At 40.3% G+C, this 568,111-nt stretch overlaps 3 protein-coding genes, 1 long non-coding RNA gene and 1 pseudogene across 5 annotated transcripts; 4 read left to right on the forward strand and 1 right to left on the reverse strand.

The window, feature by feature from the left end:
- Positions 1-42,599: 42,599 nt before the first annotated feature.
- Positions 42,600-266,602, forward strand: MYO3A (myosin IIIA; the record flags this gene model as incomplete). The annotated part of the gene is made up of 33 exons (XM_080811651.1): positions 42,600-42,767; positions 45,572-45,706; positions 66,780-66,884; positions 67,454-67,553; positions 84,115-84,191; positions 87,420-87,565; positions 90,145-90,210; positions 93,012-93,167; positions 126,200-126,299; positions 127,971-128,087; positions 129,307-129,411; positions 129,518-129,601; positions 135,114-135,316; positions 148,875-148,973; positions 149,061-149,175; positions 166,014-166,140; positions 170,561-170,771; positions 174,010-174,157; positions 193,158-193,311; positions 194,730-194,818; positions 196,711-196,840; positions 203,851-203,930; positions 204,401-204,478; positions 208,085-208,290; positions 219,029-219,140; positions 221,648-221,810; positions 223,406-223,529; positions 227,482-228,373; positions 230,300-230,444; positions 250,773-250,879; positions 258,469-258,509; positions 259,881-260,024; positions 265,926-266,602. The coding sequence occupies 33 exons, from the start codon at positions 42,600-42,602 to the stop codon at positions 266,041-266,043; spliced, it is 4,845 nt and encodes a 1,614-aa protein (XP_080667777.1). The 3' UTR covers positions 266,044-266,602.
- LOC308348021 (protein ARV1-like) lies at positions 250,914-254,958 on the forward strand (annotated as a pseudogene). Its single transcript has 2 exons — positions 250,914-251,009; positions 254,100-254,958. The product of its transcript is annotated as a protein ARV1-like (transcript).
- A 4,152-nt stretch (positions 266,603-270,754) lies between the features above and the next one.
- On the forward strand, positions 270,755-343,182 carry GAD2 (glutamate decarboxylase 2; the record flags this gene model as incomplete). The annotated part of the gene is made up of 16 exons (XM_080812135.1): positions 270,755-270,830; positions 271,538-271,597; positions 271,794-271,943; positions 272,928-273,161; positions 277,892-277,982; positions 278,529-278,641; positions 282,599-282,714; positions 295,220-295,299; positions 317,558-317,612; positions 319,503-319,619; positions 320,511-320,575; positions 326,581-326,659; positions 330,404-330,553; positions 335,888-335,995; positions 336,342-336,431; positions 343,009-343,182. The coding sequence occupies 16 exons, from the start codon at positions 270,755-270,757 to the stop codon at positions 343,180-343,182; spliced, it is 1,758 nt and encodes a 585-aa protein (XP_080668261.1).
- A 57,617-nt stretch (positions 343,183-400,799) lies between these two features.
- On the reverse strand, positions 400,800-447,850 carry LOC308348185. The gene is made up of 4 exons (XR_013967316.1): positions 447,719-447,850; positions 408,340-408,863; positions 407,797-407,864; positions 400,800-406,669 (listed from the first exon to the last, which is right to left on the reverse strand). It is a non-coding gene; the product is annotated as an uncharacterized lncRNA (long non-coding RNA).
- Positions 447,591-556,472, forward strand: APBB1IP (amyloid beta precursor protein binding family B member 1 interacting protein). Its single transcript, XM_080812134.1, has 14 exons — positions 447,591-448,035; positions 490,425-490,496; positions 495,776-495,863; positions 498,861-499,153; positions 502,611-502,688; positions 508,990-509,149; positions 510,317-510,438; positions 526,517-526,603; positions 528,931-529,074; positions 533,282-533,392; positions 544,321-544,419; positions 544,998-545,103; positions 553,005-553,108; positions 555,462-556,472. Exons 2-14 carry the CDS (start codon positions 490,425-490,427, stop codon positions 555,969-555,971), a joined length of 1,974 nt encoding a protein of 657 aa, XP_080668260.1. The 5' UTR covers positions 447,591-448,035; the 3' UTR covers positions 555,972-556,472.
- The last annotated feature ends 11,639 nt before the right edge of the window (positions 556,473-568,111 follow it).

Here is a 568,111-nt window from a genome sequence, read left to right on the forward strand (position 1 = left end):
GTGGGGTTTTTTTTTTTTTGGTTTGTTTGGTGGCTAGGTTTTCCATCTGGAAAAGGACATGCAAATCCACCTTTTGAAAAGACTTGGGGAAGATGGAAAGCAAGAAGGTGGATAGGAAAGAGTTCATTCCGCTACTGATGTGGAAGCGATTGCCCTTGACATCGTCACGGTGCCTTCACGCCACCCAGAGGTACATGTGAGCTGGTGGGAAGACATTGCTTAGAGGCAGCTGCCCAAGGTCTGTTGTGATCCGGGCTCCTTTGGGGGCTGTTCTCTCTGCAGGGTGCTGACAACCACGGTAGCAAGCCCTGCATGGGAGCGAAGTTGAGCACCAGAGCTGAAGGCAGAGCCGCAGGAGGCTCTAAAGGAAGGCAAACTTGACAAAGCACTGGATGCAGAGCATCCGCTTTGCCGCTTTAAAATCGACAATCTGTGATTGGGTCTTCACATGGGAGGGCAAATAACAAATCGATGGCTGAAAACAATAACATTAATAGGAAAAAAAATCCTAAATTATTCAACTGAATTTCCTACATCTGAACTTGGCTATTTTTCTTCCAAGCACACATCCCTGGCTTTTAATTCTCCCTTTTACATTTATAATGCTTATTGCTAGGCACTTTAGAAAGAAATTCCTGGGGATGCCTGGGTGGCTCAGTCTGTTAAGCATCTGCTTTCAGCTCGGGTCACGATCCCAGGATCCTGGGATCGAGGCCTGCATCAGGTTCCCTGATCAGCGGAGAGCCTGTTTCTACTCTCCCTCTGCCTGCTGCTCTCCCTTCTTGTGCTCTCTCTCTCTTCATGTCAAATAAAATAAATTTTTAAAATCTTAAAAAAATAATAAAATAAAAGATAAAAAAGAAATTGCTGGGGCGCCTGAGCTGCTCAGTGGGTTAAGCCTCTGCCTTCGGCTAACGTCATGATATCGGGGTCCTGGAATTGAGCCCCGCATTGGGCTCTCTGCTCAAAAAGGAGCCTGCTTCCCCACCTCTCTCTGCCTGCCTCTCTGCCTACTTGTGATCTCTCTCTGTGTGTCAAATAAATAAATAAAAATCTTAAAAAAAAAAAAAAAGAAAGAAAGAAATTGCCGGGTAAGAGTATAAGAACAATGTATACAGATTCCTCAAAATATAAATTATGCAAATACGGTAGCCTTCCTCCTTGACATAGTTTTGCTTTCTGCAGTTTTAGTTACCTGCAGTGAACTGCAGTCCAGAAGCAGATAATTCTCTTTCTGACGCATGGTCAGCTGTGGTCAAGTGCTCTGCACAGTGCCTGTGTCATGCCCGTCGCTTCATCTCATCACATAGGCATTTTACCATCGCACATCATCCCAAGAAGGGGGATACAGTAAGCTATTTTGAGAGAGAGGGAGACTACATTCACATAACTTTTATTATAGTAATTGTAATAATTGTTCTATGTCATTGTTAGTTATTGATATTCATCTCTTGTGCTTAATTTATAAATTAAGTTTTTTTAAATATTTTACTTATTTATTTGATAGACAGAGATCACAAGTAGGCAGAGGGGCAGGCAGAGAGAAGGGGGGAAGCAGGCTCCCGCTGAGCAGAGAGCCCGATGCGGGGCTCGATCCCAGGACCCTGAGATCATGACCTGAGCCGAAGGCAGAGGCTTAACCCACTGAGCCACTCAGGTGCCACTGTAAATTACGTTTTATCACAGGTATGTATGTAGAAGAAAAAACACAGTATCTCTACGGTTTGGTACTCACTGCAGTTTCAAGCATCCGCCGGGTGTCTTGGAAGGACCCCCTGCAGATAAGGGGGCACTACTATACACTGAATTTTCACTACTCTATGTCAATTAGTGCTTCATTTAAATTTTATGTGTTCTATATCCTTGTCCATATCATCTCTCCCAGCTTAGGTGGGACCAGGATCACAACATTTCTAGCTACCGTGTCTTTCCATTACAGGCTGCTCTGCCATGACTTCTGAGCAGCCCCAAAGGAGAGTCACTGTTCTGATACTACCCATAAGATTTTTCCCAGTAGAGGAACTGGCCGTAATGGAAGAGGTGACCCCACTCTCCTTTCCTGGGAAGGCTGCACAGCCAGGCCCTGAGCTAGATATCCAGCCTGGTTAGGAGCTAAATGTCCAGGCTATGAACCAGATGTCAAAGGTCATGGTGACCCTTTGATAAGTGATAGGGATCAGTGGCAGTGCCTTGTAAAAGCAAACCCTCTTGGGTTCCCTATGGAATTAAGGTCTGGCAGTAGTCAAGGTTCTTGATATTCGAAACACTTGCCAAGGGGTTCCAAAAACAAGTTGCTCAATTTTTTTTTATGACAAATCTAGTGATAACATATGTACATGTGTTTGGACACCAGAGGTTGTAGAAGACAAAGAGTGCAAGGGAACAACTGTCTATTACCCATGACATTGAAAGGGAGCACAAGGGTTAAACAATACTTCCAGGTTGGAATCTCAACTTGGCTCTTTTGCAGATTGCGAAATCTCTCTGAACTCTATATAGTCTTCTGAGATGTAAAGGAAGTGATTTATGCAAAAATACCTGGGACAGTGCTTGGCACATGGTAATTATGGATTACCTCAATTACTAATTGAGGATAACAGGTATGGCCCAAAAAAAAAACAAAACAAAAAAAAACCCTTTCATGTTTAATTCACTTAGAAATGAGGCCCAAAACTTCCTGGTAAATGATAAAAGCAAGGTACCAACCAATGAACAAATAAGACTGTAATTGGAATTTTATCTCAAAACATAAAAATAAAAAAAGTTTAAAGGCCAATTTTAGATATAATCAGGCTTAAACTATAATTGATAGCAAATTTCTGTTCCAATCCCCTCTGTAAAAAGCCCCGCCCTGGGGGCAAGAAGCAGATATAAGCGGCACATTGCCTGGGGCTTAGCTCCAAGGCAAACCACCCAGGGCAGCAGAAGGTGGGTGGTCATCTTCTCCCAGCTCAGCCTCTTTCTTGCAGCTCTGCTGGCAAATGGAACAGGATATGAATATACATACCTCTGTTATGTTGCTCACACTGACCTTGATCCAAAGGCCACTGGGTCAGGTGACACCCAGAGGTCCCTAGAAGCTCTCTCAAATTCTTTCCCTCAGGGCCTCCATGTCATAAATCTGTCCCAAATTCCTCCTCAGAGCTTCCCTTAGGATAGAACTGAACAGACTACACACGGTTCTGCCTGCGGTGATTTCTTATTTCCTTTCATGTGGCTTTTCAATTTTAATGTAATTAGCATCATTGAGAAGGTGCCCCATTACCGGAGCAGCTGCACTGGGTGTACCCAGCTGAGCCTTGGTTCAATTTCCTAGTCCATGTGGTCAATCTCCATGTGTGTTCTTAAAGATCCAGAACATCTGGTGTCAGCCTCGATCACGTACGCCAACTTACTGGGACTGCCGCTAAAACCTAAATAATGATCTGCTACACGGGTGAGAATCCCTGTTTGGTTTTCATTCCTTTGCAGCCCAGTCTTGACCTGCGGGCGAGCCCACTGGCAGAAATGTGCTGCCAAAACTCAGAGAGAAACTCCGTAGTTCTAGTCAGTAGGCCAGGAGAAGGACCCTCTGAGTGCCAGACTGTGGCAGAAGTCCCCAGTGGATTTCCTTTTTCCTGACCCTTTTGCCCTCTAGCCCTGTCCTGAGGCCAACCCTGGCTTGGGGAACTGCTTTGCTGTGGCAGCAACTCTTGACATTTAAAACCCAGAGAGAAGAGAGAAAACCTCACGATGTCCTGAGGAAGAGGAGAAAGGGGTCCCTGGAGCCAGACAACGTGTGGGTTACCCCAGAGTTAACAGTGCTAGAGAAGGTGATCTCCTATTCATGTTATGAACTCCTAAGTTCTGGATTTATTACTGAACTGAGCATGTGCTGAACACACCCCCAGGAGTATAACATGAGTTTTAAGAACTGAACTATGATATAAACCACTAGGCAAATCCTAGATTAAATTCAAAGTGGTATGCATCAGCTAGATCCAACCAGCACAGCAAAGGTGAAAACCAAACTAATGTTGGAACTACCACCCAGAAAACAAGAGACAGAGATTATAGATGGACCCTAACTCCATTAATACCCATGAACATGTATACTTACATTATTGTCATGTCCAACAACAACATAATTACAAGGATTCAAACTACCGGAGAAGAAAATCTAGTGCCCATAAGGGAGGTGTTCTGACTGTAGTTAAGAAAGCTTGATAGCTAAATAGTACCTAAATAGGTACTTCTCAAATAGTTGAGATTCTTGAAAAGAAGTGATTTGTCAACCTTGTAAGCATTAAAAGCCATTCTACAATTTATAGTTAGCAAGAAAAGGAGCTGCAAACGTGAAACCAAATTTAGAATGACTCTACCAACAATTACACAAAATTCTTAGTAGTGGGGTCCAAAATGAGTATCTATCATACCTCGGAACTAAAAGGTGGTGAAACCACTAGAGGGAAAAAAGAGAAGACAATTTTTCCTTAAAGCTATGGAAGAGGCATGGATTCGTCTCTTTTCAAGGAGTATCTTTTGTTATGTACAATTTAATAAGCCTCAATAAATAAGAACTTCTCAGAAATTAGTATCTGTCAAATGACGTTATGATCTTTGCCTGAGAAAATATCTAAGTGCTCTCTATATTCATTAACTAGCTACAGCAATGAATAATTTAGACAGAATAATTAATCCAAGTTTGTCTTTTCAGATGAAAAACTTTCACCTAAAAATAATAATTCTCCTTTCATTTAAAAGTTCAAGTTAACTTTTGTTTAAAAGCCAAGTTTGGGGCGCCTGGGTGGCTCAGTCATTAAGTGTCTGCCTTCCACTCAGGTCACGGTCCCAGGGTCCTGGGATCGAGTCCCACATCAGGCTCCCTGCTCAGAGGGAAGCTGCCTTCTCTCCCACTCCCCCTGCTTATGTTCCCTCTCTCGCTGTGGCTCTCTCTGTCAAATAAATAAATAAAAACTTTTTTTTTTTAAAGGCCAAATTTGGGGGGCACCTGGGTGGCTCAGTGGGTTAAAGCCTCTGCCTTCGGCTCAGGTCATGATCTCGGGGTCCTGGGATCGAGTCCCGCATTGGGCTCTCTGCTCGGCGGGGAGCCTGCTTTCCCCTCTCTCTCTCTGCCTGCCTCTCTGCCTACTTGTGATCTCTCTCTGTCAAATAAATAAATAAAATCTTTTTAAAAATAAATAAATAAATAAATAAATAAAAATTAAAAAGCCAAATTTGGTATACCTGTATAGTACTTTTTTAAAAAGTATTTTATTTATTTATTTTAGAGAGAGCACCATCAGGGTGAGCAGCAAAGGGACAGGGGAAGCAGGCTCCCCACTGAGCAGGGACCCCGAAGCAGGGCTCCATCCCAGGCCCCTGAGATCATGACCTGAGCCCTAGGGAGCTGCTTAACCAACTGAGCCACCCAGCCGCCCTGTGGATAGTGCTTTTATAGGGAGTTTTGAAAACTGTGTTTTTATGTAATAGTCAAATTGAGAAGTATAGAGATTCCTGTTTCTTCAAAACAGTTGCAAAATAAATCGTTTTGTCTACTTGTATTTAAATGTAGACTATGAGGTGCCTGGGTGGCTCAGTTAGTTCAACGTCAGACTTGATTTCGGCTCAGACGATCTCTGGGTTGTGAGATGAGGCCCTGAGTCAGGCTCCGCACTGGGCGTGGAACCCGTTTAAGATTCTCTCTCTGCCTCTCCCCCTCCTCTCCCTCTCTACCTGGTGCTATTTCCCTAAGACATGTGCTAAGATGTTCAATGCTCCTTGATGTAAAGAGAAAACATGAGGGGCCAGACAGATGAGGGTAGGAACAGAAATCCCACATAGATCTGGGGACACAAGCTGACTTATATCCCCCTATCCTAGATAGGTATTAAGAAGGTAGTGGGATCCCAGAATAGCAATGGCTATTTGACAACTAATCAGAATTTCCCCAGACCCCAGGATCGGGAGAGACAACATGACAATAGAACCAAAGCGGTAGGCATAGTAATTACTAAGAAAAAGAAAGACCTAGAACCTTAAAGTCACAAATGGAAAATGACTCAGCAATGACTGCAAGGTGAAATGGGATCTTATTACAGTTTTATAGATGAGCTAAGTAAAGCAATACTGCTGTTAAGTACCCAAAGGCCAAATCAACAGTAAATAGGAAAACCAGGATTTATATCCAAGGAGGCTCCTTCAAAGTTGTGCAGTAGCATTGGCATGTAAGTGAAGAGTAAACCAATGGAGTAGACTAAGTAACCTAGGGGGAAAAAATCCATTTATTAAGAAACTTCATTTATGGGCTCCTGGGTAGCTCAATGGGTTAAGCCTCTGCCTTCGGCTCAGGTCATCGGCTCAGGTCATCGTCTCAGGGTCCTGGGATCGAGCCCCTCATTGGGCTCTCTGCTCCGCAGGGAACCTGCTTCCCCTTCCCCCTCTGCCTGCCTCTCTGCCTACTTGTGATCTCTCTCTCCGTCAAATAAATAAATAAAATCTTTAAAAAAAAAAAAAGAAACTTCATTTATGACGTTTCAAATCTGTAGGGGAAAAAAATGAACGATTTACAGAAGTTGCTCTGGGCAAATTTTCATCAATATGAAAAAAAAATTGGAGTCTTTCCAAATCATATATAATAATTAGTTCCAGATGTAAATTACAAAATTATAAAATGTAGAACATGTAGGTGAATATCCTTATGATTGATATGGAGAAGGACTTCTTCTTCTTCTTTTTTTTTTTTTTGTAAGATTTTATTTATTTATTTTACAGAGAGAGAAAAAGTGCAGGCAGGAGAAGTGGCAGGGAGAGGGAGAAGCAGGCTTCCTGCTGGGCGGGGAGCCCGATGTGGGACTCCAACCCAGGACCCCAGGATCATGACCTCAGCCAAAGGCAGCCACTTAACCGACTGAACCACCCAGGAGCCTTTGGAGAAGGACATCTTAAACAAAATACAAAAATAGTAACTCATTATTGGAAAAATTACAATTATCATTTCCTAAAGACTTTACAAAGAAAGTAGGAAAAAAACACACAATCTGGAAGAAGAAATTTCAACACACGTAACCGACATCAGGTTTATATCCAAAAATATAAAGAATTGTTATAAAACAATAAGATGACAAGGGAAACATGCAGCAAAATGGGAAAGGACGTGAACAGACTTCTGGCAGAATTGTGTCACAATGTGTATTATATTCAGAACGTATAAGGAATTGTGGAAAATCCAGAAAAAAAAAACAACCATATAGAAAAATGTACAATGAGACTCATATAACTATTAACTATCTGAAGGCAGGAGCCATTTCATTGACCTTTCTGTTCAACAGGGGAACATAGCACAGTGCTACACAGATGGGTGATTTATTTTTTTAATTTTTTTTTTTTAAGATTTTATTCATTTACTTGACAGAGAGAGAGATCACAAGTAGGCAGAGAGTCAGGCAGAGAGAGAGGGGAAGCAGGATCTCCGCTCAGCAGGGATGCTGAGGCAGATGCAGGGCTCGATCCCAGGACCCTGAGATCATGACCTGAGCCAAAGGCAGCGGCTTAATCCACTGAGCCACCCAGGCGCCCCTATTTTTTTTAATTTTTAAAAAGATTTTCATTTATTTATTTGAGAGAGAGAGAATGAGTGAGAGAACACAAGCAGGGAGAGGGACAAAAGGAGAAGAGAGAGAGAAGCAGACTCCCCACTGAGCAGACAGCCCAATATGGGACTCGATCCCAGGACCCCAAGATCATGACCTAGGCTGAAGGCAGACACTTAACCCACTGAGCTCCCCAGGTATCCCTGTTTTAATAAGGAGGAAATAAACATTTGGTCACTGAGAGCAATCATAGTTATTAATAAGATAACAAAACTTTTTATTTTTACTTATTTTTTAAAGATTTTTTAAAAGATTTTATTCATTTATTTGACAGACAGATACTTCTTTTCACAAGTAGGCAGAGAGGCAGGCAGAGAGAGAGGAAGGGAAGCAGGCTCCCCGCTGAGCAGAGAGCCCAATGCGGGGCTTGATCCCAGAACCCTGGGATCATGACTTGAACCGAAGGCAGAGGCTTTAACCCACTGAGCCACCCAGGCGCCCCGATAACAAAACTTTTTAAAGAAAGACACGAATACAAGTTAAAAAAGAAGAAAAAAGACATGAGAGATTGAGGGTGAAGGAGGGTGGGTTGTTAATGCCTGGTTCCTGATCAGATTCATTTTGCATCTCTCAGATGCTTATTCACTAGCAGCGATGATATCCAGCATCTTCAAATTGGGTAGCTGCTGGCACAAAAATAATTTTGAGGAAAGGGGTCCTGGAGTCAAAGTGTCAAGTGTAGTTGTTTCTTGTATTTACTCTCAGAAAGACTCAGACAATCAGATATGAACTGTGGGAAGTGTTTAAGAATCAGAAAGATAGTTTGGAATCACAGAGAAAGAAATAATGTATCACCTGGATAAACATATGTTGCCTATTGATGTTAATATATGTGAAGCGCTCATGTTGGACCGCTATGACCGCAGGGCCCTCTCCGTGGAAGCATCGATGACGCCAACAAGCAGTGGACATTCTCTAATCAGAGCAATAACAGATTTAGCTGAGCAGTGTTAGTTGAACTTTAATGCCTTGCTGTATTTTTCTGGGTAATTAACCCCACAGGAGAGGCAGGGAATTTCCTGACCATAAGCTTTTCCTAACGGACACCAAAGGAAACCTGGAGATCCCAGATCAATCAAAGTGAGGTGACGATGATTTGATGGTGGCCATATCGTTTGGCCACACACATTTCTTTTTGCGAGTCAGCCTCCCTCTTGCAGTTAGATTTGTTCTGTCTCTGTGTAGCTTGTGGTTTGGGCTGAGGATACCAGTTTCTGTAATCAAAACTGACTCCTTAGAGTAAAACACCCTCTGAAAATTAATCAGCCTAATTTTTGAGGAGGCTCTGGCTACTTTTAGAGAAGGGTGCAAGCCTGGGAGTTTCTAGACTTGGCTTATCCAGAAAAAATGAACGAATCAGACAGAGTGGGGCCACATTGAGTGACGTTCTGTCCTGACATCCTTCCAGACTAGATTTCTAATACACTTGTTGCCATTCTGTAATGGCTTCCTTCCTTGACTCTCTGCACCGTTCAGCTTGCTAGTCCCCCTTCTTGAACGGCCAACCATTGGGAGAGAAAAGATTTCTAGCTCCTGTATTGAATTGACATCAAATACTTCCCCCTCACCCTTCCTCTTGAGTACCCGGCAATGTCTTCACGTTCTCTTTATAGTTTTCTGCTACCAAATCCTTCTCCTGTCTAGGAGACCCAGCCTCAACCCACACACGTGCACACATTCATACTCTAACTATATACCCACTTACTCTACCAAATAGCATTGTAAGGCACCGGCCCACCTTCCCTTTATGTTTCCTCTCTCTATTTCAAATTCTTTCCACGTATTTGCTCTCTAGGTCTTTTACCCACATTCCTGAAGACTAACATTACCTTTCCACGGCTTGTAGTGCCTGTGTGTTCGTGAGCCTGCCCTGTCTACACTCTCCTGGATTCACTCCTTGCTTCTTCCTCTTCTTTCCTATCTTCACATCCAGCCACTTATTCAATTTGCCAAACAGAACTTCCATCCTGTGCTAAGCACTGAGGACACAAAAACAGATAAAGGATTGTCTCTGCCTTCGAGGAGACACATAAACAAAAATTTAATATAATGGGATCAGCACTGTTTTAATGTTACTGCAGGGGGGAAAAAAGAAGGTCTAGGCTTCAGAGCTGTCTGAGAAAACTTATGGCAAGCCATTTGCCCAGGGCATGACACATGTGCTTAACATATGCTATCTTTTTTCTTTTCCAAGATAGATTGGTACGGGATCTTCAGCTGTTCCTTTTCTGTTGGCTCCTTTTTCTTGCTCCCATCTCCGCTAGCCTAAAAAAAAGAAAGAGCCTTTCCTACACTGCTCTCTTTCTTTCCCTTATCATCAGACTTCTTAAGAGGGTCTCCCCTGGATAATTTTTCTTCCTTGCTATCCATTTATTCTAAAAATGTTTGTGATCTTGAGTGAAATAAGAATCATCCCAGATATGTATGTATGTTGACATATACGCACATAACAAAATTCATTTGATAGACAAAACCTTCGAGACTGTCTCTATTTGTGTGTACGTATGTACCATTTTAGAGATATTTGGTGAGGATGGGTATTCTGGTCTACCTGGTCTGGTATTCTGGGGCTTTTCTTGACCTGCTTTGTAGAAGTACTTTGATCACAATTTGTTCTTTTTGGATAACTTTCAAAGATGTCAGACTCTCCAAAATCACCATTAGCCAGAGTCTATCCTTAGGGGAATGATTAAACTTTATATCCTAATTTCCAAGACTGTTCTAGAAATTAGATCTCGCTCCATGAGTCAGAGAGTCGGGTAACATTTGCTGAGGAGGCATGTGGTCAGGTACTATAATGAGCCATGGAAATAATCTTCCATATCACATTCAGCAAAAGATATAGGCAGGGTCTCTCTTTCTATCTAAAGACTTTAAGTAAAGCTCCATCCTTGATATTTTATGGGACCTAATTCATAATCTTTTTTAGAAGAAATGCATATAATGTCACTGGTGATGTGCAGCCTTGGAGACAGAACATGATTCTGGAAGTTGGTTTAGTTTTAAACTTATACTTAGAGGTCATGGGAAATGTCCGAATTATGGGCACCTCTGGCACACTTCAGTGCAACTAGGAAATACTATGAAATGGGTAAAGTACTATTAGAAAATGATTTTTGTTAGGGACACCTGGTTGTATTATACCATTCTGAAGCTTATTCCCACATCCTCCCTTATATTTTTCCTGTTTATTCATGTTTCTAATTTTGTCTCATTTCTGAGTTCAACATATTACTGTTCCATTCTTCCAAATAATTTAAGTAATAGTCATCCATACTCTAAAGTTCTTAGGGTCAGTTGATTAGATAATGAGCAAGTGAATGGGGTCCCAATGTCTGCTCTTTTTATTTCTTACTGCCCAACTTATCATAAGACACTCATCTTGAAGGGATTTCTTTAAATTGCATAATTAGAGTGTCAAACATTACTAAAGGTTTATTTTTGAAATGAATGGTGTCCCTGGTAATTTTGGAACTATAATATAATAATTTCTGAAAGGGAGTTTAACCCTTCCATATACAGGGTTCCGTTCTAAATATTCAAGTTTGTGTTAAACACAGAAAGAATGTTTAATTATCTTTGTAATTTTTCAGAGTAAAATCAAGTAAATAAAATACAGTAAGGATTTTTCTCCAAGAAGCTTAAAAAAAAAAAAAAAGAGGCTTAGAAAATGATACAGATTCAAAGGCTTTGACGTTTCCTGTGAGGGAGAGTGATCTCTGTTTTTCAGGTTGAAAATTGAGCAGGATAGAAACAATCTTGCCCAGTGTTTCGAGATGTGTCAGTAGCAAATCTGCAAGAAGGCAAAGGTCTCCCTCGGCAAAAGAATAAAAACAGGTTACGATTATGTTCAGTTTTCCTCAATTTTCACTCCAACATTCTTCACCTCTGAAAACTCTGCCACTTCTGCAGAGCGTGGAATCCTTCACTTGAATTTAGTTTCACTTCAACCCCACCGCCAAACTTAGGAGTGCCAAATTCCACATTCCCTCAGGTCCTGCTCTCTACTCACCAATCCAATGTTTGTTTGTTTTTTTTGTTTTTAAGATTTGTTTATTTTATTTTGCAGAGAAAGCGCATGTGAGTGGGGTGGGGGGGAGGAACAGAGGGAGAGGGAAAGAATCCTCAGACAGACTCCCTGTTGAGTGAAGAGCCTGATGCAGGGCTCAATCCCAGGATCCTGAGATCACAACCGAAGCCAAAATCAGGAGTCAGAGGCTTCACTGACTGTGTCACACAGGTGCCCCACCAATCCAAAAAATTTTACTCAGTGATAACAATTTCTGCTCTTAACACCTTTCCCAACTGCCTCCAGCCTCCAGCAGTGTGGGACTATCCAGGATTTGGAGCCAAAGGATCTGAGTTTGAGTCTCGGAGCTCTGGAACAGTTCAGACCTCAGTTTTGTCATGTGTAACATGGGGATAATAATACTGACCTCACAGAAATGTTGTAAGGATAAAACATATGTGAAAACAATTTTACAAATGCTGTTAATTAATCGCTAATATCCATTTTGTTGAGAGCTTTGAATGATTCACACATTGCAAAGAATTTCAGATTCAGTTGTTAGGAAATGGAGAGGATGTTTTGGGATATCTATTAAGTTTCTTACCTTTCTATACAGAAGCAAACCTATGCTTAAAAGGCAATCAACCTCACCCCTCACCCATGAAAAGGCTGCTACCAAAAACAACATAACAAATGTTGAAGAAGATGTGAAGAAATTGGAAACTTTGTGCACTGTTGGTGGGAATGTAAAACGGTACAACTTCTGTAGACAATAGTATGGCAGTTCCTCAAAAAATTAAAAATAGAACTATAATTTGACTCAGTCAACCCCACTCTTAGGTGTATACCCAAAAGGACTGAAAGCAGAGACTTGAAGAGATGTGTGCACAAACATTCATGTTCATAGCAGCATTATTCTTAATAGGAAAAATATGAAACCAATCCCAGTGTCCATGGATGGAGGAATGGATAAACAAAATCTGGCATACATGCACAGTGGAATGTTAGTCTTAAAAAGCAAGGAAATTCTGACACATGTTATACAACATGAATGAGCCTTGAACACTTTGTGCTCAGTGAAATAAGACAGTTACAGAAGGACAAATACTATATGATTCCACTTACATGAGCTACCTAGATACTCAATTCTTAGAGACAGAAAGTAGAATGGAGAGGCACCTGGGTGGCTCAGTGGGTTAAAACCTCTGCCTTCGGCTCAGGTCATGATCCCAGGGTCCTGGGATTGAGCCCCACATCGGGCTCTCTGCTCAGCAGGGAACCTGCTTCCCTTCCTCTCTCTCTGCCTGCCTCTCTGCCTACTTGTGATCTCTGTCTGTCAAATAAATAAATAAAATCTTTAAAAAATAAAAAGAAAGAAAGTAGAATGGAGAGGTGAGCGCTGAGCATTATTGCTTCTCATGGTGCCAGGGCCAAGGGCAATGGAAAATGCTAGTTACTGTTAATGAGGACAAAATTTCAGGTTTACAAGATGAAAAGAGTTTTGTGGATGGTTGGTGGGGCTAGTTGCACCACAGTGTGAATGTACTTAATGTCACCGAAATGTACACTTAAAAATAATGAAAATAGTAAATGTTATGTGTATTTTGCCAGAATTTTTTAAAAAGGCAATCAACCAATTTGGCACATCAAAGTCCCCCACTTTTTACAAATCAAAACTACAATGAGATACCACCTTACATCAGTTAGAATGGCAAAAATTAACAAAACAGGAAACAACAAATATTGGTAAGTATGTGGAGAAAGGGGAACCCTCTTACTCTGTTGGTGGGAATGCAAGCCACTCTGGAAAACAGTATGGAGGTTCCTCAAAAGTTAAGAATATAACTACCCTATGACTCAACAATTGTACTACCAGGTATTTACCCCAACGATACAGACATAGTGAAAAGAAGGGGCATGTGCATCCCAATGTTCATAGCAACAATATTCACAATAGCCAAACTGTGGAAGGAGGTGAGATACCCTTCAACAGATGAATGGATAAACAAGATGTGGTCCATATACACAATGAATTATTACTCAGCCATCAGAAAGGATGAATGCTCACCATTTGCATCAACATGGGTGGAAGTGGAGGGGATTATATTAAGTGAAGTAAACCAAGCAGAGAAATACAATTTTCATATGGTTTCATTCCTCTGTGGAACATAAGGAAGAGCATGAAGGACCATAGGGGAAGAGAGGGAAATCTGAAGGGGGAGAAATCAGAGAGGAAGATGAACCATGAGAGACTATGGACCCCAGGAAACAGCCAGGGTCTCAGAAGGGAGAAGGGTTGGGGGAGGGGGTAACAGGGTGATGGGTATTGAGAAGGGCAGGTGTTGTGATGAGCACTGGGTGTTATACTTAACTAATGAATCATTGAACATTTCATCAAAAACGAATGATATACTATACAGTGGCTAACTGAACATAAAAAAAAACAAAAATCAAAGTCCCCCATTTCTTATCTGAACGATTGTCTGTAAACAGTGTCTAAAAAAAAAACAGAGAGTGTCTGGGTGGCTCAGTCAGTTAAGAGTCTGCCTTTAGCTCAGGTCCTGATCCCAGGGTCCTGGGATCGAGCCTGGTAAAGGGCTTTCTGCTCAGCAGAGAGCCTGCTTCTCCCTCTGTCCCTGCTCCTGTGCACACGCTGTCTCTCTCTCTCTCTCCCTCTCTCTCGTGCACGTTCTCTCTCTAACAAATAAATAAAATCTTCCAAAAAGTTTAAAATTTTTTAAAAATAAAAAAAGATACGCCATTAGAATTTATTATTTTAGGCAAATTTTAAAACAAGAAAGTCTGCTACATAGCCCATACTCTATAAAACTCACCTGCATATAAACTTCTTTCTCAGTACCTGAGGCCACCACTTATAAACAGGAGTGCCTTGGGTTAGTTACTCAACCTCTCTTAGCCTTCCTTTACTCTCCTGCAAACTGGAAATGCCCATTTCTTTCCAATCAGGGTCTTGGGAGGGTTACAGTAAATGACAGAAGCAAACCGCCTCATTGGCATATGGTACAGTCAGTTCTCAACATGTTTCCTTGTATAGATAAATTCGCTGAAATGAGAATTAATTATACCCTAGGGGTCCCGATCAACAAAGATACGGATGGAAGGAAGGGCGGTGATCTCATTCTTCTTCTGGAAGGTAATGGGGACTTTATAGCTTTGTAGCATCAGATGTACATTTAGGCATCGATTTCTTTTTGGCACCACAAGAAGCAACAGTTTTTAAGGCTCGCCCCTCCTGTTCAGCTGCTCATGCGTGTTCTGCACCAATGGGGAGAACCACGCACAGCAAGGGCTAGAATGATCTGCTGCTCTCTGCTCTGCCCAAAAGACGTCCCTGCATATAATTTTAAGCTTCAGAGCCTGCACCCTCAGAGGTGCAAAAACCACATATTTGTAGACTTCGGGAGAAAACATGTCATGGATCTGAAAACATTTGAAAATTTATTTCCAAAGGTGGATCTTGTTGTTTGTTTTCATTTTTTTTTTTTTTAAATGTTTGCTTTCCTGGTTTTCCTGCTTTTCAGAGCTATCTTGTATAGAATCTACTGCTCCCATTACACTAATTAGCAATGTAAATATTTTAACAAACCCTGGGATTACTTTACCTCAGCTTTAAGCAAATGTATAATTTAACACCAGCAGGACAACTTGCATCACCCCATCATTTGATGCTTCTCAGCCTTGAATTCATACCTTGATAAAGAATTTTGAAGTTTTGAAATCAGAGATAAGTCTGTCCTGTAGAAGCTGAGGCTATGCCTTCATTTCAGCTTCAAGAACTTTCCGAAGAGAATGTGCATTGGGATTTTTACCGGTGTTACTTAAATCAAAGAGAACAAAACATCCACGTCCTGAATCCTTGGCCTGTTAATTATTATAATCATAGCAAAGGCTAATTATATTGTTAATCAGAAAAAGTTTACCCTGAACCATGTTTGCCTAAAAGCTCTTGTTCATGGTCGTAAAGGAGACTTACTTAGTCCCTCTGTGCCCTTCCCATTGTGTTGAGAGAGGCTTGTTTTGGAGTGGGATGTGCAAAATTTATTTTTTTTCTGTTGACTTTTCCATCCTTCCTCCTTTTCTTCTCTTTCTGTTGTTGTGCAGTGCTTTTTGGAAAGTCTCTGCCAAAGAAGGACGTTTCAGCAATAATGAACTAACACGTGAACATGGACAAAATGCAATTGTCTCCTAAGAATGGTTGCTTCCGTTTGTTCTATGATTCACCTGTCATTGCCCATAGGATTCCTCACTAGAAAGAGTGGGTCTGGCTTAAACTCTGGGGCGGTTCTTCTGAGGCTCCTGCCCGCCTTTCGGTTTGGATCAGATCAGTCAAAGGAACTGCCAAAAGCCATTGAGTGGCAGTGCTCTGTCCTCCTCTGTGAGAACTTGGATGAGGTTCTCTCTTCAGTGACAGAACCAGACCCCTATGTGTGTTGCCTTTTTGTTTTGGTACATTCGATGATCTACCCAAAGGAAGATAGGGCTTGTTTACACTTTTCAGGCTCCTCATTCAATGAAGAAATATGAGTAACATAAAGCAGTAGGTTCTTGGAAGTCATGGCCACCTCTTTATTTAGATTTCTGCTGAAGACTTAGTACTGGGCAGGAAAGAAGTAGGAAACATTCAATTCGCAAAGGATACTTCTGGAGGGAAAAGTCTCTATCAGTCTTGACTTTGGCTGCCTCTGTTTGAAGAAACACATAGTTTCAGTATCCAGGTTTTCCTGAAGGAAATAATAACTAAAAGCAGTAGTTATCATCTAATGAGTCAACAAAGTACCAGAACTTACGTTTATCTTTTTAGTCCTTAACATCTCTGGACTTGAATATACATATCTCTGTGAAGGCATTAATAATAAATATTTTGTCATATAAAAGAGAAAAATAATGTTTGGAGAAATTAAAAGAATTGAATAAAATTCACGCAGCTAGTACTAGAGTGAATCTCAGTGATAATAAAGGTCACTTTCTCTCTGTGAGATTATAAAGACCATTCTCTGTGAAATTATTTGAGTTTCTTGATTTGAATAGCTAGCATAATGGAATAGAAAGAAAAGAACTTTGTAATAGGAGTCCTGAAATCCTTCTGTGAGAGGAAGATGATAATTATCATACTGATGACAACAGTAATAATTAAAGCTAATATATGTTAATTATGTATTATATACCACTTAAGGTACAGAGTTCCTATAGTGATAACTTCATTTACTCCTCAAAATTGCTCTATGATGTAAATAACATTCTTATTTTTCACCATTTTCTAGGTAAGTAAATTGAGACACAGAAACCTTAAATAATGTACAAATTGCAAATATATATTGTACATTGTACATAGCCAAGAGGTCAGCTGACAATAAATTAATTAAATGTGTATGATGAATCCTAATTTCCTTTTTTACTGCTAAGCTAGAATAAGAGTTGGGTTTCATGTGGGAAAAAATAAACCAAAGTAAGTGAAATAAACTCTACTGAAATGTAATGGTCTGGAAGGGTCTAGATAACTAAAACATGCTGGGTATTGTAGAATATATTGTAGAATACCATACCAAGAGTATCGGCGGTGGGGGGGGGGGACACCTGGGTGGCTCCGTTAGTTAAGTACCCAACTCTTGGTTTTGGCTCAGGTCGTGATCTCAGGGTCATGAGATCGAGCCCATGCTCAGCACAGATTCTGCTGAAGTTTCTCTCTCCCACTGCCCTTTCCCCTACTCTCTCTCTCTCTCTAAAACATAATAAATAAAACTTTAGGGGCGCCTGGGTGGCTCAGTGGGTTGAGGCCTCTGCCTTCGGCTCAGGTCATGATCCCGGCGTCCTGGGATCGAGCCCCGCATCGGGCTCTCTGCTCGGCAGGGAGCCTGCTTCCTCCCTTTTCTCTCTGCTTGCCTCTCTGCCTACTTGTGATCTGTCAAATAAATAAATAAAATCTTTTAAAAAAATAAATAAATAAATAAATAAATAAATAAAACTTTAAAAAAAAAAAGAATAGAGAGTATTTTTGAAGCACTCTTATACATTGGCAGTATTTTTATGACTCTAGGATATTTCCATTCTGTTTACTCTCTTATACCTATTCCCTGGCCATATTTAACCCCAAGAATTTTCTATACTTGGAACATCCTGAATGTTTCTTGGCCTGCTTTTGCCTGAATATGTTCAGGATCTCCCACAGGTTATCTCTAATATTACAATGTCAATAGGAGATACTAACACATGTGCATTTTGACCTGAAAATTCCTCACATCCCAGTATCTGATCATACAAAGAGACTGAATGCATTGTTAATTCCATAATTTTTAAAGTCGGGCAGAAGATTCCTAAAATCCTTGGTCACTGAGTAGAAAACAGGAACTCAATTCCAAGTTTTTAGGTCATTTCCTTCCAAAATTGATTTTACTTGGAACCTCCATACATCTCTACCACATTGTGGTGTGTGTATCTACCCAAGACTCTCCAGACAACCACTTTATGGGATTACTGGACTCACTATTAAGTTTCCTGAGTGGTCACAATCTGCTGACGCTGCTAAATTAGGAACATTCAGCCCAAATGTCTGTCAGCAGATGAGTAGATAAAGAAGATAACACACACACACACACACACACACACACACACACACAGAGGAATGTTATTCAACGATGAAGAGGAAGGAAATCCTGCCATTTGTGACAACTTGGATGAATTTTGAGGGCATCATGCTAAGTGTCAGAGAATGAAAAATACTCTATGATATCCCTCAAAAGCAGAATCTAAAAAAGCTAAATTACTAGAAATAGAGAGAATGGTGGTTGTCAGGGGCTACAAGGTGGGGAAACAGGGAGATGTTGGTCAAAGGGTAGAAACTCAGTTATAAGATGAATAGATTCTGGGGATATAATGTATAATATGGGGATGATAGCTAATAATTAAAACTGTATTATATACATGACAGTTACTAAGATTGTAAATCTTAAATATTCTCACCACAAAGATGAAATGGACAAGCTAGAAGTATTAGCCAATATTATGGTGTTAATCATTTTGCAATATATAAATGTATGAAATCAATACTTAGACTCCTTAAAACTTACACAATGTTATATGTCAATTATATCTCAATAGAGCTAGGGGGAAAAAAAAAAAAAAAGAATAGTTTGGAAACTGATGTCAATTGTTTTGCACAATCTCAGACTCACTGTGGGTTACCTCCCAGTAATTAGTTCCTTCTGCCTGTGCTCTTCCTTGATGTCAAGTGCTCATCACATTTTAAATCACTAAACACTTGGGATCCTTTTGGACAGCAAGTAAACTCACAGAGGCCTCACCTCCGCTTAAGAGTGAGTAAACAAGACACCCTGAAGATCTGGGTGCTTCAGTAGAGACAACTCTGCCCCACAGGAGGACCCTTTTCCAGGGGTATGAAAGAGCCTCCATGTTTCATGGGCTCTGGCCACCATGTTAGTTCTTGGATCCTCATTCCCACAGGGCCTGAATGCCATCTTCTCAGTTGGCCCTACCCCTCCCCACAGTACTTCTTACAGCCTCTACTTCCTATCCTTTTATCCCCTTTTCCTGCTCTATTTCTTTCGTATTTGTTACCATCTGAAGTGAAATACACTTGACTTATTTATTTAGTCTCTACTACTAGAACACAAGCTCCTTTCAAGCAGGGATTTTGACCATTTCTTGGATTGTCAGATCACCTACATTGAGAATGCACCTGGCATACAGGAAGCTTTTGATCCATATTTTTTAATGAATGAAATTAAAAATTATTTTTTTTAAACTCATTTTTTTGTTTTTAGATTTTATTTATTTATTGACAGAGAGAGAGAGAGAGATCACAAGCAGACAGAGAGGCAGGCAGAGAGAGAGGGAGAAGCAGGCTCCCTGCTGAGCAGAGAGCCTGATGTGGGGCTCGATCCCAGGACCCTGGAATCATGACCTAAGCCGAAGGCAGAGGCTTTAACCCACTGAGCCACCCAGGCGCCCCAAAATTATTCATTTTCTTAATTCTCTTTCTATATCTTGATCCTTTACAATTAGGATGGCCGAACCCAAAACATTGACCTAAGGTGATTTAAGGGTCTCTGTTTTCTGTAGGAACTGTGCTGGGGTCCACAAGTATAAGCTTAATAATAAAGATCATAATAATTTGTATCTGTTTGTATACCTCGGGTACCTTTCCAACCAAGTTCCCAGCAGCCCAAAACCCACCCCAAAATTAATCAGGCAGGGAGGGCAATGTTCTGGCAAGAATGTGGGCCAAAAGAAAGAAGGTCAGTGCTCTTCCCTTGGGGGTGCTACCTCCTTGATGTGTGATCTCAGGCAAATGAACTAACCCCCAATGTCTTACTCTATAAAACAGGCGGTTGAAGCATAGGATGTTGAAATTTCCCTTAAATTCCCTCTTACCACGACTGTCTATCTTCCAACCCAAAATCCTCCATAAGGAAAAAAGCACAATAAACAGTCTGCAACAATCCAGAGACAGCTTAAAAAACAAATGAAAACAAAAAATGAAACCAAGAAATCTCTCAACATGTTTCAAGTTTTTAAAAAGCTATGTTAGCTACAAATATTCTGAAGGAAAGTTGTCAAATTCCTTCCTCTACTCTCTGAAAAGATTTAAAACCCCCGCTTCACACCCTCAATTCTTGTTCTTTTTCCCCACCACGAGTTGGTCACCCAACTGACTGCACCATCCAGGCGCCCCTAAAATGAAACTATTTTTAAATTATGGTTTTATGTCTGGTTAAGAATCCAAAACAAACAGTTTTATTTTGATAATGATTACCTGATACATCATCTTGCCAACTGAGGAGCTTCAGAGGAAACATGGGATACTAAATGAATTTAGGTCAAGGTAAAAAAAATAATAATAATAACCACCAACCAAAATCATCATTAACCAAACAAGACATGTTCTTCCTTTCTATTCATTGTTTTACTGCCTGACACATAAGAAGCAAGAGGGAAAGAAAGCCTATGCAGTGCCTGCTATTTGAAACAGCCTGCACACTCTTTACAGCAGTGAACATTTCAACTAAATTACATAGCAGTATTACACAGCTCCTCCCTCCCACACAACCTAATACAAAGCAATGGCAGAAGTTCGAAACTCATAAAGAAAAATCAAGTCGGTGACCCCAATGAGATCTTAAAATGTGGAATATTTTATGGACATATAAAAGTCAAAGGTGGACTCTGTCTGAAGAGATGAAGTACAAATGATAGTTTTGATATACTTGCACTCGTAATAATGCATATGTAAATGTGCACAGGCTCTTAGAGCTGAGAAACTGATAGCAGGGGGGTAACCACTAGCCAAAGGGCCCGGAACAAAGACTAAGAAAACACCTGGACCAACTTTTTGAATGAGTTTTGAATCCAGACAAGTTAAATGATTTACATAAGGTTAGTGGTGAAAGAATGGGTTAGTCTCCACTAATTGAGTATCATTTATATGAGTAACCCGATATGAGTAGTCTTCTACTTAGTTCTGGAATGTCAGCTCATATACACAGCAAATGCCGCAAAAGTTCTACAGGCATATATAGCAAACATGGGTTTCAAATTCAATGCCTGGAACATAGAAACACTGAGTAAATATTTATGGAGTGATGAATCAGGAACAAAGGGATGAAATTCTTTAAAAAAGTGGTCTACTGTACCCATCATATTGATTCTGGCAAAGGGTTTTTCCACAGGAAAAGAACAATCAAGTATATCACGACTGAGATTTTAATGGTTCAGTAAGCAGGGAGGAGAGTGGGGCTCAGTTTGAATGGAGCCAGAGAAAGTTTCCCAAGGAAGACTCATCTGGCCAAAGTCTAGCCCTTCACTGGGAAGCTGTAAATGGGGATGAGACAACTTGAAGCATCATGCTTTCCTCCTCCATCCCTCTGTGAAGACCCAACTCTATTTTGAGCATTTACAGAGGCGGCAGCCTTTGGAATGTCTCATCTCGAAGTGATGACTTTAATAAGATTGTGGCCTTTGAGAAGTCATTACTGGGTGCCTGCTTCTGTTTCCTTGTCAGTAGATACAGACACTTATTCCTTACAGGAATTTCCACGAGAGAGGAATATTGTGCACAAAAAAGGAGAGAACGCACTTGAAGAAAGCTTGCACATTTGAAAGAGAGACCTGGTAGTAAGACCAGCAGACTATTTATTATATTTTCTTGACTGAGAAGATCACTACATAGATGTGCAAAATCAATGCAAGGAAACTTCTTACCAAGGGTTTGAGGAATACATCTAATAATTTAATTTATTATAAAGTTGAGAGCACAAGGCAGAGGCAAAAATCAGGAGAAAAGTAGAACAGGCTAGGACGGTGACGTCCTAGCCTGTTCCACACCAGTGCAAGGATACACTTGAGAACAAATTTAATTGGACCGAGGTTCTTGGACAGATCTGGCACAGTGGAGTTTCTGAGGTTCAGAAAGCAGGGCTGAGCACTGTTCCTTCCCTTGCCTGCTCCCCTGGATCTCTGCAGCTGTCGAGCTGGGCTCATTCACAAGGTGCTGTGAGCGTCCAAGGTGGGGTCTGCTTCTGGCCAGTCCACCGAACTGTCTGCTTTCTCTGAGCCTCTCTGCCTGACACTGGATGGGACAGGAGGTAAGAGGCCTGGGTTTACTCCTCAGTTCTGTTCGAACAGTAATGAAGATGACATTGTACTCTGAGCCTTAGCTCTTTGTGGCTCTTTTCCGATGTGTTAGAAATAATTCAGAATATGTGTGCAATTTAGTCCCATCAACCTCTGATGGGGAGGATGAGCATCTCCTGGATAAAAAGGAACAAAAATAACAATAGAAAAAAATATTGTGAGAAGGCAGAGAACTAACTCAGTAAAACGAGCTTAAAAGCAGAAAAAAGTGACACAGAAGACAAAAGAAAAGCAAACCCCATTCTTGGAATGATACACAGGTACGGATCTATTCGAAAAGAGACAGACTTTGGGCATTCTCAAAAGATGTCTCTTATGCCTAAGAAACCTTTACACTTCAAAGTCAATATGGAAAATTTAGAATTCATCGTTTCCATCCCAAATCCCATCTCCTGCTGTTTTCTGGGACCAAAGTTCTGTAACTAGTTCACACAACTAGAATCATTTACGTCTGTCTGGGGTATCTTGAGGCCAGACTTCATACTTCGCCTTGCTTCCATCCCACATCTACCTAATCCTGCCTGCACATTTTGCTGAAGGTCTCATGGGGAGACAGAAGAGCTGGCTCCAACCCTCAAGCTCCAGGAAAACGTAATCAAATGGCTCCCGGGGCTCATTCTTTGCCCAGAATCTTCTCCTAAACTTTTCAGTTCTACTCAGCAGAACAAAGTCCTCAGATGGCTGAATCCAACTTTCCCGAAAGACAGTTCTGCAACCATTTGTTATAAATCAGGCACGGTCCTTGGTGGGGGCAGGGAGGATAGTGTGTGTGTCCAGGTGTGCCTATCAAGTTATTCCTCCGACAAAAATAGATCTCTTGCAGGGGACAGGAGGAAGGGGCGGGGGGGAGTCTGCTGCTGAGCAGAATACAGTTCCTTTCTGTGTCATGATAGCCAAGGCAATATGTCAGTGATTCTTACCTCCTTTGCCTTTTTCCACATTCAGTTATCAAATCTGGCCATCAAAAATCCTTAGGAGCCCCCAAATATTCTTTAATAACTTCCATGGTCAAATACTTCTCTTTGGCTGGGCATGTGGGCCTTTGGGCCAAACTCACTCATTTTACAGCTTTATCTCCCATGCCTCTCCGGCCATATTGGAGTATTTTGTTTTCCTCCAGGTCTGTTTTTCTGTCTGTCTGATGTGACCTTCTTTCTCCTACTCAACATTATGGCTCAAACCAAACACCGCCTCCGAGAAGCCTTCCCTGACTGCCACCCTTTTCTCCTGGCCTGTATCCAACCTCTCAACCCAGACTCACATAGAATTAGCAACTTAATCCTTTGTGCTGCCACAGCCTCCTGCCCTCTCTCTCAAGAGAGCATTTGTCATCTCTATAGAGCATTCTTTATCTGTTAAAGTCCTGGCACTTTTCTTAACAATTTCATCACACTTTTTAAAATATAGTAAAGATATAAACCCTATTTGATCTGCTGCCTTTATTTCTCCCAGAGTACTATTTCTCTTTTTATTTCTGTTGTTTTTTTGTTTGTTTTGGTTGATGTTTTCAAGGGGCATACGGCATTATTTAGTTAAATTTGTTGATTGTTTTCCTATATGATGCTTTTAATCATGAAATATTTTTCCATCTGGAGATTTGACAGATACTGATTTTAATTTTTTCTAGACTTCCAGTTTGATTTTCTAAATCTAACTTTGTAATCCTTATTGTAGCTCTCTTGTGCATGGTTTGACACACTGATCTAATTACATATTTGCCTAAAACCTAGCCAATAGTCCTAAAGTCATTTACTGAATAAAATTTTTCTCCAATATTGCTCTTTATGGCTTCAGATCATATGTTAAGTTCTTGTATCTATTAGCAGACCATAAAGGAAAATAACTGGTAAATTTAACCCCAATCTATCTGGAACTATTTCAGTAGTTTCTTTTGAAAAACAAAAAGCACAGACTGAGAAAGCCAAAGTCCAGTGGACCTGTCATTTATCAGACTGGCACAGCCAGCGGCAAGAGGGACAGGAAACCATATTTCTTCCAAGCCACATTGCAGCTCTAAAGTATCACAACAGACATCTTCTTTGAGTAACTACTACCTGCTTACTCATTGGAAAATAGTATTTTCTAAAACCCTGGATGATCAGAGATTTTAATTTCTGAAATTGTATCAGTAAGAATGAAACATCCCCTTCTTGCTTGGAAGCTCTAACTCACTTTGATACAGAGAAATGACCTTGATTTTACAACCCAGGAGCAGAGCTTCATGTGAGATGTTTCTGAATATGACATACCCCATGTATCCAAGGAAGCAAACCCTGGGTTCGTTGTGCAGTCCAACCCTCATGTTGGCTCCTTCATTCCCAGCCCCACTGGGCTTTGAGCTTATCAAAACTGTCTTGTGGTGGACAGTCTCCATTGCTGCAATGAGTCCGTAAACTTGACGGTGAGACCACAGGTTTTGTCCTTGATGGTCTTAGGCTGGTTGGATTGTGCATACTCTTCTATTCTTGTGTTACGCCATATTCTTAATTATTATAGTTTACTAATATGTTTTTATTTCATTGTTATAAAAAAGGTTCTCAAACTTTTTGGTCTCGGGTCCTCTTTTATACTCTTAAAAATTATTTGAGGACACCAATGAGTTTTTGTTTATGTGTTATGTCTACTGATATTTACTACATTAGAAATTACACTGAGAAATCAAAAAATATATTTATTTAAAAATTAATTTAAAAACACTAGTAAATTCATTTCATGTTAGTATAGATAACATTTTTTAATAAAAAATAACTACCATTTCCAAAACAAGAGAAATTTATGCAGCCATCAAAAGAAATGGAATCTTGCCATTTGCAACGACATGGATGGAACTAGAAGGTATTATGCTTAGCGAAACAAGTCAATCGGAGAAAGACAACTATTATATGACCTCCCTGATATGAGGAAGTGAAGATGCAACGTGGGGGGGTTTGGGGGGTAGGAAAAGAATAAATGAAACTAGATGGGATCGGGAGGGAGACAAACCATAAGAGACTCTTAATCTCACAAAACAAACTGAGGGTTGGGGGGGAGGGCGGAGGGGAGGGTGATGGGGTTATGGACATTGGGGAGGGTATGTGCTATGGTGAGTGCTGTGAAGTGTGTAAACCTGGCAATTCACAGACCTGTACCCCTGGGGCTAATAATACATTATATGTTTACAAAAAAATAAAAAGTTATTTAAAAAAAAGAAATTTAATGGAAGAAATGGCATTCCTTTATATTCTTGCAAGTTTGTTTTGTGCTTGGCATGAGAGCAGATATATCTGCTTCTGCATTCAATCTCTTGTGATAACACATAGGATGTAGCCACTGGAAAACTCAACTGTATACTTGTGAAAGAATGGATACCAAAAAAGGAGTGAAAAAAAAATCTTAATACTATCATGAAAGCAATTTTTGATTTTGTGAAACCCTTGAATGACCTCAGACATCCCAAGACTACAGTCTGGGAACCACTGGCCTTAGCTTTTCTAGTTTATGTAGTTTCTCGGATGAATTCTAGAATATTTTTGTCTCTTAATTTAATGTATTTAAAACCTTATCTTTTAAGGATATCCTCTGTCTCCCTAGTTAATAAAATATTTTATAAATACTTTCTCGATAGTTCTGCATTTTTCTTTTTAAATCTACATTTCTCATTTTTTTATCATTCCTAGTCATTTCATATTCTTTGTTGCTATTGTGAATGGGATCCATTTTCCCATTGTATTTTAATTGGTTATTGTTGGCCTATTTTATTTTGTATGTGGGCAGTTGGTTTTTTTTTATTATGTTAAATAATATATTTGATAGGCTGGTTTTTAAAGAAGTAACTTAAAATTTTGAGTCTGTGTATGTGTTAGTATTGATATGATATTCTCAATATTCTGAGATAACCTCAGATATCAGATAAGATACACGATAGTCTGAGAAAAACTCATTGTTCAATTTCTAGATTTCAAAGATCTTTTCTAAGGAAGGATCTTGAATATGCTGAATGCCTTTTTGACATCTATTCAAATGATCAAGTTTTTTTCTTAAGGCAGACGCATTGATTAGGACTGGATGACCTCCGTTCTCTTCTAGAATTCTCACTTAGATAACATCATCAATGTCAGGCCCATTTACATTATTAACAGAATCAAAGGACATTTTGACTGTGGTTCGCACCTGTTAAAGGGGAGAAAGGCTTAACTATGCGCACAATGTCCCTTGAAGCTGTTCAGGGCAATGTGGTCAGCATGGATCCATTCGGTGAGCTCGGAACTGTCAGGACAGGGAGGACAGGACCAGCGCGGGACCAGCTAGAGGATTGGAAATTGACAGGAGTCCTCCTGAAGCAGAGCTTCCAGCTTTCATTCAGCCTCAACCCCAGGCTCCTTAAACCGCCAAAATGAATTGGTATCTGGCATAATTGGTATCTTAGTCACTTTCCCTTCTCAGGTCTAAAAACCGATGCTTATTTGCAGCCCGGAGCTTGCCGCTGGATTGAACCCCATAGACTGGGGAAGTTCTTGGGGGGGGGGGCGGACGGGGGGAGACACCGCGCATTAAAACGAGGTGAATTTGTTCCAAGAAACTGGGCCTGTCCGGGAAGTTCCAGGGATCCGGGGCGCCCCACGGTGGGCGCTGCACTCCCCTTCCCCCGCGTCCCAGGCGCCAGGCGAGGGAGGCGCAGGTCGAGTTCGGGAAGGCCCTCGCAGCCCCCGCCACCAGCCCACTGCCCTGCGAGGTTCCGAGGCGCAGGTGGCGCGGCCATCCCTCTCGGCGCGCGCGGGGTGCGGCGGGGGCGCGGCGGGGAGGAAGCACGTTCCCGCGGCCCGGCAGGGGAGTAAGCGGGCACCCACTTCCGGCCCAGGTAGGGGTCAGGGCCGCGCCAGCCTGGCGAAGAGCCCGGGGAGGGGGCGGGGCCTGCGCGGCGCAGGAGGCGGTGCCACATTTCGGCCCCGGGGCGGGGGCGGGTGGAGGGCGCGCCCCGGGCTCTGAGAGTGCGAGGTCAGGGTGCCCGCGCGCGTCCCCACGCCGGCGGGGAGACCTGGACCGGGAGCGTGAAGGCGGTGCGGAGAGAAGCAGAGGGGAGGACGCGCCTCGCCCGCGCGGCCCGGGGGAACCTGTGGCGCCACGCCGCGCCGGGTCGACCCCAGGGAGCTCTTGCCCGGGGATTGTTTCTCTAGGAGCAGGTCGGTGGGGCTGGGGTCCGTGCAACTCCAAACGTCTCTGGAAAGTTTTCTAAGGGGAGAGAAAGTGCAGACAAGAGCACTGTGATCCTTGTTGAGAAATAGGGGAATCCTCCCAGAAACGATGTCCTTTCAACTTGCTAACAGTCCCGTTGTGTTTTCCAGTAGTTTCTACTATTTGCACCTTGCTGACATTTTCCTAAGAGAAATTTAAAACAAATTTTAAGAGATCATTAGTACTAGGATGGTAATTAGACGTAAGCCTTGAAATAGCTTGTAAGAGCACTAAAATTTAAAAAAAAAAAAAAAAAAGGTGTTTGAAAATCCGAAGAGTACTCATGGATTTCATTGTGTCTACAGTTTTCTTGGTGATTGTAGTTGCTCTTAAAACCCTTTTTTTTTTTTTTAATTCGCATTGATCCAGTGACTTTAGATTTGTTTTATGCTGGTATGGGAGATGAAGTGTTTTGTGCTCCTTGTTAGTTGTGTAAAAATGCTAAAACGGAGGAAAAAATTGTAGTCCTGCCATACTGCTTACATGTTTGTAAGTTCATCTTCTAATTACTTTCCCCAGATCCTGGATGCTTATCCCTGTAACACCATGACTTCGCTGTTGTGTGTCACAGGCCCAGGACCGCAGCTGCAGCTTGGACACTTTATGTCTTGTATCTGAGCAATATTGTGTTTTACTTTCAGACTTTTCTAAAGGTAGGTGATAAAGTTGACCAGTTTTCTGGGTTTGCTGGAGCCTAAGTTCCAAGTTTTGACAAATAAATGAGAGTCCATGTTATTCATGCCATATCGGTTTTTATTACCTTATAAAAGAGAATTGTTTTCAAATGGGAGAACTTACAGATGTGTAAGATTTCAATGATAACTTGTTTTTATGAATATATTGATGTGATGTCTAGTGTGTGTGAAAAATTACTCTCATTTGTCTTAGTCCTTTTTTATTATTGTTGGTGGGAGGAAAAAGTCCAAAATGAAAGATTCAGCTTGATGGTCTTTAATACCAGCTTGGTATATCAATTTGTAGAGATTGTGGTCACATCACAAAAGGGGATAGCATTGTCTTGCCCTTCCTTTTTCAACGGTATCTTTAAGGCCTAAATTTTTTTGGCAAGTGTTTGAAAAATAACTTTTATCTGCCAAATCCAAAATATTTGAAGTTTTGTGAACAAGTATTTGGAAGTACAAATCTACTTTATAGTATATGAATGTAGATTATTTAAAGCTTTGATGTAACTAGTTTTTAGTTTTGTGAACAAGTTTTTAGTTTTGTGAACAAGTATTTGGAAGTACAAATCTACTTTATAGTATATGAATGTAGATTATATAAAGCTTTGATGTAACAGTGTTTTTATCATTTTAATGATTTCTGTAATGTCAGTGTTCTAAACTTTTCATTTCCACCTTTTTTTTTTTAAACAAAGATCCCTTCATTAATCTTTCCCCTGGAGCTATAATTTGAAAGACTGTATCTAAGAAGCAAACCCCCTTTCCTTGGTAATAGGAAACAAACTCAGTTATCCATTAGAGAGTAAATAGATTTCCAGTAGACTTTCAAAATAAGTCACAGAAGACCTTTTACCATTTTGGGGACACACAGGGAGTCAGGAGCCTCTAGCTGGGGAGCATTACTCTTCTGAACTAAAATAATCTATCATTGAACAGCAGCTTTCTACCATGGGCTTTGACCTGGTCTTTTTCTTGACTCTACCATTCGCCAGCATTTTGACCTTAAAAACTCTGTCTAATCCCAGGTTGTGGGTTACAGTAATGCCTTTCTGGAATGTTTCTCGTAAGTCTTAAATGACATAATGCGTATAAAGTTATAAGCATAGTAGGCAGCTGGCATATTGCAGTCAGTTAGAAAAATGCTAGCTGCTTAGTTTCCATTTTCCCAAGCTCTGAGGATGATTACACCATGTGGTTAGGTTTTTGTCCATTGTCCATTTCTTGCAAAGAAATGTAGAAGTCATAAGGCAATAGCTTAAAAGCTGAATTTGGTCTTGAGATATGTTGATTTGGGTGAGCTCATCACTTAAAAATAATTGAATACTTTAAAATCATTTACCAATATTTTAATTTTCTTTTAAAGATTTTGCTTATTTATTTGAGAGTGAGTGAGAGAGAGAGAGAGCAAGCACAAGCTGGGGGAGGGGCAGAGAGAGAGGGAGAAGCAGACTCTCCACTGAGCAGGGAGCTGGATGCAGTGGGGTGGGGGGCTCAACCCCTGGGATCATGGAATCATGACCTGAGCCAAAGGCAAATGCTTAACTGACTGAGCCACTCAGGCACCCTTCACTTACCAATATTTTTAAAATTAGTACGTTTTATATAAGTTTCCAGAGTTCTAGCTTTTCCTGAAAAACAGTTGCAAGGTGGAGCTTGCAGCTGCTAGCTGCTGAAGCCAGCAGATGGTTGGCCCATTTTGGATGGGGGGTCTACACCCTCCAGGTTTCACAAGGTCACTCTCTGCCTGTACTTCCTCCTACCTGCCTCACTCATGTATTTCACATCTCAAACATTTCAGGTTGTGATTTGGGACTTAGAGAATATGCCTTACTAACTTGAATGGGTAATTGTGTGGCCAAAACCATAATCCAACTTTCTTCCTTTAAAAAGGAGTACAGTAGTCCTGTATTACAATTTATGAAGCATTTCCTTATTTGATACATAAATCAATTCAGAAATAGTTCAGACACGCATTTTCATTGCATTTTATGGCTGTGGACATTGAAGCTTAGAAGTTTGTTTGAAAACTAAAGATAGTGTTCTGATGACTTAAAGTTGTTTTAGGTTTTTACTAATGCCACATTTTATTTTATTTTATTTTAGATTTTATTTATTTGTTTGTCAGAGAGACAGAGAGAGAGAGAGCACAAGTGGGGGAGCAGCAGGCAAAGGGAGAAGCAGACTCCCCGCTGAGCAAGGATCCTAACGTGGGACTTGATCCCTGAGCCCTGGGATCATGACCTGAGCCAAAGGCAGACACTTAACCAACTGACCCAGTCAGGCATCCTACTAATGCCACTTTTTAACCATGGGGAAATTTGCTAGGAAATGATAGCCTTTCTTTTGGTTTCAGCATTTATTTTAAGCGGGTACTTTTATCCCCATAATTACAAACTAAGGAAAGGAGTGGTAGAAAGAATACATGTATGGAAGTGAATCAGTAGTCTTTGTTTTCTCTCTCGACAGAGCATCTTTAAGCAGATTGAAGGGAACAGAACATTGATTATGGCTCATTCAAAACAGACCATATATATAACTAGACAAAGGTCCGTTTTAAGCTATACTTTATTACCTATGTTATTGGAAAGCTGAAAGAGGTATGTGTCTAGTTCATCTGATCTACAGTTAAGTTAGACCAGAGATTTCTGTGAGCGTGTTTTAAAATTCTGTAAGAGGAGATACCCAAAATTTGTGTGGTGATTCAGCCTGTTCTGCGAAGTTGTTTCACAGGGCAAACATACTTTTTAGTGGGCTGCTTTTAACCAGGGAGGCTTTATTACTTTCACAATCATGCTAAGAGGATAATCGGACAATAAGATAAAAGCAGGGGTAGTTCATTTGTGGGTGTGGTAACTGTATGTGATCCTCATGGTATATGTACGAGAGAAGGTCAGGCCAGCCATGCAGAGGGTTTGGGGAAGCAGCGGGGCCAAGACAACAGGACCTCCTGTGGCAGACCAGACTTTACAGTGTCCTGAGACCTGTCAGAAGGCAGAAGACACAGGGAGTGGTGAAGAAAAACTTGGGGTGAGTTTAGGGGTATCAGAAAGAGCCAGATGTTCAGGGTCTGGGGAAGGCAGTAGGAATATGGATTTTGAAGGCTTGTGAGCAAGAAAATAATGTGGTCTGGTTTTCTGTTTTGAGATCGTTCCGGCTGCCATGTGGAGAGGGACAACTTAGGTAGCTGACCTCCTGACCTTCCAGTATGTTCCTTCTGTTAGAGGCAGGAGTTCCTTTTGGATCTAACTTAAACTTTATGTGGGGAAGTTGAAAGAGCTTGGCAGAAGTGAGTGCGGTAAGGGAAGAATCCTTCAATAATGTAATATATCATAATATCAAGATATATATGATGAGTATTTTTCAAAAGTAAGAATCGGGGTATTACAGTATTGCTTGGCTTTGAGTAAAGCCACCTGCTACTTTCTTTATAGAATGGTATTTTGAGGTTCTCATGTTTAATGTAGGTATTTAACATGTATATCTATCTTAAAAGTCTGAAGTTATTATTATTTTTTTAAGATGTTATTTATTATTTACTTGACAGACAGAGACCAAAAGTAGGCAGAGAAGCAGGCAGAGAGAGAGGAGGAAGCAGGCTCCCTGCTGAGCAGAGAGCCCGATGCGGGGCTCCATCCCAGGACCCTGGGATCATGACCTGAGCCGAAGGCAGAGGCTTTAACCCACTGAACCACCCAGGTGCCCCTGAAGTTATTATTTCTAACTGCCTCTTTAACCATATAAGGAATTTAGGAACATTGAAATCCTATTTCTGCACTTTTCATTATTATTCATTTTATTCATTATTATTATCTTTCATTATTATGTATTATTGTGTCTTCCAGGCAGTGCTAGTTTAGATTTATAACATGCGTAACAGTTTCTTTGCTGTTTTTGGCAATTCAGACCTTTCTTGTGGATCATTATTGTTCTTGAAAGGTATCCTGTACACATACTCTTTCTCAGGGGTCGTTATTGTTAAACACAAATTTTTTTTGGTGAAAAATGTCTTTATCTTGCAAGATACTTTTGTGGGTATTTTTGTTTATTTTTAGATTAACAATTTTTTTCTTTCATTTGAATGTGTATATATACATTTTGAATATATCATACTTCCACTTTCTATTGAAATACCAGCTGTCAAGGGGCACCTGGGAGGCTCTGTCTGCTGAGTGTCTGACTCTTGATTTCTGCTCAGGTCATGATCTCAGGGTCTTGGGATCGAGCCCTGTGTGGGGCTCCCCTGTCAGTAGGGAGTCTGCTTGTCTCCCTTTCCCTTTGCCCCTCCCCCAGCTGTCTGTCTGTCTGTCTCTCAAATAAATAAATCTAAAAAAAAGGAAATATCAGCAGTCATTCTGATTGTTTTCCTCTACATGTAATATATCATTTCTAGTTGGTTGGTTTGAAGAGCTTTTCTTTGTCTTTGGTGTTCCATGGTTTTCCTGTGGTGTGTGTCTAACTGTGGATTTCTTTTTATCTACCCTACTTGAGCTTCCTAACTCTGCGTGTTCACACCTTTCACCTATTTGGGAAAACTCTCAGCCATTACCTGTGGCTTTTTCTCCATTCTCTCTAGTCTCACCTCAAATGGATTGGATGTGTTGGACTGAGTCCATCTGGAAAACAGTTAATGCCAGATACTTCAACAGGGAATTTCAGATGGTGTTCTGGTCTGAATGTTTGTGTCCTTCCAAAATTCCTGTGTTGAAATCCTGATCACCAGGGCGTTGGGAGATAGGGTCTTTGGAGGCCTTTTTTCGGTAAGCATAAGGTCTTCTAGGCTAATCCATGTTCCAGCATGTGTCAGAATGTCCTTGCCCTTTTAAGGCTGAGTAATATTCCATCGTAGATCCATACAACATTAATGCATGTTGTCCATTGATGGACCTGTGGCTTTCTCCTGCTTTTGAGCTACTGTGAGTAATACAGCTATGAACATGAATATGCATATATCTCTTTGAGAACCGTCTTTCTGTTCTTTTAAATATATAACCAAAAGTAGAATTGTTGTTAATTCTGTGTTTTTCTGAGTAACCACTATCCCATTTTCCACAGCAAACGTACTAGTTTACATTCCCACCAGCAATGTTCAAGAGTTCCACTTTCTCCCAACCTCAACAACACTTGTTTTCTGTGTTTTTTATAACAGCCATCCTAATGGGTATGAAGTTTCGATTTGCATTTTCCTAATGATTAGTAGCGATGAGCATCATTTCATTTGCTGATTGGCCATTTGTGTATCTTTTTGGACAAGTATCTATTCAAATCCTTTGCCCATATTTTAAATTGGGTTATTTTGTTGTTGTCCTTTAGGAGATCTTTTTACATTCTTGTTAACCCTTGATACAATATATGACTTGCAAATATTTTCTTCCGTGGGTTGTCTTTTTACTCTGTTGATAGCATCCTTTGATGCACAAGAGTTTTTAATTTTTATGAAATCCAGTTTATCTGTTTTTTTTTCTGTTGCCTGTGTTTGAGTGTCATATCCAAAAAATCATTGCCAAATCCACTGCTATGAAGCTTTTCCCCTATGTTTTCTTCTAAGTACTACAGTTTTACCTCTTAGGTTTAAGTCTTTGATACATTTAGGGTTAATTTTTTGGATCTTTCTTAATTTTTAAAGCTTTATTTACTTGAGAAAGATCGAGAGAGCAAGCATGCATTGGGGGAGGGGCAGAGGTGGAGAGAGAGAGAGATTCCCAGTCAGACTCTCTGCTGATCCCAGAACCTGATGTGGGGGGGCAGGGGCATTAATTTTTTGTATATGGTGTACCGGAAAAATTCAGCTTCATTCTTTTACATGTGGTTATCCAGTTCTCTTAACACCAGTTGTTGAAAAGATTGTTCTTTCTCTATTTAATGATCTTGGCAGTCTTGTTGAAAATCATTTGACCATATATATGAGGTTTTATTTCTGGGTTCTCTCATTTATTCTTTTGGTCTATGTATTTGTCTTTATGCCAGGATCACACTGTTTTGATTACTGTAACTTCGAAGTAAGTTTTGAAATCAGGAAGTGTAAGACCTCCAACTTTATCCTTCTTTTTAGTATTGTTTGGGTTATTTGAGATTCTTTCAGATTCCATATGATTTTTAAGATGGACTTTTTTTTTCTATTTCTTTTTGGGATCTTGATAGGGAATGCATCTGTAGATTGGGGTAGTGTTGACATCTTAACAATATCAAGTCTTCCAATATGTGAACACAGGTTGTCTCTACATTTCTTTGTGTCTTGTTTAATTTCTTTCAACAGTGCTTTATAGTTTATACTGTACAAGCCTCTTGCCTCCTTGCTTGACTTTATTCCTAAGTATTCTATTCTTTTTGGTGCTATTGTAGAGAGAATTGTTTTCTGGATTTCCTTCTCAGATTCATTGTTAGTGTATAGAAATGAAACTGACTTTATATCTCACAGCTTTTCTGAATTCATTGGTTAGTTCTAACAGTCTTTTTGTGGCTTCTTTAGGGTTTTCTGTATATAAGATCAAGTCATCTGTGAATAGAGAAATAGAGATAATTTTAAATGTCCCTTCCAATTTGGATTTTTTTTACTTTTGTTATGGGAAGGCTTTATTTTTTTTTAGTTTAATTTTATTTACATTCAATTAATTAACATATAGTGTGTTATTAGTTTCAGAGGTAGAGCTCAGTGATTCCTCTGACTTATATAATACCCAGTGCTCATTATATCACATGCCCTTCTTAATGCCCATCACCCAGTTACCCCGTCCCCCTACTTCTTTCCCCTCCAAGAACCCTCAGTTTGTTTCCTATAGTTAAGTGTCTCTTGGTTTGTCTCCCTCTCTGATTTTGTCTTGTTTCATTTTTCCCTCTCTTCCTCTATGCTTGTCTGTTTTGTTTCTTAAACTCCGCATATGAGTGCAATCATGTGATAATTGTCTTTTCTCTGACTGACTTATTTTGCATAGACTGATAACCCCTAGTTCCATCCACATCATTGCAAATGGCAAGGTTTCATTTTTTTAATGGCTCATATTACATTTTATATATATACCACATCTTCTTTATCTATGGATGTCTTTTCTTTTTCTTGACTACTTGCTCTGGCAAGGACTTCTGGTACTGTGTTGAACAGAAATGGCAAAAGTAGGCCTCCTTGCCTGTTCCTGTTCTTAGAGGAAAGGCTGTCAGTCTTTCACCAATGAGTGTGATGTTTGCTATGGGTTTTTCATACATGGCCTTTATTATGTCCAGGGAATTTTCCTCTATTCTTAGTTTGAGGGTTTTTTTTTAAATCTTAAATGAATATTAAATTTTATCAAACACATTTTTGCATCAATTTAAATGATCATTTTTACCCTTTATTTTGTTAATATCATGTATCACATTGATTGATTTTCATATATTGAACCATTCCTGCATTCCAAGAATAAATCCCACTTGGTCATCGTGTATGATCCTTTGAATACACTTTTGAGACCCTTTGAATACGCTGTTGAATTCAGAGTGGTGGTATTTTATTTGAAGATTTTTGTATCAGTGTTTATTGGGATATTGGTATTCTTGCAGTGTCCTTGTCTGGCTTTGGTATCAGGGTAAAGCTGGACTCAGAACGAGTTAGGCAGTGCTCACTCCTCTTAAATTTTTTGGAGGTTTAAGAATTCTTAGTCCTCACTTGTTAAGAGTTAAAGGTATTACATTTTGTTTAAGGTGTTAACTTATCTTCAATGTTTGGTAGACTTAACCAGTAAATCTACGTGGTCCTGAGCTGCTTTTGCTGCTGAGAATTTTGCTTACTGATTCAGTCTCCTCACTAGTTGTAGGCCTATTCAGATTTTTAATTTTTTCATGATTCAGCCTTGGTAGCTTGTGTGTTTTTAGGAATTTGTCCATTTCATCTAATTTATCCGTTGTGTGGGCATGTAATTATTCCTAGTTCAAACCTTTCTATTTTTATGAAATCAGTAGTAATGCCCCTCTTCCATTTCTGGTTTTGATTATTTGTTTCTTCTCCTTTTTTTTTTATTTCTAACTAAAGGTTTGTCGATTTTGTTTACCTTTTGAAGAACAAACTCTTGGCTTTGTTGATTTTTTTCTGTTGTTTCTGTCTTTTCTGTTTATTTATCACTGCTCTAGTATTTATTATTTCCTTTTCTTTTGGGTTTAATTTGTTCCTCTTTAATTCTAGTTTTAGGGTATAAAATTAGGACTTGAGATTTTTCTTTTTTTTAACATAAATTTATGTTTAACATAAATACTATGTTAAATTTAACATAAATTTGCCTCTTAACACTGCTTTTGCTGCATCCCTTAAGTTTTGCTATGTTGTAGTCTCATTTGCTTCAAGATATTTTCTAATTTTCCTTGTGATTTCTTAGAGGACTTATTAATTATATAATAGTGTGTTGTTTAATTTCCATGTATATATCAATTTTCCAGTTTTCCTTTGGCTGTTGATTTCTAGTTCCATCATGTTCCAACTGAAAAGGTATTTTGTATATTTTCAGCCTTTTAAATTTTATTAAGACTTGCTTTGTGGCCAAACATGTGGTTTATCTTGCAGAATGTTCCATCTACACTTGAGAAATATGTGTATTCTGCTATCGTTAGATGAACATTCTGTATGTGTCTTTTAGATCCAGTTGGGCCATAGTGTTGTTCAAGTGCTGTATTTCCTTACTGGCCTCTGTCTCTTTGTTTTATCTGTTATGGAAGGCAACGTATTGAAGTTTCCTGCTATTATAGTAGAGCTGTTTATTTCTCCTTCAATTACATCAATGTTTATTTTATATATTTTGGAGCTTTGATGTTTTGTGCATATATATTTATAATTGTTATATCTTCATGGTGAGTTAATCCTTTTATCATTATATAACGTGTAGCATCCTTCACTTCAACCCGAAGGACTCTCTTTAGCAATTCTTGTAGGACAAATCTAGTGGCAATGAACTCCCTCAGCTGTTATTTATTTGGGGAAGTGTTAATTTCTTTCTCGTATTTGAAGGACACTTTTGCTGCATATAAACTTCTCAGTTGACAAGTCTTTCTTTCAGCACATTAACTATGTTGTCCCACTACCTTCTGACTTACAAGATTTCTGCTGGAAAATCTTGTAAATGGTGAGTTACTTTTCTTTTGCTGCCTTCAAGATTCCTTCTTTGTCTTTGCTTTCGACAGCTTCATTATAATGTGTCTCAGTGAGGGTTTCTTGGGATTTATCTTTGCAGTTTTTTGGGCCTCGTTGGTTTGTAGATCCATCTACTTGGATTTGTATATCCATGTCTTTTACTTAAATTTATGATGTTTTCAGCCATCATTTATTCAAATATTCTCCTTGTCTCATTCTGTTTCTTTTTCTTCTTCTTCTTCTCTTACTCATAATGCTTATATTGGTCCTCTTGATGGGATCTCATAAGTCCCTTAGGCTCTGTTCATTTTTCTACATTTCTTTTTCTTTTTTTTCCTCAGACTTGATAATTTCAAATTACTTGGCTTTAAGTTTGCTGGTTTTCTTCTGCTTGTGCAAGTCTGTTATTAAACCCGTCCAGGGAATTTTTCAATTCAATTATTTTAATTTTCATATCTGGAATTTCTGTTTGGTTCTTTAAAAAAAAAAAAAACTTCTGTCTCTTTGTAGGTACTTTCAAGTGTTCTATCTCTAGTCTCTGAAAAAAGCTTGCATCAGATGACATTCTTTCTTTCTTAATCATTTTATTGAATTCATTGGTAAAATCACCTGAAATTTTTCTGGTTACTGTGTTCTATTTGTTTCTATCCAGTATTCAACAAGTACTTATTGAGTACTTCTTCTGTGCCAGTCATGGGTTTAGAGTCTTTGGGATATATCAGTGAACAACCTGGATAAAATTTTAGTGCTCATGGGCTTTAATTCTAATTAAAACATAATAAACAGGAAGTGCTGTAACAGGAAGGAGATAAAAAAATGTTATGAAAATATAGTGGGGAAAGAGGGACCAGGAGTTTGGAGATAGGATAGGGTGGAGGGGGGTAAGGTGGCATTTTAAACAGGATGGTTAGGATAAGACTCACTGAGGAGGTGATGGCTGATGCAAGAATTAAAGAAAGTGAGGAAGTAAGCAACATGGATATCTGGAGAAAGAGCATTCCAGGCAGAGGGAAAACATAGCCCAAAGGGAGATCAGCCCTGCTGTGTTTTAGAATGAGCATGAAGTCAGTTTGGTTATTTTAGTAAAGAAGAATGAAAGGAAGGTTTACAAAAGCAGTCAAAATAAGTGTTAAAATGACTGATAAGATCCTGAAGTAAGATACTCTTTTCATTGTAATATGGTCTTTTTTTAATCATGAAAAAGAAAACCCTCAGCAGCTCAATATATAATAAATCAATTCAAAAAGATGATTTTTCATTTTTTTAATGTAGCTTTTAAAATGGAAGTACCTTTTTGAATTATGGTAAATACATATTTCAAAATATATACATAATGTATACTATAATACATATGTACATACATGTGTACAAAATATATGCTTACTGTATATATGCCAAAAAGACATTTAGCATATATGATCATATAATTAAGAAGTTATTCATTTTTATGAGCTAGAGAATTATTTTTTATTCCGTGAGTGGTAAAGGACTAGAAAAAATATGAACCATCATTGCCGTGTAGGATACAACCTATTATAATCATTAAATAATTAGTTGTTTACTAACTGATATTTTATTCTTAATAACTTATCAGTACTGGAAAAAGTACAGCGTAAAATTCAGAAGACTTGTTTCTATTCTAAGGTTTTGAATTCTTTAATGTTTAATTTTGAGGATGTCATTTTAGACTTTATTTCATCTACTTCTTGGGAGTTTTTTTTCTTTTAAATGACATTTGACTAAGTGTGTTCTGTTTCCCAAACACCTGGGCTTTAGTTATTCTGTGATTATTGTTTTATAATTTTTTATAATATAACAATGCACTGCTTTAAGTGTTTACCTTACTGAGAATCGTTAAAGAGGAAATTATGTTTTGGACAAACGTCCGTTCATGTTTAATGTCCAGCTCCAATCCTGCTTATTTTCTGTATCTTTTTATGATCACTCCAGAATTAATTGCTTCTTCACCTGGGCTTCTATAGCACTTTAAGCTTGTTTCCATTATCTGTCACTTTTCATAATATTACTTACATATATCTATCCATGAGTTGACTATCTTTGTATCCCCAAGACTCTAACATACTCTGCATACATTAGGTGTTCAATCATTCTTATGTCTGTATATTTAAATACCAATAGTTAATTCCTAACAATTAATGTCGCAGAAATTAAAATCACGTTGAATAACGCTACCACTTGAAAAGCAGTATTCCATATAATGAATGTCTCTTGTGGGTAAAAATGCTTATTTCAGGCATTTAACAAGATTTAATTTGGTCTTTTGGTCTAACTTTTACATTATATGGGTGGCATAAATGCTTATTTGCATGACTCAAGTACATAGATGTAAGAAGTAGTTATCATGTCACTGATTGTGAAATCACTAAAGGGGATGATTATTACTGATTACCTCCTACTTATTCCATTGCATTTTGGATCAAAGGCACAAATTTCAGAAAGATTAAGTGTTCTAAGAACTATTCATGAGGGTGTTTTTATGTAGTGATGTAATTTTTAGAGCCATTCATAGCCATTTATGAGATGATGTGCCCTTAAGTATAATGAATCAGAACATGATCCTTATTTTGTTTAGAATTTCAAAATTCCTTTCTGCTCTCCGTAATCCTTATTTTTTTGCTAGGCGTTATTCTGGGAATGGCAGTTACAGTAGTAAAAATAAAGCCTATACTCTTTTGTAACTTTATGTAGGTTGGTCAAGAAAGGCCCTTCTAAGAAAGTGATGTTTTGGGGCGCCTGGGTGGCTCAGTGGGTTAAAGCCTCTGCCTTCGGCTCAGGTCATGATCCCAGGGTCCTGGGATCAAGCTCCACATCGGGCTCTCTGCTCTGCAGGGAGCCTGCTTCCCTTCTTCTCTCTGCCTGACTCTCTGCCTGCTTGTGACCTCTGTCTGTCAAATAAATAAATAAAACCTTTCAAAAAAAAAAAAAAAAAAAGAAAGAAAGAAAGAAAGTGATGTTTTAGCCAGGATCTGAAGGCTGAGAAGGAACTGAAGAAACAGACTAGTTGAGGCCAAAGAGCAAAAATCGATGATAGAATCAATGAGAATGAATTCATGTTTGATGCACATTGGTTTGTAGTCTTCAGGATGAGAAGTTTGTAGTTTTAAGGAGTTTATTGTTGCTTTTGTCTTTTCAGTTACTTACTAAGTAAGGGCATCAATTGGGAAATTTTGTGGAAGGGGATAGAGAATAAAGAAGAACAATTTGAGGACAGAAAAATGTGAGAACAGAGATCACTGTGAAATAATGAGAAAGGAATAGACAAACCAGGGAAACACAGTAGGACTTCTAGGTAGTGTCCAGGGTCTACTTGTAGGTTTGTTATTCTGAACTTGAAGTGAAACCAGTCAATATGGTTGTGTAGTTTTTGCCTAGCTACAGTCACAGGTGTGAGGACATGCAGGGTTTAATCAGACTTGGCTTTTTTTATACTGGGAGACTGATGGTGGAGAAAGAGGAACAAGAGAGTTAAGGGTATTTGCAAGGAAGTCATAATAATTCAAGCTGTAGAATTTATGCTGGGGAAGAAGCAAATGAAGAAGGAATGAAAAATGAACAGGGTTGATGGCTATGAAGAGGGGACTCAGTGGCTCAGTGGTGTAGCTGAGATACAAAATTGTGGTTAGACCAATGAATTTCATGGGCTGACATTATTATGTAGCAATGATACCTATTTATTAAAAGACATGTTTCTGCATGTATGCGTACACATACAAGCACAACTGCACACAACTTTTTAACACCAAAGATAGTGAGCGTTTGCACAGATAATTGAAAAAATGTAAGGGCCACCAGAAGTTGTGGGAGCTCTTTCTGTTACCTTTTTTTGTTTTTTTGTTTTGGTAATTCTATATAAATCATTGAATATAATATAGGAAGAACATAGAAGGTTAAAAACATTACTGAGAAGTCAAGAAACCTGGGATCTTATTTCAGGTCGCATATAACATCTGCTTTTAAAAGTCACCTGACCTCATTGGCTGTATTCTAATTATTTCAGCACTGGGCCAGGTGTAGGGCATATTGTAAGATCCGATAAACTTGTTTAGAGTGCTTCGTGAGTGCAGGGGTGGGCATGCAACCCACATGGGATGGAGAGTGGTCATATTCAGAGGTAATGACATCTAAGCCAAGATCTAAAAGATAAGGTGTTGGAATTTAGTAAAGAAACCACAGGCAGGGGCACCTGGGTGGCTCAGTGGGTTAAGCCTCTGCCTTGGGCTCAGGTCATGGTCTCAGGGTCCTGGGATCGAGCCCCGCATTGGGCTCTCTGCTCAGCGGGGAGCCTGCTTCCTCCTCTCTACCTGCCTCTCTGCCTACTTGTGATCTCTCTCTGTGTCAAATAAAAAAATCTTTAAAAAAATAAATAAACTTTATAAAAAAAAAAAAATAAACCACAGGCAGAAGTGGGAGGGAGTCATGTCTACTAAGATCCTTCAGCAAGAAAGAAATGAATTTAAATGATCCTGAGTGACTGGTGTGTAGTGTCTGGTAGAAGAAGAGTTGAGACATGAAGCTAGGATATTAAGTGAGGGCCATACTTTAAAGGACCTGGTAGGTTGTGTTAAATTTCATCCTAAAAGCAGTATGAGAATCTGGGTGGCTCAGTCAGTTAAGCATCTGCCTTCGGCTCAGGTCATGATCCCAGAGTCCTGGGATTGAGCTCCACATTGGCTTCCCTGCTTGGCGGGGAGACTGCCTCTCCCTCTCCCTCTGCCTGCTGCTCCCCCTGCTTGTGCTCTCTCTCTCTTTCTCTCTGTCAAATAAACAAAATAACAACAACAACAACAACAACAAAAACAACTCCTAAAAGCAATGTGAGGGGACCCATTGTTGGGTTTTACATAGAAGAGTGGTATAAGACACAATCACTTCAAAGTGTGGGATTTGCCTTGACAAAACTGAATTTTATCATCTCTAAGGTTAATTTTAATTTTTTTATTCATTGTATTAATATCTGAATATAAAGCAGTATATCAAAGTGATTTAAATATGTGCCTCTTATTTTAATATGAGAAGAATGAAGAGCAATTAATATGGGACTGTATTAAATGTAGAAATAAAGTCCTGTTTACAAAGGATTATTAAACTCATATTAATCTGCTTGCAAAAAGAATTGAAATTAAAATTTTCTGTAATTCTGAGTACATTTGGTTACTGCTGTATATTTTCTATCATGTCAGTGAAATGTTAGATAATTTCCCATGAGTTTATGTGTGCGATTTAATATCCCCAATCAAATGTAGCTGAAACTGTACTTTTTTTTCTCTCTAGGGATTTAGACTTGTGAGATGCTTCCATTAACTGGAAAAACAATCATCTTTGATAACTTTCCTGATCCTTCTGATACATGGGAAATCACCGAAACAATTGGCAAAGGAACTTACGGGAAAGTTTTTAAAGTATTGAATAAGAAAAATGGCCAAAAAGCAGCAGTGAAAATTCTGGACCCGATTCATGTATGTCACATTATTTTTCATTTTTTTCCTGCGATTTGTTTTTATTTGTACTAAAGAGTTAAAAAGTCTACTGTAACTTTATTTATTAGTCACAATGTCAATTGCCGTTAAAGAAAATGTAAAAAAAGAAAAAAAAGTCTGTTTGTTAGGTTTTTCTTGTTTATACACTTAACACACACAGTAGGGACCAATAAATACTTAATTGAACAAACATGTAATACAAATAAGTAAATGAATAAATACAGCTCTTAATAGCTCGGCAGTTGATTTAAAGTTATTTTAGAGTTCAAAAAGGTGGTAAGAACAGACTCAGGGGTCTAGAAGTCATTCTCAGATGTCATCTTGGCCAGATCTCTTTTTCTTCCTGTCTTTATTTAGGCTTCAGGCAGAACATCTCTTAAGCTAACCCAGAAATATTTTATATTAAATTATATTTCTTTCAGAGATAGGAAATTAATTTTCAGGTTTGCTGAAATGTTTCCAAAGCAGAAATGGTATTCCCTTAGAATCAGGGTAAGTTTCCTTGTGAAGAACTGAAATTTCATGTGTAGTCTTTTGGCCTCTGTAAGTGATGCCCCAGTAGGGGTACTCCTGCTTTTTTTGGAATAGCAATTGTGATAAGGGAATCTTCTAGGCTTTTTTGGGGGGTGGGGCCTTGAAGAGTGTAAAGAAGTTGATGAGTTCCCCTCCTGCCCTTTTTTTTTCTGGGAATGAGAACTGGCTGTTTTGGAACATTTTCAGCTCCTGGGAAATATGTAGCTCTCCTGCAGCACTTGGGTGAGCCAGAAGGAGGTCAGTGATCCTGTAATCCCCAAACTTCTATTGAGAGTGGTTTCTCCAGTTACCTGACCCTTGCACACATGATGGGGTGGGACATGACAGCGATGACGTGATGTGTTTGGGAAGGACATGGGACTCCTGGTCCTTGTCACAGCTCTTACACTAACAAACTGGAGGACTCTGCGAAAAGTCTCCAGGGTTGCACTTTGTTTTTTGATTGTTTATTCCTACTAAACCCATTATAACTACAGCGTTTCATATTATTTTGAGCAGAGGAGAGGGAGAGTAGGGGTTTATTTTCAAGCAATAAATTACATACACTGGGGGAAGAAAAAGAGAGAGACAGCTATGTCCAGGCTTAACTGATACTGAATGTTTTCATATTCCCCTATTGGAAAGTTCTCACCATTTTTTAAAAGATTTTGTTTATTTGTTTATTTGAAAGAGAGAGAGAGAGAGAGAGAGAGCGAGCATGAGTGGGGATTAAGGGTGGGGGGAGGAGCAAAGGGAGAAGGAAACACCCACTGAGCAGGGACCCTGACATGGAGTTCTGTCGCAGGACCCCAAGATCATGACCTGAGCCAAAAGCAGATGCTTAACCAATTGAGCCACCCAGGGAGTCCTTACCGTTTAAACTGAAGGATGAGAGACACAAATACAAATGAAGCTGTACCAGAGTGACTGTACCTTTCTCCTCTGGTCTTTGCAAGTATAGGTTGGGGTTCATGGTGGCAAGAGAAAGGGCTCCAGCCGGATCCCATGTCTGGTGCCATAACCAGTGTGTCTCTCGCATTCCTCCACTTCTTAACAGAGAAGGACAAATGGATTATGAGTACATGTGGACATTATTCTTTTATAACTTGCTCCTGTTTCGTATCCTATGAACCTTCAAAATCATGTTTTATTCTCTTGCTTTAATAAAATATATTGGTTTCATTACTCTGGTATGAAATTGGCTCTTTTGCTGCTTTTATTCTTGTCATAGTACAGGTATGTTTTTCTCAGAATTATCTATTTCCTCTTCCTTCATAATGTCACAAGCCAAATAAAAAAGATTTATAACCAAGAGATTATAATCTTCGTGAAATAAATTTAAATGCATCCCAGGCATTTTATAGAGTGGCTTTTTTTTTTTATTAAGAGAGTCTTACTATTACAACTTTTGATATGAGATATAATGAATGGGATTAGAAAGAAGGAGGCAGGGGACTTGCAAGCTAGTCCTGATCTTACACTAACCAGCTCTGTGACCAAACTCTCTGAGCTTTAGCTTCTTTTTCTCAAATTAGAGCTCTGGTCTAAAATTCTTCCCGGCTCTGTGATTACACGATTTTGTCATAAAACAACGTGGACACTAAATGTTGCTGTAAAAACAGTGTTCGAAGCCTTTCTCTTATTATTACTCTGAGTTGTTTCATGGGTTGTGGTTTTCTACAAACATGACTAAGTGTTTATCTTGCATCTTTCTTGGCAAGGGTAGCAACTTGTTCTGTTTTTGGCGAATGAGCCTTTAGCGAACTGAAGGCTAAATGGCATCTTATGTGTAACTTTATTTTACTTTTTTGGAAAGATAGGCGTTTATTGCTTGCATGACTACTTTTTGAAAACTTCTAAATATTGTCTATTTCAAAGGCACAAAATGAACCACTTAAAAGTTTTTGTTTCAAATCAGTGGCTTTGCCACAGAAACAAAGTTAACACTGCAAAGAAAGGAATATCCTTTGGAATCCTTCTTCATGTATGTTTCTTCCTAATTGCACACAAAAATAGTCTTTTATTTGTCCCTTTTTAACTCAGTGAAATTAACATAATTAGAGATGTATTTGATTAGCAGGAAAATCACAATCTCTCCCCTTACATAATGGCATGAGAAATTTTAATATGTACTATTGAGCACAATAAAAGCCATTATTATAAACTTGCTTTGACAAAATTAAATTCTCTATTTGGTGGTCTCTAATGTGTCTCTTTGATGTAATTCATGGTTTTCTCATGGTTTTCTTCCTTTGACTTTTTGAAACTAGGACATTGATGAAGAGATTGAAGCAGAGTATAACATCTTAAAGACGCTTTCCGACCACCCCAATGTGGTCAGATTCTACGGGATGTACTTTAAGAAGGATAAAATAAATGGAGATAAGTTGTGGTTGGTTCTTGAGGTGAGTGTTTCAACATTATTCTCTGTGTGGAAATTTACAGTGTAGCCTTGGGATGACTGAATGTTTATGTAACGTGGACACCAGGAAACCCTTCCTTTAATTTGTTCCTAACTGGTCACAGGCTTGGCAGAATGTTGTGTCCCGTTCCGGCCTTGTCCTTTTAGGACACATTAGGAAATTAAAGAAAAACCACAAAGACTATTAACGACTAAGAGGAAACATCTCCACAATAAAAGACTCAAGAAACAGGGGTTCTTTGCCTTGCAGAAGAACAAGCTGGAAAGGGACTTATTACAATATTGATTTATTCATCCGTATTTTGTTCAGCTAACACGTGACAGAGGCTCTGTGCCAGGTGCTAGGGTACGAGAGAAAATTAATGTAAGTGAGGCTTCATTAGACAAAAATGGAAAGCTGTGATTTTTTTTTTCTGTCCTCATTGAATACTAATGTCATAAACTATAGAACCAGGTATTTACATTTATGGGGGAAAAAACCATTATCAGAAATGGTGTTGAATACTAAGTAAGTTCCCAAAGAGAAGCTGTAGAGTCTCCTGGAGTGGGTTTGGAAAGTTCTCTCTGATGCGGGAATACATACAGGAAGGTGCCCTGTTAAGGTAACTGTCCTAAAAGAATGTAGTTTTTCTAATTTTCATTGAATATTATTAAAGTGAGGCAATCATTGATTCTGGTAAAATTCACAAGTGTTTTAAATGGTTGCTTTTATCAAACTCGGGACTAGTAAAACCTTCATTGGTTCACTGTAATAATATATACTTATTATGTTCATTATGATTTTATTAGCATTTGATTATTGTATTTCTTTCAGAAAGTTTTATTGGTTTTTTCTGCAGTGACACACATAAATTGTATGCTATCCATACTTTATATTTTTTCTATTATGCCTTTTAAATAATTCTTTAAATTATTTTAAATAGCTGATCACTGTAGAAAATACTTGAAACTATAAAAAGAACCACTCTCAACATTTAACATATTTCCTTCATCTTTTTTTTTTGTATGTTTAAAATGATTGGCGGTATTATTTATGAACTTATCCTATTTTTTCACTCAATATAATTTCAGATAGACTTACTCATTTTTACTCTTTACAAAATAAATACATTCACCTGGTTAACAAAAAGCAAGGAGAACCAAAAGGCTTGTAATTCAGAGTAGTAGGAATGCCGATTCGGTTTAGTGGTGCCGCCTTCTCCTGAGCAGGTCTGTGCTTGTGAAGCGTATCTGGAAATACATGGCTGAGGTTCTCTACTCCTTCATTTTATAATCTGTGTTCTGAGTTTTAGCATCATGCTTCTGGGACCCTATGTCATCCTGCTCCACAGTGGAGTTCTGCCACGTATCAGACCGAGCTCTCTGGTGTCTCTGCTGGTCACTTACATGGAGCCCACTGTTCCCTGAATCCTTTGGCCTCCCCTTTCCAAGCTCACTTCCCTGTTTCATACACCTTCTTCTCCATTATCCGTTGCCACCAAATCTCGAGTCCCTTCAGTTTCTCTAGGGAATAAAACCTCCAGTCTCTTGCCTGAATGTGTAAGTATGTGAGGAGTGCTGGGACAGGCTCCTGGATGTTGATATTTTGTATGTGAGATAAATGGGTGTCAAGTCTTTTGATTAGACACTTCCAAAGGATCCCTTGTTTTCTGCCCCTCCCTTCCTAACTCCTAGGTTGATGTGCACAGGTAACCACAAAATAGTTCTCACCTAGTGCTTTATTTTGTGGCTTCCCTCATTACCAAATCAGTCATCATCACTCAGTCTTTCCATATTGAAAAGTTTTGTTGAAATCTTTTATCTACTGTTCTCTCTTTTTCTGTTCTCTTTTTTCTTGTGGTTTATACTTTTTGATTCCCTTACTAGCATTTTAATGGAGATAAATGAGTGAGAGGAAATACATTTATATGTTTAATCAACCACTTTTAATTCTTTTAATTCCTTTCAGAATTTTCAAGTACCCTTTCAGAATCTACAACTGTGTATTACATTATTTTATGGAAATTTAAAAATTTTTATTTATGGAATTTAAAAATTTTTTTAAATAACCAGTTTTGTTATTCAAAAAATAGGCAGTGTATTATCATTTGAGAATTACTTTGTTTTTCTCCATTAAGTTTAAGGTCACTTTATAGTTGTAGTTAAGTCACATATTAAAATGAAACAAAACTTTTAGTCATCTAAACTTTACTTAAGTAATAGAATGTACATTATGAACTTAAAACATTTTCTCTAAAATAAATGGAGAATTTTCAAAGTTTATTTCATGTTTTTGTTCATATTTGAGATCTAACGTTGTGCTGATCCTTAATGTGGTCTTGAATAAAATTCTGTATCTTTATATCCTTCAAAACATTTTCAATAATGCACCTTCAATTTTTTTCCAATGTGGAATCACTGGTAGACTAGCATTTGAATGGAGAGTCAGGTAGGTCTAAATGGCAAGGGTACAAGGTATAGATCTTTGCCCAGAGTTTAAAAGAATTGAATGAGATCAGTCATTGTCTTTTATGCCTATCAAATCTGTATTCTAATTATATTGTCATTTCTCAGTATTGTCACTTGAAATTAGGTGAGAGTTGGAGACACCTGAGCATAGTGAAATGTTCTTTTGTGAGAGCAGAAAAGATTGATTAAAAGGGTTTGGAACATCCAGTACAAGTAAAGCAGCTTCCTGATATAATGAATCAGCAGAGACTTAACAGCTTCTTTGAACTTTGTCCTTGTGTTTTATTATCACATGGAGGAATTGGAAATATCCCTAAATGGCTTGAGGGAAAAAAAAAAAAACTGGTAGTTTATTAAAATGGTATTTTGGAAATCTGATCTATCTGAACTTGCAACATGGGGGGGAAAATAAAGGAAAGCAAGAAGTTGGCAAACTGTGTGTAAGATAATTGATTTACATATGTAAATTAGACTAATTACATACACACTGAAGTGGCTTGATGTACAATTATCTGATTTATAAACATGAATGGTACAGGTGCTGCAGTACCGTGCTTTCAGAAAATTGGCTTGTGGCATCAATACCTTATTCTACAAAATGACTGCTAATTATACCTCTTATTGTAACAAAGCCCAAATAAATTATTTTGCACGAGGATAACCAAAGAGTGGCCAGGGAGAGGCATGATATTCCCCCAGAGTCATGTTAACAGTGATGGGCTTCTGGCGTGAATCTGCTTCGAGAAGGTGGTGTCCTCTGGTGGGGGGTGAATGATGGGTGACACCCCTCATTGTCAGCCTGGCATGTGGGGAGGCCGTCCCAGCTTGGACAAACTGCTGCTCAGTGATATTTCACCATGAAAAATCATTTTATTTACACTTCGATCCAAATAAGAAAAATAAGACTTACTCCAATCTTACGGGCCTCTTTTCTCCATTATTTAGTTGTGATTCTTGAATTATTTCTTTCAGTTTGATACAATTTTTCTCTTTCCTATATTTTCCCTTTGTACTTTCCTTTCAATTTGTTTTAAGTTTTTGAGCATTAATAATACACAGACCCCTGTTTGGGAATTATTTCCTTCTCAGTTCTGTACGTTCACTTTCAGACGGGCTAATTTTTGCCCAGATTTAGGAACAGAGCGCTAGTTGCTAGCCCTCTGAAATTCTAGTTGCATATTTGTAATGGAACTGTCCGGTAACAGATGGGGTGGAAAGTTTTTTGCTGTGGGACCCGATAGAATGTCTATAGGGCTTTTTATTGTCACTTAGTATTTTCGGTTTTTCTAATGATGTAGGCATAAAGGGAGAACCTAATATATTTTTTTTTTACTTATATCCCATTTTAAAATACCATACATATATTCGTGTCTACTTATAATTACCATATTTCTTGACTGACCTGCTTAGTAAAATGTAGATACCTCTTTTGGCTTTGTGCTTCATGTGCTAGTCTTTTCTGAGTGTCAGTAGTGGAGACAGAGGGGGCCAGGGAGGGGGGAGGTGGGAAGTGGGAGGTGGGAGGTGGTCAGCTTTCTGCATATGTTTATCACTGACCCAGGAGACTAAAAATGAAGAGTCAAAATTGAGTTAAATCAGTCTGGTATTAAGCATTTGCTACTGATGGACACAAAGGGAACTGAGATTCAATGATAATTATCCCCTTCTTGGTTGGAAGAACAGCCACATTTTAAGGAGGTAAGGAATCCAGCCTTCTGTCCTAGGGGCTTTTTGCTTAGTGTGTCCTCTGCCATAATGGAGTCAAAATTCAGAGTTCGGACACCTTTCTGTGAAGAGACCCCTCCCTTTGTAATCGCATCTCAGCTATAATTGCTCCTTTTCTGGTGGTGCTACAGATTGCATTCTGTGAGTTATCTGAATCGGTCCTGATTTGTTCATTCTTAACAGTGACATCGCTTTCTCCCATTGCTTTCCAATTATAGTGGGTTTTCTCTTTAAAATTATATCCCTTTCAAGAGATCAAAGACTAGAAATTACGGGTAGTATCTGGAAGCACAAAAATTCAGTAACTAGTCGTAAAGGCACATTTCAGGTAAACACAGTTTTCATAGACAATAAATACTACTCTGATTCTCATGCATTATTTTTACACTTCCCTCTCATCAGTAAGATAAAACCTGTCATGAGGAAAGGAAGCATAGGCTGATGGAAAGAACGTGAGTCACCACGAACAAGTGGTTTTTATTTGCCCAGTTAACCCTTTAATGTTACCATGCTGGAGAGAACATGTACACAGACCCGGTGACAAAGCCACTGCGGGTTTGTGGGTGTGGGAGGGGTCGGGAAAGCAGGGCAGGAGTGGGAAGCTTGGCTGAGTTGCCCTAATGGCACAGCATTGTTCCTTCCTTCCTTTAGCTGTGCTCAATTGCAGTGGAGTAGCCAGCTGACAGGATGATTCCTTTCATGTTCTTAGGGCTGGAACAACCCTTCCCGCTCTCCTATAAAAGCCTCTTATTTGGTGTACTTGCAACAGAACAGACAGCAAATTACCTAGAGTCGTTCCATTTTATTTTTTTATTTAAAGCGCAAGATGGAAAAAGCAGTCTAAAAGTCTAAACTTCTTCATCCTCTTTTAACGCAGGAAATATATAAATAATAAATACCACACTCGTATGTCTTTCTTCCCTAATGGTACACCAGAGATTGCGAAAGCATCTGCTCTTTGAGTGGGATTGAAATCTGTAGTATTATTTCAGGGGGGAAAAGCACGAGGTCACCAGAGATATTTTGCCACTTGGCAAATCAGTATATTTTTACCAGACACTAAAATATTTCTGCTAAGTTCTTTTCTTTTGATTTTTTTTTAAATCATAGATTTCTTATTTCTAACATTGCCAGAGTTTTATGGCATTTTTCTAAGAATTTTGAAACCTTTTAGGATGAGGGAATTGTTTTATATCTTGATTTAGTGGTTACGTGATTGTATACAAATTACCAAACAACATCAAACTGCATGTTTAAATGAGTCAATTATATTATGTGTCAATGATACCTTGAAAAATACTGCTTCTAGCGTACACATTAGAAAAGTAATGTGAAAACTGATGTTAGACTCTACCCATTAGGAAACATCTATTGGTGATAGTGCCATTCTAATTCATATTGTATCAGTATTTTATTAGAATGCAGAATTTGGTACATTATTTTGTTGAAATTAATCAGACGTCCACACTTTGAAGAGGTACTTTCCGACCATGTGAAAATATGGTCATTTGGTATGTGTGTAGGTATGTGTGCGTTAGTGTACAGAACTTGAGTTTTCTCATACAGTCACTTGTTAATTCCATAGGTATACTGTTACTTTGGGCCAGGCCCAAGTTAGAATGATCTATACCTATTAGTGCCCCTTTCTCTTTTGGTAGGTTTGGGGCATCCAATAGAGAACCAGTAAAACGCTGTCATCATGGTGCTTATAGTCTAATGTTGGAGAAAGACAACGTAGGTTAAATAAACTGATTAAATGATTATACATTTTTGTTAGTGCTATGAAGAATATAAATGAGGTGTTAATAATTAAAGAGAAGACTTTTTATGAAGAGACAAGTCAAAGAAAGCCTATTTGAGTAGGTAACATTTTAATCTGCCGCCTGAGAAAGAAAGGATAGTTGGTTACTTTTATTTTTTATTCAGAGTTTTCCTCCAATACTCTGATGATAAGCATCACCTTCATCTCAAAGCAAAAACTCTGAGAATGAGCTTTTGGAAACTGCTTTTTATAACAAGTACTAAAGTGATTCTTATCAAAAGAAAGTTCATGGGGCACCTGGGTGGCTCAGTGGGTTAAAGCCTCTGCTTCGGCTCGGTCATGATCCCAGGGTCCTGGGATGGAGCCCCACATCAGGCTCTCTGCTCAGCAGGGAGTCTGCTTCCTCCTCTCTCTCTTTCTGTCTGCCTCTCTGCCTACTTGTGATCTCTGTCTGTCAATTAAATAAATAAAATATTAAAAAAAAAAGAAAAAAGAAAGTTCAGAGAACACTGTCAGAGGTTCTTAAATTTCAGTGTACATAAAAATAATCCTGGACTTCTGCTTCTGGCCTTGATAATAACTTCTGTCTCCATGTTTTTATACCACAAATAACTAGAGAACTGAATAAAATATATTTTTATATACGAAGCACTTTTCAAACATTGAAAAAAAGCTCGGGACTATGACATTGGTAAAGGAGATAAATAAGGGGAGTTCTACAATCACCTCAGCTTTATTCTTGGAGGCAGTTTCCAGACCACAGGCTCTAGGAGGGCATTCCCATGGAGGTCACTGCAATCTTGCAGAACTGAAAAGACTGCAAAGGCAGATGTGGCTGAGACTTGCAAAGAGACGATAAGTAGAAAGAAATCTTCAGAAATCTGCAAAGAGGTATTTGACCGAAAACCAAGCTGGTTATATATGGAGCAAGATTTCAGGTAGTTGGGTAAAGGATCAGGGAGAGAATTACTGAAAAGTTGTAATCTGAACAACTACCAGAGTTTGTGCAGGGTTGAGAGATTCTTGAGTTCTGACCAACCAAAATGCGGAAACTTTGTCAAACACCTGAGGCATTTAGTAAACCCCTTGAAAGCTTATGCATTAGAGGAAAGGCTAGATTAGCCCTAGAATAAGAGCTACCCTAGGCACACCCATAAAAAGTTCGAAAACAAGGCTTGAAAGGTTCACATTGGTCCATAAGTAAATTAATTGTATGCCAGAACGAAACTCAGCATTCATTAATGGAAGACAGCAGAATCCAGGAATCCAAATATAAAATTAATAAAATCTAGTATCCAGTAAAAAATTACTCAATATATAAAGAAGCAGGAAAATGTGATCCATTACCAGAAGAAAAACTAATCAATAGAAACAGACCCAGAAATAACAAAGTTGATGAATTAACAGGTAAAAATTTTAAAACGGATATTACAAATATGTTCAAGAATTTCAAGGAAAACCTGAACATAATGTTGAAAAAAGGGAAACTATAGAAAAGAACTGAATGTAACTGCTAGAACTGAAAAATGTATCAGTAGTGAAAAATATATAATATTGAGTTTAACAGCAGATTAGAAGTAAAGTGTGTGGAAGTGAAGATCAGTGAACTTGAAGACAGGAAAATAAAAGCTGTCCTGACTGACCAGATAGGAAAAAATGAAAGGGGGAGATAAAAAGGCCCTATGACCTACGGGACATTACCTAGTATTCTAACTACATGTAATTGCAGTCTGAAAACAGGAGTGAGGGCTGGGGGAGGTAAGGGCTGAAATCTTTCCGAATTTTGTGAACACTGAGAAACTGTAGATTTCAGAAGCCCAGAATCTCCACCATAGGAGAAACAAAACTACATGAAGTTATGCCATAATCAAGATGGCAAACACTCAAAATGAAGAAAAATATATAAAAGCACCAAGAGGGAAAAAGATTTCATTACATTGAGGAGTCAAAGGTAAGAGTCGCTACTGACAACCAGTACAGTGGGATGGTATCTTTAAAGCAATGGGGGAAAAAAGTGCTCTCCCATTTCTGTGTACAGTGAAAATGTTACTCATAAGTGAAGGCAAAATAAAGACAGGCATTTTCATCAAAGGCAAGAATTTACCACCAGAGATATATACTATAGCAAAAGTCAAAGAAAGACTTTCAGGCCGAAGGAAAATGATTTTAAATGGAAACTCAGAGGGGTGCCTGCATGGCTCACTTGGTTGGTGTCTGCCTTTGGCTCAGGTCATGATCCTGGGGTGCAGGGACGGAGCCCCGCATCAGGCTTCCTGTTCAGTGGGGAGGCTGCTTCTCCCTCTCCCTCTGCCCTTCTTCCACTCTACTCCCAGTTGTGCACACTCTCTCTCTCTCGAACAAGCAAATAAAATCTTTAAAAAAAGATGGAAACTCAGATCTACAAAAAGAAAAGAAAAATACCATTAGTGGTAAATATAAGGATAAATAAGAAACTTTTTATTTTGTATTAAAAATATTTTTAATAATATTATTTCAGTATTTTTAAAAGAGAAATCATGAGTTAAATCCACAAGTATAGCTACATATTTTGGGGGGTTTAGCATGTAAAACTAAAATGTATGGCAAAAATAACAAAGACTGCAGAGGAAAAATGGAAATATATAATTTTAAGGGTTTTACATTATGTGTGAACTACTGTAATATTTTAAGGAGACTGTAATAAGTTAAAGAGGCATATTGGAAACACTAAAGCAAGCACTAAAAAAAAAATAAAATAAAATGAATAACTATAGCTAATAGGCCAATAGAGGATAAAATGGAATACTACAAACATTCAAACCAGAGAAAGTAGGAAAATAGGAAAAGAAGGTTAAAAGAAAAACAGAAAAAATTAGGAAATGGTAGACTTAAGCCTAACCTTATTTGTAATTACATTAAATGGAAATAGTCTAAACTCTACATTTCAAAGGCAGAAATGGTCAAATTGGATGAAAAGCAAGACCAAATACAAACACTTTAAGTATGTAAAGAAACAGAGATAGGGAGGGATGATAGACAAGTTAAAAACAAAAGAAGCTCAAATGTACATAAGCTTTAATATGTACTCAATAACAAGGCTTTAAAATACATGAAACAGAAACTATTAGAATTGAAAAAAGAAACGGACATATTCCATTAGATGTATTTATTTATTTGAGAGAGAGAGAGAGAGAGAGTGAGCACACAGAGGGAGAGGGAAGGGAAGAGGCAGATTCCCTGCCAAGCAGGGAGCCCAATATAGTCACAACATTAAATGGAAAAATTCAACATTCTATCCTCAGTAATTTAAAGAATAAGTAGAAAATCAGTATAACAAAGAGCACTTGAGTTTTCTGGACTAGGAAACAAATCTCAACAAATTTAAAACTAGTGAAATCATGACAAGTATATTGCCTGACCATAAGAGAATTAAATTAAAAATGAAGATATCAGAAAAACTCCCAAATATTGGGAAATTAGACCATGTACTTCAAAAGTAACCCTTAGCTCAGAGAGGAAATTTTAAGGAAAATGAGAAAATAGTTTGAAATGGTAATGGAAACGTGACATATCAGTGTTCTGAGATTCGGTTAGGCGGTGGCTCGATGGACATTTGTACTTCCTTTCAATGCTTATTTTAGAAAAGAAGAAAGGTTCAATACCGATTTGTCATTTTTTGCCTTAAGATGCTAAAGAAATCAAAGCAAATGAAATCCAGTGGAAGGTGAAGAAAATAAATAATGAAGATAATAATAAGCATCAATAGAAAATGAACAAAAACAGAGAAAATGAAAGCAAAAGTTGGTTCTTTGGAAGTCATTAATGAACTGGACAAATTTCTCTAGATAGACCCAGAAAAAAATGATGACATACAAATTGCCAATTTTAGGGGTCAAATAGGGAAATCACTATTGTATCTATAGACATTAGCATGATAGTAATGAAATGTAATGAAGAACTTTATATTTTTTGGAGATTTTTTATTGATTCATATATTAGAGACAGAGGGTGTGCAAAGCGGGGTGTGGGGGGAGAGGAAAGGAGAGAGAGACTCTGAAACAGACTACACTGAGCATAGAGCCTGTTGTGGGGCTTCACCTCATGACCACAAGATCACGACCTGAGCTGAAACCAAGAGTCAGACGCTTAACTCACTGAGCCACCAAGCCGCCCCACAAACAACTTTACGGTAATAAATTTGGCAACTGATTATCTGATGTTGTCCTTGAAAGACACAAACTATAAAACTGATATGAGAAGTGGAAAACGTAAATAGCTTTATATTAATAAAAGAAACTTAATTCATAATCCTTCCCATAAAGAATAAAGAGAATACCAGACCCAGTTTCTTCACTGGTAAATTCTATCAAATATTTATACCAACTAAATTCCGGAGAGATACAGAAATTATTCTTCCTGTATATTTCTAGTCTGTCTTACTCATTTTTACAACTATCATTGTTATACGTTTCACATAAATGGTACAATAATTTTCATAACTACTGTATATAATTTTATGTATTTTGACAAAGTTGAGAGAAGAAAGGACAGCCAGTGTATAATCATAGAGTTTTTTGTATTAACTTTCTCACTTAACATTTTCAGTTCTCTTCATTTCTTCCTGTGAATTCCAGTTACCCTCTGTATCATCACGTCAGTCCAACTTTCTTCTGGCCCACCTCTTTAGGGCTCTTACTGTCAAACGTATTGCATTTCTATATACTGTAGACCAAATAATACAATTGTGTACATATTGTTTTATAGGATTGCTTTTTAAATCAGTTAAGAAAAAAGTAATAAGCATGTATACTGTCTTTTATGATAATATAATTATCTTTACTGGGGCGCCTGGGTGCCTCAGTGGGTAAGGCCTCTGCCTTCGGCTCAGGTCATGATCCCAGGGTCCTGGGATCGAGCCCCGCATTGGGCTCTCTACTCAGTGGGAAGCCTGCTTTCCTCCCCACCCCTGCCTGCCTCTCTGTCTACTTGTGATCTCTGTCTGTCAAATAAATAAATAAAATCTTTAAAAAATAAAAAATAAAAAATAAATAATTACCTTTACTAGTGCTCTTTATTTTCTAATGTGGTTTCAAATAACTCTCTGTGATGACTTGCTTTAATCCTAAAGAACTTTCTTTAGTATTTCTTATCAGTTGGATCTGTTAGCAACAAATTATCTCAATTTTGTTTACGTAGCAATGTATTAATTTCCTCTTTAATTTTGAAGATATTCTTGCTGGATATAAGACTCTTGGTGGACAGATTTTTTTTATTGAGCTCCTGGACTATATCTCCCTTCTCCCTTCTGGGCCCAGTAGTTCCTGATAAGAAGTCAGCAGTTAATCTTATTAGGGTTCTTTTTCCTATAACAATTAATTTTTTCCTGTTATTTTCAAGGTACTCTTTTTTTTTTTAATCTTAGGCTATTTTTATTTTATATGACTATGGATCTCTTTGTGTTTATCTGACTTGAGTTCATTGAGCTTCTTGGATGTATAGAATAATATTGTTTTTATCAAATTTGGGAAGATTCAGCTATTGTTTCTTGCACTATTTTTTCTGCTCCTTATTCTATCTTCTGGCACACCCATACATTTATATGGGCATACATACATTTCCTTGAAACTGTTCATTTATCTTCATTCTATCTTCTCTCATATTTCATAACCTCTATCAATCTAACTTCAAGTTTGCGGGTTCTTTCTTCTGCCACTTCAAATCTACTGGTGAGGTCCCCTGTTGAATTTATCGTATACATTACTCTAATATAATTTTCGTCTCCAGAATTTTCATTTGGTTCTTTTTTTATGAGTTCCATCTCTTTATTGATATTTTTTATTGATGAGACATTATCATCATACCATTCCTCACTTCTTAAAGCATGATTTCCTTTAATCCTCTGAACATATTTATAATTCCTACTTTGAAGTCTTTGTCTACTGAGTTCATCATCTGGGCTCTCTCATGGGCAGTTTCTGTGGCCTGCCCTTTTTTGTGTGTATGAGTGACACTTTTCTGTTTCTTTGCATGTCATAATTTTTTGATTGAAAACTGGATATTCTATGTCATATATTTAATGTATTATAGGACTTCTAGATATCGATAAGGGGAAGCTTATTTTTTTGTTTGCTTGTTTGTTTAGTAACTTGGCTTATCCCCCATGGTATGAAGCCTCTCATGTTCCTCCTCAAAGGGTACGCTTTGGGCATGTGCGGTCACCCTCAGATGGCCATGGATTTAACAGTGCTTTCCACCTCTCCTTCCCTGATCTTTCTAGAAGGCTTTCTGTCTCTATGGTGAACACTCAATTATTAGGCTCCACTAATTGGCAGCTGATTCCTCTATTGTTTTCAACAACGTCCTGGGGCAAAAATTGCTTCCCAGTCTGATCTAATTAATTTGGGTCTATGCCTGGGTGCTTTTTGAGGTGAGTCCTTTGAGATTTTTCTGACCCCAAGAGAGTTATTCTTAGCTGTTTCTTTCCTTGAATCTCTCTGTTAAGCTAGCTGGTCTGTGGTTACCTACCTACTTGTTCTCATGGAGTTACCTGCCTCCTTGTAATTACCAAAGCCTCCACTGTTTTCAAGAAAATCCTTAGGCTTGATCTTCCCCCCTCTCTCTCTCAGATGTCAGGTCCAGCCTTGGAGCTCTCTGTTTTTGTGGCCTGCCTCTCTCCCTGGGCAAAATATCTGAGCCACTGTTCTGGAACTGGCAGCATGTCTTGGAGAGTGGCGCATATCATCCTGTTTGAGAAGCAGCACCGTGGATTAGGGAGGTGGACTCTGTAGCTGGCTTGGTAGCACAGAGTTGGGGAAGGGGCGAGAAATGCTGGTGGTCTGCCCCTCCCAAAAAAGATACCATAGACCTTGAATGGGAGCTGGTGGGAGGGGCATCCTATCTTCTTGGTTATGTTCACGCTGAGTAGAGCTTTTGTCACTGTGCCCTGGTTGGGGGTGAGAACAGCAGGGTGGTTCGGTTGCCACAGACTCTTAGTATTCTTACCAAGATTGAGTTTTGTTCTCAAATGTTTCTTCATTTGCTGTATGTCCTTATAACAATTTCTGAAGACATTAAATGGTTGTTTATTTTTAAATTTTTACCAGTTCTTGTTGTTTCATGGGGGAATAGGTCCACAGAGTCCTTCACAATTCCATTCTGGGGGAAAAACCAATCCTATGACATCTTTAAGAAGGAATCAGTCTTGTTGACTCATCTATGAGGCCAGCATAATACTGACAAAAGAAAGTGAAGATATTACAAAAAAAGAAAACTATATTCTAACATTCCACATGAGTATATATGTAAACATCCTTTGTAAAATATTAACAAATTCAGTAACATATATGAAAATGTTAATAGATCATAGTTAAATGGGCTCTGTCCCTAGCACACAAGTTTACTAAAACATTAATAAAAAATTAAAATTTTCTGCATTACAATTCACTGCATTAGAAGAATCAAAGAAAAAAAAATCATGGAAAACACCTGCCAAAATTCAATACCCCTTTGTGATAAGACACTATCAGCACATGAGGAATAGATGGAAATTTCACCTAACAAAGTGCATCTACCCAAATTTTTAAGAAATAAGTAAAAAGCTTGAAGTCTTCACAAAAGCATATATATATATTTATTTTTTCCAATATCTTTGGTAAAATTTAAATTAAAACCACAATCACACCGTACTACACATCCACTAAAATGACTATAATTACAGACTAATAAAACAGAATATTGGTGAGATTGTGGAGTCCATTGAACTCTTCATTTTGCTCAGGCAACATGAAATGGCACAGCTACTTTGCATATGGTACAACGGTGTCTTCTAATGTTACACATGAACCCATATGATCCAAGTTTCACCTGTAAGCATTCACTAAGACTGGTTTCTACAAAAATATTCAAACACGAATGTTGATGAGCAAAGTGGAAATTAGAAATGAGTTTTAGAGAATACGAGTTTCTGCTTTTGTGGCCTCCCAAAGAATATGGTCTTAAGACTATATATGGCCTTAGAGCATTCCCAGAATGAATGAAAAAAAATTGACATCACGAAGACTTGCCTGAGAAAATATAATTCTTGTTAAAAAACTATAGTTATTAATATGGTGGATATTGTTGGAGGAAAAGCTAGATAGATGAATGCAATGAATAAAGAATCCAGAAACAGATCCATAATGAAAAAAAATTGAAAAATGGCAAAGGTCAGAAATGCCAATTATAGAAATTAGTAGCCTTCTTTCAGAAATTTGAGTAGAAATATATGCTTTCCAAACATCGTGTAGACAGAATACATTTAGAAAACTTATAAAGGCTGTCTTTGGAAGTTAGTTGTAATGGTCTGTTTATAGAATCTCATCCCTTTTGATTTAGATTGTTTTTTAAAATGTTCGACTGAAGTCTGATTAGAGAATTCATTTTTAGTGCTGCTCTGTTATTAGTGTAACTCTGGTTTAAGAAAATTACACTTCAGTTTTTTTTGATTAAAGAGCGCTAAGTGTTCCTGGTAGCATTGTGTTTCAAAACTTTACTTAAGGGTTTTCAGTCCCCCATTACAAGTCCCCATCTTAGTTTATGTTGGCGATTTAAGAATTGCATAAGCTAAATATGACAATTCATTCATCTGGATGCAATTCTTTTTAAAGGAAAACGTAAGGTCAACTTCATTTTTAATGATGTATTGCCTAATTCAGAAACATCATTTTATATATTTAATCCTTCATGATCATTTAAAAACAAGTACACTTCAATGTAAAATTTATTGTTTTTACTTTTCTTTATATGAAAGAAAGGTATTTTGTGCTAGTTGAGCAAAAGCATATTTCACCAAGAGCGTATTTGAAATATCAGTAATTCTAAGTGAGGTTTTGAGAATTCATGGTGCTGTTTCATTTCGAGCATCTTTAGGGATAGTTCGACCACACATTAATTTGTGGTTTATTGACATTTGGCACCTATAGTCTGTTTCATAATTTCCATGTTTGTTATTTTTGCCCTCTTCCCCCATTGGGCTTTCATTTCAACCTACTTTCTTAAACCTTCATTCAGAAGGCTCTTTTCTATCCTAGAGACTAAACCACAGCAGCCAGAGAAACAAATTTTGCTATTCTCTGTACAGAACATGGGTAGGAGGCATTGGGCAGGGTCCAAGAAGACGGAATCGTCCACATCGTCAATTACTCTTGGTCAAGGTCCACACGAAGCCTCACGCAGTAATTTCCCCTACCAGCAGACATGACCATAGTCAAGCAGAGAACCAGCATAGATTCAATGAGGGGGAGGATTTTCAATTTAAGAATATTTCATCATTTGTGGACGCCTGGGTGGCTCAGTTGGTTAAGCCGCTGCCTTCGGCTCAGGTCATGATCCCAGGGTCCTGGGATCGAGTCCCGCATTGGGTTCCTTGCTCGGCAGGGAGCCTGCTTCTCTCACTGCCTCTGCCTGCCTCTCCACCTGCTTGTGTGTACTCTCTCTCTCTCTCTGGCAAATAAATAAAATCTTAAAAAAAAAAAAAGAATATTTCATCATTTGTGATTTTCTCTGTCATTAACCTCTTAAAAAAACGACTATTTGGAGGCAGTTTTTTTTTTCTTCAGCATAAGTAATAAAAAAATAAAATGAATCAGGGAGTAAGTGGGCAAAATGTCTGTGCTCAAGCTATGCAAAATGGGAATTTTATGACTTCAAAGGGCAGGCATCTAGATTTACACACCTCTAACTTTTGGAGCTATAAATACTAGGAGATATAAAATCTGAGGTACCTATCCTTTGCAAAGTAGGTACACAAAAGAAAAAGGCATTTTCCCCTTTTTCTTTGTTTTCCACCTTAACACTATTCCCAGATAGAGAATGAGACGTCCTGATAAAAATATCCCACAGCAGAGTCTCTGTCTTTTGGGGAAGTTCTGTCTCTGATTTCATTGTTGCTTTCCATCCCTTTGCGATTTTATGTCGTTTTGTTGTTTCTCTTCTTCCTGGTTTCTAAACAGGAGTTATTTTTGGTCTTTGTACTTTAATCTCTCTTTCCCTGTGTGGGTAGTGTAGGATCTTGGGAAGGTGAGGCCCAGATGAATATTGAAAACAGACTAGATGCTCCCACGGAAGGGTGCTGATAGGAGGTCCATGCTAAGCAGTGGTAAGGGAACAGTTCTGTCCCTCATCAAGAAGACTTCAAGACTCTCAACTTGAGGTAGACCATCAATAGCTGTCATAGGGTCATGCATGTAATAGGCACCAAATATTTTTAGTTCAAGTGCACTTTCTAACGAGGCACTAATTATTTAATGAAACCCTGGAAAAGCAATGATGATATGCAAATGGTTAAATTGGGCTTGGATTTTTAATAAAACCTAAGTATCAGAAACTAGATATTTTAAAAGCCGCAAGTATTTGGATATTTATTTATTTATTTTTAAAGATTTTATTTATTTGACAGAGATCACAAGTAAGCAGAGAGAGAGAGAGAGACAGAGGGAAGCAGGCTCCCTGCTGAGCAGAGAGCCAGATGCAGGACTCGATCCCAGAACCCTGAGATCACGACCCGAGCCGAAGGCAGTGGCTTAACCCACTGAGCCACCCAGGTGCCCTGGAAATTTATTTTAAATAATACTTCTGAAAACAAGTTTCACATATATTATTAATAATCACAATATATAACAAACAGTACAGTAAAAGATATAAAAGGAAAAAATAAAGCTTCTGTTACCTCAAATTCACATTATCTGGAAGTAAAACACGAATATCTGGTTTTCATAATTTTATTCTCTTTAATTTACTCTAGTCCTTCCATATATTAAACTCAAATAATGTTTTGAAGTTTTCTTTTTCTTTTTGATCCGTAATTTAAGGATTTTAGTGGGCTTTTAAAATCCTCCCCACTTTAAAAGTTTTCCTTTTTTTTTTCTTTAACTTTTAGTCATTGATTGGTAATTGGTCATTTTTAAAAAATTTTGGTCATTCTATCTTCATATGGTTAAAAGTTTCAACCAATCAATGATCATTCTTTTTCAAATGTCATATGAAATAATTACATTATTGAAACAATTAATTTATTGTGTTATTCAAATTATTTATAGTCCTATCTTTGAGAAGCTGATTCTGAATTTCTTCTAGAAGAGTACAAGTGCAGGAAGAGCCCAGAAATTTTTGGAAAGATAATAAGAGATGACTTATTTGATAAACCAACTCTTAAACCAGCTTTAAAACAAGTTGATACTTCACAAGAACAGAGAAATCAGAGGAATTTCATAGATAATCTAGAGAAAGGCCCAGGCATTCACTGGAATCCAGCATATAGCAAGGGTGACATCTCATACAGTAGCAGACTGTCTATTGGAAACAAACTAAATATTATGCATTTAAAACCCTGGAAGTGAGGGCCACCTGGATGGCTCAGTCAGTTGAGAGTCCGACTCTTGATTTCAGCTCAAGTGCCGATTTCACGTAGGGCGTGGAACCTGCTTAAGATTCTTTTTCTCCCTCTCCCTCTGCCCCTCCCCTGCTCTCTCTCTCTGAAATATATAAGTCTTTAAAGAAATGAAATAAATTAAAAAATAACATACTGTAAGTGAATTAAAGATCAAAATAGGTTAAAAGACATAAAATCATAAAAAGAAAACACAAATATGTTGTAATGATCTCAGTTTAGGGAAAAGCCTTTCTTCTAAGCATGACCAAGTAAAACAGGGAACATTAAGAAAAAAGTTGATAAATTTGAATCCGCCTCTCCCCAAAGTACACTTCTGAATTGCAGAAGACATCATAACCAAAGTCGGTACACCAGAACAGCAGGAGAAAACTTGTCAGCATCTTCAAGGGCAGATTCTAGCCTGTCTTTAAATCTTTTCCTTTTTTCCCTTCCAACTTGATGTTATCAGTCCCTCTATGGTATTCCACAATACTTGCTCATTATTATTTTCCCATGTAAATAATATATTTTTCCCATGTAAATAATATAATTTTCCCATGTAATAATTCAAGACTTAACATATAATCTTGGTAACTGTTATTTAATCTCTTTAATGCAGAGTTTTTCAGTCTTGGGCTGTCAGTTTTAGCTCAAATGATTGTGGATTGTTCTTAACAATATGCATTTAAGGTATATTATACCAGTAGAGAGAATGCAGAATTGGGATAGCTACTTTGACAAATAGTTTGGATGATGCTTAGAAGGTTAAACATATGACTCATAGGACTTAACAGTCCCCTGTCCTAGGTACTTACCCAAGAGAAATGAAAAGTATATTCATGTAAGGACCTGTATGCAATGTTTACAATGGTTTTGGTCACAATGACCCCAAATTAGAAATACCTCAAATGTCTTTCAGTTAGTGAATAAACAAACAGTGGCTTATCTATTCAATGGAATATTCAGCATCAAAAAGGGAATGAACAGTGGTGCACTTGGATGGCTCAGTTGGTTGAATATCGTATTCTTGATTTTGGCTCTGGTCATGATCTCTTGGTCATGAGACTGAGCCCCACATCAGGCTGGGCACTCAGTGTGGAGTCTGCTTGAGAATCTCTCCCCCCCCCCACTGCTGCTCTCCCCGCTCATGCTCTCTCACACTCCTCTCTCTAAAACAAACAAACGAAAAAGGAATGAACATTAAAACATTAGAAAAGAAATATTCTTTTCTAGAATATTCAATATTCTAGAAAATTCTAAAAAAAAATTTTTTTTTTCTAGAAAAGAAATATTCAGTAGAGATGAATTTTAGATGCATTAGGTAAAGTCAAAGAAACCAGACTCAATGGGCTTCAACCTTATGACTCAGTTTCTATGACAGTCTTGCAAAGGCGATGCCATGGGGACAGAAAACAGATTAGTGGTTTCCAGAGGCTGGGTAGGGGTTTGACTACAAAGAAACACAAGGAAGATTTTTATGTCCTGAATTTGTTCTGTATCTTGATTGTGGTAGCAGTTAGATGATGAATGCACTTGTCAAAACTCAGAATTTCAGTTAAATTGGGTTAAATTTATGTAAATTATATCTCAATATACCTCATTTTAAAAAACAAAGTGAGAATTTATTACAAAAAAATCCTGTATTCTAACCTTGACTCAATGGGAAAAACAACTGTTTGAAATAAAAGTTGACTAGAGAAAATAAAATTTAAACTGCTTAGTGTGAATTACAAGGTTGCATTAGTTCTTCCTGTATTTCATTTTTTATTTTATTTCCTGCACATTCTTTAGAGTTCCTTTATCCCCCTCCCCCAACATTCCAGGTATTTCCTCTTGCATTAACATAATAGTCAGCCCCAGAAGATGCAGCCAAAAAGAAGCCACACTTTGGAGAAATTGGAAAGGACATTTAGTTTCTCCACAGTGATTTTTAGATATTTTAAAACCGGCCCTAAAATTTGGTACTTTTTCTTTTCTTTTCTTCTTTCTTTCTTCTGAGAGAGAGACAACAAGCAGGGGAGAGGCAGAAGGAGAGAGAGACAGAGAATCCTAAGGTTCCACACCTAACACAGAGCCTCATGCGGGGCTTGATCTCATGACCCCAAGATCATGACCTGTGTTGAAATCAAGAGTCAGACACTTAACCAACTGAGCCACCCCAGCACTCCTATAACTTGATTCTTTGAAAGTGCCATGCAATTGAAAGAATTTTGAATTTCTTTTCAATTTTGAGTAATTTTTTGAGCCAGTCATGCTAGGCCACAATGGGGGCAGTGTGACCCTGTTCTCTGCTGCCTAGACAGCAAGGGTCTTCTGTTTGTCCCATGAAACAGTGTTCCCCTTCCTGATGCAGAAGAAAGTGCAGGTTTGGGAATGCTGGGGCTATACCTCCTCTCTGAGCTGAAAGAAGTTTTCTTTGAATTAGAAAGACATGAGCTGCAAATTGGTTAAGTGTGAAGGCTCCATTCTAGAATCAGACTGTCCAAGTGCCTCTGTTAGCTCTGTCACTACTGTATGATCTTTTGCGAATTACTTTATCATTTTATGTCTCACTTTCCCAGTCTTTAATACGGAGATGATCATACCCTACTTAGGGAGCGATGAGGTATAGAGATAACTCATGTGAATGGATTAGAAATGTCCCTGGCACAAAGTATGCACTCAACACATCTGAACTATGATTACCTAATCCATAATGTATCAGAAGTGTCGGGCATCCAATAAAATCGAATTACCTTGTTATGAAAAAGATGGGGAGAAAATGTGTTCAGTATTTCAAACTAGGATGCCAGGGGTTTATGATGTCCTCTGACCTATTTTCTCTGCCTCTCTTTAGGTTAGAGAGTCAGGGGAATTATGGCTTTTAGCTCCCAGGCACTGGTGGGTAACAAAGGCAGGCAGGAGAGGAGGCTGAAAGGTCAGGGTAAGATCATGGACCAGAGCCCCAGAGGAGAATCAGGGCAGAAAGTAGAGGCTGAAAGGTTGGAGATTAAAAGATCAAGTACTCAACGGGGTCCAAGCTTCCCTGGGACCATTTACCTAATTATCACCCCTCTTGTATTCCACGGCTGATACTGGTGCTTCTCTGTTCTGCAAATCTGCAGGTCTTTTGAAAGTTTTCTGTGTACCTAGCTATGGAGAACCTTCGTATGACAAATCCTTTACCGTGGTCTTCCCTTTTGTTTTTTCACTTAGATTCCCCCACTTTTGTGGGGGTGAGGAGGGAGGAAACTAAAGACCCTGAGAAGCATGGTATTTAAAAGAGTTACCTGAAATGTTATTTGTAGTCCTCATTTTAATGCATTCTGAAATTTTGCCAGAAAGGGGGGCATGTTTTTAAATGAATGTATATACAAAATAGTATATAGCCATGTATTGAGGTCATGGAATCTTCTTGCACTATTAATGAAACAATCAAAAATCAAGACTACTTTTTTTTTAAGCCCTAGATCCTAAAATTGGGGACTAATTTGTGGAATCATAATTATTCTCCTTGAATTTAAAAATCAAGCCCAGGGCTTCTCTAAAAAGTTACTCACAACAAAACTGTTTTCTAATAACTAATTGCACGTTAGTACAATTTACACATTCATTTATGAAGCCATAAAGATGGTGAAAGTAATCATTTGAAACAAAACATTGAGACAGTTTCAAAAAAATGTTTTCAGAAAACCTTTTAGAGCAAGTACTTAAAATGTCATAACCATTTTAATATCTTGGAATATTCCTTTATAGCTGTGCAATGGAGGATCAGTAGCTGATCTTGTGAAGGGATTTCTGAAGAGGGGCCAAAGAATGAGTGAACCCATAATTGCCTATATTTTACATGAAGCACTATTGGTAAGGCAATTTAAATTGGTCATGCATTAATTATGAGACAGTCTTCGTTCAATAAAAAATGTGGATCTTAATTTTAGAAAAATATCACTACATTAGTATTGATTGATGCAAGAGTGTGGGCAAAAATCTGAAATGTTTGGCATTACTACTTCCTTGTTTTATTAGAAACCTACCCTCCTTACATGTTAGCAGAACCCTGAGTTCTGATGTCCTACCTATACTTCCGAGACGGATTGTGATAAAGGCAAATAATGTGTATTTTTTACTAATCGGTTTTTATTTGCCATTATTTAAAATAAATATACAGAATGTTTCATCTACTGAGATCAACACGTTTTTAATGAAGTATTTGATAAGAGTTAAGGAAGGGGGTGCTCTAGTTTATGAATTTTTATAAACTCCACAGCAGAAATGAGGTACTTTGATTTGACTCATTCATTGCGAAATATTTTAAGACTGGTTGAGTGTTAATTTTGACATGTATTTCCGATTGATTTTGCACAAATGCCACCCTCTGAAAAATGTTGTTTGATGCTTTCTGTAAAAGTCTTATATTTCCCACCCCTTAGGGACTTCAGCATTTGCATAACAACAAAACCATCCACCGCGATGTAAAAGGAAATAACATTCTGTTGACCACTGAAGGTGGAGTCAAACTCGTAGACTTTGGTAAGTGTGGCTTGAAATGCATGAGTTTTCTGTAAAATGAGTAGTTACGATAAAGATTTGATCATTTTCCATCAGCCTCGCTTCCTAGGCATTGAAAGTGGAGAAAAAACAGTATCCCATTGAGGTAAGAAAGTGCACAGATTTTTTTGTATATTTGGTCAGTGAGAGATTCCCAGAAGAAAGGGTGACTCTTCAAGCCAGCGAGCTTGTGCCCGTAACACCACAGTAGCAGTCGGCGTGGTTGATGGTCTAAAATCGACAGCCCCCCAAATGATTACACTAAGCCTGTGTGGTAGTCCCATGGCCCTTATTAGGTGCTTTACAAATGGGCATGGGTCCAAATGCAGCATTTTGAGGCAAGAGGGGAAACCTTCAAAAGTCTCTAGGAAAATTGTTTCCGTCCTAAGGAGGCACGGGGAGAGGTGGTCTCTTTCTTTCTCGGATCCCCGTCTGTCTTGCTGCCGTGTGTGGACGTGCTGCGGCCATCTTGCTCCGTCCATCTTGCTCCGTCCATCTTGCTCCATGCTGAGCTGCTCCATCCCGAGAGGACAGCTGTCCTGGGAGAGGCAGAGCTGAGAGACAGGAAGAACGAGGTCCTCCATGGTAGAATTGAGCCACCGAATCAACAGATTCTGGCACCTGCCTTAACTCTGGACCTTTTGTCGTGTGAGAAAATAAATTTCCGTATTTACTAAGCCAGAGGGGTTTCTGTGTCATAGCCGAAGGACAACTCATCAGTTATCCCCGGTTCATCTGGGTGGTTACTTAGCGGTGTGACCGTGTCCTTCCACACCTCCTCCCATTGGATTCCTGTGAGCCCGCTGCTCCTGGGCCGGTGGGCCGCATGATTCTAGAACATCTCCGTGTCGAGCGTCCTTCAGTCACCTTTCCCTTACTCTGACTGGGGAAGGTGTTCCTCTTGGTGCTTCTTTACTCTTGATATTCCTCCCATTTTGTGATTATCTCATAGGATTTTCATTATCTATTAGGTCCTTTTCCTTTGATAAAAATACTTAGAAATGTAGACAGACAGGGTCTTTCAGAAGTAGCGTTTCGTCTTATTCTATTTTGTAGACCTAATGCTTTGGGTGTAGTAGTTCAGGGAATGAATGAATATTACCTCAGTTTGCATTTTGGAAACTGAAGCTTAGGGAAGGTGGAAGTTAATTGAGTTTAATATTCAAGTGTGTAGCTCCCTGTTCATCTGGCTAACCCTGGAATGAATTTCAGAGCATCTAGAGAGGAGCCGATGAATCGCATGTCCTTCAAACAGCCATGCATGTACCTTCCTTTTTTTTTTTTTTCCCCTCAATTGAGCTTTCGAAAACTGCTGAGCAACAGTGAGCTTGACAGTGAATTTCTGATGAACAGCTGGGATGCAGCTAGTCTGCGTTGTTGGTTGAGCTCAGAGCTGTGTGTTTGAACAGTCTGGCTGGGTTAGGATACTAATAGCAACTTGTGCCCGAAGTGGAAAAGAACAACAAAACGCTTTACCTTGCTCCAGAGGAGGGTCATTCTCTTCAGTCATGCAAGAAAAACTGGTAAACCAAGTAGCTTTGAGAAACGCACCTTCTTGGGACACCCTCCAAAGTAGCCGAGATTAAAATCATATACCTAAATAATTAATAAAGTGACCTTCTTTGTGATACCTTTGTAAATAATTGTAAGTTGAGAAACTGACAAAGGGAGGGCTTTGGTTCTGGATGAACTGAGTTACAGACTTTATTTTCAGCAACAGTTAGAAAAGAGGGCCAGTCACCTACTCCGTGGGTTCACAGCGCCGGATACTAAAATGCTATTATTTGTATATAAGATAATGCTTATATTTCTTCTGTTCCCCGCAGTAAGAGGACTTGGATTCAGTTTGCCTAAAACCATTTGTCGGTTTCCAAAGGAATTAAAACCTGCGGGGAGGAGTTGCAAGCCTAGTCAAACTCCTCAAGGGCAGAAGGGGCCGGATGTGATAAGCCACAACCGGCAGAATTACGCTGAAAACCGATGTCCTCATGTAGCGTTGAAATCAAAGGTTCAGGGAAGGCTGCAGCTGGGAGTAAAGCGTTTTAGGATACCTTTTATTTGAATTTCTCACCTCACAAAATCAATAGTGAGCTCGTTATTGGCTCCTGAAGGGCTGTGCCCGGATGCCTGCCAGTCCTCAGAATGTCCCAGTGGAGCGCCACCAGCTCAGCCATCCCCAGAAATCTGCTTCATATCCGGAGTTTCTTCTTTTTGAAAAAGTCACCAGTCTGGTTTCGTGGCTTAAGTCAGAAATCTTAGGCTCATTCGAGTCTTCCTTCCTCTTTGCCTCCCACATGTACAACTAGTCCAAAGCTCCGTCTCTGTATCTCCTGTGTCCCCAGACTCCGCTTCTCTGGCTTCTCTCTGGTCCTGGCCATCATCTCCCACCTGACCTCCTCTGCTTTACTTCCCTAAACTCCCTACGTCCGGTCTTTCTCCCTTCCTTCCAGTCCATTCTCTGCACTGTAACCTGGGGGGACCCTTTCGGGAAGTGTAGCTGATCCTGGCCCGGTCTTGCTCAGTATTCTGGTCGTTGGCTTCCACCAGCCCATGCGTAGGCCTTTGCCTTATGATTGTCTGAGTAGCAAGACCCAGACTTGAGAAAAGTCTGTCTGAATTGTTTTGTCTTCTCTTTTAGCATACAGGGAAATTTCCAGGGATACTCCAAAGTGTTCCACCCAAGCAAGAACAGAAAGAAGAGGGGAACCCTTTCCAATTCTAGGGAGATTGTGGAAAGATGAAACAGAGAAAGACGCAGGAGAGTGAGATGAGATTTATAAAAGTGAAGCTGACAGCAAGGGCAGGAGGAGGCAGTCACCTACACACTCCCCACCATTGTCACCCACATTCCGGAGAGGACACTGCTGCAGACTGGAGCGAGCAGTGTCCTTGTCATTTACACCTGGACCTGTAAAGTGGTTCAGTAGAAGTACTCAAGTCGAGCTTCCCCAAACCCTTCCCTTAGTGTCCAGAAGCCCAAAAGTCACCGAGGATCTGGGAAGTTCCTAGAGGGGTTGCTCAGCATGGGCAGTGAGGCGCAGAGCAGATCGCCGGGGCTGGTCTGAACAGTAGGCACAGCCAGACCGCGGAGTGTTCTCAGCTGCCCCTGAAGCCCACGTGAGCCTGAGTCTGCCAGGGAGGCCCAGGGAGCCCCGCCTGCATGCAGAGAGTGGACCGCAAGCTCAGCTGATGCCAGCACCAACGAGGGAGGCCAGTAGGGTGCCTGGCAGCTGGGCAGACGCATGGGTATGTGGTCCCCACGGCTAGAGACCCTCCACACCCAAGGACCGTCCCTCATCCTGTACACATGGTCCCATCTTCAGGAGGGAGGAAGGAGTTGGGATGCCATCGGAGAGATGGACCAGACAGTTTTATCCAAGGGAGACTGGACTCTGTCTGAAAGGACTTTATAGGTTTATTAGATCTGACTAAGGTTTCCTGCCCTCCCTGCCAGCAGGTAGAGGCACAAAGAGAGGCCACAGCAGAGGCAAATGGAAGAAACTACAGTTGCTCTGGGTGTCTTAGTGCAGTGTTACTAAATGTTGTGACCGGTTACAGACGTGATGGGTTCCTTGCCTAGGAACCTTCCTTCACCCCTACACCCAGCTGACTTCTGTTTGCCTGGCGGAGTACCCCCAACACCCCACACTCTGTTTAGCCAACAGTTGTCACACTTGACTGTACTCATATGTTTAATGTGACCACCTTCCCTGCTAAGCTGTAGGCTTCATGGTGCCATGGTCTCTGGTCTAGCACTTGGTCCCCAGAGCAAAACATGGTCCCAACACCTTGAAAATGTTCAGTAAATACTTTCAAATGAGTGAATGAATGAGAGGCAAAATTTTCCACGGGACCTTAAAATGCTCATCTTTAAGTAGGAAAAAGAGTATTCTCTACCTCAGATGGTTGATTGCTGTGAAAAATAAATCGCATGGATCCAGGCAAACTACTTAGTATAATTATTGGCATTTTATTGTTGTAAAAACTTGAGCTATTACCATTATCATGAAATCGAGTTCTCCCTTAACCCCTAGCTCAGTGCTGCACGCTCAGTACATACTTGATAAAGAGTAACTAAATATTTTTTAAAACAGTTGCTAAATACTGAAAATATGAGTTCCCAAGATGGCTTCTTTCTGTTTCAAAAATAAAAAGTAGTCCTTTGCTAGAATAAATTTGGTATTATTTTAAGTATTATATTAAGCTGCTTAATTATACTAAAAGTACGGTTCAGTTGGCTAATGTTCCTTATGGATACAGCCTTTAAGAAAACCTTTTTTGTTGTTGCTCAATGGATATGTTTTTATAGAAATCCCCCAGACACCTCAGAAAGTAAAAAGACAAGGGAGCTTGTAAATGTTTATTATTGAAATACATTAGCAGTCACTGGTGTATAATCAATCAATAAATAATATGATCTCCCAGGAGGTAAACCCCTTTAGGCAAATAGACTGATGTCTGGAAAAGCAGTCCTTATCTGGACTGGAAAATGAAAGAGAGACTGAATTTGAAGGGCAGTTCCCAGTTCTCATTTCAATGATTTCTCTCTGGGGAACTTCATTTCTAATAGGATAGTTAACATTTCAATACAAAAGTACAGAATGTACTTCTTGTGATCTATTTAGACACTGTTCTTATGACAGAATATTTTATGACTTTAAATCTCTTATTACCCACATGCCCAATTTTAGACCAAATCCCCCATGAGTAATGTAGGTCAAAGTGAAGTTGTGATTTATTTATTAATAACCCACTTCTAGCATCCAGTGAGGCAGTCGTACCTGAACTTAAAAATTGTGAAGTTCCTTCCATTCTTCCAGACAATTCAGAATAAAAGAGTTGGGGGAGGGTGGTGGTGAGCAGGCAGAGGCGTGTGGGGTGAGCTCACCATGTGGTTTGGGCCTGAAGGGGATGAGAGAGGCATCCATGCCGGGCGGGGGTTGGTAGCCGTGCTTGGCATGGAGTGTTGAGCCCCCAAGTGGGGCAAGGAGAGCATCTGTCTGGAGAGATAGTGTTGACCCCACATCAGGCTGTCAGAGCCGAAGCTAGATACGAAGGCCATCTGTGTAGGGGGTCAAGATGGAGACAAGAGATTGTTACTTGAAGGGGAACTAATACCATCAGGAAATATAATAAGAACAAGGGGAGCCAGGTTTCTTAATGTTGTAGAAAAGAATTACAAATATGGAAAGGAAGAAAACTGAACCCCCAGGGGTGTTAGAGATTGGAATCACAGGTATCAGTGTGAACTCATGGCTTTCAAAATACAGAGACAAATAGAAAATAAATACAAAAATAAATATGATGGAATGTGCTTGTAGGATGGGCATGTATGGGTGTGTGTGTACATATTATTTAGCTCTTTCCACTAAGAGGACTAGCAAACATTGATGCCCTAAGAGCAAACCCATCAAGCACCTAACTCTTGTTTTTTTAAATATAATTCTCAACCAAGAGGAAGCCAGGATTCTTGGCTATTATGGGTTATACGGAATGAACCTGGAACTTAATATGCTGAATAAGAAGGAAATATTAAAAGAATGATGGAGATGTATCAAAAGGACACGAAGCCAAATTCAAGGAATTCTCACTGAACAAATCTGGGAAAATTTGAGCCGCAAAATAATAATGATAGTAATGATGGTAACCCATTGAATAAAACAGATATCTATTCATCCATAGCTGCATACTTATATCTATAGATAAATGAATGGAAAGAAACTTTTCCTTGCAGAAGAATGCCAACTAATAAATACAGAAGGAATAATGAAGTTTTTTAAATTATCATTTGGCAATCATCATAGTAATAATTAATTCATCCCAAAACTTCAGTGGATCCTAAACTAGTGCGTTAAGTTTTGACCAGAAATAGGCTATTTACATAGTCTTAAAATATTTCATAAAATACATAATTACAAAAGAAAAACAGAAACTCTACAGAAGGGGCACGTGGGTGGCTCAGACTGTTAAGCATTTGCCTGCAGCTCAGGTCGTGATCCCAGGGTCCTGGGATCCAGCCCCACGTCAGGCGCTCTGCCTGCTGCTCCCCCTGCTTGTGTGTGCTCTCTCTCTGTCAAAGAAATAAGTAAAATCTTAAAAAGAAAGGAAAGGAGGGAAGGAGGCGGGATGAAAGAAAGAGAGAGAGATAGAGAAAGAAAGAAACTTTGCAGGACAGAAGCCTGGCAGACAAAACTTAATCACTTGATCAGCATGAACACAGCCAGGAACGGGGCAAGTGACAGTCACCTCCCATCTGCTAGGATGCGATGGGATGACCTCAGTGTCACTTCCATGATATTGCCACCAGAAATACACTCGTGAGGGAATATCTGATAAATCCAAATTCAGGAACATTCTACAAATTGTCACGGTCATACAATTCAAGGAAAGATTAAAGAACTCCTCCAGATCGAAGGAAGCTAAAAACACATGACAACTAAATGTGACACGTGATCCCAGATTGGATCCTTTTGTTGTAAGGACAGACACATGTGGAACAATTGATGAATTTTGAATAGGGTCTGTAGATTTAATGGTAGAAATATATCAGTGCTTATCTCCTGACTTTGTTAGTTGTACAGTTGTTATGTAAGGAAATGTCCTTGTTTGCAGCAGTCACACACTAATGTCTTTGGGGGGTAAAGGGACATCCCATGGCCTACTTACTTTTCAGTGGCGAAGGAAAGAAGTTATTTGTACCTCCCTGGCCAACTTTTCTCTAAGGTTGAAATTATATCAAAAACTTTTTAGCCTGTTGAATAGAGTTGGAGATTTATTACTGAAGTAGGAAGATGCTTATATACATGTCTAAAGATATTTTATATATATGTATATGTGTGTATACATATGTGTGTATTGGTAGCTGGGTGTTATGAATCTTGAAAATGGGAGATTTAGTGCTTTATAGAAAGAAATAATGGAAAAATGAGGGAAAAGAACCATTTTTAAAAGTTGGCAGAGCTTTAGAATTTTTATACTTATACAAAAACCCAATATTTCACTCAGCTGGAATTTATTTTTGTACTTTGGGGAGGTGACCTTTATTTGAAAGAAATGACATTTGTAATTCCTTCGTTATCTACAGCAGAACCATGACTAAATGGGCTATTTGTTTTATGGCTGTGTGGTTCCAGCTGAACCTATAGGCTTACGTATTCTAAACTGAACATTTTCCAAAGCTGAATTAAGTTATTTAACATCATAGGTAATGTTATACGTCTCAGTCAAGGGTCTTGTAGTTGTAGGGGCAGGAAAACCAAACGAGCTCCCCAAAAGTAAGACACAAAGGACAAGATAGGAAGAACAGATAGGAAGACTCAGAGGATTGGAACCGACAGAAGAATGGAAGGCAAGAACCACAACCTCTTGCTGTCTCTTGCTTTCTCACTGGAGAAACCAAATCTCTCCTCTCTGGTCTCTCCGGGTGTCTCCAGACCAGCCTCTGGAGTTTTCATGTTGCCCATCAAGGCTACTTGAAAGAGTAGTCTCAGCCTTCTCAGCCTCTGTGGCCTCTGGGTCCAATGGCAATAGCTAACCTGGCCTGGATTTTTAACACCCCAAGCTAAAGGAGTTTGGAGTAGAAGGAGCTCAGTTGGACAAGCTGGGTCAGATACTCTCCTTTGATTCAGTTAATCATGACCAGGGAATGGGCTGGCATGGCACAAGCGAGCCTCCCTGAGCCATCCCTTTTTGCAAGTAGCTGTGAATAAAGAAAGATTTTTTTAAAAGAGGGTTATGGAAAAGGAAAGACAAAGATATTTTCTAAATATTCTAGGTAACTTGTTTTCTTATGGATGTGCACAGCCCTATATTCCAAGAGATGGTCAAATTTTTAGTTTTTAATTGTTAAAGTTAAATTACATGAAGTATACCAAAAAATTCTGTTACGGAGTCAAGAATGGCTTTCCGATGTTTTGAAAGAGTTTTTATTTGGTAACAGAGAAAACTTTATATCTAGGGACTTACCAACATAAGACAATCTACTTACCTCAATGCAGCTGTAGAAATTTTAAAAAGAGTACCAGGTATGCCTCTCTCGTAGTAATAGTAAAGTCTGATGACTTTAGGTGAATCAAAGAGGACTTTTCTTATATTTTTTTAAGAATCACCCATCCCTCCCTCCCTTCCTCCGTCCTTTCTCTCTCTCTCCTTTTCTTTCTTTCTTTCTCTCTTTCTTCTTTTGAGACAGAGAGGGGAGGGACAGAGGGAGCAGGAAAGGGAGCATCATAAGCTGGGCATGGAGCCTAACGCAAGGCTTGACCTCACAGCCCTGAAATCATGACCTGAGCAGAAATGAAGAGTTTGATGCTTAACCAACAGCCATACAGGCACCCCCAGTTTTTCTTACTATAAAGTAATTGTTTCAGACAAAAATTATATGATCTTAATCTGTAATTCTAAAATTTCAATTCCTGAAAAGCTTTAAGTAAAAAGACTTTTATGGTGGAACAGAAGACAGCACAATGGGAGAGGTAATTGGGAATAAAAGGGAATGAAAAAATAAGAAGGAACAAGTGATCATAGTGCACCATATGTAAGGAGTAGTCTATATACAGTTGACCCTTGAACAGCACAGGTTTGAACGTACAGGTTCACTTAGTTGTAATACAGTATAGTAATGTGAGTGTATTTCTCTTCTTTTTTTTAAATATTTTATTTATTTGTTTGAGAAAGAGCACAAGCAGGAGGAGCAGAGGGAGAGGGAGAGAGAGAATTTCCATCAGGCTCCACGCTCAGTGCGGAGCTGATGTGGGGCTTGATCCTAAGACCCTGTGATCATGACCTGAGCTAAAACCAAGAGTCAGTCACTTAACTGAGCGAGCCAGCCAGGCACCCCTGTGATTTTCTTAATAACATTTTCCTTTCTCCAGCTTACTCTGTCGTACAAAGACAATATATAACATGTATGACATACAAAATATGTGGCAATTGACTTTATGTTATTGGTAAGTTTTCAGGTCAACAGCAGGCTATTAGCAGTTAAGTTTTTGGTGAGTCCAAAGTTATATGCATATTTTCGACTATATGTGGGGGTTGGCAATCCTAGGCCCCACATTGTTCAAGGGTCAACTGTACTCAACTCTCTGTAACTGAGGTTCAATGCATTTATATACACGCACAAAGTCATATGGAATCAAATGACACATACATCTCAAAGTGCGTGGTTTATCTGTTCAAAGCCAAGGAGTTGGCAGTGAGCAGTGTAATCTTGATGTCTTTAGAGAAAGCACCACACAATCTTGATTATACAGTGTGAACTGAGTATTAAAAAAAGGGAAAGATCTAGTGCCAGGTAAACTGGAGAGAGGACAGATTCCCAAGGGAAATCACATTAGTATGGATAGGAGTAGTGGTTGCACAGAGTCACTTACCTTGTGTCTTCTTTAGACTTGCTAAAAGCTAAAGCTGGAGATAACCTTGAACGTCATTGGGTATATTAAGTATAAGAATGTCAGGAGGTTTTTGATATCCCTTATATGCAAAACATTATGTGAATGTGAATTTCCTAATGAGAAAGTATAAAGCTTTCACAAAACTCACTAAGCAGTTCATGACCCCCAAAATCATAAAGAGTCATTGATTTACCACAGTCTCCTGAACTAACCATGACAAAACAGAAGCCTGAGCCTACCATGAGATGGATCTGAATGGAACCTCATTGCTGACCTGACCTCTGTTAAGTCCCTACTCTGACTGGTAGAGCACAGTGACATTTGGGGTCTCCTGGAATTGGTGTCAATTCAGATCTCATCTCTAGAAATCCTGGAAAAGTCTGATTATTTCCTTTTCCCCAGTACACAGTCACCCTGGTAAAAGGCCATTGGTCCCTTTGGGGAAGGCTGGGAGGCAGTTTAACAGTATACATATTTGGCAGTATACTTGGGTCCCTTTCTCAAGGGGTGACCTCCCCTTCAAGAGGTTCTGGATCTGTAAACCAGCTCAAATTTTGGGACTGATGGAGGGGCCACAACTGTTTTGATGATTCAAGTGAGACTTTTGTTCATTTAACATAGAACTATTTTGCTTGTTCAGATTAAAGAAAGAATTTAGTAGGCTTCCCATCTATTTCACTTTTCATAACAGCAAGGTCAGCTAGGCAACAGCACCGGTCTCTGCAATTCAGAGACTTCTGATGACTGCTTTGGCCCTGCCATCCATTATGGTAACTACCCACCTTGTGCTTGGCCCCTGAGGACCACCAGCTGGCCCCTGCCACTCTATGATCCAGTTACTCCCGCTGCACTTAGCTTTCCTAATTTGGTGGCAGCAGCTCCTAATGTTAAGTTTTAGCCTACACAGAAGAATGGTAATAGAGCTCCCAAGGATGCTGGGCCTCCCCTCAAAAATGGGTTTCTCACAGTTATGTTAAAGGCATCCTCTGGAGGCTCTCTTGTTGGGTGAGTAGGTCTGAAAGGAAGAATCCACTCTAACATTCCAGTCTTCCTAAGTCTTTGAATCTCTTCCTCTAGAGTAAACCAGTATGGTTCTGGCATTTCAAGATCATTTACTAGGTCAACTTTTTTGTCCATGTCCGAGCCAACCAGCCAACACTTTCTGACTTTCTAAGCTGCAATATTAAATACAAAGACTCTGCTTGGTGGGTCTATCGGGAAGTTCAGCCTGATCCAAGTCATTCCTTCCTCCATCATCCCGCACCCTTAACAGGGAGATTCTAGGTTTGGCTTTCATTAATCTCAACTCTGTATCGACTGGAGAGAAGGGGCTCTTTCAGGGCAGACAAAGAAGGTTTCAGGTCATTATGCAGCACTGGAGCTGGGAATTTGAATCCCTGAGTTCATCCTTCTTTTTCTTCTCACTTTGTCCAGCGACATTAGTAGAAACCAGCCAGTTTCATTATATTCATTACTTTGACAAAATGCCCAACAATACCACCCTGAACCATGCCTCTTGTAAGTGTTTAATTAGAAGTATCCAGTGCTGGCATTTTGTGTACCTCTATTGCCACATCATACCCCAGACTCATCTTTAAGATTCTGTTCCTCTAAGAACTATTCTCAGTACCAAAATCTCTATCAGCCAGAGTTCTCCAGAGAAACAGAATCAACAAACTATGGTGGGTGAGGGTGGAGAGGAGTTTGACTTGTTTTAAGGAAATGGCTCATGTGACTATAGAAGCTTGGTGACTCCAAAATGTGATGTTAAGCTGGCAGGCTGAAGACCCAGGGAAAAGCTACAGTTTGAGTCCAAAGGTAGGCCACTGGCAGAAGTCCTTCTTACCCAGTGGAGGTCAATCTTTGTTCTGTTAAGGCCCTTCACTTACTGACCGAGGCTTATCCATGGTATGGAGGATAATCTGCTTAATTCATAGTTAATTTCATCTAGAACATACGTCACAGAAACATCCAGAATAATGGTTGACCAAATATTTGGGTACCATGCCCAGATTCATCTTCACACTATCTTAACTTCATCAACAAAATGAGGATATTTAGGTATAATAAATTTTAAGGCCTCTTCTTGTTGAAAAAAATCCATATTTTTAGAATTTCAATTCTCATTCCTGCAATATTTTATTTTTAGCGACAACAACAAAATCCCATGCTCTTCCCTTTGCCCTCTTTCGATGTCAGGGGTTTTGCTCTATGATTATAGCAAATCAAGTTTCCTGAAGTTGTCTGGTCTGTTGAAACCACATTGGAAACCACATATTTCATGTTTTTCCTGACTCCCTAAGGCTCTCAGAGATCTCTTGGCACGTTTTTCTCCCTAGAAGGAGCACTAAGGTAATAAGGAACAGCGTTGCTGTACAACAATCAAACAGCCAGGAAGCCTTGTTGGAAGAGCCTAAAACAGCATGAAAATTTCAATATAATCAAAGCAAAGGGCTTAAGAATCATTAACATACACCTCCTAATGTTCCTGAGGCTTTGACTTTCAATGGATCATTGTTCTCTCTTCCAGCCTGTTTTCTGTTCAGCCCTATTTCCCTCTGGCCTCCTGTTCCTTCCAATAGCCTCTCACTCTCCCAACTTTCTGCCTGGAATTTTCCAACCTTTTAGCATCTTATCCCTTGAGATGCTTACATAACTGTTTACTTTGGTGACTTAGTCCATTATTTCCTCTCTGGACAAGATGATTTTCCTAATCTTCTTTACTTCCTAGGCCTCCTGAACTCATAATTTGGATTCCCATTGCCTTTTAAAGTAATTTATGGCAATTGTTTTTAATAGAATTTTGCATTTTTCTACCTTCTTAGCTACTTTTCTTGTGAGAATTCATACCAAATAAAAATGCCATTTGTCCTCAGGAAACTTACTTTTCTCTTCAGCTGAAGTTTACTAAGCTGAAAATGAACACATGAGACTTTATGACCGATAAGTTGCCTTCTAGCTTCAAAGTTATTTGGTTGTGTTGATAAAATGATGTTGCGGTTTAAGAAGATTACAGAAACATTCAACACACACATGAAATTTGGCAAAGGCCTCCTGTCACTCTTTCCTAGTTGTGTGTCTTGTTTTTAATGTTAATACATCCAATATTATCAGACTCAAGTGTTACTTTTTCTTTTAAGATTTTATTTAATTTTTGAGAGAGATGTTTGAGAGAGAGAGAGAAAGCACATAAGCAGGGGGAGGGACAAAGGGAGAGAGAGAAGCAGAATCCCTGCTGAGCAGGGAGCCTGATACAGGGCTCAGTCCCAGGACCCCAAGATCATGACCTGAGCTGAAGGCACGCGCTTAACGAACTGAGCCACCCAGGTGCCCTGACCCACAGGTTTTTTTTATTCTACCTAGTGGCATTGTTCCTTTTTCACTTATTTGAGACTTTTTGTTTTTCTTCTTCACATTCTGGGCTACAGTTTTCTTGTTTATAGTTTTCCAGTGTCTTTTTCTTGTACGGGAATCAGGTGTAAAACATTCTTTGGGCAGGATCCCAAAAGCCACTTAATGATATGTGAGACCCCAAGAACACTAATTCATTAGCCCACATTCTGACCAGTGGTCTTTGAAGGGGGTGTCAATGCCAGCATGCTTACAAGACATCATGGGGGTGCAGAAAAAATACCCATACTAATTATGACACAGTCATAATACAGTTATTATTTAATCTCATCCTTTAAAATTATATTTATGTGCTTCAGAATGCATAAGTTAGTATAATAGTAAATATATGGAGAATATCTATAGCCATATTTATATTTGTATGTTTACTTATAAGTTTCTTCTTCTTTGGGGTGTGTGATTAAAGAGTTTGGAAGCCAGACGCTGTCCTAGAAAAATTTTAATCTCATAGTAACATATAAATGTAATATAGTCTCATATTAATATAAAACCTAATAACTCGTAGGCTTTGTAAACCCATTATTGACTATTACTCTTATTAATTTGCTCCTTTGTGTGTGAAATCATTTGGGTCTTATATTAGCTAGAGTTCCTTGCTTGTGAGCAACAGAACCTAACTCTGACCAACTGAGGCAAGGATACTGAAAACAACACCCACAGGCTTACAAAGTCAAGGGAGAAGAAGCTGGGCCATCTGGCCTCCTAGGAAGGGCCATGGCAGCCCTTGTCCTCAGGGGCAGCGTCACTTGGACCTTCGAGCCCTGCCATTGGATGACTCTGCTCTAATTACCTCCTCCCTGAGAGTCCACTCCACTCAAGATTCACATTTCCAAGAAAAAGAATCTGAATGGACTACCTTGGGTCACATATCACACCCTAAAAAACCTTTTTCTAGTATCTTTCCACATGTATTTATTTCCTGTGGAGTGTGGCAGGAAGGTCCTTGCCAAACATCCATGGTTATAAATTCAGACACCAGGACATGACTACTTGCTGAGAAATGTCAACCCTAGTGATGTAATCTTTTCTTCATATTCAAAAAGAGAATAAATATATCACATGATTACTCTAAAAGGTCATTTTCCTGCCTGGAGCAAAACTTTTGATTTTTTTTTTTTTTTATTACTTGGTTGTAGTTTTTTTTTTTTCTTTCCCTTTACGTGTCAGTTAAATGACATTTGAATTTTTAAACTTTCTTTAAGAAATCGAGACCAAAAAAAAAAAAGAAACTGAGACAAAAATGTGCAACAGGATCAAGTAAAATGTAAATTTAGATTGATAGGTGCCTTAGAATAAATCTCAGTGAATTTAGAATCAGCTTTAAATTGAATTGATTTTAACATCCATTTGCAGGGGCACCCGGGGGGCTCGGTTGGTTAAGCATCTGACTTCGGCTCTGGTCCTGTTCCCAGGGTCCCGGGATCAGACTCTGTCTGGCTCCATGCTCAGCAGGACGTCTGCTTGTCCCTTTCACTCTGCCCCTCGCACTGCTCATGCTCTCTCTTTCTCTCTCTCCCTCAAATAAATAAAATCTCAAAAAAAAATAAATAAATAAAATCCACGTGCTTTTCCCACTTATGTAAATAAATTACAATATTCTGATGGACTCACAAAATCTGAGCTTAATCACTTCTTTTAATTTATAGAAAAAGACAATATGAAATGTTTAGGTTTAAATTTAATTTTCCTAAAGGTTAAAATGCCTGGAGTAGAGGTGGAGGTAGGGGGTGTATTGTGGAGAAATGTGCTGTTAAGCAATGATGCTTTTCTTCAGGGAGACTGTTAGAAAATATTTTGAGACAATCTTCATGCACAGATTAGATCATCTCCTTGAATTTGAAAAATTATTTAGTGAGGATATTTTTTTCTTTTCTTTTCTTTTTTTTTTTTAGATTTTATTTCTTTATTTGACAGAGGGAGAGATCACAAGTAAGCAGAGAGGCAGGCAGAGAGAGGGGGAAGCAGGCTCCCCGCTGAGCAGAGAGCCTGATGCGGGACTCGATCCCAGGACGCTGGGATCATGACCTGAGCTGAAGGCAGAGGCTTTAACCCCCTGAGCCACCCAGGTGCCCCGAGGATATTTTTTTCTGTTAAAAGATTAACTTTTTCAAAGACAGAATTTGAAGGCCATAGATGAAGATTCTATTTGGGACAGGATTTATACTATACATCGGTGGAATAGGTAGGTAAGGTCATTGTGAGATGCAGTTAATATGGCACTGAAACATACTGCCTATCCCTACGCCCAAGTATATTCCACCAATATTTAAGCATATTTCCACCACCAAAATACCCTTTTGGCTGAATATGGCCTTTGAGTTTCATGATAAATGTCAAATGCCAACTTGGAAGAATCAAATGTATCCAAATTTAAATCTTAATTAATGCCTTTGTTTTACTTGGCTTGTAAGATAAATAGACAGAGCCTAAAATAAAGGTGATAACCTGGGAGGCACTTTTCAAAACAGGGAAATCAGGGGATGCCTGGGTTACTTAGTCCATTTAGTGTGCGACTCCTGGTTTCAGCTCAGGTCATCATCTCAGGGTTGTGAGATCAAGCCCTGCATTGGGTTCTAGGCTCAGCATGGAATCTGCTTGAGATTCTGTCTCTCTGCCTCTCCCCCTTCTCGCTCTCACTCTTTCTGTTTCTAAAATAAATAAAATCTTCAAAACAGGGAAATGAGGGAAGGGAAGCCCATGGTTTGGATGTAACCCATCAAGTTCAGAGCAGGTCAAGGGAAGAGCACCGGACGGCCAGAGGTAACCAGGCCAGGCCTGCTGTCTGCATGAGGAACAGGAATGTGAAATGCAAGGAGAGACTTTACTCCTAATCTTCTTAAAGGTCAATTATGATTATATCTAACCAGGTGTAATTAGTGGGATGACATGATTGAAATTTTTGGTTATACCTCTTCATTGTAGTCCTTCCTTCTATAATCTCTCTAAAGGAATAGAACTGATTGTATTTCCATTATTGAATTAAATAGATACCGTTAATTTAAAACTTCTAGACAGGTGTGATTTTTTCCAAAGTTGATCATGTGATGGAAAATAATTTTATTCACATTCACAAATAACCTGCTATGTGCATACCACCATAGAAAAAGTCTCAAACTCACCAGAATTTGGTAGTGGGCAGAGGGAGGAGGAGAGAGGGGAGGAGTCTTATCATTCAAATAACAATTACATGCCAAACTACGTAATATAGACAGATAGTTAGAAATATAGAATGTCGGGGCGCCTGGGTGGCTCAGTGGGTTGGAGGCTCTGCCTTCGGCTCGGGTCGTGGTCCCGGGGTCCTGGGATCGAGTCCCGCGTCGGGCTCTCTGCTCAGCGGGGAGCCTGCTTCCCTTCCTCTCTCTCTGTCTGCCTCTCTGCCTACTTGTGATCTCTGTCTGTCAAATAAATAAATAAAAAATCTTAAAAAAAAAAGAAATATAGAATGTCAAAAAATAAAGGTTAGTATGATCAGGACCAGCTGTCAGCATAGAGGAATAAAACTTGAAATGGGGCTTTACAGATAAAGATGTTGGATATGAGAAATAGAAAATTAGAGGACCATTCTGTATTTTGGTGATGAGGAAATCCTGACTTAGAATACTTTAATATGAAGTTCAAGTCCCATGGCAGCTTGAAAGGAACAGAATTTTAATGGTAGTTTGTAAGGAAATATACTGCCGTTGGAGTCTCTTTGCATGTGTAATTAATGCAAGAATTGACGTCTTGTGTCTTTCTTTCAGGTGTGTCTGCACAGCTCACCAGCACTCGGCACTGTCGGAACACATCCGTAGGAACGCCATTTTGGATGGCTCCTGAGGTCAGATAGTTTTGAGAGGGACAGATGTAATATTTGATCTTTCCTGACTTTCCTTTCCATGCATACTCTATCTCCATATGTGTTTTGGAAGGTACTAGAAGAAAACATCAGTTGTTTTTATGTAAGGTTTTTGCGTGTGTGAGAAGGAATGTGGGAGGTGCTCAGTAAATGGACTATGAATGAACGTGAATAAATGAAGGAGTGAATGAATGAATCAGATGAGGTAAAGAGAAACTGCTTGCAGCCTTAATTTTTTTAAATTAAATTTGCTTTTAATTGCTTAACATGCATCCATATTATTAATATTATAGTAGAAATATTAGGAAAAACCCTAGCCTTTAAGATCAGATTTGTGGTGACTAACCTGTATCACAGGTTCCTACATTGGGCCTGTCTTGCTTGGGGGCAACATTGAACTTAAATAGACTCTTTTCAAACCGTTTCCTTTGGGAAGTTGTGGGTGAACTGCCAAAATTGCTGAGGGAAAAAGTTTTCTAGAGTCCCATTCACAGCCACTCTTAATGCCTTTAATCTTTTTAATTATGTTTATCCATAAAGAACACTTATGTTTGAAAGCTCTCTCTTCAACCTCTGGGAAACGTTCTGCTATTTATTTACCATTTTCCAGGGAGTCAAGGGCGGGAAGTGGTTCAAATACTACATTAATATTGCAAAGCCTTAGAATGAAATGTGTTTGGGGATTAAACCCTTGTGTGCTGTTTCTATTTTAATATTAATTCAATTAGTACTTGTAAAAAAGTGAAATGTAAGTGGAATATAAAACATGGAGAAAGGATACATTATCTTTAAAATCTTAAAAATTCCAGTGGATTCAAAAGCTTTTTTTTAAGATTTTATTTATTTGACACAGAGAGAGAGAGAGAGAGCGAGCAGCAGCAGCAGCACAAACAGGAGAATGGCAGGCAGAGGGAGAGAGAGAAGCAGACTCCCCACTGAGCAGGGAGCCCTATACAGGACTTGATCCTGGGACCCTGAGATCATGACCTGAGCCAAAGAAGGCAGACACTTAACCAACTGAGCCAGCCAGGTGCCCTGGATTCAAAAATTTTTAAACAGGGTGTACTTCTTGGAATAGAAATAGGAAGTGTGGTCATATAAATTGGGTAAGAGAATGTCAAGCAAGAGTTTCTTCAGTTTGTTCTGATATACTAGTAGTGTTTTAAAAGCTTATGAAAAAAATTTAAAAATGGGAAATTAATAAAATATAGGGATAATATTAAACAGTGCAGATTATTTATGTATTTTAGTAATATAGAAAAACCATATAAATACTATACTATATAATAATTATGTTATTACTTGATTAATATTAAATAGTTAATAATCTAGCTTTGTATTTTCCATGTTATAGTAACAAAGCCATTGTTAGGTATTTACGTTTTCTTCTAGTTAAAAAAGCAATTTGATTAGTGGATCTTGGAACCACTGTCTAAGTAAGAGAAAATATTTTGATCTATCTAAAATTTAATTACCAGAGTATTAAATGAGTTAATAATTAAAATCAACACTCCTTAATATGCAATTACCAGACTGTCATTTTACTGATAAATCATTATTTATTATTAGTAAACCTCCAATAGCACAAACACAGTTTGAAAGTACTTTTCTGCTTAACAAACCAGTGGATGTTACCTAAAAGAGAAAGGTTCACTGTGATCTTTTTTTTTTTTTAAGATTTTATTTATTTATTTGACAGAGAGAGATCACAAGTAGGCAGAGAGGCAGGCAGAGAGAGAGGGGAAAGCAGGCTCCCCGTTGAGCAGAGAGCCCGATTCAGGGCTCGATCCTAGGACCCTGGGATCATGACCTGAGCAGAAAACAGGTTTTAACCCACTGAGCCACCCAGGTGCCCTCACTGTGATCTTTTCAAGCTGTTATGTAAATATGTGCATGTTCCAGATTTTGTGCATATTGTACTTATTTTTCTGCAATAAACATTTCCCAACTTATGAATGATTGGCAGTATTTCAATAAATTTCCACTTACCTAGAATTGTTGAAGTATATATATTTTGAATAACCAGCTCTCTAGCTCGTGAAGTCATGGGTTATACACCAGCTCTATGTCATTAATGACCAATCTCATAGAATTAGAAAGCAGCAAAGTAAATAAAATTTAATATATTCTCCATAACTAATGGCATAGAATTATTTCAGTGTTTTTAGGGCCTCAGAGGCAATATTGTTCATTTATCAGTTGAACAGTGGAATTCTCTACTGACATTTTTAAATTAAATTCTAGTTCAGAGGAAGCATTTGCTGGTTACATAAAGCCATCCTTCCCAGACTGGAGTCTGTGTGTGTTTCAGGATGAAAGGGACTAGGGAAAGAGTGACTGTGGTAGGTAACCCTATCATTTTTATAAGCCACGATACTTTGCCGAGAAAAAGGGGATAGTATTTACAATAACACTAAGAAAGCATAAACTAAGGATTTTTTTTATGCAAATTGGAGCATAAATTCGCCCAAGCCTTTGGCGAGCTATTCCTAGACCACATATATGAAGTCATAAAATAACAACAACAACAAAAAAAGTTGGTGGGGCAAAATACATTTTTACACTAAGGAAGACCAAGAGACCCAACAGAAGAGAAAATTCATCTGAATGTGTTTTTCATTTTAAACGGCTTTATAGAGAGATAATTCATCTACCATAGAATTAACTCATTTGATATGTACAGTTTAATGATTGTTAACTGTACGTTCACAGGGTTGTGCAACCATCATCACAGTCTAATTTTAGAGCATTTTCTTTCCCCCCAAAAGAAACCCCTTACTCATTAGCAGTCACTCCCCATCTCCTCCCAAGCTGTCCTACGCTACACAACCACTAATCTGCTTTTTGTGTATGGAATTGCCTCTTCTGGACGTGTCACGTAGATGGCATCATAACAGTATGTGGGCTTTGCGTCTGGCTTCTTTCTCTTGTGTTTACACACGTTGTAGCATACATCAATGGTCCGTTCCTTTGGATGGCTGAATAATATTGCATTGTACGTATGCGCAGTATTTTGTTTACCCACCACCAGTTGATGGACATTTGGCTTGTTTTCACTTTGGGGCTATTAGGACTAAAACTTGTAAATATTTGTCACATGAATTTTTAATATAAAACTTGAGAATTTCGTGCTTGCTTTTGCTACAGTGCTTGCTAAAATCACGAACTGTTTGTTTTTTGTTTGTTTGTTTTTTTTGCATTTTCTGCTAGGTAATTGCATGTGAACAGCAATTGGATACCACTTATGATGCCAGGTGTGACACCTGGTCCCTGGGGATCACGGCCATCGAGCTAGGGGATGGAGAGCCTCCACTAGCCGACCTGCATCCGATGAGAGCGCTCTTCAAAATTCCAAGGTCAGAGGGCTATCATGGGGGTTACGGTATCTGTAGCCCACCTTTCTCCCTTCATCCGGTGTTCATCAGGGAAATAGTCAATGTATTTTAGCAAAGTGGGGGCACAGTGGCCTGGGATATCTTCTGCCTCTTCTGAAATGCTGTATGTATTCAGCAGTTTCATTTCCCTGATCTAAGTAAGAGCTTTCTCCAGATACTTGGTGTGTCTCCCTTTTGCAGGGATTTGAGCTCTGAGAGCAGCAGTTCTTCCCACTCTTTATCTACTCCCAAATTTGTCAGTAAGGCCCTGGGGCCACTGTCAGTGCCACAGTGATTGGCTTTGCTTCGCTCTATCAATCCAGTGATTTTTTTTTTTTACTACTTGCTAAGACTTCTCTTTGGAGTTTAAAATGATATCATTAATAAAATGATACACAAAATTTACTGATACAATAGTAAAGACTTTAAATATGTTAATACTTGAACGTATTCATATAAAACAGTAAACTTTGAAAATCCCTTTGGAGTCATGAAAGCACTTTCCTCTCTGTGTAGACCTTTCCCTTCAGTGGATATATTGACAAACGTTCCCCTGTCTATCCTATTACTAATTAAGTATTATTTTATATATGTTTTGGTTAGTTCCTAGACATTTCAGAACACTGATGTGAAAGACTGCCTATTTTCCATTATATATGTGTTCCCTTTTGAGGACTGTCTTAAGGATTATGCCTGGTACCATAGTCCCAGTAGAATGTACACCCAGGGTCTGGGGTGACAGGGGTCCAGGGCAGTGGTAAGGTGATAAGTTATATACTTTTTTCAAACAAATTTTGTCATCTTAATGTCTATAGCACTTAGAACCATATATACAAAGCCCTGGGGAACAGTTCTCCAGTTCTAAAGAAATAATGCCAATATGTTACATTCATGTCAAAAGGGGTCTATTTGGAATATTTGGCATGTATTTAAATTAGTAGAAGACCAAAGAATTTGAATGCATTTTTCATTTTATCTTTGAACTTCCTTTCTGATACCTATGTTCTGAATTATCATGACTTTATCATCCTTTACATAACCTTTTCTAAGTAAATCTGAGGTCTAGTTATTTGTAAAATATGCTGCTTGGTTGGTAAGTGGGGAAAAAGATTACAAAAAAGAACAGAAAACCTATGCCAAGTCTAAGACATTTCATTAAATATGAGGAAAACAGAAAAGAAAAAATTTACATTTCCTAACTCGTAGTGTCGTCATTCAGTCTGTAAGATGAGGCACTACACTTCCTGAGCCCTGTTTATTTATGGTTTAAACTACCAGAGTTAGCTGGATGCAGTGATTCTAGGTGATGACCCTGGATGGACAAGGGGTGACACCACTGATGTTTCTTGTACCTGCGAGCAAGGTGCTTCTGGAAATTGCATCGTCTTACTTATTTCCTCCTACTTCTGCCACCATTATATCTCTAGCATGGAGGTCTTAGAACATGAGCTATAGAAATAATGAGGAAAAAAAAATAAGGGTTCTGAAAAGCTACCCCGTTCTGAATGTTCTAAAATCATCAAAACTTTGTTGTACTCCAAGCAAGCCAATAAATCTTAGGAAATTTTCAGGAGGGCAAGAAACAAAGCAAGATTCATGGGGAAGAGTGACTTCTTTTAATGTGCAAATCAGCAATCTTCAGATAGTCCTAAGACTTGTACAGTGAGCTCCGAGGAATGATCTAGGGTAGATGAGTGGCTGCACTTTTCTTTAATGAGTCTGTACTAACTGTACACTAATTTCATTATAAGCTATTTAAGGAGTAATGCAGAACTGAAGACAAAGTGTTTCCATCCCACTAATGAAAACAAAGAGCTGTTAGGATTAGTGGAAAGCAGTATCTCAGCGAATTCAGCCATCATGGTTGATCAGTGCTGCTTGATGACAGAGTTAGATCAGCCTCATTTCCAAGGGATGTGCCTTCGTACTCATGAACATGCCAAAGAAGAACAAGATTTGTTTGGCCTTAAAACAAAGGCCACTAATAACAAAATATTTTATGTGGCATTCAGAGCTTTCCAGCTAATCATATTTTCCAGTTCCTTACTTCCATAACCTTGTTTCCAGCAGCAACAGAACAACTCCTACTAAAGGCATTCTACTCTGCTCTTGTCTGCTACGGTGTCCCTTGTACTCTGAATGATCCACCTTTCAGGTCACCTCTGTGTACCCTGTCTATTCCTCAGAGACTTCTGCAGGACTCAAGTTAAAAAAAAATAATAAAAATTTTAAAATTCCCCAGTATTCGCTGTTTCTGTTTTGCCAAGTTTAGATGTTTCCCCCTAGGGCACTCAGGTAAAAGGGAAAAGATTCCTTAAAAGAAAAAAATTATCAGAAAAATTGGGTCATATATTAAGTGCTCTCTGAGAAACAAGGAAGCTGTCATTTTATACGAAGAATGCTTAATAACTAATCATCTGTCTTTGAATCAGAAAATGTGGTCATGCTTGATTATGCCTGGCAGAACCCCCGATCGCACTCATGCTCTAGTCTGTTCAGCTCTGACTCTGCACCGACTGACCAATGTGCACAATCCAACCTTGGTTCTTATTTTTTTCCAGGAATCCACCCCCCAAACTAAGGCAGCCTGAGATATGGTCAGCAGAATTCAATGACTTCATTAGCAAGTGAGTAACAATAGAGTCTTTTTTTAAAAAACCAAGAGATACCATCCTGCTAGAACTTGGAAATGTGCCTTTTACAACACTTCTGAATCTCCTCCTTGTTTCTTATCTATTGAACAGCCCCAGAGGGTGTCCACTATTGTCTACAAAACCAGCATTTGTACTGTCTTCTGAATGTTCGGTGAATCCATTATTGCTCAAATAATGATCTTAGGGTCATGTTCATGCGCTTAAAGATAGCGATGCCTCTGAGGTTGCTTCATGGTCCATGAACACATCCTTTCATCTACCTGCTTTTTGCAAGTCACACCCTCCCATCTCCCACCTACTCACCCACTGTTGGTTCAGTCCACTATTTTTAACCCTTTGTTTATCTGCATCACTCATTCCCTTCACAGTCGGAATTTTCATTGCAGTCGCTGAATCAGAGAATTGTTTGATAAAATGCTTATTATTTGAAATTCAGTGAACGTTTTTAATTTGACAAATATTTAGCACAAGGGCAGTGCCTCTGAGTAATCGACTGGAAGATATGAGTCAACAGTTTCTGAATATCTTCCCCACAAACCTGTTATCACAATTTTGTTATGTCCTCACCGTAAACAATAATAATATTGATAATAATAATAAATAAGGTAAGGGATGACTCCAGGTTGTAAATGGGAGACAGGGGACATTAAGATTACATGTGTCAGGGCATCCAGGTGGCTCAGTTGATTAAGTGTCTGTCTTTGGCTCAGGTCATGATCCCAGGACCCTGGGATCGAGCTCCAGGTTGGGCTCCCTGCTTAGCAGGGAGTCTGCTTCTCTCTCTGCTGCTCCCTGTTCTCATGCTCTCTGTCTCTCAAATAAATAAATAAAATTTCCCTCTCCCCCAAAAAAAGATTACGTGTGTCAGACACCACTCAGAAAATGTAGAAAGGGCAAAGAAAGTGGAGGACCCAGTCATACACATACTAGAGTCACTGGTGTTTCTACCAAGAGTATCTGCTTATTCCCTTATTCCTGTAAAGACAAAAGGCTTAGAGTTAAGGGGTATGAAAACTGGGGACTGATAATCAAATTTTGTTCCCCACTTTTCACATGAGCATCTGTTACTGAGTATGGACTGTGCAGTACAGAAGATTTGATGATGTGTAGTCAGACCTTACACATCTTCTGGGAGAATCACCAAGAACTTTGAAGGGCTTTTGACAATTCATAATTGTGCCCCACGTCTGCGGTCCTTCCACACAGATCCTCAGTGGAACTTGTGGCTTTGACACATTCCACATGGTTTCACCTTCGGGAAACATTTCCCGACTTCCTCCCGGCAGCTAGTTCGCATTCTGCCCCGTGTGCTCTCGCTGCGTTTTGTTCCTCTTCCATGAGTAACAGCTGTTCGGAAGCCTCTCTTCCCAGACAGGAACTTCAGGGCACCGGATATGCCTTACTTGTCCCTGTAAAGCCTCCGTCCTGCAGAGTGCCTGGTCCATAACAGCTCTTTGATACACTTTTACTTGGAGAAAAGAGTCGCATATGTGACTACACTCAATCCATTGACCAAGAGCTCCAGATGTCAGAAAAGGATGCATTCTGTTAAACTAAATGATCCCGAAGAACACTTGTTCATAATGCTCAGATATCATCCTGGTTCCTTAGTGTATTTTACCATCCTTGGGAAATATGTTACTGGTTAAGCCCAGGAAAGTAAATGGCCAAATCATCATCCCAGGAGGAGTGACACTACAGATGAGAAATTCCACTGCCCAAGTCAAGGCATGGGCTTCTTGCTCTTTCTTTTCTTTCTTTCTTTCTTTTTTTTTTTTTTTCTATGTCACCAAGTGCCAGCCCAATACTGATCAGTTGTCTCACAAGCATAGATCCTCTGAATCCCAGGGTGGGAAGGGTACTGGAAATTGACACAGTCCAAGCCATATCCAGAGCATAAATCCTTCCCGAGCATGTGCACTGAGTGGCCATCCCATCAGGATGTCCTCATCCCTAATAAAGGTGATCCTACTCAGTGCAGCCCATTGTGACTTTGAGAAGCCTCCCTGTTGAAAAGTTCTTCCTTATGCTGCCCTCAAATCTCTTTCTCTCATAATTCCACAAATCGATCCTGGGTTCTTTGTCTCTTGTGACCCCTGAAAACGAGTCGAATCTCTCTTCCAGATATTTGAAGACAGCTGGCATGGCTGATCCAATGTCCCACTTGTTCAACTGTCCCTCCTGTGATGCTGTTTCGAGTGTCCTCACTAACTTTATCGTTTCTCATGCTACAATCTAGCCCCCCAAAGATGTGCACCGGTGTGGAATTTAAACATCCGCAGCACATTAGTTTAGCAGTTTTATCACGTAGAAAAGAAATAGATCAACCGAGAAGCCTTTAAAAGCATTAGGGGAGGGAAACGGAAAAGTTTGTTTTAATTTTAGATAAGCTTTCAAACTGTAATGACTTCAATCCTTCATTCTTTAGCTGCTGGCTTGTAAAGGGGCCTGCAGGGAAGATTGCGTTTCTTCACCACTATGCCAGCATGCTTGCCCAAGGGGGCCGTGTTTAGTCGGCAGTTGGGAAGGCTACATGGCATTGCTCCCAGACGTGTCCTCGTTCACAAACATGCATTCCGCCATATTGCAGGTTAACATGCTTTGAGACATGCCTCTCAGGATGAACACTGTGAGAGCGTTGCTCTCTTGTGTTACACTAGTTGTTAGGAATATGAATAATAACGTCAAAACTGGAACTTATCTAGTAATTACATCTTCCTTTCCTTCTCTCTTGCTCTCTCTCTCTCTTTTTTTTTTTTTTTTGGCCAGTGCAGGTGCTTGACTAAAGATTATGAAAAGCGCCCAACAGTGTCAGAGCTTTTACAGCATAAATTCATTACTCAAATCGAGGGCAAAGACGTGGTGTTGCAAAAACAGCTCATGGAATTCATCAGCATTCATCAAGGCATGGGAGGCACAGAAAAGGCCAGGTAATCGAATAACATCTTCCTTCACAAAGTCCAAACATCACCTAATGACACTGCACAGTTTTATAATGCCATAGTGCTGAAGATGAGAAAAGAACTCATTTAAATTAGTGCACTGTGGGTTCTAAGATAAGGGGATACTTGCATGAAAAGTGAATTCACCCGTAGAGTTGCATCCCACTATTGGTAACGTTCCTTGCAGCATTTTCTAAACAACTTCATCAGAATAAAGGATGTAAACTTTAGTAGATAATTAGTGTTGGCATACATTTTCTTGTGTTTTCTGATCTTCTGTAAAGTTAAGGTATCTTATATTTGAGACTCAAAAAGAGACATAAACCTGAAAAGACTTTCTGGTAAGGATTATTTCTTGGTATCATTTTTTTCTGGCTGAACTCTATCCAGAAATATTTTAAATATCATTACTCCTACTTCCTATTTGGGTTTCTAATAATCTACTAGGTATAGTTTATGTAATATTGAATATGCCTTTTACTTATTATGGATGGTATGTATGTTTACTTCAGGGAACTGAGAAGATACAGAGAAGTATACAACAAAATGAATCAAGTATATCATTTTAATCTATAACCTTCTAGTATCTTATGAAAATTAGAATACTATTTATATGTGTTCTGGAGCCTGCTTTTCTTTTTTTTTCTTGGTAATCCCCATCACCTATTTCACCCATCCCCCATACTCTCTCCTGTCTGACAACCACCAGTTTGTTCTCTGTATTTATGAGTCTGTTTTGGGATTTTTGTTTGTTTTGTTTATTAGATTCCACATATAAGTGAAATGATACGATATTTGTCTTTCTCTGTTGGATTTGTTTTACTTAGCATATACCTTCTAGGTCCATCCATGTTTTTCAAATGGTGAGATCTCATTCCTTTTATAGTTGAGTAATATTCCATTATATAGTTATACTACATCTTCGTTACCCATTCACCTTTCCATAGACACTTGGGTTGCTTCTATATCTTGACTATTGTAAATGATGCCACAGTGAACACATGGGTGCATATATTTTTTCAAATTAGTTTTTCATTTTATTTGGGTAAATAGCTATTAGTGGAATTACTGGGTTGTATGGTATTGCTATTTTAAATTTTTTGAGGAATCTCCATACTGTTTTGCAGAGTAACTACACCAGTTTACATTCTCACCAACAGTGTGTGAACAGTCCGTTTTTTCCACATCCTCACCAACACATTATTTCTTGTCTTTTTGATACTAGCCATTCTGACAGGTATGAGGTGATATCTCATTGTGGTTTTGATTTGCATTTCCCTGATGATTAGGGATCTGATGATTAGGGATCATGTGTCTGTTGGTCATCTGTGTATCTTTGGAAAAATGTCTATTCATGCCTTCTTCCATTTTAAATCAGATTATTTGTTAGTGTTGGGTTGTAAAAGTTCTTTATATATTTTGGATATTAAATCCCTTATTGGATATATCATTTGCATATATCTTTTCCCATTCAGTAGTTTGCTTTTTCATTTTGTTAATGGTCTCCTTTGTTGTGCAAAAGGTTATTATTTTGATGTAGTCCTGATAATTTATTTCTGCTTTTGTTTTCCTTCCCTGAAGATACATATCCATAAATAATGTTGCTAAGGCCAGTGTCCAGGCCAATGTCCAAGAGAATACTGCCTGTGTTATCTTTTAGTTTTATGGTTTCAGGTCTCACATTTAGGTCTTTAATCCATCTTGACTTTATTTTTGTGTAAGAAAGTAGTCCAATTTCATTCTTTTACATGTAGCTGCCCAAGTTTCCCAACACCATCAAAGAAACTATCTTTATCCCATTGTATATTCTTGCCTCCTTTTTCATAGATTAATCGACCATATAAGAATAGGTTTATTTCTGGGCTCTCTATCCTCTTCCATTGATCTGTGTTGGATCCTGCTTTTTTTCACTGAATAGTGAATAGCCATGTCATTAACTCCATGTCATTCATATTATTCTACGACAGATTTTTTAAATACTGCCAGCATTACCTTGTATGACTTTTCAATTATTGATTTAAATAATCCCCTATTATTAGATATTTAGGTTGTTACTAATTGTTTCTATCTCTGGTAAGTAACATTGTAATGAACAGAGTTGCACATGAATCCTTTATTATTTCCTTAAGATAAGTTCCTAGACACAGTGCTAAGTCAAAGGATAGTCTTTTGTAGTTTCAATTTATTCTTGAGAATTCTATTAGTTTCATTTAAGGAGCATATCATTATTTAAGGGCTAAGTGAGGAGAAGTGAGTAGAAAATGGTGCATGGGGGCACCTGGGTAGCTCAGTGCGTTAAGCCTCTGCTTTGGGCTCAGGTCATGATCCCAGGGTCCTGGGATCGAGCCCTACATCGGGCTCTCTGCTCAGCAGGGAGCCTGCTTCCTCCTCTCTCTCTGCCTTCCTCTCTGCCTACTTGTGATCTCTGTCTGTCAAATAAATAAATAAAATCTTAAAAAAAAAAAAAAAAGAAAGAAAGAAAATGGTGCATGACTTAAAAGATTTGATTCTACTTGAGTTCTTGTCAGGGGTCACATGTTTTATTCCTATTTGTTTAATGCCTGTGTGCCAGACATTGTTAGGACTTTATATTATCTCATGTGATTTTGTAACATCCCTGATATAGGACACTCCATTTTCACAGCTGAGGAGAACCAGAGTTTACAGAGGCTAATTAACTTCTACAAGGCTACACAGGCAATGAATGACTTAGCAGGAATTCAAATCCTGATCCCTAAACCCAGGCTTTATTCACATGAGTAAACAGAGTAATGATAGTAGACATCTCTGGAGGTTAGGCCTTGCCTATATGAGTTTACAGCCTTGCTAGAGAAACAGAACTCATATACCTGTAGTGAGGAAACATTACGTTATGAGTGGAATGAATTACAGAGAAGAAGGAAGGAGGCATGTAGTTTGCAGTGAGGAGATGGCCCTGGGCTCATACATGTCCTTCCTTCCTTCTTTTTGTGACTATAGTTCCATAGTCAGCCACAATCCCATACTTCCCAGAGCAAGTGGACAAACAACAAGCAAACAAACAAAATGAACAGAAATTGAAGTGTACCGTCATTGTGTTGGGTGCTCAAGAACTATGGAAAATTTGAGATTTTACCTTATTTGCAAGCTAATAAGTTGACCTGCCAGTTACAAGCGTATTGGCAGAAGATATGAGACTCCAGGATCAGAGACAAAGGACCTTACCATTCTTGTTAAGCCAGGAACATAAGTTTTATATTCATGATGGTTATTCTTGTCCCACAAATCCTAGTGCTGATGTGGAATGACCCAGATAGATTGGTGTATACAGTGGGTTTGCCAGATAGTGTAGGGACCCTGAGCTTGGGAAACTCCAGTCTTTGAAAAGGCAAGGGCTAGTGAACCTGCCCAAACTTTGTCCTGGAGCAGACATTATCTTTACTATTTTGTTAAGCAAACAACTCCCATCTGTCATGGAGAGAGACATTATCTCTAATTTCCACCACTTGCTATACAAGCATTCTTGGAAATACAGTCTGGAAAAAAAAGCTAATGTAAGATATGCAGAAATGAGAGAGACCCATGGATAATTGTCTCCCAGCATTCAAACATAGTAAGAATGGTTGAATTGAACAATATTTAGATTCTAAGTCTGTTGCTCCAAGTTCCAGAGATAAAAACTAAGAAAAAAATTATTGAAAACAACTCTACATTGGGCACCACATTAGATTCAACACTTGTGTTTCTGAGTCACGAAATTGATTCTTGTTTATCTTGTTAAGAATTCAGAATATGTTTTCAATGTGAGAACTTCTATTTCTCTCAGAATTGTGGAAAATTTTCAGTCATTATTCCATAAAATATTGATCTTCTTTTATTCTTTTTATTTTCTAAGAGATAAATAATGCATTGTCCCAATATACCTTTTGTGTCTTACGCTTTCTCCTTCTTGTTTGTCTTTTCTTTATCAATCCTCTGCTGTATTTTGGATGACTTTTTCAAAATTGTTTCTCAATTCACTAATTCCTAGAATAGGACTAGTCTAGGGTTACCCTGTAAACTTCTTTTCAGGCTGATATTTCTGTCAACATCTGTATTTTTCATCTCTACAGTTTCTTACTTTTTGTAAATGTTCTTTATTCATTTCTGTCTTTATATCTGGCTGTTCATATCTGGCTAATTTATTTTTGTGTGTGTGAATGTAATTCTTTTCTTTTTCTCTATAGACTCTTTAACAGTCATTTTTTGATTTATATTCCAACCAGGGTGAATTGTCCTGATTATTGAGTTTATTTGCTTCCTTAATATTTGGTTTCCTTCTGGGGTTTAGAATTTTGATTTGCTCCCCTGCCTGGAATGGGGGCGGGGGGTGGGGAGGGTTTGCTCTGCTTTTTCTTTTCTTCTGCATTCTCTTCTCCTATTTTGAAAGTTTTGCCTTAGCCATCATATGGCTTCAGGAGCCTTTCTGCTCAATAGGACTTTGAGGATATTGCAGATCTGGTCATGGAACCAGTAGGAAGTAGACCCAGTGTGTGCTTGGTCTTGCCATCACAGGCACTTGGGTCCCAAAAAGGAAGACGATGCAGAATTTTTTTCAGTGTTCTCTTTCAGGTAAGAGACAACCCTCCCCACATTCAGCTCCCAGCCTAGGTCAGGGCCTTCACTGTGAGTGGGGTGTTTCATTTCCTTTACTGTCCTGGCCTTTTCTGCCTTTTTCTAGTCCTGGACTTTGTGTCAGCCTGTGGTTTCTGCCCTCCTTCCCAGGGTATATCTGACCTTTTAGGTCCACTGTCATGTTCATCTTGTTTTGGAGAAGGTCTTTGTCGTTTTAATTCAACTTAAAAAATATTTTGAAAAATACTTTATCTTTCACAAGTGTATATTTGGAGGGGGTGAGAGTAGAGTTTGAATCATGAATGTACAACACACTTTTGGCCACAGATCTTAGTCTGAGGTCATAGGAGGAGGAAGTATTTTCCTGCTCTCAGCACTTTTATACTAGTTCCAAAGTGTGAGACCTATTCAGGCAAAAGAAGAGACACTGCAGGGAGCCACGTGCAACACCTTGGGAAAAAGTAGTCTTCAAATCAGGCAGAATTATTTGATTTGGTACAGTTTTTTTTTTTACCAGCACTGGTAAAGTTGATCCAAAATCTGACTGTACTAAATCAACATAGCTAACTCAAAGCTGACATTTTTTTGTATGTGATATTGACATTTTGAAATTGGATTGATACATGTATTTGGCTGGATAATTTTTTTAAAAAGTCCTCATTTGGTTTTAAAGAAGACTGTCCTATGATAAATTGAATACAAACTGAATAATGGCCAGGGGGCAGTGTTAGATGGCACTGTGGGGTGGATACAAGAACTTTCTTTTTTAAGTCAAGGCCTGAATATAACAAGTCACTCGCATAACCTACTCAAGTAGTCTGAGGAATTGAGATGCATAGAAGCCGCAGTTGCTTCCATGACTAACTCTCAAACCATGGAAATGCATTTTCACGAGTTAAATTGACAGTGTTACAGTGCAGACTGAATCAGTAAGAACTTTTAATTGTAAAATATTTTAAAAGAAAAGTTTGGCTTGGGCGCCTGGGAGGCTCAGTCAGATAAGCGTCTGCCTTCGGCTCAGGTCATGATCCCAGGGCCTGGGATCGAGTCCCACATCGGGCTCTCTGCTCAGCGGCGAGCCTACTTCTCCTTCTGCCCCTCCTCCTACTCAAATTCTCCCTCTCTCAAATGAAAAATAAATAAAATCTTTAAAAAGGAAAAGTTTGGCTCTTGAATCCAGTATTGTATTCAGTTGCCTGATTTCATGGGAATAGATAAAAGTCTTTTGTAATTGAAATGTACTATTAAGCTTTCTTGCCTAAAAACAATCCAGCCCAATTTAAGAAGAAAAGCAATTGAGTGAAAAATGCCGGATGGCTCAGAGAATTGAGAGGAAGGCAGAGTGCCAGGCTTATGCCTGAAGCAAAGAAAGCCTCAAATAGCCTCCCCCAAGAGCTGCTTCTGAGAAGCCATCACTGACACCCACCCTCCCTGCTCCAAGTCCTGCAGCAACACTGGTTTCTGAAATGCCACAACCACCTCAAAATATTTGTAAACTGACCTTGAGCTTTGTCCCTCCCTCAGGACTCTTAAGTTCCATACAAGACCCTCTGGTTCCCATTCTTAGGTCACCAATCCATGTTGTAGGTGAAGAAAATGCAATGAGAAGCCCTTGCTTCTCCCTTACTTCTGGTATCTGTATGAGGCAGAAGCCTTTCTTGCAACCGTCTTGGAATTTCTTCCCACAAAGGAAAGCTATTTTGAGATCCTAAAGCAGTGAATTATGTGGAATAGGCAAACAGCTTCCTGAAATTCTTTCTTTTATGTATCTTGAACCTTTACCTAAAGTGTTATTTAAGGTATGATGTGCATTCCTTATAAATAAAGGCAAAACCTACCGCAGTACATAATTGAATGGTAAATCCCAAACCAGGATTTCATTTTGTGGGGCGCCTGGGTGGCTCAGTCGGTTGAGCTTCCAACTCTTGGTTTTGGCTCAGGTCATGATCTCGTGGGTTGAGATCTCATGGGTCCTGGGATCAAGCCCCACATCAGGCTCTATGCTCAGAGGGGAGTTTGCTTGAAAAATTCTCTCCCTCTGCTTCTCTTCCCACTTGCTAACTATCAATCAATCAATCAGTCTTTTAAAAATTTTCGTTTTGTGGTGGTTATATTATTAACATGTTACCTTTAACATTTTCTTTTGCTTTATATACAAAGCAAAATAACTTTAATTTGCTCGATACCCTCGATATGCTAGTGGTGATTAACTTTGATGTGTATAAATTGTGTTTTGTGTATAATTTTATAGAAGCAAAAAGGAATGTTTATAAGAATTAAGTAACTCAAACATAGTTATTTCTTAGGCCAAAAATAATGGCTGTATTTGTGGTGGTCTTAAAATCACCCCACTTGTCCCAGCATATATGGTTTTCAAACCAGGATATAAGGCGACTTTGAGACATATCTGAAAGGATTAACAAATGAAAGACAAACTAAGTTTTCCAACTCTTCAGGACTGAAAGCCTGGTTCAAGCTGTCAATTCTTTATTTAGGTATAAGACTTTATGTCATGAAAATTCAGTTGAATGGGATTCTGATTTTACAGAAAGAAAGAAAAAAACCCGGAAAAATCAGTAGGAAGTAATAATAGGGTTTTTTCAGTGTGCTACAATGTATGATTCTATTTTATTCTATTTTCTGGGCATGATAATTTTTCTCTAATGGCTGTAACTATGTCTTTGTGAGAATTATGTACCCTTTGGAACGTTTACTTATTTCCCTTAATATGTGGGGCTTTTAAAATGCTTATCCTGGCTGCTTTTATAATAACCATTCTTTCTGATTCGCATTTCCACATGAATATTTCAAAGACACTTCAAAATGAACATGTCCAAAATTGAATTTACACTGTCCCACCCCAAATTAGTTCTTTGGTCCCTTTCTTATTAATGGCACCACTGCTCAATTCCTTATGCCAACCAGAAATCTAGGGATTATTTTGAAGTATTCTTCTTTCCTACTTTCTGTGTTTAGTCCAGAGGACGGCTAAATTTCTTATGCCCCCATTCAACCCAACACCAATGGTGATAAAATCCTTGCTACCATGGAAATCACAAATTGAGATAATGCCGATGTTGTCCCAGTGTTTATTGAGGCCATTCTGTAAAGACCTGGACCACATGTGGGGGCTGATGGCTGAAGTATATATAGTCTGTGCACCTGGGGGCTTATGTTTTAATAAAAGGGATAAGGTAAGCCTGTAAAAAACCATTATACAAAGTAAGACGTTCCAAACCCATGAAAGGAATACAAACCGTGTCCTATGAGAGTTAGAAGAAGCAGAGAATGTTTATGGTAACAGGGACAGGAGGCTTATCCAGGAGGTGGCCTTCGAAACCCCACTGGAATAAACAGGACTTAGTCACGTGTGAAAATAGATTTACCACCTGCTGAACGTTATTTCTAGAAAGAACAGCCTGAGCAAAATCAAGAAAGCAAGGAGAAAGGCAATGTTCACGGAAAGGCAAGCATTTAATCAAAGTTGTAAGGGGAAAGCTCAAGAAATATGATTGGAGATACCCACAGAGAGCCGACCACAGAGACCGAGCATTGAGAGTCAGACGGGAGGCCTGACCAGTATTCTTGGCAGTCCACACTGGGGATGCCCCGAGGCCACCTGGGCCCTGCTGTGCTCCATCCTTTCATTGGTCCTGAAAGGTAAACTATGGATACGCCAAGACTGTTTATGGCAGTACTTTTGGATGCTTTTTTCGTCCCCAGCATTTCTTCCTAACTTAAAGCTATTGTATATTTTTTTTAAAGTGAAAGAAGTTGGCCTCCATCATATTGAAGGACCAAGACATTAGTGGCAAGTGTTTGGCTATTTGGAGACGACAAATCAATTGATAGATTTATTTCTGTGTATTCGTGAGTTGTTTTTAATTGTTTGGTGTGTGTGCCTGTGTACACGTGCTTATATTCTAAGTAAGTTTTATTTTGGAAAACTCCAGGTTTATCTTGGCCAAAATAAGGGGTAAAGGAATTGTCCATATAAAATCTAAGAGAGAAGTTCTTGTTAAGGCACAAACAAGTGACAGCATCTGGCCAAGATAGGGAATCGAGAAAAATGACAGGTGGAGATGGGGGAATGTATTAAGGGCCCATCTAGTGCCAGGAAATTTAGAAAACAAATGATAACTTTTCCTCCCCCGCCTGAAATATATCCTTATGCCTTTCTTTACTACTTCCTCTTCCAGAAAAGCTCCCACATAAGAGCTAAGTAACTTCTAAGCATGGTCCCTTAAGGAATTTTATAAGGAACAGGCTAGTGAATAAGCATTCCCTAGGGAAGACCATTATGCGTATCTCTGCTTTTAAGTCTCAATAAATAAAGGAATTCAAATAAACAGGAAGAAGAAGTTGTTAAAATGTCCTAACAAGGACATGAATAATGCCTAGGAATAAGTTACATTGATGTTTCAGAATAAAATTCTTTACAAACAGGAAAAACCACCAAGGACAAGGGAAAAATAACTGTCAACCAAGGTGGGGGGAAAAAAAGACTTTTTCAGGGTCATTTCTGTTCTGTCATGCAGAAGATCTGGGGCCAGAATCCATTTGTCCTAACACCTCGTTCAGTTTCTGTCTGTATCATACTGCCCTCCCCCTTTTTTTTCTCCCAGAGAATAGTCAGACTAAAAGAGACTACTATTACTGGAAGGGAACTTCTCTTCTGGTTCCTTTTTGGAGAGACCAGAATGGAAGCCTGTACAAATCCAGTCCTCCCAATTCAGAAGTAAGCTTGTGGCCAGCACAGGGCTGTAGTTCAAATCCCAGGATTTTCAGAACAGCACTCTTACTGGTTTCTGTATCTCTCACTGGAAGTAGAAATTGGCCTTCACAAAACTGGTGATACAAAGAGTTTTTGTTGCACTTTTGGGGACTGCATTGTATGATTTTACTCCTAATGGACATTTCGGCCTTTACCAATTTCTTTGCGATCCTGCACTTTACCGAGTAGCATGTTCAAGGGTCAAGAAATCTTTGCTCACGTTTCCCTAGACTTCTTTGTTTTAATTAAGAGGGTAGAGTATAGAAATAAATAAGTCTAAAATGGCGGTCTGATTGACAGCATCTTTGAAATATTTGGGATACAGTCACGTACTAACTTGATTTTAGTGACAACTGGACAAAAGTTGATCATCAATGTCGTGGTCTTTTCATTTCTCTTGGAAAGAGCCCCTCATCTCTGCAGTGAGTTTAAAGATTTGCATTTGTTATTAGTAAGCAAGTGAACAGTGAGGGCCAACAAAACTGCATTAACCTATAAAACACTTTGTCCCGTTTCTCTGGTAATTGCTACTTGAAGTTGAACCACACTCCAAGACTTCTTCTAGTGTGCTATTTTTCAGTCTTTAGTTTCATTGAGGTCTGAAAGGACAAGTTCTCAGTGGCTCCTAGCATGTCACTGGTGACAGTGTGTGAGCCTGTGACTACCAACATGTCCATCCCCTCGCTACCCTGTTCCCCATCTCTACCCTGGCCACAAGGGCACCGGCTATGCTTTTTCATTCATCTCTGGGCTCCTGCAGTATTCTCTCCTTGAAATCCCCCCTCTTCATTCTCTCCTTGAAAATACACTTCAAAACCGTATCTCCAAAAGTCAGTTCACCACTTTTGAGATGCCTTCCCCCAATCCCCAAGTGTATTTACATTTTCTGTCTTCTGTGGTCCTGCAGCCCCTTGTTTCTGCTTCAGAGTCAGACAGACTTAGATTCAAGTCCTCATCCTTCTGTGTCCTAGTCCTGCCATGTACTAGTTTTGTGACTCTGGGCACGTAACTGAACCTCTCCTTAGACCCGGTTAATTCTTACCTACCCCATGAAGCTGTGAGGATAAAAGTAATAACGCCTAAAAAGCATGGGCGTGGTACCTGGCACAGTGTAAGTTATCACCATCACTTACTGGTACTTATATACAATATATTTTGTGAATCTTAATCATCTTTGTATCTCCAGTGCTGGGTCCAGGACTTTGCAAGCAGTGAGTGCTCAATAAATATACTGTTGACTCTTGAACAGCATGAGGCTGTGCAGTCAGAAATCCAAATATAACTTTTGACTCCCCAAAACCTGAACTGCTAATAACCCACCATTGACCAGAAGGCTTACTAAGAACATAAACAGTCAATTAGCACATTTTGCATGCTATATATATTATATACTCTATTTTTGCCATAAAGTAATCTAGGAAGAAGAAAATCATAAGGGAAAGAAAATACATTTACAGTACTGTACTGTATTTTTTGGAAAAAAAAAAATCACAGACAAGTGGACCCATGCAGCTCAAACCCATGTTGTTCAAAGATCAACTGTATATAAACTTTTTTTTTTCAAAGATTTTATTTATTTATTTGACAGAGAGAGAATGCAAATAGAAAGTGACAAGCAGAGGGTTCAAAAGCTGAGCAAGGAGCTGGATTCAGGACTCAATCTCAGGACCCTGGGATCATGACCTAATCCCAAGGCAGGCACTTAACCGACTGAGCTACCCAGGTGTCCCAACTGTATATAATCTTGACTTGAAGAGTTTGGGTTGAGATCTGAAATCGAAAGCCCTCATCTGGCTTTATATATTTAACAGACACAATTAATAGTGCATTTAACTATTTATTACTCAACTCTAAAGATAATGGAGAACCAACATGAAAGATTTTTCTTGAGAGAAGTATTTTTTCATTTTTTCCTAGAGAAAACTTCTTTTTATAGTTTTCTTGCTGGGGTAGGGGCAGAAACAGAGGACTTGGGAAAAAATAATAAAATTTACACAAACGTCTCATTTGTTTCTAAAGTCATCTCTATGAAGTTGTGTGCTCATGGGTCATGGTCTTTCTTTTACGATAACACCATTGAGGCACAGTGAGCCCTTGCTGAGGTAGGACTGAAACTTCTAACTTTCATCTCTGTGTTTTTTCTAGAAATGCAGTTATCCATTCATCAGGAGAATCTAACCAATACCGTGAGGGTAAATCATGTGTTTTAGAGGTGTTTTGATAGTGGAAGTTATGGAGTGAATGGATTTGGGCATGCCAGTGTCTTATTATAACCAACACATGAGGTTCTACGATGTCGATTCTGCCTCTTGTAAGAGAGTATTGCATATTCTGTTTGAAGCCCCAATTTAAAGGACTCAACCTTTCATTATCACTCTGGTTTTACCAGTTTTGCCAACACAGTTATTCACATGCTCCCACTTAATCTTTGCCTGTCTCACTCCATTACTTTTCTCAGATGGAAGCCATTGGAAACTTTTGCTTTGAAACTTGTTTTGATTGTCTCTGCTTCTTAATTCTTTTGAAGGAATAATGAATATGGATATTAGTTTATTTGTAAAAGTGACCCTTACTTATTATTTAAAAACCCAACAAATACATGAAAATATAAAAGAAGTTTTAGGAAATCCCTTGAAACCACAGCACCAAGAGGAGGGGAAAAAAACCCAACATAAACATTTGATGAACACAATTCTAGATTTCTTTCTGTCTGTGTGTGTGTAGCAAGAAAGATAGTTTTTACAAATATCGAATTCTTCTATAAGTACTATTTTATTGAAATTTTTGTTGACATATTATAAATTTACATGCATTTGTAGGAAATAATACAGACAGACCCATGTATCATCTGCCCAATTTCCCTCAATGGTTACATTTCATAAAACTATATAAATACTCTTTGAAGTATTTTACTCAAACTTAACAGAAGAAAGAGAAACTTAGGGCAAAAAGGAAAAAATTGTTGAAAGTCAAATAAATGTTTTTCGCTTCACCTCAAGACTTTTTGGGTTTTGCTTAAGTTAAAAGGTTAGATTCATTTTGATTCAGTTCTAGACAACCTCTGCTACCTCCTTGCTCTGAAGAATGAAGTTAGCATAGTTATACTTCCTCCCATCCCCTTGATTTCCACATCCTGGACTTGTTACCCCATTCTTTTTTTTAATTAATTCTTCATGTTTGTAGTCCATCTGTGAGCCTAATTTCTAGGGCTGTTTAATCTTTTTTCTGAATTTAAGTTGATTCAATGCACACCTGAGGTCTTTTCGACTATACCCTTCCTTTTCTGAGAGCCTTATTTTAATTATTCTCTTGGGTCAGTAAATTGTGTCATCTCCTAATTATTTCCAGGAAGCCTCAAACCCGAAATTCTTGCTTTCTTGAGCTTGAAGCTCAGGTTAGTTAGGTAAAGTAGACTTAGCTCGGTGTTTTCTTCTCCTCAAAACACTGCAAACCCTGTTCCACTCTGTCTGGGGCAGGTGTATTGCTATTGAGAGAACCAAGGCAATAAGCCTCCTCCCTTTGTTCATGGCTGGTTCTTTCACAGGATGTCTTTTGGGGGGTCAGAAACTTCACGAAGCTGTGTCTTAACGACCATTCTTCCTGATCCATTTCATTTACAGTGGGCCACGTGCAGGAGCCAACTCCCACTGCCTCATGAGAGCCAACTGAATCTTTGTTCTTTTCTCTTTCATTTTGTGTACTTAACCCATGTGCCTTACCCTGTCTGTGAATTCAGTCATGTTTATTCCCCATCTTTTCTTCGGTCATGATTTTTCCTCCATCCCTTTTCTGATCACAGACAACTCAGTTTTTAATCTCTTTGTATTGTCCTATAATCTGTTTATTAAATCTTTGGACCGTCTCTTTCAAGAGAAAAAAAAATCTTCAGAGTTTGCTGTCTTAATGAGATCATATAAGAAACATCTTCGAAGGATGGAGAAATTTTGTCTGAACTTTTTCTGCAATTCTTTCCTGTGGTATATATATTCTTCAGTTACCTTGTGCTTATAATCAATCCTTAATTACTCCCCTTTCTCCCCTCCCCCATTTTCTTTTCTTTTTTTTCTTTTTTCTTTTTTTTTTTTTTTTTTTTTTTTTTTTTGGTTAGAAGTATATATGGTGATGAATGTCTTCCTAGTGGGATTGGAAATATCTGTGTGCTAACCAAAAAAATAAGGGGGAATGGAAGAAGGATGATTTGCAACATCTTCAGCTTGGATTAGGTTGATTCTCTTGAACACCCTCCTACCAAATCTGTATTTTCTTTGCCTTCTTCCCTCAGTTTTGAGCCTTTAAGAAGTCGCTGTACAAGGCCACTGGCTGGTACGAGCCCAGGGAACACCATTCATACCGTGGTCTCTCTAATAACAGTCTCTCTGTGTCATGTCATATCTCGATTATCGACTGCTGCTGCCTCCCTGCTCCCACTACCTGGCCTTCCCCTGGCTTCCAGCCACTCCTTTACTGACGAGTAGATGATAGGTCACTCTTCCCTGGTCTTCTCCCACCCCTTGCTTTCCTGAATGTGAACCGAGTCTTCTCAGGACTTTTTCCTACTTCCCACTATGAACTTCTCATGCCCCTGGAACCGACAGCTCCGAGAAAAGGCTCATTGAATCCCACTCTCAGGGCGGTGCACTTTCTTTCAGAAAAGTCTCTTTTCTGGAAATAACCCTGTGGTGTCACAGTTTAGCTACCCAAGAGAATAATTAAAGAACTCAGAAAAGGGGAGGCCTGAGGGGTCACATGTTGGTTCTCAGCTTCCTTTCTCATTTTAATACAGATTTCTCATTATTTGACCATTATGACTAGGCTTTGGGACTATGGCCATTTTTGTTTTTCCATTAAAGAAAGACACTTCTCAATTCTTCCTCCTTTTTGTTGTTTAATGAGTTGTCAAGGAAATGAATAATTACCTTACTCTATGATCTTTAACTTGAAGTAACTCTTGGCCAGATTCCTGATAAAACAGGACAGGGTGTGGATTAGAGATTGCCACAGTTTTGGGATGCTTCTTGTTGGGGAGTCTATGTTGCCCACCCCTGCGGTCTAGTACTTTCTATGACATCCTCAGTTAATAGAAGATAGCCGAAGTAAGGCTGTGACAGTTTTAAGCCCTTAAAAAAACTGGCATTGTCTGCTTCTTGTCTCTTGGAATAACCTCTGAGATCCCAGAACTGCCACGAAGGAAGTGTGACTAACCATGGTCACCGTGCCGGAGAGAGACACGTCAGCCACTCCGAGCAACCATCCTAGTTGAGCCCAGCCTCCCAGTGCCAACTATATGAGTGACGCTATCTTGGCTCCTTCAGACCAGCCTACCCACCAGGTGACTAGCACTGAATGACCTTAACTGATACAACTCAGTTAAGGAGTGGAAGAATTTCCTATCTGTGAATCCTGCATGAATCCCTGAGCCACAAATCATGAGATATTATAAAATCGTTGAGCGAAGCTGCAGAGTTTGGGGATAATTGTTACACAGCAATGAATAACTAGAACAGGAGGATCTGAATCTTACTGAAATCACCAGTATTCATAGTACTAATGTGGCTTAAAACCCTTAGATGGCTTATGTAACAAGTCCCACCTTGAATGTAAGGGAGATTCAGACATGTCTGGGCAACCAGTGAGGAGAGTCTGTTCGCCGTAGGTGGAGGACACCCAGGCCTTCTGGGAAAGGAACTGAAACTGTGCCAAATTCCACAAGCCAAGCATTTCTTGTAGGTGGTGGGTTGGCCCAGCAGGAGTCTTTCTGCCAAGGGTCATAGAATCTTCTGTGAGATGACTGACACTAAGGGAAAGAACACGGGTTTGACCCAATCATAAAGCCCTAGTGGTTAGAAGGAGTCACAACTCTGAATACAAGTATTGGCTGTTTACGAAAGCCATCCCAAGCCCAGCCCAGCCACATGGGTACATCTCTGGGACCTAACGAAGAGCAAGGTTATAAGTAGAAACTGAAAGAGGTGCTTCCCTCAACCTATAAATGGGGTACAAACAACAACGTGCCCTGTCTCAGTCAGCATGTAACACACAGGGAAAAGACACGTCATTTCCACAATGAACCAGAGGATTATCAGCAGAGGAGTAAAGGGTGCAGCACCCAGAGACGCTACTGTGCCTGATGAGTGATGCCGAACCCCCCCAGCCTCACTGGCAAGGACTCCACACACAGAAGAGTTGCAGTGGTGCCCAGGGACCAATAGGGAGGCAGCCACTGTCTGCCTGGCAAAGTGGGAAGGAGACTGATACTCAGCCAAACAAGAGCTGAGTAACAGCGATGTCTAGCTAGAGCGGGTGAGCAATTATGACACATCCTTATGGGACTAAGACAACAAAAGCCCTACATGTGATGCAATAAAGCAGCAAAATAGGATGGCTTGTGTGATGACCCCTGTTGTACCTCTAAGTGATATGGGGTGTCCCAGGCTGGACAAATCCAGAAGGTACAATTGATGTCATAGATTACGTGAACACTTTCACCCTGGAGCCCCGAGATCCAAGATTCATGGTGCCCTCTGGAGTTGTGCAGTGTGAACTGTGGATCACAAGCCTGGGAAAATTCCGAGCGCATTTGTTCTACAACCCAGAATATCTGTGATATTAGCTGTGTAGACAGGACGTTAAGATAGGCAGAGAACTTGGTAGAATAAAAAGCTCTCCCTGGTTTCTCTGGTTCATTCCTATTATCAGGGTCCTGATTTAGCCTGAAAAATGTTGTCCCTTTCAGTACTTTCACATAAAGTTGCTTTCACATAAAAATATTTTCAGCAAATACATACGAGGATGAAATCCTCTGATATTTCCTTTTAGTTCAGGTGAACTAATTTACGTTATTTTCTTGATATCTTCAGCTTCAGTTAATGGAAGATCGTTTTTCATTAGCATTTAGTATTAAAATATGCTAATTATAGTATATATGTAATTTATAGGGAAATTTAAATTTTGTCAGATATTAGGACCACTTTACAGATTCTGAAAGCTTGTGTCAGATTCCCAAATTCCTGTAGTGTTAATTTGGCAGTGATACTCTAGAAATCATTATTTTAATGATAGCATTACCCATTTTTAGATATATTAAACTGATTCAACCCCTTGTTTTAAAAATATTTATACTTTTTCTTAAAATTTTATAATTATTTTATTTAAAGAGTTTCCTGAAAATGATTGCATTTCATTTCACAGGGTAAAATGGTATAAATCCAACAAGTGCACGTGCTTAAATAAAGCAAAATAGGACACATTTTTCTAAAAAGAACAAAATTTCCTGAAAAATTCTGCATATACATCTTTTGGTCTTTCATTCAAAGGCATTAGCCTTTAAAATTTTTTTTATTCTAGAGGGGGAAAAAATAACCTTTTTGTTTTGGCTGTCTTTTGATTGTCAAGAGCCTTGACCTACATTTTAAAGATTGCAAGAAATACTGCAATATTATCTCTTTGGTTTTTTCTTTTAAATTAGCAATGGCCTAGGATTTGAATGCATCCGTTTTTGATATTGTTGCCATAAGAAGAGATGCATTTGCATAGAATTACATTAACTATTGGATTCTGCAGTGTCTCACAAGGAGGCAGGACACCCAGTGTGAATGATACTCATTTTTTTGCGGCCAAGCAAGATGCACAGGGTGTGTGGAGGGCAGACATACTATTTTCCCTGAGTGTCTTCACATCTTTGGTCCTCTAAATATATTTTCACCATCATGTCAAAGGCAGTAACAAGACGTCTGAGCATAACTTACTGGAAAATTTTGTGTTTTAAATGAGCTAGAACTTGTAGCCATCTTTTTGCCAGGTTAGAGGAGAGAAATATTTTTTAAGGATAGAAGTCAAGGTTTAGAGCACAATATTTCAGTCTTTCTGAGTAGAATTTAAATGACATGCCCCTCATTTCTCACTGCTAAACACGCAAAGCTTTATCTCTAGCTGTTCAGCTGCCCTAATCTTGTTTGCTTCCCCATTTAGTTTTGTAATCTCTGCAAAAAAAAAAAAAAAAAAGGCTGTATTTAACAGAATTTTTTTAGTTTTGAAAGATCATGATTCACTTTGAAGTTAGATTTTTATACATTTATATAAATACAGCTGGGTTTTGTTTTTGTTTTTTGTTTTTTTTTTAGGGAAAAATCTGAAGTCAGAATGCTCAGGGTTTTTTCAAAAAGAGGAAAGCAGGGGAAATAAATAATACTTAACTATGACAATTCCAGTCTTGGGGATAGAAACTGAAATGGAATACTATTATGTCATGGTTGATTCTATATGGCTATTACTGTACCACAGGTTCCTCAAAAAATTATCTGTATTGATGCTCTATCTATCTATCTATGTAAACATTACCTGGGCAGCCTGGCCTAAAATGTAGGTGTTGTTCACGGTCTATGGAGGATAGCATAATTCCCCCATATTTATTCAAATAGATGGAGGGTGGTCAGGAATTCTGTTTGGGGGATGTTACGTTTGACTTGCCAATGAAGCATAAAAGTAAAGCTACTAAGTAGGTAGCTGGATAGAGGGGTCTGGACTTCAGGGAGGAAGTTCATGTTTGAATTTTTTTTTTTTTTTCCATTTGCTTGTAGAACAAATGCCATGGCACTGGGTGAGGTCCCTGAATGTGAGTGTTTAGAAAGAGGAATGAAGGGGACCTAGATCAGAGCTCTGGGAGACACCAACATTTAGGAATCCCGCAGAGGGAGAGGAGATTGAGGGAGTGTGGTCTGTTGTAAGACACATGAACCAAGTATTTCAAGGAGAAATAGTGCTGAAAATTCAAAAATAGACTGACAGTTCGGACACTGGAAGTTCTTCAGTGACCCTGACGAGGGCCATCTCAGCAGAGTGGGTGAAGGGAAGCCCCGGCTGGGTGTGGTTAAGGAGAGAGGTGTCTGAGGAACAAGAGCTAGAGAACAGGGCCAACTCCTTCAGGAATCTCAGCTGTGAAAGGAGCAGAGATGGTGCAGCTGCTGGAAGGCATGGAGCATCCAAGGAGAGATGGTGAAAGCTGGGGGCTGGTAGAGCATGTTGAGATCCCAGCAGGAAGAGGTTGACAATGCATATGGGAGGGAAGAATGGGTGAGCTGGCCTTTGCTCAGAGGAGAGACACTTTAATCCATTCCAACCAGAGAGGAGGCCGAGAGAAAAGTCTAACTTGTTTAAATACAAGTATATAGAAAAAAGACTAAAAGGAAACACCAGAATGTTAATCGTGGTTATCTCTTGGTGATGGAGCTGTAGGTGATTTTGTTTCTTTCACGTTTTGACATTTTTTCCATTTTTTAAACAAAGAATGTAGTTTATTTTTATATTTGGGGAAAAAAATGAATGTAACGAAGATAATCACACACTTTCTAGTGACCCTTCATGCCATCCTTCTTCGACAGGGCAAACTACACAAAACTCCCTGGCCATGTTTGTTTGTAACCAGATTAATTTTCTATAATGGCAGTTGCCCTATGGATACTTACTGTGGCGTTGGTAACTCTGCCTATGGAAGGAACCAGTCTCTCCATCTTTGCCACAGAAGTCTCCTTATAGAAACTGGCTCTCCCCTACTCTCCTGTTTATAAGCTAAGAGTGAGGAGAAGAAAGAGGTAAGGAGCCCTTGGCAGATGGACGATAGCCATCAGATATTCTTGTACACTAAGATGTCGGTCTTATTTCAACATCTAAAAACAGGTCACTCTATCTAAAATAATAGCACAGAGAAGTCACATTTACAACAGAAAGGGATAAGATTTCTCACTGGGAACATTTTTCATCAGCTTCCAGATATCTGATTCTTTCTTAAGAGCACACAGGCTCCCTCTCCCCTGCCCAGAACCACCTAACAGAGAGTACCAGGTAGGATGTGTTACTTAAAGCTTGCTAATTGTCTTAATAAAACTAGTCCTTTCGATAGATGAGACTGTGCCTTTTTCCAACTCATAAAGGAGTTTCTTTTTTTAAAAAAAGATTTTAATTATTTGAGAAAGAACAAATGAGAGAGAGAGAGAAAGGACAAGCAAAGGAGGGGGGCAGAGGGAGAAGGAGAAGCAGACTCCCCGCTGAGCAGGGAGCCTGACATGGGGCTTGATCCCCGGACCCTGGGATCATGACCTGAGCTGAAGGCAGACGCTTAACCCACTGAGCCACCCAGGCCCCCCTCATTCTGGTTTTTGAATAGGTAATGCATGCATATTGAAGTAGATGCAAAAGAGCCATCAGGAAAAATAGTCTTCTTATTTATGCCCAAAGGCAACCAATATGTCCAGTGTTTTGTGTGTCTTTCTAGAAACCTATTTATATACAAGCAACTAACTACAGCACTAATGGAAAGTTTAACAAGGCTCTTAAACATCATTTTAACATGCTTTATCACTTAAAACATCAAGGATGCCTATAATGTTAGAAGCCACTGAAAAATAGTAATTTCAGAAAGAAATTACTTTCTGAAAATTTCTGAAATTAAAGTGTGAGCGATTGGAGAAAAGGTTCACTTTCTAAAACCTTGATCCCCCATACCTCTTTCATGGACACATTAATTATATTAAATGATATGCCTCACGTGTTCTGCAACTAGCTTGTGTGTTTTAATGTAATACTAAGCACTTCACGGTTTAGTTTAAAAAAATAGTTTTACTCTCAGTCATCAAGCATATATTAATCTTTAATACATTTTTAAACTATCTTTTGACCCACTGATCATTGGTAATATCTGCCATCCCTGTCTTCTAGACCCTTCTTTTTGTCCCAGATCTCTTGCCTAACAGAGGGTCCCCAAGCTACGGTTTACAGGCCAAACTGGCCTGCCTCCTAGTTTGTAAATGAAATTTTATTAGAACAGAGTCTTGTCTATTTGCTCATGTATTATCCCTATGGCTGCTTTCACACTGTAATAAGGTTGAGTAGTTGTGATGCAGGTCAGATGGCCTTCAAAGCTGAAAATATTTATTTATCTGGTTTTTTTTTTACAGAGAAAATTTGCCAATCCCTATTCTACAGTATGGGATCTCGGTCATGGTAATGAATGGGCAAATAGCATTAGAAAAAAGAAAAATCAAGGAGTGATTTTTAAACGTGTCAATAATGAAATTATAATGGTACAGAGTATCATATTACAACATGCAAATTATAGACAGTATATTTGGGTGTCCATTTATTTCATATGCTTCAGTCCCCAGGCAAAGTAGTAGAGAGGTTTAGAATAGTAGGGAGAAAATAGCAGGGAGATTTAGTGCAGAGATTTGGAATAAATTAAGGAAGACGTCGGTATAGATTTTCATCTGCTTTCACATATCATTTTTCCAACTTTGTCCTTCTAGCATCGCCACAGATTTTGTGAACAAATGTGTATCTGTCCAGTCCGGATGAAAGCACATCTTGATAAAATTATATATGAGAGAAGAAGAGCTCTGTGAATGAAAAAGACAATTAGAAATGTCTTGGGGGCTGGGTGACTCTGACATCTGTCACTGCAGCCGGGACCAGAGCTGGCCTGCTGATCTGGCTGGCCGGCCTGGCGTGTGCTCCCTTCCCCACCATCGTTTCACAACTACATACTTGGCCAAAGGGGCACAAGTGCACATAAATAAAACTGGCTTTCTGGGGCGTACCAGCGAGAGCCTACACTCCCATGGTACCTCCAGTTGTGACTTAGGTACTGGAATTTAAAGATGGATAAGGAAACTAAAACAAAGCCACTGATTTATGTTTGACGAAGGATTTCAATACTACCCCCGGCGGCTCCTGAATCACCTTAAAAGATAGGGCTTGATATTTACAAGAGTATATTTTACCAAAGTAAAAGCAAATAAAGCTGTTGCATGACAATAGTACAACTGCAGAGGCAGGATAAAAACTTAACATCAGGCAGCAATAGTTGTTTCTTTCTTCTGTGAGCAGAACTGAAATGCAAGTGAAGCCATAATAAGCACCCTCGGGGTATGTGTGACCTTTGACAACACAGAGAGAAAATATTTATAGTCTAAAACTATGTCTCTCCAGTATGACAGAGTAAATGAAAAATATAATCTGTTTAACTAGCTGTACTTTTCACAAAAGGACAAAAATCTTAGGGAAGGATTCTGACTTTGCTTTTTCCAAGTCTTTTAGAAGTAAAATATTTAATTAAGTGACAAGAATGGAAACCACTTCTATAAAATGAAGGCCAAAGGAAAATGTTAGAAGTGTGAAATTATCTTGAGGTATATGTATATATGTGTATCTGTGTGTGTTTACATATATGTGTGTGTGTGTGTATCACACACACACACACACACACACACACACACCCCTTTTCTCTGATCATTTCAACTGTTTATAACCAGAGGAAAAAACAATGAAATTTCTTTGGCTCCACGGTCAATGAACATTGAGTAAAACAAACTATTCACTCCTTTATCCAAGAAACATTTTGAGAACCTACCATTTGCAAGAATCTGGCCCAGGAGTAAGGGGTAAATCAGTCAACAGATTAAAAAACAAAAAACCTACTGCGGAGCTTACAAATCAGAGGGAAAACTTAGACAAAGAATAAAATGAAATCAGTAAATGAGGTAGTATGTTAGATGGCAGTGTGCGCTGGAGGAAGTATAGAGAGAGGGAGGAGGATTGCGAGTCCTGACGGGGGTTGGGGGAGTGGATCTGCAGGTGGAGTCAGAGTTTGGAGGCCTCCGAGGCAGGAGTGTGCCAGGCGTTGGAAGCCCTGCATGGAGGGGAGCAGGGGGACAGCATTAGGAGAAAAGGTCTGACATAGCGGGGTAGGGTTGGGTGGGTTTACATGGGACCTTTCTCTGGGTGACATGGGACCATTGGAGAGCACTGACCAGGGAGTGACCTATCTGACGTTCTACAAAGTCACTGTCACTATTTGTAATAATCCAAGTACTTAGAGTGGGGGCTTGAAGATCGAGAGAGTAGGAGTAGAGGTTTTACCTCCGAAATAGACATTTGAGGTCTGATTGAATACCTCTCTGTTGAGGGGTTAGAAGGAGAGCAGAATATTGTTCAGTTGTAAGAAATAACACCACCACCACCCCAGCCCTGTATCAAATCAGCAGCCCCGGACAACCTTTCTAAGCTGTTCTTACATGTTTTCTGTAGCTTTCATGACCTCCGATTTGTTTTTTCCCCGCCTTCCTTACTGTCCCCAACCTCAGTCAATGGGCCATCCTCTCCTCACTGGAGATGGGGAGAAACGGAGCCCCAGCAAAGTTTAAGGAGAAGAAAACAAAGTAATCTGGTGATGGCGTGGATATAGGAGGTGAGAGGGAGGCAGATCTCTGGCGTGTGCAGCCAATCAGATGGGGGGTCTGTCAGTGAGACAAGAAACCCCGGAGGAGTTCTAGGCTTCGTTACAGAAGTCCGTGCTTTGCTTTCTGGACATTTGGAACTTGAATGCATGGAAGAGGTCTATGTTTCTCAACAATCATGCCCTCTCCAACCTAGTTTCATCAGCCTCCAGCCTCTCCCACACTAGCGTTCTGCATTCTGGCTGCGACAGATCGTCACTGTCGTGGGGCACCTGCCTACATTGCCCTTTCCCACGTGCTGCTGCCGCCACAGACTTGACCACCCACCAGTGACCACTGCACCTACAAATACTCTTCCTCAGCTCACAGAATCCTGGTCCTACTCAAATACCGAGACTGAGTGCCAAACCTGCAGAGCCCCATTCCCCGTTCCCCAGAAGGAAATTATTGCCTCCTTGCCTTTTCTCTAATACTTGATTTTTACTTCAGTTTTGGCACTTACCATATGCCTTGTGTTGTTTTAAGTGTTTTTATAGCTCCCGCTTGACTGAAACTCATTGAATGTAGGGTCTGGATTCCTTTTCACCTACAGTAACCCTGCAACACTTAGGACAATGCCCTGCCCATAGCAGGGTCTCAATAAATACACGTTGGATTGAATCGCACAGTTAGATTTTTATTAAAATGACACTGATGTAAGAAGATTCTAAAGGAAATGTGCTTCTGAAATCAATAGCTATCGCTTTCTATAAGCATGTGTTTTTTTCAACTATCAAAAAAGTTTTGCCTAACAATGCTACTGTCAGGTATTTAGTATGTAGTTAAATCTAACAAATCATTGTGTACCTTTTTTAAAAATTTGATACCAGAAAAATGAAAGTTGACCAGAACAATAGCAGTGATGATTAATTAAATACCCACTAGTGTATAAAATTATAGAAACATTTAGATGTTCTTTTCAAAATCTAGGTATACATCCTCATTTTAAGAAATAGTTGATATTGGGACATCTTGATGGCTCAGTCATCTAAGTGTCTGACTTCAGCTCAGGTCATATCCCAGTGTCCTGGGATCAAGTCCCAAGTCTGGCTCCCTGCTGGGTGGAGAGCCTGCTTCTCCCTCTCCCTCTGACCCTCCCCTTCAACTTGTGCTCCCTCTCTTGCTCTCTCTCAAATAAATGAATATTTTTTTTAAAGAAATACCCAATATTATACTAGGAAAAATTCAAAGCTTTTATTTACACAAACTCCAAAGAATTCAGTTTGTTTCAGACAAACATGGATATCATATTAAGGTAGTGACACAGATTGAACTAGACATCTTCCTTTGACAAATAATCATTTATCCTCTCATTTTTTCAATCTACTTCTATTATTATCTACTATCTCCCCGCTACTGTTTAGGTGCTTACGATATATTAGTGACCAAAAGAGACACATAAGGTGTAAAATATTTTCACAGTTGCCAATTCTTTTAAAATTTTTGTTCATAGAATATAATTCAGTTTTTCTTAATCATTCATTACGACTTTAATAGCTTTCAAAGTATTTAAGTACAGAGAAAGCTTTTTTACACTAATTGCATGCACCTGAATTAACTGTGAATAACATGTTTTTTTGTTTGGTTTTTGTTTTTTTGTGTGTTTTTTGGTGAGTAAAGCAATAGACGTTTATTTAGTAAAGATACAGAAAAAGCTCTCAAAAGTGACAGGGGTCCCGACAGGGCTGCCAACAAGGGCCTTTAGGGTTGGTCTTTTATAGAAAGCTAACCAAGGAAACTTAACATTTCCATCCCTATTGATAACACCTTCAGTGGCTTACTTCATTTTCAGGGTCTGGTTATTCTTTGTTGGCCACAACTGATTACCAAAGACATCCACCCCACACGACCCACCCTGCACCTATAGGGCAGTGTGGGGTGGTCCTCCCACGTGAGCAAATATAGTTTTGTCCATTAATTGAGTGGTATTTGAGGCAATAACTAGTGCTACTGGATTTTAGCACATTCTTCTTCAAAAATGAATCTGTGCAAACATATCAGGCCTAGCTCAACTTATCTTAACTTTTTTGTTTATACATGTATTGTTAACTATCCCATCAGGATGTGTGTGCTGTGTGTGATCACAGACCTTCCTACCTTTATCCCAGCTCCAAACTGTCTGAAACATATTGGATGCTGCAGAAATGTAAATATTTGTTGAATGAATGAATGCAATAATAGATGTTGAAACACGTATAATTTAAGGCTCTGCTTGGGGTTTGGGGGGTATGTGTGTGTGTTTTGGGGGAAAAAGCCTAACAAACCAGAACAGGAATGGAGATGTCATATCAATCACCTGGTTCATTGTGTTTTGATACAAGTTTGGACACGTCGCAGGCTTGCTGACCTCACTTTTCATAATTCTTAAAATGAAAGGAAATTGGACTGTAATATATTTAACTGTTCTTTTCATTCTTATGCCCTTTGATCTTATGTACTGTTAACTGAGTCGCTTTTTCAATGTTAAGCTAATTTTAAAGCCGAACAAGGATATAATTGACTCAACTAGTCATGTGTCAACGCCGCATAAGGGAGTACAAAAGTGAGCCATTCACTATTGCTGTTTTATTATGACAGCTGGAACTGGTTTTTGTGTGTGTGTGTTTTTGTTTTTCTGTCTTGTTGCCTCCATACTGTGTAAGGCCCAACCAAGTGACAGCAGTGCTGACCATGCTTTCCAGAGCAGCCCATTGTGATAGCCTTGTCTAACAGAAACTGACAGTGCAGACATACAGATAGGGGAGAAGTACGGAGGGGCAAGTCCAGTGGCCACGGGGGTTCTTCTCCAGTTTAACTGACCTGGCAGAGAGCAGCACTCGGTTCTGATTGGCGAGAGGTGGGAGGGAGGTTTGCGGGAACCCAGATGTGCTAGACAGCTGTGTAGCTTCTCACCGTGAACCGAACTAAACTTCAACTCTGTTCTGTAAAGTCAGCCTAAAACACTGCTATGAGAATAGGGAGGGGGGGAAAAAAAAGAGTTTGCTTATTTCCCTGTCATCTGACAGAATGCCTAATTCCTGCTGAGCTACTACCTTCCGGGTATACATAGGATTTAATAATAAATACAGTGAAATCCTTCACAAGACCTGGACCCAAATTCTTCCCACTTCTTGCTCGGTTTGAGCTGAGTCCAGTGCCACGTTTTTACGATTCGTGTTTGTTGAAGGCAGGAGGGTATCTGTGGAATGAGAAGAGGATGGAGACAACTAAATATAAAGTTAGTACAAATATACATTTAAAGGGCACCTGGGTGGCTCAGATGGGTAAGTGTCTGCCTTCGGTTCAGGTCATGATCCCAGGGTCCTAGGATCGAGTCCCTCATCGGGATCTCTGCTCTGCAGGGAGCCTGCTTCTCCCTCTCCCTCTACTGCTCCCCCTGCTTGTGCTCTCTCTCTCTCAAATAAATAAATAAAATCTTTAAATATATATATATATAAATTTAAAATATAATTAAATCTAAATTAAGAGGAAATATTAAATGTAAATATAAATATAGATGAGGCTTGAACCCATGACCATAAAAATAATGGTTAAAATTTATTAACCATAGCAGGTGCTGAATGAATCACTTTTTATGTTATGTAACTTCACTCCACAACACCCTTATGAAATAGACTTGTTTTATTCCCATCTTATATCTGAGAAAGCGTAGTAAGTTACATGCCCAAGGTCACATGGCTAATAAGTGACAGAACAACAACTAAAATAATAGTAGCTGTTATGTATTAGACATTTTCATATGCCCGTTCCAAATAAGCATTTTCCATGAAATAATCTATTTTACTTATCCTCGCAAACTCTTTTGGTGTTTGCTCTGAACGTTCTGATTCTAGAGACTGTGCTCCTGGTGTTACTTTGGTATCATGAATACCACAATCCAAACCAAGGCAAGGGTTCATATAGCTTCAGAAATAACTTTTGATTTTCCATAAACTATCTCAGAATTCAGTTCCATGTGTAATAATTTATCAGTCAATCCATAATCTACCCTGACTTTATACCCATTATCGCTACTGGCCCAATCATGCCCTGAATTCGTCAGCCTCTCTACCCTTGAGTTGAAGAGAAATCTTAATAGAGGACTCATGTTTTAGAGTAGGGCCAAGCCATCTCCACAATTACCCTGATAAAATCTTTATAAGTGACAAAACAAAACCATGAGTTTTTCAGAGTCACAGAAAATGGTTCCTCATTTTCTCTTCGTAATGAAGCAGTCGTCCATCTCTTGGGTAATACACGTAATCAATACACAGAATTGTCAAGCCCATTAGGTTGACAAATTATAGAATTCCAGGTCTGGAAGAGTCAACAGAGATTATATGATTCAGCTATTTTAACACCATCAGTCTAGGTAAGATTATTAGCTTTCAGTATTTTCTGGTGATAACATGTCTTTTTAGGAAATGATAGTGATGGATTTATCTTCCCAAATCAAAATAGAAAAGCCTAAAATTTATGTGTTCAGTACAATTTCACTATCATAATATCTCATGAGATCTCATTTTCAGTGTTCTTTTTATTGAATTTCAAAAGTTCTTGAAATATTAAACATATTAATCCTTTGTCCATCATACACACTGCAAATTTTTTTATTTTCCTTATAACTTAGGTTTTTATTATACTCATTTATTAAAATTGTTATCTTGCCAAATCTATCCCATGTTTTTATTCTTTTTTCTAGCTTATCATACTTACAAATTCTATTCCTACCCCATTATTATTATACAACTCTTCTGTATCTTCTCCTAGAACTTTTATGAGTGTATTCTTAAATCAGTAAGCTTGTTAATACACTTGGGCTTTATTTTTACATAAGGCACATGATTCCCAAATTTTTAACTAGATGTTTCAGCACAATTTCTTGAATTTTTTTTCTCTACTAATTTGAAATGCCACATTTATAATATGTTCTTAGAATGTATGACCCTAAATTATAAGATATTTACTACTAGAATTCTAACTTTTCTTGGCTGTCCTAAGTGTGATGATGTTTAGTGATAATGTTCATTTTTAGAGTACAGTAAAATGATTTTTTTTTCCTTCACTAGAATATGCTACTCCACTCTGTTCTTCCCAGGCTCCCCCTCTTGATTAAAATATTTCTTTAACTTCCCATTACAGCTGGAGTCCAGGCTCACTGGGCACCAGGGTCCCTCTCACTGTTTCAGGGACAGGGCCCTTCCTGGGCATGTCCTATAGCCTGTCTTCAGGCCTCCACTTGTGCTCCTCCCTCTTTTCCCAGCAGATAACACCCTGACAACCTCTCCACACTTGGGTACATACATACCAAAGCTAAATTTCATATTTTCCATTAAAACTGTGAATCACAGGGGGCACCTGGGTGGCTCAGTCAGTAAAGCATCTGACTCTTGATTTCAGCTCAGGTCATGAGATCAAACCCCGCATCAGGCTCCGCACTGAACGTGGAACTTGCTGAAGATTCTCTCTCTCTCTCCCCTTCTGCCCCACCCCACCCCAACTCACATTCTCACTCTCTCTCTCAAAACAAAGCCAAAAAGAACCTGTGAATCACGGAATTTAATTCTGTGGGTATTGGTAAGAGGTCTGAAAGATGGTAGGTCAAGTAGGTTTTGGTGTCACTTGACTTATTAAAAGGTTTGCCGGAAATCACAGGATGTGAACTAAAAGGGAAGGACACAGGATTGGTTACACTGAGAGATATTATGCTTTGCACACTGGCTAGTTGGGTATTTCATACCTCTGTATCCTTGATACCAGGCGTAGAAAGATGAATAGCGCTTGGTCTCTGCCCACAAGTTTCTCCTAGTCTGGTTAAAAATGGTGAACATACCTAGTTAAAGGTGAAAGTTTCCCTGCTAGGGGCACATTCTCTCTCTTGAAAGTCCCGCAACAGCTTCAGAGAGGGTGAAACTTGAGCCTCACTTTGCATGATAAGTAGAACTTCGCCAGACATGGAAGGAAACTAATTCCGGGCAAAGAAAATGGAATGAGCGAAGCACTGAATCTCAGAATAATTGGCATATTGGAGAATGTTCTGTACAGAGATGATGGTTGATGGTGCTGGAAAGGCTCTTTGAGACAAGGCTGTGAAGAGACGTGAATTCCATGCCAAGAAGTCTTTAAGTCATGCTGTAGAAAATGGGGAGTCCTCGGAGGCTTTCAGTCATTACGATAACAACATCTTTTCTAAGTTTTTGGAAACTAATACCAGAAGCATCAAGGAGGATGGGTTCACAGGAGTGGATAGATTCACAGGAGTGTTAGCCAGCCAAATACTGATCTTCCAATCCTTCACCACCTGCTTCTTGTAATTCTCCAGGAATAGTCTTTAGCTGCCAAATGGACCTCTAAAAAACAGATGAAAAATTCAGGGTTCTTCGCTTTAATTAAATGGATAATTGGACTTCTTCTTCTGTTTTCTCAAAAATAATGAGAGTCTCTTTGGAAATAGGGGCATGAGTAAGATGATACCTATTGAATTCAGCAAATGCTGAGACCAACTATGTAGAACTTCTGTGCCAGAAACTCTGTGGGATATACTCTGTCTTACTTTATTCAACTAATGTTTATTGAGAACCTACTATGTTTTAAATAATCTGCTTGTTCCCCAGATACAGTGGGGGGGGGGACCAAAGACACATAATAGTCTCATGTATCTTGGAATTTCCAGTGTAGTGAGGTATTCAAATAGTAACTAAATTATCCATACCAATAAGGGCATATCTGTGAATTTTTATAAATGCCATAAAGATGGAGGAACCCCAGAATTGAAAATAGGAGTACAGCTATCCTTATTAGATGCAAGTCCTTTATCAGATACGTGATTTGCTAATATTTTCTCCTAGTCTCTGGCTTTCCTTTTGTTCTCTTAACAGTATCTTTTGTAGAGCAGAAGTTTTTAATTTTAATGAAGTCCAACTTATTGATTTTTTTCTTTTATGGATGGTGGTTTTCGTGCTGTATCTAAAAATTCATTCCAAACCCAAGGTTATCCAGATTTTCTTCTATGTTATCTTCTAGGAGTTTTATAGTTTTGCATTTTACATTTAGGTCTGTGATCCATTTGGGTTAATTTTTGTTAAAGGGGCCTGGTTAGTGTCTAGATTTTTACATTTTTGCATATGGATGTCCAGCTTTTCCAGCTCCATAGGTTGAAGAGATTTCCTCATCCCGAGGAACTTCACAATCTAGTAAAGGGAGTAAGACCCATATACAAATGATTGGTTGAAGTGATCGAACTAAAATATTTGTTCTGAAGGTGCTGAGAAGCTTTAAAGAGGTGGCATTTGAGGTTAGCTGTGAAAAATGAATAAAGTTTCATCACACAGGTGGAGCTGAGGAGGAACTAATATAAATGAAGGACAAATATGACTGTAATGTTGAGAAGAGTGTGGAAGGCAAAGGTGGCAGTGGGGTGGGAGGCCATAGTGGTAGTGGGGTGCAATATGGTGGAGGTGATGGTGGTGAGAAATGGTTTGTTCTAGATAGAATTTGGCAGTAGAGCTGATGGAATATGTATATGGATTGCATGAGGGATATGAGAAAAAGAGAAGATCCAAAGACCACTTGAACAACCAGAAGAGGGGAGTCACCGCCTACTGGGATGAGAATCATGGGGCAGCAGCAAGTTTGGGGCTTCGTATTCAGGAGCATGGTTTGGGATGTGTTAAGCCTGCCAATTAGACTTCCAGCTGAAGTGTTGAGTAAGCAGTTGGATGCTTAAGCCTGAAGATCGGGAGAGTTGTCAGTGTGTGGGTGGTAGTTAAAGCAGGAAGTGAATGTAGATAGAGAAGAAAAAAACTGCAAGGATTGAAGCTCCAGAGATCCCAAATGTAATTGAAAGATGAGGAGGAACCAGAAAATGATTCTCAGATGGAGATGCCAGTGAGGCAAGGAAGAGAATCAAGAGAGGTGTACAAGACACCAAAACAAGTGTATTTAAGAAGGCGTTGGTCAGTGCTGCCAGTCTGTTAAATAAAATGAGGTCTTAGACTTACCCATTGGACTTAGCAGTGTGAGGTCATTAATATTCTTAACAAAAGCTGTTTCCATGGGGTGAGAGAAGGCAGCCTGACCGAAACGAGTTTTCTTAATGGATGGAAAGAAATTAAGTATAGATAATTCTTATGAGGATTTTTGCTATAAAGCAAGGAAATAGAACAGTAAATGGGGTGGGGGAATGGAAGTCAAGGAAGGGTGTTGTGCTTGTTTCTTTTGAGACTTTTGAGACAAGTACTGTGATAGCTGAGAGGAAAAATTGAGGCACGTTAGGGTGAGAGAGGAGCCATAGGTGTCCTTGAGTAAGGGAAAGAAGGTGGAATCCAGTGAACTGGAGGAAGGACTGGCCGAGGATAGAGGTGGGGACAGTTTACCAACAGTGACTTAATTCTTTTTCTTTTTCTTTTTCTTTTTTAAGAGGGAGAGAGAGCATGAGCAGGGGAGAGGGGTCTAGAGAGAGGGAGAAGCAGACTCCCCACTGAGCAGGGAGCCTCATGAAGACCTCGATCCCTAACCCTGGGACCATGACCTGAGCCAAAGGCAAACATTTAACTAACTGAGCCATCCAGGCGTCCCAGTAGTGACTTAATTTTAAAAGAACCAGTGTTGACAGGAATGTGGAGAAAAAGGACACCTCGTGCACTGGTGGTAGGAATGCAACCTGGTGCAGTCACTGTGGAGGACAGTACAGAAGTTCCCCCCCAAAACTACAAATAGAACTGCCATATAATCCAGTAATCACACTACTGGGTATTTACCCAAAGAATACAAAAATACTAATTCAAAGGGATACGTGCACCCCTATGTTTACTGTAGCATTATTTACAATAGCCAAAGTCTGGAAGCAGCCCAAGTGTCCATCAGTCGATGAATGGATAAAGAAGATGTGGTATTATCCAGCCATTGAAAAGAATGAAGTCTTGCCATTGAGGACAACATGGACGGAGCTAGAGAGTTTATATAATACTAAGTGAAGTAAGCCAGTCAGAGAAAGACAAATAACACGTGATGTCACTCATACACAGAATTTAAGAAACAAGACAAACAAAGGAAAAAAAGAGACAAACCAAAAACAGACTCTTAACTTATAGACAACAAACTGGTGGTAGCCAGAGGCAGGTGGGTGGGGTGTGGCTGAAATAGGTGAAGGGGATGAAGAGCACACTTAGGGTGATGAACACTGAGTCATATATGGAATTACTGAATCACTATATCGTACTTCTGAAATGAATGCAACACCATATGTAAACTGCACTGGAATTTAAGTTTTTTTTAAAAATAGTGACTTAATTCACTAAGCAAAGTTTGCTGAGTAAGTGGTATGGTTCTTATTATTCCTCACAGTCCACTTACTCCTTTTGCTAATGGACAGATTGAAATGCTTAACAGTACAGCCGACCCTTGAGTAACACAGGTTTGAGCTGCATGGGTTCACTTGTATGCAGATTTTTTCGATAAATACAGTATAACACTATAAGTATATTTCCTCTTTATGATTTTCTTAATAGCATTTTCTTTTCCTAGCTTACTTTACTATAAGAATACTACATATATAAAAACCAGAAAATATGTGTTAATCAGTTGTTTATGTTACCGGTAAGGCTTCTGGTCAACAGAAGGCTATTAGTAGTCAAGTTTTGAGGACTCAAAAGTTATAGCTGGGTTTTTGACTGCGTGGGAGTTGGCACCTCTAACCCCATGTTGTTTCAAAAGTCTACTTATCTCCAAAAATAAACATTGAAGGTACAGTTTTGTTCAAAATACCAAGTAGATGATCATTTCATGTCCAGAAAAGTTGAAACAAACCCTGGTGTTTATCTCAGCAGCTTCTCCAGCCTTCACGTCAAATCAAGATCCTCTGGCTGTTATCAGAAGTTGCTGAAATGTTCTTCCTTGAAAATAAACTTCCCAGTGCCTGAAACCAATTTCCTTCATCCATTTAACCATTTGAAAATCCACAGTGGAGTTGATTTTGCATTCCTCTTAAATTCTGCTGAATAATAATTTCTAATGTTACCAGTGCTTAGCCACCAATGGCCTGACACGGTCTCAGACACCATTGGGAATCTAATGAATTCACATCTCTCTGACTCACCACTTTGTAATAGATTAAATCACAATGTGGAGGAAGCTTTAAAGCAAATTATATATAGGAGAGTTCTTGATAGAAATAATGAACTCTTTTCATCATCGGTGAAGGAAGTTTGACATGTTGTAATTTTCCTATAGAGAGGAGAAAACAGGCCAAATATATTAGGCTATTTTCTGGGAAATGGTTAGCATTGAATTTAGGAAAATCAGCTTTATAGAAGTTTTGTGGTCTCATATGTATCTAAAACTTCCCTCCACTGTGATCAGTAATAAGTTCTCAAGTCAGAAGGGGTTTCTTTCTTTGTACTGCTCTACAGACATGAACGCATTCACACCAAGAAAAGTAACTTCAATAGATCACTAATGTCCAGTCTGAAGGATGTAGACGATTTAGCAACCCTAGAAGTTTTGGATGAGGTAAGAGACTCAGTTTAATTAAACCTAAACATTCTAGATTTTGTTTAATTTATAGAAGTGATATGCGCAGGAGGCTGTTGGAATATCTATAAGCTTTGCTTGTCTCTTAGCTTCCTGATTATCTCTCCTATCTTCACTTTGAATATGTGTAACTCAGATTTCCAGATCTGTTCAGCCTGATGTCCATCTTCCTTCCTTCCTTCCTTTCTTTCTCTCTCTCTCTCTTTCTTTTTCTTTCTTTCTTTTATAGTCAAATTACAAAGGTGTGGATTCCCAGTAGCGTGAGTTGCTTTTAAGTTACAGACCCTTCCTACGCTGAATTCATTCTGGGAGTCTCAGAGGGATGATATACTGAGGTCAGAAAATGGTCTGCCTCCTACAATCTCAATGTAGCATTTTTTCTATTTTCTCTTCTGCTCTTTTCCCTCTATTTTCTCTTTTGCTGCACTCTCAGTGGCTGTACCGAGAGGCCTCTAGGAAACCCTGAGAGCCTCTCTTACGATGGCCATTGTCCCCTTCGTGGGATCCCAGAGTCCCTACTCTCCCAGGGCTAGCTCATTAGGGCACAGAATTCTGCTTGAAACTCCTTATCCCAGTGACCTCAGAACTATTTCAAGCATCTCTCGCGAAGGTACAAATGCCAGCCAGTAAATTACACTTTCAGTCTCCCTTCCCCTCATCTCCCTTTTTTCTGGATAATCAGATCATTAGAGAAATAAATAGCTCCTTTTCAGTAAAAGATTATGATCTCTATCCTGCCCGATCAACAGCGTTCTTTAAATACATCTAATAAATGCCTGAGATTTGCCTAGAAATTCAACAAATCAGGAGACATTTTCTGAACAGAGGTAGTCATTTGGTAAATTTAGGGTTGCTTAAACTACCCGAGTACTTCCTCAAAATAATCTTTCTTGAGAGCATCAAACATCTTGTAATCAAGTAGTGTTTGCAAGTCAAAGATTGCCAGCACCTTTATAAATCTTTTCATACCAAATTCTCCAATGATGGGAGTTTCTAGGCTTGTGGATTATAAAGAAGACTTTGCTCATCATACTGCTGACCTATATGTTAGACACGGGACTTGTTTGTTTCTATTGTCTGTGCTTTTGTTTTCGTCTCATTTTTGAGCTATGATCTGCTCTCCTCTTGTGTCATACTGTAAATGATGATTTCTGACACTATTAAAATTGATTTCATGTACTCACAATTTATCAACTATGAAAGTTACTTTTCTGAACTTTTTGCTGTGTCTCATAAAGCCAAATGTCTCAGCAAAGGGCTGGAACATTCTACAGAACCACGAAATAACCTTGATTTGCAATAAAGTCACGTTCTCTGTATTCTCCCCTTCCTTTTCTATTGGTCTTTCTCTTTATGTCTTCTTCTGCATTTACTTATTTTCTGGAAGGTTCTCTACACATAATACCCGTGTAACATCTCAGATGGCCTTTGGAAAACACGGAGAACAATGCCATCCCTCTATGGCCCTCAAAACAGAAAATGTCTGTCAGGTGGAAAGATACTTGCTGACCCAGTGTTAGACTCCGTGTGTCTATTCCTTTCTGATCCTCAGTCCAAATTCCAGATGTTTAATTTATTACTGTCTACATTTTAAGTTGTAAGTGACCTTAAATGATTTTTAAGAAAAAAACTATTTTTGTTTTATTTTAGAATACAGTCTCAGAACAACTTGAGAAGTGTTATTGCAGAGATCAGATTTATATGTATGTGGGAGATATACTTATTGCTCTGAACCCTTTTCAGAGTCTGGGTCTTTATTCCACACAGGTATGCGGCGTGGTTTGCATTCTTATACTTTGTACTAATAATTATACTATTAAGATTTTAAATTAATTTAGATGAGGCCGAAGATAATTTCATTCAGTGCCTTGAAAAAACAAGTAATTACTGTTAAAACAGAGAGATGGAAAAAATAGGAGGTGAATCAATCTGGATGTGGTTCCTGGTCTTCCTTCCTCCAAAACTCTATGGCAGAATGGTGACTACTTCCAGTCACTGGTAACTGGTCTATACGATGCATCATATTAATAAACAGATGCCTGCAAAAGTGCAGGGTATTGTCTCCCTCTGAGCCAAGTATGGGAGAGTCAAGAGTATAATTACATTGTCTCACAGGTAATATATACTTAGTGGCTATGAAACTTGTCATTATGAATTTAAAAATTCCTTTTGACATATTGGTTTTTAGTATCAGGTAGTGTGTGTTTTATGAATATGAGTATATAATTATCCATTATTCAAGCCCTAATGGTTTAAATATAGAACAGTTTTCTGGAATTAAGTTAAGCTATCTTTCATTTTTAATTGGACCTATTCTCTTTTAGCAATTTGTGTATTCTAGAAAATCAGTTAATATTATGAATAATAGCTTTTTTATATGTGAGAAATAAATAATTGTCTCATTCTCTACCACCTTAAAATTTACAAGAATAATGGTAAATTAATGAGCCTTGAACTTAAGTTCCAGAAGTCTGGGCTTTCATTAAATTCTGTTATCAGTTAACTTGGTGATTTGGACAAGTCAAATGACAGACTATATGTCAAGTGATGTGAAAAGAAAAAAGTGGTGATCATACGTCAGACAGGATTATATCCAGGGAATAGTCAACAAAATGATACCTGGTTGTCTTATTTATAGTATCTTTTTACTTAAAGAGATAATAGTATTTTGAAACATTAAGTTCTGCTTTGGAAGTGGTTATGCACTTTCAAGAGTCTCCTTTTAAATACTGCTACCAGAGTGATATATGCTATTATGTTACATCACATATTTGGGCTCTTTTATGTCAAGCTTTTGTTTTATATAATTGGACATATATGTGTGTATAGTATGTGTGTGGAGTGTGTGTCATGTTTTGGTGGTATGAAAATGTATTTTGACTTGTGTTTTGCTTTAAAAAATTGGCAGTTCTGCCTGTAAATAATCTAGGACTTAAACAAAAACAAAAAGAAAAGCCCCACAAAATGTGTTCTTTTTAACCTTTAGCATTCCAAACTATATATTGGAGCAAAGAGAACTGCCAATCCTCCTCACATTTTTGCAATGGCTGACTTAGGATACCAGTCAATGGTAACATACAATTCAGATCAGGTAAGGAGAGTCTAACTTCTTAGAAATTCCCCTCTTAACTTCTCATGTGTGAGCCACATTTTGTGAGGATAAAGTCTTTTCATGGTTTCCTTTTCTCACTGGGCAGTGCATTGTTATTTCTGGAGAAAGTGGTGCTGGAAAGACAGAAAGTGCTCATCTTTTGGTTCAACAGCTGACGATTCTTGGAAAGGTACAATGTTCTCTATCCTAACAGAATTATTTGTTCTATTTCAGAGCCTAATAGAGCTCATTAGATTAGTGTTCACTGATTCCCACATTAAATAATGTACAGAAATTATAAAACACGCTTGCTATCTTCTGTGAGTTTAAAATATAACAAACAGTAGAAAAAGTGTATGCTCTGGGGCGCCTGGGTGGCTCAGTGGGTTGGGGCCTCTGCCTTCGGCTCAGGTCATGATTCCAGGGTCCTGGGATCGAGCCCCGCATCGGGCTCTCTGCTCGGCAGGGAGCCTGCTTCCTCCTCTCTCTCTGCCTGCCTCTCTGCCTACTTGTTATCTCTGTCTCTGTCAAATAAATAAATAAAATCTTTATTAAAAAAAAAGTGTATGCTCTGTTTTGAGGGTATTCTAACTTTCGTCACTCTTAGTAGGGAAGGCTTTATAAATGTGATTTTCTCCCTTTTTAGCCCCAGTACATTTACTGAATACTCTCTTTACTTTTTTCCTTTTGTTACTTGCAGGTTCATACACAAAAATCAATTGTATTTGTATATGTTATATACATTATAAACATATATATGTAAAATACAAAATTTGCATTATATATATCTATATATCAGCAATAATCAACTCATTGCAAACTGAAATTTAGAAGTCTCATTTACAATAGCACCAAAATTTTTAACTATTTAAATCTAAGTCTTATAAAACATGTATGGAGGGGCGCCTGGGTGGCTCAGTGGGTTAAAGCCTCTGCCTTCGGCTCAGGTCATGATCCCAGGGTCCTGGGATCAAGCCCTGCATTGGGCTCTCTGCTCAGCGGGGAGCCTGCTTCCTCCTCTCTCTCTGCCTACTTCTCTGACTATTTGTGATCTCTGTCTGTCAAATAAATAAAATAAAATCTTTAAAAAAAATGTATGGAATTTGTATGCTGAAAAATAGAAAAAACTGATAAAAGAAATCAGAATACCCCAATAAATGGAGAGATATACCATGTTTATGGATTAAAACACCCATCTTATTATGCCAAATCTTCACAAATTGATCTGTAGATTCAGTGCTGTTACAATAAAAATCCCAGCAGGATTTTTTTTTTTTTTGTAAAAATTGACAAGCTGAGTTAAAAATTTACATGGAATAATAACCAATTACAGCTCCTTTGGTAAAAATAACCAATTACAGCTCCTTTGCCTTTCCATATAAATTGAATTGAATAATAATCAATTTTTCAAAATTGATTATTATTGAAAAAGAACAAGGTTGGAGGACTACTACTACCTGATTTTCAGACTTACTGTAAAGCTACAATGTTATATTCAACATTAAAAGCATAATCCACAAAGGAAAAAAATTATACTTCACCAAAATTAAGAACTTCTGCTCTCTGAATGACATTTATAAGCAGATGAAACCACAAGGTACATTCCCAAAAAACTATTTGCAAGTCATATATCTGATAAAATACTTGCATCCTTACAGCATATATTGTAAAAAAAAAAAAAACTCTTAAAAACTCAATAATAAGAGATCAAATAACAAAAAAATGAACAAAAGAGTGTATCAACTATTCTTTTTTTTTAAAGATTTTATTTATTTGACAGAGATTACAAGTAGGCAGAGAGGCAGGCAGAGAGAGAGAGGAAGGGAAGCAGGCTCCCTGCTGAGCAGAGAGCCCGATGCGGGACTCCATCCCAGGACCCTGAGATCATGACCTGAGTCGAAGGCAGAGGCTTTAACCCACTGAGCCACCCAGGTGCCCCTGTATCAACTATTCTTATTAATAAAATTTATTAAAAAATAAACAGAGGATTTGAATAGTACTTCACCAAAGATGGCAATATGTAGGCGGCAGATAAACAAATGAGAAGATGTTCTTGGGGTGCCTGGGTGGCTCAGTGGGTTAAGCCTCTGCCTTTGGCTTAGGTCATGACCTCAGGGTCCTAGGATCGAGCCCTGCATCGGGCTCTCTGCTCAGCTGGGAGTCTCCTTTCCCCTTTCTCTCTGCCTGCCTCTGCCTACTTGTGATCTCTCTCTCTCTCTGTCAAATGAATAAATAAAATCTTAAAAGAAAAGAAAAGATGTTCAACATCAGTTGTCATTAGGGAAATGCAGATTAAAACACAATGGGACATCACTATCCACCTATTAAAATGGTTAAATTTTTTGTTAAGTCTAACAGTGCCAACAGCTGAGAAGGACGTGGAGTAGTTGCAACTGTCACATGTGCTGGTGAAATGCAAAATAGTGCAGTCACTTTGGAAAACAGTTTGGAAGTTTTTCATAAAATAAAACTACACTTACTGTACAGCCCAGCAATCCTACTCCTCAGTATTTATCCAAATAAAATGAAAACTCATGTTTACACAAAAACCGCAAACAAGTATCTATAGTGTCTTTATTTGTAATCTCCAGGAGTGGGTAAACAAACCCGTACATGTGTACAGTGTAATATTGCTCAGAAACAAAAAGGAGCAAGGAATGATACAAGGAATGAATCTCATTAGATGAGACTTGGATGAAGCTCAAAGGCATTGCGCTAAGTCAAAGAAGTCGGATTCGGAAGACTACAGACAATATGATTCAATTTATATGTCATTTCTGCAAATTTAAAGTTGTAGAGACAGAAAACAGATCAGTCATTTTCACAGGCTGGGGATGAAGGGAGGTGTTGGCTACAGAAGGCAATGATACAGTTTTGGGGAGTGATGGAAGCGTCCTATGTGTGGACTGTAGTGAGGGTTATATGGTTGTATATGTTTATAAAAACTTTTAGGGGCACCTGGGTGGCTCAGTTGGTTAAGCGTCTGTCTTTACCTCAGATCATGGTCTCAGGGTCCTGAAATCGACCCCCACGTTGGGCTCCCTGCTCAGTGGGGAGTCTGATTCTTCCTCTCCCTGTGCTCCTGCTTGCTCTCTCTGTCTCTCTCTCTCAAATAAATAAAGCCTTAAAAAATTATCTGTAAAAAACTTTTAGAACAGTCCTCTATAAAGGATATAATTTATTGTATATAAAATATACCTTAATTTTTGAAAAGAAGAAGTTGATGATAGAGATTTGGTTTGATTTTCCAGATAGGGTCCTTGAAAAAAGTTAAGAATTAGATGTTCTTATTAGGATGATTAAAAAACACCCCAAACAGGGACGCCTGGGTGGCTCAGTTGGTTAAGCGACTGCCTTCGGCTCAGGTCATGATTCCAGCGTCCTGGGATCGAGTCCCACATCCGGCTCTCTGCTCGGTGGGGAGCCTGCTTCTCCCTCTGCCTCTGCCTGCCACTCTGTCTGCCTGTGCTCTCTCTCTCTCTCTCTAACCAATAAAAAATAAATAAATAAATAAATAAATAAAAAACACCCCAAACAAAAGAGCCCCTCAAAACCCATTGTATACAACTTATCCCTATATAATATTTTTATTATGATCTACATAGTTATATAGCATTATGTTAAAATTTTAGCTGTCACTGTGATTATAGGAATCGTATGTTACAAAGTACTGTGTGTGCTAGGACAGAACTAATCTCTCTATGAAAGGGTGAAGCCTCTTCATCTTGTCAGAACAAGTGCTTAATGGAGTCTAATTCATTTTCAGAATAATGAGTTGAAAGATGTCTGTGTTTTTATTAAAAGTCAATTAACTAGTTTTAATATTTTCAATCTCGTGTGTGGATATGGACTAGGAATAAAACTTTGCTCACTGGGTTAATTTGCCCTCCACTAACCAGACCTGTGACCCCCTCACAACTAGAAGAGCCAGTAGTGACCAGGAAGCTAGTGCTGAGGACTGTCATCTCCATCCCTTTCCCATGTCACTGCCCATCCACTCTCCCCCTCCTTAATACTAGAATAAACATCACAGTGAAAAAGAGATGTCATTTTGAGGGAGGGGGTGGTGAGGCACAGCATATAGAAGAGTTGAACCCCTGAATTAATTTACTCGAGGGCTGTCCATGAGGGCCTTTGCTATTCCTTCTTGGTTTGTGGCTTGATAGAGGGTCTTATCAAAGATGGATTAACTTGTTTGTGAATTTTGCTTTGTAGAAGTCAGCAGACTTATTTAATCACTTTCTCTTTTCCTAGATCTAAAAATGTGACTTAATATTAATTGGGGAGATATCTATATATTATATCTCCATTCCCCAGAATCCTACCCTTATTAGATCTTACTTTACTTTTTACTTTTCTCCTCAATAAAGATTTGCCAGATACAAAAATGGGATGTTTGGTGGAGTAAATTTACACTTGTAATATGCAGGCCTCAAAATCTTAGTGGGGCACTGCTCTTTAATACAGGCAGACAAAGACGCTTTTTCACCTTTCTCAGGAGTACAAGATCAGCCCCAAACATTTTAGCAGAGCCAGGTTTGTCCCAGTGCTCATTACTGTCTCCTCTCAATGTCTACTGCCTCTTTTAGAAGATACTAAAAGGCTTTATATGCCTTCAGACCCTCACTGTGAATGCCCCCTCTAGCGCGTCTATGTGCCAATATGGCCTGTGTTCCAGAAATACCAACTGCTCCTCTCCCTTCCTTATATAATTTGCATACCTTCAACATAGCTGATCTCAACAAGGTATTACCCTAAACATACTCTACTCGATCTAATTTCTACCAAGATGTGAATGACCCATACCTCCTTAACCATCTTAGAGTGGAAAATGCATTCTAAAAGAGGTTGATTTTTTTGAAATCATTTTTTTAAAGATTTTATTCATTTATTTGACAGAGACACAGAGAGAGAGGAAACACAAGCAGGGGGAGTTGGAGGGGTAGAAGCAGGCTTCTTGCTCAATAGGGATCCCGATGGGATGTGGGGCTTGACCCCAGGACCCTGGGATCATGACCTGAGCCAAGGCAGACGCTTAACAACTAAGCCACCCAGGCGCTCCTAGAGGTTGATTTTTAACCAAATAAATTTCTACTTGGTGGAACTCCCAGTAAAGTGGTATATAAGGAACGAATAATAATCATAACAAGCTTGTTGGAGGGAAGGAGTATATGAGACGGGGTAGGAGAAAACAGAAGGACAGCCAAGCAGGCCCGCTTCCGTCCGCACTTTTGAGCTGTTGTCCGTTTTCACAATAATTCCATTTCCCCTGCTTCTGAATTCAAAATAATCTTTACTCCCTGATTTTCAGCTGTAGGAGCTTCCCTGGAAGCAACAGAAGCGGTTCTGGCTTTGGGGAACATTGGGATGGGCCCCAGAGAGGTAGAGGAGGAATAACAAAATCAGAGGTGTACCGCACCGGGCGTAGACTGCTTACAAATTGTCTTTGTAAACCGGGCACTGAACGGAACTATATTTCAGCTGAAAAAGTGTAAAACATCTCTTTGCCCTTTGAAGAAAGCAAGTAGGAACTGACATAGAGGAAGGGAAAAGTGGGCCAGATATTGTAACATCTGGCAATATGCCAAGAATGTGCTCTCAAGACCTTTATGTCTACATGTAGTGCTTATCAACAAAGAGACATTTTATTATATACAAAATTAATTTTTTACATTAAAAAAATATCTTGACATTTTCTCTAGGCTAATAACAGAACCCTGCAAGAGAAGATTTTACAAGTGAACAATTTGGTGGAAGCCTTCGGCAATGCCTCCACTATAATAAATGACAATTCCAGCCGATTTGGGAAATACTTGGAAATGAAATTTTCCTCTTCCGGAGCTGTCGTGGGAGCACAGATTTCTGAATACCTTCTGGAGAAATCGCGAGTTATCCGCCAAGCTCTGTAAGTCGGTGTCAAATATTTTTTTTTCTGGGAAATAAGCAAAGAATGCTTTTGTTTTAATAGCAGAATATCTTACTTATTCAAAAAACTCAGCAAAATGTTATTGATTATCCTCTATATGAAAGGCACTTATTGTTAGAATCAAAGAGATCCCTTGGCATTGTCTTATTCTCATATATTACGTCTAGTAGAAGAGGGAATAAATCACCTGAATTTATGATACCAGATATAAAACCTATAAGCATCAGAGATGCTAATAGGATAAATTGTAGAGATTTCCGAAGTAGGAGAGAATATATTTCTTCATAAAATATAAAATATAAATATATTTTAATATATATTAATATGTTAATATATTATTAAATTTTTATATATTATATAATATATATAAATATATAAATAAATTTAAATATAAATATATAAATAAATATATATAAATATATAAATACATACATAAATTTATTATATATAAAAATATATAAGTATATATATTATTATATATAATAAATGTAAATATATATTAAATATATATTATATATAAATATAAATATAATATGTTATATATAATATATTATATAAAAATATATATAAAAATATATATAAATTATATATAATATATAAATATATAATATATAAAATTGTATATAATATATAAATATACATTATATATAAATATAAATATATTATAATATATAAATATATTATATTTATATAAATATAAAACATAAAATATATTATGAAATATATTATATATTAAATATATTTATATATGTTAAATATATTAAAATATATTAAATATATTAAATATATATTATTATATATTACATATTATATATAAATATATATTAATTAATTACAATATAATATATAATGGTTAATATATAAATATATATTAAATATATTAAAAATATATTATAAAATATAAAATATAAAAATAAAATGTATTTCACATAAAACTAATGTGAAATTTAATTAGAAATAAGAGTCTTTTTTTTTCTTTTTAGTGCTGGAATATATAGATAGATCTTTGTATTAATTCTATCCTTCCTACAGTTATATACAAAAGACAAAATAAAAGTCTCAGGTATGGGCTTAATTGTACTGTCCTGTTAATTTCCAGCCAATTTCAGCCACCCGTACAATGTTTTGGTGTTAGGTTGACTGAGTTCCTTTTGGTAGTTTGTAGCTGAATGACAAAATTTCTCTACTGTCCTAATGATTCCGAAATATCTTTGTTATTCTTATGTGGAAACTATAGTCAAAACATTGAATTTAGTTGCTACATTATTGTTACATTATTTCTAAAAAGTGTGGCAAGTTAGGGGCACCTGGGTGGCTCAGTCATTGAGCATCTAACTCTTGAATTCAGCTCAGGTTGTGATACCAGCATGCTAGGAACAAGCCCCGCATTGAGCTCCACATTCAGCGTGAAGTCTGTCCCTCTCCCTCCCCCTCTGCCACTCTCCCCTCATGAAGGCTCTTTCTCTCTCTCTCTCTCAAATAAATAAATAAATCTTAAAAAATCTTTTAAAAAGTGTGGCAAGGTAAAGTCTTTCATTTTTCTCATGTAGGTTTTACACCAAGCGCGTATCTACATTACTATAGAAATATGTCTTTTGTTAAAATCATGGGAACACAAGTCTTATTATATACTAGTACATTATTAAATTTAATACAAATACCTTCAAATTTGCTACTATTCAATTTATGAATAAATTGTGAATATAAGTTGCCTGGAGTCGACCTCCTGAACTCGGCTTTCACTGTGGAAAATTATGCTTTGATCCTCAATTCAAAATACACAGGGAATGATTACGAGATGAATATTTTGTATTGTGGTTTCACCACATACATGTTAGTTCACTTCGGGTAAGTTATTTAAACCCTAAAAACCCTTCTAGGATCTTGGTTCTGCAATTTCCTGTGTGTGTGTGTGATTTGAAATACTTAACCTCTCTTTACCTCAGTTTTTCATCACGGAAAGGAAAATAACAGTAGTACCTACCTCTCAGTTAAGATGCTGCCTGTGAAGTATGTAGCACGAGGGATGACACGTAGGGAGAACCCCGTAAGTCTAAGCCGTTGTTAGTAGTAATAGTGTGGATAGTTGTGTGAAGCTTAGAAATGATACCTAGCGCAGTACATGGGACACTGAATATGCTCGGTAAATGAGAGCCACTAGTAGCGCTGTGTGCCGGGTCCCCAGAACTTACTGGACATGCATGTCAGCACCTCAGCCACATGGAGGGACCCTGGGGGTCTTTCACAGATGTGGAGATGGAACCGGTTCTCAAAGTAATCTGTCCTGTTCTCATAACTGTGTAAGACTCTCCTTGAGGCCTCTGGGGGAGAACGACCTAATAGACTGGACTCCTGAGATTCGGGGGCACCACCGTGATACACAGTGTCGGGGGGCACCATTCACAGCGAGTCCTCTGGAGCTCTGTGCTGGGGATTCACGAATTCCTTGGGAACAGTAACCTCTGGAGCTCCCCACTGAAGCCCTGGGGTTGGTAACCATAGACATAATCTTGTTAGTACTGACTGCTATATGGTAGGATATACTTTAGGAAATGGTACCATTGGGATTATATTTTAGACATACTGTGAATTAATGAAGCTTTTTTCCAACTATCCCAAAGAACGATTCTAGTTTTATAGTGTTGTTTATGGGGTCCCCCAATCAACACTTTAAGTTCCAAATTCACAATCAACTTGAAATCCAACTCAGTTTATCATTGGAGCATGGCTGCCTTATAGTTTTTCCATTTTTGAAATTTTTTTTACCCCCATTTTCTTCTTTTACTTAACTTCAGTAGCACCTGTAAATTCTAGAGAAGCTTTTGTGGTCTTTGAAAATGAAGTACCAAGTAGATTATTGAAGAATTCCTGGGTCACAGAGCATAAGACAAAGAGTAGAGAGTAGATCTGAGGAGGCAGGAAAGAACCAGAATAGATGTTTATGTCTTAAAATGAACCTACTCTTTATTTTAAGGGAATAAGTTCTTTTTTTTAAAGATTTTTTAATTTGTATATTTGACAGAGAGAGAGACAGCGAGAGAGGGAACATAAGCAGGGAGGTGGGGGAGGGAGAAGCAGGCTTCCCGCCAAGCAGGGAGCCCGACGCCAGGGGCTCAATCCAGGACCCTGGGATCTGACCTAAGCCAAAGGCAGCCGCTTAACAACTGAGCCACCCAGGTGTCCCTTAAGAGAATAATTTCCTTTTTCTTTTTGCCTCTGCCCATGTTGTCCCATCCTAATCTCTGACCACATTTATTTTTATAGATAGTTCTATTTATTTATATATGTTTAAATATTTATAAATGATTCATAAGTAATTTACAAATATGTACTTATATATTTAAGTATTTATAAATATATATTTATGTTTGTTATATATGTTTATTTTTTTATTTCTAATGATGGCAGAATCCTGTCAGTTGTGGCTTCATGAAGAAATCTTAAAAGGGGCTCCTTAATTTCAAGAAGAAAAGGAGCACATTGAAGTCAATGCTCAGTAATTCTCACGAATAGAAATTATAGCTGTTTCCCTGCCCTTGTCTACCATTACTATAGTTTCCTGCAACAAAGCATGGACTGTGTTCCTCTCAGAGGCCCAGCCCTGCACCAGATGCTGCAGGAGGTGTCCACAAAGTGGCAGTTGTGGTCAGTTGTGGTCTCTATGGAGGAAGGAAAGTATTATTTATGGAAAACTTACTATGTGTTGGGCACTGTGCTAAGCACTTTATATGCATTATCTATTTTAATTCTAACAGTGATAGGATGGATATTATTGTCTATTTTATAAATGAGGAGACTGGGACTGAGAATTGTAGTAAGTCACATAATACCAACAAGCTAATAAATGGCTCAGTTGGGGTTTGAACCCATGTCTCTGTCTGACTCCAACATCCACCATTCTTCCGTCTGTCTGTCTGTCCATCCGCCCATCCATCCATCCATCCATCCTTTTGGCAAATATTAATTGAGTGCTACTATGTGCCAGGAACTGTAGTGGGCACAGGAGATACAAAGCTGAGTGAGATAGGTTTCCTCCAGTAGAGCAGCTCAGGCTTCTGGATCATGTGTGCTTTGAAACAAAGCTTGCTGACCACTTGTTGGTTTCTAGTCTCCCAGGAAAGTAGGCAATGAGTTCATCTGCTCAGTGTGAGCAGCCAAGGGGTAAGGGAGAGGGTTGAGGAGACTGTGTGTCTCGGAGGAAGGAGTCCTTGCTGGAGGAAGCTGGAATTAAAAAATGGAAAATTAAAAACACTGTTTCACGAATATCCTATGAAGCCTTATGAAGGCAAAGCTGCACTGTTGGCTTTCCCAGCCTTATTGCTGGCCACCTTGTTGAAGATTCAGAAGTTTCACGGTTGGGGTAAGCCACACCCCTGTGAGAACTTTGCCACAGTTTTGAGGGTGTTATAGGTCTTGGCTGCATAGGTGACCCCCAGGCTCCAAGCAGGTGAATACACATGAGACAGACCTGAGGACCCTTCTGCAAATGGCTGAGTGGAACTGAAGAAGTATTAGAAGATCCACAGTTAGGGGTGGAGAAATATTACTTGGTAACTTGCTGAGACCCTGTGTTTGTCCCCAGTCATTCTGTCCTGGGAACCACTGGTCCTATGAGCATGTATGCGATGCTGTGGTCTTCTGTCTTCTGAAATGCAGTTTTGATGTAGTTGGGGCAGCATATGAGATAGGAAATCATTGGCAGTATCTTCTTTTCCTGTATCTTTAATTCTCTGATTGTTTATCCAACCGAAGGTCGATGTATTTCCTATAGCACCTCCAGGGCCTGTCCAATTACAATTCTCAGTAAGTGTAAACTGATAATTAAAGAGAAAACCAGCACTTTTGCGTGTCTACATTTATGACTCACATCTCTAATTGTACACCGCAACCGTTTAAGCATTAAAGGTGTGACGCGTAGAGCAATCGATGTGATTTCGTTAGAACAAAACAAACTAAATTATGTGCTGTGCCAGTCTTCGAGAACTTTTGTTGTGGTGAGAAAAGACAAGAAGTAAACTTGTAGCTTAGTTCTGACCTTGCTCATGCACAATGCTGGTGTTCACTGAAGCGTTACTGGGGACTGCACAAGGGATGGCTGGGAACATCCATTCTAAAGGCCATGCGGTCCTTGCTTCAACGTCCAAGCCCATGGACCACCCTTTGCTCACCTGTCTTTGGTTCCCCGACTGGATTCTCCTGATTCCTCTCCTACTTCTCTGAATTTTTTTTTCCTCTGGCTTTGATTCATCCATCCATTCCCCAGATGTGTATTTACCAAAGCATGGTCTCCCGGGTGTTCCTCTTTTCTCTCTGTACTCTCTCACTTAGCAATTCTTCTGCTGTCATGGCCCCAACAACTAGTTCTATGTGACTGACACCCAAAGATGTACTTCTCACTCCCACCTAAGTTCACATTTTTCATTTCCATGTACCTAGATATCCTGCTGCCATATAGATCTCAACTGTATATGTATAGTCCTAAATGTCTGTCTTTTCCCGCTGGTCCCCTTTTGGGGGTAGGAAAACATCCTCCTCCATTTATAGAAAACCTCTGACCTTCCCTTCACTCCCCATGTCTAAATACTTGGGAGTCGATCTCTAGAATGACTTTCACAGCTCTTCTCTGCTTTCCCTTCCTCTGCTGCTATTTTGTCTCAAGCCCTTGTTTCCTCTGATTCAGACATTTGAAAGGTTTGGACTTCCTGGCCATTTGAACTCTCTTCCAAGGTGCAGTGATATTATACCATCCCAGACTTAGGGGAGAGTCTCAACACAGAAGGTATACTATTCAAAACAGTGTTACTTTTTTCTTTCAAAATGTTGGATTCTTTTTGAAATACTAACAAGGAAAGCAAGAATCCGCATTCATCACTTCATCAAGTCACACACCTTCATATTAAGTATTTTTATTTGTTAATGACTGAATAGAGTGTCTTACAGAGTTATTGACGAGGCACAAATATCAAATGTTTAACCATGTTATTTTAAACCTATGTGAATTGTGTGTTGGAGCCCAAAATGAGCTTTTGTAAAAATTATTCTTGTGATGGTTTTTGACAGAGCCTTGAAACAAACCTAGAGATAATAAGATAAAGCCACAGATATTCTACAACTCCAAATATCTTTCACTGCATCATTGGAAAAGTAAATGTATGTGGACATGTTCATCTTTGTTTCTAAGGAAAACATCTGTGTACTGAAAGAATAAATAGTTTATAAAGAAAGCAAAGGTAAAATTTCTATGTCAGCTGAAATTTATTGCATACAGGAGGAGAAGACCTAGGAAATTTTTTTAAGACCTTATTTTTTTTACAGCAGTTTTGGGTTCACAGCAAAACTGAGAGGAAGGTACAGTTATGCTCCTACCCCAGACACAAATAACCTCCCTCGTTATCAACAGGCCACACCAGAGTGCTGTATTTCAACCTACAATGACACGTTGTAATCACCCGAAGGCCATAGTTTACAGTAAGATTCACTCTTGGTGGTATATTTTCTTCCAGTTTGGACAAATGCATGGCAGGTATCTCCTCTTATAATATTATATATGAGTATTTTCCCTGCCTGAAAAGTCTTCTCTGCTCTGCCTGTTCATCCTTCCCTCCCCCACCTTCTGGCAACCACTCATCATCTTACTGTCTCCATAGTTTTGCCTTTTCCAGAATGTCTTAGAGCTGGAATTATACAATATGATTATATGGAAAAGCAGTCTTTGCAGATTGGCTTCTTTCCCTTAGTAATATGCCTTTAAGGTGCTCCTTATCTTTTCATAGCTTGATAGTCATTACTTTTTAGCCCTGAATTAATATTCCATTGTCTGGATATACCACAGTGTATCTATCCATTCACCTATTAAGAACTTCTTGGTTGTTTCAAGTTTTGGCAATTATGAATGAAACTGCTACAAACATCCTTGCACAGGGTTTTGCGTGAACATAAGTTTTCAACTCCTTTGGGTAAAAACCAAAGACCTCCACTGCTGGATCATATGGTAAGAATATGTTTAGTTTTCTAAGAAATTGCCAAACTACCAGAGCAGCTGTACCAGTTTGCATTCCCACCAGCAGTGAATGAGCATTCCTGTGGTTCCGCATCCCAGCCAGCATGTGGTTTGGTCTGCATTTTGGATTTTGGCCATTCTGACAGATGTATAGGGATACCTTCTTCTGTGATTAATCTCCCTGATGACACATGACAGAGAGCATCTTTTCACTTGCTCATTTGCCATCTGTTTGTCTTCTTTGGTGAGGTGTCTGGTAAGGCTTTTGGTCCATTTTTAAATCAGGTTGTTTGTATTCTCATTGTTGAGTTTTTTAAGTTCTTTGTATATTTTGGAAAGCAGTCCTTTATCAGATGTGTCCTTTGTAAATATTTTCTTCCAGTCTGGCTTATCTTCCCATTCTCTTGAAAACCCCTCTTACAGAGAAGTTTTTAACCTTAATGAAGTCCAGTGTATCACTTATTTCTTTCAGGGATCATGGTTTTGGTGTCACATCTAAAAAGTCATCACATAGCCACCATCAGCTAGTTTCTCTCTTACGTGATCTTCTTGGAGTTTTATAATTCTGTATTTTACATATTTAGGTCTATGACCCATTTTGAATTAATTTTTGTGAAAGTGTAAGGTCTTTGGATTCCTGGGTTGTTTTGTTTTGTTTTTGCTTGTTTGTTTGTTTTGCTGGTTGATACCCGGTTGTCTTTGCTTCATTGTATTACCTTTGCTCCTATATCAAGAGTCAATGGGCTGTATTTATTCTGGGCCCTCTCTGTGTTTCTGTGTTTCATTGATCTGTTTGTCTTTTTTTGTTTGTTTGTTTGTTTTTTGTTCAATACTACTCTGTCTCGATTACTACAGCCTTCTAAGAATTCTTGAAGTCAGGCAGTGTCAGTCCATTAAACTTTTTCTTCTTCAATATTGTGTTAGCTATTCTGGGTCTTTTGCTTCTCCATATAAACTTTAGGATCTAAGTGTCAATATCCACAAAATAACTTGCTCAGATTTTAAATGAGATTGACTTTTATAGGTTAACCTATGTCCTGCAGACTTGCTATAATTGCTTATTAGTTCAAGGAGGGGTTTTTTTGGTCAATTCTTTAGTTTTTTCTATATGGACAATAATGTCATCTGTGAAGAAATACAGTTTTACTTTCCCCCTCTCAAACTGTATACACAAGTTAGGACTTCCAATGCAATGTTGAAAAGTAGTTGAGAAGGGACATCCTTGCCTTGTTCTTGATCCTAGTGTGAAAGCTTTCAGTTTCTCACTATGAAGTGTGATGTCACCTGTAGTGTTTTTTATAGATATTCTTTACCAAGTTGAGGAAGTCTCCCTCTATTACTAGTTTACTGAGAGTTTTTGTCATAAATGGTTGTTGGGTTTTGTCAAATGCTTTTTCTGCATCTACTGGTATGATCATGTGATTTTTCTTCTTTAACCTACTGAGATGATGAATTACACAGATTAATTTTTTGAATGTTCAAACAGCCACGCATACCTGGGGTATATACCATTTGGTCATGGTATGTAATTCTGTTTATTCATTGTCAGATTCAATTTGCTTGAGTTTTGTTGAGGATTTTTTCATCTAGGTTCATGGAAGCTATTGGTCTATAGTTTTCTCATGATATCTTTATTTGGTTTTGGTATTAGGATAATGCTGGCCTCATTGAACAAGTTAAGTATTCACTTTGCATCTATCTTCTGAAAGAGACTGTAGAGAATTGTCATACATTCTACAGGAAATATTTGACATAATTAACAGTGAATCCATGTGGCATAATTCAAATATTTGGCATAATTCAACAGTGAACCCATTCAATAGCTTTCTATTTTGGAAGATTATTAATTATTGATTCAATTTCTTTAATAGATTTTTGAGCCTCTTCAGATTGTCTATTTCCTCTTGTGTGTGTTTTGGCAAATTGGACCTTTCAAAGAATTGGTCCATTTCATCTAGCTTTTGAAGAATGGAGTTGTTCATAGTATTCTTTTATTATCCTTTTAATTTCCATGGGCTGGTAAGTGATGTCCCTTCTTTTATTTCTGATATCAGTAATTTTTGTCCTCTTTTTTTTTTTTTTTCTTAGCCCGCCTGCCTAGAAGCTTATTGATTTTATTGATCTTAAAAAAAAAAAAGCTTTTGGGGCACCTGGGTGGCTCAGTGGTTTAGGCCTCTGCCTTCGGCTCAGGTCATGGTCCCAGCGTCCTGGGATCGAGCCCCGCATCGGGCTCTCTGCTCAGCAGGGAGCCTGCTTCCTCCTCTCTCTCTGCCTGCCTCTGCCTACCTGTGGTCTCTGTCTGTCAAATAGATGAATAAAACCTTAAAAAAAATACTTTAAAAAAAAAAAGCTTTTGGTTTTTCTCTACTGATTTCTAATTTCATTGATTTCTGCTCTATTTCTTATTATTTCTTATCTTCTGCTTTGGATTTCTTTGGATTTCTACTTTAGATTTAATTTGCTCATTTAACTAGCTTTCTAAAATGAAAAGTTAGATTATTGTTTTTAGATCTTTCTTCTTTTTAATAGAGTCATTGAAGGCTCTAAATTGCCCTCTAAACACTACTTTTACTGCATCCCACAAATTTTGGTAAGTCGTGGTTTCATTCTCACCTAGTTTCAAAATGTTTTAAAATTTCTTTTAATATCTATCTTTTGAACCATGTATTATTTAGAACTGCAGTGTTTGATCACCACATATTTTGGAATTTTCCAGTTATCTTTATCTATTATCTTTATCTTTATCTAGAAATCCAGTTATTGATTTCTAGTCTCATTCTATTGTGATCTAAGAGAAGAGATTATATGATGTCAATTATTTTTAATTTGTTAGGGTTTGTTTTATGGCCTAAGATGTCGTCTGTCTTGATGAATGTTCCATGTGAGCTTGAGAAGAATTTGAGTTCTGCTGCTTTTGGATGATGTAGTCTAGAGGATATCAGTTATGTCCAGTTGATTGATACTATTGTTGCATTCAGCTGTGCCCTTACTGCTTTTCTGCTTGCTGGATCTGTCCATTTCTGAGAGACGTGTGTTGAAGTTCCCAGCTACAATAGTGGATTCTTCTCTTTCTCCTTGCACTTTTATTAGTTTTTGCCTCACATAGTTTTATGCTCCATTGTTATGTCCATAAACATTAAGGATCATTATGTCTCTTGGGGAATTTAACCCTTTATCATTATGTAATATATTTCTTAATCCCTGATACATTCCTTGATTTAAAGCCTGCTCTGTATGAAATATAATAGTTGTTCCTGCTTTCTTTGGATAAGTATTAGCATGGTATATTTTTCTTTATCTATTTATTTTTTTAAAAGATTTTATTTTATTTATTTGAGAGAGAGGGTGAGACAGAGAGCACAGGTTGGGGGAGAGGTAGAGGGAGAAAGAAAAGCAGTGGTTCCCCACTGATCAGGGAGCCCAGTGCGGGGCTCGATCCCAGGACCCTGGGATCATGACCTGAGCCGAAGGCAGACCCTTAATGACTGAGCCACCCAGGTGCCCCTTTATCCATTTATTTTTAATCAATATGTGTCTTTATATTTAAAGTATGTTTCTTGTAGACAACATATGTGTAAGTCTTGTTTTTTGATCCCTCTGACAATTTCTGTCTTTTAATTGGTATTATTTAGACCATTGATGTTCAAAGTGATTACTAATATAATTGGATTCATAGCTATCATATTACTGTTTTCTAATTGTTGCCCTTGTTCTTTGTTCCTATTTTTGTCTCCCACTCTTTTTCTGCCTTCTGTGGTTTTTAATTGAGCATTTTCTATGATTCTATTTTCTTACCTTTCTTAGCATATGTTGATGATACTTCTTTTTTCACTTTTTTAGTGGTTGCCTTAGAGTTTTCAATATATACTTATCACTAATCCAAGTCTTCCTTCAAATAACACGACAGTCAGTACCTTATAATAACATCTTATAATAACAAAATTATTCTAGTTTTACTCTTCAGTCCCTCATTTCGTTGCTATGATTGATTTCATAATATATAAGCATACATAATATATACACATGTATATTTATTATATGTACACATAAGCATACATAATTGAATATATCGTTGCTATTACTCCTTTATTTGTATTATTCCAGAAGCTGGGGAATGCTGTTTATGCATAGACCACAGAGATTTCTCGTGCAAGTGAGAAAACTGAACCCCAGAAAGCCTGTTAACAAGGTGGTTAAAGATAAGGCTTTGGCCTTAAACAACCCTGGTTAGACAGCATGGTGCTGCTGCAAAAACAGACATATAGACCAGTGGTACAGAGTAGAGAGCCCAAATATGGACCCTCAACTCTATGGTCAAATAATCTTTGACAAAGCAGGAAAAAAAATACAGTGGAAAAAAAACAGTCTCTTCAATAAATGGTGCTGGGAAAATTGGACAGCTATGTATAGAAGAAGGAAACTTGACAGCTCTCTTATACCATACACAAAAATAAACTCTAAATGGATGAAAGAGCTCAATGTGAGACAGGAATCCCTAAAAATCCTAGAGGAGAGCATAAACAATAACCTCTTCGACATGGGCCACAGCAACTTCTTTCAAGACAGGCCTCCAAAAGCAAGGGAAACAAAATCGAAAATCAACTTTTGGGACTTCCTCAAGATAAAAAGCTTCTGCACAGCAAAGGCAACAGTCAACAAAACAAAAAGACAACCCATGGAATGGGAGAAGATATTCGCAAATGACAGTCCAGACAAAGCACTAATATCCAAGATCTATAAAGAACTTCTGAAACTCAACACCCAAAAAACAGATAAGTCAAAAAATGGGCAGAAAACATGAACAGACACTCCTCCGATGAAGACATGCAAATGGCTAGCAGACACATCAAAAAATGTTCATCATTAGCCATCAGGGAGATTCAAATCAAGACCACATTGAGATACCCTCTTACATCAGTTAGAATGGCAAAGATTAACAAGGCAGGAAACAACAAATGTTGGAGAGGATGTGGAGAAAGGGGAACCCTCTTACACTGTTGGTGGGAATGCAAGTTGGTGCAGCCACTTTGGAAAACAGTATGGAGAGTCCTCAAAAAGTTAAAAATAGAGCTACCCTGTGACCCAGCAATTGCCCTATTGGGTATTTATCCCAAAGATACAGATGTACTGAAAAGAAGGGCCATATGTACCCCAGTGTTCATAGCAGCAATGTCTACAATTAGCCAAACTGTGGAAAGAGCTAAGATGCCCTTCAACAAATGAATGGATAAAGATGTGGTCCATATATACATTGGAGTATTACTCAGCCATCAGAAAGGATGAATACCCAACTTTTGCATCAACATGTGTGAGACGGGAGGAGATTATGCTGAGTGAAATAAGTCAAGCAGAGGAAGTCAGTTATCATATGGTTTCACTTACTTGTGGAACATAAGGAATAATATGGAGGACATTAGGAGAAGGAAAGGAAAAGTTAACTGGGGGAAGTCAGAGGGGGAGACGAACCTTGAAAGACTGTGGACTCTGAGAAACAAACTGAGGGTTTTAGAGGGAAGAGCGGTGGTGGGGGCGGGGTGAGCCTGGTGGTGGGTATTAAGGACGGCATGTATTGCAAGGAACAGTGGGTGTTATATGTAAACAATGACTCTTGGAACACTACATCAAAAACTAATGATGTGTGCATAAACAATGAATTTTGGAACACTGAAAAAAAATAAAAATTTTAAAAACCTAATGATGTATTGTATGGTGATTAACATAACACAATAAAAAAATTTTTAAAAATAAGGAAAGAGGGGCGCCTGGGTGGCTCAGTGGGTTAAAGCCTCTGCCTTCGGCTCAGGTCATGGTCCCAGGGTCCTGGGATCGAGCCCCGCGTCGGGCTCTCCGCTCGGCGGGGAGCCTGCTTCCCTTCCTCTCTCTCTGCCTGCCTCTCTGTCTAATTGTGATCTCTGTCTGTCAAATAAATAAATAAAATCTTTAAAAAATAAAAATAAAAATAAAAATAAAAATAAGGAAAGAAAATAAAATTAACCAAAAAAAATTTTTAAAAGTTAACAGCCCTGGTTTGAATCCTATTTAGTCATCAACTCTGTGACCTGAGGGGAGAATGGTACCCCCTCTAAGCCTTAGTATCCATGTATATAAAATGAGGGACTCCTCTGAGTAAATAGGGTTTTACAGAAGGTAAATGGGATAATGTAGCTCTTCTGACCATTTGATATATCATCATAAAATTGTTTCTTTTACTCTCTGCTCCCACTGGCATATAAAATCCAAGGGTTTAGTAGTTGTTGACTATTTCACTCCTGCCACATTTCCAGTGTCTGGAACAATGCCTGGTAATCACTCACACATGTGCACTGAATGATTCCTATGAAGTGCTTAGCAGTGTCTGGAATTTAATGACAGTGGTTGTTGAAAATAGTGATGATGACAATAACAAGCCAAAATTCAGTACTCTGGGAAGCCCATGGTGGCGCTCATAGTTGTTCTGATAATTATATTTTCAAGTAATTTTAACAATTAGCAAATATTCTTACTAATCGCCTTACTGAAAATGTCTTATTTTTTCAGTGGAGAAAAAAATTTTCATATTTTTTACTACATCTACGCTGGATTAGCTGAAAAGAAGAAACTAGCCCATTACAAATTGCCTGAAAATAAGCCTCCCAGGTAACACAGCAGGTGGCACTTTTCTAAGTAATGCTTTCACTTTCCACTGAACTTTAGATTTTGACTCATCCTTTCATATTTTTTCAGATACCTACAAAATGACCACCTCAGAACAGTACAGGACATGATGAATAATAGTTTCTATAAATCCCAACATGAATTAATTGAGCAGTGTTTCAAAGTCATAGGTTTTACGATGGAGGTAAGTTTGAAAGACATCGAACCTCTTTAGGAAGTATCTTTTTGTCATCGCTCATGGTAAGAATGACCACTTATTGAGTGACTAATATATGCCAGACATTGTATCAAGTGTTTTATGTGAATCATCCTTTTAGTTACTGAAACAACCTCATGAAGTAACTAGAATATTTACTAGAATGTTACAATATTTACTTTATACATAAAGAAACAGTGGTCTTGACATATAATTGAATTTGGTTCTGTTCTTAATCTTTTGCTTACATTTGCCTCTCCCTATATAATTAACATTTTACATAAATGCATAAATGGGAGCAAATCACATGTTATTTTTTTAGTGCAGTCTTGTTTTCAGTGCGATTTTTTAAATACAACTTTATTAAGATGTAATTCACATACCATACAAGTCAGCCCTTTAAAGGGTACATTTTAGTGACTTTTAGTATAGTCACAGTTGTGCCTCCATCACTATAATCATTTTTAGGATATTTTCATGCTCTAAGTTTTTCACTCCCAAAAGAAACATGCTAGCACTTAGGAGCTCCTCCCCATTCCTGCCTCATCTCTGCTTCCTATCACCATAGAGTTTTTTCTTCTGGAAAGTTCCCAAAAACAGAGTGATACAATATATCATCCTTTGTGACTGGCTTCTCTCATTCAACTTACTAAAGTTTTCAAGTTATAACATGTGATAACACTTCATTGCTTTTCATTGTTGAATAATATTTCTCCTTATAGATTTACCTCATGTTATGTATCCATTCATCTGTTGATAGATATTTGGGTTGGTGCATTCTGGGGCTGTTAGGCATAATGTTGCTACGGACATTCATGTACAACTTTTTTGTGTGGACATAAGTTTTCATTTCTCCTTGGTATAAATCTAGGAGTAGAACTACTGGGTCATAGGGTAACAGTGTGTGTAACCTTTTGAGGAACTTCTAGGCTGTTTTCCAGAGCAGCTGCACTGTTTTATACCCTAACCAGGAGTGAATGACAGTTCAGATTTCTCCATATCCTCCCCAATACTTACTATCATCTGTCTTTTATTTTATTTTTTTATTTTTTTAATTAACATAGTGTATTATTTGTTCCAGGGGTACAGGTTTGTGAATCATCAGGCCTACATATTTCACAGCACTCACCATAGCACATACCCTCCCCAATGTCCATAACCCAACCACCTTATCCCTAACCCCCAACCCCCAGCAACCCTCAGTTTGTTTTGTGAGATTAGGAGTCTCTTATGGTTGGTCTCCCTCCCAATCCCATCTTGTTTCATTTTTTCCCTCCCTATCCCCCAACCACCCGCCGCCCTCCTCTCAGATTCCTCATATCAGAGAGATCATATGATAATTGTCTTTCTCTGATTGATTTATTTTGCTCAACATAATACCTTCTAGTTCCATCCTTGTTGCTGCAAATGGCAAGATTTCATTTCTTTTGATGGCTGCATAGTATTCCATTGTATATATATATCACGTCTTCTTTATCCATTCATCTGTTGATGAACATCTAGGTTCTTTTGGGACATTGTGAACATTGCTGCTATAAACATTAAGGTGCACGTGCCCCTTCGGATCACCACATTTGTATCTTTAGGGTAAATACCCAGTAGTGCAATTGCTGGGTCGTAGGGTAGCTCTATTTTCAACTTCTTGAGGAACCTCCATGCTGTTCTCCAGAGGGGCTGCACCAGCTTGCATTCCTACCCATAGCGTAGGAGGGTTCCCCTTTCTCTACATCCCATCTATCTTTTATATTTGAGCCATCCTAGTGGGTATGAAGTATATTTCACTGTGGTTTTGATATGCATGTCCCTAATAGCTTGTGACCCTGAACTTCTTTACGTGTACTTACTGGTCGTTTATATATCTCCTTTGAAGAAATATCTATTCACATACTTTACATTTAAAAAAAATGGGTTGTGTAATATTATCGAGTTGTAAGAATTATTTATATTGTAAATACAAGTCTCTTATCAGAGATAGGATTTGCAGAAATTTTCTCCCATTAGTTGTTTTTTTTACTTTCTTGATGGTGTCCTTTGAAGTATACACGTTTTTAATTTTTATGGGGTCTAGTTTACCTGTCTTTTCCTTCTATCGCTTTCGATTTTGGTATCATAGATTAGAAACTATTGTCTAATTTAAAGCCACAGAGATTTGTGCCTTAGTTTTCTTCTAAGAGCTGCATCGTTTTCGCTCTTACATACAGGTCGCTGTTCCTCTTTGAGTTAATTTTTGTTTCTGGTGTGAAGTAACTTCTTTTGCGCGTGGACACGCAGTCATACCACAGCCATTTGTTGCAGACTCTTCTGTTCCCATTGACTGGTTTTGGCATCCTTGTTGGAAATCAGTTGGACATAAATGTATAAATGTGGAGCTTTACTTCTGAATTCTCAATTCTAAGGTAGTGACCTCTCTGTCTGTGTTTATGTTAGTACCATGTTGTCTTGATTATCGTGTCTTTGTAATAAGTTTTGAAATTGGAGCGTGTAGGTTCTTTTGCAAGATTGTTTTGGGTCCCTCAAATTTCTGTGTGAAATTTGGGGATCAGCTCATCACTTTCTAGTGCAGGCTTGTAAAACTTTGCTTTTGTTCAGCTCTCTCTTCCTCATCTCGCCCCTTCCATCCATATCTGCTCTCTTTCCCTTTCCCCAGCCAGTGGATGTTAACAACTCAGCATACATAATCCAAAATTTCCTATTTGTCTCCCTGCTCATTAAACACTGTAGACACCACATGCATACATGTACACACACATGCCTCTGGAGGGATGGTCATTGTTTATTAATATGGCATTATATCACACAACTTTTCTATACCTGGTTTCTCTCACTCAGCAGTACCTTCCAGAAATCCCTTCAACTCATCTAGTATAGCCCTAAATCAGTCCTCTTAAAAGCAACATAGTGTCCCATGGTGTGTACTACCATAATTTATTTTGCCATTCACATATGACTGGGCATACAGCCCTTAATGTTTCCAGATCTTTGTCACTCTGAGCCAAACCAAAATAATGCCTTTATTTCCTGGTGCTATTTATTTCTATAGGATAGGTCCCTAGCAGTGGGATTGCTGGGTCAAAGGGTATGTGTACTTTAAATTTGAATATGAATTACAACATTGCCTTCCAACAACTATGAAATACTTTATATTTCCACCAACATTGTATGCGACTACCTTTACCATCACCATCTCTGCCTTGTGTTGTAGCTTTTTAAATATTTGTTAATCTGATGATGGGTGTGAGAACCAACTCGTTTCAAGTTTACATATCCTTGACTAATTGTGAATTTGAGTTAATTCCATTTGTTTGCTGGCTACTTGGGTTTCCTTCTGTATGAACTATATATTTATGTTGCCCTTTTTATTGAGCCATTTCTGCGTCAGTTTGTAAGTTCTCATTGAACATTTTAGACTTTTTTTTTATCATTTGTGTTATAAAAATGTTTTGGGTTACTTTTTTAAAGCTTTTATGTATTTCTTTATTTGAGAGAGAGGGTATGTGTACATGAGCTGGGGAGGGACAGAGAGAGAGAGAGAGAGAATCTCAAGCAAACTCCATGCTGAGCAGAGCGCAGTATGGGGCTCAATCTCACAACGTTGAGATCATGACCTGAGCTGAAATCAAGAGTCAGACCTCAACTGACTAAACCACCCTGGTACCCCTGTGACATACTTACTTTTAAGTCACATCTTTTACCATACAAAAATGGGGTTTTAATTTTTATGTATTCGGACAAATTTATCTTTTTGTTTGTGACATCAGATGTCTCAACTTGGTTTAAAAATTCTCCCCTTTGTCTCCCTTACTACATGTAGTCTCCCAGATTTTTTTTTAGAAAGCTTAAAAAATATATTCACTGTATTAAATATATTTAATCCATTTGAAGTTTACTCTTCACATAGTACCAAATGGGGCATCACTTTTATTTCCTTACAATGATGAGCCAGTCATGCCTCACTATATTAAAGACTACCTTTTGCCTACTGGCTTGACCTCTCTTATATTAAGGTCTTATATAACATGAAATCTCTTTCTGAGTCTCTCTTTTATCCATCAGTCTGTGTTTCTGTCTCTATATCAATATTCTGTTGACTTTATTACAGTGGTTTAATACTGTATTTTGAGTAAGGCATCCCTACCAAGAAGGCAAGTCCTGTTCTCACTTTCTTCTTTTCAATACTTGCATTAGCTATTGGGTGGTATCTGTTTCTCCGTAGAAACTTTAAGATCAACTTATCTGATTCTCAAACCCCCAGCTGGACTTCTAAGGAGAACTGTATTAAATTTATATATTAACTTTTGGGGCATTGTCATTTTGATAATGTTGTTTATATCTTCTCATCCCAGATCATGACACGTCTTTCCCTTTGTTTAAATGTTGTTTGAGTTTTTTAATAATTTACAGTTTTATTTATCTAGAACTTAAGCTCTATTTTTACGTTTTTTTTTTTTTCTAACCAGGTTATGGTTTTTAGTGTCATCCTAAATATTTTTTTTCTGCTGGCAGGCTTTTGTAAATATATAATCATGTCATCAGCAAAAGGAATAGTTTTATACTTTTTTCCTCTTATATCAGTCATTTTATTCTTTTGTGTACTTAAAGCATCTGAGATTTAGGGTCTCGATATTAATTACTAAGGATTATAACTTGCCTCCCTGTCTCTCTTCTGATTTTAAATAAAAATAGTTTCAGTGTTTTGCTCTTATTTCTGATAAAGAGCTTTTATCACATAATTTCCTTTTATTGTTGCTTTGCTTAGGGCTGCTCTTAGGAATCCTGTAGAATTTTATCAAATGTCTTTTTATCATCGATTGACATGATCATATTTTTCTGCAGCAATTTGTTGATATCACTTACTATGTTGATAAATTACTTAATATGTAAATATCCTTACATTTCTGGAATCAACTTAATGTAATCTTCCTTGATGAATTAATTGGTTGTGGGGAGAAGTGGCTAAAAGGTTGAGCATTCATAGGGAAACTGGCAGGCTGTTTCCAGGACCAACAAAGGAGAAATAAGTCTTTCTGGATCACAGTAGAGTTATCACATGACCTTCCCCAAAGACTTCTCCGTTTTTGCCAGACAACTGTGAATTACATGGACAGGAGGAAAATAATATGATAGACTCAATGGCAAGCCAAGGTGGAATCCAGCCTGAGGCAAATACTTTAATCCTGAGAGGTCTATGGGCTTACAACTCAAGCTGTCAAGTCCAGTAAAGTACAGTAAACTGTCAAGTACAGTAAACTGTAGCTCAGGTAGGGAAACTCGGTGGCTCCAAGGTACCTGGGCAGAAAGGAGATGACTGGGGACCTTCTCTCTGTCAATGCATTAGATAGCTTTTAGGCCATAAAATGGAACAGAGAGTCCATTTTTGGTTTGGTTTTGGTTTGGGAGGTTTTGGAGGAAGGTTTTGGAGGAAGCTTGTATTCTGCTCTTAGCTATAATGTTACTGAGAAGAACATTCTCCTGGGAGACAGCTGCCTGGTTCTTACAGTGGCCCATATGTGAATCTCCTTCCCCCGCTCTGCCCTCACAAGAGAAGACAACAGTGACAATAGAGTTGGCGGGGTGACTGAATGGATATATGGCGGTGGGAGTATTGGCTTGACCAATAGCAGGCTTCGTTGGAGAGCTGGGAGAGAAACAATGAGGACGGCGCAAGAGTTGACAGTGGAGGGATTCTTCAGTGTACAGAATTTCCCGTGGCTTCTCATGGAAGGAGTGGAGAGCCTTCTACCAGCTGTGTGCTCTGAGGTCTGGGTGTGGCATTGTGTCCACCTGACTGCCTTTTCAGGACAATACCTGAACTGTCATATCCAAGGTCACAGATAACCCTCATACATCTCCTCATATAACTGTTACTTTTATTATAGGTAAAATAAATGTGTTTGTCACGGGTTCGGCTCTGGGTGAGGACGTCCCTGACTCGGGAGGCGTGAGTTTCAGCCGTCCTCCAGCTCCCCTTCTTATGCTCGACTCCTGATGTCTCGAGCATCACAGGTGACCACAAGGGTCTTTTGCTCTCTGGCTCGAAAGGCCAAAACCTTGTCCTCCTGAGTGTTTCAGCACAGTATAATCCTAGATTGGCTGCATCATGAGTAAAATTGGGATGTTTGCTGCTCTGCCTGCTGACATGGTAGGAATTCGTTGAACCCTAACCCTACTCCAACCCCAGTCCCTCCCCACTGCCCCGAGCACCTTCCCCACTCTGCCTGGCAAAATTCCCATTCAAACCTGGCTCCTCCCCTTCTGCTCTGTCACTGTGCTCTCCCTAACCCTTCCCTCACCCACAGCTTGTACCTGTGGGGACAAGTCGATTTCAGCACTGGGGGGAAGGAGGGGTTTCCTGGCTCTCAAAGCAGAAGCCAGTTGATTGGTGGGTGTCACGAATAAAGAAAAAAGCAGCCATCCAGCCTCCCCTCCAGTCCTTGGTCATAAGATGAGTGTTGCTAGTGGTCGGTGCCCCTCTGGACTGTGGTGTGGCCCCGCTGGCCGACTGGTTGGGGGACACATCACAGGTTAACCGCATCTCAGGGCCTTCTCCAAGCTGGAGGCGTGTCGTGCACCAGGCAGACAGCTCCTGCTTCCGGCCAGGGCTGGACCCCTTCGTAGTTCTTTTCCCGGCTCGTTGCCATCAGAAGACCCGATCTTGGCAGTTCCCTCCCCCAGAGGCTGCTATCTTAGAACCAGAGAATCATTTTTAATTGGTTTGTTTACTTCTGAGTCCCCCTCATTAGAGGCAGGGTTTTACCTATATTTGGCTCAGCCCCTTCCTCTTGCCCAGTAGAACAATGTTCAGTAACATTAAACCAGCCTTGCATTTAACACCTACTGACAAGTCAAGTTTGTTTCTTTCAAACATCGTATTGCAAACTTAAACATGCTCAGCGTTCATCGGACATGAGAACATCAAAACACACCGCTTAGAATAAAGGAAAATATAAAATCTGTGGCTGAAGTGAAACGCATCCCCTGCTAAATAGTAACTTTTAGTCCAGTCCAGCGTGACTCTCCTAAGACGTGGTGTCTCTCATCTGAAAGCAGAGACTCCAAGAGTTAACGGGGCCAACTCACCAGGTTTGGAGACAGTGGACTTAACTGAGTAGGTGCTTACTTCCTTTTTATCCAAGTCCTGATTTTTTTTTTTTTTTTTTTAATCTCACTGGCTTTCTTGGTGTGTCCTGTGTCAGAGGCTGCAGCATAGTTACGGTGATTCTCCAAGATGCATATCTTTCTTTCCCTCCCTCTCTCCCCTCTGCCTTAGCTTTCTCTGGTGGGTGTTGATAACACCCATGGTGTCTGTGTCCCGAGGGGCTGTAATTCACTTGTGCACTGGCAAGTCATTATAATCCAAAGGAAAGGCAGGCAAAGCCGAAGCAGATAGCCTCTAAAAATCACACAAATTGGAAAACTCTAAAACTTTTTAAAACATATGATTTCCTCAGCCATTTTCCTGCCACAGTTTTTAAAAGAAATGATGACTAGTTTTATGATTCAGCTTATTTTAGAGACGGTAGCTACTGTGTCATGACAGGAAGTTTTTTTTTTTTTTTTAAATTTTTTATTTATTTTCAGCGTAACAGTATTCATTGTTTTTTCACCACACCCAGTGCTCCATGCAATCTGTGCCCTCCCTAATACCCACCACCTGGTTCCCCCACCCTCCCACCCCGCCCCTTCAAAACCCTCAGGTTGTTTTTCAGAGTCCATAGTCTCTCATGGTTCACCTCCCCTTCCAATTTCCCTCAACTCCCTTCTCCTCTCCATCTACCCTTGTCCTCTATATTATTTGTTATGCTCCACCAATAAGTGAAACCATATGATACTTGACTTTCTCTGTTTGACTTATTTCACTCAGCATAATCTCTTCCAGTCCTGTCCATGTTGCTACAAAAGTTGGGTATTTGTCCTTTCTGATGGAGGCATAATACTCCATAATGTATATGGACCACATCTTCCTTATCCATTCATCCGTTGAAGGGCATCTTGGTTCTTTCCACAGTTTGGCGACCGTGGCCATTGCTGCTATAAACATTGGGGTACAGATGGCCCTTCTTTTCACTACATCTGTATCTTTGGGGTAAATACCCAGCAGTGCAATTGCAGGGTCATAGGGAAGCTCTATTTTTAATTTCCTGAGGAATCTCCACACTGTTCTCCAAAGTGGCTGCACCAGTTTGCATTCCCACCAACAGTGTAAGAGGGTTCCCCTTTCTCCACATCCTCTCCAACACACGTTGTTTCCTGTCTTGCTAATTTTGGCCATTCTAACTGGTGTAAGGTGGTATCTCAATGTGGTTTTGATTTGAATCTCCCTGATGGCTAGTGATGATGAACATTTTTTCATGTGTCTGGTAGCCATTTGTATGTCTTCATTGGAGAAGTGTCTGTTCATATCTTCTGCCCATTTTTTAATATGATTATCTGTTTTGTGTGTGTTGAGTTTGAGGAGTTCTTTATAGATCCTGGATATCAACCTTTTATCTGTACTGTCATTTGCAAATATCTTCTCCCATTCCGTGGGTTGCCTCTTTGTTTTGATGACTGTTTCTTTTGCTATGCAGAAGCTTTTTATCTTGATGAAGTCCCAGAAGTTCATCTTTGCCTTTGTTTCCTTCGCCTTTGGAGACATATCTTGAAAGAAGTTGCTGTGGCTGATATCAAAGAGGTTACTGCCTATGTTCTCCTCGAGGATTCTGATGGATTCCTGTCTCACGTTGAGGTCTTTTATCCATTTCGAGTTTATCTTTGTGTACGGTGTAAGAGAATGGTCAAGTTTCATTCTTCTACATATAGCTGTCCAGTTTTCCCAGCACCATTTACTGAAGAGACTGTCTTTTTTCCACTGGATATTTTTTCCTGTTTTGTCAAAGATTATTTGACCATAGAGTTGAGGGTCCATATCTGGGCTCTCTACTCTGTTCCACTGGTCCATGTGTCTGTTTTTATGCCAGTACCATGCTGTCTTGGTGATCACAGCTTTGTAGTAAAGCTTGAAATCAGGTAACGTGATGCCACCAGTTTTATTTTTGTTTTTCAACATTTCCTTAGCAATTCGGGGTCTCTTCTGATTCCATACAAATTTTAGTATTATTTGCTCCAGCTCTTTGAAAAATACCGGTGGAATTTTGATTGGAATGGCATTAAAAGTATAGATTGCTCTGGGCAGTATAGACATTTTAACGATGTTTATTCTTCCGATCCAAGAGCATGGAATGGTCTTCCATCTTTTTGTGTCTTCTTCAATTTCTTTTAGGAGTGTTCTGTAGTTCCTCGAGTACAGATCTTTAACCTCTTTGGTTAGGTTTATTCCGAGGTATTTTATGGTTTTTGGTGCTATAGTAAATGGAATCGATTCTCTAATTTGCCTTTCTGTATTTTCATTGTTAGTGTATAAGAAAGCCACTGATTTCTGGACATTGACTTTGTATCCTGCTACATTACTGAATTGCTGTATGAGTTCTAGTAGTTTGGGGGTGGAGTCTTTCGGGTTTTCCATATAAAGAATCATGTCATCTGCGAAGAGAGAGAGTTTGACTTCTTCCTTGCCAATTTGGATACCTTTTATTTCTCTTTGTTGTCTGATTGCTGTTGCTAGGACTTCTAATACTATGTTGAACAAGAGTGGTGAGAGTGGGCATCCTTGTCGTGTTCCTGATCTCAATGGGAAGGCTGCAAGCTTTTTCCCATTGAGGATGATATTTGCTGTGGGTTTTTCATAGATAGATTTGATGAAGTTCAGGAATGTTCCCTCTATCCCTATACTTTGAAGCGTTTTAATCAGGAACGGATGCTGGATTTTGTCAAAAGCTTTTTCTGCATCAATGGAGAGGATCATGTGGTTCTTCTCTCTTCTCTTATTGATTTGTTCTATCACATTGATTGATTTGCGAATGTTGAACCATCCTTGTAACCCAGGGATGAATCCCACCTGGTCATGGTGGATAATCTTTTTAATGTGCTGTTGGATCCTGTTTGCCAGGATCTTGTTGAGAATCTTAGCATCCATATTCATCAGTGATATCGGTCTGAAATTCTCCTTTTTGGTAGGGTCTTTGCCTGGTTTGGGGATCAGGGTAATGCTGGCTTCATAAAAAGAGTCTGGAAGTTTTCCTTCTGCTTCAATTTTTTGAAACAGCTTCAGGAGAATAGGTATTATTTCTTCTTTGAAAGTTTGATAGAATTCCCCAGGGAATCCGTCAGGTCCTGGGCTCTTGTTTTTTGGGAGGTTTTTGATCACTGCTTCAATCTCGTTACTGGATATTGGTCTATTCAGTGTGTCAATTTCTTCCTGGTTCAATTTTGGGAGTTTATAGTTTTCCAGGAATGCATCCATTTCATCTAGGTTGCTTAGCTTATTGGCATATAACTGTTGATAATAGCTTCTGATGATTGTTTCTACTTCCTTGGTGTTAGTTGTGATCTCTCCCTTTTCATTCATAATTTTATTAATTTGGGCTTTCTCTCTTTTCTTTTGGATTAGTGTGGCCAATGGTTTATCGATCTTATTGATTCTTTCAAAAAACCAGCTTCTAGTTTCATTGATACGTTCTACTGTATCTCTGGTTTCTACCTCGTTGATCTCTGCTCTAATCTTGATTATTTCCCTTCTTACGTGTGGAGTTGGTTTGATTTGTTGTTGATTCTCCAGTTCTTTAAGGTGTAGAGACAGCTGGTATATTCTGGATTTTTCAATTTTTTTGAGGGAGGCTTGGATGGCTATGAATTTCCCCCTTAGGACCGCCTTTGCTGTATCCCATAGGTTTTGGAGTGAAGTGTCTTCGTTCTCATTGGTTTGCATAAATTGTTTAAGTTCTTCTTTGATCTCTTGGTTGATCCAAGCATTCTTAAGCAAGGTGGTCTTTAGCTTCCAGGTATTTGAGTTCCTTCTGAACTTTTCCTTGTGATTGAGCTCCAGTTTCAAAGCATTGTGATCTGAGAATATGCAGGGAATCATCTCAGTCTTTTGGTATCGGTTGAGCCCTGATTTGTGACCCAGTATGTGGTCTATTCTGGAGAAGGTTCCATGTGCACTTGAGAAGAATGAGTATTCTGTTGTTTTAGGGTGGAATGTTCTGTATATATCTATGAGGTCCATCTGGTCCAATGTCATGACAGGAAGTTTTATTTGTTTTTCTTTGCACAGAGTCGTATGTCTTCTTTTTTTTTTTTTTTTAGATTTTATTTATTTGTTTTTATTTGACAGAAAGAGATCACAACTAGGCAGGGGAGCAGGCAGAGAGAGAGGGGGAAGCTGGCTCCCCACTGAACAGAAAGCCTGATGCGGGGCTCGATCCCAGGACCCTGAGATCATAACCCGAGCTGGAGGCAGAGGCTTAACCCACTGAGCCACCCAGGTGCCCCCAGAGTCATATGTCTTAAGTCCAAAATGAAAATACCTTTTTCTGCTTTAATTTTGCTTACATTTCTTATGATCGTCTAAAATAACAATCAAATACATTTTCTTTGGACTATGAGTTATCACATTTGGTGGTGTCAGTGTTTTGGATTTTCGCCAATCTAAGAGGTATGCTGCGGTATCCCCTTGTGTTTTTAAATTCTTTTTTTAAGATTTTATTTATTTATTTGACAGACAGAGATCGCAAGCAGGCAGAGAGAGGAGGAAGCGGGCTCTATGCTGAGCACAGAACCCGATGCAGGGCTCGGTCCCAGGACCCTGGGATCATGACCTGAGCTGAAGGCAGAGGCTTTAACCCACTGAGCCATCCAGGCGCCCCTACCCTTGTGTTTTTAATTTGTGTTTTCCTGATGACACATGATATAGAACATCTTTCATATACTCGTTTTACATCTGTATATCTTCTTTGGTGAGGTGTCTGTTAAGGTCCTTAACTCCCTTTTTTAATTTATTTTTTATTTATTTATTTTAACTGTTGAGTTTTTTAAAAATCTTTGTATGTTTTGGATAACAGTCCTTTCCCAGATGTGCCTTTTGCAAATATTTTCTTCCAATCTGGAGCTTGTCTTCTCATTCTCTTGACACATCTTTTGTTTGAATTTGTGCATCTAACAATGTTTGTATAAGAATAGAAACAAGATTCAGTAACTTTGTTCACTTAACTCATAAATAGAACCTTAAGTTGTCCTAAACCGACATAATTAAGTTCTTTAAATCCCTGAAACCAGATAAAAATTTAGTGCATCTCAGTCTTTAAAATATTCTGAATGACGACACAGCGGTCTTACAAAGCCTGATAAGGACTTTCTAAACTTCCTGATCATTTAGCTAAATCTTCTTAAACACTTCAACTTATTAGCCCTGAAAATATGATAATTCAAAATTACTAATGTAGTAGATCAACTTATCTTTTACATTTGAAAATAATTTGCAATCAAATTATGTTATGGTTCTCAAATTAAAATTATAAGTGTACTATCAAATGAGTATTTACATTCAAGTCACAAAAGTAATTGTCAGATTGTCTTACTATGTCTTTGATATTTCCCTTAAGCGTTTTAAACAGTTAAGGATAAACACGTTGCTTATTCCAAGGTTATATATATATTATTCATTAATGTAACAAAAAGGCATTGATACTCTATTTCTTTGCTGGGGCGCCATAGCAGTGTACCACAGACTGGGTGACTTAAACAACAGAAATGTATTTCCTCACAGTTCTAGAGGTAAGAAGTTTGAGACAAGGTTGGTTTCTTGTGAGGGCTGGGAGGGGAAATCCATGCCTCTTCCCTACTTCCTGGTGATTCCCTGGCAAACCTTAGTGATCCTTGGACTGCAGATGCCTCGCCTTGATTTCTGTCTTCCTCTTCACATGGCAGAGGGTGCCTGGGTGGCTCAGTCAGTAGAATGTGTGATTCTTGATCTCAGAGTTATTAGGGTTATGAGTTTGAGCCCCACTTTGGGTGTAGAGATTACTTAAAAATAAAAATATTTAAAAAAAAAAAAAGTTCTTCACGTGACATTCTCCATGGGAAGAGTTCTCCTACTCTCACCGTGTGATCCAACAATCAGGGTCCTTGGTATTTACCCAAAGGAAGCTTTATTAGAAGCTTTATTCCTGATTGCCAAAACTTGAAGTAATTGCGATGTCAAGTTCAGTGGGTGAGTGGATAAATAAATTATGCTACATCCCAACAGTGGGATATTATTCAGCACTAAAAAGAAATGGGCTTTCAAGCCATGAAAAGATATGGAGGAACCTTAACTACACATTACTGGATGGCAGAAGCCAATCTGAAAAGGCTGTATACTGTAGGATTCCAACCATATGACATTCTGGAAAAGGCAAAACTATGGAGACAGTAAAAGACCAGTGGTGGTGAGAGAGTGTGAGAAAGAGAGATAAACAGGCAGAGCACAGAGAACTTTTGGGGTAATGAAATTTCTCTAATGGTAGAAATGTGTCATTATACCTTTGTAAAAATCCAGAGAATGTACAAAACCAAGAGTGAACTGTAACATAACCTATGGACTTTGAGTGATAATGATGTGTCAGTGTAGTTCATTGATCATGACATATGTATCGCTCTAATCCAGGATATTGATAATGGGGGAAGCTGTGTGTGTGTGGAGTCGGGAGGACAGGGGCTACATAGGAACTATGCACTTCCACTCAGTTTTGTTGTGAACCAAAAACTACTCTAAAAATAAAGTCTATTAATTTTTTAAAAACTATAATAAAATACAGAAAGTAGACGTGATCCATATAGAAATTCAATATAGGAAATGATCCATGCCCTTTGGTTCTAGGAACACGTAAAGTACTTGAGAGCAGAAATTGTTCTTATTTCTCGGTATATACCCAGTATCTCCCATAATGCTTAATAAATAGTCAACAGAAGACGGTTGAATGAATGAATGGATGGGTGGATGACTGACTAAGAGGGGTAGGACAGTAAACTTCTGGAAGAGGGAGAGTCCTTCTAACAGAATTCTTTTGTCCAGGGCAGATTAACTCAGCGTAGAGAGGAAAGTGAACTTGCCCACACACATAGTCTTGGATTGCTGTCTACCTGGCAGACCAGCCTAGGGTACAAGCACAGAGAGCAGAAATGTCCAGAGCACAATGGAACAGGCTCGAGCCTGATGCATCAGAACCATGAAGGTCTGACTCTCCAGTAAACCAGAACTGTTTTTGTCCTTGCAAATGTAGCAAAAGCAACAGCAGTCCAGCTCCCTCAAGGACAGACACTGCTGTACAGCAGGAGGTGGAGTGGGTAGAAGGGATTGTGAGTGTTTTCCAGACTCTGCAGAGCACTTGGAGAGCACACTTTTCCTGCAAGCCACTCTTCCTCCGTGGGAAGGCATAGCACATTCAATGGGCTAGGAGTCAGGATTCAAAGCTCAGCTCATTCAAAGCCCTTGGAAAGTTGTTAGATTGCCTCGGTAGTTTTATATGGGATAATGTTCTTTTGCTTATTATTGTTAACCATCAAACAAAAATTGTTTTGAATTCCTTAGGGTGACCAACATCAGGGATGATTAGTGTTTGTACCATGAATAACCCAAGTGCTTGGTCAAAGTCATACCTATATCTGAGGTCCTTTTGAGCTCCATCAAGCTAGCTGCCAAACCAAACTGAGCCAGGGCCCTGATTTTTTGCCTCCAACTTTAATCCAAATGGATACTGTAATTATAGGATATCAAGGAGAGCCCCAGCCTGGGAGGATTACTCAGCCCTTCTCATAAACAGCTGAGTAAGAATTGTATGTCCATCGACTCAGCATGTGATTCTCTATTATGGATCCCTAAACACTGTTCAAATATGACTTTGGAATGGACACATCTGAACTTTCTTTTTTAAAGATTTATTTATTTGACAGACAGAGAAATCACAAGTAGGCAGAGAGGCAGGCAGAGAGAGAGGAGGAAACAGGCCTCCCGCTGAGCAGAGAGCCCGATGCGGGGCTTGATCCCAGGACCCTGGGATCATGACCCGAGCCGAATGCAGAGGCTTTAACCCACTGAGCCACCCAGGCGCCCCATGAACTTTCTAGTCCCTAATTGACAAACACACAAAGTGTCGAAGGAACATAGTTTTCAACAACCTATTTATGAAGTATTCCTGGTGTAGATTATCCACAAGGTCTGTAGTTGCCTCACGAAAAGTAGAGCAGGATGGCAGAGGCTCTGTTTAACTCTCCACCTGCCGCTGAAGCCCACGCTGGTTGGTTCTTTACAAGTTACGAGTTTTACAAATGGAAATTCCTTACCAAGAGAATTTTCGTAGAAAATTGATTCACACCAGCCCATCAGTGCATATATTGCTCTACTTCCAAAATATGCCCCAGGCCGTCTACTGCTTTCCATCTCTGCCACTGTCCTAGTCCAAGCCACCACCTCTCCCCAGCCTCCTGCCCATTCTACTTTGCCATCTGCCTCCAATCCGTTCATTTCCACATCCTGGCAGAGTCATGTTTCAAATATCACCGCTGCCTACTTTGGAATCTCTAGTGGCTCTCCGTGGCCCTTTGAATGAAACCCACACCCTTTCTGGTGGCACAGAGGGCCTGGCTGGTCTTGCCCAAGCTCACCTCCCTGGCCCCTATCACACCCACATCCCTGCCCCTTACTCGCTGTCCTCCAGCCCCACTCTGGCCTTCTTTCTGCAAAGCAGGCCCTTGTCCTTGCTGTCTCCTCTGCCTGGAACGATCTGATTCTAGTTCTTTCCTGGCTGACTCCCTTGTCATCCAGGTCTCTGCTTCCCAAAGGACTGCCTTCTCTAACCTCCCCGCCTTCACAGCCCATTGAGTTACTGAAAATGTCACGTTCATCTCTTTGTTTGTTTTCTTAATGTCGGCCTTCTCATTGCCTGGACACCCCAAGGAAACCAATGTCTTCGTCTTTCCTCTGCTGGAACCCCTGTGACTAGAGCAGGGCCTGGCATAAAGTATAGGTTGCATCAGATAAGTGAGAACATAGATAGTCGAAGATATGTCTGTATATTCATTCAATAAATATATTTATTTTAATGTTTATATATTCATTTAATCTGTATTCATATATATGTTATATGTGAATGAATAAATATCCCTGAAGATTTTTTTCATATCCAGTTTTTATCGTGAATTGGGATGTTGGAGCGGATGGGATAATCATTTCTGATAAGTGTAGGAACTGAGTTAGAATCAAGGCAGCAACATAAGACAACAATAAAGGATTTTGTCTCTTTCCTATACTTAACCGCACCTTGAACATAGTTGGAGTGACAACTACAATGACCATAGTCTCCTTGGCAAAATGCCTCCAGTGCCTCCAAGAAGAGTTGTGGGTGTGAGTGTTTCTGATGTATTTTGATGTACCTTATTTAGAAGGGTTTTACCACTATAAACTCTAAGCTGTTGTCCAAAGTTTTCATGCCTAAACTTAAATCACACATATCCTTTGATTTGGGCGCTGGGCTCTTTGGATTTCTCTTTCCTCACTCTCACTTATCCACACATACAATGTCACTTTTAAGATTGCCTCAAGGGAAAGGAGCATCTGGACGTGATCACATTAAGTTCTGAAGTTCAGTTTCATGTAGATAGATTGATCTGTGGCCTAAGGAATTCAATCATTTCAACTTCCTCCTAGGGGAACTCCTTGTTTCTATTTTTTACTGGTATTTGCATTCATAAAATATTTTTTAGCACTCACTGGCAAAGAGGCACCATGCCCACCTCTCATACTAAAATGACTAAGGAGACTGAGCCTCCATGGGTCTCAGAGGCTGACATCATCCTCTGCGGAATGACCTTGTGCTGGAATCTTGGGATTCTTGCCTGCTCTGTCCCCAGCCATCGCCACCGCCTTGCTGTCCTCCAGGGGAGAGTGATGCTAACATTTGTATGGTGTGTTTCAGCAACTTGGAAGTATATACAGTATACTGGCTGCAATCTTGAATGTTGGCAACATTGAGTTTTCTTCCGTGGCAACTGAACACCAGATTGACAAGAGCCACATTTCCAATCATGCAGCTCTGGAGAACTGTGAGTGTTACTATCTTCTGCTCAAAACTGAACTCTTGAAAAACGCCTAACGGAATACTGTAAGTGGCTCATAAAGATAATCTCAGGCAGTTGTACTTATCTGGAATCCTAAAAAAGAATACTCTGATTCAATTTGCATAAAATGAAGTTTTTAAAGGCCAATATTTGAAACAGATCTTCATGCCTACAAATTAACTGATTACTGTAGAGAACTTTTCTCAAGACTAGGCTTTCCTATTCTAGGAGCTATTGACGTTTCAATGTAAAAACACAGAAAATATCACTAAAATTTAGTAAACTGATCTGAAAAGAGTAAAAGTTATTATTTTATAGATTTAGCATCTATATCATTTTATAAGTAATAAGACTTGTACATTTATTTTCATGCTGGGTGGTTTTTATACTCACCCACCTTGGGTAGACTGATTTTACGATCATTTTCTTTCTTTTTTTTTTTTCTTAAGATTTTATTTATTTATTTGACTGAGAGAGATCACAAGTAGGCAAAGAGGTAGGCAGAGAGAGGGGGGAAGCAGGCTCGCAGCTGAGCAGAGAGCCCGATGCAGGGCTCGATCCCAGGACCCTGAGATCATGACCTGAGCCAAAGGCAGAGGCTTAACCCACTGAGCCACCCAGGCACCCTGCGATCATTTTCTATATAAGAAAAGTGCATCATGGTATTAGCTTCAAATCAACATTTTTCTCTAACTAGCAAAGTTTGATGAATTACTCCAATAACTTAAGTTTTCCCATTGATCTTGTGGTGACATAGCTTTTTTATTTAGAATATACACTGTTTTTTTATTTTTAATATGGTCATAAGCCCCCATAGTTCCAGATTTTTTAGACATTTCATTCATAACTTAGGGAATTATGATATAAATTTTTATTTATATGTATTTTTTTCTGATTTATATTTAATGAGGAACAGAATGAGGTGTAATTTCAGGGGACAAGATGCCAGGCATCCTGGCCTGAACCTGTCCCCAGATCCCTATCATCTCCCTCCCACTGTGTCTCTGGGGCCAGCTTGGTAATACAGCAGGACTGAGTTTGGCATGTAATGATTGTCATGGACCTGGGAACCTGCTCTGATTTTTCATATATAAATAAAGTCAATTGGCATAGAAGGTTTTAGACTAATATTTATTGATTGATTTTCTGAGCCATAGAGCTCCTTCCAGCCCACAAAAAGCTGGGCCTTCTTTTAGCCAATGTGCTGCAGGTTGCTTAAATCCCAGGCTGACCTTTCATTCAGCAAATCTAGTAGTTTTTGGCACCCGTCAGCCAGTAGCACAGAGCTGATATGTAGCTCCCAGCAGTCCTCAGTTATCAGAAGTGGAAGGAAAAAACAGAAAACTCCAATGATGGATTCAAATCTCACCATTGATTATAATTAGGAAAGTTATCAGCAGTGAATAGAATGATTTACAGTAGAGCTATGTTGTAGATATGCATATACTCGGAAACTACCAAACTAAGAAATGACTTTGATAAGTGAGAACCTTTTTTCTGGATAGAAGGAGACAGTCAAATGGGTTACAGAGGTTAATATTAATGGGAATATAGTTAAAATTAATTAAGGTGCTTTCTGGAATAGCCATTTATGGAAAATAGAAATTTTTGCTGACTTACTTAAAATCGTTTGTAATTAAAGTTGCAAGGAATTATCTGCAAACCAAGGCCATGTTTCCTGATGGATTTATAGGTGCATTGTTTCAATCAGGCACCTGTTCTGTCTGTTCTATCCTATAAATATCTCTCAAAACTAACCACTTCTCTTTATTTCCATTATCATCATTCTCACTGAAGACAATATCACCTCTCACCTGAGCCAAGGGACCTCCCAATTGTCCCTTCTACATCACCTCTTGAACTTTTCCAGGCCATTCTCCACAATCATTCAGAAACCACTGAGTGCATGTAGCAGCGGGTTCTCTCAGTGTCCCTGTCCCCCTCCTTGTACTTCCTCTCCCTCTTCTCCTTCTATCTTCCCACTTAAATTTCTTGATTAGTCTCCCATTCCTTCTGGATAAAGATGATCAAAACTAGAAGTCTGTCTTATAAGGTATTATACTTAGTAATATATTCCCAGGTAGAATGCTTGGCATATAGTAGACACTCAATAAATACACATCAAGTGAATGAACAATGTAGGAATAGAAACAGACATATTAATCAATGGGAGACACTATTCAGAAATAGGTCTGAATTGCTGGAAATGGCATTACAAAATTACTAGGGAATCAATGCTGTAGGGACAGTGAACTGGCTAGCCATTTGGGAGAAGAGTCTGAATTCTTGTCATATACGATATACCAAACCTTTATCAATTTAAATGCAGAAAATCATAAAAGTACAAGACAAAGTACATTTATATAATTCTGAGATGAGAAAAGATTTGAAGGATTTTATGTGCAGAAAAGAAAAGCAGAAAGGATTTTTTAATGGATATTTGACTACATAAAAATTAAAAACTCTTTCATACTAACAAAAGAAAAATAAATGAAATTACAATACAAGTGAAAAATGAGAGAAAGTATTTCCAACACATATATAAGCAATATGTGTGAGCTATAAAGAACTCTTCTAAGCTGATTAGGAAAAGACAAATATATCAGTGACAAAAGGCAAAGGCAAATCACAAATCACTAATAAAAATATGAAGAGAAGGGGTGCCTGGGTGGCTCAGTGGGTTAAAGCCTCTGCCTTCAGCTCAGGTCATGATCTCAGGGTCCTGGGATCAAGCCCCACATCGGCTGCCTCTCTGCCTACTTGTGATCTCTGTCTGTCAAATAAATAAATAAAATCTTCAAAAAAAAATTATGAAGAGAAGAAAGTATTTAGCTTCACTAGGAGTCAGTTAAAAACAAATTGAAAAACAAAGGCATTTTTTCTTATCAAATCGGTCATTTTCAAAAATAATAATCTGTGGCGTCCATGAAATTGCATTGAAATTATTGATTTTTCACTTGGATGATAATAATGTAATTGGTTGAGAGTTTCTGAAGAGCAGCGAAATAGTATATATCAAAAGGCTTAAATATGTTTGTATACTCTGGATGAGTTGTTGAACTTAGGCACTTTATGCTAAGACAATAATATAAGAACACAGTTTCATGCTCCAAATATTTATCCCAGCATTCTTTATAATTATGAACAGATGGAAATGACCTAAACATCCAACAACTTAAAAATCATTTATATATTTTGACATAGAGCAGAATATTACATAGCAAATTAAATCGTTTATAAGTAATACTTAACAAAATGAGAAATGCGTAAGATATTTTATTAAGATGAAATGTATGTGCAGGATAATAGCAATAAACATGCTTAAAGGAAAAAAATGCAGAATGTTAACTTCAAAGGTAAGATGTCTGAAGAAAAAAATAGTTTTTTCAATTTTTTTAAGATTTTTAAATTTTATTTATTTGTCAGAGAGAGAGAGTACACAAGCGGGGGGACGGCAGGCAGAGAAAAAAGGCTCCCCACTGAGCAAGGAGCTCAATGCAGGACTTGATCCCAGGACCCTGGGCTCATAACCAACTGAGCCACCCAGGCATCCCTGGGGAAAAAAAAAAAAAATTATTTAAGTAAGGTTCAATGATCCTAGCCACATAGCCAAGAAATAGCTTGTCCCAAATGCTAAAATTAAGTTCAAAATGTTGAAAATAATTTGAAAGAACCACTGATTTTAAAAAATAGTCTGTCATGTAATAGTTTGGATTAAAGATGTTTACTATATTCAAAAATTTTTCTCCACTGAATTTAAATAGTATTTATTTAAAATTCCCTGTGATGTTTATCATTAAATATAAATAAATGTTCCAGGCATCACATTTTAACAAACTTCAGTAATTAAAATGTCTAACTGAGTAGTAGTATGATTAAATATATATATTTGTATGTCAAGATAAGGTTTATGCTTTTTTTGGTTAAATATTGCAGAAGTTACATAAAATACATTTGTTTGGGTTTATCCCTGAAGTCTAAGTCATCTTCCAATTAACTTCTTCATTTTAAAAATATGTATGTAATAATGGGTATCAAAATTATCCCAAACCTATTCTTTATTTAAATGAATAATTTAAATTTTACATTATTTAACATAATTCAGTGAAATTGTGTTTGGCATTCCATAAACAACCCCTGGCTGGTGCGAATGTTTTCCCTGCTGTCAGCCAGTTCGGTCTGGGTTGTGCTATATTATACGGCAGCCTACATTTGACCAGTCAAGTAGAGAAAAATGAAGAAGACCCAGGACAACTACTGAATAGGAACTTATTTTTACATTATGAAGTCTTCCCGTATTTATTTCATGTCGTCGGAAGAAGGTAAACTGAGGCATTTTCATTTTATGGGAAGTGACTCCATGGCCGTGACTTTTTCTAACAGCACCTCTGTTTCTTCCTTCCAGCTGCTTCTCTGCTTTGCATTCAGGCAGATGAGCTCCAAGAAGCTCTCACCTCCCACTGTGTGGTCACTAGAGGAGAAACCATCATACGACCCAATACCGTAGAAAAAGCCACTGACGTCCGAGATGCCATGGCGAAAACTTTATACGGGCGGCTCTTTAGTTGGATAGTCAATCATATCAACAGCTTACTGAAGCATGGCGCCTCACTAAGGTAAAATTCCTATGGAGACATTTTTTCCCCAAATGTCACGTGATGCAGATCTGTTTTCTAATTTACAGGTTTGTATAGGAGTCCCTCCGAGGATGTTCCTAATTGTTACTGTGTCATTATTAAAGTTCTCTTTCAATAGATCTGCTTTATTTCCTAGTAGCACTTTATTCGGCCAGATAGCTATAAAATTTTTAAAGTGCTGGAACGTAAAGTAGGAGTAACATGAGCAAACATAATAGAAAGTGAATTTTTCATGTGACATCTTATCCATGTATATGTTCTTTTTTTTTTTTAAGATTTTATTTATTTATTTGTCAGAGAGAGAGAGAGAGCGCGCAAGCTCAGGCAGACAGAGTGGCCTGCAGAGGTAGAGGGAGAAGCAGGCTCCCTGCTGAGCAAGGAGCCCGATGCAGGACTCGATCCCAGGACACTGGGACCATGACCTGAGCCGAAGGCAGCTGCCCAATCAATTGAGCCACCCAGGTGTCCCTGTATATGTTCTTTTAATAAGAGAGTGTGTTGTGAAGTATAAACCATTTGATATTTGCATGAAATGTCATTTTAGCAGGGTTTTTTTTCATGTTTTCTTTGTTCCAAGGGATCAAATTAAATCTTTAAGGCAAAGGAAAACTTTCTCTTTATATTTTAACCGTCACCATAACCCTGTAAGGGTAGGCCTTATGACCTGTAATGAAATTTGGTTCAGAAACCCTCTAAATAAATAGTAAATGGTAGAACCCACATATGAACAATAATGTTATTTGACCATAAGTCTATGCCCTCATCTTAGAAATAAAGAATCGCAGCCACCATTAACTGAATGCTGTCTGTGTACCTACCAGGAGTTGTGCGTAGATATAAGTTCCTACATTTACGCCTAAAACTTTGTTCTGCCATAAACTATACAATCTGTAGAAATCTGTATCCAAAAAAATAAAATAGCTGCCAACCCTAAGTTACCTTGCTCACATTTGCTTGCTAAGCATAAAAGACCATTTTATACACATTTCAGATGAGTAACTCACTCTCATTTTTCCGCTAAAATACATACCACACCATAATATTATCCAAAATGCCTCAGAGAGTGTCCATTATTCCTCCATGTTCTCAACTCTGGATCCCTCAGAATTGCTTCTTGCCTCCCTGTAGCCTATCTGACTGGGTCTGCAAATCAAATCCAATTTGCCCATTAGATTTAACAGTCAAGATAGTTTGTATGTTCATGTGTAGCCATCTATAGGATGCCACACTTTCAGATGAACATGGAAACATTCGAGAATTTTCAGTACCAGTATATTCCACAGCCTCATTGTGTTAGTTACCATCTGCACGTCTGGCCCCTCAGTGGTACCCGGAAGAGTACGACCCAAACAGGCGATCTGCTGAAAATTCAGCTAGAGCCTAGTCACTCCTTAGTCACTTTCCTTTCCATACAATAAAGGAAGCTATCCAAATCTTAGATTTTTAAAATTTTTTACAGAAAGTTTAAGAAACTAAAATAGGACCATTCAAATAGTTTAGTTCAATCTGGAAAGATTTACATTTAAGATTTCGAAGAGCCTGCATTCTGTGCCGGGCTCTGCCACTAACTTGTTGCGCGGCCCTGGGCAAGTCACTGCCTTTCTGTGCATCTGTCTTCTTCAGCCTGTTCAGTAAAGGCGTGGAATGACAAGTCCGTGGTCTTAATTGTTGGCAGGTAACTTGGAGCCTTTTAAGAATCTCTTGAAAACTATGTTCTTCACTCCAGAATAAAAAATGGACACCTACCCACCAGAATATGGTGCATGATTGTGACTCCAGACCCTTGATGGTCAGTAGCAGATCCCAGTTTAAGAATCCCTGAACAAGGTCAACTCCAAGGTCCTCCTGGTTCTAACACATTATTAGACAAGTTAAATATCTATCTCAGTGGGATCCTGTGGGACAGCAGTTTTTTTAAAGAATGATAATTTTGACTAAACCAGCAAAAATTTATACTCACTCTTCATAAATAGGAATTTTCCGAAGTACTTGGATAGCTTTCCGTTTGTCCATCCCGTCACAGGGTTCTGGAACTTTGCATTCTAAGTTCAGTCAGTTCTTCCAAATGCAGAGAATATACTTCACTTCTCAGCATGCAGCTGACAGCAGTCATTTCCAAATCACTTCCTCACACAGCACCAAGAGTTAACCTAGGTTACATAAATAGTGAATACAGAGAGATGTCTATACTCTTCTCGATTTTTTTTTCAAGTAGGCTCCACACTGGATTTGAACTCGTGACCCTGAGATCAAGACCCGAGCTAAAACCACGAGTCTGACGCTCAACCCGCAGAGCCACCCAGGCACTGCTATTCTCTCCTTTTTAAATTGACATGAAAGTAACTTTGCAATACATATATTTCTTGGGGGAGGGGTAAACTTTTGACCAGGTATCTAACTTTTAATGAACAGAGAGGAATTAATTATTATGGAGGAACAGGAAAAGCATGCATTTGGAATATTTAATTATAAAATAGTTATTTAGGGTGCCTGGGTGGCTCAGTTGGTTAAGCATCTGCCTTTGGCTGTAGTCAAGATCCTGGAGTCCTCGGATTGGCCCAGGTCTGGCTCCCCGCTCAAGCAGAGAGTCTGGCCCCTCACCCTGCTCATGCTCTGTCTCTCTCTCACTCTCTCTCAGATAAATAAAATCTTTTTAAAAAATAATAAAATAATATTTAACTGCATTTTAAAGTATTTGATTATAAAATAAATCCAAATATATTTATATCTTTCTCCAGGTTACTGTTTATTCTATATTAAATAATTATGAATGAATAACTCAAAAGTAAATATTGATTCTTTAAAAGAGGTAAATATTTTTAGCAACATGTTTTAATTGTCCTAAAGTGGAAGACTAAAGATACTCTTACACAGAATTTTTACTTTTCTGCTATAATTTTTACTGAACATAATTTTGCTGTGTTCGGAGTGCTGGCCAGGTTTTCCCTATGATTCAGGACTTAGGGCTATGATCTTACACCCATGAACCTCCAGGAGATAGTGAAGGAGCTGTGTCTGTAGTACAAGGCAAATCGTGTATCTTTTGTATATTAAAGTTAATGCTACCTACTTTATATTCATTGGAGAAATTTTCACTCTCCGTCTTGGTAGTATTTTTTTAACTAAATCACAAAAGTATCCTTGAAGATACCCTGCTATACATTCCCTCTTGAGAAAGTAAGTAAGAACTCAAAATCCTGCCTCTTTAATTTTCCAGTGAGAATGGTGATGAACTAAGCATCGGCATTCTGGATATATTTGGCTTCGAAAATTTCAAAAAAAATTCCTTTGAGCAGCTGTGCATTAATATTGCAAATGAACAAATTCAGTATTATTTCAATCAACACGTGTTCACCTGGGAACAGGTAAGTCAAGCCACTATAGAGAGGCATGCCTGTGTATGTGTTATATGCAGAATTCTACCAACGAAGCAGGACTTCACAGTTTTCAAACCTTAAACAGATAGGCAAAGGAAAGATTTTCTTTTCTCTGTGCCTGTAGTAAAAACAAAAACAAAACCAGAAAACAAGTATAATTTTGTTGTGTCTCAAAGTGTGCTACTGACTGTCCTCCATTGAAAATGAATGCACCCTGCCGGAAAACCTAGCAGGTCTGAGCCTGTGTAAACAAAGAAGTTTCCTTTGGAAATTTAAGGAAGCAGATGTGTCCAACTGTTCCTCTTTCTGTAGACTGCATAGCTGAAATTCTGTGTGAGATTTAAATATCCGTCTAAAATGCATTAAACTTCAGAATTCCCGTAACTAGGCAACAGAACACAAGATAATGGGTTTGATGCAAATGCCACGAAATGGCAATTTTGTCAGGGTACAACGTGTAATTTATGATTCAGCTTCAAAAATCAGAGACTTACTTGAATTGCATTTGGCAAAGCTGTAGTATTGAAATGATTTAAACTATTTTATCAGGCCTAAGAGAAGCCGTCGTATTTTATATCATTTCGTTTATCATTGGGCTCCCTTTAATAGTATGAAATTGTTTTGTGCTTACAGATTAGAACCAAAGTTTTTATTTAAATTTGAGATAAATTAGAGGGACATAAACCTCTTTCAATTCAAAATAGGTTTATTGAGAATTTACTTTAGAATTGCATTGTGAAAACACTAGCACTAAAAGAAAACATTTAGATCTTGACATTTCTTGGGCCCATAAAAAAAAGGAAGGGGGACAAAAATATAAGATTTTATCTGTGTTTGCACAGCTTTCATCTACCCCAGGAGCTGGTCCACCAAATATTCATTCCTTCTCTTCTTTCTCATTCTCTGTCTCTGGCTTTGTCTCTGTCTCTCTCTGCTCTCTGCTAGTGCCGTCCCTCAGTCTAGATAAATAATGAAATCTTTAAAAATCATTAAAAAAAAAAAAAAAAGCCCTTCTCCAACTTGCTTGTCTCTTAGCCATGGCCTCTCTCTTCCCTTCACAGCCAAACTTCTTGAAAGCATGTTTGGTATTCATTGCGCTGGATTGATTTCTGCCCCACCAGCATTCACTGAGTTTGTAGCATCTGGCTCTGACATCCCCTGCCCTACTGGAATGGGCCTTCCTAATCTCATCAGTCATTATTTGTATCAGAAACATTTTAGTCTCTACGTTATCAGCCTTTCTGTAATTTTCAATGTGGTTGGCAGGTTCGTGTTTCTGGAAGACCCCTCCTTTGGCATCCCAAATACCATCTTTCTGTTACTTTTCCTGTACCATCCCATAGATGAGTAGTTCTCAATCCTGGCTCCAAATTAGAATGACTTGGGTAACTTTGTAAAATCCCAGTGCCCAGACCCTCTCCCAGACCAGTTAAATCAGGTCTCTTGGGATGAGACCCAGGCATCAATATCTTCTAAATTTTCCCACTCTGTTCCAACATACAGCCAAGGTTAGGAATTACTGTCCTAAATGCTAACTGCCCTGAAGTGTTCTGTCCTTGACCCTCTTATACTCTTTCCATTATTTCAGTCATCCCATTCATGCTGGTAATGCTCAAGCCCCCATCTCCCACCCATCCCACTTTTTGAATTCCTGGCCTCCATTTAAGCTAGTTTCCAGAACTTTATCCAGAACTGAACTTGTCATCTTTCTTCTTCAGTGAGTGACATCTCTGTCCACCCACTTACTCATGCCAGAATGTCGTGTTACATTTCATTTCTCATTACTGAAATCCAGAAAATTAATGTGACTAGTTCATGTTCTTCCCTCCTCTATGCTCCAGTAAAAATATTTGGTTTATAATTCTGCCTTTCTCACTAGGCTGCAAACTCCTTGAGGTCAGGGATTATGTTTTAATTAATTTTGTATCTTCAGAGCCCAATGTGCAGCGAGTGCTCGATGAATATTCATTAGATTAGTGTCATCTTGCTTTAATGCCTCACAGTGTTCACAGAATCCTTTATAACCAGAGCCTGAAATAAGTAAATTTTGTCTGTTTGTTTGTTTGGACTTTTCGATAGGCTTCTATTAGAATTACCTCCCTCGTGGAACTGGGTACCTCCTCGTGTATTTCCTGTCTGATTAATTAACAGCCTGTCTTGGGAGATCTCTGTGATTCTTTTCTTTTGGGATTGAGGTTAGAACCTTGTTTCATTGGAACTAACCTTTAAACCAATGTACATATTTTCTTTTCTTTTTTTTAAGGTTTTATTTATTTATTTGACAGAGAGAGAGAGAGAGAGACTGCAAGAGAGAACACAAGCAAGGGAAGTGGGAGAGGGAGAAGCAGGCTTCCTGCTGAGTAGGGAGCCTGACGTGGGGCTCGATCCCACGACCCTGGGATCATGACCTGAGCCAAAGGCGGAAGCCTTATGACTGAGCCACCCAGGCACCCCCATAATTTTCAAAAATTATTTGCTTTTCCCTTTTTATAGGTTGTTATATTTTACAGTGCACTTTGATTGATTGTCTTGAATTTTATCCATGATTCTAATGCTCTTAATGCTTTTTGCCTTTGGGCTTGCTACAAATGAAACTATTCTGGAAGGCTCTTTTAAATATCCTTGAGAGACTTTCAAAACAAAAAACTCAAAATTGCCCCCAACAGATTAAAATTTCAAGTAGAATCCAAGCCATTCACAATCCTTTCAAGTGCCTTCCTGGGGTAACTACCCCAGAATCCCTGCTTCCTAATCTTATGGGCCAGGCATTGGCAGCTGAGTGATCCGGTTGTTGATGTGCGATCCGCTGGATATGGGATTAGTCAGGGAGTCTCTAGATTTTACATGTGCATGCGCATGTTTGTTTTGTTTTGTTTTGTTTTTCCCCACGCTGTCACTTCTCTGCGAATGCAGAAATTGTAACTGAGAAATGCTAACTACAGCTGCGTGTTGTAGCTATCACAGATCGGGAATGCACTTATTCTGGGGTGCCTGGGTGGTTCAGTGGGTTAAGCCTCTGCCTTCAGCTCAGGTCATGATCCTGAGATCGAGCCCCATATCGGGCTCTCGCTCAGCGGGGAGCCTGCTTCCCCCTCTCTCTAGCTGCCTCTCTGCCTACTTGTGGTATCTCTCTCTCTCTCTCTGTGTCAAATAAACAAAATCTTAAAAAACAAACAAAAAAGAATGCACTTATTCCGATTTCTGTAAGTGAGAAACAGCTATTAAGCCAAAACATTAATTAAAGTCATGGTCACACTTTCTTGGTCCAATATAATCATAGGTTTGACCCGAGAGCGCCTTAATTTAATAATGCCGTTATTGCTTATCGATAAGACATACCATTCTCGATTTTATGGACATTCAGATAATCTGGGCAGTCTGAGCAAGACAGAAGCCTCAGGCAATACCTTCACAGATGAAACAGCTTCTGGTTCTATTTAAACCAACAGACATTATCTCTACAGACAGTCCTACGACATTGGAACCTTTATTTATGTTCCAATGAGCATATATAGGGAAAAGGTTTCCTTGTTTAGCCCGAGTTAACTGATAGGTCATATACAGGACACTCCTGTGTATTATTTGTATTTGTAATGTATTAATTAATTAATTAATTAATAATATGGGACACTCCAGCAAAGTTGGTTATAAAGTTATTTTGAGTATCGTTTTCCCATTACTTCCTTTTTGTTGCTGTTAATGTTACCATTGAGAGAACCTGTGCCAGATGTGCAGGGCTGGCCAGGGCTTGAACTCACAACCCTGAGATCAAGATCTGAGCGGAAATCAAGAGTCCAGACTCCTGAGCCACCCAGGTGCCCCTCCCCCATTACGTTCCATTAAAATACAAACAAAAACCATAAACAGAAGGTTTTCTGTTGACTCTACCTTGGGTTTCTTCCTCCACGGAACACCAGAAGCCTGGGCTTTAGGCTAAGGCTGCAGCAGAGCCCCACCTAGCCCTTCCTCTGCCTTCCGGGTTAGGCATCTCTTGCTCCACTGTATCTGGGATGCCCGTCGTCCCCTACCCCACCCCTGGTGCCATCAGGTTGTCCCAGATAAAGTCCCCAAAGAGGGCCTTTCTAGAGCAAATGAATGGCCAATTACCATTTTATTTTAGGATGCAATTTTAAAAAATGATTCCTGCCGGGCGCCTGGGTGGCGCAGTGGGTTAAGCCTCTGCCTTTGGCTCAGGTCATGATCTCGGGGTCCTGTGATCGAGTCCCGAATCAGGCTCTCTGCTCCGTGGGGAGCCTGCTTCTCGTCTCCCTCTGCCTGCCTCTCTGCCTACTTGTGATCTCTCTCTGTCAAATAAATAAATAAAATCTTTTAAAAAAATAATAATAATAACCAATAGACTACAGTAATATCAATAATCAATAGACTAAATTTTTAGTGAATGAATTTATGGCACTGACTTAGTCCATAGTTTGCTGGGTGGATAGTTTTCAAGAACACATAGCTCCTGAAATTTTTCTGGAGTTTGATGCTGAAGGTGCCATCCTTTTCTAGCACTAGATGTACTGTTTTAAATATATTGATTTTAACAAAATTTAAAGGGACATTTTATATCTAAAAACAATGGTCTGAAAATTAAATAACAGTCGCAGCCCCTGCCCCTACAAATAGACATTAAGAGTATAGTTGTAACTTTTTAATGTTCAAGATTCAAACTCTTCTAAATGAGTTGCATCTGAAAAATGTATCATTATTCTGTCAATTTTTTTAATTCGACAAATAAGGTATTCATGGGTCAGCTTTCCCTATTATATTTGTATTGGCATTATTTTGGGATGTCTACTCCCACATTTTTCCAGAAGCTTTTAGTTAGCAGCTCAAAGGGCAGCAAACAAGTAGCTCCAAGTCTGATAAGGGAGGCCTCTCTACAGTAGCCTTCACACTGAATCTGCACACTGGCTGTTAGCCAAGATTCTGCTTCTGTTTGGTTGTTTTGTTTGTTTTCTGCCTTTCTTCAATGTGAGAGAGAGGACACTGGTAGTCAAAGTGTGATAGAAAGCTTGAAGTTCTCTTCAAGTTGGAGTCAAGCTGATGCTGTAGTTGGTGGGTTTTGTCTGTTCTTTCAATCAGGCACTACGGTGTAATGATTGTGGTGTAGCACATTCAAAAGAAATGAACCCTGTTCCCTAGAAGTTTGTTTCAAATCAAGGGGAATGAACAACCAACAATTAATGAGTCACCAATGGACATCTGTTTGAGTTGAAACAAATGCCATTGTTCTTTGGAGCCATTAGGTATCCTACAAAGTGTTGTTCTAGAATCTTGAAGACTCACTCTACTTGCTTCTACTCCTACTTATACCTAAGGGGAACATTCTTATCCATTACTGGAACACATCTTCCTGGCTATTAACGGAACTAAAGTTCATTTTTAAAGTGAGCTATTATTTGTTCTGTACAAGAATGTACATATATCATTTATATATCCGCCCGTAGGTTTAAAATTAAAAGTTAGAAGTCATTTTATAAGCAGGAAACCATTTACAGCACATAATGGAAACAAGAACCGCAATTACGGCTCTGGCTTCTCTTGGAGTAAGTAATGTGTATGACTTTCCTCTCCAGCTGTTCATAGCCTAAAGTTTGAAGCTTTTGAGATGTTGAATATGGGCTCCAACACATAACTTGTGGCAATTACAAAGAACAAAAATCCATCCATTATACAGTATCTACACTTTCAACTTTTTTTTACATTACAAAGTAAAAAGAGTCAGTCATCTGATTAAAAAAAATGTGGGGGTAATTCAAAATAGATCCCTTATAAATCTCTTTAAGTTGTTTTGCTTGCAAAATGTGAATTTCTATTTCATATCCAAATTTCTTCCCCGTGAAACAAACCATATGTGTGCAGTGGTGGTAGCATTAGTCTTATTTTCGCTCTCCAAGTGATAAAGGCCATTTTATAGGCATTTTCTTTAAGCATTAAAACAGCCATGCATTTAAGAAACCTTTGATACAGCAAGGGACACCTGGGTGGCTCAGTCAGTTAAACATACGACTTCAACTCAGGTCATGATCTCGGGATTGTGGGATAGAGTCCCCCGTCGGACTCTGTGCTCAGCGGGGAGTCTGCTTGTCCCTCTCCCTCTCTCACTCCCTCCCCATTACCCCACTTGTTCTCGCTCTCTCTCTCAAATAAATAAAATCTTCAGAAAAAACAAAGAAACCCTTGATACAAAACATCTTGGTCTTTAAATGCTTAGCCAAGGTTTGGGTTACTATGTGAGATCACATACAAATGTTCCTTAAACTTCTCACATACTAAGCGAGTTTGGAAGTTGATATCCAGGTGACTGGGTCCATGTGTGGAGCATCCCTACAGCAGCTCGCAGCTCTCCTGCTGGCTCTTGGCAGGCTGCCTTCTAGGCTCCCGTATCCCCCTCATCCCTTGCCCCACACCCATGCTGCACACACAGTTCTCTTTTATCAGTGAAGTTGGGCCAGCACCTCTAATGTGATGTGAGCATTTGCGGTACTTATTTTGATAATTTGGTATTGTTTTCAAGCTTTTTAAAAATATTTTCATTATGGGGCGCCTGGGTGGCTCAGTGGGTTAAAGCCTCTGCTTTGGGCTCAGGCCATGATCCCAGGGTCCTGGGATTGAGCCCCGCATCGGGCTCTCTGCTCAGCAGGGAGCCTGCTTCCTCCTCTCTCTCTGTCTGCCTCTCTGCCTACTTGTGATCTCTGTCTGTCAAATAAATAAATAAAATCTTTAAAAAAATATTTTCATTATATAAAATAATTTTTAAAGGAATACATGATTGGGAGCATAGATCTACTCAATGACTCTAGTTTTCTTCATGTCAGGTTCAAGCCTACTATTGACAAAACTGATTCTTATAAACCAATATCTGTCACCTGCCAGTAGAATATAAATTTGTAAGATCTTTTATGACTTTTGAAGAGTTTTCAGGAGTAGGGATCCTATACAAAAACTGGCTACATTAGAATGCTCACCTGCTCAGCAGGGAGCCTCCTCTCTCTCTCTCTCTGTCTGCCTCTGCCTACTTGTGATCTCTGTTTGTCAAATAAATAAATAATCTTTTTTTTTTAAATGCTCATTAAAAAAAAGAATGTTCACGTTAACACAGTTTCCTTTTTTGTTTTTCTGAAAAAGGAAGCTGCTCTAGGAAGCACCATTTAAAACTTTTTCCCCCAAATTTCATTAAATACATGTAAAATAAAACAAGTATGTTTTATTACAAATTATCCAAAATAGTTTCTCAATAATTTACTTGCCGAATTCTGAAACCAGTGACGTGTGTCTTCCCAAGTTAATGATGTGGCTTCCCATTAACATGAATGTAAAAAATCAACAGGATCGTTGAGATCTGCTTTGGATAGAAAGCACAGGAGGAAATAGATTTCAAATCATAATTATTATTTTACATCAAGAGTTTAGATTTTTACAGCATGCATATCACTACCTTGTTTTCTTCATTTTTAGTTTTTACAAATATTTAGTTACTTCAGTGAAATGCTCCTACTAAAAATACTGGGTGTGTATAGAAAGAGTGAGTGATAAAGTGAATGTGGTAAAATACTAGCAGTTGGAGAATTGGGGGAACTTTGGGCACACGGGAGTTCTTTGTACTATTCTTGCAACTTTTCTTTACATTTGAACTTACTTCAAAATGAAAGGCAGCACAGTTTCTCTTTTCACTATCATAAAAATACTCAACTCACCTTGAGTAGTGATAGCCCCCTAAATCCTAGATTTTCAACCTTTAAAATGTTTTTCCTAGAATAGAAATTATTAGAATGAGTAACTTCTTCTCAATGGTTTCTTTCCTCTGGGGGCAATGTTTCCATAAATGTGAACACTCATTGAGCAGTTGGTGAGTAAGAATTCTTTTCCTAAAAGGCAGACATCAAGGGATAAATGTGTTTATCTGGCTTCCTCCCCCCACCCCCACCCACCCCTTGCACATGTCCCATCAGCGGAAGGTTTATGCATTCATTCATTAAGTTTCACAACACATTCAGGCAGTTTGGATATTTTGAAATGTTTGAACCAAAAGAAAGTTAAGTAGATCATCTATATATGACAGATAAAAATGACTCCTTGTGACTTACTCAAAGTCACAGTCTGGTGAAATAGAGCCAGGACCAGAATCTGGAAGTTCTGCTACATATCTGGGGTTCTTCTCACAAACAAACAAATAAGCAAAGTTGAGAAGAACCAGGGACCTAAAAAAATAATATTTCATGCGGAAGAAAAGGGTGCTCCGTTGAGTTGAAAGAAAGAGGAAGAGAGAGAGGAAGGAAGGAAAAGAGAGAGGGGCAGTCTTTTCACATGAAAGGCCAAGGGGCTTCCACATAAGTCAGGAAAGAAGGAAGCTGGAGAGAGCATCAGCACTGGGGCACCGGTGTTGGTAGCAGAGACTGGGACCCTGGAGGAAGCAGAAACCATCTGAAAAGAAGGACATGGGACTAAGGAAACAATTGAAAAAGAAAATATAGCACCAGCAAAGAAATCCTAGGATGCGACTTCAGGGTTACAATGGGAAGGCAGAGAGACTATTCGCTGTGCCCTAAAGGACTGGGACTCTACCTTTTTGTCTTCATGACTACCTTAACCAGGCCCACCTTCTCTTAAACACATATAGTAGGTGTTCCATGGATGTCTGAGGAATGTCAGTATGTGCCATCTTCTGCAGTGGTCTATCCAGAATGCCACAAACCTAAATGGAATCCTGATATCATCCCTTGATATAAATCCTGTGTCAAGTGGACTGTCCTTTTAAAAATAAAAGAGATACTGAAATTTGACTTCCAAACAGCAAACACAAGAATAAATATTGACAATCATCTATACCAGCTGTTTAAAATATTTCTAGATTCTTAAATAGTTGAAACTATGGAGCAGTGTAGACTCACCTATGACCTCATTTCATAGGTATAAGTTCAGTGAAAGACTCCATGGCCCCCTGTTGCTACATATGCCCACCTTTCATAAAAGAAAAATATCATTTGAGCCAGATTCCTTGTTTGAAACCCTGGTGATTTCAGGAAAATCTTCTGGAAACTTCATACTTAGATCAAACTACTAGATGGTAGTAGAAAGTATTCTCCCACGGTTTAACGATGAGGCGGTGCTGATGCAGCCTGCCTATTTTCACAAATATGTGAAAATTAAACAATGTATTCCTGAGCAACCAATGGGTCAAATGGAAATGGAAAGAAAAAATCAAAGTACCGTGAGACAAATGGAAATGAAAACACCATATACCAAAACTTAGGGCATGCAGCAAAGGCAGTTCTAAGAGGGAGTTTGTAACAATAAACACATATATTAAGGGAAAAAAAAGATCTCAAATAAATAAATTGAACTTTATACCTCAGTGAACTAGAAGAAACAAGCTAAGCTCAAAGTTAGAAGGAAGGAAATAACAAAGATCAGAGCAGAAATAAATGAAGTAGAGACTGAAAAGACAATAGAAGAGAACAGTGAAACCAGGAGCTGTGGTTTGTTTGTTTTTTAAGATTTTATTTATTTGAGAGAGAGAGACACAGTGAGAGAGCATGAAAGGGGAGAAGCAGACTCCCCATGGAGCTGGGAGCCTGATGTGGGACTCGATCCCAGGACTCTGGGATCATGCCCTGAGCCGAAGGCAGTCACTTAACCAACTGAGCCACCCAGGCGCCCTGGAGCTGTGGTTTTTTTAAAAAACAAATAAAATTGACGAATCTTCAGGAAGACTAACCAAAAAAGAAAGAGAGAGGACTGAGGTAAATAAAATAAGAAATGAAAATGAAGACTTTACACCTGATATTACAGAAATACAAATGATTGTAAGAAACTACTATGAATAGTTATACACCAACAAACTGGAAAACCTAGAAAAAATGGACTAATTTTTAGAAACACAAAACCTAACAAGACTAAATCATGAAGAAATAGAAAATATTAACAAGTCAATTACTAGTAAAGAGATTGAATCAGTAATTAAAAATCTCCCAACAGAGAAAACTCTAGGGCCATATAATTTCATTGGAAAATTCTACCAATGAATTATTAAGAATTAATAATAACTAATAATTAACCAGTCTCAATTAAGATAATCATAAAATAATTCTTTTAATTAATTAATATAAGTGATAATGAATAATATTTGATGACTATAATTATGGTGATTAATGTTCATATTGATAACATATTAATTATACATAATTAATTTATTTTTCAATTAAGAATTAATTAATACCAGTTCTTCTCAAACTCTTTTGAAAATATAAAAGAGGGAACTTCAAACTTACTTTACGAGGCAGACATTACCCTGATACCAAAACCAGGCAAGGACACTACCAGAAAAGAAAATTGCAGACCAATATCCCTGATGAACAATAGATGCAAAAGCCTTCAACAAAATATAGCAAACCAAATTTGACAATACATTAAAACTATCACGTACCATAATCAAGTGGAATTTATTCCAGGGGTACAAGGATGGTTCAACAGACACAAATCATTAATATGGTACACCAAATTAACAGAATGAAGCAGAAAAAGCAGCTGACAAAATTTAAAATCCATTCATGATTTAAAAAAAAAGTCTCAACAAAGTGTATATAGAGGGAACATACCTCAACATAATAAAGGCCATATAGGACAAATCCGCAGCTACCATACCGAAAGGTGAAAAGCTGAGAGATTTTCCTGCATGATCAGGAATAAGACAATGATGCTGGCTGTCACCAGTTTTATTCCACATAGTATTAGAAATCCTAGCCAGAGCAATTAGGCAAACAAATGAAATAAAAGGCATTCAAATTGGAAAGAAGTAAAATGGTTTCTATTTGCAGATGACATGAAATTCCATGTAGAGAACTCTGAAGACTCCACCAAAAAATTATAAGAACTAATTCAACAAATTCAGTAAAGTTGCAGACTACAAAATCAATATAAAAAATCATTTATCTTTCTATACACTAACAACAATCTATTAGGAAAAAAATTAAGGTAACAGTCCTATTTATAATAACATCAAAAAGAATAAAATACTTAGAAATAAAATTTAACCAAGGAGGTGAAAGATCTGTATACTGAGAACTATAATACATTGAGGAAAGAAATCAAAGAAAGCATAAATAAATGGAAGAATTAATATTGTTAAAATGCCCAAAGCAATTTAGAGATACAGTGCAGTCCCTAACAAAATTCTGATGGCATTTTTCACAGAAACAGAACAAACAGTCCTCAAATTTGTATCGAGTCACAAAAGACCTCAAAAAGCCAAAGCAATCTTTTTTTTTTTAAGATTTTATTTATTTATTTGACAGACAGAGATCACAAGTAGGCAGAGCAGCAGGCAGAGAGAAAGGAGGAAGCAGGCTCCCCGCAGAGCAGAGAGCCCAATGTGGGGCTGGATCCCAGGACCCTGGGATCATGACCTGAGCTGAAGGCAGAGGCTTAACCCACTGAGCCAGCCAGGCACCCCAAAGCCCCAGCAATCTTAAGAAAGAACAAAGCTGGAGACACCACACATCCTGATTTCAAATTACATTACAAAGCCATAGTAATCAAAATAGTGTGGTATTGGCATAAAAACACACATAGATCAATGGAACAATGTAGAGAGCCCAGAAATGAACCCAAGTATATATGGTCAATTAATTTTTGAGAGAGGACCCAAGAATACACAATGGGGAAAGGATTGTCTCTTTAATAAATGGTGCTGGGAAAACTGGGAGGCCATAGGCAAAAGAATGAAATTGGACCCCTATCTTACACCATGCACAAAAATCAACTCAAAATGGATTAAAAAACTTGAACACAAGACCTGAAACTGTGAAATTCCAGAAGAAAATATAAGGGATAACTCACTGATATCATTCTTGGCAATGTTTTTTTGGATTTGACCAAAACAAGTGGGACTACATCAAACTAAAAAGCTTCTGCTCAGGAAAGGGAACATCAACCAAATGAAAAGACAACCTATGCAATGGGAGAAAATATTTGTCAATCATATATCTGATAAGGGGTTAATACCCAAAACATATAGAACTCATACAACTGAAGAGAAAAAAAAAATTCTGATTAAAAACGTGGGCAGGGGCACCTGGGTGGCTCAGTGGATTAAAGCCTCTGCCTTCGGCTCAGGTCATGATCCCAGGGTCCTGGGATCGAGCCCCACATCGGGCTCTCTGCTCAGCGGGGAGCCTGCTTCTCCCTCTCTCTCTGCCTGCCTCTCTGCCTACTTGTGATCGCTCTCTGTCAAATAAATAAATAAAATCTTTAAAAAAAAAAAAAATTAAAAACGTGGGCAAATATCTGAACAGACATTTTTCCAAAGACACACAAGTGGCTAACAAGTACACGAAAAGGTGCTTGACCTTGTTAATCATCAGGAGAATGCAAATCAAAACCACAATGAGGTACCACCTCACACCTGTTAGAATGGCTATCATTTAAAAAGATAACAAGTGTTGGTGAAGATGTAGACAAAAGGGAATGCTTGTGCCTTATTGGTGGGAATATAAATCACTGGAATGGAAAATGGAAAAACAGTATGAAGTCAGAATGAAAAATGGAAAACAGTATGAAGTCCTCTCAAAAAATTAAAAATAGAACTGCCATATTATTGAGCAATCCCACTTCTGGGTATATATCCAAAGAATCAAAACAAGATCTGTAAGAGATGTCTGCACTCCCATGTTCATTGAAGCATTGCTCACAATCGTGGAAACAACAACAGTGGTGTCTGTCAAAGGATGACTGGATAGAGAATCTTACACATGCACACACACACACACACACACCACATACCCCATGGAATGTGTTTAGCCATGAGAAAGAAAGAAATCCTATTAATTGTGACAACATAGATGGAAACTTGAGGGCATTATGCTAAGTGAAAATCAGAGACTAAAATGGTGGTCACCAGTGGCTGAGAGCTGCGGGAAATGGGGAGATGTTTGTCAAAGAGTAAAGTTTCAGTTTGAAGATGAGTAAGCCTTATGGGCCTAATAATGTGCAGTGTGGTGATTACAGCCAATGAAACTGAACCATGTTCTTGAAAATTCTTAAGAGAGTAGATCTTAAAAGTTCTCACCACAAAAAAGAACTAGTAGTTAGTGGAGTTAGCTGACTAGAGGAGTTAGCTGACTCTATGGTGGTGATCATTTTGTAATATGTAAGTATGTCAGGTCAGTACACAATACGCCTTAAACTAACACAAGGTTATATGTCCGCTATACCTCAGTGAAGCTGGGGGAGGAAAAAGAAGATAATTTTCTCCAGGAAAGCCACTCAGAATCCAGCTTCAGGAATGAATTCCCCCCCTTTTTTTTTTGAGGTTTTATTTTTAAGTAATCTCTGTACCCACTGTGGGGCTCAAATTTATAACCCCAAGATCAAGAGGCATATTCTCTGCGGACTAAGCCAGCCAGATGTCTTCAGAATGAATTCCTAAGGAAGATAGAGTTAGCCCATGACCAGGAGAACATGTAGAAACAAACGCGGAAGAGACAAAAGAACAAAAGTTAAAAAGTTAACCTGACATCAGGGTGTTCCCAGTGAAGCCCCTTAGCTTTTCCTCTGTTTTAACTCTGATCTCTTCCTTCATGAACTTCAGCGATATCACAACAATGGATGGTGGTGTGATGTTACCTCTGAGCCCAAGAAGAAGCTAAATTATGGTCATTATTATCCGTTCCAGAATAATAACGTTCTTCGTAGTAGCCTGTAGGCATTGTGTAATATGTGCCAAGCATGGACATATGTTGTTTCCCCTCCAAACCATCCTCTCAAGTAGTTTAAGATCCAGTCAAGGAAATGCAACTCCAACAATGTGCTATCATTTTCATCTCTCAAAAATACCAGAAAAAGTTCTTTAATGAAAATATTCAGTGCTGGTGAGGATGCAGCAAGTCCCTACACATAGGAGTATATGTGCAGGGCTGATTAGAAAGCACCTTGCTGCAAGCTTTAAAATGAATCAGTCTAGAAATGCTCATCATGAGCCTGTGAAACATTCATGAGTTGACCAGCTAATCTGTGCTAAAGATAAAATCCAAAATAGAGAGAAACTTGGTGCACAACGATGTACATCACAGCACTATTTAAAATGGATAGGGGGTGCCTGCCTGGCTCAGCTGGTGGAGATGGGACCCTTGATCTCAAGGTTGTGAGTTCAAGTCCCATGCTGGGTGTAGAGATTACTTTAAAAAGACAAAAACAGAGGCACCTGGGTGCTTCAGTGGGTTAAGCTCGGGTCATGATCTCAGGGTCCTGGGATGGAGCCCCACATTGGCTCTCTGCTCAGCAAGGAGCCTGCTTCCTCCTCTCTCTCTCTGCCTGCCTCTCTGCCTACTTGTTTTCTCTCTCTCTCTCTCTGCCAAATAAATAAATAAAACCTTTTTTTTAAAAAGCCATTAAATAAATAAATAAATAAAATAGTTAAAGAGATAATCTAAAATGTCCCCAAATAAGAGAATGGAATAGAAAACTGCAACATATAATCTCAGGTAGCCAGTCAAATAATGTTCATGAGAATGTATTAATTACATGTTTTCCATTCTATTTTACCAAAGGAAATAAAGTAAAATTAAAATTGAATACATAGTATGACTTTTGTTATCAGAAATATTATGCATAGAGAAACACTAAAAAGATTCCACTAAATGTTAAGCCAGTATTTAGAGGTGATGAATTTGTATGTGAATTTTGAGGTCTTCATGGTTTTTCCATATTTTTAATTTTACATGAGCATGTATTACATTTATAATCAGAAGCTGAGGATTACTCATGCACACATGATTTATTGTTTTCACCCCAGTCTTCCTTTCTCTGGAAAACAGCTTTTCAAAGTGACTTTAACAAAAGGAATCCAGAAAACTCATGTATTCCTTTGTTGGGGCTGCCATAAGATATCACAGACCTGGGAACTGAAACAATAAGTTTATTTCCTCACCGTTCTGGAAGCTAGAAGTCTAAGACGAAAGCAGGGACAGGTTTGGTTTCTCCTGAGGCCCAGCTCCTGGACTCGCAGATGGCTGGCTGCCTTCTCCTGTGACCTCCCATGACTTTCCCTCTGTGCAGTCACCTCCCTGGGGTCTCTTACCTTCTTAGAAGAAAACCCATCCTGTGGGATTCCAGCCTTGCCCTTGTGACCTCATTTGACCATAATCACCTCCTGAACGGCCCTGTCTCCAAATGCAGTCACATTGGATATGAAGGCTTCAACATATGAACTTGGCCGGGGCGGGAGCGGGGAGCAGTTCAATCCCTAACACAAAGTCATTTATTTAATACGCTCAGGTCTCCCTAGATACTGAGCTCAAAAACAGAGAGGTGAGTAAAAGTGCTTGTCCTCTTGGAGTTCCCATTCTAACCAGAGAATGAGAATAATAAACCAGTAAAAATGCTAGAAATACTGCGAAAGAATTTGAAACATGGCAGCGGAGAGACAGAGAGTGACCCGCTGATGAATGGTGGGGCGGGGGTGGGGAGGTGCTGAATTAGTCTGGACCATGGAGAAAGGTCTCCCGAGGAGGTGAGAGTCGGTCCTCTACTGAGTGACAGTCTGTGCCCAGGGGTGGAAACCAACGTTCCCATCCACCTTCCAAGCCACGCGGAAGCTTGCAGCCTCTCAGCCTACGGGAGCCACCCTTCCACACTGCTGTGCGAGGTGGAGGACTCACCTTCGACATCGAGAATCTCTTCCTGCGGGGACACCTTATAGCCCTGTGTCTACGTCAGAGCTGTGCGTGGGGGGCACCTTCCACGGGCTTCCTTGCCACCGTGTCCTTTTCCCAACTCGCCCTGAAAACTCTGTGAAAAACAAGCAAGCCCTCGACTCAGGCATGAAGCCTCCTTAACATCCAAGTGTTCTGGTTTCCCTCCCCTCCTTGATTTATACTTAAATAATTATTCATCTGCCCTTCTCAAAAGGGAACTCAGGCCATCCGAACAGAGCAGAGATAATATATGCTAAGCAGTCCTTTACTGAAGTTAATAACTCCACTTATCTTCTGCTCTAAATGTATTTTTAACATACAGGGCATAGCAAAGGACTTTCTTAAGAGTTGTAAGAGCTCATTGCTCCACTTATGCTTAAAAACAACTAAGTATTTTGAGGTCATAACCTCTACAAAAATACATAATCGGTTGTTCTATGCAAGCTCATTTTACTCAAAATGCTTTATAACTCCTCCGTAACAGCACGTTCTGTCCGTCGGTTTGCCTGGAGTCCCTAATACTTACAAGTCTCTTCAAGGGGAGCCCATTGTTTTCCAAGTTACTCATCTCTTTCCTGTCTGACCTGCCACAAAAGCGTTCCGTGGATTTTGACACAGGCAAATAGAAATGACAAATGCACTGATTGAGACCTTAACCTTGTGTGCTTTCTATACAAAACATACAAAACCTCTTCTGAACTTCGCGGTTGTCATTTAAGCTGTAATGTGCTGTCAGCCTGATACGTCTACTAGCGAAGTCATTCTGGGTCTGCATATGGCTCCCAAGGTTACCTTCAAATGCAAAGGCTGTGAAACTTCCAGACATTGTTTCCATTTTGAGGTACTGGATAAACCAATTTCTTTCAGGTGGTCTACCTTTCAGGCCAAGGGGCACTGCCAAATTTTTACGTATTAATTTTTTTGTCTTAAAAATGTACACTTCTTTTTCCTGGTGACGTCCTTGAAATGAGATTTCCATTTCATAAGTCTTCAAAATACTGGTTATAAGTTTAGGCTTATTAAGTGCCCCACCTGCCATTGGCTAAATTCCTCCACAGAGTTGCCAGAAATTGATTATCTTTCTCTGAATTCCATAGAGTACGTTGTAAGTATCATTTATCTATTGTATGTTACCTTGCATTTGAGTATTTATTTACTGACCTTATCACTCAAGTTATATTTTAAATCCACCTGAGACAGGGAGTTTGTGTTAAACATCTCTTTATCACCCATCACGATGCCTTATTATAAGACGTTCAGTGAAAATATTTAATGAATTAAAGACTATATTAAAATAATAATGAAGGGGCCCCTGGGTGGCTCATTCAGCTGGCGTCCAACTCTTGGTCTCAGTTTGGGTCTTGGTCTCTGGGTTGTGAGTTCAGGCCTGGCATGGAGCCTCCTTAAAAAAAAAAATTTTTAAGTTAAAATAATAATGAAAATACCCTGTCATTTTATAGTTCTGAATGGTGCAGAATGTTCTGCCCGAGGCAAGAGTTTTTTCCTACACTTCCCAGTGATAGCTGCTTTATCACCTGAGAACTGATGAGCGCCCTGGATGGGAGCAGGACTTCAAGTCTTCCCAGGGTCATGCATGTCCTCTAATAGCCTGTGGCACTGGGGTAGGGGCCCAGTGTGAGGGAAGAGTCATAGGAACGGAGCAACAGCACCATTCTTTTTTTGTTTTTTAAGATTTTATTTATTTATTTGCCAGACAGAGATCACAAGTAGGCAGAGAGGCAAGCGGGGGTTGGGGGGGGGGGAAGCAGGCTCCCCGCTGAGCAGAGAGCCCAATGAGGGGCTCGATCCCAGGACCCTGGGATCATGCCCTGAGCCGAAGGCAGAGGCTTTAACCCACCGAGCCACCCAGGCACCCCAAGAGCACCATTCTTCATGCCCCTTTGGTAAAATAGATCATCAATACCCATGTTTCCTGGGCACCATGATCTTAACACTAGTTGTTATTCATCCTTTTTATTTTATGCAACTTATGGTATACTCAATAACAACTGGTTATTAATGTACCAGATAGACTTACTTTGTTAGATGGAAATCGTTTCCTCCATGTGATAAATGAGATGGTGGAAGATTATAGAGTCAAAAAATTTTTCAAAAGAATTATATGGCCAGTTAAGAGGCAGAGCCCAGATATGAACCTATGTGTTCTTAGTTCTAAATCCACTGGTCATTCCTATGACCCACAGTTGTCCACCCTATTAACAATGTAAACGTCATCATGACTGAGAAGTTAGGTAAATGTTCTTGAGAGATCCATTTCTTTTCTTTCTTTCTTTTTTTTTTTTTTTTACTCCACTATTTTTAGACTTTATTTGTATTCAAGTTAGTTAACATGTAGTGTATTCTTACTTTCAGGGGTAGAATTTAGAGATTCATTGGTCGCATCTAACACCCAGTGCTCATTAAATCAAGTGCCCTCCTTAATACATATCCCCTGATTACCCCCACAGCCCCCGCCCCTCCTTAGTTTGTCTTATAGATAAGAGTCTCTTGTGGCTCACCTCCCTCTCTGTTTTTATCTTATTTTATTTTTTATTTATTTTTATTATTTTTATTTTTTCCTTCCCTTCTCCTATGTTCATCTGTTTTCTTTTTTGTTTGTTTAATTTTTTAAATTTAATTTAATTTTTTCAGTGTTCCAAAATTCATTGTTTATGCACCACACCCAGTGCTCCGTGCATCACGTGCCCTCCTTAATACCCACCATCAGGCTCATCCCCCCACCCCCCCCCCTAAAACCTTCAGTTTGTTCCTCAGATTTCAGTCTCTCGTGGTTCATCTCCCCCTCTGATTTCCCCCAACTTACTTTTCTTTTCCTTCTCTCAATGTCCTCCATGCTATTCCTTATGATGCACAAGTAAGTGAAACCATATGATTCTGAAACTAGATCAAAAGTTTAAATTGGGGATAATGTAACTCTAAGATATACCTAATTGATATTCTATAAATTCTGGAGCATAACTTTATTACTGCTCATTACCAACACATTCTCTTGTATTTTGAATACCTCAGATGACTATAATTCTGGTATAGAGACTAGAAAATTTTATTATTACCAAGTCACCGATGACTTTAATGAGCTAGCAGTTTTAGGGAAAGAAAAATAAAATGATAGCCTCAGTTTAAGGGCAATGTCATAGGAAGCAATTTATTAAAATACACGTAAAAGAGAGTTTGGGGTAATTACCATCAAGCTACCTATCAAAAATTCACGATGTCCCAATTCACACATTTTTTAGTGAATTTTTTCTATGTGTCATGTCCTGTTACAGAATGAATACCTAAATGAAGGTGTTAATGCCAGAGTGATTGAATATGAAGATAACCTGCCCCTCCTAGATATGTTTCTGCAGAAGCCAATGGGTCTACTATCCCTACTCGATGAAGAAAGTCGATTTCCCAAGGCCACAGACCAGACCCTTGTGGGTGAGTTTCAAACCCACTATGTCTGCCTCGTTTTGTGTTGCAGTCATCTAATGCTCTGAATGACTTTAAAAAAAATTTTTTTTTAATTATCTGGGAGAAAGTAGCTATCACAAAGCCTGCATATGTAACTTTAAAGATGAGGCTCTAGGTCTCATTTCTGGACCAGTGAATGTTTAAAATAGGATGGAATATTTAGTGATGAATTAAACAAGTTTGATATTGGACTTTTCCTTACAGTGGTAGAGCCTCAGTCGTAGGATCTAATGTTAGAAATAACCTTAGAAATTATCAAGCCCCCCTCCTCAAAAAAAGAAACTACCCAGCTCCAAATTAGAAATTGGAGGGCAGGGCACAAGGCCAGCTCTGGAATTTGAAAAGAGATAGCTAATGAGAAGAAAATCAGTTCATCACTTGACTAACAGAGGCAAATAGTCTCTAGTACCTTAATAATCTCTAAATTACAGTACATTAATAAATATTCACAATAATCCTGAGTCATCAAAGAAAGCATAAACGTATTCATTTTTTTCTGTTTAAGAAGGCAAAGTTATGTATACTATATTTAAATGATTATCATCTAAAATGGTTAAAATTTAAAATGTCTTACTCCTTAGATTAAAAAATAAAACTTTAGCTTGTTCAGGTAAAAAAAATCATTTTTAATATAGAAATACCATATTCCCTGATGGTAGGAGTTATTGATTATATATAATAAATATTTGCAGAAAATTTGGATTCACATTTTCTCTCATTTACTTTGAGTGATAGAGCCTGTTTCTTACCATTAAGTCTGTGAGGTTGCTTCCTGCTGACTCACTCATTGGCTTATTCTCTCCTCTAATTGGACAATACTAATGGAAAGCAAAACAACCCCAAAGTTCTGGGGATAATTGTCTCATAGCAATCACTTGATTTTGAGGTTAAAATGTCCCTTCTGGGACATGGAGCTCAGCAGGAAGCCTGCTTCACCCTCACCCAATCTCCCTACTCTCTTGCTCTGTCTCTCTCTGTCAAATAAAGAAATGCGATCTTTAAAAAAAAAAAAAAAATGTGGTCCCCATACCAGGAACATCAGCCTCACCTGAGAACTTGCTAGAAATGTGGCTTCTTGGATTCCCCCCATGCCCAGACCTACTAAGTCAGAAACTCTGTTTTAATAGGCCCTCCAGGGGCGGTTCTGTTGCTTGCCAAGGTTTAAGAGTTGTCGCTCTAAATCATAATAGAATGGTTACAGTCATGATCTTGAGTTTGGTCTCACCATCTTTGCTCCAAATCTGCATTTGTCAGCCATGTAAAATTGTCTTTTCACTGCACATTGTCCATTTTACAGTGAAAGAGATGGTTCCATCAGTCAGTATTTTCTGAGGATCTCCTTACATGGCTTGATATAGTGGAGTTCAATTTTTTTTTCTTTATAGAAAAATTTGAAGGGAACCTGAAATCGCAGTACTTCTGGAGGCCCAAAAGAATGGAACTTAGTTTTGGAATTCACCATTATGCAGGAAAGGTAAGAACTTTGAAGAATTATGACTGAGTTTCTCTTAGTCCTTTATCAAATAATAATGATAAACATGAAAGCTATGGCCCGAAATATTTAATTGGTTAAAATGAGATGGCCATCTGTTTCTGCCCCAAACTGGCCCTGACTGTTCTCCAGCTTCCTCCCATCTGTCCGATCCACTGCCAGCCACTCCCACTCCAGAACGTCCAGCTCTAACATCTGTCCTGAAAAGGTTACCCAAAAAATCCTTCTCCTACTTTGTCAAACACAATTGTTCTAGTTTTTCTAGAGGAATTTTTATTAAGAAACTAAAGGAAAACAAAGAAAACCAAGAGACTAGCCTCAAAGCCTCCATCTTTCTGATCCTAAGATCTGGCTTTGGGCGAGAGTGGCTGGCCATGGAGACCTGTTTTTGTTTCTTTGAATGATAGCGGGGAACCTTTTACATAAACTGCCTTTTTCAGTATTGAGGTGCTTCTCTCTCCACAGAAGACTTTGTCTCTCCTCCCGCCCAACAGGAGAAAGTGCCAGATTGGAGGTGTGGTCAGATAATGGAGCTAGCCTAGGTAGAACTGCCTGATGGACTGTTCAGCAGTTGGCTGTCTATGCACATTCCCACAGCAGAGCAGACCTCAGCGATAAACCTAAACCCAGAGGATGCTCTGTCTCCCTTCTGCAGAGGTCACTCCTTCACAGTGATGTGGTAAATACTGGAGGACTGAGAAGATACTAAAATTAAGAAAGAAAGGCCTAGAATGAAAAACACACGAACAACAAAAAACAACACAGAACCTGGAAGATTCAGGTCTACGAAGATTTCTCACTTCCACTGAAAAAAAAATCTGCCCTCAATATTATAGTTATGGCCTCTCCCATGGTGTTCAGCATGTGATTTTTCCAAGCAAGCCTTTTTAAAAACATCCATTAAGAATTTTCTAGGATCATTTTTAAGAGCTGTATTAGCCTGCTTGGACTGTCGTAAGAAAAATAATGCAGGATGGGTGGCTTAAAGCACAGAAATTTATTTTCTCACAGTTCTGGAGGCTAGAAGTCCAAGATGAAGGTGTCAGCGAGGTCACTGCCTGGTGAGACCTCTCTCCCTGGCTTGCTGATGGGTGTATCCTTCAGTGTCCTCCTGTGGCCTTTTCTCTGAGAAAAGGAGAAGGAGAAGGAGAAAGGGACCTCCAGTGTGTCTTTCTCTTCTTACAAGGATACCAGTCCTCTGGGATTAGGGTCCCACCCTTAGGACCACATTTAACTTTAATTACCTCCTTAAAGACCCTAGCCAAATACAGTCACATTTGGGATCGGGAATTCAACATATTAATTTTGGAGGGACACAATTCAACCAATAACAACCACCATATTAGATAATCCTACAGAAATCTTTGAGTGACGTTGATCTTTAGAAAGTCCTAAAATTATTTAGAAGTGCCAGAAATGTGAATGTTCATAATGTACTTAGACCATACTCCTTACTGAGACGAAAATCTGTAATAGCCGATTCACTGTGCATGACTCAATTATCATGGAAATGAGAATGCCTGGTTGCCCCAGGTGCCTCCTTTATGCCACCCTCTACCCTCCAAACAGAGAAAGGAAACAATACCAAATTTCCAGCATAATAAACGAGAAGAATCAAACCATGATTTCAACCCAAATAAAAATTAGCGAAACACAGATTTTTCTCTGACAAAATATACTGTAGACCTGGAAAAGTTTGCTCCTCCAACCGAGTTGTGAAGGACTGCCTTTATAAATCTTTGTATACCTGTCACTCAGCACGGAGGAAGTTCTCAGTAAATACCTATTGATGGTTCTGCCCCTGCCACTGTTGATGGTGATGATGACAATGAGGATGACATTGACTGTGACACTGAAATGTACTTTATCAACAGGTACTCTATAACGCAAGTGGGTTCTTAGCTAAGAATAGAGACACTCTCCCAACGGATATTGTGCTCCTTTTGAGGTCATCAGAAAACAGTGTAATTCGCCAACTCGTCAATCACCCTCTGACAAAAACAGGTAAGCTAAGGCAATTTCCTTGGGCCCAATCCTGTAGTTTCCAACTGTGATTTTCATGAGTATAATCCTCAATTTTTTTATGTTGGTTTGTTTTTAGTTCACGAAATATGCATTTTTTTAATACATTCTGCCCAAACTGTCTGAAGAACATGTAAAAGTGAATATAAACAAACTAGGTTTTCATTAAAGAAAAGTGTCTGTAGAACGAACCAGAAAATATGGTGGTATATTAGCTACTCACTAGAAAAACATGCTCACCTCTGAAGAGTTCAGAGTGACCTCTGTTTCAGGACTGGGCAACTTTTGGGGTGGTATTTAAGGCTCTGTAGGTTTAGTGAGCTCTGCCTTATTGGTTAAAAACTTACATGCCTTTGTTCCACCCAACCATATACATGTTTGCATTTGCTTTTAAGTAGAAAAAGACTGTGGTTTGGGTTATTTTTCTTTATTGGAGTTTGTTTTATTATTTTGCATTTCTTTTTATAGTTTTATTGAGATATAACTGCCATACAATAAATAAGACATGTTTAGACAGCAAAATGTGATAAGTTTTTGACAGGCATATATACTTGTAAAACCATCACCACAGTCAATAGTAAACATATTCATCACCCCCAGATGATGTTTCCTCATGACTCTGGAATCCCTCCCATCCCCACTCCCAACTCCTCTCCATTTGTTCTAGCACCACTGGTTGAAAGAATTGTTCTTTCACCCATTGAATTGCTTGGGCGCCCTGTTGAAAATCAATTCACTATATACATGTAGGTCTCCTTCTAGACTTTCCTGTCGTGTGTCCCTCATATTTGTCTATATTTAAGGCAGTACCACACTTCTTTATTTTTTCTTTTTTTTTTTTTTTAGTACCACACTTCTTGATTACTGTAGTTTTATTTTAAAAAATTGAAATCAGGTAGTATAAGCTACAAAACTCTTCTTTTTAAGAGTTGTCGCTGCAATTATAATTCCTTTGCTTTTCCATATAAATTTTAGTATAAGCTTGTCGATTTCTAACAAAAATCCTGGTGGACTTTGATTGGGATGCACTGAAGCTATAGATTAATTTTGGGAGAATTGATATCTTCACAATATTAAGTCTTCCAATCAGGGAGCACAATATAGCTCTCCATTTATTTGTCTTCCTTAATTTCTCTCAGTAATATTTTGTAGTTTTCAATGTGTGTGACTTGTATATCTTTGTCAAACTATCTGCTAATATACACATTTTATGCTATTATAAATGGTAGTTTTAATTCAAATTCTGTATGTTGCTAGTATATAGAAATCCAGTTGATTTCTGTGTATTAATTTTTCACCCTGCAGTGTTGTTAAGCTCGCTTATTTTTTTTTAAAGATTTTATTTATTTGACAGACAGAGATCACAAGTAGGCAGAGAGGCAGGCAGAGAGAGAGAGGAGGAAGCAGGTTCCCTGCTGAGCAGAAAGCCCGATGCGGGGCTCGATCCCAGGACCCTGGGATCATGACCTGAGCTGAAGGCAGAGGCTTTAACCCACTGAGCCACCCAGGCACCCCATTAAGCTCGTTTATTAGAGTAGCCTTTTTGTGTGTGTGTGTGTAAATTCCATAGGGTTTTTCTTTATAGATGATCATGTCATCTGTGAAAAAAGAGTTTCCCTTTTCTTCTCCATTCTGTTTACTTTTTATGTCTCCATCTTGCCTGGTTGCACTGGCTAGAATCACCAATGCAATATTGAATACAAGTGCTAAGAGAGAACATTCTTGTCTTATTCCTCATTTTGGGGGGAAAGCTTTCAGTTTTTCCCCAGTAAATATGATGTTTCCTGTAGGGTTTTCATAGACCTTCTTTCTCAGGAGGAGGAGTTCTTTCTATTTCTAGTTTCCTGAGTATTTACCAGGCATGCATATTTGAATTTTGTCAGATGCGTTTTCTGCATCTATTGAGATGATCATTCATTTATTTTTTTAATCTGTAAATATGATGAGTTACATTGATTGATTTTTGAATATTATGCCAACTTTTTATTCCCGGGAAAAATGTGACATGGTCACAATGCATTGGACTTTTATGTATTGCTAGATTAAATTCGCTGATGTTTTGTTAAGAATTTTTGTATCTGTGTTCATGAGAGATATTGGACTATAGTTTTCTTCTAATGTTGGGATCAGAGTAATATTGGCCTCATAGAATGAATTGAGAAGTATTGCTTCCAGGAAAAGTGGAGTGTTACTTCTTTCTGAATTCCTTTGTAGAATTCACCAGTGAAGCTATCTGGGCCAGAAGGCTTTTTTTGTGAGAAGGTTTTGAATTACAAATTCAATCAATTTCTTTAACAAATATTAGAATATTTAATTATCTAATTTTTTGAATGAGCTTTAGTAGGTTGTATCTTTTAAGAAATTTGTCTGTTTCATCTATGTAGTCACATTCATTGACATAATTTTGATTATAGTGTTCCCTTATCATCCTTTAATATCTATAGATCTTGGAGTTTTATCAGCTCTTTCTTTCATTACTGATCTGAATCTTTTGTGTCCTCTTTCACTTTATTCTTGATAGATTTTTCTAGAGATTTGTCAATTTTACTGATCTTCTCAAAGAACCAGCATATAGTTTATAGTTTCACTGATTTTTCTCCATTGGTTTTGCTTTCTATTTTGTTACTTTTTTCCCCTCCTTTCTTTCTTTTTTGGGGGAGGTTTCATTCTTTTTTCCTTTCTTCTGTTTACGTGGGATTTTACTTTGTCTCCTTTTTTTCTAATTTCTAAGGTGAGACCTTAGGTCATTGATTTAAGAAAAATTTTCTTTTCTAATGTAAGTACTTATAGGATTATTTATAAGTATTATATTTTAATTCTAAAAATATTGAGATTTTCCATATCTTTGGGTTGTGGCCTTCTAATATAATTCCATAGTGCTCAGAAAGCATATTTTGTATTATTTAATCCATTTAAATTTACTGAGACATGCTTTATGGCCTAGAATATGATGTATCTTATTTTATGTTTCATTTACACTTAAAAACAATGTGTATTCCACTGTGTTGGATGGAGAATTATATAAATGTCAATTGGGTCAACTTGGTTGATAGTATTGGTCAAATCTCCTATATCCTTACTGGGTTTTTCTCTCCTGGTTCTACCAGTTACTAAAATAAGAGTTTCAACATATCTGATTATAATCTAATATATCTATTTTTGTCTTTCATTTGTATCAGTTTCTACTTCATGTATTTTTAAGATCTATTATTGGAAACATAAACATTTAGAATTATTATAGCTTCTTGATGACCAGACCCCTTTATTATTACTATTTTTATCCTTGGTAATAGTTTTTGCTCTGAAATCTACTTTGCTTGATAATGTAGAGATTCCAACTTTCTTAGGATTAGTGGTTGAATGGTATGTGTTTTTATATACTTTCAACTTCATCTTATTTTTGTTTGTATTTAAAGAGGGCTTTTTTTGTAGATAGCATGTAGTTGGGCCTTTTTAAATTCTAAAAATCTCTGCCTTTTAATTGAGGTGATCAAACCATTTATATTTAATATGATTATTGATATGTTGGCTTTGACTGACTCTACCATTTGATGTGTCTTCTATTGGTTACATCTGTTATTTTCCCTAGCCTTCACCTGAGTTCCCCTCCTTGCAGTGTAAAATCTCTTTAAACAGAAAGCTGGGATACTTATAAGGCTCACCTCATTTGTTTCCCCTCATTCGGGGATCAGTGTCCTGTACTGTTTGATGCACAATATATAAACACTGTTATTGCTAGACAAATATGGTATGATTCTTCAGAATAAGGTACGTAGGGCAGTTAAAATCATACAGACAAAAGGCAGAATGGTGGTTGCCAGGGTTTGGGGGTGGGAGGAATGGGGAGCTAGTATTTAATGGGTATAAAGTTTCAGTTTTACAAGATGAAAAAAGTTAAGGGCGTGTATGGTGGTGATGGTTGCATAACGTTATGAATATATTTAATAATGTACACTTAGAAATGATTAAGATGCTAAATTTTATGTTATATAAGTTTTACAATTAAAAAATGAAAAGGAAGAAAAACTGTTGACTCATATATTTTGTATTTTTTTTAAATTATTTCAGCTAATCCAGTCTGTGTTGCTTTATCCTGCCCAGAAACAAATGTCTTCAGTTTTGACTTTAACAATTATCATCTCTTTCTATATCCACCAACTGCATCTTAATGCAGTTAATGTCATGTTTTTTACCTTTATAAAATATGCAACCAGTTTCTTAATACTATGTTCTGTCTCCTGACTCACCAGAACCATGTTTCATTAGCCAGGGAAAAGAGAATTTCATAATCAAAGATGTCTCAGTGACTCTGAATCTCAAAGCTATCAGAGCCATTTGGGTTTTATATTCACCTAGATATGCAAACATAATAATAATAATGACAATTAAAAATACATAAATTTGTTTAGAAGTTGCAATGTGTTAGGCACTGTGCTGACTACTTTATTTATTTATTTTTAACATTTTTTTAAGGTTTTGTTTATTCATTTAACAGAGAGGGAGAGTATAAGCAGGAAGAGCAGCAGGCAGAGTGGGAGGGAGAAGCAGGCTCTCTGCTGAGCCAGGAGCTGGATGTGGGACTTGATCTTAGGACCCTGGGATCATGACCTGAGCCGAAGGCAGCTGCTTAACGAACTGAGCCACCCAGGCATCCCCTGTGCTGACTACTTTTATTTACTCCTAATAGCAACACTCTGAGGAGGAACTACTTTTACAGATGAGACACTGAGTCTTCGAAATGTTCAGCAACTTTCCCAGTGTTGCCCCTGTGCAAAGTCTTAGAAGTGGGCTTGAAAGTTTGGATTTTTCAATCCTTTATTATGCTGTCTTCAAGATTCTAAGATAACCCTTTGCATGTATGACTTAAAATATGAAATACAGTTCAGCCATTATTAAAAGGAAATGTACTACAGTTCCTCATAGCTCATATCGCTACCTTGGTTTATTACATGTTTGTTCATCAGGTCAGCTATAAAGGCAAAGTGCATATATTTTCTGAAATTAAGATCTATGCTAATTTTAGTTCCTGTTGATATGCATTAATGAATTTTTAGAAGGCTTTCATTTATTTTGTTGTTAAATAATTTGATGACTAGTGTATAAATTTTGTTACATTGAAATTATTAATCCTTTAGTAAATTTCCTCTAGTCTTTTAGTTTTCAGAGAAACTTAAATTTTTAGTTCTTATCTGGCTAATATTAAGTAATGGTATCTATTAAGTACTGGGTCTATTCTAATTAATGTGCTACTAGACCTTTGTATAAGTCTGTAGTAATTTTAGTAATTTTTTCTAAAACTTTCCCTAAAAAATAACAAACAAACAACAAAAAATGAAAGTCCACAGCTGCCCCTCTGAAGACCATGTGTTACCATCTCTGTCCACTCTGCTGTCTATAGTTAAGTCTCACAGTTGAAGAGTGAACAGTCCAGTGTGCAGCCCAGTGTGAAAGCCAGCGTGCACACCCATCGTAGCACTTTTCCAGATAACGAGGGAGGAGGGACAACAGCACAGCAGAAGCACTGCCAGCTGAATCCCAGGCAGGGTCCACCTGCATCATCACTTCGGAGGCAGCCTTTCGCCACCACAAAGAATGTGAAGGATTTGTCAAAAACATGTCTCCTGGGGGAACCTGGGTGGCTCAGCTGGTTAAGTGCTGGTTAAGTGCTGACTCTTAATTTCAGCTCAGTTCATGATCATGACTCAGGTCATGATCTCAGGGTCTTGAAATTGATCCCTGCATCAGGCTCCACACTGGGCATGGAGCCTACTTAAGATTCTCTCTCCCTCTCCATCTGTCCCCACCCCACCCCTGGCATGCACACATACACTCTCTTCCTCTCTAAAAAACACACAAACAAAAAACACGTCACCTCTACTTCTCACCTAAAAGAATGAGAATGAAAAGAAATAATCTTTCTGAAGTAATACTGAATTCTGGAGATATATTTGAACATTACTGGTGGGATGATGAACTCTTAGATTGTGGGTTGGTTGTTTATTGTGCTTAGTGAGGTGTGGGACAAGAGAGAAGAAGAAGAATGAACATTTCCAGGCACGTACCATGCACCAGACATACTGTCACATGTCATCAAAATTCTGTGAGGCAGGCAACATTATCACCATTATATGGTTTCAAAATGCAAATCAGAGGCTAAGTAAATGATCCACAGGCAACACAATTTAAGTACTACAGCTAGTATTCAAATCTGTGTCTTCCTGGCTTCTGGGACCATAATTTTTCACTACACCAGAATATTCTCAAGGCCTTGGGTTGTGCATATTTAAGTAGCCCTAGTAACAGGCACATATTTCTTTTTTTTTTTTTTTAAGATTTTATTTATTTATTTAACAGGCAGAGATCACAAGTAGGCAGAGAGGCAGGCAGAGAGAGAGGTAGAAGCAGGCTCCCTGCTGAGCAGAGAGCCCAATGCGGGGCTCGATCCCAGGACCCTGGGATCATGACCTGAGCCGAAGGCAGAGGCTTTAACCCACCGAGCCACCCAGGCGCCCCTAACAGGCACATATTTCTGAATGTTAGACTGAACATATCCATTGCTTTCAACCGTTCTTGATTTTCTTATAATCATTTCATATGAATTAATAAACCATGCAATTTTTAAGGCCCATCGTAAAGCGTACCTTTGCGTTAAAGAAAATCTCAGAGCCATTTAACACATACATGCATACATACATGCGTGCACACACACAAAGCAAATTAGTTGATATCATCATATCTTGTAGCAATTAAAGGAAATCCAACACTTACCTGTATTTTTTCTAAACTCCAAGCTGTGTTTTTTTTCTGAATTTAAAATTTATTTAAAAATTTTTTTGTAATATTATTTTATCCTTAAATTTCTCATAAATACTTAACCAAGGATAACTATTATGATATCAACAATGTTTATTTTAATACTTAAGTAAATGAGGAAAATCTTTTAGTGATTAAGAATTCTAAAATGTATATTAATTTCATCCACATTCCTATAGGTAATCTGCCACATTCTAAAACTGGAAATATAATAAATTATCAAATGAGGACTTCAGAAAAATCAATCAACTTGACCAAGGTAAGAACATGCATTTTGTATGACAGTGAGCCTAAAAATCTAACCTTGACCACAACAGTGTTTGTGTGCTCCTAAAAGCAAATAGCATTTTACTTATTAGGTTTTGTCCCTTTGATCTTTCTTTTCTGCTTAAACAGATATGTTATGTTCATATTACTGCTAGCCACTAAAAGAATCATGCAGTTATGATACATTCCTAACCCTTCCTTTATAGCTCGTTTTAATGTTACACTAAGACCAACTAAAAATATATTAGTTAAGTTCTAAGACACTCACATTCCTTGCACGACCAATTAAAATTCCAGTGGGGTTGACAAAACGATTACCCTAAGCAAAAATATTAACCTTTTGTTATTTTATGTATTTGAATGCATAGACCATGATAACCCAAAGGAAATTTGGTAGATCATAGAATAGATCATAGAATACAGTGGATACTGAAGCATCACTGTCTTTCTTGGTCTTTGTAGGATCAAAGTGGAGAAGCCACACGTCATGCCATAGAGACAACCAACATGAAGACACAAACAGTGGCATCATATTTTAGAGTAAGTTATTAAATTATGGTGTGTTGTGCTTAGGAATGTTATTTATTTCAGACAGGGGGAGGGGCAAAGTGAGATGAAGAAAGAGAACCCTAAGGAGGTTCCACGCCCAGCACAGAGCCCAATGCGGGGCTTGATCTCATGACCCGTAAGATCATGACCTGACCCAAAATCAAGAGTCGGAGACTTAACTGACAGCCATTCAGTCACCCCAGGCATGTTATTTATTTATTTTCATTTCTTTAAGATTCTATTGATTTATTTGAGGGAAAGAAAGTGAGAGAGGAGACAGAAGGGGGAGGGTTAGGGGAGAGGGAAAAGCAGACACCCCACTGAGCAGGGAGCCAGACATGGGACTCCATCCTGGGACTCTGGGATCATGACCTGAGCCAAAGGCAGACACTCAACTGAATGAGCCATCCGGATGCCCCTCTTATTTATTTTAATTGAGAGTTACATATCAAAAGCTAGTAATAAGTATCACAGTGCTATTAGCAAAAGATAATTCTCATTGTATTCCATTTACTATTTGTTAGATACAGAACATAGTAGGGAGTACTGTCAAAAACCCATGGATTGGTTTGATTTGATATTTTGTCTATAAAATTATTGTATGCTAAGTTAATCAGAGTTTCTACTTTGGTTAAGATTCGTCCAAAGAACCAAACACATTTCCACTAAAACAAAACCTGACAGGTGTTTTAATTCAGTGCTATGATAAATACCTATCACGTCTTCTTCCCACTCCTAAATGATCTTGGGGTGGCAGATGGGACAAGGCTGAGCATCCAGGTCCATCCCGTATCTCCCTGCACATAGACGAGGTGAAAACCTCAAAAGAGGAACTGCTATAGGTGTGGGGCAAGGAGAAAGGATATCAGGGAACCATAGTAACATGCCAGGAAAGTCAGCCACTGTGTCCTTAGCATGAGGTCAAGGCAACCTTATCTTACTTTCTTCCTTGGACAATCGGGGAGAAAAGGAAGATAAGAAATACTTTATTTCCTCTGTTCTCTGAAGAACTCTAGATACCCCTGCCCTCATTATTGGTGTCCATTCTTCTTTATCTCTTCAGATAAAATCGTGTTGGGGCACTTGGGTGGCTTAGTCAGTTAAATGTCTGCCTCCATCAGGTCATGATCTTGGGGTCCTCTCCCTCCGCGCCTCTCTCCACCTCTCATGTTATCACTCACTCGCTCACTCTCAAATAAATAAATAAAATCTGGGGCACCTGGGTGGCTCAGTGGGTTAAAGCCTCTGCCTTCGGCTCGGGTCATGATCCCAGAGTCCTGGGATCGAGCCCCACATCAGGCTCTCTGCTCTGCGGAGAGCCTGTTTCCCCCCCTCTCTCTCTGTCTGCCTCTCTGCCTACTTGTGATCTCTGTCTGTCAAATAAATAAATTTTTAAAATCTTAAAAATAAATAAATAAATAAATAAAATCTTTAAAAACAATTAAAAAATTAATAACAAATCATATTAACCAGCCAATGAAAATGAAGAAAATACTAACTAAAAATTGGAAATTATTAGTAGTATAACTTAAGGCAGAAGGGGAGGAAATTAGGCTAAATTTACTATAAGTGTTCAGTGAGTAAATTCAGTTTTCTAACAGAATCATGAAATGCTTTTAAAAATAGCTGGGTCGTTTTATTAAATACTTTTTCAAGTCGTAAGCTCATAGCAGAGAGTGTGTGCTTAATCATCTTTGAGTAGCACGTAGTACCTTTATATGCTTACTATCTCACATTTCCTGCTGGTACCTGCCAGCAAGACCACCGCAGAGCTAAATTAGCAAGTGTACTTACAGACAGATTATCTCCCTTTTTTTAAGTGAGTTATCCAAGACCATCATCAGTCCACTGTTGGCGTCCAAGACTGTGCATGTGTTTAAAACATTAGTTTGTAAAATCATTTTCCTCTTTAAGCTGAAGTGAAAAGTGATAGAAGATAATTCCACATAGTATATAATGATTTTTTTTATTTTTTTTAAGATTTTTTTTTTTTTGACAGACATACATCACAAGTAGGCAGAGAGGCAGGTAGAAAGAGAGGAGGCGGAAGCAGGCTCCCCACCGGGCAGAGAGCCCGATGCGGGACTCGATCCCAGGACCCTGAGATCATGACCTGAGCCGAAGGCAGAGGCTTTAACCCACTACCCAGGCACCCCTATAATGTTTTTCTTAAAAGGGGCTCCCATGTGGCAAGCCCATCTGTGAGAGGATCACATCCGATTTCAGTGCTCAAAAAGAAGTCGAGCAAATCCAAGGCTTTGTCATTTGTGTAATTCCATATTTGGCTTCCTCTGGCTTTGTAACCATAGGCTTCTATGTTTCCAACACTAAAAGCAAATCCAACCAACACCAACTGTCTATGTTCACACATTCGTTTTCTTGCCAGTGAATAGCAGCGCTGGTCTTCAACGTCATTTTCTGAGATTCCCCTTTTAGGTGAACTGTGATTATTCTAATGTTATACTTAGTTGTCCTGTCATTGGTTACCACTTTAATAAGCCATTGGTGAACACACATTTTTCCTATCTATGTGTCTTTGAAAATTCTAAAATAAATAAGAAAATTATCAAGCTAGAGCAGATTAGAATACTTAAATGCCTTTTCTTCTTTTTGTAACTCTTACATCCTATATAGTAAACTGCTTTCACTTCTCATTTCTTATGTTAGCCCAGGAGATGATTCTGACAGGCCTTGAAGGGTTTACTGTCATACTTTCTACAAAAAAGGAATTAGACAAGGAAATTAATAGTATAAGCAAGAAATTAAGTCATATGCCTTAATATTATATATCAGCAAGCTTCCATGAAGGGATATAATTATTTACAAACAAATTATATGAAAAGTAATATTTTTTAAAGATTTTTTTTTATTTATTTGACAGAGATCACCAGTAGGCAGAGAGGCAGGCAGAGAGAGAGAGAGAGAGAGAGAGAGGGGAGCAGGCTCCCTGCTGAGCAAGGAGCCTGATGTGGGACTCAATCCCAGGACCCTGGGATCATGCTCTGAGCTGAAGGCAGAGGCTTAACCCACTAAGCCACCCAGGTGCCCCGATATATGAAAAGTAATATTATCTATTAATTAAAATTGCCTTAAGAATGTACAGGCAGCCTTTTGATAGCTAAGTTCTGAGTTAATGCCTCTACATTTTCTTAAGTAGATCTGTGTTTTTAAAAATATGCTATAAATAAAATTTTCATTAATATGGATTTTTCTCCATTGACTGTGAATTAATGTGAACATGTGTAACATTCTGTTTTCAGGGGTTTTTTTTCTTGTAATAAAAAGAAAGACTTGGGGCATCTGGGTGGCTCAGTTGGTTGGGCGGCTGCCTTCAGCTCAGGTCATGATCCAGAAGTCCTGGGATCGAGTCCCACATCAGGCTCCTTGCTCAGCGGGGAGCCTGCTTCTCCTTCTGCCTCTGCCTGCCACTCTGCCTGCGTGTGCTCTCTCTCTGTCTCTCTCTCTCTCTCTCTCTCTGACAAATAAAATATTTTTAAATAAATATATAAATAAATCAAAAGACTTGCAAGCCTCTAAGTTTATGTATGTTACATATGTATGTTACACTGGGAAATTTATTTTTCTTGCATATTACAGTATTCCCTGATGGATTTGTTATCCAAAATGGTGGTGGGCCAACCTCACTTTGTCCGTTGCATCAAACCCAATAATGAACGTCAGGCAAGAAAATATGACAAAGAGAAAGTTCTCCTGCAGCTGCGCTACACTGGAATTCTGGAAACAGCAAGAATTCGGAGGCTGGGCTACTCTCATCGGATACTTTTCTCCAACTTCATAAAGCGGTACGTGGATTTCTTTTCAAGGTTCCAAGTACAGTTTATAGAGAAATTCATCAGAAGAATTACAGGGAACAAAATAGGAAAGAGAATCACTCAGCTGTTCTAGGATGGAGGCATTTTGTTTTTGCAAATGATTTTGCACTGAAAGAGCAGGTAACGGGCTGGAAGTTTCTGTTGTCCGCTGGGAGATCCGATGGGGTTGCATAGGGTGCGTGTCATGAGCAGGACCATCGAAAGGCCTAAGCAGTTCTGTACTGAGCACTTAGAGGGTCTGGGTTCTCATCTCAGTGCTCATGCTGGGTGATCCTTGGGCTGTACCAGCGATTCCCAACAGGGAGGTTTTGCCCCTCGAAGAATGTTTGTTCATATCTGGAGACATTTTTGGTTATCACAGCTGATAGGATGGAGGTTGCTGTTGGTATTCAGCACATGGAGTCCAAGGATACTGTAAGCATCCTATAGCACGGAAAAGCCCCCCACAGCAAATAATTTTCCAGCCTAAAATGTTACCTGTGCTGAGATTGGGAAACCCTGGCCTGTACTGAACCTCATTTTTCCTCTTATTTAATAAATCTGTCATGACTGCCCAGTGGAATTGTGATAAGGATCAAATGAGACTTTATCTCAGTAACAGTATTTAGAAAACAACAGTAAGGGCGCCTGGGTGGCTCAGTTGGTTAAGCAACTGCCTTTTGGCTCAGGTCATGATCCTGGAGTCCCAGCATCGAGTCCTGTGTCAGGCTCCCTGCTCAGCGGAGAGTCTGCTTCTCCCTCTGACCTTCTCCCTTCTCATGCTGTCTCTCTCTCATTCTCTCTCTCTCTCTCTCTCTCAAATAAATAAATAAAACCTTTAAAAAAAAAAGAAAACAACAGTAAATAACAGTATTTAGAAAACAAAAAGACTCAATTAGGTATAAGCAGTCCTTTTTAATATTTGAAATTAATGTAAAATGAATTAAGCTATATAGTACATGTTTTTTATTTATTATTTTTAATTAACATATAATGTATTATTAGCCCCAGGGGTACAGGTCTGCGAATCGCCAGGTTTACACACTTCACCACACTCACCATAACTCATACCCTCCCCAGTGTCCATCACCCAACCACCCTCTCCCTAACCCCCCTCCCCCCGGCAACCCTCAGTTTGTTTTGTGAGATTAAGAGTCTCTTATGGTATAAGAAAGCAACTGATTTCTGTACATTGACTTTGTATCCTGCCACATTACTGAATTGCTGTATGAGTTCTAGAAGTTTGGGGGTGGAGTCTTTCGGGTTTTCCATATAAAGAATCATGTCATCTGCGAAGAGAGAGAGTTTGACTTCTTCCTTGCCAATTTGGATACCTTTTATTTCTCTTTGTTGTCTAATTGCTGTTGCTAGGACTTCTAATACTATGTTGAACAAGAGTGGTGAGAGTGGGCATCCTTGTCGTGTTCCTGATCTCAACGGGAAGGCTACAAGCTTTTTCCCATTGAGGATGATATTTGCTGTGGGTCTTTCTTAGATAGATTTGATGAAGTTCAGGAATGTTCCCTCTATCCCTATACTTTGAAGCGTTTTAATCAGGAACGGATGCTGAATTTTGTCAAATGCTTTTTCTGCATCAATTGAGAGGACCATGTGGTTCTTCTCTCTTCTCTTACTGATTTGTTCTATCACATTGATTGATTTGCGAATGTTGAACCATCCTTGTAACCCAGGGATGAATCCCACCTGGTCATGGTGGATAATCTTTTTAATGTGCTGTTGGATCCTGTTTGCTAGGATCTTGTTGAGAAAAATGTTCATCATCACTAGCCATCAGGGAGATTCAAATCAAAACCACATTGAGATACCACCTTACACCAGTTAGAATGGCCAAAATTAGCAAGACAGGAAACAACGTGTGTTGGAGAGGATGTGGAGAAAGGGGAACCCTCTTACACTGTTGGTGGGAATGCAAGCTGGTGCAGCCACTTTGGAGAACAGTGTGGAGATTCCTCAAGAAGTTAAAAATAGAGCTTCCCTATGACCCTGCAATTGCACTACTGGGTATTTACCCCAAAGATACAGATGTAGTGAAAAGAAGGGCCATCTGTACCCCAATGTTTATAGCAGCAATGGCCACGGTCGCCAAACTGTGGAAAGAACCAAGATGCCCTTCAACGGATGAATGGATAAGGAAGATGTGGTCCATATACACTATGGAGTATTATGCCTCCATCAGAAAGGACGAATACCCAACTTTTGTAGCAACATGGACAGGACTGGAAGAGATTATGCTGAGTGAAATAAGTCAAGCAGAGAGAGAGTCAAGTATCGTATGGTTTCACCTATTTGTGGAGCATAACAAATAATATAGAGAACAAGGGTAGATGGAGAGGAGAAGGGAGTTGAGGGAAATTGGAAGGGGGGGGTGAACCATGAGAGACTATGGACTCTGAAAAACAACCTGAGGGTTTTGAAGGGGTGGGGGGTGGGAGGTTGGGGGAACCAGGTGGTGGGTATTAGGGAGGGCACAGATTGCATGGAGCACTGGATGTGGTGCAAAAACAATGAATACTGTTACGCTGAAAATAAATAAAAAATTTTAAAAATTAAAAAAAAAAGAGAGAGAGAGAGAGTCTCTTATGGTTTGTCTCCCTCCCGATCCCATCTTGTTTCATTTATTCTTTTCCTACCCCCCAAACCCCCCACGTTGCATCTCCACTTCCTCATATCAGGGAGATCATATGATAGTTGTCTTTCTCCAATTGACTTATTTCGCTAAGCATAATACCCTCTAGTTCCATCCACGTCGTCGCAAATGACAAGATTTCATTTCTTTTGATGGCTGCATAGTATTCCATTGTACATATCTATACCACATCTTCTTTTTCCATTCATCTGTTGATGGACATCTAGGTTCTTTCCATCGTTTGGCTATTGTGGACATTGCTGCTATGAACATTTGGGTGCACATGCCCCTTCAGATCACTACGTTTGTATCTTTAGGATAAATACCCAGTAGTGCAATTGCTGGGTCATAGGGTAGCTCTATATTAAGGAATACATTTGTGATGATATAGAGGTTCAGTACTTTATATATTTAATATTTCAAATGCCTCTTTCTGATATTTATCAATTGTATGATTACTATTAGCTATTAAACTTGAAGTTTCAATTTTCCAAAGTATTACAATTTTCAGGTGAAATCTAGCATTTGAGAAATTCCCTGTAAGTAACATTTTCTGGCCTTTTTCAGAGTGTACAAATTAGGATTAAAAACTAAACAGTTTCTAATCACCCCCCCAAAACAAAACAAAACAACATCTTGGCTTATGTCAACCACTCTTTCACTTGTGATAACCAAGACCCTCACTTACTTATTTTATTTTATTTTTTATCTATTTTATTTTTAAAATGAAAATTCTAATTATTTTTGCAAATTATTATATCTTCAGCAATCTGTGGTAGTTCTCGCCTCCCCCCTGCCTTTGAAAACCTGGGAAAGGTGTCCCATGTTTTTCATTTTTTAGGAGGAGTTGATCTTTAACTTGCTCAAAAATTAATATAAATAATTTTTTAAAAAACAAAAAGAAAAGAAAGGTTTGAAAGCATTCAGGTATTCAGTAATTATTACCTAGCTTGTTTTTTAAGAAATAAGTTTTTAAACCTAGTAAATAAATAAATATTTCATTTTGATTTATAATTAAGGGAAAAAAAGAAAGGTATTCATTTTGAGCACCTTAAAGTGAAGGAAACCCTACCACTTCTTCATGATGGAGAGCCAAATTACACAAATATGGTAACTCTCATAATTGGCAAATCTTGAGTGATCGTTTAAGACAAACTTTAAAGGCTCAGACCGTAGGTTCAGAAGTACAGTGATCATCCAATCACTGACTTACTCCCCTTCTCACAGAGCAGACCCAATTTTATATCCAAAACTAAGAAATAAAAAATACTGGAATTTCTTACGGGCTATCAGTAAATACTCTATCCTGTACGTGAATGCAGAGAATCTAAAAGTACTTGATACAAAGAAATTTCAAAGGTCAAATTAAAATCAAAATATGACCTGTTTTCTTTTTTAAAAAAAAAGATTTTATTTATTTATTTATTTGTCAGAGAGAGTGAGAGTGCACAAGCAGGCAGAGTGACAGGCAAAGGCAGAGGGAGAAGCAGGCTCCCCGCCAAGCAAGGAGCCCGATGTGGGACTCGATCCCAGGACCCTGGGATCATGACCTGAGCCAAAGGCAGCGGCTTAACCGACTGAGCCACTCAGGTGTCCCATGTTTTTCATTTTTTAGGAGGAGTTGATCTTTAACTTGCTCAAAAATTAATATAAATAATATTACTATAATATTAATATAATTACCATGGAATTTCAGTGACCTTTTCTTTAGGTATTATGCTGGGGCACCTGGGTGGCTCAGGGGGTTAAGTGTCCAATTCTTGTTCTTGGCTCAGGTCTTGATCTCACAGTTGTGAGTTCAAGACCCACGCTGGCTCCATGCTGGGAGTATGCTAAGCATTGCAGAGGACACCATATTTTAAAACTGTCTTGAACCTCAAAAATTAACCATCTAGTTAAGATGACCAGAGTCGTAGACATGGAAAGTTAATAAGCAGCGCAAGGTAATAAATACCAAGACCCAAGAGAGTGATATACACAGTGCAAGAGATCAGAGAAGAAATAGATTATCTCCGGGGGGGGCCCATAAGAGAATCAGGGAAGAAGGTTTAAACTAGAATCTAATGGCAGGGGCCGTTTCTGGAAAAGACAGGAAAGGTCTTTCTCAGCATACTGTTTCGCATGTCAGAAGCTTAGTGGGTCTTGGATTTGTCTGAATTAGCACAGTGGGCATTAGTGAAGTGACAAAAGACAGAAGATTAGATGGGAATTGACAGAAAGATCAGATGGGAAAACTGACCAGGTTAAAATAATGTAGGGAGAGCCTTGAATGCCATATTAATTATAGTTTCAGTTATTCCTGGTTTTACACTATGGACAGTAGGGAAAACTAAACCTATTTTCTTGATGATATTGTAGTTGAAAGTTGCTTATTTAGAAGGTCAGAAGTGAGAATAAATTCATAAATGTATTTCAAAGTCCCATGCTATATAGAATACCAAATTACTACATGATAAATGAGGAAGGGGAAAAAACTAAGTATACAAAGAACACGAGAATAGCTATTCTGAATACAGGAAGTTCCAGAACTAAAAGGCTAAACCTTTTCTCCGTCACTAATCTGAAACCTGTCATCTAAATTGGCAGAAACTCTCAGGAGGCAGAACAATTTTCAGAGGCCCCGTGGAGGTGTAAATAGGACGAAATCATTCTCCTCTGTCCTGCCTTAGCCTTGGACTAACCCTCCGTGTGAGATGCAAAGTTCATCAGACGCTTTGTCTGTTCTGTTTGTAGATAAACTCTTCTGTTTTGTGAAAAAGAAATAATCGTAGGGGAAGATACACTACATGAACTTACCTTGCACAGGGTTTTTACTATAGTTGTTTCGAATGAACCCTTATACTCAGAGGCCCCCGAAGCAGGCTCCGTTGTTCCACGAGGCACCTACACGCCATGGTTCGGGTTCCAGAGCTCTAACACAGCCAGGACTCGTTGAAGGCAGTAGTGGAGGGAAGTAGGGAAGTACACATGCTTTGAAGTCAGAAAACCCAGGTTTGGGGGGGGGGGAGGGGAAGAAAGAAAGAAAATCTAAGTTCAAACCCCAATTCTGTCACTATCAAACTGTGTGACCTTGTTCAAAGTTACTTTGAGTAACTGCTGTAAGCTTCAAGCCTCAATCTTTCTCAGCTGCAAATAAAGATGATGGTAACAGTATCTACTCGTTAGGTGGTTATGAGCACTAAATGAAATAATATATATGGCATTTATTCATAGAACAAAATGTCATTAATACATTTTAGTTATAATTATTTTCATTATTATTCTTGCCTCAGCCCCAAGCTCCCCAAATTACTTTTTACCTACAGTGCTGTGGTCTTGAATCCCACAACAGAAACCATAAAGCTAGCCCATTAAAAGCAAAGCAGAAGACAGTATGTTGGCTTTAAAACAAGCCTTTAAAACGGAGGATCCAACCAAGTGAGGGTGTGGGGACTTTCCTCCATAGCAACTGGTCTATCTGGATGGTTATTGACCCAGCAAGTCCCAGAGGCAGGTCATTAGTCCTTTAGCAGACATTTAATTGAGCACCCATGATGTTCTAGCCCTTGAAAAAAAGATTAACCCCAATCTTCATCCAAAGATTAACAAAAGAGCCTTGACATTGAGAAACTCACAGACTAGGGGCACCTGGGTGGCTCAGTGGGTTAAAGCCTCTGCCTTTGGCTCAGGTCATGATCCCAGGGTCCTGGGATCGAGCCACGCATCGGGCTCTCTGCTTGGCGGGGAGCCTGCTTCCCTTCCTCTCTCTGCCTGCCTCTCTGCCTACTTGTGATCTCTGTCTGTCAAATAAATAAATAAAATCTAAAAAAAAAAAAAAAAAGAAAAGAAAGAAAGAAACTCACAGACTAGTTGTGGGAAGAAGGACCTAATTAGGTACTTTACCATATAATGTAATGTGAACTCCAGGGACAAGGATGCCCATCTGTTGTGTTCACTGCCAGATCCCCAGCACTTGGAAGGGTCCCTGGCACATAGCAGGTACTCAATAAATATTTATCAAGTGAATGAAAGAGTAGTGAATTTTTTTTTAAGATTTTACTTTTTTATTTGACAGAGAGAGAGAGGGAACACAACCAGGGTGGGTGGGAGAGGGAGAAGCAGGCTTCCCACAGAGCAGGGAGCCCAATGAGAGGCTCAATCCCAGGAACCCTGGGACCTAACCTGAGCCGAAGGCAGACACTTAAACGACTGAGCCACGCAGGCGCCCTTATGTGATATGTTTTTGAGTCATGTCACCTCAAGTGCAGGCGTAAACAGGTTTGGCAGCAAACACAGCTCACCCGGCAGGAGTGGAAGCACACAAGCCCACGAGTGAGTGCGGCCACCCCTGAGCTCCAAGTGTGCCGTGGACCCCAGCCGATGCGTCTTACCCAGGGAAAGAGAATGCCAGTTAACCCAGTTCGTCTGTTCATCAAAGATACATGAGGGAGGGGGAGACAAACCATGAGAGCTGTGGACTCTGAGAAACAAACTGAGGGTTTTGGAGGGGAGAAGGGTAGGGGGTTGGGGGAGCCTGGTGGTGGGTATTAAGGAGGGCACGTGTTGCATGGAGCGCTGGGTGTGGTGCATAAACAATGGATTTTGGGACACACACAAAAAATTAAATTAAAAAAAAGATACATTAGGGAGCGTTTCTAGAATATTGAAAGCATGAGTCTTCCATAAAGGAACAAGCTGTGAGGATAAAGAACATGCAGGCAGAGAGAATAACACGTACAAAGGCAGGAGGCATGAGCAAACATGGCCTTTTGGCATAATTTTAAATAGCTTTTATGACTGGACCTCGAGCTGTCCATGGAAACTAGCCAAAGGTGAGGCTGGAAAGGCAGTCAGGGATACGGAGGAGGAGGGTGATTTCATGCCCATCTTTATATATGTCAGCTCACTTTAAATGACTGCTTTTTGGCAGGTGTGACCTTTGTATCTCCTACATTTCTGCCGCTCTCCAAATTACCTACGTTGTGTGCCCAGCCTTTGAAAGCACCTGTTTTTGACATCACGGCTTAGAACTGGGGATATTATTGGAGACTTTCAATTCAGGAAAGGACATGATCAGATTTTCATCTTATTAAGACAGTTCAGACAGAGCTGGGGGAGGGTGGACATGACCAGTTGGAAGGCAATTACAAAAGGCCGGGGGAGAGGAGATGATGAGTAGGTTTGAGCAATGGCAGTAGGAAGAGACAGAAGGAAATGGATTTCGGAGCAGTTTTTAAGCTTGTTGGATGCCCTGAGTGGAGAATAAGGAAGAATGAAGGACGACACACAGATTTCTAGCTTTATTGCCTTCGGAAAGGAGGTGATATCATTCACAAGGGTAGAAACTAGCCGAGGAGAGGGAAGGTGATGACTTGCTGAGTTTGGAGTGTCCGTGAGATGAGCAGGGAGGTGTAGAGCAGGCCGGCAGAGGTGATGTGTTTTGAGTTCGTGTAAAGAAGGCAGAAGAGGAAGATTCAGGACTCATCCACTGGAGAATGGTCAGAACTCGGCCTGTCGACGAGACCCCTGTGCGGAGAGCTTAGAAAGAGACGGGACATTGGAGAACACTAGCATTTGAACGGCAAGTCTAAATGTGAGGCATGGCAGGAGACCAACAGGGGGAAGAAGCCGGGGACAACGTGGGATGCAATCATGGGGACACTGTAGCCAGAGAAAGGCGTCGACCATATCCAATGCTACGGAAAGAACACTTAGGATTAGGATGGAAGACATCCCTTTAGATTTCGTCTCTAAAACGTCTTATGTGTTGGAGTAAGAGTCTTCCGTACTGTGTGACTAAATCAGATTCCGGGAGCTGCAGTGCGATGGGAAGTGGAGAAATGGAGAGTTACTTTAAGCAATCTTTCAACTGATCTCTAAAGCTAGTAGGAGACAGAGAATTCTTTCAGGTGAGACAGATGGAGAGGGTTTGTCTTGTACCAAATGGAAGGAGCCAGGAGAGCGAAAAGGGATTGAAAATACACAGAAGAGGAGAGAAGGAGGTGGTGGCATCTAGAACATGGGCAGATGGAGGGTGGAGATCTCCTCTGAAGAAGAAGTGAAGAGTGGACAAACGTATCTATAGCTGGGGAAGAGATCAGTAGAGCTTGGGTCTGGAGGCCTGTGGTAAACTAGCAGTCACGTTTACCTGCTGAGAGCAGTGCAGAGAGGGCAGAACAGGGCAGGAGAGATTAAACACTTGGGAGGATTGAGTGAGGAATGTGGTCGTGGACACCAGTCAGGATTCTGGTGTTTCTCTGGGTCGGGCTGACTCAGGAAACTGCGGGCTTATAGGAGAGAACACTAGTAATGAATGGTGATTTTCCCTGGCAGGTTTCCAAAGCCTGACAGGAAGGCAGGGAACAATGACTAGGGGGTCCAGGTTTGCATGTTTGCAGAGCACATGCAACAAAAGACCAAGAGGGAGAGGAGGAGTCCAAGATGGCGGAGGAGTAGGAGACCTTAGTTTCGTCTGGTCCCAGGAATTCAGCTAGATAGCTTCCAAATCATTCTGAACACCTGTCAACTCAACGGGAGACATAAGAAAAGGATAGCTGCCACTCAACAAACAGAAGAGGGAGCTCACTAAGGGTTGCTCATGTGATGAGCCATGAGATCCTGGCTGGATCTGAAAAGAAGCAAATCCAGGAGATGGTTGGGAGGCTGAGAGGACAGAGTAGCTCCTCAGTCACAAGGTGTCCACAAGTAAGTTTAGTCCTCAAGTTGGCAGGCCTGAAGGATAAGGGCCCGCTAATGCCCCCCCCCCCACCAAGATTATTTACACAGGCAGCAAAAACTATGATCATCATGTCTTTCTAGACCATTCTAGGTCAGGATTCTCCAAAGAGCCTAACAGAAACTGGTTCATCCACATATTTAATAGGATGACACTTGGTGGAGCTAGAATATGTTTTCTTAGAGGTTTTATATACGGGCTCACGTTTAGATGAAGAAATTGGTACTTAAAGAGGTTCCCTGATGTGTCTCAATTTACACATGTAATTAGTCAATATCAGAACTCAACTCTCCCGACCATGCTACCCCAGTCTTCCACACACCATAACCTCTCTTTTGAAATTCAGAATCTACCAAAACTCAATGCTTTGTCTCCTCTGGACTGGCAGGTTAATCTTGCACCAAGAAATTAAATAAAAATAAGGGAGTGTTGAAAACTCCAGAAAAACGGCTTTTTTTGCACAAGATTGTTGACCAGGGTAAACCAGATTTTCTTCCTTTCATTCACCTGGTCAGTTTGAAAACCTTAGGGCCTATTTCACTTCTCTCCTACATTAAGCCCTTACTTGCTTCCTTTCCTCGATTATATGTGTTAAACCAATAGAGAAAATGTCCAAGGAGAGACATAGTGTAACTCAAGGAAAAACAGTGACTGAAGGCATATATACAGTGGTGGGAGGTTCGCAGATAATTAAACTCTTTTATCCAGTTTTAAGATCAGCTTCCAATGTTTTTGTGAAGGTAAAAAAAAAAAAAAAAAAAAAAAAGAATAAAATCTTTCCCTCTGCTTCTTGCCACAGCGATCCTTCTGCTTTTTGTACCCAGAGAAAGTTTGCTTTTTTATAAAAATACTCAACTAGATTGGTGGCTCAGTCATTTAAGTGCCTGCTTTCAGCCCAGGTCATGGTCTCAGGGTCCCGGGATCGAGTCCCACATCAAGCTCCCTACTCAGCGGGAAGTCTGCTTCTCCCTCTCCCTCTGCCTGCCACTCCCCCTGCTTGTGCTTGTGTGCGTGCTCTCTCTCTCTCTCTCTCTCTGTCAAATAAATGATAAAAAATCTTTTAAAAAATACTCAACTAATTTTTTTTTATTTTATTTAATTTTTTTAGTTATGGGGGTTTTGTGGGGGATTTCAGTGGTAAGTGTTGAAAAGTCATCGCTAAACTGAGAAAACGTCCTCAAATGTACACAAACAGACTGGTCTGAATTTTTGTCAGTCTACTTGCGAGTTCTGAGAATGCCAGCAGGATCCCCTGCATTAAGTCTGGGAGTCTCTTCCTTCCCTGCACAGAGTTGTCAAGTGTCCACCAGGCTACTGAGGTGTGGAAACTTTGTGAGATACTAACCAGCCCTTTCTTCCACTTGAAGGTACCATGTTCTCTGCTACAAATGGAACGAAGAGCCCCCAGTGAGCCCTGACTCCTGTGCCGCCATTTTGGAAAAAGCTGGTCTGGATAATTGGGCTCTTGGAAAAACAAAAGTAATGTTTTCGTGTAATTTTTAAGAAAAAAACAATTAACGATTGTGCTGGCTTTACTGAGCATTCTAACATTATACAGTGCTTGAAAATATTATGTCTTTTTTGTGTTACCGAATCTGTAGCTTAAAATGGGGAGTATAGATAGAATTTATAAATCTATAAAGGTTTTCTTCAGCAAAATGAAACACTTTGTTGTTATAAAGGTTTCTTTTAAGAAATTCAAGAAAAGTTTCTCTTGAAAATTTATCAAAAAACAAAAAAATTTATCAAAAAAATTCTTCATTTCAGATAGTACTAAAAACATACTGACACATTATTTCTTATTACCACCAAATATAGTCAGTAAATATTCAGAATATATATACAGAATATATTCTGCAGAGAATCATAATGATCTGAATTATAATTACCTAATTTTTTCTTCCCAATTCTCAAATCTGCTTCTGTTATAAACTTGAAATTTATCTGGAGCAAACTATTCACCATTGTTAGTAAACTTGCTATATGTATTTGGAGATCGGTGTGTTTATGTATTAAACTCGAGACCTGAGAGATCTTAATTTACTTAATCCCTTCGAGAATGAAGTAAAAAAAATCATAATAAATTTTGAATATGGAAGTACGACAGGTTGCGGCTTGGGGAAAGGATGGCTTTTCAGATAAGCTCCAGCACGACAAAATGGGGGGTAAGGAAATAAAGAGGGTACCAGGTCTCAGGGCTACACTAAACGTATCACTGGGGGCCAGTGAAGAAAAGAGCAGGTCTAAAGAGAGGAAGTACTCAGAGACTGAGCGCTCCAGAATAACCAGGGTCAGCCCTACCACAGACCGACAGAGACTGAAACATACTTCCACATGAGTTATATCTTGGGGTGGAAGATGGCAGAGAGAATTTTCACAATGTTCACTTCTTATGTGAACATTGTGAACATCCCGTAACAATTTAAGGTATTTAAAAAAATATTTCTCTTCGGCTGAATGCCCTACGTATTCAGTGATCCATATTTCCTTCAGTATTGACTAAGGAGAGATGCTGAGCACCAAAAAGATGTGTATTTTATTTACACCATTTTCTTTTTTTTTTTTTAACAGAGATCACAAGTAGGCAGAGAGAGAGAGAGAGAGAGGAGGAAGCAGGCTCCCTGCTGAGCAGAGATTCCGATGCGGGGTTCGATCCTAGGACGCTGGGATCATGACCTGAGCCAAAGGCAGAGGCTTTAACCCCCTGAGCTACCCAGGCACCCCTATTTACACCATTTTCTTTGAGATGATCACAATGATGAATTTCGTCAGGCTGAAATCTCATGAATTATGGTCTGAAACACATGCCTGACTTCCAGCGGAGTTCTAACTTGTAAAAAGGCCCTTTGCAGTTCCAGTTCTGCTTGGTATTTAAGTAGCATTTTAAAGCTATTTGTTTTTTTTCCACTTCACCTTTTCCAACTCATTAAGATGGATAAAAGTATTCAATACAGAAACATTTCTAATGCTGTGCAAAATAAATGAAGAAATAAAAGGATGACCTTTTTAAACAGATTGAATTTTAAATCAATTGTCAACAGTAGAATGGACTAAATATATTAACACGTAGAGTCCCATAGAAATTAAAACTAGATTCCATCAGAACCTATAATGCTAGACTGTTTGCCTGTGATGCCAGGCTTTCAAGTAATGGAACTAACTTTCCGTGTTTCCAGTTCTCATGACTCAGCTCTTACTTTTGAATTGAAGTAACTCTCTTAGTGTGTTCCATCGACTCTCTTTTAGGTGACTTTTATTAGTAAATATATTAAAAGAAAAAAAAAATCTTCGTATTTCCTGGAGGAGGAAGAAAACTCTTAAATGAGAACCATTCCAGGCCTCTGGCTCCTGTATTTCCCTGGTTAATTTTGGTTATACAGTGAATGAAAAGTCAGCCCTCCTTTCTCGATGGTGGCCACTGGTCTGGTGAGAATGTTGTTAATTGCGTCTGGGGCCATCGATCTGCTTTATTCCCCTTGTGAGCCCCTGAGGGGCAGCACCCCTCCCTTATTCACCTCTGAATCCCCAGCAGATGAGTACATAACAGCAGGTCTCAATAAAGGTTTGACGGATGAATCACTATACCTGTAAGTGTCCTCTATCGTGCAACTAGGTTTGTAAGATTTGTTTAACTTTGGGAAATACAGTTTTTAAGAAACGGAAAAATTAGCTTTGCTCCAAATATATGATGCTAAAACTTCAGTCAAAGAGCTGAACACCCTCCGCGCTTACTGGCCCGAATTAATTACAAAACCTGTTGCAAATAACGGTACGATTGCTAGACAGTATTCCTTCTCCAGCAGAGGTTTCCTTCAAGAATAGAAATCCGTAATGTTATAGCAAAATCCAGGCCAAAGAAGCGAAAGGTAGTGACGTCCAAAATTTAAAAAGAGTCAGAATACAGTCTGTTCTGCAAAGCGTAGCACATGACATGTTCACATTTGTGTGTCATCATTTTATTTGTATTTTATTTTAATTCTTCTAAGGTGTTCCTGAAATATTACCATGTGGAACAGTTAAATTTAATGCGAAAGGAAGCCATTGACAAGCTTATTTTGATTCAAGCCTGTGTCAGAGGATTCTTGGATTCAAGAAGATACCAAAAAATACAGGAGAAAAGGGAAGAGAGCGCTATAGTAATACAGTCAGGTAATCACTTAGGTGGCCTCCCCATGTAACAAAACATAATGTTACATTTGGGGATGGACATAAAATCTAATCATATATACAAACCTCCATTCTTACGTAGCTTTTGTGTTTCATTCCAGACTCTGTCACATTGATATTTTCTCTATACCAAATCTAAATCAGATTGTTCTAGTGATGGGCACTTTTAATATTTGAAGTCTTTGTTTTAGATAAAATAATTCAATTTTTCAATTTTCTGTCAGGCATCAGTGAAACACAGTTGACCTATTGTGCAAAATACAACAAGTGATTGAATTAATTACAAATTACAGGAATCATATTATTACAATCCCTTGGACAATAACATTTTTCCTACTCTATTCCAAAGGTTATACTTGCCCTAATTTTTGACCACTTGATTAAATCTCATTTTGTTAAAGGGCATCCGTTTCTTTCTGTTAACTCTAGGGAAATAATATTTATAATCACACTTCACATGTTTTTATTAAAATGTATCAATAGACTTTAGATTTCACTTTCCATTTTTCTAGGAGAAACTAAATTTAGAACCTGGCATGGTTTAATCCAGTAACTTTCAAAATATGTTAATTGGACTTCCGTAGTAAAAACCATATTTTACTCTGCAGCCTGATACACACACTCCTACTACAAGCGAGGCACTCTGATGTTTTCTATTCTGGTTTATTTCACTTCATTTTTAGACACAAGGTTTGGCCCACTAAATCGATTCTCTAATCCACCATGGATTTGCAGCCCGCCTTCTGGAGAACACGGACATGGTGGGCAGGATCGTTGACTAACATTTGAAAGATTGATGTTCTAGTCGCAGGTCTGTCCGTTCGTAATGGTTCATGTCTTTGGGGATTTTAAAGCCCTTAACTTCTCACTGAAACATCAAAATGCAAATCCCTATAATTTGGGATCAAATTCTTTATCCTCAATTCCAAAATTTGTAAAACACTGAAGAAAAGGTTTATCATACCTCATCTAGCAGTGAAACATGACCTAATATTTATAGCCCTTTATTCATCGCCGGTGGTAAAAATACAGTTTTTCCGGAGAAATATTCATGGTTTTGATTATGGAATGCTTCCCTGGCATGGGGAAAGTTATAGAATGTATATTATTTGCTCTAAATTACCTTTATAAAATAAAAAAATTTAAATCTGAATTCTGAAATATATCTGACTCCAAGGATAATTGCCCAAAAAGTCCAAAACATCGCACTTATTAGATAATAGGGACTTTCTCCCATAAATAGCTGAAGTAGTTATCAGCAGATTTTAAGCAAATGAATACATTTTGTTTTTTTCATCAGCTTGGCCAATCTCTTTCATTTCAGTTTCATCCCCAGACTCTCCTTAATACAAAAGGTGCCTTAGTTATTTTCTTACTATAGCTTGTCATCTAGAAGAATCTAGTTAATGAACAGTACTTTTTAATGAACAGTATTTTCAATGAACATGTTCTATTTGGAGTCTTTCATTTTCCTCTTTGACACTGATGGTCAAAAAAAAAAAAGTGTTTCTATTACTTAAGTAATGTGTCTTTGTCTTTATTCTAATTAGCACTACTCCCCACCTTATATGTTTCAGCTGCAAGAGGACATCTAGTCAGGAAACAAAGAAAAGAAAATGTTAACATGAAAAACACAGCAGCAACAACCATTCAAACCTATGATCAGGAATTTGACTACAAGAAAAACTTTGAAAATAAAAGGTATAATGATGTTCATTCTTATGCCATTTTGACATTATACATTTTTTCCAAATCTGTGAAGTCAAAATAAAGTTCACAGTCTCTCTTGCACCTAATCAGGTCTGAATACTGAACCATTAAATGTCAATGAACACCCAGTGGCCGCTCTTGTGTTCTTCATCCTATTGGGAAGTTCACTGGCATTTCTCACTGATGACCGCCCTTTCCTTCTGCAGCTTTTCTCTTCCTAGGCTTCTGCCAGACTTCTCTCTACATTTCTGCTCCTAATTCTAAGTATCCTTTGCTAACTCCTCCTCTTCTCCCCATATTTAAATCCTCCTTCACATCTAAATATCATCATCTCTGGGCTCTCTCATTCATTCCCATGGCCTTAATATCGAATATGCCATTCATTCCTAAGCCATAATCCAATCTTCAAAACATGGCCCTTGGCCCTTTCTTCTCTTGAGCCTCCATATCATATTTCTAAGTGCATATTAGTAGATCCACCTGAATTCATTCATACAGAAGGCTTTATGTTAAGCTGTGGGGACACACAGAAAATTAAGACAAAACCCTGGTCCTAAAAGTTGCTCACAGAATCTTGGAAAAGAAATATAACCAATAAATGCAAGATTCCAGAAACACGAGTTAACACTGCTGTAAAGATATGCAAAGGGTACAGTAGGGACGTGGAGGATCTCGGTAGGGATTAAGGGGAAGGGATGTAAATATGTAGATTTTGCCTCATTGATAAAACTTGAATTGATGGAAAGATGCCTAAGTTGTATCTCTCTATAAGAGATAGAGATCATTCCAGCCCCAATCCCAGGCCCCTTGTCTTTTTTTTTTTTTTTCCGAATTTACTGGGATTGAATTGGCATGTAACACTCGGTCAGTTTAAGGTGTATAACGTGATGATTTGATGCATGTATATATTGTAAAATAATTACCACGGTGAAGTTAGTTAACATTTCCCTCACCTTGTAATTACAACTGTGTGTGTGGTAAGAACACCTCCCTTAGCAACTTTCAAGTCCATTATACAGTGTCATCAAGAGCCACCACAAGATCCCAAGAACTGGTTCATCTTTTTAAAAAAATTATTTACATAGGGGCTCCTGGGTGGCTCAGTGGGTTAAAGCCTCTGCTTTCAGCTCAGGTCATGATCCCGGGGTCCTGGGATTGAGCCCCGCATCGGGCTCTCTGCTCAGCAGGGAGCCTGCTTCCTCCTCTCTCTCTGCCTGACTCTCTGCCTACTTGTGATCTCTGTCTGTCAAATAAATAAATAAAATTTAAAAAAAAAATTATTTACATATAAAATTATATTTAAAGTTTGCATCATGATGATTTGATATACATATACATTGTGGAGGGATTTCCCCATTTAATTCATTACTACATCCATCACCTTACATAGTTCTCATTGATGCTTTTTTGGTGAGAACATTTAAGTTGTACTCCCTTAGCAAAATTCAGTTCTACTGAACAGTGATTACTCCTACTCATTGACTAGCTGAAAGGCTCTATCCTTTTACCAATCTCTCCCTATTTCCCCCACCTAACCCTTTCACAGCCAAAACTCTGTTTCTTTTTTTTTTTTTCTTTTCTTTTTCAGATTCCACAAATAAGTGATACTGTGCAGTATTTTTCTTCCCCCGTCTGGTTTATTTCATCCATGTTATCAAGAAAGGCGGGATTTCCTTCTTTCTCGTGGCTGAATAATACTCCATTGTATACATATACCATAACTTCTTTATCCATTCCTCCATTAACGGACACTTGGGTTATTTCCAGCTCTTGGTTTTTGTGAGAAATACTGCAATGAACATGGAAGTACAGAGATCTCTTTGAGATCATTGTTTCCTTCAAATATAGTGCCAGAAGTCGGATTGCTCGTATTACTATTGAGTTTTTTTGAGGAACCTCTATATTGTTTCCTGTAATGGCACCAATTTTCATTCCCACCAACATACAACATTCTCATTGCATAAGCACTCTCTTTTCTTCACATCTTCACCAATACGTGTTTTCTCTTGTCTTTTGTGATAATAGCCATTCTCACAGGTGTGAGGTGACATCTCATCATGATTTTGATTTGTATTTTTCTGGGTGATTAGTAATGTTGAGCCCCTTTTCATGCACCTGTTGGCCATTTTTATATCTTCTTTGAATAATATCTGCTCAGATCCTCCACCAATTTTTAAATCAGGTTATTTTTTTGCTATTGAGTTGCATGAGTTCTTCTTATATTTTGGATATTAACCCTTCGTCAGATATATGAGTTGCAAATATTTTCTCCCATTCAGTAAGTCACCTTTTCATTTTATTGATGGTTTCCTCTGGTGCACAGAAGCTTTTTCTTTTTTTGTTTTGTTGTTGTTGTTGTTTTGTTTTTTGATTTGTTTTTTTGTGGGTTTTTTTGGTTTTTTTGTTTTTTCGGTTTTTTAGCTTTTTCATTTTATGTAGTCCCACTTGTTCTTTTTTGCTTTTGTTGCCTTTGCTTTTGGTATCAAATCCAAAAAAAAAAAACAAACAAAACCATTACCAAGACCAAAGTTAAGGAACTTACCGCCTACATTTTCTTCTAGTAGTTTTAGGTTTTCAGGTCTTATGTTCAAGTCTTTAATCCATTTTGAGTTAGTTTTTATAGTAATGTAAGACAGGAATCCAGTTTCATTATTTTGCGTGTGGCTGTCTAATTTCCCAACACCATTTATTGAATAGGCCATTCTACCTTCATTGTACATTCTTAGCTCCTTTGTCATGAATTAATTGACCATAAATGCGCGTGCTTATTTTGGGCTCTCTATTCTGTTCCATTGGTCTATGAGTCTGTTTTTAGGCCAGTACCACATTATTTTGATTACTATAGCTTTGTGATATAGTTTGCTTATCTTTTTCTCATTACTTGTATTCTGACTAGTATAGGCATTCTCTGGGGGTATTTTGAAGGTATTCAAAATACTAGCATAGTATTCAAAGTATTCATAGTATTCATAGTATTCAAAATACTAGCGTAGCCACTCATTGAAATGATGGGTTCTTGGTACCCCACCTAGTTCTCTGTTCCTGGCAGAGTAACAGAGACTTTACTGTGCCTCCCACATAAACCTAAAGATGCTGTCATAGGCCTAGGAAGTAGCCAATGGGATTAGGAAATTTGAGTTCCGGTAACTTTTTCCAAGTTCAGCTTTAAGATAGGTCCTTATGTACAAACAGATTGCAAAAGACTTCCACGGCTTTCCTGAGCTAAAATCGAAAAGTTTTTAGCAAAACTCCCCCAAGTAGCATGTCAGGTTATGACTTTTTCACTGTACCTTAGCACACTTTTCATGGCCATATTGCTCTTATGAGAAAAAAAAAAAAAAAACAATGTGACTTTAAAAAAAAAAAAAAGGCTGTAGAGAAGATGTTATCTTCAGGGTAAGGGAAAATCATTTTGGAAGGATATTGGTAAAGTAACAGCTGTGCAGTTTGGGTCAGCATATTACATGAGCATGAACTGTAGCGGGAACATTGCTTCCCTTTAATTTTGTAGGATACTTCCTGTGATCAGCAGACTTCGGGTTCATACGGCACATCAGCCTAGTGAACACACCTGGCTTGCTAGTTTCCAGTTTAGGCATATTTTCCAGAACTTCTCCTCCCTGTAGGTGCTTCCTTTTGAAAAAGTCATGTCTTAAAGTGATTAAATTCCTAAAATTTTGATGCCTCGGGTGAAAACATGCTAGGATATTTCTCACCCAAAGTTGAAACTGGTTTTATCATTAATCTGAGCGGCCATCAACTTCTGCTGTCAGAGAGAACGTTTGGGAAGGGCTTGATTAACGTGACTTGAGAAGTTTTTACTTTGAGCTTGTTTTGCCCTTTGGACCGTTGTCCCAACACCACGTAGTGTGTAGCTATTGCCGGAAGCGGTGAATAATTTCCAGTTCATATCCTGTACTCAGATGCGATCTGTTTCTCCCAGGGAATCTTCTGTGAAGAAACAGACAGAAAATGCAGTCTCTACTAATGAAATAGTCATTCCAACTCCAAACCATAAGGGAAGTACATCTGTGATGAAGACTTCTACTTTCAAAGCTGAAGAGGAAGGCGCTCCGGCCATTGAAAATAACAACAGAAAATATCAAACTCAGAACAAAATGAATAACATGTTTGGGGAAGAGGCTAAGCGAGAACCCCAGCTGGTGGGAGACCCTTGGGCAGAAGGACACCCCAAAAAGAAGTGCATGAGAGACCCGGAAGAGAACAGTAAGTTAAGGAGAGTGGAGAAGGAGGACTCTGTGGTCCAGAATTACTACCAGAGGTATGCAGAGGAAAGGAATTTCGAAGAATCCAAAGCAATATATCTAGAAAGGAAGGCCCTATCAGAAAGGCCAAGCTCCCCAGGACTTTGGTCAGTGGAAAATGAGACAAAGCAGCCTTCTTTTAAAAAAACATTGGAACCTAGTCTGAGCCAAGAGTCAGTCCACCAAAACGCAGATAGCAAGGAAAAGGAGAAGAAGACATCGGTGGTCGCCCAGAAAGCACCAGCATGCGGCCGTCTGAGACCGGGGATGGCCCAAGAGAGACAGTCCGAAGCAACAGTCCAAGTGCAGGAAGAAGATAGAGCAGCCGTGTTCATTCAGAGCAAATTCCGGGGCTACAAGAGAAGGCAGCAAGTAAGGAAGGACAGGACGTCTTCTCTTAAAAATCAAAAGATTGTTGCGACACCGACCGAAGTAGCAAGAAATACTCACGATCTGTATTCCTGTCCCACAAAACATGAGGGATCCTGTAATTTCAGGACAAAGAATGACAAAGACCCGAAAGCAGTTTTCGAGAAAGAAGCATGTGATTTGGCCATCTTTTCAAAACAGGTATGTAAATAGATTTACTAGTAGAAATCCGGGGAACCACAAAGTGACTGAAGTAAACCTCCAGCTCATGAGTAACTGATACATTATTTCATCTGTTTTTATGAAACTGCAAACCTCTTTTGTAATGCCTCAAGGGTTTTGCTATTCAAATAGCCATAATTTTTTATAACAATGTGTCATAAGAACTAATGTAAGATATGACAGAAATCTTGTATGGTAAAGAGACCAGCTAACTAAAATGTTGGCATTTGACAATGCAAATTTCCATACCTGAGATCTTTCGTTATAGCCAAAGAAAAAAAAGTTTTATAAATCCTCTGAAGTCTATGCTTTTTCTGCCCCAAATTTTGAGTAGACCTCACTAGGTTTCAAAATTAGGCATAGCCATACTCAGACATATGTGCAATGAAGATGAAACTCTACGTGTTACACCATGACAATGAGGCCATAGAGAAAACCCACAAAGAAAGATTCCCTGTTGGAGAATATCTGTACCATGAGTAGGCATGTTTCAGCTGTTTCTCGAAGGAGGCAGATGGCTTTAGGGCTTCTCATGGGTTGTGAATGGAACGTTGATAATCAGTGCTCTGGAGGGGAGACCACAGCGAGCAGCTCCTGGAAATGCCGATTCCAGATCTTTCTTTCTGTCTAGGTGTTCAACCTGCAGTAAATCACTTTGTGCGTGGGCACCTTTATTTTCTCTTATGTAAAGTGAAGGATTTTAACTAGATGACCTCTAAAGTGCATATTGTAAGTTAATATGCATTGCCAGAATAGTCAATAGCATATAAAATCATGGAAGAAATATCATTAGGGGCACCTGGGTGGCTCAGACAGTTACACGTCCAACTCTTGATCTCAGCTCAGGTCTTGATCTCAGCATTGTGAGATCGAGCCCTGCATCAGGGTCCATGCTGGGCATGGAACCTACTTTTAAAAAGGAAGGGAGGGAGGGAGGGGTGGATAGAGGGATGGAGGGACGGATCTCATCATGAGTTAGATCAAAGAGGGACTGCCTAATACTCATGGACCCTAAACTCTGCATTTTGTCTCTGACAGTGAGTCCATATAAAAACACCATAGCTGCTCCTGGACCCCTCTTTCATGTTAAGAGGTGTGGCCCAAACATCTCCAACATCTGGCTGTTCCTACAGCTCTGCCAGAGCCCTCCTGTTCTTTTTTTTTTTTTTTTTTTTTTTTAAGTACATGGGAATAGAGAGTTTAATACACATACGGTCTTTCTTTTCCTTGGTGCATACGTTTTCTCACCCTAAAGACCGGATTGGAGATTCAAATCCTGACCTACTATGTGTCAGAGATGTGGAGGAGATGTAGAATTTCCAAGCTGTCTCCCTGGAGCTGGCTAAAAATGCCCCAGGGGTAGCTTCAGTGCTCCACGGGGACGAAGCTAGAGGCAAAAAAGCAGGAGCCCCACATGCGGCCCTGCAGCACAGCTGTGTAACAGAGCCCGGAGGCAGACGAGACGAGACGGAGGCAGAGGGGCCAGGCGGAAGGAGAGGAGAGTGGCCTGAAGTCAGGCTGAGAACACTGGAAAGGAAAAGACGGGGTTAACACAATCCAAGGCAAAAGAGGTTTTCTACAGGCAAAATTGCTGCGGAGGGACAGGGTCAGGAGCCTGGTCTCAGGAACCCCGGGAGGAGTTGATCAGGATGGAACGCTTCGAGTAGCGTGACACGTTTGGCCGTTTTAAATGGAAAATGTGAGACGCGCAAGTAGCACGAAGGGGGAGGAGGCTTGGCCAGGCGAGGACTTTTCCAGACCTTGGGTTTTCAGACCAGGGTCAGGGTGGGTTCTGGAGAAGAGTCTGGGGGGCTGCCAGTCAAGCATTTACCAGCCCCCAGGGTACGTGTGGAGCCCTGTGAATTCTTTTCCTTGATTTAATCTGACACATGACCTTCTTTTTAGATATCAGAGTTATCTGAAGAATATTTCATTCTGCAGAAAAAACTGAATGAAATGATTTTGTCACAGCAACTGAAGCCTCTCTATCTGGGTATCTGTCCTCATAAGCCAATTAATAGACGAGTTTCTTCTCAACAGTGCCTCTCAGGTAAAAATCAGTAGAGTTAGAACCTCCTGATGGGAAAGGCAGTGCCAGATACTTTGTTTATTGTTTCTGACCTTTATTCTCTGGCAGGTTTGAGGTAACTAATGTTCTGTTTTGGGGAGAACCTTCATTTCATTCCATCTCTCATAAATAGATAAAAACCTTTCCAGAATGTTCCACATACCTCCTGTTTTCTCTGACTTCATTCTCTTCTCTTTTCTTTCTTTTTTTTTTTCTTTTTCCCTTTATATACACTTTCACAAGAACTTGGCATATGACACCAGAAGGGAATAGAAAGGGATGGAGTTTGGGGGAGTGAGGCAGGGTGCAGGTTTGATAAGAGGGAGCAAAAAATAAAATATATCCATTCCTTCTGTCAATGTCTGCAACCTTAAGTAGAGTATGGAAGGTTCAAATCTCCATTCAGTTGTACAAACCCAAATGCATTATTACATTTTCTTCTGGTCAACCTAAGTCACCCTCGGCTCCCATGTCACCAAACTGGTAGGGGATTCGGACTCAGTATTTATCAGGCCTTCCCCTCTCCAAGACCGTGCAAAGGCCCTGTGGCATTATGTACCCACCCAAGGATCAGGTAGAGCTTGAGGTCACTAGTTATTTACCCACAGAGTTACTGTTGCGACACCCATCTCCTCACTGGCCTCATGACCCCTTCAAGTCAGGAGCTCCTGCTCCTCCACCTGGAAACTTCAGGTTAGGTTGCTCCTGGAAACGGTTAGGTTGGGAGTCTCACCTGGTCCACACATGCTCCAAGTAGCCATCATCTCTGAAGCTTTATCACCACCCCTGCTGACCTCTGTCTGGGAGGATCTGTATTTCGTATCCATCACATTCTTGGAGGCTTCACACTCTCTCGGCACCTCCCTCCCCGACCTGGAAATGCTGCTCACCTCACGCAGCTTCTGTGAAAATCCCTTAGTCAGGAAAATACTAAGATGAGCCTGACTCTTTGTCTGATAGGGGAGGAAGGGAAAATATCTTAAATGTTTCGATCAGTTATGCTGTCACATTATTTTCAAGTAAAAGCTGTAGTAAAGCTTTAAAAAAAAAAAAAAAAAGTGGTTCTCTGGCACTTTCTCGCCACTGCTCTCAGGCACTGGCCCAGAACCCCTTGCTGTTAAGAAGCGACTTAACACGTTGGAGCCCAGATGCCCATTGGTTTGATAGGCTCCTATGACGCATGCACAGATGGTCTGCTGATAGAGGGGAAAGGTGGGGATTTTGGCTTCCCTCTTGGTTATATGTGCAGCAGGCCTGGCTCCCTGTGTAAGCAGCCAGCCCTGTGCTTAAGGGGGAAGGAGGGATGGGGCAGGGAGGTGGCTTCCTAGGGACGGGGAGATGGGGAGGGAGGAGAGCCTACTGATGTTTTGCTATGACTTACACTTTTAAACATCTCAGGGACTGTGTGTATGTGTGTTTAATAAAAATTGTGTATATTTAAGGTGCACCACTTGATGATTTGATACAAAATACACACAGCGAAATGATTACTACAGTCAAGCTACTTAACATACCTTGTCTTCACACAGTTATCATTGGGTGTGTGTATGACGTGAGTGCCCAAGACAGAGTCTCTTAGCCAATTTCCAGTATTTAGTACGGTATTAAAAACTATAATCCTCATGCTGTGTATTAGATCTCTAGACTTAGTGATCGTACATAACTGCAACCATGTGCCCCATAACCAACATCTCATATCCTCCCACCTCCCCGTGGCTGCTAACCACAGTTCTGTTCTCTGCTTCCGTGCATTTGATTTTTTTTTTTTAGATTCTACATACAAGATCATGCATTTTTCTTCTTTCTCTGTTTCATGTATTTCACTTAGCCTAATGTCTTCCTGATTTACTCATACTATCCCAAATGGCAAGACTCCCTTCTTTCTCATCGCTGAATAATGCTCCATTGTGTACGTGGGTGCGGGCACGCCGCGTCGTCTTTATTCACCTGTTGGTGGACACTTTGGTTGTTTTCATGTCTTGGCTATTGTGAGTAATGCTGCAGTGAACATGGGAGCACAGATATCTCTTCGAGGTACTGATTTCGTTTCCTTTGGTTATGTACCCAGAAGTGAGATTGCTGGATGGGAGGGTAGTTCTAGTTTTCTTTTTTTGAGGAACCTCCATATTGTTTTCCAGACTGGCCACACCAGTTTGCATCCCCACCGTGTGTAAGTGTCCCCTTTCTCCACATTCTCGCCACAGTTGTTTCTCTTGCCTTCTTGATAATATGCCTCCTAGCAGATGTTGAAATGATATCACATTGGGATTTTGATCTGTATTTTCTGGATGATGAGTGATATTGAACTCCTTTTCATTTACTATTGGCCATTGCTATATCTTCTTTGGAATAACGTCACTTCGGGTCATTTGCCAAATTTTAAACTGGGGTTGCTTGTTTTCTTGCTATTGAGTTGTGTGAGTTCCCTGTATATTTTGGATATTAACTGTTTATCTGATATTCACTCTTTACCTGATAGATGATTTGCAAATACCTTCTCCTATCCCATACACCACCTTTTTATTTTGCTGATGGTTTCCTTTGCCTAGCAGAAGCTATTTTGATAGTTTCCTAAGCTTTGAGTGTTGTATCCAAAAAACTATTGCCAAAGCCAATGTCAAGGAACTTGTTCCCTGTGTCTTATTCTAGGATTTTTATGGCTTCAGGTTTCATGTTTAAGTCTTTAATCTGTTTTGAGGTGCTTTTTTTTTGCAATGTAAGAGGAGTCCAGTTTTATTTTTTTGCCAGTGGATATCGAGTTTCCCCAGCACCATCTGTTGAAGGAACTATCCTTTCCCCTTGTGTCTTCTGGGTGTCCCCGTCAAAAATTAGTTGACCGTATATGCTTGGGTTCATTTCTGCATTCTCTATTCTGTTCCATTGATCTTGGTGTCTGTTTTCATGCCAACATCCTACTCTCTTGGTTACTCTAACTTCATAATATAGCTTGAAATCAGGAAGTATGATGCTTCCAACTCTGTTTTTCTCTCTCAGAATTCTCTGTTGAGGACTTTGGAGAGAACTAAAGCAGCAGAGTATTATCAGAAAGTTGAATTCATTCACTTTATTCTTCAATCTGACATTTTTTAAATGGACCTAAGAAAAATGCCAGGAATAAAATTTCAGTTATGTGGAAAGGATTGTTAATTTAGTGACATTTCTTTAACTTCAGGTTTAGAGGAGAAAGAGCCTTTTTGTTCTATAGAGAGAGGTTACATACTCCATGATGCTTTTTTAAGGCGAACTTGGCAAACATCTGAGTTGTCCTGTGTCCCAGAGAACAGCAGGGGAAGAGCCCACAAAAGACTGTGAAGTGGCCTAAAGACACAGAGGATCTGGGTGGACCCGACAACCCAGAACCAAGGAGAAAGGGAAGACGTTGGCAGAAGTAGTAGATGCTAGTGACCAGAGACTAGAGAGCAGTTACTCTCAGCAGATGCCAGTGAAAGTCTGAGATGTAGCTCCAGAGCGGAAGGACTAACTTCATTGATGCTGTGAGGCTGCAAAAGCACCCCCCCACCCCACTCCCAACCTGGATGTGGCCCCGGGGAGAAAAGAGGAGGGTCAGAAACCTCAAATGACTAAGTTTACTCAGAAGACACTAAGAAAATTGAAAGAGACTGAGTTTAACTCAGACTCATTAAAAATAATGGAACACTTGGGGCTCCTGGATGGCTCAGTCGGTTGAGTAGCCAACTTGTGATTTCGGCTCAGGTCATAATCTCAAGGTTCATGGGATCCAGCCCCCCGCATCAGCCCTGCGCTCAGCAGGGAGCCTGCTTGAGAGTCTCTCCCGCTGCCCCTCCCCCATTCATGCACATGCACTCCCTCAAATAAATAAATAAATCTTTTAAAAAAAATAATAATGTAACACTAGAAAATGGAAATGAGCACTAAAGGGTAAAAATTAAGTCTAGTTTTAGGAAAATCAGATTGCATTTTTTACATCTGAATTGTTGTACACCGAAAACTCAACCCTGCAATGGACAACTGCATTTTTGAAAGATCATTCCTGTTGAGTTGTAGGGATAACATTTGATGGCACAGAGGATACATGTGGAAGGCCAGCAAGAGATGATGGTGGTTTGGATGCAGTGGTGGCTGAGGTGGTGACTGTTAGAGGCCAAGTTTAGTCGATAGAAGACCTGCTAGCTAGGCCGGTGGATAAGTATGTGGCTACGGAAGCCACGAGATCATTCAGGAAGTCATTGATGGTGAGAAGAGAAGGGAGCCTAGGGTAAGAGTTCAGACCCATACAGATCAGGGAGAGAGGAACCAGCAAAGAGGGGCAACTGGGGAGGAGAGAAGAACATGGGGGATCCCAATACCCTAGAAGGTCCATGAAGAAGATTTTTGGGGTGTCGTGTAGAATGATGCTGACAGAGTCAATTAAGAAGAGAATTATAAACTATACGTTGAATTTCCTATGCATTGACAACTACTTACTAAATTCACAGAGTTTTTTTAATGTCAGAATAGATACAAATGGAAAAGGGGATGTAAATAATCATTGTGCTACATTTGGGGAAATTTCACCCACTATATCTGCTAGGCTTTATCATTGGAGAGAATCTATATTCATGTACTTTAAAGATCTATGCAACTTTTTAAAAAATTTCTTGAGTAGTTTGTGAAAATTTATGGCAAATATAGTAAAGAATTCCAACTGAGGGGTGTCTGGGTGCCTCAGTCAGTTAAGCATCTGCCTTCAGCTCAGGTCGTGATCCCAGAGTCCGGGGATAGGGTCCTGGGTTCCTTGCTCAGTGGGGAGCCTGTTTCTCCCTCTACCTATCATACCCTCTGCTTGCGCTCTCCCTTCCTCTCTCTCTCTCTCTGAAAATAAATAAAATCTTAAAAAAAAAAAAAAAAGGAAGAGAAAAGAATTCCAACTGCGATCACAAATTGGGCCAGATTTTGCTTTGTCAATTGTCAATATTTAATCCCTGCCCTGGTTCTGGATCCATCATTGTACCTTTACATGTGCTTTTCTTACCTCAGAAGAGGCAAACTCCAGTCTAAGTTTTAGACTCTGATTCTCTTTATAAAACAAACCAAGTTTCCTAATCACCTAACCACATTTAAGCCAAGAACGCCCATATCCCATTCCCTGTTTCTCCAGTTCTAGTGGTTTTTCCCCGGTATCTTCCGACACCTGCTGGCGTCACAAACTTCACACAGGTGCACACTTGTTGGAGGAAGTGGATTATGACTACAGTAGTCAGCATTTACTCATCCTCAAAGTCATTTTATGTAAATTAGCTTTGTCCTCCTCAAATAGATTTTCAACCCTCAGCCAGCAGGACCATGTTATATACCACTCTCTACTCATTTTCCTGTTACCCTATTTATTACACATTCATCACACAGTAGACACTCAGTAGCTGCTTATTAATTAGCCAGGAAGCTGCTTAATTTCCTCCAAGAATTAAAGTAGATCAAGTGTAGTGGCCAGTGGAGTGAAGATTTGAACCTATGGATTTTGTAAGAACAAAAAAGGCAACATTACATTATTTAAATGTTCACTGATTTTTATATATTATCTGATTTTCAACCCCTCCAGTCAGAGAAAAAAAAAACGTTCTTTAAAAAAAGAGAGAGAGAGAGATTTATTTATGGGACACCTCAGTGGCTCCGTCAGTTAACGTCTGCCTTCAGCTCAGGTCATGATCTCAGGGTCCTGGGATCGAGCCCCGCATCGGGCTCACAGGGAGCCTCCTTCTCCCTCTGCCTCTGCTGCTGTTCTCCCTGCTTGCACTCTCCCTCGCTCTCTCTCACAAATAAATAAATAAATAAAGTCTTTTAAAATATTTGTTTATTTATTTTAGAGAGAGCATGGCAGGGGGCGGGGGCAAAGGGAAAGGGAGAGAGAAACTCAAGCAGACACTGTGCCGAGCCCAGAGCCCCACTTGATCTCACAACCCTGAAATCACGACCTTAGTCAAAACCAAGAGTTGGATGTTTAACCAACTGTGCCATCCAGGCGCCCCCGGTAAAGACGTTCTTATAATATATAGAAGTCCTGTTTCCTTAGATCATCAGAATTAGTAAGCGCTGACTCGGGCAGCCACCCTCACCTGTGGAGGCGGATTTAGCTGACGCACTCTTAGCTCAGGTTCCTCAGTCCACCCCGGCAGTACGGACCTTCATGGCAAACTGTGCCTCCCCACGAAGAATTTCAGTTGGGAGACCAAAGTCAAGCTCATTTATAAGAAAGTCCATCGTTAAAATAAGCCCAAGAGTCACGTGTATTTTCTTTTATTTGACAGACGGAGATCACAAGTAGGCAGAGAGGCAGGCAGAGAGAGAGAGGGGGAAGCAGGCTCCTTGCTGAGCAGAGAGTCCGATGAGGAACTCGATCCCAGGACCCTGAGATCATGACCTGAGCCGAAGGCAGAGGCTTAACCCACTGAGCCACCCAGGTGCCCTCACCTGAAATTTTAATTGTCTCATGAGTCTCAGAAATCAATAGGCATCTCCAACTATCTGCCACTCCAGACTCTGTTGTAGGACTCAGTAAGCTTTAGCTGGATTCTATAAAGTGGTCTGGGAGAACGTCTTACCTATTCTAAAAAAAAAAAAAAAAAAAAAAAGCCCAAGAAAGCATGGATAGTGAGCAAAGATAATTAAATATTTCTTTTTTTTTTTTTGTAAGATTTTATTTGTTTATTTGAGAGAGGGGGAGAGCGCACGAGCAGAGAGGTAGGGGCAGAAAGCGAGGGATAAAGAGTCTCCCCACTGAGCAGGGAGCCTGTTGAGGGGCTGGATTCCAGGACCCTGGGATCCTGGGACCTGACCCGAAGGCAGATGCTTAACCAACTGAGCCACCCAGGTGCTCCAATAACTAAACTTTTCAAGTTAATTTTAATAAGCTATAACCTTTCCCTGTAAGGTTTCTCTCTCTGTGAGATGTATTTTTTAATGTGCACAAGTGTCAAGGTAAAATAATGTCCAAATGAAGACTGAGCAGCTAGTTAAGAAATTTAAAAATAAAGTAAGGTAAGTACATGAACTACTTATTTTGTATCTTTCTTTTGATAGCAGTTTTAATCAATTGAACCTGACAGGTGCTAACTGCACTTGCATTTCTGTTGAGAGAAATGTAGTGTAAGGTATGTATACCTAGAGCATAGCCGTTGGGTCAGACATCCTAATACGTTCTGTTGTGTTCCTAAGCATACAGTGACATTGCGTTATTTTTCCCTGCCTGGTGTTTGGGGGAGATGTTTTGCTTCCTAATTATGGTACACCTGGCGATTTGTTTTGACCATTGTGAAGAGAAGAAAAAAGATTAATTGCAGGACAAATTCTGGGAACACAAAAGCATATTCTCTTTCTTTCTGTTTACAAAGAAGCTGTGACTATCCAACAGGCTGTAATTTTTTTAATGGGTTGCAAGGTTAACAAATAAGGATGCTATTGTAATTCTCATGCTTCATTTACATAATACCAACAGGATATTCAACACTAGATTAAAGCAGTCCCTTGCCATGTACACATGCAGTGGATATAATACAGATGCTTTTAGGTTGCTTTGAGAGTAAATGTCAGGGGGAAAAAATCATAATTTTCCAATGATTTCTAAATTTTTATGGCATTTAGACTCATGCAATGACCTGTCATACGTTCAGTTATTATGATGCAGATTTGATCTGCTTGATTATTTAGGATTGCCTCTCACCTTGCCATTGTGATGCCAGCACCTAGAAATGCATTTTGCAGACTCTCCAAGAATATATGTCCACCTGTGTCTGTCCACATGCTCACATACATGGGAAAGCTAGCTAGCTCAAATAATGTTGGCTTAGGTATTTTATAGAATTATTTTTTCAGTAAGAGTGAAAAATAAAGAGACTTCAGAAGTTCTATTGCTTCCCACCCAGTACTTCTCTTCCTGAGTTTATTTGCTATCCCTCTTTCTTCATAAGAAGTAATACTAACTCTCCAAGTCTCTTAAGAAGAAAAGTCAGTATATAAAATTAAATTACTTTATTTACAATCTTACAATTCAGTGAGAATCATTTAATTACATACTAAATACTAATCATATGAAGGAGTTTATTTCACATAAGTTTACAGTCTAAATTATGGATTTCTGATGAATTAACTGAATTAGTTCAGACAAAACACTTGACCCAGAAGCCTCTGATGGAAACAGCTGCACTTTTGGCACTCAAAATATTTCCCCTCATTCTGCACTTTTTATCTGCTCTAAACTGTGGAGGTAGCTAATACACTTCCTATCATGTAGCTAATATACTTTCCCCCAACTTCCCATTAAAGTTTTGATTAAAATGCACATAAAAATAGCAATAATATCAGCAGCACTGGAAACTGAGTTTCTTCTTTACCTATTTTGATACCATACTACTTAGCTACGTGGGATCAATTCAAAGAGAAATTATATAGCAGAGTTAATACAATAGTATAATTAACACCATAAACTCATGTCTATCTATAATTTCACATCCTGTAGAGACAATACCTTTTTTTCAAATATCTGGTGTATTTTTTTAAAAATGTTCTTTTTTTTTTAGTTTTTATTTTAATTTCAATTAACATACAGTGTAATATTAGTTTCAGGGATATGATACAGTGATTCAGTACTTCCAGTACAACTAGTACAACACCTAGTACTCACCACAGATTGAATATTATTAATATTTCCCTTTGCCTTTTGCCTCTCTCTTGGTCTCTCTCCCTTCCCCAATCTCTTTTGTTTCTTCTAACTAGACACACTAGGCCGGTCCACAAACTCCCCCTAATTGTAATCAAACGAGATTACATTTTCTAACCATAATGCAATTGAGATAGAATTGAAAAACACATATCATCAAATTAAAAATCAGTAAGATAATATGAAGTAAATAAATTATAATTAGAGCTATAAAATATTTTTAATTAATAAAAATGGGAGTAGCCACTTATAAAAACTATGAATGGGTTGCATCCAGGTCTATACACATAGGAAAATTCAAATCATTAAATGTTTTCATTATTAACTGAGAAAAAATAGTGAAAAAAGAATGTAAGTTGAGAAGTTTTTAAAGGAGATTCAAGGTTATTCAACACCAGGAAAAACAGAAAAAATAAATAATTACGATATGACAAAAATATACCAAATATCTAAATGAAGCTAAGCTAATAGTTTTATTTGAAAATAACTTGATAAGTATTTGAAAATAAAACAACAAAATAAATTCCTAATTACTTAAAAAAGAATCCACAAAAAATTACAAGTAAGAACATTATAACAAATGCAGTTGATAATACCAAAATCCTACCATACCATAAATGCAGTCAATTTCACAAAAACAACTTGGGGATGAAATATAAATTTCTGAAAAGAAGTCAGTCAACATGATGATGTGTCTGTCAAAGAAAAGTTGACAAGAACTCAGTATTTTAGACAACTACATTTAAAGTTCATGAGACAAGTAATTCCCACGTTATGTAATCTGAGAAAAGAAGGGTAATATAGAAAATTACCTATTTTATGAAGTTCACGTACCCTGAAACCAAAGTCTGACAGGTAACAGTTTAGAAAGGAAGGAGGGAAGGGGGTAGGGAGGAATGGAAGGAAGCTATGAGTCAATCTCACGATTTAGAGGTAAAACTCCTAAGTGCAATACTAATTGAAAGCAATATTACATTAAGAGACTCTCTAAATAGCACATATTAATGGAACATGGTATCAAAAGGTCAAAAGAAAAAAGTCATCTTGATAAACACTGAAACAGTTTTCAATAAAATAACACCTGGTCCTGATGAAAAGCAAATTAAAAATAGGAGGAGATTCTTTATTGATAAGAATGAAGACCACAGTTCTTAAGCCAATTGTCAACATCATTATTTCCTGTAAAACACAGGAAGCAGTTCCATTAGAAAGTAGGATTAAGATAAGGATGCTAGTGACTATACTCTTCTACATTATTTGGGAACTTCTAACTGATGTAATGAAACAGGAAAAGGAAGTCTTTTTTTTTTAACTCTTTAAAAATTTTTATTTATTTATTTTTGAGAAAGAGAAAGAGAGAGCATGAGCACAGGCCTGGAGGAGGGGAGGGGCAGAGGGAGAAGCAGACTCCCCGCTGAGCAGGGAGCCCAATGAGGTACTTGATCCCAGGACCCTGGGATCATGACCTGAGCCAAAGGCAGACGCTTAAATGACTGAGCCACCCAGGCACCCCAGTGAACAGAAGTTACTATAAAAGCATAGCTATTGAAAAGGAGAAGTTGTAAGGGAATTAGTAGAAAACATGAATTTCAGTCTTGAAAACGCAAGGAGTGAACCAAAATGATGGGTACTAACAATATTCAGCGAGGATATATATGTGAATAGGTAAGTAGATATTCTTTCCTGTGAAAATGTATAATGGGAAAAGAGCACATTAGAAATAATAACCCAAAAAGGTGGAGGAGTTTGAAATAAAGCTGGCAAGAAGACCACAAAGAGGCAAAAAAGATGTGGATAATGGAATGACACACTGTTTCTGGATTGGAACATAAGATATTATAAACAAGGACTATTCTAAAATTCATTTCTAGATTGAAAAAGAAAACTGCATTCAATCTCTATGAGATTTTCTTTAGAACTTGAGATGTCCCTAAAGATCATTTGTAAATTTCAGGAAAAAAGAATAATTACAAAGGAGGACTTTATTTATTAGATAGTAAAATGAATAACATGAAGCTCTAATAATTAAAACCATAGGCCTCTGTTATAAAAATCAACCACAGACTAAAGAAGTAGGATAGCCCTAAAATTAACCCTAATATATATCAAAACCTGTCACAAAAAGACACACAGCAAAACAATAAGAGGTAAGTGGATAATTTGTAAAATTTTTCTGATGTGGAGAGAAGAAATGAGATCATCCTACTTCAGGCTGGATATGCAATTATTTCCCAGATACGTTAATGATTTCATTGTAAGAAATAAACCAAAAGCAACCAAATGAAATTAACTAAGTCTGCACAATCTCTGCTTAGGAAAGAATCCAACATAAGAAGTAATAAAAGGAATTTTTAAATTTTAAAGGAAGAGATAAGATAGCTTTGGACTGCATAAACATTTAAACCTTCGAGAGATTATCAAGTGTCATTAGAAGTTAAAGAACCAAACACAAGATAAGAAAGTTAGAACAAATGGAAAAGGTGAACATGTGTATTGCCCAAAGGGCTCTTATAAATAATCAGGAAAAACATTAACATCCCCAATGGAAAAATGGGCACAAGACGTTGATTAATGCAAGTGACAAATAAGAATATATATGATCACCCTAGAAATGCAAGTTAGAGCAAGTTGTTGTTTTTTACTTAGCAAAATGGCAAGGATGAAAAAATATTTAACAGTGATGAGAATGTTTAACTTTTCTCAAACACTAATTTAATTATTTAATTATTCTCATTTAATTATTCTCAAACACTAATGGTAAGACTGTAGAGCCAACGTTTCGAAAGTGATTTGGCAATATAGAAAAAAATGGAAATAGGTGTGCACCATTGACCCAATAAACCCACTTATGAGGACATAGCCTAAGGAAACAACTGCAAGAGGAAAAATTTATGTACTGGCAAAAAATAAAATGAGACAAGAAGAAAATGATTAATAAGTAATGACACGTCCATAGATGGAATATTAACAGCCCCGAAAATTCATTTTTCAAAGAATAACCTTGGCAAACGGCTACCTAACCTAACTACTGGATAAAATATTACAAAATTGGAATTTGAATGCTGTGAATAATCAGCTTAACCTTCCTCCCTGTGAGGCGGTTCATTAAGAAGAGCACCTGGACAAAAGGCTCTAGAAAAGCCAGGTGTACTGGCTGAGGGAGAACGAGGTGCGCACTCTCCAGAGAGTGGACCTTCTCCATCCCTCGCTGACTTGGGCCTTCAGATCCACCTCTGCATCAAATTAAGAATCGGAATAATGTTGCTATTGCAGCCTGGTACAGAGCCTCCACTGCCATGTGTGGGAAGACTAGAGCGTCACCTCCAGATACGTCCTCTTTGTTGCCAGGCTGGCTTGGGTCACTGAGAGCCTTCTTGACGTTTCCTCCAGCCATGCTCAAGACCAGACAGGCTCTACTCGGGAATAATGGCTTACTAAAACTATGAGCCTTTCTCACCCCACCTTGACAGGAACCACCTAATCTGCGTGTTACCAAGTAGGAGCAGAGGGCAAGAAGAGAGTAAACGTTGTGTGCTTAGAATCAGATAACGTTCTTCTATTCTGTGTTTTCCAAAGGCCAATCTGAGAAAATGAGTATGATCAGTCTATCTGAAACTGGGCTCTTTGGGAAAAATTAACATTGGTTCCCCCTCAGGCTATCTACACAGATATTTTTCAGATAGATTAAGATCTTCTGTTCTTCAAAAACAGCCAAGATGTAATGAGGGGGCCTTAAATACAGTTCTCTGGGCAAGTAGGCTTGTGTTTTTTTGTGTGACCGCATCCATAGTCCCGTGGACAGTCGCTCAGCATGACAGTTCGCCATCCCCCACGAAGAAGGCCCTCTCGAGAGATCATCAGTGTCACCGTGTGTATTCTCTCTTAGGGCGCCCTGCTTGGATGACTGTGCACGAGTGTGCAAGACAGCTGCGAGTAAGGACATAACCAACCCCACGACTAGAACAGAGCTAGGCTTTGAGGACTCTAGTCCAAGACTTCAGCCCAACGAGGGTGCCAGCCACCGAAAGCAGATATGTAGTGATCATGTCCAAGAGCCAAATAATAATCTGGAGGGCATGTCTCTTTGTTCCACACACCCCCTCCACAAATAGAGCAGCTTTATTCTCCTCTGTTTCTCCTGTGACCTAAATAGAATAGACATGAGGGGTAGGCTTGGAGGGCAGCACCTTACCTAAACCTAGGAACACGATTTAAAAACCAAATGCTCACTTCTCAAGGTTCTGGATATTAGTGCAATGTGCCTACATCAGGGAGTGGCAAAAAGCTGAAAAGCCCATGCCTTACAGAATAAGCACAGATGCACGTTGGCTCTGGGACATCAGTTTTTGGTTGGTAGAAAAGAACGAGCCAAAGGAGTCCCTTGGGCAGTCCTAAATGGGGATGGAGGCCAGTAGCTGCCCATCGAGAAGGTCAAAGGAAGCCTGTGAGTCAGACCCAGGGAATGGTAAGGCATCCCCAGCGCGGGAAGGACCCTCAGAATAGCAGAAGCACCTCCCTTTAGAACCCTTTCCCTCGGGTAGACTCAAGAGAGCACAGACAGACCAGACAGGAAAGCAAGTGGCCAAATCCAGGGTAACCACCAGAAATGAAAATGTCTCCAGAACGTGCACAGTGCCAGGGAGAGAGGACCAGTGTAGACTGAACTGTATCTTGTCTTTTCCACATTGGCTGGCGTGGCTGTGGAAACAGTACCTTCTGGAAGGCAGGCTGCAGTCCTGAGTGCATGAATTCCGCCTTTGACATGCAGCAATGAATATTCCTCCCTTCTAAGATTTCCTATAGGTCAAATGTATTGCTTAAAGCTCACAGACTGTCAGCAGTAAATGGGAAATTTACAAAGAACTAAAAAATGGATTTCTTAAACAATTACAATAACAGAAGTGCCTTTCTGTTTCATTAATATCTGATTTAGATGATCCTTATGCAAATTATATTCTCAATGTAAACTTAAGTAAAATAGTTAATTATTATTAAAATGAGAATAATATGGAGATAATAAGTTTCTAAAGCAAATATTGCCAATGACTTTTAAGCTTTCTTCCCAAAAAAAATATTGAACTGTTGGTCCTTTCATTAGTCAAGGAAATGTGCATTCCTGGTAAACTAAACCACCTAAATATTACCAGAACTACAGTATAAATAAATATTTTACCTTCTGGTTATTTAATGTAGCAATAACCTTTACAAGCTAATATTTATCATGCGCATCACACAAAACAGTCACAAACCTAATTTTGCTACTGCCAACATTGATACTCTGCTGATAATTTGGGATTACAAATGTTTATGTCACTTACGTAATTAAGGGGTTAGAATGACGTTAGCAGACAGTGTTTGTACCCCCCCAGAAGAACAAAAATTTAGAGGGCAAAATCAACTTGCCTTTCTGGAATATTTGTATGCTGATAAGCTCATGGGAAGTTTGGTCTTCAAAAATAAAAAATAGTCTGGGGAAATTTAATTTAAATGCAATCAGACCCTGTTGAACACACTCATCAATAATTTTCACTTACTGGCTGGCCACTTTGCATGGCAATATCTTAAGTGAGACACCCTTTTAAGAACATTCAGCCCTCTGCTTCTCATTATCCTGGTGAAGGAAAAAAGTCCGTGGATGAACATGAGAACGGATTCTGCAAGATACAAGAATTAAACAGAACTTCTTAAAATTCAATGCATTTTGACATTTTTTTAATCTCTATAATATACACACACCTACATGCCTATTTGTAATTTTTCATAAATGAAGTATTCTTTGATATTCCCTTTTTCCCGTTTCCTTCCCTCTGTTGTCCCTCCCTAACCCACATTGCCTGCCCCCTCAAGACAACCTTTATCCTAAAGCCTGTATTCTTTCATCGCTTCTGCAGATATACACACATGCGCTTATACCCACATACACATACAAAGATTTTTGTCATTGTTTTATATAAATAAGATCATCCTATAAATGCCTACACATCTTGCTTTTCTCCTTCAGTTCCTTAGCAGGATTCCCTGCCCATCAGCTGGCATAGCTCTAACTCATTCTTTTTACTGGCTAGATAATATTTCATGTGTATATCACAGTGACTTAAGTAAACTTTTCTCTCTTGCTAAACATTCACTGTTTCAATCCTCAGCCATTATGAAAGAGGTTGCAGAAAACATCTTCGAGAAAATGTCCCGGTATGCCAGGATTTTTTGTGGGATAAATTCCCAGGGTAGGGTTATTGAGTTGAAAGGTATGTTTAGTTTTGATAGACTGCTTTCCCAAAAGCCCTATCAATCAGCATTTTCTTCAACAATTTGTGAGAACATACTTTTTGTTTTTACATCCTACTCAGTACTGTTGTTAACCTTCTACTTAATCTTTGCTAAATGTCCCTAAAGTAAAATGATATTTTCTTGTTATTTTAACCTATATTGGTCTACTAGCCAGCGCTGGCACCTTTCTCTGTTTATTGACTTTTTAGATTTGCTCATCTTGAACTTCCTTTTTAAACCTTTTGCCCTTTTTTTCTGCTGGTCTGTATTTTTGTGGTCATTTGCTAACACTTTTATGTATTACAAATACAGTCCCTTGACTTCTCGTTCGTATGGTAAATATAGTTTTCCAAATCTATCTTGTGTCTTCTGACTTTGTTGCCGTATTACTCTTTATTTATTTTTAATAGCCAAATATGTCTACTTTTTTACGACTTCTGGATTTTGGTTAAGATATTCGTACCCCTAGATTGTTCCTGAAGTCCTCTGGTTTCTCTTTCAAGAGTTTTATTGGTTCTTCTCTTTATGCTTATCTTGGAAGCATCAGGAATTTATTTTCCTGTAAAGAGTGAGAATGGTGATGCAGTTCACAAAATTCACTTACCACTCTGTCTCTGAGCTAAAATGGATCCATCTAACCTCTTAGCATCTCCAAACACCTACCACATGGAGAACAACCATGAAAAGGCGGGAGGACATCAAAACCTAAGTCATGATCTCTACCACTCAAAAATGTATGGCTCCACTTAAAAAAAAAAAAAATCACAGATAAAAAGAGTAAGATTTCATATGTTTGTCTAGGGCTGCATGACAAAGTTCCACAGATGGTAGTTTAAACAACAGAAATTTATTTCCTCATAGTGCTGGAGACTAGGAACCCAAAATCTCTATGTTGGCAAGGTTGGTTTCTTCTGAGGTCGCTCTCCTCGGCTTGTAGATGGCAGTCTTCTCCCTGTGCCTTTCCGCGGTCTTCCTTCTGTGTGAGTCTGTGTCCTAATCTCCTCTTCTTATAAGAACACAGTCATACTGGATCAGGACCCATCCTTGTCACCTCACTTTAAAGACGTTTTCTCCAGTCATATTCTGAGGTACTGGGGGTTAGGTCTTTCACCTGTGAATTTTGAGTGGATACAACTCATTTCAAATGATCTGTACAGCCTGTGAGTACTGTTAGTGTCCCTGAGAGGAGGGGGTCACTGGACAGTCGGTAAGAGCTTCATAGAAAAGCATGCTTAAGGAGCGCCTGGGTGGCTCAGTGGGTTAAGGCCTCTGCCTTTGGCTCAGGTCATGATCTCAGGGTCCTGGGATCGAGCCCCGTATCCGGCTTTCTGCTCAGCGGGGATCCTGCTTCCCCCTCTCTTCTGCCTGCCTCTCTGCCTACTTGTGATCTCTTTGTGTCAAATAATAAATAAAATCTTTAGAAAAGAAAGAAAAGCATGCTTAAGATTTCAGTGAGGCCATGAGAAGCTTTTCTGTGAGAAAATGAGAATAAGCAAAGTGATGGCTATAGACATGGTGTGTCAGGGTTCAGTGAAGTAAGTAGACTGACCTGAGGTGATAGTTCATTTTGGGGGGAAGTGGGTTATAAAATTGGAACTGCCGAGATTCTAAGTAATCTAGATTTAGGAGAAGTTTAGGCTTAATCAAAGAAGAAGAAAAAAAAGCATCATAAACTTTTGAAAAGTAAAACTTCATAATTAAAATGATACTTAAGGGGGGGGGGGAAGCTGGTTTTCATTTGTGAGATGAAACATGGAGAACAGGTGAAGGCTGTGCCATAATTATTAAATGAACATTTTAGCCCAGAGTGGTAGCAATGGTAGACAGAAAGAAACAGTGGGTGACTATTAGACATCTCAAAGTATGTATCCCAAAATTGACAGAAGTTGATGATTATCTGTTTATAGGAAATGAGCAAAAGGGATAAGGCAAAGGTGATGTCCACATTTTGAGCTGGAGCGGGGTGGGGGTGGGGGACAGAAATGATGATGCTGTGCCATGGAGCTTGTGATATATAGAATCCTACATGGAGAAGAAAGTGACCACCAGTGCATTTGAGCCTGAGAGTTTGAGATGGAAGTACTCAACAGGGCATAGACGTTGGGACAGGAGCTCTGGCGGGGTGAGAACGTCAACCCTAAGCTGGGCATCCGTAAGCTATTCAGTATGGACTACACTGTGGGAAGTGCAAGGAACAAAGAGGGGAGTGACTCAGTCCAGGAGGCAAAGGGATTATGTGCTCATCCAGCAACATTTTATTAAGCACTGACTGTATGTCAAGCATGTCCTTAAGTGCCAGGAATACGAAGATAAATCAGATAAGGGATCGCCCCTCCAAAATCTCACCCTCAGTCATGAAGGTCAGGGGTGGTCGATAATGCTAAATGAGAAAGTCAGCCATTGAGGGACAGATAAAGGGCCTTTGTATTTGTCCATCAACTGGTCACCCTTGACTTTGTAGAAGGCAGTTTCAATAGTCTGGGTAATAGAAATGAGATTGAATGGGGGAACCTTTGATGAGACAGTGGAGACAAGAGCCAGGACTCTTTATTGCCAGACTGGTTCTGTTTTCCACTCTCCTGGCCTTTATTCAGATTCTTTGCCACCTTCCGCTTAATTAACTTCTGTTACAATAGTACAGCCCTGATATTTTAATTCAGACTTTAACATTAAAACCAAGTTAGGGCACCTGGGTGGCTCAGTTGGTTAAGTATCTGCTTTCAGCTCAGACCGTGATCTCAAGGTCCTGGGATCAAGTCTCACATCCGGCTCTCTGCTCAGTGGAGAGTCTGCTGCTCCCTCTCCCTCTGCTGCTGCCCCTGCTCCTGCTCTCTCTCTATATATATATCTATATGTATCTGTCTCTCAAATAAATAAATAAAACCTTTTAAAAATAAGTAAATAAAGTCAAGTTAAAATTTAGTCACAGGGCAGTTTCATGCTTCTAAAAACATAATATCTTCATACCATAGGTTTGTTTCTTGCCATTCAGATTCAAATGAATAACATAAGAGGATAAAACCAAAACATTTTACAATGATAAGACTTTGCAAGAGCCATAGAAGCTGTTTAATAAGCACTGAGAGATGATGAGCAGGAGAAAGAAAAAACTAAAAGACCGCTATTTGTGCTGGTGGCAAGAATCCAGCTTTTATCATCTTTCCTGGTGTTTGTGAAAATCTAGGACAGGATCTGAAAGGGCTCAGATACTTGGATTCTCTCCACTCCTTTTTCTGTCCCTGTAGAGAGGAACAGAGAGAGAGAACAGGAGACAAATCTCCAGAGATTAGTTGGAAAAGTGCTTTCACTCTTCCTATCACTGATCTCTATTAACAGGGTCTCCTTAACGAAGATCTCATTTTCTTTGTTCTTATTCAAAAAAGAATGTATGATTTCTGGGGTTGTCTCTGATTGTTCCATGCATTACACGTCTATAAAGTACTCCCAGCTAGCTGATCTATCTTTGCCATCCAGCAGTTTCTCATAGATTCTGAAATGAATGAGCTAGATTATGTGAGAATATGAATGCCATCATGATAAGCATGTTCACCTAGTGGACTGGGCATGAGACTAGAAATTTAGACAACTTCGAGTCTCTATCCTGGTTGAAACTGGTTTGCACTACCAGTCATGGTTATTTACACATAGTAGAGATATTCACTGATTTGATTCTATTTGATTTGAGTTGGTTAGTATGGTTTGGAGAAATTCAGTTTCTCTGTGTATTTCTACATGTAGATGAGGAATCATTCCTTCCCCTTTATTACACAAATTCATGCTCTATTATTGCCTTTAAAGTCCAGCCAACAAACATATGGTCAGATGTAAGTTGAATATAAGTCATTCTCCAATAAGCACCCCTATCCTATTCCCACCCTGATCTTGATTTTGATCTTGATGTATCCACTGAACAGACATTTCTGCACAAAAGCAGTCAGGGGATGCAGTGGTCATGAATCATGACAAACAGACAAATATTTGCTGAGATGCCCATTGGCTCTGTAAATGTAAAGCCACGTGTGATGAGCACTACCAGCCCAGTGCACAGAGCGTCAGAAACTAATGATGCTGCTGCAGCTTTAAGAACGTGGCTACATTGAAAAAAGAGCAGAAGACGACGACGACAAACTTTATTCTTTCTTGATGAAGGTTTTTAAAGTCAGGTCTGAATACCCTAATAGCTTGAGGTTCTACATTTAGAAGGGAATCAAGCCTGCAAATTAGCAGTGTTCTTATTCGGGCACAAATTAGGAGATGGTCCTTGAAGTAGAGATTGGATGGAGCATGGCTTGGATGGATTTCTGTGCATTGAGTTTGTATCCTGAGGCTTTATGGAATTATCAGGTCCAGCATGTTTTTAACAGAGTTTTTCGGGTTTTCTATGTGGGGTGTCCTGTCACCTACAAAGAGTGAAAGTCTTATTTCTTCTTTGCCAATTTAGATGCCTTTTATTTCTTTTTGTTGTCTGACGCTGAGGCTAGGACCTCCAAGACCCTGTTGAATAAAAGTGGTGAGAATGAACATCCCTGTCTTCTTCCTGACTTTGGAGGAAAACTCTCAATTTTTCCCCATCAAGGATATTAGCTGAGTTTTTCATAAATGGCCTTTATTATGTTTAGGTATGTGCCCTCAAAAACTACTTTGTTGAGGGGTTTTATCATGAATACGTGTGTACCTTGTCAGCTGTTCTTTCTGTATCTATTGAAATGATCATATGGTTCTTACCCTTTCTTTTATTAATGTGATGTATCATGTTGATTGATTCGTGACTAGTGAACCACCCTTGCAACCCCAGGATTAAATCCCTAGGTTGATAGTAGTGAGTGATTTTTTTTTTCAATGTATTGTTGGGTTCGGTTTGCTAGTATCTTGTAGAGTATTTCCACGTCTATGTTCATCAGAGATACTGGCCTGCGGTTTTGCTCTCAGGGTAATGCTGGCCTCATAGAATGAATTTGGAAGCTCTCCTTCCTTTTCTATGTTTTGGAATAGTTTGAGAAGAATAGGTATTAACTCTTCTTTAAATGTGTGGCATAATACCCCTTTTGAAGAATTTTCTGATAGCTTCAACTCCTCTCCCCATCATCCTCTGAATTTCTGTACGCCATTCCACATTACCAAACTATGCATTTCTTTTCTTCCCCTTCTTTCCTTTCCCTTATCTCTCAAAGCCCCAGATCACCAAACAATCAGAGGAATCTGTGGTGAGGAGTATGACAAGGGTTGGTTGGGGAAACAAAGGTCTTTCCTCTTTCTCCCAGCTTGAGCCCCAGTTGTATGTATATAATTTCTTATTTACCCCAAAAGAAGACGTTGCTTGATAACCGTCCTTGTAATTGAATGCTTGTTTATGATCACCTTTCTCGCAGGTATCTCTAAAGAAGAAGAGCCAAAAATATTGAGACCCCCAAGACGGCCCCGGAAACCCAAAACGTTAAATAGCCCTGAGGACTCCACATATTATTACCTGCTACATGTAAGTGGCTCACTCTTACTACCAGATGGGAGCCATGGCATCCACTAAGACCCCTCTTCGTCCTCGTCCAAGCCTGCCCCCACACTCCTGTAAATTCCCCCACCCCGTCCTCCAGCAGTCTTCTCTGAGCGTGCATTAGTTGAGCTGAGATGCAAATACCAACCCAGAAAGAGAAGTGGTCGTTAACAGGAGCTCTCCAGAGAGCCACCTCTGGTCAAAGGGCAAGCTTAAGGAAAAGAAGAAAGGGAAAGAGGAAGAAAGAGACATTTACTTAAGCCACCTTTTAAATTCCAGGCTTAGAAGGAGGGGTGTTCACACACACTGTGACATCTAATCCTATGAAGAGCCCTTCAGGTGGTGTCCTCCTCTCACTGGTCAGGCCTCAGACGCAGATAGACACCCCAAGCTGCCAGGGTCATTAGCTATGTGCAGTAAGAGGGTACCGCACAGCTCCTGCTTACTCCCTGTGTGCAACCTGCCAGCCTGCGCTTCCTCTCTTGCTCCTGCTCTCCGTGAAATGCCGCCATCATCCACTGGTGACCTGGACCAAGAACCTGGGAATCGTCCTGGATCTTGCCCTCTCTCTCATTCCTAACATCCAATCTGTCGCCTAAAGCAGGGCTTCTCCTGGCCAAGGCTCACTCCCATGCATGCCGTGTCTCGGACCCCAGGGGCAACACTCTAGACCACCTTCATTCCTCACCTAGAATATTTCAGGCTGCCAATCTTGGTGTCTCCAGCCCCTACCAGAATGTTTCTCTAGACCATCTTGTGAGAGTGTTCCTCCCTTGCTGATCCCTCTGAGAGCTCAGCAGTTCCTTCAGCATGAAGTCCAGATGCTGGAGAGACCCTCCTCGGGGCCTCAGGACTACTCATCAGCCCCTTCTCCAGGCCCCATGTCCACTCGCCACGGCTAACTGCTGGAAATCCCGACAGCCACGGCTTTCCTCTCACGTTCCTCAGACCTTTGCACCTGCTGATCCTTCCCTCTGCCATGCTTATTCCCTCTTCCACCCCCACTGCCACAAGGAGAGGGCAAGGATTCTCCCCCACACCCAGAGAATGCTTCCCATCTGTTGGAATTTTTCCTAGCTTTTCGGCAGAAAATGGAGCTCCCACTTGACTTCCAAGTCAAACAGTCTCCTAGTCCTCTCTTCTTTCTGGGGGTTTCTCTCCAGTGTCTTTGGAAGGCTCCCCTTCCACATTGGTGTTGCCTAGTCCTCAACCTTAGGCTCTCTTCTCCTCTCACTACCTTTGGACAATGACCTCTCATGACCTCAGTTACTACCGATTCCCAAATCTTCGCCTCTTGCCAGATCTCTCCCAAGCTCCACACTCAGATCTCAAACTGGCTAGTGTTTGTCTTACATACTATACATGGATATGCAGACACACACACACACACACACACACACACACAGCTTTACTGAGATATGCCATATACCATACAATTCGCCCACCTAAAATATACAATAAAATGGTTTTCATTATATTCAGAGCTGTACAGCCATCACCATAATCAGTTTTAGAATATTTTCATCACCCCCAAAAGAAACTCCATACCCATTAACAGTCATTCCCCATCCCCTCCCTCCAGCCCGAGGCAACCACTAATCTATAATCTATGTTCTGAACATTTCATATAAATAGAAATGTGTGACACATGGTCCCTGTGAATGAACAATCAGCTCTTTTTACAAAACAGCAATCAGAATAAAATCCCGACTCCTCCCCCTTTCTCAACTTTCATATCCAAAAACCTACCTCTCAAATATCTCCTGAATTTCTATTTCTTTCCACACCATGTGCCCAGCATTCCCAGTTGATGTTTCTGCATCTGTCCTCCCTCTCAGTTCTCTTGTTTTGCTCCCCTTCTCATTAATGAATCTTTCACACTGTACAGTTGGGTTTCTAAAATCAACATCTGGTGGCACCACCCTCTGATGGAAAACCTCGTAATGACTTCCTAGTGTCCTGTGATAGAAGGGCTGGTCAACGTCAGAGCCTTGCTTACTTTCCCGGCCTCCTGACATTCATTCACCCCTTTTTTCTCTCCTCTCCAGCCATTCCCTCTCGTTAACCTGTACCCGAGCTTCACGTTGTCAGTAGACAGTTGTCCCTGGACATGCTCTGTCCTCAGCCCAGAACCACTTCCTTTTTCTGTTCTCACCTTATGGGGACAAAATACCCCAGCCTCGATGTCTTTTTCTTCAGGAAGACTTCTGATACTCCCAAATCCCAAAGGGGCTCTTCCTTTGTCCTCCCGAAGCAGTCCTCACATCCCTGTCACCACGCTGTATCCCGCCAAAGAGGGACTGAGGTGGTTTCCATGAGGTCAAGGAGTTCATAGTCGACGTGCGATAAACATTGTGGTACAGATGAGCGCAGAGCAGTGTGAGCGAAATACAATCAGAAGTAAATCGAGGAAGCAGAAGTTCCAGAGAGCTCCATTTGACACTTACATTATAAAAATCTTGAAAACGGACTTTTTTTCTACACTGCCCACCCCAAAAGGAAGCTCGTAGCCTGACATGTGTTTGTGTGGTGAAATGGAAAGAAGAGCAGAGATCAAGATTAGAAATTACCAGATGTTCCCTCTTAAACCTGAATGGAAGTGGTAGATGGTGCTCAGTGACCTTTATTAACTGCAGCCAGAATGACCATTGACTGTGAGGGCTTCAACAACGGATGCCACTCTCGACATGAAAGCTGATAAGAGATTGAAATAAGGTGCAGTGTCTGTTACCGACGATGGCCTGCTCAGCGGGATCATGCAGCAGCAGATCCTGACCCTCACAGATGAGTCCTGGCCCTCCAGAAGTTGACTTTGCTTTCCTATTACTCTTTTTTTCATCAATGTAGAGGGTTTAATACCTCTTCAACCATTAAGGACTTGAATTCTTTTTATAACCCTAAGTCTTGAAATCTGTGGCTTCCATGAAAAATAAAGCACAGAAACCCAGGATATTAGTATAAGCAATAACATACGACATGGTCATCTTTATCTGGCCCTTACCCAAATTTGGGGCATGACGCAGAGTGGAATCTATAGCTGTAGATATGGGACCCACATGCTTTAACCAGGAAAACACTTTCTGGACTTTTAGGTTGGCTGTAGTTGCACGGAAGTGGGCACCAGTAGGTAGAGTTGTAACCACCGGGCAAGGGGAACATGGAGCGGGAGGCAGCCAATGCCACGGAAGCTTTGGCCTCCTGCTAGTACAAGTGCATTGAATGCAACCAGGGGGCCAAGAAGTTGTACCAAGACGGTGACTGTGGAGTGAAGGTAACCGTTGGCAAATCCTGCCATAAAACCTGTAGACAGACATATCGAGTATGATCCTGTTATCATCTTGATTAATGCTATTTTATGCAAAGCCCAGGCCTTAGAGGCATCTTCTTTTCAATACTAAAACAAACGTGCAGGAAAAATTCTGCACATTTTGTTTGCTTTGTGAAGCATTCCTAAGGTGGTGGCGGCTGCAAGATTCAAACCAGAACACTGAACCTGACGATTTCATCAGATATACCAAGAAATGGGATTTCTCCAACATGTTTGCAGTTGCTTCTCTGGAACAAACTGCCTTTTTTTGGTTGGCATTTTTACTTTCCTGTGGGTAGAACGAACAATGACAGTAGGGAAGGAAAAAAAAATAACCTCAACTTCATTTTGTTGTTGAAAGCATTATTATTATCTAGCTGTGGAAAATTCTTATGCTTCCAGCTGTTATTTGGGAACATGACGACACACTCCTGTGCCCCAGGCTCATTACAGTATTTGTCCTTAAATCAAATTTTCAGGCAATTAAAGTGACCCTGAAGATCAACTGAAAGCTCTCCTTTGGGCCATCTTGAGTGGCTTACTGATGGAGAGCACCACGGTCTACTTCTTCCAGAGGATGGAATGGGATATAGGACGGGATTGTGTGATCTATAAATCTCAAGACTTTAGAAGAGTTGTATTCTTTATTATATGTAGTATGACCAACTGCATCCAAAAAAGAGAAGACATAAAATACAAACCAAGCACCTCATTTCTGTTGAGGAAAATGAAGCAAAGATTTGGATATAGTTCCTGAAAAAGAAAGCAATGCTTATGGCATTGGAATCCCCCCCCAAACTGCCATGCCTAACCCCCTCCTCATATAAGAAACAACCAAACCACACAGAGACACCCACAGACACAAGGAATGTGGCTCTAGGGAATGAGGTATGCGATAAGTGAAGATTATGCATGATAGACAACTTCTGGTAAAGCATTTGAATTGAAGGAGGAACATGAATTCATGATTCACACTTAATAAAAGATCTGTGTTTCGAAAAACAAAAACACTTCCTGTAATTTTAAATGGTTTTCATGATACTCTTTCTAAATTATACTACACACTGTAAACCTTTTCTTCATGACCCAAGGCCACTGAGGGAAAAATGGCTGTATTTATTTAGATTTATGAGGTAGCATCCCATCTCTCTGTATTCTCCTGGCCCTGCTTCATTTTCTTCAGAGATAAAGAAATATGCGTGTTCTCTCCTCCTGTCTGCCACTCCGCTCCAGAATATGTGCTCTGTGAAGGCAGGGACTCACTAGATGTTACAGCCCCTCTGCTGAGCCATGGGGTTCAAGCCCCTGCCCCTCCCCACACAAAGAGATCTGTGCCCCCTTGCTTCACCTTTTCCTATAGTTCTTGTTTCTCCTTGGAGGTCCCTTCTTTCCATGGTCATTCTGACTACCCGAAACCAATACCAGCTCTCTTCTATGGTGTGAGGCTCTTAATCTCTTACATCTAGGAAACATTGCTGCTTTGTTAAAGATTTGTTTAGTTTAGAGAGAAAGGCATAAGTATGAGCAGGGGGAAGGGCAGAGGGAGTGGGGGAAAGAGAGAGAAGCAGACTCCGGGGAGCAGGGAGCCCCGCACGGGGCTCGGTCTCTGGACCCTGAGATCATGACCTGAGCCAAAATTAAGAGTTAATGCTTATCTGACTGAGTCATGCAGGCACCCCTGAAACATTGCTATTTTTGTGTCCAAAATCAGAGTGAGCTGAGCACACACACCCTGTCGTTTCTGGTACTCAGCTGTGCAGCCATGAGCAAAAGTGATGGGTCCACAGTTTCCTCCAAAACTGAGGAACTAAATACAATCACTTCAAAGGTCCTTCCAGTTTTATTATTTTCTCTAGTCCCTTCCCTAAACTAGTAGGTAGGGAAGAGGAGTAGGTAGTTTAGCTGTTGGGATATGGTGTTTTTCTTCTTCTACATTTTGGCTCCTCCTTCATCCTTGTGAAGCCATCTAAGTAAATAAAGTGTTCGTGTGTTTCCAAAAGGAATGTAAGATTGTGTCCACCATAATGTGACAGATATGAATTTTAAAATTCTGAGGAGGGTTTGTAGTGTAGCTGACTGAGGACAGATTGTTGAGAGTCCTCTAAGCAAAGGACTCCCTCTTCCAAAGGCCTCCTCAAGAAATAGCCTCCCCAGAACATCTTCTCCTTGTGCCATCTTTATCTCCTTCTTGCACTCCCTTCTTCACTCTAGCTCTACGAGAAACTGCCACTGGACATTTGCTTCTCTCTTTTCATTTCAAATTTCAAGTTAGTGATTTGTCGTTTCAGAACTATCGTTGAAAACATTGTTTGTTTTAAATAAATGTCACTAATATAAACTCCAGGTGATAAAATTAGTATTAAGGCCTCTCCCTTGAGGAACAATACGCTTCTGTCTTTATGATGAAGAGTGTGGTTTCATGTGTCCCTTTTGGCACCAGCCGCCAGGACACTGAAGAACAAACATAAGGCTCCATCGTAACCCTTTTGGCCTCTTTGTTCCTTATTTACAATTTCCACTTTATTACTTTGCTTGTGTAATTGCTTCCATGATAAACCGCCTTAAATAACTTTTAGAAAAAATATAGTATCGAGTGATAATTCACTAGAATATTCTAGCACAGCCAAGAGTGAAATATAAGCATAAGCCTGAATGGTATTCCCTCTACTCAGAATTCCTGTACCTGAGAACCAAATTACATACACCACTCCCAGAGCGAAATGCAGATCCCAAATAAAAAGGGGTCATCTCCAGGTTCAGAATTCAGGGCCAGAAGGTTATTTGATTCGTGGTGGTGTAAAGGGGATCTCCATCACTCAACCAAATGCCGTACTGTTGCATAACCAAAGTTAAGCATAACTTTGGGTTATAGAAAATGGTTACCAAGAACAAGGGACATCTTTTCAGATAATGGACCAAGGAGACAGGACCTTTGTCATATTAGGACAACAACAACCCCAAAAAACACCACCTGGGGTGCAGGGATCATTCACTTGGGGGCCATTGTACCTATGGCAGCAGCAGTATAATTATTTGTGAGCACTTCCTGGCCCAGGGCATCGGATCAAGACTGTAATGGGAAATGGAAAGGAGGACAGGGATGTAATTGGTCTCCTGCCCTTACATGGTTACTTCTTGAATGGTCCACTCCCAGACTCGATGCATTTAAGCATTCCCTTCTACCTCCTCCACCCACTAAAATACCAATCAAGAAGAGATGAAACTATGAACTGTTTGACTCATCTGATATTTTAGTGTATTACCAATGATAAATTATAAGAAAAATAAGTGATTTAGTGTGCCTAAAAATACTGGGGACAACCCTCAATATTTACAAACAATTGTTACTTGCCATTTTTATTGTCTTGCATTTTTATGGTGCAACGTGATATTTGCATATTGCAGTATCTTTAGCTTGTTCAAGGTGAGTGCTATTTGTCGTCTCAGCCTAAAAGTCAGACAGGCTCTTGCAACATATAAATAGGTGAGTCCAGACACCTTGCACTGGCACACATAATGAAACACAGTACTGGTGTTACAATTCAAAAGCTGATATTGCTTTGTATGTAAGGTAAAATGAAGTACCTTTCCTTAGAGTTCAGACTGAGGTCTTGATTAACATGTATCTAATTAAATCCGGACTTACATATTATGATTTGTGCCTTGATACACCAAGTTCTCAACTGGGAGAAGATTTTGCAAATGAACACGTATATCATCTGTGCTCTTACTTTTATGCCATAAATGGGCCTTTGTGGGTTAGTGAAGTCACACTTCCATTCTTTTGCGGACTGTTACACTTGCCTTTGCTGTCCACCCGTCTGTTTTGCCAGTGGACAACAATGATATAGAAGCAAGACTTCAAAGGGATCAACCTGCCTAACTCACAGCTGTCTGTGTGATAGACGGGTTTTCCAGGAATTCTGATACATGCTTTCTCATTGGTGGGTAGATGGACCTTAGGTAATCTTGGGTATACTGGCCACTATGTGGTAAACTCTGTTTTTGGCATGGAATGCAAAGATTAATTACAGTCCAGGCCTGGTAAAAAAATAATCACAAAGTCACAATTAGCAAATTTTGAGTGAATTGTATTTCATTCGATTTTTAAAACATTGTCTCCACTTGCTTCTTTCTAAATTGGCTTTATAGGAACAAATATATTTATATGTTAAGATTATAGGAAATATGTCAATTATTTTCTATTCATTACATTATTTTAGTCCTATTATTATATTGATTTTTAATTTTTTTCTGGTCCCTTTAGAAGTCAATCCAAGAAGAAAAACGAAGACCAAGGAAAGATAGGTAAATTATTATTTCTAGATTTCAGTGTCATCAAACCAAAATATAATTCCGTATGTTCAAATTACGATTGAAAATCACCTTTTAAAAAAATTGTCTGTTTTATGTGGATAGATTTGGAAAGTAGCAGCCTCTCAATACACTTACTTATATTATAAACATATGCCTTATATGTCATTTAGAAGATCATCTTACCTATTGGAAATATATTGAGCTAGCACAGTGCAAGGCATATATCAAGAACTCCAGTAGTTTATGAATGAATTGTATTGTCCCAATACAGAATTTGCTTTTCTTTGTCCGTTGACGTGGTTTTGATCGGACAATTTAAACATGCTTGTGTCCATGAACTTTCTTTTCCCAATCTCCTTTGCTTTTTGTTGTTCAGCACATGCTAAATCTCACTCCTTGTACTGTTTATGGATCCGTCAGGAAATAAGGTTTGTGTCGCCTGTGGCAGCTTAGACTCACACCAGTCCCCTTTTCCTGTAACGTTTCAGCCCACCGGTACTTTTTCATTTTGATGTTAAAACCTTATTGCAATTAACTGACTTCCAGAGAGTGCTAAGAACAATCGAGGCTTCTTCTATTAAGCACCAGTGGACACTGAGCACTTGACTTATGCATCAGTGGCATTCTGAAAGTTCGTTTGTAAATCGGTATCTGTCACTGGAAAAGCACCTTGCCCCAGAAACACTGTAACATGTGGTCGTCTTCCAGACCTCTACCTGTTTACGTCATATGAAGTCCCATCAGACTACAGGGACTGAGCACTGCAGGAACCAGAACTAGTATGGGTGAATCCAAGAATTAAGATGGTCACACACACCTGTGTGTATATCATGTGTAGGAATTAAAATTTAGCACAAAAATTAGCCCACTATAGGCCAACCATAAGGAGAGGACAGAAAGTAACCTACGAAGGAAGTAAGGTGAGATCATGAAACACTGTCATCAGTGTACTTAACAGATGGCTGAGAAAATTGGAAGATGCTGTGTGTTGGCACCTAAAGGTTAGCTTTTCTCAGACTGGACCAAGGGTCAGTTGTGAACCTGCCCTAGACCGGCCAAACAAGAACTTTGCAGTCACTGGCCGTCTAGCAGCTTCAAGTTTTGTGCCAAGGTGAATGAGATGAAGCCAGGAAAACCTGCTCTAGCAGCTAATGTTCTCGTAAAAGTGAGAGATGAGGGTTTCATTTTTTCTCTTTAACTTATGGTTTATACTGTTGTATACATTCCAAGACTCTGCTTGTTTCTGTTGGCATGGATATGTTACTTCTAAATTATACAAGATAAAAGAAGAAAACCAGTATCCTGTAGGATTGAGTAGAAAAGGAGACTGAAACTATGATGTGTTTATGTGTTTATTTACAGTCAGGGAAAATTGTTAGACCTGGAAGATTTCTATTATAAGGAATTTTTGCCCAGTCATTCGGCACCGAAGGAACATAACCCTGGTTTAAGAGAAGGAAGACAACAGGGAGAACACCAGCATCAAGGTTTTAATGCTAACGAAAGGTAATAAGCGACCTCCTAAAGAACGGCCTTCTCCACGGTTTACTCCCAGTTCCATTTCTAAAGCACTGCCATTGTGTTTGGACTAGAGCAAAATATTCTCACTGAATACTGCCTCTTAAGACTGATGGGTTGTTTAAAAGTAAACTCAAGGATTATGGTAGGTGTTCGGACAACCCAGTTTCATACCTATTTTCTGGGTGTCATGGTTAATAGCACCCTCTCTTAAAAGTAACTCACTTTAGGGGTACCTGGGTGGCTCTTGATTTCAGCTCAGGTCATGATCCCATGGGCTTTTGGGCTCTGTGCTCAGCTGGGAGTCTGCTTGAAGATTCTCTCCCTCTGCCCCTTCCCCAACTTGCATGTGCACGCACTCGCTCACTCTCTTTCAAATAAATAAATAAATCTTTAAAAAAAATTTTTTTAATTTAAGAAATACATCACTTTGGATGATAAATTAAATGGTCATACTGATTACAAGCAATAAAGCACATCCAAGATCTGTGTTTAAGTTCTAACCAGTGTAATCTTAAACTCTTATTGGCTTCCCAGTTATGCTGAGTAATTTCCCAGAATCCATGACATCAGACCAAAATAATATCTGGAAGAGAGATTCATATAGAAATATGTGGGGTTTGGGGAGGGTTTAGAAGATTTGATTTATTTATTTGAGAGAGAGAATGAGCGATGGGGAAGTGCAAAGGGGGAGAGACAGAGAGCAAAGCAGACTCCCCGCTGAGCAGAGAGCCCGACGCAGGGCTTGATCCCAGGACCCAGAGATCCTGACCTGAGCTGAAGGCAGACACTGAACTGACTGAGCCACCCAGGTGCCTCGAAATGCGTGTTTTGGACTTGGTTTCTCAGTTCGCCTCTTTGTTTGACACGAAGTATCTTAGACCATTTGTAGCTTACTTACTACTTTGGGAATTTTTTCCCCAAAAAAATTTTTTCGTGAAGTTTTGAAGTTAAGGGCACAAAGTAAAATGGAAATGTGGTATTCAAGAAAAGGGAGTAATGACAGCCTATGGGAAGCTGTTCTTCCAAAATCCTAAGTCAAGCTCCTGTGAGCCTCGGGCACTCACAACAGTCCCCACCTCTTTTATACAGTATGACCTGGTAGTTAAGACAAGAGGCTTTAGAGTCAGTGCGTCTTAGATTTGGATCCTGATTCTGCCACTTGGTAGTTGAGGGACCTTGCTCTTATTACCAGAGCTGTCGAGGCTTGTTTCCACATCTGGAAAAGGATTCACTCATAACTGTCTCACCACGTTGTCCTAGAGATTAAGCAAAATGGGAAGAACATGTGGCCTAGGGGAGAGGTTCCGTGGATGGTGGCTCTCTTCATCTTCATTTGCTTTTCCAGAACCTACTTGATTTCTGCCCCCTGTCTCCAAAAGGAGATGTGTGTCTTGCATCTTGAGGTCGAGAACTGTAATATACTGGTGCAGCTTAGAATTTAGTCTAGTCACAGGGTTCTGCACAAGTGCCCAGAAAGATTAAGTGACTAGCCCCAAGCTACACATTGTTAGTGAACTAAAATCCAAGGTTTTTCACTTCTTGCTCAAATTGTTTTCCACTGACGTACCTGCTTCCCTTTTTAACAACCCAATCTGCCTCCTCTCTAGTATATTCTTTCTCCCCTTCCCCCAATGACAGACACACATCTGCTGTAAAAGCATCATGTCCCTGAAATGCAGCCTGGGGTTCCAGTGGTGTCTGTGGACGTCTAGTTAGTACTCACTAGAATGAGAATGCTAGAAGCTTCCATTGGCTGAGCACTTCCTTTGGCCTGGACACTATGCTGTTCAGCTATTTAATCCTCACAGCAAACTTGTGAGGCAGTACCTCTTAGCGCTCCATATGATAGATGAGAACGCTAAGTCGACAACATTTCATGACTGCAAAGTCACCCAGATAGAAAGCGAAGGAGCCATAATTTGAACACAGGCCTTTTGGAGTTTCAAGTCAACAACTTGGATCGCTACTCTATTGCCCCCACATTCAAAGCCCTGTGCTGTGTGCTTAAGGAAGGCGTGGACACAGCAGGGCACACAAAGTCATCCCTATCACCAAGGAGCTTGACTCTAGAGAGAGAGTAAATGATCAAACAAAACTAAACAAGGTAAGTCCATGAGGGGATTTTCTGAGCTAAGGAAGACTAAAGAGACAAAACTACAAGTGCCCTAAGTAAACTTTGATGGGCTCTTGGATTTAAAATAGAAAACAATTGATGTAATGAGCACTGGGTGTTGTATGCACCTGATGAATCACTGAATTCTACCTCTAAAGTAAACAAACAAATAAAATAGAAAACAAAAAAGAGGAAAATAGCTCTAAAAGACATTTGGGGACAGAAAAATTTGGCATCAGACTTGTATTGGAAGATATTATTGCAGAAAAATATATATATAATTATATACATCAAATTATTATGACAAATATATATCTTATATATAAATAAGTATATTATTTTATATACTTATGAATATATTATTCTGATAATACTTTACATGTCATATATTTAATATGTGCACACACATACACACCAGGTACTAATGTCACCCAGGAAGGTGTGAGTGGGTCTGGGAATCAGGGACCACAGCAGTGATGAAGTTGAGTCTCCTGGATTTTAAATGAGTAAAAGCAGTAGCAGGTAGTGATTAGAGAATGTCATTAGAAGACAAGAGAACTGATGTCCCCTCCTGTCCTCCTAAGGTGGGTCTTAGTGAGGTCTGTGTTGAGCAATAATGAGAGAGGTGAGGTTTTGAAGGCATCGCCAGGTTTTAATTATAACAAGGAGCTACAGGGAGGATGGTAAAGGGGGGGGGATAAACTGGAACAAGAGTGCTTTGGTTAAGGGATAGGAAAATCATGAAGGAAGCACCAGCAGCAAAGAGACAGAGGAGCACAGTGGGGAAAGTATGAGATCTGAGTGGTGTGGCCATGGATTTGAACCCTCACTCCACTCCTCCCTGGCTCTATCAGGTAGAACTGGTCTGTTTCCTCATACGCAGATCAAGGCTAAGGAGAACCTCAGGTCTTGCCAAACTGTCCTTAGAATTCGAGATAATGTGTCTGGTGTACCTAGCAGAGGGTTAATACTCAATATTCTCATAACAGAAATGAGCTGAACATGCATGAGGATTCAAGTCAGTTAATCAGAGGAGAATGATCACCTGCCCCGTAGATGCCCATGATGATGCTACCCAAGACCTTCCCTGTCAAGGGAAGCTGAGCTCAAGATGCCCTAAAGACCTTCCCAAAGGTGTCTTTTTTAAAAATTCCCTATTCAGAATGGACCAGAATAAGGGCATGTTCATCTGCAAGCAGAAGTCTAGCCCTACCCTTTCATTATTATTTTCACTGCTTTGCGTATACCTTCAGTGACCCTTTTCTCCCTCAGTTATAGTCAACCGACAAACCCCAGCACTGGGTAAACCCAACTTTCTACCCAATCCATCCCTGCACCTACACAGCTGTCCATGGCTAGAGAGAAACACAACCAAATCTCACTCAAGTTACATGAGCACACACCAGGGGCAGGCCCTTAGAGTTATTTTGCAATATTTCCCTAAAATTCCACTGTGCCACTTTCCCAGTCCACTCTTTCAGACCTCTTCCTCTCTCCTCAAACCTTCAAAACCCCCTTGCTTTCACCTTCTTTCCTATATTACTGGGAAATAATAGAGAACAGACACATGCTCCCACCCCCAAATCTACCACTTGCCCGTAGACTTCCCTCAGTTTACTACAGAGGACGTCTGTCGTCCTATCTAAGGCCGGACATCCCTGTTGTGCCAGGTCCTTCCATCTATCAAGAACATTGTCCTGCAGCTGTCCTCTCCCTCTTGTGCATCTTGAGTGTTTGTCCTCTTTACTGTACCATTTATGATGGTCTGTGAGCTGATGCAGTTGGACCCATCATAAAAAAACACCCTGGATTCATTCCCCCTTCCAAGCCCCGTGTTCCTGCTCTTGATGATAACAAAAAAGAGTTCTATGAGAGCAATCCTTCCTCCTCAATGTTCTTGCTTCCCATTCCCTCATGGGCCACTGCACACAGGATTCCCTCCCCACCACACCACTGAAACTGCCCCTACCAAGGTCAAAAATGATCTCAATTCTGCCATATCCCATGATCTGTTCTCAATCCTTATCTTGTCCCATCAGAAGCATTTCTCATTTTTTCTTTTGAAATTTTCTTCATTTTCTGCATTGGCCTCTAGGACAGTCCTTCCCTTGATTTTCCTCCTACCTCACAGGCTGCTCCTTCTCATTCTCCTTTGCTGATATCTCCTCTCATTTCACGGACCTCTCCTCATGAGACTGTCCCAGTCCCTTGCTTTATCAACACATACTGTCATGACCTTAAATATCATCTCTGTACCTAAAATTCCTAAACTGACATCTCTAGTCGGATTAGGATTTATATATCCAACTGCCTATTCATCATCTTCTCTTGACTATCTAATGAATATCTCAAACTTTGCAAAACCAAAACCAAAATTTTTATCCTCCTCTTTCCCCCAAATATACTCCTCTTATCACCTTCCCCTTCTCATTAAATGGCAACTTTATCCTTCCAGTTTTAAGCCAAAAACCTTGGAGACCTTCTTAATCCTTTTCATTTACACCCCACATCCGATGTATCAGCAAACTCTTTCAAACCTGATCGGTTCTTTCCTCTTCTGTAAGCCTCATCCAAGCCACTATCAGTCTGGCTGGGACCATTGCAGTATCTTGCAACAGATCTCCTTACTTTACTTACTCTAGCAACCATGTCCTTTAATGAACCATTCCTCCACTCATATCCCTCCAATGTCTGTCTAGCTCTAAGTAAAATTCAAATCCGTGCCATGGTCCCAAAGCACTCAATTATCTGCCAGTTGTCCCTTCATTCCTCCTGCTCTCAATCCTTGCTCAAGCCACAACGGCCTCCTTGTCATTCCAAGAACACAATATACACGCTGTAGTCTTAGGGCCTTTATACTGGTTGACCCATTGCCCTGGAATGACTGTCCTTCCGTAAGAGATCTGCCTGCCCCACCCCTCCTCTTCCCTTCAGGTCTCTTCTCAAATGTCACATTATCAGAGAGGCCTTTCCTGGTCACCCTCAATGAAATTGCTTATATACCGCACCAGTCTTATCTCATTAGCCTGCCTTACTTGTCTGCATTGCCCCTCTCACCACGTGGCACATGAAGGTTGTCTGTGGTCCTCTCCCATACTAGATTAAAGTCCTTGAGCCTGGGGACTTTAGTTCCCCTTTAGCCTATGCTGACGGCTAACACTTAGTAGGCATAAGTAAATGAATACATCTGTGTAGCTGTGTAAGGGAGCACCTTCTTCCTCAGGCAAGTTGCAGAATCTGAAGGTAAAGCTGGGAGGCTTTCCCAGGGGTGGGTCCTGGTTGAAAGAGCTGACTGGGCGCCCAGCTAGCAATGGTGGATCAGATGTGGGAGGAGTGCTGCAGAGAAACGTTTGAGCGGTTTTAAAATGCGAAACGACGGTTGTCTATTTAGGCACTTTGAACTTTCCTGCTTGACCAAAGTGTGTTTAAAGAAAATTAAGGTACTAAAACAAATAGTTGTTTATTGTTTGTGAGTTCTTGCAGACCGAGGGAAGCTGAGCTCTCTCAACTATACGTTCTGACGCCTTCCCTAGCTGTTATCTGAAGACAGAGTCACCAGCTTCCCCCCGCCTGCTTGGGGAAAATGGAAAACCTTCCGAGAAAATTACGCGGTTGCATTTGGCCACGATCCTGATGTTTTGAGTGTGTGGCTCTTAAATGCCGGCCATTGGTGGGAGGTGTGAGGAGTGGAACCGCCTAGCTGGGTGGGCGGGGCGGCGCTGTCGCGGGGCGGCGCTGTCGCGGGGCGCCGCTGACTCTGGGTCTCGCTGTAGGTGCTGGGCGCGGGAGAACCGGGAGCAGGAGGAAAAGGACTCCGCAGCCAACCCCTACGACTACAGGAGGCTCCTGCGCAAGACCTCCCAGCGGCAGCGCCTCGTGCAGCAGGTGTAGTTCGGCTGTTCCGGGGGCCACCCCGTGGGAATGTGCGCAGACTGCGGGGCTTTGCAGGGGCCAAAGCGGGAGACCCTCGGACGCTAGCACCACAGGGAGCTGAAGCCAAGGCCCTGACCCTGGCCCGGGCTGCCCGCTGCCCTCGCCCCTTGAGTGCCTGGCCCAGCCTCTTCGAAGGCGGAGAAGTGAGAGCTCTTCGGCCGCCGTGTCTCCGCACTCCGGCACCCTCCACTCCCACCAGCCCGCCAGTCGGGGCATCCCAGTCCCCGGTCCCCCGTGTATCTCTTTGTTCACTCATTTGCAGCTCCTGTGCACCCGACTGCGCCCGAGCTCTCGCCGATCCCTCCCCGTCGTTGTGCTTGACGTCACAGATTTCTTTTCCCTTGGAAGCGGCTCTCCCAGGCCCGCGGGACACTCGAGGGGCGAGCAAAACAAAGCCCGGGTGGGAGGAGAGGCGAGGACGGGGGAAGCTTTGAAGATGGAACTTCATCTCACACTGGGCGCTTTCCCTTCCCGCGGTTACTGAGGTTATTAAATAAAGGAAGTGCCTTGGAAAGTCCGTGGCTTTCGGGGCTGGTCCACCGATATTCCCCTTTAGGACTGGACGACTCCTGTCCAGCTGCGCGGGTGCAGGTGCCCAGGCAGGGGGGCGACGGTGCCTGTCTCCAGCGAACAGCCCCCGTCTCCAACCCTCCCAAACAAACGTACCGTCTACGTTAAAACCCAGGTCTGGCCACCCAAACATGGCCTCGGGACGATCCCCCAAATCTCCCCACACTGCGCAGTGGTGCACACACCTTTAGCCCCATTGAGCCAACTGTCAAGTTTTCTAGGTTCTCCTAGCCTGCAGATTTAAGGCAATCTCCTCGGCTCCGAATTTTGGTGTATTTAAGGTGGGGGGGGGCGCAACGGGTGGGCAGAGGTTTGCCTTCCCCAGTTGACTGCATCTCATTTTTAAAACCTGGGTGAGCTCTTCTATGGCACTGACACCGTCCGTGTCTATGCTGTCTGAAGAGCGTCAGGAAGGCTGGTGAGGTGATTTCACGGATGACAGAATTGGGACAGGGGTTAAGGGTATGGAACTTGTTCCTCTCACTGGTGAATGTCGCACCTGCGGCCCAGAACCAGGAGACTTGGGAGAAATTTTTGGAGGATCGAGTGAGGGCGAATGAATGTTTGTTGCGCAGCTCGCCCACCAGATGTAAGGTACTCTCCAACCCAAAATGCCGAGGCCGAAAAGTACCCGGACAGATAACTCGTTCAGCCTCATCACTTTACAAATGAGACCAGCTCCAGGGGAAACCTCCCACTGTGGCAGGGCGGAGCTCAGAGTTCAAGCGCACTGTAGGCCCTGCTCCTTCTCTGGGTTCTGGTTGCCGCCTCCGCTCGGGGGTCAGCCCTTGGGGTGACAGCTGTTGTGAGGGGCTGCAGGCTGGGCCTAGCACAGGCACCAGTGAAACCAGTGCGAGGGTGCACTGCCCACTGTCAAGGAGGGGAGAGATTCTGGAACCCCACGTGAATCGAGTTCCCACGCCCCAACCCACGCATCCACCCACCACCGGGAGGCCCTCGGGGAGAAAACTGAGCTCCGCTGCGCTGCCAGGCCTCCTCAAGCTTCCGGGGTGGCCCACAGTGGACCAGAGACCTGCAGCCCAGCCCTTCCGTCGCTGGACCTGGGAGGCAATAGACGCCCTCCCTAAACTCTCCACCCCCTTTTTAAGTGGAACTGGAAAAGGGCATTGCAAACACACGGTGAAAGGTTTCAGTGGTTTTATTTCCCTTTTTTCTTTTGTATTTCTTTGTTTTCTCTCCTTTTTCTTTCTCTCTTTCCATCTCCCTTTTTCTGTCCTTTGACATTTGAGCCCTGGGAAGACTCAAGGGAAAACTTGTAGCAGACATTCTTCTTTGGGAGACCTGCAGTGCGATCTCTGGATAACCTACGGACAAAAAAAATAGGTCAACCCAGGAAACCTGCCCAGGAGAGCAGCACCCGGAGCTTGGGTCCCTCGCCCCCTACTGAGAAAGAGGCTTCGAAAGCTTTCCCCCAGAGTGCTGCCCCCCTCCCCTTCCCATTCTGTGGCTGCCTCCTTTGTGAACTAATGACTGTAATTATTACCTCGCTGAGCTCTTTTGTTATCTCCAGTGCCAAGCCCAGGAGTGGGGGGAGTGGGCTCCTTTTCGAAACCAAAGTCTTTATGAAGCAAATTGCCATCTAGGGAGGGACCACGTTAAGGGAAGACAAATCAGATCCCTGAGTGCAGTGAAGTAGGGTGTGTTAAATAAAAAATCTAAATACCACCATTACATTCAAAGTACTCCAGAGCTGTGGGATTTAATCGAGTTTAAACTGGGATTTTATGCCTCGTAAAAAAAAAAAAAAAAAAATTATGTTAAGTACAGGTGTTGTGGTTTCTACCTTCCCTGTGTTTTAATCCGTTTCTTCCTTCAGGGCTTTGTGAGTGTTTTAAAAGCTTGTTTTAAAGAATCTTTATGTCTTCGACCACTTATCCATTGCAGAGGAGTGGATACCACCAACCCCAGCGTGCTGGGTTGAAGCAAAACATAGCAGGATTTGGTGTGGATTTAAACAAAGAACTGATCTCTCCGACTCCCATCTGCACTGCTGGAGCAAGAGCCGCGCAGCTGCCCTGCCCGCGCGCAGACGGTCGAACCACGGAGTCTTTACACCCTGACGTTGTAACCTGGGTCCTCGGAAGCCGAGAGCGCCGGAGAAGGTGGCCACACTGAGGGCTGGGCCCATGCCCACCAAGCGCCCGCGGCCGGAGGCAGGCTTCCCGACACAGGCGGCTTTGCAACAAGTCTACGGCAGGACCTTGGCCAGCGCCCTTCCCGGCCAACACTGGGGGGCAGGGGTTTGGATCCTGGTGCCCCTCCCCTCCCGCTCACGTAAGAAGACAAAGCTTCGTGAAAAGACTTTACCAGGCCCCCGCGTGCCTGGGACATAGGACTTGGGCTTGAATGCGGCCCCCCGGGCCCCACGACGCCCTCCCTAAGCGAGGATGCTTGAGTCTCTGCTTTGGCAGCAGCTTTGGTAACTTGATTGAGGAGGGCAGAGAAATGAGGGCTTGTGAACAGAATGGAAATGAAAAACGTTCGCTCAAGGGAATGCACGCGGCGGAAGGCAGGACGCAGCCTTCCCAGGGTCTTCCTCAGCCCCTCTCTCTCAGAGCCCAGGAGCCGCAAGATGTGCGTGACGCTGATCTCCGCTACCAAGAGAAGCAGCGCGAACTCAACGCGCCCCACATTTCTCAGGGCATCTTCCCTTTGTTTAACAGCTTTTAACGTAAAGGATATTGTACGAGAGTCGCGATTCCTCAGAAATAGTGAATCTCGCCCCCCACCACCACCCCCCGCCCCCGCTATCGTTAAGATTCCCGGAGGGGTCAGGGTTGGGGAGGAGATCATTGATTTGAGGCCTGCAGACTCGAGGGCCCAGCAGGCGATGCCTTCTTTCCGCCTTGAATTTGGAAAGCTCAGATTGCTTAGCTGGAAACTGTACATGCGTCCCGCGCACACGTCGATTCCGGTCATACGGAAGCAGCAAGCCCTTCCACGCCTCCGCGGGCCGAGGTCACCAAATGACCCGATCAGCTGACCCTATCAGCTGTCAATCCTGCCTGCTGATTCTAGTAGTTCTCCCTCGCCCCCCTCCAAGAAGTTTCCATTCGTTTTAATTTTTTTTCCGCAGCCCCAGGTCCTCGGTGATAGGCTCCTGCATGGATTTTAATTGCCTCAATCAGCAGTCTTCCTCCCAGCCGTCACTCAGATCCTGGACGGTGGGTTCGGCGACCGCGCTCCCCGAAGCACGGGAATGACGCGCTCCCGAGCACCGCGCGGTTCCGTAGGAAGGCGTCAGGCTCTACAAAGGAGCTGAAATGAGCCTTTCAGTGCGTAGGCGCCCTTCCCCCACCGTCCCCTCCCCAAGCTCACGAACCGCTCGTGATTCCAGCCCAGCCGCCGGGACTCTCGAGGTCACAGCGACCTCAGCACCGTCTTGGAGGAAGGCGGCGCGGAAATCGCGCCTCCTTCCCGGCAGCAGGAGCCAGACCTCAAACAATACGCCAGTCGGTGCCTGTGTGTGACTCGGTTCGGCCACCCGCTCCGCCTCGCCAAGGTCTGTCCGGTCGACCCCTCGCTGAAGCCGCGCGCAGTCGGCAGCGTTAGCACTCTGGACAGCGCTCCCGGGCCCGCGGGGGCTGTCTGCAGGCTTGCGGCTCGCGCTCCCCAGGGGCTCCCCTGCACGCCTCCCACCCACACGCTCTGACTCCAGCTCGTGAGCACTGTCTGCCTCGCATCCTCCCGCTCCCATTTTTTTCTCTCCGCCGCCCCCTCATCCATCCGGATTGGACTCCTTCTCCTTCAAAAGCAGTTCGGGCGCTCTGCGCTTTCCCATATCCCTGCGGCGCGGACCCTTCGGTCTCCCTCCCTATCTAACCTCAGCCTTCCGAGAGTTGCCACGTCCCTAAGCCCTAACCCCAGCACACATACACGCACTAACGCGCAGACACGCACGTTTCCTGTCCCTGTGTGACACCCACCCTCTGCCGCACGGCCGCGCGGGTCCCCGCACGGTACCCTCCTCCCGCCACACTCACACACGCACGCGCGCGCAGAGCCGAGCGGAGCCGAGGGCAGGCAGCTCGCCGACAGTTCGCGCTCGGAGGCGACCCGCTCCAGTCGCACAGCGCTGATGGCATCTCCAGGCTCCGGCTTTTGGTCCTTCGGGTCTGAAGATGGCTCCGGGGATCCCGAGAACCCCGGCACAGGTAGGGGAACAAGGGTCTGCTCCAGGAGAGCTCTGCGGGTGGACTGGGGTTTGCCGTGCTAGGGAAGACGAAGGAGGTTTTTCCATCTGCAACAGGAAACTTCGGACACTTCGCCCTGCTCTCGCTGTAGGTCCCTGATGTCCCAAGAGACCAAAACCCCACATGCCCTTATCCCTTGAGAAAGACGCCCAAGAATCTCAGACTCCTTTCAGTGAAGTTTAGGAGAGCCCCCCAAACGCAGAGGCGTCTCCTCGAAACCGAATTCCGTGGGCCTGGGGCACTGCCACCATCTTGGTGTCTGGACCCTGTAGAGGGATAGAGTGGCTGTGGGCAAAGGGGAAAAATGGGAGAGAATTCTTGGTCTGGAAGGAGAGCCTGCGAGGAAAATGGACAGCTTCGATATCTAGGAAAACTCGCTGGAGCAAGGCAGGAAGGGGAGTTTGCCTGAACGTTCCTATTGGCACCTGGAAGGCAAGTGCAAAGGGCTGGAGTCTGGGCTTCTCTTGAAAACAAATCAGCGAACGTAAGGTCGGGCTGAGCCGGGCCGCCTGGCTGCCGCGCCCCTCCGGCACCTGTCCTCTGTGCGGAGCTCCGGGCGGCCCTTTTTCCGACCCCGGGTTTAGTGCGTTTGTTCCCATAGAACGAAATTTCACAAGTCTGCTGTTCTCTTTCTGCCTCGCTGTCCTCCTACCTGTCTTTCCTTGCAGCGAGAGCCTGGTGTCAGGTGGCCCAGAAGTTCACAGGCGGCATCGGAAACAAGCTGTGCGGTGAGTGCCCTGCTCATGAGGGAAGGGGGAGGGAATCGAACGGCCAGTCAGTCGCCTCTGGGTCCCGCGGGGCAATGTCACCTTCTCACCTCCTCATCCCCAACAGCGGAGCTGAGGTATCTTGGCCGGGGATAGGCAGGGGCGAGGGACCCGGGGCCGGCCCCGGCTGACCAGCGCTCTCGTTGTGCTTGCCTAGCCCTGCTCTACGGAGACGCCGAGAAGCCCTCGGAGAGTGGCGGGAGCCAGCCCCCGCGGGCCCCCTCCCGGAAGGCCGCCTGCGCTTGTAATCAGAAGCCTTGCAGCTGCCCCAAAGCGGATGTCAACTATGCGTTTCTACATGCAACAGGTAAAGGCGCTTCGTGGGGTCCCCGGGAACCACTGTCCCTCGCACAGCCCCACCCACCGCGACGAAAAGGGACCCAGTGCCAGGGCCCTGACCCGAGTCGTCGAGAATCAGGGCGGAGGCGGGCGGACCTTGGGTGAATCTTCAGCTGTAAGCGAGAAACACTGTGCCTGTCCCTTCATCTGAGCCCCAACCCCGGCCTATGCGCAGCGTTGGGCGCGGGCGTTCCAAGGGGACTCTAGGGCCTCGGCGCTCTAGTCCCAGGGCCGCCCTTGGGTTTGCGTTTGGCGGAGGTCCCCGCGCGCGCTGAACCTCGAGGTCGGCTTCTTGGTGGCCGCTGAAAGGAGTGGGACTTGGTTGCTGAGACGTTCTAGGTCTTTAGATCGCAAGAGTAATTCATAGATGCCATTTCACAGGGAAACTATTACATTCACGTGAGACTGGTGCGGGGTTTTACTCCCTTGTGTCTACACACCCAGTCACCTAAATGAGCACGCGCGAGCGCGTGCACACACACACACACATACACACACAGAGACTCAGGAAATAGCGAGCCATCTTAATGGGTCAGAGATCCTAACATTGCATGCTCCACTTTGCCTGATTTGCCCAAAGGCAATCCTCAAACATTTCTGATGTGACGTATTTCCATAATCGTTTAAGATGATTTACTGAGATATAACATTTGGAGGGATCCCTGTGAAACAGATGAATGGAGGCATAGTCTTTTAAAAAAGAAAGCAAACAACACGTTATGGATTGAAATGCAAGAATTAATTAGGGGTGGGGGAGAAACCGCAATTTCTCTTTTTCCTTCGTCTTTGAAAAATACCTCCCCTTTAAAGAAAATGCACTGCGTTTCCAGGTTTGTTTGTTTGTTTTAAAGCACAACATCTCTCAATCCAAAGAGAAATTGCCGAATCAAGATCTTGCCTGGATATTTTCACGGTAAAATTAAAATGTGGCATTTTTTATTCCATTCTTTAGACCTGCTGCCAGCATGTGATGGAGAAAGGCCCACTTTGGCGTTTCTGCAAGACGTTATGGACATTTTGCTTCAGTATGTGGTGAAAAGTTTCGATAGATCAACCAAAGTGATTGATTTCCATTACCCTAATGAGCTCCTTCAAGAGTATAACTGGGAATTGGCAGACCAACCACAAAATTTGGAGGAAATTTTGATGAATTGCCAAACGACTCTAAAATATGCAATTAAAACAGGTATTGTCCAGTCAAAAATAATAAAGCTCTTTTTTCCTTTTACAATTTTTATTTTATATAAAAATGTTTTCTGTTTTGGAGTTACTGGTATTTTCAAATTTACAGAGTTACTTTCATCAATTAAAAAAGTCATTATTAGAATGCTATAAAGCAAAGGCACCCTTTACTATTGATGTTTTTGAAGTTGATAATATCAGAAACATTATAAATGTATCAAATATAAATCATCAGATTTTACATTGCACGTATTTGGCCGTGGAGATTAACCACTGATGTAGAAGCAACCATTTGTCAGCAGAGGCCGGTAGAAGTGACCCAAAATGGAGACAGAAAGGGAATATAGAAATGAAAGCTCAAAAGTCATGATCCAAACAGAAGCCCAATACTAGTGTAGTGCTAGTCATTTCCACGGAGTAGGAATGGTCAGACATTGCACAAACCATTCTATGTAATTATCGCTACAGAGAGACAATAATTTGGCATTGTCTCAAATGGCCAGGACCTCAGATTCAAACCCCAGGTTTTCTCTTTTTTTAAAAAAGAAATGTCCACAAAAGAAAACACAATACAAACTAGCTTAACTATTCAGCCGTGTTATATACAAGGATGTGTGTGTGCTTCGTAGCCATTCTGAATATAAAATGAAGAAAATGGGTGGGGAGGGAAATCAAATATCCTTATCCTTATTTTAAAATGTATTTTGTATTTATGGCTTTTTTTCACAGTAGTCTTCATACGCTATTCATTTTGCAGCCCCAGGTGTAACATTTATTTGGGCACATTCTAAGCTTTCATTTTATCTACGCAAAAATCAGCTGTTTGTCTCCCCAGGTCATGATCACCCAGTCTTTTCCTGCCTTGTCTCTAACCATGCTGATGCATGATACCGCTATACTTCATTAAAGCAATAAAAATAAGTATGAATGAATACCACAAGGGATAGAGTACCTTGTGGCTCTAAATTGATTTGTAACCTTAAAAAAGATCCGCTGGCAAATAAAAATGTCACATGAATATGAATTACCAGAGGAATTTGATCTTTTTATGTTGCCATTTCTTTGGTTAATGAATTCTCGTATTGCTCTCATCAACAACAAGCATTTTACAAATGTTTGCTATGTGACTTTTAGCTACTTTTTTGGGTTTTGTTTTTCCATTTGTTATACCAACAGAGAGGGAAAGTATGCAAAGCAGCCGCCGAGGGAAATCGATCTGCTGCATTATTAGTATCCGCTTCTGTGGGACTATAGACTTAGAACTAGGTACATAGGGAAAGGAGTTGAACTTGGTGATTTTGATCACACTTGGTCTGTGGAGTATGAATTTTGAAGGCTTATTAGTTATCATTCTCAATTATGTTCACAGAGAATCCACACGATGAATATACTAGGCATTACAGATGTTCTTCCTCCCAGCTTTTGATGTACCTGTGGGTGCAAACCTGAACAGTGCCTTTAGTTCATTTTCGTTTGACCCATTCCCCTACCCTAATATTTCAATATGATAATAGTAGGTTGCTACCTATTATTTTGATTGCTACCAAACTGTAAAGAACCTATAAAAATGTTCTACATCTTCGTCCTTAAAAGCTGGTGATGTCTGATGTGTAATTTAAAGAGTTAAGATCATGAGAATTGCAAGACAGTGAAAGTCATGGTTCTGTCCATCAATTTAGTGTCAGGAGAAAATGAGGCAATTCAGTTCTTAGATTTTGCCATAATCCTCGTGAAACTGTTGGTCCAATGTAGTTCTAATGCATTTTATTTAAAGTTCAGAGGAAAATGGGATGAAGTTGGATTTCTAAGCATCAATATCAATATTATTTGTAACATATGTAGTCTTGGGGTCTTCCCTGTTCCACCCCCAAATAGCAGTTCAAAGAATTAACACCCCGGCCACCTCTTTTTGACTGACAAGTTTACGGGTTTTTATGCTATAACTAGTATTTGACCACTAGCCCTATTTAGGGTCTGTAAAGTTGTTACCATCTCTGTGACCATTAGGCATTTTAGTTCTCCTCAGGAGATGTTTTTATAAGATACGTTAGCACCTGCTTTCTACCAAGGAGTCCGTAATCTAATGTCCACTTGGGCTCCAGGCTCAGAGAGGAGTGAAGGGCAGTGGGGAAGATACTTACAAATGACAGTCTTCATGTATTGTTAAAATTACCTCTGTAAGAACTGTTGGAACAGAAAACTGAAAACTGCACAGAATGATAGAATTCTGGAATAATTAACATTTTCGGGGCCCATTGGACTTGGTAGTGGTAGTGGTAGGGGGATTGGGGCGCAGGGGTTAATGTCTCGTGTCTTTTAACGGAGCCATCAGACAAAGAAGTGGAAGCATGGATAAATGAGGCCATCCTTGGGTGCGTGCTGCGGGTACACAGAGAGCAGTTTGGACCGACTTTGTAGACCTCCCCAACGGATGGTGGACAAGAGGGTCAGGGCCGCCAGGGGCTGGTTGTTGGCCGAGGCTGCGCAGCCTTCGCGGCTCATTTGCTAATCTGTGGGGAGCGTTCCAGAGGCCTGAGCGGCTCTAATCTCACGTTTCCTCCTTGCTGTCTCCCCGGCTGCGCCGCTGCTGCGCATGGCCGCCAATCCCGGGCCGGTGGGGGCGGCGGCGGCGGTGGCAGCTGGATGCCCAGGACGGCTGGGACAGCTGGCAGCCTCCAAGGCAGGTCTCTCACACCCTTTCTCTCGGAGAGCCCTGCCTGGATTCGCCGGCAGCCTGCCGGGAGTCACGGGGAGGGAGCAAATAGAATATTTCTGCAGCATACTCCTGCAGAAATCAAGAGGACATGTTGTTCTAACCTGTCAAACTATCTCCCTGCATTTTTTTCACATCACCGTCAGTGAACGAAAAATTTGAAGCACAAGAGATTCAGGTGCCATGGGAGATCAAGGTCAAAAAAATAGAGAAGGGAGTCAAGCCATTGAAGCCTCAAACTTACTTCCCAGTTTTCCAATGACAGTTAGCAGGATGGATTGGCCTTTTGATATCCTGGGGTTGGACACACACGTTGGAATTTCTCTCTCTTTCTCTTTTTTTTTTTTTTTTTTTTGCTGAGGTTTTCATGCCAAAGTTTCCAGAGTGTTAAATAGTGTGTGATAATAGATGCCACATTCATCCAGAAAATGCATATGAATTGGAAGAGTAGATTAATGGATTGATTTGCTAATCTTTATTAATTTCCTCGCTTTAAAGATATGGCTTAGGGAAAGAGAAATGAAGGGGCATCGGGAGGGAGAAGCCGCTGTGATTTCAGCTGTGAGCTCTAATGAAATGGGGAGTCAATGAGGCAGAGACAGGGGAGGGCTGTTCCAGACCACAGCCCCTGGCGGCGGCAGCTTTCTCACTTTCCCTGGATACATAAACTGACAGGGTCAGCATCAGAGGGCCTGGTAAAGAGCGAAAAGGTAGAAGGGCACTGTGCACAGCCACAGGGAGGCAAAACAATGCCCGAGAAGGAGTGAGAGCCACACAAATCCCAGTCTCTTTGAAATGCGCCCTTTTCCAGCTCCTATCTTTTCCCGGTGTCTAATTGTCTAGCCACATGCGGGAGGCTGATAAGAGCACTCCAGTCCTGGAGATAAGCTCTGTATTGACTTTTGTCCCTGCTTTCCCCACTGCTTTCCTTTATCTTGTTTCACCCATGCTGGCCTGAGAGACCGTCACCCCTGGGCTTCACACAGGTGTCCCTAACTGGAGGCCGCCTTTTTATCAGATGCTATTTCCATAATTGATAATCTTCCAAAATTTTTGCTGCCGAGCAAATCACAGATTTAGAGATAGGCTTTTATGGGGCAAGACATGGAATGGCATTCTAATGAGGTATTTACAATCACATTTAAAATAATAGCCTCAGGAGTATTTGGATGTCAACTCCTTTAGAGAGTTTTAGAGAAATCTAGAAGTTAATTAGATAAGCCTTGCTAATGGACTTGTCGGCCCATTGAATATATCTTCATGTATCTTGTTGACAGGGCAGTGATGTTGACTGTATCCCGCTTTATTTTAAATCACAACTGTGAAGGAGTTCTGTTGTTTGTAATCAAATATTTGGACCAAAAAGAATCAACAAGAATTAGATTTGCCCATGCCCTCTATAGGCAATCATCACCTTTTGAATCCAGGACAAATCACTCAACAGAATGTCCTATTTTCCCATTTTTGCCTTGTCTTCTGTAATCATCAGTCATTTGTCACTGATATCATTACGAATGTTGGCATGCCTGGCGGATGTCATGATATGACTGATTCCCGGAACAACTTCAACAAAAAAGGATTTTTAGCAGCACGAGTGTAAACAAGAATAGCTTTGGATTACATGAGCATTTCAGTTTGCAAATGTATTGAAGGAATGCTAGGAAATAAACTAGCATACGCATTGCAAACCCTACTTGTTATTTTTTTTATAGGATAATGTTTAGGGGAAGTTTTTTTTAGAGGGTGTTTTAAAAAATACCGAAACCCAAAGTAGTCCCCCTTGTTAGATGAAATGCTCCTTTTGGGTGTGTCTGCGTGAATGCACGTACACACACACACACACACACACACGCACGCGCACGTGTGCAGGCCTGCTTGTGCACGCACATGATGGGTTTCTGAATATGGATTTCCTATTACTGAAGGATATTTCAAGGTTCTTTAGCTGGAGCAACCCAGTGTTTGAGAGGCATTTAGTTTCACTGGATGCAGTCCTGATTCTGGTTTTCCATTATATTCAGGGCATCCCAGATATTTCAATCAACTTTCCACTGGACTGGATATGGTTGGATTAGCAGCAGACTGGCTGACATCAACAGCAAACACGAACATGTAAGTCGTTAAATGTATTTTTTTTTAAATCCAGGATAATTATTAGTGAGAGTTCATGGTCTTTATTCTACTTCTCATGTGAAAATCTCTTTTTAATTAGGTAGCCCCTAACATAGTGATACAAACTTCAGAAGTATATGGGTGTTCACTTTAACTTAAGAGTCCTGATGTATCTTTTATGCAATCAAAGTTATATAACATTTTTCAAACACAAAAGGCACTTTCTTTGGCATTTTGGATTTATAATTATGTATAATGTGAACAAGAAACGGGACCAGATGATGTCTTTTAAACAGTATTACTCTGTAATGTTCTTTATTTATTCAATATGATAAATGACCCTTGGGCATTAAGCTCTTAAGTTTAGGAATATAGAAAAATGGGCAACCTTTAAGAAGACATAATTTTCTCTCTGTTCAATGTTATAATCAAAACCTTTGTGAATGTAGAGTTTGAAAAGGGATGTACAGTAGTTCTATAGATGTTGTAACAGTGAAGTATTTCTTCAAGCTACATACATAAAATGTGACCATTACTACATTTCAGGTTCACCTATGAAATTGCTCCAGTCTTTGTGCTCTTGGAATATGTCACGCTAAAGAAAATGAGAGAAATCATTGGCTGGCCAGGGGGCTCTGGCGACGGGATATTTTCTCCTGGTATATGATATTTCAAACTTTCTTTGTATTTTTTCTTCTGATATGCAGTGCCTCATTATGAACACAGGAGCGATTAAATACCTAGTCTGCATTTCTGCTTATGTTAAATAGGTTATGTTGATCAAAAGAATGAGTGTGATAATACATGACCATTGACCATGCTTCCAAGCCAACTCCCCATGCTTGAGCAATAGTTACTTGTGTTCAGAAAGAGGATAAACGGGTGGAAATTTACCCAGCCTTTCTACTGTGATCCTATCTAGAAGATGTATGGATCATGAGGAACAGAAGAATAAAGATTCCTCATAAGGGAGTTCACTCTCTGAAACTCTTCCCACAATTAGTGAAAAGGTAGCCTCATTTAATAAAGCCTTCTCTGTTTCAGGATGCATTATGAGGCACAGCTATGTAATAGAGCGTAGGTACTCTGTCCCTTTCAAGTAACAACCAGAGAAGCTGATTTACATTAATTTCAAGGGGGGCAGAGAGTGACATGGGAAACCATTTCTTAAAGCTGAAACAGAGGGTGCTGATTCCTTCCAGAGGCTTCTCTCGCCTTCTCTTCTTGCACTCTGCAAGAAACCTTTTTATCACCAGCCACTGGATTCTAAACTCCATTGTTCACATCTCTTGCAGCCAAGAGAATCAACCTGACACAAAAAAGCCTTGCCCTTGGTTCCGGATCTGTATGTGACCTTGGTTTTGACGCGGAGAAGAAATAGAAGTTAGAAAGGCGGTTGGGAGGGAGAGTCACTGACCCGTGGAAAATAAACCTGGTGCGCAGACCGTCACCTAATCAGCGGCAGGAGAGGGTCCTCAGAATGGGGCCGGCACCCCGTGCACGGAGACTGGGGAGGCCACAGCCACACCTGCCATTATGTCAGCAAGGGCCATGTCAGGATGTCCCTTCCGCAAACCCACAGAGACAAGTGGATGATGAGGGAGAGAGAAAATAAAGAACAGGTTGAAAGAAGAAATGATAGGCAGGCAAAAGTGGCCTCCAGGGTAGGGCTTCAATTAAGCAGCCTTACCTACAAGCTCAGATCTGCTATTATATTTTATGCTTTTAAAGATACAACACCATTTTTCAGGTGCTGAAGGAAAACATGTTAGTTAAATGGAAGGGAAAATTAGCCTTTTTTTTTTTTCCATTAAACACCAGCTGTGATGAATTTAAAGCTAGCCTTTATTTTGTAAGGGAACTCAGTCTTCCTTTGGAAAACCATTCCCCATGGAGGGAACTTTGTCATCATTGCCTGGAACTGAGGCTCTTAAGGTATTTTTCATGAGGAACTAGGTAGTGTTCAAAGATCAACATTGTTTCTATCTCTATTCTTCCTCTTACAAGGTTGGTTATATGACTGAGCATCCTGAGTTCTCTTTAGTGGTCCCCAGGAGAGACAAGAGAACAGCTGCTCCTGCTGACCCTGAAAGCTTGGCTAAGGGGGCTTGGGCCAGGCCTAATTTAGCTGTTCTTGGAACCCCCTTGCCCCAGAAAATATACACCCAGAGAAAGAACCCTCTTTGGCAGTTCTGCTAAGTATGGACGCCCCCATCAATGACAGAAGATGATCATGTGGAAAGACTTAACCTTGATCATGGGGCTCCTTCCTTGGATCCTAAAGATCCATATTCTCTCATGTCAAGATGGGAGCCACTGATGTCATGCTAAGTATAATGTAGACATTGCAAAGTGGGGAGGGGACAGAAGAAAAGGACATTGGCAACCGGTTTCTGCTCTGCTCTCTGCAAGGCATTACAGAGGAGAGATGGATTATAGCATCCTCGCTTGCAAATGGATGCCTTTCCAGGTAGCCTCCAGCCTTACTCCTAGGATATAGGGTCTTACAATTTAAGGAGTGGGGATAGGGGAAATCATACCTCGTATGTGCCTGAGATCTGAAAGTCCTATTGCCTGGGACTAAACACAGAGATCTAGGTCTGTGACTTGAATATATAGCTCAGCTCAGTTTACTTTACACCTCCGTCTATAACATCTAGAGGCTTCGTGGAAAGGTCTCTGGAACTTCTAGAAGAAATCTGTTTATGTGATGTCACCTATGCCTGGGAGCCGAAGACAGCTGGAGTATTCCTCACTCCTCAGCAAGTCATGAAGGACCAAAGGAGAAGAAAGGGATATGTTGGCTTAGTCACAAACCTTTCCCTGTCTAACGGGACTTTCCTGACGATTCAGAGCTCGTTTTTGCATCCTTCCTCTCAAGATGCATCTGTCCTCCTGTCTGGGTGGCACAAAGCAGTCTGCTCTAATGATCCAGAATCTTCTTCATGTATCTCAGGGCTCCTGGATCTTTAGACAGAGAATAGTTGGAGTGAGGAGGCAAAATGAGGAGTGGCAAGGTAGAGCTGGAACGTTCTTGAATAACTGTGCCATGTGATGTGTTTTCTTTGTGTTCATCTTTCCTTTTTTCTCCTGCCTCCTTTCTCCCCAGCCTCTCTCACAAGAACAACTGGGGCAGTGCTTCTCCCGCTGAGGCTCTCGTTACCCGCTAGGGGACATTTGGCCATGAATGGAGAAGTTCTCCATTGTCACAGCTGGGTGGGGGTGGGGAGGAGGCAGGTAGTACTAGCAGCCTCTAATGGATAACAGTCAGGGATGCTGTTATACACCCTGCAGTGCACAGAACAGCACCCCCCCACCCCGCCCAACAAGCCGTTCTCATGCCCAAATATCACGAAGTACCGAGACTGAAAAACCATCAGATGGAGTAGAATTTCCTTTAAGAGCTGGTCCCTTTCCCAGCAGCATCCTACAACCTCAGCCCTTGTAGACAAGGTGTCTGCTCAAAGCAGGCCTGACCTGGATTCTGCTTGCCCCATGTCTCTGGGGTTCAGAAGACGTAGAAATTGCCCTTATTCTGACTGAAGACAGAGCCAGGGGCAGGCTGCCTGCTTGCTTCAGGACCCAGGGTGCATGAGGCAAAAGTCATGGCCCTCTGTGAGCCATTCAGTTTGGTACAAAGAGCTCTCCGCTCCTCAGCCACCCAAAGGGAAGGGAACTCAAAACCCAGTGTGTCCCTTATGGGAAAGGAGGAGATAGTGGCCTCACTCTGCCTCATGATGTCCCAGTTTCCATGTCATCATCTCCATTTGCATGCACAACAACCTGTCTTCATCTTGTATTGCAAAAATTCTAGACTTTCCAACAATCTTGGGGGAAAGCTCACTTTTCTTTGTTGGAGACCTTACTTTAAGATACAAATGTTATGGTATGAAATCCTTGACAATCTTAGGACGACACAGGAAAGGCAATTCAACATAGACTTAAAATTCCCTTAGTTTTGTGTTTTCTTATCATTATGAAATAAGATTTTGTTCAGCTATTACAATTATATTTCTGTGATGTCTTTGAGTGGAAAGAATTTCTAGGGAAATGCACAGATGAGTATGATGAAATGGGCTTGGGTGTTTATTCTCATTCTATGAGAATTATGGAATTAACAGTCCACACCACCACCACCACATCAGAGCACGTACCATTAGCTACAACAGACTCGTCTTAGCACAATTCAGGCATTGCCTGAGTCAAAACGAAAAGAAATGTTTTCTCCATCAGGATAAAAGTAAGATTTCCACAGGCCTAATGAAGAATGACCACATTCACATGGTGCGAAGGAAGGCAATAATTTCTCAGTTCTAAAGAACCTCTTCAAAGGAGTCCCAGCAAAAGCAGAATCAGTTGGCAGTTCTGTTTAGTTGGGATATGAAGGGGTGGCATGTGTCCTGTGGTTTGGCCCGATGCTCCCTTCTCTTGACCCTCCTAGCCTGAGGATTCAGTCTGAGTTGAGGATTCAGTTCAAAGAATAACCAATAAATATGGCCTTTCCCTGTGTCCAAGGAGGAGTCTAGGTCAATGGAAATAAAGAATGGTGCTTGCATGTGAAATGATGTTGATAGGGACTAGAAAAGGTCACTGTGTGTTGCTGTTACTTCCTTTAGGTGGCGCTATATCTAACATGTATGCCATGCTGATTGCACGCTTTAAGATGTTCCCAGAAGTCAAGGAGAAAGGAATGGCTGCTGTTCCCAGGCTCATTGCCTTCACATCAGAGCACGTACGTTGTTTCTGTTCTTTCCAAGGTTGAGGTTATAGTCTGTAAAGCCCAAGTGGAAAGAGTCATATTTGGAAATGCTTTATCCCCAGTGAGTAGATACTTCTTGGGAGAGAATGAGGGGAGAGCACAGTTGAGTGGCACAATGGGGTGAACCCCTTTCTCTTTGAAATGTAGGAAAACCCTCAAAGAGAAAGCAGGATGTTTTACTCCTAGTTTCTACACATCATTTTTCTGTAATAATGTTGTGGGGGGTAGGGGAAGGAAGAGAGGAGAGGCCAAAGTGACTATGAACTCGTTTGGACGACTGATGCCATGACTACATAACTCAAACCTCCGGAGTGTCCCACTGATAACAATCTTTCTGTATGAAAATTCTGACCAAATATTCTACCCTAACAGTGCCTTGCACCATTTAATGCTTATCTTTGGCGGACTTAACCAGAGGATTCACCACTCTGGAGAAATGGCCTAGCGGTCCTATCTGTCATATCTGATCTTCGGGTCAGTTCTGTCTCAGCCCATTACAGCCTCCTGCGTCCTGCTAGGCTTCTGGCCAGGCGGGATGCTGAGAGCCGGGTCTTCCTCGCTGAGCGCCACAGCATAGTACTTCATATTCTTCCCATGGCTTTCAAAGAGTTAAAGCCATTCTCCCTACCTCCGAGGACACATTGAATAAAGTGGCCCACCCTGTTCCCAAGCTAGATGGCTTCCCTCTGCTAGGCCTCCAGCTTTCCTTCCTGTGCAGAGATAAAACCACACACAAGGGGCGCCTGGGTGGCTCAGTGGGTTAAGCCTCTGCCTTCGGCTCAGGTCATGATCTCAGGGTCCTGGGATCGAGCCCCATATCGGGCTGTCTGCTCGGCGGGGAGTCTGCTTCCTCCTCTCTCTCTGCCTGCCTCTCTGCCTACTTGTGATCTCTCTCTGTCAAATAAATAAATAAAATATTAAAAAAAAACACACACACAAGCTCAAAGCTACACTTTGTAGCTGTTTGAGCAACATCTTGGCTCCAAATTCTCCCACCACACAGCCCTGCAGTAAACCAGAGGCTGTTCTTGCTAGACGTTAGTAAGCATTACCTAAGATTTTTCCTTCACAACCTCTGCCTCAGAGTAGCCTCAGGTCTGGAAAAGAGTTGCCTCAGAGAAGATCAAAAAGACCTCTGATTGTGGGGGAAATAGGAGATGGGGAGGGTATAGGGGTCTATAGGGAAATGAGAGATTCCTGTAAAGAGACATCAGTGGGGAGAGGCGGGGAGTTATAGTGGGAGTCAAGGCACATCTCCATGGAACTTTAATTTTTCTGCTTTAAGTGCTGTGTGTGTGTGTGTGTGTGTGTGTGGAAGCAAATGGCAAGTACAAATGAGAAACCAGTGAATACAATTCAGAACCATAGCAGTAGCCATAGAATCAAAGAAACTAGTGATTTATGTTAACAAATTTTCTTCAGCATCCTGTTTTTAGTCATGTTTTTATCATTTTCTTGTTTTGTTCCTTTGTCCTTCCTCACCTTACAAAGGTCAAATTTAGCAGAGACGTTCACAGCCTGAAATTACCTGCCTTTGCTTTCCTATTTGCTACTTTCCTATTGCTTTCCTATTGCTACTTTAAAAATTACCGCAAACATATAGTTCTGGAAGTCAGAAATCTATAATGGGTCAGGCAATGCTCTGTTCCTTTGGAGACAGTAGGGGAGAACCCATGTCCTTGTTTTTTTACCTTCTAGAGGCTACCTGCCTGGCTTGGTTCATAGCCCCTTCTTCTAATTCAAAACCAGTAGCTGAACATCTTCAAATCTCTCTCTCCCGGACCTCTGCTTCTGTCACCACATCTTCTCTGGTTCTCTCTTCCCTACCCCTATCACAAAGATCCTTTGTGATGACATTGGGTCCACCCACATAACCTAGGACAATCTCCCAACCCAAGACCCTTAGCTTAATCACATCTTCAAAGTAACTTTTGCCACGTAAGGTAACATATTCTTAGGTTTCAAGGATTAGGATGTGAACATCTTTGCGGGAAGAGCATTATTCAACCTATTAAGCCAGTACCTCACCATGAGACAATTTTCATTTTTCAGCTTCTCGGGAGAGAAAACCATGATATATTTTTTCCAGTTACTATTTCCCTATACTATTGTACCTCTAAATAGTTAAATGTTACTCTATTCTCAGTCTCAAAAAGCTCAGATGATCTTATACTGAGCATCTTCTTTTGGCTTCCCTGCTGTTTGCACAACCTGAAATGAGTTTGGTCAACCAGAAAGCTGCCCTGTGCTCTCTAGTTTCGTGTGAATTTCTTGGCTCAAGCTTCATGGAAATTGACTTAAACTTCCTCACAAAGCCCAGGTCATGTGGTTTGAGAAAAATTCTATGCTATGCCTCCATTTCTTGCTACAGCAAACTAAGAGGCTAATTCTTGACTTCTAAGTGGAGGAAAGGTGATTCAGGTATACAACAGCCATTCCATTCTTCCTCCTCCTTCTTGTACCTTTATCCATGCACATAATTATGAAAGAACATTTGAATTATGAACCTTTCCTAAAATACCAATTGGTTCTAACTCTATACCTATTTTTTAAAGATTTTATTTATTTGACTGAGAGAGAGAGAGAGAGATCACAAGCAGGCAGAGAGGCAGGCAGATGGAGAGGGGGAAGCAGGCTCCCCACAGAGCAGAGAGCCCAATGTGGAGCTCAATCCCAGGACCCTGAGATCATGACCTGAGCTGAAGGCAGAGGTTTAACCCACTGAGCCACCCAGGTACACCTCTATACCTATTTTTTGACAGATGAACTCTTTTTCTAATTTATGATATCTAATTTGTGATATCTAATTTATGATACCTGATATCCTACAACTATTTGACTGTTTCCACCACATTTCCAATATACATTAGCTCATTTGATTCTCACGACATTCTTGTAGGACAGGCAGAGCAGAGATTATTATTAGCATTTTTGAATAAAGAGGCCGTAGTTAGAGCTGGGATTAAATAGGTTTCCTGACTCCCAGGCCAGTGAGGTCCCTGCCCCAACTACCTATGTAGAAATCAAATCAAAAGATTGAGCAACAACATCTTGTATGCCACAGTCCATCAGTTAACTTGGCATTTTATACCTTCCCAAGTAAAATTTCCACCAAGATCTTTTCTGGTAATGTGACTTTGTTGCTAAATTATTACTCTCCTCACTAAAAATAAAACAAACAAAAACACTTATCTCACGGGGCTGGACTGGAGGGGACATTTAGAGCTCATTTAAAGCACTGCTGTGTCTCATTGACCACTTGATCCAAACCATTCTGGACAGATGAACCCTTGAAGTAGCCTTGCCCATGAAGATTTGGGTTAAGAGGTAACATGATCTCTATATCTAGGTCCTTCTGGGTTCTAGACCTCAGGGCCATTCCATTCCTATTCCATTCATCACTTAGTGTAATTCCTTCCAGCTTCAGGCCTGCCATACATTCCCTTAGTCTTTCCAAGTTTAACAATTACCTTGACTCCACCAGCCCCAGAAATAGATCTCCACAAGCTGAAAAAGATTATCAATTCATGTAATGCCTTTTCTCCAGGCCAGACAATTTCCATCTTTGCGTGGAGGTTTCATTCCTGAGTCCCTTGACCTGCAGGGAGAAACAGTAGTGGGAAAGCTGCTTTGGGATCCAGTGGAGAGAGGGAAGACCAAAGGCTATGGCAGAAGCTGCTTCAAGTATTGTCTCTCTCAAAGCTCTTTGAGAGTTTCCAAGGCCCAAGACTTTTGAGAATCAAATGAGATTATTTTTTAAAACAACTCACCTCAGCTCCTGGGATGTAGGAAACACTACATAAATATTAGGTAAAAAATTTTAAAACCCCACAACCTTACTTATAGATGAGGAACCCAAATCCAAGAGGTGGGAGATGCTTTGCCCAGGGTTTTTTGTTTTTTTTTTTTAAGATTTTATTTATTTATTTGACAGACAGAGATCATAAGTAGGCAGAGAGGCAGGCAGAGAGAGAGGAGGAAGCAGGCTCCCCACTGAGCAGAGAGCCCGATGCGGGGCTCGATCCCAGGACCCTGGGATCATGACCTGAGCCAAAGGCAGAGGCTTTAACCCACTGAGCCACCCAGGCGCCCCTTTGCCCAGGGTTTTTAGCCAGTCAGTGGCAGAGTCAGACCTTGAGCCTCAGTTTCCTGACAATCCCAACACTGTTCTTTCAACTACTGGGTTGGGTGACCTCTACACCACTCTAGCTGGCTGCTCTAAATTCACTTGTAGCATCCTTGCTAAAACCTTATTTTCCACATGTTGGTTATTCTAGTTCTAATTTAATTTCCTGATCTATTGATCCAGGTCAAGTTACTGTCCTTTCTTCTAGTCTGAGCACTGAGTTTAAAACTCGACATGTGTATAGAGCCATAGGGATGGAAATGACATTGAGAAACATCACACACTGAGGAAGGGAAGGGTCATCTTTTGTTTACTAAATGGCCCTCACTGTCTCTGTTGCACCCCAAAAGCTACCCATCCCTTTTCTGGACACCAACTCAGACAAGAAGTTTCTCTTTGTTGATAAGGAGGTCGAGCTATTACATTTTTCTGTTTGTTCAAATCCAACTGTTTTCTAGAAATTCTGAATAGGACTAAATTAAACAAATAGTATTGCTATGAAGAACATTAGAAGAAGTAAATATCATCACTGAGTTGAAACAAGAGATAGCATTTAAGCTCTGAGTAAAGAGTTTTAAGACTATTTTCCTCCCCAATATGGAATCACAAAAAATCAGAATTGGAAAGAATTTTAAAGATTGTCTGATTCCATACTCGTTCTTTGCTGGAATCTCATCCTTGTCACCAAATCTTCAGTAATAGAGGATCTTGGCAAAAATTACTCTGATGAGTTTACTGTCCCTTCTTGAAACTAGGTTTAGAGGGAAGTTAAGACTCTGGCTGAATAATTCACATCTCTGCTTGAATCCTTTGAAAGCCCCAACAAGCTTCATTACAAATTCCTCTTATTTCTTTGTGTGCAACAAGCTCTCCCAGAAATAGTCTCAGTGAAACAGCGTATTTGCATCTAGGAAAAATGTTCTTCATAATCAGAATAGGTAGTGGGATCTTTTAGGCAAATCAACACAACTCACTCCACTCTTCACAGCCAGTCACCGACGTTCTGCTGAGACCCCTCATGGCCTCAGCCCACTTACACAAGGAGATGATTGTAATAATTGTTTAGAAAGATGGTTTTCATATCACAACACTACGTGAGAGGGCTCCATTCCAAAAACAGATGTTTTTTATGTTTAAAAAAAAAAAAACGAACTTACAGTGACCCAGGCAGCTTGGAAAGACAGCTCCCATGTAATGCTCTCCATTAGACAGAAGTTTAGTCTGACAGAACTTCAGTAAGTGAAATTGTGAGCTAAATGCAGGTTACCCTCAGCCTCTGCATTCCCACCTCCTGTTCATTTCAGGGCCCTCATCCCCCCTGTGTTATTTTCTCCTTCTATTCAATCCCATCAAGACCTACTCTCAGGAAAGAGCCTGAGAGTCCTGTAAGTGATGGGTAAAACCTAGGTGTGGCCTTTTGTGGGGGTGTTTCCATTGCAGTAGGAGACAAAGGCAGGAGGCAGGAAGGCACAGTGTGGCCATGGGGCAGTGGGTATGTTCTTTAGACATCCTCTGTTCGCTCAGTGGGCTCTGTGCCAGGCATTGCCTCAGGCAATGGGCAGACAACAGTGAACAGGAGAGACCCAGTGCCTGCTCTCAAGAGGCACATATTGTACAGTGAGGGAAGGAAATAATGGGGGTCTGGAGGGGACAGTCACTCTTCTCAGTGCCCCTGAGATGACACTGAGTCATCACTATATAACTGAATTCATGCCCAGTGCTGACGTCCACATTTGTCACCAGATGTCATCCTTGGATCTCTCCTCATGTCAAGTTGAGTTAATCTTGGTACACACCATTCTTTTAGGACTTACTTAGGGCACAAATTCACAATGGGTGACTTTACACTGTACAACTGTGAGTAATCAGTAGCAGCCTCCCAGAAACGCCTTGTGCCAGATCCATATCACGTCAGTATCACACAGAGTCTCTGAGAACATGGTTTGGGGATCCCCTATCCTCCAGATCATTATAATTAGAAATCAATGAAGTGGTCTCACAGAGTACCAGCTTCTTTGTAAATCAGATGCTTTAGAAAGCAGAACGCTCTTTTAAGGCCACTTGATGAATAAAAGTAAGGACAAGTACTACGAGTCTGTCTAAGGCAGAAAAAGCTATCATTTTCCTCGAATCCCAGGATGTATAGAGAACAAATCAATGAATGTGTGGGGGAAGTGTGGAGAAGAGGAAGACTGTTAGTCCCAATGTCGCTGAGTGGGGCGGGGTGTCCAAAGCATGTGGAGGGATCAAAGAAGCAGATTTCAGCTCATTCATTGGTGGGCTTTAGGACCTATTTGTTGGGGGTCCTGATGTGTAAGCCCCCACCCCATTCATCTCTGTTCTATAGCTCTACACACACCTCATTCACTCCATTCACAAAGGCGTTCAAGTCCAAAAATCAATAGGCCTTAGGGCTAGAAGATAGAGCTTTTGGCAGAATGTCAGAAGAATAAAGAGCTGAGATTTCCAACTTAGTATGCCCTTTTTCTTTCTTTTTTTGAACTTATGAGTTGCTTCTTCCCCAAAGCAGCTGCTCTGGCTAGAAGGGCCTATAGCTGCTTCCTACTTGGGAAGGACCCTATCTTGGGCCTTTTGGGGTGGGTGCCAAGAAGATCTCTGGACTTGCTTTTACAGTGGGCTTCAGATGAGAGGTGTTAGGGTCTATTTAGCCCACGATTGGCTCTAATTACTATAGCCACACCTCAATATTGGGATTTATGGCCAGAGATTGATGGCAATAAGGAGTGGACATTTTTCTGGACTTGTTCTCTAAGCATATGGTCAAATTCAATCAATATTTGCTAATAATAAATATTTGCTAAACCAACCACCAAAGTCCTTGCCCTCATGCAACCTATGTTCTAGTAGGGGACAGATAGTAAGCAAATATTTACTCTAACGTCACATGCTGACAAGAGAATAGGGCAGAAGAGGACTATTTGACAAGATGGTCATAAAAGGTCTCTGTGGAGAGGATATATAGTCACAGGGACCTACATCAAATGAGAGAGGGAACCACATAAATATCTGAGGGAAGGGGGCGCCTGGGTGGCTCAGTGGGTTGAGCCTCTGCCTTCAGCTCAGGTCATGATCCCAGGGTCCTGGGATGGAGCCCCGCATCGGGCTCTCTGCTCAGCAGGGAGCCTGCTTCCTCCTCTCTCTCTGCCTGCCTCTCTGCCTACTTGTGACCTCTGTCAAATAAATAAATAAAATCTTAAAAAAATATATATATATATATATACACACACATACATATCTCTGAGGAAAGGATTTTCCGAGAAATGGAAAATACAAATACAAAGACTGAGAGAAACAAATTTAGCGAGCTCACCGAAGACTGGGGAGTCCAGTTCCAGCAGGTAGAGAGAGCAAAAGGAGGGGAGGCGGGAGACGAGATAGAGGAGGTAGCCAGAGACTGAGGGCTGTTTTAATAACCTTTGTGTCTCCGGGCTTAGCAGAGGCTTTCCCTGAAGCCCTGTGGTCCACCAGGCAGTTGAATCTGTGTCTCAGTTAAGTATCTGGATGTGACCAACAATGGCTTGAAATAGTTACTGTGGCTTTCCAAACTGCTTATCTAAATTGCAATAGAGGGAGAGAAACCAGCATGTCAAGAGACTGAGTGGTTTGTCTCAGAGCTTTCCACCGCTCCCCTCATTCTCTCACCATCCCTAAAGACAGGACAGATTTATTGTCCCCATTACAGAAGCAAGCAGCAGATGCGCACCCCAGTCACAGGGCTGGATGGAATGACGGAGCTCATGCCCCGGCCTCAGCCTATGGGCTCTACTCTCACGCTTTCTTACTCTGGATAATCTCATCCTCCTCAAGCCCAGAAAGCCTGCTTACTTTTTAATTACAATTATTTTATAACTATAATACCCCATGGTCATTTGCACATCTTTCAAATGTCCGCTGAATCATGTAACCTGTATCTAGATTACTTATGATATTGTTTAAAAGATCAAGAAATTAATCTTCCATCAACCTCAAAGTTTTTCTTTAGTAAAAAATAAAAATCAGATGGGTTTGAACATCTGTTACCCAAATAAAAATACGAGTTAGTTCTAAATAAGCACTGGGTTCTATCAATCAAGTCTATTATTTTTCCAAAATCAGGGTGGAGGAGATGTGGGGGATATTCATTAACTCATTCCCCAGCCATTTTTTAAAGATTTTATTTATTTATTTGAAGAGAGAGAGAGAGAGAGCACAAGCAGGGGGGAAGTGGGAGAGGGAGAAGGAGACTCCCAGCTGTGCAGAGAGCCCAATGTGGGGCTCAATCCCAGGACCCTGGGATCATGACCTGAGCTGAAGGCAGACGCTTAACCGACTGAGCTACCCAGGCGCACCCCCGCACCCCCAGCCATTCTAGTGATGAATGACTGATCATTACCAGGGCCTTGATGATTTGGGGACACATCTGACTCCCTGTGGCTTTCAATGTTTGTTCATAGCTTTACCTTCTGAAGCCACCCTGAGCCATCAATCCCTTTTCCCTCATCTTGACACCACATGTCCCTGTTGCCCACTGCTCATGAGCAGGCATCCTCTGAGCTCTCTCCAGATGCTGGTTTCTGGGCTCTTTGGCTTCCAGGCTGCTGCTCTGCTGTGGTTCATCAACAAGTAGTTCCATTAAACGTAGTGCCAAGGATTAGGGACGCCTGGGTGGCTCAGTTGGTTAAGCGGCTGCCTTCGGCTCGGGTCATGATCCCCGCGTCCTGGGATCGAGTCCCACATCGGGCTCCTTGCTCCACGGGGAGCCTGCTTCTCCCTCTGCCACTCTGTCTGCCTGTGCTCGCTGTCTCTCTCTCTCTCTCTCTGACAAATAAATAAATAAAATCTTTAAAAAAAAAAAAAAAAAAAAAAAAAAAACGTAGTGCCAAGGATTAAAAATGATTTCCCTTGTGCTGTCTCACCAGGACGGAGACGTGCTATTGAAGCTGTTTTCACTGTTTCTTCCTCATTAGGTAGTTTGTTTGTTTTTTTTCCCCCCTCTCTGGCTCCTTGCTTGCCATGGTCCTTGCTATTTGTGGATAACATCTAGTGATTTCCCTGTTCCCTTTCCCAAAAATGTAAACAGGCTCAGTGTTCGGTCCCTGATGGTCTATTTTCATGCCTCTTATCACCTTCATTCCCCATCTCGAAGCTTTCTCTTCGGGCCTGTGTTTTTCTTTAAGTGTGTGACGTTTGCTACAGTGATCAATTATCCTAGGTAATTGCTCATTTGAGCATCCCTATTCTTTCTCATTAAAGACCAGACAAGACTACTGCCTCTCATTGACCAGGTGCACCAGATCTCTTAGTTGGCCTCAATTTGCCGTTTGGAGGTTTAGGACTGAAATAGAGACAGAAGTAAAAGCAAGGAATCACTGAAGTAGTAATTAGTTAAGGTTTATTGTGCACACACCAAAAAAAGGCAGTTTGCAAACTGGGAGCCCTGAAACCAAAACATGAGCTTGAGACTCAGAGAATTTTGTTATAAAGCAGCTTAGGGAGCTCAGAGGGAGGCACAGTTAATTCTTCACAGGGATTGGTAACAACATTAGAATTTTCTTCAATGAAAGTGAATTGGTTAGTGGTTACCTCCTATCAATTTGGGGGAAGAATTTAAGTTTCAGTTATGATGTTCAGAGGCATAAGCGTGATGTGACCCAGGTCGTTAGCCTCATTTGTCATGCAAAATAAGCTAAATTAAGCTTTGCTTGTATGACTAAACTGGCTTTTGTCTGGCTTAGGAAATGTTCAAGTCTGGTCTCTGTGCGCGTTTGATTTGAGCAGTGCTTTCAAGCTCATTCACTGAGAGGCCTTGTGCTTGCTCAGTGGACAGCTGGCTCCTCTGTTCTGTGCCCTCCCTGCAGTGACACACTGATGTCCCCCCCCCCAACCCCCGCCAGCTCATTCTTCTGGGGGCCTCCCAGGGATCTGCTAACCATGCAAGAGGGAGCACTTCTGTTTGTTGTTGTTGTTGTTGTTATCATTCACTGTTACAAACTCAGTTAAGCTTTCTCTCCTAGTTTCCAGGTATCGCAGGAAGGATCGTCTACTTTGTCTTTCTGAGTTTGTAAAATGAGCTAATGGCCCCTTCTCACCACGTCTCAGCTACACTGGGCCCTTTAAACTCCTCTAGGCGGTGCCTCGTGTCTTGGTTCACGTTATTGGCCACTGTTAGAAATGTGATTTCTTCTTGCTTATCAGACACATCCCCTAAAAATACACATGTTAACAGTGACTGTGCTGCGTATTTAAGAATTCAGATGAGTCAAAAGTGGGCATTCAGGGAGAGGACACTCTGGACCGATAACTTAAAATTCCAGTCAGCAACCCTTTGGAGATGTAAATTGAGGAAGCAGCCCTCCTTTTGGACAGCTTAATGATCTGTAGTTAATAGTAAGAGGCTGCTGGGCAGATGCCATACAGCTGGGTTTACGTTAGCCTCTCTCAGCGCTCCAAATTACCCCATGATTACAGCCATTGAGATTCAGCATCCTACCCGGGATTCTGTACCCAAAAGCACAAAGATCTGGCGGTGGCTTGTCAGTGTGGCCTTTCTCTGCACACCGTCCTGCCCAAGCCAGGGACTGGTGTCTTCTCCCTGGTCCCCCTTCAGGCCGAGCCATGGCCTGCACTGGCATTAACTCCCCAACAAGTCTGGGATGAAGAGAGTGCTGGACTGAACTTCTCTTACTTGAGTGCCCCCAGTTTCACTAAACTTGACAGAGACTGAGTGTCATCTCCCGGTAGGAAAATAAAAGCCTGGAAACCATACAGTACTTAGTTCCTGGAGGCAGTTGGCTTGTTTTTATGTCTTATATGTAAAAGTGGCTTGGAATACCATGTGTTGGGATGGCAGGTCCATTTAAAAGTCCCAGGGTCTTGTTATCTTCATCCAGAAACTCAGGTGAGTTCAACAACCCCCACCACAAAACCACCCATTCAAAAATGGGCAAAGGACTCATAGAGACATTTCCTTTTTTTTTTTTAAGATTTTATTTATTTATTTGACAGACAGAGATCACAAGTAGGCGGAGAGGCAGACAGAGAGAGAGAGGAGGAAGCAGGCTCCCTGGGGAGCAGAGAGCCCGATGCGGGGCTTGAGCCCGGGACCCTGAGATCGTGACCGGAGCCGAAGGCAGAGGCTTAACCCACTGAGCCACCCAGGAGCCCCTCATAGAGACATTTCTTTAAAGATGATGTACAAAGGGCCAATGAGCCTTAAGAAGATACTCAATGTCGCTAATCATTAGGGAAATACAAATCGAAACCCTAATGAGGTATTGCCCCACCCCCATCTGAATGACTAGTATCAAAAAAATAAAAACTCTTGACAAGGTTGTGGAGAAATTAGAATCATTGAGCCCTGCTGGTGGGGACACAAAAAGGTGCAGCTGCTGTGGGAACTAGGATGGCAATTCGTCAAAAATAGAATGACCATATGATCCAGCAGTTCCATTTCTGAGGATACACCCAAAAGAATGGAAAGCAGGTCTCGAAGAGATGTTTGTACACCCTCGCTCATAGCGCCATTATCCCTCATGGCCAAAAGGTGGAAGCCACCCCAGTACCCACTGACGGTCGCATGGAAATGTGGGTATACCGGGCACCTGGGTGGCTCAGTGGGTTAAGCTGCTGCCTTCGGCTCAGGTCATGATCCCAGGGTCCTGGGATCGAGTCCCGCATCGGGCTCTCTGCTCAGCAGGGAGCCTGCTTTCCTCTCTCTCTCTCTCTCTGCCTGCCTCTCTGTCTACTTGTGGTCTCTCTCTGTCAAATAAATAAATAAAATCTTTAAAAAAAAAAAAAGAAATGTGGGTATACCTACAATGAATAGGATTCAGCCTTAAAAAAGGAAGGGAATTCTCACACATTCTACAACAGGAATGAACCTCAGAGCCACTGCGCTGAGCGAAATAAGCCAGTCACAAGACAACAAATCCTACACGGTTCCACATACATGAGGCACTTAATGTAGTCAAATTCATAGAAACAGGAAGTAGAACGGGGGTTGCCGGGGGGGCTGAGGGAAAGAGGCATGAAGAGTTACCGTTCAATGGGTACAGAATTTCCCTGTGACAAGATGAAACGAATGCCAGAGGTGGCCGGTGGTGAGGGCTGCACAGCCATGTAAATGTCCTTAAGGCCATGGAACTGTACACTTAAAAATGGTTAAGGTGGCAAATCCTATGTTATGTAGATTTTACCACAGTTTTTAAAAAAGCTCGGCGGAGAGATGCCATCTTCTCTCAGCAATCCAGGCTGTTGAGGGAGATTAGAAATAAAAGGAGGAAAAAGACCAGCTGAGGTCTTTTTTGAATTTATGGGCAACTAATTACAAATATATATATATTTTTTTAACAGAGTCATTTTTCTCTCAAGAAGGGAGCTGCAGCTCTGGGGATCGGAACCGACAGCGTGATTCTGATTAAATGCGATGAGAGGTGAGTACGCATCTGTAGCCTCATTGGTTGGCAGTTTGCGACTCCACACGTGTACCTCTTAGTCCAAACGCAGGCGTGGACTGTGGGGTGGGGGGCAAACCCGCCTCCCTCCCGGCTTGCTGTTCGCTTTTCTTTTTCATGTGGGCTCTTGCTTGGAGTCCTGGGGTGTCGTTCTTCAGTGCCGTGGAGCCTTCCATGGCCCTTGACTGAATTGGAACCTGTGTTAAATCAGTCACAATATCCTTCACCAAGAAGGTGTGGGGGGGATTTCGTCATCTGGGCCCTTAAGCAACAACCAGCAGTTTGAGCATCGATTTCTGGAAGTGTCGTCATTCCAGGTGCCGTGGATGGTGTGAGATGGATGGACCGATTACAGGAGTGGGGACAGTTTAGTGAGCAGGAAGTAAATGATGCCCCCAGAAACTCGTCCACTTTGTGCTGGAACCAAAGAGCTCTCCGAGGGAAAATCCCTGCCTTAATGGGTGCTCAAACCTCATAGGTAATCTGGAAATAGGTGTAGGATTAAAAAGCATTTCTAGCATATCCATGTAAATCTTCACTAGAACTGATAAAGAATTAATTTAATCTCTAAAGAGCTGAGTAAGCAATTTCACCAAATTAAAAGGAAGCTACTCAATTAGCCATCTATTTTTTATTTGTATTTATTAGGCAGATTTTATGTTTGCCCACCATGTCTTCAGGCTCCACAAAAGCATAAGGCATCATCCCGTTTCCCTGACAGTCTGTGATCTAAGGGAGCTGGGGTGCCGCCTAAAGGACACAGTTACAGGGTTGAATCCTGTGGCACAGAACACCTCTTGTGTAGATTGGTAGAGCTTGGAAGGCTCCGCGCAGCAAGCAAGACTTGTGTTTTCAAAGGGTTTTCAAAGTGAGGGATGAACTGAATGGATGGAGGGGAAGTATGGGCGCCATCACAGAGGGCTGAACCCCACAAGCAAAGCCCCAGAAGTAGGACTGAGCTTGTGGGATTCCAGCGAGGAAAGCGGTGTGACCAGGGGTGTCGAGGAGGAAGAGCCATGGCAAGCCTGGTGGGCCATGTGGGATTTTGAAAACTCGACAAAACACACGGTTAATGACGCATCTCTCTCCGGGAGGGAAAAGTACAAGGGATTGTCACTTTCTCGTCCACGCCTTTACATCTTGCCTGATCTGATTTGGTTGTTCGCAATGAACACGTGCCACGTTCACAATCAGAAAGAAAGAGGGATGGTTTATTTTTCCTTGTTGCGGTAGGAGGACGCTAAACTTAGCACTTGAGTTTGATGGATCAGTAATCAAGGTCACCTGAAAGCATTTTTTTTTTTTTATCCGAGAAGGGCATGATGGAAACTATCCGTCGGGAAGCAAGGCAAAGAGAGACCTGGGTCAGCGAGGCTGGCTGTGAGGCTTTAGCATTAAGGCGGATGGGAGATCAGAAGAACTGGAACAGGGCAGGCACATTTTGAAGAAGGAAATGCTTGTGGGGGGGGGGGTTTAAAATATTTTATTTATTTAATTGACAAAGAGAGACACAGTGAGAGAGGGAAGAGAAGCAGTGGGAGTGGGAGAGGGAGAGGCAGGCTTCCCACTGAGCAGGGAGCCTTATGTGGGACTCAGATCCCAGAACCCTGGGATCCTGACCTGAGCCATCCCTGAGCCAAAGGCAGACACTTAACCCCTGAGCCACCCAGGCACCCTGGAACTGGTTATTTTTAAAGACTTTTAAAGACTTTTAAAGATTTTTTAAGACCAGTACTCTCAGATACTTAAGAACTGAGATTCGAGAAGAAAACTGGCACGGCCGCAAAAATTGTTAACAGGGAATAAAGGTTTAGATGACTTTAATATTGTTCTTAATCTGTAGCCAACTCTTATAAGGAGTCTAGAGTTTGGGGAAGGATGGTCTAGACAGGCCCTGTTAGCAGACCTACTCCATCTTCTAATATAATATAGTCTGGTTAGCAGGTGTTCTTGACCTTGAAGCCCAGTGGGTGAGGGATGACCTGGGAGAACAGAGGGTACTCCTCACACGCCACTCCTCGAGGCATCGATATTGCTGCTTCTAATCCTGTGAGAATCAGGTTGTAAGGATGCAAGTGGCCTTGGGATGCACCCACCAAACCAGCCAGCCAGGCATTCCTGGGAACCAAAGGCCGGCCTGAGGGCTACTCATGGTCTGAGGGCAGAAGTGTGCTCCAAAGAGAAAGTGCAGGCCTGAAAGAAGGAAAGGCAAGAAGGAAAAGCAAAACAGTTGCAGGAACAGGGAGCGCAAGTGAGGCTGCAAGGAACAGATGCCAAAAGATGTCTGCTGTTCACCAGCAGCAGAGAAAGGAGCAGAAAGCAGAGCATACTGGGAAACCAGTGGGGTCTAAAATAAGTGGCTAGCCATGTCACCTGAAATTTTTAGGTCAAAGAATTTTATGTCAACAGTTTCAGAAGCCAGTAAAAACACTAAGACACAATGTTAAAACAATGACTGTTTTTTGTTTTTGTTTTTGTTTTTCGGAAAATACCTCACTTTCCCCTGCAAATCCTCCCCACCCCCCGCCCTACCCTGCCATATACATCCGTTGGGAGGGGACACAGGGAAGGGACTACCAGGCACCTAGGGCTATGGGGGCTTTTCCTCCTTCTGGTCATAAGCCTTGTGGGATGGGGAAGGGAGGAGAGAACAATACCAGAGGAAGAAGAAAGAGCAAAATGAATAAGAAATAAAAGAGGGGAGAAATGAGGCCCAGGAGGGAAAAAAATTGCAATGGAAGTACAAAGTGAAGCAAGGAGGAAGGAAGTACAGTTGAAAACATGGGGATCAGGGACACTAACCTCCCCACCCCTTGCAGTCAAAAATCCACATATAACCTTTGACTCCTCTGAAACTAAACTACTAAGAGCCTACTATCGACCAGAAGCCTTACTGATCACATAACCAGTCAATTAACACATAGTTTGTATGTTATATATATTACATACTATATTCTTACAATAAAGTAAGCTAGAGAAAAGAAAATATTATTAACAAAGTCATAAAGAAAATATATTTACTGTATTGTGTTGTATTTATCAAAAAATAGCCATGTGTTGGGGGGGCGGGGCTCCATCAGTGGTGCCGGTGACTTTTGATCTCAAGGCTGTGAGTTCGAGCGCCACAGTGGGGTTACTCAAAAATTTAAAAATTTTTAAAAAATAGTATCTGTGTGTAAACGGACCTGCACAGTTCAGACCTGGGGGGCAAGAAGCACATGAGAGGTTTTAAAGAGGAATAGTGATCATTTTTTACCATCTAAACAGCAATACATGCCTTTAAAAAAATACAAAATAACAGGGAAAAATTGTCATTCCACCATCCAAAGATAATCAGTAGCACCAGACAGGGTCTAAATCTCAAAACTCTTTTTCTAAGCATAGAGGTTTGGGGTTTTTTTCTTTTCCTATTTTAATTTACATATCTGTGATCATGTATCTTTTTCTAACTAGACATGATAAGTATTTTCCCACATTATTGCAAACACACTCTATTACAAAACCTATGAGAAAGCATGATAGTGCTTTGCAGGGCAGTTTCCAGAGCTGGACTCTTTGAGCCCCCCTCTCCCTTACTGTCTCAGCTCCAGTGCTAGCTTGGGTAAATCCCTCTCTGTGCCTTGTATTTTCTTATCTGAAAAAAGGAAAAAGTAAGGGCCCTGTTTCATAGGGTTGTTACAAAGATTAAATGTGTTCACAAGTGTAAAATACTAAAAATGATATGAAGTAGTAGAAAGCAAATACAAAATATTACTCCCCTCCTGTTCATTTCCCTGTTTCTGGTGTTGCTATTATAAATAATCCTTCTGTCCTTCATTGAACATGTGTACCCATGCTTCTCCATTTAGGATTATTTCTTAGTATGATTGCTAACTTAAATTATATGAGTATTCTTAAGGAAAGTGATACATCAGGCCATATTGGCTTTCAAAATGTTTCACCAATTTATTCTCCCAGCAGTATTGTATGAAAGCATGTTGGGGGAAAAATTAAAGCTGTATTGGTAGCTACATGTAGTCTTTAATTCTGTGTTGACAATTCACATCATCTCTCTAGAATGGGTTTAAGACTGAGAGTCTGGCCCAGTAGATTAAGTGAAATTGAAGTGCTTCGGGTCAGGGTCCAAGGAGCAGGCTTTGGATAGTCTTCTGTAGCCACCATTCCAGTCAGAATCAGTTAAAACATGCTTGGCAGCCATTTTGCTTTTATTAATCACATCCTTGTGAAAGTTAGATGTGTGGGTAAGAAAATCCCTTGAGGCCAACAAAGGGCATACCTGCCTTCTCATTTCTCCTAATGTAATTTGCAAAGTTCATCCAGGTTTTATAAACATAAACCTGGACCTGCTCTCAAAGACATTCATTTCTTTTTTTTTAAATTAACATATAATATATTATTAGCCCCAGGGGTACAGGTCTGTGAATCGCCAGGTTTACACTTCACAGCACTCACCATAGCACATACCTTCCCCAATGTCCATAACCCAACCACCCTCTCCCGACCCTCCTCCTCCCGGCAACCCTCAGTTTGTTTTGTGAGATTAAGAGTCTCTTATGGTTTGTCTCCCTCCCAATCCCATCTTGTTTCATTTATTCTTTTCCTACCCCCAAACTCCCCACGTTGCCTCTCAACTTCCTCATATCAGGGAGATCATATGGTCGTTGCCTTTCTCTGATTGACTTATTTCGCTAAGCATAATACCCTCTAGTTCCATCCGTGTCGTCACAAATGGCAAGATTTCATTTCTTTTGATGGCTGTATAGTATTCCATTATATATATATACCACATCATCTTTATCCATTCATCTATTGATGGACATGTAGGTTCTTCCCATAGTTTGACTATTGTGGACATTGCTGCTATAAACATTCGAGTGCACATGCCCCTTCGGATCACCACATTTGTATCTTTAGGGTAAATACCCAATAGTGCGATTGCTAGGTCATAGGGTAGCTCTATTTTCAAGTTTTTGAGGAACCTCCATGCTGTTTTCCAGAGTGCTTGCACCAGCTTGCATTCCCACCAACAGTGTAGGAGGGTTCTCCTTTCTCCGCATCCTCGCCAGCATCTGTCATTCCCTGACTTGTTAATTTTAGCCATTCTGACTGGTGTGAGGTGGTATCTCACTGTGGTTTTGATTTGTATTTCCCTGATGCCGAGTGATATGGAGCACTTTTTTATGTGTCTGTTGGCCATTTGGATGTCTTCTTTGCAGAAATGTCTGTTCATGTCCTCTGCCCATTTCTCGATTGGATTATTTGTTCTTTGGGTGTTGAGTTTGGTAAGTTCTTTATAGATTTTGGATACTAGCCCTTTATCTGATATGTTGTTTGCAAATATCTTCTCCCATTCTGTCAGTTGAAAGACATTCATTTCTTAGTAACTCTTTCTGACTCTCCCTATTAGTCTGTCAGTGGCTGGGGTGATAGGTTTTATCTTGTTCTACAGACAGTTGACTTAGTAGGAAGCTCACAATGAAGGGAAATTTCCTAGTGAAGAATGATAGTCTTCTAGTCCAATGCCACCTATGGAAGAAAATACTGCAAGGTACTATCTCTTAATTAGTCATTACAGGGGTTCAGTTTGATAACCCATTCAAAGTAAAACATGATACTCAGTTAAAGAAAGAGAAATGTATAATAAATCTTCATGTGTTTGGAAAAGGTTCTTTTATTTTTTTTTAAGATTTTATTTATTTATTTATCAGAGAGAGAGAGAGAGAGTGAGCACTGGCAGACAGAGGCAGAGGGAGGCAGAGGGAGAAGCAGGCTCCCTGCCGAGCAAGGAGCCCGATGTGGGACTCGATCCCAGGACGCTGGGATCATGACCTGAGCCGAAGGCAGGTGCTCAGCCAACTGAGCCACCCAGGCATCCCGGAAAAGGTTCTTTTAAAGTTGAAAATCAAGAGGCATATTAAATTTATTATTAACTCTAATAAATAAAATAAAACAATGGAAAATCTCATTGCACCATGGCTTACATGTGAATGTGAAGTATCATAACTAAAGAGAATGTCCTATTTTTGTAAAAATTAATTATTAAATTCAGAAGAGGATAATGTGGTAAATGAATCTTCAATTTCATAAGTTCTAGCGTAAGAGTTCTTTTTCCTTAGAAGCAAAAACTTGAATGTTTGATTAATGAATTTTTATTCAGGTATCATTGGGTCTAGGGGTGCCTAGGTGGCTCAGTTGTTAAGTGTCTGGCTTCAGCTCAGGTCCTGATCCTGGGGTCCCAGGATCGAGCCCTACATCAGGCTACCTGCTCTGTAGAAAGCCTGCATCTCCCTCTCCCACTCCCCCTGCTTGTGTTCCCTCTCTTGCTGTCTTGCTTTGTCAAATAAATAAATAAAATCTTTAAGAAAATTTTTTTTTAAGTATCATTGGATCTTAAAAAAAAAAAAGTATCATTGGATCTAATAGTTGCAAATTTTGAATTAGTGGAATCCAAGCTAATGCTGCATTGATGGTGTCTAAGGATAGAAGTGTGAGGTAATATCTAGGGAAAATAAATATTTGTGAAAGACACTGAGTGATATTTCAGAATTGGATTGGGCCACTAAGCAAAAAGATGTTTCCTAAAGGTTCGGACAGGGGAGGAGAAAAAACTTCTAGGAATGATAATTTATAAGAATATGGAGTTCCCAGGATGCCTGGGTGGCTCAGTGGGTTAAGCCTCTGCCTTCGGCTCAGGTCATAATCTCAGGGTCCTGGGATTGAGCTCCGCATCAGGCTCTCTGCTCGGCGGGGAGCCCGCTTCCTCCTCTCTCTGCCTGCCTCTCTGCCTACTTGTGATCTCTGTCTGTCAAATAAATAAATAAAATCTTAAAAAAAAAAAGAATATGGAGTTCCCATATGATGCAAGTGGGAGCCCTCTGAGTGACACACTGTGAACACAGTGGTGAGCAAGGTGGACATAGTCACAGATGCTGCAAAACTTAGTCCAGTGTACAGAGGCAGACTTTGAAACAAGTGATAACACCTGAGAAAGGTATGTGCTGTGAGAGGTAGAGTACAGGCTGCTATTGATACATATCTAATTCTACATCCAGAGGGAGCATGATGGGAATTAGCCAGATGACAAGGACAGAATGTTCCAGGCAGAGGTCATGGCACATTCTAAGCCATGGATGTGAGGGATGTTGGCTTGCCCAAAGAACTGAAAAGTTCTTGGGGGAAGTGGTCAGAATGACCTTGTCGTGAAGGACATTATGAGCCATACTAAGCTGTTTGAACTGTAGATTTGAAGACGTGAGATGCCCCTGAAAAGTTCTGAGCAGCAAAGTGACATCATATTTTGGCATTAGAAAGATCATCTTAAATGCAGAGTGAAGTGTAGGTTGGAGGCTGAAGTTGGTGGCTGTGGTAGTAATATGAGTAGATGCTGAATGGTGGGCTGGCCTGATGTAGATGAGTGCTGGAATTTCTAGGAATTATTGATGGATAGGTGTGCAGGTTGAGAGAAGAGTCAAGGATGAATGCCAGGCTTGCTGTTCTCTGAGACAGGGAACCCTGGCCAAAGTGAAGAGTTCAGATTTGAAGATGTTGAGTTTGAAGAACTTATGAGGCATCCAAATGGGGGTGTCACATAGGCATGCGGAAATATGAGCCCGAGGCTCTGAAATTATGCCCTGGAAGCCATATAGAGTGGGCCTAGGACAGAACTCTAGGGAGCATCCACATTTCAGGGACAGACTGAGTCAGAGGAGCCCTCAGTGGGGACTGAGAAGGAGTAGCCAGAGTCCTTGGAGGAGGATCAGGAACCAAGGCATGAGGGCTTGAGAATCTTTCTAGAAGAAGTGGTTAATGGCATCAAATACTACCAACAGACGAAATGAGGATCAACAACTGCCCATCAGCTTTACTTATCAGAAGGTGGCTGGTGAGTTGGTAAAAGTAGCTTCAGTAGAGGGGTGAAGGCAGAAGGCAGTTTGCAGCTGGTGAAGGGTGGGCAGGAGCAGGGGGAGGGGTGTGCCGGGAGAGCAGATACAGACCCCGTCTCTGAAGGTAGAGCCCTGACGGGAACTGGGGAGGATAGAAGTTGGAGGGGTGTTGAATTCAGGATGGTTTTTGGTTTCGTTGTTTTAAGGAGGGTGCTTAAGGCATATTTAACTGTGAGACGGAGGACCTGCTAGACAGGGAATGTGACTTATATGAAAAGAAGGAATAAAATACATAGCAGAAGTTTAATTTTTCTTGGGAGTTCCTTATTGTTTTTGCTAAAATTGTGTAGAATCTTTCTCTGAAGAGCTCACAAGAATTGTGCAGTTGTCTTACATTATACAACTGAAAGGAAACAAGGGGGAGAAAGCAGGAGTGGTTCTGGAAGATTGGGGGAGAGGTTAGGGACCCGTGAGGGAGGGAGGGGCAAAGCCCTGGGCTTACACCAGACTGAAGCTGTGAATGGATTTCAATTCAGAAACCCTCAGAGTTGGAAAGGTTCTTAGACATTAACACATCAAACCTTTTTTCTTTTCCAATTTCTATTTTTTCCATTTTGTATATATGTAAGTATGTGTGTGTATGTGTATACATATATGTACACACACGTGTGTATGTGTGTGTGTGTGTGTGTATACACACCACATTTTTCTTATCCATTTGTCTATTAATGGCCACTTAGGCTGCTTCCATATCTTGGCAATTGTAAATAATGCTACAATAAACACAGGGATGCGTGTATCTTTTCAAATTAGTGTTTTCATTTTCTTTGGGTAAATACCTAGTTGTGGAATTATTGGATCATTTGGTATTTCTCTTTTTAATTTTTGGAGGAAACGCCACAGTGTTTTTCACAATGACCACCCCAGTTTGCATTCCCACCAACAGTGAGTGAGGGTTCCTTTTTCACCAGTCCTCGTCCACACTTGTTCTTGTCATTTTGATTTTAGCCGTTCTAACTGGTGTAAGGCGATATCTCATTGCGGTTTTGACTCGCATTTCCCTGATGATAGGTGATGTTGAGCAACTTTTCATGTGTGTGTTGGCCATTTGTATGTCTTCTTTGAAAAAACTTCTATTCAGAACCTCTGCCCATTTTTAATTGGATTATTTGATTTTGGGGGGTGTTGAATTGTATCTTTATATATTTGGGGTACCAACCCCTTATCGGATAAGTCATCTGCAAATTTCTTCTCCCATTCAGTAGGTTGTCTTTTTGTTTTGTTGATGGTTTCCTGTTCTGTGAAAAAGCTTTTTTAATTTGATATAGTCCCACTGGTTTATTTTGCTTTTGTTTCCTTTGCCTTAGGAGATGAATCTAGAAAAATGGTGCTATGACCAATGTCAGAGAAATTACTGCCTCTTCTAGGATTTTTATGGTTTTAGGTCTCACATTTAGTTCTTTAATCCATTTTGAGTTTTGATATACATCTTTGGAGTTCTTTTTCTCTCCAAGTACATAATTCAGTATTATCTCTTGAATGTAATGAATATTACAATATTATAAATACAAATTATATGTGTATTATAGATAACAGTTTTTCCTAAACCAATTAAGAATTCCTTATAGACATCATACCCTATACCCCTTAAGACTTCAATGTGCATTTCCTAAGAACAAGGCTATTCACTTACATCATCACAGTACAATGATCAAAATCAGATGACATTGACATAAGACTATTATTTTATCAATATACCTTATTCAAATTTCATCAATTGTCCCAATAATATTTTTTTTAAAGATTTTATTTATTTGACAGAGATCACAAGTAGGCAGAGAGGCAGACAGAGAGAGAGGGGGAAGCAGGCTCCCCGCCGAGCAGAGAGTCCGATGCGGGGCTTGATCCCAGGACCCTGAGATCATGACCTGAGCTGAAGGCAGAGGCTTAACCCACTGAGCCACCCAGGCGCCCCTCCCAATAATATTCTTTAAAGCTATTTTTATCCAGTCCAGGACCACACATTACACTCAGTTTTCATGTCTCTTTAGTTTCCTTTCATCTGGAACATTTCCTCATCCTTCCTTTATCTCTCATGACATTGATATTTTTGAAGCATGTATTTATTTTGTAGAAGATGTCTTAATTTGAGTTTGTCTCATATTTCCTCATGGTTAGATTCAGGCAATGCATTTTAGGTAGGAATTCCAGGGAGGTGATTCTTGTCTTTCTCAGTTATACCTCCCCAAGAGGATTGTCCTATTATTAGTAATGTCAACGTTGACCATTTGGTTAGGATCGTGTCCGCCAGATTTCTCCCCTATAAAATGACTGCTCTCTACTTTAAAGGTTATCTTATATTATAGGTGATGCTCTGAGACTATATAAATATTCTGTTCCTCCTAAACATTCATTCACCAGGAAGATTCTGGCCTGAATTATGATGATGACGGTTGCAAAATACGATGTTCTAATGCTATCATTTCTTCTCTCTTATTCGTTCCTGTCACTCTACTACTGTAAGGAAACCTCTCCCCACTCCATGTGTGTGCGATATATTTACCATCACTATGGACTCACAGGTGTTTTGAGAAATTAATTCTCTCCAGCACTCTCTGCCACTCTCTCCCCATTTTCCATCTCTTACTCCTCCCTGTGGGATTTCCTTTAAATTATCTAAATTGAACGCCTGAGTGGCTCAGTTGGTTAAGGTCATGATCCCAGAGTCCTGGGATCCAGTCCCTCATTGGGCTCTCTGCTGAGCAGGAAGCCTGCTTCTCCCTCTGCCTGCCTTTCCCCTTGATTGTGCTTGCACTCTCCGACAAATAAATAAAATCTTTTAAAAAATTATCTAAATTGCTGTAAAACCTTAGAGAAAACAAATCTGAGCAAAATACATGATACCTGGTTGGCAGAGGATTGGAAGAGTCACCGGCCTTCCTATATTCCACATAACACAAGATCTCTGGTAGGTATTTTGATTAATACTTGTATACCACAAAATGAACATTTATGTTTTTGTATAAATTTTAGTTTTTTGGGTTAATCTATCTCTTAGCTTTACAAATTACAGTCAGATAATATTTCCTTGTGCTTGTTAAATACCACACTTCATCATTCAATCGATTTAAACAATTGAAAGTATAAATAATCTGGGGTCATTATACTCTCTTATTAAATTAGCTCAATTGTGGCCAGAGTGTGAAAGCAGTTAGGGAAGCTAATTAACTCTTTCAGGTCCTTGGGGAGCTGTTGAATGCACTGTAATAGGATAGACTTCACAGAGACCCTGAATCAATTATTATTGAGCAGGACTGGGGTCAGCCCTTTGAGAGTCATATTTCCTATGGGTTTAGATGCAGAGAACTCTGTAGTGTTGAGGTGTATGTGTTTCATTATGTCCTATATCAGGAAGGATTATAAAATAAGCTGACACTTTGTGAGTGTTTATTATGTGCCAGGCGGACTCCTAAGCATTTTGCACAATTCATCTAATTAATTCACTTATTAGAGACACAGAAGAGTATATCCCCTCACATTTACCTGGTGCCAGCACAGTTTGTGAAGTTTCTAGGTACATAAGAGGCCCAAGCAGTGTGGTGAGTTCCCCTTTCCCTGTTCAATTTATAACCCTGGTAGAGAGGCACATGTCTGTGATCATCTCGCTGGGAAGTGAAGAATTGGGGCTTGGACTCAGAACTCCTTGTGTTTACCAGTCAGGCCTGGTCCTTTGTCTTCTTTCCCCTGAATTTTTAATTGTGGCCAAATACACATAAAATTTAACATCTTAATCATTTTTGAGTATACAGTTCAGTGATATGAAGGACATTCGTTCTGTGCAACCATCAGCACTACCCATCTCCAAAACTCTTTCCATCTTGTAAGATGGAAACTTTATATCCATTCAACAAAAGCTCCCCATTCCCCATTCTCCTTTCTCCTCCCCAAACCCCCCCAACCACATTCTACTTTGTGTTTCTATGAATTCAACCACTCTAGGCACCTGACTCTCTTGTCTTCTTGTGATTGATTGACTTGTTTCACTTTGCATAATGTCCTCAGGGTTCATCCATGTTGAAGCAACTGTCATCAGTTCCTTCCTTTCTAGGGCTGAATAATATTTCATTGTATGTATATACCACTGGGGTTGGTTCCTAGTTTTAGCTATTGTGAACAGTGCTGCTCTGGCTACAGGTCTGAAAGTATCTCTTTGAGCATTGCTTTTCATTCCTTTGGGTATATACTCAGAAATGGAATTGACAGGTCACCTGGCAATTTATTTTTATCTTTTATCTCCTTGGTTAAGTTTATTTCTGAGTATTTGATTCTTTTTCATGTTTCTATAAATGGGATTGACTTTTTTATGTTCGTTTCATATCCTGAAACTTTATTGAATTTGTTTATTAGTTCTGACTAATAGAACTAGTAGAGTCTTTAGGGCTTTCTATATATAAGATTATGTAATCTGCAACACAGGCAATTTGACTTCTTACTTTCCAATATGAATGTATTTTTTTTTCTCAGTCTTGCATAATTTCTCTGACTAGGACTTCCAGTACTATGTTGAATAGAAGTGGTAAGAGTGGGCACTCTTGCCTTCTTCCTAATCTTAAAAGAAAATCTTTCAGCTTTTAATCATTGAGTATAATGTTACTTATGGGATTGTCATATGTGGCCTTCATTATGTTGAGATACTTTCCCTCTAACCCCAATTTATTGACAATTTTTTATCATGAAAGGATGGTGAATTTGGTTAAATGTTTTTTTCTGTATCTATTGACATCATATGAGATAATCATATGATTTCTGTCCTTCATTCTGTTAATGTGGTGCATCAAATTGATGGATGTGCAGATGTCGAACCATCCTTGCATCCCAGGGATAAATCCCACTTGATTATTGTGTATTATCCTTTTAATATATTGCTGGATTTGGTTTGCTAGTATTTGGTGAGAAATTTTGCATCTGTGTTCTTCAGAGATATTGGCCTGTAATTTTCTTTTCTTATAGTGTCCTTACCTGGCTTTGGTATGAGGGTAATGCTGGTCTCATAAAATGAGTTTGGAAATGTTTCCTACTATTCAGTTTTCTAGGAGAGTTTGGGAAAGATTGGCATTAATCCTTTTATTATTTGTTTATTTATTTGGTTGTTAATTTCTGGTTATTTTATTTTATTTTTTATTAACATATAATGAATTATTTGCTTAAGGGGTACAGGTCTGTGAATCATCAGTCTTACATAATTAACAGCACATACCCAATGTCTATAACCCAGCCACCCTATCTCTCCTCTTCCATCCCCCAGCAACCCTCCATTTGTTTCCTGGGATTAAGAGTCTCTTAGGGTTTGTCTCCCTCCCCAGTCCCATCTTATTTCATTTTTTCCCTCCCAACCTTCTAGAGCCCCCCACCCTGCCTCTCAAATTCCTCATATTGGAGAGATCATATGATAAATGTCTTTCTCTGATTGACTTATTTCCCTTAGCATAGTTCCCTAGTTCCATCCACATCATTGCAAATGGCAAGATTTCAGTTTTTTGATGGCTGCATGGTATTCCAGTGTGTGTGTGTGTGTGTGTGTGTGTGTGTGTGTGTGTGTGTGTGTAAAAATTATTTTTTATTCCTTCTGTTAATTGATTTCTAGTTTCACACAACTGTGGTTGTAAAAGACAGTACAGGGTGATGTATATGCTGGGTGATCCTGTTGATTTCAGTCTTCTTAAATTTGTTAAAATGTTTTATTGTGGTCTAGCATATGATCTATTCTGGAGAACGTCTGTGTGCACTTGAGAAGAAAGTGTATCGGCTTCTATTGGATGGAATGTTCTGTCTGTGCCTCTTAGGTCCATTTGGTTATCTTTGAATTGGGTTGTTTTTTGTTGTTGTTGTTGAACTTAAGGAGCGCTTTATATATTTGGGATGTTAGTACTTTATCAGATTTTGCAACAATTTGTAAATACTGTCTTCCATTCTGTGGGATGCTTTTTACTCTACTGGTGGTGCCTTTTAATGCACAAGAATTTTTCATTTTTATGAAGTCTAGTTTGTCTATTTTTCCTTTTGTTGCTTGTTCCTTTGGCATTGTGTCCATGAAAATATCCATTGCCAAGTCCAATGTCATGAAGCTTTTGCTATATGCTTTCTTCTAATAGTTTTATAGTTTTAGCTCTTACATTCAGGTCTTGACCCATTTTGGGTTAATTTTTGTATTTGGTATTAGGTGAGGGATAGCCCATTCTTTTTATAAAAAACAAACATAATATTCTTTTCTTATTTTCTTACAATTACAATATTATTTTCTTATAATAAATTCTCTCCAGAAACAGCACATATTCACTGTAGAAAGACAGGAAAGTGGGAGGACTTAGACATAATCTTTCATAATTCTTTGGTGCATATTGTTCCAAATACATTATATATATTTAAATATAAAACCTACTGATTAGAAATTTGTTTTTTACTTAATAAAATATTATGGGCAACTTTCATGTCATTAGAAATTCTCCAGTACAATTTTTAATTACTATTTAATAACCTATTTAGAATTTACATTACTTAACAAGTCTGTTGTTAGACATGTAAGCTACTTTGAATTTTTATTAATTAAACAATTGCTAATTAAAGTATCAGTATGGCTAAATATTTGCACACATACCTATATTATTTTCCTAGGATAAATTCCTAAAAATAGAGTTTCTGAGCCCTGGACTATGTCTGCACTAAGAGTTAGGATACCTGCTGGCATGTCGCCCTTCAGAAAAGAATCAGCCAATTTACAATTCCCCCAAGCAGTATAAAGGTGTGACTGCTCACCGTGTTCTTACTAATCCTAGAAACTAAAACCTTAAGTGACCTGTGTCAATTTGATGAGTAGAAACATTTTTAATTATTTATATTTTCATTTTCATTTTTAATAATTAACAAAGTTGAACATTTTATGTCATTCATAGTTGAAAAAGAACACAAAGCCCTTTTTGTAATGTATGTTGTCAATGTTTTACAAAATGTATCATTTGCCTTTAATTTTATTTATGGTATTTATAAAAGTATTCCATTTTTTGATAGAGCTATTATCAATTATCCATTTTCTACCTCCAATGTCCTTTCTAGAAAGTCTTCCCCATTCTTAGTACATACTAATATTCATCTTTTTTCCTAGAATCTTTATATTATTATTTTAATAGTTGATTTAACTGAAATTTATTTTGGTCTGTGATGTTTGAGAGATATATAATTATTTTTTATTTTTTTATCCACTTAGTTTTTGCTTAACGTTGTTCCAACACCATGTGTGATCAAACAAAATGCTTTAATCACTTCCTAGTCTTCTATTTTTGTTCCACTGATTTGCTTACTTAAGCTCAATTGCCATACTTTTAATCACTATAGTGTTATAATATGTTCTACATTCTAGTAGAGAAAAATCTGAACCCTGTCCTCTTTTTAATTCTTTTTTAGTTGTACTTTAGAATTGTTGTCTCAGATTCCCATTCCCCTAAAACTCCCAGTGGGGAGCCAGTTGGAATTGTGTATTGTTTAGAGATCAACTGTATGTATTTGCAATGTTGAGTTTTCTCATCAAAGAACATGTGTCTCTCTATTTATTCAAATCTTTTTTTTGCATCCTTTGGTAAAGATCTGTGTTTTTCTTCTCAGACATTATTTCAGGTTACTCATTTATAGTTTCAGATACTACTTATTATTTTACCTCCCTTCCATTCTTTGTATTCTTGCAACAAATTGTACTTGGTTCCATGTTAATCTGTAATTTCCTCTCTATTATATTTTAAAACATAGTCAGGATTTATGTATCTATATTATAAGATATATTGATAAGCTTTTCTGGGCTACCTTTGACAGATCTTGCTTTTAGAATCAGCTAATTTCTAGAAATAAATCCAGCAGCTTTCCATTGTCTTCTGTGTAAGTGTTTAGAGGACATTATCCACCAGTAATAGATATGTTAAAATTCACTATTAAAACATCTGGGCCTGTCATTTGGGGGGATTGTTTTTGGTAACTTTTTTCCCCACTTACTTCTTGGTTATCAATTTTTTTTCAAATTTTCTATATATTCTTGAATCACTTCTTTTAATTTACATTTTAGTAGGGGAAAATTATCTATTTCTTCAAAAATGTTAAGGTTAGCACAAATCTCTATATAGAAAGTTTTATAATACTAAAATATCTTTTCAATAACCTCCTCTCTTATTTCAAATGTTACATTTTCTCTCTTTACTGAAACAATCAGATATTTATCTATTCACTGATCTTTTCAATATGCCAGCTTCTGAATTTATTAAATTGTCTACATAATAAAGTTTCTAATTCATTGAAAAATTCATTCATTCTCTCTGTCTACACTGTTTGTTTTCATTTTCCTAGCTTCTTGGGTTAAATATTTAGTTATTTTTATTCTCTGTTATTTAACTTTAAAAGCCCATCAGGCTATTCATTTTCCTCCGAGGATGATTTACGGTGCTTCTCATATTTTCACATGTGGTATTCCCATGTCATTAATTTTTTATGTTCCGTGATTGCGGTTCTGATTTCCTCCCTGACTCAGAAGTTATTTAGAATAAGCCAAGTATGCTTTCTTATAGGGGGAATTGAACTTTTTATCACAATCCCCTTCTTTTCTCTACCAGTATGTTTGGGAAAGAGGAATGGCAGTTTGGGGAAGTTGAGGCATTGATGAGCGATGGCCAGCACACACCTTCTTGCCCGTAGACACTTTCCTTTGTCACATACCCCCCTGTGAGCTTCAATGCTGGCCCCCACTGGCAGCAATCTGGGGGGCTTGTGTGAAAATGAAAGTAGCTCCTTACCACATCACAGCTGGCCTCATCACAGTTGCACAATACTTGGATTGTTGTATAGTGAGTGAGAGTGTGTGTGTGTGTTTGTGTGAATTAAATGCGTTTGGAGAAAGTAATTTTTTAAAAATTGCTGGAATTAGATACAAAAATCACCCAAAATGTCCTACTCCTCTATCCTGGCCGTAAGGCTGGGCGATCCCATTGTGTGTATTGGAAAACAAATCTTAAAAGAGAAAAATGGTTATCTGTTATCTGTTAAAGTTATCTGTGGCTATCTGTTAAAGTTAAAATTCTTTTTCCAAATCAAACTCCATATTAAAGGGACCGAAGACGCTTACTGTTTCTAATTAGGGTAAAAATTTTTGGCAGAGGGTTTGGTTTCATAATACAAGTACTTCCGGAATGATCTGTTTGGATTTGAGTTTGCTAGTCTGTCTTCTGGTCATGTCCTAGGATAGGTTACCCACACGGGCAGCAGCCACGTGCAGACACATGGAGTTGTCTCCCCAGGAGATCTCTCTCGTAAGTTTCCCAGTTGCTCCACAATTCCTGCAACAGTCCTCCCCGGTCAGTCCATGAAATTTTCAAGTCACCACAGTCTGGGCAATTTGAAAATTGACTTGGGTCCATGAGTTCCTTTTACTATCCCTGTATCACAATCTATGTTAAAAAAAAAAAAAAAAAAAAAAAAAGTTTTGCTTCGAGCTGACTACCTAAAAAAACAAAACCAAAAAAATTGGCCAATTTTGATTACTCCTCTAGCATTTAGATACTATGCTAGAAGGAACTGTATCATCAGGGGATGATGGAATAAAATATTTTGGTAGGAGGTGGTAAGTTTTTATTTTACTAAACAGTACTAGTAGCCAAAAGAATCAGGATCAAGGAAGTACTCACTTCGAGGGGCTTCCAAAAAACCCTACATACATTATTGCAGTTCTAGAACTCAACCTTTAAGATAGGCAGATATTTTGTGTGAACCCCATAAATGCTTTGGAAGACATCTGTTGTACGGTGCTAAGAGCCTGCATTCTGATACAAGACAGCTCTAGGTTTGCAGTCTGCCCCCTGCTCGCTGTGTGACACCTGGCAGGTCACACACCACTAGAACCATTGCTAGTAATGACAACAGTGAGACCACCTCATATGTATGGAGTGGTTGCTATATGAAGACGGAGTTTTATACTCAGTGCTTTATAGCGTTTTCTATTTATGATCTCATTTAATCCTCATGGAAACCTTGTGAGGGAGGTCCTATTGTCATCGTTTTATGAATGAGCCCAAGGAAGAACTAAGTTCTTAAAGGACACACAAGGAGCCTAGGTCTTGGGACAAGAACCTGGTGATTCTGTCTCCATGTTCTAAGTTTCAGCCACATCTACCTGCCTCCCTGAGCCGCAGTTTCCTTGTCTGTAAGGTCCGAACAATGGTAACCTTTGTAAAGTGTTGGCAGGAGGGTCAGAGATTATGGAGTAAGACATCTCCATTCTTCTTTGCACACATCTCTGCGAACAGAGACAACCTCTACTCACTTGATAGAATTACTACAGGTTCATCAGGGCCAATGAGCAGGGTCACCCATGGCCCCGGCACCTGCCTTGTGACTATTGGGATGCCTGCCCAGACATATGAACTCTCTAGTCAACATTTTTCTGTTGGTAAGCTTACTTTCTCCTTCATGCATCTGTGTTTTTAACTTCTTCCTACAAAATTTTCCTGCTGGCAGCTCTAGCTGCCATGGTGGGATTTTACCCAGGAAATTTTGTGATGTTATCTGACCTGATAGCATTTACACACATTTTTAAAGACTGTTGCAAAATCAGAAATCTCAGTATAAGAGAGCCACATCCAAGGCAGAAGTCTGGTTCAACAGTCCCCACTTCCATGGCAGCCCTTTCATAAACACTAACAACTACCAGAGAGCAGCATTACAAAGCACCAGTCACTACTTAACTGTGCACAGAAAGGCTAAGATGTGTAAACATTAAAGATATGCATTTTTTTGCTATTGGAGATACTTTGAGGCCAGACCTACAGAATGCAACAGCTGCCGTCCAGAGCCTTCCTGCACCAAGAGATGTTGGTCTGGAAATTCCAGGCCTGGCCAGACAGCTTCTAGTCCTCACAGGACCCTGCTGGATGTCACCCAGATGTTCTCTGGCCCCACAGCACCAGCAGGGAATGTATGATCTGTATCTGGAGCTCCTTCTACTCCCTGCCCTAGGCCGTGATGGCTCAAAACCACAGGTCATGCGAAGGGTCCTTGGCTAGTCTGTCACACAGTTGTTTAAATGCCTACCAGGCTAAAATTTCCATTTCCAAAGCAATCTTTTCCCAACATGTGGATCCAGGTCAGAACGCTCTGGGGGGCTTGTTACAAATGCAGATTCCTCTGCCTGACTGTGAGATCATTTGTTTCTCTTGTTAGCATGGAAGCCCTGAAGAGTAGAAACTGGTCTGTTCCCCCAATAGTGTGTGGTGCCTAGTACGCGCTCAATACATATTTGTAGAAAGAATTAATTCCTGGGCCCTATAATCAACCTCCTGAATCAAAATCCCTAGGAGTGGGGTCAAGGAATCTGCATTTTAAAGGCACACCCAAGTGATTTTTATGCACACTAAATTTTAAGAATCCTTGTTCTAAAGTAATTGAGCAAATTCTAAGATAAACAGAAAGATGGAAAGTTTTGGCCCCAGAGGCCCCCATACTAGCTGTCTGGCCAGTCATTAAGGTAAATTCACCAAATTAGTATCAACCCTGAGTTAAACTTCTGCCTTCTGCTCACCTAACCTCCAACAAATACCCGCCACCTTCAGGCTCTGGGATCCTAAGTGGATAGAACAAGTATCTTGGGCAGAGTGCCCAAGGGTATCTGGAACCTGCCCCGTCAAGAGCCACAACCATTGCTTTCTGCCTGAACTTGATTATTTTACCAGCCCGCCCCAAAACTCTGATAGGGAAATGGAACAGACTGTTCATTACTGTTTTCCCCAGCATGCTTGAATGACACTTCTGATCCAGGAAAGTCAGATATTATCCGCAAGGATTTATCTTATCTTAAAAGACTCCAATCTTTCTAAATAGGTTTCCTATCTGGTTGACCTTTCTAGGAAGCTTGGTGTCCTCTGTCTAGTTACAGTCAACCTTTTACCAGCATTTGATCTTGGGCAGTCACGTCCCTTCTCTTGGCCACTTCCTCGTTTGAAAAATGAGACAATTAGACTGGAAACAGGTCTTCAGCCCCTTCGGATTATAATGTACCCTGATCTGTGACTTCTTGGTGACACCTTACTGCCTATGCTTAACAAAACACCGAGGTGTGATTAGACCCGCGAATTGCCGCTCTCAAACTTGTCACCCAAAACTCTCCAAAAAAGAGTGTTTTACTCTCCTTGGGCACGTAGAAAACTAAAGAAAGTTGGGGATTTGCAAACTGTTTCTGAGAATCCTCTCTCAGCTTCTACATTTACCTGGAAAAATACAATAGCAATTTTAATGTGCTGAAAGCTTTATGTAAAAGACAGTTATAATACCCAAATTTCTTCTGAAATCTGCACATTTTATTTATATCGGCGCTGAAGCAAGGTGTTTGAGCATAGCCTGAACTAGAGACATGGAAAATCACTGCTTCGTGGGCTGCCCCCCAGGCCGAGCTGTGAAATGTAGGGAGAAGTGTAGGGAGCGAACTCCTTGTCCCCAGCCCGGCCCCCTGCTTTTCCCTTCCCTCTGTCCTTTCTTCAGAAGCCCCATCTCACCAAAGTTCCCTAGAGGTGGGCTGCTCCCACCCCAGATTGTACCCTTACCACCATAGATAGGTTCACTGTCCTTTGTTCCAACCCAGCCTGACTAATGACTGGTAACTTGTCCCTTCCTGTTGCCAGATAATTGCGTTTTAACTGCCTTCCATTGGAAGACAGCGTCACATAAATTAGTGGTTCTTAAGGCGTTCAGGCCTAATGTCTGCTTTACATGCCAACTCCTTTGCAGTGCCTCCCTTATAAGCCTGGAATGAAAGTTGCTGGAAATAAAACTTACTATATAATGCCCAAAGTATTTTTATAAAATGGGTGTTAGGAAAGTAAGTCATAATAAAATAACACATTTCAGTGTGTAAAACTTAGAAGGTATAATGAAGTAGCCCAATGCTTGCTCTATACCTAAAGTCACAGGGACAGCCAGGAATGGATTATTGACTTCAAGACAAATACCAGCCCCTCCCCCCACTGCTCCCTAAATGCCAATAGCCTTTCCCATCTGTTATTGTGACAACCTCCTGCCCATAATTTGTTTTTCCAAACTGCCTTTTAAAAACCTAGATCGATGACCCTGATGTGAAAAGTTAAGCCAGTTTAGCAACCTCAAGAGAGCTATTTTAAAATTTTTTCACTGTTGGGGCGCCTGGGTGGGTTGAAGCCTCTGCCTTCGGCTCAGGTTATGACCCCAGGGTCCTGGGATCGAGCCCCACACCCCCACATCGGGCTCTCTGCTCAGCGGGGAGCCTGCTTCCTCCTCTCTCTCTGCCTGCTTCTCTGCCTACTTGTGATCTCTGTCTGTCGAATAAATAAATAAAATCTTTTTTAAAAAATTGTTTTTTCACTGTTCCTGGCACCATGCAACGACTCTGTCCTTTCCCTATTTTTCCCCTCAAAGTCTTGGAAGATGGATGTCATCATACATAACAATCTCAACAATAAAACCTAACAATTATGGAGTGCTTCCCACATGCCGAGGACTTTTAAAATCATTTTGCATTTATCAACTCACTTAAACCGCATAACTCCATAAGTAATATTATGATCACTGTGTTCCAGGGACAGTAATGAGAGGCACAGGGAAATCAAGTCACCTGACTAAGATCACACATCTAGCTCCATCTAGTTTCTTGTAGAAACCAACTCCTTTGATTATTATAATAATGGGGTTTTATAATTAGCCTAGAATTATCTGTGTTTTTATTTTAGGAAAGAAACATTTCGGGGAGGAAAGAAAGGATGTTTCTTTTTCCAAAGTCCGTGTATCTAATTGTTTGAAATTTGAGCCCATGTTTTTCTGGCCGGCTTCAGGCTTTTAGTACTTAGAATGTAATTCGGTAGCTTTTTTAATGTTTTCATTCAATTGTTTCGAATGGATTTCTCTTCTTGGCATGTCATCTATATGTGAAATTGCAGCTACATTCATTCAAAGGTTGGGAATACAAACCTCTTTTCTGCACTGTCCTTTCATTGCCAAGTGTCTTATGCCAAAGCAGGCTTGTTTTTAACCGAGTTAGGGGGATGACCTAAAAAGCAGGTTCTGTGTAGCCTAGAGGGCCCCGTGGCTGTTCTAACAGCACCGTGTGCTCACGAGTCCCTCGATGTGTCAGAAATTACATCCTGCATCTTTCAGGGAGGAACTGCGTTTCTTCCTGGAAACAATCAACGAGTTGTTTTAACTGATCATTTAGGGTTGACCTTCTACCCTGATGCGGCTGCTTGTAAAGACCACAAAGTAAACTATTTGGAGCAAACCTCTGATGTATTTATTTTTCCTTTCAGGGGGAAAATGATCCCATCTGATCTCGAAAGACGGATCCTTGAAGCCAAACAAAAAGTAAGTGTTTGTAGGGAGCTTCATCCAGCCCATAACAAGCTAAGGGTACATATTTCTGATTCCATCCAGTGGAGAACACTCTTTGGTTTGGGTTTTTTTGTTTGTTTGCTTTTGGGGTTTTGGGTGGGGCTGTAGTGGGGGGCAGAGGGAAAGGGAGAGAGAATCCCAAACAAGTCCCACAGCCAGTGCAGAGCCCAGTGCGGGGCTGGATCTCACAACCCTGAGATCATGACCTGAGCCAAAAATCAAGAGTCAGACACTTTACCAACTTAGCCACCCAGGTGCTGCCACTTTCGTTTTGTTTTGAAAAGAGGACCCAATTCTCAACCTCCCCGATTTACTGAGAATATGGGATTTTTGTATCTAGTCATTATTTATTTCTCTGAGTTGCAGCCCCTGCTTTGGAAAGACCTAAGTTGCTGTTTAAATAATATACCCTGTGATAACATATACGGTGATGCTGTAGGAGTTTCTACAGCATTCGTCTTTTTATGCACTGAGAATTGGCGTTAAACAGATATCCATTTGAAAGATCATTTTCACAAGTGGAAAATACCACAATACCAATGCAGCATGAGTTACCACGGTGTGGTTATTTGAAAGGGGCCAATTTTTCCTGCCTAGGAATATGGTTATTATGATTGGCTCTCCAAGCATCTTTTCCTCTGGCAAGCAATTTAGAAGTCATAGAAGCAGCAAGTTCTGGAGACCTGTGAAGGATTCCCACAAAGCTCTAGAAAGTCATTTCTGTCCCTGGGTGGTTTGCAAACCAGAGAACTTGTTTGTAGAACTCCCTTAATGTAACTGTTAGTGGATAGGATCTACGGTTCTTCGTTCAATGGCAGGCCATGTGCGTTTGATTATTATCAACTTAGGAATAGTTATTTCTTTTCTCTGCCTTTTATTTTTTTTTTCCTACAAAGTGGCAGCAGGAGGTTCCCCAAGTTCCTGTATTCGAACTACTTCCAGTATTGAAAACCACAAGATTAAACCTTTGCTGCCACCTAAAGACGGACTCTGACATCCTGTCACATCACAGCTCTGTTCATTCTGTTTGAGGCACTCTTCTACTAGCTTCTAGCAACTTTCATTTAGCCAGGGCCAGACAGACTGAAGACTACTTAGATGATGGTCATGGCTTATTGTCTAGCCCACATGAACCCTTCCCTCTAAGGCATCCCAAATAAATGATCTCACGGTTTTCCAAAAAGGAATAATGGGGTCGGTCGGATTTCCTTCTTCTTATTCTTTTGCCTGCTCACTCTAGGGGACTGTTATGTAAAAGTAAGATTAGAAAGTGAGCAAAAAGGAAGACTAGAAAGTGAACAAAGTTGGGGGGAGGAATATCTACCTGGAATACATAAATGGCTGCAGGCCACCATAAAGCTCCCTCACCTCTGGGTCCAGTGTGGCCTCTCCTGAGAACCAGTGTCTATTCTCCTAAGGAAACTGGCAGGTCCAACAGAATGGCCTGGAGAACTCAGATCCTGGAGATCTAAAATATCCTCCCAGGCTCTAAAGGGTCAACAATCCTCGTCATGGTTCCAAAACTGGAGATGTATGTATGACAGAGGGAGAATATCTGCTGTTTTTTATCAGCTTAAAAAAAAATAATAATCAGGACTCCTTGGTGGCTTAGTTGTTTAAGAGTCTGCCTTTGGCTCAGGTCATGATCTCAGGGTCCTGGGATCGAGTCCCGCATCGGGCTCCCTGCTCAGCAGGGAGTCTGCTTCTCCCTCTGCCTCTGCCTGCTGCTCCCTTGCTTGTGCGCTCGTGCACACGCTCTCTCTCTCACAAACAAATAAACAAAATGTTTTTTAAAAAATTAGAAAAAAAAATCCTTGACACCCTGTTTGTTTGACATTGTTTGGGGCTATCTTGTTTGTGTAGGGATTTGTTCCTTTCCTTGTGAGCGCCACAGCTGGGACCACTGTGTACGGAGCATTTGACCCCCTCTTGGCGGTTGCTGATATTTGCAAAAAGTACAAGATCTGGATGCATGTGGATGTGAGTATCCCATAGGGGCGGCCACGAAAACGTCCTTGCACATTTATTCATTTGAGGCTCATGGAATGAAATCTGTTTTCTCTCTCTTTCTCTCTCTCTCTCTTTTTTTCCTTTGGGAGCCTATTTTCAGAATGGGGATATTTAAGCTTTTGAAGAGTGCAGAGACAAAGTAGCACACAACTCACACAATCCCCAACATTGACTGGAGGAAGTCAGAGGCTGACCTGCCTTAATGTCCCCAACATGATAATAGGCTTATTTGTATGACCAGTACCCAAGCTGAGCATTTAGCTCTTGATTCTTCAGTCCGTAACATCCTTGGAGGAATGCAACTACGCACGTCCATACACAACCACACACATATAGTTTGTACTTCCCTACAAGAATGATCCAAGAGGTAAAAAAGAGTTACATTTACATAGGAAGCCCCGGAGGGTGGGGGGCACTCAAACTCAAGTCAGATATTTGTATATTTGGAGAAGAAAACAGACATGAGAGCTTGCTTACTAGGAAGTATGGGCCACCAGATTTCCAGTTTCTTAGCTGAGCCAGCTAAGAAGATAAATGATATTTGAAATGTTTTTGACTCCAGACCTAGTCACACTGAAATGAAGATGTGCCCACCAAAACATTTTCAAATTTAAAAAAAAAATTGTTAAGATTTAGAAGGACAAATAGAAGCAATTTAAGCTTAGACCGGTATGACTCAAAGTGTGGTTCAAAGACCAGCTGTTATCTGCAGTCTGCTTGTTACTAATCCACTATTACTCAGCAAAGCTCAACCAGGAAGATTTCCATGATCCCCCCGTGTTCCCCTGCTAGTGTTACCAGTCTTCTTTCCCTCCCCTGATTCACAGTGTGAGTTGTTCTTCTATGATCTTTCTTTTGCAGGCAGCTTGGGGAGGGGGATTACTGATGTCCCGGAAGCACAAATGGAAACTGAGCGGCGTGGAGAGGTACACCCACTTTTCTTGTTAACAATGTAAAGGGTGAAAGCTAAATGTGAAAAGCAAGTTTCACACAATTTCCAAGCGCTCTTGGAACACACGTGAGCCCATTCTCTGCAGTGTCGGTGTGCCTTGACCTGTGTGGTCATAGACTGATGAATATCATGTGTAAATAACAGAAAGACATCCAATCCTCTATCCAGTGGCCCAGGCAGAATGTTTCTCAAACAGAGATTCCTACCTGGAGTCCGTGGTTGGCCAGAGGACTCAGGAATGACCTTCCTACAGTCTCTGAACCAACGACCAAAATTATTTAAAACCTGTTGGCAGGTCATAGTTTCCTAGGGAGAAGATCTATCCTAAAAGGATAACTTCCGCTGCTGCAAGTAAACCAACAAATGACTTTGCACTATATAATTTATCAGCATTGAAAGCATGGGTTTGGGGTTTAATACGGCCAGTGGAAAGCAAAACTTACTTGTGAGAGCATCATTTCATGGTTTCATTCCCATGACAATTTCCTTTTTTTTATGTAGCTTTGATAGATGCCGCAAAGCAGCTTTTTTCTCCCCCCAGAGACTAAGCAGTAGATTGTTGAGAAAAGCTACTAAACCTAAAAGAGGTGAAGGGGTGATATTGAATTAATGTAAAACATATTCAGGTCTCAAGAGAAAAGGGAAAAAAAATGATAGAATGCAAAATCAGCCTTGGGCTTTGCTGACCGTGCACAGAGGAAGCTCGGCGTTCCCCAGTTCTCCCATGACATCCTGGCAGGTCAGCAGCCGAGGTGAGCTCTGACCCTCCAGGCAACTAACTGAGAAAGCCTGAGCTTGTCCGAGAGGCTGCCAAGGGCCCAGCATGCCCTGCCGAGTAGCCAGATGCTGCCCAGAAAGAGTTTCCCATTGGATCTGCCGCTAGACATCTCGGCACAGTCTCTGCTCTGGGATGAGGCGAGGGGCCGATGGAGCATGGGAGCACCTGACGGCACAGACGCTGCGCGGCCAGGCCGGGATGGATGCGCAGGGCGGGCTCTGCGATGCCCGGGACCACTCAAATGCAGAGAACCCGACGGGGTGGGGTCACCGAAGCAAAGTCAGGGGTACAGTGCCTCGCTCGTGGAAGACTCAAGAGACCAGCTGAGGCCCAAGTCAGCAGGGCAGCTGTCCGTGAGCCAGCCGGCTGGGGTCAGGCGCTGGCAGGGAGCACCCCCATGCCCTGATGGCAGGTTCCCATTTAGCGATGGGAGGCTGAATGCGGACAGAGCCCCAGCCAGCCTGAGCCAGTCTTGGCCTCTGCCTCTGGTCCTCTGGGGCTACTCCCTTGCCCAGTTCCTTTTTGCCATGAAGATCTCTACGAAAGCAGACACTTAAGGAGAAGGCAGTGCACTACACAGGGAAAGATGATGGAAGGGGAAAAAAGAACAGGTTGGAAGGTGCCTGCTCAGACGGTCAGAGCAAAACCGAGTTCTCGTGCTTTTGAGAGCTGGCCTGTCCACAGTACTTTCTCTCCTTTGGTTTCTTTCTGACTGGAATGAAAAGTAAGCGTCTATTATTGTACCTTTAATGCCACCTAGGACTCTGAGTGCCGAAAGCCCTGGCGCGTCCTCCACCATGATGACTTAAAAGCTCACTAAATTACCCACCCTGAGCCTTTGAAAAATAAACACCCACACACTTTTGAACTAAAGACTATTATTTCGGAGCAAAGCTTCGAACATTCACCATGGAACACAGAGTCTGCTCCAACTGTCGCAGTTCTGAAATCGTATTGTAACTGGATCTACAAAGTCGAAGAGCCAAAGATGAAGTCCCCGAAAATGAGGGACTGCCACCTACGTGCCCAAGACCATCCGTCTTGCTGACTTATTGGCAAAAGGCACGCCGTCTTTGCTGAATACGGTTGTAGAGCCAGTGGAAACCCCTGGGCATAATGGGCATGGGGATTCGTTTAGGGACAAAAATTTGCCTCCTTTGGGGGTACCCAGTTTCCCAAGGATTCACTCTAAAGGGGAGGAAACTGGTGGTCAATTCTTGTCCCCAGATCAGGAGGTGCTCCCGTGCCCAGTCGTCCTCTTAACAGAATGGCACAAGTAACCAGAGCCTACCTGGCATTCCCTGCAAGTACCTACCAAATTCTTAGAAACGGCTTTCCTCCTTGCTAATCCTGTCCAATCTTCTAGAGACAGCATAGCCGAGAGGGTGTGTCAAGGGCCCTAACGCTCCCAAGTATGCTTCTGTGCACTGCCCGCTGTCTCCTTTAATCCCTCCCCACAGCAGGCTGCGGCTTGCCTGCAGTGTCCCCCTGTGGTCGCCCCCTCTGAGCCAGGGGTTTAGAAATTCAGTTCAGGAGAGATTGAACCTCTGCCCTATGCAAGGCACAGCAGCAGGCCCAGCGAGGGCCCAGAGACGACTGTGGTGTGAAGCCCGTTTTCAGAGGGCTCGGGATCTACTAGGGGAGAGTGACAACCAGTGATGGCTTCAGCTTCAAGGCAGAGGAAGTAAAGGCTCAGGGGCAGACTAGCGAGCTGATTGGCAAGCACAGAGAAAGGGATGATTCCTGCTAAACAGGGTCAATTCAAGGAAGCCTCTGCACGGGGGTGGGCACTGGTGCTGCCTCACATGGAAGTGGAAGATGGACGCTCGCGGCGAAGATCAAGGGCACGGAGGTCTGGAAGTGTCCTCGGAGGAAGTCCAGATAAGTTTGCAGGGAGCCTGAGGGACTCACGGCTGTGACTAGGAAGCTCGTGGGGGTGTCCACAAGTGTTGCGCAGGGAGTCTCAGTGGAGGACCTGCCCACAGGGCCAAGTCGGGATCCGTAAATCCCTGAGCTGCGGGTCTCTGCTGCAGGAGCCACTAGTTTGCATGGAGAGCATTCTATACCTCAGCTTGGGAGTGGGGAATGAAAGCCCTTGTCATAGCAGCCATGGGGGCACAGGGCGGGTAGGGGGCAGTGAGGGGACAAGTCATAGCATCTCACCTGCCCTTTGGAGACACAGCTCTGGATTCAGAGGAGATGGAGGCCAGGGATCCAGTAGAAGCCACTGAGCTCTTGAGAATGTCCAGGTGAGAGGTAGCGGTGGTGGGAGAAGCTGGGGGTACAAACCGGGCGGTAGCAGCCGGAACGGCAATGAATGGAGGGACCGAGCAGTGTGGCTTATCCAGGCAAGAGGACAAACCATCACAGGGACCTGCTCGTCTACAGGACCACGTATAATTCAAAGAACCGGTGCTTCTGTTGACCTCCCCTGCTTCTGAAACATTCTGTGTGTTTATATAGATAAGTCACTCTCTAGTTAGACGAAGAGCCTTGTATATTACAGAATGCTTTGACACTCTTTGTATATAATACTTCTTTTTGACTTATTTTCCAATACTTTAAGAAATTCCAGAGACTTTCCATCTTTTTTTTTTTTAGGTTTTATTTATTTATTTGATGCACAGAGAGAGATCACAAGTAGGCAGAGAGAGAGGGGGAAGCAGGCTCCCCGGTGAGCAGAGAGCCCGATCCCAGAACCCTGAGACCATGACCCAAGCCGAAGGCAGAGGCTTAACCCAATGAGCCACGCAGGTGCCCGAGACTTTCCATCTTGACAGACTTTACAGACTTCTATAATATGTTGAAAAGTATGGGGGATCTTTTTTTGTAGATATCTTTGACCCAGCTAGCATTAGCTTGCCGTACTCTCTGAAACATCTTCCTCCAAAATTCCAAGCACCAAGTACTACAGAATAAAGCACTTTATACAGAGTTAAAAAAAAAAAAAAAAGGCTAGAACTGAAAGGGGAGATGTCGGGAGAGCAGGAAGAAGAAAATGCTACTAACACGCTGAGGTTTGAGAGCTGGATGTGTGGGAGGAAGACAGTGTGAGGCGCTGAGGCACAGAACACACGAGGAAGAACAGATCTGGAAGGATGAGGAGGGGCAAGTTAATGAGTTTGTGTGGGGTCTGCTAAGTTTGAGGGGCAAATGAGGGCACAAGGACAGGTCTTAAGACAGCCCTCAGGGAGTCAGCTTTCTGTAAGTTAACAGTAAATCAAAGAAGCCACGTGACTGAACCTCACAGCAAAACACTTTGAAATGAACCTAGGGCTGTTTTTCATAAATTGCCAACATTTCTCGAACAAACTAAGGGCATGTCACTGAATCACTCTGTGCAGCTTTTTGCTGCATTTATGAGGCAGCCCCTCTGCGAGACAGGCAGGACAGGGAACTCAGTGAGGGTAGTTGTGGGGCTCGGCAGCATCTACTCTAGAAAGACAAGTTGGCCACTGCCAACTTTGTCGAAACAAACACCTCCAGTCAGAGAAATTTTCTTCCCCATCAGGTGTCACTACTGAAGAAGCTGAGTTTCGTCAGGATTAGGCATGACGCTGTGGAATATTCTAGAAGCGCTCAATGTCACAAAGTGTGTAAATGATAGAATTGGAATCAATAGTAGGAGCCAACCTTATTTAATGCTTACTGTGTATCAGAAGATGAGCTGGCCTATTCACTGATTCAGATGAGATCCCCAGGCCAGTAAGCATTCTCCAACTGGCCAGCTGACGCCCACCATTCATCAGACAGAAGAATGGGATCGTTCCCAGCTTCTCATTTCTTCCCAAGGTTCTTGCATCTTGAGTACAGGGAGCAGGCGAGCCCAAGTCTGTTGTTCAGCCAGAGGACAGGCAGCGACCCACAGCACTTTGGAGACAGCTGCCCTGGGCTGCTCTACTTTCCCTCTTCTTGTGCCTCTGTTTATACCAAGGTCACATTCATGATTCTCCTCCCCAAGGATCCCTTAGGCTCTCAGAAGACATGCACAGGGGTTCTTCTGGCCTGATAAATACACCAAGTGAGCAATGGGAACTCACTCACTGAGAGGACACTTGCTTTCCCTGGGAGCTGGAGGGGGAGCTGGTTGGAGCTGTCCAGGGGGAGTGAGGGAGAGAAGATGAATGAAGCTGAAGAAGTCTGAAGAGAAAGTAACACTTGATCACTGATCTTACTTAACAATAAGTAAGATTTATCCAAGCGAAGCAAAGAGAGAAGACATTCCAGGAAGAGAAAACAGCATTAAGAGACCCAGGAGCATAAAAATAGCTTTTTCTGAGAATAAAAAATAATCTGGTGTGATGAAAATGGTGTCATGAAAAATGAAAATGGGCATGGGATAGAGCGAGGACACAAGACTGAACACATGGCCTGTACTCACCCCTGATGGCATCATCATCACCCTCATCATCATTATTATTATCACTACTACTACTACTACTACTACTACTACAAGAATCTGACACAGAACTATGGTTTAGACTTTCAAATAGCGTAAATCCTTGACCATCTCTATTGATGGGAGGTCTGAAGTCCTCAGACATCAGACCTCAGAGAGAGATCCCATCTCTACTGATGGGAGAGCATCGTGATTCTCAAGTGTGCTGGGATAAAATAGTTTGGAAACTGCTATCGAAGCCATAGCATATTCCACCTGTGGTCTAGAAGGACGTATCTAGGTCAGAGAAGAGATGGAAATGGGATGAACTAGAAGCTATTATGAAAGGACAGATATGAAAAATGTAATTCATTTGAAGAGGAAGGAGAAGATGGGTGAGAAGAACAAAATTAAGCAGGGAAATGAGCCATCACTCTGAGCCCCAAGCCACTATGGTAGTGCCTCCAGGAACAACAGAAGCACGCAAGGATAATCCCTTCACCTGCATGGTGCCCTTCTCTGTGGCCGCCAAAAGCAGGACGCGGGAGTGGATGACCCCAGTCACTCAAAGGGACTCTCAGACCATATGGAGGCTGGCCAGATTCCTCCATGGGAGCTAAGGGAGGGAGCCCATGAAGACGCCCACACTTGCTTTCTCTGTAGACAAAAAAAGGTTGTAGATTTAAGAGTCCACATCTTGTTTGGTAAATTTAGCATGAGAAATAGTGGTAAGAACTTCAAAGCTCTATTGTCCTGGCACAGGACCTTTGTAGTCTGAGCCAGTCATAGGTGCCACCCTCTTAAATCCCTTTCTTTCCTTTAGGGCCAACTCTGTGACATGGAACCCCCACAAGATGATGGGCGTCCCTTTGCAGTGCTCAGCTCTCCTGGTTAGAGAAGAGGTAACGTCTTTCCTGATTCATGGCCCAGTCCATCAGTGGAGTTTGGTAGAGTAAGTGTGTGTAGTGACAGAATCCAAACACAGGATGATTCACAGGCTAGAACAGTGAGCCATATCCAAAAAGGGGGAATTGTTCATGAGGATAATTATGAAGTCCTGTTCTTATTTCCATGTCTAGGATGGTTCTATTTTGAGTCACCAAGACAAGCATGTTTCATACATGGCTAAATTGTACTGTGTGTGTTTGTGCATGTGTCAGGCTTACTTTATTTAGCATAATGTTTGCAAGGTTCATTTATGTCATAGCACATACCCAAATTTCATTCCTTTTGTGGCTGAACAATATTCCATTGTGTGAATATACCACAGTTTGTTTATCCATTCATCCTTCAGTGGACATTTGGTTTAATTCTGCTTTTTGGCTGTTATGAATAGAGCTACTCTGAGTGTTTGTGGACGATTATTTGTTTGACTCTCTGTTTTCAAATGATAGACCTGTTTTCAATGGAGAAATGGAGCTGCTGAATCATATGGTAATTCTGTGTTTACCTTACAGAGGGACTGCCAAAGTGGCTGAGCCATTTTACTTTCCCACCAGCATGCATGAGAGTTCCAACTTACTCTACATCCTTGCCAACACTTCTAAGAAAATAGGGCTAAATTTAGCTCTTAAATTTAGGTCTTTGAACCCTTTTGAGTTAATGTTTGTGTATGGTGTGAGGTAGGAGTTTGCATGAGGATACTCCATTCTCCCACTACCATTTATTGAAGAGACAACTCTTTCTCCATTGAATGGTCTTGGCACCCTTGTTGAAAATCAATCAGCCATATAGATATATGGATTTAGCTACATTGTACTTGTGAAAAGGGCATAGAACGTGTTAGGTTGTACTCAGCAAGGTCAACCATGAGTCAAGAGAAACTTAGCATTCATAAAATATTAATGAGTTAAAAAAAGAGGAGTGTCAGGATGAGGAAGGTTGTAGTCTCCCACCATCCTCTGGATAAACCATGCCTTGAGTGGTTGCTTAGGTCAAGGGCAGATTGCTTATGGGATCCCATCAAGCTAGGGTTCCAGCAGTGGAAAACAACTGGTGAGCATGTGAGAGGGATGACTGAAATAACTAAGGATGTTTAACTTTAAAAAGAAAAAGAAACTTGAAGGTCTGGAGGATGACAGCCTTCACAGTTTAAATGACTTACAAGGGGAAGAGATTCATTTGTTCCTTGCAGCTTTGGGGAAATGGGTCAGTAGTACTGGGTTTGATTTCGTGGCCCAATCAGAATATGCCATGACTTTAGATCTGACTTCCAGTCAATCAAAGGAAAGCTCTTCTAAAAATTAAGCTTCCCCAAAGGCAATGAATGCTTTCCATTGGAATAAATTCACTGCCAGGAGAAGTGATTGGAGACTGGACAGCCAATTATTAGTAAGAGGATAGGAAAGATTCCTTCTTTGAGAAGGAGTAAAATAAGCTCTAAGATCCCTTCCAAATCCAAGAGTTATGATGCTCTGACAGCATGTTCCTTATTGAGATATAGGAAATAATGCTGCTGTACGGGACTGTATTAAGTATTCTGTGATAAGAGAGTTCAGGGTTTAAAAAAACTTGGGATATTTTAGATTAAAGAGTGAAAAGGAAGTTTTGTTACCTCAGGGCATATTAGAGCCTTTAATGTGCTGATATATATTGAAACTATCCTTGAAGAAGGGATTTATGATGTTGAGTTTCCTAAATTTATTTGACCCTGGGACTTTCTTTTATATCAACTATTTGACAGCACAGCAATTATTAGTGTACTTAAAATCATTGACCACATAACGGTCTATAACTTTTTGATGGGTTGGAATCAGAGTATTGTCTCATCAGGGCCCTTTATATGAAAAACATGACTTTCATTTATCCTTTTGTACAGTGAGAATGGTGCTGGTCGGCCGTTGGGAGGTCCTGTGTTTTGAGTTGCTTTTCCTATCCCAGGTCTGTTCTGTCCACCACTCCAGACCCTGGGGTGATCTCCCTTACGACTGGTGGCACCTTTTTGTGAGCGAGATGGCATGCCAGGCTTCTGTGACCACAAAATGAAACAGAAGCACCTATTGCAACATTCAATCTTATTCATCTTCGAGTGAATTTTCTCTTTCAAATCCATTGTCATTCTATGGCTCTAGTACAATTATTTAATTTCCCTCACTCTCAATGAATTCCACTGTAAATGAAGCCCAAACTATAGGGTCAAGCCCAGCTTCATTGCCTACCATCGGGTCTTTCAGGACTCCGTTAAATTGCAGTTGCAATACATTATGTTTTCATTGGGTACTTTTTTTTTTTTTTTTTGAAGAATTCTCACTTCTAACTTCAACTAGGTGATCATGGTTTAGTCTTCTCTTGTCATGAGTCACAAGGGAAAAAAAAACAACAAATGCCAAAGCTTTTGTAAAATCACAGTTGTACTGCAGATAATGAAAGAGTTGAAGGCTTCCTGTGGTTCATGACAAATGGAAACGTGGTGGGGTTTCTGGTGAGGAGACTGACAATGCTGTTTTAGTCAGAGCGCGTGATTCATTCACTGTTCTTTGGAATAGTTCAGTCACTTTGCCACCCATTTTCCATACTAAGCTTCTGGTGCTGGGACAAATTAATGCTCATTGGCAGTGAAACATCCCACTCTAACCACCCCAAGCAACGGAGTATAAAAATGCAGTAGTAACCACTCTTGAAAGGGGACTAAGGCATTTGAAAGATTGGGTACTTAAGACATCTCAGGATAACAATGTCTTTATTGTTTTAGATTTCAGCACATAACAATAAACTATCTCAAAAGCTATGACTTCCAAAGAGGACTCAAGCCCTAATAGCCAAATGATAAAGTCCTTGAACTAAGTACGGATGAAACACTACATGAATCTGATTATTAGTATTTTACGGAACCAAAGGGATTTTAAAGTATTTTAATTACAACAAAACCAAAACAGCAGGATGTTCCCTCAAAGAATGAACACTATACTCTGATCATGATTGTTACTTTTTTTTTTAAGATTTTATTTATTTATTTGACAGACAGAGATTACAAGTAGGTGGAGAGGCAGGCAGAGAGACAGGAGGAAGCAGGCTCCCCATGGAGCAGAGAGCCCGATGTGGGGCTCGATCCCACGACCCTGGGGTCACGACCTGAGCCGAAGGCAGAAGCTTTAAACCACTGAGCCACCCGGGTGCCCCTGATTATGATTGTTGCTAAAGAAACAAGCATTGTCTCAAATGGAGAGTTAAAGCATCTATGCCCTTGTTATTAACCTGTAGTTACATTTGACCCTGAGCCATTTATCCCACAGAACTGTCCTATCGCAACTGCTCATCCTGTCCGGATATTGGTCCCATTTTATTTTATTTTTCACCTGTTTAGAGAGAGAGAGACAGTGCACATGCACGCATGCACGAGCACACAAACAGTGGTGGGAGGGACAGAAAGGAGAATCTGAAGCAGGCTCCCTGCAGATCCTGCCGTGGGGCTCAATTTCACGACCCTGAGATCATGACCTGAGCTGAAATCAAGAGTCACTCAATCAGCTGAGCCAAGGTACCAATTGGCCCCATTTCAAACACTTGATTCTTCCTGCTTGCTTCCTCCAGGAAATTCGGTGTCCCTTTAAACAATTTTTTTCCTTAATCATTTTCATCACAATGTAAATCTAACAGAGTACTCGATCAAGTCAGGAGGTTTTCCTAAGTCTTCTCTTCTCTTCCAGGGATTGATGCAGAGTTGCAACCAGATGCATGCCTCCTACCTCTTCCAGCAAGACAAACACTACGACCTGTCCTACGACACTGGGGACAAGGCCCTACAGTGCGGACGCCACGTCGATGTTTTCAAATTATGGCTAATGTGGAGGGCAAAGGTAAGCACATGCCGACCGTCCGAGTGTCGACTAAAGACAGAAACTGTACCTGGTGACCCTTATTATGAGGTTAAAAATGGATTTCCAAACTGAAAATTACCCGAGGTTAAGCTTCTTTAATCCCATATCTAGATATCTGCCTTCTGCACGGGCAAGGACAGAAGCCAAATTGCTTCCCATGCTCACTCATCTAGAAACACAAAGCCAGGTTGCTTTCTACAACAGAACATCTGGATTCTTTTTTTTTTTTTTAATTTTATTTATTCATTTGACAGAGAGATCACAAGGAGGCAGAGAGGCAGGCAGAGAGAGAGGAAGAAGCAGGCTCCCCGCTGAGCAGAGAGCCCGATGCAGGGCTCGATCCCATGACCTTGGGATCATGACCTGAGCTGAAGGCAGAGGCTTTAACCCACTGAGCCACCCAGGCGCCCCAAACATCTGGATTCTTAAGAGGCATTTTGTTGTTGTTGTTGTGATGTTGCTGTTGTCGTCTCTCAACTCTGGGCTTTTACCCAGTGATGGATCCCTTGGGAGGTCGATGCCCTCTTTTTGTTTGGAGGACAGAACCCACCACGAGAGCTTCCTTTTGATATTTCAAGGGATATCGTCTATCATCTCTTTAAAAACAAAACAAAACAAAAAAACAAAACCTGGAACTACCCAGTGACCTCCTTTGGTGAGGTTTCTCTGTCTACCCCAGAATTTAACCAGAAACAGAAACTCTGTAGTCAGCCTTCAAAGAGGATACCTGCATGCCGAAATGTAAGCAGACTGGAAAGGTCAAAGAGTTTTCTTTCTCATTTGGACCAGATTCCTAATTTCGGTGTCACAAATCAGTGACTTCCCACCTGGTTTCATTTACCTCCCACAGGAGGCAAGGGCCAGAGCCAGCTGGACATGCCAGAGACACAGAGTTAGAAAACACAACCACTCAAAGACTCCACAAGGGAGACTTGACAAAGGAAACGAGAAAGGGCAAGGTTAGAGGGAGGCTGGTACACCCCGACGCACTCTGTGTTTGAGGGAGGGGCCACGGATTGGGCTGGATGCTTTCTCAGTAGCCCATACAAACGGAAGGGCCCTCCCATCCCAGAGGACACACAGATAACTTGGTCGGCACGCGTGTGACCTGCCAGGTTGAGGCCACAGATTGTGTCTGTGTAAGGAACCACGTCTACAGCAGAAAGTTCCCTATGTCTTGGTTTGTAAGACGTTTCAAAGTCAACGGAAAACCTTGAGCAGGGAGAGAGGCAGATAGCTAACAGGAAACAGAGGGGGTCTGGGAGTGAAATCATTCAGTTAGCAACTATCTTACGGAAGATTCTTTAGAGCTATTCGGGGGAAAAGGCAATTTAACTAGAAAGATGGTCTCGCTGAATGCAGAAAAGATTCTCAGAGGGTTTCTGGGGATGGCTGGGCTTGCATATTCTTGAGACGAGCCTCCGTAAGTCTTTGCCCTACCTGAATTTCCTCTAAGTGGTGCTAAGTATCGAGCAGCTGCCTGGAGTTGTTGAAGTGGGCAAGACGGTAGGCTCTCTCGAAAGATGAGAGCCTGACAAGGACATTTACTGGGTCCCCACCACCCAAGATGAGACTTAGAATGTCTCCTTTGGCAAAAATAAGTAAATCGGGAACAGGAATTATTGGCGTCCTCTCCAACTGTTTGCAAATGAGTCGTTTTTTCATGTCCTTGATTGGTGGGAATCAAAAGGGATGATCATGAACATGAGCTAGGTAGTTGAGGAAAGCGTGATCTCTAAATATTGCTCAGGATCATCCTTCTTGCCCCCCTTGCCTGCGGCGTTTCTATTAAGAGGATGATCATTAGCTGTATTTACCCAAAAGTGTTCCTCTCACGCTTCATCAGTTCCCGCTGCTCCTTTCCCAGCTGAAGCCTCCTCACCAGCATGGGGCAGTCGTTGGCTATAAGAGAAATAACGTGGAGGCCATCAGGTGTGAAGGAAACAACAGGAACGACTGAAGCCTGAAATAAGGGCCGAGGAGCTCAGCTCTAACGCGCCGAAATAAAGGCATCAGAAGAGGGAATAAAAAAAGAGAAAAAAGAAACTATCCCAGCAGCTGCATAATTTATCCATAAACTAGGGATGCATATTCCTTTAACGCCTCATGCCAAACCTTAAGCATCTAGACACTTCTATTTCTTTTTTGACTTAAAGCCGCGTGTTTTGCAAAACAAAGTGGTAATAATGATAAAAGCCCTAATCTCCGTCCTACAATCCAGAGGAGGGGGGAGGGTCATCACGCTCTTGTGAGAGCTCTCCGGTGCTGCCGGCCAGGGAAGAAGTCAGCCTGCCTGCAAAAGAACTGAGAAAGTGTTGACCATGACATTCTGTCTCGCATCCCCTCGGGCATGAGAAAATGATCTTGCAAAAACAATACTGAGGAGGAGGCAGCATTAAGCAGTAAACCCTCTATGATCGAGATGCCTGGAGACTGCGGTATTCAAGTGAATCCCCATTTCCACATTTTGTCCTTGGCAGTACAAACCACAGGAAAACTAGTAACCTGACTATAAATAATCCTTAATTTGTTAATGACTGATGGAGCTGAATGTACTGACCACAGCCATCCCATTAAGTCCAAGAGAACTTGATGAAAGCGAATGTATGAAAGAAAAAAAAAAACAGCTTCTTGATGTGAATGCTGGCAGGCTTTCCAGACAGTAATACCATATGTAAGCCTGTCATGAGCAAAGGTCCTGTGTCTGCCCTCAGCTCTGTTCTTAATCAGGAGATCTTTCATTTTGTCTGTATTTTATCAGAGAATGCTAAGTAAGCCTTGATGATTATTTTCCGGATTTTACAGATGACTTCAGTGGTTAAAACTCAGTGTAGATAGAAAAAAAAAAAAAAAAAAAGAACGAACAAATGAAAGAAAGAAAGAAAGAGGAGAGAGAGAGAGAGAGAGAAAGGAGAGAGAGAGAGAGAAAGAGGAAGAAAGAAAGGAAGGAAGGAAAGGAGGGAGGGAGAGAAGAAGCAGGGGAAGGATGCACCTTGAGAAGTTAAAGGATGGGGAGCCCATTCCTAGTTTGAAAGCCAAGCGTGATTTATTAAGAGGTCGCCTCGGAGATGGGTCTAGAACAGGATAGGTAGAATACATAGGATTTCAACCAGCAGAGCTACGTTATTAACACAATTAACCTGATGTCAATACAGATGGTTCCTCAGAGCGTACTGTGTAAAAACACTGCCCCAGCGATTAAAAGGAGACTCCCATCCATTCATCCACTCATTCAACAAATATACATTGAGCACCTAGTGTATGCCAGCCCTGCTGGTAGGAGGGAGACAGCAACGAACCAGAGAAACACCTTGTGGAGTGTGCATTTCGGCCAGGTCAATCTAAACCAATCCTAAGTGTTTGAACAAAGAGGAAGGAAATAAAGTCATCCTTCTCCTGCGGCTCCTTCAGTGTAACCTGGATGCTGGAGTCCAGACTTCCACTTAGAGGTGCCCCTCAGAGCCCTCAAGCTTCCTTCATAGCAACCCAGATCATGGCGAGACCATGCCTGATGGAGTGTTCCAGGGGCTGTTGTCATTCTCCGAGTAACAACTGTGTGGCATATGACAAGTACTCAGCAAGTATTTGATGAATGAGTACATTTTGGAGAATCTCCTAAAAGCCTTCAAAACCCTGAAAATAAAACATGGGTCTTATTCCCATAAATATCCAACATGAAGAGAGGCCAGGCTCCTAAGAGCACACGGGAGTTTCCTGTGCACTTCACCGTGTACCTCTTTAGCTTACAACTAAGGGGATGGCCAGGTTACTCCTGATCCTCTCAAGTGAAGTCCCAGACTAGCAAAGACTACAGGAACCGCCCCCCCCACCCCCAGCCTGTGATAATCCCCCTGCCTTTGCAATGCAGAGCATTGGTTTTATGTTACCATGTCCCCGTGTGGGAGGGATATCACGCAGGCACTACCCTTCCCATGTGACCGGTAAGATTAGCCAAGGCCACGGGGCTGGACAGGGTCAGAGTCCTACTGGTTCCAGCCATATCTTGGATCAGGTACATGCAAATTTAAAGCCAACCCTGGACTGGCCCAAAGGGTCCAGTTTGGAGAGCAATGAACTTCCCTCCTTCCTACCTAGGGTCCATCCCCAGCGTACCCAAACAGCAAAGTCAGTCCGAACCAACCCAAATCCTTGGCACCACAAAGTCATAGAGTACACGGTGTAGGTTCTGGCCCAAGTGTTCAGGCATCGATCAGGGTCCTTCCTTGGGGTCATCAGGAACCAGTCAGACTCTTTGACCAATCAACGAGGGCAGCAATCTCCATAGAAATGATTCCTGAACCCATCAGATTTTTTAAGGCTTCAGATGTTAGAGCACTGGCTATGCTGCCTCTCCCTTTTAGCTGAGAGGACGTGACCATCAGTAGGAGTGTGGGCCCATCTTACGGCCATTACAGCTGCTCCCTCCAGTTTCCATGTTGGATTAATCACTGGTTGATTAATCTGAGTGCTCCTGGGATGAGCATTAGCTGTTTGTCTAAGCTTTCCAGTAGCGCTCCCCAAATGCTGAAGGAGTTAGGAGGAAAGCCGTTTTGAAAAGTCATTCCCTGGAGTGTCCCAAGGTCCGTCAAACAGCTCCAGTCCACGGCTCTAGTGTTGTTTTCCCAAGTCCAGGTCCTGGGCTCCTAGAGCCGGGAATGGAAAGACCGCCCTGATCATGCTCCCCTGTTACGAACATATGAGTCATTTATCCCCAGAGGAGAAATCTAATGAGCTTTTTGCAGAATGACAGGCTAACAAAGCATCTGTGTGCCCCTTAAGCGTCATACATTCATTTGTTCAACAAATATTCATCGAGTACCTAGCCTACTTGTCCTATAATGGGGGTACGTTGGTGAACAAAAGTGGGATCCGGAAATGGTACCTTTTCCTGATGGGCAGGGGCTAAGCAGGCCTGCGGAGGGCCCTCTGATGATGCTGCTTCTCCGCAGGCAGAGAACAGCCCAGCCTCCTGTCATTAATGACTTCCATAATTACCCCTCGGAATGGCAGAGGCAAATTTTCCCCTCGAGTAATCAAAATAATTGCCTAGAGAATGGGGGCTCGGGAAGAAAAGGAATCCGCTGTAGGGAGCTGCGATGACATGAAAGGAACAAAAACACCTGAGGCGAGAGCATCAAGGGAGAAATAATCACCAGAAAAGCCTCGGAAGCACAGTCTTGGGCGAGGAAAGGGTGGGGCAGAGCTGAGGCAGAAGTGGCAGCGAAAGCCTCAGTCTCCAGAGAGATCAGTCCCACGGGGAGCCCACCCACCTTCCTCAGGCTGCCTGATAAGCTTTCTTCTTCTCTCACTCAGGGCACCACTGGGTTTGAAGCGCATATTGATAAGTGCTTGGAGTTGGCAGAGTATTTATACAATATCATAAAAAACCGAGAAGGATACGAAATGGTGTTTGACGGAAAGGTACGTATTCCGATCTCCACGGTCCCAGAAAGTTTAGTCCGTTCCAGTACTTATCACTGATTTTTTTGTTGTTGTTGTTGTTATGTCGATCAAGTACTGTCCAGGTAAGTGGGGCCATGACAAAGGAGAAGTCGGGCTGAGGGGTTGCTGTTTTAAGCTGGAGTAAAAAGCTCAACCTCAGAAAACAGTAACTCTGTATAGTGTAGTAAAAGTCAGGCGCTGCAAAATGATTATGGGTTTAAAATAGGAATTCTATTGGGAAGCTGCAGAATAGGTTTGAAATGCCCTTGGGATTTTCTAAATTGCCACGATGGGCCTAGTGTGAATCTTACTTTCTTCCTTGTAGCCTCAGCACACAAATGTCTGCTTCTGGTACGTGCCACCAAGTTTGCGTGTCCTGGAAGACAATGAAGAGAGAATGAGCCGCCTCTCAAAGGTAAGTGATACAGGCTCTTCTGGTCCAGACCTCTGGGCCTTTCACATGCATGGCGTCTCTCTGCCATGCATATGTCTCTAGGAGAAACCCAACCTTGACGTTGGTGCACAGGCGCACTCCCCTTCCTGGGCTCCTACAAAACAAAGCCATTCGGAGCTGGTATATCTAGAATTTTGACTACTCTGTTCGCTTCTTTTCTTCTTCTTTTTTTTTTTTTTAAGATTTTATTTATTTATTTGACAGAGATCACAGGTAGGCAGAAATGCAGGCAGAGAGAGAGGGGGAAGCAGACTCCCCACTGAGCAAAGACCCTGATGCGGGGCTCAATCCCAGGACCCTGAAATCAGGACTGGAGCTGAAGGCAGAGGCTCAACCCACTGAGCCACCCAGGTGCCCCAGCTTCTTTTCTTCTGAGAGCAAGTTTATGCTATCTTAAAATAAGCCATCAGGTGACAGCTTTACTTCCATTCACGATGCAGTAAGAGCCCTTGGTGAAGTTGGCTGACCTGCCCAGCAAAACCATTAGAAGCACAGAAGAGATTTCAAGAGCCAGCAGTGGTTAGAAATTGGAGCCACTGCTGACCCCCTTGAGATGCTAAGGTCAAGGCCACCCTGTGGAGTCTTTAGAGTTATGGTGAACCCCAGAAGGGACCGGGGCAGGAACAATACTAACAGCCACCGTGTAGCGCGCACACCATGTCCCAGGCTCAACTCTGATCTAGCATGAGATCACTCAACTATCATTAAGTGTTAGAAATGACTAAAGAAGATGATTTAGGTAACGTAAGCAAACTTGATTTAACACTTCATGAAGCAGGCAGCCTCCATTCCCAGGGACCCACAGAACTGCAGAATGGGGTGGAATGCAAGAAGCTTTTATAGGATTAAGAACAAGGAACGGGAAGAGAAAGATAGAAAACGAATAAGGAGGGGCACCTGGGTGAACTCAGTTGGTTACGTGTCCAACTCTTGATTTGGGCTCAGGTCAGGATTTCAGGGTCCTGAGATGGAGCTTCATGTTGCGCTCTGCACTGGGTGTGGGACAGGCTTGAGATTCTCGCTTTCCCTCTCCCCCTTCCCTTCCCTCCCAATTTGTGTGCATGCATGCACACGCTCATATAACCTCTCTCTCGCTCTCTAAAGAAGAAAGAAAAAAATGAGTGAGGAACAACAAAATAAGTACAGAGCTAGGATTGGCTTGGTCTTGGGGATTGGCTGACTGGATAGTTCATGTTGCTTGTCAAGCAGAGCATTTACAAGGATGTGAAAGTTAAGTGTCTGTTTCCTGATTTAATATCTGGACAGGAGCCGCCCCATCGTGGGCCTAAACACTTACTTCAATCTAAGAAACCTAGTGTGGGAAGCACTGCTGTCTCCCCATTTTCCTGATGGGGAAACTGAAGCACAGGGAAGGAAAAAAAATCACTTTCCCCAAATCACTGAGTCCAGAGCCAGAGGGCTTTAGCATCAGAGTCTTCTGTGGCCAGTAAGGTGCCCTTGATCTTTTTTCCTCTCCTGCTCTCATCATTTATACACGGGTGAATTCGATTTACGATGTACCCAAAGAGAATCTTGAAGGGAGGTAAATGTGGGGCCCCATCCCAGTGTTGAGGAATAGGAAACTAGGGATGATTGGGTCTATTTGGATCTCAGAGGCTGGGCTAGTTGGTTCATTGGTTTTCCATTATCACAAAGAAGGGGATTTCCTCCAGTCACTGCAGGGAGCAGGGAAGGCTCTCTCCCCCACTGCGAAGGAGCCTGGGCTGCCTCACTGACCTTTCCGAACACTTCATTTCCTTCTATGTCAAACAGCAGGATTTTGTGTGGTTTAAAACCTCCAGAAAGGCTTATAAATGTGAACACCTGCCAGGAGACAATCCACAATCAAACCCTCCTCAGGAGGAAACTGATACTTGGTTAAGGTATTTCAGTCAAGCTTCCAAATTAGAGTAATGGTTTGCAATCCTGGCCACACACTAGAGTCAGCCTGAAGTATTATCGAAGACACTGATGACCAGGTCTTAACCCTGAGAATTTAATCCAGTTGGTTTTGGACGGGCTTGGGAATGGTTCTAAAAGTTCTCCAGGTGATCCCAAGGTGCAGCCCAGCCTCAGAGCCACTGACCTAGAGGAATGCATGGAAGAAAGCTTCTAGAACGGGGATCTATTAGTGCATGTGTCTGGGTAGAAGGGGTCCTGGTCATGTCTGAAGTGTCAGTGAAGTTGGCTCATTTGCTCATTCCCTGAAATCAAGCCCAAGAGGTGGGAGGGCGGCAGGGTGAGGGACCCATTGAAGAAGATGATAGGGAGGCAACAAGGGGCCTGTTGTCATTTGAGAGGAAAGAATTAATATTTTTTTCCTGAGGTTTTACGATGTGGCTTCTCCATAGTATGTATCATCTTACCCATAACTAATTGTGTTTAACAAGTTAGTTAAAAATTAGATGTTTCCATTCTTACTGGCTCTACCTCTTTTATGAACCCACTGACCAGAGTCCATGGAATAATCTGGCCAATTGCAACTGTTGAATCAATTCATCATTGCTGGGCTGAGGGATGGGGCAAGATGGGAAAACAGAACAGAAAGCAGGTTTCCCATCAATTTCTGTGCAAAAATCAACTCTGAGTTCCCCCCATTTTAATACAGCTCTCTTCAGATGCCTCTCAGGTTTTAGCAAATCACATAAACTGCGATGGGAATGGAGATAATTTCTTGGGGAGAGCCATGAGAATATTAGTCAATTATTTTTATACAGTTGGTAATTTAAATTTGAAAGTCTGGGGATTGCAAAGTGAGTTCTCTTAATTTTTTCCTCTTCTGGGATTCCATTTTCAAGATAGAGAATTCAGCAAGTCAGAGTTGGAATTCACAGTAGAATCACATAAAATATCAGGGTTAACTTTTGTTTATTTATATCAGTAATTTTTCAGAGTCACCGAAAAGCTTCTTCTTAAGTACAAAGCCCTTAAAGTATAATGTCCAGGGACCAGTAAATCTTCACAGGCGCACGCACACACACACACACACGCACACACACACACACACACATGCACACAATCCCAGAGGGAAAACAGTGGAGGTAAAATAAAACAGATCATCTGCTTTATCCAGGATGGTATCAATAGCCACACGTAGCATCAATAAGTTATTGATTTAAATTTATTCCAATTTTTTAATTGAATTCAAGTCAATTTTGAAAATACTCAAAATTCAATTTTGAATGTTTAAATTCAACCAGAAATTCACTTCTTCGGTTACACTGGCCGCATTTCAAGGGCTGAACTTGTGATCCGTGGCTATTGTGGCAGATCGTGGAGCTACAGTACATCTCCCTCGCCACATGAAGCTCTCTTGGCCAGCACTGATGCAGACCCAGAATGGGAGGAAAGGTGGAGCTTCCCATGCGGCTTGTGGCTAAGGAGAATTAAGTTAAATTCTGGACCCTCCAAGGGGAATTACTTGGGGAATTACTTGGGGAATTCTCCTCCAAGGAGAATTACTCTTTGTGCCCTTTTGTCTTAGTACACGGCTTAGCACACAGTAAGGCACTCAAAAACGTTTGCTGAGCTAAAGTAACATATACACAATCCAGAACAGGGAGCAGGAATGACATTTAGGAAACCTACTAGCGGATCATAGGCCTTTCCCCAGAGCGCACGCTGACATGCGGACAGATATCTAGAGAACGGGAGGTTATTATGAAACACGCAGAGTCAACAACTTCATGAGGGAGGCTGGGAATCGCGGTGTAGTATTCCTTGCTGCCTGGTCAGGACTGTGAATGTGTGGGTGGCCCATCGTCACTGAGGCACAGTGGACACAGAAGGCCCGGGGCGCCATGAGACCACATGCCTTAGACACAGGCAGGACCAGGAGGTGGAGTCCATGCAGGCATTCACCAGACAAGAATCCTGGTTCTTCATCGTCACCTTCACCTTGCGTTTTATTCCATGGTATTTGATCATGACCTGTGTATCTCATCCCAGCATCTATGAGTCCTGTAATGGTTGATGGGCTTCCAAAAGGTCAACAGGGGACTGAAAAGTACATTGCTAAGGAACTAGATTGGCCTCATATTTAAGGTGATACTCTTCCAAAGTCTACATTGTAAAATATAATGAGGAATTTAATTGGTGAAATTTTAAAGTGTTAGGATTCCTATTTGTGGTTATTCTGCTTTTTCATTTTTCCAGAAATTTCATTCATGGTTCCAAGATTTTGAAACAAAAAGGTTTTGTGATACACAGCGAAAAAATACATTTCTGTGACTCCATGACTTTAACCTGAGATCTTTTGGGAGAAAAAAAAAAAAAGTGGATTCAAATTATGGGATAGTTCTCTGGTTATTGTTTTCTAAGGGACTGAAAAATCTAAGGACACAAGGGAGAAAATGACACCCTAAAAGTCATAAGGCAGCCCCAAGAGCTTCTGCTGAGGTCTTTAGTGAAATCTTCAACATGTAGCCTCTCTTTTCTGACTATCTTTATTCAACAAATCCAAGAATGAGATCAAAAGACAACATCTAGAAATAAGAGAAAATGCTATAGACTCATCAGAAGAGTCAGACTCTTATTTTCCTTCTGTACCTGCAATTAGTGATTATGCAATGAAGTAGGTGTTCCATGTTCCTGCTAATTTTAGTTCATCTACATTTTCTGGAAGCAGCCAAAAGTCATATGTATTTAGACAGCTGTGATTTCTCCAAGTCAGCTAGCTTCAGCAACTGGAGGGATTCTATCTGACTTTATACGAAAACCTATTTGGAATGATGACTGTTACTATTTAAATTTTTGACCTTTGATTTGATTTGATTTATCTGAAAAGTTTCAGATGATTGTCTTTTATAATAAATACCATTTCTATGTGGTTTTGCTTGGATTGCCCATGAAAATGAAATCAGAGTTTAATTCAGTGAGTAAAGCATTATCATACCTTGTTTTTAATCAGTTCTAAAGAACAAGCATGATTTATTACACAAATAAAAATTAAGGAACAGTTATGTGATTCTTCCTGAAATTCCTACAGACACATGGATTTGGAATTTCTTTTCTATGTATGTATTTACATTTCAGTTAAGGAATAGGACAAGGAAATAGTCTATAAACAGATGCTATGGGTAAGGATCATGTGTTTACCACTTAAAAGAGAAAAGATGCTACTGGACTAGGGGAGTCAGGAAAGGCTTCATCGTGGTTGTAGGTCTGTGGGGGAGTCTTGGGATATGTGTAGGATGTGACATGGGAGAGAAAGGGGACTCGGGGCCAAGACAACATGTGTGACACAGTAGGACTGAGAACAAGTGTGAAGGGAGAAAAATATACGTGGCACATTCAAGGGATTTTGACTGTACGTCTTGTCAGAGTTGAAGATTGATTTTAGTGAGCACTGGAAGATGAGTTCCCAGAGTTGGGGGACAAAATACCTTTGCGCTGAGCTCAAGAGTTTGAACTTCATCTCCTACACAGTCATCAGAGAACTACTGACGCTGTAATCATTCCGGCATACATGGGGTAAAATCTCGCCTGTGATCCTCGTCTGTAATGTTAAGTCTTTGTGGGCTCTGCTTTTGGCCTCAGCTGATTTCCATCATGATTAAGGAATGTATTTCCAAAAAATCTTACAAACTGAGATAATGCAAAAGGAGAATGAAAAGAAACTGGAAGGCTTTAGGGTCTCAAGAAAGAGAAGTGCTTTAAGGCCTCAAAAGTCTGCTTATTTTCAGACATCACTGGAGATTGAGGCTTATCTCTTGGTAACCATTCTCTGAGCTATGTTCTATTTCCAGTGTTTTTACATCTACTGAGGAAAAAAACAAAAAGGCCTCCCCGAAAATGTTGTATTGCTAAACCATTTAGCCTTGGAACCAACACCCAATTCTTCCCATTCACCCAAATCCATAACTACAAGTTGTTAAATAAAAAAACTCAACTGAGTATGTTTTAAAGATCTAATTGGCGTTAGGCAGCATCCCATCTAGGAAGCTCCAAGGGGCTATAGAAAGGGAGAGGCTTTTAAAGGCAGGACAAGGAAGTCACAAACAGAAACAAACAGAAAAGATAATTATTTTGGGTGAGCTCATTTTTCTTTGGGGAAAAGGGTCTTATGAGGTGATTACCTCATGTTTCTTTGGAGGATGGGGAGGGGCCATGGGACTAAGTACCATATTGGTGCTGACCAGAGGATTCCTCACTGACCAGTTAAGAGTATATTCCTGGGGGAAGTTGAAAGTGCAGTTGGGTTAGGTATAAAGCCCAGGGTTGGTGATGTGGCCTAGCGTGACTCCATTGGGGTCTGCAGTTTTCTTTTTCACAAGGTCAAGGATGAGGGGGCAAGCACCTGAGAGCCTATCATTTATCATTCATCTTATGACCTTCAAGAATTTGGATATATTAAATTGTCCTAGTGCTCTGATACAGAAAAAAAACAAAAAACAAAACCTTGGGGACAGTTCCTTTAATGGAAACAAATATGAGCCTGGTTGTTTAGTTAAAAACTAAAAATGCTACTTGATATTGGGTTCTTTTGCTAGAGAAAGAGTCCCCAGGGATCACCATGTGGCTCTGGTCTCTCCCACAGGTGGCCCCAGTGATTAAAGCCAGAATGATGGAGTATGGGACCACCATGGTCAGCTACCAGCCCTTGGGAGACAAGGTCAATTTCTTCCGCATGGTCATCTCAAACCCCGCAGCAACTCACCAAGACATTGACTTCCTGATTGAAGAAATAGAACGCCTTGGACAAGATTTATAATAACATAGCTCACTAAGCTGTTTCAATTCTCTAGGTAGACAATTAAGTTGTCACAAACTGTGTGAATGTATTTGTAGTTTGTTCCAAAGTAAATCTATTTCTATATTGTGGTGTCAAAGTAGAGTACAGTTTAAAAATCCAAAAGACATTGCTCCTTTTAAAAATCCTTTCCTAAGTTTAGAATACCTCTCTAAAAATTAGTGACAAAAGGCTGTGTTCTAATCAATAATGAAAAGCTTAAAATTGTTATAACTACTTCCCTTACTTTTAATATAGTAGGCAAATCAAGCTTTATTTTCTCTTCAGAGTAGTAGGATTGAATAGTGCCAAATTGCCCCTGAATCCTAAAAGGTTCTTTGGGGTGCAGTCCAAAGGAAAAAGTACATATAAAATGTATGTTGACAATAAAAACTCTTGCCTTTTTCATAGTATTAGAAAAAAATTTCTAATTTACCTATAGCAACATTTCAAATGTATTTAAATACATATAATTTTACAAAAGGAAAATATATATATTAAAAAGAAATCCTATTTTGTAACATATAGATTTTTATTTTATATGGGTTATACAAACTGCAGGGGCAGATATAAAAACTAAGCCAGATTTTTTTTTTCTCTTTCTTTTAGTGGAGGCACAATAAAACACTGAGTAAAGTTATTTTGAAACATAGGCCCACAAAATTCTTAAAAGGTATAATGCCTTCTTTCTATTCGTGTGAGGGCTTACCATATCTCTAAAGTTAGTATTACAAAACAAACACAAAAGCATATTGTAGGTTCTTTAAAATGACTGACCAGATCGACAAAATGATTCTCTTCTCAGTTGAGTTTTCCTCCCAGTTGACCCTGAGCAGACCCACTCAGTAAGCATGAAAAGCCAAGCTTCATCTTAGACTAAAACTAGGGTAATTGTTTGGACTCTGCTTTCCAGTTCAGCTTTTTTGAACAGAAGGTGGATGCCCGTTCTTGAGGCATCTTCCCAAACCGTATTCTTTTATTAGGTCATTTGGATTAATTAGGGACAATAAAAATAAAATCTAATCAGCCTGAACAAAAAGAAATGATGCACACTCCAGAAGGTGGTGAGCCCAAAAATTAAACTCAGCCTTGAGAGAAGAGATCTCTGTGTGAGAACAATGAAGTCATCCTGGGCACCATATTGTCACTGTCCAGGAAGGAGTCATTTACCTTCTGGGTAATTGCTTATTCCCATTCCCTCCCCTCTCCTACCCACAAAAGTTCTCTCCTGCTGGGCTCCCAATCACTGGAATCCCAAATAATTAATTTCTATCCCATGGGTGGTTATTTTCCTCTCATGAATTGGTCTCCTCACCTGAAATTTTGAGACAGCATCCTAGGACCTTCTTTTATCTGCCACTTGTCAAGATCCAAAGTGACCAGAATATGCAGAGATAGTAAGATCCTTAGAATTCAGGATAATATTTTAAAGCATTCTTCTTCCCCTGCAAACCTGATGGAGAGACCCAAGCTAACAAGAGCTCCCATAGATATTTGTGGGACCACAGTTTGTCGGGTTCCAAGTACTAGTGAGATGACTACAGACTCATCTATGCGGACTGCAGGTAGCAACTTAGAACATTCATTCTTTCTATATGTACCTTAGAAAGACTACAGGTATACAAAAGAAAGAAAGAAATGGCCTATAATATAACCATAAGATCCAACCATCTGGAATCTGCATGAGCTTGCCCCTACATTCTTTCTCCCACATTATATCCAAAAACACTGACACTTGAAAGGAACATAGGTTTGGGTCCTTCCTGTCTAGGAAGAAAATGAGTTCCCTATGATGATTAGGAGAAAACTTTTATCTGTGCCCCAGAATTTCATGAAGGAATAGCCTCCCATTCTAGGCTATGTCTCATGGCCAAGCATCCCTTTCCTTTCTAGAAATGGGCCTTTGAGACTAAGCACATAGCTGCCCATCTATCTGGAGCCTCAGGCCAAAAGGTCCTACCTCAGAGGCAGAGACACTAACTGTCAAACCCACTGACCTGCTTGGAGAAGACAGTGAAGCCCAGGGCCCTGACATAGACAGACGCCTCTCAACTTTAGGATTCTCTACCTTGCAGTACAGATCCTCTATGAGAAGCTGCTGCTTTTTAACTTGACGGTGTGATGGAATTTAAAAGGAGAAGCATTTGCACCTGTGTATGAAATTCCAGCAAAATAATTTTTACAAATAGGTTGTTTTCCACTCTCTCTGCCCCTTCCAGATCCTTCCCCAAGTTGGCTGGGAGTCTTGCTCAATTCTATGCAGTGAAATCCCTGCCAACCACAACCCAGCAAAGGAGGTAAATAAAAGCCTAATAGATCCCAGTAGTCTAATAAAACATTCTTTAAAGTAGGTCTGTAATCTACTTGGAAGAGAGAGAGGGAGGGAGGTGGTTGTGAACATTAGCTCAAATTCCCGTGCCAAAGACCTTTATGTGGGACCATCCTTTCCAAATTTTAGAAAAGTCTAGGGTTAGCTTAATCAGATTTGGCATGGCCATTTTCATTTATTCAGCAATATTGTGTTTATTATTTTTAAATACTTGAAAAAAAGGTGTGGTATGTCTTTATCTGAGATGCAAACACAGTATTGACTTTGTGTACTGTCACAAGGCTGCGAAGAAAGCAAAGGAAATCAATCGTGTGTATAAATTGTGTTGCCTTCCTTATATTGATAGTACTGTCTTGTCACCTCAGATTGGGGTTGTGCACTTTAGCTCTGAACTGTACGGTGTTGCAAATCAACTGTGTTGCTGTAAAAGCTTGTACAATATATTATTGACATGTCTTTTTCTGTGTGGTAGCTGTATCGATATTATGAGAACAACACCCGCATCTGTTCTGTGCGCACTCTCTCCCTCTCTCTGCTAAACTGTATGCCCTCCACATCTGCTCTAATAGAGAACATGCCCTCGGCTAAGCTCCCTACTGAGAAATCTCCTTTGAGAACAGTGCGATTGCACAAAAATGCAAGGGGAACGCCGCTCATCTCCGAGAATAGAGGAGACCCATATGGAGTGTCACAAACCGCCCAAATTGCAGGTATCATCCCCACTGGGGTTTGGAGTAAGGAGCCACTCCTCAGGACATGGATGTTCTGGTGTAAATATAGTAGGGTGTAAATATAGCAGCAGAACAGGGAATCAAGGACCCTCATGATGGGTATCATCTTGCACGTGCTCTCCTGTTTTCAGATGCTACATACAAACACTGTGTATTTATTAGTTTTGTGCTCCAAAATACTGTTCCCAATTGGTGTTTCTGAAAGACATCGACATCTCCCCAACATTATGCCATTTACTAAAGACAGAAAAAAATAAAACATATAAATACGTGGCAACCTGTTCTTCTTACCAAATATAAACTTGTGTATGATCAAAGTATTTTATCTGTGTTGTCTCTCTAAACCCAAATAAATGTGTAAATGTGGTCACATCTCAGGCTCTGCTTGCTTATTCCTGACTTTGCCTTGTTGTGGAGCTCATTTTTAACAAGTTGCCTGAATACAAGTCCCTTGCCTTTCACAGAGCTCTGAGTGTCTTTGGGTCTTTGTTGGGAAAAAAGAGCTCTTACTTCTGCCATCACTCTCACTGTCACTTTTGAAGGATATTGTTTTACCCCCCATGCTTCAATCCTTGAAGCAGATCCAGTCCTTTTTTTAGAAAACATTTTATTACGGAAAATTCCATATACATGTAAAAGTAGAGAAAATAGTAAAACAAATTCTTATGAAGTTTTCACCTAGCTTCAACATTTATGATTCAGAGACTGAACATCTTTTCACCTATTCCCCCACCCCACGTCCTCCCTAACACCAAATTATTTTTATATGAATCTGTACAAGGTAAGGGCTCCTAAAAACAAAACAAAAAAAGTCCTCAATACGATGATCACAATTAAAACTATAATAACGTCACAACAGTAGCAAATATTCAGTTGATGTTCCCATTTCCCTGGGTCTCAAATCTATAGCAAAACCTATAGTCTATGGCCTGTGGCCCGGGAAAGCCAGAGAGCCCCACACAGCTTTCAGGAGAGCTGGGACATGGATGATTCAGGCCCACAATCCAGTGCTATATATACATGGGCTATGTGTACCTTCTTGTATATATACACACACACATATATATATGGCAAAGATACACACACACACAATGGAATACTACTCAGCCATAAAACACTATGAGATTTTGTCATTTGCAACAACATGGTTGGACCTAGAGAGTATTATGTTAAAAGAAATATGTCAGACAAATATTATATGAGAAAGACAAATACTATATAACTTTACTTATATGTGGAATCTAAAAGAAAAAAAAAACAAATGAATAAACACAAATATAAAGCAGAAATAGACCCACAAATACAGAGAACAAACTGAAGGTTTCCAGAGGAGAAGAGAGGGTAGGAGATGGGCAAAATGGGTGAAGGGGTGGAGGAGATACAGGCTTCCAGTTAGGAAATGAATAGGTCTTAGGAATAAAAGGTAGAGCATAGAGAATATAGTCAATAATATTGTCATAACGCTGTAGAGTGGCAGATGGGTTACACTTGTGGTGAGCATAACATCTTGGATAAATTTGTCCAATCACTATGTTGTACACCTGAAATTAATGTAACACTGTGTGTCTATTATACTTCAATTTTAAAAATAAATAAGCAGGGGGTGCCTGGCTGGCTCAGCCAGTAGAAGCTGTGACTCTTGATCTCAGGGTTGTGAGTTCAAGCCCCACATGGGGCATGGATCCTACTTAAAAAGTTAAAAAAATAATAATAATAAATAATAAATAAAAGGACTAAGTGGGGGGAAAAAAGATTACAGGTTTATAAATCTGGAAGGCCCTTAGGATGCATTAATGAATTCAGCTAACTTGTATTGAGGAGTTATCATATGCCAGATGCTTTCATATTTTTTTTTAAAGATTTATTTATTTGAGAAAGAGAGAATGAGCAAGGGGAGAGGGGGCCGAGGGAAAGGGAGAGAGAAACCCAAGCAGACTTCGCCCTGAGGGCAGAGCTGGACGCAGGGCCCAACTTTCCAACCCCGAGGTCATGACTTAAGATGAAACTACGAGCTGGATGTTCAAACACCTGCACCCCTGAGGGGCCCCCAGATGCTCTCATATGTTAATCCAGCACCTTCATTTGACAGTTGGGAAGACTGAGGCTTAGAGAAGTTTGGCCATTTTCCAAAGTCAGTGAATTCACAGCACAAGCAGCACTTTGCACTGAGATGAGACTCCTGGTGAAGCCTCAGGACCTGCCCAACCATGCTAGGCAGCCTGACTTCCTCTGGTCTACCGTAATTCCCTGCCTACATCTCCCACCTCCATTGTTACCACACTCGGCCACATTCAATGCCACCTGGCCTTTTCTGAGTCCTGCCTCAGGGCCTTTGCCCCTGCCATGCCTACTACTGAGAACTTGCTGTCCCCAGAATTTTTCAGAGCTGGCTCCTTCTCAGGCTGGGCTCCAACCACTTCCTTGGCAAGGCCTTCTCAGACCAACTGATGTGAATTTCTTTACTCTTTATCATGCCGTTTCATTTAATTTTTTCATAATAATATTCTCATCATTTATTTCTCACAAACTTCTAAAATGCCCCTGTGGGAGATAAAAATGCAAACCATTGCCTAGCCACAGCAATGTATGATTCAAGCCAAAATCTCAGACTCTATCATTGCCAAATGAGGAAGTTCACAGATCCTTGTACAAGAAGAGGAACAGTATGCCCCATCCTGACACCCTGATAATACACAATTCCTAAAGGCTGTTTAATAGTGCCCTGCCCTATGTTAGCTTTTTCTGGTCACCCGCACCTCAACTAGAGCTTAAAATTTTCTACTACGTGATTCTTCACATTTTAACTTGGGCTTCTTACACTCTGATTTTATGAACTAGATTTTTTTTTTTTTGCTTAATTTTTGAGCCAGCAAAAAGAACTGCTTCCAATTAAGTGAACACATCTAGCACTAAAATTAAACCCAAGGCAATGTCCAGTTAACTCAACTTTTATCATCTCAGGCAACCCTGTCTGAGGTAACATTTACATTTTCCAATAACAGGGCCAGCCAATACTGTCTTCTTTAATTTATTTGCCTATTAAACCACACATACACAAATATGTGTGTGTGTGTGTGTGTGTGTATTCTATCTAGATACACAGTTGCATACACTTGTATGTAATTACATAGATAAAATGTACTTGCGCACACACACATCCACTACAATTTGATGGACTCAGTGGTACAATAATAAAATTCAAATCTGTTCCAGTTATTGACATAAAATAGGAGAAAACGCTCACCAAATGATCAATAGTTCAAAGACCAAGTTTAAGGAGAACGGGAAGGGTTGATTTCCCAACAAGCAAGTGTGCTAGAAAAATACTCTGTGATCACCGGCTGATTAAGAGGCATGACTGTTTCTTTATGCCTGTGAATGGGGAGGCCCAGAAAGGAGGAAGGCCAGGAGAAGGGAGGCTGAGGAGGGTAGCAGGTTCCCAGGAGTAACCGCACCACCGATGTGCCCCCTTTAGCCACCGTTCACCCTTCTCCCAACCCCTAAGCTATTGTTATCTGAGGAAAACGTACAATAAAAATTGCTCTGAAAGGGTAACAGAACTACAAGTGGACAGTCTTCTGTTATAGAGACAGCAGATGATTACACGGGAAAGGAAAGATGGGATAAAACTGGCATGAGGGGCGCAGGGGTGGCTGAAAGAGCCCAAAGCCGGGGTAAGTGAGCGCGGCCACCTGAGGTCTGCGTGCGTCTCTGCTGAGGAACACTGGAGCCCCTTCTCCACACCCAGCTCGCCGGGTCCCTGCCTGGTAGCCCAGTCCAAGGGAGCTACTCTCACCTGCCAAATCTCTCATTAGAAGACAACACCTACTCAACACAAAACCTGACTCGGTTTTACCTTCCGGCAAAGCCTTCCTCGAGTACCCTCTAGAAAACACACCGCTTGCAGACGCTCGGTCTGTGGGATGCTGGCCAGCACCCATGCTGCTTTGGAAACATTCTCCAGCTTGTTTGTCGTCTGTGAATCTAGTCTGTCCGTCATACTTCCAGGACAGAGACAGGCCTCCTACTCCTAGGCTTCAAGACCTAGAAAGATGCTGAAAGATTGTTGCAGGAACCTAGACCGGCAAGAAACCAAGCGACACCTGGAGAAGTAAGAGCACTCGGTTTATTTTCCACTGGCGGACCCAGTCGAGCTCATGCTGGAAATTCTGGGTCCCGGGCAAAGCCCGTATCAGGCTCTCTGCTCCCTCTCCCTCTGCCTGTCGCTCCTCCTGCTTGTGCACACGCTCTCTTTCTCTCTCTAACAAATAAATAAAACCTTTTTTTTTTTTAAAGGAAGATATTAGAACCTAAAATCTTCCATGATGTTTCAGAAAACAAAAACTTTCAAATTAGTCTTTGATAGATGGAGGAGAAGCTGTAACTGGGAAGGATCAAAGCCACCTCTTGGCTTCAGTCTGTTGACTTCGTGTGAGAGTGAGTTATAGGGCTGCTTCATAATTGGGATGTTTCCGACGCTCCAGTGAGTAGAACGGCAATTCTTTCCCTACTTCACATTTCCCAAAGTTTCCTTGTCTGTGATTCAAACGGATGTACACATTCGACACCATTGGCCGCTGCGTGGAATTTGACAAATCCCGACAACATCCATCAAAGTGTCCATTTAGGAAAAGCACCTGTTTTAACATCTGTCTTTGTTTATGTGGAGGAAGCTCTGGTTGGCAAAGACTTTATAAGCCTGGGGATTTTCTTGACTCTTGCCTTCCTGGTTAATTCCTAGAAGTCTGCAGTGTGGGCTGGGGAAGAAGAAGGGTAGGAGGAGAGAAACCAAGCTCTGTGTTAACCTCGGCATCCCATATGTAAATGGGGGGACTGTAAGACCAAATAACTGAAGGGATTTGTTTACACTGTAAAAAACAATATTCTCCCAATGTATATGAGATTTTAAAACATATCCCTCACCTGATTTTTTTTCATGTCTAACAGTAAAAGGATTCTAATCACTGTGCTCACCCAACTGATGTTGGAATGACCTGCCTAGGATTTATGACAAAAACAACACACCGGATGTGTTGATTACGGAAGCTGAGGGTTCCCAGGGGACCCTCTTCTTGTCCTTGCCGTCTACAGTGACACCAAGTCTTATCAACTCCCTTCCCAACAACTTCATGGCTAAGTAACTACAAATCTTGTTGAGTATATGAGTGATTACGAATACTATAATTCATGGGAGGAGGCCCATTGGAATGGGGTTTGTGGTAGCCTGGAAACCCGGGCTTTTGCCAGGAGAGGCTGGATCCCTGTGCTCACGTTTTCTTTTCCCCAATGAGGCAGCTGCTGGAGTCAGACTGCCTGGCCTCAGATACCAGCTCTGTCTTGTATTGGCTCTGTGACCCTGAGCAAATCACTTTACCTCTCTGAATGTCAGTTCTGTCATCTGTAAAGCAAGGAGAAAAATAGTACTTATCTCATAGGTGATAGTAAGACTCAGGTGAGAAGAAAACCACATGCCTAGAACATAGAAAATGTTCAATATATGTTCATTTGATTTTTATTCTGTGCCCGTAAGGACCAGACTTCAGACGAAGCCCTTCATCCTTAACTCATCTAGAGAAGATTATCCTGAGTGCAGAGAGGAGGTGACGGCAGCATCTTCCTGCACAAAGGCCATTGAGTCACCCGTGAGGACAGCGGGCTGGTGACTGAAGAAGGCTTGGTCATCTTGGTCTCAGTGGTAATAGAGACTGGGAGGAGACCCACACAGGCCGGACAGGATAGCCAAGGAAAGAAGCCGAGAATGAGGAAGTAAGCTATGTTAGTTGGGATGAATTATCCCGTTCTTGTTTTGAACCCCTTTCCCCATAGCACATCCTTGTGTCAGACAAGCCACCATCAGAGTTAGCGCAAAATGGCACAGAACAGGGGCACCTGGATGACTCAGTCGTTACACGTCTGCCTTTGGCTCAGGTCATGGTCCCAGGGTCCTGGGATCAAGCTCCACGTCAGGCTCCCCACTCGGCGGGGAGTCTGCTTCTCCCTTTCCCACTCCCCCTGCTAGTGTTCCTTCCCTCTCTCACTGTATTTCTCTCTGCCAAATAAATAATATATTTTTTTTAAAAATGGCACAGAACATCAGCTTTGGCTTCACTGGAATTGCTAATATGGTCACTTCACTAAGGCTTACGAGGTGCCATTTATACAATGGGAATGAGCCAATGGGGCATACCAATGACTCCCCCAAGTCATTGAAGAGCCTCCAATACGTCAAAAAGCAAGTAGCAAAGAAACACTAAGAGTTCTGAGTTGAAGATCCTCCCTGCCCAGCATCTGTTGTCATGAGTCCTGGCCTGTAGTGTGTGCACAGATAAACCCAAGCAAAATATATATTCACGAGGCTACAAAGCCACTCTCTACCTGGAATTCTATTTTGTGTTTTTGGAAAAAATTTTTGTGATCTTGATTAGTCAGAACTAGGGTTTCTGGCTGTGGCAAAGTAATCAAAAGCTTATCAGAGCTGGCAAGAAAATGACTTCAAGAGGAATTTCAATTTATTTGAACACGCTAACCTTGTAGATTCCAAGAAAATTCAATTATACAAACCTGAGAAAAAGAGACATGCAAAGCATTTCTTTCAATTCAGATTTTAGTCAGTCAAGGAGAGCCTGCTACTAAATCTTTTGCCTTCCCTTGATTTCCTTTTACGTCTGTTTTAGGATTGTCAAGATCAAGACAGTAGAGAATAGGGATTTTTGTCAGTGTTCTTTTTATTTAGGTTGTTTTGGAAGGCTAACATTCCCTCTGTGCCACTGAGTCCTATTCTAGAGGGAGAAACATTCCTCGTTGTGGGTCCCCACGGCCGGCTGGGCCCACGCTGGTTTATATTCAGGTTCCCATAATGACTTAGCAGCCAAGACGTGAGGAAACGGTATTCTTTCTTTCTATATATGTGCTTATCAAGGTTGCTAAAACAAGGCAATCCCGCACTTCGCTTTTTCCAAAGGATGGATGGAATTTCAGGTAAAATATTGATTGAAGATGAAACATCTACACTGAGGTATGGGTAGAAAATTAAACTCTGACATTGAGTCATTATCCCTGCTCCTGTCATGATGAGCGATAACAGTTTATTATAAGAGATTATTCAATCTGGGAATAAATTTAATGGATGAAGAGTCCCAAGCCACTGACACCAATTAATCTAGAAATTACAGCAATATTTAATGCGGGAATCGAGGGTTGGAAGAATGGGCAAAACCGTGGCCAATGCTTTTGCCTTACTCATTCTGAATCTAAGACAGCTATTTTAGAATTCCAGAAACCCCTTTGATACTTCTTGGACTAAGGACAAAATCCCCTACACCCCAGAATATATTGTCCCTTGTCTCCATAAATGCTGAACGTCTTTTCCTCATCTGTAAAATCAGGTGAGTGAGGAGCGCCCGGGTGTCTCAGTTGGTTAAGCGACCGACGCTTGAATTCAGCTGAGGTCATGATCTCAGGGTCCTGAGATCAAGCCCCATGACAGGCTCCACGCTTATCAGGGAATCTGCTTCTCTCCCTCTGCACCCCCCTAAATAAATAAATACATACATACGTACATGAATAAATCTTTTTTTAAAAAATCACGTTAGTGATACTTATCGCAGAGGGTTGCCAAGATTCAATGAGAAAATATCTTCAGGCGCTTGGCAAGAGCGGCCAGAGACTGTTCCCTCCTATTCTCTCCCCTGTCCTGTCACTGCTCTTCTTCCTTACAGCATCAGAATTACCCCCGTTGGAACCGCTGCTGGGGAGTCAACCAGAGCAAAACGTTCCCTGTGAATGTGCCTGTTCGCCGCCCTGGGTAGCTCTTCATAGAAACTGAGGGGTTTTTGTCCTTTCGTTCGTTCGTTTCAACAAAACATCAACTGAGAGCATGCGCTTCTGCGGAAAGATCACGGGTCTGAGCACACTGGGAGTGGGTTTTGCTCCAGTAGGCTCATTTATAAGGGTTTTATTGGATTCTATTTAGATAGGGCCCCGCAAGGCGCAGACCGGATAACCACTTATTAGCTGGTGAGCCCCAGACACCTGAGACAGAGGACGGCAGGTTGACAGACACCACGGCAGCTGTGGGGCGGACTCACGTGCGCCGTGGAAGACCTCAGCGTGCAAGGAACAGAATCAGCGAGGCTGTGTCTCTCACATCCCACACCACAAGACCCGTGTTCAGGAAGAATCTCATTTTGCCTCACTCCTGTCATGCACGGGCCAAGAAAGCTGCTCTCCCTGTCTCTCCCCAGGACACTTAATAGGATCATACACGAGGACTCCTATCGGCTAAGAACAGCCCTAGGGAGGGACCATGTCCTTTCAAGTTCTGTCCAACACAGAACCCATAATTATCTCATCTTCTCTGTGCCCAGACAAGAAGAAAAACAGAAAGAAGAGAGGAAAGAAATAGAAAAGGGCCTAGTCAGTATTCCCTCTGATGTTAAATAACACACAGTTTGCTTCAGGAGTGGGGGAGACCCATCGTGGTGCACATGAGTATAAATATAAACTTCTCACGTTAAAAAGCATAATCTATACACTATCTAAACTCCCTGGGCCCACAGCCCTACTCCCCTTCTCTGGCCTTCCAGGAGTCATGGCCTAGCACCAAAAGAATAGATCAGCAGAAACGTGGAGTATTTCTGCCATGTTAGCTCCCGGGCTTCAACTTGCTTACAGTGTAGCAGGAGGGACCCAGAAGCAAATCCCCATACAGGACATGGTACTAGCCAGAGCTCTGTGAAGGATGTTTTCCATAAGGACAAGAGGGAGCAGCATCCGGGTCTCGCACAGAGCGTGAGGAAACCCTGGGTATCCCTCCCCAGGGGCCGCACTCTGAGAGAAGGGGCAGCCTAGGAACCAGCACATGGCTGTGGGCGGCCCTGCATTCTGGCCGTAGAGACGACTGAATGCACATTGTTGCATAACAGGCATTGAAAAGCAAACTTAAAATAGTCATTGTCCTGGAAGCATCTATGAGCTACAGGGGTGATGTGGAGGCTGGCAGACAGATTTGCTTTTGTTTGGGGTGAGGGTTTCCTAGGGGAGACCTCCCAGGGCTAAGGCAGGACCCAGGCAGAACTTTCCAGCACCTCCTCTGCAACCCTGATTCTGTACAGAGTGCCACTCAGAAGTCTTCTGTGAAAATTTTGCTCCCCTAAAAGCTGTGTTTCCCCAAGGATAGATAGTATTAAACAAATCCAGTTTTAGGACTAGCCATGGGTTCAGTAATCCTTCAGTGCCATAAAGCTTTAAGAAAGGTTTGGCCACGCCAGAAAGAAGGAAAAAACCTGATCAGTCACTGTGCTCTAAGAAAATGAAATCTAGTGAACCACACCCAGGTGTCACCAAGTTCTAGCAATATCAGTTCCACTACTTTGAACCCATCATTCCCTCTGTATTACTGCTGCCACTCATCTCCGTGCTGGCCCTAATTTCTAACTAGGAATGTTGTGATACCATTTACCTTCTATTAGATGATGTTCTTTTGCCAGCAAGTAATGAAAATCAACTGAACCAGCTTAGGAAAAAAAAAATTGGTAGGATACTAGAAAGCTCATAGAGTCTCAGCAACCCCAGTAATGCCCAGGACTTGGGAAAAGCAGTGATCAGCATACTCCAAAGACCCTAGTTGCAAGAGTTTGGGCTTGCTCCCTCTATTGTCCCACCATTAATTATTGATTACCTGACCCAGCTCTGAATTCCCAGTCTCTGTCTCTTGTTCTTATTCTTAAGGAAGAATCTGGTTGGGTGAGCTTTGTTTGGGTCAAGTGTCCATTCTGGTCAAAGTGGCCACAACCAAGATGATGGTATCATGTAGCAAAAATATGGGTCCTTGGCCCACCCCACAGATGAGAGACAGAATAAAAACATCAATAAATATATAAACCCTGAGGGAGAGAGTGTGGTGGTTGGATCCCAGATTGGAGGAGAAATGCCAGCCTTGAGCAGATACAGTTTGCCACACACAAGGAACTTTTAAGGGAACGACTTTTTTGTTGTACCTTGTTTTTCTCCCATATTCCTCTGGCAGGAACATGGGAGAGGCTCACCTGCTTCCATAGTAGAATAGAAAAACAACAGTACAACAGTGTTGTCCCAAGCCAGCCAGCCAGCACTGGCTTGGGGCAACAGGATCGCATCAGGCAGTACAGTGCCTACTGGAGTTATCAGTCAGACTGTGTGGTCCTTGGCCATTATCATCTCCACCCCATCTCCAACCTACAGGCAATGTAATTAGAAGCAAGGGAAAAGGGACACCTGGGTGCCTCAGTCCACTGAGCCTCTGACTCTTGATTTCAGCTCGGGTCATGATCTCAGTGTTGTGAGATCAAGCCCCACATGGGGCTCCACACTGGGCAGGAAGTCTGTTTGGGATTCTCTCTCTCCCTCTGCCCCTCCTCCCACTCATGGTCTCTTTCTCTCTCATTCATAAATAAATAAATAAATAAGTATCTTTTAAAAAAGAGAGAGAGAAGCTTGGGAGAAACTTTTGGAAAATAGTCTCTGAAGTGGAAGTACTAGGAGATTCTGTGAGGGGCAGTGGTAGCTCACGATGAGCACAAATGGGAAGATACTAAGCCTAGATTTTAACATGAGGTAAACCTCACAGTGAAGCAACTCTCCCCAGCTCACCCGAAGGGGCCAGGCTAGGACACCCCAGGTCATAGCACACTTGAGAAGCCAACATGGCTGCGTGAGACCATAAACTCCTGAGAAAACTATGAGATATTTGGAACCATGGATATTACAAAAGAAAGACACAAAAAAATAGGACAATCTATATTAGAAGGGGAATCAATAACTCAGACAGGCTGAAGCTTTAAGCTAAGCCTCAGAAATATCTTCAGAGAAATAAGGGAGGATATTGAAAACATGAAGTAAGAAGAAATAGTTACCAAGAAGAAACCAGGTGACACAGGGTACAAAACATATAATGGTAGTAATGCCTTTGACAGAATAAGCTAAAAGGCAGAGTGGATACAAACCAAGAACCAACAAGTGCCCCGGAAAAATGGGTCAAGGTACTGTCCCAAAAAGTGTAAGAAAGAGATAAAGAGATGAAAAGTTAAGGAAAGTGGAAAGTGGACATGAAAGTTCAGTGAAAATCACCTGAAAGTGAATGTCAACGTGCTCTACCATCACAGCATGCTGTGTTCAGAATAGCAACTCAACAGAACATACTTCCCATTACCATCTCTTTAGGGAACGTGGGAACCACACACACACAAAAAAAAACAAAACAAAAAAAAAAAAAAACACACACATTCATTTCTGTGTTTTACTGAGAGTTGCCTAATAAAAGAGTTCCAGATCGTGGCAAGAAATTCCAGAATATTCTTCATTCAGTTACTAGTTTCTAAAAGCACATTGTTTTACTTTGAAGCAAGGAAACAAAGCAGACTACAGACAGGTTTCCTCTTTAATGTGTCACCATGAAACCAAATGCATTTATTTATTTATATTGTCTTATTGTTTTTATTTTATGTAAATTCAAGTTAGCTAACATGTAGTGTATTATTAATTTTGGGGTAAAATTTAGTGATACATCAATTCATATAACACCCAGTGCTCATTACATCATGTGCCCTCATTAATGCCCAACACCCAGTTACCCCCATGCCCCCACTCACCATCCCTCCAACAACCTTCCGTTTGTTTCCTATAGTTAAGAGTCTTTCAGGGTTTACCTCCCTCTCTGTTTTTATCCTATTTTATTTTTCCTTCCCTTCCCCTATGTTCATCAGTTTTGTTTCTTAAATTCAGGATATGAGTGAAATCAAGAAATGGGCAGAAGACATAAACAGATATTTCTCCAAATGAGACATACAAATGGCTAATAGACACATTTAAAAAAATGCTCATCATCAAGGACCTGCAAATCAAAACCACAATGACATACCACCTCACACTAGTCAGAACGGCTAAAATTAACAACTCAGGAAAGAACAGATGTTAGCAAGGATGTGGAGAAGGGGAAACCCTCTTACACTGCTGGTTGGAATGCAAACTGGTGCAACCACACTAGAAAACAGTATGGAGTCTCCTCACAAAGTTAAAAATAGAGCTACCCTATGACCCAGCAATTGCACTACTAGGTATTTATCCAAAGGATACAAAAACAGTGATTCAAAGGAGCACCTACATCTCAATGTTTACAGCAGGAATGTCCACAATAGCTAAACTATGGAAAGAAGGAAAGAGCCCAGATGCCCATCAATGGATGAATGGATAAAGACACACAATGGATAAATTCCACACAATGGAATATTACTCAGCCACCAAAGAGAAAGAAATCTTGCCCATTTACAATGACGTAGATAGATCTTGAGTGTATCATGGTAAGCTAAATAAGTCCGTCAAATGCATTTTTTAAAAGATTTTATTTATTTATTTATTTGACAGAGAGAGACACAGTGAGAGAGGGAACACAAGCAAGGGGAGTGGGAGAGGGAGGAGCAAGCTTCCCACTGAGCAGGGAGCCTGACATGGGGCTCAATCCCAGGACCCTGGGATCACGACCTGAGCTGAAGGCAGACATTTAACCACTGAGACACTCAGGCACCCCTGTCAAATGCATTTTTAACATGCTCTCCACACAGTGATTATCTTAAAGACACAAGGATCCAATCTGAGGTTGGGATAAACATAATCTTAAAAGATAAAACAAAAAAAGAGACGTTGAACAATGGTTGAAATAAAAACCATTTTAAAAATAGTTTCTAGTTTGGTAGTGTCTAAATACTTTAATGAATGTAAATGTTCTTAAAAGAGAAAAAAGACTTCCCAGATATAAGTTTTTAGTTGTCTGTAAGTATAATCGTTCCCTGAGCTGTTTGATGTACAAGCTAAATAGATAAGAAATGCCTTAAGAATAGTTATCTTCAGAATTGTCCTCCTTTAAACAATGAAAATCTAGTGTTTTTCCCTTTTTTTAAAAATTTCCTTTCCAAGCATTTTTCCCAAACCAGCATTGTAGTTCCACCCTGCCCCCATTTTCACACTTAGATTTTTTCAAATTGGAAAAATCATGTACCATGAGTGGAAATTATAAGAGAATCAAAATGAGCTGATTTGCTGTAAAGGGTTTACAGCACCATCATACCAAAAGACGGGATGCTTTCTAACAAAACGTCTCTTTGTGAGAGATTTTATTCCATGTTGTGGTACTGGATGGGAATCCAAGCAATGGTGCCAGAGGACATCGTGGGATTCAACTCCACTAGCAGCAGTTTGGAAACTAAAGCACAGGGAGACAAATAATGTCACCGAGCCAATGGGTAGCAACATCTGAACTAGAACCCTATGCTCCAGCCTCAAAGGCCAATTCTTGCAGTTATCAGTGAGGTTTTGTATGGGAAATTATTTAATACTGACTAAAATAATATAGATTTGCAAGAAAACAAGAGTATGCCTTTGGGAAGCCTGTCGGGGAAAGAGAGAGGCCCGGAAGAACAGATGACCTGTATGTGTTCAGGCAAGAAATGGGGACAAGAGGCAGAGAAAGCAGCCTCGGGGAGAAGAAAGCCTTTGTCTCCTCCTCCAGGGAGAATTGATAGAAGACTCCACTCCGTACTGCTCACCCCCACCAAATCTCAGAGAGCCATGGGTGGGTCACCCCTGTTCCAGCCGTCCAGGGGATAGGGAAGGGCTAATTGGGAACCTGCAGTCACCACCCTTTCTCTTTTGCCAGCATCCACCCATCAGCCCTGCCCCTGTTTCCTACCTCCCGAGTCACTGTGATGACCACATCACATCCTGAAAGAAGTAAGCTCGGTTAACTTCAGGATAGGTTTTGCAAGTGGGTATCGCGTTATCTCAGGAAATTTCTGCTTCACTTCATGCTTCAAAGATTCACTTACGTTCGTACTGATGCCCGAAAGTCCTTCCATCTGAAATAAAGCCTTTCTCCTCCAATGATATGAGGGAAGGTTAAATCGTAAATGTTTAATTTAATTACCAAATTGGCTGGAATTCATTTCACTGAAATGTTATCCGACAATGGCTAATACTTTCCCTTTCCCTCACCAACTCACTCACACTTCTGTGAAATCTAATCCATTATCAAACACTTCTCAACACCTTCACCTGAAACACCGAGTAGTTCCCCACACGGACTACAACAGTCCGCTGTTACCTGCTCTACTTCCATTCCGTCTTTCCTTTCTTTTAGCAAACACCATGAGGTCTACAGATTTTCTTCTGAGCTCTGCTTTCTACCCTCTTCATAGATATTAATTTAAAGTACTTTCATTGTTATTTGTTTCTTAATTGCCTATAGTTTTAGTTTTTATTTTCTGTTTAACACGTGAAAAAGTATATGGAGCAGTATTCTTAATTTTCGAGTGATGAGTTATTTTTGACTATCCTTGTTATTCACTAGTTGTAATGAACCATAGTTGGAAATATAGCCTGCAGAATAGAATGACAGTGACATCTGGGGTGCCTGGGTGGCTCAGTCAGTTAAGCGTCCAACTCTTGGTTTCGGCTCAAGTCATGACCTCAGGGTCCTGAGACGGAGCCCTTCATCAGGCTCCTCACTCATCAGGGAGTCTGCTTGTGGATTTTCTCTCTCCCTCTGCCTTTGCCCCTCCCCCCGCCCCACTCTGCTCTCTCTCTCTCTCTAAAATACATTAATCTTAAAAAAAAAAATGACAGTGACATTTACTGATTTTCATAGATATGTAGAGTCATTTGCATGGATTTAAATATAGATCTCTATGTGTGGGCTTATGTATGTTTTCTCTCTCTCTCTCTCTATATATATATATACACAAAATCCCCAAACTTTATGTATGTATTTTCTATATGATACTTACACACATGTATATATAATCTAACCGCAAAATTTTCTTAAATCCCCTGTGTTCCCTGGAATATAACCCCATGATGACAAGGAGTTTTGCTTATTTTTACCTTGCTATAATACTCAGCATAAAGAACAGTTCCTGGAACATGGTAGGCATCTAATATTTAGTGAATAAATACTAAATATCCATATACTTTCTGCCTTGTATATCGTTTTTTTCACTATCAGTTCTTTTTAAAAAATTTTATTTTTAATTGAAGTATGGTTGACATAATATTAAATTAGTTTCTGTTATACAACATAGTGATTCAATAAGTACAAAATTATAAAATGCTCACCATGGTAAGTGTACCACAATATTATTGGGTTATACATACAATATATTATAATTACTATTGGCTATATTCCCTATGTTGTACTTTTCATCCCCAGGATTATTTATTTTATAACTAGAAGTTCATATCTCTTAATCCCCATCACCCATCTCACCCATGCCCTTACCCCTCCCCGCTTTGGCAACACCACTTTATTCTCTGTATTTGAGTCTTTCTCTCTGTTATTTGTTTGTTCATTTGCTTTGTTTTTTAGATTCCAATATAAGTGAAATCGCATGGTATTTGTCTTTATCTGGCTTATATCACTTAGCATAATACCCTCTAGGTCCATCCATGTGGTCACAAATGGCAAGATTTCATTCTTTGTTATAGATTGAATGATATTCCACTGCATTTATATATATACACCACATCTTCTTTACCCATTCATTTATCAATGACGCTGAGGTTGCTTCCATATCTTAGCTATTGTAAATAATGCTGCAATAAAATAGGGATGCACATATCCTTCTGAATTAGTATTTTCATTTTCTTTAGGTAAATACCCAGAAGTGGAATTGCTGAATCATATGGTAGTTCCATTTTTAGTTTTTTGAGGAACCTCCATATTTTCCACAATGCCTGCACCAATTTACATTCCCACCAGCAGTATACAGGGTTCCCTTTTCTCCATATCCTGTATGCCAATTTTTTTTTAAGATTTTATTTATTTACTTGACGGACAGAGATCACAAGTAGGCAGAGAGGCAGGAAGAGAGAGGGGGAAGCAGGCTCCCTGCTGAGCAGAGAGCCCGATGTGGGGCTCCATCCCAGGACCCTGGGATCATGACCTGAGCCGAAGGCAGAGGCTTTAACTCACTGAGCCACCCAGGTGCCCCCTGTATGCCAATTTTTGAGAGAGCTGTATTAAAAAGTTTCATTAGGTCAAAAACTCCTTGAATGAGCCAAATATTTGTTATAGAAAGGAACTGACAACACTGCTTATTTAAAAAGCTACACAAAGTTCCTGACGGATTCAACAGAGATTTATTGTACAACTCTGGTTTGCAGAGACAGAGAATTTAAAGATGGATAAGAACTCATGCCAGAACTATCCTCTAACATAATCCCAGGGGGCACGATTCATATCATTGTCTATGTGAATAGCGCCCTCTAGAGCTGTGCCATGCACTCCTACACAGCAATTTGCTCCAGCCTGACTAAGCCTGTCCTCAAAGGTGCTTAAAAGATACATCAGGGGTGCCTGGGTGGCTCAGTGGGTTAAACCTCTGCCTTCGGCTCAGGTCGTGATCTCAGGGTCCTGGGATCGAGCCCTGCATCAGGCTCTCTGCTCAGCAGGGAGCCTGCTTCCCCCTCTCTCTCTGCCTGCCTCTCTGCCTACTTGTGATCTCTCTCTCTCTCTCTGTCAAATAAATAAATAAATAAAAATATTTTAAAAAAAAAAAGATACATCAGGTAGCTCAGAGAGGCTTGTACTTTGAGGTCCAATAATTCCATATAACCTTTATATTCAAGGCATGTATTCCTTTGCCCTCTGCCCTGTCCACCACACACATACACACACACACAAGCGCACGCATTTCCCTCTCATGGGACCATGGGTGAATTAATGTGTTGGCAGGTTCACTTTGACAACAAAATTTCCTCTTTCCAGGGACTGTTTAGCTTTGGACTTTTGGCAATAGTCCCAAACACACACACACATCTATAATTTTAAAAAACCTGTGCATAAATCTTATTTAGGGATGTCTGACACAAGTCAGGGGAGGTCAATCTCTTACTACGTTCCTAGCCAGTGATACCTAAACTTTTATATATATGGGTAAACAAGACCTTTGGAAGAGGCTCCCAATCAGTAATTTACTAGCTGGAAAACTGATCCCATTCTTTACTCCTTGATCCTTTTCAGAAACTGGTGCCACAAAATGACAGCATTTCTCCAAGGAAAAGTTCAAAGCGATTTCTTAGGAATTACAAAAGAACCACAATTCTGCTTCGCAACTATTAGAACAAAGTGATATCATCAAGTTATATGGAACTTTCTAGAAGTATGTAGAAGGAGAAAAAAATTACCAAACATTTGCCAGACATTCTGTAAACATTTTGATGTCTTGACCACTTTATTCTTTCCTGGAATAGTTCTCTATTCCTAGTTGAGTCTAGAATCGGGATATGACAGTTGTGATAGTCTTCCTTTCTTGTCCAAGCTGCCAGATTCCCTGATATCTCCTTCAGTTGATGCTACTAATGTCCATCTCCACCCAACAGTATTTTCTTCCTTACTTGCCTCCACCTCTCCTATATGCTGTATTGTCTTACAAGTCTAAGGAACACAGCAATGAGATGCCACTACACACTTCTTAGAATGGCCAAAATCCAGAATACTAACATCAAATGCTGGTGAGGATATGCGGCATAAGGAACTCTCATTCATTGCTGGTGGAAAGCAAAATGATACAGCCACTTTGGAAGACAGATTGCTAATTTCTCACAAAACTAAACATAGTCTGACCATAGGATCCAGTAAGTGCACCCCTATGTACTTACCTAAATGAATTAAAACTTATATCCATACAAAAATCTGCCCAGAGATATTTATAGAAACTTTATTCATTATTGTCAAAATTTGGAAGCAACTGGGGCGCCTGGGTGGCTCAGTTAGTTAAGAGTCTGCCTTTGGCTCCGGTCGTGATCCCAGGATCCTGGGATTGAGTCCCTCACTGGGCTCTCTGCTCAGCAGGAAGTCTTCTTCTCCCTCTGGTTCCTCCCCTCCCCAAGCTTGTGCTTGCTCTCTCTCTCAAATAAATAAAATATATTTTTGAAAAACTTTAGCAATCTACACTTTCAATGCCATCCCTATTCAAATACCACTGGTATTTCTTAAAGAGCAGGAACAAACAATCCTAAAATTTGTGTGGAATCAGAAAAGACCCTGAATCACCAAAGGAATGTTGAAAAAGAAAAACAAAGCTGGGAGCATCATGTTGCCTGACTTCAGGCTATATTACAAAGCTGTGATCACCAAGACATCATGGTATTGACACAAAAACAAACACATAGGCCAATGGAACAGAATAGAAACTCCAGAAATGGACCCTCAACTCTATGGCCAACCCATCTTCAACAAATTAGGAAAAAATATCCAACGGAAAAAAAGACAGTCTCTTCAATAAATGGTGCTGGGAAAACTGGATAGCTATGTATAGAAGAATGAAACTCGACTGTTCTCTTATACCATACACAAAGATAAACTCAAAATGGAGGAAAGACCTCAACATGAGACAGGAATCCATCAAAACCTAGAGGAGAACATAGGCAGTAAGCTCTTCGACATGAGCCACAGCAACTTCTTTCAAGACAAATCTCCAAAAGCAATGGAAACAAAAGCAAAAATGAACTTTTGGGACTTCATCAAGATAAAAAGCTTCTGCACAGCAAAGGAAATAGTCAACAAAACTAAGAGGCAACCCACAGAATAAGAGAAGGTATTTGCAAATGACATTACAGATAAAGGGCTCTAGTATCCAAGTTCTGTAAAAACTTCTCAAACTCAACACCCAAAAAACAAATAATCCAGTTAAAAAATGGGCAGAAGACATGAACAGATACTTCTCCAAAGAAGACATAGAGCCACTTGGGAAAACAGTATGGAAGTTCCTCAAAAAGTTAAAAATAGAGCTAGCCTACAACCCAGCAATTGTACTACCAGGTATTTACCACAAAGATACAGACATAGTGAAAAGAAGGGGCATTTAACACCCAATGTTCATAGCACCAATGTCTACAATAGCCAAACTGTGGAAGGCGCTGAGATGCCCTTCAACAGATGGATGGATAAAGAAGATGTGGTATATATAAACAGTAGAATATTACTCACCCATCAGAAAGGATGAATACCCACAATTGGCATCAACATGGATAGAACTGGAGGGGATTATGCTAAGAGAAATAAGTCAGGCAGAGAAAGACAATTATCATGTGGTTTCATTCATATGTGGACCATAAGGAATAGCATGGAGGACCATAGGGGAAGGGAGGGAAAACTGAAGGAGAAGAAATCAGAGAGAGAGAGAGACAAACCATGAGAGACTATGGACTCTGGGAAACAAACTGAGGGGTTCACAAGTGGGTGTGGGGGGGGGGATGGGGTGGCTGGGTGGTGGGTATTGAGGAGGGCACATGTGGTGATGAACACTGGGTGTTATATGCAACTAACGAATCATTATATGAAACTAATGATGTACTATATGGTGGCTAACTGAACATAATAAAAATTAATCAATCAATTAATTATTTATTTTTTAAAAACCTTGGAAGCAACCAAGATGCTCTTCAGTGGATGAATGAATGAATAAACCATAGTACATCCACACAATGAAATACTATGCAGTGCTAAAAAGAAACAAGCCATCAAGCCAACAAAAGGCTTGGAGGAAACTTAAATGCATATTACCAAGTGAAAGAAACTAATGTGAGACAGCGACACACTGTATGACTCCAACTGTATGCCATTCCAAAAAAGACACAACTTACGGAGACGATAAAAAGACCAGGTGTTGCCAGGATTTGGGGGAGGGTGGGGAGCACAGAAGATGTTTAGGGCAGTGAAACTATTCCATATTATCCTATAATTGTGGATACATGTCATTATACATCTGTCCAAATACAGAATCTATAACATCAAGAGGGAACCCTAACATATGGCCTATGGACTTGGGGCGATTACGATGTGTCCATGTTGGTTCATCAATCACAAAAAATGTACCAGCCTGGCGGGGGGTGTTGATCATGGGGCCAATTAGGCATGAGTGGTGGCGGGGGCGGGGGGGGCAGTACCTAAGAAATTGCTATGCCTTCTGCTCAATTTTGCTGCGAATCTAAGCCTGCTCTAAAAAGGAAAGTGGATTTTTAAAAAGTCTCAGGAAAATCGCCCTCTAGAAAATTAACAACAATGTTTTGGGAACACAAACTGCTTCTTGAACTGAGAGGCCATTTCCTGTCACCGCACTTAGGCGTCTGCTCAATGTTGTTCCTGTTGTCTCCCACAGTGCTTGAGAAGCAGGGCTCACCCACCCCAAAGTTACACTGTCAGCTCACTGAAGCCAGTAACAGTGTCTTACTTATTGTAAGACACATAGCTCTGTATATGGCCCATGGGCCTCAACAACCGTGGACCTATTGACGGATGGGTGAATCCAGAATGAGGTCTCTAGTGAAAAAAAATGCTTGATTTTCGCATATCCCAATGCAAAGGGGGAGATCCAAAGGAGTCCTCTTTTTTTAAAATCATGCTGATGTGTTACTTTTTCTTGTATTGTAGAGTTAAAACGGAGAATTGGTAAAGGAAAAAATAGAGCCATGTACCTCCTCTTTCTCTTTCCCCCCTTAAACAAATCACCAAGTTGTGACACTCTTACTTTTCAAGTACTTCTGCAGCTGTCCTCCTTTTCATTGCATCCCTATCACTGAATGCAGGCCCCCAGGAACAGGAAGCTAGAGATAGCAATCATAGTAATTGTGCAATAGAATATCCACCTCCTACCTCCTGCTTTCCTGTGACCTAACCCATCTTTCGCACTGAGGTCAGCTTATTCTCCCTTGAGCCCAAATGTGTTCATTGGATTAGCAAGGATGAATTCACCTTTTAGGAACCACTGCTATAGACTCAACCTTCTCTCCGGCTCATTTTCCCTGCTGCCTCCAAAACACCTCCTCCTCCATCCAAACTTGAACTATTGTCAGCATTGTCTTGTGCTTTTCCACCTCCAAGCATTCATTTAAAATATTTCTCCCATCCAAAAATGAATGCTCTGGTCATTTAAATTCTACCTGTTCTATGAGGCTCATCTCTTTCCCAAAGCTTTTTCAGACCCTTACCACACTTACCCCAATGTTATATCCCTTCTTTGATCTCCCTGTATTTTTCCCTCTGAATGTCTGAATCATTCGTGAGCTCATCTAATTCTCACACCAGTGTGCATAAGCTCTTGAAAGTCTTTGCTTACAGCTTGCCACAGGGGAAATATAATAAATATTCTTTTCATTCCTTCTACGTCAACTTGTAACAAAAAGGTATTTAAATGGCATACAGGAAATCTGTAATAAAATGGAGAAGTAACATTTTAAAAAATCAAGATCTGTGAAAACATATACTTGCATACAATCATAAAAGATGAAAAATAAAATGCAAATATTTAACCCCTGAGGTTCTAATGGTTATCATAGTTGTACCTCAAATTGGGTGCTGAGTCTCCTGGTAACTAAAGTGAAATCAGAAACATGGGCAGTGTTACGGGTTGAACTATATCTTCCCAAGAGATGTTCAAATCCTAACCTTTGTTATCTATAATGACCTTAGTTGGAAACAGCATTTTTGCAGCTGAAGATGAGATCACATTGAGATGAGATCATTATGTTGGGCCTTATGGGCCCAATATGACTGGCGTCCGCATAAGAAGGAGAAATTTGGACACAGAGACAGACACGTGCAAAGGGAAGACAATGTGAACACACAGGGAGAGTGCCACCTACAGGGAATGCCAAAGATGGCCAACACATCACCAGAAGCTGAGAGAGAAGCATGAAACAGATTCTCCCTCAAAGCTCTCAGAAGGAACCAACTCTGCTAACACCTTGCTTTCGAAATTCTAGACGCCAGAGCCATGAAACTCTACGTGTCGTTACTTAAACCACCCAGGATGTGGTACTTTGCTATAGCAGCCCCTGGAAATGATCCAGTCAGTTTCATATCTTCTGTTACCCATACAGAGAAAGAAAGGAAAGAGAGAAAGCAATTATTTCTAGCATGAATCTCTCAGAAACTTTCCACCTGGGGTTTCACGCAGGGCACTGGAGATATGCAGAGATCTGTATCTTATCAACAGCAATAAGGTACTGAGTCTTGTGAGAAGGTCAAAAAGATGACTAATGAAAGCATTTTAATAGGGAACTAAGGAACATGTCCTTAAAAAGTGCCTCCCTGGGGGTGCCCGGGTGGCTCAGTGGGTTAAGCCTCTGCCTTCAGCTCGGGTCATAGTCTCAGGGTCCTGGGATCGAGCCTCGTATCAGGCTCTCTGCTTCCTCCCTGCTTCCCCCTCTTCCTCTGCCTGCCTCTCTGTCTACTTGTGATCTCTCTCTCTCTCTGTGTGTCAAATAAATGAATAAAATCTTAAAAAAAAAAAAAAAAGTGCCTCCCTGATTTTACCACTTGGTCCAGGGATGAAACCTGGATCATGCAGAAGAATGGATATGCCTATGTCCTTCAGACAATACCCCATAAACCTTTCCCCCAACTGGACTTGTATCACAATGCAGGCCTTCTGTCTCATTTTATTTATTTATTTGAGAGAGAGAAAGCATGAGCAGGAGGAAGAGCAGAAGGAGAAGCAGCAGACTCCCCACTTAGCACAGAGCCAGATGTGGGGCTCCATCCTCGGACCCCAGGATCATGACCTGAGCCAAAGGCAGATGCTCAAGTGACAGAGCAAGCCAGGTGCTCCCTGTCTTGTAAGAATTATGTTAAGAGTGGACTCCTAAGAATTAGGTTTGGGCACTACTGAATCACAGTCTCTAGTGATAGGAAGCCAGACAAGTACATTTTTTTAAAAAAGCTCCATGTGATTCTGATGCAAACCCTAGTTCAGATCCCAACTTGGAAATATGGCTATACTGACATCCTCTTGCAGTCATTAAGAATAATCACAATTCTCAGGAGCCTGGGTGGCTCAGTCCTTTAAATGTCTGCCTTTGGCTCAGGTCATGATCCCAGGATCCTGGGATGGACCCCCTCACCTCCCAGGGCTCCCTGCTCAGCGGGGAGTCAGCTTCTCCCTTTCCTCTGCCCCTCCCCTGTTCATGCACTCTCTCTCTCTCTTGCTCTCTCAAATAAATAAATAAAATGTTTAAGAAATAATCTGAACTGGCAAGTTTAGAAGTCCATTTGTCTTTCCTCCTCCCTATTTACGTGAGAGCTGTGACTTTGCCTTACTCATTTCTAAAACTTCTGTTAGGGCCTGCCAAATATATCTTGGTCAATAAATGTGTATCAAGTTTTATTAAACTGCATCAGGTAACTGAATACAAAAACTGTAAATCATATACTGTTTCTGATATAAAGTGGCATGACACTTGCTCACCCAGACCGAGTTCAGCTTTTTTTTTGCACTTCGTAGGGCACTCCGTTTAAACCGGACTTTCCAGCCCCTGGTTGACCCAGTAGGTACAACATGCAACCCTTGATCTTGGGGTCCTGAGTCTGAGACCCTTGTGAGGCAGAGTTTACTTAACCCGGGCCTTCCAGACAAGACCCTATTCTACCAGTTTCCACACAACATTCAGAGAGAATGATAATGAATGAATTTAGAATAGGCTTTGAAACTCAAAGATCAAAATTAACCCTCTCACTACTGGTTTCATGTAACTACTCTTCTGTGAATTCTGAGAAAGCCACCTACATAAATGGAAAATTATGCCATTATTGAGGGATCCAGGGAAAGGCCAGGGAGTTTCTATTTCTGTGGAATTATTTTACTCTGGCAGTGCTGACCTTCAACGTCTTCTGAGTAAAGCCACAGTTCAGGCTTGAAAGCTCTTAGAAATTGGTTTTTTCCTTTTGAATTTTTTTCTTTCCAAATTAAGACACAGCCATCACCTGAAACAAATAGGCACAGGAAGCATTGCCTTTCTTGAGTATATAAATCTGGTCTCTCAAAGAGAACTATTAAATCTTCTTGAGGATTTTTTTTTCCCCTTTAAGGATCTTTTAATGTAACATCATGTGGAAACAGTACTTACAATTATGTCTGTCTGGGAAAAAAAAAAAAAAACAAAAAGTACTTCTGATTGCCCAGCAGCAGTAAACACTATTTTATAATGGATTTATAGTGACCCTATCCAAGGGCTCCAAGCTGCAGCATCTATGACCCCATTCTAAGGGGAGCCTGCCCAGTGTGAGGGCTCCAGGAGAAACCCCTGGGAATGGGCTTGGGGAGTGGCTTGCTCCTCCCACCACCGTCCAGGTGCAAGAGGATTCCTAACACTGAACCTGAATGAGGAAAAACTTCCCCCAATTTCTCTAGCCTCAAGGCTTCACCATAAGCAGAACACTAAATAAAAAAGAAAAATCAATGCAGGGCGTCTGGGTAGCTCAGTCAGTTGAATGAAGGGCTCTTGATTTGGGTTCAGGTCATGATCTTAGGGTCTTGGGATGGAGCCCTGTGTTGGACTCCTCTCATCACGAAGTCTGCTTCTGTTCCCCACTTACCTTCCCCTCCTCCCCCATGCCCGCATGCTCTCTCTATCAGATAAATAAATAATATATTCAAGGACATTTAGAAAAAAAAAAAAAAGATTCTCCCTCCCTCTTCTTCTGTCCCTTCCCTGCTCACTCTCCAAATAAATAAATAAATACATAAAATATTTTTAAAAAGAAAACTTTCTGGGGTGCCTGGGTGGCTCAGTTGGTTAAGTGCCTGCCCTCAGCTCAGGTCACCATCCCAGGGTCCTGGAATCGAGCCCGGCATCGGGCTCCCTGATCAGGGGGTTCTCCCTCTACCTCTGCCTGCCATTCCCCCTGTTTGTGCTTGCTCTCTATCTCAGATAAATAAATAAAACCTTTTAAAAAATAATTTTAAAAAACTCTCTAAGCACATGACTTTTGAATTGTGACTGATCCCTTTGTGATGGTAATGGCTTTGGAATTTTTAGGCTTGAATTGCCTCAGCCTTGCTTCTACTCATCTGAACTCTCCTTTATTCAGGAAAATTGAAATTTATGAAAGTCTCTGCAAAATTCAAATGTACAAACGATTGGTCTGAGTAATGAGCTACACCACACCAGGACTCAAAATTGGCTTTAAAATGTTCCCCTTCTCGTTTCTTCTGAGTTTTTCACTGAAGTCCTTAAAGCCAATTTAACAAAACTAAACTTTTACAAAATTTTCATAAACACATCAATCCAATGTGTACTTTTATTTACACAAGAATAAGTTTCTTACTGTCATCTTCTCTAGTCATCAAGGACAACCACACTATGAAAAAGCTAATCTGTTAGTTCAACTTTCCGATTTCCATAACACCTTCCACTCTCTCACCAAAGTGTTAGGTAATTGTCCTTCTTAACACTTTTCACAAGCTCCCTTTTCATCTCTAATTATTAGGTCCAAATTCTCGAGCATGATATACAAACCCTTTATGTTCCTGGTCTTTCTTATCTCTCCGGCCTACAGTCTTGCCAAGATCTCCTTTCTGTGCCCCAAGCATCCTAGCCCTTCCCCTCCTGGCCATTCCGACTATGTTGGACTCCCCAGCACACTACACAGAGTGTGCCTCTGCAGAGAACATCTTTCCTTCATCTTCCCGACTGTCCTTCAAAGAGCAGTTCACCCACCATCTCCTCAAAACAGCTGCCCTCAAGTCCCCTCCACTTTTGTTCTCCTCTTTGCTAGCTCTGTTCCTTGCATAGGCATAAATGGTTGCAACCACCTAAGCATGTGACCAACTTACTTTTTATTCAGCTGTTTCCCTTCCCAGGCTGTGACTCTCCCCTACCCCAAAGCCTATAATTCTGCTCTGTTCACATGTGTGTGCCCACAGCTGGCATTGTGATGACATGTAGTAGGGGCTCAGTAAACATTTTGTGAATAATTGAAAAAAATAAGGATAACCAACCAATGTCCAAGAACCACAATTTACACAGAATAGAATCATTCAGAAACTCATAAGCAACATCTTGTTTGACGCTGTATATTATTGTGAGTAAAAATGACACTTAGAATAATAGGTCTCTGAAATGTTTATGCGTAGTCTAGAAAAAGCAAAGCCATCTTCAAGCCACATATGAAACAAATGAAAGCATTAGTCGCAAGTACATTTTATTGCCTTTAATAAAATATGTTGATGCTTATTCTGCCTTTATAGAAAAATAGTTAACTGAAATATCCTACTGGTCATGCCAATCATTCTAGATTAAAAGGGGCTTGGTGACACTCAAAATCTGTATTAAAATATAGTTCATCTCACTGGCAACGCTTACATAAACAAAATAAAATTTAGAACCTGTCAAAATCAGTGATGAAGCTAATTACAACACTCCTATTTTAGAATTAAACACCTGGAGAAGGAACTTGGGCCAAGGCATCGCTACAATAGAAATGTCCTATTGGAGGACACAGCCCTGTGTCTGTGACTGTCCCTTATCTGCGAAATGCTGGGAATACTTAATATCTTAGCAGTCTCCCTAAATTTCCTTTCCTCACATGGTTATAACCTCAGACCCGGCAGCCCCTGGTTTCCTTGCACAAAAATGCATTTGGCACAGTTCAGCAAGCATGCTCTCAAGTTTGCAATCTCCTTCTTTGAAAAGATTTTTTTTATCTTAAAAAATATTATTTTGTCCTAAATAGCTTCTATTGTTTTCTTAAGCAAGTTTGACATATTCAGAATTTTAATGGTTCCAAAGTAATATTCATGTGATTCTTTTTCTAATTGCTTTCTCACCTGATTAATGCATATTCCCCACTGTAGCCAACAGTTCCCAGCTGCCTTTATTGCTGTACTGTATTGAACTGAATTCTAAAAAGGCACACAGGAAAAAGGAGTAGAAGATGTGTAGCTCTAAGGTTGGATCACCTAACATAAGAATGAGAAGTCCAAGAAAAGCAAAAGAGAACCCAGGATTCCTGTTCCAAGCCTTTGCTTGCTTATTGGGAATTTTTCGTAGATTTTCTGATGCCCCTTCCTTAGAATTCTTTCCTGGCTTCTACGGGAAATCTCAACCGGGAATCTATACCTCCATAAATGTCTCAGTTTACGACAATGAACGTGTCCAAGCAATTCGCGGTAAGTAATGGTGACTCATTTCCCTGCTGACCCTCTCCTTGCCATCTCTTTACTCCCTGCCCAGCCCTGCCCCACTGTGGCCCCATCTTTGCCAAATCTGGCTTGTCAGACACCAGCCGTTTCTGTCTATAACATATATCGACTGAAGCAAGAACTAATACCTGATTTAACCAGAGATTGTAGGTCTGAGAGTGACACCAATGGACTTACTTTGGGAAAACAAGATTACTCTACATGAAGCAAACCTCAAGTACTACAGATGTCCATAAACATTCCAGTTATCATTAACAACTTGAGAGTCACCTCAACTAAAATTGTATTTCTCCCATGAAGAATATTCTATGACATCTTCAAAGAGATCCCACAAGAAAATTTCAAAGAGTCTCATCAGCTTTTTCCAGAATATGGTATTTAAGAAAAGCACTACCTTTCTGTCATAGAAAAGCACCACCTTTTTCTCATAGAAAGCTTCTCTACCTACAGGGCTTTTAAATTTTCAACTATAATTTAATTATTCCCTTGAGCCTTGTACATGGTTGCCAATACGGCATTACGATAATGCCACATTTAAAAGACAAGGCTGCATAAAACTGCATTGGCAGTGTTGGACTTGAACCACTCAGCATATCCAGTCACTTACTTTACCTTAGTGAACAGGGTAACACAAGCTGAAAAACTATAATGTACTTGGGATGTGCATAAAACCAACAGAAACTTGAGTGAGATGCATGAACCCAACACAAAACCGAAGCCTCAGTATCTGGAGTGTTCCTTCCCGATTCTTTTCACCCCGACCCTTTCCTCCAGCCCATGATCAGCTTCTAAAACTTCCACATACACACCCAGTGATCACTAGAATTGCCCACCCCTCCACCCTTCAGAGTGAGATGGAGTCACCTGAAATTTTCCGCCAGCGTCTTCCTGGCTCATGCCTGGCACTATGATGTTCAGACATTGGCACCAATATTATAATATCAGGGCACCTGTTCTAGAATCTGGACATCTATAGTTTTCACCTGTTCAAAGGGCAATGCCCGTCAGTAGCAGTGTCTTCCTCAAGGAATCCATGTTGTTTTTCCTCCAGTTTTTTTATGTGCCGCCAGGCAGCATCTACATTTGCATTCTTTCCCTCCAGTATTCACTGACAAAGAATGGACTCATCAACTGTTTCAGAGATCACCCTGGGGGAAAATGTTTTCTGGGTCCTTGTTTATTTTCTTCTGCTCATTTCACACTGAAGGACACACGGAACACAAAGACAGTTTTATTTTTGAGAGCGGGTAGTCTTCCTTCAATAGCCAGCAGTTTCTGTGAACTCTCTCATCATTGGTGAGCTTCTGGCTTGTGCCAGATTTCACCTCGATTTCTAAGGACATGAAGAAAATAATTACTTGGTATTCTTGCCATGTCTTCGTCTTCTATTCCTACTTCTCCATTGTGGTTCTTGGAGGACAAAGATTTCTTTTGCCATTTATCTATTCTTCATATATAATTAGACCTCTCAGTTTCCTTTCACAAGCAGAGAGGGGAACTGAGCACATTTAAATAAAGAGAAACTGTATTCTGAGCCACAGTGCCAGCATACTGATGAGCGCTGTTGCTGAGGCTGGCAAATCATAATTATTGGTACTTTTAAGAAGTAAAATGGTTTAAAATCCTTAAATGCGACATACGAGGTGTTATATTACTCCCCAGCACTCAAGTCTGCAATGGGCAACAATTGCTTCCGTGAGGTTCTCCTATAAGAACACTTAACAGTAGCCATTAGGAAAAATTCTCTCTCTCTCTCTCTCTCTCTCTCTCTCTCTCACACACACACACACACACACACACACACACACACACGGGGATGGGGGGAGGGGGAGAGAACGAATTAGGATCTGTATTCTTTCTCTTTCCATTTCCCTTTCCCCAGAATGATGATAAGAAATAGGAAAAATGGGGGCGCCTGGGTGACTCAGTGGGTTAAGCCTCTGCCTTCGGCTCAGGTCATGGTCTCAGGGTCCTGGGATCGAGCCCCGCATCCGGCTCTCTGCTCGGCAGGGAGCCTGCTTGCTCCCTCTCTCTGCCTGCCTCTCTGCTTACTTGTGATCTCTGTCTGTCAAATAAACAAATAAAATCTTAAAAAAAAAAAAAAGAAGAAAGAGAGAAAGAAACAGGAAAAATGGTCCGAAAGAACAGGGAGACAAGTCAGGAGTCTGGATAATTCAGATTGGGCTCCTGAGGGATGGAGAGGAGCCTCCATGTTTCTCCAAGTGGCACACAAGCTCCTGCAGGATGCAGAGGAATTATGGCAGAGGATCACCAGTCCCTTCTTGGTGGTTATTGCTTCTCCTTCTTGTTGCTCTTTATTAAGTAGAGGGCCCAAGATTCAAGGAACCGTCCTGCACTCATTGGGAATATGATGGTAAAAATGACTTCAAGTATTTTCTTGGAAATTTTAAACATGGGAATATTTTCTATCTTTACTTTATCTTTTATGGTTTTTTCCAAACGATTTCAGTTATAAGTCTATCATTTTGCCAAAATAATAAAACATCTGGAAAATCCAACCCTTACAGAGAAGTAAGACACAGAACCTGACAGCCCTTCCCTATAGATAACTTCTGTGAAGAGATTTGGCTATATCACACGGGAATTTTTCTACACATTTGCAAATGTAGAGATGTACCAGTACGTATGTTTATATAGGTACAGAATAAAATTGGTATATATAAACATATTTATAAGTATATGTGTTTCTGGATTTATATGTACTACTGAACATAGAACCAAACATGTACAGGGCAAATTTCAGAAATATACAGATGTGTTCAGGCTGTATTTCTGGGTAGATTTGTGTTTGTGTGAATGTGTGTATACAGGCATGTGTGTGCATATATGTACGCATATAGATGTATAAATGTACATATATATTCACATGTATTTACACTTTTATTCATTATCCCTGACACTGTAATTCCTCTCAGGATGGCAACTGCATTTATTTAAGAAATTTTTCTTACAAAAAAAAAAAAATTCTTTTGCAAGGTCATCTGGGATGCAAGGTGAGACACTGAAGACATAGGTATTTGCAAGAGACAGAGTAACACAAGAGATTAATTAATTTTAAAAATCACTTATTATCTTTAGTATGATTAACATTTATTAAATACCTACTATAGGTCAGGTGCTATTTTAAAATGACTGAACCAGTCCACCAGAGTATATGAGCAGAACGTGCTTCTGTCACAAGGAGAAGAGGATGGAGTGGCAGAAAGAACCCACAAGAAAGAAGCTGTCCAACTGAGCTCTAAGAGAGAAGCAAAGACAGTGAGGCAGCCCCAGTAGTGAGCGCCATCTTTCTCTGTTCACGTTTCTTTTCTACACCTTCTTCCCTAGAGCAAAAGCAAATTCTGCTCATTTTTTCAGCCACAGAAACTTAGTCAATCTTTTTCTTGACTTTCATCAGCATATTTTTTTTTTATGAGTGGAGGGGAATTTTGCTTTTGCTTTCATTTTTGTTTTGATTGTTAGCTCTCCTATGGTCATAAAGAAAGTTTTACTTCTCACAGAAGCAAGTGTATTAGCATTTTGTTTTTATTATTTTTTTATTATTTTACTATGATTTATTATTATTATCGTAGTTACTAGTATTTATCATTATCTTTTATTTATTAGCATGTTCGGTCTTTATGCCTACTCATAAAGGCCCTCCACACCCCCAAAATTATAAAAGTAGTTTTTCTCATTTCTTTTTAGCTTTTCTGTGCCTTTCTTTCTCATATTTAAGTCTTTGTTCCATCTTAATTTCTTCCGGATTATTTTGTATCTAAGAAGTAATGGAGGGATCTATTTATTAATGGCTAACCACTTGTTTTAACATTTACCTTTTCAATTATTATAAATACCACTTTTCTTTATATACTGAAATCATATAAATTCTTGCATCTATGTCTGAATTCTCTACTCATTTCCATTGATTATACCACCCATTTCAGTATAAGTACCCTAATATATTAATGAAAGTCACTTCATAATGACAACAGCGATTTTCTTTTGCTGATTTATTGAATGTTTATTATGTGCTGATACTGTTGGGTTTTTTTTTACATGTGGAACATAAAGCATAGAGAAGTTCAATAATTCACCCAAGTTCACATAGATATTAAGTGGAGGAGCCAGATTTAAACCTAGATTATCTAGCCCTAAAGACAATCTCTTACTCATTATTCTCAGCTGACTCAGGATACAACTTGATGTCATAAAGTTATTCCCCTTTTGTGACTCTTCTCTCTCCGAATATTCCTTGATGCTCATTTTTCCAGATGAACTTCAGAATTATTTTTGACAGCTGTTCCCCAGAATCTTGGGCTAGTTTTACATGGGGAATCCTAGTGAATATACATATTGGTTTAAGAAGAATCTGTAAGTCTAAGGAGTCTTCCTTTCCATGAGTAAGGTATGCCTCTCTATTTATTTGTCTTCTTTTATATACTTCTAAAGAGATATTTGCAAACATCTTTATGGTGACAGGACTTGGTCTGTCCATTTTATTTCCTAATTTTTGGTTATATAAGAAAACTATTAACTTTTATATATTAATGTCAAGTAGTAGTAAGGGTAATGGCATCCTAGTTTTATCCGTGATTTTAACATGAACTTCGTCTTATCTGTGATTTTAACATGAATGCTTCCAGTGTTTGCTGTACATATAGTCCTACATTGTGATTTAAAGATATATTCTTAAAATATTAAGGACTATTCATGTATCCTTATTTTCCTATGATTTCTTTAAAGTCAGAAATAAACATTAACTTATCAAATACCTCTTCTATGCCTATCGATATGATTGTATCTTTTTACCTTTTGGTCTATTAATAAGGTGAGCTGTCAATAAATGTCTTGATTAAGCTTTTCTTAAAGTCTTAAAGAATAAACTCTATGTAGTTTTGTCTACTTTTTTAGCTTATTATTGGATTTTATTTGCCTCGTTATTTAGGATTTTTGCATAGACATTCACATGTGAGACTAGCCTATAATTTTCTTTTTTGTGCTATTTTTGTCAAAATTTATATGCTGGTTTTTATAAAACACTTGTCTTTATACTCTAGTACAGTTATAAAGGCATCAGAATTATCTATTTCTTGAACATCTGAAAGAATGCAGTCAGATCCCAATACTTCTCAACGGTATAGCTTTTAGAAAGCCTGAATAGAGCAAAAAATAAATCTATAAATAAAGCTGGTACCATTTTGACAAATATAATAGTTGGCTCAGACTTCCATAGTTTGGGAACAAACTAGATTTAAGTAAATCGAAGAGGTTATTCATAGAGAGGACACAGAGTACAGCAAGACGCACAGTAAAGAGATCAGCAACGTCACCTTGGAGAGCCAGGGGTACGAGTTTCTGGACTCCAAAAATCCTCCCTAGCGAAGCACAACTGCTGATGATACCTGAAGCCTAACTGCTCTCCTTCCCATCAGTTTTAATCGGAAAGTGTGCTAGAGATCACCTCACCTGTGCTGAAAACACCCCACCCATCATGGAGTTATACAGGCAATGGAACAATCTCAAACACAAACACACCATTCTCCACCTCCCAGGGTCTTCCAGCTGGGTTCAAGTTCATTTCTGAACTTAATGCTGGGAATCAGAACAAAGGCCAGTATTTCCAGAAGCCATCTTCTGGTACCATGTCAGCAATCTTTAGAACAGTCTGGAGTGTGTGTGTATCCACCTAGCTCTTAAAGATAAAGAGAGTAGTTTCCAGATAGCCTACTGTATTGGAGAACTGTGTTCTTGCCAGATCACAATCTTCTTGAGCCTGGCTCCAGATCTCATACAACCCGAACCCTATATAGTACCTGATAACCAAAAAATGATTTTCTAATTTTCTTTAAGTTTCTGTCTGCCTTCTCAAATCTCACATAAAATCATCAATGATGCACTTTAACCCCAATAAAATGTTTTCAGATTACCTCTATCCCCACTGCGGCTCTATGCTCTGGTGTTAATAAAGCTTCCTTCTTCCTGAGTTTGAAGAGAACATAGACACTAGATAGTAAAAGTGTGGTAGGAAATGTACCTCATGACAAAGGATATAAAATAAATAGAGGAAAGGAGACAGAATAACAGAAAGCAAGTTCAACGAAAAGTTAATGCACTTGCGAGGTTTGGTTTGGAGATTGGTGGGCTGTAAGGCTGGGTGATAAATTAGAGCTAGATGTTGGAGACTGAGCCAATTTTATTTCAGGAGCGACGTAGACAAATTCATGTTTCAAAAAGCTCCACCTGGCATCCATGGGGAAATGTGCGTTAGAGATGGAAGAGTCGAGAGTGGGGAGAACTGGGGCGAGAGCTGATGAAGCCTCCAGAAAACAAAGTCAGGAGGCATAAAGGGTACACAGACTTAAGATGTCCTAGGAAGAAGGACTGGCAGGACTTAGTCACAAACTAGATATGGGGAATTGAAGAAGACCAAAAAAGCAAGGATAAATTCTAGTTTTATGAGACTTTCTCAAACAAGGAGCACAGGGTCAAAGCTCGGTTGTGAACAGCTTAACCTCTTAGGTAACTGTGGGAATCCATGTGGAAATATTTACCCAGGAGTTCTGCTGGGAAATCTGGGTTGCTTAGGTGCTAAACAAAAAAGAAAAGAAAAGAAAAGAAAAATCTCAAGGATAAGACAAGGTTATTTTAAGGACATTGAAACTTGAGCCACAAGAAAAGTTAAAGCTAAAAGGGAGTTATTCTTCCCATCATCCACCTCTCAACATTCTCAGTCTTTCCAGGCCACAGGCATCCACTCTCCACTCTGCAGCCAGAGAGATTTTCCTAAAACAAGTAGGATCAGGCCACTCCTGACTAACGCCCATGACCCTGAGGCCAAGACTCACAATCCTTAATTTGGCCTTAGACAACACTTATGGTCAAGCTCCAGCATAGTCCTCCGCCTCATCTCCCATAACTCTGGTCCTTGCCACTGATGGAGAAACAGAAGATTAAAGGAAAAATAAAGTGATAGAACAATGATCTCTCATCTTTTTGTATTAACATATAATGTATTATTTGTTTCAGGGGTACAGGTCTGTGATTCATCAGTCTTACACAATTCACAGCACTCAACCATAGCACATACCCCACCCAGTGTTCATCACCCAGCCAAGACAGAGGATCATCTTTTTTTTTCCCCCTGCCCATCAGCTGTACTCTCCATCTACCTCCTCTAGGAGGATCCAAATCTTGCTCTTCTCCTGTAACTTTCTTTATGTGGCTCTGGCTTTTACAGACTCGCCTGGAGTCTTGACATCATATGTCTCAGAAATATATTTTAATAACATGAAGCAAAATTCCTTTACTGTCCATGTCGTTATTCCAGATTCCTACGAGAGAGAATCTGGGTGGCTCATGATGAAGGTCAAGTGACAACTTTCTTCCAGTCAGCCGTGGACAAGGGTCAATATCACATAGAAAGTAAGAAGCCTTTCCAGGGTAATGGGGACAGTCAGGCTCACAGAGGAGGAGGCGTGGGCACCGAGGAAGTGATCCACTTCTCTATCCCAATTCTGCCCTCTTTGTGTGTGACTATTTTTCTGATTTCTCAATTTATACTTAAATTTAGTTCTAATATTATAAAGTATCAGTACCACTCACGCAGGTTTTCAGTCCCAACCAACTCAGTATGGTACGTGAATCTGATATGCATGCTCTTGTTTTCCTTTATCCAGATTACTTGTGAAAATATTTTAAAAAGAAACTTGGTTTCCTACTGTGGCATTACAGAAAGCTCAGACCTCTTGCCCCCACCCCCGAAAAGTGGTTTTAGAAGAAAAATGTTAAAAATCAAGAAGCTAAAAGCACAAGGTTATTGACTACATCTGCCTGTAGTAACAGATGGTAATACTAATTGTTCAGAAGCTGCATATTGTTTTAATTTTCTCAAGGGTAAAATATGAAAGTAGACATGGACAGATTTTTAATATTCTATTTCTACACTCACTGTATGAGCTTTGCAAATTATTTGACCTTTTAATAAAATGCACCTTCCTTTTTATGAAAGGACATGGCCTTTTTTTAAGGAGAAACAGTTTTAGAAGGTAGCAAAAAATATCACAACCTAGAAAAACTCATTTGAAATTAAGTTGTCTATTTGCAAGTGAATGAGGTGCTATTTCTGTCCATTTCAATATAATCAGCATTCCTGCTTCCAGTAATATTCAAATTTTCATTGCAAATTGCTGCGATGAGTTTCTGCATTTTCTCATAACTCAGGACTCAGAACTCATCCCTGGTTTGTGGGCTCTCTTAACATCTATACGAGAGTTTTAATAATAGTTGGAAGACAAGTACCTCCTTCCATCTATACCAGTTGGATAGGAAATATAGCTAAAAATTAAAAATAAAATATCATGTTAAAGAGTCATGAGGTGGGGGGCATGTAAATCATTGATCAAATTGAATGTAGATGGTACATAATAAAATGTTGCACAAAGAGGATGAAAGAGATCTCGAACTTGGGTCTTGCCAAACCTAAGCTCCATCTTTGAAAGGACATCTTCTAATCTCCAATAAGACGTCAAAATTCTTTTTTATCGTGGACTTAAAATATAACCCCGTACACAACCTAGAGAGTCAACTTCAAGAGGTGCCAGGATGAACTTTTCTGCCTACCCCACTCTGAACCTTTCAAGCAAAAAATGAGAATTTTAGAAAATTCATATCCACCACCATAAACTTTTTAAAACTTTTAGGATAATAGCGATGGTGATTTTCATGACTATGATTTTTATATTATGTAATTAAATGTGCCAATATTTGGAATATCTGCATAATTCAATAAATCATTATTTTCCACATGACCCATAACTAATGTTACAAAATCATACACAGCTAAAAGACCCATTCAAAATGTAAGACAAACCAGTGGAATTTAATGCAGCAGAGTACTAAAACTTCACAGATAGGGTTTCAGATTCCCCAGTGCAACTCACTTATCTGAAATGACTACCAAAATACTCTTTTGCTGACTGCATATCTATGGGAGGTCAAGTTTTCTCCATATATTTTAATCAAAACAACATATCACAACAGATTGAATGCAGCAGTAGATGTGTAAATCTACCTGCACATGTTTATCTTATATGGATACAACTTCTCTATTTCTCTCATTTGATAAAAGAATATTTAGCTGACTGAAAACTTATGTTCTTCAGAGAAAAATCCACTTGGAGTATTTTATATGGAATGATTCTATGATTTCTCTCAGCTTTTATAAGAGCTTATATTTAGAAAGAAACAGAGTCCATAAGCAAATATTTGTGAGATGACGGAGGAGTGGTAGAATTCTACAGATGAGTCTAAGATGTCCCAAAGACTGAGCAGATGTCTAATTGTAAAGGAAAGGAGTCCTTTCTCTTAAACAAAAGCAAAACAAAAACTAAAACAAAACCCATGTTTTTTGTTTTTGTTTAAGGGAAGGGGTATGCCCTGAACAGGGTTCTGTTATGTGCAAATGTCTCTTTCAAAAGAAAGGGGGCAGGGAGAGAGAACATCTGGGGGTCTATGTATAGGATAATAGAGAATGGGGAAAATGAGAGATTTTCAAGCAGCTGACAAATAAGTTTGAGTTAAGAGCTTTGTGAGAGGAAGTGCCATGTGTCCTCAGCAAAATGATTTTGGGGAAAGGGTCCTGTGATGAGGAGTTGCTCCTGTTTTTCTTGCCTCTCCTTTTCTGGTTCACACAATCCTTCTCCCAGATCCCCCACATGCCTTTTTTTTTTTTAAGATTATTTATTTATTTATTATTTGGAGAGAGAGAGAGAGTGCGTGCGCACAGGAGTGCCACGTGAAGGGGGGAGGGTCAGAGGGAGAAGGAGAGAGAGAATCTCAAACAGATCCCCGCTAAGCATGGAGCCCCAAGACCCTGAGGTCATGACCAGAGCTGAAATCAAGAGTTGGACATATAACCGACTAAGCCGCCCAGGTGCCCCTCGCACATGTCTTTAGATGGGAGCATGTGTGCTGGAAAGCAATAAACATCAATTCCCTCTCTTGGGAAGACCTTGGCTAATAACAAGTATAACAAGTATCCTATATATACCTGAAAAATTATCGTGTGTGATAAAGCAGGAGATGCTCTAAAAATGGACAAAAAGTGGTCAATCTCACATAATTAATGTTAAAAATTGTAGAAATGATAAACATTCTTTACCATTCTGTATTTTTTATGAGCTCTCCGTGAGGCAGACTGGTCCATTAGAAATATTTCTCAGAGGATTTGCAAGATGAGAAGGTCAGAAAAAAATCCTCCACAGTTTCTCTTTATTTTGCCTTTTGAAACACTTGTAAACATTTATATGAGGTTTTCAAGAGACCTAACTCCCTGATTCAATTTTTAGTCAAGGTCTTTGAAGATAGTCATCAGTTTCTGCTTCCTTTAAAACCAAAATTACACTAGTACAGCCTCTTCTGACATGTGGCTATTGGTCTGATTTAAAACTTGCTGGTTTAAACCTGTACATTCAGTTCTATGCAGCCTGAATTCTAAACACAACCCATTTCTCCTTAAGACAAGAATTCAATAGAATGTGAATTCTACATAGAATTTCACCCAATTTTAAATGTTCACCTTAAATTTGCTGCCTAAATTTCTTAAAATAATGGGGTTTTAGATTGTATAATGGAGTCACTGGGTCATTAACTCCTACTATACTTAACATGATTAGAGACAACTGTTTTCAAATCTCATTTTCGTGCTGCAAAGCTTCCAATGGGCTTATTATTTCAACTGGAATCAATACCCAGTTTCCAAGGAAGAACAGCACTTGATGAAAGACTAAGTATGCCTCTGACATCATGCGCCATATTTCCTACCTTGTTAGCAGCTTTCAAATAGAGGTTCAGGAGCCAAGCCTCGGATTTTGTTCCTGACCCCATAGGAGTGGACTACAGGCTCCTTGGCTGGGACAGAGTTCTCTGTCTGTGTTTTCTTACCACCCGACTGTTCATCTTGTTCCAGGCCCCTCCTCTGAGTAGTTTTTTGAAATCAACCTATTTCCCATCTGGCCCCTGTTCTTCCTGTAGCTTTGACTTGGCTCTCCTTGGATCCAGCTTCCTGTCCTGCCTCTGCTGACCCTCAGAATCAGCCTCCCTGCTAAAGTAATGAGCATTGGGAACATCAGCCTGGGGAAACCACATCCACATCCTTCATTCCCTTCACTTCACATCTGCTCACTTGCCCCCATTGATCTCACCCTACAGCAATCACATTTTAGTCTCTTGCCTTCTTTCCAACCCACTATTCTTTCATACTCTTCCATTAAAATAATGTCCTTGGTCGCTTTTCCCTCTTCTCACCCCTTGTTTACCATCTCAGTCTTCTGATCTTTTTTCCTCCTAATCTGTTTATTTCTATATCTCCTCTTTTTATGTTCTTCCATTTTTCTGTTAAGTTTTTTTTTCGACTTTTCTCTTCACTTCCTTTTCTGCCACAACTGAAGTATTTACTCCAATATTTGCCAAGCAACAAGCCTTGCCAAATGTGTGGTTTTGAATCAGACAGCTCCCATACTGGAGTTTTCTATCTGGGAAACCAGGTGAGAAAATACCAAATACTCACAATGGTTTCAAAATAAGTGAAGTTTATACAGCATATTATGGGATGGTCTTGCACCATTGTCCTAGGTTGCTCTTTGGGGCTCCATCAGAATCTCACCAACCCTTGGGCTGGCACATAGATCCTATCCTCAGAGTTCTAAATCCTCATCAATAACACCTACCAACCAGAGGTACTGTACCTCCTCAGGCCGACTGTTTTCCTTCTATACACCTACTATTTGTGTTAATGTTACCCTTGGAAAGTCTATTTGTCCAAATGTTGCAGAATTTTTAAATGGAAAGTCCAAGCTTAATCATAAAAAAGGAATAGCATTCTAAAATGAGAACATGTTAAGGTATATAATTCCATTCTGAAAATCCTTGAAAGAAAAAAATTCATTCTAAATTTTCTGTTGGAAAGTTATATTTGCATTGTGGCAGGGCTAGTCCAAAGGATATAGTGTATACATGGGTGTCCTTAAATATACAGAAATGATTCTGTATTTGTTGCATCACATTCTGAGTGTTTAAGATGTGGCTAGTCATGAGAAATGACCTAATGAAGGAGCTCAAGAATCCGTGAGTGGCCATGACCTTACTTCTGCTGAGGTAATTAGAGTACCAGCTCTTTAGAAGGAGTAATGCTTCATCCTGAAAAATTACCTGCCACTGAAAATTTCCTTAAACTATTCCATATTCCATTTCAATTTCTGTATCAGATCTAGTGTAGAATGAGCTGATAACACCTTAGGCAGGAGGGTAATAAAAAATTTTAACAAATATTTAATGTTTGGTAGGGAATGTGTACTGACAGTTCAGAATGGAAGCTCAACCAATCAGAACTGATACCATAACGGTGCCCACCTGCTAGTTAGTATCAGCTCCAGTTTTGGAAACCCATAAATAATGAATATAAGAGATTGACTATGTCAATGTTTTGAATTGCATGTATTTTTAATGTGCCTTTTGTTTGTATAAAAGAAAAAAGTGGTTTGGGTAAGTAGAAATTGGGAAAGCCTGACTTTTTATAAAATAAATTTAAAAATCAAAATTGTAAGGTTGTACAACTTAAAACTGTAAATTAAATTACCAGTCAAGAGTTTCCTACTTAGTGGAAGGTGCCTAGTGCAATGCCTGAATAGCATAGGTAAATAGATAGCTTAAATGGTGGTATTAGTAGTATTATCTTTTTATCACCAAAAATTTACAGAATTTATTGAAAATCTATGACCACTCTGAGGACCTGTTTAGGTAATTCAGAGACTTCATAATAATCTGGCAATGTGGAAAAAAAATCAATTGAGCACTCACAGAAAGTGATAAAAAGGAAGAACTTGGTGAATCCATAAAGTAGAAGATATCCACAGATAGGAGACAAAGAAAAGGAAGCAAACTTGGAAATGCTCAATTAAAGGGGAAGTAAAAAACAAGCCAAGAAAATTCAGCAGCCTAAAAATATATCTGGTGAAACTGCATAGCACTAGAGCAAGAAAACAGTCAATACTTTGGGAACAGGAAACGAAGAACTACAGTGACCCAGTGATTTAGAGCAGTGCTCAGCAAAACTTTCACTGTCTTCTATTGCTCAGGATAAAAGCAGCCGTTAAAAAAGCCATGCAGGTAAGACCTCCAAGAGCCTAGGTAGGCCCAAGAAGCATGTGGATTCTGAGGCCCCTCCTTCACCACAACCATACCCACGCCTTTGGATTCAGCTAGTTCCAGGAGCCTATGGTTTTCAGTTGGCATCAGACAACAAAAATAAAGGGATGCAACAGGTGACATCATTTAAAAATAACTATGGCACCTGGGTGGTGCAGTTCATTGACTGGTTCTTGGTTTTGGCTCAGGTCGTGATCCTAGAATCATGAGATTAAGCCCCACATAAGGCTCCATGCTCAGCACGGAATCTGCTTGAAATTCTATCTCCCTCTCTCTCTGCCCCTCCTGTCCATGCTCTTTCTAAAATAAATAAATAAAATCTTTAAAAAATAATTAAAAAAATAACTATGGCTACCAAGAAAGTTAATTTTACCCTATGGGAAGAGGAGGATAAGAGGGAAGAGAGAGAATGATTCGTCTCATTTCCACAACCCTTCATTACATTTACAGGAGGTAAATCACTTACAAGGGTTTTGGTCAATTTGGATACACAAACGCATACAAAATAGTCAAACATCTACTTGTTGGTAATACTGCTCTTAACCCAATTACATATATATACTTAAGTCATGTATTATTAAACTTCTTTTAACTTACCAATGGTGATTTTTTCCACTCTCTCATTACATTAAAACAATTGTATTCAAATTATTCACCTGTACCTTTGACATCATCTTCACCCTTATTCAAGTCACTTTTGGAGTCACTGAGTACAGTTTTCCCAAGCACATTGTTGTTACATTTTATAAGTAAGACTCTGGCTGTGAAATATTTATTCCAAGTCATGAACAACTATTCACAGAATATTGTCAGTTGACTTTTCAATTCATCTTAGAGTTGCATGTCCTTGATCTCTAAACATTAACCCTTGATGTATGAATCTTTAGAAAAATATATTAAATATTAAGTAAATATAAAATATTTATAACACCTGTTGGAGTTATAACTACTTCTAAGCCCAAAGAAGAATGTCATGCATTCTACACTCAGCATAACAAATGAGCATTCCCTTGCCTTTTGGAGCCCTCTGAGGGCTTATCTCACTGTTCTTCCTCCTTACCCCCTCCATTCCCTTTGGTATTTCACAATTTTAAAGTTTGTGTTTCTCATTACCTTGCTTTTAGTTCTGGTTTTAGTGCTATGATTGTATCTTTGTAAAAACCATACAATATATGGTTTCATTTTGCACATTTTTTTATTTCTTTAAAAATAAAATAATGCATATCCTACAACTTGTCTTTTGGGCATGATATTATATTTCTAAGATTCATCTATGGTGAATGTATACAACTATAGGTCATCTATTTTCATTATTACAACATTCTATTTGTTGACCAGTATATATTCATCTTTCCTCCTTGATGGATATATAGGTTATTTCCAGGTTTTGTCACTACAAACAATGCTTCTGTGAATATTCTTTTGATGTCTCCATGCTCATTTAGGAGATTTTTTTAGGGTGTTTTATTGGTTCAAATACAGTTGCTGAGAACAGAATCTATTCTACATATACTAAATATAAAGGATCTATTACAAAGTATAAAACAGATTGTAAGTTAAGCTTCCTATTACAACTCGCAGTTATAAAAAAGAATGAAGAGGGCGCCTGGGTGGCTCAGTGGGTTAAAGCCACTGCCTTCGGCTCAGGTCATGATCCCAGCGTCCTGGGATCGAGCCCCGCATCGGGCTCTCTGCTCAGCAGGGAGCCTGCTTCCTCCCTTCTCTCTCTGCCTGCCTCTCTGCCTACTTGTGATCTGTCTGTCAAATAAATAAATAAAATCTTTAAAAAAAAAAAAAGAATGAAGATTACTTCTATACACTAGTATGAAGTGATTATCAAAATATAACCCTAGCTGGAAAAAAACAAGATGGAGAAGAATATACATAGTATTTATCTAAGAAAAGGAGAAGAAAGGAAGAAAGTAAGTAAGAAAGAAACAAAGAAAGAAAGACTGTCACATGCACACCTTTACTTTTAAAGGATAACCTATAAAATACATCAAAGGATTATCTATAGAGGAGAGAAGAGCTGGAGTCAAACACTTGACTTTTCTGAATACAATATGATGTGTTTTAGACTTGACTTTGGAATCATGTAAGTATTTTATATAACTTTAAAACAAATCAGAATGAAAAAAGCAATCCCTAAATATCAAAAGCAAAATCCTCAAAGTCATCTGTTTATCAAACTGATGACAAACACGGAGAGACATTATTTCAAATAATTTTAAAATACAGTACTTTGTCCATACTTCAAATCATTCATGACACAACCTGAAGAAACTCTCACTGGCAGAAATGTGGTGATTTGTCCAACAATAAAAATAATGACACACAAATTATATTAAGGTATAGGTAATTTAAGGTATTAGGAAAAACTTCTTTACCCTAGCATAAGAAGAGATGGTTCAGCACCAAGGACAGGGGCACCCATGACTGTCCAGGCTTATTTTCCTTTCCTCCCTATCAATATTTTGGTCATACCATGACCACGTTTCTTAATTTAAAAGCTCCTCCTCACTGCTGAGTTTATCTCCATCATAGTTGTCACCTTATATTAAATTACTTGTTTATATATTTTCTCAACCACACTTAAGGGTACTCTTCTCAACCTTACTTAGCACAATTCCTGGGGCAGAGCAGACTCAGTAATTTATAGATGAATTAATGAAAAATGACCCAATAAATCAACAAATAGCTTTCAAAGAAGAGTAAAATCCAAGGACACACTTAGATAAAAACAAGTATGCAAAGAAGAAAAAGTTATATATTTGTTATTACTCCTTCAGACATGAGTTCTCAATCTTAGCTGGGCATCAGAAAAATCTGTAGAGATTACCAAAGATGCATAATCCAAGATACTACTCCAGGAATGTAGAATGAGATTCCTGAGAGGTGGCATTTGTCATGTGTATGAGAACAGGTGATTTCAAAAGGCATGAAATAATTCTTCTACACATACTTGTAAGTGCTGCGATCACCCTAGAGAGAGGATTATCATCTGGAAGGGGGAGAAAGCTCCAGGTGCTGTCATTAATATGAGCAGCAGGACCCAATTTTTCAGCTAGCTAACAGAAATCAGCAGAAATTGTGTCTTTATGCTGACATCTGCTGGCCTCCAACTTCTGATGTAATAGTGCAGGTACATTATTCTTAGGTTATCTTTCCCACCTGCAACCTACAAACAAACAGTACGAAGAACCATTTCACTTCCCAGGTGGTGCCAGTAGCATAGAACCAGTCCAATCTGCTTCAACTAGAGAAGAAAAGAAATGCCAATGACAGCACAGCAGACAGGAGAGAAAATCTGTTTCAGCTTTTGATTTTCTTCTCTCTCTTTTTTTTTTTTAAGATTTTATTTATTTATTTTAGAGTGAGAGAGAGAGCGCGAGAGTGGGGGAGGAGCAAAAGGGAGAGGGACAAGCAGACTCCACAATGAGCACAGAGCCCAACACGGAGTTCCATCTCAAGACCCTGAGATCATGACCTGAGACGAAATCAAGAGTTAGAGGCTCAAGAAACTGAGCCACCAAGTGCCCCTGATTTTCTTCCTTTTAATGAACTTCATTTTTCAGGTTATCTTTGTAGAACTAGTGCAAAAATTTTCTCAAAATATAAGTGTGAAACATGTTTTTTCTTTTCTTTTCTTTTCTTTTCCTTTTCTTTTTGTGAAACATGTTTTCTTAAAACTTGAAAGCTCCTATATTTGTAAGTAATTTGAACAACCAAGCACATTCATATCATCTCAGTTAAGGCCATTTAATATTTTGCTCTTTTTGTCTAGAAACAGGCTATTTGAATTTTAAATACCCATGTAGAGGGCTTTATGCCAGATTTTCCAAAGATCTGGAAACATTTACTAACTGAACTTTATTATTCATTTCAGGAAAATCTCCTCTGGATCATTCACTAAATCTACCATTAGGGCATTTGACCTAATCCCACTGTCAAGGAGCTTATGCTCTACTTAAATGATGCAGGATTGACCTCAAATGATGTGAATGAAGACTCTGGCTATCCATTCCATCCCTGGTCAGTGGGAGGCCTGCTTCTCCCTCTGCCTCTCTCTCTTCCTCTCTGTCTCTCATAAGTAAAAAAATAAAAATAAACCAACTCACATGACAAAACTACAAAGGAGCCTAATATTTTTATTGATTTATTAGCTATGATATTGTCCCAAACTTGTATTTAATATTTATGAATCATATTACTATATGGTAATGAGAGTTGTTTCACTGTAGGAAAATATTCAAATTCTAAAAATTATAATTAATTTAAAAGAGTAAGATTAGGGGCACCTGGGTGGCTCAGTTGGTTAAGCATCTGCCTTTGGCTCAGATCATGATCCTAGAGTCCTGGGATCTAGCCCAGGATCATTTAGCCTCCCTGTCCAGTGGGGAGTCTGCTTATTCTCGTGAGCTCTCTCTCACTTGTGTGCATACTCTTTCTCTTTCTCCAATAAATAAATGAAGTATTTTAAAAAATATTTAAAAATAAAATAAAAGGGTAAGATTAAATGATACATTGAGAGCTTCAGTGTGTTTGAAGCCACTCAGGGAAATATAAAAATTGTTTAAAAATAGTATATCTTCCCATCTGGCACTGGCTGCAGGCTGCACAGTCACCAAGTTCCATCACAGCGTGGCCCTCATGGTGCCTGAGCCCACAGTATTGGTCCCCTGTGGGGACCTAGGCAAGCCAGTGGAGGTGGATATGGATGGTAAGGACCACCACTTTGGGGAAACAGAATATGCTGCCAGTAATTCCACATTTGACCAGATCAACTCCTGACTGACCCACTCAGGGGAGAACGACCACCCCCACTCCTGCCCAGGAGCTTCTTGAGTTTAACATGTAGACATGCCCTGAATTCCAGCAGCAGCTCAGGGAGGTGTCTAGCACTGCTCAGTCCCTAGATTCTGGAAGCCCCCAACCAGCCTCAACCCTGCCTCCCTGGGCAAGGCTCTGGTCTGGGATCTCATAACTTCTGCCTGCCTGGGCCACCCTTCTGCTACTACCCTTAGCATGACCCCTTCCTGGGGTCAGGTGTGGTCCTGAGACCTTTGCCTGCCTGCCCCAATTTCAGGGCAATCCCCACTCTGCCCAGGCCTCAAGTATCCACATTAAATGGGTCTCTAAGACCAAAAAAAAAAAAAACAAAAAACAAAAACACCCACATGTCTCCTTCAGTTAATATAAAATGTATATATTTTCTTCCTTTAAAAGTAAAAATAACATTTCTACATTCCTGATCTTTTTAGAAGGTTTAACCTCCAAAATATAACAAAAACATTAGTTATGATACTTCCATAGTTCAAGAAAGAAAATGATCTCTTTAAATACAACTAGGATCAATATTTAGAGTAATACCATGGCTTCCTATTCCTGGTTTGTCAAACTAGAGGTGATAGAAGAAAGACACAGTGTTAAAGATACAGTGAAAATGAGAAAACCATTACAAATCATCTACAGATGAACATAAACCCTATAAATAAACAATCTTGGGTGTGAATTATCAGAGAGAGAAGTTATTTAAAGCATGATCCAGAATTGTCTGCACTGATTTATGTCTTGAAAATTTTAAATGTAAGGCACTACAAGAGTAATGCACGTGAGAAATAGTGTTCTCTTGTATTAAGAAAGGAGCCTTTACTTAGCAAAACTCAAAAACTTAGTCATTTAATACAAAATACTACTTTCATTCCATCAACAGTCCTTTAATCTTCAGACTGGTAACGTATTTTCCAACTAGCTGTTTTTCATACCTGGACCTGAGGCCATGTTCCTACCCAGGCCTGTATTTTTCATATTAACAAATTGTTTGATACTTTGCCCCTTTAACCTCTAAGCCAGAGGTAAGTTCTGCTACACATTTCTCAGACAGCGTCTCTCTCTGGGAAGGACAAAAGTGTGAATCCTTTCTTAAAGACTCTCTTGAAGTAGTATTGTTTAAGACAATACTACTTATACAACAAACAATAGACTGGGAAACAGGAAAAACATCTTCTTGGCTTCAGATATTTTTAGTTGCTTCCTGTAAAAAAAAGTAATTTAACATAGTAAAATGGCTACATTGTTGTCCAAAGTATTAAGATTTGTACCAGGAATCAATTTGTCTCTCAGTTCCAAATCTATCCTTTTATTAATTAAAAAAAAAACTATAACATTTTATTGAGATATGATTCACATGCCATACAATTCACCCTATTACCATATACAATTCAATGGTTTTGAGAATATTCATAGAGTTACATGATCATCACCACAATCAGTTTTAGAACATTTTCATCTCCCCAAAAAGAAACTCTTTTCTAGGTGTGCCTGGGTAGCTCAGTCAGTTGGGCATCTGGCTCTTGATTCAGCTCGGATCATGATCTCAGGGTACTGAGACTGAGCCCCACATTGGGCTCTGCCCTCAGGGCAGAATCTGCTTGAGATTCTTTCTCTCCCTCTCCTTTTGCCCCTCCCCATGCTCACTCTAAATAAATAAATAAATAAATAAATAAATAAAATCTTTAAAAAAAAAAAAAGAAACTCTTTACATTTAGCCATCACCTCCTATTCTCCATCCTCTACCCACCCAGACAGCTGCGAATCTACTTTCTGTCTTTATAGTTCTGTCTATTCTGGACATTTCAAATAAATGGAATTGTAAAATATATGATATTTAGTAACTGGCTTCTTTCATTTAGCATAATGTTTTCTACTGTCACCCATGTTGTAGCATGAATCAGGACTTCATTCCTTTCTACTGCCAAATAATATTCCATTGTAATGGATATATCAAATTTTATCAGTCTATCCTTTTATTAACTAATGGACATTTGTGTTGTTATCACTTTGGGGATATTATGAAGATTGTTGTTATCAACATTTGTGTACAGGGGTTTGTGTGGACCTGTGTTTTCATTTCTTTTGGCAGTGTACCTATGAGTGGATCTGCCGGGTCATATGGTAACAATGTTATCACTTGAGGAACTAACTCCCAGGCTGTTGCAAAGCAGCTGCAGGACTTTCTTCCATTCTGACCAGCAGTGCATGAGAGTTCCAGTTGCTCCACACCATTGTCAACACCTGTGATCTTTCTGACATTGATAGCCATCCTAGTATATGTGAAGTGGTAGCTCACTGTGGAATTACCCTTCTTTACAGTGCTTTGTGATAGCGAAGCTAGACCTTATAAACATTTTTTCTTTGTCTTTGCCCACAAGGCAAAGCTTTTCTGCAGAGGCCATGGAATGCACACTGCAAGAGGAAGGAGATTTTCTTCCTCATTTGAATGTGCTTTTCTTCTTACATCTATGGTGAGGCTCCCAGTGGCATGTGAAAGACCCACTGGTTCTCAACTTTCAGCAAATCTGGCTAGCACCCTAGCCAGGCAAATTCCTTCTTCACCAGCCCCAGTCCAACAGCTACAACCAGCTCTGATCTGAGGCACTTTGGGACTTTAGGAACCTCTTTTGCACCTAGTAGGCTACAGAGGTATCCTCTCAAAGAGGTCTGGATATCTATTCTAGGGTGGAAAGAGCCCTCTTGCAAGTTTATTCTTTCCTTGGATTTTCCCCCTTAACCCTAGAGGTAGCAGCTCTTCCCTTTGTTATTGCTCTATTGTCTGCAAATTTCTTTTACTCCTTTTAGTAATGACCTACATTTCCCTAGTTAATAATTGCTGTGTCTGAATGTGTGTCCCTTCAAGATTCATATACTGAAATCCTAATGCCCATTTTGACAGTATTAGTTAAGTGGGACCTTTGGGTGGTGATTAGATAATGAGGGTAAAAACCCTCATGAATGAGATTAATGCCTTTATAAGAGAGATCCCAGACAGCTGCCTTCCTCCCTTTTGCCATATAAGAATACAACAAAAGGACTTGGCAATGGGCCCTCATTTGACCATGCTGGCACCCTGATCTTGGACTTCTGATCTCAAAAACAGTGCAAAATTAGTTTCTGTTGTTTATAAGCTATAGAGTCTGTGGTATTTTGTTATCGCAGCCCAAGTGGATGAAAATGATAATTTTTACATTAAATTTTCCCTGTTTGAATTAACAGTATGTTTCCACCTCTTAACTGGACCCCCACTGATACAAAATTCTCCTTCTTTTAATGCAATTAGATATAATGAAGATTTTCTTTTTGAATTAGTTGTATCAATGCCACTCCAAAATAGAGTCAATTATTTTTAGAACCTTAAGTGTGTTAAATTATCATTGCAGTGCTATCTAAATCCACCTTTGCAAATTTAACATATTAGAATGTCAAAATCTCTAGTAAACAATTTCAAAAACTATAAAAAGAAATTCTAAAACTGCTGAATTGCTATCATTGCAATGAAAGAGTTGTAAAATGTAACTTTATGTGAAAATTTAAATGCTTTCAAATTTTAATTAACTGTCTTTTGAAATAAGTGCAAAAACTTGCCCAACTCAGCATAAAGTAAAGTTGGAATGGCATGCTTCATGGATTTGTAAGGGATATATATATCCCTTCAGTAACAACTTCCTACCATCTTTAACCATAGGTTATGATCTGTCTTCAACTTCCAGGTGAAATAAAAATACTAAATTATGATACAAAAGAAAATAGGAGTAAGGACAATTTTCTCTGTCCAAGTTAATTTTAATGGAAACCAAGAAGATGGCCCTACATAATCATCAGTATAGACAAGTTTATAGAAAGCCAGTTGGGCAGACCTGGTCAAGACCTGGACGGAACTTAATTAGTTCTTATCTAATTTATTTTTATCTTGCCACTTCCTTAAAGCTGTCCTATATCATGTCAGAAGTCCACGTTCATGCCCAGTAGCCAACATTTCTCTGGCACCTGCTGACTTTGTGGGCTTTTTTTTTTTTTTAAATTTCTTTCCAGTGTACCAGAATTCATTGTTTATGCACCACACCCAGTGCTCCATGTAATACGTGTCTACCATAATACCCATCACCAGGCTCCCCCAACCTCCCACACCCCTCCCCTCCAAACATGAAGTTCATTTAATACTTGCTGCTCAACAGATAACTAATGGTAAATCCTGATGTAAATTCCCATGCTACCGTGTTGTAGCCCTAAAACAGCACCAGTTATCAGAAAGAACTAACTTAAATTTTTAGGAGGCCATTAACCCATACCATACAAGTGAAAAATGAAGCATCAAAACTTTGCTTGAGGGGCGCCTGGGTGGCTCAGTGGGTTAAGGCCTCTGCCCTCAGCTTGGGTCGTGACCCCGGGGTCCTGGGATTGAGCCCCGCATCAGGCTCTCTGCTCAGCGGGGAGCCTGCTTCCCTTCCTCTCTCTCTGCCTGCCTCTCTGCCTACTTGAGATCTCTGTCTGTTAAATGAATAAATAAAATCTTAAAAAAAATTTTCTCTTGGAGTTCAATAGGTAGGGGCTACAGTGTTGGACTTATATAAATCTTTTTTTTTTTTTAAGTTTTATTTATTTGAGAGACAGAGTGCACATAAGCATAAGTGGGGGAGGGGCAAGGGGAGAAGAAGAAAGAGTTCCAAGCAGACACCACTCCAAGTGAGAAGCCCAATGGAGGGCTGGACCTCATGACCCTGAGATCATGACCTGAGCCCAAACCAAGAGTAGGAGGCTCCACGGACTATGCCATCCAGGCACCCCTGGACTTATTTAAATAGAGCAGTCTTTTTTTTTTTTTTTTTAGATTTTATTTATTTATTTGACAGAGAGAGAGATCACAAGTAGGCAGAGAGGCAGGCAGAGAAAGAGGGGGAAGCAGGCTCCCCGCTGAGCAGAGAGCCCAATGCGATGCGGGGCTCAATCCCCCAGGACCCTGAGATCATGACCTGAGCCAAAGACAACGGCTTAATCCACTGAGCCACCCAGGTGCCGCTTTAAATAGAGCAGCCTTATAGCTATCCTGCCCAGTAAATAGGAACAAGGTTAAATGACCCAGAATCCCAAAGTTGGGGAATCCCAATGTAGTATTGCCTTTGGTTCCATTACATCCCTGGGCATATAGCACTCTCTTTTAAGAAACAGTGATGCAAGAAAAAGGCACAAGTTTTGAGATAGTTAAACAGGATTGAAATAAGGCTTCTGCCAGAATAAGCCCTGTGAACTTGGCAAGTCATTTACTTCTCTAGACCACCATAAAGAGAGTAAAATTCCCCTTATTAACACAGTTATCATACATATTAACAAATATAAAAATTTTAGTCAATGTCTGGAACACGCTAATTATTCCACAAATGGTTATTAGGAGTGGAATGGGAATAAATGACATATTCGTGTTTTTAACACACAATGAAAGAATGGCACTGATAGTACTCTATTAAATGTAAATGGCTAAAAAAAAATGAAGGCAACTTCCCATTAATCTGTGGTATATCTATGCTTATTATTCAAATATCAATTACAACAGTATCTCATAACTTAATTCTCCCAACTATATGTGGAAATTCCATCCAACTCTCATAAAGTAAAGGGTAATTTAACTTCTCTATGTGAAACTGTGGATTACCCATTGTTATGGACTAATTGTCTGTGTTTCACCCGCCCCCAAATTCATATGTTGAAGTCCTAACCCCTAGAGAAGCTATATTTGGAGATGAGGCCTTTAAGGAAGTAATTAAGATTAAATGAGGTCATAAGGTCTGATCCAATAGGATTAATGTCCTTACAAATAAAGAGACCAGAGAATTCTCTCTCTCCATCCAGTGACCTACACCCACATCACTCCTCCTGTGTGCACGCAAAAAAAATAAAAATAAAAATAAAAAAGGCTACATGAGTACATAGCTAGAAGACCAGGAGAATAGCTCTCACCAGAAACCAAATCATCCAAGACCTTGATCTTGGACTTCCAGCCTCTAGAACTGTGAGAAAATAAATCTCTGCTTTTTAAGCCACCCTGATATTTTACAAAGTGTACTTTAAAGAATTATAAACCCCAGAAAAAAAATCTATTCCTTAAGTATCTTTAACTCTTATATATAGCAGTTGAACTCACTTAAATGCAAAATATGTGCAACTCAGCATCCCTGATATTTCAACAAGTAATTTATATATGATATATTATACTTTATACCCCTCATAGACATCTCCTAGTACTAAAAGCTAGGAATATGTAAATATATTCATTCAGAAACCACTTGATAAAAAACTAGCTTTTATAAGATTAATTATATGATCAGGAAACATTGCACTAACAATAGTAAGAAATATTTAAACATCAGGATTTAAATAACCAACATAAAGATGATGATCATATCTTTTGACTGAAAATTCCTTGAGGGTAGACTACATCAGACACATGCTATATTCCTATCTTTGATATTTTAAAAAAAAATTGTAGTTTGGGTGACTTTAATATTCATGGATTGGGTGCTCTTACACTGCTAGCTGATATCAAATGTGACCGTCTCTTAATGTGGCTGAAAATAAGCCATACACAGAGCCAAGTACATCATCTGTAGCAGACTTAAGAATCCCAGTCTCAGAGATAGAGACTTTTTCTCCTCACCAGCCCTTCCGTTCCATCTCAAGGCTTTATTTTATAACCACACCAAGGACACAAGCCTCCCTCTTAGGTCTACATTATTCAGCCCAGTGTCAGTGAATAATGTTGAGACATTGGTTATTATAGTTGAAACAAAGAATTTTTATCCTGGCTCTGGTACTGAGCATTTTAATATGTCATATAAAGCTTTGATTATCCCATGAAGTTTGCCTTTCTCTGCTCATTAGCTGACTTAATGGCTAGAAAAAAGGCGCTTTGTTGATCTCCCAAATATTAACACAAGAGTAAACAAGTCAGATTCAGCAGGAATGTTCCCAAACTACAGAAGATATCAGTAGTAAAGTCATCACCGTTCAGTCTGAACCTATACATGGCTAAATTGGATATTGCATTTTCCCCACAGGACTTCCTTATAACAAATTTGTTTTTTATAATTTTTTACATGAAGTAGTGCTGAGGTGCCTGGGTGGCTCAGTCAGTTAAGCGTCCAACTCTTGATTTTGGCTCAGGTCATGAGCTCATGGTGGTGAGATCAAGCCCCATGTCGGGGTGCAGCCTGGAGCTTAGGATTCTCTCTCTCCCTTTCCTTCTACCCCTCACTTGCACTCTCTCTCTCTCTTTCTCAAAAAAAAAAAAAAAAAAAAAAAAAAAAAAGGAAGAGGAAGAGGAAGTGCCATTTTATACAGCAATGTCAATAGAAAAAAAAACATAACAATTATAACCATCTTTATACACTGGCTGCTTAAGACCAATTTTCAGGGAGTACAAATGCAAAGGAAACAAACCAGAGTTAAAGGCAAGTGAAAAAAGGTGAGAATTCTTGAGGGTTCTAAAAATAAGGAGGTAACTGAAGTATGCTTGAAGAAAGCCCCAAATACTCTTAAAAGGAGAAAAAGAGAGAGAGAGAACAAGAGCATAAATAAATGTGATTTAAAAAATCAATACATCAGCATAATTAATACAAATGATAGTTTTAGCATTTACATTTTGAGCATCATCATTAAATCCAATTTTAATTCATTAAAAACCATAGTTTTTATGACATGTGAGAAGTACACTTTGTCTTAGGTGTTCTTATGAGCTCTGTTTAAACCAAAACATGTATGCATTCACTTAACCTAAAGTTAGATCTACAAAACTTCCATAGCAATCATTTAGTAGCATATGTTGTTGTCCAAATAAATGCAAGAAAGTCCTGAATTTATTATAATAGCTAGTTAAAAGTTGAGTTTATATTTAACCCAACTCTAACTCCAACCCTCAAGAAATAAGATTATAAGTAAGACTGAATTCTGTGTATATTTAAAAAGATAGACTGGGTCATCTTTTTATGGAACTCAATCAGCTCACAATGACTCAAATATATTTCAGAAACACAGTTCTTTTAAATGTTGATATCACAATATGTAAATATTAGATAGTGCTCTTCAGAACGTCGTCAATCAAGTTTCTCTATTCTCCAAGGAAGTTAAGAGGCAACCCATAAAAGAAATATGCTGCTGGCACGTTCCTGAGCCATCTGATTGATCCTTCTGTAGAAAAGATGACTTCTGGAGAAACAGAGATCATGGTGTCACCATGAACCTCAAAAGAAGATCACAGACTTAGAGTAGCCCACAGACTTCCTTTGGTCATCTGACCACCAATTTGCTGAGCATGTGAGGCTGGTTGCATGTCATCATGAGCCAACTGATTTGAAGTCATTTTAATTAAACTACATGAGTAGAACAGCTTTAGATTAATGGCAATGTTAGCAATGTCCTTTGGCAGGAAATCTAAAACACTTCTGAAAAAACTGTCCAGAAGAAACCAGCTGTATCTTCTTCTCATTGGAATTAAGTGGGCTTTTTTCCTTATAACTTCAATAAGCAATCCTATCTTGGAAACAGTGACTAAAAGAGCAGTAAGAATTGCTGATGGGATCCAGATGAAGCTAAATACAGTGCCACCAGAGCCATCTCCAAAAATACCACAATGGTACCAATAAGGGGAGAGAAACTCAAAGTTTATCAGAGCTCCAATCTGGACCTTGGTAATCCAGAGATTGAATGATGTATCTGGGTAACTTACACTGGATTTGCTTATCATCAGTCCCACATTGGTATCATTCTTGCTGATGTAAGAGATCAAGGAAAACCCTTCCCAGACACCAGTGGGACCCATGGACTACAAAGCCTGGTGGAAAACAAAAGATGGTGTCAGCTTGGGTGAACCATACAGCCTTCCCATCATGGGGTAGGCTGATTTTGCATGGGTCAGAGTTCATTTCAGAAATAGGACAAGAGATGTCTGGCTCAGATGGTAGAACATGGAACTCTTGCTCTCAGGGTCATGAGTTCAATCCCCCTATTGGGCATGGAGTCTACTTAAAAAAGTATTTTTTAAAATAAGACAATAGTTAATTAGGTAGTGTATCACTGCTGATGTCTATGCACTGTGGCCACCACCTTCTGTCATGAGACAAAACAAGCTGAGTAGCATGTGAAGATCAACACATGGAAGTCTTTATTTTGGTTGCAAAATTAATAAGTATTCTTGAGGCATAATTCAAGCACATGGTTGGCTCCACTTGGGCCTGGCTACAGACTCAGAAATACTTCTCTTAAACCTGCTCAACTGACACCTCACTGAACCCCCTTCTCGCTATTATCTCACTTTAAAGAGAGGTGTAGAAAGTTTCTGCAAAGCTTCTTTCTAAATTTAAGATACTATTCTACTGTTAGACACTAAAAGCTATGTAAGCATCTTCATATATTAACATACATACACACAGGTACTACATGTGTGTATATAACAGGAAGAATAGAAAAGCAGCTGAACCAATCATTTCTTTTTTTCCAGCTTTATTGAGGTATAGTTGACAAAAGAGTAATATATTTAAAGCGTACATCACAATGATTTGACATATGTATACATTGTAAAAGGATTCCCACCATGGAGATAATTAACACATCTGTCATGTCACAGATTTATTTATTTTTCTAGTGAGACCATTTGAGTTTTATTCTTCTGGTAAATTTCAATTATAGACCATAGTATTATCAACTAGAGTGACCATGTTGTATATTAGATCTTCAGCTCTGATTCTTTTAGCATAGTTCACACATAATGTTACATCAGTTTCAAGTGTACAACATAGTGACTTAAGTTTGTACATTATGCTATGCTCACCACGAGGGTAGCTACCATCTCACCCTATACAATGCTATTACAATACCATTGACTATATTCCCTATGCTGTACCTTTTACTTCTGTGACTTATCTATTCCATAACTGGGAGTCTATATCTTCTACTCCCCTTCACCCATTTTGCCCATTCCCCTAGCCGCCTCCCCCCTGGCAACCATCAATTTGTTCTCTGTATTTATAGGCCTGATTCTGCTTTTTGCTTGTTTATTCCTTTATTTTGGTTTCAGATTCCACATATAAATGAAGTCATATGGTTATTTGTCTTTCTCAGTCTGATTTATTTGACTTGGCATAATACCTTCTAGGTACACGTTGTCACAAATGGCGAGATGTCATCTTTTTTTATATTTGAGTAATATTACACACACACACACACACACACACACACACACATCTTCTTTATCCATTCATCTATTGGTGGATACTTGGGCTTCTTCTATATCTTGGCTATTATACATAAGGCTGCAATACACATAGTGGTGCTTGTATCTTTTCAAATTGTTATTTTTGTTTTCTTTGGGTAAATACCCATTAATGGAATTACTGGATCATATGGTGATTCTATTTCTAACTTTTTGAGGAACTGCCATGTGGTTTTCCACAGTGGCTGTACCAGCTTACATTTCCACCAACAGTACATGAGAGTTCTTTTTATTCCACATTCTCACCAATCATGTCTTTTTGATTTTAGCCCTTCCTTAGATGTAACTGATATCTCTCATTGTGGTTTTGATTTGCAATTTCCCAATAATAAGTGATTTGAGCATCTTTTCATCTGTCTGTTGACTATCTATGTGTTTTCTTTGGGAAAATGTGTATTCAGGTCCTCTGTCCAATTTTAATTTGATTATTTGGGCTTTTGGCATTCAGTTCTTTATATATTTTGGATAGTAACCCTTTATCAGAGATATCATTTGCAAATATCTTCTTCCCTTCAATAGGTTGCCTTTTTGTTTTGCCGATGGTTTCCTTCACTGCACAAAAACTTTTTATCTTGGTGTAGTTCCAAGATTTAATTTTTGTTTTTGTTCCCCTTGCCTGAGGGGAACTACATAGAAAAATGTTGCTACAACTGATGTCAAATATGTTACTGTATATATTTTCCTCTAGGAGTTTTATGGTTTCAAGTCTCACATTTAGGTCTTTAATCCATTTTGAATTTATTTTTCTATTCAATGTAAGAAAGTGGTCCAGTTTTATTCTTTTGCATGTAGCTGTTTGGTTTTCCTAGTACAATTTGTTGAAGAGATTGTCTTTTCCCAATTATATAGTCTTGCCTTGTTTGTCATATACTAATTGACCATATAAGTATTGGTTTATTTCTGGGCTCTCTATTCTGTTCCATTACCTATATGTCTATTTTTGTGCCAGTATCATCCTGTTTTGATTATTACAGCTTTGTAGTATATCTTGAAATCTGGGATTGTGATACCTCCAGCTTTGTTTTACTTTCTCAAAATTGCTTTGGCTATTCAGGGTCCCTTGTAGTTCTGTATAAGTTTTAATATTATTTGTTCTAGTTCCACAAAAAATGCTGTTGGTATTTTGACAGAGATTGCACTGAATCTGTTGATTGCTTTAACATTTTAACAATGTTAATTCTTCCAATCCATGAGCCAGAGAATATCTTTCCATTTGCTTGTGTCATCTTCAATTTCTTTCATCAGTTTTATAGTTTTCAGAGTACAGATCTTTTACCTCCTTGGTTAAGTCTATTCTTAGCTTTTTATTCTTTTTGGTGCAATCATAAATGGAATTGTTTTCTTAACTTCTCTTTCTGCTACTTCATAATAGTGTATAGAAATGGAACCAGTTTCTGGGTATTAATTTTGTATCTTGAAATTTTACTGAACTCATTTATTAGCTCTAATAGATTTTTGGTGGATTCTTTAGGGTGTTCTATGTATAGTATCATATCATCTGTAAATAGTGACAGTTTAACATCTTCCTTACCAAGATGATATGTATATCTTTTATTTCTTTTTCTTGTCTGATTGCTATGGCCAGGACTTCCAATACTATGTGGAATAAGTGGTGAGAATGGACTTCCTTGTCTTGTTCTTGAACTTAGAAAAAAGGCCCTCAGTTTTTCACCATTAAGTATGATCTTTGCTGTGGGCTTTTCATATATGATCTTTATATTATTGAGGCCTATTTCCTCTAAACTCACTTTGTTGAGAACTTTTATCATAAACAAATGTTGAATTTTTTCAAATGATTTTTTCTGCATCTATTGAGATGATCATATGGTTTTTACTTTTCATTTTGTTAATGCATTATATCACATTGATTGGTTTGCAAATATTGAACCACCCTTGCATCCCTGGAATAAATCTTAGTAATGTCAGCTTTGTTTGGAAGCTCTCCTTCTTCTTCTATATTTTGGAATAGTGGGAGAAGAGGTATTAACTCTTCTTTAAATGTTTGGCAGAATTCACCTATGAATTCATCTAGTCCTACACTTTTGGTTTTTTTGGTAGCTTTTTGATCACAAATTCAATTTCAAGACTATTATTGGTCTTTTTCCGATATTCTATCTCTTCCTACTTCCGTTTTGGAAGATTGTATATTTCTAGAAACTTATCCACTTTAGGTTGTCCAATTTGCGGGCATATACTTTTTTGTAGTATGATAATCTTTTGTGTTTTTGTGGTGTCAGTTGCTACTTCTTTCATTTCTGATTTTATTTATTTGGGCCCTTTCTCTCTGTGTCTTGATGACTTTAACTATATTTTTATCAATTTTATCTTTTCAAAGAACAAGCTCTTGGTTTCACCTATCTACTATCTCTCTCTCTCTCTCTTTAGTCTCTATGCCAGTTATCTCTACTCTAATCTTTGTTATTCCCTTCTTTGTACTCACCTTCAGCTTTGTTTGTTCTTCATTTTCTAGTTCCTTTAGGTGTAATGTTAGATTTTTAGCTAAGCTTTTTCTTGTTGCTTGAGGCAGGCCTGTATTATAATAAATTTCCCTCTTAAAACTGCTTTTGTTGTGTCCCAAAGATTTTTGACCTCTTGTGTTTTTATCATTTTCATTTGTCTCCATGGATCTTTTTTATTTCTTCTTTGATTTTTTGTTGACCCATTGGTTGTTTAGTAGCATGTTGTTTAGCCTCCATGTGCTTCTGTTTTTTCCAGTGGTTCCCCCCCTCTCCATGAGGTTAACTTCTAGTTTTATACCACTGTGGTCAGAAAAGATGCACAAAGTTATTTCAATCTTAAATTTGAGACTTGTTTGTGGCCTAACATGTGATATATCCTGGAGAATGTTCCTGGTGCACTTGAAAAGAAAGTGTATTCTCTTGTCTTTTTGTTGTTGTTGTTGTTGTGTTTTTTAAAGATTTTCTTTATTTACTTGAAAGAGAGAGAATGAGAGAGAGAGAGAGCATGAGAGGGGGTAGGTCAGAGGGAGAAACAGACTCCCCACTGAGCAGGGAGCCCAACACAGGACTGGATCCCAGGACCCTGAGATCATGACCTGAGCTGAAGGCAGTCACTAAACAAATGAGACATCCAGGCACCCCTTCTCTTGTTTTTTTTGTTTGTTTGTTTTAAATGGAATATTCTGTACATATCTGTTATGTCCATCAGGTATAAAGTGTCACTCAAAGATGCTGCTTCTTTATTGATTATCTGCCTAAATGATCTATCCATTTATGTAAGTGGGGTGTTAAAGTCCTCTACTTTATTGTCTTTCTCCTTTTATGTCTGTTAATATTTGCTTTACTTATTTAGGTGCTCCTAAGTTGGGTGCAGAGATATTTAAAATTATTATTTCCTCTTGTTAGATTGATTCCTTTATCTTATGTAATGCCTTTCTTGTCTTCTGTCACTGTCTTTGTTTTAAACTCTATTTTGTCTTTTTTTTTAAACTCTATTTTGTCTTATGTAAGTATTGCTACCTTGGATTTTTTTTTTTTCACTTCTAATTTTCTTGGAATATCTTTTTCTATCCCTTCACTTTCAATCTGTATGTGCCTTAGGTCTGAAGTGAGCCTCATATCTTATTCATCTTTTATTTGAAATTGTGTACCCCTATATCAGCCTCTTCTATTTTTCCCATGCTCTCACCTAGCTTCTGACAACTACCTTTCTATTCTCTGTTTACATGAGACAGACGTTTTAAAATTCCAAATATAAGGGATAACATGCAGTATTTGTCTTTCTATGTGTGGCTTACTTTCCTTAGCATCATGCACATCAAAGTCATCCATATTGTCATAGAATGCAAGATTTCCCTCCTTTTTTTGAGGTTAAATAATATTCTAGTGTGAGATATATCTATATCTATATAGATATAGATATAGATATAGATATAGATATAGATATATCTTACATTTTCTTTATCCACTCATCTGTCAATGGGGACTTATTTCCATACCTTGACTATTGTGAATAATGCTGCAATGAATATGGGAGTACAGATACCTCTTTGAGATAATAATTTTGGTTGCCTTAGATATATATCCAGAAGTGGAATTGGTGGATCATATGGTAATTCTATTTTTAATTATTTGAGGAACCTCCATACTGTTTTCCATAGTGTAGCACAGTATAGGTCTCCACAGATTCATCTTATTTGGTACTCTGTGGTTCCTGCATCTGATAGCTGTTTCTTTCCCCAGGTTATAGAATTTTTAGTCATTATTTCTTTGAATACACTTTCTGTCCTTTCTTTTTCTCCTGTCTGGGATTGGTGTTCTAGAAATCCCTTAAGCTAGTTTCACACTTTTTTCATTCTTTTATTGTTACTATTATTTTTAACACAGATTCTAAAGCTATACCATCCAAGATGACTAGCTCAAGGGGAGGGGAAACAACAATAACAAAAAAAAAAAAAAAAAAACACACACACAAAAGCAAAATCAGAAACAACAAAATTTTTGAACCACAAGCACCAACCTTCTTTATGCAAAAATTTGTTTGTGAGCTAACCAAACCATAAAGTTCAATGAACTATCCTAAATGTATCATAATTCAAACTAAATATACTTCTAAGTTCAGGCACGACTTCCAAAACAGCAGACATGCCCCACTGGACAACCTAACCACATCAGGCCATAGACTAAAATGAAAATAGCTGTCTATTCCTAAGAAGGACTTGCACGATCAGGTAACACCCAGGTCCTTTGCTAATAAATGGGAAAAGTGCCACAGAAACCCCAAGTCATCAATCAGCCTACATTCATATTTTCAGGCTTCCATCTTCAATCAACTTTTCTAATACATATCTCCCTAAAAATTCTCATAAAGATGATAATCAAGTCTTCTATCAGTCTTTATCTATAATCAAAATACACTCTTCCCTCACATGTTTTCCACCCTGAGTCACCCCCCTTTCTTCCTAGCAACTAATGAAGGGAAGGAATGATGAAAAGTAGTCCCTTGCTCACAGCTCTAAACAAGAGGGAAAAGTAGGAGCTCCCCTGTTGTCTTCCATCAGCTCGGTGAGCTCATCTCACAAAGGAAGGTGCTCTGGGAACATACTCTTCCTTTCTTCTTTTCTGCCACTAAGAAATGGATTCTGCCCAGAGAGAAAATAAAATATGATCTAATCTTGATAATGAATTCCTCCCATCAGCCATGAGGGAGTCCCTCCTTCATAAGAGAACTAGTCCTAATTTTCTTTGAGCTGGGTCATTACCTGAATTCAAGGAATCATCTAGGAAATCCAAACAATCTAAGACAAGACTTTCTGGCTTTCAAATGCATTGTTTTAGTTGTTAACATCCAATTTACATTTTTAATTACATACCTCCTTGCTAATGAATAAAATATCATTGTGTTTCTTGAGGATTTGATGTGGGAAACAGAGGCAGAAGAAAAATTATTAAATTTCCTTACCCACTGACAAGCCCTTAAAACAGGCAGAGCGACATTCCTCTAGGGACTCAACTACCCCCACCTTAAGGCTTTGCTAAGGGCAAAGGGCAATCCTAGCCTGACCAACCCCTACCACCCACCAGGATCCTGTAAGTCAACTTTACCAATTCCTCTGGAAACTTTATCTTTAAACCCTCCAAGATCGTGTTGCCAATCATTCCCAAGTATACAGCCCACTGATATACATCTAAAGGGTCTCACAAAAAGGTTTTATTACTGGTAATGAATAACCTTTTTCCCCAATAGCTAGCCCCTCAAGGTCCTGGAAACCTTGCTTCCAAAATTCCTTAGAGACATACACCATCCCTAATCCCCTCCCAACTTGCAAGCATATAATGGACCCCTCCTCACAACCCCCAACCCCCAGCAGCTCTTTCTGCCCACGGGTCCTATCCTGTCCCCATGCCTTAATAAACCACCATTTTCCAGCAAAGATGTCTCACGAATTCTTTCTTGTTGGTCCACTCCAAACTCTGTATCATTGAACCTTATCTATATTCCATGACTTTGCCAGATCACAGAAGATGAGGAATTAAAAATATATATATATATATATATATATATATATATATATTGAGAAGTAAAAAGATGATTTAGAACTAGAATTTTCCCCTAGAAGGTCCAGAAATTTACATATCTACATGCAATTCATAGCCTGTGTGTTAAGAGCATGTATGTGTTTGAAAAAGCCTCAAATAATCAAATCTGGGTGTGTTACTACCCTTTCTTGCATTGTTATAAAAACTAGATACTTCATAAATAGATTACCTGGAGTATTCAGATATTTTATTCCATTCATCACATATATTTGGAGATTCAATGCATTCATCTCTGTCCTGAAAAGCATGATAATCACATCATGAGTTACAAAAAATAGAGACGATATAAGGACACTAAAATGTTCATTTGGCCATCTTATTTTGGGGAAAATATATACCTTTCTCACTAAATTATGGAAAGATAAAGAAATCTGGAGCTAGAAATACAAGCTAAATTTAAATATATTCTGTTTGCAAATCTGCACTTAAGACGTTATTTAGATTACACTATTTTTACAGTACATTTTTGGCAAATAAAGCTTTTCAAATTGCTCACCATATATCATTTAAAAATTAATTTGAAATATTTTACATTACCATATCTACATTTAACCAAGTAAGACTAAACTAAAAAGTCATGATTATTACAATAACTTTAGAGAAGGCAGCTGACTGCCTTACAGTGGTATTTTGAAATCCCTAATAATAGATAAAACTATATATTTATATATATGTTTTATATAGAAATATATAAAAATAGATAATATTTCACCTGACACATCTGATCCATGTTTGTGGAACATTCAGACAATTGGGGAAAACCTAGCAGAGCAAAAAGTTCATTTTCCACACTATGACGGTCTCTTAAAAATTGCAAAATTCATCCCTTTCACAAAGGTCACAGTCTAGGGAGCTTTCCCCAACATTAATCACTTTCACATCAGCTTCAACCTGCTGCAGAGGGTATGACTTCTGGAGATGATTTCTGACATGGTTCTGTTGCCCCTGAAGGTGAGTTGTGAAATAATGCTGGCTATCCTCCTGCAAGCTATGGAAAGACATTTGCTTCATATGACATACTGAACTTTCATCAGATTCATTTGATCACACATTTTCTTCTACTGGTCTAGAATAGCTCATCGCTGGTGGAGCAATATTTGTTGCTGTTTTGTGAGTTTCACTGCAAATCGGCGATAATGATGTGCTAGCTCTTTAGCATCTCCAGAAATTTCTCTTGTCCCTTTGCAGACTCCAGCTGCAGGACCAGTGCATCCTCAGATGGGATTCCATTTTCTCCTGCAACAGTGAGAGCAACAGCGATGTCATACACAAATGCTCGCCAGTCTTCATTTCAGGCAGTGTGTTGTTGAGTTTAAAACAGCAATGTTACTAATATGACTTCTTATTTTGGAAACTTTAAGCTTAAAGAAGTCCTAAGTGTCCTGAACACTCTATCTATGCACCAACAGGAAGTTTTAGGCTCTTCCCTTTTTTGCACATACAAAAACCTTCTATGACTTAAGGCTTTAGAGCATCAAAATTTATCTAATACATGCTTCTGAAAACCAAAAGTACTAGACTTTGATACAAAAACCGTGTGGCTTTAAATTCCACATAGAACCACAGCTCAAAGCACAATGCCACTCAGCCTGTGGTTACTAAAAACTATCTACGGAATTCATCAGTAAACAGAAAATGCTAACTTTGCAACTCCTCATGGGCTTTAGAGGAGATGGATAATGGGATCCATTAAGTAAGTGCTTTTTTATGCACTTACTTATATACCTGTGATTGTCAGGGGTGTGTGTGTGTGTGTGTGTGTGTGTCTGTGTCTGTGTCTGTGTCTGTGTTTCACTTAGGCTTTTCTTCAGAGGATGACCAATCTGATGAGACACAGTTTCTGTTCATTTATTTCATAAATTAATGACTTGTTTATAGAATAAGAAAAGGAAAATGCAAGCCACCAGTGGATGCCAAAAGCAAACAACTTAGAAGGGAGTTTGGGGGCACCTGGGTAGCTCAGTGGGTTAAGCCTCTGCCTTCGGCTCAGGTCATGATCTCAGGGTCCTGGGATCGAGCCCCACATCAGGCTCTCTGCTCAGTGGGGAGCCTGCTTCCCCCCTCTCTCTCTGCCTGCCTCTCTGCCTACTTGTGATCTCTCTGTGTTAAATAAATAAAATATTTAATTAAAAAAAAAAGAAGGGAGTTTGGACGATCAATTAGGAATACTAATTTAATACAATAACCATAATATACTAGCATTCCCTCCCCTCCCTTTTTCTACTTTTAGTCACAAAATTTGTGTAACTACATGTCTGGAAATTTGACCGCTAACATTTCAGATAATTCTGGCCAAATGAATTCACACAATTGAGAAAAGAGACTGAAAGATTTTTATTCAATGCCTAGAGATGTAAAGTAATACTTCACTATAACTATTAACTATAACTATTAACTAAGTGGCCTAACTGCTAAACTAATGTTTGTAGTTTGGAATAGGCCTGTTAGGGGAGGGAGTAAAAGTAATATGAGATCTTGCTAGGTATTTTCCTGACAAAAGTCTCATCCCCAAAAAAATCACTGATTTTTTAAAAATTTCTTTAATTTTAATTTTTACTTTTATTATTATGCTCAATTAGACAGTACACTGTACATCATTAGTTTTTGATGTAGTGTTCAACAATTGATTATTGCATATAACACCCAGTGATTTTTTTTTAAGATTTTATTTATTTATTTGATAGAGAGAGATCACAAGTAGGCAGAGAGGCAGGCAGAGAGAGAGGGGAAGCAGGCTCCCCCTGAGCAGAGAGCCTGACTCAGGACTCGATCCCAGGACCCTGAGATCATGACCTGAGCCAAAGGCAGACCAGTGATATTTTTTTAATTAAAAAAAAAGCTACTTGAGGAGTTCTGTCCATAAGTTATCTACAAACAACTTTATTAAACACCTTAGCCAGCCCTGAGATAGTCAAAGAAATTAGGTAATAATACTTGGGATAACAAATCTCGCCCCTCTAAGCCTCCATTTTGACAGCATACTAGAAGCATGATATGTACTTAAATAGCATGAGACAATCAGAAATACCTGGGGACAACTCCATTAAAGATTTTCTTTTTACACTAAGGAAATAGTTAATTTATAGATGAAATGGTTATTTTATGCTGAAACTCAAAGACTGTACCATATTTATATTTATATTTGTATATTCATATATATACAAAATCTAACTGAAACCAGACAAAAACATTCATCCTAGAGAGTTACCCCCTTATCTTGGTTGCTGCTGTTTATCATATCAGAGCCAACAGGTTAGAACTATGACAAGAACACGTTATCCTTCAGAGAAGGCTCCTCGCACTGTCACCAGCTCTTCATGTCCAAATTTCCATTTCACATTTCAGACTTTACTAAATAATAATCATCTGATCCAGTGGGCCCACCAAGCTAGACTCCTACTAACTACTTCCACTTAGTATGAAGGCTGTCATTTACCAACCCTCTCACCCCAACTAAGTAGAAACATAGGGTTGGAGTGGAAACTGTCTTTCAAACATAATTATAATTAAAGACTATCTTAGCAGCAATAGTTTTCTGTGTGTGTGTGTGTGTGTGTAATGTTCTTGCCAAGAATACTTTCCCAAATATTTTAGCTTTATGTGACACCAAATATTCAATCAAATTATTACCTACAACCCAGTCTGCCTTCCTTAGTAAGGCTTCCAGGAACCTAAAGGTGACGAACTCCCTTGGATCTCTGCAATGACCACCTAGAGCAGGTGCAGTCCCTTCCTAACAAGTCAGCAACAACAACAAAACTGCCCAGAGACTGCTAACCAATTTATTTTTGTTCACTTTGGTGGTTTGATGTACTAAAGAATTTGATCTATTCCTCTAGGGTTCTGTGTTAAATGTGATGGAGGTTAGCCATGCTCTCTACTATAGACACAGGGAACCAAGGAGCACCAGGGTCCTTATGGACCACGCCCCTCCTGCCCCCACCCCACCAAGTTCAATTCTCATTTTACAGATGAGAAAACTAGTGACTAGCCCACTGGATTATGAGCAGAGCTAAATATCTTGATACCTTGGGTGTGCTCTCAACTTGATGATTTAAATTTAATTCCTGATTAATATTCCTAAATTCTTCCAATTACTTTTGCCACGGAGATGACTTCAGGGGTAACAGAGACACTTAAGTTGTGTTCAACCTGGGTGAGGGAGCAAGGCTCAGAAAATATCTAGACTTAACCCCTGACAAAGAGGTGTACTTTGTTTGGGCCAAGCTCATGGCACACAATATAAAGAAAATTAACTGGAGTCTGAGTTCTGTCATCTGGTCTCATAGCACAATTTATTTTGACCCAGTGGAATGAAACCACTATTTTTGTTTTAGGGTATGCCTGGCTTTTATTTACTTTGCAGGAACTTTCTTAATGAATAGAGACTTTCTAGGACTTGGGGAGTTAGAGTATATAAACATGTGAATGCCTGAGCAGAAGGGCTACATACAAAGGGATGTTGACAGCATGAAACCAGGGCAAGGGAAGGACAAAAAGAAGTGACAACAGCAGAGGAAATGAGGAGCAGCAAAGCTTTAAAGAGGCTCCTTGGCCCTTCATACCTCTATTGAACTTGTATGGCAAAGGAATAAAGAATAAAGGATTGAATAATATTTTTAAAGCAGCAAGATGTGTTACGACTATGTAAGAATTGAATTGTGTAACTTAAAGTGCTCTTCAGAGTATCTGAAAATGTCTTAAATGAAAAACTGTCCATAAGTCAACTGTCTGTGTAAATTAATCATTTGTATTTATTATTATTATTATGTTTTAATTCCAATAAATATACAGTGTTCTATTAGTTTCAGGTGTACAATACGGTGATTCAGCACGTCCATACAACACCTGGTGCTCATACCACAAGTGCCCTCCTTCATCCCCATCACCTGTTTAACCCATCCCCCTCCCACCTCCTCTCCGGTAACTCTCAGTTTGTTCTCTATAGTAACGTGTAAGTTCATCATTTAAGCCACCTTAGTTTGTGGATTTGGGGGGTTTGTTTGTTTGTTTGTTTGTCACTTCAGATCCTTAAATACTGTCCATCTTAGGCATGCCCTTGGTTGATGCAAGGCACTTTGCCTCAAGTAGCTCGATGTCCTACTTGTAGCTTTTTCTTTATCCTCGGGCTTACTGGAGGCATGACGTGAAATTCTCCTTTGCACAGAGAAAATATCTAAAACCCACCCACAGGCAGCTGACTTGTCAGAAGTCTCAAATGACTTAAAGCTCATGGTAAAGTGCAAATTCCCAAGCTGTGTCAAGCCCAGCTGAAGGCATCCAGACAGTTATACTATAAACACGGTCCAGAGTTGAATGTGCTGCATATAGGGTTTGCGAACAACCAGGTGGACTTCCCCTAGCCCCATCCACTGGCCTAACATCACACCAAGGCCTGTGTCTCCCAGCTGGGCAGCAGTGTGCGCCAGCTCACAGGTGCCGCCTTAAGCCCGAGCCCCTGGAGTACTACAGCAGCTATGAAGTCCTGGCAGGCTGGGCTCTAGGGGTCAGGCCTTGTCAGCAGGACTGGAGGGTGAAGGTGACAGGGCTCTACCTGATCACAGGCAGGCTCTACCCAGCCAGCAGGAGCCCACCTCAAATGAGAGTCCGGTTTGAATTTAGAAGCCATGGTGCGTAGACCTATAAATGATGCCCACCGCCCTCCCCTATTATATTTCTTTTTTCAATTCTGTTATGGCAAATTCGGTCACCAAGAAACCACCACACTGATTTATACTAAAAACTATTCTTTTAGATTCGAATTCAAATAACATTTATGCAACACTGCTTATATGAGCACCCTATGCCAAATATCCTTGTGTGCATTCTTCTCCTAGCTTCATGGTAACTATCTAAGGTAAGTATGAGGCATTTAATGAACTATTAATTCTCACAAAATAAGAGTCCTTGTCCTCCAGGAGTTTCCAGCTTAGTAGGCTACAAAAAATCGCCACTGATTAAATGTACTAATACATGTCATATATGTGATATAGATGGATATACCAATATATGCAAATTATATATCAGTACACATAAAAATGTTGTAGACTTAAACCACATTTTGGCATGTGCCAAGCTCCAGGATTGTGTAACTGCACATCATGGCAAAGTTCACTCTATCAGAAAGAATCTCCAAAATCCATACCCAAGCAGAACTCAACACCTAAACCTTTTCATGTTGAGAGGTTTCAAAGATAAAGTAGTTCTTGTAAATTATTGAAATCAATGTCAGGGCCCTTTCTCCTCCGGAGCAGGTTTTGCTGCAGATATAAGGTCACATAACGTTGTTCCATACCAGTATCTTCTCATGAATGAACTTATCTTTGGCTTTTTAACAACATTCTAAAGTAGTCATTCACTAATTAACAAACAACCACATCATTTTCAGCTTTCTTGCTACTACAAGCAATGGTGTAATAAATACTCAGGAATATATGGTTTTGTATACCATTATCTCCATAAGAGAGATTTCAAAATGGGAATTCCCATGCCAAGGAAAATGGATTTTTTTTATTTTAATAGATGTAGTCAGATTACTTTCAGAGGGATCCCTGGGTGGCTCAGTCAGTTAAGCGGCTGCCTTCAGCTCGGGTCATGATCCCAGGGTCCTAGGATCGAGTCCTACATTGGGCTCCTTGCTCAGCAGGGACCCTGCTTCTCTCTCTGCCTCTGCCTGCCACTCTGCCTACTTGTGCTCTCTCTCTGACAGATTACTTTCAGAAAAGACACAACAATTCCCTAGGACCAGAGCAAAGTAGGAGATCACCTGCTTTCCTCTACCTCTGACAGCACAAAATGGGATCCCTCCCCTTCATTTCTTTTTCTTTCTTTTCTGCGAGTTACATGATATAAAAATATAAATGCCTTAACTTCCAGTAATTTAACTTCTAGCAAGTTTGAGTATCTTTTCATATATTTATTGATGATTACATTTTATCTTCAATGACTCACCTCTGCTCTTTCCTTCCTTGTGTATTTATATGTCTTACTAATCCAAAGAAATTATTGTTATGAATATTAAGAGATTTGCCTATAATATCTACTGAAAATATATTTTCCAGTCTGCCTTTTTATTTAGTATAAAAATTTTTTGGAATAAACTTTAAAAAATATATATGTAAAAAGATATATTTGTCTTTCTTTTTTTTTTTTTAAGATTTTATTTATTTATTTGACAGACAGAGATCACAAGTAGGCAGAGAGGCAGGCAGAGAGAGAGAGAGGAGGAAGCAGACTCCCTGGTGAGCAGAGAGCCTGATGCGGGGCTCAATCCCAGGACCCTGGGATCATGACCTGAGCCGAAGGCAGAGGCTTTAACCCACTGAGCCACCCAGGCACCCCTATATTTGTCTTTCTGATGACTAGGTTTCATGTTCTGTCTGGAGGATTTCCCCTACTTCAAGACTCACTCTCCAAAACTGTTTCTAACTGTTTATTGCCTTTTAATACTAAATCTTTACAATGTCTGTATGTAGCATGAGAAAAGGGTCTAGCTTCATTTGTGTTATTGTTATTTCCAATATATATAATGTGTGTGTATTACATGTATTTCAATATCTATCAGGGAGAATGATGGAACCAAGATAGCAGAGTAGCCTAGCCTCTGTCCCTCAACAAGTATCAACAATTATACAGCCAGCCATGAACAAAAACAGCTCTGGGAGAGTTCGGGAGTCCACGTAAGAAATTTCAGTAACCCAGTGGAACAAAAAACTCAAGAACAACTGCACAAAAAGGGAAGAAAGACAGCTTCATTTTGCCTGCATCATCCCATTCTCCAAGCCACCACTGCTGAGCACCACAGGGAATTTCCCAATTAGAAAGAGTTTCCCCCTTGCAGGGAGAGAAAGAGCGGGGTGAGTGACCCGTTTCTCCAGCCCTTTGGGGCTCTGCACAAAGGTCCCACTTCAGTTTCACCCCACCCAGAAACCAGCAAAGCTGAGATGTTAGGAGTCATAGCTCAGAACAAGGAAGAAAACCAATAACCAGTTTCCCAGTGACCTTCTCTGGAGACAAACCCAGCAGCTTTCACCACTGAAGAAAGCAACAGCCAGCACAGCCACTACAAACCCCTTACAGATTTCCCTGGCTTTTACCCTACAGTCACCTTCCACGGGGCCCCACAGCCAAGTGTACATACCACCAGCTCCAGCCATTGCCACTGCCTATCCTGATCGTTAGCCCTGGACCTGGAGGTGCTGCAGAACCCCAAGAGCATTTGCAGCCTCTGTGAGCCTCCTCTCTCTCCCCTCGCAGTGCTCACACAGTTGTCAATGCTGTGGAACCCAACAGATGGAGCCAGCAAGCCACCATGGACCCCTGGTCCTGGTGCCACCACATGTCCCTGCACTTGGCAACCTGCACAACTAGACCTGAAGTCACAGCATGCTGCAGCATCCTCCACCCACCAGTGAAAGTCTCCCTTACTGAAGAGATTGTAATTACACTAAGTATCCTTTCTGAGCACAATGGTATGAAACAAGAAATCAGTAATAGGAGGAAAACTAGAAAAATCACAAATACGTGGAAAGTAAACAACGTGCTCCTGAACAACCAATGTGCAAAAGGAGAAATCAAAGGGAAACCAACATATATCTTGAGACAAGGAAAATAGAAACATAACATACCAAAACTTATGAGATACAGCAAAACCAGTTCTAAGAGGGATGTTTATAGCTGCAAAAGTCTACATTAAGAAAAAGTAGCTCAAGGATGCTCAAGTCAGTTAAGTGTCTGACTTTGACTCAGGTCCTGATCTCAGGGTCCTGGAATGGAGGAGTAGGGAATCTGCACTCAGCGTGGAGTCTGTTTGTCCCTCCCCCTCTTCCTCTGCCCCTCCCTCTGCTGCACTCTCTCTCTCTCAAATAAATAAACAAAATATTTTTTTAAAAAAGAAAAAATATCACAAATAAATAAGCTAACTCTACACCTCAAACAACAAGAAAACTAAGCCCAAAGTTAGCATAAAGAAGGAGTTAACAAAGATCACAACAGAAATAAACTTAATAAAGAATAGGAAAACTAAAAGACAAAACTACCAGACGGTTTTTTGAAAAGATAAGGAAAATTGACAAATTTTTAACTAGACTTACCAAAAAAGGAAAGAGAGAGAGAGAGAGAGAGAGGACTCAGCAATTAAAATTGTAAATGCAAAAGAAGACATTGCAACTGATACAACAGAAATACAAAGGATCGTAAGAGAATACAAGGAACAATTATATGCCAAAAAAAATTGGACAACCTAGAAGAAATGGGTAAATTCCTGGAGAGACAACCTACCAAGACTAAATCATGAAGAAACAGAAAGTTCAGACAGACTAATAACAAGTAAGGAGATTCAACCAGTAATTAAAAATCTCCCAGTTAAAAAAAAAAAAAAAAGCCCAGGACAAGAGGTCTTCATGGGTGAATTCTACCAAACATTTAAAGAAGAATTGAAGCCAATTATTCTCAAAAGCTACAAAAAATTGAAAATGAGGCAACACTCCCAAACTCATTTTACATGGCCCATGTTACCCACAGATAAGAACACTACAAAAAAAGAAATTTACAGGTCAATATTCCTGATGAATATAGGTGCAAAAATCCTCAACAAAATACTAGCAAATGATTTCAACATCACATTAAAAGGATCATACACCATGAGCAAGTGAGATTTAGTCCTGGGATACAATGATGGCTTAACAAATGCAAATTAATCACAGTTATATAGCACATTAATAGAATGAAAGACAAAAATCATATGATCATCTCAACGGATGGAGGAAAAAGCATTTAACAAAATTCGATATCCTGTCATGATAAAAATTCTCAACAAATTAGCCAGAAGAAACATATTTCAACATAAGAAGGGCCATTTATGTCAAACACTCAGCTAACATGAAACTCAGTGGTGAAAGGTTGAAATCCTTCCTTTTAATATCAGGAACAAGACAAAGGTGCCCACTCACACCACTCCTATTCAACATTAACACTAAAAATCCTGCTAGAGTAATTGGGCAAGAAAAAGAAGACAAGGCATCCAAATTAGAAAGGAAGAGGTAAAACTGTTTGTTTGCTGATGATATGATCTTATACACTGGAAGTCCTAACAACTGCGCCCCAAAATTGTTAGATATAATCGAAGAATTCAGCAAAAATTTTATAAAATCAACATACAAAAAATCAGTAGCATTTCTACACACTAAAAATGAAGTATCTGGAAAAGAAATAAAGATAACAGTCCCACTTACAATATTATCAAAAACAATAAAGTATTTAGGGAAAAAAATTTTTTTAAGATTTTATTCACTTATTTATTTGAGAGAGAGAGAGCACGAGCAGAGGTGGGTACGGAGCTGCGGCAGAGGGAGAGGGACAAGCAGACTCCCTGAGGAGCAAGGAGCCCCATGCAGGGCTCCATCCCAGGGCCCCAAGCCAAAGGCAGACCTTAACCAACTGAGCCACCCAGACACCCATTTAGGAAAAAACTTAACCAAGGAAGTTGAAGATCCAGACACCAAAAATTTTAAGACACTGCGGAAGGAAACTGAAAATGACACAAATAAATGGAAAGATACTACATGCTCATGGATTAGAAGAGGTAATACGGTAATATGTCCATAGCACCAAAGGCTAACTACATATTGAATCCAATTCCTATCAAAATTCCGATGGCACTTTTCTGGATATAGAAAAAACAATACAAAAATTCTCACAGAACCACAAAAGATTCTAAATAGCCAAAGCAATTTTGAAAAAACAAAGTGGCAGGCATCACACTTCCTGATTTTAAACCATATTACAAAAAAATAGTATGATACTGGCATAAAAACAGACACATAGATCAGAGGAACAGAATAGAGGGCCTAGAAATAAACCCATGCATATATATGGTCAACTAATATTTGACAAGGGAGCCAGGAATACTCAACAGGGAAAAGATAGTCTCTTAAATAAACAGTATTGGGGAAACTAGATATTTATGCAAAAGAATAAAATTGAACTTCTATCTTATGCCATTAAAAAAATTAACTTGAAATGCATTAAGGATTTAAGTCCTAGAAGAAACTCCTAGAAGAAAACCTAGGGAAAAAGTTCCTTGACATTGGTCTTGGCAATAAATTTTTGGACAAAGATACCAAAACACAAGCAACAAAAACAAAAATCAACAAGTGGGACTACATCCAATTAAAAAGCTTCTGTACAGCAAAACAATGATAATAATCAACAAATGAAATGGGAGAAAATATTTGCAAACCGTATCTGATTAATGTTCAAAATATCTAAGGAACTTGTCCCTCTCCCTCTGCTGCTCCCCCTGCTTGTGCTCTTTCTCTCAGTTAAATAAACAAATAATATTTTTTTAAGATTTTATTTATTTATTTGACAGAGAGATCACAAGTAGGCAGAGAGGCAGGCAGAGAGAGAAGGGGAAGCAGGCTCCCCACCGAGCAGAGAGCCCAATTTGGGGCTCGATCCCAGGACCCTGAGACCAAGACCTGAGCCAAAGGCAGAAGTTTAACCCACTGAGCCACCCAGGTGCCCCTCTTTTTAAAAAATAAAAATGGGCAGATTGCTTTTAAATGACTTTTTTTCGAAAGAAGACATCCAAATGTCCAGCAAGTACATGAAAAGATCAACATCACTAATCACTAGGGAAATGCAAATCAAAACTTCAGAGAGATGTCACTTCACACCTGTTAGAATGGCTGGTATCGAAAAGACAAGAGATAACAAATGCCGGTGAAGATGTGAAGAAAAGAGAATCCCTGCACTTCACTGGGGGGAATAGAAATTGGTGTAGGCACTGTGGAAAACAGTATGGAGGTTCCTCAAAAAAATCAAAAATATAACTACCATTTGATCTAGCAATTCTACTTCTGAGTATATATGTGAAGGAAAGGAAATCACTATCTCAAAGAGATATCTACACCTCTGTGTTTATTGCAGGATTATTCCCAATAGCTAGGTTAGGAAACAACTTAAGTGTCCGTTGATGGAGGAATGCGTAGAGAAAATACACACACACAATGGAGTATTAGTCACCAATGAGAAAGAAGGAAATCCTGCCACTTGCAACGTGGATAGACCTTGAAGGCAGTATGCTCAATAAAATAAATCAGAAAAGACAGATAAATAATGCATGATCTCACTTGTAGAACCTAAGAACATCAAACTCATAGAGATAGGGAATAGAATGGTGGTTACCAGGGACTGATGGGGTGGATGAAATAGTGTAAATATTCAGTTGCATGATGAGAAAGTTCTGGGGTTTTCATGTACAGAATGGGGTTTATAGTTGACAGCATTTTATTGACTACTTGAAAATTTCTGTGAGAGGAGAACTTTAACCTTCTCACCATAACCAGAAAGTGGTAATTCTGGTTACTACCCCAGTAACCATTTTTCAATGTATATGTGGTAAAATCATCACATTGCACACCTTCTAACTTACACAAGCTTATATGTCAGCTGGAAAAAATTAGCTATAATTAATATACTCAAGAAGTTAGATGACACAATGGAAAATCTCAGTAGAGAACTGGAAACTGTTTTTAAAAAGATTTAAATGGTGGCTCAGTCAGTTAAGCATCTGACTTTGGCTCAGGTCTATGATTTCAGGGTTCTGGAACTGAGCCCCAAGTCAGGCTCCCTGCTCGGCTCAAAGTATGCTTGAGATTTCCTCTCTCCCTCTCCCTCTGCACCTTCCCCTGCTCATGTTCCCTCTCTCTTTCTCTCTCTGATAAATAATGAAAATATTTTTTTAAAAAGTTAAATGGAAATTCTAGAACCAAAAAGATGAACGAAATCAGTTGCATTTAACAGCAGATTACGTAGCTCCAAGAGGTAAGCTAGAAAATAGGTCAGAAGATTAATACACAGAAAAAAATAGGATTCAAAACTAGAAAAACACATAAGAGCCATAATGTAACACAGCAAAAAACATTTTAATACGTAATTATATAAGGGCCTACTTAGCCAGAGGGAGCCATTTTGTTGTTTTTGCAGTCAACTTAGATTGACCCTGCCCCTCCCAGAGGAACTTACTTGCAAACCCCAGATACAAGGGCAGGTCAGGCCAGGTGGAGACATCCAATCAATGGAGCGTGCATACTGTCTCCCTAGCTACCAGGGAGAGTGGGCCCCGCCTTTTGGGTGCCAATTCTAACCAAGGTGCTCATTGGCTACCTGTGTGTAGCCAGGCCCAACCACATGGCCTTTGCTCTATAAAAGTTAGTCTGTGAGGCGGGGAAGGGTTGCCTCTTTGTAAGAGATGGCCCTGGCCGGTCAGTTTGATTCTCGATGCTTGGTGAGAAATAAAGCTTTGCTTGACCTTCACTTTTTATCAGTCTTCTTCCTTTGACCATGGACCCAACACTGGGGGCTCATCTGGGATCAAACGACAAGAACAGAGCCAGCATCAGAACTTCTGGGAAAAGCCTCCAGAGGTAAGATCTCAGGATCCTGTCTGTCTGGTTGCAGAGCTCCAGGCTATGGCCCACCGGGGAGAAGCTGGACGCGACCATGCTCCCCAGGGCTGGAGTGGATGCGGGGATGCCCCTTCCCTCCACTGGTAGATTGCCAGGGGGTTCGAGTCCCCCTAGGCGGTCAGGTGGTTCGAGTCCCCCTAGAAAGTCCCTACAGGTGGCAGGTTCTGGGTAAGGACCGCTGGGCCTGCAGTTGTCTTTGTCTTGTCTTTTTGTTGTCTATTGTGTTGTTTGCTGTGTTTCAAAGAATGGAGCAAGCAGAGAGTGAGGGGACTCTGACTTTTAATGGCTATAACTGGAGCCAACTGTGGTTAGTCTAACTCGAGACAGAGACTTTATGGAATATTCCCAAGCAGCTGCCAAAACTCCCTTTGTTTCGGGGAAATTCCTGTCTTCTCTGGCCCGACGGGGACTGCCTAGCCCCTCCTCCTTGCTGGCAGGAAATCATGGTGTCTGCTCTTCTATTGGAGCTGATGAGCTCTAGAACTGGGAACCCTTTCTCTGACTTCTGGCGGCACTTTGTTCTGTTCTTCACTGTCGGGAAACAAGAAGAGCACCCCCTGGACCTAACACCCCCCACTCCAGATCTTCCCACCCATGTCTCAGGTAAACATTAGAAGTGGAGTGGGCCCAGGTTGGAACGTGAAATCTGTTAACAAAGAGATGACTAAAACTGATGGTCAATTGTCTGTCTCAGGGTTTTAATGGGTAATTGTTAAAGTAGCTTTCGGAGTCTTTGGTAACCTGAAACTTTAAAGGTTTGCTTGGATGACAAATGGAATTAAATTTGTTGGACATCTAGGTCTTAACAAAATGGGATAAAATGCTAGAGCGTTGGTTGCTGGAACTGGGTTTGTGCTTTTGAAGTCTGTTGGTAAACATGTTTTGTGCTTAACTGATTCATAAATTTGCCTTCTAAGAATTCTCTTGTAAAATGACTTCTGCCTTAAAGGGAATTCATATGGGAAGACTTTCAGGATAAATACAGGTCTTTGATATGTTGAAATCCTGGAACTGAAATGGGTAAGAATTTACAGAAGTAAAAGCTGCGTTCGGACTAAACCAGAATTAGCAACACAGGACTAAATGAACTGAATTTGTAATGTTATGTCTCTTAATGTTTTGTCTCTTTTTGAACATTACTGGTTCTGTAATGTTTGCTCTTCCAGACTAGGGAAACTTTTTCTTAAGTTATCTGTAACTTACAGATATGTAAAAGTAAATGTTTGTTTACCTAAGCTAGACAACTTGGGGTAAACTTCAGGGAAGTTGACTGGTAGCTCATTTAGAAGATCTTGCTTTTGCCAGTCAGTCAGCCCCAGATATAGGGAGGAAACTTCAGAAAATTTAAGGATTTGAAGGGAAGAATCTGACTGACTTAGTGGGAATAGCAGAAAAGGTGTTTAACAACAGGGATGCACAGGAGGAAGGTTTTGGCATTACATGAGGCAGGTAGGGGATGGTAAATGGAGGGAAAAGCCGAAGCACAGAGAAAGCAGGTGGGAAGACTTAGATTCAGATCAGTGCGCTTACTGTAAGGAAAAAGGACATTGGGCCAGGGAGTGCCCCAAAAGGAAGATGGCCATGCTGGCCTCCAGAGACTGAAGGGGCCGTGGTTCGGAGCCCCTCCTCAAACCTTGGGTAAAAATTGAAGTGGAGGGGAAATCAATTGAAACCTATGGGAAAACTATCTGAAGAGGAAGTCTGGGTACAAGGGGCGAATGGCATAGAAAGACATAAATGGACAACTGTGCGGATGTTTGTGGCAGCAGTAGATGAATACCTTCTTTACAAGCCAGTCTCAGAACCAGAGGAGACAAGAGCAGGGAGCCTTCTCCAAAGCCTACAGGTTGAGTTTCCCGAAGTCTGGGCAGAAGGGAAGCCACCTGGCTTGGCCAAGGGACAGCCTCCAGTGGTGGTACAATTAAAAGCAACGGCCACGGCTGTTCGTGTCCGGCAGTACTCCCTTCCCTGGGAAGCAAAGGAAGGGATCAGAGAACACATTAACTGCCTCTGAGGAGACGGGATCCTAGTTCCTTGCAAGTCTCCATGGAACACACCTTTGCTGCCCGTCAAAAAGGCCGAGACTGGGGAGTACCGGCCCGTTCAGGACTTGCAGGAAGTTAATAAATGGGTTGAAGATATCCACCCAACAGGGCCTAACCCCTATACCCACCTCTCCCTCCTGGGCCCCAAAAGCACTGTTTATACGATCTTAGATCTCAAAGATGCATTTTTCTGCATATCTTTAGCAAGGGAGTCTCAGCCCCTCTTTTCTTTTGAGTGGTCTGACCCACAGGAAGGATTCCAAGGCCAGCTCACCTGGACAAGACTTCCCCAAGGATTCAAGAATTCACCCACTATCTTTGACAAGGCCCTACACGAGGATTTGTGTGAGTACAGAACCTCCAACCCAGGAGTCACTCTGTTACAGTATGTTGATGACTTGCTAATAGCCGCTGAGGACTATGAGTCATGTTTGCGGGACGAGAGCTCTCTTACAGACTCTGCAGGTAAAAGGGTATTGGGTGTCAGCAAAGAAAGCACAGCTCTGTCAGAGCCATGCCACTTATCTAGGCTTTGATCTCCACGAGGGAGTGCGTTCACTGTCTGAGTCCAGGAAATAGATGATCACCTGATACCCCTGCCCCACCATGTCCCGACAAGTGAGGGAGTTTCTTGGGACAGTGGGCTACTGTAGGCTGTGGATACCACGGTTTGCGGAGATTGCCCGACTTCTCTACGAACTGGCAAAAAGGGGGCTCACTATAATAGAGTGGACAGCGGAGGCAGAAGGAGCATTTCAGGAATTACAAACAGCCTTACTGACTGCCCCAGCATTGGCCATCCCAGATGTTACCAAGCCCTTCCACTTGTATGTGGATGAAAAAGCAGGGGTGGCCAAAGGAGTTTTGACTCAGACTCTGGGGCCTTGGCAAAGGCCAGTAGCCTATCTTAGCAAGAAACTAGATCCAGTAGCGGCTGGGTTCCCCCCTTGCCTCCGCATAATTGCTGCCACGGCCCTCCTGGTCAAGGATGCAAGTAAATTGACTTTGGGTCAAAATCTCATCTTGACCACCACCCACGCTATCGAGGGCCTTCTCCGGACTCCACCAGACTGATGGATGATGAACGCTCAAGTGATGGGGTATCAGGCCCTCCTCCTCAACGAACCAAGAGTGACCTTCCAGCCCCCCACGGTGCTAAATCCAGCCACGCTGCTGCCAGAGGAGCTGGCTGACCACCCACACGACTGCGGGGAGGTCCTACGGGAGTAGCTACATGGTCGATGGAAAGAGGTATGCGGGGGATGTGGTGGTTTCCCCTGAGCAGGAACTCTGGACGGCAGCCCTGCCACACAGAACCTTGGCGCAGAAAGCGGAGCTGATTGCATTCACTAAGGCACTGCAGATAGCCAAAGGTAAAACCGCCAACCTCTATACGGACAGCAGGTACGCCTTTGCTACTCTCCATATACATGGGGCTATTTATAAAGAAAGGGGCCTATTAACAGCAGAAGGAAAAGGAATTAAAAACAGAGAAGAAATATTGGCTCTCCTCCAGGCTATTTGGGACCCAAAAGAGGTGGCCATTATGCATTGCCTGGGACACCAAAAGGGGACTGATCTGATTTCAAAAGGAAATCAATTAGCAGATCAAGCCACAAGGCAAGCAGCCCAAGAAACAGTGCAAGACCTGGTTACACTCCCGGCTCCAGCCCTATCAGAAAAACTGGACTATTCAGAGGAAGATTTAAATTATTTACAAAAATGGGCTAAATTGGACTATGAAGGGGACTGGGCTAAGACTAAAACAGGAAAGTTAATTCCTCCTTGAAGACTAGGTAAGAAGTTAGTAGACCAGATACATCAGGGTACTCATCTGGGGACACGCAAACTCAAGGAGCTTATAGGCAAGCAGTTCCAGTTTCTAAATTAGGGCGTATGGTTCAGGATGTAGTTGATGGATGTGCTCAATGCCAGGCAGTTAATGCGGGAGGAACTAGAATGGGAAGAGGGAAAAGAGAAAGAGGTAAGGAACCAGGAATTTATTGGGAAATAGATTTTACAGAGATGAAACTCGGAAAATATGGGCACAAGTATATGTTAGTTTTTGTAGATACCTTTTCAGGCTGGTTAGAGGCTTTTTCCACCAAACATGAGATGGCAGGAGTGGTAGCCAAAAAGCTATTAGAAGAAATAATTCCTAGGCTTGGGCTGCCTCTCAAGATCAGGTCAGACAATGGCCTTGCATTTGTGAGTTCTATCTCACAGGCATTGGCCAAGGCTGTGGGCACTAATTGGAAACTACATTGTGCCTACTGGCCTCAGAGTTCCGGGCAAGTAGAGAGAATGAACTGGACTCTTAAAGAGACCTTGACAAAGCTAATTCTGGAGACTGGCGGTGGGTGGGTAGATCTCCTTTCTTTCACCCTCCTCAAGGCACGGTGTACACCCTGCTTAAACAAGGTGACCCCATTTGAAATAATGTTCGGGAGACAACCCCCCCCCCCCAGCTCTGCCCTCGGCTACAAGAGGTTGTTATAGCAGAAATGACTGATCAGTCTGTACTCCAGTCACTGCAGGCATTACAGTCTGTCTTAAAAAAAAGCCCACGCAGGGATCCGGACTGCCCACACCAGGACGGAGACGGAGGTGGAGCCACCTCCTTACCAACCCTGGGACTTGGTTTGGATACTCCGCCACCAAGTGGGAAACTTAGAGCCTCGCTGGAAGGGACCGTTTACTGTCATCCTGACCACCCCCACGGCAATAAAAGTAGAAGGCATCAGGGCCTGGATTCACACGGGTCACGTCAAAAGAGCCGAGGACGAGGATGCCCCCCAGAGATGGAAGCCGCAGCCGATGGACCCCACTGACCATGGACTAAAGCTAAGACTCAAAAGACTATGAGTTTATTGTTGCTCCTATTGTTACCTGTTTGTGTAAAGTATAGGTGGGAAATTAGACGAACGGAATTAGGAAAAATGGAAAAGGTTATACAAAGCGGTGAATGGCTAACTCATCAGCCGACCATGCACTAACGTTACTTTTTGGCCCCTGCATTATAAACGCCCTAATGTCATTTGTACAAAAGAAAATTAGAGCGATAAAAATGTTAGTCTTACATGCTCAATATAACCCCTTACAACAGGAGAACATAGAACTGGCTGAAAAGTCAAAGATTTGACTAATCTCCAAAGAAAAGGGGGGAATGTAAGGGCCTACTTAGCCAGAGGGAGTCATTTTGTGTTTATGCAGTTAATTTAGATTGACCCTGCCCTCCCAGAGGAACTTAAGCCCAGATACAAGGAAAGGTCAGGCCAGGTGGAGACATCCAATCAATGGAGCGTGCATACTGTCTCCCTAGCTACCAGGAAGAGTGGGCCCCGCCTTTTGGGTGCCAATTCTGACCAAGGTGCTCATTGGCCACCTGTGTGTAGCCAGGCTCAACCACATGGCCTTTGCTCTACAAAAGTTAGTCTGTGAGGCGGGGAAGGGTCGCCTCTTTGTGAGATGGCCCTGGCCGGTCAGTTTGATTCTCGATGCTTGGCGAGAAATAAAGCTTTGCTTGATCTTCGCTTTTTATCAGTCTCATTCCTTTGACCACAGACCCAACAATTAGAGTCCTAGAAAAAGGAAAAATAGAGGAGGACAAAGTAACTTTTGATGGGATAAGAATGGAGAATTTTCTAAATTTGTCAAAAGACATCAAACCACAGATTCATTTCTTCACTCGTTTCTCCACTGGGGAGGATGAGCTCGCCCTCCCGTCTCCTTTCCCATTTTCAGCCCTGAGGTTGGCTAGGTTCTGCTCCGTCCTCTCCAGCGGCCTTTGTTAATGATCAAGTTCAAAGGTCCTCAACCCTCATAGTTCCTCAATATGCACTAAGAATATCTGGGGAGATTTTTTAAAATGCAGATTCTCCATCTCCTCTTCTACCCATGAGATGATCTTTCAGCTGGTCTGGGGGTAGGGAGCTCAAGTAGCAGGTGGCATTAAAAATACCCCCAGGTGATTTGAATGTGCAGCCAAGGTGAAGAACTACCAGCAGCTCCTAAGCCTGATACCAGGTGAATTCAGATCTGTGGAAAATAATAGGAAGCTGTCTGCCCCAAATCGAGCCAAATTCTCCAGTGAAGACTTCCAATCACAAATCTGCTCTTTTAATCTCCATCAGTCAGATTCCTACTCCTATCTTTCTGCTGTCTCAGAATTCAAGACAGGAAGAGAGGAATATTGCTTATTAGTCCTGCAATCGATTGGCTCAAGATTTTATTCTTGATTCATTTACTATAAAGAGTTTAATTCAATCTGACATTTTAGCCCTCAGTGTGGGTCATGGCACACTTATTTCAATTAAAGTTATAATTAACGTGCATCAGAATTTTAAGATTATGTAAAAAAAACTATGAGGCCTTTATGACTATGTCACAGAAAAAGGCCAGAGGCGTCCTCATATTGATCCCTATAAATTTGTGTTTCTCTATTGAAGTGTGGGTGCTCTTCCTGAAAAAAACAAGTAGACAGTAACTTAGTGACTCTGACTGACTGTAAAACTGGGTGAAAGATTTAGGGGATGACCCTCCAGGCAGAAGCCAAAAACCCTGCTGTATCACCCCCAAACCAGAACCCACCACCCTCATCTGCATATTATCGTGAACTTATAATGAGGAAGGTGACCTCAGAATCCAGGCATTGAGCTAGACAGTGTGCAAAGACAAGCAAAGAAATGAGTTTTGGTCAAGGTGGCCCAGTGGCAGGGGTGTGGGGAGACTCAATTGGCCCAGGCATCACTAGAAGGATGGTAAAATCCACAGTCTCCTTTCTTACAAGTCAGTGAAACCTTTGCTGGTTTCAGACTCGAATGTGATCTTTAGGTGGCTTATTCTCAGAAAAGTCTCATGTGAGCTGTGACACAACGTGTGACTCCTACAGCTTTGACACGTTTCTGATATAGTTTAATCACATTTCTGACTGAAGAGCCTCTTTGTGGGCAAATGCAATTTTTATACTAAAAATACTACTTTATGTGTACTGCAGTGCATTATAAGTTGTTATTTATCTTCTTTGTCATGGTCTTGATTATTTCAGCTTGGTGGTATTTAATTATTTTTCTCTTCTTCCATGCTTCCTCAAATAGCATCTGCAGCAATTGGGATGGGCAATCCAGATATGAATTTCAAGCAGTACACTGCCTGAATTACAAATCACCTTAGCACACACACATACACACACACACACACATTTGTTGAGATGTGATATTGGAAGTTGTCCATCATGCTTCATAGTGTGTGTGCCAGAGCATCCAAGACCTTGAACACCTCCTGGCTTTGTGTGGATTTCCTGCTGCCCTTCATTTCTCCATTTTTCTAGCCCATGACAAGTCCCCATTTACAGCTGTGGGGACACTTTACAGAAATGCCACGGACAGTATCCTGGCATTGACTAGTTATGCTACATTGTTGTAATGATTGAACCAACTATTTTTCTTAAAAGAGAGAGAGAGCAAAAGCTACAATTTTTTTTGTAGATTTCTTAAAAATCTACAAAAATTTCTTAGTAGATTTCTTACAAATAAAACCTGGTCATAACCCCCACTCTGGTGAACTCTAGGGCCCATACACACTCGTTCTCTCTAGGACCAGCCACTGCCGAAGGCCCACTCCCTTGGGGGCTCCCTGTCAGCTGTCTCTAGACCATTATGAACATTGACTAAGAACAATTGTAGATTCTCAGGAGAGAGAAAGGGAAAGATTCAGGGAAGGAGGAAAAGCTTTAAAAAGAGAAAAAAAGGATAGAAAAAAGTGTTTTGTGAATAAACAGTTCTGCTTTCTGGAAAAGACTTAATTGTATGTTGGGGAAGTAGAGGATTGTTCAGCAGCGATTTGGGTACCTTTGAAGAGCTTCACATACAATATCTCTACTAATCATCATAGCAACCATAGGTTCAAAATGTAAATAACAATTTAACACTCGAATATAAGCTATACATTACTTCTATCTGGTGACTTTCCTTTCAGCTTCCAAAGTAAATTAAATCATTTCAATGGACTGTTTCAGTAACCAATAATTTAGAGAGTTTCTCTTAGATAAAAAGTAGCACATGTCAGGAGGCTATAATACATTTATTTCACCATTTATTCATGAGAAGAAAAAATTTGACAAGAAAGACTTCATTTAAAACCAAAAGACAACCGACAGAATGGGAGAAGATATTTGCAATGGCATATCAGATAAAGGGCTAGTATCCAAAATCGATAAAGAGCTTATCAAACTCAACACCCAAAGAACAAATAATCCCATCAAGAAATGGGCAGAGGACATGAACAGACATTTCTGCAAAGAAGACATCTAAATGGCCAACAGATTCATGAAAAAGTGCTCAACATCACTCAGCATCAGGGAAATACAAATGAAAACCACAGTGAGATACCACTTCACACCAGTCAGAATAGCTAAAATTAACCAGTCAGGAAATGACAGGTGTTGGCGAGGATGTGGAGAAAGGGAAACCTTCCTACACTGTTGGTGGGAATGCAAGCTGGTATGGCCACTCTGGAAAATAGTATGGAAGTTCCTCAAAAAGTGGAAAATAGAGCTACCCTACAACCCAGCAATCACACTACTGGGTATTTACCCTAAAGATACAAATGTGGTGATCCGAAGGGGCATGTGCACCCCAGTGTTTATAGCAACAATGTCCACAATAGCCAAACTATGGAAACTGTCTATATGTCCATCAACAGATGAATGGATAAAGAAGATGTGGTGTGTATATATATACAATGGAATATTATGCAGCCATCAAAAAACCCAAAATCTTGCTGTTTGCAACAACATGGATAGAACTAGAGGGTATTGTGCTGAGCAAAATCAGTCAATCAAAGAAAATCAATTATCATATGATTTCACTCATATGTAGAATTTAAGAAACAAAATAAAGGAGCATAGGAGAAAGGAGTAAAAAAATAAACAAGACAAAATCAAAGAGAGAGACAAACTATAAGAGACTCTAAATCACAGGAAACAAACTGAGAGTTGTGGAGGGGAAGAGATGGGGATGAGGTAAGTGGGGAATGGACATTAAGGAGGGCACATGATATAATGAGCACTGGATGTTATATAAGACTGATGAATCACTGAACTCTACCTCTGAAACTAAGAATATGCTATATGTTAATTAATTGCATTTAAATTTTTATAAAAAAGAATGACTATCTTAAGATGATTCCCCCCTTTTCTTTTCCTTAAAAACTATGAGCATTTATTTCATTTTTCAAAAAAGAGAGAACATTTATTTTGGAGATATAAATTAAGAATCTTTAGCATGTGTCTAAACATATAAATGTGAGATAAGAAAACTGAAGGGACCCCATGAAAGAAAACTGGGGGCTTTTCCTCCTTTTCCTGCTTCTACTCTTTCTAAGACCTGCATCTCTGCATACACGTGCCTTCATGTACGTCCTCCTTGAAAGGGACAAGGAGTTAATGATTTCTTTGGCGTCTTCCAGCATGATAGATAACATCCAAGGAACAACTGGGCGAGAATGACCAGGCAAGGCCATAATGTGTGTATTCCAGACCACTGGTGCTAGATAGCTTGGATGCCAAGACACCCCTGGCACCAGGGAGAAAGTGACTTATGGACATTGTCCTTGTTCTGGCCAGTTCCTGGATGCCTGAGAAGACACATGCACAAGACCATGATTGCCGATAAAAACCCCAGACCCCATGCAAAGAGGAGACTCCCCATCCCTTCCTTCCTGAGTCTCCCAGATGCTGTCTATATCTGTACTCTTTATAACTTCGGTAAACCCTGCTCTCACTTCCTGCTGGCTCATGCTTGAGTTCTTTTTTTTTTTTTATAAAGATTTTATTTATTTATTTGACAGACAGAGATCACAAGTAGACAGAGAAGCAGGCAGAGAGGGGAGGAAGCAGGCTCCCCGCCGAGCAGAGAGCCCGACGCGGGGCCCGATCCCAGGACCCTGGGATCACGACCTGAGCCGAAGGCAGAGGCTTTAACCCACTGAGCCACCCAGGCGCCCCACTCATGCTTGATTTCTATCCTGAGCAAAGCCAAGGACCCCCTCAGCTGGTCCTGCAGGAGCATCCTCTGGGTCCTTGGAACTGGCCTGCCTGCATCAAATGCAATGAATAACAGGCTAAGTAAGCAAAATTTAGAACTTGCCCATGCAAAGACTCCACTAACTTGCATAAATAGATGCTGCTTTTTCTTGCTTCAAGGTTAGTCCCAGTACAAGGGAGCATTTGAAAGAAACAAAACTCTGACTCCAAAAAGCCTTGGAAAGTAAATACAACTTTGCAGAAGATTTCTTGAACATATTGTGGACACCTACACAGCAGAACAGCACAATAGAAAGATTCTGGACCTCTAGCGGCCTTGTACAGCAGAGCCGCCAGACCAGTCTCAATGTGGACATGAAACAGAAATGGACATTCTTCGATATTGGTTCGCTGTCTTGGCACTTAAGCCTATAGTGTATTAATTCAGAGAATGTATTTACTATCCTGATCCTAACTAATACTATAACATGTCTGGAATTATTCTCTAATTGTTTTGAGCAACCTTCAAGGCAAAACAATCTCATAAATAAGGTATTCAATCCAACAAGTATTTATTGAACCAAGGACTACTCTAAGAACTGGAGATCTAGACACAGAACAGACAAAATGCCTGTCGTCAAGGAAATTACATGCTGTGTGACATGCAAATGAAGAAATGTAACACAATAACATGGTGTTTATATCTCTGGGATTTATGAAAAGAATGGCCACATCTGAAAAGCCAGAGGTTTTACAGACGAAATTGCATTTTGTATTGAGATTTCAGCCACAAATAGAAGGAGAGGACTTTGTACATGAAGGCACACAGTTCCGGAATCTGCCCAGTAGTTATGGGTTTGGAAGCATTAAGACCAGAACTCACTTTGTGAAAAGCTTTGCATGTCTTAGTTTGCCCACGACAGTCCGCATTTATCTCTGTTGCCCCAGATAATAGCTTCTCCTCTCACTCTCAAGTGTCTTAGTTGGACCATAAATTATCTGGTCACCCCATCCGCCAACGACTTAGGGTTCAGTCCTGTAAGTGATGAGTTGCAAATAAGAACTATTTTTGATGCAGCCACCACAAAATTACCCTGTCACAACATAAAAGGCCTGATTTTTAAAATTTTTAAATCATCCCAAGCCTTTATTCCACCCTTAATTCCCATATCAATTATGGCAGGCTTGTACTTTATACTTCGCTCATTATTGTATTCCTTGTATTTTTATGAACCTGTATTACCTTAACAATTAATAAATGACATAAGGATATAATTAGACTTAAATTAGTCTCCAGCTACTTCCAAAACTATCATTAGACGGTTTCAGATGGATTAGACAAATGTCTAATATATTGCCAATCAAGTAAGATTAGCACAATTACAAAAACTTTAAAAGTCAGATGTGTTCATTCTCTAGAGTTTAAAAGAAAAAATGCGTATAGTAGTTTCCCAGGGCTTTCATAGCAAATGACCACAATCTGGGTGGCTTAAAACAATAGAAATTTATTCTCTCACAGTTCTGAAAACATAGTTTTGAGATCAGGGTGTTGTAGGGCCATGCTCCCTCTAAAGGCACTAAGGAAGAATCCTTCCCTGCCTGTTCCTAATTTCTGGTGCTCACCAGTAATCCATGGCATTCCTTGGTTTATATCTGTATCACTCAAATCTCTGTTTCTGTCATTACATGGTCACCTCCCTTGTGTGTTCTCTGTGTCCCTGTGTGTCTCCAAATCTCCCTTTTCTCAGGGGACACCAGTCGCTGTATTTGAGGCTCAACTTCATCCCATATAACCTTGTTTGAACTTGACTACATCTGCAAAAATCTAAATAAGGTCACATTCTGAGGTTCCAATCCACATGAATTTGGGGGAAGGGACACTATTCAACTCAACACAGTCCCATTATCAAGCAAAGTATAATATTTATCAAAAATAACTGCCTACACTCACTGAAACATTAACAGAGAAACCAGAGAGTCTGCTGACCATGCAGCATCTAATTCTCAGCAAACAAAGCAAATGCTCTGCTAGACTGATGTAAGTGAATGAACCAGGAAGTATGTGTGACTCCATGTTTCCAAGCAGCACCAAACCCCAGTCCCATCATCACCCATTCCGTGACACCCACCCAGTCTCTTTTTTAATCCATGATCTCATCTCATTCTCAACTCCCCCTCTCCACCCTATCCCTAATTCTTGCTCCAGGATGCAGAGTCTGAAAAGTTCTAAAATTCAGGCATACAGTGAGGATACCTGTTTTATACATTACTTCATAATACAAAAGCTGAAACTTCCAACAATTTCTTTTTTAGCCCATGTTAAAATATCCCTAAATCAAAATGTCTGCATCAAGACAAACATACCATAATTTTGAAGGAAGAACAGCATGATCCAATTATACCATTAATGAGGCCACTTTGACTACCATGCGGGGGACCCACGAAGAAGAGGTAGAGTGCATGGTAGTGTGTCAAGATAATATTCACCAGAATCAACCCGTATCTTTCCACCTCCACCGGCATGTCCCTGTATCTAGAGACTCTCTCATCTTATCCACTTCTCAGCCCAGACAGCCAGACATGAGCAACAGGGTCTCTGTAGGGCTGGGTTATCTCAGAAAACCTGGAGGACACAGTGTCCCATCTGTGGCTTGGAAATTTCAGTCAAGCTCCAGCTGTCAGATAGAAATCTATGACTGTGTAGAGTCAACAAGAACCAGAAAATGTAAGAAAGGTAAAACCAGTCAAATTCTTTGCTCTTAAACCTCAAAAATGAAGGTCCCTGGGCATATGAGAGAGGAATCATGTTTTTCTGTATGTATTATGGACTGGTTCCCCCCAAATTCATAGGTTAAAACCCTAAACCCCTATTGTGACTATCTTTGGAGATAAAGCCTATAAGGAGGTAATTAAAGGTTAAATGTGGTCATAAGGGTGGGCCCTAATTCAATAGATCAGGTGTCTTTATATGAAGAGGAAGAGACACCAAAGATTACACCCCTCCTCCCTCCCCCTGCTCTTTCCCCCCACCTCACACCACACCTGTACAGAGAAGAGGCCATGTGAGGACACAGAAAAAAGATGGCCATCCACAAACCAATAAAAGAGGCCTCACCATAAACTGAATTTCTGGCACTGTGATCTTGGACCTCTTTCCTCCTGAACTGTGAGAAAACAAATTTCTGTTGTTTAAGCCACCCACCCTATATAGTATTGTATTATGGCAGCTTTGTCCACTAATACAGCATAACAGATCTTAAAATTTGGGGCTTACACAAGGGCTTATTCCCTTACAAAACAACGATCTAGAATTAGGCAGTCTAGGGCTAATGCAGCTGTTCCACAGAACCCTCGAACACCCAGGCCCCTCCCATTTTGCTGTTCTGCCATCCTTAGTGTGTGGCTTCTATACTCAAGGTCATCTCATGGCCCAGGAAAGCCACTCCAAGGTTTCCATTCCAAGTAGCAGGAAGGAAGATATGAAGAAAGACACCTTTGAAGGAGGTTTTCCAAAAGTCCAAAATAATACTTTCACTTATCTCTCATGAGCCAAAATTTATTCACATGACTGTAACAAGCTTTAGGGGAGATAGGATACTTTTTCAAAATTTTGTGTTATAGAAGAAGACAGTGGATATTGGAGCCTAGTGATGGTCTCTAACACAAAATATAAGAAAAAAATTTGAAATGACATATAATTGAGCAGAATTCACTTTCCCACTTGCATTTCTAACCTCCAATTAGACAGTCTGAGAGGAACAGATAAGGCACTTGGCATGGGTTGCTCAGCCTTTCAGTCTAGTCTGCAAAAATGAGAGTTCAGATTCCGGTGGACCTATGCCCTGATTCCAGACGGGCTGCCCTTCGAAGGAGCCAGTGTCCCCAACACCCCCACAGCTGGGAGAGGAAAGACAGCTGCATGGCAAGCCAAAGAAGATGGGTTGAGAAATGCCTCTCACAGTCCCTGAGCCCCTGTGTATTGTTGTGATTTGTAATAAGAAATACATATTTGGTCTTTGTCCTGATTCCTGACACAGCGCTCCTCAAAGTCTTGGAATTTATGAAGCAGTAAGAGCAGTGGGAGAATCTTTTGTTGTAATATTTGATCTCCTGTCCTCCTTCCTAAAATCACTTGAGAGCCATTAAGGTGAAATGGGTGTCTTGTTATTCGTACTAAGTCCCTTTCCATCCTAATGGGTTTATGCTAACAAGGTGACCTTGGAACACACCTAAAGATTAGGGTTGGTTACCAGAGAAAGCAATCATGAAAAAAACGGGTGGAACTTTCAGTCCCACCTCCTGATTTCTGGGGAGGGAAGAGGGGCTAGAGGTTGGAATCAATCATCAATGGCCAATGATTTAGTGGACCATGCCTATGTAATGAAGTCTCCATTAAAAAAAACAAACAGGGACGCCTGGGTGGCTCAGTTGGTTAAGCAGCTGCCTTCGGCTCAGGTCATGATCCCAGCGTCCTGGGATCGAGTCCCACATCGGGCTCCTTGCTCCGTGGGGAGCCTGCTTCTCCCTCTGCCTCTGCCTACCACTCTGTCTGCCTGTGCTCGCTCGCTCTCTAACAAATAAATAAATTTAAAAAAAAAATTAAAAAAAAAAAAAAAAGAGTTCAGAGAGCTTCCAGGTTGGTGAACACATTGAACGGCCTCCTCAGAGGGAACACAGAAACTCTGTGATCTTTCCCCATACCTTGTCATATACATCTCTTCTATCTGGCTGTTCCCAAGTTATATCCTTTCATAATAATAATAATAATAATAATAATAATTTCATAATAATAATAATCTAGGGAGTAAACTGGTTTTCTGAGTTCTGTGAGCCACTCGAACAAATTACTCAAACCCAAGGAGGGAACTGTGGGAGGTGACTCAGAATTCCAGGTGAGACTGGCATCCAAAGTTGCAGGGGAGGGGCAGCCTTGTAGAACGAACGCTTAACCTGCGGGATCAGAATTGAGTTGAACTCCTGGCCGTCCATCTAGTGTCCCAAAATTGCATGTTGGTGTGGGGAGCAGCCCCACACACGCTGAAAGTGGATGCAGAATCTTGATCCAGAAAGATGCGGAAATTAGCCAAGTGTTTCTCCTGTGCGCCCAGGATGGCAAAGTAGAACAGAGAGATTTCCACTGGAAACTGTCCTGGTGGAACGCTCTCTGTGACAGTTGCCATAGGCTGAAGGAGAAGAGAGTCAGGGAACCCACACTGTGTGACCCTGCCCTCGGGCGTTTGCTAGGACTAGCTTCACAAGATTCAAATGAAAGAGAATCATATCATCACAAAAGATACACTAAGAAAAAAGTCTGAGTAAGATTCCCTTTAAGAAGAATAAAAATAACTTAGAATCAATCAAGATAAGGATAGGAGCTGAAACTCAAGAGAACTGTGGACAGAAACAGTGATTTTACCAATTATCATCTCACTGATGGATGGTAAGCACGGCTCAGGAGACAAAGACAATATGGTTTTTGTCCCCAGTTGAGCACGAGTTACAATGAAAAAGCGGGGAAATATTTTTGATATGGCTCTAATGAAAAATTTAAATTCCCCAGCAATGAATTATTTTATACTTTTACCTGAGATCATAGAATATAAACCTGGATAAAGCAAAGCAAATTAGAAGTAGTTGAGATAGATTTTTGTGGGGTCTTAGCAACTCTGCTCAGTCATTTGATTACACCAGCACCCTCTGCCATGTATTTTACTGAGCCTGACATTCACTTGTTTGTGCAGAATTTTTCACTTTGACCAGATTCTTTTTTCAACTGAGGAAGATGAGAAGAAAGGGAGAAGGGGAGGGATCGAGGGAGGGAGGGAGGGTAAGGGAGACAGTGGAGAAGGGAAGGAGAGAGGTCTGGACCCAAGTAAACCAGAGAAAAGCTTCCCATTTAAAATGTATTTCTTTGGTGTGTTCATTGAAAGAATAAAAGAAACGTATTACTACTAACTTGGTGTCTGAAGCTTACTGCCGGAGCAGCAACGGACTGCAGAGTTTCTAGAAGTCCCAGAGCAGGCAATGAGATGCCTACCAAGAACTTCTTCTCTAAGCACACTGAGCTGACCGCTTTGTCCTTGGCAGAATTCACAGGGGAAGGCACCACTATAGTGTGAAGACCACATTAGCCTGAAATTATCAACATCTGTTCCTGTTTAGTTTTTAAAGCAATTTTGCACATGTTATGTAAATACCACTCCTGTGATTCAGGCAGGAAAACGTTATTATTGGCCTCGTTTTACGGTTGAGGGTAGGGTGAGAATATTAAAAAAAAAAAAAAAAAAACACCACACCATCTTCTGACCTCCTATGTTTCATCATCTGACCACAGGTACTGTCTGTTAAAGTTGAATATTTCACACTATTCATAGAAAAGGCACCTGTTTATGAAAATGAGCTAAGGAGAAACGGAGCATCCCTGAGTTACCTCTATCCCCTACCTCCCACCTGCCCCTTACGCCCTACTTCAGCTACTTCTCCATGTCCTCATGGAGCTTACTTAACACAGAGGTCCTCATAAAGCTAAGATCAAAAGGATAAAGATGTTATTCAAGCAGAGAACCAGAGACTTGGATTCCAGGCAACACAGAGCTTCTCAATTTTCAAGAACAGAGAGAAAGACAATATGGCTTGAACTTAAAAGAAGTTGGAGAAATGGGTTAGCACCAGATCTTATAAAGTCTTAACCATCACATCAAGGAGTTCAGACTTTACCCTAAGTACAAAGGCAAGTTTAAATTTTATGTAAATAAGGTATGACAATTCAGGGAGGCAACCCATATGGTGGCTAATAAGTCCAAGCTCTATCCCACACTGCTCCCCCAAATTAACTTGAAATGGAGTTTTGTTAGTCTGAGAAGTTTGTGTGTTTTGGCTTCTACTACCACGAGCCATATGGATCTAGCAAAAAGCAGGACAAAATAACTTAACTTGGATGAAAAAGACCTGTAGCAAATTTTGTGTTCTAAACTTTTAAAATATGTAACACTGGTGTTTCTTAAATCATATGCTTTTTTTTCCATGTTCAGTCCCAGTACAAAACTATCTTTGCTATAGAAACACACCTACAATTATTTCAACACTTTTCTTTTTTTTTTAAGTTTTTTGTTTTTTTTTTTTTTTTTGAGAGAGAAAGAGAGAGAGAGAGAGATTGCAAGTAGGCAGACAGGCAGGGAGAGGGGGTGGGAAGCAGGCTCCCCGCCAAGCAGAGAGCCCAATGCGGGGCTCAGCCCCAGGACCCTGAGATCATGACCTGAGCCAAAAGCAGAGGCTTAACCCACTGAGCCACCCAGGCATCCCTATTTCAACACTTTTCTAAAGTACACACAAGACCCTGTAATATCCAATAGCTTGTTGTCACCTCTGGGATTAGGCAGAGCTTCCAAAAAGTTTGCAGTGTTTGATTTCCTATTTCTTCCCATTCAATTTTGTGTTCCCTCCCTCTCTTTCCTGTTCATATTCTAGATCGAGCCTTCCAACTGTAAAATGTTTAGTTTCGACAAATCTAAAGCAGTGATCCTTTCTTATTTATCAATATTTGTGTAAACATTAATATTATAGACAATTTAGATTTCCTCTTGTTTTTGATGAATGAGATTTTAACTAAAAAATTTTTTTAAAGATTTTATTTAATTATTTGACAGACAGAGATCACAAGAAGGCAGAGAGGCAGGCAGAGAGAGAAGGAAGCAGGCTCCCTGCTGAGCAGAGAGCCTGATGCGGGGTTCAATCCCAGGACCCTGGGATCATGACCCGAGCCGAAGGCAGAGGCTTTAACCCACTGAGCCACCCAGGTGCCCCTAACTAAAATTTAATATATGTTTTTAATTACATTTTTGAAATCATGAATTAGGTAACAGTCCAAGGGGCAAAAGATTTTTTTTTGTAACTCTACTGAGGCACAATTGACATATATTAAACTGCACACATATAAGTATACTTTCCAGCCAGTTTTGACATATGTACACACCAATGGAAACCATCACTAAAATCAAGATTATGAACACATTCATCACTCCTAAAGGTTTCCTTGTGCCCCTCTATAATCCTCCCTTTCTTGCTCCTCCCTTCCTTTCTCAGTGCTTTTACTCACTATAGATTAGTGTGAATTTTCAAGAATTTATACAAAAGATGAGATCGAACAGCATACATTCTTTTTTTAATCTGGCTTTTGTCACTCAGCATAATTATGTTGAGATTCACCCACATTATTGGGTGTACCAATAGTTTATTCCTTTTTGTTGCAGAGTAGTATTCCATGGAATAATTACTACACAATGTGTTTATCCATTCACCTATAATGGACATTTGAGTGTTTCCAATTTGGGGCTATTACAAACAAAGCTGCTCTGAATATTCATGTAATAGGTCTTTGGGTGGACATATGATTTTATTTCTCTTAGATAGATACCTAGGGATGGAATGGCCAAATCCTATGGTGAGTGTACATCTAACCTTTTAATAAGCTGCTAATTTCTAAGCGGTTGTACCATTTCCACTCCCACCAGCAGCCTATGAAGAGTTCTAGTTCTTCCACGCACCTGCCAACATTTGGTATGCTACATCTTTTTAATTTCAGCCATTCTAGTGGGTGTGTAGTAGTGTCCCTTATAGGTTTAATTGGTTTTGATATCAACACTGATTTTAAGATTTTAGCAAAGGCATCAGTAATTTTTATGCTCCTCCAGTGGTTCCAATGTGCACCTAGGATTGAGAATCACACTGGATAAAACACACGGCCTCTTTTAATAGAGGAAAGATTTTAAGTATTGATTTTATACTGTGCATAGTCACACTCTTCATACTAACGGCCCTAAACCACTTCTCACCAGATTTGGTCTTTCATACAAAAGCTGACTGGTGATAGCTGCCATTTGCTATCACCATGTGAAAGGAAATGGGGGTGGGAAAAGAGGAGTTTCAGACCTTGCTAGAGGTAATACTGAGTGACCAGAAATTGCATATTAAAAATTTAGCATTCTCGAGGCGCCTGGGTGGCTCAGTTGGTTAAGCATCTGCCTTCTGCTCAGGTCATGGTTCCGGGGTCCTGGGATCGATCCCCATGCAGTCACCCTGCTCAGTGGAGAGTCTGCTTCTCCCTCTCCCTCTGAGCCTACCCCCTGCTTGGGCTATTACTCACTCTCTCTCTCAAATGAAAATCTTCTTTAAAAATTTAACATTCTCGGGCGCCTGGGTGGCTCAGTGGGTTAAGCCGCTGCCTTCGGCTCAGGTCATGATCTCAGAGTCCTGGGATCGAGTCCCGCATCGGGCTCTCTGCTCAGCAGAGAGCCTGCTTCTCTCTCTGCCTCTCTGTCTACTGTGATCTCTCTCTGTCAAATAAATAAAAATAAATAAAATATTAAAAATTTAACATTCTCAAAATAAACAAAGGACTCTTATAACCCAACAATAATACAACAAAGCAAAAAAAAAAAAAAAAAAAGTAAGAAGGAAAGAAAGAGAGGCAAAAGATCTGAATGAACACCTCACCAAAAAAAGAGACACAGATAATAAACAAGCATATTAAGAGATGCACAACATCATTTGTCATTGGGGAAATGCAAATCAAAATGACAATGAGATACTACCACATACCTATTAAAATGGCTACAATCCAAAAAACTGATAATGCTAATTGCTGGTGAAGATGCAGAGCAGCAGGAGCTCTCACTGATGTGTATGCAAAATGGTACAACCACTTTGGAGGGCAGTTTGGCAATTTCACACAAAGTATACATAGTCTTATTATATGATCCCGAAACTCTACTACTAGGAATTTAGTCAACTGATTTGAAAACTTATGTCCATACAAAATCCTGCCTATGAATGTTTAAAGCAGTTTTATTCATAATCACCAAAAATTGGGATCAATCAAAAAGTCCTTGGTGAATGGATAAACAAACTGCAGTGTATCTGCCTAATAGAATACTATTCAGCAACGAAAGGAATGAGCTATGAAACCACAAAAAGACTTAGATCAGTTTAAATGCTTGCTGCTAAGTAAGTGAATAAAGCCAATCTGAAAAGGCTACACACTGTATGATTTCATTTCTATGACATTCTGGAAAAAGTAAAACTGTGGAGATGGTAAACAAAAATGCTGTTAAAAGGTAGCTGTTCAGGGGTGTCTGGCTGGCTTAGTCCATAGAGCCTGTGACTCTTAATGTGGTTGTGGGTTTGAGGCCCACATTGGTGTAGAGATTACTTTAAAAATTTTTTGTTTTAAGAAGGTGATGGGGGGGGCGCCTGGGTGGCTCAGTGGATTGAGCTGCTGCCTTCGGCTCGGGTCATGATCTCAGGGTCCTGGGATCGAGCCCCGCATCGGGCTCTCTGCTCAGCGGGGAGTCTGCTTCCCCCTCTATCTCTGCCTGACTCTCTGCCTACTTGTGGTCTCTCTCTCTGTCAAATATATAAATAAATAAAATCTTTAAAAAAAAAAAAAAAGAAAGTGATGGGGTACCTGGGTGGGGGACAACATTATTAGTGTACTTAACACCACTGAACTGTACACTTTAAAATGGTTAAGATGATAATTTTACATCATGTATATCTTATCACAATAAAAATATTTTAAGGCAAAATAAAAAAGAGATAGAAAGACTTCCTGGTGGTCCTCTCGTTCTTAGTGTAGTTCCCCATGGGGCCCAGCGGTACTTCCTGTCTGAGTTCAATGAGCTATCAGAACTTCTCTACAAGAATTTCTTTTGGTTTAAGCCATAGGTAGCAAGGATCCCTGCTTTACAGACGCACACTCTGGGAAGACACAATGTATGCATATATATCTTAGTATTTCAAAGACGTTAATGCTTATTGAGTGACCTACCACTGGGTTCCCATGGGCATAGCCTCTGTGCAGTGTCAGTGCCAAGAAACCATCAGGCAAGTTTAATTTTCAATCATGTCCACATTTCTTAAAATTCCTTTTCCCCCTTCCTTCTCACTCTCTACCACTCTCAAACCCAGCAGTGTCCCCAAAACATCTTTCTCCCTGCTTTGCTTTGAGCTCCCTACCAAAAATCCTCTCCCAAGCTTTCTTGGGCTCTCTCTTCTTCCCTACCCTTGTCCTCCTGCTGCTTTTTCTTCCATCCAGCCTGTCTGGTACTCCTCCCACTGACTATTACTCAGGTGTGGAGCAGGAAAGGAATGTCTGAGAACAGTGGCCAGAGGACAAGTAGAGGGTCAGAGATCGGGCAGAGGGAACATTTTGTTAAAGGGCAAGAAAAAACACATTCACTATATACAAAACATATAATTAGTAATAACATACTAATTATACACTTTTATGATTAAAATAGAAACCACGGTTTATATTTTATCAGTTTATATTTTAAAAGGCCAAGCACAGAAGCTTTACTGTGACAGAAACATGAGCTATAGAGGTACCCAAGAGGTCTTGAGTATTGCTTGAACAAACCACTATTGCTTAAACAAACCAAAACTTAGAGGCTTAACGCAGCTATTTACCATTATCTCTCAGGAATCTGTAGGTTGATTCCGCTCCTCCATGTGCTCTGCTGTTGCTGCATTTAGATAAGAACTGGGGCTAGAATCTCCTGAAGGTTTGATGGGGCTGGGTGTGCAAGATGGCGTCTTCAGCTCATGTCTGAGGTGGCCTCTCTCCCTCATGTGCCTTCTCTCTCTGATGGGGTAGCCTGCTTCCTGGGTGTTCAGGGCTGAGAGAGGCAGGAAGAGAGGCTGCCAGCCAGTATGTGCTAAGTTCCCCATCCCTTCTGCTGTCTTCTATCGATCAAAGCAGTCATAGAGCCCATGCACATTGAAGGGGGAGGGAGAAAAATGGATTCCAACCCTTGATGGAGAAGGGAGATATGGTCATGGCCACCTTTGGAAATTACAGTCTATTGCAGATGGTGTAAAAGTTGTATGTTTAAATAAGAAGCAAATATTCCCTACAGTTGAGGATAATCCAAATAAAATGAACAGGAGAAACTTTATGAAATGTTAAACCAAAGGAAACCCTCCCCATCAAAAAGTGGCAGAAATCTTAATTCTGGTCAGTCCAGGTCCTTTGCCAGAGGTGAACACTCTTTAGCCAGGAGGAGGAAATGGGCAAAAACATGTGTTAGACTCGGTGGACATGCCAAAAGAGTAAGGTAGTAAGACATCATTGAAATCCCAAGTCAATTTAAACTTAAACTGAGTTCCTCTATGATGCCAGGGTCCACGTTGTCTATCCACTAACCATGTTCTGCAGACATATTCCAAGGAGACTGCTTCACTAGGGGAAATTTCTCCCACACCATCATCCCATGACACTCTGTTCTTCCTCACCTATGATTCATTCGGCCCTTGTCTTCCCCACATCCCAAACTCTCTCACTGCCACTCCTATATCATGAGGCGATTTCTGGAGTGTTCCTCTGTCCTGGCAGTTTAACTCGGCATTTTCATTGCAACTTTCTCAAGGAAAACTAGTTTATTCTCTCACACTCCATGTACCTTAAGTTTAGAAGGTGAGTTTGCCCTTGTCCATGCTCCGCATTACTACTGGAGGACTTTAAGTGGTTTCTCCTTTTATTCAAAACAAAAGAAAGCAAAAAGCAAGGTGACTTCTCTTGAGGCTCATACCATTTGGGCAGGCCACTCTGTCTACCTCTTCTGATCTGTCATCTCTACAAATCCCAGTCAGTCCTGATCTCTCATTTTGAAACCCTAACACCTGACTCCCAGTCTTCCTTTAAGATGACTTTGTATCTTGTCATCATTCTGTTTGTCTGGAAGAGCCATGAATTATACCTGTTTCTTGTGTTTGCATCCAGTTAGCATTCCGGTACTCTGAGAAGTGGCTCAGGCTCAACAGTAAATTGTGGGCTGCCCTAATCCTGGATGACTTAAACAGTTACCTGGGATGACATTTATAACCCCTTGGCCTCTCACTTCCTTGATCACCTCAGCCACCCAAACCTACGGTCACATTCTGGACATTGTGAGCTCCCATAATCTTAATTCCTCCAGAAGCAAAATTCAATCTACCTACCTTCTGAACACAACAACCTATCCTTACCCATAACAGCTAAACTTTCTCCAAACCTATGCAACCTAGTCCTGCAGGAGAGTCACATGACGAGCAGGTTACTTACACCATCACTGTCCATTTCAAATAGTTTCTCAGGCTGTTTCTGGAAATCTCATGAAATTTTTCTGGTCAACTCACTCTCCCATTCTCTGCAAGGACCTTGTCAAACTTTCTCCAGCTTCCCTAATTTAGGGCAGTCTTTGATAGTCCCTCCTATCTCACTCCCAGCAGAAGGCTCTACTTCTTTTCTTACTTTACAAAAGAAAATAGTCTTTAAACTAGAACTTCTGCATCTCACAGCTATCAAAAAGAAGAAAATCCTTGTCAACTCCAAACTCACTCTCCTTCCTTTCTGGTAAAATAGAGGATATCTTATTTCTCTTTTTTAAGGACCCAACAATACACAATGGGAAAAAGACAGTTTGTTCAGTAAATGGTCGTGGGAAAACCAGACAGCCACACGCAAAAGAAGGAAGCTGGACCATTTTCTTATACCATACACAAAAATAAATTCAAAACGGATTTAATGTGGAACCTGAAACCATAAGACTCCTAGAAGAAAACATGCAATAAACTCTTGGACATTGGCCATAGAAATATTTTTGGGGATCTGTTTCCCAGGCAAGGGAAACCAAAGCAAAAATAAACTATTGGAACTACATCAAACTAAAAGCTTTTGCACAATGAGGGAAGCCATCAACAAAACCAAAAGGCAACCTACTGAATGGAAAAAGATATTTGCATATGATACATACAGTAAAGGATTAATATCCAAAGTACCTAAGAACTCATGCAACTCAACACTAATAAAACAAATAATGCAATTTTAAAATGGGCAGAGGATCTGAACTGACATTTTCTGAAGAAAAATAGATGGCCAACAAATGCATGAGAAGATGCTCAATGCCACTAATCATAGGGGAAATACAAATCAACACGACAGTGACATATCACTTCACACTGGTCAGAATGGCTAGAATCGACAAGATGAGAAATAAAAAGTGTTGGCAAGGATGTGGAGAAAAAGGAACCCTTGCATGCTGTTGGTGAGGATGTAAATTTGTCCAGCCACTCTGGAAAACAGTATGGAGGTTCCTCAAGAAAGTAAAAAAAAAGAAAAAAAGAAAAAGAAATAACCTATGATCCAGTAATTCTACTTCTGGGTATTTACCAGATGAAAATATAAACACTAATTTGAAAAGATATGTGCATCGTTCTGTTTATTACAGCATTATTTGCAATAACCAAGACATGGAAGCAACCTTAGTGTCCATCAGTAGATAAAGAAGATGTAGTATATACATACAATAGAAGATAACTAAGCCATAAAAATGAATGAAATCCTGCTGTTTGTAATTATACAGAGGGACACAAAAAGTATTTTAGTAGGTAAAACAAGTCCAACAGAGAAAGACAAATTTCTTATGATTTCCCTGATATGTGGAATCTAAAAAAAAAAAAAAATGAACAAAGAAAATACAAAAACAAACTTATAAACACAGAGAACAAACTGGCAGTTGCCAGAGATGAGGAGGTAGAGGGATGGGTGAAATTGATAAAGGCAATTAAGAGGTACAAACTTTGTTATAAATTAAGTAAGTCCCAGGAATGAAAAGGACAGCATGGGAAATATAGTCAACAATACTATAATAATTTTGTATAGTAATGGGGGTAACTACACTTACCATGGTGAGCATTTTGTAATGTATATAATTGTCAAATCACCTGAAACTAACATAATATTCTACATAAACTATATTTCAGCTTCAAAGAAAAAAAGAACTTAAGAACTTTTCATCATCAGTGATCTCTACTCTCTTTAACATTTAACCTTGTTCTTCCTTCTCTTGGAATGTTTTTCCAAATCTTGGGAAGGCTGCCCCTTCCATTACTTTGCAAAGAGGTATTGGCTGCCCACTCTTCCTTTCCTATTAAGTTACTCCATTGCTGGACTTGACTTTCTGTATAGTACTGACTGCTCAGAACCTTCCAATGGCTTCCCATCTCACAGTCACGTCCCTACCATAGCCAGAAAGGACACACATGGTGGGGCCACAATTTCCTCTTTGATCTCATATACCACTTGTCTCCCTCTCACTCTGCTCCTTCAGCTCCGTCCATATTAGCTTACTTGCTGTTCTTCCAGCATCTCAAGTGCCTTCCTAACCCAGAGCCTTTGAATATTGTCATCCAAAAATCCACATGAATTAATCTCTCATGTCATTTAGGTCTGGCTCAAGTGACACGTATCAGAAAGATCTTCCTTGATAATCCTAATTAATGCAACGGCTCCATCCCCACTACTAACACCCTCACCTTTTAATTGCCTTCAATATACTTCTATTACTTAACATATTAAATATTAATTTGCTTTCTCCCAGCTTGAAAGTACCATCCACCAGAGCACGAACTGTTTTCTTCACAACTATTTTCATTGTTCTTGGATGAGTACGTAGGTGCCTAAAAGTTTTTTTTTTTTTAACTAAATAAATGACTGAACTATCTTAATTTACCTAATTAATTTACATGTCTAATGAATGTCTTTATAACTTCACCACCTTCCCCACATAAAAGCCCTTGAGGACACAGCTGTATAGGGGAAGAGGAGGTTAATTCAACCACATTTACAAATCCTAACTGTTTTTAACTTCTGTATTTTCAGATCTCCCCACCCTCAGGAGGCTTCACTTCCAGAGTCTAGGGTTAGTTCCGGTCAGTCCTTCGCTATTACAAATCCTTTGGCCAAGAATGGGTGTGGGTATTGCAAAACTTCTTGTCATCACTCTACCGTCCTAATACATTCCTAGAAGTGGGATTTCTGGATCAAATGGTAACTGCATATACAAGTTTAATAGCTATTGCTGAATTCGCCTCCATGGGGTTCATACGATTTTGGATTTCCACCAGCGATGAGTGTGAGCCCGTTTCTTTACAGCCACGCCCGCCAACTCAGTGTGGTTAAGCTTTGCGGGAGGGCGGGGGGGTGGAGGCGGTTGCCAATCGGACAGTTGAGAAATGGGCTGAGCCGAGAACGCCCTTCCCCACCAGACCCCCGACCTCCGACGCCCCCACCCGGGGTCCAGCAGAGACCTGCGCCCCGCCGAGCGCGTCCCTGCGGACTGGCGGGCTGACGCGCAGGCGCGGGGTCGCTCTGCGGCCACACTCCCGCGCCAAGTCCCCCAAGGGTGGGCTCCGCGCTGGGCGGGAAGCTCCGGCCTTGCTCAACTGGCCCAAAAGAGGAAGCGCGGAGGGGCTGAAGTAAACACTTGGGAAGGCCGTTGCAAAAGAGGTCAGGGTCTCGGGCTTCTGAGGAGCCGTCCTCTGGCCCCACACCCCTTAGCCACTAACACGGAGCGACGAAGAAAGATCAATTAGCGAGGGGATTCTCAGAGAAGGGGGCGCGCGTGGGGGAGGGGCGGGAGAGGAAGGCCCAACTTTTCCCAGAACTTAAACATTTTCCCCCCCCTCCAAGAGTGCGGTGTGAAGGAGGAGAAATAAGGGAAATGAGGCACAGACCGGATGAGTTGGGAAAAGCAGCCCCTGAGAGTTAGGAGTCTTCATCCACACGTCCTCCCGCGGCTGTGCCTCCAACCGGGCGTCCCCGTTGCACCTCGATGCAAAGCGGCGCGGAGAGCGCCACACGTCTGCGCGCTGCGTGGGAAGGGCAGGGCTGACACCACTTCCTCCCCGAGGCGGCGGACCTGAACCCGGGTGGAGCCCAGTGGAGCCCCCGCGCCTTCCCTGCCGCTGCCCGGCTGCCGGCCCCGAGCCCCGCCCGCGCCCGCGGTCGCGTCCGCGCAGAGTCCCAGCCGAGTTCCCGCGGAGCCGTCAAGGTAAGCGGCGCCGGCCGGTCCGGGCGCCCTGCGAACCTCAACCGGGTCCCCCGGGGCAGCCGCGGAACCATGTGTCCGGTGGGTCTGGTCCCAGCTCCCGGCTGTGGCCCCGGAGAACTCGCGCCCCCGGCTTGGCCCTCGAGGGGAGCGCGTACCCAGGGTCCCCTCTGCTGACTTCAGCCCTGGACCCAGCTACCCGGGGCGGGGGGGGGGGGGGGGCGGCGCGGGCTGCTCTTCCCCGCGTCCTCTTTCATCACTCTTGACTGGTTTCCTGCGCAGAAAATTGCTTCAGGGACAGACGGGGAACCTGTCTAACCCTCGCTCGTGCGGCAGCCCAGGAGCCCCCAACCTGACCCCTTGAAAGGATTTCCTGGGGGGCATTTTAGGGAACTGTAGGTTCAGTGCAAGTCGTGTGAGCATTTGAGAGAGTCGCAGTCGGACGTGTCTTAGGGTGTTGCCTGACTTTAAAACTTTTGGACAGTTGTTCTTTCTTTTTAAAAACATCTTTACCAGTGATTGGCCTTTTCACTTGAAAATAAGATAGAGGAACCATTTGGACATCAGGAGTCAGTCTCTTAATTTGGCTTGGAGTGAATGTCCAGAGTGCCATTTTACAGCATGAAGGAAACTGAGTAGGATGTCGTATCTGGGAGTCCCCCTGAAGACTTTGCCCCCTGCACCCCTGATTTTCCCTGTGGGGACGTATTTCTTACTTATACCGTTGTGGAACATCAAACATGTAGTTTCTCAGAGTGGTACCACTCAGAGTAAAGTGGTTCTAAAAGGACTTTTAATGTGTTACTAAGAGAGAAAAGGAGTAACCGAGGAAAGTAACGTGGGGGAAAGGTACATGAGTTTATTACTCCCCGGGATATTATTTCTGGCCACAAAATGCGGTTTAAATAAAGGCAAGGGTACTTAATTCCTGCTACTAATTCTCAGTTCTAGGCCTCTGAACAGGAATTTCAGAAAAGAGGGCTTTTGTCCACTGGCAATTTTCCCTCTGGCCTCATGGGAATAGTCTTACAGTTAAAGACTGGCTAGCAAAATCCACAGAAAATCTGCCAAGAAGTCTTCTATAATGTCTTCCGGGTGGTGTTTCATGCCTGTTTAATATGTTGTGAAACATCTCAGGAATATAATGTCATCTTCAGGCTATTAATACTTAATAATTTTCACACTGATACTAATAGTTGTGTCTCTGTTGGGTCTTTGGGAAATTTGGATTATAGCTCCATATATGCCTGTAGCTAGACAAGGGTGACTTTGATTTAATTGCTTTAACGTCCCTGGACCCGAGATAATTTATTCGTAAAGTGAGATTGTTGGACTAGAGGATGTCTGTCATTACAGCAGCAGTTGGGGGACTGTTATAGTTCTTTGAATTTGTCTTGTCTGCTATGCTGGCAAAGTTAGAATTGCTGATCACACAGAAAAGAACAGAGAAAATCATAATGATAACAGATTTTTTTAAAAAGATTCTATTTATTTATTTGACAGAGAGAGACCGCACAAGAAGGCAGAGAGGCAGGTAGAGGGAGAGGGGGAAGCAGGCTCCCTGCTGAACAGAGAGTCCGACACAGGGCTGGATGCCAGGACCCTGAGACCATGACCTGAGCCAAAGGCAGTGGCTTAACCCACTGAGCCACCCAGGCGCCCCATGATGACAGATTTTGTTAGAGTCTAAAATATCGACATTTTTGAGGTCTTTTGTTTCTAAGAAGTTCCTCTATAAAAATAGTCAATTTTGAGTATATATCTAAGATGGCAGATTTCCATTCTGTTGGAAAACTGAGATGAGGAATTGATGTGCCCAGGCTTGGGCAGGTGGATATTAAATTTCAAAATTCTCCAATTATTATTTCTCAAGAAATACAACTTTATAATATGGATTACTTCATGATTTAGTTACTTTAAATCTTAAACACAGTACTACTGGGTTATACAGTTTCCATTAATTGTTTCATATTTATTTATCCTAGGAATGTATACCAATCACCTACTTTTTTAACCTTTATTTACTTATAATAAAAAAGTTCTTATAATAAAAAATGAGGTATTTTCATATTATTATTAGAACGAGCTATTTATAAAACTTATTGCCATAAATGTCTGTGTTTGATATGCTACTCTGAATTTCTTCAATCCATACTACTTTCAAAAGCATTATTATTTTCAGTTACTTCTAAATCCTCTTCTTATTTTAATTATCTTTACATCCAAAACCTTTGAGTCCACAATCTTATAATAAATTAAGTTGGCATTTCATAGTTTACCACAACGAAATATTTTCCATTTTAAATACCTCATGAGTTAATTTATAGGCAATAGAAGGATCTTAGTAATTCTTGCCTCAAAATAGAACAATTCTTATTAACAAAAGTATTATTTTAGTATGTAAATATGTCTATATTTTATGTCAGTTCTGTCATCCTGTGTGGCAAGTAGCTTAAGGTTCAAGAAAATTATTATAAATTCTAGTACGTAATAAATGCCAGGATTTGAAGTATTAGATTGGTACACTGATTGTATAGTCATGTGTACCTGTATTACAGTTATAGTTGTCATGAGAAACATGATTTGTAGGGGAAACTGCTCTATATTTGGAAAAGTTAATAGTAAGATGTCTCTTGAGTAGAGACAACAGCAGGACTAAGGAAGGGCACTGAATGAGCTACACTCAGTTTAATGGGCTAGACTGTACATGTGGCATGACAAGGCGGGGCCTGTGGACAGCTTCTAGGGACTAGAGGATGGGACCTGCCACCGCCACATCCTCATTACCCAGCCAAATTCCTGGGACCATAGCTGGGACTCAAAAAGTGTTTGCTAAGTGTCTAGATAATATTAGTTCCCCGTCTGGGTTGTACCATCAAAATGTCACAGGTCCCTGATCTAGGCAGCCCCATTGATACCAGTCCTGAGGTCTGAGCAGGTAGAGGTGGAGTATCACTCCAAGGAACCATTCCTTCCCAGCACGCACTGTGAAGCTTGAATTCACGATGCAGTTTCCAAATGTTTCCTGAAGATTGACGATGCACTTGAATCATTAAGAATCATATCGTAAGAGCTATCTTCTTTCTTCTCTGTCAACTCGGTTTCCTCTTTATCACCAGATGGTGATCGTAAATAAAGTCTTTTTATTTAGCTTAGATTTTGGACCAGACATTGCTAATTAATTTAGGTGTGTCATTACATTAATCCTCACATCCTGAGCCTATGCCATTGTTATTATCATCGAGGAAATGAAAGCACAGAAAGGTTAAGAAGGTTACACAGAGAGTGAGAAGAGGTGTTGACCTTTGAACTGAACTAGTCTCATACCAAAACCCTAGGAGCTGTCACAGGGACAGAGCTCAAATGGTGAAAAAACATGGGACCTTTCTTCAGTGAACTTCTAGTCTAGTTGGGTGGGGGTACATTAATGAGCAGTTATAGTTCTATTCGTGACCAGAATTGTGTGCTGTGGAAGCAGATATCAGATCCCTGTACCACAGTGGGGTCAGGGAAGAAGGGAGGATGAAATGAAGGTAACCAAGGAACCTGCCTTGCTATAGTGGGAAGACAAGATATTATAATCAGTTGTGAAGTTATTATCTTTATATATGTCTTTTGAAAAAGTAATCTGCTTTGGCAGCCATCACATGTTTTCATTTTTATCTTTATTCTCATCCCTCTTGATAGCTTGCTAGGTTGATTTAATCAATAAAGGAATGAGTGTAATTTTTTTGTTGTTTCTGCTGGGGACCTTTCTGATTTGATCTCTTACCGCAGACTCATCAGTGAGATGGTTATGGGCTCGGGATGGGTATAAGTGCTAAATCAACAGCAATTATGTTGCCACAAACTGGCTAGAAGATTTATGCCCGGAGAGCTATATCATATCAAACTGGAGGGAAAATAAAGAGTGGTAGTAGAATAAATAAATGCTAGACTGGATTTATTTTTGTCCTTCCTTTCTTATTATGAAGTGTTTCATACATATAAAAGATGGTGTATAATGTATATGTAAATTATAACAATAAAATGAAGCCAATACCTGGATACCTGTCACCCAGCTGAGGAAGTAAAATATTACCAGTGTATCTTCTGACTTCTTCCTAATAGCATTCTCCTTTTTTCTCAACAGACACAATCAGTATTGAGAATGTGCTGATTTTTTTTTTAAAGCATTTAGAAAGCATGTATATGCATTTGCAAACATGTCAAACTGGGAATTAAGAGTATATTGGCACTTGGGAAACTGAGATTAGAATCTCCACCATCTGTAGGCACGATTATAAATAGAGTGCCCTGTTAAGTGAAGACAACTTATTTTAAATAACATAAAAGCCAAGTGGCTTATAAATGATTGGGAGTAAGTACCATGGAAATAGTTTATCTTAGGAATAAACCCTTAGGAATTAGGGTTTATCTTAGTCATTACTGAAATGACCAAGATTCACCAGTGGATAACTGTAACTTTTAAGGGTAATAAAGAATATATAATTTAGGAACTGCTCCTTTTTTCATATTACTTAGATTTCTACTTTAAATACAATTCAGTCATTTGAAAAATATTTGCCAAGCACTATTTCAGGTGCTTGAGACATGTTGGCGAACAGGAGAGGCAAAGATCTCTGCATTTATGGAGTTTATATTCTAATGGAAAGATACAGACAATAGTCAGTAAACAAAATTAATAAGTAAATAATATAGGTAGTAGTAAGTGAAAAGTGTCAAAAAAAAAAAAAAGAGTTGAGCAAAGTAAAGTTGTAGTATTTATTTATTTATTTATTTAAAGATTTTATTTATTTATTTGACAGACAGGGATCACAAGTAGGCAGAGAGGCACACTCCCTGCTGATCAGAGAGCCCGATCCCAGGACCCTGGGATCATGACCTGAGCCGAAGGCAGAGGCTTTAACCCACTGAGCCACCCAGGCGCCCCAAAGTTGTAGTATTTAATAAGGTGGTCAGGCTTGACCTCATTGGGTAGATATGATTTGAAAAAATTTTGACGGCGTTAACTAAGAGGCTGTGTGGGAGAACCGTGTTCCCAGCAGTGGGAACAGCCAGGGCCAAAGCTGTAAGGCAAAGGTCTGACTGGTATATTCAAGAAACAAGAAGGCCCATGTGACTAGAAGGTATATGAACAGGAAGAGAGTAGCAAGAGGTGTGGTTGGAGAGGAACACAAAGAGGTGGCAGATCATGTAGGGTCTTGTGGGCCATTATAAGAGTTATCACTTTTACTGTGAGTGAAATTGAGGGGTGATTGTAGGCTTCTCACGAAAGGAGTAGCATGATCTGACTTACATTTAAAAGGATCACTCTGACTGCTTGAGAATAAGCTGAACGAGTAAGGATGAAAGCCAGGAGCCCTTTAGGAAGCTTTGGGAATCACCATGTATTTTGAAGGTAGAGCCAACAGGATGTGGGGTTTGAGAGAAAGAGGAGTCAGTGATGACTCCAAAGTCTTGGCCTAAACATCTGGAAGATGAAACTACCATCATATCATTTGACAGGGGAGGTTGGAGAGGAGATGGCAGAAGCTCAGCTTCAGGTATGGATATGAAATATCAACTGGTAATAACTATGCACTTATTAGATAGAAGGCTAAGGTCATTTAGGTTAAGTAGTTATTTGGGAAGATACTATTATTTTGATTTTACAAAATTAGAAATGATAGTTTGAGGGTTAAAGAAATGGAACATAAAGCCAGATTTTTTAGATCCTGAAGCTTTAACCATTCTTTCAAAATTTGCTGGAGGGAAGAAAAAAAAAAAAAAAAACCTTGCTGAAAGGGCTGACCAATAATCTTTATTATACAGATAAGAACATAGTCAACTAATCAGTAATCTTCCACCTCTGTGAGACTCTAGACAAGGAAAATTATTTTTAATGAGTGGAAAAGCAAGAAATAGATACTAAAGATCACACATAAAGTGCTGCCCAGGGCCACCTGGGTGGCTCAGTGGGTTAAAGCCTCTGCCTTCAGCTCAGGTCATGATCCCAGAGTCCTGGAATCAAGCCCCACATCGGGCTCTCTGCTCAGCAGGGAGCCTGCTTCCCTTCCTCTCTCTCTGCCTGCCTCTCTGCCTTCTTGTGATCTCTGTCTGTCAAATAAATAAATAAAATCTTTAAAAAAAAAAAAGTGCTAACCAGTGACATGGGCTTTGGTAATACAAGGTTTCTCTGATTGTGTTTAATAGAAGATTCTGAGGGACAAAGGACAGAGGCCTTTTCCAAAAAGATTCTTATCTCAACCAAAGGCTAAGATATTTATATTTTCAAAATCTAAGACCAAATTCAGAAGAGAGGGGAGCTTTCCTCTTGGCATGGCTGGATTTCAGACAGATGCAAGTGTTTGAACAGGGCTAAAGGGTCACTAACAGCTGTTGAAGAATGTTAGATGACACCATTATAGTATTTGAAAAGCTGAAAGTACTTCCTACTTCATTAAGAAGTAGACTGAAATGGTGATAATTTATACTTCATTTGTTCTGGCTATAACAGGCATCAAAACAGCATGGTTATGGAATGTTAGTATTTAGTGGAATGCTGCTTTAGTGGTCGATTACCGTTTAATAGACTGTTTTTCACCAGGCACAACTCCAGTCTTCAATTAAGTTTACTAAGATTTCATCTCAAAAATAAAAGAAAGAATTCGTTAGGGGAGAGGGGAATACCACACATTTTTCACAGATTTACAGTATATTAATTATGTTACTAATTAAGTAAATTTATCTAAGGCTCTGTTTATAGTACAACATTAACAAACTCATTCATGCCTGCTAATAACATAAAATTCACAACTGACAGGTCAATGAACTGAGTAGCTTTAGTATATAGTATTAGTTTTTTTTTGTTTTTTTTTTTGAAGAGGATGGCTTCCTTCTGATTAAATTCCATAAATGATATGGCTTAGCAAACCAAGACTATTTCTTAACATGCTTACTAATTCAGTGACATTATATTTACTGTATTGCAAGCAACAAACATAAATGAAGGTGCTCGGGCCATGACTGTGGGTAAATGCAATCCAATGCTGTAAACACATGGCTCATAAGACCACTAGTGAATACAGAAGCTGAAATTCCAAGGTAGCTCACTCCACTGACTATCAGAGCAGAGAAGCATCCCTCAAAGTGAGGCTTACAGAGGGAGTATGGTTCTTAACATACCTATGAGTTGCATGAAACTGCTCAACATGCTACAATCAGAATTTTATTTTATTTTTTTAGTTTCAACACACATCTATTGAAGGCCAACCATGTGCCCAGAGTGAAGGATATAAAACAGAATAAGATGTGGCCCCTAACCTCAAGAAGCTTCTAGTTAAGTGGGAGAGACAGGCCTGTAATAAACATGTTCCAGTGTCTGATATGCAATGATAGGTGCAGAAATAATATGGTGAAGAAGGCACTATAGAGAAGAGATTAATGGGGGCTGACCAAGAGGCACTTTAAAGGATAAAGGTATTTCCAGGTGCCCAGTGGAGGAAGGCCACCCGAGCACCACATGTATGAAACAGTTTGGCAGTGCTGGAGCATAAAGTACAGTGGGAAAGGAAATGGGGCAATTCTGATTTAACTCTTGGTGAGTAATATTCAAATTGGATTCGTATGATACGGCCACCACAATCTACCATCTTTGAGTCAAACGTTTAGGCACTTGTAATAACAGAACTGTAGCACTCTAGACCAGCCCTGTTCAATAGAACTGTAATGCAAATCATATGTATAACTTCAAATTTTCAAGAAGCCACATTAGAAGCAGTAAAAAAAAAACCAATATCACTAATTTTAGTAATATACTTTAATTCCTATATATCCCAAATGGTCATTTAGCTGATTAATATTAATCATACTAAATTGCATTAAGCTTAAGTAATACTAAAATTATTGGTGAAGTCTTTTGTTCTTTTTCTTCATACCAGGTTTTTTAAACCAATCATATTTTACCTTGATAGTACATCTCCATTTGAACTAGCCACCACTGAAGGGCTCAACAGCCTCACGAATTACCTGCTACCAAATTAGGTAGCACAACTCTAGATAATGGCACAATTATTGTATCCTATGTGCTGACTCTTCAGATGCATGGAAGATATTAGATGAATTATGAAGTAAACTAAAGGAAAAAGAAGGGAACAGCATTTTCTATTAGTATGGAATCTATCCCTGGAACCTGATTTTAATTCATATTTAAATCTGCTCTCAAATACTTCATTAGTCCTCTAGCAGCAAGAACAAACAAACTTAGATTATCATTGCTTACCTTCCTTTTTACTCTTTCTCTTCCCCTCCCGCCCTATTTTTTGGATTCTGCCTAATACTAACAGGGACCAAAAAAGAATGGAAATAAATGGTGGAGCAGTATGCCCTAAACCCACATCCGCCAAAATGTGAACTGTTGCCCTAGGCGACGGTGGTTACCACCTCTCTCTCTGAACCACCCTCTCCCCCGCCCCGTTTCCACCTACTTAGTTCATAAGCATCAACAGCAACTCTCTTTGCTGTGGTTGCCAAGTCTAGAAATACACCTCCTGGGGGTTCAGGGAGGGCAGGTAGTGATAAGATTTGGAAGATGGAGTTGTTTTGATTCATGGGTTTGGTATGAAAAAGCCTCCGGGATATTCTGATGCTCTCTCTTGTTCAGAATGGTTAAGAATCTCTGTCGTAGAAGCAGTACTTACAGATGTCCTTCCCAGTGGCCCGGTCCTTTTAAAATGCCTGGTCGATGAAAAAATGGCAGTCCAGCTTAGGTTCTAGGTATACAGAAATGCAACAAACAAAAGTACCCATCCAGTTGTGAACATGGGAATGTGTGTGTGAATATGTGACTGACATTTGTCCACTACTGTTTTAGATAGAGAACGTAGTAATAAAAGTAACTATGATGTTGATAACAATAATAGCTGATACTATCGCTTTCTATGCACCTGGCACCATACTAAGCACTGTACAGACACCATCCCGTCCCCGTAGGAGAGGGTCTGTTTTTCATTGCCATTTTACAGCTGAAGAAACTAAGCCAACCAAGAGGTTAAATACCTGCCCAAGATTACCCAGCTGCTGAGTATATTTACTGAGTAAATAGTGTGTGTCAGCACTTGATGAAAATACAAGGTTCTGTATCTGAGCTCATAATGTAGTGTGAAAGGCACACAATTATATTAGAACTGGACATATAGACGTTATAACAGAGGTTTGAGCAAAGCAGCTGCCAGTTTCCACCTCTTAATAATCACAGCCCTTGTTTTCTGAAGGCAACACGGAGTGCTGATTGTGAACATGAACTTTTGAGTTAGACCCAGGCACAGTCCAGTTCACCACTTGCTAGCTACATGAGCAGAAATTACTTAATTTCTCTAGGCTTGAGTTTTAAAACTATGAAATTAGAATAATGTCACCATGTCAAGGGTTGTTTTGAAAATTAAATGAGATGCTCTGGGTGCCTGACCTGTAATGATTGTTCCATATTTATAACTCCTACTCTAGTTACTTTAAAGTTGGTGTTATGGGGCATCTGGGTGGCTCAGTGGGTTAAAGCCTCTGCCTTTGGCTTGGGTCATGATCCCTGGGTCTGGGATCGAGCCCCGCATCAGGCTCTCTGCTCATCAGGGAGCCTGCTTCCCTCTCTCTCTGCCTGCCTTTCTGCCTACTTGTGATCCCTCTCTGTCAAATAAATAAATAGAACCTTTAAAAAAAAATAAAGTCGGTGTTAGTATATTAATATATATTAATAGGAGCTAGCATATAGTGAGTTCTAAGTGCCAACCATGACACTCTGCCAGGTACCAGCAGAGTTAAGGTATAAATTTTGCCTCTGCAACATAGTCTAGAAGATAACAGTACATATTAAGAGAGAGATAAACCATAAGAAAGCTGATGAACTGTCAAATTACTGATCCTCACACTGCTGCTACCAGATTCAAGATAAGGGTAGATCACCAGGATCCAACAGTGAGCCTTGAACTGTCCTTCCATAGTGGGTAGGATTAATATAAGTTGAGAAAAAGAAGAAAATAGCACAGAGACAATACAAACGGTATATATGGAGGGAGAGAAATAAACTACTTTCACTGTAAGCAAAGGTTTAATGAAAGATGTTGATGAATTTGGAATGGTGTGTGCGGTGGATTGTTGATGAGCTCATCCTGGAAGATATTTTCTCTTACCAGCTTTTCTAGCCAGCTGGGAACATGCCAGGATGGCCTGCACACAGGCAACAACGAGGGCCATAGATCAACCATCTAGCCTCGGCTTCCTGGCTAGACTAGACTAGACTTCCTGACCTGCTCCTTCACCTTCTGCTTGTCTTTCTCTGATTGACACGGACTTTCCAGATTTGGTGTTTGTACCCTTTGGAAGAAGAGTGCTCAGATAGCCTACTGACTTGATCTTGGAGACAGCTGCTGTTCTTGGGCTACTCACTCCTGGAAAAGGCATCAGGGGCCAGTTGCCCCTGGTGCATATTGACAGAAGAGGGCCTTGAATGGCCCTCCACAATTTGGTATAAAGGAACAAGAGAATAATTTCATTTTTGACAGGCTGTCTCTGCTGTACAGCTTCGTTTGTGTTACTCAGGAACATGCTGGGACAATGAGCCAGATGGTGTAAGGAGTTCAGACTCTTTACCAAAAGGCAAATAAATGATAGAAATGCCATATTTTTTAGGTTATTGAAATATGAAGGTGAGCCATGAATTAAGCGCTGTGAACTTATTATCATAAAAAAAGTATTTAAGGTTTGTAGTTTAACTTAGTAAAGTTACATGGTAACTGTTCTGTGAAACACATATAAAACACATACACTTCTAGAAGTTGAATTTCACTCCATATCTATTGATTCAGTTGTTTGGGGTTCTTGAGGTTTGGGGGTATTTTCTTTTGTTTTGCTGGTATCTGTGTATTTTAAATCAAGGATTAATTTCTATGCCAGGTTAATCAGTAATCTTTCTATGGTTGGACTCAGTCTAAGCCAGTATTGTTGGAGTTAGGTTCTTTGCAGGAGCAATGATAAATTTACCCTAAATCTGTTTGGAATAGTCCTGGATTATAGCTTGCTGTTACAGTTTCTTTATATTTTTATCAGAGTGGCTGGTTCACTGCTACATACATTTGCATGAACGACTCAGTGAGTGTTTTCTGATTCAATGTGCAGAACACTGTAAGTTATTACATCATAGAAAGGGAAAAAGACCTTTTGGGGGGTGAACTTAAAGTATAAAAACACTCTGTTCTCAATAGTATCCATTAAAAATGACTCGTACTCCACAAAAATGAACTCAAAATAGATCATAGACCTAAATGAAGTGCTAAAATTGTAAAATTCTTGGGAAAAACATAGGATTAGATCTTTATAAACTTGGGTGAAGTAATAGTTTCTTAGATACAATACCAAACAAACACACACATGCACAAATTGATAAATTGGACTACTTTCAAATTTAAAACTTCTGTGCTACAAACAGTGCCATCAAGAAAGTGCAAAGACAATGCACACAATAGAAGAAAATATTTTATTTGAAAATTCTATACAGAGAGTCCCCACCTTATAATGGTTCAATTCATAGTTTTTTTTAAATTTACCATGGTGTGAAAGCAGTGCTCATTCAGTAGAAACTGTACTTTGAATTTTGGATGTGGATCTTTTCCCAGGCTAGCAATATATGATGCTGGGCAGCAGCCCCAAGCCTCAGCCCTGCCAGCCTCACGATCACAAAGCTCAACAACTGATACGCTTACAACTGTTCTGCATCCACACAACCATTGTGCTTTTCACTTTTAGTGCATTGTTCAATAAATTACATAAGATATCCAACACTTTAGGGGCGCCTGGGTGGCTCAGTGGGTTAAAGCCTCTGCCTTCAGCTCGGGTCATGATCCCAGGGTCCTGGGATCGAGCCCCACATCGGGCTCTCTGCTCAGCAGGGAGCCTGCTTCCTCTTCTCTCTCTCTGTCTGCCTCTCTGCCTACTTGTGATCTCTGTCTGTCAAATAAATAAATAAAATCTTTAAAAAAAAAAAAGATATCCAACACTTTATTATAAAAGACGTTTTGTGTTAGATGATTTTGCCCACCTGTCGGCTAATGTAAATATTCTGAGCACCCTTAAGGTCAGCTAGGCAAAGCTATGATGTTCAGTAGGTTAGGCATATTAAATGCATTTTTTACTCAGGACTTTCACCTTACAATGATTTTATTGAAACGTAACCCATCTGTGTTTGTTCAGGGACTTACATTCAGAATATTTAAAGAAGTCTTATGACAACAACATAGTAATACCTATAAAAGACATATAATCTGTTTTTTTAATTAAATTTTTTTATTTTTTTATAAACATATAATGTATTTTTATCCCCAGGGATACAGGCCTGTGAATCGCCAGGTTTACACACTTCACAGCACTCACCATAGCACACACCCTCCCCAATGTCCATAACCCCATATAATCCATTTTAATACTAGGGAGAGGCTCTGAGTAAACTTTTCTCCAAAGAAGATATAGAAATGACCAATTAGCACATGAAAATTGCTCAGCAACATTAGACAAACGGGAAATGCAAATCAAAACCACAGTGAGAACTTCATGCTGACTAGGAGGGTTATACTTAAGATGACAGACACACGTATTGATGAGGACATGGAGAAATTTGAAACTTCAAACACTGCCAGTGGAATATAAGATCCCACCACAGATTTGGAAAAACAGTTCAGCAGTTTCTCAAAAAGTTGAAGTTATCAGACAACCCAGCAGTTACATTCCTGGGAATCCTGAGAGAAATGAAAACCCATTCCATGAAAAATCTTGTACACATATATTCATAGCAGCATAATTAATAATAGCTGAAAAGTGGAAGCAACCCAAATGTTCATCAGCTAATGAATGGTTAATCAAAATATGGTGTTTCAATACAATGGAATATTCAGCAATAAAAAGAAACAAAGTGCTGATAGATATTACAACATGGATGAACTTTGAAAACATTATCCTAAGTGAAAGAAGCCAGACAAAAAAGGCCACATTTTTTTTTCAATTTTATTTAAATTTTCCATAGTTAGCATGAAGTGCAATATTGGTTTCTGGAGTAGAATTCAGTGATTCATCACATAAATACAACACCCAGTGCTCTTCACAAGCACCCTCTTTGATACCCATCACCCATCCAGCCTGTACCCCACTCACCTCCCTCCATCATCCCTCAGTTTGTTCTCTATTGTTAAGAGTCTCCTATGGTTTGTTTCCCTCTCTCCTCTTTTTCCCTCTCTCCCATATGTTCACCTGAGTGAAGTAATATGGTGTTTGTCTTTCTCTGACTTATTTCACTTAGCATAATACACTGCAGCTCCATCCACGTCATTGCAAATGGCAAGATTTCTTTCTTTTTAACGGCTGAGTAATATTCATATATGTATGTATATATGTATACGTATGTATATATGTATGTCCCGTCTTCCTTATCCATTCATCAGTTGAATGGACGTTTGGGCTCTCTCCATAGTTTGGCTATTGTTGATAATGCTGGTGTAAATATCAGGGTGCATGTACCCCTTAGAATCTGTATTTTTTTATCCTTTGGGTAAATATCTTGTAGTGCATTTGTTGGATTGTAGGGTAGTTCTATTTTTAACTTTTTGAGGGACGTCCATACAGTTTTCTAGAGTAGCTGAACCAGTTTGCATTCCCACCAACGGTGTAAGAGGTTTCCTTTTTCTCCACATTCTCACCAACATCTGTTGTTTCTTGCGTTGTTAATTTTAGCCATTCTGACAAGTGTGAGGTGGTATCTCATTGTGGTTTGCATTTCCCTGATGATGAGTGACGTTGAGCATCTTTTCATGCATCTGTTAGCCATCTGGATGTCTTTGGAAAAGTGTCTATTTGTGTCTTCTGCCCATTTCTTAACTGGATTATTGGTTTTTTAGGTGTCAAGTTTGATAAGTTCTTTATAGGTTTTGGATACTAACCCTTTATCAGATATGTCATTTGCGAACATCTTCTCCCATTCCATAGGCTGCCTTTTAGTTTCTCTGATTGTTTCCTTCACTGTGCAGAAGCTTTTTATCTTGATGAAATCCCAGTAGTTCATTTTTGCTTTTTGTTTCCCTTGCCTCCTGCAATGTGTTTAGTAAGAAGTCGTTATGACCAAGGTCAAAGAGGTTTCTGCCTGTGTTCTCCTCTAGGATTTTGATGGTTTCCTGTCTCACATTTAGGTCTTTCATCCATTTTGAATTTATTTTTGTGCATGGTATAAGAAAGTGGTCCAGTTTCATTCTTCTGCCTGTTGCTGACCAGTTTTCCCAACACCATGTGTTGAAGAGACTGTCTTTTTTCCATCGGATATTCCTTCCTGCTTTGTTGAAGATTAATTAGTTGACTATGTAGTTGTGGATCCACTTCTGGGTTCTCTGTTCTTTTCCATTGATCATCTGTTTTTATGCCAGCCACCATACTGTCTTGATGCCTACAGCTTTGTAATATAGCTTGAAATCTGGAATTGTGATCCCTCCAATTTTGTTTTTCTTTTTCAATATTCCTCTGGCTATTCGGGGTCTAAAATATAAATTTTAGAATTGTTTGTTCTAGCTCTGTGAAAAATTCTGGTGGTAATATGATAAGGATTGCATTAAATGTGTAGTATAGACATTTGAGTAGTATAGACATTTTAACATTTGAGTAGTATAGACATTTTAACAATGTTTTTTCTTCCAATCCATGAGAATGGAATGGTTTTCCATTTCTTTGTGTCCCCTTTAATTTCTTTCCTAAGTGTTGTATAGTTTTCAGAGTACAGATTTTTTTTTTTTTAAAGGGGATGGAGAAGGGGCAAAGGGAGAAAGAGAGAGAGAATCTTAAACAGGCTCCACGCCCAGCACAGGGCTCGATCTCACAATCCCGAGTTCATGACCTGAGCCATAATCAAGAGTTGGACACTTAACCAGCTGAGCACCCAGACACCCCACAGTATAGATCTTTAACTCTTTAGTTAGGTTTATTCCTAGGTATCTTATTGTTTTTAGTACAATTGCAAATAAAATCGATTCCTTGATTTCTTTTTCTGCTCCTTCATTATTGTTGTATACAAATGCAATAGATTTTTGCACATTGATTTTCTGTCCCGCAACTTTGCTGAATTCATGTATTAGTTCTAACAATTTTTTGATGGAATCTTTTGGGTTTTCTACATAGAGTATCATGTCAAAAAGACAACATATTGTATGGCTTCTTTTATATGAAATGCCCTAAATAAGCAAATTTATATGGAGAGAAAATAGATTGGTGATTGGTTAGGGTGGGGGAGGAAAATGGGGAGTGACTGCTAATGAGTATGGAGTTTTTTTTTTTTTTCTAAGATTTTATTTATTTCACAGAGATAAAGAGACCATAAGAGAGGGAACACAGGCAGGGGGAGTGGGAGAGGGAGAAACAGGCCTCCTGCTAAGCAGGAAGCCCGACGCAGGGCTTAATCCCAGGACCCTGGGATCATGACCTGAGCCGAAAACAGACAGTAAATGACCAAGCCACCCAGGTACCCCAAGTATGGAGTTTCTTTTAGGAGAGAAGAAAATGTTCTAAAATCAGATTTTAGTGATGGTTGCACAACCCTATGGAAATACCAAAAACTATTGAATTATAAATTTTAAATGTTATATGACCTATATCTTAATAAAACTATTTTATTTAAATATGGCATGCAGGGTCTGTGTTCAAGGTGCTGCTCTAACCCCTAAGGAGATGAAAAGATGCGTTAGAAGCAATCTGTGCTCTGACTCCAGTACCTTAAAGAAAGCATCTGATGTGCCTAGGGATTATAAAGAAAAAGTAGTTATAGCAGCAGAGGAGGTTTTATGGGAAGAGCATGATGATGTCTGGAAGATGAAGTCAGAGAAATTGTTGGGGATTGGACTATGGAAGAACATAAAAGCCACATTAAAGAATATAGACTATATCCTGCAGACAGGAGAAAGCCACTGAAAAGTTTTGCTAATTGAAAGGCTATGAAGAGAACTGGGTTTTAATAAGAAAACCCTGATGGCAATTTAGACACTGGATTAAAGGAGAGACTAGAGGTTGGGAGATAAATAGTAAGCAGATGACAGAGTCCTGGTGGGACCTGTGGAGGACCTGAACTAGGGTGATAGCTGTGGAAAGACCACATGGGACAAGTTCAAGGGCATCAGGAAGGCTGCATTGACCAGACACACTGGCTCCAACTGGCAACCTCAGGAACAGATGGCTAACAAGAGGCCCCTGAAATTCCTGAGAATGACTGAGGGGAGATCATTGAAATATAGGTAAAGACACATGTAGTCTTGTTTTTTTTTATGTGGTGGGAGTATTATCTGGGCAGAGGGATAGTCCACGTCTTGGTGGCTCCTTTTAGCCGTAAGTCTGAGTCTGGTCATCGCAAAACCCACAGCTCTGAGGTTAACCCACCCTTGTTTCTTCACTGAGCCTGTTCTTGCCTTGTCTCATCTACTTTTCCACTTCCTAATGCTTCTGTTTCAGTTCCACAATTCTCGTGGCTCACACACTTGACTTCAGTGCCTTCTGCCCAAACACCCAGTCTCAGCGTCACTTCACTGCATCGATCTTCCCTGGCATCTGATTAGCACCCAGAGCTGTGATGACTTTCTCCCCAGTTCCCAAGATGATCACTAACTTAGATCTTACTCCACCATGACCTATGTTGGCAAGCCGGGGGTGTGGGGGAAGGGGGGTGTTGAGGAGCAGGGTGGAGAAGAGGAAGCTGGAAGGGGGCCATGTTGTGGTTGAACCACTGCCCTCTGTGGGAATGACCTGTGGACAACGGAAGTATAAATGCAGGACTTGGTGTGAGGAGAGGAATTGAGAGCTGTTTCTGCTTCACTCTGCAGAAGTATCTACAGAGATTAGATAATAGGAGTAAAGATAATAGAAAACAAAGATCAGGGAGGATCTACCCCCAAAATAATCCTGAATCACAACTAAAATGACTAAATCATTTTTATGAAGTGGTAACTTCATTGCTGCCTTTGTTTCAAAAAGTAGTTATAGCGGCATCTTTATTCATATTTATGAAATCTGGATATTTTTATGGTCATACCTTTGCCAAGACAGCCACCTAGACAACAGGAAAATGAGTGGAATGGAAGGTGTGAGGACTTAAGGTGTGGTTTCTTGGAAGTTTTACTGGGCCGCCTATCTGGGAAAGTTCATGAACACCTGATCAAAGAAACTAACAAGGAACAGTTTCCCATTTTTCTCTCAGTGTCCCTAACAAAATTAACCTAAATTGTCCCTTGATATATTATGTCTTTTATATCAGGACATCAGTGAACATCAGTTGCAGTGTTCTAAAATAAATTATTGGTGGTTAAGTTGGTACAAAATAAAGACTATAATATGCCAGCCAAAAACATTTAGACTGCATTTCATTTTATGTTTCCCATTATGGTAAGATTATAAAGCACCAAATTCTTTAATATTCTTCAATATATTTCTACATTCTGTTATGTTCCATCATTGTTTTATTTTTATACTATTACTGGTTTGCTTTAATTATTGTCATTGTGGAAGGCTTTCATTCTTTCCCCCCCCCCTCCAAATTTCCTCTGAATTTGACTCTGGCTAAAGCAAGTATGTGTGTGTGTTTATGTTTTCCTATGGCTATTTTCTAGGTAGTTTGAAATTGTCCTTCTGAAATTTTTTCCTCTAATCCCAAAGTTGTTAGGGAAATACCTTTTTCTTAAGGATTTCTTTTATTTATTCAATATCTTATTAGTATTTTCCATTTTACTCTATTTAACTGGAAAATACAGCCTATACAATTTCTCCTTTAGATTTATTGAGATTTTCTGGTATATGACTAGTTTTCAATAAATATCATAAGCTAAGGCTTAATTTTTAATGCAAAGCCTGATTTTTACTCAAATCTGTTCTAATATCTTAATTTTTTTCCATTAATCCATCCTATATAGAGAAGAAATATGTCACCATTGCTAAGGACATAATTTTATAAGCCAAATCTTTAGTATTATTTCTATATGACATTGATTTAGTCTTCAAAATAATTTGAATACATAAAAGTATATATTTTTGGCTAGAAAGTTTAATAATGAATCACTTCTGAGCCTAGACAAATAATGCTAAATTCTTACTTGCTGTTGTTGCTCCAGAGAAATAATAAAAGTAATTAGTTTCTGACAAGAAAAACACTCCCTGGAAAGCTACTAAGCGTAGTAAAAAAAAATAAATAAATAAACAAATAAACTGTCTTTTGTAAAAATAATCATAAAATTCACCAGTCAGAAGCAATACACGAAGGATACATTTTCATTTGAATTTTCTTTTCACTAAGAGCATGGGCGAGAAAGATAAGGAACTGTTGAAATACCCTTGCCGCCTCAAATTGGTCACCTCAAATTGATCTGGCAATGTTTTGGAGAGGAAAGTCACAAACATATGGGGTGGAGAAGAGTCCCTTTTCCCTTTTTTTGTGAACAGCTCTCACAGTGGAATTTAATGAAAAAGCAACGTACGGAATGGAAGAAAATATCTGCAAACCGTGTATCAGATAAGAAGTTAACATCCAAAAATATATAAAGAACTCATACGACCCCATAGCAACAACAACAAAATCAACAACCCAATTTAAAAATAAGCAGAGGACTCAGACGTTTTTCCAAAAAAGACATACAAATGGCCAACAGGTACATGAAAAAGTGCTTAACATCACTAATCATCAGGGGTGCAAATCAGAACCACAGTGCAATATCACCTCACACCTGTTAGAATGCCTGTCATCAAGAAGACAGGAAATAATGAGTTGGCGAGAATGTGGAAAAGGGGAATCCTAATACACTGTTAGGAATGTAAATTGATTCAGCTCTTATGGAAAACAGTGTGGAGGTTCCTCAAAATATTAGATATAGAACTACCTTATGGTCCAGCAATCTCTCTTCTGAGTATATATCCAAAGGGAATGAAAACAGGATCTCAAAGAGATACTTATACTCTCATGCTCATTGCAGCATTATTCACAATAGCCAAGATATGGAAACGACATAAGTGTCCATCAATGGATGTGTGGATAAAGAAGATGTAGTATATTTTGTAAAAGATTTTATTTATTTGTCAGAGAGAGAGCACAAGCAGGGGGAGCAGCGGGCAGAGGGAGAAGAAGGCTCCCTGCTGAGCAAAGAGCCCAATGCAGGACTTGATCCCAGGACTCTGGGATTATGACCTGAGCCGAAGACAGATGCTTAACTGACTAGGCCACCCAGGTGTCCCGATATGGTATATATGTATACATAAAGGAAAATTATTCAGTCTTGAGAAAGAAGGAAATCTGGCCATTTGTAACAAAACGGATAGACCTTGAAAGTGCTGTGCTAAGTGAGATAAGTCAGACAGAGAAAGACAAATACTATATGATCTCACGTAAGTGAGAGTATAGACTCTAAAAAACAAAGCTCATAGAAACAGAAAGTAGAATGGTGGTTTCCAGGAGCTGGAGGATGGGAGCATTGGGGAGATGTTGAAGGGTATAAACTTGCCACTAGTAGATAAGTAAATCCTCAATCCACAGCATAGAGATTATAGTCAATAATACTGTATTATAAACTTCAAAGTTGCTAAAAGACCAGATCTTAATTGTTTTACCACAAGAAAGAAATGATAATTATGTAACATGATAGAAATGTTAAAGCTAACATGTGGTAGTGATCATACTGCAGTATATAAATGTATCAAATCAATACATTGTATACCTTAAACATACGTAATGTTTTATGCTCAATTCTATCGCAATTTGAAAATGTATATAATATGTATTAACCTCTGCTTTTGCCAGCATGCCCTTTAAATCATCGGTATGGACTTGAACCCAAATGTGACTCTTAATTCTATTTTAAATTATGAAATTAATACATGATGGAAAATTTGGAAAATAGAGAAAAAGAAACCAGGACCCTAATACAAGCACTATTTCACATGTTGATTTATCTTCCAGTATTTTTTATTTGCCCCTTGTTTTCTTGCATTATTATAAATTAGAATATAAGTCATTTGTATCCTGATTATTTTACTTAAATATATGGTTAAAAATAATAGCCATTATTTTAAAAAGTAACCAAAAAAAATACATTGAAAAAAAATACAGTACCATAACAGTCCTTCCTTTATTTGTTGGATGTTCAAATTGCTTTTAATTTCCAATAATGCTGCAGTTTCACTTTCAGGCATATAGTGTTCTTTCATAGTGCGTAAATTGAATTAAATTCCTAAAGGTTGAATAAGTAAAACAAAAAGAACGAATATTTCTATGATATTAGGTATTTAATAAATATTTGTCAATGAATGAATGAATATAAAATCCTTCACTACTTGTAATGATCAGAAGACAGAATCTGGGGCCCCGGTGGCTCAGTGGATTAAGCATCTGACTCTTGATCTCAGCTCTGGTCATGATCTCAAAATTGTGAGATCTAGCCTTGCATCAGACTCTGCACTGGGCATGGAGCCTGCTAAAGATTCTCTCTCCCTCCATCCCTGCCATCACCTTCTCAAGAAAGGAAGGAAAGGAGGGAGGGAGAGAGGAACGAAGGAAGGGAGGGAAGAAAAAGAAAATAGATTCCATTTTAGTTTAAATGGAAAGGAGTTTACTACAAGGCATATGACTGCATATAAAACTGGGGGGGCTGGGGAGTTAGGTTTGATGTTGACAGTCAGGAATAACAGGCAGGAGAAATGCCCAACTGTACCTTCAGAACTGTTGTGGTGAAAGGTCACTGCTGCCAGTACCCCCTGCTCAATCTCAAATGATAGGGACACTAAATTCTATACCTGAAATCAATATTACACTCTATGTTAAGGAACTGGAATATAAATAAAAACTTGACAAAGGTAAAATAGAAGGGACAGGACAGCTGCACCTGAAAGATTGTTTGTCCACATGTGGCTTTCAGTTATGTTGCTTATTTCCACCTTGCAGATCCATGTCATTGTGTCTCCTTGACTTGATCACAAATAGAACCCTAACTGCAAAGGAGTCTGGGAAATATTATTTCTAGATTTCCAGTTTCAGGGTTATGGGAACACATTATACAAGGCACTCAGAGAATGTGTTTCAGAAAGCCACTTAGTAATATCTGCCATAGAATAATAAAGAAGGAAAGGGAGGAAGGTTGAGAGGAAGGAGAGAAAGAAAAACCTTTTTTCTATGACTCTTAACAGTTTTAATGTTACACTCAAATTCTTCACCCAATTTGAATTTATTTTGTGTATGATAGTGGCATAGGGATCTGATCTTATTTTTTTCCAAATGGATAGCAATTTCTTAAATAATTTCTTATTTCTACTGGTTATTATTTGCCAACATTTTCATATATTAAATTCTGTAATCTCTCTGTTCTTTTCTATTGCCTTATTTGTGTAAATCTTAAAGTATCAAATTTTTTTCTTTAAAATAAATTTTTGGGGGCCTCTGGATGGCTCAGTCATTAAGTGTGTGCCTTCGGCTAAGGTCATGATCCCTGGGATCAAGCCTTGCATAGAGCTCCCTGCTCGGTGGAAAGCCTGCTTCTTCCTCTCCCACTCCCCCTTCTTGTATTCGCTCTCTTGCTGTGTCTCTTTCTGTCAAATAAATAAGTAAAATCTTTTAAAAAATTAAAATACATTTTTTTAATCTTAAGTACATTATTTAAGAATAATCTTTTATTTCTTTGATGAAGTTTATAATAAGTTTGTCTGCTTTTGTTCATTTGTTTTACTCCATCTGGAAATTTGATTGAAATTGCAGAAAGTTTTGTATTCATTTAGGAAGAATGATAACTTCACCATATTGAATGTTCCTTTCTGATAACATGTTCTGTCCATTTGTTCAAGTTCAAGTTTTCTTGTATGCCATATAGATTTCTCTGTCTGGATTAACAAATTGCTTATTATTTATTTCTGTATTCTTCATAGCTTTTACTGCCGTTACAAATTTGATTTTTTTGCCATATCCTTTTAACATTTATTAGCTGGATTTAACATTTATTGCTAGATATATAAGAATGTTGTTTTGTATATATTTATATCACATCTACTATCTAATTAAATTTACTTTTTGCTTACATTCCATGTAGACATTTATGTCACCTGTGTATGATACTAATTTCATCTTTTCCCTATTGGCTATTTAGCAAATCTATTGAGGGACTTTTGTAAATAAAGTTTGAGATCAAAGATGGTGGTGAAGTAGGAGGACCCTACGCTCCTCTCTCCCATGAACACAACTAGATAAATGCCAAATCATCCTAAATATCCCAGAAACTGGCCTGAAAACTGACAAAACAAACTACACAACTAAAGGGAAAGAAGAGGCCACATTGAAGAAGACAGAGATTTAGACAAAATGCAACGTGGAGGAATTTATCCCAAATGAAAGAACAATATAAAGCCACAACCAGAGATCTTGGTGAAACAGATATAAATACATGCCTGATGGAGAACTTAGAACAACAACCATTAGGATATTCACTGGGCTGGAGAAAAGAATAGAAGACACCAGTGAGACCCTTACCCTAGAGATAAAAGAGTTAAAAAAAGAATCAGAGATGAAGAATACAATAAACGAGATTGGCAACAGGCTTGATTAAATGAACTGCAGGCTGGAAGAAGTGGAGGAATGAATTAGCGACCCAGAAGATAAAATAATGGACAATAATTAAGATGAAGAAAAGAAAGAAGAGTATACAACATGAGAATAGACTTAGGGAACTCAGTGACTCCATCGGTAATAACATTTGTATTATAGGAGTCCCAGAAGAAGAAGAAGAAGAGGAGGGAAAGGGGCAGAAAATTTATCTCAAGTAATAGTAGCAGAAAACTTCCCTAATCTGGGAAAGGAAATAGACATCCAGATCCAGGAAGCACATAGAATGCCCATCCAAATCATCAAAAGCAGGCTAGCACTGAGACATATTGTAATTAAATTTGCAAAATATAGTGATAAAAATCTTAAAGGCAACAAGACAAAAGAAGTCCTTAACTTACAAGAGAAAACCCATAAAGCTAGCTGGAGATTTCTCAACAGAAACTTGGCAAGCCAGAAGAAAGTGGCATGATACATTCAAAGTACTGAATGGGAAAAATCTGCAGCCACGAATATTCTGTCCAGCAAGGCTGTCATTCAGAATATGAGAGATAAAGAGATTCCCAGACAGACAAAAACTAAAAGAATTTGTGACTATTAAACCAGCCCTACAAGAAATATTAAAGGGGACTCTTTGAGTGCAGAAGAGAGACCAATAGTGACAAAGAAAGGAAAAGATCAGAGAAAATCTCAAGAAACAATGGCAAAATAAGTAATCAAATGGCAATAAATCTAACTAGAATTTCAATAAAAACTTGAGAAAGAAAAAAAATGGCAATAAATATCTATCAATAATTACTTTGATGTAGGAAACAGTCAACAAACCAAAAGACAACTGACAGAAGGGGAAAAGATATTTGCAAATGACATATCAGATAAAGGGCTATTATCCAAAACCTATAAAGAACTTATGAAACTCAATACCCAAAGAACAAATAATCTAATCAAGAAATGGGCAGAAGACATGAACAGACATTTCTGCAAAGAAGACATCCAGATGGCCAACAGACAACATGAAAAAGTGCTCAACATCACTCAGCATCAGGGAAATACAAATGAAAACCACAGTGAGATACCACTTCACACCAGTCAGAATGGCTAAAATTAACCATTAAAAATTTAAAATTAAGGTTTTAATTAAGAGGTTTTAATCAGGAGCACATATTGGATTTAATCAACCACCTACCTGTTCACCATGCATTAAGATGATAATATGGTCAGTCATTTAATATTTAAGATCGTGAATTACTCTAATATATTTCCTACTGGTAAGCTGTCCTTGCATTCCTGGTTATTATGTATTAATTTTTTTGTATATTTCTGGAATCGATTTTCTAAAATATTATGTGGGATTTTTGCATCATGTAGGTAGTATTAATTTTTCTTATTTTTTGATTACTTTTTTAATAGCAACCTATTCTTGTTGCTATGTAATCTTAAAATTCTCTGAAGGCAGCATTTGAAATTTTTCAAAAATTTCTTTTTCATTTCTCTCATCAACTCTGTATCCTCAGGAGTCAGTGCCCTGGTTTTTAGTCTTGAGGCTCCCATGCTCTTGTTTTTTCCTCAAATATTTCATGACCCTTGTTGTTGATTCATAATTTTTTTAAAGATTTTATTTATTTATTTGACAGAGAGATCACAAGTAGACAGAGAGGCAGGCAGAGGGGGAGGGGGGGAAGCAGGCTCCCGGCTGAGCAGAGAGCCCGATGCGGGACTCGATCCCAGGACCCTGAGATCATGACCCGAGCCGAAGGCAGCGGCTTAACCCACTGAGCCACCCAGGTGCCCATGTTGATTCATAATTTTAATGAAAGGGCTAGAATAATATAGGAAAATCGTATGGATTTACTTGGCAGCTGTTACAACCCTCTTTTTTTGGCTAGAAAGCTGACTGTAGGGTCGTTTCTATAATTGAATGTGGGGGTTAAAGACAGGCAGCTTTCCCCTTTGGTTTGTGTAACAATGAGGCATATAAATTTCTCCCCTCCATAAATGCTGTTTATTGAGGCCAGCAAAGCTTTGTGCTGGAGGTGGAGCACATGAGAGTTCTTAGTGCATTTCACTGAATGTGAGCATTTCTCTTTCCACTCCCTTCTGATTGACTGAATGAATTGTTAGCTGGTTGGATTGGAATCTGCCTGTATGTCATGCATCTCCAACTTTCAAGGCACCGCTCTCCTTGTTTTGGGGTGCTTAATAACTCAGCTTAGGAATCAATAAGACACTTCCCATGTTATTTAAGGCAAATATTCTTGCTGATTTTAGACTGGGGCAATTGTGACTGCTCATTTTTCCCTGTGACACAGAAACTAAATGGTCCATAGCACTCAGTCCTTTAAATAATTACTCCTCCAGTTGTGGGGGTGTCTCCTTGCTGACCCTGAGCTTGGGTGTTTTCTTGGCTCTATCTTAAGCAGCCCTCCCCTAGACTGTTTCCTTAGCTCTCATTATTCATTCTATTACAGTCCCTTCTCCTTAACATCTTCTAGAAATTCCTCAAATTTTTTAGTATGGTGATGCCATTCTACCTTGCTTTCCAGACTGTTACATAGCCATTTCCTTAGACTTTTAGTAGAGAGTGTATATTTACTGCCCACTATTTGGAACCAGAAGTTGTCATTTTATTTTATTTTATCATAAACCTGAGCTTAAAGGATAGATAGGATAAATATATTTATCCCTATGCCTCTTTGCCCTTGAACTTTTCCCTCCAACTCCTGGCCCCCAAAACCTGCTTTCAGTCACTATAACTATTCCTTTTCTAGAATATCATGTAAATGGGATTATACAGTATGTAGTATTTATGTTTAACTTCTCTCATTTAACCTAATATTTTTGAGATTCATCCATGTTGTTCTGTATATTACTATTTTTTCCTTTTTTAATGATAGTAGGATTCTGTGTAATGAATATGCCACAATTTGATTATTCACTTACCAGTTTTTGGTTTTATGAACAATGCTGTTGTGAACATTTAAACACATTTCTGAGTGAACATGTATTTTCTCTTTCCTTGGGTTAATACCTTAAAGTAGAATTGCTAAGTTGAGTGGTGAATGTATGTTTAATTTTATAAGGTATGGCCATATTGTTTTTCTTTTTCTTTTTTTATTATTATTATGTTCAGTTAGCCAACAAGTACATCATTAATTTTTGATGTAGTGTTTTTCAAAGAAGCTATACCATTTTGCAATTCTGCTAGCAATGTATGAGATTTCCAGTTGCTCTACAATCTCATCAACACTTGGCATTGTTGGTCTTCTTTTTTTTGAGATATAACTGACATACAGATTTATATTAGTTTCAGGTGTACAACATAATGATTCCATATTTGTTTATATTGTGACATGATCATTATAGTTCTAGTTAACATTTGTCATCACACATAGTTATAAAATTTTTTCTTCTGATGACAACTTTTACGGTGTATTCTCTTAGCAACTTTCAAATATACAATACAGTGTTACTAACTATAGTTACCATGCTGGACATTACACACCTGTGACTTATTTATCTTATAACTGGATGTTTCTGCCTTTTGACCCCCTCACCCATTTCACCTGCCTCTGGTAACCATCAGTCTGTTCTCTTGTATCTATGAGCTTGGGTTTTTGGTTGGGTTTTGTTTGTTTTTTTTTTAATTCTACATATTAGTGAGATCATACAGTATTTGTCTTTCTCTGTCTGTGCATTTTAAATTTGCCTACCTACATACAAAGCACCACTGTGTTCCGGTTACTGTGCCAGGGCCTGACTATGCTAATTTAACTCTCAAAGCAATTTGATGAATTAGGTTTTCTTATTCCCATGTTACAGATGAAAAACCTAGAGTTCAACAGGTTAAGTTGTTCAGTCATGCAGTAGTTAGGACTGAATTCAGGTTTGACTCATCCAGTGTCACATTCATACCTAATAAATTTTCTGATGATAGAAAAAGGCCCCAACATCTACCATTTGAAAGATGATCAAGGGTTATTCCAAGTTCCGTATTCACTGTTTTTATTTTCTTGATATATGAATTAAGTAGAGAATTGTCTCAGTGGTTTAGCCAAAACTGACATAGAACTCTGGAGCATTCTGTGTTTTCAAGTACATCATTTTTATTCTTTATTTGTGCTCTCTCACAGCTGTAAGAGAAAAATTTTAAATGCTATAGCTGTAGACTGAGTGTGATCCCATGTAGACTACATGGAGAAAAATAAAATTAAATTAAAAGGTTCCCATTTGCCATATATAAAAATAACACCTATAGGAAATTGTGTGTAAATAGCCTTCACAAAGAAATTGAAGAAATGCGCCTAGAGCCATTAAATATTCTCATATATCCACAGAACTGATAGGTGTCCTGCTTTGTTTCATATATGTCAGATCTTAACTAGTTTGCTGTTTGTGATGCTCTGTAGTTAGGCTAATTTCTGTCTAGTTAGCTTACTCAGGGACATAAATTTCTGTACTTTTCATGACAAACATCTCATAATTATGGCCAAATAAATTAAATTATTTTCAATGCTGACATTGTTATGGATTATATATTATAATGATGTAATTACTAATAGTAATTAATAATAAGTTAGTGATCTTTGTACCTCCTGATGAGTAGGAGAATGATTAAATTCTCCATAGAAAAAGCATTAACTTTTAAGTTTTTTTTAATGGTATAATTGTATCATTATCAATATTTAATTTGCCATTTCCTAGTTATCATCTTTAGGTGGCTGCACACTAACATTTTTGGCATTTCTATGCACTGAATTTTAACATAAACTAGTTATTTGCCACACGTGTGCCCCTGTATGATACTTATCTTTTCAGAGCTTCCATTCCTTCACGTGCAAATGGGGATAATATATTTTGCATAGAAAAAATACATCTATGTTTGTAAAATATATGTGTGTGTGTATGTGTGTGTATTTTTTTCAGAGCAGTAGAAAGGATAAGAGGAGGTGAAGCATATAAAACATACTATGGGGTGTGTAGGTGGTGCAGTCGGTTAAGAGTCCAAGTCTTGGTTTTGGCTCTGGTCAGGGTCTCAGGGTCATGAGATCAAGCCCTGCATAGTGTTCTGCACTCAGCGTGGAATCTGCTAGAGAGTCTCTCTCTCTCGCCATCTGTCCCTCCCCACTGCACACATTCTCTCCCTCTCTAGGATAAATAAATACATATTTTTTAAAAGCAAAGTATAGTGCTTGACACACAGAAGGTGCTCTGGAATTCTGTGCGTTATGACTCTTTGTCGCACTTACGTACTATTGCATAACAAACTACCTCAAACTTAGTTCTATAAAATACACAGTTTTATTTTAGTTATGAATTCTGTGGGTCAGAAATTCAGACAGGCCACAGCAGAGCTAGCTTGTCTCAGCTTCATGAGGTCCATGACCTCAACTGGTAAGACCTGAACATCTGGGGGTGACCCAAACAGCTAGTCATCTGGCGGGTTTTTCACTCACCTGCCTAGCCTGGGATTGGTGATGAGAGTCCTCCTGTGGCCCTTCCAGGTGGCTCAAGCTTCTCACAGCGTGGCACCTAGACTCCTGTATTGAACATCTAGAGGGAGTTCTGAGAGGCCCAGGGGGATGGCTTTTAAAGGCCTACCCTCCAAAGACACACAGTGTCACTTATGTTGCATTTATCAAAGTGATCATGAGCCTGCTCGGTTTCAGGGGAAGGAGACATAGATTCCACATCACAGTACAAGAAGTCTCAAAGAACTGGAGGCATGTTTAAAACCACGAAGCATCTATCATCGTTATCATCATTATACGGTGAATATGCTTTTTATATATGAGTGAAGAAGGAAAGTGCTTCACAATCCTATAGGAATTGAGTCAATATGTTTTTCAAGAGTTTACCAGATACCCAGGACAGGAACATTAACTGACCTTGATTCCCCAATACCTAACATTAAACGCTACATTCTTTTTCATTTTGTACTTCGAACAATAAAAAGATGTGATAATTTCTAATGCATTTTTTACATTGAGATAATGCAGGGTATGGGAAGTGCCTTCTTTCCTTGTGTTTGATGTAAAACACAAGCCATTTGTGTCTTGCTAAAAGTTTTGGTTTTCATAATCCCTTTACATTATTTGTTTTTGGAGTTTGCCATCTATGTATAGAGCAGTGGTTCTCAAACTTTAGTGTACAATAAAATCACAAGGATAGCTTGTTAAAAAGATTATTCATCCTCAACCCTGGAGTTACTGATTAAGTAATTTTGGAATGGGCCCCAAGAATTTGCATTTCTAAGTGTCTGGGTATGCTGCTGCTGCTGGTCTGAGGACCCACACTCTGAGAACTACTGTTGAGGAGGAAATGCTCAACCAAATCCACAGATCAGCTTTGGCCTCACTACATTATTCAAATCTATGAACCAGCCATGTGCTTTCAAGCGTCTGATAATGTTCTTGGTTAAGATATATGTACTATCTAAATGATGACAATAGGACATTTAACATGTATCAGGCATCTAGTAAAACCTTTTCACATATTAATCCTGATAAAAACCCAGTGAAATATTCCCATTTTATGCATTTGGACACTGTAGGTAGTTAAGGTTTCCCAGCCTCACACCACAGCAAGTGCAGAGCAGAACACAAGTTTTTCAGAATCAGAAGTGTGTGCTCATGCTCTTAGCTGCTGCATGTCCCTCCCTCTCAGACTGCCAAGAACAACTCCTCACCCCAAAAGTATTAATGTTCTCTCCTCTCTGATCCTGTATTATTGTATTCATGTCTCTTTATATTGTTACGTGGCATTAAATTATTTGCATGTCATCATCCTCTTTAGATTGTAAACTTCATTCGTTGGACGTATATTTGGAGTATGGATCCTGCTACTTACCGGAGGGTCTGACAGAGTTTGCATTCCGTTAATGGTTCTTGAGCTTGATGAATTCATAAGTGGAAAATCCTGATATAAAACCACAAGCTATCATTATATAAGTAAATGAGCTCATGTGAAAATAAACAATAGCTTTGTGTATATGTTAGTGTGTCCCCCATTTCTCTAGGGCTTATTAACCTAAGGGAACAATTGGGAAATATGGTTATTACAGCAACATAAGGAACAGCCCCTGCTTCAGCCACCCTAGATGGTGTCTCTGCACCCCCACCTCGTAGGCTTTTCCAAGCTCATTCCTGGAGCCTTGAGCTCGTGTGAGCCCTTGGATGTGACTGTCATGAACCAGGGAATGCAATCATTCCTGCTGTGATGCTGTCTTCACAGGCTACAAGTTCTTCCTGTGGCCACTTTGCTTTTCTCCTTCCTTAAGTGGCAGTGCTGCCTTCGTCTTTTGACCTCTGTGCAGTCAGTGTGGCCTCAGCTGTTATCCTGGGAAGTTCCAGCGTACTCCATAAAACAGAGACTTGTGTTCTTGGTCTCCATTAAGGTCTCAAAAGATGTAGTCTTTGTTTTTTCAACACTCTCCCTTTTTCAATTCATGGCCACCCCTCCCCCACCAGTTGCAACAAGAACATCCAAGGCCCTGTGTGGTTTCTCTGGTGGGAAGGGATGGGGCAAGAGTGAGGACCCTGGTCTGGAGACAGTTGACTAACAGTATTCCATGCTGTCATCACTATCCTCCTCCTCTCCAAAGCCATGATCAGAGCGTCTGACCTCAGCCTGTGTCCTTGCACACAGAACTTCCAGGCTTCCAGGAGGCCAAAAGATGGCTGTGGTTCCAACTGCTTCATAGTTTGAGGACCTCCACTTCCTGAGCTCTTCCATCCAAGCCAGGCCTCTTCTGTGTGCTTTACGTGTATTAATTAATAGAATTCTCACTTTGACCCCATGAGGTGGCTTTTTCCACCCCTTTTTCACAGATAAGAAACTAACACACTGAGAAAGTAGTAACTTGGCCTAGAGTTACAGAGCAGTAAGTAGCAGTGCTGGGCCTTGAGCCCAGGCATCCTGGTTCTAAACTCTAGTCTTGTTCCCGGGGAATGGTCTTGTCTGTCCCCTGCAGTTCAGTGGTTCCCCAGCCTGAGGCCCTAGATGGGCCCACATATCATTGAGGGGGAGATAAATGCACACAGAACAGAAGCCCACACACACACCACACCCTAGCTACTTAAGGAAGGTCATTTAGGACAAACATATTAGATATTTTTTGTTTTATTTAAGGAATGAATCATCTTAAATATGGGGGAGTCAAGATTCAGTTCCTTTCTTTAAAATAGAGTGAAAAGTATTGTCAGTAGCATCTTTGAATTAGTAGAGAGGTAATTTACTAGGAGGCTTAGGAAAAGAATTAAAACTGGGCTGTCACTGAAAAAAGTCTCAAATGTACCTCAGATTTTTCCAATGTAAATTTTTTTCCAGGGCATGTATCACCCTGATAGGTTTTGCACACACCAGCAGTCACGGAGATGGCTGCAAATAGTTCCAAACAGAAATAAATGGCACAGTGGGACACACACTGCTTGAGCTCATTAACGCAGAATTTACCACACTTGACCCTTATCATTACCAAGAGCCCCAATCTTTGGGGGTTTCTAGTGACAGGTGCAGAATATTGACCATGATACAGCAACAGAAAACTCCTCACCCCAAAGAAAGTCAAGAATTGGTTGATATTTCCAGTGTTATCCTTAAGCCATGCTGGATATAATTTTTCGGCAAATGCAAACATCTGGCTCCTAGCATCATATCTCCAAAAGAAGAGCAAACCATAAATTTCCAACAATAGACACTTGATTAGATGATGGTGCAGCACATCCACGTGAAAGATGCTGGAAGCCATGAAAGTGACTTTGGAAGAATTCTGAACAAGCACATTTAATTGCTATGGCCCCAGAAAAGTTGTCTGTGTTATCTCGGTTTTCCACTCATTTCTGAAACCCTCTGTTGGCTCCCACACTCAATGCTAGGGAGATAACTGGCGACTTACATGTATTTAAGCCAAAGGTCATTTTTCAGTTCTCATCTTGAGAACATTCAACGTGTCTGTCATCTTTCATTGATTAGTTCATTTTGGAGGTGGAAAGGTGCTGCATTGAATGTTTAGAAAGATTTTAAGACCTAAGAGCACAAAGTGATTGATAGAATTACATATCATTTCGTGTTAGTATTACAAGTAAAACTGAGTCTTCACAAATTGAGAAATCTAAAGATGTTAAGACGTGCAGAGCATGTCAGGACACCCAGTCATTCACTATCCAAGGCCATACCTCTTGTTCCTTAAAACCCTTAGAGTTCACAGTATAATTTTTAGGCTTATCAAAGAAAGCTGGCATTTTTAAAAAATTTCTTACTTAGCTAAATACAAAGATTTATTTTTCTTTATTATCTTAAGTACTATTGGAAGTTAAATAACTTCTCTTGATTTCCAGTAGAAGCTTTGGATAGGTAGGCATTTAGTACCTAAAGGCAGTCTTTAGTGATGCGTAACCTGCCATTTCAGTCTCTTTTCACTTTGAAAATTACAATCTGAAAGCTTTGGCAATGAATTGTATAAGTAGCTCGTCCCAATAATAATACGAAAATACCTAGAACTTTTTATTTATAAGTGAAAAAGTGTAAAAAATAATAGTGGATGATTGGTATACATTCTTAGGAGATAAAAATATAAAACTTTAACAGACACTACATAACCTAGCAAGTATTGTGTTTAAGATTTAAGGTAGCTACATCACGAAGTAATCCACACTACAGAGTTCTGTTTCTCTGTGTGTGTTTGAATGTGTGTCATCTCTAGGCAGATGCATTGTGTGAGTCCGAGTGTATTTTCCACCCACGTTTCTGTGTGATTTGGGGCCCATGACTCAAACTCCCGAGCACATGCTCCTCATCTGTGCAAATGGGAGAAATATTTATCCCCACATGGTTTTTGTGGAAAATAGATGACACAACAACATATCAGCAGTTCACAAGATAAGATTTTTTTTCTTTTACACTGTCTTTGTCAGCCTCTACTTTTTATTCTCCTCTGTTCCTCTTTCTTGTTTTGTTTTGCTTTGCCTTGCTTTTTTAAACTCAGGTCTGTCTAACTTTAAAGATTGGTTCTCTTAGTTTCAAAACTTCAGCAACAGCAAAAAAAAGCAAGAATTGTGCAACAAACATCAATATTCCCTTCACTCATATTCACTAATTACCTACATTTTATTGTATTTGTTCTATTTTTTCACTGTTTGTCTCTTAAGAACAAAGACCTCTTACACAATTATGATACAATTATCACACTCAGGGAACTTAATTGATTTAATGCATTTTCTGTTATATAGTCTCTATTCAAACTTTCCAAATTATTCCTATATCTTTTTTTTTAAGATTTTATTTATTTATTTGACAGAGAGAGAGAGGTCACAAGCAGGCAGAGAGGGAGGCAGAGAGAGAGAGGGAAGCAGGCCCCCCACCTAGCAGAGAGCCCGATGCGGGGCTCGATCCCAGTATCCTGAGACCATGACCTGAGCTGAAGGCAGAGGCTTCAATCCACTGAGTCACCCAGGCGCCCCAGCCTGTATCTTTTTTTATCTAAAGAGTCCAAACCAGTCACTTTGTTGTTTTGCAGAATGTCCCTCAATTTGGATTTGTCTGATTCATTCCTCTTGGCTAGACTCAGGCTAAACATTTTGGCGGCAGCATTATGGTGACACCATGTCCTCAGTGCATCACTTCAGGGACAATGGTGTCAGCTTGTCCCATCAGTGATGATCCTAAGTTTGATCATTTGGTTAAAGTTGGGTCCACCAGATGTCTACATTTAGAAAGAGCTAAGTAACATTTATGTTACTTACTGTGTTGCTTTTAAGTTAAATATTTTGGGATCTTATTCAGCCGTCTCACCTACCCTGGAGCTTGACTTAGCAGAGTAGGGAGTTACTCTGAGTCAATATCATTCCCTAACCATCTTTCATCCATTCGTGCCAACATCCACCAATTATTCTTGCCTCCACTAAGGTGGTTGTAGAATCATTTTCCTTTTTTTAATCTGTCTTCCTTTAGCTTCATTTCTTCTCTACTGTTGTCCCTTAAAACATTCATTTATTCAGCAGATACCATTGAAGGTCTTCCCTGACCAAAGCAGGCACTAGAAATGTAAAGGTGAATGCCGCCCTCACGAAGCCTAAAGGAATATATTACATTTTATCCTTTAAAAACTTATTATTCATCCACTCACTGAACAAATATTCGCTATCATGTATCTGCATTGCCCTGCTTGTTGGGATCTAGCAGTGAGCAAAAAGCAATCAATTCCTGACTTCACATAGCTTACATTCTAGTTGGTAAGTGGAGAGAGGATAGAAGCAGGGAAAGTGGGAGTTGTGGGGAAGAGCTGATTTTGAAATAGGTCAGGGAAGGCCTCCGTAATGAGGGAATATGCAAGGAAAGAAATAACAGCAGGGGAGAACAAGCCACTTAAGTGGGGAACAGGTGTTCCAGACAGAGAAAAGCATGAGCAAATGCATGCTTATGGTGTTCAAGGAACAGCTGTAGGCTGGTGTGAGCAAAGAGTTAAAGGAGATAAAACCAGAGAGGCAGGGGCGGAGCCGTGCTGAGTACTAGTTCAATGTGTGAAATAAACGAGAAGTTTGGGTTGGAGATACACTTTGGGAACTGGCAGCATGCATACAGTATTTAAAGCCTAAGGCAGCATGATGTGTGCTAGGGAATGGATGTAGATAGAGGCCAGGAGACAAACTAGATCAGGGAGAGAAGTAGAATCAATGGAGGAGACTCAAATGAGAGGCCAGTGAGATAGGCAGGGATGGTTCCAGGATATCTGGGGCCTAAATATTGTACAACTCAGGGAAACTCTCTAAAAATAGAATACAAGGGCACCTGGGTGGCCCAGTTGGTTGAGTGACAGCCTTCAGCTCAGGTCATAATCCTGGAGTCCTAGGATCGAGTCCCACATCAGACTCCCTGCCCAGTAGAGGCTCTGCTTCTCCCTCTGACCTTGCCCCTCTCATGCTCACTCACTCTCATTCTCTCTCTCTCTCAAATAAATAAATAAAATCTTTTTAAAAAACAGAATAAAAAATTATGAATAAAAAGTTAGGAATGGGCGCCTGGGTGGCTCAGTCTGTTGAGTGTCTGCCTTCGGCTCAGGTCATGATCCCAGAGTCCTAGGATTGAGCCCCACATCAGGCTCCCTGCTCGGTGGGAGGTCTGCTTCTCTGTCTCCCACTTCCCCTGCTTGTGTTCCCTCTCTCGCTGTGTCTCTCTCTCTCAAATAAATAAATTTTTTAAAAAAATCTTTTAAAAGAAAGGAACAGAAGAAAATATTTAGAGAAAGGAAATCTCAGCAGATTACCAATTTTTTTTAAAAGCACGTATCAAACATCACAAAATACAAAAAATAACATTTATTTTCATTATTCCTATTACTTGCCTGGTACAATTTTTTCCTACATTTTGGCTGCATATTCTTCGACCACCTTTCTCTATGAGGGTGAATTTGAAATACAATTTTCTATAGAGATAATAGATAATTTAGTCTTTCCTCCAGCATGGTAGCTCAAAAGTAATTTTATTATTGATAATTTTTAGAAAAAGTTTATTCAGTCTCAGAGCTCTCTGTGGTAAGACCTCATCTGTAACTTCCTCTGTGGTTTCTTCCTCTGGCAGTGTGTCTTGCCCAGGAGAAAGACCTCAGAGAACTGAGGTGTTTTCTCTCACTAGTTGTGGTGTGGGACCCCATGGCTCCCAATGGCCCAGGAAGCAGCTGGTCCCACTCAGCCAGGACCAAATGGCCATCAGTTCTTGCTACCTCCAAACTGCTAGGCTGGTCCTGGGGACAATGTAAGGTGGCCATGAAGGTGACCCCGTGCAAGGAGCAGAGAAGAACAGTGTCTCCTTCAGATCTTCTTCTTGGAATAGAAGGTAGATTCCATAGTCCCTGAGATCTATTATGGATCCAACTCTTGCTAGAGTCCAGGTGAAGTGGAGGTAGTGCTGGCAGCCCACTGGCCCCACTCTAAGCCCTGGAACCACTACCAGGATCATTTTCCAATATGAGAACTATGTTCCATACTGCTGCTGGGGTGCTAGAAGAGAAATGCGGTCCTAGAAAGGACTACAAATGAGGAGCCCTGAAGCTTAGGCTTTTTTTGCTTCAAGTGAATTAGCCTCTATTAGGAGGCAAAAGCAGGAAGGAAAGCTTTTATGGAAGCCAGGTGAAAAAAGTATTTCCAAGAGAGTGATCTATGAATGGTGATAAATGTTGTTCAAGATGCTAAGAATCAATCATTGGATTTGGCGACATGAAAGTCATTGTTAATGTTGACACACAGTTGGGTGACATGCAGGAACTAAAGTCCAACTGGGGAATGTCCTGGTCAGGGTTGGGCTGCTATAACAAAAACATGAACTGGGTGGCTCACACAACAAACATTTATTTCTCACAGTTCTGAAAACTGGGTAGTCCAAGATAAAGGCACCAGCAGATCTGGTGTCTGGGGAGAATCCTCTTCGTGATTTGCTCATGGCCATCCTCTTGTATCCTCACATGGCAGAGGGCAGAGAGAGGGAACAATCTCTCTTGTATCTTTTCTTATAAGGGCGCTGATCCCAACATGAGGGCTCCACCATCATGACCTTATTACCTCCCAAAATCCCCACCTCCAAAGACCCTCACACTGGGGATTAGATTTCAACACATAAACTTTGAGGGGACACAGATATTCAGCCATGGCAAGATAGATTGAGGAGAAAATAGAGATGAGTAAGAGGTGGTGATTATAGATAAATGTTCACAGGAGTTTTCTGTATGAAAATTAATATCCATAGTTTTAATTTATAAGTGAGTGAACAATATATTTCCTGTTTTCTGTTTTTGTCTCTTAAATAAAAACCTTAAACTATGTTGTCACTTTAGTTCGATGTTATGGTGGATCCCAAACACAAAAGCAGCTCCCCATTCCTCATATGGATGCTCAAAATAGACTTAAAAGGCAACTTGAGAAAATCTCGAGATTTTAAAATTCACTTTTCAGCCTATGTATATCCAAGTGAAAGTAGTCTACAGCTTGTCTCCCCGAGATACAGAAAAGCCATCTAGACGGATGGAAGTGAGAATGTTGAGTTCATATGAGTTTGTTTCCCTGTGTAAACATGCTGTTTACTTCTTAGTCTTGTTGAACATTTTGGGTCTCTCAGCCAATCTCACTTTTCACCTACCCCAGGACTTGACCCAGCACAATGCTGCACTCTGCCCTCCTCCACCCTGCATTCACTCAAAAACAAAGCTGTCTGGAAGTAAATACATTTAAAAATCATACCTTAAAAAAATATGGTAGCCCATCTCATGTTCTATATATGTGTCTGACTCTACACTGTGACAAATTCTAAGGCTTTTGAAATCACCTCCTTAGTAGTTTTTAAATTGTGAAATAAACCATGTCATTTCATGATTCCTTTTTCAGGTACAGATTTTTTTTTTCCATCTAACTCTTGCCATCACAATATTGCTTACCGTAGAATGCTGTTGTCTTGACGGTTCCTTTTCTGTAACCAAACATATGCATATCCCCAACATCCACATGAATTTCCTTTGTGATTGTTATGTTTGGTCTGTGTTGTCCATGTGATCATAGTGATTATCCTACTAACTTAATAACTGTTAGTTTATTTCTCAAAATTTTCACTTATCTCAGGTGTACTATAAAAAGTCTGTTAAGTTGGCGCAAGAGATTTCATCTTATTTCTTGAGTATTATTTGATTTATGTGTAAGTTTAGAGATGTTTCTGTTTCCTGTTTTATGTTACACAGAAGAAGCTTTAGTTTCTCCTTACCCCCAAACACTGCAAGAACTTTAACCACGTGCTGTGTTGTTCTGTGAACCACTTCCTCTTGATAAGTGCTTTCATTGCATTTTGGAAAAAAAAGAAAAAACTACAGTGAAAGAATCAGGTAGAATTCAATATTGTCAATTATTTTCCGATCATTCTGTATACTAGCTACATCACAGTTCCCACTAGCATTTGATCTTCTGGATTCCACACTCCATATCCCATACTAAGTGTGATCCCTGTAATGAACAGATTTGTTTTTTTAATTTTCTCTTCTTTGGTTTCTGTAGTTGTAATGTGTGGGCTGTTTTTTTTTTTTTTATCTTGAAAAAAAAATGAACACTGTCTGCTATTTTTTTAATTTAAAAATAATGAAGATGCCAAAGCAAATTCAGAGCCTCAAATTTTTCAACCTTTTTTCTTATGAATTCTGCTTATACTTGGGCTCAGGCAATCTAGCTATAGACTGAAAGTGTGGCTTATCTGCACTAAGAATACAGATAGAATACAGCTCAAAAGTTACAGTTTCAATGCAAAGATCCAAACATTTTTTTTTTACTCTCTTCAAAATAAAGACAGACAGTGTGTATATAAAGTCTAGGTATTTAATCCTCGACACATTGAAGAAGAGAAATACAGTTATGGGAACCTCTTCCAGGGGTTTGTTAACAGTGTCTGGGATCCATAAATATTTGTTGACTGACTTAAGTTGTGTAGCCTTAGGCAAGTTACTTAACTTCTAGGTGCCTTAGTTTCCTCATCTGTGAACTGGGGAAAATAAAAGTGTCCATCAAGGGTGGTTGTGAGGGGGGAGCTCATCAGCCAGGACATGGCACAGAGTGAGAACACCTAACAGTGTGTTGATAGTTATTTTGATTATTATCAGGCAGGTGATGAAAGGGGAGATTCCTTTCTCTCTCAACCCACAGCCATGCACAGAACAGAAAGAGAAGTCACATCTGTTTTGGTGGAATTTTGAAGACCAGTTCTAACTTGTCTGAACTTAACTGACTGATTCATTTTAGTGATCAGGAAGTCCTTTTTTTACACATCCCTTGTTACTTTATTGTTTTAATTTTACTAAAAGATATTCTTTCATTCTGTTATTGGTACCAGTACCTAATTCATGTAAAGATTATGCACAACTAAGAGCCCAGATGAAAAGATGAGCCTTCCAAAACAGTCAAATTAGACCATCCACAAATGTTTACCTTAATCTGGTGCTCCAGGAAAGCAGGCACTTAACAAAAGCTCCTTATAAACATGTTTATAACACAAGATTCTTCACTGTACTGGTGTTGACTGCCATGTCTAGGTCATAGGGGGTAAGTTAATAGAGAGTTTCTATGTGGCCTGAGCCTGCACTTCAGTTCACTTCTTCCCATTAATCTGGGAGGTCATTTAGTCTCTCTGGGCTTCCAACAAAGCATTTTTAAACACAAAGATGAACGAGATCTGATCCTTACTTAATAACAGCTCCCAGTCTGGAAAGAGGTTTAAACACAGTAACAAAAAAGAGCGTGATTCACTACGGCAAATGCTATTACTAGTGCTCATGCCAAGGACCATATGCTATTTTATTTAAATGTCACAACAATTCTATGAATTATATATTACTCCTCTCATTTTACAGACAAGGAAACAAATCTAAGGAGGTGAAATACCTTATCAGGTTTGTTCCTGGGACAGGAATTTGTTGATACAGTTACCAAGGACAATGGACAGCAAATCTTTCTACAGGCTATGAAGATGCCATTGAAGTGTTGACAAGAGAGCTGGATTTTGAATAATTAATAGGATTTTATGAAGGATAGGTAGATAGGGAAGCATATTACAAAGACATAGAGAATTTTTTAAAGCGTCTTCAGACAATGTCAAAGGCTAGTATTACCAAGGACAGGCTGAGACCTGAACTCTTTACACTTCACCATGATCACAACATGTTTTTAAGCAAGAGAGTGACAGATTCAGATTTGTATTTCAAATTCACTGTGCTGGTGGTGAGGCTTATGGGGGGATCCAGGAAACTGGGCATTGGATGAGCTGATGAGGGGCAGAACCTTAGCTTAACAGTGAGGTTGAAGGAAAGGAGAGTGCTCCACAGGAAAAACTAACAGGATTTTTTGGACTGTTAGATGAAGAATGGGAGGAGTCAGGGACTAGGCCAAGGTTTCTAAATCAGACGAATAAGTGAATGAATAATGACCATTAACCGAGTTAGGGCCCATGGGAGAAGAATGCACCAGAGGGACAATAATAATAGAAGGGCTCATAGCAGACTGTTTTTAGGCAAGCTACTCGGACAGATAAAATAAAGTCCTGATCTAGGTCCAAAATTATGGCTGAAATTGCTAATCCATTGTGTGGATAGATTTTTTAAAAAAGATTTTATGTATTTATTTGATAGAGATCACAAGTAGGCAGGGTAGCAGGCAGGGGGGGGTGGGTAAGCAGGCTCCCTGCTGAGCAGAGCCCCCGATGTGGGGCTCGATCCCAGGACCCTGAGATCATGACCCGAGCCAAAGGCAGAGGCTTAACCTACTGAGCCACCCAGGTGCCCCGTGTGGATAGATTTTTAAAATATGTATATTTGAATTTTATCTATGAAATTTATATACATGGAGAAAAGAAATTACTTGAGGGTAAAAACTGAGGCTTAGAAATTTGAGCCTTAAGGAAGCACCGAGCATTATGGCAAATTTCCGTTGTCATTCAGACAGTCTTTCTAAGGCAGAATTTCAGTCTGGATATGCAGCCTCAACCACCCACCCCTCTCCTAGCTACTCCCTCCCCTCCAGGAAAAAAAAAAAAAAATCTGTCTGGTAAAGTATTAGTCCGTTTTGTTTTGTTTTTTTTTTTAATCAACAGTTTTTTGTCCTTCCCAAGACCCCAAAGGAACTCAAAGATTACGTACTCACAGGAAGATGTTAATCCCACCCGATCATGAGGCGGACACTGCTTGTTTTGCAATCCGTTGCTTGACTGAGGTAGCCCCACCCTCGCTCTTTGGGTGCTAATCCAAGTTACATTTTAGCTCTCAGGGCTGGGTGTTCTCTTCTCTCTCTGGCTCTCTCTTTTTAATCTTGACTTTGACATTTGGAGGATGCCACGTATACAAGTAGACACAACCCTGTTTTTCCATGCGTGGACGTATGTGTATGTGTATATGTGTATTTGTGTACACTGTATGTATCTTGTTCTGTCCATCCCCAAAATAAGGTTTTCTTGTAGGGAGGATGAATGTGTGAGATTGCATTTACAGATTAATCTAAATTTACGTTAATAAAGGCGCTTAACTCAAATGTCTTCCTGATTTCACCAAGGTTGCAATTCTTTTAAACCACGATTCATTCAACAACAGGCGTACTTATGCCTGTAGGGACACAGCACCATCTTGATGTTGTCCACTCCTTTTGATAATCCAGTACCAACAGACTCCTGGAAAAGGGAATGAAAGGGCAGGGGGCAAGATTTTACCAGATGAACACTGGAAGAGTTTCAGCAGAGGTCATGAGAATGCTGTTGGTTTTGAGTTATTTGCATCTTAGGTGTGTGATTCACTCTGGCACATCCCTCGCCCACTGTGTATCAGCGGTGTGTGCAGGCTGAGAAACTGAGGTCTTTGCGCTCAACAGGTTTTCTGACTCATCCGTATCATATTTCTTTTCATGAAATTCTTCATCATTTTAGTGTTTTTCTGAATTTAATGATTTAAGAAAAAGCTTTAATGGCTTTTAATGGCAGGGTTCTTGTTATTAACATCATCTTTGGTTTCTATGAGTTTTTTTGGAACACCAGCCAGCACTTTTGAGGTCGGCAAATAAACTTATTTTTTTCACTCTGAATAGATTCCTTTTCTCTTATGAAAAAATTAAAATGTGTTAGCACTAAGATTCTTTTTTAATTTGAAATACAATTTACATATCATGTTAGTTTCAGGTGTAAAAGATAGTGATTTGACAATTATATACTTTATGAAACGTTCACCATGATACACTTACTCTTAACTTTCCCTGTTAATCATAATTCATCCAAAGGATTTTTTTTTGTCACATCGTACTGCATAATATTCTAATGAAAATAAACTCATATAAGTATTTCTGAAATTTTATTGTTTATCCTGCTAGTTTACTTTTATTAAATAATAAATGAATCATCCATGTTGAGATTTTGAATACCAGATGAATTGTTGGAGGGGACAGCGTGTGAAACCATGAGTATTTTGTTGACTTAAATACTTTCTTTTCTCTATTTTGTAGGTAATTTAAAGAAGGGAGGGCATGACTCAGGTGCTTTGTAAGCAACTGAGAGGGAATAAAACCACATTTAAGTGGCTTCCCTCCCCAACCAGAGGCAGGACCTGTCTGCAGCAGCCTTTCCTTCCCTGACTGTAATAAACACTAAGCCCGGCAACCTACACAAAAATAGGATCTTCCTTCTTTGTTATTCCATCTTTGCTCGCTGATGCTATGTTTGCGTCCTCCTGACTCAAACTTTCACCAAAGACACCTGCAGTGTCTGCCTTACTTGTCACGCACCTGAGTGCTCACCTCCTTATGTCCCATGGTCTGACCCTGAGCATTCATTGAATGGCTTCCTTAGATTCAAGTACATGCTTCCCTGGTCACGTGCATGTTTACCTGGTTCTTTCTGATGTGTCTGCTAGTTAGGATGTGCTTGTACCATGGTCTCATTGTCCTCTCTTATTTTAACTGAAGTCCCCTCCCTGTCCTTTCTAATCAATCTAGTTTTGTAGGTTTTCACTTTGTCCACTCGGCCCTGCAGAGACTGGTCTAGTCTGAGAAAATAGAGTCCAAGTGTTGCTCTGAGACAGTTTTATGGTTTGGTTCAGTCTTGGACCAAGCAAATTGGAGAGAAGGTAGGCATGGAATTTCAGGCTGAAGTGAACTTTTCTCTCCAAAGCCTTCTCTTTTCAACTTACTTGCCCATGGACAGGGCTCATGGGGAAAATAAAGAGGTGGGACATTTATCCAGGACCAGGTTTTTATTAGACTGTTTATATGTTGTTTTTTTTTCCCTTTTTCAGATGGGTGAGTCAAACGAAGATATAGACCAAATGTTCAGCAATTTGCTGGGAGAGATGGATCTTCTAACCCAGGTAAAGACCCCTTTTTAACTTTCAAATTAGTAAAAGACAGGTTTACAGAATTTGACTTTAACATGACAAGAGAGCTATCTTAAAAAAAAACAAAACAAAAACTGGAGAATGACAATATTGTATCTTCCTGATATAACTGTAAGAGTGATAGAGAAAGAAACAAAGCTGTTTTCCTGATTGTACTCAAGGGGGTCAGTTAATTGACTGCATTGACATACATTCTGTTATTGCAGTTCCTGTGCTTATCATGTTCAGATATTTAGCCAATGGACAAATTTTCCCCAACCAAACCCACACAACCACCACTACTAAACAATTTTTCCTGCTGTTACTTTTATATAAAGACTAGCCAAGGAGCACCCGAGTGGCTCAGTAGTTAAGCATCTGCCTTCGGCTCAGGTCAGGATCCCAGCATACTGGGATCAAGCCCCGTATCAGGCTCCCTGCTCAGTGGGAAGCCTGCTTCTCCTTCTCCCACTCCCCCTGCTTGTATTCCCTCTCTTGCTATGTCTCTCTCTGTCAAATAAATAAATAAAATCTTTAAAAAAAAAAAAAAGACTAGCCAAGAAAATCACACTTTCGTAAAAAGTACCACTCTTTGAGGAAATGCTACATTTTATTTTTTTTTAAGATTTTATTTATTTATTTGACAGACAGAGATCACAAGTAGGCAGAGAGGCAGGCAGAGAGGGAGAGAGGAGGAAGCAGGCTCCCCACTGAGCAGAGAGCCCGATGCGGGGCTCGATCCCAGGACCCTGAGATCATGACCTGAGCTGAAGGCAGCGGCTTTAACCCACTGAGCAACCCAGGCACCCCGAAATGCTACATTCTAAAGGATAAGTGGGAGTTATTGTGACTTCTGATTAGTGTGTAAAAACTTAGTCCTCTCAGAGTGGCATGAAGAGCACTCAGATAAGCATCACATCTAGGAAAAAGCCCCCGGCACCAGGACTAGATTAACTCAGAAAACCCCATTGTTGGGCCGATTGGAGCCCCAGGACTGCTGACCTGAGGACCACTGATCCAGATTACAAAGTTAGGTGAACATTAGTGTGTCTTGTAGTGTTCTCATAAATGCTTCTTTGATTCAGAGCATAGTCAGCTCATAACTTTCTGTATAATATAATAAAATAAGAATAATCTGATATTCTTAAATAAGACAAGGATCTTAAAAGTTTCCTATAAAATAATTGAAGAATAGTCTATGTTTTTTAAAAAAATATTTATTTCAGGAAAAATAAATCAATTTTAGTTAGCATCTGCTTTATAGTTCATGTAAAATTCAAGAAAGTTTAGACTCTGTGAAGGAAGAAACAAAAAATGAGACAGTAGGCTTAGATGAAAGGGCTGCTGATTAACAGTGAGTGTTGGGATGGTCACCACATTCCTGCAGAGGAGGGGACTTCTTATGCCGCCCATGAGAGGGAAGGGTTTGGGTGAACATCTGTGGTCTCCATCCATTCACTCACTTCTACTCCGGTTGGGAGAGTGACTGTTCTTTTTCTTTTTTTTTTTTTTTTAAGATTTGTTTATTTGAGAGAGAGAGAAAGAGAATGGAGAAGAGGCAGAGGGAGAGGTAGAGAGAGAGAAACCCAAGCAGACTCGATGCTGAGTGCAGAGCCCAACACGGGGCTCCTTCCCACGACCCTGAGATCAGACTTGAACTAAAACCAAGAGTCAGGCGATTAATCCGCTGAGCCACTCCGGAGCTCCCTGTGACTGTTCTGATTGGTCGTGGTCTGAGGTTTTTCATAGTTCCACCACTGAGTGTTGTTACTCTAACTCAAGAGTGGGAAGGGGGCCCCTCATTGTGTCTTGGACCCCTGCCTCCCCTCAAGACCCTAATGCTGTTTGCTCTTTCTCTATTGTGCTCAAATGGATATAGTCACAGGGCTTCCTCGGCTGATGCACTTCTCCCAACAGATAGGCCTCAAGATTTCATGGTAAAGAAGAGACCCCACTTTGACCTTGAGTCTAAAATCTAGCTTCAATCCAGCCATTATCAAGTGCCCTTTGAGATTATTGAGTGTTTTCTGAGCCATTAGAAAAGCTGTATTTTTATCCTCACTTGTGAATTTTGTGCAATAGTCTTTCTTTGAAGCTGCAGTGTGGTTGAAATGGTTGGATTGAACATAGGCTTCCTGATTTCCCAAAAGAAGCAAAATTAAAGGAAACTAGAATATAATAATGACTTTAACTTTTTTAATTTGAATAATTTGATGTAATTATTATATGTCATATAATATGTATTAATATATTAATATGTTATTATATAAAACATAACATTAATTAAATTAAAAATAATTTGAATAATTTCAAGCTTAGAGAAAAGTTGAAAGAATAATGCAATAAACTCCCATTTTCTTTTCCCCCAGATTTCTCATTAATTAATGTGTTATTCCATTTGGTTTATCATTCCCCATGTCCATCTCTTTGTCTCTCTCTCTCCATATGTGTGCGCGCGCGTGTGTGTGTGTCTGTGCATGTGTATGTATATATGTGTACACATACATGTATGTCATGGATATAGAAATTGTTTATGTGTGTATGTATGTATATCTGTGCATGGGGAGACATAAAGTCCAGAAATCAATACATATATTAACTGGATTTTTTGTGTGGAAGGGGAGCCATGCCATTTCCACTATTTATATGAGAAAGATTTAAATAGACAAATATCCATGAAAATATAAAACAGAAGAGGTAATGCTACATTTAGAAAGATTCATGAAGCAGAACTAGATTCAAATATATACAAGAATTTAAAATATGATAAAAGTGGCATTTTAAATAAGTAGAAAAAAGGAGAATTATTTAATAAATTGTGAGTCAAAGATCTAAATATATGAAATATATATAGAAGGAAACATGAGAAAAATGTTTATCCAGTACTAAGATGTGGTACCCTTCCTAAGGAAAATAGGACACTCAAAAGCCATGAAAGAAGGAAATATTTAAAAATAAAAATTTTAAGTATCTAACATGGCAAAAACAAATAATTAAACTGTGAATTCATATTGATACCAAGAATAACAAATAACAAGAATAACAAAAAATAACAAAAACAAAATTACTTTATCAGTCATCATTGGAAATTGACAGAACATTAACTTATCACTCTGAAAATTGATAAAGAACCAAGCTTTTATAAAACTCAGTCTTTCTATTGTCCCAGTCAAACTATATTTCAGACTAAACAAATGATTGATGAAAGTTCTTTTTTTTTTAAGATTTTATTTTTAAATAATCTCCACACCCGGGCGCCTGGGTGGCTCAGTGGGTTAAGCCTCTGCCTTCGGCTAAGGTCATGATCTCAGGGTCCTGGGATCGAGCCCCATATCGGGCTCTCTGCTCGGCAGGGAGCCTGCCTCCCCCTCTCTCTCTGCCTGCCTCTCTGCCTACTTGTGATCTCTGTCTGTCAAATAAATAAATAAAATCTTAAAAAAAAAAAAAGAATACCTGACTTCAGCTCAGGTCATGATCCCAGGGTCCTGGGATCGAGCCCCTCATCTGGCTCTCTGCTCAGCAGGGAGCCTGCTTCCCTCTCTCTCTCTGCCTGTCTCTATGCCTGCTTATGATCTCTGTCAAATAAATAAATAAAATCTTAAAAAAAAAAAATCTCCACACCCAATATGAGGCTCAAATCCACAAGCCTGAGATGAAGAGTCACACACCCTAAGGACTGAACCAGCCAGATGCCCCAAGAAAGTTCTTCTTTATTATAGAATTCCAATTAAATATATAAAAGGAGTGAAGAATTAGAAAATCACCATTATAAAACTTCTGATGAAATAATTTTCCGAAGTTAGTGTATACAGAGCAGTGTTCTCAATCTTTAGTCATACACATATTACCTTCATGATTTTTGCTATGTTGCAACCCGTCTGTCCTATTATTTTTCTTAATATTTGTCTTTAATTGATTTTTAAAATTATACTTGATCTCAAGTAGGTGAGATGTTATGACTTAATTTTTTCATAAACATCCAAAGAGGTACATGATAATTTAAATTTTAATTGTTTGTGTTTTTGTATATCACCTTAAAGCACCAGACACATGGAGAGTATGCTACATTCTTTACTTCATGCTGGGCTTTGAATGACTTTCCTATGATGAAGGGAGCTCCTTCTGGAAATCAGTCTCCTCTTTTCTCTCTTTCTGTATTTTATTGGAAGTCTGTCTTATCAAACATCTATGTATTAATATTTTGTTAGAGAACTACTTCTAATTTCTTTGAATACCATAGTAAATTATATCCTGAACAAAGATTAATTGTGCCCTAATTGTGATGTTAGACTCCTTAGTCATAGCAAACAAACTCACTAATGAATTTCTTTGTACTTTCACTAAATTTTTTGTTCTGGGATTTGCCCCTTAGTTCATCTGTCAGCCTCCCCTCTTCACAATTTTGCTGATTCTGTTTTTCAGATTGAATTCTGGAATGGCAGTCACTTTTCCCTACCTTTTATCTTTGATTCTCATTTGCTTAGATTGTTTTAACTTCTTGATTAGTGGTCTTTTTTTTGTTTCTACTTGTAAATGAGCGTATCCCATTACTTTATTCTCAAACATATAATGATTCTCTTCCTTCAAAAATTTAAGACATGAACAAGGATATTATTTACCAAATCAAGTTAACATGAAAGGATGCACTCACTGTCATGAAACTGTTCATGTTTCAGAGTGGGGAAAGCACATCTCAAACTATAGACATAAAAGTATTTTTGAAAATTTAATAATATAGCTTTTAAATCATACAGGAAGGCACTTTTTCAATTAAAAACCATTATTTACACAATTAATAACTTATTTTGTCTTAATTTCTTTTTAACAAGGGTTTTATTAAATAAGAGTGTAACATTTTACTATCTAATGGCAGATTCATCCTGAAACAGCTTTTATCTTCCAAGTAACTAGACATTCCTTTTCTTTGATGTCATTACTAAAGTCCTTCTAGAATTGCATACAGTGTATATGTCACAAAGGCACCACTATAGGAGATTTCTTTTTGTTATTTATAAAAATGAACTATCTCATGCTCGTTATTCTCAGTTGACCTGGTTTGTTTCAGGATGCACCTTGTAGAACAATTTTAAGTTGCAGTTTTCTGTTGGTGAGAAAAAAACATAAAACATTTTCATGTAAGAGTACAGTTTTTAAAGAACTTATTCAGAAAGAAAATGTGTAAATAATAAATGATTTTTGTCTTAACAATTAAAATATACTCCAGACGTGTTCGTATGGTGAATAACTTTGGGGGCGGGGATCTATTTTCACAGAGCTTAGGAGTTGACACTCTTCCTCCTCCTGACCCCAAACCGCCCAGGGCTGAATTTAACTACAGTGTGGGTTTTAAAGATTTAAATGGTAAGCATAATAATTTCTTTTTTCTTAAGTAATTTGAGATCATAATGATAACTAAAATCTGTACAAAACTATGATTTAAAACAAAAATGTAGGGAACCTGGATGTTTAAGAGTCCTGGATTTCAGACTGTGTTTTATGGTGTCTGGATTAAATTGGGGCCCAAGAAGATATTTTTGCCTACAATGAAAGGGAATACTATCCTGCATTTATGTAAAGTATCAAAACTATTTGATAATAGGATAATAGTAAACTATTTGATAATAGGATAATAGGATAATAGTAACGGGAGTTTCTCCTCATTACTAAGCCCTTAGAGTAATAAGGTATAGTAGTGTAACTATTAATAAGGAAATGTCCCTTCAAGGGTAATAATGAATTATCCATTTCAAAATGATTGCTTAATATGTGAACGGATGCTTCAAAATATGTTTCAATTGATATATAATTAATATATAATATATTTGCTCTGACATTTTTTCTATCCTCCCTGGGATGGTCACATTATTTTATTAACAAAATCTCTCTTCTTATTTAGTGTGGAGACATTAGCTCATGTGCTACTCAAATTGCAATGAATCTTGAAGTAATTGCTTCCAAGTTAATGAGAATTCACTGCAACTCTTGAGAGATTTCCAAAGATTTTGCAATGCCCACCAAAAAATGAAAAACAGAATAATAGAGAAGCCCAGAAATCCCAAGTTCCAAGTTTTATTTCTGTCACTCACTGGGTTTCATTGCTTCTGTTATTTTCAATAATATTTTTATAAACCCTTAGGTGCCATTGCCTGTATCTGGATAAATTATAATACATCTTTTCTGACTTCTTTTTTCACCTTCTTTTCTGTTTGCCATAAAAATTTACTGTTCCTGTCAATCATTTCCATCATGAATGATGGTAACACTCATGACATTTCAAAAAAAGCAATACACTTTGGTACAGTGTATGACATTAATAAATAATGTATACTCGTACATGTAAACAATGCAGATTTGCCTTATCACACTCACAATGGCTGAGCTTTAATCAATTCAATTAAAATTAAGAATACTACAATGACAGGCAACTAATCCTTTCTAAGCACTCAGTACTTAATTTCCAAAAATTACTGAAAATGACAGAAACAAAGAAACCCAGCAGTATATAAACATAGTAATGTTAAAGTACAGTAGCAAAAAGCTCATGTCCTTAAGGAGATAAGACATATACCTGTGGCACAATTTGGGTCTAGGACAAAACCATTAAAAAGTACTGATATGTACTGAAAATTAAATGTGTTGGTAATTAGAAAAGAAATAAGTGTTTTACTCTCTTTGCTTAAAATACTGCTAAAATGAGTTAAAACTACTTTGCCCAAAATCATTCAGAGAGTTAGTGACAGATTTCTGAACAGAATCCATGTCATTCTTATTCCCCAATTCTATATTGCTCAATTCTATATAGATAAAGTGAGAATTATGATTTGCTTTGGAAGTTGTTAATATGAGAATTATTATGGGAACTTTATCCCTAAAATTTTTATAAAGGATTAAAATCATTTGCTTATATGGCAACCGTCACAGTGTAATTGCTGGCATTAGGAAATTGTGAATGTGCTTCATTTGTTCTACATATATTTTCTCTGAAAATTGTTAAATTCATTTAATTTTATGAAGAAATCATATGCAAAAATCGCTTAGAAGAAAATAAATCCTTTTCACTCAGACTGGAGATCCAGACCTTAGTCTAAGTGCTGTATACACTAGAACTATTAACATGTGGACAGTATGCCACATGGTGTTTATTACAATGTGTGCCAATAAATTCTTTTGCAAAGCCTCATGCCTATCGCTGAGTGGGCTGCATTTACTTATTCCAGTCCATCCTGCACACAGAAGGTGACTCCTTTTCCTCGTGGATTACTTCCATCGTGCCCATCCTGTGTTCATTACCTTTGCCATCCACTGAATGCTAGAGCGCTCTGCTAACACTGCTCACTGATCCCAGTCCCTCTCAGCCTCACTGTAGGTCAGCTTTCAGGATCACATGTCTGATCGCCAATCACACATGGGAGAAATTCCAATGAGAACTGTCCTCCCTCACCCTTACTCTGAAAATCTTTGTCTGCCCTTTTTTTAAAACTTACCTCGCAGCTCATCATCTTATGAAGTCTTTACTGCATAACCCCAATTTTTAAAAATTGTTTTTTACTTTAGCCTCCTTAGTGCTTTATTTACTGCTGTTTATCATTAATTGTTCTTTCTTGGGACCTGAGAGTTTCTGTAGTTAGATGGTATCCCTACAGAGGCGTTATCCTTACCACAGGTCTTAAGTCATATTAAACCCCAGTTGGTTGAGACCTGCTTTCCTCCAAGTACATATATCAGTGGTACTCTGTCTGCCCTCCTAAGACCGAGGGAAAACTCCCCTCTGTCTGTTCCCAGCATCTCCCCTCCCCATCTTCTAAAACTCCCAGATTTTGCACCAAAATATACAAGAATTCCTACTTAGCAAATCACGTGCTTCGATCTGACTTTATAGCTAATCTGTGAGGGTAGCAAACATATTTTCCTCCTTTTACTTGGTGGGGGGACAATGGGGGAGGAATTCAGTTTTGTTGAGGTTTAATTGACAAAATTGTAAGACATTAAAGTGTACAGTGTGATGACTTGATACTTGTATCCCTGGCGAAAGATGTCCTCCATCGAGTTAATTAACCCATCCATCACCTCACCGTATTTACCCTCTTTGATACTGTTGTTGAGAACATTTAAGTTCTACTCACTCAGCACATTCCACTTATACAGTAGTGTTACCAACGACAGTTACCGTGTTAGATATGTTAGATCCTCAGGCTTTATTCGTCTTTACCACTGAAAGTTTATACCTTTCGCCAGCCTCTCCCTGTTTCCCAGCCCCTGACCGCCAGTACCCAAATATCACTCTTAAAAATGGCTTTCTTTCAGTTTTTCCAGGTATAAATTGTTGTTTTGATCCTTAACATGATTTTCCCCCATCAGAGTCCTTAAATGCACTGGAGGACCAAGATTTAGATGCTCTCATGGCGGATCTGGTGGCAGATATAAGCGAGGCTGAGCAGAGGACAATCCAGGCACAGAAAGAGTCGTCTCAGAATCAGCATCATCCCGCATCCCTGGAGATGCCAGATTTCAGCAGTGCAGGGGCTCTTGGTTATGGAGCAAATGTCGCTGCAGTTAGTGTTAGCCACTACGGGAATGACTTACCTCCCCCACCAGCTGACCCCATGGTAGACCTTCCTCCGCCACCACCACCGCCGGAACCTCTCTCTCAGGTCAGTGTCGGGGGCAAAGATGGCAGAACTCTTCGCTCTGCTACCTCTGCTTCCCGTGATCTTTGACTTTCTTCAAAAAGACAGTTACATTTATAAGTCTCTGGAGTTCTGAGATACTTAAAAAACAAGGATACCGAGTACATTCATTGCAAAGCCAGAATCCTCCATGAAAAGACGTTGGTGTGTATAAAGAATATATTGGGGCCATATTTAGGAGTGAATAGAGCTTGGCTAAAGTTTGTATTTGTACGCATTGTTCCTGACAATACTCAGTTTGGGGGTAATGTTTTATTACCTTGGCATCAACTGTGAAGCTGATAAATACATGTCTGTGTCCCTGTGCTAGCCTGGTACGTAAAGAATTGAAAGCATTCCTTACATGCTTCTGAATTTAATTAAATGGAATTTTGTTGAATCTGGCAGCTCTGTTCAGTGGGGCAAAGATACCCGTGAATCATTTGTAGTGTCGTATTTGGGTGGGGCAGTTGTGACCAAGCAGGTGACGAGTGCTCGGTATTATCAAATTTCTGAACACTGGGAAGCCATACATCTGGGAAATTTATATCATCGTTATTTGGGACATTAACTTATAATATGTCTTTTATAGAGTAAAAAAAGCACTTTTAAGGACTTTCCTTATAGTAAGCCACTTGAAAAATACTTTAAAGTAAGAACCCGGCTCTATCTCCTGTGGCTTGCACATTGTTGTACTGTGTGATGGTGGTCAGTATTCATAAATATGACCCTAGTGACCCTAAAAGCTCTTTCAGTGCCTTTTGAATGAATAATTATTAAATATAAATCAAATATTAAGTCATACTCTATCATGCTCATTGTTCTATTGTGTATTTATTGTAGAAATAATATTTAAAAATTAGTGATCCATGCAGAGACTCTTTTATTCCCCAGCTTTACTTCCTAATCAACATATAAGACTGTATAAGTTTAAGGTTTATAACGTGATGCTTTGATACACATATGTACTGCAATATGATTTTTGTAACAAGGTTAGACAACCTCCATCACTTCACATTACTTTTGTGTGTGTGCATGTGTGTACATGCACATATATGTGGTGTGAACCCATAAGATGTATTCTCTTAGCAACATTCAAGTACACAATACAGTGTTGTTAACTATAGTAGTAGCCACGCTGTACATTATTAGATTCCCATAACTTACTTGTCTTATAAATGGAAGTTTGTACCCTTTGACCAACATCACCCCATTTCCCCACCCCGTCCCAATCACTGGCAACCGCCATTCTACTTTCTGTTTCTGTGAGTTCAACTTTTTTAGATTCAACATATAAGTGAAATTATATGGTATCTTTCTCTGACTTATTTCACTTAGCATAAACCCTGTAGATCCACCCATGTTGTTGCACATGGCAAGATTTCATTCTTCTTTATGGAAAAATATATTCCACTGTACATCTACTACATTTTCTTTATCCATTCATCTATCTATCTATCCATTCATCTATCCATTCATCTAACACTTAGTTTGTTTCCATGTCTTGGCTATTGTGAATAATGCTGCAGTGAACACAGAGAGTGATTTCATTTTCTTTGGGCATATACCCAAAAGTGGAAATTTTGGATCATATGGTATTTTTAATATTTTGAGGAACCTCCATACTTTTTTCCATAGCAGCTGTACCAGTTTACAATCCTACCAACAGTGCAAAGGGGTTCTCTTTTTCTCCACATCCTCCCCAACACTTGTTCTCTCTTGACTCTTCGACAGCTGCCATTTGAAAGAGCAGAGGCTCTTAATGTAGTATCCATGAAGATTTCTAGGAGGCCATGATTTCCTGAAAATATATGCAAAATTGAATGCACATGTAAAGCTTTATGGGCTTCCTGGCTTTCAAAATATTCCTAAAGGGGTTGGTGGCTCAAAAAAAAAAAAAATTAAGGATCATTGGTGTAAGAAGATGTATGTCTGCTTTCAAGTGATTGGGATGTAACCAGAACAGCTCATTTCCTCATCATTATAAATAAGTAGGAGAATACTGAATGGGAAGAAATCAGAAACGGAAACAAACCATGGGAGACTCTTGACTCCAGGAAACAAACAGGGTTGCTGGTGGACAGGTGGATTGAGGAGATGGAGTAACTAGGTGATAGGCATTAAGGAGGGCATATAATGTGATGAGCACGGGGTGTTATATGCAACTAATGAATCATTGAACACTACATCAAAAACTAATGATGTATTGGCTATTGAATTTAAATTAAATAAATAAGAGAGTCATACTCCTATTCTTGGAATATTTGCTTACAAAAATCAAAGGGCTTTTGGGCTCATAAAATATTTCAGTCTAACCCTATGACCCAGCAATTGCACTACTGGGTATTTACCCTAAAGATACAAACGTAGTGATCCGAAGGGGTACATGCACCCAAATGTTTATAGCAGCAATGTCCACAATGGCCAAACTATGGAAAGAACCTAGATGTCCATCAATAGATGAATGGATAAAGAAGATGTGGTATATATATACAATGGAATACTATGCAGCCATCAGAAGAAATGAAATCTTGCTATTTGCGACAACGTGGATGGAACTAGAGGGTATTATGCTTAGCGAAATAAGTGAATCGGAGAAAGACAACTATGATCTCCCTGATATGAGGAAGTGGAGATGCAACGTGAGGGGTTTGGGGTAGGAAAAGAGTAAATGAAACAAGGTGGGATTGGGAGGGAGACAAACCATAAGAGACTCTTAATGTCACAAAATAAACTGAGGGGGGCCGGGGGGATGGGGATAGAGAGAGGGCGGTGGGGTTATGGACATTGGGGAGGGTATGTGCTATGCTGAGTGCTGTGAAGTGTGTAGACCTGGCAATTCAAAGACCTGTACCCCTGGGGCTAATAATACCATATATGTTTATTAAAAAATTAAAATTTCTTTTAAAAATAAGTAAAAAATATATATATTCCAGTCTATTTTCTGCCTAGTCATGCATGTTGGTCAGTGTTTTCTCGGTGAATTATAAGTTTGAGTCTACGTCTTAACTTTTAGGAAGGTTAGTACCCCTTTAGGAATTGTATAAAAACGAGGAGTTCCAGAAAATGCATGCTGATCCAGAAGAATGTGTGTAATTTCAGGGAGCGCTCAAATCCCTTGAGATTCACTAGCAGATTCCTCAGGTTAGCCCTGTCTAGAGCCACTCAGAGATTTGTGTGGACCATGTATGTGACAACTTTTAGAGTTGTCATTTTATCTTTGAAGTTACTAGCCCCAAGATACAAAGTATGGCTGTCTTCTACATCTTTGGGCTGAAGATTTTTGTTATAGTCATTTAAATTCTGAAAATCAAACGTGAAATTTGGTACCCCCAACACAGTCTTCTGTCAGCATAAGGTAACTAAGATGTTAGCCATGGCATGGGTACTTCCTCACTGCTCTTGTCTAGTGGACTGTGTTGAATGTCTTGCTGTTTTACAGGAAGAAGAAGCAGCCCAAGCCAAGGCCAATAAAATTAAGCTAGCATTGGAAAAACTGAAGGAGGCCAAGGTGAAGAAGGTAAACCATGAATCACGTTTGCATGGGGCAGTTAAATTAATAATATGGTATTATGCTGGATGATAAAAAAATAAATAAAATTTCGAGTGGTGTCTTCCAAATAGTTGTAATTTCGTGAAAATTTTAGTAGAGATAATCACATAGTTTTACTTTCTGTGACATCAGTTAGCTCATTTGTGCCTGATAAATCAGGACCTCTGTTAGTGTAAATGTGGAAGCTTCCAAGTTTCCATTCCCAGGGCTCCCTCCCTTGGGGGCACACCCTCTTGGGTTCTGCTCAGGTGTTCTGTAATAGTAAGTGGCGCCACCTTCTGGACACACCTTTACGGGGTCAGAGCTCAGCTTTCCATTGGCCTCACCTTGGCATTTCCACGATCGGTTTGTGCAATTTTGATAACCTCCCAGGCAGCCTACAGCCCTGCCACCCACCCTAGATGTCCTGCTTATGTCCCGAGATCCCAAATGTTGTTTTGGCTAGTGCTCTGGGTTCAAAGATGCATAAATTTTGAGTGACCTGCTTAATCCTAGTCTCCCAATAAGCCTGCAATTTTGAGTGTTTTCTGTAGACTAGGTTTTCCAGGAATACATATATTATAACGAAAACACGTGTATTTAATCTCAGTAGAAGCACATACCTAGTAACAGTTAACTGTTAATAACAGTTAATTTGGTTGCTTAGGAGAAAGATGAAACATATATCCTGAACATCTTCCTGGAGCGTGTATCAGGTCTAAGACCACATAAGAACTTTTTACTTCTAGTTGGGTGAAGAGCATTAGACTTTACGTTCCTACAGCACCCCTCATGGTTCCTTGAATGAAGGTGTTCAACACATGTTGGATGATATTCAGTAAATAGTCCTTGACCACCCCTGGATCCAGACATTCAGGGTTCATCTATGAGGTCTTCCCAGACCAATCTGTTCCCATTCATTTTAAACATGCATGCACTTTTTAGCATTATTCTTCCCAGTTCTCTACATTGATTAAATCCTGTGGCCAGTTACTGGAATCACACATCCTCGGCTTCCTTGCCCTTCTTTCTCCTTGTACTAACCTTATTAAACCCTAAATGAAAAAAAAAAAAAAAAACCCTGAATGCAGCTCTCCTCCCATTCAGCTGCTCTTGGCACTGCCTGGGCTTCCCAACAGAGCAATCACACACACCCGCTCACCAAAGAAATGATTCCTATCTTTCCTCTCCTTTAAAACCTCTGATACCTCTCTCCTCATCCACATTCTCTCAGCTAATGCTGTTGCTACCTGTGGCACTGAGAAAATAGAAGTACTCAGAAGGAAAGGTCCGTAAGTTCCTGACATATTTACTTTTCCTGCCTGCCTGCACCTGTGACAAAGAGTCCATAGTCTTTCCTGTTACTGTGGATGAACTGTTATGTTTCTGTGTGTGCTCCAGTTCCTGTACTGTCTCTCGTCCCTCTCATGCTAAAGGGGGTCCCACGGAACCCCATCTCACACAGAAAAGCCCAGTCCTCACAGCAGCATAAAGCCCCTAGATGATTTGGCTGCCCACTGTCCCCCACCACCTATACCCCATTCTCACTACCTGGTCTCACCACTGCTCTTCAAACACCCCAGGTATGCGCTGGCCTCAGGACCTTTGTGCTTTACCATGCCCTGCCTTGAAAGCTCTTCCCCAGATTCCTGTGGGTTTTCTCTGTTCCTCCCCTAAGTCTGGTCACACGCTCAGTCAGATCTCTACCTGACATTGCACATACACCCCCAATACCCGCAGCCCTTCCCTACTTTCTTTTTCTCTTCAATGCTCATCACCGTCCAACATACTATCCTCCAACTTGTTTATCCTGTTCATTGCCTACGTCCACTCCCCACCCCCACAGAAGTTCTTCCAGGGATTTTGTATTTTCTTCACTGATGCATCCCTATCTCAAGAACAGGTGCTGGGTTTACAGAAGTAAACCAGTCCAGGTGTGGTCCCTGCCTATGTAGAGTTAAATTCTAGAGGAGGAGTAAGTGTTAGGAAGGAAGTAAAGCAGAAAAAAGTGATGAAGAGTGCCCAAGTCACTTGTAGATGGACCTCGTGATGGGGGAGGCCCTCTGAGGAGGCAGCACTGGAGCAAAGACCTTGGCAGCAAGAAGAGCCCAGCTCCCCAAGGGTGTGTTGGGGGAGCAATCCCAGGCAGGGCTGTATGGCCATTGCTCGGAGAGCCATTGAGTAGGAGGGAAAAGGGAGGAGGATCTGAGGTCATCGAGGCAGGGCAGGCCACACAGCCTCACGGACCCGAAGAAGAGTCTGGAAGATATTATAAGTGCATTGGGAAGCCATTTGAGGGTTTTTAACTGGGGATAATATCTGGTTTTTAAAGATCATCCTGGCTACTTTGTGGAAAATGGATTGTAGGGGGAAGGATGACAAGCAGGATAGCCCTCTGTGCAGCCCACTCCAGCACAGTAGCTCACTGTCCATAACTGTGGGTTGCCCTGCGCCACTGACTTTACCTGTAAGATAAAACACAAAAGGAAATTACTTAAACTATTTTAAACCACTGGATTGTTTATAAAAAGAGGGCCACGTTGACTGTATTTTCAGAGGGGAAGTGAAAAGAGAAGTTGATTGTTAGATAAAAAGGTAGGACAACTAGCTTATTCAGTTGATTTGCTTCGACTGGGGACCAAGAGAGGGGTAGTAGATAGCAGCTGTTTCCTGCCCATGTCGAAAAGCCAGAGAACTTCTCCATAACTTCGGTGGGTAAGTGGTAACAGAAAACCCAAAGCACAACCTATTTTCATTCTGCAAAGAAGATGTAAAACAGAAGCCACTCTGATCAGTGGGAAAAGAGAGAAAATTAAGAAGCCAAGTTGTGTATTTGGTCTGATTTCAGGGGTTCCAAATGTATCCCTTAAAACAAAGCTTGTGAGCATAACCAGGACATACTTGCACATTACTGAAGTAACCAAGATGGGCTCCTACTAACCTTGCAACGTGGAAATCAAGTCTGTTTGAAGGACTTTGCCCTCAAGTGTTCTGTAGGGTGTAGACTTCATTTTGATTGCCAGTGATGTGCACAGCTTAGGTTACAAAGTTTTGGAAATGGAAAACTGGTGAATTTTGTATGTTTGTTTGTTTGTTTGTTTTAAAGCTCTGTGACACAGGAAAACAACTGTGTGTACATTTTTAGCACAGAAGCAAAAAAAAAAAAAAAACCTATGAAGGATTTAGGTCTAGCATATTCTTTTATTTAACAACTGGCAAAAGAAAAAAGAGAAATAAAAACCATAAAGTCTTTACTATAATAGTTTAGAAAGGGAGGTTTTTCCATGCTTCATCATTCTACCCTCTAGCAAACAGTAACAATATGAAAAGTGCTCTGCTTGCTGAATCACATAACTGGGATCTAGCAATATTATGTGTTGGTATAGCTACTCTTCAGCTTATAAATGTGATAGAAGCTGTTAAGAGTAATAAAAATAATTTCTTCTTGCTAAAAGTCACCAGCGTTCTCTTGTTGTTTTTTTTTAATTTTCTAAGTTCTGTAATTGTAGATATTTGTAACTACATGTGGATTAAATTTGGTTTGCAATTTCTGCCAAAAAAAAATTTAAAAAACAACCTTTCATCACTGTCAAGTTATGTGGTTTAGTTTTTTTTTCTCTATATTAAAAAGAAAACAAAACACAAACGTTTTCTTTTCTCAAGAATTCCTATGCCAAAATGAAATGTGATCAAATATCATTAAATTTTTCCATCAGGGAGATTAAGTCTTCTCAGTCCTAACATTGGCAGTGTTTCTTAGAACCTATAGCTACTCTATAGCAATAATTCTTAGCAGAGAGCAGTAGGTATGCCTTCCACACACAGAAAATAAATGATAGTAAAGAAAGCCCGCAATTCGAGGATTTTCTGTTTTTCTGTGCAACCCTCCATGCTTCATTTCTCAAGTCACATGAGTGTATTTTTGACATTGTGGCACTTGGGCCTATCATTTTAAATATGTCAAAAGACAAACATACAATACAAAAAAAAAAAAAAGCAACTATTCAACAAGAGGTTTCTGGGATATAGGTTTTCAAGGGAAAAAAACAGTCTTTTTCAGACAAACCTGGAGTAAAGTTCTACTCTGAGTGATCCTGGGGAGAGGACTTTTCCTGCCCTGATGTCTGTGTGTTTGACTCTCCGTGTGCAGGTGTTGAGAAGAGAAGGCATATATGCGCTTCAGTTTGTGGCCCCTCCAGCCCCTCGCCCAGATTTCTATCTCCACCCAGACCCTTGGTTGGTTTCCGTAACTCTGCATAACAGCCCACAGGAACCGGGCTCCTCATTCAGCTCACTACAGAACGTGTTCAAGATCAGATTAGGTGGAAGTGGGACAGGAGGGGCCCTTTCTCAGCAGCTCAGAACCTGACCCAAACTTTTGGGGAGGAAGAATAATGTTACCAATTGTATGGCCTCTTTAGTCCCTCTATTCATTTTTTTTTAAAGATTTATTTATCTGAGAGAGAGAGAGTGTGTGTGTGTGTGTGTGTGCGCGTGTGTATGTGAGAGGGAGAAGCAGGCTCCCCTCTGAGCAGCAGGCCCGATGCAGGACTCGATCCCAGGACCCTGAGATCATCCAGAGCCAAAGGCAGACACTTAATATACTGAGCGACCCAGGCGCCCCATGCACGTTTTTAATAGTGCCAAGTCTCACTTGAGTAGCCAGCACCAACCGTAGACAAACAGAATGGGCAGAACTTGTCTTTAGCTATTTCACCCTTCACTTTTCAAGTTAGAGTAGAAATTTAAGCAAGAGTTGTATCAGGTGTTTCTGGTTGGGGGTGTTTCCAGGCCTCCTCTGGGGCTGAGGATAGTGTGTGTGGTTGCAGCACCACAGGCTAGTGGTCAGGCAATGTTGTCTGAAAAGGGAAAGACAACATTTCTTTCTGGCCTTGCATTCAAAGATAGACTCCAACTCGATCGACTCCAACTAGACCTACTTCCCACTTAATTAAGTAGGATTAGTGATCTTGGTAAAGAATAAATGTGAATAAAAGTTCTTCCCAGAAGGAGTTGTAGGAAATCTTCGCAAAATATACATGTATAGTGAATGAGTGGGCACATTTCCAGTGTTCCTTTTGCAGACTGGATATATAGCACCATTATAAACGATAACACTTATAAATAACAACTACTATAACTAGAAATACACTACAAATGCACACGTGTCAGAGAAAATTCAGACCCTAGCTGTATTACATCATGAATTAATTCTGTTACATTACATCAGAATCATGGTCTCTTGGGGTAGGGGGTGGTCAGAAGATTTAATAACTTAGCCAAGTTGCCTGGGAAAAACCAGTGAAATCCTATGTCCTTATTGAAGATAAGTAAACTCTGCTCCCACCATACCCCCTAGATTTGGAATGGGATAATGACTAATTTGACTGTGAAATCAGAATAGTAGAATTTTTAAAAACTGAAATGAAAAGTAAATTTGATCACTGATTTGCCTTCCTGCCTCCATAATAGCTTGTTTCTCAGTCTTCATTCATTTTGCTTAATCCACCTCTAATCTCAAACATGTTCTGCTGTGACACAACCTTTTCGACCCTGTAAGACCTCTCAGTGGTGCTGTGTCGCTTGTACCCCTGACCTTCAAAAGAGTTGCAAAGTAACCAGCTTGGTCTTGCTTGTATGTTAGAACGCTCAGGTTGCATGAACTAGGACTCAGCTCCAGCTGGGCAAAAGAGAAGAATTTATTATAGATACCCTTTCAATCAAGACATGCTTCTGGGCTCTAGGATGAACCTGGACAAGTGCCGGAAAGATGTCACAAAAGCAGGAAGTCAGCACTGCTTTCTGTTTTCTGTCTCCTTCCCCAGAATGCAATGTCTGAAGACTGGGCAAGGTCTTTATGATGTGTGCGGTTTTGTTTTGTTTCGTTTTGTTTTTGTGAATTGGTTTCTCTACACCTGTGTTCTTAGCACCTTAAATAAGTACTGAGCATACGAGTTCATAGTGAGTGACTTTGCAGAATGCATTCTTACTTAAGTTCACAGAAACAGGGGCGCCTGGGTAGCTCAGTGGGTTAAAGCCTCTGCCTTTGGCTCAGGTCATGATCTCAGGGTCCTGGGATCGAGCCCCGCATTGGGCTCTCTGCCCAGCAGGGAGCCTGCTTCCCTTCCTCTCTCTCTCTGCCTGCCTCTCTGCCTGCTTGTGATCTTTGTCAAATAAATAAAATCTTTAAAAAAAAAATTCACAGAAACAGTAGCAGTTTTGAAACCTTATATCCATGGCCTTCCCCAGTGACTGGGATTTACTGGCTGCTCTGTGACTCTGTCCCCAGCTTGTTGTCAAGGTGCACATGAATGATAACAGCACCAAGTCACTGATGGTGGACGAGCGACAATTGACCCGAGATGTTCTAGACAACCTTTTTGAGAAAACCCATTGTGACTGCAACGTAGACTGGTGTCTTTACGAAATCTACACAGAGCTGCAAATTGGTAAGTCCCATCCCCCGTGAGAGACTGTGCTCCAAAAACCTGTGGGTTTGCTCTATGATGGGTTTGGGCCTATTATTAAGAAGAATTTGGTTCAAGGCTGTCAAGACTTGCCATAAATCACTCCACTTATGTCAGATTCAGTGCTTGCCTCTTCATTTCTCTGCGGTGAAGAGACTTGGATTATTGCAAGGGACCACAGCATTGGAGGATGACAGCATTGTTATTGCCACTTCTCTAGTGGTTCCATAAGGAAAAGAAAGTGACAGGATGATACCTCTCACTGCATGCTTATGAGTAAATTGAGCCGATTTGAGGAGGGCCTGAGTGTCTATAGCTAATATCCTTTAGACTTTGCTGCTTTATAGCATAACTCTGCCGTACATCAGTGTTCATTTCCCTTTCCATCATCCCCACTCCCTTTGTCTAATTGAGGAGGCTCAGCCCCAAAGAGCAAAAGACAGTTGGTCAAAATTGATGGAGTTTAAAAAAGAGAGAGAGAGATAAAAAGGCAATTAAAGAAATATCCTTATTCCTTCTTCTCATTGTTAAGATCACTCAGAGCAGTTTTTTTCTCTCAGGAGAGCTTGGTGGAATACAGAATGGCCTGCCTTAGAAGCTTTCAGTGAATTTTTTTTTCCTGAAGTAAAAGTTCTACAGTGAAATAACCTCTTGAAGTCCTTTTCAACTCCTGGAGTCAAATAGAGAAATGAAAACCTTCCTTATGTTTAGGTTTAGTTCCAACGTGGATACATTATTTTTGGAGTCTTAGGGAGTGATGTTTTAGAGCACGTATCACATGTCCCACAGCTTCATTCAAAGTTCTTCAGCCAATTACTGCTTCATGGTCCTCCACATGGATAGGAGGTTTACCACCATCTGGGACTATTTAAAGTCAGAAACGCTAATAAGAAAAAAGTGCAGTGACTGGCCATTCTACGATATTGTATTTTCATCTGTCTTCTTTTTTTTATGGCAAAGGAGTTGGAGATCTGACACTGAAGAAGAAATACAATAGGGGTTTTACAGTGTGACATCATGTAAGAATTAGGGATTCCTAAAAACCAGTGAGAGGTGGGAAGCATTGTGTTTAACTCAATACTAGTTTATTTCTTTGTTGGAAGGCCTAATGTCTTGGGTCCTTAAGAATGCTTTTTCTCGTTTCATCAGAGAGGATTTTTGAAGACCATGAAAATGTTGTTGAAGTCTTATCAGACTGGACAAGAGACACAGAAAATAAAGTGCTGTTTTTGGAGAAAGAGGAAAAATATGCTGTGTTTAAAAACCCCCAGGTAAGATAACTTGTATATAGTTAAACCATATAAAGTATGGAAGATTTTATTTTAGGGTCACCTGTATACTAATAAACATGATTCATTATCTCACAATATAGCACAAATGTATTCCTTTCAAAAAACACAAACCCAACTCTTAGGTCACATGTCAACTAATAGGCCCTTGAAGGATTTAGAAAGAAAAGAAGCCAATTTGTTTCTTTGGATTCAGCATATCTGTCTGTTGACTAATCCTCTTCTTCTGTCCTTATTTCCATTTGGCTACATTAATTCACTGTACCTTGATGATGCACTAAGGGTCATTAATGCTTCGTGTTTTAAAGACACTCCTTTTTGCTGTTGCTCATATTTGGTGCCTATTGATGCTGGGATAACTAAAGAGAACACCTAGAAAATGTACGATTTATTGTGATTTAATTCTATAAACAGTCTACATAATAAAAAGCATTGTTCTCCATATTTGAAAAGGCTTCCTTCAAGTCATATGTACAAGGATATCAGAGAACTATAGGTCTTTTCCTATTGGGGCCTCCAGCCAACTATAATTGCATGAGGGTCATTAAGTCTTTTGGGGAAGTCAAAGAATGTTAGACTCGGAGGAGTTCACTGGATACATCCAGACACCTTTATATTTTACAGGTTAAAAAAAAAAAGTCTCGTGGTGCCTGAATGGCTCAGTTGGTTAAGTGACCAACTTTTGCTTTTGGCTTGGGTCATGATCTCAGGGCCCTGGGATCGAGCCCTGCATTGGGCTCCATCCTTAGTGGGGAGTCTGCTCGAGGATTCCCTCTCATCCTCTCCCTTTACCCCTCCTCCTGTGCACTCTCTCTAAAATAAATCAATCTGTTAAAAAAAAAAAAAAAGTGAAGCCCCCTATCACTGGAGGCAGAAATAGAAGGATGCTCTCAGCTTCCTCATGAGAAAATATTCTTTTCCCTGCCCTGTGCTTTTTTTAGAGTCATCTCTAGGTTTTGTGCTGGCACATTGACAACAAAGCAATGAAGTACTATAGTCTTTTTACAAACATTGAATAGTAAAAATATGGTTGACCCTTGAATAACACATTGGGGGCTCAGGGGGACGTTAGGGCCATCAACCACCTGTGCAGTTGAAAATCTATGTATAACTTTTCACTCCCCAGAAACTTAATTACTAATTCCCAACTGTTGACTAGGAAGCCTTACCAATAACATAAACTGATAGTTAGCACATGCTTTGTATGTTATATGTAGTATATAATGTGTTCTCACCATAAAGTAAAGTGGATAAAAGAAAACATTATTAATAAAATCATAAGGAAGAGAAAGTATGTTTATAGGCCTGTACTGTACTTATTGAAAAAAAAAATCTGTGTATAAATGGGCCCTGAGTTGTTCAGAGATCAAGTATACAAAGTTTTCAAACTGTAACTACCTTCAATGGCATGATTTAATGCCTATATCATTTAGGGTACCATCTCAGCTTCTGTAACAAGGAGACTCCCCAAAATCAGTGGCTCAAATCAGCTAGAAGCTTAATTCTTCCTCACATACCAGTCCAGACATAAGGGCCTTGTGCCATCTTCTATCTTCCTTCTATCTCTAGGTCTGAGGCAGATTTCCACCTGGCCATTTTCCAGTCCTTAGGGAGGGAAGAAAGAGCCAGGGAAGTGTACAACCAGACTTCTCACTGGAAAGACCTAAAAATGGCACTTGTACTTCTGCTCCCATCCGATTGACCAGAACTGAGTTACAAGCTGACAAAAGCAATCTCTGTCCAAACAACCATACACATAACTACAACGGGGAGTTACATTCAGAGTCCCCACCAATCTCTGTCCAAACAACCACACACATAACTACAACGGGGAGTTACATTCAGAGTCCCCACCAATCTCTGTCCAAACAACCACACACATAACTACAACGGGGAGTTACATTCAGAGTCCCCACCAATCTCTGTCCAAACAACCATACACATAACTACAACGGGGAGTTACATTCAGAGTCCCCACCTTGTACAGCTCCTCCACAAGGAAGCTTTCATATGGAGTCTATAAAAATGGTGCTCAAAGCTTGATGTACATTAAAAAAAAAAAAAAAAAAATGGTGCTCAAGAGTTGTGTAATGTGGCTCTAGGAGGAGGATGGGTGTCAGTGGATCTGCCGCTTGCCGTGGTGTCCAGTGCATCAGTGCACCAAACCTAACTACATGCTATGAATGTTTACCAAGTGCACATCCCATGTAATGGCCACCCATGTCAAGATGAGTGGTATACCAGTAGACTCACTTCTACCCTTCCCAGCCATTGATCTCCATTACCAAGATAATCACAATTCGGACCTCTCTGGCCTTGATTTTTCCTGCTTTTGAACTTCGTATAAAATGGAATCATTGTTACTCTTTGGTGTTGACCTTCATTCATGTTGTTGCATATGGCAGTCCATAGCTTGTTCTTTTTCTTTGCCATTTAGTATTCCATTGTGTGATTGTACCAGAATAAGCTTATCTGTTGTATATTGATAGACATTTAATTTTTCTTGAGTTTGAGGCTTTAACAAGTAATGCTGTTGAGAGCATTCTCATCCCTGTCTTTTGCCGAACATATGTAGGCTTTTTTCTTGTATATTTACCTACAAGTACAATTGCAGGATCACAGCTTATGCACGTATTTAGACTTAGGATAGAGTTCCGGACAGTTTTCCAAAGTGATTGCATGATTTGCCTTCATTAGTATTGAATGAGAATTCCTGTTATTCCAAATCCTTGCCAGTCCTTGGTGTTGCCATGAAAAAAATAATAAATTTAGTCATTCTGTGTGAATGTATAGAGGTATCTCCTGTGGTTTTAAGTTAAATTTTCTATTGCCAAAGATTTGAGTACCTGAACTATTATCCATATAAATATCCATTTCTGTGAGGTGCCATGATTCTCAGCCTCTCACCGGCTAGGGGCCGGGGGAGGGGACGGTGGGCAGGATGTGGCTCTCACAATGTCTCCGCACCTCTTTATGGTTCTTTTCTCTCTTGGATCTTGGCCCCTTGAGTCCTGGTTGCCTCCATCGCTCACCGAAGCCTTTGCACAGATGTTTTTTAATCCAGCTTTTCTAGCTCTGTTTGTGGAGCTTTGGTCTAACTGCAAGCTACTTTATCACAGGAGGAAGCAGAAATCCTCCTGCTGAATTCTTCTGGATAATAATATGTTCTTAAAAACCATATAAGTAGATTCTTCTAACTGACAACCACAATTAAAGACCATAATGGAAGTGGAAGCGCTTTTGAAGTTGGTGATTTTAAGTATTCCCATTTCCTCAGTGTTTGGTTGGATAATCTGTCTTTTCCGATCAGTGGTCCACGTGAATAGCTACTTCAGCATGCTGACCGGAGGACTCTTTCAACTTGTTCTTGAAGTAGATTGTGACCATTCCTGTGTTGATATCATGACTCCTAAAAGGGAGGCTTTGTAATTTTGAAATACCCACAGTCACTTTGTAAGAGCTGTGTGCTGAGACCCTTTGAACGTTTTTAACAGGAACACTTTTTTAAGTTTACACCTTAAAGGAATAACAAATCCTAGAGAAGAGTATTTCCAGATGAAGTTTCTAATGGAAGCACAATCCAGAGATTCTTTTGTTTAACTGCCTTAGATTTTCTCCTTAAGCAGTGTCTCAAGCAGTTAATTCAAAAATCCAAATACATCTTGTATTTCATTTGGGTTGTTAGTTATTTGTCAACATTTACACGTAGTGGTGAATCCCAGAACAGAGTAGTACATAACTGATACCTGCTTCCGCTCCTGAGTCTGGGCTACGTCTGTGAGCCTCCAGGCTCGATCTTCAGGCCCAGCTGGATTAGGGCACTGTCTAGGAACTATGTCAAGTGTTAGTTAGAAACTGTGCATGAAGAACTAGATTCAGCCAGAAATTATCAAAGGAAAAAGCTAAGACTCTGAACAATTTATTTGTTCTTCTCAAAAGGTTTCAAAATATTGAAAGTCTTTCCTGTATTGACTTATATGATGAAACATTAATGGAATTCACTCCGTTTACTTGGCGATAGCAGATGTTATAGAATATCTGCTTACATGAGTAACCTGCACTATTTATGGAGAATACAAAAATGAAGATTATCTTTGCTCTTACAGCTTTAACATGAGGGCAGTGTAGGACGTAGACAGTGGACTAATGCCATGTCAAGATTAAGTCCCAGTACACGAAATGCTCCCGACAGTACAGAAGAGCCTTAGTGAAGGTGTATGCTGAGAAGTTTAGTTTTGTAATTACCCCATTAGTTCATAAAACCCAAGGTCAGAAGAGCGGTGAAAGTAGAAACTGGGCAGTCACAAGGCAAAATATCCTCCACACAGATGCAGAGAGTGCAGCTCAAGGCAAACCACAGATCATGCTTGCTGACAGTTACTGACTACAGAGCAATCTTGCCCTGATTTAGGATGAGTGAAGGGAAAAAACCAGCATTGTGTTTATGACAAAACAGAACCTGACCGGAAATAGCACCTTCTAGACAATATATCAATACAATTAATCAACTGCAGGATTCAGAAGAAAATTGTAGAAAATTATCTTCAGTAGAAGGCGGTCAGATGTGGTCCAAATAAGCCAGTGGAAAAGGCAACTAAGTAAGAGTAAAAGAAAAGAGAATGGGAGGGAAAAGAAAGGAAATGGGAAATTAGGATCAGGTCTGGAAAACTCAGCTGGGGCAGAGGACCAGCTGCTGTGGAGCACAGGGAGGGCGGGGACGTTTCCTCGGAGAAACTAATGTGCAAGCATTCACCCAGTAAGCCTGTGGGGGTTAGCCAGGGGAAGAGTAGAGAGGAAGCAAGCACTCTAAGCAGTGGGTGTCCGCAAAGTCCAAAAGGAAAAAGGGACGTGCATCTGGGTCATGGGAAATGGTCGTATGGCTGACCATAGAGCGGTGAGCATAGGGACAGGGAGTCACAGTGCGTTCAGATAAACTGGTGAAAAAGAAACTTGTCAAAATAGTATATTGATTAAAATAAAAACAAGTCAGAAACAAATGTTTCCAGTCACCAGTTCATGTAGTTGTAATTGTATGCGATTCATTTAAAGAGCATTTTCAGGCATGTTGGTCAGTTTCCAGCATTCCGTTATTTTTAAGAATCCAATCACAACCATCAATGCCTACTTTGCCTATTTTTCTTTTATATTAGACTGCATTTCCCTGCCACTGTGCAATCCAACTTTGCTATCATGACTGAAGCTGTTGAATAGAATGTGCTCTACTCGTTGTTGGCATACAAAGCTGAGCTTTAGGCTTTGTTCTTGCAGAAAAATGATTCATGGAAGTAGAGATGATGAGCAAAATGCCGTCTGCAGAAGGTTATGATATGAGAGAAGGTTCTGCAACTGCTGATAATAGTCAAGGGTACTGTTCGTTGTAGTCAGGCTTGGGGGTATTGTGCTGATTCCTGCCATCTCAGGGCCTGTCAGAGCTGATGGAGGCCTGACCCCTGTGGGCACCCACTATTCCTGGACGAGGTCCTTTTCTACCTGGCTGGGAGTAGTGCAGTAGCCAGTAGCCTCAAGCCGTTGGTTTATATGCACTTCACTAGTCAATACCTCATGCACTTCACTCATCAATACCTCACCCCAACTCAAAACTTGAGGAATAGATGCCAAACAAGCAAAACTGGCCAAGAATGAAATTGAGAGGGGCACGTGGGTGGCTCAGTGTGTTAAAGCCTCTGCCTTTGGCTCGGGTCATGATCTCAGGGTCCTGGGATCGAGCCCCGCATCAGGCTCTCTGCTCATGGAGGAGCCTGCTTCCCTTCCTCTCTCTCTGCCTATCTCTCTGCCTACTTGTGATCTCTGTCTGTCAAATAAATAAATAAACTATTTTTTTAAAAAAAGAATGAAATCGAGATAAAAAGAAGAAACTTGAAAAAGTCTGAAAGATGGCCCCCCAAAGTCTTAGAGATGGATAAAAACTTATACACTACTAAATACTGAGAGTGCATCAGAATCAGTAAGACCTATATGCTCACATCCAGAATTTTTCACCACTAGTTTAAACAGATGCAAATAATGCAATGAACAGCATATTATGGATTTTGCCATCATATTATGGGGCCTAAGTATAGTTTCGTGGCAATTTGATTTCCCACCAGCATCCATGTAAGAAGCACGTGAATAGCTATTTTTTTAATAGACTTTGTTTTTTGGAGCAGTTTTCAGTTCACAATAAAATTGAGACAATTCCTGTGTGCTCTGGACATAGGCATAGCCTCCCCCCAATACAAGCATCCCCCACTGCAGTGGTGTCTTTGTTACAGTCAGTGAACCTATATTGACATGCTATTATCGCCCAACTTCACAGTGTACGTTAGGGTTCACTCTTGGTGGTGGGCAATAAGCTTTTTTATAATATTTGGGAAATTTTACATTGTTCCTTTTTTTCCTCTTGAACTATTCCCATTCTGTTTTCTCCACAAAGATTTATCCTACTGTAATATATTTCTATGCTTGTTAAGTCTCTTACTGATCTCTCTCATACTTCTCTTCAACAAATTGTTTAAAAACTGATATGTAATTTTTTATATCCTGTCATCATAAGACACTTAAGTGCTAAGAAATTACACAGTTGGTTAAAACAACTTAAAAACATTAAAAGCATAAATATTAATATTGGGCTTAAAAAGGAAAAATCCAGGGGAAACATCTCTTATTGAGATAATAGATGAAACATTTTTCCCCTTCTGATTTGTTCCAGGATAAAGGGGTGAATTTTCAGTATCAATTATGTTGCTCTTTTTCATTTCTATAGAAGTTAAGAACTTTTTATATGTATCAGTGTGAGAAACCTTGTTCACATAAAAAGGTGGATGAGAATAGAAGAGGTTTGTGAGAGCAGTGCCACTCCATTTCTTGAACTCCTTCCGAGTTATCTGTCACTGAGGGATCAATGATGGCTCTTTTATTACACCACTGACATGCTCACTAGGTGCCTTCTGTTGTGTAGAAGCAGGGTTAGAAACCACTTGACCTCCTAAAAGATTTGAGTGGTGAGTCTTTCCCTCTCTCAACACCTGTGTCTCAAGTTGTCCCTTTGTTTAGAGCCTTTGAAATTCCCACCTAGGGCAGTAAGATTCTGTGTGGCTGTGAGGTGTGCCTTTCTTATGTGAAGTGGGAAAGGGGCCTTCCATTCTCAGGCAGATCCACATGGAAGTTGAGGATGTGGAAACTGATGCCCGTGTACCCTTCAAGGGGCTTCAGTACACACTCCAAGGGGGACACAGTTGAAGGCCCCTGGCCTTGAATGGTGGCTCAGGATCCCCCACAGTTAACTGTCACCCTACTTCTGAATCTGTCACAACTACTGTAAAATAATGATTTCTGTCCTTTTCATCTTCAACTGTCAGGAGGCTCAAGGAGGGTGGGTGCCATTGAACTTCTTGTCAGCCAGTAAGGACACGTAGCTAGTGATAGCCACTGAAGTGTGTATTGTAATGGGAACAGACCAGGAGACTCTGGGAGCCTCCAGCAGGAGTCAGAGACAGCCTCCCTGAGGAAGCAATGTTTCTGATGTTCACCAAGGGAATTGAAATGAGGGAGAGAGGCAGGAGGGGAGATTCCAAGCCATAGTGCAGGGTTATCAAGGCCCAGAATCAAGGTAGTATGCCACGGTCAAGGAATAGAAAGACCCACAGAGGCTGCTATGGAGAATGCTACGGGGACAGTGGTGTGCAGGGCCAGGCTGATGGGCCCGCCACACTGAGCTGAGCGTTTTCAGCTTCATAAACAAGGCATTTTCTGTTCCAATGTGCCTTCTACAAAACTGCCTCTCCCCAGAAAGCAGTCTCATGGAGTGGCCAAGACTTTGGGTCCTAAAGTCAGACGGCTGGGATTTGAATCCTCACTCTGTTGCTTCAGGGTAAATACCCAGTAGTGCAATTGCAGGGTCATAGGGTAACTCTATTTTTAATTTTTTGAGGAATCTCCACACTGTTTTCCAAAGTGGCTGCACTGGCTTGCATTCCCACCAACAGCGTAAGAGGGTTCCCCTTTCTCCACATCCTCTCCAAAACTTGTTGCTTCCTGTCCTGTTAATTTTGGCCATTCTAACTGGTATAAGGTGGTATCTCGATGTGGTTTTGATTTGAATCTCCCTGGTGGCTAATGATGATGAACATTTTTTCATGTGTCTATTAGCCATTTGCATGTCTTCTTTGGAAAAGTGTCTGTTCATGCTTCTGCCCATTTTTTGACATGATTATTTGTGTTTTGAGTGTTGAATTTGAGGAGTTTTTTATAGATCTTGCATTGCTTTTTAGCTGTGTGCGCTTGAGCAAATCATCTAACTTCACCAAGTCTCTGTTTTCTTGTCTGAAAATGGAGATTATTTGTTCTTAGAAGTGGGTGGTGAGAATTAAAGGCTGTCATCCACACAAAGTGTAGTAACTGTCATTCTTTTAGTTTGCTTCATTATAGAGATTAGTCTGGAGAAGAGAAGCAATGGAGGCACATGGGAGGATGGTAGCAGCTCTCCAGAAGGCATCAACGATGTTCTTGGATCAGGGTGATCACAGTGGAGCCAGGCCAGACTTTGATCTGGGACAGTGGTGCTGTATAATCTCAGAAGTTTTGGGCAGGGACTCAAAGAAGTATGATTAGGAGTCTAACCCCAGGCTACCTGAAGTTGTTCAGGACAAATTGAGTGGGTAAGGGTTTCATCCCTAGGTTCCCCAGGATCCCAGGCATTTGCTCAAGAACTACCAGCAAACATTTCTTGAGGATCTACATTGTAATGGAATTAAGCCAGGGAAGGAGACTGTAGATGAGATACAAGGCCAGTGGCTGTGTGCTGGATGTAATGGGCAGAAGGAGCAGGAGTATCTAGGAACTACTATGAAAATAAAAGAAGCAGCCAGCATTCTTTAGGAAGTGAAGTCCGTGCAGAGGCCAGATGGGTGACATGGGGATATCCTGCTTGGCTGGGTGCCTGGAGGTAGGGGGTCAGTATCCAGTGAACTAGAGCCAGAATGCTGTGGGCTGAGGAAGGGTGGTTAGCCCCATATCCTAAGCACCAAGAACAGAGTTGTCAGAGATGGGGACCTGTTCCAGCCCTGGGCCCAGGGTATAGACTTTACAGGATATAGTCTGATGAGCAGGAAAATCAAGGATAAGGAAGGGAAGATGTCATGTTCTACTCATTAACAACTGTGGCTATTCTATAACTGAGAAAGTTTCCCAAGGCTTCAAATGTCCCAGAAAATTAAGCACTTTCTCAAAGAGAAAGAGTCTGAAGAAATTCTTTTTTATTTCTAATTTGCATTTCAAGTAGGCCTGATGACTAGGAGAAGAGAATAAAAGGATGGGGTGCGAGGCCACATGGAATCCCACAGGGAATGGAGGACAGGCCTCTGTGCAAGCCCATCCCCAGTATTTATTAGGACCTGGGGCAAGACTGGATTGAAGGCTTACATACCACATATCTATATATTTAAAGTTCTAAATCAAATTAATAAGCAGTTAAATGTGTTCTGTCCTCCTACCTTAGGGCCTTCATAATGACCTAAAAGTTTGGACTAGTATTCTTAGATTTCTTTGAGTTCTGTGCAAGGTGGTTTCTTGGAGCTGCTCATTGCCTGCCTCTGGACTTCCTCCCTCCACCCATCCCATCCGTCCTGCACCATGGGACCCTTGCATGCATGATGCGAACCATCCAGCCTAGAAAGTAGGCTCCAAGCAACCCATCACTCCTGTGCGAAGAGCTGCCCCTTGGCCGCCCTCTGGCCTAGGATGCACACTCTAACATCTGCCTTCAGGAAGATGGATGTAGGGCAGAGTCTCAGGGTCATTTGGGCAGGGAATTCCAAGGCCCTGGGTTTGTGGAGTGTGGACTGAAATGTGGGAGGGTCATTGGCTCCAAGTGAGCATATCCTTTTGGCCCCATAGACTTGTCGCCTTGTGAGTAGGGGAGTGGCTGGGTGAGGGTCAGAGCAGGGACCCCCCAAAGAGTGGAGTCAGGACAGGGGCCCCTCTTGCTCAGATGGTACTGCTTCTTTGGGGTAAAGTGGGTTAGTACATCTACTCTCCATTTATTTATTTATTTATTTATTTATTTATTGGAGAGAGAGTGTGTGTGTGCACATGCACAGGAGGAAGGAGTAAAGGGGGAGGGAGAAGCAGACACCCCACTGAGCAGGGATCCCAACACAGGGCTCCATCTCAGGACCCTGAGATCATGATCTGAGCCGAAGGCAGACACTTAACCGACTGAGCCATCTGGGCACCTAGTATCCTAACAAAAGCAACTTTATTTAAAATGCAGCTTAGTTTCTCAGCCTGGTTGTCATTATAAAGTTCCTCTTCCCAGTTGATTGGAAGCACAGGGTCGTCTGCTATTCCTAAATAAGCGTCAACTGTTGAAGCCGAAGTCAGCTGTAACCTGAAGAGTTTCATCTTCCCGGGGTTGTGCTGACACAAAGTCCCACTATGCAAAGACCAGTGATGTTGTCTGAAAACCAAAAAAGAGGTGTCAGAGCCGAGGAGTGTGTCTGGAGGTAGAACTCTCCAGCATTAACATTAGCCATTCTTGCTGGGAGCCTGAACAATCCATTTTTCAAAGAAGGTACTGGCAAATCAGTTAGTATAAGGTGGCTTGCTTGCTGAATTGCTTTTTATTTCTTTTAATAACATATTTTATTTTTCTGCCTTCAGAAATAATGTCAACTTATTGTAAAGAAAAAATGTGACAAGCAGAAGAAATGAAATTTAAATTATCTATAATCCTGTGCTCCAACAATGATCATTGTTGATATTTTAGGCAGAGTTCATTCCATCATTTGTTCTGTTCCATAACTGAAATTTGGCAGTGGTTGTGGTTCGGTAGTGTCTGCCCAAGTGAGGAACAGAGAGAGAAACACAACCTCATTCTGCTCCTCAGGTGCAGAAGCGTGCCAGCCACTGAGGGAGAAAATTACCTCATGGCATCTTTCCGCCATTCCTTTCCAACCTCCCTCTCCCACCAAGGTTCATCTTTGACAATCCAGGACCAGGCCCAGCAGAAGGAAGTCTTACAGTAATCACATTTCTGGTCTCCAGTATGGCTTCCTATTTTAAAGGAAAGTCTACCCTTGGCTTCAGTGCCCTAGATCCCCTCACCAGCCAATGTGGGTGTGTGTATCAGTTAGTGTTCGATGCATAAAAGCAGCCTCCGAATCCCAGGGGCTAACAGCCACAGACATTCCCTCTCTTCTGGGTCTGCAGGTCATCCTTGGCTCCAGAATGTGAGTCAGATCTTGTCTCTTCTGTCCTCAGCCCCGCAGCTCCCAGTGACACATTCTTCTCATGTGAATGGCAAGAATACAGGAGGACGTTTGGAAACACAAGACATGGCCTCTCAAGTCCTTTGCTCAGAATTGATGCCCTGTCCCTTCCATGCACATTCTGTCCATTCCACCCACATTCTTGCTCTGTCAAAGCAAGTCACGTGGCTAAACCCAACACAAGTACAGCAAGGACATGAATACCGCCCATCGTAGAGGAGGCACTGCTCCATCACCTGATGACAGGCCATGGGTGTATTCTGATACAGGCAAGAGGAGAAGAATTGGAAGGGACAGTCTGGTCATTAGCTGTGCTCCATTTGTCCCCAGGCGTAGCCAGACTGTTCACTGGTGGCTTGAAGATAGCCAGTCCTTAACTATCTCCTGGCTTTGAACATGCTTCTCTTCCTGCCTCGAATGTTTTCCTCATTCCTTTTCCCTATCTGAATACGGAACATCTTTCAGGCCAGTTCAAACTTTGACCTCCTCTGCAAAGTCTTCCTTGACCATTTCAGCCTACAGTGGTTTTCTTCCTCGCTGAAAATCTATAGAAATAGCTCATTTTGCATTTATTTGTACTGTGTCTCATGTAGCTCCCCATCTACAGATCATAGCCATCTATTTATACACATCTTCTCAATGAGACAGAAAAAGATTCTCAGGAACCAGGGGTATTTTACATGTAAATGGTGCTCACAGGTATTTATTCATGGGCAGATAACTGCTTGGTTTGTTCTTAATTCCAAGAAGGTGTTATTTTAAAAGTAATGTATTTTTAAACACATTTAAAAAAAGTAATGCTGTTTCTTTCCTTTTCAGCTGCCCCCAAATCTTGCATTTTCAGCTGTGAGAAAAGGGAGCAAGCTGTAACTGAAAGTCTCATTTCCCATTTTAAAGTTCTCTTATTGCCCAGCTCAGATGATCCACCGTCCGCTGTGTAACAGATAATGAGTTCACTCCTGAACTCTGCTCCTTGCCTCAGAACAGCCCAAATGGAGTTGGCTGACCACCCGGCTGATGAAAAGCTCTGACCCAAGGGCAATCAGTCCGTTCTTAGGTCTACGTTCCCCTAACTCCAGCTCGGGTTTACTTTGTGTTTTTTCCATTTTCTTTAAGACAAAAACAGTATAGCAGCATCTCTTGGAGGGGAAAAAACTTGTTCTGAAGCTGAAAAAGTGAGAGGGGGTCTCAGAGAAAAATCTCAGAGGAAGGACACAACTACAGATCCTGACTCTTTGGGATATCCTCATAAAATGAGGCCCTTTGCAGTGTGGAAGTGTTCTTCACTTACCTGTCCCTGCAGAAGGTGACACATGTTCCCCTTTTCCCAGATGATGAGGAAAACCACTTGCTACAGAGTTTACTTGTGTTCTCTGTTCATTCTTCCAACTCACACATAATTCCCATTTCCAGGACTCTTAAGGGAAGAGTGCTTGCAAACAGCACTCTGCCTTCATTCTTATGACTGCTTGTTTTGAGAAAATATACATAACATGGAATTTACCACTGTAATCATTTTTAAGTATAGTTCAGTGACATTAATTGCATCCACACTGTTGTGGATCTGGAGTCTCTCCTATGGTATTTAGAGTATTTTAATGCTGAGGGGGAAAAAACAGGAAAAACTCAAAGTTTTGGCACTGATTGGACTTAATCCTTCTGCTTTCTTATCTGTAAAATAGTAATATGCCTATGTTTTGGGGTTCTTGTAAGTGAGACCTTGGCGCAGATTTCTGGCAGGTGGTATATGTTACCTGTTGTGGTTAGTCATGGTCTTCAACACAAACATGTATAATTAAAATGGTTTCAGAACCCTAGGTGGTAATCACACTGATTCATGATATACTGTCCTTTCAAATAAGTAAAAGTTTAAAAGTCTTTAAAAAGCATATTAAAAGATAATGCAATAAGAATTATCAAAGTAGGGGCACCTGGGTGGCTCAGTGGATTAAAGCCTCTACCTTCGGCTCAGGTCATGATCCCAGGGTCCTGAAATTGAGCCCCACATTGGGCTCTGTGCTCTGCAGAGAGCCTGCTTCCCTTCCTCTCTCTCTCTGCCTGCCTCTCTGCCTACTTGTGGTCTCTGTCTGTCAAAAAAATAAAAATTTTAAAAAATCTTTAAAAAAAAAAAGAATTATCAAAGTAATTATACTTGATTTATTTCCTCTAGTTAAGTTGGCAAATCACCATTTTTTATGCATCCTGTTTCTTGGAAATGTCCTGATTTTGCTTATGTTATTTGCCTCCACTCTGCTTCCTTCCCCTCTGTCCAGTACACTCTGTTTTTAAAAAATATTTATTTATTTACTTCCTTATTAAGTTTCAATTTTAATTCTAGTATAGTTAACATACAGTGTTATATTAATTTCAGGTGTATAATATAGTGATTCAGGAATCCCATACGTTACCCAAGGCCCATCACAACAAGTCCCCTTCTTAATCCCCATCACCTGTTTCACCCATTCCCTCACCCACCTCCCCTCTGGTAACCATCAGCTTGTTCCCTGTAGTTAAAGGTCTGTTTCTTGGTTTGTCTGTCTGTCTGTCTGTCTCTCTCTCTCTCATTTTCGTTTGCTTGTTTCTTAAATTTCACATATAAGTGAAATCATATGGTATTTGTCTTTCTCTGATTTATTTCACTTAGCGTGCTATTATCTAATTCCATCCATGTCATTGCAAATGCATGATTTCATTCTTTTTATGGCTGAATAATATTCCTTTATGTATTATACCACATCTTTATCCATTCATCTATCATTGGGTACTTGGGCTGCTTTTAAAATTGGGTATTGTAAATAATGCTGCAGTACATATAGGGGTACCTGTATCCCTTTGAATTCATGTTTTTGTATTTGGGGGGGAAATACCCAGTAGTGTAATTACTGGATCATAGGTAGTTATATTTTTAACTTTTTGAGGAATCTCCACTCTGTTTTCCATAGTGTTTGCACCAGTTTGCATTCCCACCAACAGTGCAGGAGGGTTCCCCTTTCTCCACATCCTCGCCAACACCTGTTATTTCTTATATTATTCATTTTAGCCATTCTGACATGTGTGAGGTGACAGCCCATTGTAGTTTTAATTTGTCTTTTTCTGATGATTAGTGATACTGAGCATTTTTTCATGTGTCTGTTGGCCATCTACAGTACACTCTGTTCTTAAAATTCAGTGTCAGTAAAAATCATGCAGGAAGCATGTTGGAATGCAGATTTCCAGGCCCCATCCCAGAAGTTCCAGTTCAGTCGGTGGGGGTCCCAGGAACATGCATTTTGCTGAGCATCAGCCTAGCCTGGGGAATCACATGTGGAGAAACATCCTTGTGATATAAATAAATATTTGTGTCTAAATTCAGGAGGGGCCTGGGCGCCTGGGTGGCTCAGTGGGTTAAGCCTCTGCCTTCAGCTCAGGTCATGATGCCACTGTCCTGGGATTGAGCCCCGCATCGCATCGGGCTCTCTGCTCAGTGGGAAGCCTGCTTCCCCCTCTCTCTGCTTGCCTCTCTGCCTACTTGTGATCTCTCTCTGTCAAATAAATAAATAAAATATTTTTTTAAAAAAATAGATTCAGGAGGGTCCTTATTTTAGTTACTGTGCTCCAGAGGTGTATGTTCTAGTTTTAATACATTTTTTCATGCGTTATAAAACTCTACATTTTCACTTAAAAATCTTCAGTGTTTTAATTATGACAGTGGTCACTCATAATAATCAGTTTGTATGTTGATACCTCAGTTATAGTGGTTATGTGAAGACTAACCCTTGGATACTCATGATTTTCTGGAAACGTATTCATTTTAACATTTAGTTTCAGCCATCTTATTGATACTCAGTATTAACAAAATATGATACATAGATTAATAACAAACTCCACTCAGAAACGAGGCACCCATTCATTAATGCTTTTAAACCATGGTCTTCCCATCTTTGTAAGGCTAGTTTTCTTTCCAGAAATGCCCTTTCTTCTTCCATCTGTCCCCAGAAGGTGCCAAGCAGCAAACTCCATGCTGTGATTGACCCAAATGGCTTTTAAAAATTAAAAGTCATCACCGGCATTTATAAAACTCCAAATTTCAGGGACACTTGGGTGGCTCAGTCGATTAAGTGTCCCTTTGGCTCAGGTCATGATCCCAGAGTCCTGGAATCGAATCCTGCATCAGGCTCCTTGCTCAGTAGGGAGCCTACTTCTCTGTCTGCCTGCCATGCTTTCCTCCCCTTCATACACACACACACACACACACACACACACATGCACACACTCACATAAATAAATCTTTAAAATGGATAAATAAATAAAACTCCAGATTTCAGTCTTCTCTTAATAAGCCAGAATATCTAGTTCACAGGGCCTTGGGATGTCACATGACACCCACGAGCCAGAGAAGTCTGCCTCTTACACTTGGGGCACAGGTTCCCCCTGCTAACCAGACCCAACCTCTTCCATGATATTAGGGTCTCCCAGCCTCCAGCATTGGGCACATGTCATAGACAATGGAATTTAACAACTAAATGGTGTCATATCCTTTGCTAGTGTTTTCAGTCTTACGTTTGTTTCCTCATTGACCATGCACAGTAGCAAGATGAGAAGTATTCACATCAGCCTCATTGATGCCATAGTCAGCACAGCATACGGTATGCGTCACCCCAGCTCCTACTGACCATTTACACATACCCTATGCTGTGGTTCCCACTTCATTTCCTGTAGGTGTGTGTTCTCCCTCCAGCAGGACCATGAGTTCCCTACAGTGGCTAGCATGGCAATGAACACTTTCTGATCTGCTCTTTTAATATTTTATTTAGAATTTTTACCTGGATAACAAAGGAAAAAAAGAAGGAAAGGAAACAAATGAGAAAATGAATGCTAAGAACAAGGAATCCTTACTTGAGGTACGTTTAATTTTGCTGAGTGGAAGAAAAGAGAAGGATATTAACTGTATCTATTTTTAAATTATTTGCTTCTTGGAACAATGGGAGACTCTGAGACACACTGAAATTTTAACTTGGGGTTTTAAAATCAGATTATTACTAAATTATAGCTATTTAGATAATTAAACTGGTTCTTTGAATCAGTTGTTTAAAAGTATGGCTTCAGACTATATTTTACTTTCATGAAGTTGGGTTTGTAATTCTTGACTAAAACACTTATGAATCCACAAAAAACTCATCTCTGAACATCCCATGTTTTTTTTTTAATTTCAGTGCTCCATTGAAGTTAGGTGTAAGGGGTTTCTAAACCTTCTTTACAATTCTATGATGCTCTTCCAGTAGCCAGGTGTGGTAGGAAGTATAAACTTTGGAGTTGGGAGACCTGACACAGCAAGGTCTGGGTCTGCCATCGAGGTTCATGTGTTATTGGGCAAGTCCCAGATCCTCAGTCTCCTGGATCATACTGAATTATTACAGCTGTCCTTGGAGTAGCGGAAACACAGTATCCATTACTGTGCACATGTTTGTGATTATCACTCTAGGCCCATGTTTCAGAAGTTCATCTGATGTTTTTTTCTGAAACTCCTAGTGAGTTTTCACATACGAGCCATGCTAAAACTCAGGGATCTGTTCCCAGCACACAATGCAGAGGAGTGCAGAGATCGCAGGTCACAGACGGGCATGCTGGAGCCCTGGACAGGCTTTCTTCACCTTCAACAGTGTGTTGACCTTTTCTTGAGTTCATAGATTTGAGGCTTCTTCTGAAAACTCAGAAGACCTGGTGACACCTGGGCCGCTTTCACAGCCGGAGCCAGCTCGCTGACATTGATGAGCACCCCCTTCCCTTCACCAAGGTCTAGCTGGGCTCCCACACAGGTTTCTGTCCCCACCAAGTTCTCCAAGCCCTGTACCAGATGGAGTGAGCACAAGAACCTTCTGCCATCCCCAAGCTCCTGAAAACATATTACAAATTCTGCTTTGTGGGGCCAAGAGCACAGTGGGTGTTTCCCGAGGAGGCCCAGCAGTGGGGGTGAGGATGTTCTCTGCATTTACCAGGCTCCAGGTTGAGCTGAGGAAGAGAAAGCTCCAGGGGTGCCTAGCAGCAAGGAGACTCAGGTCCTGAGTATACCTAGCAGTGATGGGGACTGACAGACATGAACGGGGAGGGTGAAGTTTCCTGACAGCCATTTGTTTATCATCAGTGCTTGTCCATCAGCTGTAAATCAGGGACAGCTTATGTCTTGATTTATACAATCGCCTCAATAGTTTTTGATATAAGAATTCAGCAGTGTATTAAAAGCTGAATGTGAGATAAAATACAAAACACATTACACCATGACTAATCAGCATTATCCTGCTTTCTAATTTGGATCAAAAATCTGAATGAAGAGATTATTGACAGGGCAACTAATGCTAGCTAAATTGGGGGGAAACAGAAACAAAAATGTATCCCAGCTCCACTACATATAAATTTACTTGCAGGGCACAAAATTAAAAGTTACCCTACATTTATGAGATGGAATGAAAGGAGGTTGAAAGTTATAAAAAAAGAAAGCCCAAAATAAATTTGAGTATTTGAACTGGAAGATAGGATGATATATAATTTTAGTGTACTGCTTTTTAAAAGAAATTTACTAAGAATTATATAATTGTATGCAAGTTTTGACAATTAAAAATCTATACCTAGAAAATGTACTCTGTCCCTTTCCTTTTCTGATACTGTAGCATTAATTGCTTTCTTTATTCTTCAGTAAGAAAACCATCACAAGAGTAAATTAACTTACCCATATTTAGGTATAGGATTATATATTCTAATTTTTCTATTTCCTAGCAGTAAAATTTTTTTTTTACTTACAGGAAAAGGAAGAATTCCTCTATTTACCAACTTATAATACAAAATAATATACAATATAATATAATTACAGAAATAGCCTTTATGTAATTCTTACCTTTACAGTAAACCAAGATTGTGCTCACAACCTTTCTTATGAATCTGGGCTATTATGACTTAGATTTTATAAGTAGAGGAACTGAGATTGAATGACTTGCCCACATTCACAAAGCTAAGTGGTGAAGAAGTCTTGAGTCTAACTCAAGAGCTGAGAGTCCACCACCATGGTGTCCCTCCTCTTTTCCCAACTAGTATGCAAGGCAAGTGTATGCGTTCAGAGTTATAAACAAATGACTTCTAGCCTAAAGCCTAGTTTGCCTTAGTTTGTTTAAATGTGAACAAAAATGTGGTTTTTGTTTCTTTCGTGTGTTCTCTATAATTGGAATTTTGATTTCAGGAAAGCTTCTGTGGATCATCCATCATTGTGCCCGAACTTGAAGGAGCTCTTTACTTGAAAGAAGATGGAAAGAAATCCTGGAAAAGACGCTATTTTCTTTTACGGGCTTCTGGAATTTATTATGTACCCAAAGGAAAGACTAAGGTCAGAAGGAAAAATAAATCTCTCCATCAAAAAATCATTTTATGGAAATGAAACTAAAGAAATCCTCAGGTGGCAATTTAAATGCACTAGAAATTCATGTTGTTACAATGTTTATACAAACACATACCCTATTCAGACAGAACCGCAGAAGTCCTTTAGAGTTTTTCCATAGCTTTCTCCTGAAGGTGAAAATTTTGTATATTTTAAAGTCAGATTTCAAAAATTATGGCAGAAGCACTTTCCTACAGATTCATTTGTTACTTTACATATCTATTTCTGAAGATTTTTTTCCCCCTGTATTTACTCTCTTGTTCTATGGTCATTATAGTAAACTTCCTTTATCTGGAATCCTAGAGGGATAAGTGTTGGGAGATCTACATTAAGACTGTAGCCCTTCTACTCTGAAATTTAAATTCTTCTCTGAGGTGTACTAGATTCATTCACCTGCGTATTTTGGAGGAGGATTTTAGGTGCCATTAAACTACTTGGTGATTTAGGATTATTGCCTCAGACCTACAAGCATATCATAAATTCTTCATCTTTGAAATGAAGTTTGACTCTCATTCTGACCGTTAGCTTTTCCTAAAACCTTTTTTTAGAGGCTTGGAGCATTTCCACCTTTTGCTTGAAAAGCTTTAGGATACCTCTCTCGTTTATGTCTGGGGTACGCTGAAGCATTTTGCCTTCACTGCCAAATCCAGGGCACCACCAAATGGCATATGTACAAATTGCAGGTTTCTTCTAATAAGGCTTGACCCACATTCCCAAGCAGGTGAAGTCCCAGGAAATATCCAGGTCTGCTCCTCTAGTTAGAAGACTCTCTGACCTCTGTCGGAAGGCAGGAGAGGCATTATGGGTAGGGCTTGGTTTAGGGCAGCGACTGCTCCTACTTAGTGTCAATCTTAGAGAACTAGTACTTTCCCATTTGTGCCATCTTCAGTCCAGTCCCACACTGCGGACGCAAGAACTGACCCACAGATAATTTTATTTTAGAAGTGTTTGGTGTGGGTGGGGGGGAGTATTTGGCATGGACATGTAAATGAGATGTATAAATAAACCTATCACAACACACTTAGTGATAAAATTAGAAGTGTTTACACTGGCTTTGAACCAGAGTACTTTGTATCACTGCTACCATTAACCTTGGAATGGAGAAACAAGCCAGGAGTCAAGAAAAATAAGAAGTAGAATTTTTGGAAAGAAGGGGCAAAACTCTCTTTAGTCACGCTTGACATGATTGTCTACCAGACAATATAAAACACTCAACTGAAAAACTATTAGGACCAAATAAATTTACCAAATGAGAAATTCTTTTCTCTTGTATTAACAATATGCAAATTAAAATATAATGCAAAATATTTTATGCATAGTGAGAACAAAAAATACAAAATACTTAACAATAAACTTAACAGGAAATGTTCAAGACCTATGTGGCATAAAATATAAAATTTAATTAAAAAGAAGTGAAATAGAACTGAAATAAATAGAAATGTACTATGTTGGTGGATGAAAAGATATTCTCTCCCAAACTTTCTGTATATTAAATCCTAAGAAAAAAAAATTTTTTTAAGATTTTTTTAAAGATTTTATTTATTTGTCAGAGAGGAAGACACAGAGCAGGCACAAGCACGGTGAGAGGCAGGCAGAGGCTCCCCGGTGAACAAGGAGCCTGATGCGGGACTCGATCCCAGGACCCCAAGGTCATGACCTGGGCCAAAGACAGCCACTTAACCAACTGAGCCACCTGGGCGTCCCCCAAGAAAAATTTCAATAGGATTGTTCTGACTTGAATTTCACAGACTGATTTTAAAATTTATCAGAGGGGTACCTGAGTGGCTCAGTTGGTTAAGTGTCCAACTCTTGATCTCGGCTCAGGTCTTGATCTCAGGTTTGTGAGTTCAAGCCCCACTTTGAAAAAAAAAATTTAAATTAATCAGGAAGAGATACTGTTACCCCCCCAAAAAGGTTGTGAAGAACATTGAGGTAGAACTCCTCCTCCCAGATGCCAAAACATTAGATAAAAACAGTACAAGCAGAGAAAACAGATCAACACAGAGATCTAGTAAATTAGGGAAATTAAAGTGAGCATTTTATACTAGTGGGGAAAGAATATGGTATTTAATAAATAGCATTGAAATAATCATATATCCATTTGGAGAAAATAGTTTCTTACCTAGTTCAAAATTAAATCATAGATTGATTAAATATATTTAGAAAAAAATATAAAATCTTCTTTATATTTTGTTTTAAATTTTCTGAGAAAATACGGGTTAATATTCTCATAATTTGGGGATGGGGAAACCTTCAGCAAGACTAAAAACTCAAAATTTTAAAGGAAAAACTTGACAAATTTGTGTTAAAGTGTTTTTTAATTATTTTTTTAATTTAAATTCAATGTAATTAACATCTGGTATTATTAGTTTCAGAAGTAATTTAGTGATTCATCAGTTTCATATAACACCAGTGCTCATTGCATCAAGTGCCCTCCTTAATGCCATCACCCAGTTACCCCAACCCCCCACCCAAGTGTTTTTTAATTCTTTAATGCTAAAGATACCAAACAGGAAGTTAAAGACTAGCTCTGGAGTTAGAGAGTACATGTAGTATCTATATACAAATATGAATATCCATAAAATATCAAGACCTCAAGAAATCAACAAGGAAAAAATGCCCATAGAAAAATAACAAAGCTTATTAAGTGAAAATTTACAGGAATAAAATATCAATAACCTGTGAACAACTAAAAAGTTGCTCTGTCTTACCATTTGTATATCAGGGAAATGTAAAATGAAAGGTGAAATATTTCTTCCTATGAGATTGCTAAAATGAACAACGTTGATAATATCCAGATTTCAGCAGGAATAAGAAAAATGGGCACTGTCATGCTCACAAGGTTGGAATATAAACTGGTACAGCCAAATTGGGGGACAATTTAGCAAGATCTATTCAAATATAAGGGGAGTACCCTTTCAGATGGCAGCTCTGCATTTTGCATTCTGCCCCACGGAAATATTTGCTCATATGACCGTGTGTTTTGCAAAAGCAAAATACTGCAATAATCTGCTGTCATCTGTGGTAAGAATGGTTAAATAAATCATTACGCCATGGAGTGGAGTGCTGTGCACTCCTTCCGTGTTCGGACATAGAAAGACCCCAAGACACTATGTTAAGCAAATAATAAGTTAATGAGCAGTATTTATAGTAAAATCTCATCCTTCTTAGTTTTAAAATTGTATATGTATATGTATGTATGTGGGTATTTGTACACATACATATGCATATAAATGTTCACCCAGAAACGTCTGGAAAAATACATCCAATACATAATATATGTAATTTATTTAATTATATATGTGCAATACATTGTTCTTAAAATTATGATGAATAGGTTTTCTTCAATTTAAAAGAAAACAAGACTTTGAAAATCCAGAATACCTTATGAGAAAAAAGACTGTACAACCATCTTTGAAGGAGGAATTGTGCACTGAGGTGTCGCAATTCTGCCCTCTACCCTAACCTGGTAAAGAATTACAGAATGTGGAGGTAAAAAAAAGGAGTAATGGGGCGAATTTGTAATTGAAGTGTAACCGAATATGTAGATTAGAGGTTGCAGTCCTCACAACGCACATTATACATGGAGGAGAGGTTTCTGTCTCCATGGCAACACTGCCAGCACCGAAGAGAAAGCATGAAAGGAATCTTTTTTTCTCAGGCAGAAGTGCATGAAGAGTGTGCTAATTTACTGAACATCAGTTTTACCTCTTATTGTTCATCCTGAGCAGGACTTTTTCTTTTTTAATGCTCAATCATGAAATCCAACACTGACTTGGAATGACAAAAGCCAGAATGAAATTCCTGATGAGTGGTCAGTCCCCTTGTCCCGACTGCATCAGTAACTGGCATGTCAAGGTCAGCCTGTCAGCTTTGGCCCCCAGAGACCTGGTACAGGTGCTACAAGAGCAGCAGTACAATACTCCTCTCCATTTCCGGGTCTGTGGCACCCCGTGTTGTCTTGGGTGTGCTCTTTTACCTCTAAAAATGTCGGCTTGACTTTTAGCACAAAGATACAGGATAGATACTTAAATAAGTTACCTACAATTCAACATTTTTCTGCTAATGTGTAATCCTTAGTTGTACCATCAAGGACAACCTTAAAAAATTATTAGCTGCCAACTCTGTTAAAACTAGTTTTTTCGTTCTCTTTCAGACATCTCGAGATCTGGCTTGTTTTATACAGTTCGAAAATGTCAACATTTACTATGGGATTCAGTGTAAAATGAGATATAAAGCACCCACTGACTACTGCTTTGTTTTAAAGGTATGTCGTAAGAAGTCCTTGATTTAGATGTGTGAGCAATTCGAGTTAGTATTTCCTTTTAAGGGAAAAAATGTTAACTGTCATATAATCAACCACAACTGTATCCTAATAATTTTTTCATTTTAAACCAAAATAGGAAAAGTGGAAACATTTCTGCCCTCAGTTCCTGTTTCTGAGTCTAAAACTTTATAATGAATCTGTCCAGGCTTCTTCGTCACTTATAAAAATGCAAGCTCTCCATATTGAACAGATCTGATACAGTTTTTCAGTTTCTTTATCAGATCATTATTATGTCGTAAGAAGTTTTTAGAAATTAGGAACGTTACAAGATGTACTAGAAAAATACAGAAAATACAAAAATTAGGAAAAAAATAACCTTTGTCTAAAATAGCATTACTGGGTCTTGAACCTTCTTAAGGTGTATGTTAACAAAAGGCAATTATCTGGTGTTTGGTAAGGTTGACATTAGCACCATATTTTGGAAGGTTGGACAGAAGTAACTGTTTTCTGCCAAATTAACAACTAACTCCTAGAAATGGATTCGGGGAATTTATGTAGCTGTTCTGACCATACCATCCCCTCAAACATCATAAATTCTTCTCAACCCCTCAATCACATCTCACACCAAAGAGTGCGGGTTATAGATATGGCCCAAAGCTGTGTGCAGAATTTCTCCTGAGAGTCAGCTTCCTCGTTTTCCATCTGGGATGGAAGTCTGTGGAACAGGTCACGAATAAGATCAGGTTCCTGGTGAGAATCTTTTGTAGGTTGGTCACCCATCCCCTACAAAGGAAGAACCCCATTCACAATGTTGCTAGAAATGTATGCTGCCAGACTCCATGTGGGTGCCCATGTCCTCCTTGAGAAAGTGGTTCAAAGTCTATACTATAGGTTTCCATCATTTTCATAAGTGGAGGACAACACTTAACATTTAACGTGTAGAACAAACATTCTTGGTAAAGGAGCACGTCACTAGAGATGACCTTGTACCCACTGTCATTTCAGAAGTGCCCCACTAGTGTGGTATTGTCATGCATCTGTTACTCTAGGAGCTGGTTGTCTCCTAGACCCAAACATTCCCAGAACCCTGACAGTGCAGGCAGCCTGGGCATTCATTCACTCATTTGTTCATTCATTCATTCATTTACTCAATATTCACTGAATGCCAGCTTCCTACTAGGTACTGTCCCAGGCGCTAGGAATACAGAAGTGAAGCAAACTTATAATAATCCCTGTTCTCGTGGAGTTTATATTCAGTGTGAGGGAAATGGCAATTTTATAAAAGTGATATCAGGTAATGCTAAGGCTTTGGATAAATATGAAGCAGGGTAGGGGACAGAGTGTGCCAGGACCAGGGCTCCTTTAAATGAGTTGGTGAGGGAAAGGGTCTGTGAGGGAATGATATTTAACAAAAGATGTCAGTAGAGTGAAGGGGGGAGAATTACCCAGGGAGGAGCATTCCAGAAACAAGAACAGCAAGTGCAAAGGCCCTGAGATGGGGCCCATTTAGGTCAGAAGGAAGAGAGGTGAGGAGAATGTGCTGCCTACTTCAGATTCCCACATCTCCTCTTCTGTTCCTGGCACAGATGGGGTGGTGAGAATAAGGACAAGCACACAGCACCTATAGTACAGTGTTTTAAGCACTTCACATACATTAACACAATTAATCTTCTCACCAGCATTTTGAGGTAAGAGCCATAATTCTCCCTAAAATATAGATATGGAGCCTGAGCATAGAGACTCCCGAACAGTGAATGGCTGAATCAGGATAAGAAGCCAGGTGGTGGGGGCACCTGGGTTAAGCATCCAGCTCTTGAATTCTGCTCAGTTCTTGATCTCAGGGTCATGAATTTAAGCCCTGCATTGGGCTCCTTAAAAAAGCAAGCAAGCAGGCAACCAGGTGGTGGCTCAGAGGCCAGTCTCTGAGACTGCTGTTTGCTTGCATGCAAAATCTCTGCCTCGTCCCACCCCTGCCACCAGCTGGCCTGAACCGTGTCTTCATTGTGTTCCTGGCTAACCCCAGAGCCCTTACTTGGAATTCTGAGACCCTGAGAAGTTACCAGACTAGAGGCCCTCATTTCCACGTGTGCTTTCCAATGCCCACATCTCTGAAGCAGGGAGAAGGCTTTATGTTTTGTTTTGTTTTAAAGATTTTATTTATTTATTTATTTATTTGGCAGAGAGCTAGAGAAAGAGCCCAAGCAGACAGAAGAGCAGGGAGAGGGAGAAGGAGAAGCAGGCTCCCCACTGAGCAGGGAGCCAACATGGGGCTCGATCCCAGGACCCTGGAATCACGACCTGACCCAAAGGCAGACGCTTCACCGACTGAGCCACTCAGGTGCCCAAGGGAGAAGGTTTTGAGAGAGGTTCTGAAGTGCTGACCAGTAACTGGACAACTCAGACTCATGGTAGAAATATAAGTTCTAAGACTCTAAACCCACTGACTCAAAACACTTAAGGATGGGGCCCAGGCATTTTTGCTTTCCCTGAGCACAGCCAAGTTTTACACTCAAGAGTATTAGAATGTGTCTTACCTCTAAACATCCAGTTAGGACTTAGCTGGCAGGGGAGTATACTTCAGGGTGGACAAATTGAATGACAACTGTCAGGAGGGAGCAAAGGCCCTGACCCCAGGGCTGGGGCCCAGAGAGTGGAGCGGGGATGTCTGGTGAGCAAAAGAGAAGATCCCAGACCTAGAGTTTCCCAAGATGAGGTTTCAACACAGTGAGTGGGACAGGAACTCAATTTCTCATGCCAGCTCGCAAGTTTGGAAGTAGCTCCTGGAATCATGATTTGAATGATCTGACTGGGTTGCGGGTAACTCTGGGCGGCACCAAGAATTGCCATGCTGAGGCCCAGGGCATTGGGCTAGAATACCTAAAACCCGCATATCCCAGGCGTAAGCCTTCAGGAGAGGGTTGGGGGCCTCCCTGAAGTGGGGTGTAGGGGTGGTACAGGGCTTCGAGATAGAGGAAAAGGCAGACCTGATGGATACAGAAGTGGCCAGGAGTCAGGAGCAATCCTCATGGAACATTTCCCTTTCCCTCGGAATGGGGTCAGTTTTGTTCTCAAACCAGTTTTACGAGCAGTCACCTGCTCTAAGAGAGTGCTCTTAAGCATGCTTCTCAGTACCTTCCCCAAATACCGGGAATTGTTGTTAATTTGCTGAGTAAAAGGGTCTGTCACAGTGTGGAGAACTTAATCTGTTTATGAACATTTGGTCACTTAATTCCCTTTCTGTCCAAATGGGAAAAAAAAGTCTCTTTATATTAACATATTTCATTAGGGTGAACAGATGTACAGAATTCAAAGAATACATACGTAATTTACAAAAGGAAATCGGGATATGGAGAAGCAGGTTAAGAGTTGTATGATTCCATAGCCATGCACTGATTGAGAAATCCAGTCCAAAAGTGTCTTATAGTATGAGCTCACTGATTATGGCAGTCGTTGGGGGTGCTGTCAGGAAGATGGGAGTCACCTGGCCCATTATCGACACACTTCGCACCCACTGCCCCCTTCTACAAAGTGGAGATGACTGTACCCAGCCCTTCTTGTGTGGATTAAATAATGTATGTTCAAAACACCCTGAGTTCCATGTCTAGAAACATAGCACTCATTAATTGGTAGTCATTATGACAACCCTTTATCATTAACTAATATTTCTGTTGACCAGAGGTTCTCAAATTTTACTGTGCATGAGAATCACTAAGAGAGATGCTAAAACACAGATTTCTGGGCCCCTAGAGTTTCTGATTCAGTGGGTCTGAGATCAGGCCCAGGAATTAGTCAGCTCTTCCAACAAATTCCCAGGTACTGCAGCCACCGTTTGCCAGGACCACACTCTGAGAAGGCAGGATAGACGTCACCTTTCCCTTAGTCTCTTAGAGGTTGTGCATACTCACGGGAAAGATATCAGAATCCAAAGAAAGGACTTGGTGCTCAAGAATCATTTCTCTCCTTGCACTGTGTCTTTGAAGCACACTCCCATTCTGAGCCGTCGACGAAGTTCCTCTTTTGTGAATTCTTTCTCACTCCATTCTGAGGCTAAATGCGATGGGGCAGGGGAAGTAAATATCTTCCAGGAGAAATGATGTTTTTCTCCAGGTCTGTTTGGAGGCAGCGGAGTATCACGGAGAAAGCACTAGAATTCTGCTCCGTTAACTCATCTCCTCTCCACCCCTTATTCTGCTACATTTTCTTCACAGAAGTTTTCACAATCTGAAATTACGTTATTTCGTGTTTTATATTTTTATTGGATTTCTACCCTAGTGGAATATAAACACCTCAAGGGCAAGGACTGTTTCTTTTGTGTTTATTATTATGTTCCGGAGCCTGAATCAGTATTAAACGCTTAATTCACATCGGTTGAAGGAACGAATGAACAGAAAGGCACATCAGCCCCCTGCCCAATTGTGTTCTTCAAAACCTGGTTCTGTCATTAATATTATAGTAACAGTAACATGCTCTCTCATGCTACAGGCTCTGTGTTGGGTCCTTTCATGCATTATTTCACTTAATCTTTCAATAGCCCTTCAAGGGAGGTATTATCATCTCTGCATTATAGATGTGGAAACAGAAACTCTTAGAGGTTCATGAACTTGGCCAAGGTCACCCATGCTTATTGTTAAACATGATGTGTGTTCTCTTGAGAACAAACTCTCTTCACTCCTATCTTGAGTTTCTTTGAGCTGAGATTTGGGGTCAGCATTCTTTCAGTACTACACCTTCCCTTCGCTAGCCTACTCAAGAGCCACACCACATGTGGGGCTCGTACAGTTGAGCTAAGTGGCTCACTTTTGGTTCTTGAGTCTGCTTTGTGCTGACCTGGTCAGCTTCCGCACTCACAGAAGATTTTAGCAGCTTTTCCCCTGCTTTCTGCTCAACTCGCTCTTCTGTCTCATCCCCTGACATCATCTATACTCTTCTCAAAGAGTCTCTCACCTATGAACCTCTCTGGTCAGCACACCTTGCCTTCCAATTGGAGAAGACAGAAAAAGGAAGGATTGAGTTGTCCTGGCTTACTTCCTGTTTTCCTCTAAACTTAATCTAACAGTCATCATCCTTCCAGCTTTGTGTCTCAAAGGAAAAGTCTCCTTCCTCCACGGCCAGTCCCTCCACCAGGAGCCCTTCCCTGGGACCGTACCCCCCATGACTCCCTTTGGCTTCAGCATCTTCACCCTCTCTCCAGAGAATTCTTCTGTTGGGCTACAACACATCCAAATATTCCTCCGGCGGGGGTTCCAAATCACTTCCCTCAGTTTGATCTGCCCCACACCCGTGGCTTCTGCCTTCCCTTTCACTCAGACTTCTTGAGAAAGCAGTATGTCCTCCTCATCCTCAACTTTTATTCTGTCAGTAAAACTCATTCATTCCAAAATATTTCTCTCCAGCCTACTGCTATCCAGGACCTTAGAATACATAGAGAATAAAACAAAGAATTTTGCTTTGTGGTGCTTGCCCTCTGGCTGGTTTCTCTTCCCTCCGGTGCTGAAACTACTATTGAAGTTTCTGGTGAACAATCCGCTGTTTTAGTCCTCAGCCTTCTTGTCCTCCTGGCATCATTCGCTTTGGTGATAAACGCCTCCCCCTCACCCTAGCCCCCTCTGTCCATCTGCTCCTCCATTTCTGTGGGTTCCTCCACCTCCCACACACACTGGAAAGTTCTTTGGGGTTCTGTATTCCGTTCTCACCAGACTCCGGCTCTTTTGGAGAAATCCTATTCACAACCACAGCTCCTGCCATTGTCTGGACGCAAATAATTCCCAGTCTATAGAGAATCGTTTCACCTTTTCTCCCAGTCTTACACCTGAGATAACTATGTGTCCAAGGGCACTTCAGCCATAACCTGTCAGATGGTGATTTCAGCCTCTCCACCCTCTCAAACTCCTCCTCTCTGCAGTCCCAATCAAGACGAATGGTACCATCACCCACTGTACGACTTTTGGGGGGCCTCCATGACAAAGTTGCACAAACTGCTGGCTTAAAGCAACAAAAATTTATGCTCTCACAATTCAAGAATCCAGAAGTTTGAAATCAAGGTGTCCGTAGGCTTGCTTCCTTTTGAAGGACTCCAAGGGAAAAATCTGTCCCATGCCTATCTCCTAGCTTCTGTCAATTTCTAGCAAGTCTTGGCCATCCTTGGCTTAAGCCACGTACCGCCAGTCTCTGCTTCTGTATCACATGGTCTTCACTCTCTGCACGTCTGCTTCTTCTCTTCCCACAAGGACACCACTCATATTGGACTAAGGCCCACCCGAATCAGGTGTGACCTCATTTTGACTTGATTATGTCTACAGAGATCCTATTAACAAATACAGTCACATTCACAAGTACCAGCCGTTAGGATGACAACATGGCTTTAGAGAGGACACAGTGACACCCATAATACCCAACTCCTTTTCCAAGCTACAAATAGAGAAATCATCCTAGAAGTCTGTTCTCTTCCCTTTCTTGTCCAATCCGTCATCAAGCTCCGATTTCCCATCCGCGACGTCCCTCATCCAGCCCTCTCCGTCTGTCCTTCCTCTGCACCCCAGGCCCATCTTCCACATAACTGCCGGTAGCTGCCTGTATCCCTCTGCTCTCCTAAAATGTCTGGTGCCTACAAGACAATGTCCAGATGGTAGCTTGACACCAGGCTCTGGACTCTGGCTCCAGCTCATTTTCTGCTTCTTTCCATGGCTCCCTGGCCTTAGCCACACAGAATTTCTAGATGTGCCTTAGATGGGATCAAATGATAGAAGATACTTCTTCCAAAGAGCTTTTCTCATTCTCTGTTTTCAGACTTTTGCTATGACATTCACCATGTCATAGGGTAATCATATATTTGTTGATATATGTCTCCTCCAGCAACATCCCAACCACCACTTTCTAATTATGGTGTGAGCCTCTTACCCTCCTTATTAATGACAGGAATACTTCTTAGCACCCAAAGGTATTTGGTGAATTCACAGGTCCTTGGTTCTTAGCCCCTCCTTCAGCCTTTGGTTTAACCTTCTTGACACAGTTTTCTCATTTGTAACACATAGGTCCCTCAGTTTAGAGGATCTGTAAGATCCTTTTTTTTTTTTTTTAAAGATTTTATTTATTTATTTGACAGCACAAGTAGGCAGAGAGGCAGGCAGAGAGAGAGGAGGAAGTGGGCTCCCCACGGAGCAGAGAGCCTGATGCGGGGCTCGATCCCAGGACCCTGAGATCACAACCCGAGCCGAAGGCAGAGGCTTTAACCCACTGAGCCACCCAGGTGCCCCTGTAAGATCCTTTTTAACAGCAATGTTCTGCAGTTGTCCTGACCCTTGTGTATTGTGCTGCATGAAAGAGCTTCTCTCTTTCAGGAACAATCCAGCCAATTGCACAAGAGTCTGGCCGATGGTACCGAACCAGCATTTTTTTTTTTTTCTTAAACCCTTTGCAAATAATTTTTCAGTGAAAGACTCAGTCAGGGAGGAAACCCCTTGGCAAGATCCCAAGCCATGACTGGAAAACAAGCGCAGTGACTTTGTTGTATGACGCCCTGAGAGCCAGAAAGGAACCTTGTGCCCACGAGATAATTCATCTTAGAACCATAAAATCTGAGGATTGCAAGCTACCTCAGAGGTCAATGGACGCTGACTCCCCAGTATACCTTTGGAGTGTGTGTGTAGTGTAAGGAAGTCAGTGAGAATGTTGAAGACAGTGAACCAAGGTCCGTACAGTGACCTCATCATCATAGGAGGAGCCAAGTTCAAGTGTTCTTGCCTCTGTTTTATCCTCAAAACCCATTATATTCAATGGAATAACCGCATTTTACTCTATCTGGATAAATAACATACTTAAGAAATTATTTATCGTGCTGTTTAAATGGGAGCGTCTACACAGACAGCTGATTTGCACACCTCATCGCAAGCACAGTGTGACGTATAGTCTGCTCTTGGAAACTGGCTCTCACATGGCATGAACCCAAAAACGAATAAAAACATTTTAATATACCAAGCCCAAGGTAACAGTGTTAACTTTTAAAATTTCTCAGGAAAAAAAAATAACAGCTGCTTTCTGAGAAAAATTATAAGCATTAAGTTGCTGTAGAGACCCGTGTTTGCTCCTCTTAGGTGACTGTCAACAAGAATGCTGTTGTAAGTCAGGGAGCTGTGTTTCTGGTACCGAATAACAAGAACTTTGGTTTGGCTTTGTGGATTCTGTTGTTGGAGGGAGTGCTGCAGGCATCTGTGGAATGTTACATTCCATCCAGGAAATAAGTCACTTGTCATCAATATGACCCTCCAGTTAATTAATGTTACAAATCCACTTTTGCCATTGGGTCACATTATCTGAGTTGATAGAGAGTTTCCTTTTCAAAGGCCTCCACAGAAGATGATCACTGGGGTTACAGTTATAATAAAGCTAAAATCTGACATTCGGAATTAATCAGGAAGCATTGAACCCCAGGAACGGGAACCTGTGCAGCAGCCATTCAGAGGTATATGCTGCCATCTGCTGGCCATAAGGAAGAACTACAGGCAACGGCGGTGAGCCCTGTGTTGTCGCCCTCAGAAAACCCAAGACCCTTCTTCAAAGTGATAACAGATGCAAATTCTCAGAGCAAGGAACTAAAGAGAATGGCCCATTTACAGAGAAAAGTATGAAGGTGTTCCTTCCTCAACTGGGTCAAAAGGCCAAAAGGAAGAATTCTTTACAATTTCTGAGTTTTTCTGTTATCTTTAAAGTTTGGAATTCTGCCTTAATAGCTTAATGTAAATACAGAAATTCTCGGTAGCAGGACAAGAGACCCCCAAGACGCTGGTGGACCATGGCGTAAAATATATAGTAACTTCTCTGGACCTCAGTTTTCTTATTCGTAAAGCCAAGGCCTACTAATCTCTCATCACGCTCTTAGAGTCTGTAGGAGTCTTGTTATCCTCTCTGGGTAGTGACTGCAGTGAGTTGTGGGACAGACCAGCAGGGTGACTATCCAGATGCTGCTCCTCAGGTTCAGACTGACGTTCAAAAGCACAATGCCCTTCGCTTAGGTCAACTTTGAAAATAGCCTTTTTCTTGATGGTCAGTGATGGAGCCGAAAGCAAAAGTGAAGGTCTGTGCAATACTGTAGGAGAGGAATGCCAGCTCCGCTCCTTTCCTGCACACACACGCACACACACACACACACACGTGCACACACAATGGTTATGGTTGTAATTATTCTATAGAATAATTACTAAAAACTATAATGACCCGGGGCATCTGGGTGTCTCGAGCAGTTAAGCCTCCAAAACCTAAGTTTTCAGCTCAGGTCATGATCTCAGAATCCTGGGATGGAACCCTTCCTTGGGCTCCACGCTCAGTGGGGAGTCTGCTTCTCTCTCTCCCTCTTCCCCCCACAACTTGGTAGTGCTCGCTCTCTCTCTCTCTCTCTCAAATAAATAAATAAATCTTTTTAAAAAAGGATAACAACCCATGAAAATACACGTGACACAAATCTTAGAATCTCGATTTTGTTGCCTGTCATTCATTTCATAGCCGTAAGACTTCTGGCTGAACAGGAAATCTTGCTCTTGTTTATTTCCTTCAACAAGTATTTCCAGCTCTGGACCAGAATACTGATCACGCACCAGGCATGCGCTGACATGGGGGACTTCAGCAGGACATGCTTCAGACATTTGTCCCCACCCTCATGGAGCACAGTCTATTCGAGAAAGAAACGCCCAACAGAAATTACAAGGGCAATGAGGATTAAGAAAGAGGGGCCCAGTATCTTTCTTCTTCATGCCTGCGGGCGTCACTCCTCTCTCTGAATGTGAGCTCCTGGAAGGCCCAGATCCTAGTGCAGCACCTCAAGCCATTGCCACTTGAGAATAGACAGAATATTTCTTCTCTGGGCCATCCTTCCAGAGGCCACAGTGGCCAGTTTGCAAAAGAAAAGACAATTAAGAATGGGAGAAATCCTGAATTCCTCGTAACAGAAATACCCCTGGGTCTGACTGGGAGTCACAGAGCATTAATTCTGTGACATAAGAATTACATCATGTAGGGTCCTTTATCTGAATGGAGAGACGATTCGGATTTCTTATGGGAAAGGAGACATGGTGTATGCAGGTGCTTTCAAAAGCTAAAAAAGCAGAAGAGAAAATTATTATTGATAATATAGTAAGAAGTGCTTATGACAAATCATGTCATAAGGTTTCTTAAGTCCTTTCAAAATTTAGTCCATTTAAAAGTACCCCTATTCTTCATGAGGTCAAGCCCTGCATTGGGCTCCACACTCATTGGGGAAATGGAGAGTTTGCTTGAGATTCCCTCTCCCTCTGCCCCTCACTTCTCTCTCTCTCTCTCAAATAAATAAAATCTTTTTTTTTTAAAGATTTTATTTATTTATTTGACAGAGCGAGATCACAAGTAGGCAGAGAGGCAGACAGAGAGAGAGAGGAGGAAGCAGGCTCCCTGCCGAGCAGAGAGCCCGAAGCGGGGCTCGATCCCAGGACCCTGAGATCATGACCTGAGCCGAAGGCAGAGGCTTAACCCACTGAGCCACCCAGGCGCCCTCAAATAAATAAAATCTTTTAAAAATAATAAAATAGGGGCGCCTGGGTGGCTCAGTGGGTTAAAGCCTCTGCCTTCGGCTCAGGTCATGATTCCAGGGTCCTGGGGTCGAGCCCCACATCGGGCTCTCTGCTTGGCAGAGAGCCTGCTTCCCCTCCTTCTCTCTCTGCCTGCCTTTCTGCATGCTTGTGATCTCTGTCTGTCAAATACATAAATAAAAATCTTTAAAAAAAATTTTTTTCTGTAAAAAAAAAATAATAATAAAATATAAAAATACCCCTATTCCTAATGCTAAAATTGCTACCAGCGATTTTCCACTGTCTCAGGAAATCATATACATTAAGTTTTCTTTTTAAATTCGAACTATGTTAATAAATAGTTTATAAGTGGTCTTTGAAATTACTTTTTTCTAGCATCCCCAGATTCAGAAGGAGTCCCAGTACATCAAATACCTCTGCTGTGACGACGCAAGGACCCTAAACCAGTGGGTCATGGGAATAAGGATTGCCAAGGTAAGAGAGCATTTGGGCTCACCCTGTCTTGAACTGCACACCAGCGTCCTGACCTGGGCGCAGGCTCTGTGCTACTTGGAAACGGCTGACCCATCCTTGGCTGGTCAGTGCTGCAGATGCCGGCTTCTTTACTTGCCCACAGGGTTTTTTTAATAGGCGAGAGTGATGGAAACACAGACCTCTCCAACGGCCTGAGAATCAAGGGTTTACTCTCCCGTGAGTCTTGTCAGATCTTTATTTACTTATCGAGAGCTTTATTTACTCATAGTATGTAATTAAGAAACACAACACATAACCTGTGGTAGATTTCCGTGAAGACCCACGTAATCAGAACTGAGTGGCAAAAGCCCTCCTCGACATCTAGTAAAAGTATTAACTGACTCTGCTAATCTGGCAAATCATTTAGCACGTGAAAACAATCTATGGATTTTTTACTGAAATAAACTAAAAAACAGCTCAGGAAAGAAGTAAAAAGAGTAGTTAGAAAGTACTTTTTTCCCTCAATATGTATATTGCAGTTGGGTGCGAGATTTGGATAAATGGATTTCTTTCTTGCTTCTTCTGTGTTTTCTCCCCAGTATGGCAAGACTCTCTATGATAACTATCAGCGGGCTGTGGCGAGGGCCGGGCTCGCCTCCCGGTGTACAAACCTGGGCCCTGTCAGCGCGGCCCCACCATCTGCAGGTACCGTGCAAGGAAATCCTGACACTTGCTCAAAGCTTAGAGCTCATGTTCAAACTTACCCAACACATTTGATCAAAACAGAACTTTGTTGGCTCAAGATCTCCTCACACACCTGTATGTTTCTTTATGAATAGATTCTTAGCAAAGCTTCAACATTTATAATGTTGAACAATAATACTATACAGCTTCAGCATTTATAACCAACACTTATAAATGTGATTCTCAGCAAAGTTTCAACCACTTTCTCATGATATGCTTGTGGATTAGATGGTGATCACCGGTGAAGACTGAGCTAGTAGAATACTGTGTCTCAACAGAGTATAAAGGTGTCCAAAGCTCCATTAGCACCCAGCAGACAGCCCACACAAAGGACGAGATCATTTCCTGGTGTTTTGCCTCATGGTTTCGTGGCCAGAGCCTTGTACCCAATCTTGGACATCACACTCCGTGGTAACATAACAGCTTCTTGTTTGTATTTTTAAGAAGGACAGAACTTTGAGAGATGAAGTGTGTACAAGGCATCATTTTACATAGACTATTCCTGGTTCCTACACCAACCCTGCAAAGTATAGATTATTATCCTCCACAACTGAAGAAATTCTGAAGCTGGGATAAGTGAGTGTCTTGTGTCTTCTTTGTGGCTGAGCTGTAATTCAAACACCTTGTCTTGATGATAAATAATGTTTGAAAGAACTGGAACCATTTATAGCAGGAAAGTTCTGGCCATTGTCCTTCAGTGTTAGAGAATGGTCATATCAAAGGCCAGTGTATGTATTCTTTGCTGCTGAAAGGGTCAAAGCAGCTTGAAAGTGTAGAAGGTACAATATGGCAGATTTGACCCAGCACCTGAAGAGGTTTTCACTGGTTGTGTCCAGATGGGCTACTCTGTGTGCAGTGAGCTTCTGAAAGTGTTTTTGCTGAATAAAACTGTTTTCTGCAGAGCACTTACCATGATTTGTAATTATTTTATGTATTCATGAACATGTTTGCTGCTTGTTCTCTCCACTGGGCTCTTAAGTCTCCAAAAGACAAAGGACCATTTCACCATGTTGCACATTGTGTTCCCAGAGTTTACAAGCCAGGCATATAGTAAATATTTATTGAGTTACTAAATGAATGGTTGCTGAGTTTGGTTGGGAGTTGAGTTTCCTAATTCTATCAGTCTTCAGCTTGGGAGTGAAACACCACTTGGAGTTCCAGGCTGTCAGTTTTCCGCTTCCCAAGACGGAGTCCTTCTTTGGGATGAGGCATCCTGAGACCACCTGGGGCATCTTTCCCAGGAGCACAGGACTCTTTTCCAGTAAAGGCTCCTGGGCTATTTCTGAGGCAGATCCCGTGGCCTCAGGTCTTACTCACTGAGGGTGAGCCTGTAAGGCTCTAAGTCTTTTGATTCGAGGGAGCACTAAGATGCCTTTCCTTTCCAGACAACCAAAGAATTTTTTCTTCTGAGCATTTTTCTCTAAAACTGGGATCACTGACTTTAGCAAATAGCTCTGTTTCTTACCAGCTAATGGTTGTAGTTATTTTTCACAAGCATTGTCATCTCAGCCATTTCCCAGAAGGAAGCAGCTAGTATATACTGACAGACACACTGTCACCCAGACAGGTTTCATAGCTTGGCTCTGGCTGACTGAGTATTTGTCAGGGAGTTTGGGCTTGTGGTCAGCAGCCAGAAAGAGCCATATCCAGTCAGATGCTCAGGGGATCATCTTTGGCATCAGCTGTATTCATTTTGATCATTCAGGTCACAGACTGTCTCTGTGGTTCAATGAGAAATATATCTGGTCTTTGGCCTCAGTTCCTGACACAGCCTCAAGAGCCCAAGGAATTTCCTGAGGGATTGTGTCTTTATGCCAATGAGGCGGCTCCTGCCGGGCCCCCTGGTAGCTTCAGGATGGGGGCTGGTCACCAAAAAGACCAAGCAAGTGATTCCACCACAGAGCTCTGGACATTACCCACAACTGGGCCCTTAATACTACCTACTGATCTTACTACGGTTCCCGAGACTAGCGGCTCTCAGCTGAGGGTGACCTTGCCCCCTAGGGAAGATTTGGCAATGTTTACAAACAGTTTTGGTTGTCACACCTTGGGGGAAATGCTTATGATATCTAATGGGTAGAGGCTAAGCATGCTGCCTGTCCTAAAATGACAGCTCCCCACACAATAAAGAATTTACCAGTCCCAGATGTCAATAACATTGAGAAAACCTGTTCCTGTCAATGTAATTCCTAGGTTCCGTCATTGTTTCAGATGTTCTTCACTCTCCTCAGTCTTCCAACCCCCAAATCCTTCACTCTCAGCAAAGAAAATGGAACCCTCAAGTGGGAACTCCTTTGACTTCCCACCACGAAACCCGACAACTTACCTGCATCTGTATCTGTCCCAGCCTGCGTCCGTTATGTTACTCCCTAACAAGGGCCAGTCCTTCCATGCCTGCTGTGGTCCCCTATTCTGACACCAGTCAATCTTCTGCAGTATCACTCTGATGCCCACCACTGGAGTTAGCTCAGACCCCACAGGCCAATGGTACCATCCCCAACAAGGCTGCCTTTCTTCAGATGCCAGCCACACTTTTGACCTACTGGCTACAATTTTAGGTGTTCCCCCTACCCCTTCAGCTTCAACACATCACCAGAATGACTCACAGAACTCAGGAAAGTGCTATCCTTATTATTATTATTATTGTTTTATTATAAAGGATACAGATCAGGACCAGCCAAATAAAGAGTCACACAGGACAAGGTCTAGGAGGGCCCTGGCTGCAGAGCTTCTTTGTCCTCTCATCAACCACATGACTGATTTCAGCTCAAAGCCCCCAACCCTCTAATCACCTGTTAGTGTTTCTGGTAGCCAACCCACATGCCAAGCCATCTTGTTAGCATAAACTCAGATGGGATCCTAGGGTTTCATTGAATAGCAAAGACATTTTGGAAATGTCATTTTGGAAATACCAGGGGTTTTAGAAGTTCTGTGCCAGGAACTCGGGACAAAGACTAGACAGATGCTTTATCATACCATCCTTTTCTACTTTCTCTTCTGCTCTACGGGGTCCTTCTCATCAACATTGCTCCCTTCTTCAAACAAATAAGTTTTAAAACCCTCCTATAATTCCACATCTCCCTCCAGCTACTGCCCCCGCAACAAGCAAACTTTTCTGAAGGGTAGACCGCATGTGCTGCCTCCACTTTTCTACCCTCACTCACTCTTCCACTCATTTCAGGCAAGTTTCTTGCTCTAATATCCCATGGAGAAGGCTCTTGCTAATCCCACCAGTGGCCTCTATGCAACTAAACCCATCTTCTTATCTGACCTTTCAGCAGCATCAACACGATTGACCTCTCCTCCCTGAAACAGTCTCCTGTATTGGCTTTTCAATAGCACAACTCCACATCTTCCATCCCACCCCCAACTTCTCTGGTCACTCTTTTCTAATGTCCTCTACTAACTCTTCTTCTATGCCACCTTAAATAACCCACAGCCCAGTTAATCCTAACCCTGTTCTCATGTTACACTCTCTCTCTCTAAGTGGTCTAAATCCACTCATGGCACCATTTTTGTGCTGACCACCCACAAATCTATACATCCAACCCAGACTTCTCTGCTATCCTCCGAAACCATGTATGCAACTGTCTGCCCAGTGGCTCCACTTGGATACATCAGACACAACATCATCATCTTACCTTCCAAACCTGCTCTTCCATTGTTGTTCTCAAGTTTCTGTTAATAATAATCACCATCTGCCTACTCACTCATGCAGGACACATGCAAGAAAAGCTCACTCATGCCCAAATTCAATCACCCCCAAATCCTGTTGATTCTACCTTCTAAATATTGGTCAAATCTGTCCAGGTCTGTTCATCTCCATTCCCACAAAACCCAAGCTGCCATGATCTTTCACTTGGCCTCCAGTGGTGGTGGCATACCAGCTCAATTCCCTACATTTGCAGACTTCTAGCCCTCCCTGAGTCACCTTTCTAAATGAAAATGTGATCTCTCCCCTATGGGTAGCATTTCAGAACTTTCCACTAACCTTAGATAAAGTCCCAAATCCTTAACAAGGCCAACCAAGCCTGCATAATAAGAGCCTTGCCCAGCTCTGCCACCTCTTTTCCTCACCTGTCTCGTCCTGTTCCTGGCTCATGGGCCACTTGTTTGTCCTAGTTCTTCAAAGCCCCAAACACCATCCTTTCTTAGGGACTTCAGATGATGTTCCCTCTGTGATATTTTTTCTGTCATGTGGCTAAGCCCTTCCTATCCTCAGGTCTACAATGAACTGTCCTTTATAAGCCAGTTTGATTAGTTTAGAACTGTTTTCTCCTCTAGACACGAAAGGGCATCATGAGGTTTTTCTGCTATGACTTCCCAACTGAAAAAACATGGAGGCATTCATTGTTCTGTATCCAAAGTGCTTCACAAGTAGTTTATTCTTGATAAATGACAGCTTTTTTTTTTTTTTTCATATTAGAGAACAGCCATAAAGCGTTTTGTCTTGGGTTTTGTTTTGGTTTGGTTTTTGTTTTTGTTTTTTAGCACTTATTAAATTACTTTGACTTTAGTAACTATTTTTAGTCAGGACTCTTCACATGGCAATTGACAGAAATCCAACTCAGTCTGGTTTAAGCAACAAAGAGTGAGGGGGAGAGATTTATTAATGCACAAAACTAGGAGGTCCAGGGGTAGGCAGCTTTCAGGCATAACAAGATCCAGGAATGTAAGTGATGTCATCAAGATATGGTCTCTTTCTTAGGCACTGTCTCCATAAGGTGGCGAGGACTGCCAATGATTCTCTAGGCTTACATTTTTCACACAGCTATAAATATTAGTACAAATAGTACAAATGCCCCATCTCTGAAAAAGCTCTGGAAGGGTTCTGTTTCATGCCCATTCCTCATGATCCCACTGTGCCCAAGAGGTTGCTGCCCTCTGACTTGCCAGGTCAAGTGGGAGAGTGGCCTTTCACAAACCATGTGAGTTAAGAATGAGGGGTGTGGGATTTGGTCCCCTTTTCAGAATGTACATGAGTCCTGAAAAGCATGTGGGGCTTATATTTGTTCAATCAACTTCCAACCCCTAATTCCTCTGAAGACTCCTAAAGAGAGAGTGGGAAAGACTATATTGCTCCTTGACGGCCAGGACTGTTAACACAGTAAACCCAGGCAACCTGGAACCCAGGTCAGTAGTACCTACAGAATATATGGGTTATGTGGGTACCCATGGGTTGTCCCAGGATGGGGCAGAGAGCCCATAGAAAAGACTGGATTTCCTGGCACATGGGAAGACCGCAGCTTGGAGCATTTGGGATATTATTATTATTATTATTATTATTCATTTGTACTCACAGATTAAAGACCAGCACATCATAGTTAACAGAATAACACATACTGTGTTGGTGAGAAATCAGCCTGTGTATGTGTTTTGGGGCAAAAGAAGCAAAAAGAAACATTTGTGTCCTTTAAAGGAATTTCCCCCAGTGGTCTTCAGGATTCAGCTTCAGGTTCTGTTCGCTTTGTACAAAAGTGTTTATATATAAAGTAAGGATTTGAATATGTATCAGAAAATCTTAGGTATAAACATCCTAAGGCTTTAAGATATTTAGACCTGTTGCTTCCTGACCTCCAGAACAAAGCTATGGCTAATTAGAGCAGTTTAATGAGCCTCAGAGCTAGAGAAATACACATTTGCGGGTCACATCAGGTAGGTTCTGACAGCACAGCAAGGGCGTGCTGAGGAGGTTAAGGGAAGGTCCGCTCAGAACAAGGAGGTGGCTGTCCTTGCTGAATGAGGAACATGGATTTTGTAAGAAAAAACTGGCCGTAGAGAAAGTGGTTATAGCCTGTTCTAATATTTCAACCTCATAAATGGACACAAATATCTTTATCCTGAAGTCACTTCAAACACAGAGAAAAGTTGTTAAGAACAGTACAGTGAACCTTTTTCTGAGATCACCAATACTGAGGATTTGTCATACTTGTCTTTTTTTTTTTAAGATTTTATTTATTTATTTGAGAGAGAGAGAGAGGTCACAAGTAGACAGAGAGGCGGAAGCAGGCTCCCCACTGAGCAGAGAGCCCGATGCAGGCCTCGATCCCAGGACCCTGAGATCATGACCCGCGCCGAAGGCAGAGGCTTAACCCACTGAGCCACCCACGCGTCTTATTTCTATCTCCCAACTCCCGCTTCTCCATATCCTGTCCACAGACATGTGCTTTCCAAACCCCTTCAGAGTAGATTGACTACCTCATACACGTTTCCCCTCCAGTCTTGCCTTTGTGGTTCCTAAAGTCAAGACTATTCTCTTACTAACCATAGTACAATTATCAAATCTGGGGTATCTCATATTAATATTATCTAAACCACAGCCCGTGTTCCAGTTTGGCCGGTTGTCTCAGCAGTGCCTTCGATAGCGCGCGTTTCCCCCGCACAGACTCCGTCCGGGATTGTGTGTGGCATTTACTTATTGTGTCTCCTTAGTCCCCCTTCATCTGGAATATTCCCCCAGCCTTTCTCTGTCAGGACATTAACACTTTTTAAGAACAAGGGCCATTTATTTTATAGAACACCCCTCAGTTTGGATGTGTCTGAGGTTTCCTTATGATTCATCTCAGGTAGTGCATTTTTGGCGGAAATCCTGAGTGAGGGCTGCGTGTCCTTCACAGGGTATCACGATAGGAGGCATATGGTGTCTATTTGCCCCTCATTGGAAACATTCATTTTGACCACTCAGCTAATGGGTTTTCCAATTTCTGTCCTGTACAGATTTCCATCTGGTATTTAATAATTTGTAGAGAGATACTAGAGGCCCTATTAATATTCTCTTATCAAACACTCGCTTCTTCCCAAGCTCAAGTTCTTAACAGCCTTCTTTGAGTTGTTGTGTAGATGAATGAGTTTCTCAAACTGTTGGAAAAATATTTGAAGAAGCAAGTGAAAGGTCCTTTCATAAATATCTGACAGAACAGCTGGCATTGAGCATAGCTAAAGCAGTCTCTGAGTTCACTCTGTCATCGTGGGCTGGGTGGCAGTTCGGTCATTGGAGAAATGGCTGTGTGGAGAGACGGCCAGGCTTTCCAGGATGTTCTCTAAGGAACCACAGAGATCCACGTACATCTGAAGAAATCTGTCAGGTTCCCTGAAAACTGTGAAACCTCAGTCTCACTTTTGTGACAAAGGGTAAACTAAAAGGCAGGAAAATAAGTGCTTATCAGAACTTTCTGGAAGAAAGTCTGTTCTGGGTTATCTCAGGAGTCTGCACATTTTCCTCAGGCCCCTCGGTCTACTATTTTTGTGCCCATAATATGTTTTGTTGAGAAAAATGTTCAAAAGTTGTTCCTGTACACAGCACAGTATGAAACTAGAAACATATTTTTCAGAAAAATTTTCGACAACAGGAATTTCTTAAACAGGTTTTTGGTGTTTATTCTCCACTTATCAAGGGGCTTTTGAGGGACGCCTGGTGGCTCAGTTAGTTAAGTGTCCGACTTTTGATTTCAGCTCAGGTCATGATCTCAGAGTTGTTGAGACAGAGCACTTAGTAGGGCTCTGTGCTGGGTATGGAGCCTGTTTAAGGTTCTCCCTCTGCCTCTCCCTCCCTACTCTTCCTCTCCAAAAGAAAAAAAAAAAAAAAAAAAAAGGTCTTTTGAAAAAGAACACACTATTCTCTAGGCCCCAAGTTAATTGAGATGTTGTAGCCTATGTAAAGCATTCACTTTCCTGAACCTTTGCTGAATCTCACGAAGTGTTGCCATAGAACATCAGATTCTCTGTTAAGGCCAGGCCTGTGTACCTATGACTCCTTGCCTTTTGCTTCGGAAGGATATAAACTACTTTATGTTTTTAGATAAACTTGCAAGAATGTTGAATATTCCTTACCCACCCTTCTTGTTTTTCTCCCCTCTTATCAGGACTTAAAGCAGGCACCACTCAGGCCAATGGTCAGATCCCCCAGGCTGTACATTCTATAAATGCTGTTCTCGAAGAAGCCCAGAGGCATGCAGAAACACCTAAGGTAAGGCCAGAGAGGAACTGACGTCATTCTCAGCCTCTTTCTGGTAAGCCCGTATTCTAAACCATGAGCAGTGTCCAGTAACTGCTCTGAGAAAAGAGAAAATCTAGTTACAACAACTAAGAAGTCATTATAATTTCATTTAAGTAATTGCCTTTTTTTTTAAATCTTAAAGTTATACAGACTAGAATAGAAAGTTAAAGCCAACTGTTATCACATTGCTCCAGGAAAATGTAAAAAAAAAAAATTTTTTTATAATACTTTTGCTTGGTAAATATTTTTAATTTAGCTACACTGATTTCAGCTGAAGAGATCTTCTTGGTTTAGACAAGTGGTTTTAGCATTTTGAAAGTAGACCCTGAGTTTTAAGTCTTTGGGATTTTTACTTATCTTTTTCTGAATAAATTAGAGCAACCAGTTAGTCAGAAGCCCTATATTAAATGCTGACTAAGCCCCAAAACCAGATTAGATGACTACTAAAAAGGTTCTATTAGAAAATGTGCATTTTATATTTCTCTGTTAATGTTCCACATACATCCTCAGGGTGATGGAGAAGAAAACACATTTTAAAATAATAGCCAAATTGATATAACATTCTCCGTTAACTTCTTCTTCAGTAGAGGAGATTAATGAAGATTTATTTAATCTGAAAATTGTAGCTGAAAGTTATAAACTAGTTACTAGTCTAATTGGGAACATATCAACTGACTATTCTGTTGAATATTTTCCATGTGTGATTCAAGCAGCCTTGAATAATTGTACCTTCCATAATTCTTCACTTCACTCCCCCCCTTTCACTTTGTCCATCAGCCTGTGGTGGGAGGAATTAAAATCTTGTATTTATTGAAATTGTTATAATTTTTGAAAACCGTTGTAGACCATTGAAAGTTGTGTTTCTCTAATAGTCTTATGAGCTTCTCAAGTCCGACATCAGGCACTGAGCCATCAGCTCTTATTATTTCTATGGTTCCTGTGAGGCAACTGAAGGGAAACACTCGAAAATACTGAAAGCAATGAAAGGATCCCAGAATAGAAATGACTTAGCTTTATGTGAACATCAATTCCCAAACTGCCAGTTGAGAATTTTTTTTTAAGTCATCACTAGTCAACTAGCTCATCTTGCCAAGCAAATAAACTGAATAAAATAGAAACTCAATCATAAGGCACTTTGTAGGAAAAAAACAAAACAAAACATAACTTCTAAATTTAGTCGTCAGTGGTAAGAGGTTGTTAAGCAAAAAAAAAGCTTGATAAATTGTAAATTGCAATGATACTTATCACTAAAACAGAGGGATTCAGCTAAGCTGCCCGAAATTCCTGAGGAAGTTGCATTATATAAATGTAAGTTACTGTTATCTGTTCCACTGTTGGTAGAAGGAGGACTCTGCCTCTTCAGCCTTGGAGCAAGTCTGGTGTTGTGGTTTCCACCACAACATGGGCTGCATGATTTTCCTCTTTGGAACCCAGCCACACACCTGGCTCATTTGATATCATCATAACCTTGAGGCATAGATAATAACTAAGCCTGTGATGCTCGTTTTCTCCCTGACAGCCGACTGTCACACAGTTTAACAAAAGGTAAATCTAAGATTGTGGACTCGGTGTGTGCCTTCTCCGTCCACCCACCACCTCCCTTGAAGTTGTCATGCCAGAGGAGAAAGGCGTGTAATTGGCTTCTCCCTGGTAGCTCGCTGTCCTGGGGAGCAGCATCTTTGTTCTCAGCAGGCCGGCAATCACTGACGCAAGAGAAGGCAGAACAGTTCTGCACTGGGAGAGTTATTCTTTGTGCCCAGATTTGTACAAAGGTTACCGGTAACCTAGTGAAAACTCCGTTTCATTTTTCTCTTCCATCTTCCTTGTACTAATCAAAGGAGGACATCTAAGCCAGGAGATTTGGGGAAGGTTTGGGGAAGCTCCTTAATTTCCTCTCTGCCACCAGAGGCATGATACAGAAGCAAAATGGTTTCATAGACTCCTGCTCCTCAGACCAAGAAAAATGTTAGGGCTGCACATGCCCAGGACCTGGGCTGGCTTGTGCTGGGAACCAAGGCATGAGCGGGAATTCCAGGAGAGCGATTTTGCTTGCGTTTTGAGTTTCCTTAGGCAGAGCTTAGGGTAGGTAAAGACCTCCTGTTCCATTTACTTAAAAAGACACAGTAGATAAGCGTTAAAGAATGTTATTGTCAGTAATAACGTTAAGGGCCATTTGGAGTCATTCTCCTAAGGCAGAGCAAAGAGGAGCTGTTGGTGAACCGCCTGTGGTCTCAGGGCCTGAGCAGTGGAGGCTCCCCCGACCCCTCGGGAGGCAGACCTCGCCTCTCAGTGGAAATGTCATGCTGTGGTTGCTCTGTTGAAGGACAAGAAGCCAGCCCTTGGGAACCACGACCCAGGAGCGCCCAGGGCCCACCAGCTGCCCAAGTCCAGCCTGCCACCTCCCCCTCCCGTGCGACGGTCTTCAGACGTCTGCGGCAGCCCGGCGACGGCGCCCAGGGCCAAGGGCAGGAGCGGAGGCTTCCCTGCCCCGCCCTACGACTCTCTGCCACCACCCCCGCCGCCCCCGCCCGTGGAGGACGTTGAGCTCCCTCCGCCGCCCCCTGATTTTAACGACGGGCCCCCGGACTTCGTGCCTCCCCCACCGCCGTCGTTTGCGGGGGATGCGGGCTCTCAGTTACCGCCCCCGCCGCCTCCCCCACCTGCACCTGCACCCGAGGCCGCGAAGCCGCCCGCCGTTGGCGTTAAAAGGCCTCCTGCTCCCCCGAAGAGGAAAGAGAATCCGGGACCGCCCGGCGGGGGAGGCAGCGGAGAGCAAGATTTCATGTCCGATCTAATGAAAGCTTTGCAAAAGAAACGAGGCAACATGTCCTAAGGAAAACGGATAAATATCTTCTTGTGATGGGCATAATCTTTTCTAACCTCAAGTGCATTTTTACTGCTCTATTTTCGTGACGTCTTGTTCATTTTCGGTAAAATATCAACACATTCAGACGAGAAATGATGTAAAATGCCTCACTGTAACTCAAATACATTCATAACCATTAACCTAACACAGAAGTTAAAGAATCTGCCTAAATGTACATATCTTCACTGTTTCCACTTCTGTGAATTCATTTTCCCTCCCAAGTTAACTAAAATGTTTTTATGTTCATTCATTTTAATATGTTCAGAAGCATCAAATTAATAAAGTTTATTTTTTTCTTGAAGATGGTATTTCTAAAAATATCAGTGTATATAAATCTATTGCGATATCCACACCATGTTATAATATACTTGACCTTTTAAAATAGCTTTCAAAGTCGTGAGCCATCTAAAGTGTTGTTAATCTTCGAGATATTTTCCATCTCCACCCCCAAAGACCTTCAGAATTTTCAAAAAAAAAAATTGAAAGAGGAAAAAGGGAAAAACAGGAGAGGCAGAGTGAATTCAGTTTCTTTGAGACTCATGGCTTGATGGATGGGGTCCTGGACATACGCTGTTTTGGTTTTCCAGTGGTCAAATAGCATAGTAATGAAGAAAAGAGATGTGTAGAGTTTGGGGCTTCTCTGTTATAACACTGTTGTAAGTATCCTATAAATTAAAACTTAGAGACAGGAAAAGGCAGTCGTTTATATTCTTTAACCTGGAATGTTTTCTCTCAGATAAATTTTTTTTAAGATTTTTTATTTTTATATTTATTTGACAGAGAGAGTGAGTCAGCAAGAGAGGGGATACAAGCAGGGGGAGTGAGAGAGGGAGAAGCAGGCTTCCCACTGAACAGAGAGCAGGATGTGGGGCTCGAGCCCAGGACCCTAGGATCATGACCTGAGCTGAAGGCAGACCCTTAACGACTGAGCCACCCAGGCGCCACTCTCAGATAAATTTGATGCTCAATTTTTAATTTTTTTTAAAATTTGACAGAGAGATCACAAGTAGGCAGAGAGGCAGGGAGAGGGAGAGGGGGGAAGCAGGCTCCCCGCGGAGCAGAGAGCCCAACGTGGGGCTCAATTCCAGGACCCGAGATCACGACCTGAGCCAAAGGCAGAGGCTCAACCCACTGAGCCACCCAGGTGCCCCTTGATGCTCAATTTTAATAGCTTATTTACCTTGAGCTCCTGTTACCCTATCTCACTTCTCTTTCAGGTTGACTTCTGGGAGCCCTTTTAGATTTTCTTAACTTTATTTCCATGGAAAACGTCAAAGTCTTTTTTTTTTTTTTTTGTAGTGTAATTAACACACAGTGTTAGTTTCAGGGGTACAACATTGTGATTGAAGAACTCTGTGTTACTGCTGTGTTCACCACAAGTTATTACAAGATCATTGACCATATTCCTTATGCTGCACCTTTTATTCCTGTGGCTTACTCATTCCATGCCTGGAAGCCCGTGTCTCCCCCTTCCCTTCACCCACTTTGCCCATCCCCCCACCCTCCTCTCCTCTGCTCCTCTGGCAACCCTCAGTTTGTTCTCTGTATTTAAGGGTTTGTCTCTGCTTTTTTGGTTTATTGATTTTTTTTTTTTTAGATTTCACATATAAGTGAAATTTTATGTGACTTGTTTCACTTAGCATAATATCCTCTAGGTCTATTCATGTTGCTGCAAATGACAAGATTTTATTTTTTTTATGGCTAATATTCCATTGTGTATATATAGCACATCTTTTTTATCCATTCATTTATCAATGGCCACTTAGTTTACTCCCATATCTTGGCTATTGTAAATAAGGCTGCGATAAACGTAGGGGTGCTCATAGCTTTTAGAGTTAGTATCTTCCTTTTCTTTGGATAAATAGCCAGTAGAGGTATCACTGGATCAAACAGTGTTTCTGTTTTTGTTTGAGGAACCTCCACACTGTCCTCCAACAGTGGCTGCAGCAGTTTACCTTCCTACCAACAGTGCATGAGGATTCCTGTTTCTCCACATCTCAAATCTTCTTAAAGCAGGTAGAAAATAAATAATAACTGAGATGTTACTTTCCACTTAAGGAAGATGATTAATCTTTTATTTTACTATTTAGGGGGAAGTAAGCTCTAAATTGACATTTAAAACAAAAAAACAAATTCAGATTTTAAAGCCAAAATATTTAGTAATTAAAACTGATGAAATGGGGGTGCCTGGTGGCTCAGTGGGTTAAGCCTCTGCCTTTGGCTCGGGTCATGATTTCGGGGTCCTGGGATCGGGCCCTGCTTTGGGCTCTCTGCTCGGTGGAGAGCCTGCTTTCCCCTCTCTCTCTGCCTGCCTCTCTGCCTGCTTGTGATCTCTCTCTCTGTGGCAAATAAATAAATAAAATCTTAAAAAAAAATGATGAAGTGTTCTGTACTTTTCCTAAGCATGTTCCTAAGATAGGATAGAAGGTAAGTGCTTTACATTAAATGTCTCCTTGTGCACAGTAACCCTTTCCTGTTCATTTTTGTTCTATGATGATCTTTGATGTCAGATGCAGTAAAAACATGGCGTTTCTGAGACCCGGGGAAAGCCTGATCATTATGCAGATCTCTGGGACAATACAAGAAAGTTGTTAATGGCAGAATTTTCTTAGGAACTGATTTGGAGATGGAGAGCTCACAGAGGAAATGTAAAACAGATTGTCTGTGACCACGCAGAATTGTCCCAGTTGCTTCAACCTGACATAGGCTAATGAACCAAGCCTGTGAGGTTCAGGACAGAAGATTGTTCATTAGATTTACCTGAACCTTACTTTGTTCAAAATGACCACCTAGTTCACAGATGAGGAAACGCATTAGTACTTGAGAAGAATAACTTAGAATTCAGCATCTCTGCAATCAAAAATATAATAACCCTTTGCCAACTTGATTTCAGAGTATAAAAACCTTGAAGGCACTTTCTAGCCATGTCCAGAGCAGGAAGCAGAAGTGTTCTCCATCCCACAGCCACAGAATCACGAAGATGAAGGGACCCTGGAAAGGACCCACGACATTAATTAGGATCATGACTTTATGTGACAAAGCAAAGATTGCTTTGCAAATCTAGAGCCATCTTGAGCAAAAAATAGGACTTGATTACACAGTTCAGAGCAGAATGCCAATACCTGAGGCCACATGTGCCCCTAGACTGTTGGGCAGGGCCCAGAACTGGTACCTGGAAATTCTTAGTCTTCCCCTCTACTCATCCCTGCTCCTGTCCATATGCTTGCTTCCTTGTCCCTCTCTTTGCAAACATTGTTATTCTCTTTGTGTTGTCACTCCACTTTTCAGCTCCTATGATGGAAGACAGTCTCACTCTCCAACTCCCGCATTTCTTTTTGCATCTGTCTAGAGGCCAGGACAGACTGGTTGTCTACCTTTTAGCCCCAACTGGGAAAATTCCCTAAAGGAGAACCTTGTTGGCCTGAGTGAATAAAGGGTCATTGCTCAGCCACATCATTGGTAGCCAGAACATAACACGAGAGGTACTGGGACCCATCACTGTGGATCAAGAAGGCTCAGAGAGTAGGATGAGTGCACTGAGGAAGGGAAAGGGAGAGCTGTGGTTGTTACGGGCTTCACAGAAGAACCAGAAAGTGTCACTTCAAACATATTCCTAACTTAAAAGAGAGAAATCGGGCCTATGTGCTTAACCTCGATCCCACAGAGCTGGGTCCCAGCTCCAGTTTCCTAAATCCCATCCATACGATAACTTTCCTTTACAGGGGAAAAAAATATAAAAATTCAAACATGAAAATGTTTGAGAGCTTTAGCATTTGATAATATGAATTTTAGGAAGGCTCCTCAAGAGAAGTAACTGATTTTGTGGTCAAAGTATTGATAGTTTTAATGAACAAAAGTGTTGACTACCTTGGGTGTCTCCATTCCTTATTTGCCTGTATGGTGGGCCGACTTTGATCTCTCTTGTATGAGTATGGAAGAAAGAATTCAGTAGTAAGTTCTTTTAAGTCAGGAATCTTAGAGATTGGGCTGCTTTTGCCTCATCTTGAGGCAGAAGTTTGCTTTCAATAGGCCCAGGCACCAGATCAGGAGCTCTGTGTGATTTTCACGCAAGTGGAACAGGATCTCTGGTGTCTTGCAGAAAACTCTTCACAAACACTACTTACACATGAGTCTACTTAGGTCAGCCTTGAAAATGCACCAGAATTTGTTCCCCTTTCATGAAGAGCATAGCCATAAATCTGGACATGAGGGCAGTACCAGCTTTGGGGTCGAGGCAGCGATGAAGGAACTATGGTATTAAGACAGTAATCCTGTATCAGAACTTATAATAACTCCAGAATTTTGTGCGTAATATTGCCAACAGGACAGAGATCCAGGTAATATAATAACTGCGAAGCAAAATAAAACAAAACACGGGTTTTGATCAAGTTTACAAGAAACAAGATTTAACATGCCAGGAGACAGACTCTCCTGCTTTCAGCAGGTCTCAGAGGGAAATGAACATTTAAGCTTCTACTGTGTGTTTTACATATTTTATTTAGTCATAAAAACAATGGCTGGTATGATACTGAAATTATCAAAGTCAACAATAACTGAGCCTTTGAAATTTGAGATCTCTTTATGGCTTGATATGGTCAGTTTTTATAAATGACCCACATGTATATAGGTACAATGTACTGTCCATGTTACTTAGAACGACCTTCCTAAGCATGTGGCTCAAGACTTCCGCAGCCTAATATCTAGTCTGCTTGATCCATTGTTTACTTGGAAGAATGTGTTAAGATCCCCTTTGATGAAGGGGGGATTGGTCAATAGCTTCTAATTGTACTGGTAAATTCTGCCTTACATATTTTGATACTTTATTAAGTACAAAAATTTATTTGTATATTTTCCTGGCAAATTGAATGGCATACCTCTGTGTACCACCCTTTGCTTATTATAGTCATACAGCTATATCATCTCTTTTCAGTCATTTCCCTGAAAAATCTTTCTATTCATTTATGGTCAAACTTTTTACATCATGATGTTCTAGGTTTGCCACTTATAAATGGCATAGAAGTGGATTTTGTTGTATTTATATCTAGTCCAGCCATCACTGTCTTTTAACTGGAAAATTTATTTTTTTAACTCTTACTGTGATGATTATATATTTTTCTAACTCATTTTGTACTGTTTTTAATATCTTATTTTGTACTTTCTATATTGTCTAGATTTTTCTGGGGCTTTTTTCTTTCTATCTTCATTTCATGTAACTAAAGATTTTTCTTTTACTCCATTTTAAATCTTCTTATTGAAAAGTTACACCCTGTTTCTTTTCTTTCAATGGCTATGTATAAGTGACATCATACTTAAGAAAATCTGAAGTTAAACAATTTTAACCAGGACAATAAAAGATTTAAGAACACTTGAATTTCATTTGGACACACAAACACATACACACACAGAGTACTGTCATCCAGTGTTTTGAGTTCTGTCTGGGTTTTTTTTCCCTAGAATGTCTTTATTACACACTCATTCTTGAAAGATAGTATCACTGTATATAAAATTCTGGGTTGGCTGTACATAAACTTTAGTAAGTACTAAGTAACAGTGAGTTCTTTAAGAAGGTTGTCCCCCTATCTTCTAGCTTCCAATGATGCTATTGAGAAGTTGGCTGTCAAATTATCATTTCATTTTGGTCATCTTTTTGTTCCCCCTCTGGATGATTTTAAGACTTTTCTTTATTGGGATCTAAGTGTGGGTTTGTTTTTATTTGAATGCTTGGGAATCTGTCGAGGCTCCTAATTTTAAAATATGTAGATTTCACTATTCTCGAAAAGTCTTTGGAAATTTTCCAAGTATCTTCTGCTATTAATTTATAGTTTAATTCCATCATGATCTGAGAGCAGACATTGTATGATTTATATTCTTTTAAATTTGCTGGGGCACCTGGGTGACTCAGTTGGTTGAGTGTCTGACTTCAGCTCCAGTCGTGATCCCGGGGTCCTGGGGTCGAGTCCTGTTTCGGGCTCCCTGCTTGATGGGGAGTCTGCTCCATCTCTCTCTGCCTGCTGCTCCCCCTTCTTGTGCTCTGCCTGGCAAATGAATACATAAAATCTTTTAAAATAAGTAAATAAAGGAGCGCCTGGGTGGCTCAGTGAGTTAAGCCTCTGCCTTCGGCTCAGGTCATGGTCTCAGGGTCCTGGGATCGAGCCCCGCATCGGGCTCTCTGCTCAGCAGGGAGCCTGCTTCCCTTCCTCTCTCTGCCTGCCTCTCTGCCTACTTGTGATCTCTGTCAAATAAAATCTTTAAAAAAAAATAAGTAAATAAATACATAATACATAAACAAATAGGGCGCCTGGGTGGCTCAGTTGGTTGAACGACTGCCGTCGGCTCAGGTCATGATCCCAGACATTCAGGATCAAGTCCCGCATCGGGCTCCCAGCTCTTGGGGAGTCTGCTTCTCTCTCTGACCTTCTCCTCTCTCATGCTCTCTCTCACTCATTCTCTCTCAAATAAATAAATAAAATCTTTAAAAAAAATACATAAACAAATAAATTTAAATTTGTTAAGGTGTGGTTTATGGCCCAAAATATGGTCTGTCTTGGTGAGTGTTTCATGTAAGCTTGAGAAGAATGTGTATTCTGCTGTTATGTGATAAAATAACCAATAGATGTTCATCATATCCAGTTGGTTGATGGTGCTCATGAGCTGTGTCCTTATTAATTTTCCGCTTGCTGGATTTGTCCATTTCTGACATAGGGGTGTTGAAGTCTCCAGCTATAATAGTGGATTCGTCTGTTTTTCCTTGCAGTTCTATTAGTTTTTGCCTCATGTGTTTTCACACTCTGCTCTTAGGCATATACATGTTAAAGGGTGTTATGTCTTCTTGAAGAATAAACCCTTTTATCATTCTGTACTACGCTTATTTATCCCAGATATTTTCCTTGCTCTGAAATTAGTACAGCTATTTCAGCTGTCTTTTGTTTATGTTAGCTTCGTGTATCTTTTTTCGATCCTTTTAATTTTAACCTGTATGTATCCCTGTATTTAAAGTGGATTTGTTGTAGCCAGAATATAGTTGGGTCTTGCTTTTTGACCCACTCTGATAATCTCTGTCTTTTAATTGGTGCAATTAGAACACTGGTGTTTAAATCAATTATTCATGTAGTTGGATTACTATCTACCATATTTGTTACTGTTTTCTACTAGCTGCCCTTGTTCTTTGTTTCTCCTTTTGTCTTTCACTCTTTTTCTACCATTTGTGGCTTTATTTTTTTTAAGATTTTATGTATTTATTTGACAGAGAAGGAGAGAGAGACAGAGACAAAAACGGAGAGAGAGAGCACACACAAGCAGGGAGAACGACAGAGGGAGAGGGAGAAGCAGGCCCTCTGCTGAGCAGGGAGCCCAATTCAGGACTCAATCCCAGGACCCTAGGCTCATGACCTGAGGCCAAGCTGATGCTTAACCAACTGAGCCACCCAGGTACCCCCCCATTTGTAGTTTCAACTGAACATTTATATGATTCCATTTTCTATCCTTTTTTAGCACATCAATTATACTTTTTTTCCTTTTTTTTTTTTAATTTGTTAGTGGTTGCTTTGGAGTTTGCTGTATATATTTACAATTAATCCATGTCCACTTTCAAAGAGCTGCAATGCTTCATGGGCAGTGCAAGTACTTTATAACAAAATATTTTTTATTCCTCCCTCCTGCTTCTTATATCATTACTGTCCTTGATTTCACTTACACATAAGCCATAATCATCTAATACATTGTTGTTAGTGTTATTTTTAACAAACTGTTATCTATTACATTAATTAAGAATAAGAAAAATAAAACTTTCTTTTATCTTCACTTATTCCTCCTCTAATGCTTTCTTTCTTTCTTTATATTTCTTTATATATATTTTCCTTCTCCCTAAAGAATTTCTTTAAGCATTTCTTGCATGGCAGGTCTGCTGGCAACAAATTTTTCTTTTCTCCCTCTCTTTCTTTTTTTTTTTTTTTAAGATTTTATTTGTTTATTTGACACACAGAGAGAGATCACAAGCAGGCAGAGAGGCAGGCAGAGAGAGGGGGAAGCAGGCTCCCCGCCGAGCAGAGAGCCCGATGCGGGGCTCGATCCCAGGACCCTGAGACCATGACCCGAGCCGAAGGCAGAGGCCTAACCCACTGAGCCACCCAGGTGCCCCCCTCTCTTTCTTTTTTGTCTAAGAAAGTCTTTATCTGTCCTTCACTTTTTTTTTTAAAGACTTTATTTATTAGAGAGATGGAGAGAGAACACAAGTAGGCAGAGCAGCAGGCAGAGGGAGAAGAAGAAGGAGGCTCCCTGCTGAGTATATCATATGCAAAATCTAGAAAATTGAAGATAAATAAGAAATCCCAGAAGCTGCCAGAAGAATAAAATATTTTATAAATGGAGGAAAAAAGATAAGAATTTTTTGGGGTTGAGTCTGATGTGGGCAGGGCAGGCAGGGAGCCTGATGTGGGACTCAATCCCAGCACCCTGGGATCATGACCTGAGCCGAAGGCAGCTGCTTAGCCCACTGAGCCACTCAGGTGCCCCTGTCCTTCACTTTTGAGGGGGTGATTTTGTAACAGAATTCTAGTTTGGTGGGGTTTTTTCTCTCAATGCTTGAAATATTTCACTCCATTCTCTTCTTGCTTGCATGGTTTCTGTGAAGTTAAATGTAATTCTTATCTTTTTTCCTCCATTTATAAAATATTTTATTCTTCGATTTTCTTGATTTTGAATATGATATGCTTAAGTACTGGTGGTGTTGTCTGGGGAGGTGTTTATCCTACTTGGTGTTTTCTGAGCACTGGATCTGTGGTTTGGTGTCTGGCATTAATTTGGGAAACTTCTCAGTCATGACTTCTCTTCCTTTCCTCCTAGTATGTGTATAATATACCTTTTGTAGTTGTCCCATAGTTCTCAGATATTCTGTTTTGTTTTCAGTATTTTTTTCTCTTTGCTTTTCAATTTTAGAAATTTCTATTAACGTATCCTCAAGTTCAGAGATTCTTTCATTAACTGTGTCTAATCTACTAATGACACCATCAAAGGCATCTTCATTTATAGTTTTGATCCCTAGCATTTCTTTTTTATTCGTTCTTAGATTTTTCCACCTCTCTGCTTACATTGTCCATCTATTTTTGCGTGTTGTCTACTTTTTCCATTAGAGCCCTTAGCATATTAACCATGGTTATTTTTAAATCCTGGTCTGAGAATTCCAACATTCCTGCCATATCTGACTGTGGCTCTGATGTTTGCTATGTGTCTTCATAGTGCTTTTTGCCTTTTAGTATGCCTTGTGATTTCTTTGTGAAAGCTGGACATGGTGTGTTGGGTAAAAGGCACTGTAGTTAACATGCCTCTAGTAATATGATGGTGAGGTATAGGGAAGGAAAAGTGTTCTATAGTCCCTAGTTAGCCTATGACACTGGGCACTGGTCTGTGCACTTCACAACTGCCTCAGGCTAGAGGAGGCTGGTGTTGGGCATTTTGCTTTCCTCTGGTCAGTTAAGCTGTGATAAAATCTCATTAAGGTAGGCTTTGGTAAAATATTCTTTCCTGCAGGCAGATCTTGTTAAGAAGAAACGCTCTGGCATATTTCAAAATGGCTACTTATCCTGCTGGAAACATGAGGGCATTTTTCTCAGATCTTCATTGTGAGAACCTGGTATAACTCCTGGAAATAAAACACAAAAGTGTGGGAATAGCACCTGACTGGACCTCCTTGCAGTTCCTAGCTCTCAGACTTGTAACACATCTCTCTCAAAAATATAAAAACTAAAGCAGAAACTTGGAACTTAATTTGGAAAGTTAAAGCAACTACCATGGAACTCTCGGGTTAAAAATAAAATCAATATGAAAAATGCAGATTAATGGGGTGCAGGGTGGCTCAGTCAGTTGGGTGTCAGCCTTCAGCTCAGGTCATGATCCCGGGGTCCTGGGATTGAGCCTCACATTGGGCTCCTGGCTCAGCAAGGAGTCTGCTTCTCCCCCTCCCTCTGACCCTTCCTCCTGCTCATGCTCTTGATCTCTATCTCTCAAATAAATAAATTTTTTAAAATGCAGATTACCTAGAAACTAATGACAATGAGAACAGCCAAAGCAGTATTCACTAGAAATTTTATAGTCTTAATTTCATGTATTAGAAAATACGATTAAAAATAAACGAACTGGGGTGCCTGGGTGGCTCAGTCAGTTAAGCGGCTGCCTTTGGCTCAGGTCATGATCCCAGAGTCCTAGGATTGAGCCCCTCATCGTGCTCCCTGCTCAGTGGAGTGCCTGCTTCTCCCTCTGCCTCTGCCTTCTGGTCTGCCTACTTGTGCTCTCTCTCTATTCTCTATCAAATAAATAAATTTAAAAAAATCTTTAAAATAAATAAATAAATGAACCAAGAGTATATTAAAGGAAAGTCAAAAGAATTTTAAAAAACTAAAGAAATCAGATTTCACTTACAAAGAAAATAAAAATTAAACACTGAAAAAATAAAATTAAATTTAAAAAAATTAAACAGAAGACCAAAAAAAAGCAAACAAATGACCTGAGAAGACCAACATAAAAGACTAAGGTTTAGCAAATTTAATCAAGGATAAAAGATTGAGAACATATATTAAGAAGTTTAGACACAAGTACAGGGACAAAATTATAGATATGTAAGAAAATAAATATTATGAGATAATAAATAGCACATGTAATATGTGTCAACAGAATTAAGCATCTTGATGGATTAATTTTTTAAGAAACATATGAATTACCAAATTGGATGTAAGAGGATACAGAAAACCTGTAGTCTCATAATCACAGGAAGAAATGAAGAGTTTTCATCTACCTCGTATCTGATTTCCCTTTCTTCTTAATTAACAGAAGATCTAGTTGGAATGGCAACATATCTGGCTAAATATAGTTTCCTAGACCCACTTTGCAGCCAGAAATGGTCATGTGACCCAGTCCTTGCCAACAAAATACAAAAATAGAAATGAGATGTAAGTAAAAGACTGTTGGGGATTTCTAGGAAGGATTTTTGTTTCCCGTTACAGGCACCCTCCCTTCTTTCCCGTTCCCTTCCTTCATCCTGACTGGACCAAGGATCAAAGCTTGGAGGTCATCAGTTATTTGCTGACCATGAGGCAACAAGCAGAGAAGGACCAACTCAATGCCATAGAGAGATGGGGGAATGGAAAGGCAAGGCTGCGTCCTCAGGACATTGCTGAGCTGCTGCACCAGCCTTAGAACGCTTGGTCATATACTTCCCTTTGTGAGACTCAAGCAAACCTCGATGTGGGTAAGACAGTGTTGGTCAACTTCCAGTTATTTGCAGCTGAACAAAAAGACAGAATTTTCAATTCTCAGGTGATGTGAATATCTAGTTAAAAACAAAGAAGACTAAAGCAGTCCGTTGAAAGCTGCATATGTTCCACAACATGGCCAAGATGAACCACAGACACCAAAAACTGTCCTATGTACCAGTGAGTCCATTTAGAAAATGTAGTACTAAAGTGTACTTTTTACACAGTGACAACAAAAACTACAACATATCTAAGAATTGATGTAAGAAATCTTTGAAATCTTCAAAGTTGGAGGCACCTAGGTGGCTCAGGAGTTAAAGTGGCTTCAGCGCAGGTCGTGATCCTCCATCCGACTCACTCTCTCTGTCTTAAATAAATACATACAATCTTTAAAAAAAAAAAAAAAAAGAAAAGAAAAGAAGAAATGTTTTTTAAAAAAAGAAATCTTCAAAGCCTATATGAAGAAAATTGTAAAATTTTTATTTCAGGACATAAAAGAAAATGTTAGAAAACGGGTACAGAGAGCCCTTACTTTGCATAGTTCCGACATGCACAAGTTCCAGTAACCACAGTTCAGTTAAGTAACACTGGTTTCCCAACATTTGCTACCATGGTATTATAACCAAATAGTTGGGCAAAGTACAAACTTCACCGTTAGCATTACAGTCCACAAATCACTACGTAAGAAACAGATGAATATCATGATCAGTGACCAATCATATCACTTCTTTCAAAGTCTGTTAGTGGTTGATCACTGTATACTTGTTATTCTTATGCACAGACAGCGAAGTGTGTAGTTGCACTGATTCCTTATCTCCCAGTAGTAAACCCACATGACATTTTGTAAAAAATGATCACTGGAAG

The sequence above is a fragment of the Martes martes genome, assembly GCF_963455335.1.
Source record: "Martes martes genome assembly, chromosome: 8".
NCBI lineage: Eukaryota > Metazoa > Chordata > Mammalia > Carnivora > Mustelidae > Martes > Martes martes.

What these genes read in the sequence shown, in the direction of transcription:
- APBB1IP (XM_080812134.1), top strand. Translation starts at nt 490,425, where the DNA reads ATGGGTGAGTCAAACGAAGATATAGACCAAATGTTCAGCAATTTGCTG. An exon ending in TACCCAAAGGAAAGACTAAG is followed by an intron (nt 529,075 to 533,281) that starts GTCAGAAGGAAA and finishes GTTCTCTTTCAG; the next exon opens with ACATCTCGAGATCTGGCTTG. An exon ending in GGCATGCAGAAACACCTAAG is followed by an intron (nt 553,109 to 555,461) that starts GTAAGGCCAGAG and finishes GCTCTGTTGAAG; the next exon opens with GACAAGAAGCCAGCCCTTGG.